The 576,716-nt window shown below is 35.4% G+C and overlaps 2 protein-coding genes, 1 long non-coding RNA gene and 1 other non-coding gene across 10 annotated transcripts; 3 read left to right on the forward strand and 1 right to left on the reverse strand.

The window, feature by feature from the left end:
• Nucleotides 1–48,631: 48,631 nt before the first annotated feature.
• LOC149558714 (U1 spliceosomal RNA) lies at nucleotides 48,632–48,793 on the reverse strand. The gene has a single exon (XR_016352528.1). It is a non-coding gene; the product is annotated as a U1 spliceosomal RNA (small nuclear RNA).
• A 75,842-nt stretch (nucleotides 48,794–124,635) lies between these two features.
• Nucleotides 124,636–368,369, forward strand: LOC149558715 (putative CoA ligase CCL8). Of its 7 annotated transcripts, XR_016365057.1 has the most exons (19): nucleotides 124,638–124,925; nucleotides 131,818–132,014; nucleotides 161,730–161,948; nucleotides 164,715–164,925; nucleotides 165,021–165,109; nucleotides 199,232–199,300; nucleotides 199,474–199,527; nucleotides 199,663–199,770; nucleotides 200,550–200,648; nucleotides 218,146–218,238; nucleotides 218,403–218,480; nucleotides 268,094–268,198; nucleotides 303,828–303,918; nucleotides 358,307–358,380; nucleotides 367,104–367,280; nucleotides 367,567–367,620; nucleotides 367,751–367,800; nucleotides 367,971–368,029; nucleotides 368,218–368,369. XR_016365057.1 is itself a non-coding variant. In XM_089832815.1 (18 exons), the coding sequence occupies exons 2-17, from the start codon at nucleotides 131,847–131,849 to the stop codon at nucleotides 367,790–367,792; spliced, it is 1,731 nt and encodes a 576-aa protein (XP_089688941.1). In that variant the 5' UTR covers nucleotides 124,636–124,925; nucleotides 131,818–131,846; the 3' UTR covers nucleotides 367,793–367,800; nucleotides 367,905–368,369. The 7 variants fall into 7 exon arrangements, 4 of the variants coding, with proteins under 4 accessions (XP_089688941.1, XP_089688942.1, XP_089688943.1 ...); XM_089832815.1 differs by having other exon boundaries at nucleotides 124,636–124,925; nucleotides 199,232–199,301; nucleotides 199,475–199,527; nucleotides 367,905–368,369; XM_089832816.1 differs by having other exon boundaries at nucleotides 124,636–124,925; nucleotides 199,232–199,301; nucleotides 199,475–199,527; nucleotides 367,943–368,369.
• Nucleotides 348,073–351,940, forward strand: LOC149558716 (uncharacterized). Its single transcript, XR_016352474.1, has 3 exons — nucleotides 348,073–351,290; nucleotides 351,429–351,660; nucleotides 351,788–351,940. It is a non-coding gene; the product is annotated as an uncharacterized LOC149558716 (long non-coding RNA).
• LOC149558717 (uncharacterized) lies at nucleotides 352,085–353,787 on the forward strand. The gene is made up of 3 exons (XM_089786162.1): nucleotides 352,085–352,479; nucleotides 352,618–353,017; nucleotides 353,136–353,787. The coding sequence occupies exons 1-3, from the start codon at nucleotides 352,090–352,092 to the stop codon at nucleotides 353,447–353,449; spliced, it is 1,104 nt and encodes a 367-aa protein (XP_089642288.1). The 5' UTR covers nucleotides 352,085–352,089; the 3' UTR covers nucleotides 353,450–353,787.
• Nucleotides 368,370–576,716: the final 208,347 nt, after the last annotated feature.

Consider the following 576,716-nt stretch of genomic DNA (forward strand, 5'->3'; position numbering starts at 1 on the left):
AGACTACCTTTACAACCAAATGAGGAACCTTCGCCTACAGGAGAATGTGATTTGGATTGATTAATGCAGGGGCTACATTTCAATGGGCCATGGATGAAGCTTTTAAGGGATTGATTAATAGGTGTATAGTTATCTATATGGATGACTTGACTATCTTTTCAAAGGGTCAAACTACTCACATTGTCGATCTAAGAAAGGTGTTCAATAGGTGTCGTAAATATGGCATATCTCTCAATCCCAAGAAGTGTTCATTTGGGGTCACTAAAGGGAAACTCCTAGGTCATGTCATTTTTGAAGTTGGTATCTCCATTGATCCTGATAGAGTTGAAGCCATTATAAATTTATCACCCCCCAATAGTCAAAAGGAACTCAAGTCTTTCTTTGGGAAGATAAATTTTGTTTGAAAATTCATAAGTGGATTTGTAGAGATAGTGCATCCCCTCAATGATTTACACAAAAAGGGGCCTAAAATGGAATGGGTTCTTGAGGTACATAAATCTTTTGAGGATATTAAGGTAGCCATTTTCATGGCTCTAGTATTGGTAAATCCTAATTGTAACCTTCCCCTTAAGATATATTCCTTCACTCCAAAGCATTCGTGCGTAGGGATCTTAACCCAGAAGAAGGAGAAGGAAGATGAAAGACCTATTTCTTTTATGAGCTACCCACTGAGAAATGATGAGTTGAATTATTCTAACCTTGATAAATATTATTTTGCCTTGGTTAAAGTGGTAAAGAAGTTCTTCCATTACATACTAAGGAGTAAGGTATACGTTATTGTACCTGATCCGGTAGTAAAGACATTGTTGATACAAAATGAACTGGGTGAAAGACAAGGTAAATGGATGGAAATATTGCAAGAGTTTGATCTAGAGATAGAACCCATGAAATTAGTTAGGGGTCAAGGATTATCAAGAATGATAGCTGATAACTATATTGGCGATGAAAAGAAATTTAAGTTTAAGAAAGAAATAGATACAGAAGATCAGAAGAAAATGATAGTATCTCAAGTTGACATTGGTCAACATGTAATAATGGATGTATGGTACCGCGATATTGTTTACTATCTTCTACATAATAGGTGCCCTAGTTGGATGAATAGTTCACAACATAGGGGACTTAAAATGAAATGTGAGTCCTATATGTTGCAAGACAACAAGTTGTACAAAAGGAACTATGAAGGAATCTACTTAAAATGCTTTGGACATGAAGAGGTGAAGTCCTGGAACAATTTCATGACAAGTATGGTACAGGGCACAGTTCGATAGAAGCAACTACTCATATGATTATAAGATCAGGTTATTTTTGGCCCACCATATTCAAGGACACTTTTGAGCACGTGTGTTCTTGTCATGTTTGCCAAACTAGTGCTAACAGAGAAAGACACCTAGCGATGCCGCTACAACCCATATATGAGGTACGCCCTTTCATAAAGTGGGGGTTGTATTTTATTGGTCCTATCAATCCACCATAATCCACTAGACACACCTACATTCTCACAGCCATTGATTATTGTACGAGATGGACAGAAGCATAAACTTTCAAAAATTGCACTACTAAGGTGGTCACAGACTTCTTGGAGGAACACATTATTACTAGATTTGGGATGTCATTTGCTTTAGTGTGTGATAATCGATCAGCTTTTGCATCAGTATTCTTGACTCAATGGGCATTTGAGAAACAGGTCATTATCAAGTTCTCTTGGAATTATTACCTACAAGGAAATGGGGTAGTAGAATCTACAAACAAGAACTTGATCACAATAATAAGACAATTATTGAAGGATAATCTTAAAGATTGGCATACACAACTCAAATATGCCTTATGGATAGATCGATTAAGGGTCAAGAATTCTTTGGGGGCTTCTCCATATATGCTTGTCTACGGGCAAGAACCAATATTCCCACTCAACCTCAAGATTCCTATTTTGAAATTCATGAGTGGATATGTTGAAGATGCTAACAAAGTACAAATTAGATTGATGAATCTTTTAGAGATGGATGAGAAATAGACAGTTGCATTGGAGCACATGGCTAAACATCAAGCTATCGTAAAGAGTCACACAAATCAAAGCCTATGACATACTTCAATTTCTCAAAGAAAGCATTTCAACCTTCTAAGAGATCTATGTTGAAAGCAATTAAAGAGGCATGTAGATCTAAATTATGGTCTCAAACCAAAATAAATGATTTTTGGGAAATGAGGAAAAAATTGGGTGAACCAAAGACCTCAGCAATTTTTGAGGAAATTGAGGAGGATGAACATTTTAGCAATTATTGGAATAAAGAGCATCCATCTATAGTATATCAATTTGGCACTTGTAGTGATAGTGATAGTCAAAGAACAGAAGGACTCTGACTCTAATGAAGACATTTAAGGTACTCAGGATCCTAGGTGAACCAATCATATTGTTAAAATTCAAATGAGTGGTTTTATGTAACAAACCTATAATAAAGGGGAAACTATGATACAAAATAAGGGTTATGCAAGTATAGGGACCATTGGTGCAAGTGGTGAAGGGATTGGGAATCCAATTGCAGTACCAAACCCACCCAAAAGTGGAAGTCAACCAACCATTGGACTCTCTAATGAGATTGAAGATTATTCATCTAGAAAGGGCAAAAAACATTATACTTCTAGTTCTGAAGGTTATCCCAATATAATATGTGTTAAATCTTCAAATTTGGTTGAATTTGATCCCACTAGCACTAGCACAGGTGAACCTTATGGAAAAAAAAATTATGAAAATTACAATGAAATAAATGCTAGTGGTTATTTCACCAATGTATGCACCGGTAGCTTCTGGACAAAACCCTTAAAATATTCCTAAAACACCAGGATTTCAAATGGGTCATCTTCAGGTTGTTGGTAATCCTCAAAATACAATTGTATGTGGAACAAGTGTAACTGGAGTAGGAGAAGCATATAGAAATACAACTGATAATTCACCTTTCAAACACTCAATTGTGTCAACAAACCCAAATTTTAGTTTAAATGACTTTGCAACAAAATTTGATTAGATAAATAAAAGAAATAGGCAAATTATGAAGACATTGAAAAGAGATGCAGTTGATGAACATCAGTGATCTAATAGTAACAGTATATTTCCAACATATGACTCAAACACTGAATGATGAACTTCATGGTTGTTATGTCCCTAGCTAGAGATAATAATCTACAAGAAAATGTAATTAATTTTAATGATGTACAAATTACTAGTCTTCAAATGGATTTCTCAAAAGTGAAAAATATTGAAAAAATCAATATATCAAAATAGAGAATCAAAATGGTATACTCTACACTTATGAAAGCGAAGAGGAAAAATAGAAGGCTTGCAAAGAAAATATAAAAGTTATAGGTAGACTTTGACAATGTGAAGGCTAAGGAGAAAGTAGCAAACAATAGGTTCAAAGAATTAGGCATGTGTAGGATCATGGTGTGCCAAAAAGTGGAGATGTCAAAAATATATAGTTTTGAAATGTCCAAAAACATTTCAAAATACTCTTTGACTTTTTCCTAACCCATCCTGATACCAAACCAAAAATGTAATACCTTGCCTGAACAAGTACCTGATTTGAGAACGAGTATCTGATTTAAGAACAAGTACACAATTTCATAATAGGTACTCATTTTATGTGCCCAAATCATGGTGCCAAATTCAAATGTAAAGGGAGTGTGGACCAATTTTTAAGATAAATATTGACTTTTATTTACCAAACTCAAAGGGGGGCCCAATTTTGAAGTTATATCAAATCCTAGTATAATATAGTTATAACATAATTGGGGGGGGGGGGGGGGGGGGGGATTTATTCTATATAGTTACTAAAATTTATTATATAGTATTATTTTATTGTTATTTATTATATAATTATTTTAGATATAGTTAGTATTTATTATATATTATTGTATAATTATATATCGTATATATTAATAATTATATATTATATATATTAGTAACCTAAGTTAATAAACTATATGATGATGTATGTTCCTAGGGGTCCCCCTAGGGACACACATGTTCCAATGAGTCCAAATGGGTCATGGGATAACCTAATTATATATAATATATATTATTATTATAATTATATATTAGTAAACTAAGTTAATAAACTATATGATGGTGTATGTTCCTCGAGATCATAGATTATCCTATGACCCTTTAGACCCATTACATGACAACATACATTCCAAGGGTTCATAGGACCCCTACGAACATATTTTATCATGTAACGGACCCGAACACAACATATATGGCCCTAGGGTCTTAGGACCCCTAGGAACATATGTTATCATGTAATGGGTCAAAATTTGACCCATTGGAACACAACACACATGATAACAAGGCCCTAAGAACATATTTTCTTATGTAATGTTTCAAAAGGGATCATGTGATACCCTATGACCCCTTTCTACCCTTTGGAATATAAGAGGTATGTCCTTAGGGTTCCTAAGAATCCTAGGAACATATGTGTTCATGTAATGGGTCCAAAGGGGTCATAGGATACCCTATGGCCCCTTTCTACCCATTAGAACACAACATGTATGTCCCTAGGACCCCTAGGAACATAAATTGTCATGTATTTCACTAAAATGAGTCATAGGTTATCATATGACTCCTTTCAACCCATTTCAAAACAACATTTTTGTCCCTAGGGGTCTTAGGACCCACAAGAACATATTTTGTCGTGTAATGGGTCGAAAGGGGTCATAGGATATAATTTAGCCCCATTCGACCCATTGGAACACAACATGTATGTCCCTAGAGGTCCTAGAAACCCTATGAGCATATTTTGTCATGTAATGGGTTGAAATGTGTCATGGCATGCCCTATAACCCATTTTTATCAATTCAAACACAGCATGCATGTCCCTAAGAGAACATAAGTTATCATATAATGGGTCGTAAGGGGTCATAGAGTATCTTGTGACCCCTTTTGACCCGTTACAACATATCATGTATGTCCTTAGAGGTCATAGGTCCCTTAGAGACATGCATCATGTGTTTGAGTGGGTAAAAAGGGGTTTGAGTGGGTCAAAAGGGGTCATCGGATTCCCTGTGACCTCTTTTGACCCATTAAATGATAACATATGTTCATAGGGATCCTAGAACCCCTAGAAAAATATATCATATTTTCAAATGAGTCGAAAGGGGTCATAGAGTATCCCATGACCCCTTTCAATATATTATATGACAACATATGTCCCTAGGGTTCCTAGGACCCCTAGGAACATATGTTGTTATATTTGACTCATTAAATGATAACATATGTTTCTAAGGGTCTTAGAACCACTAAGAACATATATCATGTATTTGAATGAATTGAAAGGGGTCATAGAGTACCCTATGATGTCTTTCAACATATTTCATGACAACTTATGTCTTTTGGGGTCCTATGACCCCTAGGGACCTATTTTATTTGTTTGAATGGGTTGGAAGGGGACATAGGATAACCTATGACCCCTTTCAACACATTTCATGACAACATATGTTCTTAGGAGTTCTAAGACACCTAGTGACTTATTTCATTTGTTTGAATGGGTTGAAAGGGGTCGTAGGATAACCTAGGACCCCTTTTGATGCATTTTATTCTAACATATGTCCCTAGAGGTCTTAGGTACCCTAAGGACCTATTAAATTTGTTCAAATGGATCAAAAAAAGGTCATAGGACAACCTATGATCACTTTTGACACATTTCATGATAACATATGTCCCTAGGGGTCCTAGGACCTCTAGGGTCTTAATTAATTTGTTTGAATGGGTCGAAAGAGGTCAAAGATAACCTATAACCCCTTTTGACACATTTCATGACAATGTATGTCTCTAGGGGTCCTAGGACCCCTAGGGACCTACCTTATTTGTCTGAATGGATTGAAAGGTGTTATAGGATAACTTATAACCCCTTTACACATGTTTTATGAGAACATATGTCCTTAGGGATCCCTAAGGATATATTATAATTGTTTATATGGGTCAAAAGGGGTCATAGCCACAAGAAAGAGAACTGCAATTCCACAGTTGCGAATATTACAACTTTTACCACATTAATATCAAATCTTATTTTCAAACAAACTTGCATGTGTAACATACCAGTTTGAGACTCACTTGCGTGTATAACACACCAGACATTATGTTCTCTAGATTGCTATAGACTTGTAGGAAAATTGGACAATTCACAAAGGCATTGACCTCATTTAACTTAAGAAAGAGGTCATAGGATAACCTATGACCCCTTTTGACGCATTTCATGACAACATATATCTCTAGGGATCCTAGGACCCCTAGAGACCAATTTCATTTGTTTAAATGGGGCAAAAGGGGTGATAGGATAACCTATGACTCCTTTTGACACATTTCATTACAACATATGTCCTCGAGGGTCCTAGGACCACTAGGGACATATTGTAATTGTTCATATGGTTTGAAAGGGTTCATAAGATAACTTATGACCATTTTCAACATATTTCATGATAACTTATGTACCCCTAGGGACCTATTTTATTTGTTTCAATGGGTCAAAAGGGGGTCGTAAGATAACCTATGACCTCATTTGATACATTTCATGATAACCTATGACCCTAAGACCCCTAGGGACATATTATAATTTTTCATATGGGTCAAAAGGGGTGATAGGATAATCTATGACCCCTTTCAACATATTTCATGACAACATATGTCCCTAAGGGTCCTAGGACCCGTAGGGACCTATTTTATTTGTTATAATGGGTTGGAAGGGGTCATAGGATAACCTATTACCCATCTTGGCACATTTCATGATAGCATATAACCCTAGGGGTCTTAGGACCCCTAGGGACATATTATAATTGTTCATATGAGTCAAAAGGATTTATAGAATACTCTAGGACCCCTTTTGAATTATTAGATGAGAAAATATGTTCCTAGGGCTCCTAGGACCCCTAGGAACATATATCATGTGTTCAAATGAGTCAAAAGGTGTCATAGAGTACTTTAGGACCCCTTTTGGCCCATTATATGACAACATATGTTCCTAGGGGTACTAAGATCCCTAAGGACATACATGATGTGTTTGAATGGATCAAAAAGGGATCATAGGGTACTCTATGATCCCTCTCGACCTATTATATGACAACATATGTTCTTAGGAGTCCTAGGACCCCTAGGGACATACGTCATGTGTTTGAATGGGTCAAATGGGATCATAGGGTGCCCTATGACCCCTTTTAGACCATTAAATGAGAACATATATTATTAAGGGTTCTAGGACCCTTTAGAACATATATCATGTGTTCTAATGAGTCAAAAGGGGTCAAAGAGCACCTTATAACCCATTTTGATCAATTATATGACAACTAGGGCTCCTACAACCCCTTGAGACATACAACAGGTGTTTGAATTGGTTGAATCAATTTATAGGGTTCCCTATGACCCTTTTTGACCCATTAAATGAGAACATATGTTTTTACGGGTCCTAGGACCCCTAAGAACATATATCATGTGTTTAAATGAGTTGAAAAGGATCATAAATAAACTTAGGACCCCTTTCAACCCATTATATGACAATACATATTACCTCTACAGACATACATCATGTGTTTGAATGGATCCAAAGGGGTCATATGGTATGCTTTGACCCCTCTCAACCCATTATATGATAGCATATCTTCCTAGGGGTCCTAGGACCCCTAGGGAAATACATCATCTGTTTGAATGGGTTGAATGGGGTCATAGGTTTCCATATGATCCCTTTTGACCCATTAACATATGTTCCTAAGGGTCTAGGAAGATATTCCATGTGTTTAAATGAGTTAAAAGGGGTCATGGAGTGCCCTATAACCCGTTTCAACCCATTATATGATAACATATGTTCCTAGGGCTCCTAGGACCCCTAGGGACATACGTTATGTATTTAAATGGGTCAAAAGGGGTCATATGGTACCATGTGACCCCTTTTGACCCATTAAATGATAAAATATGTTCCTAGGGTTTTGAGAATGTTGAGGGACATATATCATCTGTTCAAATGAGTCGAAAGGGGAAAGAAAGTACCCTATAACCCCTTTCAACCCATCATATGAAAAATATGTTCATAGGTGTACTAGGAACCCTAGGGACATACATCATGTGTTTGAATGGATTCAAAGGGGTCATAAGGTACATTATGATCCCTTTTGATCCATTATATGACAACGTATGTTCCTATGGGTACTAAGACCCCTAAGGGCATACATCATGTGTTTGAATGGATCAAAATGGGTCATAGGGTACATTATGACCCCTCTCGACCCATTATATGACAACATATGCTCTTAGGGGTCCTTGGACCCCTAGGGAGATACATCATTTGTTTGAATGGGTTGAATGCGGTCATAGGGTGCCCTATGACCCCTTTTGACCCATTAAATGATATCATATGTTCTTAGTGGTCCTAGGACACCTAACATAGATAATGTGTTTGAATGAGTCGAAAGGGGTCATAGAATACCCTATGACCCCTTTTGATGCATTATGTGTCAACATATAGTCTTAGGGGTACTAGGACCCCTAGTGTTTGAATTGATCTAATGGGGTCATAGGGTGCCCTATGATCCTTTTTGACCCATTAAATGAGAACACATGTTCCTAGGGGTTTTAGGACCCCTTTGAACATATATCATGTGTTCAAATGAGTTGAAAGGGTTCATAGAGTACCCTATGACCCATTTTGATGTATTATATGACAATATATGTTCCTAGGACATACATTATGTGTTTGAATAGGTCAAATGGGGTCATCAATTTTCCTATGACCCCTTTTGACCCATTAAACAAGAAAATACATTTCTAAGGATCCTAGGAACATATATCATGTGTTCGAATGAGTCAAAATTTGTAATAGAGCATCTTATGAGCCCTAAGCACACTTAATATCATTGAATGGGTCAAAAAGGATCATAGTGTATTCTAAGGCCCATTTTGAGCCATTAGATCACATCATTTATGTGGTTAGGGGTCCTAGGACCCATAAGTACATACATTGATTGAATGGGTCAAAGAGTGTCAAAGGGTACCCTATGACCCCTTTTGATCCTTTGCAACCATTATCTGCATGGTTAAGGGTCCTAAAGCCTTTTAAAAAGCATAATAAGGATTCAAAAAAGGGGTCATGCTATTATTTAAAAAATTGAACAAATATATTTTTTTATTTTTAAAAAATTAATTTTAAAAATGGGTATCTGATTTGGGAACGAGTACCCAATTAGGCTTGGTTTTTCTCTGGATGCCAACCCTCCATGGTCAACAGCAAAAATGTCCCAAAAATGTGTTTTTGACTTGTTATTGTGTGTTTCTAACTTCGACGATGTAGCTGATGACTTTTTTCATCCAAATTTGATGAAACGAAAAGGGTTTCTTTAGAACGTTCTTATCTTTCCATCAATATAAAATCTATTAAATTATGAGTTTAGTAAGTAATTACTACTTATTTTCTAATGGAGTTAGCTACAAAGTGATGATTGACATATTGATTGAAAAATAGCTATAACTTTCAAACTATATAAGATTTTTGAAATCCAAAAGATGTGTCATCATTCTATGCTTCGACTACTAAATGGAAAAAATTAAAAATATAATTTTGAATTTTTTTGAACTAGTTAAGGTGGTCAAAAATTTAAAAAAATTAATTCTGAAAATGGTATAGTATAAAATTCTTAATTAATTACTTATTTGGAATAAAAACACCCCAAAATATGCACCACATATGAGCATGAGTCTATTTTTTATATCTATAATTATATTAAAAAATATTATCATTTTATTTTGATTAAGGTGGTCAAACATACACCTAATTTTTATTTTCTTCCTGAAATTTTTGTAGTACTACATTAAAATTCAAAATTTTGACCAATCAAATAAGTTTTGCTCTAGGTAAGGCCAATAATTTAAAAACTATATTTAATTTCCTATAGATTCTTTTCTTACAACATTTTGATATAAAGTCTAGAACTACTTTAAAATTACATATCAAGTTGGCATAACCCTAATTTGTTGGTTTTTCACTACCACTTAAGGCCATAGTTAATTGGTTGACCATGATCCTACACATACCCAATTGCAAAAAAAGATAAAGAATTCTTCTTCTATATAGGAAATTATTCAATAAGAAAGGATGAATGAACAACTGAAAAATATGACTAAAGAATTGGACGAGTGCAAAAAAATATTTGAGAATGAAAAAGCATCTACTACACAGTTGTTCAATTTTGTAGAGAATAGGGCATAGGTAAACAATAAGTTGAAAACTGACCTAGACTCTACTGTCAAGGAAAATAATAATTAAAAGATTGAATTGGAGAATGAAAGGAAAAAGTACTCCTCTACTAAAAATACAATCTATAATTTGAAGATGGCATTGGAGAATGAAAAGAAAAATGAGGAGTCTAATGCAAGGATAATTCATAATTTGTAGGAGTTAAGGAATGAGAAGAAAAAAGAGGATTCTAGGGCCAACACAATCCATAATTTAAAGAAGCAATTGGAGAATACGAATAAAAAAGAGGAGTCAACTACAAAGACAATCCTTGATTTGAAGAAGGAATTGGAGAATGTGAAGACAACGAAGTCTAGGGCAAACGCAATCCACCATATGAAGAAGGAATTGGAGAATGTAAAGAAAAAAGAGGAGTCAACTACAAAGAAAATCCTTGATTTGAAGAAGGAATTGGAGAAAACAAAGAAAGAGGGGTATACTCATACTGCAATCACACTCCATGATTTGAAGAAAGAATCGAACAATGTGAAGAATAAAGAGGAGTCTACTGCGAAGACAATTCATGATTTGAAAAGGGAACTCAAGGATGAGAACAAAAAAGAGGTAACAATTGCAAAGACAGTCCAAGATTTGAGCAAGGAATTAGAGGATGAGAGGAAAAGAGCAACTAATTGGCAAGGGAAAGTAGAGGGAATACGGAAAAAGAGTGAAATGGAGATGACTAAAATGGAAAAAAAAAACACGGAGAATGCAATTGTGCAAAATATAACTATATCTTCTAAATACCATCATGTCAAGGATAGTATAAGAGATTGTTGGAAAGGCAATAGGAAAGTTAACTCTGGAGGGGGGGGTGAAAGTGAATCATCACTTAAAACTTTCAACCTCTAAAACTATTCACCACGCATCCATCTCACAGTCTATGCATATAAACTAAAATACCAAATTAAGCATAAACATCCATAGCATGCAAGTAAATATTCAACACGTGTATGACACAAGATATTTGGTTACGCAAAAATCCTCCAAGGAGAAGGTGAAATTGGGGTGGGGATGACACCCACAAATCTTCACTACTACAATAATAAAGTGTACCCAATGAAGGTTACAATGTTTGATCATGAAACATGATCTACCTTGTGAAAGGTCTACCCTATTAAAGGCTTACAATATTGTTAGATCTTACCGTGTTAAATGATTTAAAACACCCTATTAAAAGTGTGCATGGTAAGAGGACTTTAACTTACAATGAAGTAAGCACATTGTTAAAGGATTTATAAGAGCCTATTAAGACTACTCTGTTAAGAGATTTGATTGATTCACCTATTAAAATGTCTCAGCAATGATCCTTCAGTCAGCACTCTATTGCTTGATGTTAGATCACCTCTATACTGATGTGTACTTCATCCTTTTTGATTAGATGTACCTCTATTATCATCTATTTCCTTTCCTCTATTCTCCTTCTAACTGATTATGCAATGTAACTCAATTCATAACACCTTAATCACCATGAATGCTCTATTTGCACATACAAAATCTCTTCAATTATACTTAGCATTCCTTTTCCCATCCATAAAGTTTAGGTTTCATCTTCCTTAAGAAGACCTAGGTGATTTAGGGTTAGGTATGAATCAACAATAGTGATTCACCCATATTGCCACTTAAACCTTCCCTTTTTTTGATTTGATGCATGTCATGCATAGGGATTTACAATTAAGATTCGTCCTTATTAACAAAAATCATAAAACAATACTTAAGTCGGCTCATAAATGGTTTACATACTATTTTGTGCCAATACAAACAACTATGTCAAAACTATATTACTCGGCATCTGAAGTCCCTAGTGCTTAGCACTAACTGTAACTTCAATGTTGTCACTCGGCATCTAAGTGATTCAGCATGCACTACTTTCTTGACACTTGAATCACTCGGCACATACTATTTTCTTAGCATCTGAGTGACTCAGTACTCACTGTTTACTCGGAATGTACTATCTTATATGTTCTACTTAGCATATGTTACTTATTCAGTATGAACTAAGTAGATGACTTAAGTGTATAGACACTCATTAGTCAAAACTAGTCTGAGATCAACAAACTCCCCCTTTGACATGAGTGTCAAAAACACTTGGTCATACATTAATGATCTTATTCTTACAAGCATAACATAGATAATAAAATATGAAAATTTGGCCACACATGACTTATCGGTCATACCTCAAAATTTCAACTTCATAATTCCCTTTGAGTTGATTGTTCTATGTTATACTCTGTACAAAATCTTTCTCCTGGTGAGTAGATTGTTTTTCTGTGTAGCTCTATCTCTATCTTCCCCCATACTCTTTCTCATTATTACTCCCCCTTTTTCCTTACTCCCCCTTTTTGACACTTATTTCAATGGGTTATACACTAATAGTGTGTTTGTCTAAAAATGGTTTATGGATCTCAAGGATAACCTTTAGAGTTGCATCACAATTATTACAAGCTACCTACAATGACTTAATTTGTATGGCTAGCTTAGTAGCAAGGTGTACTATGCCTTCATGTGTAGAAATATGAGAGTTTTTCTTCATTATATTTTCAGCGTAGGCTAGTTCCTTGTGCAGTATCTCCATGTGTGGAGTCAACGTGAACTGGATGCATATCATTTTAGCCCTGATGTTGGCTTCATTTGTGTGTAATGTTGCTAACTAACTTTGGGAATGTTGGAGGGTGCTAAATTATTTCTCACTTTGAGCTAGAGACTTTGGTAGAGTTATGCTAGATGTGTGCATAATTCTCTCCAAGTTTAGGATATGACTCCTAACTTCCCTTGTGAAGAGTGTAGTATTATTCAATTTGGTATACAAAGAGAAAATATTCTCTAGTGTCTTCTTCACACTTTCTATTTTTGTTGCTAATTCAACCTATGTCAGTACAATAGCACTTGATATCTTTTCATCAACCTTATGTTGGAACTTTCTCTCAAACCATTCAAGTAATTTGACATTAGAATCTAGGTCTATGTCATTCATCTTCTCCACCAAGCTAGTTAACTATTCAATTATTAGCTTGTTTTCCTCTAGAGCCAATAGACTAAATGCATCAATAAAATATCTTTGATATCAATCAATGGTTTTTTATGTGTATGCTCCAGTATGAGCAATTCTTGATGCTTCTTCTTTGCTAGAGCTTCCTAGAGTATACCCATCTGCTCAATAGTAATACTTACATAATCAAACTTGGGTAACTCAATTAATTCATTCAGGTTTACATCAACAAAGGATGTAACTTTAGCTCCCTTGGATGTACTTGAACTAGGCCTTGAGTATTGTAATGGTGTGGCTTCTATGCTTGGCCTCTAAAGAACTTGACTAGGAGGAGTGGTATATTTTGGTAATGTTACCAATTTTTGTATTGCTATTTGCTCCTCTAACTTTTTTGTCAAACTTGACTCTTCAGGTGTGTGCTTTTCCTTTGTATTATTAGTAACACCTTGATTATGTGTTGTAGGTGCAAGAGTATCTACCTAACCTGTTTCAATTTGAGTTTCTTCATTCTTTTCTATCTCATTTTTATGCTCTCCATATGTCTCACCTTTATCATGTACACTTTCCTCTATAGTGATTGAGACTAGAGTACTTTGTGCCATCATACTAATGGTAGGAGTAGTTGTCTCCTTCCTTTTGATATACCACAAGGGGTAATGTAGGTTGTATCATAGAAAATTGAGGAGGGATTGTAGGTGTAACTTGTTTCTATGCTTTCTCCCTTCTAGATATCAGATCTACGTTCTCAATCTCATCAACACTCACCAGTATAGGATTCTCACAAAGTTTGGCCTAGGTAGTGGATTCCACCAGTATCTTTTTCAAGTCATTCACTGTGAGAGGATTGATTTTTTGAGTGACAGAATCATAAAATTCCTTTATCTTTACAATGTTGTCATCTTTGTTCACCTCATGTGAAGGACTGGCACTCAACATTAATGTATTTGGTACACTTTGTTATGTTGGTTTCTCATCCTCAGATGGTGCCTGTGCGTCTATGTTCATATTAGTGCCTCCCTCAACTATATTTTGTTTAGTGCCTTCTTCTTTTTCTCCTTTTTCTTCACCTACCTCAATAGGTTCCTGCAATATTGCCTATGATGTTGTCAAACCATATAGTGATTTCCACATCAAAGTAGTCTTTTGTATAACATCCTTAATATTATTCTACAATATATTGAATGCCTTGTATTTTGGTGCAAATTTTCCAGTATGTTTCTTAATAGATTTTGAAATTGCACTCTTACTTAATTCTGGCATTACCTGGGCAAGTGTTATTTCTCTTATTTATTTTTAAGTATTCAAACAATAGTGCCACTTCTGCTCAACTCTCTCATACAAACTCTTGGGTATGGAGTTGGCAAGTTCAAGAGGAGCTTTTTTAAATATTGCCATCATGGCATATACTACCTCTTCAACTTGATTCTTTTCAATATTCCCAAGATTGTCAAACTCAATGTGAGAGAATCCAGATAAATCAACATGATTTATAATATTCTCACATAGATTATCTACATCTGAAGAACTATGGCTTACCACTTGAAACTGGTTGTTGTTGTCAAATTCAATCTTCTCTTCATTAGATTCAGCTGGAGCAACATATTTTCTTCTCGGTCTCTTCTCAGATTCTTCACCCTTGCTAGCTTGACTAGCTCTTTTCTCCTTTGGCTTGGCTACTTCCTTAGCCTTCTATGTAGTGGCCCTTGAGCTAGCCCTAGTTGTAGGTATTTTAGATTGAGTAGGTTTTGCAACCTTCTTTGGTTTGTTTACTGCAAGTGCTTTAGCTTTTCTTTTCTTTTTTGTTGTTTAGTAGTTGTAGGTGCTTCACTGGCTCCTTCTCCCTCGGCACCTTCTACAATTTCTACTTCCTCTTCTTGTTATTCCTCTCCTTGACCTTGGGTGTGTATGCACCCTAAAATGGTCGCCTAGACTATGGGCCCCAATTCTTCAATTTATCAATTTTCATTCTTCAATTTATCGATTTCCTAAACCAATGCATTACAATATTTTATTAAATCAATTCAAATCATTTCCTTGATCAAATTTTAATTAATTTAATTATTTCAATATTTCCTAAGGTTTGATCATCTTATTCTAAATCTTATTTAATTAAAGGAAAACTTCTCTTTTAACTAAATAAATAAATCCCCACTTAAATATCTATTTGTGATGAAAAAGGAAATAAATTAAATAAAAATAAATAAATCCTTTTTTATCTACAATTAAATACACGTATCTCTAAGTGGGATTCCTTAATTTCCTCTTTCCACTTTCTTTTCAAATACTCCACTTTTCTCATTGGTGGAATTTTATCTCACATGGATCAAACTCTATTATCCCATATTGGTTGTGAGAAGCCTCCCACCTCCACATTTTCCTTTATAAAGAGCCCTCTCCTTCTTATTTTAATATAGAGATATATAGAGAGAGATATACAAAAATATATGGAGATATAGAGAAATATAGAAAAAGATTTTATTGCTACAAGTTTGGAGAACAATTTTGTAGGAGTTTGAGCCTTAGGGTTTGGATATTTGAGCTTCATTGCAACTTCTCTCTTCTTGTCTTACTCTCTCTTGCATCCATGGCTTCCATCATCAGGTTTCATCCTTGCATTTCATATTATCTTAGAGTCATATTTATTTTCATAGATTAATATTGAATTGTTATTTCCTTTCATAGATTAGATATCCTTTCTTGCATTGCTTTGCATTGTTATCATTTAGATTAGCTTGCATCTTCATTTGCATTCATATTTTGATCCTTGAATCTCTCATTATATGGTGTGCTTGCATGGGCACAAACTAGGTCAAACTGATGGCCTCCATTACAAACCCTTGCACTCCATGAATAGAGAGCTAGGAGTCACCATTTGAGATCTCATTCTTGAGAAATCTTGGATATAATGACTCATAGAAGTGTGTCAACATTTTAGCATACATTTTTGGTGCCCACCATGGGGCAACCCACCTTCACATGCTGGTTTTGGTTGTTTTTGGAGCTAACCCCCTTGTGTAGATTTGTTTGGAGATGAAAAACCCTAGATCTTAAAGATCTAATCATATCTCCAAAATGACCTTTTTTTTTTCTCTGAATTTTTTTTTCAAGTTGGCAACATATTAGAGAAGCTTAAATTAAAATTTCAGATTTTTCTAAGGTAATTTGTATTTTTTATAATGTTTTATTTATTTTTAATGAAAAATCATTTTTGAGCACAAATTATCAAATGTTTTGAAAAATTATATGTTTTTGGAAATGTCTCTAAATTCTAAATAGGTTTGGTTCTTTGTGTTTTGAGTTTAGAGCTCATATGAGGGCTCAAACACTTGATTTATAAAACTTGGTCCATTTTGACAAAATGAGTGCCTAGGGTACAAGTGATAATATTTTTCTAAAATTTTGACATTTTTGGAAAGCTCTCTATTTTTTAATAGGGGTCTCTTTTTTTCATTTAGGGTTTTGGGTCTGAATTCATGGCATATAGGTCCAATCTTGTTGACTAGGTTAAAAATCATGATTAACTTGCACTTTATTTGCACAAAGTTCAATGCATGATATGAGTTGTCATTTTTCATGGAATCAAATAGTTTAATATATTTTGATGTGAATTTTCCTATTTCTTCATGATTTCATACACTTGATTGAAATTAGCGAAGGTAACTTGAAGGTCTAAAGAGAAAAAATTGGAAAAAATTGGAAAGCGTGAAATCAAGGTGCACACATTCCAAACCCTCTCATTTGAATTATAAAAAGTGATCATTGTGTTCTTTCTCATTGTAAAATAATTTTCTTTCTTTTGTCAAATTGTTTGGTGTGTCTTCCTAACATTGAAAAAAGGACTTAAAATGAATCATTCACATTTGGATTTGAGGTTAAAATAAAGAAACCTTTTTGTCTTTTAATCCCCAAGATTTTCTTACTGATGTTTTCTTCTTGCATCTTTGTTAAGGAGTTTGAGGGAAAGCTAAATAAGGGGTCTTAATTTTTTATTTTTTTAGGAGGCCTTCCTAGACAAGTGATCACTCTAGGGGATGACCTCAACTCCTGTGTTTTGACAGAATATAAATAGCGTGGCTTGAATCTAAAGATAGGCCCCTTGGAAGTAGTAATATTGTCAATATTGGATAAGCCCCAAATACCTTTATACCTTTGGGAAGTGAAGGTGGAGATTGGGTTACCATTTCCTCCCAGTTATTTGGCAATATTCTCTTTCATTTATGGATTTGGGCCTCACATACCTTACATATATCGAGGACATCCCCTAGTTGAGCTTGTGCATCCTTATAGAAACCTAAATAGGTTGTTTATGTGTTTTATATGCTCGAATGTTTAGCACCTTCACCACTTTGAACAAAAGGGGACACATCCATCAAATTAAGCCTTAAGGATTCTTTTCTTTTATATGCTTTCGAAACCACTATGGGCTTCAAACCCTATGCTACCAAACCTCAGTCAAATCTAGATGATCATGAGCTCTCCTCTGCCATTAAAAAGTATCTAGTCTTACCTGTTAGTCTCCCTAGATACATGATAGAGTTCACCTCATTCATTAAAAAGTATCAAGACTTATGTGCTAGTCTCCCTAGTCACATGATAGAAACGAAGAAAGTGCTAGAAAAAGAGATTGAATCAGTACATGAATCTTCCTTAAGACTTTTGCATAACTGTGAATCATCTTCTTTAAGGTCTACATCTTCTACTCCAAGACATTAATTGTCTTCATATTCTAGATCCAAAGACCTCTTGAGAGAGAAAGTGAGTAATAACTTCTTTGAGAATATGTGAATATTTCAAAATGAACCTATCTTTGATCGAGATGAGCATGAAAAAAAAGGTCCTAGAAATACTTTTGAGAGAACTTTCACTCCTTTTAAATTTTCATATGGCATGGTTCTTGAGACCTTAGTTGCAAAAAAAAATATTACTTTACCATACAAATACTCTACACCTTATGAACCTGAGATAAAACCTTATTGGTGGAGATATGATCACTATTGTGGCTACCATACATGCAAAGGTCATAAAACTAAAGATTGTATTGCATTTAAATGTATAATTTAAGATCTTATTGGTGACAGAATCATTGATGTTGAAATTCCTAAAGACCTATGTAATGAAGATGCTTCTCTTGAGAAATATCATGTTGATGAACCTATGTCTAGTGATGGTTTCCTTGATACCTCCATTTCTTCCAATACTTATGCATCTCCCAAAACTTCAAAGTTGTCCAAAATTATTCCATCAAACAAAGGTCCTAATTCTTTTCATGTGGTTCCCTATAGTTATCCTCAAGTGCTGCCTCTTAAAGAAACTCAAGCTAATCTACACTTGGCCGAAAACCCTTTTCATGCTTCTAAGACTAAAGATCCTCAACCTTCATGCAGCACTATGTCTACTATGAGCACTTAAACTAGTCCTTCATTACCCTTTCAAGATCCTAACATGCAAACCTCATATACTCCCTTGTCCTTAGAAGTGGCTCCATGTCAAGAGGACTCTCAAAAAGATAAAAATAAAAATGTCAAGAAACATCAAGATCAACCACCCCTTCATCTCCTTCAAGATGTCACCCCTCCATATGCTATGTCTTATCCACCTCCTAAGTATGATGAAGACACTACTTCCACTATTTCCCTTGAGCTTACTAGAAATTGTGAACAAAATTGTGTGCCTATTTTATCCAAAGAAACTTGTCAAGATCAAAGAATCCTTTCTTGTTCTACTTCTACATATTCACTTCAAAATTATGCTCAAGCTTTAAACAATCCTATCAAAGGTGTTTCTCCTACTAAATATTCTCATGAGTCTATTGATGGCCTTGGTCATATTTCTTACTCTAAAGATTCTAATATCCCTATTCACTATCCCTTTGCATCTCCTAAATCTATCCTTGGTCCTTATCCGTCAAAGATAAAGCCTTCAAACCTTCCATCTATATTGGGACCTTATGTTCCTCCATCCCCTACTTTCACTCCTATCTCATCTCCTATCTCTCCTATCATACCTCAAGATCAACAAAGATACTCATCCTTCATGGATTCTCATTTATCTATCCATATGAACCAGTCATATAATCCTTCTTCATCCACAAATCCCAAGTCTTTTGGAAGCAATTTGGATGATCAATTTAAGAAAAAATATAAGAATTCATTGAAAAATGAATATCACTATGTCTCATCTAATCAACATGTGAATGAAAAGAAAGAACAATTTTTCAAGAGACTACAAAGGTCTACTACCCAAAGAGTTAAATCAAAGAAAATATGGGTTCCTAAATCCATCATTGAAGAAATGTGTTCTAAAGCATCCAAAGGAAAAGAAAAATCTAAAGCTATATGGATTCCCAAGTCTCTTTTGAAAGACTTGAATATTGAAAATACTTCAAAGTTGACATTCAAGCTTCTAAAGGCTTCCACTCCATCTTCTTCCAAAAAAGTTCCTAAGAAGCTTCAAAGGATTCCACTCCATCTCCTTCCAAAAGTCTCTTACTTCCTCATACTTCTATTATAATTGTTCTATGTTCTTATGAAGTTATATCTTCTTCCAAAAATCTTCCTAAGAAGCTTCCAAAGGATTCCACTCCATCTCCTTTCAAAATTCTCTTACTTCCTCATACATCTAAACCTCGAGCTATTTCCTCCATGATTACTCCATCATTTCACAACCCTTCAAGTTGTGTGTTGATGTTGATCTTGCCTACTTTCTCACCTACCCTTATGCAATATTTTCTTCTAGCTTTCCAAAGCATAAAACCTTGTCCTCCATATAAATTATCTACCATCTTCTTGCCATCACCCTATTAGCATCTTTGAGCATACCTTTCTATGGTCTTGGCATATCATGACTTATCCTTTCTATAGGAGCACTATCTAAATTGAAACAACTTGAGCTCTTTCTAAAAATTCCAAAAGGAAAAAATTCAAAAAGATAACAAAAAAAATGTGCCTTTGTTAAAACCACTTCTTGTGGCATCTTGGCAGCAAGAGTAAAGAGAAATAAATTTGTCCTATGGTAAAAACACTTTTTGTGGCACCTTGGATAAGTACCGTCATGAAAACTTGGTGAACAGGCATCATGCGTAATTCTTCCATAATCCATCTATTCCATATTTCCTCTTTGATCTTGACAATGTTGAGCTATCCTTTTGTATTGGCTATCTTATTTTTCAGCTCACCTATTATAATTTTTCATTCACTCATAGCCTACATATTTATCTTTATTCTTATTACTTTATCCTACCACTATTCTATCCATTTGACCCCTTGGTCTTAATCACACAAAGAAAAGCATGGTTCTCATAGGCCTCTTGATATACCTACTTTTTTGGACTACATGTTTTCTTGCTATCTTTCTTATTAGTTTCCACTTCTTATCCCATATGCTATCTTCTTTTATGGATTTCTTTTCTTGGCCAACACATGCTTCATATGGGTATCTTTCCCTAGCTTGGATACTCTTGAGGAGTCGGTCCTTGAAGATCACTTTCACTTGCTTCATAGACTTCTTTCTTATCCATCATATACACTAGCTTGCTACTCCATCATGTCCTAAACCTTGCTAGACATTGGGACAAAATGATGTGATCTTTCTTGAGAGAGTAATCTCGAAATCATTATAAAAAATCCCAAAAAAATTAATATATGATGCTAAAAAAATCCTTAAAAGCATAAAATGCCCTGAAAAAATGATCATTGTAGCGAAACCCTAGAAATAGGAGCTTTGATGTATCACCCAAAAAAATCAAATGTCTCAAAAATACAAAAAAAAAAAAAAAAAATTCCTCAAAAATGAAAAATGATTCTTTCCAAGTGGTAAAAACCTAGAAACAAGTGTTATTTGAGACCCCTGTACTTATGTCTATCAACATATCACTTTTCACTCTAAGCTTAATCCATTTCACTTCATGTGTCCTTTTGGTATTCCTGGTTTTAGAGTTGATCCTAGTCTAGGTCTAGGGGGCATAGGTCATCTTTTGCTTTATCTAGGGTCTCTTTGTTGCATTGGCATTTCTTTGGCAACTCTTGCAAATAATATTTTTCAACAATTTCCATTGACATCAAGTGTTTCTCAACAATTATTGGATACCTTTTCTATAGTCTAGGATGTAATGATGCTTCTCACTGACATATTTGATGTCCTAACGAAAGTAGTCATGTGACTTACACACACTCACTTAAACTAAAAACTGGTTGAGACTTGTTGACTTATTTTTCTTTTGTGTGTTTTCTATGATGATTTATTTGTTGAGTGTTCCCTCCATAATAGTCTCAAGGATATCATGGACTAGAGGTTTTGGGGTAGGAGCATGTTTTAATTTTCTTTATGCTTGTGGGTGTGGTCTTGAAACTCTAGAGTGTTTCTTGTTGTCACCTTGAAACACTTAGGAGATTTGAGGCATCATCCTTGATTGTTTTTTTTGCACAACCATTCTTATGGTCATTCCAGCATCTATGCCTTGATGCAAGCGTGGTTTTTCTGCATTAAATTGGGTAAGCTAACATTGAAGTCATCTTTACTTTTATGTCTTGTATGCTTATGTTAGAATCTTTCCACATTCCAATCCGATATAAATCACATTCATATCTTCATAGTTGCACTTGTGACTAGTGATGATTGTGTGATTTTTTGATGTCTGTTAATAATGGCCCAGTGATGAAAATAAGTTCTTTAACATTCTCTAATGAATGATGAACACAAAATCCTATGTTATAGTTGCTCTATTGCAAGTACACCTTTGCATTTTCATGTAGCTTACATTGTTAGACTTCATGTTAATTTGCATTTTTAGGTTGCATTATGAGTTTGAGAGGGTTTTCCTTCATCTTTATTGTGGACTTTTAATCAACTATGGTCATTTTTTATCTTCATTTCCTTATCTTCTTTTGTGATCTCAATCAAAATTTTCCATCTTAAATAGTTGATTGATTTTGAGGCATTCTCTTTCTTGAGGCAAATTCTCTTTCTTATTTTCATTTATTTCCACCTCTTCCAAACTTATATCTCCCATTTGCTTTTACCCCACTTATTTTCTTCCAATTCAACTTTAGGGCATAATTTTTCATGCTTGATGATCTATCTTGGTTCAGTGATCCTTATATTTTTCATTTTACATCAAGAACCTTATCTTTAGTTTGATTTGATCAAATTTATCAAATTTTTGTTTCTCCTCTATTTCATTTCAATTTTGATCACGAGGGGGCAGTACCTATCAAAATTCAATCCCCTAATTAGCTTTATCAATCTTTGTTCCTTCTAGGACATCCTTGTCTTTGTCAAGACCAAATTGTTATCAAAAATTTTATTCTTTGTCTTGATGTGTTCCTAAGTTGGCAACACATCTATGTTGTTTTGTGATCCCAAATTGACCTCACACTTCAACTTCATTCTTTGACTACATGTGTTCCTAAAATGATCACTTCTTAGTTAAAGAGAGGCAAATGTAAGCACCCTAAAATGGTCTCCTAGACTATGGGCCCCCAATTCTTCAATTTATCAATTTATGTTCTTCAATTTATCAATTTCTTGAATCAATGCATTACAATATTTTATTAAATCAATTCAAATCATTTTCCTTGATCAAATTGTAATTAATTTAATTATTTCAATATTTCCTAAGGTTTGATCATCTTATTCTAAATCTTATTTAATTAAAGGAAAACTTCTCTTTTAATTAAATAAATAAATCCCCACTAAAATATCTCTTTGTGATGAAAAAAAGAAATAAATTAAATAAAAATAAATAAATTCTTTTTTCTCTACAATTAAATGCACATATCTCTAAGTGGGATTCCTTAATTTCCTCTTTGCACTTTCTTCTCAAACACTCCACTTTTTTCATTGGTGGAATTTTATCTCACATGGATCAAACTCTATTATCCCATATTGGTTGTGAGAAGCCTCTCATCTTCACATTTTCCTTTATAAGGATCCCTCTGCTTCTCATTTTCACATAGAGAGATATAGAGGAATATATAGAGAGATATAGAGAAATATAGAGAAATATTCTATTGTTATGTTACAAGCTTGGAGAGCAATTTTGGAGGAGTTTGAGCATTAGAATTTGAGCCTTAGGGTTTGGACATTGGAGCTTCATTGCAACTTCTCTCTTCTTGTCTTATTCTCTCTTGCATCCATGGCTTCCATCATCATGTTTCATCCTTGCATTTTCATATTATCTTAGAGTCATATTTGTTTTCATAGATTAATATTGCATTGTTATTTCCTTTCATAGATTGGATTCCTTTCTTGCATTGCTTTTCATTGTTATCATTTAGATTACCTTGAATCTCTCATTTTATGGTGTACTTGCATAGGCACAAACTAGGTCAAACTGAGGGCCTCCATTACAAACCCTTGCACTCCATGAATAGAGAGCTATGAGTTTCCATTTGAGATCTCATTCTTGAGAAATCTTAGATATAATGACTCATAGAAGTGTGTCAACATTTTAGCACATAGGGTGGTGGTAAGTGGTGTTTGGGCAGGTGCATTCTCTTATTCTTTATCGTCATCATCTTCTTCTTCTTCTTCTGCCGCTTCACCAAATTTCTCTTTCAGTTTCTTTACCATCTTATTCTTCTTTCTAATGATTGAAGTAGTCCTCAAGTTCATTATGATTTTTGACTTGGCCATATCATAGTTCCCAAAAGTTTTAGCCTCCTTGTCCACTTCTTCTGCAAGTAATGTTGTTATTGTTGCAAAGGCTTCATCAATGTTGATTTCAGATCCCAATGTTCTTAACCATCTAACTCTAGGAATTGTTGCCTAGACATATGTATAGTCAGTGTCAACTAGGAAGCAAACATCATCAAAATGTTTCTCCACTAGTGAAACTAGTATCCTCTATCTTTTCTTCATTGACTGCTTGATGTCTTCAAAGTAGATTGACTCGAAATTAACACCTAGTTGCTCAATGAATTCACCTATTTGATTTATTTACCTTCCATGCAACTTTACCAAAAGTAGGAAATGTAATCTATACATAAAATAATATGCATATAAGAATAGATCCAATTTTTCATTGTGCACCTTTGGTCTTCCTTATACCTCCCAAATTCTCAATCAATTTTTGTAACTTCAACTCGGCAAGATCATAAGTATGATCTTTCTTCACTATTTTATATCCCACATCCACTGCAATACATGGAACACTTTTAAGCCTATTGGATTGATAGAACTTATGTGCTATTATCGTCACTACAAATGCAATTAAGGGAACTATGATCATATCAATTATCATCCCCCATTTATTCCACACTGCTCTTGTATTCTTTTCAATTACCTCTTTTGCTTCACTTCTCAATGTCTTTGGCCGATCTAGGGTTGGATACCTTGTAACTCTATGCACAATTTTCTTGGTGATTTTTACCAATCCATTTTCTAACAATACAAAATTATCATGTATCCTGCTCAAAACTATCTTTATCCATTCTATCTTGAAGATGTTGGAGAAATCTAGGGCATAGGTTAACCCTTTCTTCTCAACAATTTTGAATTCCTCCTTCAACGCTCCATTTTCACACAATTTCCCATATGTCTCCTATGCTTCCAACCTTACATATATAGTAGCATCTGACATCTTGGATCATTAAGACTTGTGGTGGTATCATTGATAGTGCATCGGATGGATCCTGTTTATAAGCTATGTCTAGAATAGCTCTAAAATTAGGTGGTTTAATCTCAATACTTATCAATTGCACATTCAAAACTTCCTTTCCCTCTACAACCTTGGCTGCTAAAGAACTAAATGTCATTTCATAAAACTAGGTTTTGCAAAAATTCAAACTACGTAACTTCGCACTCAATAAATACCTTTACGATTCTGCAGTGATGGTGTCAAGTGACTGTTGAATCCATTTGTAAAAGCTCAAAAAAATTATCTAGTTTGTCTTTAGCTCTTCATGCTCTCCTTCAAATTTGAATAATGTCAAATGAGTATAAATCAATCACATAGACCTCAAAAACTTGCAATTAATGCTTAGTGCTTACACAGATGTAGGTTTGACTTCAACAAAGATTTCAACTCACTCGACTTCCATTAAGTTTCCTTTCCACTCAGAAATCACTACAATCTTGATCAACACTAACAACTTTGATAGCTCAGCATCAACTAATATTTCACTTGGCAACCATAGTGAAACTTTTCATGCTCAACAGCAACATGAAAACTAACGAAACTAAAAGATTTCTTCTTGATTTTTTAACAACACTTTGCATCTTTCTTCATGCATATGTAATCTTTTCAGCACTAAATCCTTGGTACTAATGTAAAGTATATCCTTTTAGATATCAGTCCCACTCACCTCTTGATTGCTTAATTGGAGGAGGTGTGATCACCTAACCCATTGGGTGAAGTGATCCCTTCTACACTTGATGTGTTGCAATCTTCATTTCTCTTATATGCCTTGTTTATTTCATCTCTAATATTCTCAACATTTGCCTTTTATTTGCCTTTGTTGAACTCACTATTTGGTGCCTTTGACCTTATTGGACAATTTTTTCTTATGTGACCAGTCTGCAAACAGCTAAAACATGTGGTTTGACTCAACCATCTACTGTAGTCACTTATGAAATATGTTCTTATGCAATTTTCTGCAACATGTCCATATTCTTGATAGTAATGACAACTATACCTTATGTTGTAATCCCAATTATAAGAGTTTCCATTGTGCTTTACCTTTGTCTGCTTGTTTGATGACCATTTAGGCTTGGATCTACAGTCATATGCTCTATGTCCATACTTCTAATAGTTATAGCAGTATCCTTCAAATATTTGTGAGCTTGTGGTCTTGGTTCTACATTCATGTGCCTGATGTCCTTGTTTTTTACATTTATGGTAGTGATCCATGAATTTTTTATTTGTAGTCTTGCTCTTGCAAACATTAGCAGTATGACCTATCTTACCATAATTATGACAAGTAGGTTTGAAGTTCTTACCTTTGTTACTTCTCTCTTCACCACTTTTGAATGTTTCTCCTTATTCAATACTAGTGTATCCCAATCTAGAAGTATCACTATTGGATCTAGGGGATCTCATCAATTGGTCAAAGTATTTGATGGCTTCACTAGGTTTGTTGAAACTATTAGCAAACTCCTTTTCTCTTTTCAAGTTATTTCTCAATTGTTCATTCTGTAACTTCAGTGTTGTGATCTCAATATCATTTGCATTTAGTTCATGATTAGCAATCATCATTTGACTCAAGGTTTCCAATTGCATGTTAGCAATCCTAGTTACCTCAGATCTTTTCTCTTCCAGTTTGTCGGTTAAAATCCTTTTGTCATCTTCAATCATAATTTTGTCCTCTTCGGGTTTCTTTTTTTGCTCCATCACTTCACATAGCAATAATGATTGAATCTCTTATTCTCTCTTTAGATTTCTAACCTCTTCAGATAAGGTTTCATTCTTTTCCATCAGATCTGCAACTACTACATCAAATTCATTGGAGTTTCCATTTTCAAATAATTTAGTAGTGTCAATTTCTTAGTATTGTTTGTCATTCTCTTGAATAGAAATTTCCTTCCTTCTCTTCAATGATCTCTTTAACTCATCTCTTGCTTCATTCAGCTGATGTAGGGAAAGTTGTATTTCAATTGTCTAGTTCTCAATAATCTATCACAATTTGTAGACTTTCATCTCCAAGATCTTTCCTCAAAGTTGCAAAGATTTTTCTTTTAGAGAACTCGGCTTTGATACCAATTGTTGAAAATACAATAGGAAAGTAAACTCTAAGAGGGGGTTGAATCATTACTTAAAATTTTCCACCTCTAAAACTATTCACCGCACATCCATCTCACATTCTATGTATATAAACTGAAATACCAAATTAAGCATATACATTCATAGCATGAAAGTAAATATTCAACACATATATGACACAAGATATTTGGTTACCTAGAAACCCTCCAAGGAGAAGGTAAAACTGGGGTGGGGATGACACCCACAAATCTTCACTATTGTAGTAATAAAGTGTATCTAATGAAGGTTACAATGTTTGATAGTGAAACATGATCTGCCCTGTGAAAGGTCTACCCTGTTAAAGGCTTACAAGATTGTTAGATCTTACCATGTTAAAGGATTTACAACATTGTGCTAAAAGTGTGTCTGGTAAGAGGACTTTAACTTACAATAAAGTAAGCACCCTATTAAAGGATTTATAAGAGCTTGTTAAGACTACTCTATTAAGAGATTTGACTAATTCACCTATTAAAATGTCTCAACAATGATCCTTCAGTTAGCACTCTGTTGTTTGATGTTAGATCACCTCTATACTAATGTGTACTTGATCCTTTCTAATTAGATGTACCTTTGCTATCCTTTGTTTCCTTTCCTATGTTCTCCTTCTAACTGATTCTGCAATGTAACTCAATTCATAACACCTTAATCACCATGAATGTTATGTTTGCGCATGCAAACTCTCTTCAATTCTAGTTAGCATTCCTTTTTTCAATCTATAAAGTTTAGGGTTCATCTTCCTTAAGAAGACCTAAGTGATTTAGGGTTAGGTATGAATCAACGGTAGTGATTCACCCATATTACTGCTTAAACCTTCCATTTTTCTAATTGGATGCATGTCATGCATAGGGATTCATAATTAAGATTTGTCCTTATCAATAAAAATTGCAAAACAATACTTAAGTCGGCTCAGAAATGGTTTACATAGTAGTTTGTGCCAATACAAATAACTATGTCAAAATTGTATTACTCAGCATCTGAAGTCCCTGGTGCTTGACACTAACTATAACTTCAACGTTGTCACTTGGCATCTGAGTGACTCAGCGTGCACTACTTTCTCGACACTTGAATCACTCAGCACACACTATCTGCTCAACATCTAAGTAACTCAGCACTTGAGTGGCTCGGCACTCACTATTTACTCAGCATGCACTATCTTATATGTTGTGCTCGGCATATAATATTTATTTAGTATGAACTAAGTAGATGACTTAAGTGTATATACACTCATTAGTCAAAACTAATCTGAGATCAACAAAAATAGGATTAAGCTTATCAAATAAGAAAATTGGGAGAAATTAATGCAGAACATTGATAGCTTGTTTGAATGGCTTGATTTAAATAGCAATAGTAGAGATGTCTTTGAAAATGTAAAAAAAAGGTGTTGAGGATTTAAAAAAGTATCTTCACTAGTTCGTTAGAAAATATTGCAAAATAAATATTTCATAAAGTATAGAGATCTAGTGTAATGCAGGGGTGCTCCCCTTAATACCATAAACTCATAACAGAAACAAAGAAACAATAGCAAATGCAAGAACAAAATATGGACTTCTTATTTGAGCCGCAAATACAGAATTACAGAATTCATAAGTACAATGTGCTAACCGACATGGGCACCTTCAATACAATAATTTGTAAGACAAGCTACGAACTATCACCCAAAGTGGTCCTAGACAATGTTCGAGCCTTTCTAAAATAGGTAGTTTTATGCCACCCGGGAAGGTTCTAGATGCTCAAGCTTAATACCTAGGGCCGACAAACCCTAACAAAACATATAGAGTCAGCCAAATACATCTTTGATAATTATTTTAGAAATTTTGGGCAACCCAACTTTGGAAGGCCATAACTCACGAACTGTTGCTTCGATTGGCTATTATAACCACTTTTCAAAAATGTCAACTCCTGATCTACAAGCTTGAACCGTTCTAGCACCCTTCCGTCAAGTTTTCGAACCTCATCTAGGCACTCTGAGGCCTCCAACGGTGAGCCTAAAGATTTTTCTACAAATTTTTCCACCAAATATCTACAATAGCTTCTCTGATACTTAAGCTAGAGAAATGAAATTTTTATGGTAGGCTTATATCTCTAAAATGAAACTTTCTATAGAAAATGAGAACATTCTGAGCTCATATGAAAAAAAACTAAAATTAGCAAGTTCTCATAAATAATAACCACCCTATCTGCTAGTCCTTATTAAAATAGAAAAGACTTAAAATAAAATATTTTTGGGTGATGCAAGATTGCCCTTACACCTAGGATGCTCCTACATCAAACACCCGGGGTAATTTGAGAAGTGACCCTGTCACGTCTCAAGTGTTCAGAGGAAAATCAAGACGGTGAACCTCCTCCTTTACTAGCCATGATGAATCCTCAACTAGTCTCCCATTCCATTTGACCAGATATTTCTCATAAGTTTTGTTTCTAGTACTTTTTCCAACACAACTGTCTAGTATCTCCTCAATCTCCTTTGTAGCCAAACTAGTTGTTGGAATGCTCCACTGTGCTTCTACAACTTCATCTCCATCACCTCCTTCATAATACTCTGTCAAATTTGAAATATTAAATAATGTTGAAATACTCAATTTAGCAGGCAACTCCAATTCATATGTATTGCCATAATCATACCTCTTCACTATCTTGCATGGTTCAAACTTCTTCATCTTCAACTTATTATATGTACCCATTGGAAAACAATCCTCTCTCAAATTAACCATGACTTCATCTCCAATCTAAAATTTCTTATATCTCATTTTCACATCTATCTTAGCCTTATACTGTGTATTCATCTTTATGATGTGCTTCCTCACCTCCTCATGGATGTTCTTTAAATGTTCAAAAAAATCTTTTGCTTCAACACTACTTATCTCTCCTTTATCCAACTTCCTCAATTGAGACACATTTCTAGGACTATTCCCATATACAATCTGGAATGTTAATTTACTAGTACTCCTATTGACTAAATTATTATATGCAAATTCTGCTTGTGGTAAAATCATATCCCATCCTTTTGGTTTATCTCCGACCAAGCATCTCAGCAAGTTTCCCAAAATGCATTCACAGCCTCTGTCTGCCCATCAGTTTGTGGATGATGTGATGAACTGAACTTCAAATCTATCTTCAACTTCTTCCACAATGTACACTAGAAATACCCAACAAATTTGGTATCTCTATCTAAAACTATACTCTTTGACAGATTATGTAATCTCATCACTTCTCTAAAAAATAACTCTGCTACATGAACAACATCACTAGTCGTCTTGCAAGGAATAAAATGTGCCATCTTTAAAAACCTGTCAACCACCACAAAAATAGAATCATTCCCACATTGTGTCCTCGGTAATCCAAGAACAAAATCCATGTTGACATCCTCCCAAAGTTTCTTTGGTATAGGTAATGGCTGATACAACCCCTTATTCTGCTTAACTCCTTTCGCCATCTAACATACTCGACAACTTTGTAAAAACTTTACTACATCTTGCTGTAACTATGGCCAATAATAATTTTCAGCAACCAAGGATATAGTTTTATCTCTGCCAAAATGTCCAGCCAATCCTCCACTATGCTTCTCCTTGATGAGGTTCTCACTCATTGAACTTTTGAGAATGTACAATTGGCTTCCTTTAAACAACATATTATCTTGGATCATAAAATCCAACCACTTTGTCCTATCAAGTGTAATAGGTTTTGTACAAGCCTTCCATGCTTCACCAAAATCAGGATCATCTGGATACAAGGTACTAAGTTCCTTGAACCCAACCACTTCTACCTGCATTTATGTCAACAAAAGTTGTCTTCTGTTAAGAGCATCTACAACTTTGTTAGACTTCCCACTTTTGTATTTCAAAAAAAATGTATAACTCTGCAAAAACTCAACCCACTTTAAATTTCTTTGGTTCAATTTTCCTTGACTATTCAAATATTGCAAAGCTTGATGATTAGTATACAAAACAAACTCCTTGGGAAGAAGATAGTGTCTCCACTTCTTCAATGCTTGAACTATAGCATAAAAAATTTTATTATAAAAAAAATATTTTCTTTTTGCATCATTCAATTTCTCACTAAATAAGCAATGGGTCTACCTTCTTGACTCAAAACAGCTCCTATTGTAGTACCACTAGCATCACAATCTACTTGAAACAACTTGTTAAAATCAGAAAGTGCTAAAACAAGCGACTCAGTAACTTTTCTTTTTGCATCATTCAATTTCTCACTAAAATAAGCAACAGGTCTACCTTCTTGACTAAAAATAGCTCCTATTGCAGTACCACTAGCATCATAGTCTACTTGAAACAACTTGTTAAAATTGAAAAGTGCTAAAACAAGCTACTCAGTAACTTTCTATTTCAATAGATTGAAACTCTTATCTACTCCTATAGTCCACTTAAACTCTTTCCTAAATCCTCTCATTGTTTCAGTCAAGGGTCCACAAATATTGCTAAAACTTCTTATGAACTTTTTGTAAAATGTAGCTAGTTTGTGAAAAGATCTTACCTCTATCACACTCCTTGGAGTAGGCCATTCAAGGATAGCCTTCACTTTCTCTAGGTCCATTTTCAGACCTTCTCCTAAGACTACAAATCCTAGGTACACCAACTCCTTCTTTACAAAACTACACTTCTTCAGGTTTATCAACAACTTTTCTTCCCTCAAATTTTCAAACACCTTGCGAATATGAATCAAATGCTCCTCTAATGTCTTACTAAAGATCAATATATCATCTCGATAAACAATGACAAACTTACCCAGAAACTCCTTTAGTACCTCATTCATGAACCTCGTGAAAGTGTTTGGTGCATTTGTTAGCCCAAAAGGCATGACTAACTACTCATATAGTCCTTTCCTTGTCTTGAAAGTAGTCTTCCACTCATCACCTTCTCTGATACAAATCTGATGGTACCCACTCTTTAGATCTATCTTTTTGAAATACTGAGCTCCACTCAAACAATCCATAATATCATCCATCCCATAATATCATCCATCCTCGACAAAGGAAATCTATACTTGATGGTGATCTTGTTAATAGCACAAAAATCTGTGCACATCCTCCATTCTCCTTTCTTCTTTGGTGCTAACACTACTGGTACAGCACATGGACTCAAATGCTCTCGAATCAATCCCTTCTACAACAACTCATGAACTCGTCTGTTCAACTCTTCACTTTCTGCTGGTGTCATTCTATGTGCTGCCTTGTTTGGCAAACTGGCTCCTAGAACCAAATCCATCTGGTGACTGATCTTCCTTATTGGAGGCAATCCATCAGGTACATTATCTGATACAATATCAAAAAATTCTCCCAACATAGTTGTAACTTCTGCAAGTACCTCCTCTACTTCTTCTTTACTATCTTTAGGAATTATAGAAAAACACATATGCTCATGTTTCATACCTTTAAGAAACTCTTTTCCATCAACAAAATATATTCTAACAACACTACATACCTTTTCTTCTTTATCTTTCAATGGCTTCAACTTATGTTTCACTCCATCCTTAGTTAGAGTGTAGGTATTTGCTCGCCCATCATATACAACATGTTTGTCAAACTGCCACGGCCTAACCAACAACATATGACATATGTCCATAGGTATGATATCAATAGTACCTCATCTTGGTAGCTAGCGATCTTGAACTTCACTAAGCACTACTCATTGACCATGACCTTGTGGTCATCTTGCACCCAAGCAATACGGTATGGATGCAGGTGTTTCTGTCTCTTTAGCTTCAACTTGGTGACCATCATTTCTGACACTAGATTGTTAGTACTTCCACCATCAATGATCACATCACAACACTTATCCTCACATCTACACCTTGTGTGAAACAAGATCCTTCTTTGTTTAGGTTCATTCTAGCCACTGAGCAAGACTCTTTGGTTAACTAGGACTTCTCCTCTTTCAACATCTTCAAAATGTAAGGATCTAGTATCTTCATCAACATGTGCAACTCTGGCCTAGCCTTCTATTCTTCGATTTTTCTTTCCTTGGCACTGGGTACATTCAAATACTCTATGCCCTTCTTCGTCACAGTGAAAACATTTCCCACGGAAGCCTCCTCTTCCAAATCCTTGTCCTCTTCCTCTTCCTCTCTGATCTCTATTATTTTGATCATGGAAATGATTGAAATTTTTTCCCCTCTTGTTTTGACTGCTACTTCCAACCTCATCCTTGTTATTTTGATCATCATTATGACCACCATAAGATCGTTCACCAGATCTTCCACCATGACCTCTTCCACTATTCTTATTATCAAACTTCTTGCTTAGTTTCTCCTTGACTCTTAGGGCAAACTAGTATGCCTCCTCAATACTATTCATTCAAACTAGACTCAGCTCATCCTGAATGCTAGGCCTTAACCCATTAAGATAATAGGCAATTTTCTCCTTATCAGCTTCTGCATGGCCAGTTCTAATGAGAACTCGGTAGAACTCTTCAGTATACTCTTGAACAGATTTTTTCGCTTACTTCAACCCTTGTATTTTCTTCAACAGATCAAGCTCATAATCCATGGGAATGAATTGTCACTTTAGTTTATCTTTCATTTGATCCCATCTAGTGATTTTTTTCTTTCCCTTTCTATTTCTCTCCAATTGAACCTCCTGCCACCAGATCTTTGCATGTCCCTTCAATTTTGCTTTTGCAAACTTGACCCTATCAGGATCTTCAATACCTTCATATTCAAAGTACTCCTCCAGTTCATTGATCCAATCGATCAGCTCCTCTAGATTAAGATTTCTCAAAAATGTGGGAACTTCAAACTTTGATATTTTTCCAATCTTGGAGATGGCCCTAAAAAGCCTCTCTTCCTCTAGATTTAGAACTACCTCTTCTTCAGCATTTTCTTCTACTTCGTCCTCATCCTCAATTTCATCTCTTACAAGAATATTTATTCCTCTTTGCATTTGTTCTTCCAATGCTTGCATTTGCCTTTGGAGGGCTCAAAAACCCTCAAGTGTAACACCTATAGCTCTTCCGCCACACTCTCTTTGTGGAGGCATTTTCACACTTTTGCTAAAACCCTAGTGCAAATTGCCTTACAATCGACGATCTATCTACACACTTAGCCCAAACCAAGGTCCTAGTGCAAACCACCTCACAATCGGCGATCTATCCACACACTCAAGAACTCTAGCTCTGATACCACTTAATGCAGGGGTGCTCCCCTTAATACCATAAACTCATAATAGAAATAAAGAAGCAACAGCAAATGCGAGAACAAAATATGGACTTCTTATTTGCGCTGCAAATGCAAAATTATAGAATTCATAAGTACAATATGCTAACCCACATGGGTGCCTTTAATAAAATAATTTGTAAGACAAGATGCATACTATCACCTAGAGTCATCCTAGACAATGTTTGAGCCTTTCTTAAATAAGTAGTTTTATGCCGCCCGAGAAGGTTCTAGATGCTCAAACTTAATACTTAGGGCCAAAAAACCCTAACAAAACATATAAAGTTGGCCAAATACATCTTTGACAATTATTTTAGAAATTTTGGGCAGCCCAACTTTAGAAGGTCATAACTCACGAATCGTTGCTCTGATTGGCTATTATAACCACTTTTAGAAAATGCCAGCTCCTAATCTACAAGCTTAAAACTATGTTAGTGCCCTTCCATTGAGTTTTCAGACCTCATTCAGGCACTCTAAGGCCTCCAATGGTGAGCCTGAAGATTTTTCTACAAATTTTTCCATCAAAAATCTGCAATAACTTCTCTGATACTTAAGTTGGAGCAATGAGATTTTTATGGTAGGCTTATATCTCTAAAATGAACCTTCCTGTCGAAAATGAAAACATTTTGAGCTCATATGACAAACTTACTAAAAATAGCAAGTTCTCATAAATAGTAACTACCTTGTCTACGAGCCCTTACTAAAATAGAAAAGACTGAAAATAAAATATTTTTGGGTGATGCAAGATTTCCCTTACACCCAGCATGCTCCTACATCATAGTGATAGGGAATTGGAAAACCAAGGAATAAACAACTGCTTTGATGCCTCTGTAATGGCCTTTGTTGTCTGTCAAAATTGTGAAAATTTAATGGAAAGAGACAAAGCTATGAATATACTTCCAGAGACTTGATGAACATGAATCACATTATACTTCACTTTCTAAATGTTGGATTACCAAATCCAGCTAAGTCGGATGACAAATTCAATGGAAAAGAAGATTACATGAAACAATTACACAACATGAACTCTAATTTAGGCAACTTGCCTGAGGAAACCACTCTAGAAAGAATTACAAGTTGCATCAAACCACTGTCAACAATTAATGCAATTATAGATAAATTCCTCGATTCATATACAAATATCTCTTTGAAGTATTCATTGTTGATGAGGTTATAGTTATTTATGTACAACCTAAATAAAATAGCGCTTCCAAATGATGTAGAATGGAGCGCACTAAAAAACATCCTTGGAGTTGGGTCATCTACTCAATCTGTTAGTGTCAGTCATAGTACTAACAAGTCACAACTTAGTAAGTGATAGTAGTATAAATATTTTGTTACTTGTTGATCTTTAATTTCAACTTTGTTTAATGTTAATTATTACAAGAATCAAGAACCAGCCTATCAGGATAGTTGGATAGCCTACTAGTACTACCTAGAGCAAATGGAAATTTTTTCCCTAATCCTACTTGAAAAAATTGTACAATTTGCAATGTGATTGTACATAGATAATGTAGTACTAATCTCATTTTATATACAATTACAAATTGACCTGTAGCTATTGTTGCTCCCTTGTATCTATAAAAGGGAATTCAGGGTCATTGACTCATTTGCAAAGATTTTTAATATTCTACTTCTCTAGGCTCTATATTTGTATTTTTTTTTGTAATTGTTAAATGTATTATGTTACGCACTGATTTATAAATTTATAAATTATAATACAATTTTTTTAAAGAAATTTTATTATGTAAAATGCATTATGTTACAATTTCTTAAAGAAATCAGAATGAATGAAAATCTATCAACATGTATAAAAAACAAAATCAATAAAAATCTCAACATGTTTAATAAATACAATCAATGAAAATCTCAACATGTATAAAAACTAGAATCAACTAAAATCTCAACATGTGTAGACTCTAAAAACTAGTTTCAATGAAAATCTCAAATATGTAACATCAACATGTTTTAAAAAAATTAAGCATCTATAGTAGGACAGTTAAGGGTATAAATCAACTTTACAAACATAATTAATTAGTAGATAGAGTCTTAGACGTTGGTAAGAACAGAGCACATAAATTGATTTGAATTGAAACTAGTAAGACCAAAGCTACTAGTCTACTACTTGAGTCATAAAGAACTTGAGAAGTTTCTATAGTTGCCACTTTGGATGGACTGGCTCAGCATCACGGTCATCAAAATCCTCCTCATTTATTTCATATAACATTTGATTGTTCATTGTGTTTTCTTCATATTTACTGTCAGTATGCATGCCAAAGTCAACTTCATCATCATTTCTTCCAATATTAGGGCATGAATGATTGCCACTTAAACTTGAAATGTTGGCCATCCCTCTTCTTTGACATTTGTTTCTCCAAATGTTGAAAGCACTATCATAAGGGAAACTATCTACCTCATACCTATAATTATAGAGCCTTAAACAATTATCCAAAAAAAATTCTAATTTGTTTCTAACCTTTGACTTCAAGAAGCCCAAAGTATTAAAAACTCTCTCATCCTCCATTGAACCCAATATCATTGTCAAATATAAATTAGTAAGCTTGAAATCTTCTAGTATTGACTCTCTCAACTGATTTCTTTGACAAAGGTTTTTCCATAACTTTTTTACCACTTCTTCATTTGGATTCTCCATAAGATCATATTATTCTGTCATTGTGTTTGCAAAACAATATGATGGATCTCTTAGTAGAGATTCATAAAATTATATTTATAATTATGCCATTGATTACTTTAGTTTTGCAAAAATTCTTAATCAAAGTCATGATCCTTCTTCAAAAATCACTCAAAGAGTTTAGAGACTAATATTGAGGAAAAACAATAGATATTGCTTCAATCAGTTCCTCTAGAGGGAACCTGTATCTAATATGTGATGAAAGATTGTAGCAAACTCACTTGACAAAGTCAACAATGTAATGTCCTACCAAGGGATCCAAAAGAATTAACCTAAAGTTTTTACTAAGTTTTCCAAACACATTTTTTTTTAAAGAAAGAATAACATACACATCAATCATAGAGTAGCGGAAGCAATAACATACAATCATACATAAGCAAGCATAACATATTACATCCTTTAAGGATCCCAAGACATTGAGTCACATTTAAATTTAATTAATACTAAGTCTAACGAACACCACATCCACATGAAAGAATAATTATAAGTCCAAGTCCATTTAAATAATATACATTTGTTATGAATGCCACTTGGCAATAAAATTCGGAATGCACAATCATCCACTATACATGTCATAGGGTATGAAAGGCTAAAAGAATATACATTTTTTAAAATAGATTACATCATCCCTTTTGGATCATGAAACAAAGTACAATACAATAAGTGAAATCATCCATCATAATACACAAAGATAGAATGAAAGGAAATGCAGACAAGGAAACTCCAGTCACGATATTAACAGACGAATCTCAATGGTAAGAGTAAAAAGCACTACCACCCGACCGCGCGGTAACCCAAAAAGTCCCACTCTCACCGTGCTAAGGAGATAGTCTCAAGTCCCAAACAGGATATCAATCCAAATATCAAAAGTGATCTCTAAGTCCAATAAATCCTAAAAGTAATCTAACTCAAAGGTTTCAAGATAAATTGACATCTAGACCCAGAGGCAAACACAGACATGTAGGAAATTTATACTGCTAGTGGGCAAGTCTCATCACACAAATCAATGCTAAGGTTACCCAGCTATTCTTTTAATCCTCTGGCCCCCTAGTGACTCTATGCGACACTAGTATCCTTTCGTACTGACAAGGTATACTAACGAGTCAACTCTTCGGTCAGTCTTTTAATCCTCTAGCCCCTTAGTGACTTTCTGTGGTACCAATATCTTATTAATTCATTTTAAACCCATTTAATGAAATGTTATCACTTATTAAACTACTTACAATGGGTTACCCTGGTAGCCACTTTGGGCCCCAGTCTCCATTGCAAGCCACTTCCCAACTTAACATATAGATTACCTACCCTAGGCTCATAAAAGTACAAATCAAAGAATCACAAAATTTCACCTCAGTCCTATACAAGTGACTGGAAAGCATCAAATGATAATTTATCATAACACATCAGTTCTCTATGAGCAACTGGAAAGCATCCCAAAAATACTAATCAAAGACTCAAAATGGTTAAGTCAAATATGTCATAACATGACATCACCAAGAATAAATCATATAAACACCTCAGTCCTATAAAAGCGACTAGAAAGCAATCCAAATACAATTGATCGAAGACTCAAAAAGGTTAAGTATGTCATAACATTCACCTTAGCTTCACATGAAAACACTGGAAAGCAATAACAAATAATAAATACAAACTGATCATAGAGCATACCAGACACATTACCATGGTTGAGTTTAAAAGATCAAGATCAATTCCTCATAAGATCACAATCACAGAACCCCCAAGCCTCTAGTAGATGTCCTAAAATTGGTCAACACTCTAGTCAACCCAAACCCAAGGCATAGACAACATATGAAACAGTGTAGTGTCATAGTTTGGTTTGATTTTACTATATATTTCAGGTTTCCATTTTTTTCTAGTTACCAGATTCACTAAAGACATAAACAAAGTTCAGTTTATGTCTTTACAAAGTATAATAATTATTAAGGTTTTTTGAATCATAAAATTCCCCTAATGTTGATAAAAATCATTTACATTTAAAACTGACTTGTCTAGAGCATAATCTGAGTTCATCAATATTAAATGTCTTTTCCAAATCACCATTCTCAATTTCATGTCTCTCCTAGGTTTATGAAACAAGATTAAATAATTATTATTTAATTATTTAAATAATTATTAAATAATGATTAACAAATTCCTAATAGCATAAAAGAAGTCTACTAATACTCATTCGCAATTGACAACACTAAATCATTTTAATAATAACTTAATTAAAAATATTATTAAATCACTTAAACATTATTATTAATAATTTTTTATTTAAAAATAATTTATATTAAATTATCACTAAACAATTATTAATTTATTAATAAAATAATAATTAATAATATAATACTATTATTAACATTTAATATACTAAATTTATTAATATTTAATATATTAAATAACATTTAACAAAGTTAATATTAATTAATTATTAATAAAACAAAATAATAATAATAATAATAATTAATTTTAAAAAAAAAACATATACTTATTGCGGGCTACAAAAGGCAGTCGTAGACTGCAAAAAAAGCAGCCATGGACTACCCTTGGTAGCCGCGAACTACTTAGCAGACGCAGTCTGCCAAGTCGTAGGCTGCCTCCCGTGAGGGCATAAACAAAAAGGGGGGTGGGGGGTGGTGGCCCCCACCTCCCACTTAATATATTTTTTTTAAATATTTTTTTATAATTTTTTTTATTTAATAATTTTTTTTTAATTTTGTTTATTTGAAACATAACCAAAACAAATCCCCCCTCCTATAACAATTTTGTATATTTTATTTTATTTTATTTTATTTATACAGAATGCTATCAATACTCTGATAGAGGAATTACGACAAACCAAACAAATTTTCCATTTAAAATTTCCATGCCCTTTCAAAACCCTTCTAGGCTTAATTTCCAATTTTTTAAAAAAAAAAAACTACTGAAAAAGGATTCTACTAATCTCTTAATCTTCTCATATACAGATGAAATCAACATGCATACCAATAATTTCAAAATGAAATATAAAAGATTCGTCACAAGAAAATAAGGACAAACAATTCACAATCATGAAGAAGATAGAAATATTTAACTAACATAAATAACCAAGTGATCAAAACACTAGGATCTACCTGGTTCCGATGCTAAATTCACAACACCCAAAGATTGTGAGAGAAATCTTTTCTCTCAAAACCTTCTCTTTGAAAAATCCTTCTCCAAATTTCTCATTTTCTTCCCAAAACTTTGGTTTTTTGAAAATGAACCCTCAAATGATGATAAGGAGTTCTCTCCTAAATTTGAGGCACTAATTGTGCAATCACCTGAGAGGACTCCTTGCTCACCACTCTTTAATTTTTTATTAACTTTTCTTTTACTTTTTCATGCACACTTTATGCAATTAAAATATCTTTATTAAAATTCTTTGGACTTATCTTTTTAATTAATTTATTAAATTTTAATCTTGTGCATACTTTATGCAATCTTAAAACTTTTTAATAAATTAATATCTTTTCCATTCTTTAATTTATTTTCAAAGCGTTAATTGATAAAATATTTATTAACTTACATAATAATGATATTTAGCATTTATTTAAAAATGGACTCCTAAATATATTATTATTAAATTAAATTAATATTATCATGTTTTAAAATTAACTTATAATTTTATCTTTAAATTTAATTTTTTATTTAATTAATTTTTCAATTAATTAAATATTAAAAATACCATAATTTTTTTTTATTAAATTAAATTATTAATTTAATCTTTTAATTTGACTTAATTAATAGAAAAATCACTAAAAGACCCATAAGACAAAATACGAAAACCCATCATAGAAAAACACATACAAGATCAGACTAAAGGGTTATAATCAGAATTTACATCATACAACGCATTCAAAAGGTAATCAACTCAAATACTTGTCCTAATTTTCTAGGACAGATGGCTTAAAGGTTTAGGATTTGGACTCAAGAGTTATCTCCCCACTTATACCATTGAAATACCGCAATAGGGTATGCTCATTCTAACAATTCAGGGAAGTCAATACCCGATAGCTACAATTTGTGTAAAATCCACGCATGTACAAACACAATATTCTAAACTAAACAAACAATGGCAGGAAGTAGTGCATTTTGTAGATCCCGACTAGTAGGTGACTACGACTCCCTTCCTTAACCACATCAGAAATGCCATACATAAAGAAAACATACACGCACACCATACACATGCAATATGGGGTAAGTATGAATAAGAAAATGCATATGATATTCCATCTAACTAATCATCATCAATAACTGAAATCATTGTAATAATCATCATGCATGCATGAAATAAATAATACCAAGTAGTCTCATCATAAAATCAACTAAATATGAAACAATATCTGATAATCTGAAAGATAGTGCTACTAATCAACAAGCATAAACTGGCCTAAAAGAGTTCGGCAATAATAACAAAATGTAAACTAGGGGCAGGTACTACAAACAATGTTCTTCAAGTCTTCACTTTTAACACGTGAGAGTACCTTCTCTAATTCATATTTTACTTCACTTCTTGATTCATTGGGGTTGAACTTAGGATCAATGTGGGCATAGTATTGAATTGTTATGTCAACTCTGTGTACCCTAGCACATACTTCATCGTTTGCACCAATATGTAAAAAGTTTCCATGATTGTACAAATCTGTGATTTCTATCCACTTTGCAAACTTTGATTCATCTAATGGTTGTAATTAATATAGAGTGTCTAGGTTATTACATTTTATTTTACACAACTTATTGTATTCTACAATGTGCATAGCTCTTTGTTGAACATTTTTCATAATATTTCTCATGTCCTGTAGCATGGGGAGAATAGTTGTTGAAGTTAAGAGTATCTTAACATTAGTTAGACTTGAACATAGCTAAGGGAATTTGTCTCACACAGAGTGGATTAGTCCAAGCAATGATAGATATTCAAATAATACTCAATGTGTTGGTCTATCTAAAGAGATTCAGCTGGTAACATTGTCTTTAAGAAGCTTCCTCCCATCAGTAAGTTCTTGAGCAAAGTGTTGAAATTCTTGGACTCATTTTGGACTTCAACAAAAGTATTGGTAAATCTCTTTGATTAAAGATTCCACTTTACAAACACAACCAAAATCGCTGACAATTCCAAAAGCTAGATTCATTTGTTGGGCCATGCAGTGAACGAGAATAATGTAGGCTACCAAATCATTCTAGATCTTTTTGCAAAGACCGTCTTTATGACCTTGCATAACCGAAGCTCCATCCGCTAAAAAACACACCAAAATTTTAAAAATTTCCATGTTATCCATACCTCCACAATCAATTAGAGTACTCTTTAATAAATCATATAAATTTTATGTTATCGTACTACAATTCAATTTAGCAACAGATAGTAGAAAGGGTTGACGACAAAGATCATTTATAGTATAAACATGCATGCACACCAGGAAGTATTACCAATTGTCGTAACTTCATCCAGAGACAATGCAATAAAATTTGAATATTTTATTTTTTTCTTCATATCTTCTTTTTCAACCTATGCAAAACAACTAGCCCATTCACATCCATTATTTATTGACCAGTGACTTTTCAGATAGTTTCAAACTTTAAAAAAGTGCAATAAACTAGTAATTGAAGGGTAGTCTACCATAGGATGCCCTCTACTCAAAATATAAAAAATAACACTTAACTGAACAACTTTTCCCATATTTTTTACTTCCATTGCTTTCCCAAGAAAATCTTCAATAGAACCTTTTACTGGAAAACACTTCTCTCATAATTGCTCATGCAACTCATATAATCTGGCATTCCTAATATGCAGATAGTTGTCCTTCATTTTCCAAGTTAGCACAAATTTTTCAACTCCATCTATAGTTTCCTTTTTGTAAATTTTACCAACATGTTTTTCTATGTTATTAAGTTTAAACTGCAACCTTTTTTCCTTCTTTTTTTATCATTGTGAAAATCTTACATTTGCATTCTATAGGAAGGTCACCATCAATTGGATTGGGCACTGATTCAATGAACCAGAACTTTTCCATCCATTCTAATTAAAAATTCATTTTGGATAGATCCTAGTGAGATTGATCTTTTTTTTATTCCAATTTGCTTTCCCCTTCTATGCATGAACATCATTATGGCATCACTTTTGGTGTTCTCACCCAAGTCTATAATATCATTTTGTGACTCCCTACTCAAGGTAACTACCTCAAACTCGTGTTCAAGTTCATCCTCGACTAAGATATTAGGTTCACCAACTTGAACTTCTTCAAAATGGTCTCCAACTTGTGATGAATCTCCTTTTTCAATATGCACTAGAGATGTAAGTTGTGAATCTTGTAGGTACCAGCATTTCTACCACCAAAGTATGTTGATAAGGTTATGCATTTTGGTGACCTCTCTTGGCTTTTAGGAACCCCTCTTGTTTGACATTGCGAACCAATAAAAGCTACAAAAAAATTATCAACTTGTTGAAAAAAGACTATGACAGTAGACTTCTTAGACTACATATAATAACAATAATATGATTCATTCACATAAAAAAGGTATACCTACTATAGTCGACAGTACTACCCAATAAAATTTGCAAACCTATCTAAGTATGTGAGATGTTCAGTGGATAGTAAAAAATAACCACATAAAAAATAAATTAAAAATCAATTACCTTCTACAAAAACCATGAGTCACAACTATTAAATGGGCAATGCACCCAACACTCTAAAACTTTGGTAGCAATAAGAAATGTCAGACTAGAAAAGAGAAAATTGTGTAGAATAATAGTATCTTATGAATGTATATATACCAAACTAGGTTGGAAAATTACACGAGATTAACATGCAAGAATGTCAAAAGTAGGCCAAATGAACCTTCCTATGTAAGCCCAAAATATAAAACAGTTGGCTAAATGGGGTTAGTAGGCGACACGCATCAGTAAAATGGTACACAATGCCAAACCTAAGTGAAAATTAATTTGTTATACTAATGGAGAAATAACGTTGTCCAATAAGAAAACAATAGGTAAAGGATGGCAAAAAAATTAAAATAATTGTATCCTAAATGTATATTACAATGGTGATTGGACCAGGATTTTTGACCAAACATGTGAAAACTGATGGGCAACTAGCATGGCCTTTGGACCCAAATTGTAAATTTTTGGCGACATGATTGACCAACTTTATATGCTCTATTTACCAAATGATGCTCAAGTGATGAGACGGGATCATCAAAATGGCAAAGATTTGCCGCTAAAATAATCACTAAGTAATAATATCCAATCTACGCAAATTTATATTTTCATTGCCCACACCTCATTGGCCCTTTGAACATCCTATTCCACTGGTTAACCTACAACAATTTAGTTAGCATCCAACAAATAGATCTTCTAGTCAATTCCTCTGACTTCTTCTAACATGTTGGCATCCCTCTAATTCCTATGATATATTAGCATCAATGACAACACATCCAAAATATCAATTGCCAACAAATTTTGGAAGAACAAAAAATGCATGTGAGATATTTGATAAAATTTGTCAAAGAATACATTCTTAGTACCCTACTCACAAAGTATGAACAAAATAGATGTTTGAAAAAGCTTTAGAAACTTGTAGCCAAAAGTAATTGGTAGGTGTGAAGCCAGAGTACACAACCTTTTCTAGCATCCTCCCAACATGAGCTAAGATGGGAGCTTTGAAAGAGTGTATTGACATCCTTCAAGGCACAAATGAATGAAGATTTTTTTAAAATATTGAAGTTTCAAATAACTTGGCAAATGTATATGTAAAAAGTGTTCATGATATATGGTTATGATTAAGTGCTCATATTCAAGTAAGAGGAAAATTAATTAATTTTTGAATGTAAGGGTGATTTGTAGGAGGTGAACTAAATGGTTTATTTGATTTGACTTAAAGTGATTTTGTCCCTTAAGTATGGTATGCTCCTCAAACTATCTATCGCAATGCAATATCTATTTAGTCACAATGTAAGGAACACAACTTTTCTTCAATAAAGAAAATCTCATATAACCACCATGAAAGAATTTTGACATTTGAGAGTAAAGTTATGTTGGCCCTTTAAAATTTAACCTATAATCAATTTTATTTTGTAGCAATAATCAATAGCACATTAGTAGATTGACCATTTTATAATGCTTCCATGGGGTTGAACAAGTTATAAAATGTTTTGCATTTTCTTCTAATTAGATTGCCAATGCCCTAAAACACTTCAAAGCTCTAACACCTATAACAAAACCTTCCAACACAAGCATTTTACTATATCATTATCATGGTGTGTGTTCTCAAGACCATTATAGCACTCAAGAAAAGTAAGAAATGTGGTTTAAGCTTTTATTTTTTATGTGTGTTCTTTTTTACACAATTAAAAATAGAAGCTTAAATCACACTATTATGGACTATGGGAATCATATATCTTTAAAAGTAACAACCGCTATTGATGCCACCAAGGTCCTATAATCCTATATGGAATGGAGCCCATTCCAAGAGGTCTTGGGTATGAACTAGGTAATGGTCCACCTATAATAGCTTGAAAGCTTTGATAACACCTTAAAGAGTACAAGATGGTGTATTATTTCTTCTCAGTATCATCATCCATAAAGAATGCCAACTCAGTAAGGCATAGGAAATAGCCAATTGTAACTACTATTTAGTATGATCAACCAATAGAACAGTGATATTTTGTCATTCTTTATTAAGCTTAATTTTAATTCACAAAATCAAATCATATTTTCAATAAATTATTAGTGCCTCTTTTTCAATAGGAAGAGCAATAACAACTTTGTTTTCTTTTGGACATACTCTTCAACTTTTGTAGTTCTTAAGAAAAAATCATTAATCAATCTCTCACTTCCCAAATGAGCTTCTATAATATTCTATCATGGTGATCTGTGATGATTTGCTACGAATATTTCAAACATTTTATCTTCCCCTATTTTCACTTGTGGCATTAGATGAAATGGAATTTCTCCCATCATCCTCATATGAACTTCCTATTTGAAACAATCCCTCTCTTCACAATTCTCTCCATTTCTTCTAAACTTGGACCAAACCAAGGCATATAGAATGAGTCCCATTTCTCTTTTTCAATAATACCATGCCAAGAAAAATCATCATATTATTCTAGATTTTTTTTAAATTGAAACTCTAACGAGATACTCTCTTGATTTTGGGATTTCACCTCCTACAAAATATATAGCCATACGTGAAATTTCCTAAACTCTAAAACTAAACTAGAACTCATCCTAGGGTATGGGAAAACATGAATTATAGAAAGAGAGAGGGGATGCATGATAAAAACCTTATTTACTAGTTCTTTAAATGCATATTCCAAGAGAAGTACAATATATCTTAATGCTCATTGATCCTCTATTAGTTGGGAACTTTCGTTATGACTCCCCAAAGATACAAATGTGCATCCCTTGTCAAGCATATTTCTTGTTCAAGCATTTTGAAAAGTTGTGAAGCTTGTCTTAGACTAGTATCAGTATGCAACCCTCACCTCCTTAAAATCACTTGAAACTTACACATGACAAGATATTCTCTCTTGAACATTCTCGAACCTACATTTACATTTTATCATATCAATCCTCACTTTGGAACTTGCATTTACATTTCATCATATCAATCCTCACTTTGGAACATGCATTTACATTTTATCATGTCAATCCCCCAAATGATACCCATCTATAGAGAAACTTTTTTTTTTATTACTTATGAAATCTAGTGGAGAGAGGTAAAAGAATGAGAAAAATGTAAACTTTAATGTGGAAAAAGAAGTCTCAATTGTGATCTACAAACTACAATCTTGCGGTCATTGGCAAATCCCTATCAGAGTGGAGGCAGCATTCGAGTTCTACATTCTTCCTCAAATTACTAAAGATTTTAGGGGGTGAGTTAGTTCTAAGCTAGTATGGCATAAATCTTTGGGCTCTACCACATTTATAGCATATTCAGTAAAGTCCATCGATGGACAAACCAATATGGCTAAACTATTACCCTTGAGTTTTTCGTCTTGTTTTTATAGTCCAGAGGCTAATTGATCGGAAAATTAATTAAGACATGAGAACCAATTTCTTTTCTTCTTCAATAGAGTTGTTTATAGAGTTCCTCGTGGTTTAACCAGATCTAATGTCATGATTCGCTAATTTATGACTTTTGCCACATTTTATTAAGGGTGAAGCCATAGAAGATTTGTGTTTTTTGGAGAGGATTTTTAGGATGGCTTGACTAGATCATAAATATGTGCCTCATTTATGACTTCATAGAATTGAGTAGTCCATAGAATTTAGTACTTATACTAAATTGTCATATTAAATATATGCAAGAGAAGAAAATATATGATTTATTCACCCTTGCAATACATCAAAATCAATTATTTTGTTGAGAGGGTCTTTGAGACTCTTTTAAACTTATTTGAACATTTTTTCACATAAATGTGAGTTTAATATAGCTAGAGATCAATAATATGCTTGCCTGATTTTAAATTCAAGTTTTGGACACCCTTAAATGAATTTAGCCACCAAAAAGTGTGCTTCATGAAATTGAGACCCTTCTCTTTTATCCCTAACATAAATCATCATGAACTTGGTCTGCTTATCTTACTGAGACAAACACCCAAATCTGAAAGATAAGTATGCTGAAAGCTAAATTATGTTAAGCATTTGGCAAGTTGTAGACTGCTCACTGGGAAAACAGATGTCTATGCAACCATATATATTCTAATGTTATCAAGAAATAACTTTTTAAAAGATGAATTGGGAGTTGTCTATGCAGCCATATTTTCTAATGTTTTCAAGAAAGAACCTTTTTAAAAGATGAATTGGAAGTTGTCTATACAGCCATCATATTTTGTAATGTTATTAAGGACCCTTATATTTTCTTATTTTCTAATGTTATTAAGAAGGAATCTTATATTTTCTAAAGTTATTAAGAAAGAACCTTTTTAGCAATTTGTAGGACTGGTCATTAGCTAAAGCACATGATTTAACACCACATGATTTAGCAGCACATGATATATGCCTTAGCACTTTTTAAAAGATGAATTGGGAGCTGTCTATGCAGTCATATTTTCTAATGTTATCAAGAAAGAACCTTTTTAAAAGATGAACTGGAAGTCGTCTATACAGCCATCATATTTTGTAATGTTATTAAGGACCCTTATATTTTCTTATTTTCTGAAGTTATTAAGAAGGAACCTTTTTAGCAATCTGTAGGATTGAACATAGCTAAAGCACATAATTTAGCAGCACATGATATATGCCTTAGCTATATCTAAATTGTGATATAGCCTATGCAGCCATTAGATTTGGATGAAACTTCTTTAACTTTTTAGCAATTTGTAGGACTCCTCGTAGCTAAAGCACATGATTTAGCAGCACGTGTTATATACTTTAGCTATATCAAAACTGTGAGATGCCTATGCAACCATCAATGAGTTTGACTCAAAATCACACAGTTAAATCCTGGTAGCAATATCAGGATCTAACTTGCTGTGAAAATTTATTCAGACGAATTAACCAAAGCCAAATTATGTCCGCAAACTCAGAAATTCATCCTCTGTCACATTAAGAAAAATCAATTGGCATAGCAACTAAGGCTCTACTTCTCAAGGGTTCAATCCTTAAATATTTCAGACTCCATCAAGAAACCTAACGTCTTAATCACCTTCTAAGAATCCATTGCGGGATAAACTTGCAACTCCCACATATGTTCAGTTTGCACATTTTAATCATCGCTGTATTAGTCAAACAACATTTGTGAGATATTTCATCTTAAGATTAGCTCTGTGTGGGGGCCGCGCGTACGCGAGCCCCCTCTGTCACAAATTATGACGTGCACTCTCCACAGTGGGAGATGCTAGGCAGAGCCCCCTTCTTTATGTGCAATGAAGGTGCTCTCCCTAGGCCATCGGCCTTCCTGATCACCGATTGACCCCGCCCAGGTAAGTATGAGTCGACAATTCCCTCCCCTCTTTCTTATGCTGCCTCTTCTCCCCTGCTTCCTTCTCCTCGCGCATGTGGGATCAATGACACTGCCGCTGAACAAAATATCACCATTCTTTTAACCTGGCCATTTACTTTATTAGGCAGCGCTATCTACATGTCATGCAGAATCCACTCCACTGCGCACATAGTTCATGAAGCTAAAGTGTAAATCTAAATCTGAGCATTGCAGGGCTCTGACAATGATGTCGCCTCCCACAAGTGTATTTCAAAGCTTGAATCGTGTTTACCAGATCTATTATGTTTTCAAAATCTAGATTTAGTATCAGAATACAGGGTTCACAGCAGTTCAGGTAGAAAAATTAATAACGGGAGAATAGGGTGGAAAATTGTCGTTCTGACAAGGAAGAGATTAAATATTAACAAGCACAGATTTACCCCAAAAAACTGCCAAGAACTAGGGTATTCTTTCAAATAAAAACAAAAGGGAGTAAAAGAAATTAATTGGGTATTCTGTACGTGACATGAAGAATTGTTTGTTGGCATAACCAGAATCTCCACCTTCGCTCTTGGTTTCTAGACGGAATTTGAGATTGAGATTGAGATTGAGATTGAGCACCTCAAATAGGATGGCTTAATTGACTTATAGGCTTTGTTGTGAAGAAGCTCGGAAGGGCTAACGTGTATGCCTCGTCTATTATAACATGTCGCTACTCATAATCTTTATTTGGAGGCAATTGCTCCCATGTGTCGACATTTGAAACACCATTGGATACAGTTGCTCTGATTACACGGTTCGTTTTGGTAGCAAGGATGCAAGTGGAATAGGCATATGCAAATTCTTAAAATTTTGAATTCTCTATTTGGATGCACCAAATCGGAATTGGAATAGGAATAAAATTGGAATACCTATTCCAATTTTGACTCAAAAATGAGCTTTTACTATTCCACCTAAATAGGTTAGGAATACGTACTCCTATTCCAATTTTATTTATTTTAGAAATCATAAATTTTCGGGTCTGTGAATTCCCCATCAAATTATGGCTGAACCAAACAAGAATAGGAGTATGTACCCCCATTTTCTATTCGAGAATAAGTATTCCTATTCTCATATTTATATTCCCGTAGCCAAACGGATCCTAAAATAATTCCAAGCACATTCAATTAGGGCCATGTCCTTATGTTATTCTATATTTGAGGCGAAACATAAATTTGGTAAAAAACATGTTTAAAGGTTTTTTTTTCAAATTCCTTTTTCAAAGAGAGGAGTCTCCCACCGTAGTGTTATTAGTTTCTACACAATACTTATGTTTTCATTGAAATGCATTTTTTTCATTTTTTGTTCAATTTGATCAGTCAACCAATTAATGAGTACAAATTATTTAATTTTGTTAAACTCTTTATTTTCAATTATATCTCGTATGATTCAAACAATGTATTAATGAGTACAAATCTTTTAATTTTATTACTCTTTATTTTCAATTCCACGTAGTGTGATTCGAACAACCAATTAATGAGTACAAATTATTTAATTTTATTAGACTCGTTATTTTCAATTCCATGTAGTATGATTCAAAATGTTGATGTTACAAATTGATATACGATCAATCTCAGAAACAAAGAATAACATATACTCTTTATAAAGAAAAGAGAGATGGGCGGAAGAGGGAGTAGCAGTGTCCATTTGAAACCTAGGGTTTCTTGCAATTGCAGGGTGTTTCAGCTTGGTGAGGAGGAGGATACGGAGGATGAGGATGCACCACTGTGTAAGGGAGGTCGCTTTTTTGGTGTATGAGTGCTCTCTTGCCTAGAGCTGGCTTTGTTTTGCTTGGACATTAATCTGGCTTATCTAGCTAAGTTGCTTGAGCTCTTTGTGGGGAGTTGGGGGGCCCTTGTCCCTTTTAGATCAAGTTGCCTTGGTGTCCCCTTGCTCTTTGTTTTCTGATCTAGATTCATGGGTTTTTTAGTTGCATTATCTTGTGCTAATGAGAAGCAACTTGGTCTGGAGTTTCCTCTACTTGTATGGGTGTCATTTTGGTTGTGGTCAACATAGTGGAGGAGGGATTTGTAGTGGATGGGGTCATGTTTCCTCCATTGGTGAGTCAGGGGATGATATTGTTCATGGGTTTCTCACAGATGTTTCTCTTTGTTGGGGGGGTGTATCTTTTATGTGTTACTGTATAGGTTTCCTGTTGATGGGCTCTTCCCTTATGTGCCTATGGTGGGAGGGGTTTTTTCCCAGATCTGTAATTGTTTGTGCTGGTAATATGGGCAGTGGAGGGATTCTTGGCTTTTGCATGTGATTGATTCAAGGCTCTCTGTCTACCTGGCTCAACTTGTCTTTGCATGGCATTATTTTGATCAGGTCTAAAGCATCCTATGTTTTCCTCTACTCTTGTTGGGGGTCTTTCTTTCTGGGTATCTCCTTGGAGCCTTGCTCTATTTATATTAAGTTGTCCAACATTTTCCAATGTTTGGGTATTGTTTTGTTTCTTGGATATTCATGTGCCTCTATACCTGTTGCTCTAGCTTGGTTTCCCCCTTTATTGGGTGGTTGGTTCCTTATTGGGAGGGCTCTCCAACATCCTCTTGCTATAAGAAAAGTGATGTTATACAAGTGGTGGGCTTGGATATATGTGTTCACTTCTTCTTGCATTGCTTATATGGAAGTGAAGCTATCTTGTATCGAGGTGGAGATCAAGTGCGCACTTTTGGAAGAGGAGGAGACTCTTTTTGAAGAGGAGATTTACTGGGCTACCACTTGTAAAGGGGTTGATGGATGGTGGCATCACCACCTTAGCTTTGGTATTTTGATCTTCCTTCCCCCTATTTCTATTGAGGTGGACCCTTTCACTATTGAGGTAGGAAAGGAGATTGTAGTGGGTTGGAAGGTCTTTAAGAGTGTTGGTCCGAACAGGGGGTCTAGATGGTTATGGATCTTTGTTTCTAACAGAGAAGAATGGGCATGCAATTTGTTGCTTGAGTTTGTTTATCAAATCTTATGGTGATGAAAGTGTCTTCTTCTTCTTGGTTCTTGTCTCCCCATGATCAGATGAATACTATAAGTTTTAAAGGGCTCACCCAAGTCCTTTGTTATTGCTTTTGGTTAAAGTTTACAGCTTTTGAGGGAACTTGTCCCAAGTTGACCTTTGTCAATATTAACTATAGTTTTAGTCACTTCTAGGCCTTTGTCTTTGACAGAGGTAGGTCTAAGATGTAGTTCCTTGATGATTGTGATTCTGAATTTTTGGTAGTAGGTGTTGTTAATATTTTGGTATAACGATGTCTAGTGTCTATTGTTTGTTTTACGGGTCAATGTTAGGAATAAGGTGTCTCAACCTTGGATAATTCTTATTCTTTTTTTTTTTTTTGTAAATGTATTTTTTGCAAAGACTATAATTAAGTGTGAGTGTACATGTCTAATTGGCATGTTGATGTGTCACTCCACTTGCATGTGTCGGCATCTTGAATTGTGTGTAAGGAAATCATGACTAAAACAGTTATGACGGATTCCTATGATGCATAAGAGCTATCTTTGGAATATTTAATTGTGTGTAAGGAAATCATGACTAAAATGGTTATGATGAATTCCTATGATGCATAAGAGAAATCTTTGGAAGATTTAATTGTGTGTAAGGAATCATGACTGAAATGGTTATGACAGATTCCTATGACACGTAAGAGCTATCTTTGGAAGATGCCCTAAAAATGGAAAGCACATTATATAAGCACATTGAGGGTTGTAGATAGTTGGGAGTGAGTAATTTGATCTTATTAGGATCTAGGACTATTACTAGGGAATGCTTACTAATTATATAAAGTCAATTTTAAAGCTTTAAATGAAGCAATTAACGTAATTGAAATAAAGGAACAACACAAATTAAAATGACAGAAGGGAAATTGAAAGATACACATTGGAAGGAAAGCTTCCTACAGAAAAGACAATGTTGTGGCATATGAGATTTGGCCACATTGGTGAGAAGGGTCTCAAAACCCTTAAGAACAAGAACCTCATTGATGGGTTAAATGAATGTAATCTCAAGTTTGACTTCTGCAAACATTGTGTCTATGGTAAACAAAATCATGTTCAATTTTACTCTAGTTCTCACAAATCTTCTGATGTTTTGGATCTTATTCATTCCAATGTATTTGGTCCTATAAAAGTTCCTTCAATCTCCAAATCTTTATTTTTTGTATCTTTCATAGATGATTACAGTAGAAGGACATGGATTTATTTCCTGAAAAGTAAGACACGAGTCTTTAGTCAATTCAAGGAATTTAAAGCCCTTGTAGAGAATCAGACTAGTAAGAAGATTAAGTGTGTGAGAACTAACAATGGTGGTGAGTTTTGCTCAACAGAGTTTGAACAATTCTGTAAAGAACGAGGTATCAAGAGGCATAAGACAACTCCTTATACCCCATAGCAAAATGGAGTTGTAGAAAGAATGAATAGAACATTGATGGAGAAGGCTAGGAGTATGCTTAGTGGAGCTAGTCTTGAACAACGATTTTGGGTTGAAGCTGTAGCCACTGCTTGCTATCTGGTTAATAGATTCCTACATTATCTCTTGTTGGTAAGACACCCATGGAGTTGTGGTTTGGTAAGAAGCCTTTAATTAGACATCTTCATTTTTTTGGTTGTGAAGCTTATGCACATGTTCCAAAGGAGAAAAGATCTAAGTTGGAAAACAAAGTTGTCAAATGTATTTTCATCAGATACAGTGTTGGTATGAAAGGATACAAGCTTTGGGACCCTATGACTAGTAAAGTGTTGTATAGAAAAAATGTTATTTTTAGAGAGCTAACATCTTCCTCTATTGTGCTACAACCAGATGAAAAAGAAAAGAAGGAAGATATTGTTCAGTTGCCTCCTACTCCTGAGAAGATTGGACAGAAAGACCATGTTGGGTCTAATGATGAGGAGAGCTCTAGTAGCTTTAACAGTTTAGAAGAAGAGGAAGAACAACCTCAACCTCAGCCCTTGATGAGATCCACGAGAGTAAGAAAGCAACCAAAAAGGTTTGGTTATTCTATGTTAGATTCCAGTTGTGCCTTTGCTATAATTGATAACACTGATGAGCCTAGATCTATGAAGGAGGCTTTGGATATGGAAGATGCAGGTTCTTGGATTGAGGCCATGGATGATGAGATGGCTTCATTGGATAAAAATAAAACTTGGGACTTTGTACCTTTTCCTAAAGGACAAAAACTTGTTGGTAGCAAATGGTTTTTTAAGAAGAAATTTTGTGTAGATGGCAATGTTGAAAGGTACAAAGCTAGATAGGTTGCGAAGGGGTACTCACAAGTAGAGGGAATAGATTATGGTGAAATATTCTCTCCTCTTGCAAAGTTGACATCCATTCGATTTCTATTATCTCTTGTTACATCATATGATTTAGAGATAGAACAGATGGATGTGAAGACAACTTTACTTCATGGTGATTTGGAGGAAGAGATTTATATATCACAACCTTAGCACTACATTGTTAAAGGTAAAGAATCTTTGGTTTGCAAATTAAAGAAGTCTCTGTATGGTTTGAAACAATCTCCTAGGATGTGGTACCTTAATTTTGATGCCTTTATGTTGTCAATTGGATTTGTAAGATCAAAATCAAATCATTGTGTTTACTTCAAAGTTGAAAATGATCACCTTCTTATTGTTGCATTATATGTTGATGATAAGTTGTTGTTTGGGAATGGTAAGGGTATGATTTCTAATTTTAAATCTTAGTTGTTAGTAAAGTTTGAGATAAAAGATTTTGGGGCAGCAAGGTACATCTTGGGTATGGAAATTAGTAGAGATAGGTCTAACAGAAAACTTTGGTTGAGTGAGAGTAAGTATGTGAAGTCTGTGTTGGAAAGGTTCAACATGGAAAATTGTAGACTATTGTGTGTTCGTGTTTCTATGAGAACAAAGTTATATGTACATGATTGTCCAAAATCTCCTAGTGAGGTGGAGGACATGAGTAGAGTACCTTATGCTAGTGCAATTTGTAGTCTTATGTATGCTATGGTCTGTACTAGACCAGACATTGCCCAAGCAGTGGGAATTTTGAGTCATTTTATGGCTAATCTTGGATGATTACATTGGGATGAAGTTAAGCGAGTATTCAAATATCTAAGGGGTACAATAGATTACTCCATTTTTTATCATGGTAACTCTTCTAGAGCTCCACATTTAGTTTATATTCATGGGTTTGTGGATTCAAATTGGGCAGGTGATATTGATAGTAGGAGATTCATTAGTGCTTATGTGTTCACTATCTTTGGTGGTGCCATCAGTTGGATGAGTAAGCGACAACCTGTGGTTGCTTTGTCCACTACAAAAGCTAAGCGCATGGCTGCTACTCATGCTTGTAAGGAAGCCATTTAGCCTAGGAGTTTGTGTTTTGTGTTTTGATGTAGGACAAATTACTATTTGCTGCGATAGTTAGAGTGTTATTTGCCTTGCAAAGAATCAAACTTTCCATGCCAGAACAAAGCACATTGATTTGCAGTTTCACTTTGTGAGAGATATGGTGGAAAATGGAAAGGTAAATTTGGAGAAGGTAGATACTATAAATAATGTTGCAGATGCATTGACGAAACAAGTAGGCATAGAGAAGTTCAGATGGTGTTCAGAGTCTATGGGCCTTTCGGCCTATAGCGGTTAGTTCTTGTTATGTTCATGTTGCTCTTGCAAGGTGTTCAACAAGTGGGAGAATGTTAAGAATAAGGTGTCTCAACCTTGGATAATTCCTATTCTTATTATTTGTTTTGTAAATGTTTTTTTGCAAATAATATAATTAAGTGTGAGTGTACATGTCTAGTTGGCATGTTGATGTGTCACTCCACTTGCATATGTCGGAACCTTGAATTGTGTGTAAGAAAATCATGACTAAAATAGTTATGAGAGATTCCTATGATGCGCAAGAGCTATGTTTGGAATATTTAATTATGTGTAAGGAAATCACGACTGAAATGGTTATAATAGATTCCTATGACGCATAAGAGCTATATTTGGAAGATATAATTGTGTGTAAGGAAATCATGACTGAAATGGTTATGATAGATTCCTATGACGTGTAAGAGCTATCTTTGGAAGATGCCCTAAATATGAAAAGCGCATTATATAAGCACTTCAAGGGCTATAGACAGTTGGGAGTGAGTAGTGTATTATTGGTTGCTACTAGATAAGTCTTTTGTGTCCTGGAAGAGTTTGCACTGCAAGTGTGTTGTAACCTTTGAGTTGAAGATAATATGTTGTGCAGGTTTTGGAGGGGTGGGATTGTTTTATTGAAAGGTTTTTCCCCACCAACATATCTTTGTGTTTATGTGTTATTATTTCTCTATCTATTTTCCGTATTCATGGTTGACTACAATATTATTTTTTACATAATATAGAATCTAAAATTTTAAGGATTTGAAAGAATTTGCAAAATACTTTCCTTAAGAGATTAGAGTAGGAAGTTGTTTCCGCACTTGAGTTTCCTTACAGTCAAGACCCTCTTGCTTCTTTTCTTAATAATAAAAAAGACTCTTTATAGTTAATGATTAATTTTGATTTTTTTGGTTTGTGATTGATTAGAGGGAGCATGAAAATTATTTTTTCAAAAAACAATACAAATATAATATAAATTATGAAGATTAGAACAATAAAAAACTAAAACACTACTTTACCCCACAATTTTTAGGTGTTTTACCCACAATTTCTAGATGTTTTGCCCATTTGATTGCAAGAAAAAACTAAAATTTGAACAATCTAAGAATAGTGTTTTTTCACTCTAGTCTCAGGTGGTTATTGTCATTACATACCATTACTACTACCAGAGGCCAAAAGATATGACAACCTATAGACAAGCACACAAGATTGATACCAATGATCGGATCTTGCAGGAGAAACAACTATTTTTTTGGTTATCACCTCTATGATTCTTAAGGACTCAAATTTTTCTTACTCTAATGAGCTTCTCAACAATACCAAACTGGTTTGTTTGAACTTAAACAAATGTAGACTCTTCGTCTTAACTTAAATTAAACCAATCTCATCTCATTATGTAATCTTATGTTTTGTTCAATTTTTTTGAGACTATCTTGTAGCTTTTTTACTTCGTTGTCAAATGCAAGGGAAGGTATGAGAGTAGCATTACTAATGTTTGAGAGTTTTATGGATCAATTAGTGACTACAATATAAGTTATCATCTATGTTACCTTCTCTATCCAAATGAACATGCTTGTGACGACTTCACTTAAAGAACTGCAAATTTTCTTTATACATTATGTTTTTGTAGGATAAATTATTGTGGGCAACTATGTGGCTTCATAGAGCAATAGGGATCATAACTACTTCAATTAACTCACTAGTAATATAGGTTCCTTGAATAGAACATGATGAGCATTATAGAGTTCTCTTTGGATGTTAAATATGTTTAATATGTCACAGTAATTAGAAGATTATACTTGGCTAGGATTTTGATGAGTAAAATTGTAGTACTAAAAGATAAAAGTGCATGAAGATAAATGGTTTAACATAATTGCTTTACCATTACTACTCAACTCTACATTTATCAACGGTGTAACAAGGTTCTTTTACCTTTTAGTACTCAATTGTACATTAATATCATTAAAAAATTAGGATTGTAGCAATTCCTCTTGCAAGGCAATGGTGGGGAAAAAGAGGTTTGCTGCAAAAATACAAAGAAAAAGATGATTTTTTCATGCGTTTTTGGCTTCACAATGCACAACAAACACCTCACATAGGATACAATTGACCAGTGCCTTTATAAAATACATTTTTCTATTCATATTAAAAAAATATGGTGGTGACACACATACAAGAATTTGAATGCCACATTTGGGCAAGACAAGATCTCCAAGAGATCATACTTTCATTGCAACACAATTTACCTCATGTCCCCGTGTGGCTTCTTAGGTGCAATTTCTACTTAAATTTAAGGAGTTGAAGCGTTCCCATGCAAATGATTAATTCTAAGAAAGTGAAAAATTGAAATCTTTTCCTACATTAGTGAAGCAACTATTGTTTTGGAATAAAAAAAAAAGCTATGGGAGAATCAGGAGGCGGGGGAGCGCTTAAGATAAGCAACAACTGTTTATTTTAAAAAGCTACACATGTCTTCATCAAAAAAAAAATCTCCTTTTTTCATTGACCTATAATTTTGCATCTCTATTTTATTTGCAACAAATAATACTAAAATTTTATTCAAAAAATGCATTTAAGAGCAATGCTTAAATAAGCAACAAAGGTTACTTTCATAGGGTCATCAACTCCACAAATTATCTTGTAAACACCTAAAACAAACAATTTGACTCTAAAGAGAAAAGGGGTACAAGTTGGGTTGACCAAAATATTTAGTGGAAAAATAGAAATGCTTTAAAATGATGTAGGCCTCCACTTTTTGGGCACTAAATCATTCAAATATGTGTGCAAGCAAAGAAATAATATCCAAATATGATTCCTTGTTAAACCCAAATTAGATTAGCAAGGCCCAAAAGGAAAGGAATAATAATACTGAATTTGAATTGTGAAAAGGAATGCAATATAAGGAAATACATTCTTTGGCCCTTGTGTGATAATGTGTATGCAAAATTTTGAAAGAAAATGAAAGATAGAAGACTTTCCTTGAAATGTGCAGAGGAAGTTGTGTTTCAACTTTGAAAAGTGTGAATATGGACTTGTAATGCAAAATTTGACTATGAATCCCTAAAAAGAATGAAAACCTAGAAAACCCCATAAACTTATTGTTAGAGTAATAAAGTTTTTTCTTATCAATTAAATCATATTCATTTGATTTTAAGTCACTTATTATCTCTAGTTTACTTAAGCTAAACTTTGGGCATATAATAATTAATTTTTTTATTAATTATAATAATTAATTCTTTTATTAATTATTATCATGCAACCTAGGTTAGTTATCAGTTAGGGTTTTGATCTACTTTATAAGAATTGATCTCTTTGTAACAATTTATTCACTTTTGATTATAGCAATTTCTCTTTTTGCTCATCCAGAATGTCTCTTCTATGGATCTAAGAATTCTAGACTCCATAGTTTTTACTTCTCTCTTTCTATGACAGGTGTTTACATGCAGGTGATTCTTGGGAGTTGCGGGGTTGATCTTTCATCAACTTCAACATGGTTTCAAGGCTCTAGATCTTCATGCCCCTCTTCTATTTCTGAGAGTTTTTTGCATCAATTTTTAGATCAGTGGCTTTTAGAGGATTTTGTATTGGATCTAGGGGACCTATTTTTTGGAGCATTTTGAGCCCGAACGGACATCACCGTTAAGCTCAAAGCACTCAAAAATCCTCATTTTCATTTAAAATATGTCTAGTTTGGATGCTGTTAAAATCTGAGACAATTTTTATTTGAATGACATGGACACACAAATTGAGGCAGCAATATTTTTAAATTTATTTTTCATCAAAAAAATTTATCTCAAAATATTTTTGCAAGGCACTTTTGAGGATTGATTTGTTTTAAATCGAAATCAAAAGGGATGCAATTTTATTGAAGTGAAGGGGCAGATGAATTTTTTTTAGGGGTGAGGGGACCACATTTTTGGGTCCCACAGACCTACTATGGGTCCTTAAGCTACCCACGTCCTCAGTTTTGGAGGTCGTGCTCATTGTCTCCCTGGGACCTATGTTTCATTACCTTCATACTCCTATGTCAGTGATCCTTTGATTTTCCCTCGGTGATGTGATTGGGCACACAAGTTGACTTCAAGTGCAATTTTTTTTTTTGGGGGGGGGGGGAATTTCTATTAATGGGAGCCACACAAGTTTCTTTTGGGGAGCTTTAACATGAATTTTTTGGACCTCTCAACATGCTCGTGATTGTCATGTTTTGGAGCATTGATTTTGGCTCCTCCTCTGCCATATCTTCGTTTATTGAACTGAGCACACTCCATGCATTTGGAAATAAACCCAATCAACATCATCCTTCTTTGATTGGAGGAAAAGGTTTTTATTGGGCTCCCTATTAATCCATGTGGTTTCAGGAATCAAAGTTGTGTGCATGTTTTTTATTTTCAATCACATGAGGGTTTACCACTATGTTTGGTGGTTATCATACAGTTATCTCTGACATTTACATGGGACCTTTGTTTCTCACCAACCTTATTTTCCCTGAATAAAGAACACCTATGTGACATTTTTGGAAGTCATAGATCTTCCATGCGCTTGGATCAACTTATTGGTAATGATCCACGAGGAGGATTATGGAAGCTATTACAAGTGATCTCTAATCCGATGTGGGTTGTGTGGGTTGCTCCATGCATCATTTTTTATCCACTTTTGTTTTTGGAAAATGTGTGGAGTGTTTTGTAACCCCATGCCACATCATTAGCGTTGGACCCCAGTCAACGCTCCATTAAGATGCCTCCTTGGAATTTGTTTTGCACATGGAATTGTGTTCCCATTTTTTTCACGATGATTTTGATGGACCAATTTGATTTTTGGACGGAAACCCATGATTTTTGGCATGATATGTGTTGTAAAATTATGCAATTTTAGTCTTAAGGCACTCACATCAATGCACATGGTATTGAGTCCACCTACATATTTTCCCATGTAACCTTTGACATGACATGCAAGTGGTTTTGCCTTTATTTTTTTTAAATTACACGATGATTGCATGATGGTCTTTGCATCCATTGGTTCTTTTTGTCAAGGACTATGTTTATTTTTTCCAAGCAAAGCATATTCACCACAAGCGATTTATTGGCCACTAGATTTTTCTGGCATTGACCCTTTGTTTTCTGGTGAATTAGTTTTTCTCTGCATACTAGATGTTCTTTTTACAATATCAGGGGCCATTTATTGTTGGAATACTTTAGAATAACTAAGAGAGGGGGTGAATCAATTGTCCAAGGTCCAAATATACAAATAAAACTTTTTAGTACTACAACTTATCCTTATGCATGTATTGACCATTCAATATCTTAAACATGTGCATATTGTTGTCCTATGTCAAAATAACTTTGCAGAAATGTAAACATGAAAAACCACAAAATCAATCACACATTTTGACACAAGAATTTTATGTGGAAATCTAATTTGGGAAAAACCACCAATAACATGCTACCAATTTTCACTCTTCTAAAGTGAGCTCTGTGAGGAGCCAAACCTGTTAAAGGTTACAATGCACACTATTAAATGTGACCTAGTTAAAGGATTTCAATCACCCTATTAGGAGTGAGCCTTGTTAGAGGACTTTAGAACATTCCATTAGAATGTCACTCTGTTAAAGGATTTACTAATGAATATTTGGTAATCCAAAGGATCGATCTAAACTGATACAATTGTTAGAGAGCAATAGTAGGACTTGATCTGAGAACAATTATAACTCACTTGTAGATTACAAATCTCACATTTTGTCCTCCATTTTTCTTGGTATTCATCCTCTTCATCTCTGAAAACTTGTTCACCCTTGAAGCATTCATCCTCTTAAGCCTTCTTGCTTTGTATGCCAATTGCAAACTCTTCTATTCAGCCACCATATAAAGAAACACCCTAGACTGCTTATCTTCCTTGGGCTCTCACACATGACAACTATTGCTTCTAGCCTGTTATCTCTATAAATAGAGAATTTATGTCTTTTATCACTTAACCACAATTGTCCATTCTAGGGTTAGGTAAGATTTAATGAATCTACCCACTTTTCCATTTTATCCCTTCTAGAAAATTCCTCTATAATCCTCTTTGAATTCACCTCAAAACAATTTATCTTGATATTTGTGCCACCAATTCATCATAGAAATCTTCCACATGCTTCACACAATTCAAGAAATCAACTTAGTCAGCTCAGATTTGTTAAATCTTTGATATAAACATTTTCCTAAGACTCAGCAACAATGCTCTATTTGCTCGGCAAACACTGTGTTCTAATGCTTGACTAATACTGGGTTGCTTGGCATCCACTAGGTCTTTACTAGTGCTCAGCACATACTAACTATCTTCACTCGGCACCAACTAGATTTCACTTGCTCAACTCATACTAACTTTCTTCACTCGACACATACTGAACTTTCCTTTTCAGCTTCAACTATTTCCTGCTCGGCCTGCACTAACTTTTCTCGGCTTGCATTGTTTTCTTGGTCAAGCTTGGCAAACACTTTTCTTTACTTAGCTTCATTGAAGTCTTTGCTCAAGTATCCTTTTGTTATAGCCTTAAGTAGATAAAAAATATAGTATATCATCAATGTCTTGCTTGGTCTTAGTGCTCCTTCTATACACCAAATAACTCAATTTTTCTATATGTTCTCTTGTTATCCTTTATTTTCAAATCCTCTTCATCAATCAAAAAAATGATAGCATTTAGACCAAAGTAAGAAATTGTCTCACCAACAAGTAGTCGGTTTGACATCAATGACAAAATAATGATTGTTCTATGATAGGTTTCATCAATCTTCTTCACTTCAACAATCTCATTTCAACAATCTCCCTCTTTGGCATTAATGGCAAACCAATACCAACAACAATACCAAAAAGAAACTTTATACCTTGTATTGAAATCTCTCCATCTATCAATATGTGTGTCTTTCTCTGATTTATTATCTCAGCCCATATCTCCCTCATTTGACATTGTCTCTCTTTCTATTGTATCTCTCTTAACCTTATATCTCCCTCTTTCTAATATCTCCCTCTTTGACAAAAATGCCAAAGAATTGTCATCTATACATGCAGATATAAGAAATTCAAGTTCTCCCTCTGTCACCTTGCATGTGACTATAAATCTTTTGTTTCATCTCATTCCTTACTTCAGGCAAGTCCTAAAGTAAGATCCAGTACATCAATTTGTAAAATATGTCATTCAACTCAGTTGATGTAGGGCACTACTCTTGCTTCTCAAGTAGTTTTGGATAGGGGTATCAACCCTAGTTTACCTCTAAGATATTCATGTGCATCCTTAGGTAAAGCCTTTGTGAATATATCAACTATATGTTATTTTTTACTCATGTATTCCATTCTCACTTCTTTGTCTTGAACCAACTCTCTCAAGTAATGATACTTGATTGCAATGTGCTTTGTCTTTGTATGCATCATAGGGTTCTTTGATATTTTTATAGTAGTTGTATTGTCATAATAAAGTACCACAGGTTCAATTAATTCCTCCTTCATTCGTTTCAGTAACTATTTGATCCGTACCACATTTGTGCAATTCACTACAGCAGCCACATATTCAGCTTCAACAATAGATTCAGATATACAATTGTGTTTCTTGCTAGTCCGGGTGACCAATTTCTTTCCTAAGAAAAAGGCTCCACCACTTGTACTCTTTCTATCATCAATGTTTCCAACCCAATCAGCATTTGTATAGGCTCTAAATTCAAACTTGTCATTTTTCTTGTAGTATAGACCATAGTCTTTTGTTCCTTTCAAGTATCTCATTATCCTTTTAACAACCATTATATGATTCTCCCCAAGATTTGTAGAAAACCTTGCACCAATCCCAATGGCTAATGCAATGCCAAGTCTGTTATGAACTACATATTGAAAATTTTCAATCATAAACCTATACAATGTTTGATTTACTTCAACAGAATCATCAGTTTTGGATAGTTTGTGTCCTATCATCATAGGAGTACTAACATGTTTTGAATCCTCCATACCAAAAAAAATCAATATTTCCTTCACATGCTTGGACTAAGTGATGTAAATACAATATTTCATTTGATATACTTGCAATCCACCAAAGAGCTTTATCTCTCCAAACATAGACATCTCAAAATCATTCTTCATTTCATTTGCAAATGTCTTACACAATACATTTGTCCTCCAAATATGGTATCATCAACAAATATTTTAGCTAGTAAAATTCCTTTACCTCCCTTTGTCTTCAAGTATGGATTGTTGTTGTCATCAATCTTCTCAAAACCAATCTTCACAAGATAGTTGTGAAGGCTTTCATACCATGCTCTTGGATCTTGCTCCAAACCATATAAATCTTTGTGTAATCTAAATACCATGTTCTTGTTGTTTGGATCAACAAATCCTTCTGATTTTTCTATATAAACCTCCTCTTCTAGTATACCATTTAGAAATGTTGACTTCACATTCATTTGATAAACTTTAAAACCTGTAGAGTAAGCAACCAGAGTTCTTACTCCTTCCAATCTTGTAATTGGGGCAAATGCCTCTCCATAGTCAATTCCTTCTTCTTGTGCATATCCTTTGCAAACTAATCTTTCCTTATTCCTTGTGACTTCAACATTCTCATCCAATTTATTTATGTGCACCCACTTGGTTCCAACCACATTCTTGTTCTCTGGTCTAGGTACTAGAGTCCATGTTTTATTCTTCTCAATCTGATCAATCTCTTCTTTCATGGCTTTACTCTTGTCTTCATTCTCTAATGCATCCTTCACTAACTTAGGTTCATGCATACTTAACAAGCATGTATCATTTCTCAACCTATTCTTTGTCATTGGTATGTCTTCTTTATCTACAATAATTTATCCAGCAGGGTGATGTCTTCTAACATACTTTGACAATCTTGGTTTAGCTTGTCTTTCTACAATGGGTCTATCAATTTCAGATTCATTGTTCACTTCTTTGTCATGTAATTCAACATTCCTTTCATGTAAACTAATCTCAATATCAAAATGTACCTCAATTTCTAATTGCAACTCGACTCTTGACTCTAACTCAACATCCATTGTATGTGAATCAATAGTCACCGATTCTTGTTGATTAACAACTTAGTTTACAACATTATCATCATCAGCAGGCATGTCTTCATAGTAGTACATAAAGGTTATGTAATTTTTAGGTTCCTTCTTTGGTTCATCTTCATGCACTTTTGTATATTCATCAAACTTTACGTTTGCACTTTCCACAACTTTGTTAGTGTTAGTATTTAAACACTCATAGGCTTTACTTCTTGTGGAATAGCCTAGGAATATGCCTTCTTCACTTTTATCATCAAATTTGCCATTTTTTTTGTCCTTAAGAATGTAACACTTGCTTCTAAATACCTTAAAATATTTGACATTGGGTGAGTATCCATACCATAGTTCAAAAGGTGTGGAATTTGTACCTTTCTTGACTTGTACTCGATTCAAGGTATAAAAAATTGTACTAACATCTTCTCTCTAGTATTTCAAAGAAACATTCTTCTCCATCATCAACGTTCTAGCATAATTCATTACATATATGTTCCTCCTTTCAACAATCCCATTTTGTGGAGGGGTCCTAGGTGTAGAAGTTTGTCTCTTGATTCCTCTATCATTACAAAAGTCTTCAAACTCATTTGACGTAAACTCTCCAACTCTGTCAGATCTCAGACATTTCAAGCTCTTGCCAGTTTCCTTTTCAACTCTTGCCAAATACTAATTAAACATTTGAAAAGCATCAAATTTATGTTAAGAACATTACTATCATCATTCTTGAGTAATCATCAACAAATAGGATAGTGTACTTGTCATCTTTGTAGCTTTTCACATCAATTGGTCCACATAAATAAGTATGAACTAATTCAAGGATTTCTTTTGAAGTATGTGTCTTAATTTTAAAACTAGACTTTGTCATCTTGCCTATTGACATTGTTTGCAAATCACATTATTAGGTTTCTTCAGTTTTGGCATACCTCTGACTCTTTTCATCTTACTGATGCTAACAAAATTATCAAAATTTACATGACATAACCTCTTGTCCATAGCCACACATCATTAAATTATACAACAAGAAAAGTAGCATCATTCATACCAAGATAAAATAGATGACCTCTAGTATGATCTCCACTTCCAATTAGTTTTCCATCAATGTCATAGATCTTAGCTTTTCTATTATCAAATTAAACTTTGCAACCTGAACTATTCAATTGTGATAAACTCAACAAATTGTAGTTAAGTCCTTCCACATAATAAGCATTGTCACACATAATCTTATCTATCAATCTTATTGATCCTTTTCCTTTAATCAAACATGGTGCATCATTACCAAATCTAACACTATTTCCATTGTAATACTCAAGGGTAATAAACTTACTTTTATCTCTAGTCATGTGATGTGAACATCCACTGTCAATGATCCATCTATCACTTTTTTTCACATAGTATATCAATGCAGTTGCCTCATCTTCATCAGAATCATCCTTCATAGCAATATAGACAACTTCATCATCATGATATTCTAATTCATCATTGGATTCTTCTTCAACAATGTAACAAGCCTTCTTTCCCTTGTCCTTCATTTTTTCTACCTTTAAATCTATCTTCATTCTTGTTGTTTGACTTATCAGGACATCTTGCTACAATATGGCCAACCTCATGACAATTAAAGCATATGATGGGTAGCTTACCTTTGTATTTTCCTTTGCCTCTGTGAAACTTGCTAGCCAATAATGCTTCTAGTTCTTCTAGCTCTTCATCATCTATATCACTATCACTAGCAAGAGGGTTGACCCTTTTCTTTTTCTTATCTTTAGGCTCTTTTAGTGTCAACTTGGCTTTGAAACAAGATTCAACATTTTTAGATTTGAATTTATCAAAATTTGAAAGTTCAAAAGCAGTGAGTCTAGCAACCAGTCCTTCAAGGGTTAGATTGCTACCAAAGGTACACCTTAGTTCTTATATAGCAGAGACTCTAATAGCATAGATAAGCAAAAAAAAATTCAATACTTTGTTGATCATAGTCTCATCTTCAATCTTTCCATCAGATCCTCAAATTGCATTAACAATATCTTTGATCCTTGCACAATACTAGACTATAGTCTCACCCTCTTGCATTCTCATTTCATCAAATTTTCCTCAAAGGCTTTCAACTTTGGCTCTCAGTACATTCTTGTCTCCCCCATAGATCACCCACAGGGCATCCCACATCTTCTTAGAATCACATTCTTTGATGTCATCAAACTCTGAGTGAGATATCCCTTGCAGGATTATACCTTCTTCCCAACACCTAAAATCTTACTATTTCATAGGTTAGGCATTTCGTCAAGCAAATAATAGACAAACTTGAAATCACTAATAAAACCCAAACGGATATCTTGGTTGTGACTGAATAAGCAAGTCAATGTTATTGATATTAAAATCTAACTCTGCTATGGAAAGAACCTTTGATTATGGCAAATGATTTACTAATAGTTTGCACAATATTTATTCATTCTTCAATAATAAATCCAGACGTTATATTGAAGAGAACATGGATTAAACCATTGTGAACCTGATCCATGACAAATTCCAATGAGTCGATAGGAGCCGATAATATTCAGACCCCACAGGAAGATAATCTGCTGTTCCAACTGAAATGCGACTCAATAATCTCAGATCCACGTATCGCGTGGTCCTTGATTTAAAATGTTTGTGAGGCGATTCCACCGTTATTGTCTCCTCCAGTTGATCTGCGGACCTCGTGCCCTATTCCGACCATGCGCGGCTCTGTTGTTATCGGTGCCTACTGATCCCGTTTGAAAAACCCGTGCTGGAATCTGCCGCTGGGGTTTGTAATGAATGGAAATGGTTTGATCTTAAACTCCCGCCCCTTTTCACCTTGAAGTACTGCTGACGGATGAAGCCCCCTATCTTTGCGATCAGGGGTTAGAGGATCTGTGGATCCGAATTTCCTTGCTCAGTTTTGCCCAAAAATGCTCGCTGTAGGACAGTCGGGTCTTGAGAAAGACAGCTGCCGATGATAACCCCCAGCTCCTCCGGCCGGCTCTTCCTGCTGCCAACAAGTTTTATTCACAAATATTGCTGTTACTTTCGGTGTCAAGTTCGCCAGTCCTCAAAACTTCAAGACATCACGTAAATGCAAATAATTCACAACATGAAACGGCTGAAGACCATCTCCAATGTGCAACCCTTCGGGGGAGTATTTCACCTCCTCAGTTATGCAGATCCAAGGGAGTTTTCATTCCCAAAGACCTAAAAGGAATTTGCAAACTTAATGGCTACAGATTGCCTTGATCGAAATAGAAAAAACGAATCCATAAAATCGCTTGTTTAAATGGGAGCCTTATGCCCTCTATTTATTCACTTCGCTGAGAAGTTTCTGGAAGTTTTTCCAGAATCATCTTCTATGATGTACTTCAATCATTAACTTTATAAAATTAAATAAATAACTTTATAAGGTTAAAGTACAACCTTAATTTAATATTAGAACAAGTAGGCCCCTACCTACTTAATTATTATCTTTCGAGAGAAAAATTATAATTATCGGAAGACAAAAATGACCCTCTTTCCATAATCATTTTCCTACGAGAGTCGATGATAGGCAAATCTCCTGTTAAAGTTATGTTGCTAAAAAGGGGACATGACACTGAGTAGCTTAGGGAAGATGCAATCTCCAACATTGCCTGATTGTGTTCTTTCTTCTATTTCAATTGATCAACAGTTGGGGCTCTAGCTAGATCAACATGCTCATTAGTGATAGTTGACTATGCATAATCTTGAAGACCTCCTAGATGTAGCTCCATCAAAATTTTCCATGCAGGAAAGTTTTCCCTGTTTAACTTGGGCACCTCCTTTCTGTACATCTTGATCTTTAGCTTTAAGTACCTCCAAACTTTTCTCTTCACAAGCACTTGGTGCTCTGATACCAATTGTTAGAATACTTTAGAATAACTAAGAGGGGGGGTGGATCAATTATCCAAGGTCCAAATGTACAAATAAAACTTTTTAGTACTGAAACTTATCCTTATGCATGCATTGACCATTCAATTTCTTAAACATGTGTATATTGTTGTCCTATGTCAAAATAACTTTACAGAAATGTAAAAATGCAAAACCACAAAATCAATCACACATTTTGAAATAAATAATTTTACATGGAAACCCAATTTGAGAAAAACCACTAGTAATATGCTACCAATTTTCACTCTTCTAAAGTGAGCTTTGCGAGGAGCCAACCATGTTAAAGGTTACAATGCATACTGTTAAATGTGACTTGGTTAAAGAATTTCAATCACCCTATTAGGAGTGAGCCTTGTTAGAGGACTTTAGAACATTCCATTAGAATGTCACCCTATTAAATGATTTATTAACGACTGTTAGGTCAACCTTAATCTAAAGGATTAATCCAAACTAATACAATTGTTAGAGAGTAATAGTAGGACTTGATCTGATAACAAATACAAATCACTTGTAGATTATAGATCTCATATTCAATCTTCTATTCTACTTGACATTTATCCCCTTTGTCTCTGACAACTTGCTCACCCTTAAAGCATTCATCCTCTTAAACCTTCTTGCTTTGTATGCCAATTGCAGACTCTTCTATTCAACCACCATATGAAGCAACACCCTAGACTTCTTGTCTTCCTTGGGTTCTCACACATGACAATTTTTGCTTCTAGCCCGCTATCTCTATAAATAGAGAATTTAGATATTTTTTTGCTTAACCAAAATTGTCCATTCTAGGGTTAGGTAAGATTCAATGAATCTATCCACTTTTTCATTTTATCCCTTCTAGAAACTTCCTCTACAATCCTCTTTGAATTCACCTCAAAATAGTTTATCTTGAATTTTGTGCCACCAGATCATCATAGAAATCTTCTACACACTTCACACAATTCAATAAATCAACTTAGTCAGCTTAATTTTGTTTAATCTTCAATCTAACACATCTTCCTAACACCCTGTTTGCTTAGAATACATTGTGTTACGATGCTTGGCCAACACTAGGTTGCTTGGCATCCACTAGGTCTTTACTAGTGCTCGACACATACTAATTGTCTTCACTTGGCACCAACTAGATTTCACTTTCTCGGATCATACTAACTTTTTTCACTTGGCACATACTAAACTTTGTTGCTCGACTTCAACTATTTTCTACCCAACCTGCACTAACTTTGCTTGGCTTGCATTGTTTGCTCGATCAAGCTTGGTAGACACTTTTCTTTACTTAGCCTCTTTGAATTCTTTGCTCAGGTATCCTTTTATTATAGCCTTAAGTAGATATAGAATACATTATATCATCAATGTCTTGCTTGGTCTTAGTGCTCCTTCTATACACCAAATAACTCAACCTTTCGCTACATTCTCTTGTTATCCTTTCTTTTTAAATCATTTTCATCAATCAAACAAATGATAGCATTTCGACCAAAGTAAGCGATTGTCTCACCAACAAGTAGTAGGTTTGACATCAGTGACAAAATAATGATTTTTTCATGATAGGTTTCATAAATCTTCTTCACTTCAAAAATCTCATTTCAATAATCTAGCATTTTTTTTGTCTCGACGACTATTTGACCGTCAAATTTATGCTCGTCACTTGCTAACATCAGCATTGCATCAACACTCCTATCACCCCTTCAGACCTTATTTGGAACTACCTTCTTATTTTTTCTCATATCTTGGGCATGCGGACTTCATTTTATACAAATGAGATATCGCTAGGAAGTTGGTTCCGAGCCCGTCAATGGAATAGGTAATTTTTAGTTTTGATGTTTTTTAATAATTTTTTTTGCTATCAAATCTCGAGTTCCATTTTGAACTCTATGAGACCTATCTTGAGAATTCAATCTTCAATTTGGGAATTCTTTATATAATTTAAAAAGCCTTTCTATAATCTTTCCATTAATGCTAGTTGTTTTTCTAGATTCTACTCTAGGCACATTCTATTCAATTTCTTTTGTTTTTTTGCATTATGGTGGATATCTTAGTTGTTTTGGGTTTGGGGATCAATTTTGTAGCTTTAGATAATTTTTCATGGGTTGTACTATCTATTGTATTAGCCTTATGTCTCTTCTAGTCTTTGTTACACCATGAAAAATTGGAACACATTTTGTTACTGACCTCTATATGCCCATGAGAATGACTATCAATCTCTAGCGCATGATTGAATCAATTTCAATAAGTAACATGAAAAATTGAACTCTACATACACAAGGTGTCTTGTATTATGTCTACTATAAGTAAATTGAGAAGAAAACCAAACATACAAGAAGAAAATTACAAAGCAATCAACTTATTTCACTAAGAGTTTTGAATTTTGCTTACTTGGGTGAATGTCAAGTTGATCTGGCTCATTCTCCATGAGTAAGGACTAATGGTGCACACAAATTGTATGTGTATATAAGTTTCTTATTTTACCATTTACCATCTCTTCACCTATTTGATAGTAAATGTTATTCAAACTTACTGCCAATTTTGATTTGGATTGTTCACTATAATGCCTCAAACAAATGTTATTTTATGTTATGCTATGATGTAGATCAACATCATGTGGAGGAAGGCTCTCTATCTTGTTTCAAATCCATATTCTCAAGACCACTCTTTTAGGAGGAAATAGGCCACTCTTTCATTGTTTGGGTGGTTTCTGCTTTCAACACACAACAACGATTTTCAACACAATTATTTTCTTGTAGGAGGTTTGCATTTGCATGCTTCTAACATGTGGAAAATGGAAGCACAAATAGGGCATGTGGAATCTCTAAAAAAAATCCTCCAAGAAATGCCTACAAGTTTTCTTTATACACTATATTTGTTGTAAGATGAATTACTATGTGCAACCAAATTGCTTCATAGAGCAACAGGGGATCATATCTACTTCAATTACTTGACTGATAATGTAGGTTTGTTGTGTGGAACATGATGAAGAATTATAGAGTTCTCTTGGAATGTTAAATATGTTCAATATGTCATAGTAATTATAAATTTATACTTGGATAGGATTCTAATGAGCTAAAATTTCAGTATTAAATGACAAAAGCATATTAATATAAATGGTTTAACATGATTGCTTTACCTTTTACTACTCGATTGTACATTTATCAATGACATAACATGGTTCTTTTACTTTTTAGCACTCAATTATAAATTTATCCAACAACTAATATCATAAAAAAATCATGATCTTAGTAGTTCCTCTTGCAACGTAATGGTGGGGAAAAAGACGTTTGCTACAAAATACAAAGAAAATAATGATTTTTTCATGCTTTCTTGGCTTCAGAATGTACAACAAACACCCCGTATGGGATATATTGACTAGTGCCTTTATAAAATACATTTTTTCTTTTCATATTCAAAAAAGATAGTGGTGACATACATACAACAGTTTGAATGCCACATTTTGGCAAGATAAGATCTCTGAGAGATCATATGTTCATTGCAACACAATTTACCTCAATTAGCTCATGTTCCCATGTGGTTGCTTAAGTGCAATTTCTACTTAAATTTAAGGAGTTGAAATGTTCCCATGCAAATTATTAATTCTAAGAAAGTGAAAAACTGAAATCTTTTCCTACATTAGTGGAGCAACAATTTTTTAGGAATTAAAAATAAGCTATGGAAGTATGGGTGGGGGTAGGTGGGGAGGGGGGCGCTTAAGATAAGCAAGTACTGCTTATTTAAAAAGCTACACATGTCTTCATAAAAACAAATTATCTCCTTTTTCATTGACCTACAATTTTGCATCTCCATTTTATTTGTAACAAATAATAGTAAAATTTTATTCCAAAAAATGCATTTAAGAGCATTGCTTGAAAATAAGTAGCAAAGGTTACTTTCATAGGGCCATCAACTCCACAAATTACTCCTAAATTTTTTGAGCAGTAGTTGCTAGTCTAGATCAACCTAGCAATTGCATGAGAACATGCTCTTGATCTTCATTCTTATGACAATGTTGTAAAATATTCTATGCACCAGCACCATGTTCTTAAAATATTGGGGAGGTAGTGACTATCTCTGTAGGCTGGAGGAATTTAGCATTCTCTAGCATGTGATGGTACTAGATATAATTGCTAAAATAAAAAATTGAAACTCATAGCCCTAGATGCCCTTTATGGTCAATAAAATTAGTATTGAATCTCTACCATGTAATGGGATTAATTAAAATTAACACCATGAAACATTGGAACACATTTTGTTAATAACCTCTATATGCCCATGACAATGACTATCAATCTCTAGCATGTGATTAAATTTAATACAATTAGTAACATGAAAAATTAAACTCTGCAAACATAAGGTGTCTTGTATTATGTCTACTGCAAGTAAATTGAGAAGAAAACCAACTATACAAGAAGAAAGTTACAAAGAAATCAACTTATTTCACTAAGAGTGTCAAATTTTGCCTACTTGGGTGAATGTCAGGTTGATGTAGCTCATCCTCCATGAGTAAGGGCTAACTGTGGACCCAAATTGTATGTGTATATAAGTTTCTTATTTTAATTTTTACCATCTCTTCACCTATTTGACAATTACATGTTATTCAAACTTATTGCTAGTTTTGATTTGGATTATTCAACATAGTGCCTCAAATAGATGTTATTCTATGCTATGAAATGATGTAGATCAACATTTTGTAGAAGAAGGATCTCCAACTTGTTTCGAATCCATATTCTCAAGACCACTCTTTTAGGAGGAAATAGGCCACTCTTTCAACGTTTAGGTGGTTTCTATTTTCAACACACAACATTGATTTTCTACACACTTGTTTGAAGGTTTGTATTTGCATGTTTGTAATGTGTGAAAAATGGAAGCTCACAAATAGGGCATGTGGAATCTTTAAAAAAAGCCTCTGAGAAATGGAGACTTTCAACAAGTAAACATGATCATTTCAAGGAGCTTGTACAAAAACATACTAGTACTTCAGAGAGAGAAAAGCTTCCTATCACCATGCTTGCAAGAAAATGAAACATAGGAAGTTCAATTATAGGGCTCAAATCAGGTTTTACATTTATCAAGGGTGAGATTGAAATGGATCCTTAGAAATTTGATAATAGATTAAGAGTGAGATTGAAGTGTGTACTCATAAATCAGATTATAATGGTTTTTTATTGATTAGCTGAAAATATCAAAGGAAATTTTTGGTTACTAGGATGTCTATTGTTTCAATGGTGGGTGTGGTGTAGCTCTAGCATTTTTGACCACTTCTATAGTTTTTCTTGGAGGACATGTTTGCAGTTGGGGTCTAGATTTGATTGCCTAAGAAAGCAATTTCCTTCTTGTTCTCATTTTCTTTTTACAATTCATCCCAACAAAGATTGGCGTGATTTACTTGGCCAAATTTTGATTGCCAGGAACTAAGACAAAAATATTCAAAAAAGGCTTCCTTACCGGCCCTTCAGTATTTAGGATTTTTTCTTATAGGTTGTGAACTATTTTGGTGTTTTGCCTTAGCCTGTTTGTTTTTAATGTTTCTTGCAACACCTATAACAGTTTGAGAATTAATATAAAATTTCCTTGTTGAGGTATACACTTAAAGTTGTTGAATGTTACATTTTTTTTCATGAATGGTAGAAGTGGCTTTGAACATTTTTGTTTTCTCTTATGTTGCTATATGTATCTTGTTATCACCTGTTTGGGCCTATAGGTTTATAGACAAAGGAGGACATGATTAGGTAGATAAAAATAAAAATAGTTCTCACTAATTTTTTATATATAAACATAGAAATTAAAGTAATTTAAATTGGGAAAGTTGGAAAATAAAATTAATATAATTTAGCTAGCTTATTAAATTTGAAAACTACTCTTTTTCATCTATTGGTTGGCTCATATGTCTGGGTCTTTGCTACTTCAACCCCTGCCTCTTCTGCTAAAAGACATTTTGATTGAAGGTAGATTGTAAATTTGTGACTATATTTTTTATAAATCCCCACAAAAAATGCTCTCTAATATTGAATAATATAGTCTCCTATTTTCGTTTCAGCTTAAGAATAGTTTCACTTGAAATATCGAGGGCTCTTTGTAGTATAGCTACAAATTCCTAAAAATATTTACTTTTGTAGTAGAAGATCATGGCCATTTTTTTTATGATGAGAAGGGTAATGCACTTCCTCATGTAGTTGAGAGACTATAGATATTTGTTAATTAAAGATTGTTGGTGCACTGAATCAAGAAAAGGTCACTAGCAATTGCCAGATATGAATTCTTCATCAGCAGAGCTTCCCTAGGTAGGGCCACAATAATGGTTCCCACTTTCCATCATGAAGAAATCAAATAGAAAGTGGGGATGTTCCTTTTTAGAGGATTCGAATGAAGCTTGACCTTCGAATGAAGGTCCCTAGGGCTTGACGTGGCATGTTGGAAAGGGAATGAATGAAGCATAGGGCTTCATTCAAAGCCCTAAAAAGCCGTCAAAAAAGTTTTAATTTTTTTTTCCTTTTTGAATCATTCTTTCTTGTATGATTTGGTGGACCAAGGGGCTTAAAGCGAAGTCCATAACATCATAGCTTGCATTAGCATCTTCGTCTACCATTTTCTACCTCTCTTGAGCATTTGTGTATGTATTTTCTTCATTTTTGTGTTGTTTATGAATATTTCATTGTTTTTAATGAATATTTAGTTAATTTTAATAAATTTTTAGTTATTTTTAATGTATCTTAATTAGTTTAATGTTTGCATGTTGTTGTAGTTAGTTTTATGTACATAGATTTGTATTTTTTTATTATGTTAGATAGTTTTTAACACAACAATAGTTAAAATATTGAAAAAACATAGTGAAAACTATAGTTGGAAAAAACAATAGGATTAGAAAATGAAAAGCTCCAGGTCTACATAGAAAACAAAAAACACAAATCTAGTACTAGGTGGATAGAAAACAAAAAATAAATTCACTCACTCTCTCTTTCTCTCTCCTTACTTTCTGTGAGCTCCCCTCACTCTCTCTCTTCTCACTCTCCTCACTTGAATCTCTCTCCTCACTCTCTCCCCCTCTCTTTAGTTTCTCTCTCCTCAATTACTCTCTCTTCTAAGTTTCTCTCCTCTCACCTTCTCTCTCCTTACTTCTCATTCCTAATGCTCTCTCATATCCCTCTCTCTCTCCTCTCACTTTCTCTCTCCTCACACTAGATCTCTCCTCTTATCTTCTCTCTCCTCACTTTATCTCTTCTCACCATCTCTCTTTGGTTTCTCTCTCCTAACTTTCTCTCTCTCTTGTCCTCACTCTCTCCTCTCACTCACTCTCCTCTTACTCTCTACGTTTTCTCTCTCCTCTCTCTCTTCTCACTTTCTCTCTCCTCACTCTCTCTACTCACTTTCTCTCTCCTCTCACTTTCTCTCTACTTACACGCTCTCTCCTCACTATCTCTCTCCTCTCACTTTCTCTCTCTTTACACTCTCTTTCCTTCTCACTCTCTCCTTACTTTCTCTCTCCTCTTTCTCTCCTCACTCTATCTCCTTTCTATCTTCTCTCACTCTCTCTATAGTTTCTCTCATGTCCTCTCTCTCTCCTCTCCTCACTCTCTCTCCGTATTTTCTCTCTCCTCTCATTCTCTCTCTCCCCTCACTTTCTCTCTCCTCTCCTCACTTTATCTCTCCCCTCTCTCCTTACTCGCTATCCTCACTCTCTCCTCACTTTATCTCTTCTCACTCTCTCTCTTCGCTCTTTTGGCCCTCACTTTCTCTCTCCTCACTGACCTAATATGACCTATTAACACCTAATCTAGTCACATTAACACCTATTTTGACCTATTAACCCCTAATAAGACATATATTAAGATGTAATATGACCTATGTGCCCTTAATAGGATAGATCTTAGGGCCTAATAGGACCTCTTAATTTAAATAACATATATTAACATGTCTAATATGACCTATTAACATCTAATAGTCCACTTCTTAAGTTATAATCAGATAGGTTTTAGCATTTAATAGGGCCTAGTTAACATTTAATTTGTACATGTTGCCCATGTAGATGACATCATATGATAGAGATCGGGGTTGGGGACAGGATCATGGTCATCCTCAGGGATAGGGATATGATAGGATCATGAGCAACCTCAGGGTTAGAGATAGGATCATGGGCATGGACATAATCAGAGGTAGGGAGAGGGAGAAGGAGAGGGAGAGGGAGAGAGATAGAGACAGGGAGTGCGTGTTCACTCTCATACTCCCAATATGGACAACATATTCTATTTTGTGTCTATGGATATGGCACAACTTAGAGAGTCAATTGATAGATTTGTTGATAATTTATATAGAGGTATTTATGAGCAGATTTATACGAGTCTTCAAGATCTTATCGATAGACTTAGATCACAGACTAAATTCTTACCACAGTCTATTGATAGGATTTTTGCAAAGCTTAGAGCAGGGGTCTTAAGTGGTATGTCCTAAGCCTAGGTTCAAACCTTGATCCCTCAAGAGATTATCAAATGAGAGGTATTCCCATATTATGAGAGTCACATCTAAGTGAAGGGATATCAACTTACAAGATGTTATGCCACAGATCGCATGCATAATATACCCTCGATTTCTCATAGCACATGTTTGTTATCCCAATAACGACCAAATGTCAATATATTTTGCCCAACAATTATACATGGAGGTCTATTTGGGGCACAATGTTGACTATTTAAAACTTAGAGCATATTATGATCAGGGATGTGGCAGAGTTGCAGATCGTGATGAGTATCGATTGACTGGTTGACCTCGACAAGATCCTTGATAGTTGGTGGGTCAGAGGACTCCAATTGTGACCCCAATGATGGTCACTACTACATATAGAGTTGTTATTACTTCTTAGAGGGAAGAAATTGATAGGATATAGTACATTACAGTTGCAACTAGTAGCATTACATCTAACACTCTGGGTAGATATATTATGAGTAGACCCAGTCAACTGAGATCATCTTCAAAGACATCATCTAGTACTGCATCTACCATGTCAAGTGATGAGGTTTATAGAGTTGCTCGTCTTTCTACTCTGGGAGATATACATGGCATTAGTGGGGAGCACAAACATATGGTTATGCCATTTTAGTTTTTAGATGATCTGTTACAAGCATATTCATACATTGTCGATATTCAGAGGACACCTTTACAGGATGTCGCAGATAGGATTAGAGATACACAACAGGATGCACAGGACTTTGGTGATTAGCACTCAACACTCAACTTGACACTCAACTAAGCACTCAACATAGCACTCAGATGCACAATAGCCTACTACAGCTCCAGTTGAGGGGATGCAAGTTGTAGATGTTACTATTACTACTAATGGGCTAGACATTCTTGAGGAGCAACTGTGAGAGTTGAGTTAGATTGAGGTTGGCACTGGGATGGGATCATACATGGAGATGATATTTGGTCATAATGCATCTAACTCTACACCACTTCCATCGAAGTTGGTTACCCCTTTTCACTCCTCATTATTACAAAGGATTGACATGATTGGAGATTTAGTTTCTATTAATGACACTAAAACGTGTGTCATGGATGACCCTCTTGCTTTGCAAACCTAGGTGCCTCTTTTAATTTATTTTTTTGTATAATAGTTCAATTCTATACACAAGTATATAAACATATACCAATATTTGTGAATGAATATCATTTTTCTAGGAACAAGTAGCAGAGTCTACTTCTTCCAGTGTGGGATCTGAACGTGGAGGGAGGAGAGACATTATCCATATGACACCTGCTACTGGTGGGAGTATAGATATGATGGATGTGACACCCACTAGTGCTCAGGTGAAATTCAAATTTAAACTTTTTAATTTATTTAATTTTTACACACACACACACATATATATACATGTATGTCTAATGAATTGTTATCCACTAAATTTATAGGGGTCAGTTGATATTTCACAAGCACGTGATGCTCATCAGTTTCACTCAGAGGGTCAGTTTGTTTGTATGTGCTTGAATAATTCTCTAGTTTAGGATGTATGCACGAATGTTTAGTTTATCGTTTATCTTTTGAGTGAGACATATACACATATTTATGATTTAACATGTTTATATATGTATTGACATGTATGTACATGTTTATGATCCATTTACAATACACGAAATATTAAAATTATTCATAAAATTAGACATTTTATATATGTTTCTAGTTTATGCTCCATGTGATATATCTTTGTAGTTTATGATTAGACATGTGATCTAGATCTATATGTTTCTAGTTTATGATTACATGTGATTGGTTCAATTTAATTTCTAGGTTTTGATTATATATGATTGATTGAATTATATAGTTTAGATATTAATTACATGTGATTGATTACATTTGTGATCTTGATTGAATTACATAGTTTAGATATTAATTACATGTGCGGTCTTGATTCAATATGTTATAACTTGCCCATAATTAATGAAATTAGATACTTCCACATGATTAATTAAATTAGGTATTTGTCTATGATAATTAGATACATGAAGTCCTAAATATAAAATGAACATGTACACATGTGATTGGTTTAATTTAAGAAATTCAAAATTATAGCACTTGCAAATTAATTAAAATGATTGGACAAATGATTGATTAAATTGAACATACACATGTATACAAGTGGACTAAACATAAAATAAACATAAATACACACATGTATAAGTCCTAATTTGTACGTGTGAAATGAAAAGAATGCACATTAATGTCCTAAACATGAAATGAACATGCACACACACATATAAGTCCTAAATGCTAAATAAATACATATTTAATACACATTCAAGTGAACTAAACATGAAATGAACATAAATACACACATGTATAAGTCCTAAGTTGTACATGAAATGAAAATAATGCACATTAATTTCCTAAATGTTAAATAAATACATATAATACACATGAATTTAAATAGGACTAAACATGACATGAACATAGATACACACGTGTATAAGTCCTAAGTTGCACATAACATGAACATGCACATGTAAACATGAAATGAACATATCATATACACATATTAGTCCTAAGTTACATATGAACATGCAAATGTAGACATATAAGTCCTAAATGATAAATGAATTTACATATATACATGTGTATATAAGTGGACAAAACATGACTTGCACATAAATGCATGTGTATATAAGTCCTAAGTTCTAAATGAAATAAACACAATGCACATTTGCATGCCCTAAACATGAAATGAACATATCATATATACACACATGTGGTTGGTTCAAAATTTAGGAAATTCAAAATTGTAGCACTTGCAAATTCATTAAAATGATTGGACAAATAATTGTTTAAATTGAGCATACACATGTCTATAAGTCCTAACATGAAATGAACACATCGTATACACACACACACGTGATTGGTTCAATTTAGGAAATTAAAAATTAAATGCTCACTTGCAAATTCATTAAAATGATTGCACAAATGATTGATTAAATTGAACATACGCATGTCTGTAAGTCCTAAACATGAAATGAGCATATCATATATACGTATAAGTCCTAAGTTACATAGAAAATGTGCATACATACACATGTAAGTCCTACATGTTAAATGAATTTATACAAACACACAACACACACACACACACACACACACACACACACACACACACACACACACACACACACACACACACACACACACACACACACATGTATATAAGTAGACTAAACATGATGCAAACATAAATACACACGTGTATAAGTCCTAAGTTATGCATGAAATGAAAAGAATGCACATTTATGCCCTAAACATGAAATGAACATATCATATATATGCACATGTAATATAAGTGGACTAAATAGGAAATGAAATGAAATGAACAAGCATCTATAACTCTTAAACATGAAATGATTGTATCTACATGTGTACATATACGTTCTAAACATGAAATGAATATATGTGTGTTTACATACACATATAAGTCCTAAATGTGTTAAGTGAACATACATTTTAAATATCTCTTGAGTGAAGATAAATATGAAATATCTGTAACAAACTTCCTAAATATAAAATATCTCAAGTGGTTCCAAGTTGCTCCACACACTCATGGAGAACATTTAATGTTCTCTCATGGTCCTCACTATCTAGTCTCCACTTTTGACATCTCGTTTTATGTTTAAAAGGGTGTAGATAAAGTGAGGTAGCAATAACATGGTGACTATATTGAAGCACCTTATTGTTAGGTTTGTAATCAACAAAGTGAATTCCACATTTCACTAATATGGTTTACCTAAGATATGTTCTCTTTAAAACAACTAAACCAACACACACCATGCATTTAAATGTTATTTAAATGTGAAAACATACATAATAAATAAATTCATTATTTAACAATAAGCTATCTGTAATATATATAATTTGAAAAATAAACCTATAGGGAATAACATTCCATCACTTTCTTCGGGTTCAATTAACTTTGTCCTTTCTGCAATGCAATGCAAGAAATAGTAACTCGCTCTTTCTATATTTCCAGGCTCAACAATAACTTCAAAGACTTCCCCTACACATAAGAATTACATACATGTGCACATATGTGAGCTAAATTATCCTTGCAATATTAATATATATAAATATTTAATATTTTTTTTAATTAAAAATACTTACCAATTCAAACTAGTCTAGAGATATGGTTATAATCAAAAGAAATCAAAGGGACGTCATCAAAGTTTTTATCTTCATCTCTATTAATTGTATCAGTAAAAACAAGTGGCACCAAAGTCCATGGACCTACATATCCACCATCTTAGTTGATGCATTCAAAATAATTCTCATCAATGCAATAACAACAAAAGCATGAATAGTCTCTCATGTACAATGTCCAATTTTGATGATTGGTACTCATAAAATAATGTAAGGATCGTGTTTTTTCTATCCTCTTGCAACCATGCATGGTTTTTCTATCAACACATGAACGCACATATTTAATCTATACATAAATATTAGAGACAAAAATATATATATACATGCATGTATATAATTTTAAAATAATTTGTAAATATATACTTGTGCACACGTGTACTTGATATCTCCCAAAAGACTACATGGTACCGATTGACTCATTCTTGATGATGCACAAGCCTCATTTGATGCAAAATGTATATTGCACCACTCAACAACATCATGTGTATTATTTATATGAACTCCCTTGTAATTTATTTCATGATTTCATAGAGAATGTTTGATGCAAGCTCCAACACCATCATGTTCACCTTTGCCATGCCCACTTTCAAAGAAACTCCATACATGCGGTATGTTTTCATTGCAATGGTATTGACAAAGTGCATAAAATGGTCAATACATAAAATGGTCTAGATGATATGAACTACACACCATAAAATGGTCTAGATGATATGAACTACACAACACACCCATCTGACCATACATAATGTTTATCAATACTTATGCCCCTTTCTTTCATATATGAAAAAAAATTCCTAAAACAATGTTATTCATAATGAATATTGTGTTCTTTATCATCATTTATGTAGAAGTGATATTATTTCTTGATGACGTATGCTTCTTTCATGCTTTGAATACTATCCAAAACTAATTGTGTGTGTTGATAATACACTTGTATGATAGTAGTAACTCGGTCTAAAAAATAGTAGTCTAATCAAATAGTCTTTTGATGAATGAAATAATAATTTTCTGCAAAGTCAAAAACTAATAAAATGGTTTCAAGTGGAAAATTATCTCTAAGTGTTTGAAATTTTTGTGCTTGCCACTTTGCAAAAAAGGAATGATGAATATACAATTGAATCTTACTTTTAAATTTTTTCATAAAAGCTCCAATAGTTATCTCCTCTTCAACATATTCTAATCTTTTTGTTTCTTTCCCAATTTTAGTTTCATTCCTTACATGCTTGTAACACTTGTAATTTATCATTTTTGTGACATCAATATCTTCATTTTTCAAAGGAAAAAGAACCAAATTAGCACATGTGTCACATGTTCCTATAATGCAATTAATTTGACCAACGAGATCATCTATTTTGTCACATAAAATAGATGAAATAAACTAACTTCGTCTACTAGGAGGAGAATTTTTATAATCAAAATATCTTCTTCAATTTTTTGATAAACTTGATAGTGGAAATCTATTGGAAATATTCAAGATATGACAGGTTACTGAGAGGGAAGGGGTGAATTAGTAACCATAAAAACTTTAATACAATTCAATACTTTAATCATATATACTATTCACCATTCATTCATCTAATCTATTGCATGTATGAGAGATCAAACATTCATAACACATGTACACAATGATTTGGTGACCCAAAAACCTTCCAAATAGAAAGTAAAACTGGGGTGGAGATGATACCCACAAAACTTCAATACTGTCGTATAAAGTTGGCATGTTAAGGCTTACATTGACCACTTCTGGTGATCTGCCCTATTAGGAGCACAAAGGACTGCTAGGTCCACCTTGTTAGAGGATTTACAAACATACAATGAAGTATGCACTCGGTTAAGAGATTTATAAAATACTGTTAAGTCTACCTTGTCAAAGAATTTAGAGACTAGTTCACCTGTTAGGATGAAACAATAGATTTGACTTACAACTAGATTGTTGATTAGATCCTTGAAGTACTGATCACCTCTTGTGATTGACGAATCTCTACTGTTCCTTGTTGACCTTGCTGAGTATTCTAATTTGTTACTGATTCGCATTCACTCTTCTCAAAACATTACATGTCTATTCCTTAATGCTCTCATCATGCATTGTAGATGATATAATACATTACATATATAAAATACTGTTAAGTCTACCTTGTCAAAGGATTTAGAGACTGGTTCACCTGTTAGGATGAAACAATAGATTTGACTTACAACTAGATTTTTGATTAGATCCTTGAAGTACTGATCACCTCTTGTGATTGACGAATCTCTACTGTTCCTTGTTGACCTTGCTGAGTATTCTAATTTGTTGTTGATTCGCATTCACTCTTCTCAAAACATTACATGTCTATTCCTTCATGCTCTCATCATGCATTGTAGATGATATAATACATTACATATATATCATTCCAATAATTATAATTGCAAGGTCGGCTAAAACAGTGAACAAAACATTACTGAGTTGGCCCAATAGTAAATAACTCGAGTTCACTAAACTGACTCGGTGACCTTCTAATACTCGACATTCACTACATTACTTGGCATCATCATGCACTCAGTAGAAGTGAAGGCTTAGTCCATACTAATCACTTGACGTAGTTCTAAACTCGGTGACCACTGGTGACTCAGTAGATGTAGTGTTACTTGGTAGATACTCCACGCTGAGTTTACCTTGCTTTACTTGGTAAACATTATAACTTCCATGCTTAGTTTACACTGAACTCCCATGACACAGTCTGACTACTTGGTAGACACTGAGATTCTTGGTGGATACTGAGATACTCGGTGTAAACTGTGAAGCTCGGTGCAAATTGTGAAGCTTGGTGTAAACTGTTGAACACTTTTAAGCTCGGTGAGTGTAGGAAACTGAGTGCTAAACTCGGTAGCTATACTGATATAGATAAGTGTTGTCACTAATGGAAATAGTAACTTAATGCCAACAATCTCCCCCTTTGGCATTAGTGACAAAACACTTATAAGCCAAAACATATGTACATAACTTGACTCACTGAATTTTGGTTTTCCAAAATTGATCTTTGTAGAACTCTTTGTAGGACTACTGCATATACATTTCTACATATATCTTCTTGATGACTTATAATGTATATACAAAGATACTCATGTACACATGCTAACTCTATTGAGTGCTAAATCCCCCTTTCACTTATACTGATAACTCTCCCCATTTATTATGTTGAATCTCTCCCCCTTTTTGACAATAATGCCAAAGGACTACATATATAGTTTATATGGTTACACCAAAGTGAGATAGAAAATCTTGATGTACCTTAAGGATGGTGGCAAAAGTATTATCCGAGTTCGCTGCAAAATTTGATAGGTGGAGAGAGCAATTTGAACTTCTACTGATAACTTGATCATGTGATCAACCACTAAGAAGTTCTGATCTTGGACCAATGTTTTGCAATGAGCAATATGTTTCTACATTGTATCCATGATAGGAAGGATCATGTTTTGGATGTCTATTAGTGTAGACCGAATCCTTGCTTCCTCTCTCAATAGTTCTACCTACACATCTGCCAGATATCTAATTTTGGTGTGATGGGAGGTTGTGGAGGAGGAGTCCACCTTTAGCTTGGATGCACTTGATTGCATATCAATGTCAATCTTATTTAGCTTATCCTTTATTTCTTTAGTAAAACCAGAAACATCACAAAGTTTGGCAAAAAGTGATGCCGCATTATTAAAAGAATTTTCAAAATTACCCAAAAGTGTGGACAATTCAACTCGCTTGATTGCTATCTGTTGAGCAATATGCTCTAGCACCTTGTCATCAAATTTCCTTTTAGCCTTTTCAATTAGTTTCTCTTGTCCGGAAGGATCTTCATTAAATTTTTGTACTGCCTCTTCTAACTAAATCAAAATGTGTTGAGTGGAATCTACTTCAACACATATAGCTTCTGCAATTATATCCTTGGCATTCTCAATTATTCTGTACTCCTTATCCCTTTCAGACCTTAATTGCTTCTTCTTAGCTTTCATCTCTATGAGTTGACTGGCTAACCTCATCTCTTCAATGGTAGTAGTGTCAAAGTCAATCTTTGGTATCACTATCTCTGTGTCTAAGTCAATGTCTTCTTCAATTTCCTTTCCAGTGATCAAAAGTTTTAATGGATGCTTTTGTTTAACTTCTGTGATTACTGGTTTGACCTTTGGAATAGACACAATAGTGGAGATAGAAGGGTTGGCACTAAAAAATGGGATAGGACTCGAGGATTGAATGCCAATAGAAGTACTAACCAGATAAAAAACTAAAACACTTTCCAAAAATGGTTTCACACTCGGTAGAGTACCCATAGTAGTATCTGAATTGATTGGAGTTGAAGTGGATACAGATAATGCTGATGAAAAAAAAATTGTAGAACTTATTGGAATAGACAGAGACAAAATTGTAGAACTTACTGTTGTACTAGCTGATGGTGAAGAAGCTAACTAGGTAGCTGAAGAAGTGATAGGCAACTCGGTAGATAAAGTGCTTGGCACTTCTGTTTCAGATACTTGGAGCTGGGAGGTGGCTAGTGAAGATTGAGCAATTGAAGTGACTATTGTTGTGCTCACAATTTTACTTGCAGAAGTTGTCTCCATAGTAGATTTAATAGTCTTTGGTGGAGAGTGAGGAAGGGATGCAATAACTGCTGCTGCAATTCTTTCTGGGTCATCTTCATCTTTTTCTTCCTCAAGTGCTTCTTCCTCCTTGTCTTCTTCCTCTTTTTCTTTCATAAGTGCATGCAACTCTCCTGGTGTAACTGTGATAGATGGAGTGTTATCAAAATCATCATTGTCACTACTATCATCATCCTTAATTTCAACAGGATCATCTGATGGCTTCTTGAGATGATATGCATCATTCCAAATATCTGTAGCATTTTTGACAACTAATTCAATGTCTTTTAATAATATAAGACAAGTATTGAATCTCTTATTTATTCTTCCTTCATGATCTTTCAATGCCTTTTTGACTTCTACATCTGTCAAACTGGGTACTAATTCCTTTAGTTTTTGTTCAAATATATCTTTGACAGTTTGTACCATGTTCTCCCATCTAACTTTTATTTTGTGAAGAAGTACTGCTAGAATTTGAGATGCAAATTGATTAGGAGAGAATTTCCAAGTTCCTAACTTTTCCATTACCAAGTCTTCAATCTCCTTTTGTTCTGCAGGAGTCCAAGTTTCATATTTGAGAGCTTTGAAATCACTGATACCTGCTCCAATCCTTAACTATTTTAGCCTTTCCTCAAATGTGAGTGGAGGCCTGACAAGTATAGTTTCCTGCTTGCCTTTCTTGGTTCTCCTAGAGAATACTACAGTTGGCTACTTCTGAGGTTTGGTGATAGACACCTTTCCTTTCTTCTTTGGCAGTTCCTCTTCTTTTTCAGATTCATGTTTTTTGCCTTCTTCTTCTTCTTCTTCTTCTTCTTCATCCTCTCCTTTACCTTCAGTAAGCATTAGAGGGCCAGTTACAGTTTTCAATTTTGCTATCTTCCTCTTGCCTTTGCTCATAGCCTAGGGTAGCATGATTTCAAGCTCAATTCTAGCATTTGCTTCATTATAAGTGCCAAAGTCAGGAAGCTTAGGATCTATAGGCTCATTCACCAGTGCTTCAATAATATCTCTAGTTTCATCAATATTGACCTCATAAGGAAGAGGTTTTACCCATGCAACTTGGGGTCTGACTGCCTGAATGTATGCTCTATCACAGTCAACCATGAAGCATACATCATCTTTGTAGTCTACAACCAATTTCGGTGGAATTTAGAACCTGTTATTCATTCTTTCCTTGAAATATTCAAAATAATTATCCATAACCTTCTCAAAGTTTTCACCCATCTCAGCAATGAACTCATTAATCTGATATAGAATTGGGGTGCCTTTTCTCCATACAACTAAGCCCTTAGATGGAAAGAATATTTTAACATAGAAAAATAAACAAGTTAACAAGGAGTCAAATTTATAGGGATTATTCTTTGAGGTCCTTATGCTATCCATGTTCTTGTTCAATTGTTTCAACAATAATTCTGATAGATCAAATTCTAGATTTTTCTTCACAATCTTGAATGTCAAATCCATGGCCTCACAAGGCACACTGTTCAAATGATTAGAGCTATAAATCTTATGAGCAATGATGTGAATGCCAAACCTTAATTCAATATTAGAGATAGTGCTAACCTTCAAACCTCTACCATCCCATTCAACTAGGGTTTTCTTTTGAAGTTCGTCTCGACCTAGGGTTTTGGTAGTTTTGGCTTTGCTGAGTATGGGGAGACCAATAATTTTATGAATCATCTTCTTGGTGATTAATACTGGTTTTTCTAACCATAGTTGACCATTGTGAACACAACTGAGTATGTACCTAATCCACTTAATTTGGAAACTTCTTGGCATATGCAAGATATGGGTTAATCCTTTGGTCTCTAGATGCTTATGCTCGGGTTTCAAAGAGCCATCAACACTCATTTCTCCTAGGGCATTGTCCATTTTGAGGTTTCCAATCTCTTGAACAGAACATTTAAAATGTGTACGAATATCATTTATGAGGAGTACCTTTGGTGGAATTTGGGATTGAGCTCCATTAGGGTGACTCTGCAATGGCCAGAACAATTTTGAAGTTATGCGCTTTCCATTCTACATCCTTTACCAGCATCTCCGAACCCTTCTTTGCCTTGCTACTACTGCTACTCCCAAATGTGATCACTGCTCGATAGGTGTAAGAATTTTTTTTGAACAAATTCTTCGCTAGAAAATCACTTGGAATCGCTTGGAATTTGCTTGAGTGCACCTAGAGATATTTTAGCTCTGAAATTGCGGTGAAGAATGAGATCAAATTCCACCCTTTTGATGAATTTTTTTCCATAAATGCTTAGTACAAAGGTAGCTAAGATGACATAGTACTTGATAGGCTCTCATTCATTGCTTGGTAGAAGCTTACAACTCGGTGATCAAGAAAAACTTTTGTTACTATCGACTTAGCTCGACAAGCTCTTCAATTGACTTTCCACGGTAGATGCAACTCGGCGAAGGATACACTTTCTTTGATCTTTGTGTATATGGAATACTGATTTGATCATTTTGCTTTCTTTCATTTGGAACTGCCTGAGATATCACTTGAAGATGTAGTTCCATATCCTTGTTTATGGATCTAATTGGAAATGGTGGAGTCACCCACTTCTTGAGTGACATTGCCATCATTTGAACTATTTTGCTTGATAGATTTAGGAATCCATTTTTGCCTCATCTGCTTTTGAATGTTATTAGCTTTAGCTTTCTTTTCATCTTCAATTCTTCCTATATTCATGGAATTTTTAGCTATATGACCGAGTTCTATGCATGTATAGAACCTTACAGTAATGTCCTTCTTCCTTAGGTGATGTCTTGCACAGTTTATACCAATATGTCCATATTCTCCACAATAATGACATCTGCACCAGGTATTGTAGTCCCATCCAAATATTGCTTTAACAAGTTGTTTAGCTAGATTGAATGATTTGGATTTGCATTGGAATGCCTTGTGACCATGCTTCTTGCATTTGTGACAATTACCTTCAAATTTTGGTTTCTCCTTGCATTCATTAGCTTTATGACCATGCTGACTACAATTGTAGCATTTACCATTGAATTTACCTTTTTCATTGCTCCAACATTTCTTTGATGTGTGACCTGACTTACCACAGTGATTGCAAGTAGGTCTTTGATTCCTTTGGGCACCTTTTTTGGAGGTTTCACCTTCTTCCTTATATCCAAGACCAGCTTTACCTTTTTGTCTATGAAGATTCTGCTCACTTTGTTCATTTAATTGAGTCATGTCTACTTGAGATTTCATTATCCTTTCATTGACTTTCTTTTCAGTGATTAAGTCATTTTCCAAACTTTCATTGATTTGTCTTTTAGATCTTAAGTCACTTTGTAAGCTTTCATTGATTTGTCTTTCAATGATTAAATCATTCTTCAAGCTTTCATTTTCAGATCTCAGATTCATAATTTCTTCATTTGCATTAGATAGTTGATCTATAAGATCTTCATGCTGATTCAATTGATTATTTCTTGCCTCCAAGTCTTCATTTGCCTTGTTTCTCTATTCCAAAACTTCACATAGCCTGATTGATTGGATTTCTTGTTCTCTTTTAAGCTTCCTTACTTCTTCCTACAGAGAGCCATTCTTTGCTAGGATTTCCTTGATTACCTCATTAGCTTCATCTGAACTGCTTGATGGTAAAAGGTCTTCAATCTTTTTTTCAACATACTGATGGTCATTCATTTGTCTTGCAAGTTCCTTCCTTCTTTTCAGGGATTGGGAAAGATGCTCCTTTACTTCTTTGGGTTGAGCCATGGCCATTTCCAGATCTAGCTTTTCATTTTCAATAGCTTTGTCAAGTCTGAATATCTCCATTGTCCTTGATCTTTGCTCAAGCTGTCAAAATTTATCCTAAGAACCACAATAGCTCTGATACTAATTGTTGGAAATATTCAAGATATGATAGGTTACTGAGAGGGGAGGGGTGAATCAATAACCATAAAAACTTTAATACAATTCAGTACTTTAATCATATATACTATTCACCATTCATTCATCTAATCTACTGCATGTATGAGAGATCAAACATTCATAACACATGTACACAGTGATTTGGTGACCCTGAAACCTTCCAAATAGAAAGTAAAATTGGGGTGGGGATGATACCCACAAAACTTCAATACTATAGTATAAAGTTGGCCTGTTAAGGCTTACATTGACCACTTCTGGTGATTTTCCCTATTAGGAGCAAAGAGAACTGCTAGGTCCACCTTGTTAGAGGACTTACAAACATACAATGAAGTATGAACTTGGTTAAGAGATTTACAAAAGACTGTTAAGTCTACCTTGTCAAAGGATTTAGAGACTGGTTCACCTGTTAGGATGAAACAATAGATTTGACTTTTAACTAGATTACTAATTAGATCCTTGAAGTACTGATCACCTCTTGTGATTGATGAATCTTTACTATTCCTTCTTGACCTTTCTAAGTATTTTGATCTGATACTGATTCACATTCACTCTTCTTAAAACATTACATGTCTATTCCTTAATACTCTCATCATGCATTGTAGATGATATAATACATTACATATATATCATTCCAATAATTATAATTGCAAGGTCGGCTAAAACACAAGTGAACAAAACATTACTAAGTCAGCCTAATAGTAAATAACTAAGGTTCACTCAACTGACTCGATGACCTTCTGATACTTGACATTCACTACATTACTCGGCATCATCATGCACTCGGTAGAAGTGAAGGCTCGATCCATACTAATCACTCGACATAGTTCTGAACTCAGTGACCACTGGTGACTTGGTAGATGTAGTGTTACTCAGTAGATACTCCATGCTGAGTTTACCTTGCTTTACTCGGTAAACATTATAACTTCCATGTTTAGTTTACACTGAATTTCGATGACACAGTCTGACTACTTGGTAGACACTGAGATGCTCGGTAGATATTAAGATGCTTGGTGTAAACTGTGAAGCTCAGTGTAAACTACTGAACACTTCTAAGCTCAGTGAGTGTAGGAAACTGAGTGCTGAGCTTGGTAGCTATACTAATATAGATAAGTGTTGTCACTAATGGCAATAGTAACTTAATGCCAAAATAAATCAAATTGAATATGATAATGAGAACAAGAAGTTTCAAACACTTTGTTTCTCCTTAGATAATATGGCTTCAATCTCTCAAATAATGTCTGCCCAATCTTTATATTAGGATTTGAACTACAAAATGAGACATACATTTGTCTTATGTCCAACCAATGTTTTATATGATTTTCTTAATGACAATCTCTAGCCCTGTGCCTAAGAACATCTCTAGTGTTTGATGAACGATGAGTATTATCATTTTGTTGCCAAATTTTAGTCCTTCCCTTTTAATCTTCTAGCTTGGTCAGTTTTCATTGCATATATGTTTCAGTCCTTGTCTAGGTATCCCCTAGGTGGTTCCCTTCTCATCAAGCATCCCCGAGGCTTACCTTTTGGGTCTTTCCAGGTTTTCCATGCTTCGCTCCCCCCAACACCTCTATCCAAGATTCTTACTTATTCTTTCCATTAAGGTTTTAGGTGATCTAGTTTTGGGTGGGTTTCTATCTCAGCATCTTCTCGATGAGAAGGAAGTCCCATTCTTATTTAAGCAATTAGCCCCTAGTGCTAGCATGGTGTTGTTGGAAATATTATGATAGGCTAAGTTACTAAGAGGGGAGGGGTGAATCAGTAATTAATAAAACTTAATCCTTAATTAGCAATTAATCCTTCATGTTTATTCTGATCTAATTGCATGCATGAGAAACTAAAAACATTAAAGCATTCATAACACTTTGGCACACAATTTGGTGACCCAGAAACCTTCCAAATAGAAAGTAAAACTAGGGTGGGGATGATACCCACAAGCTTTAGTACTACAGTATAAAGTTGGCCTATTAAGGCTTACAATGATCACTTCTAATGATCTACCCTATTAGGAGCAATAAGGACTACTAGGTCCATCTTGCAAAAGGATTTACAAACATACAATGAAGTATGCACTTGGTAAATAGATTTACATAAGACTATTAAGTCTACCTTGTGAAATAATTTGACTAAACCACCTATTAAAATGAAATAGTAGCTGATCTCTGATTTGCAACTTGGTTTACTGAATGAGATTCCTTTAAGTATAGTAATCACCTTGATGTGACAGATAAATCTTTGTTGCTCCTTATACTATTGTAGCCTTTGTAGTTTTCTCTTCTACTCTTTCCTACTTGTTATATTAATTCCATCATACATTGGATGTGATACAATATGTTACATATATACCAATCCAATTTACAAATTATAAAATTGGCCACAATACAAGTTTACACAAAAAGCACAAAGTCAGCCCAATTGTAGGAACTCGAGTTTTGAAGACTAGCTCAATGAGGTTCTGATACTTGACATCCACTATCAATGCTTGGAATCATCACGCACTTAGTAGATGTAGAAGCTCGATCCATACTGATCACTTCCAAGTAGTCTTGAACTCGGTCTGCACTAGTGACTCGATGAATACTATGAAACTTAGCATATAAACTAAATCACTTGATTCACACTACATAGCTTGGTCAATGCTATCATTATGAGCTTGATATAAACTGAGTCACTTGGTTAACTAGACTCACATCACATCAACTGCAAACTTGATAAGCACTGCACAACTTAGTTTGCATTGATAAACTCAGCATACACTGAGATGCTCGATTTATACTACTAATCAACACCTTCGTAGTAACTACTTGGCACAAATTGAATACTATCCCTTGGACTCGGTAGACACTAAAATGCTCGGTTAACATTGTTAATTGTACAATGTGCTCGGTAGATACAATCTAAAGAAGTGTATATCACTAATAACAAACATGACTATAATGTCAACAATCTCCCCATTTGGCATTAGTGACAAAAACACTTATCAGTCAAAACTGAATTCAAAATGTTCAAGAGCATCTTTTGTCCATCACCTTATTTTTCTGAATTGGTAGAGTATACTATTTTTGAGATTTTTCAAAATTGGTTTTGTAAGAGATTTACCTTTGAGTATCTATACATGAATAATATTATAATGCTCCCCCATACATAATATACATTATACTATACATCTTTTCACATCTAATATATACATTTTCTCCTCTTTTCTGTACATCTTCTCTAATTTACACAATATACATTTTCTCAACAATATACATCTTCTCCTCCTTTTTGACATTAATGTGACAATAAATTTGAATGTACCTTCAAAATTAATGCCAATGTCTTCTCCCACTTCTCTTGCAACACCTTGCATGTGTGCAATGCAATTTGCACTTCTGCTAACAATTCTATCATGTAGTTTGCAATGGAGAAGTTGTTATCATCGATGAGTGTTTTACCATGTGCAATGTATTTCTACAATACATCCATGTTTGGGAGAATCATGCCCTATATATCTATCAATGTAGCTCTTATTCTTACCTCTTCTCTTAGCAATTCTGCCTACATATAAGTTAGGAATCTGATCTTGTTGTAATGGGCAGAGCTATAGCTCGGGTCAAGTTACAATTGTTGGGCACTTGCCTTCAGATCTTCATCAATCTTTGATAGTTTATCTTTTATTTCTTTAGTGAAATTTGAAATATCACAAAGTTTACTAAATAGTGAAGACACATTGTTGCAAGAGGTCTCCAGTGAGCCTAGAATAGTAGATAATTCTACTTGATGGATAGCAATTTGTTGAGTAATAAGTTCCAAAACTTTATTCTCAAACTTCTTCTCATCTCTCTGCAACAATTTCTCTTGTCCATTCAAATCATCACTGAATTTTTGGACTACCTCTGCTAACTAGTTCAAAATTGGTTGAGAACTATCAACCTCTATATTTAATACCTCTGATAGGATATTCTTTACATCTTCTATTATTTGGAATTCCTTGTTCCTTTCTTCTCTAAGCCTCTGTTGCTTAGCTTTCTTCTGAAGAATTTCTCCAAAAATGTGCATCTTATCATGATTGAGATTTGAGATGTCCCAATTAGGAATAACAATCTCCTCATCAATATTTATGTCTTTTTCCTTCTCTTTTCCTTCACTCAAAAATGTTGTGCTTGGTTGAGACTTGGTCTCAACTGTCTTTACACTTATTAATTGCATGCCAAGAATGGAAACAATTGTAGAAATGGTAGGACTAGCTATAGATACTAAACTTATTGCTAAAATACCTATATTAGAGATACTTGGATTTACCAAAACTGATGTAGAGGGAAGTGTTGGCTATCAGTAGATGAAGTGGTTGTCACTTCAGTCAATGAAGTACTAAGTTGGATGGGTACAAAGATTGATTGAGCGCTTGTGCTTTCAGTGTTTGTTGCAATCAATCTTGTTGAAGCTTTCTCTGGGCTTGATGTTTTTAGTGTTTTTCTTAGAGAATGAGGAAGTGAGGCTATGATTATTGCAAAAATATTCACTGGGTTAGTCTCCTTAGTATCTTGTACATCTGGTAAATCTTCCTTAGTAGCTTCCTACCCCTGTTCTTCTTCCTTATCATCTACATTGTCATAATGAGTAACTTCTTCATTATCAATTTCCTCATTTTTTCTTGTTCATCATCACCTTCATCCTTGTCACTAACATTGACAACAAAATAAATTTTCTTGTGAAGAAGATAAATGTTCTTCCATGTGTTTGTAGTATTCTTCACTACATGTTCTATGTCATTCAAAAATATAAGACAAATGTTGAATCTCAAAGTAAGCTTTTCTTCATTTTTCTTCAGAGATTCCTTTACCTCCTTATCATCCAAACTCGGCATGAGTTGCCTCAGGGTCTGCTCATATATGTCTTTTGCAGTTTTCAAGGCATTCTCCCATCTTGGCTTGATTTTCTCCATTAGATCACTCAAAAGCTACTAAGCAAGCTGGTCTGGAGAATACTTCCACTTACCCATTTTAGACATTAATACATCTTCTATTTGTCTTTTCTCTTTTGCACTCCTAGTTTCATATTTTAGTGCTTTGATTTTTGGTATGCCTAATCTTGATTCAATATCTTTTAGCCTTTCCTCAAAAGTACGTGGAGGCCTCTTAAATATTATATCTCCTTCTTCTTTATCTATTTTCTTCCTAGATGATCTTCTAGTAAACACAACAGTAGATGTCTTGGTAGGCTTGGTAATAATCACCTTACCTTTCTTCTTCAATGGCTCTTCATCCTCTAATTTCTCTTCATCTTCTACTTCTTCATCCTCAATATCATCTCCTTTCCCTTCAGTCAACAGAAGAGTGGAATTGGTCTTTAGTTTGGCAATTCTCTTCTTTCCTTTGTTGATTGCATGAGGGAGTTTGATTTCAAGTTCAATTCTAGCCTTTGCCTCATCATAAGTGCCAAAGTATACAGCTTTAGGGTCAACAGGTTCATTAATTAGTGCCTCAATAATGTCCTTGGTTTCATCTATGTTTACCTCATAGCCAAGAGGTTTTACCCATACTATCCTTGGTTTAACTTCCTAAATATATACATTGTCACTATCAACCATAAAACAAACATCATCTTTGTAATCATCAACTAGTTTCTTGGGAATCCTGAATCTATTATTCATCTTCTCTTTGAATGCATCAAAATAGTTATCCATAATACTTACATAGTTCTCTCCCATTTCAGCTATGTACTCATTGATTTGATAAATAACAGGTACATCCTTCCTCCAAACTACTATACCTTGAGATGGGAAAAACTTTTGTACATAGTAAAATAGAGAAGTCAAAAGTGAACTAAATTCATAAGGATTATTCTTGGAAGTTCTTATACTCTCCATGTTCTTGTTGAACTAGTTCAACATCAACTTGGCAAGGTCAAGTGGCAAATTATTCTTGACCACTTTGTATGCTGAATCCATTGCTTCACATGACACATTGTTTAGTTTGCTCGAGCCGTAAATCTTGTGAGCAATGCCATGTACCCCAAACTTGAGTTCCATGACTATGGCACAACTAATCTTCATTCCCCTTCCATCCCACTCGGCAGGGGTTTTCTTCTCCAGTTCAACCTGACTTAGGGTTTTGGTCATTTTCACTTTTGTCAACATAGGAAGACTAGTGATCATGTGGATCATCTTCTTGGTTATCAAAATAGGTTGTTCCAACCATAGTTGATCATTATGCACACAACTAAGAATATATATTATCCATTTTATTTGAAAATCTTGTGGCATATGTGGAATGTGAGTTAAACCTTTTCTTTCAAGATGATGTTCCAGTTTCAACACACCATTAACTCATAATTCTTTCAACAATTCATCCATCTCCAATGAATAACATATTTAAAATTAGAATGAATATCATTGATTAACAATACCTTTTGTGGAATTTGTGACTAAGCTCCACTCAGATCTATGGTTTCAGCAACAACAAGACTCAGCTTAAAATCTAGTGCCTTCCACTCCACACCTTGATCTAACATGTCTAAACCTTTCTTTGATTTGCTGCTAGTGAATGTCATCTTCTCTTAGTAGGGTTTGAGAGAATATGAAAGTCTTCAATAACAATTTTCTCAAATCACTTGAATTCTCTAAAGATTGTTGTGCACAGATAGCTCTTGAAAATTTGCGGTGAGAAATAGCTTTGATTTTTTCCTTTTTTGTCAAATTTCACCATAAATTCCTAGTATGATTATTCGCTCAAACAAGAGATTGTCATCCACTTCACTTGCATTGAATGCTCATCAAAGTCTTTCTTGACTCGGTGACCACATAGAACTTAGTTACTCTCAACCTTGCTCAGCGGGGTCTGCAACTTGACCTCTCTCAGTAAGGTCTTCAACCCAACCATGCTTGGTAAAGACTGGCATCTTTTACTCGATGATCCCTTTGCATCTTGAATGTTGATTTGGATCTTTCATTTTGCTAACTAGAACTTATGTGAGATAGCTTCAACATCCTAGTTCCAGTTCTCTTATGAGAGATCAAGTGGAAATGGTGGAGTCACCAAATTCTTGAGTGACTTGTTCATCATTGCTCGAACTTGCATTCTTAGAAGATTTTGGAACCCATTGTTGTCTCATTAGTTTTTTGATGTTATCAACTTTTGTCTTCTTTTCATCTTCAATTCTTCCAATATTCATACAATTCTTGGCAAGATGACTAAGTTTTGTATAAATGAAATATCTTCTAGTAGTGTCTCTTATCCTCATGTGATGTTTCACACAATTCATTCCAACGTGTCCAAATTCTCCACAGTAATGACATCTGCACCAAGTGTTATAGTCCCAACCAAATATAGCTTTCACAATATGTTGTATTGGGTTCAATATCTTAGTTTTACATTCTGAGGATTTGTGCCCATGCTTCTTACATTTGTGACATTTGCCATCAAACTTAGGTTTCACTTTGCATTTGTTAGCCCTATGACCATGTTGATTGCAATTGTAGCACTTTCCATTGAATTTACTTTTCCCATTGCTCCAACATTTGTTTGATGCATGGCCTATCTTACCATAGTGACTGCAAGTAGGTCTTTAATTCTTTTGAGCTCCTTGCCTGGATGATTCACCTTCGTTTTGTATATCCAATTCTTGTTTTTCCCTTTTGTCTGTAATGGCTTTGCTCATTCAATTGATTCATGTCTGCTTGAGATTTCATCATCCTCTCAGTGGTTTTCCTTTCAGTGTTTAGATCATTTTGTAATCTTTCATTCTCTAGTCTTAGATTCATGATTTCTTCATTTGCATTGGTGATTTGATCGATGAAGTTTGTCTGCTTAAGGGATAGGTCTTGAATTTCATTGTTCTTTCCTTCTATCTCTTAGTTTATCTTGTTTTTCTCTTTCATGACTTCACACAATCTTACTAACTGAATTTCTTGCTCTCTTCTTAATTTTCTTACTTCTTCTTGAAGAGTACTATTCTTTTCAAATAGCTCTTTGATTGCTTCATCGGCTTCATTTGAATTACTTGAATGGATGTCTTCAATTCTTTCTTCAATGTAGAGTTGATCATTCATTTGGATTGCAAGATTTTGTCTTCTTTTTAGGGATTGAGAGAGAGTTACTCTTTTGCTTTCTTGAGTTGTCCAATAGCCAATTCCAAATCTAGCTTCTCATTGTCAATAGCCTTGTCAAGTCTAAATACATCCATAGCCTCTGATCTTTGCTCGAGTTGTTAAACTTCTTTCCTGAGAACCATAAAGCTTTGATACCAATTGTTGGAAATATTATGATAGGCTAAGTTACTAAGAGGCGAGGGGTGAATCAATAACTAATAGAATTTAATCTTTAATTAGTAATTAATTCTTCATGTGTATTATGATCTAATTGCATGCATGAGAAACTGAAAACATTAAAGCATTCATAACACTTTGACACAAAATTTGGTAACCCAAAGACCTTCCAAATAGAAAGTAAAATTGGGGGGGGATGATATCCACAAGCTTTAGTACTGCAATATAAAGTTGGCCTGTTAAGGCTTACAATGATCACTTCTGATGATCAGCCCTATTAGGAGCAATAAGGACTGCTAGGTCCATCTTGCAAAATGATTTACAAACATACAATGAAGTATGCACTCGGTAAAGAGATTTACATAAGACTATTAAGTCTACCTTGTGAAAGGATTTGACTGAATCACTTGTTAGGATGAAACAGTAGCTGATCTCTAATCTGCAACTTGGTTTGTTGAATGAGATTCCTTTGAGTATAGTAATCACCTTGATGTGATAGATAAATCTTTGCTGCTCCTTATACTATTGTGACCTTTGTAGTTTTCTCTTCTACTCTTTTTTGCTTGTTACATTACTTCCATCATACATAGGATGTGATACAAAACATTACATATATATACCAATCCAATTTACAAATTGCAAAGTCAGGCACAATATAAGTTTACACAAAAACCACAAAGTTGGCTCAATCGTAGGAACTCGTGTTTTGAAGACTGGCTCGGTGAGGTTCTAATACTTGAAATCCACTATCAATGCTTGGCATCATTATGCACTTGGTAGATGTAGAATCTTGGTCCATACTAATCACTTCCAAGTAGTCTTGAACTCGATCTACATTGGTGACTTGGTGAATACTGTGAAACTTGGCATATAAATTGAATCACTCGATTCAAACTACATAGCTCGATCAATGCGATCACTATGAGCTCGGTATAAACTGAATCACTTGGTTAACTAGACTCACATCGCATCAACTATGAACTCGGTAAGCACTGGACAACTTAGTTTGAAAGAAAAACTCAACATACACTAAGATGCTCGATTTATACTATTGATCAACACCTTGGTAGTAACTGCTTGGCGCAAACTGAATACTATCCCTTGGAATTGGTAGAAAATGTAGAAATCGGTAGATACTAAAATTCTTGGTTAACACTCTTAATTGTACAATGTGCTTGGTAGATACTTACAATCTAAATAAGTGTATGTCACTAATAACAAACATGACTGTAATACAAATTTTCCTTTCATATTCTAAATTGTGCTATCAAATTCCTGTTGTTGATGCATTTCGTTGGTTGGCATCCTAAAGAGCAAAGCATATTGATATCTCTAGGTGCATTTAAATGTTGATTCATGATGTCAGGATCAAAAGAACAAGGATCTACATCCATGGAACTCTCTGAGTACCAGTTTGATGTGAAAATATGTTTTTGTGTAGGGGAATGATGTTCCATGATCAATCTAAGTGCTTTCCCTTTGGAAGCAAATATCTTTAAATTCATTTTCAAAGAAATGTTGGGAAAAGAAGAGAAATACTTCTAATTGTTCAAATCTTCGAAAAGCATATGCCTCTATGATACTTTCTATCTAAAAGAAAATATGGATTTTTTATTCTAGAAAATATAAAAATGTGGAAATACTAAATTTGGATGTGAAGACATTCTTTGGAAATATCACAAAGTTATTTTTGGAGTAGTTCGTGAAGTGCAAACCTGATTAAAGAAGATAATAGTCTAAGTCCTCAAGGCAAAAAGTTCATTTCATGGCTTCTCCAAGGAATGAGATAAATACAAAGAAAAGCTTTGTGTGCAAAAGAAAGCAATAGGGCATCTAGGGTACTGAAGGAGTATTGCTCATGATGCGATCCTGAATCAAAGGAAAAGGCAAGTTTATAGAAAGATAGGTTTATGTTTCCTTCCCCTCATATAAATAATTGTGGTGCAAACCCTTGTTCTAGATTATGATGTTATAAGGGAAACTTCTGTTAGAGCTCAAGCCCATCGATTCTGTAAGTAATCTCGCTACTAAATGAGATTTAAATGAATCTTATATTCATCGAGTTGATGAATCATCATATGGGTAGAGGTAAAATTATTTAAAGAGTTGTTCATCTACCCAATTTATTGTAAATCTAACCATTACAACCATTGTTGTGAGTTATTTCATTCATGTGGCACCAATATTTGAATTTTTGAGTCTATATGATCAGATTTCTCCCAAATAGAGTTCTTCATGTTATAACAACTATTTTGTCAAAGTAATTTGTCTTCTTGTGTAAAATTATAAGCTAATGGAAATCAAAGTAGCTAGGTATGATCATTTGATTAGATTGGAGAGTGCATTAAAGTGCCTTTCTGATACTTCTTTCAAGTTTTATGACATGGGTGATCTGCCTAGAAGACTCAATACCCATCCCATCCATCCAGTTACTCAGAAATTGAAAGAGAGCAGACTAGTTGAGGCTATCAGGTTCCCCATGGTTGTGCAAGCTCCAAAATTGGTAAAGGAATGTATCAAAAGATACAATCTAGAGACAAAGCATGTATTGTTTCCTAATCAATCTATTATTCTTTCTGTGAATAAAGAATTGATGTAATTTGCATTTGGAATCCCAGTATAGGAAGAGTATTGCAACATTAATTTTTCTTCCTCTGCATCAATTTTCAATGAGAAAAGGACTCTGAGGAGAGAGGACATGTAGAGAACATGGTTTCAGACTCCTTGTAACAAAAAGATTAAGATGCCAAGGACTCTTTTTGGAACCAATTTAAAGAGAGAAATTGTGGATATCTTGGCACTGTTGCTAAGATTAAAAGGAAAGGAAGATATCTTAGATTTTATTGAGCATCACTTCTACTTGGTCTAGGCCATTTTTGTTGAGGGACTACAAATTGACTGGGCTCAGATTATATGTGAAGAGCTTGTCTCCAGCCTTAACTTTGTAAAGGCATTCAGGCAATTCTTTATGTCTTCATATTTGATATATGCCTTAGCCATGCATTATCTCTAGCCTAGTCTTCCCAATATTGAAGATTTTGATGAGAACACCAAGTTGTATGAATGCTATCCCCACCTACAATTGCAAAGGATTTTTGAGGAGTATGTAAAGGTTAATGATGCTAAGTAGATATTTTCACTAGAAGTCATATCAATGGTTAGCCAGTTTAGGTGTTGTTTCATCCAATTTCAATCTTTCTCCTATCTGAGGATTGGTGCATTTAATGGCTTCTTGAAGAGGCTCCCTAGATATCCTGAAGGTAAGGTAGTTCTTGTTGATTTGTGTAGACAAATACTAGAGATGAACACCTTATGTTCCCATGTGAAGAAGATAGTCAAAATTCCTTTTCCAATAGTAGTAGGACCTTACTCTTGTGCTTCTAGATCTTATGCCCATAATTTAATTAAAGCCTTTGAGAGAAGAATTAAATTGATTGACTATGAGGTGATAAGACCTCAGTATGACCTTATTAACTTTGTAAAAGATAATTTGAAGCTAGGGTATGCTCATAGGCATGTTCCAGACATTGAAGACTATTGGGTTAGGTGTTATGATGAATTCCAAACCAGAGAAAGGTACTGGTCCAGATTTACAATAGATGAAATCTAATTGTATAATGACACTATTGATGTTAGTAATCTTGTAGATGATGGATCTTACATTCATACCTCAACTTACCAGTGAGTTAAGAACACTCCTATAATGTTAACTTTATAAGAATTTGGTATAGCTTTGATACCATGTAAGAATTTGCCTAAGGCAATAATTCAACACCAAGTTCAAGAAGCTCAATAGATAGCACAAGAGAGACTAATGATGATAAAATGAGAATGGATATCAGATGATTGGATATTGGATGAATACACACTAGAAGTGCCTTGTGTATAAAGGTAACTAGAATGACTAGGAGTCAACAAAGAGATAAACATCACAACTAAGCACATCTCCACCAAGAGTGGATTATCCTCCATTGAGCATAGGAGTTTGTGCGATGATGAGAGCATAAGTTTACATAGGTGTATCTCATAAAGAGATATTGTAGACACCATGTGCTCAATTAAGTTGCTAAATCCTATGTTGTCAACATGAAAACTCATATGTCTATGCATATTCCTAAGTAAACTTAAGTAAAGTGTAATAATAATTAATTATTTACGCTAACATCCCCCTTAAGTACAACTTAGGGGAATCCACTTAAGCTCACAAAGCTAAATGCAAGATGCAATGTGGGTCCTGACTACTAGGCCATGTTAGGTACCCATGTACAAATGGAATTCTATACATACAATGCTATGCAATGCAATCTCTCAAAAAATGGAGAAAGAGGGAAAACCTCATGGTGAAAAAATACAAGATGCATGCAAGGATGGAGTAATCAAAACCCCCCTAGTATGACATACAACATGCATGTACAAGCATATATCCCCCATAAGAAAAAAATACACGATGGTATCCCCCATATTGAATAATCTTCTGCAAGGATGTCATGAAGACAAAAAAGTATCCAATGCCTACAAATGACATTTCTCCTTTTAGGAAGAAGATACACCAAGTATAGGTGCAAGTATACTTCCCATTGTGGATAGGAAGATGGATGAGGAATCCATATGTAGTATGCTAAGGATGTTGCCTATGAAGTTTTCTCATATGTTGACAAGTCCTTGATGAATGTAGATGCCACAAGCAAATATGGTGGATGCCCAAAAGAAGGTGGCAAACAACGTAGCATGTCCATGTATGAAAGTGAACTCCAAAGACAAGTAATCATCCTTATAAGAAGATATGGGAAGAGAAGCAATGTAGCCTCCCCTCAATGATGAATGCACACCCATGAAAGAAGCTCCTTGATAACTAAAGAAGTTGCACCATGAAAACTAAATGATGTTCCTCCTTGTAGGAAGAAGTGATGCCATAGGTGTAGTAGAGAATGTTCCCCAACTAGTAGGAAGAATCCTCAAAAGATATGATGTCAAAGGAAACTGGAATACAATCTCCAAAGATTGATATGTCTCCTTTGAAGTAAAAGAGTCCTCCTCCAACTACTGAAAAGAAGTGTCCACAATCATGTTAGTCTCAAAAGAAAGATCAAGTGCTTGAGGGTTAGAGTGTTCCCACGCAACAAGTGAAGAAGAATTCTCCTCAACAAAGAGAAGATGGATGTCATCAATAATATCTCCCACATGTTCAATGTAAGACTCCACAAACAACATTGCAATGCCTGGAAGGAAGTCATCCCATGAAGCTAAAATAGGAAGACATGGTGTTTCTTGCTACACTAAATTAGTAGCATCTATGACTAGAACTAGATCAGTAGAAGCAACAGGAGCATTAGGAGATATGATCTCAATTGGAGTTGTAGGTACCACAACTAGAGTGACTAGAGGTAGAATGTCCTTTGGTAATGGAGGGACTCGTAGATCTCCATATGGTTCCTAAAGACACATCCAAACGTCATGAGGACCACTTGCCTTACTAAGAGGAGAAAAAGATTCCTTACTCATATTGTTATACATAAAGCCAAAGAAGAAGAGAAAGATGTCCCCAATTAGTATTAGGTGGAAATATCTTTGAATATAGACAAGGAAACACTTCCTTATGTTCTTTTAGATGATCAATCATCAAAGCACTCCATTTTTTATAGTTCTTTTTTGTAAATCTAAATCTTAAACCAAAGTGACACTTTTGACATGACACCATGAGATCAAACAATGTATGCACCTCCAAAATGCAAAAAAGATCAAAAAATCAAAGAGACCCCCTTCCCTTCCCCCCCTCTGAATGCATGATTTGGCACTTTATATTTAGTGCAATTACTATGGCCACTTGCCAATTTAGGGTGTAAGTGGACTTCTAATTTTGACGGTTACAACAACAAATATGAAGCTATATCAGACTTAACAAGATAAGACACAAGACCTCTAAGGGATCTAATTAATTACAAGTGCCAATAGGCCAAAATGAGACCAAAATTTGAAAGTACTATGTCTATTCAAAATTACTCCAAATCGATACCAGATTTGGAAAGTACACAAAAAATCATGCACTCTAAAAAAAAATAGCACTTGAATATATGTCAAAATGAGCCCAAACTAAGCCTTTGAAGTTGGAAAAATTGCAATTTGCATTTTGTAGAAAAATTCAGGAACAAAGATCTCAAACATCTTGCACCAATGTGTAGATCACAAAATTCTACCCCAAAAAAAAAAAATTGCTTTAAAAAAGGAGTATGTATGAGGGAGATATTGTTGTTTGAAAATCACCTCTGTAATTATTTTTCTTGAATCACCGCCGTCACACCTCCAAAAATCAAATGACTCTAGATTTCACCTCAGATATCAATTTTGATGAAACAAAAGTCAATTTGGGGTTTTTTTGACCTTCTTAATGTGATACCAATATCTAATTTGCACCAACAAGCTCCAATCTTGACTTGCAAAAAAAAGATCTCTCCAATGGCTATGCAATGAAACTCCTATGGCTCTGATACCATGTAAGAATTTTCCTAAGGCAAGAATGAAATGCCAAGATCTAGAAGCTCAAGAGATAGCACAAGAGAGACAAGCTATGATCAAAGGAGAATGGATTAATTAGATAATTGGATATGAGATGAATACACACTAGAATTGCCTTGTATATAATGGCAACTAGAATGACTAGGATTTAGCAAAGAGATAAACATTACAACTAAGCACATGTCCACCAAGAGTAGATTATCCTCCATTGAGCATAGGAGTTTGTGCAATGATGAGAGGATAAGTTTACATAGGTGTATCTCACAAAGAGATGTTGTAGACACCATGTGCTCAAATAAGTTGCTAACTCCTATGTTGTCAACATGACAACTCATATGTCTATGCATATTCCTAAGTAAACTTAAGTAAAGCATAATAATAATTAATTATTAACACTAAAAAACTCCACCTGAAGGCCCTATTATTGACACGATGGAAGTCCTGATGCATGGTATCATCAAGAGGACAAACAAATGGGTGGAATGGACCAGAGCAAGGAAGAAAAGAACAATAATTGCAAGTTCTACTTGTGGAGTAGCTTCCAGAATAACCCAATCATCTATTGCTACATCCACTACTGTTGCTACAACAACATCAGCCAGACCAACGTAGTCTATTGGTGGAGGAGGCAACCAACCTCCTAAGAAGAATGGTAAAATTACTCTAACTTGTGGAGGAGGATCTCTGCCAAATACGAGAAAGGTTGGAGATGAAGAGAAAGAAAAAGGCAAAAAGAAGAAGAAGGAGAAACTGGTAGCAAAGGCCTCCTCCCCTGTGCCAGTCATCAACCTTAATGGTGACAATAACCCTCTAGATGGCCAAGAGCAAGAGGCATCTCAGCAAGGTGATACTCTAGCCCTCTTTATTACTAAATCAACTTCTTTTCCTTTTGCCAACCAAAGCAAGATAACACCTCTAGTAGCAAGGAAGTTGTTTGATCCTATAGCTCTGTAGTCAACACTCAATGTCCTTTCAACCAAATCTTGGTTGGAAGAGACTATTGATCAGAAAAAGCAATGTGAGGAAGATGCTCCATCTAAGAACCTTATTGTACAAGCAACTTCAGCTCAACCAACATCAAAGAAGGAAAATAAGCAGGAGACTATAACAACATTGGCCATGGATTCTTCTACTAGCCACATGTTGGTGGAGATTGAAAAACCTCATAAGGAGGGAAAATGTCATGAGCTAACTCCTAATGATTTTTAGATTAGAACTGTTGACATAGGCATCCCAATGCACGATTCTATGGTCAACATTTGGAAATCCATAAATGTGAAGATCAAGGATAGACTGGAGCAGTTAAGGTCAAACGAAGAGGTACTCAAAGCCTCAAATAAGGAGTTCATGGATTACATCAGAGCTACACTTGGAAGCACCTCTACAAGAACATTTGACCCAAGTGCAAAGCAGAACAATAATTTGCTACTTAAGCTACAATAGGAGAGGTAATTTAGTCAAATTGTTCATGCTTGGATTGATGAAATAAAGGCCCAAGGTTACCCTCTCATTGAGAACCTTGGGAATATGTTGTTAGACACTAAAAAATTGAGAGAAGCAATGTCAAGCCACCAGACTTTGATACAGAAAGCATTAGAGAGCCTAATAGAGCAATTGGCCTTGTTGCAAGAGGTGATTGACATGAGGACTAATGTTGTTGTGACCCACAAGATACTTAAGATAGGCCAAGAAAAATTGCTTCATTGGAAGCAATCAATGGAATTCAAAATTGATAGCTCAATGAAGTTAGGGCATGAGCTGAAAGATGTATATGATTTAGTAAAGAAAGTAATGGACAAAATATTTAAACATTTAAAGGTTCTGCACACTAAATCATATGTCACCAATAACGATCAGTTGGTAAACATCAAATGAATGAAGACATAATTTTTGGCATTTTTTGAAGAAGCTACTAATCCATCAAATTTCTAGGTGGAAAATTCTTTGGAACTCTTAGCAATGGATTGTATTCTAAAGCATGCAATGGAGAAACTCCAAACAAAAATTTCTAGAGTTGAAGAATTGAAGTAAATGCATGATTATTGGATGATTACAGTTGACAACATTCTCATTCCAAGTGTCCATGAGCTGAAGAGTGTAACTGATGCAATAAAGGCATACATAGCAAAGCCATAACTCCAAAGAAAAATTGATGCTCCAACAAAGGATTACACTCTCCCTGCAAACATATGACAAGTGTCACCTCTCTCTCTCTCTCTCTTTATGACATTGTAGCCATATTTGGTATTCTCCTCATAGGCTAAAGTTTTGTAATGGATGACATATCCAATCAATCTTAATTTTTAGAATGTTTAAAGATGCTCTATTGAGTAATCATGAAATGTAACTAGCCAATTCCCAAAGGACCTATAAATGTAACTTTTTGAGAAGTAAATAAGATTAGAAATATTTTGATGTGGGCAAAACCCTATAGCTAGGACTACTTTGTGAGACTCTGAGTCCATGTTTTGATTCTATCATTCACGTTAGTCTAGTTTTAGTTCTTGTATGGTGGTTGGAATGAAATGTCCTATTAATAAAAACTACGAGATTACAAATGATCTGGTTTTTGTTTCTTTCTTTTTAGTGGTTATAAGATTTATTTCTCTTATTTGCAATATTATCTCATTTCCTCTGTTCTATACAAGTTAGCTCATGTGTATCTTAATGGTTGTGTGGGAAGTTTGGGATTTGGTTAATGTAAGCTACTGAGTAAGAAGCAAACCATTATTGTGTAATCTCATTAACTTGTGCAATCTAGGTATTGCTTAGTTAATCATTCTCTTGTCCTATGCAACATGCATTTTTAGTTAGTGTTCCATTGTTGCATCTTGCATTTAGTAAGTAGGATAGATTGCATATAGGAGTTGGAAGACTAAAAATGACTCACATGCATTCATAGTTGTGGAACTTTGTGAGTCAGCATCTGAAAACCACTTAGGTTGTTTAAAGTCTTTAGGCAATCTGCATACCTCTTCTGCTCTCTGGTCAAGGGCATACCCCTAAATCTTGTTGATCTATTGTTGGTAAACAGATTGTTCTTTCCAATGTAACTCTTAAATACCCGAACCTGTGAGAAACAATTTGATAGCAACAGTTGGATAATCTATCATGAGGTTGATAGATTTCCTCTGAATTGAAAGGTACAACTCCCTTATCAATGATATTCAATGAATTTGTTTATTCCTAAACTAATTGGGTATGTTCTTAACCCGAGAATGGAAGAGAAAAACCAAGCCAACCCTAGACAGAACTAACTCAAGCAGAGAATTCAATTCTACACCTAGCCAACCCCAGGAATTCACACTTCTTATGACTCCCCGACATTGGTAATGCAATGTGAATGCTATGTATGTAAATGTAGTGGAAAATGAAATGAAAGAGAGTGTTAAATAATCCCAATTCTTGTAATAGGAACGTTTGCAAATACTCTGATCTACAAGCCATTCATTATTCAACACAAGATCGAAGATGATGCCCAAAACTGAAAATAACAATACTCTGATTGATAATAAAAATGACTAAATGCTCTGATTTGGAATAAAACCCCTATTGCTTTGAACATCACAAATAAGAATACTCAAATTTTATTTGGTCACAACTTATGTTCAATCTATTACAAAAGCTCAAACTCTTAACACGCATAATAAAAATGCAAAAAATTAAACTAAGTTCCTTCCCCCTACTCCAGCTCTCTATCTCTTGCAGAAAAGAAGAACCCCTTCAATGGAAAAGGTTTTATAATAAATACATTCTCCAGCGACCATTGGTTTCTTCCAGTGACTTTTCAGTTCTGTAACCGATCTTGTCTCTTTGACTTCTCATATGTTTCCTTTTGAAAATTGATAAGCTTATTAACTTTTAAAGTTAATAATGATATATATTAACATATTTAAATTATATTTTAATAGTTTACATTTAAATATGTTAAATCAATATCCAAAATCTTTCCTTTATTGAGTGGATAACAAAATAAATAGTTCTGCCAAGTAAAAATGGGCCATTTTTCATGGGGCATATCTTTTTATTCCACCATTGGATCGAGCTCATTTTTGGATATGTTCTTCCAAACTTAGTTATCTTCATCTTGACAGGAGCGATCAAAAAAATAATCACTGAGTCAAAAGATATGAGCTTCTGAATTCTGCTCTATATGATTGCTGCAAAATCAGAATTAGTAAAATAAAATTTCCACCCATTCTTCTTTCAATGCTCTATAATCCATGTCTTCAATCTGCAACAATGTTATCTTCCATGTTTACAATGTTAATTCTCTGCTAAAATTTGGGAGAAATTCTCTGGAATGCTTATAGCAGAAGTTTGACTTTTGTCTTCTCCCTTTGGTGGAAAATTGAACTTTGACTGTGAAAGTTGTAGTGGAAAATGAATTTTCCATTTTAGATTTAATACCACATTGATGTTCAAATGCTCAAACAATAAATCATTATGAGATTATCATTCCTTGTTTAATCAATTAAAGCTCTTTTCCATCTCTCTATCATGCATTTGATGCTTGGTGGAAATTCCATTTTTCAGTGCAAAAAGTGCACCCAATCTTCAATTTTCCATTTCCATGTAGTGGGCACAATTTTGATGTAGATTGATTCACAAATTATTTTTCTAGAGTGATCTTGATGCTAGACCCCATATACCTTCATTTTGGATTGAGATTTTCCTTTTCTCTCCTCATGTGGAAAATTGGACGTTGCTTGCGAAAGGCGCAATGGAAAATGAGTTTTCCACTACACTTCATTTTTCCTTTGGTGGAAAATCCCAAGTTGACTTCTCCATTGTGAAAAATTAGAAAAGTGCTTCTCCAATGGAAAATTAGAAAATGACTGCGAAAGGCGCAATGGAAAATGAGTTTTTCACTACACTTCATTTTTCCTTGGTGGAAAATCCTAAGTTGACTTCTCCATTGCGAAAAATTAGAAAAGTGCTTCTCCATGGTGGAAAAATGAACTTTGACTTCTATTTGCTTCCACATTTGTATATTTGGACCCAAAAATAATTCAATCCTTCATAGAAACTTTGTTAAGCATACTGGGAACAATTTTTGAAAAATTCTTTTTGGGAGGCAACTTTAAAAGTTTTTAAAATGGTGTACTGAAAGTGCACCTACATGTATTAAAACAACATTCATTGTAAATCTTTGCACACAAGGGAGCTTTACCTTTTCAATTTGAGGATCCTTGATAAAATACCTACATTGACCCACTTTGTTGTTAACTACTTTGTCTTTCACCAAATTGGGCACATTAAGAGTCAGGGCATAAACCAAACTAAGAAAGACAAATTGTTCACCAACACATTCCAAAATGATATTACCACATTTTTTATTTTATCGTCAATACTATCACAATGAGGAACTATACACAAAATTACCCAATTTCCTTCCAAAGTGCTATCATCCAAAACCATTCTCCTCTTAACATACTTTGATATTATTTTTCTACTAAAACCAATCTGTGATGACACTGAATATATTTGTCTATTTTGAGTTACATTACTACTAATAATAGATGTCAGCATTACTCTTCTTGTCGTGATCTTATCTTTACTTCAAGTTGTCTTCCCTACAGAGCTCAAACCTTTCTTAAGATTTTCAATAATAACACTTAGCATGTTAGAAAATTTTCTTTTTTTATGTTGTTGTGCCTACACCCAACAATTTTAATGGCTCTTGCAAGTTTTTTTCTAGAAGAACACAAGAAAGCACTTGGGATTTTTTGAGTGTTTCCAAATCATCAAATTTACTTGTTATTTCTTTTACTATCTTATTCAAAGCTCTCTTTTTGGAAAGACTTAATGATTTAATATTAGTAAGTGATTTCAATTTATCCAAATCCATTGCAAGTAAATGATCTAAATTTCTATGCGTGATATTTTTATTTACACTTATAGCTAGTCTTAATTTTTCATCCATACCAATTAGAGAAATTGATCTCAAACCTTCTCCAATTTCCATTGTTTCTTGTACTAAATTTTCCTGTACTAAATTTTCATGTCTTGAACCTTCTCCAACATATATTTTCTCATCTTCTAATTGTTTATTGTGGGCTACATGCACATAAATGAATGAAATTACAATATTATTTAGAGAAAATTAAAAATATAGACAAATATGAATGTATAGGTACATACCTTCTCTCTTTTGATGATAATTTGCTAATCTTAAATTTCATGATTTCTCTATTCTACATCAATTGATCTATTTCTTGCCAATTTATGTTGTTTTCCTTTCTTTCTTCCCATCTTCGTTCTTCATAAAACTATCAAATTACCTTTAAAATGAAAAACTCCTATATTTAATTCTTGTCTTCTTTCTATTTCTTCCAAAAATAGTGAATTTGAAGATGATTTGATATGATTTAGAAGCTTAACAAAATTGTGTACTTATATACATAAAAAAATTGTTTAAAAAATAACCTAGGTCGATAGGGCTTCGAATGAAGCCCCCTAGGCCACTCTCTAATGTGTAAGAAAACTATTAGGAAGTGCCAAGGGGTCTTCATCTAAAGCCCCCTTGCCGCCACTTGTTGTGGCTATGATGGATTCATTTGAAACCTTTCCCAAGGATTCATTTGAAGCTCCCTTCATAATTATTGTTGAAAAAACATTAAAATTGAGTAGAAGAATGTGATATGTGAGAAGAATGGAAGATGTGGTGAAGGATTTAGGGGTAAAAATTGATGAAAATGTCCAAATTATGTATGCGAGAAAATTGTTTCAGTAGAAGCATAATGAATTCTAGAACGTTCGAGAATTATCTCATGTAATTGTAACTTTTAAATTTATTTAATTTTTGTTTCACAAAATTATTTTTCTCCTTCCTATTTTCTCATGAAACTAATGAGGCTCTAAATAAATAGTATTTAATCAATAACAAAAAATTAAAACTTTTCAAGAAAGCTTAAACCTCAAAAGTTCTTTAATATTATTAGTTAGGAGGAAGTTTTTAATAGCACTACACAGTTGCATAAGTATTATTTCTAGCTAGAAACTAATAATTTATTGATTTCCTTTATTTTTTTGTGGGTTGTACCTTCTTTATGTTATATGGCTCAAATTAAAAGAGAGGACATCAATATTCCATAGGAGTAAGGTATATACAAAAAAACCCTTGGAAAAATGAGAAAGATAAGATTCCCACACAATTGAATTGGGTTAAGCTTTGTACCTATCTGCTACAAACATTATTACTAGCACTCGCATGCTTTTGTATGGGCAACAAGGAGCTGATAGGAAGTTCCATTTTGGAAGAAAGATATCTGAAATTTAGAAAAGTTTCCATATTAAAACTCTTTAGAAACTATTTTTATGAAACAACAATGCATTGTAAAATAAGTTACTAATACAAGTGTATTGTAAAATTAATTAGTAACAAGAATGTATTATAAAATGAAGTAGTTCTCAAGTTTTTTTAAAAATTTCCTTTGAAGTGGAAGTTCCTACAACTACTAGTGATTTGTCATTGATATTTTTATACAAAAAATGTTGCTAAATTTTGTTACATCTTAATAAAATAATAAAAACCAGATGGAAATAAGGGGCAAATGTTGAAATAAAAACATTGAAACAAATCTAATTTTTTAAATTTTCATATACAAGAAAAAATGGAAGTAAATTAGGATTTTTAGATATTATCACATGTCAAATATTTTATTTTTATTAAAGAATGAAATTGATTGAATAGGTTAAAAAGAACATGCTTCTTTAATTTAAGAAATCCTCTTACTTTCTTCAACTTACTTATATTCACCAAATTTTCAAAATTCACATGACATAATCTTTTGTGCCATAACCAAACATCTTCTTGTTGTGCAAACATACATGTCTCTTTTGATAGGTCTAGATAGAATAAGTTACCTCTTGTCTGCTCACTAGTTCCAATTAGCTTACCATAATCATCATGTATATTGGCCTTTATATTGTGAAATTCAACTCTGCAACCTGATTTGTTTAGTTGTGAAACACTCAACAAATTGTAGTTAAGTCCTTCAACCCAGTAAACATTGTCACATTTTATCTTGTCGAAAAATTGAATAGTTCCTTTATTGTTTATAACACATGGGATATCCTTACCAAATTTAACAAATTTTCCATTGTATGGACCAATATCTTCAAATTTGTCTTTATCACCAATCATATGATTGGAACATCCACTATCAATTATCCATCTATCACTTTTGTTCACATAAGAAATTAATGCATTTTTCTCACCTTCATCAAAATCTTCTTTCATACCAACATAGATTACTTCATCAACATTAATCTTAGATTCATTATCAGCCTTTTCTTCAGCAATATAACAAGATTTCTTACTTTTATCATCCTTTCTTCTCTTGTAGTCTTTGTCATCTCTTCTTCCTTTGCACTTGCTTTCTTTCTTTTCATCCTTATCTTCTCTATTAGGACACCTAACAACAATAGGACCAACTTTTTTGCATGAAAAATAAATGATAGGTAATTTACCTTTGTATTTACCTCTTCCTCTTCCAAACCATTTTGTAATGAGGGCTTCAAGTCCATAAATCTTCTCATCTAAACTATCACTTTCACTCTTCACATGTTTTCCTTTCTTCTTACCAAGAATCAATTGTGACTTGAAAGTAGATTCAATGGTAGCAAGTGTGTAGTTATCAAAATTAGACATCTCAAAAGTAGTAATTCTACCAACTACACCTTCTAAGATCAAGTTGTTATCTGGTGTACATCCCAGTTCTTGAATTACAAAGACTTTAATGGCATAGGTAGGGAGTAGAGTCCTTAATACCTTGCTTATCACTATTTCATCTTTGATTTCTCCATTTGCACCTTGAATAGCATTAACAACCACTTTAAAACTTGTGCAGTATTGTACTATGTTCTCACCTTCCATCATTCCCATGTCATCAAACTTACCTCTCAGGCTTTCTGCTTTACCTCTTAGAATATTGTCATCACCTCCATATATGGTCTTCAATCTGTCCCACATCTTCTTTACAGTATTGCAATCTTTTAGGTCATTAAACTTGACATAGCTTAGGATTGAGGCTATCTCCAACATTGTTTGGTTGTGTTCTAACTTTTATTTTAGTTGTTCAATGGTCAAGGGAGAAGTTGTCACTTCTACATATGAATTATCTAGAAATTTGATAGCAACATCACTAATACTGGATATGTGTAGCTTCATTAGGGTTTTCCATGTAGGAAAATTATCTTTATTTAGCTTGGGTACATCTCTCTTGTTCATCATCATCTTTAGTTTTAAGTACCTTCAAAATTTTCTCTATAAGCACCTAGCTCTGATACCAATTGTTAGAAATGTTTAGAGTAATTGAGAGGGGGGGGGGGGATGAATCAGTTACTCAAGGTCTATATGTACCACTTAAAAAATAAAACACTTAACTATTTTGCTCATCCTGTTGTTGCTTGGTCTCTACTGTAAAACTATCATAAACTTTAACTTGCATTGCATAATGAAAACATTATCAAGTATAAACATTCATAAGACATTTATCACAATTTTGACACTAGGATATAACATAGAAACTCAATTTGGGGAAAACCACCAGCAACATGTCACTCTTTTTCACTCTTTTGAAGTGAGCTCTGTTAGGAGCCAACCCTGTTAAAGGTTACAATACACACTGTTAAATGTGACCTAGTTAGAGGATTTAATCACCCTGTTAGGAGTGGCCTTGTAAGAGGACTTTGATCATTCCATTTAGAATGCCACATAGTAAAAGGATTTACACAAACTGTTAAGTTTTCAAATGATTGTTAGGTCAATCTCTATTAAAAGGATTTCAATACAAACTATTTACAATGATAAGAAAGAAAATGATAAATCTGTGTGATTACAACTCACTCTTGCTGGTTTAGATATCTATTCAGTCCTTATACTGGCTCACTAAGAAGTCTTCTATCGTTACCTCTAATCTTGATCTGCTTGGACACCCTTCAAGCAATTAGTTCACTCTTCTCATCAACATTTAAGCCTTCTACTCTACTTTACTTATCAACAACAGTATCATATTGCCAAGCTTTTCTCCTTTAGCTTCCCATTCACACTCACTTGTGTGCTTCTGATCAACCTTCCTATGTATACACTTGCACTCCTCCTTGATTGATAATTTGTTAAGCTCTGTACCTCTTTAAATAGATATTTTGTGCTCTACCCTTTTCTACATCCATCGAAGATCTTAGGGTTTACAATTAGGTTCAACTCGATTCAATGTATCTGTCCATCTTCTTGATCATCCTCTAGAAACTTCTTTGAAATCCATCTATTATGATCTCCTTCTTGATTTAATGATCCAACTTAACATATTTTATATCTCCCAAGAAATCAACTGAGTTGACTTGATCTTATGATTTCTTTGAACTTGTTCTTTTACTTTCACTTGACAATCACTAAAACTCTGATACTCGATCAATACTAAAATACTTGGTCGCTATAACTCTTTCTGGAATGGCATCAACTAACTTGCTCGGTCGATGCTAATGCTTAGTTAACACTAAATTTTCTCGGCACTCACAATGGCTCGGTTGACACTAGCATTACTTGACATTCCTTATTATTTACACTTTTATTCGGCTTGGCTTAGCTTTCTTGACATAAACAATTACTTTGGTTTATCAAATTCTATCTAATCAAATGACCAATGTAACTTCCTTTTCATAACTTCAACCTTTCCTCTAGATTTTATAGTTATGAACAATTTCTCAAATCCTCTTCATCAATCAAATAGATATGACATTTAGATTAAGTAGCAATATGTCTCATCCATAGATTTGACATCAATGAAAAAAAAATTGTTTCAATTGTAAGTTTCCAACACAACCTTGTACCTATTACCATCTACTAACTTATCCAAAATTTTGGTAGCAAATGGACCTTTAGCATATTTTGAAATTATGGAGACTTACCAATAAATGAAAATAGATGTTAAGGAACACAAAATGGGCTTCCTTGAGAGAGAATCAATAACTACATTATTCTTTCCTTTTACATATTCAATATCAAAATCATAAGCTTGAAATTTTCTCACCCATTTTTGTTGACGATCATTTAAATCCCTTTGGTTCAAGAAGAATTTGAGGTTATTACAACCCGTCTTTACAATGAATCTCCCACATACCAAATATTATCTAAACTTATAGAGTGCATGCATTATTGCTAACATTTCCTTGTCATAGATGGAATAATATTTTTCTAATTGATTTAATTTTCTACTCTCAAATGCTATCAAATTTCCCCTTTGATTTAGAAGAACTCCTTACCTTCTCCAAAAGCATCACATTAAACAACAAAAGACAAAAAGAAATATAGAATTGCACACATAGGGCATGAACTCATTACCTCCTTAAGCTTATCAAATGTTTTTTGTGCCACTTGTATCCGAATAAAGGCTCCTTTCTTTGTCAAATTAGTCAAGGGGGCAACAAAATAAGAAAATCCTTTCTAAAACATCCTATAGTAGCTACACAACTCGTAGAAACCTCTCGACTGTGTAAGATTGGTAGGTGGGCCTATCCAATATTGCTTGGATTTTTTGTTGATCAACCTATACTGCTTTAGAGCTTATAATATCTCCCAAATATAAGATCTCTGTCAAACCAAAATTACATTTATATAACTTAGCATAGAAGGATTGTTGCTCCAAGATTCCCAAAATAATGTCTATATGCTCTGGATGTTCTTTCCATGTTTTACTATAAATCAAGATATCATCAAATAACACTCATTTTTTCTTTTTGAAGATGCTTGTTGAATACCTTATTCATACAAGATTGGAATATTTTTGGTGCATTAGTGAGGCAAAATGACATAACAATAAATTCAAAGTGCCCATAGTGACATGTGAAAGTAGTCTTTTTCCCATCTTCCTTCTTCATGCGGATTTGATGGTAACCTGATCTTAACTCAATTTTTGAAAAGTATACAACACCATGTAACTCATCGATGAGGTCATCCATGTGTGGTATGTGATACCTATTTTATGGTCTTCTTGTTTAGAGTCCTGTAGTCTATACACATTCTCATTGTACCATAATTTTTCTTGACAAGCACCACAACTAATGCTAATGGACCAGAACTAGGCCTTATGAATCTCATGTCCAAGAGTTCCTTAATAGTTTTTTCTATTTCCTCCTTATAAACCCTTTAATGGCTGTATGGAGTAGCTATAATTGGTTTGGCACCCTATTCTAACTCTATAACATGATCAAAATCTCTATCTGGTGGTAATCCTAGAGGCAAATTATTTGAAACTATACTATGTTTATCAAGAATATTTTGAATTTCAAAATGGAAATTACCTTGATTCTTTAAAGAGCTTGTTGGGTGGATTATGACTCTCACTACCCATGCTAGTTGTCCTCTTTGAAAAGTCCTCTCCATCCTCTTTGTAGTGACCACCCTAGGCGTTCCATTTGAAAAGCCTCTCAAAAAGACTTATTTCCCATTAGAATGAAATTTGAACTCCATAGGTTGATGGTTTATGTAATAGCCTCTAATACAATATAACCATTGAACACCCAATAAAAGATATGTTTCCCCAATGCCAAAAATATAGAAGTCATCACATAGCTCAAAATATTCTAAAGTCATCATGAGTTTTTTCACCACCCTGGTGCAAGGCATAGTGAATCCATAAACTATAGTAACATTGAATCCCTCAAAATCTTCTACTTTAAGCCCTCTCTTCATGAATAATCCCTCATCTATAAAGTTGTTAGTCACCCCACTATCAAGAAGAACTATCAATCTTTTCCCTACTAGTACCCCTTGAATTCAAAAGGGATGGGATCTTGGGACTCCTGATAATGTTGCCAAAGTGCCATCCTTGCTGATTTCTTTTTCTTTCACTTCTTCTTCCTCCTCTTTAGTGTCAAGGAATTCCTAATGCTCATCTGAATCAGATTTTAGAGGAACCTCAATATAGTGCACTTGACCTTCCCCAAATACCCGTGTCCTAGAACCCATGGCTCTCTACAAGTGAAACAAATCTTTTTTCTTTGTAGTTCACTTTTAGTCTCTTCATCTACCTTCTTTTTTACTGCATTTGTCACATTCATTGGTGGTGGTGCCAAAAGAGTCTTTTTCTAAAAATTTCCCTTATGTTGCCAAAGATTTGGAGTTTTTTGATTAGCGACTGGTTTCATAGGCAGACAAGTTTCAAGTTGTAAGCTTATTTTGATAGCTTCCTATAAGGTTGAGGGTGATAAAGCCTTAACCAAACCCTGAACTAAATCTTCCAAACCATCAACAAAAAGATAAATAATCCCTTTTTCACTCATATCTGGTACCATACCAACTTGTTTTTGAAATTCTTCTACATACTCATTGATAGATTTGGTTTGTCTCAACTTTGAAAATTCTTTAAAAAATCTTCATCATCATTGAGATCAAATCTATCTATTACTCTTTAACTAAACTCATCAAATATACTTACCTGATCATGACATTGAGTAGTCATTCCATGATACCACCAATCATAAGCTGTATCTTCCAAGTGTAGAGTTGAAAATTGAACAACATCATTCTCCTTCATGGGGGGTTAAGACTGAAGAAGGTTTGTAATTTTTGCAGCCATGTTCTAGCATAAATTTTGTTTGTTCCATCAAATGTAAGTGCTGCAAATTTGCTTATTTTATTTTTGAGTTCTCTTCCACTTATGTCCTGATCCCTGCTATAGTATTTCTTAGGCATCAAAGTGTTCATCATGCCCACATATTCTCTAAAGGGAACCAAATTGAGAAATTTATCATCTAAGCTATTGTAAGCAACCCTTAATGCAATCAAGTTTCCTATAACCTCTTCCATAGGATTAAGGGATGGATTTGGTATTGATAGCTCATATGCAGGTAAGCAAATAATTTTTTATTTTTGATTTTGAGGGTGTGGGTTTAAAATTTATTGGATCCTCTAAATTTCTCTCTCTCTCATTAGTAGATACAACTCCTTGGAGTTTTTCTGTCAATAACCGTAGAGCTTCTCTAGTTTCTACCAAACTATCCACTATTTTCTTTTGAGTGTTCTGGATGTCTTGGAATAATTTTTTTGCCATCTCATATGGTTCAACCATTCTTATTCCTTCCTTGTATTTTTTACTTTTATCTCCAACTCAAGGTTTGATCAAAATTTATTTATTCTTTTATCACTACAAATATTTGTTTTCTCTTTCACTCAACTGCATGCAAACTTATACAAACCCTTAGGATGGAAAGATCTTAGCTTTGATACCACTAAAGTGTCGCATTTCTAATTTTTCATCATATTTAAATCTTCTTAATAAATCTTTAAATCAATAGTTCCATAATTTCAAATAATTGTGCAAATTTCTCCGAAATTCCCAAATCGGGTATACTCGAAACAATGTCAAAAACTCCACAACTCCACATAATATTAATAAATTTGAATGTAAGAATTTGTAAAAGAAGAAGAAGTTAGAAGCACAAAAACCTTTAAAATAACACTTTTATATCTACCATAGAGTTTACACAATGATTAAAAAATGGAGTTAAAACACAAAGCTCATCGAGCTCCAAAATAACACTATAATAGCCTGAAAACACCAAAAATCACTACCAAAAATCACACAAAAGGAGGATCGCATCCCAAATAAATTATTCAACTGTATTTTAATAGAAAAATGTCTTCAATAGATAAGCATCGCAAACTGATATGAAAAGGTCAAACGGAAACACAAAATTCTTACAAAAACATACATGCAACACACCCGAAAAACTCACAAATCTGCATAGTTTGGCACAAAGGAAAACTCCTCATGATATTTCACATGGAAGAGCCTCAAACTCCCATCCTTAGCCTTCCTAGAAACCTGAATAATCCCATCTTTTGGTCTCCTTCTCTACATGTTTAGTAGCCTCTGAAGAACAACAAAGCAATGAGCAAAAATTAAGTCCAAGAATGAGCCTAAAATGCCTCCAAACCCCTTTAAAAGAGTGCATAACCCTAACTCACATCCAAGAGGGACATTAAAGACATTTTAAAATAGTATTTGACATTTATTAATCCATTGACTTCCAAAAATTAGCCCTTTTCCCAAAACTTTACTTTTTGACCCTGCCGGCCTTAGCAAAATTTATTAATTTTTATTATTTTGAAAGGAGACATGACAAAGAATCTTACAAATAATTTTTTTAATAGAAAGAGGGAAAAAAAAAAATCTACAAATAATAGAACCAAACGACAATTACAATCCCTATTCTCTCCATGATAGCACATAATTTATTTTTTACAAAAAATTTGTAACTACTAGATGAAGCACATTCATGATACTTCATTAGTTCTAATATGTTCAAAAGTTTTCTACAAATTCCTTTTATGCATTCTTGAATGAATGACATAGAGATTAATTTCTCTTAAAAAGAAAGATTTGGGTAAGTCTTAGAGAAAGTAAGGATCAGAGTTAGGAAAAAATAAGGTAAGTTGTTATTTTTCTTTTGAAATCATTTGTTAATTTTAAAAAAATCAAGGAAATAAATTTGAAATATTTTTTCGTTTCCTAAAACAAATATTCGAGAAAAATCTTACAACTTTTCCAATAAGAAATGTCATTCCGAGGAGCAAAGCTCCCACAATAAGCCTATCAACTAAAGTATATAAATAAATATTTATAAGCTAAGCTTAACGAACAAAAGTCTTACAAGGGTAAGTGTTACAACACCCCAATTGAATGCATGAGCCAAATCAATAAATACCTTGATGTAGTGGACATAATGATCATTTCCCTCTTACATCTGAGGATAGGAAATAATTGAGTGCAATCGCTTCCATAGGATTTTGGTAAGCTTCTAGTGAAAAAAAATTCAAGAGCAAGAAAGTATTATACGTTGTCCCCTTTGTGGGTGTCCTTTAGTGGTGCAGGGGCACCTATTCAATGGATGTATCATGGATAAAATCATATTTTACATTGTCTTTAATATTGTTTCAATGTTATGTAAGGACCTAAATACCATTTAGAGTTCATTCAAATTATTTTGTAAGGCTATAAAAGCCATTAAAAACATAGTGACTTACAAGGTCCTAAAAACATGTCAAGTATGAAAAAAACAATAAAATGTATCAGAATGGAGTGGAAATAGTTTAATTGGAGTCTTAAAGTCATCTCTATCATATTTTAAGGGATTATGGACATTTTGAAGTCATTTGGATAATAATTGTAAAAGTTGTTCAAAAGTTGCCAAAATTGTAATGACAACTTTTACAACTTATGTTAGTGGGTAGTTTTAGATTGATTGGAGAGTTTAATGTGATTCCAAACTATATATATTTGGTCTCAAAAATATGAAATTGTAAGTTGGAGAAGCCGGAGGAAGGATTTGGAGTGAAATAAAACTTATTTTGATGTTGTATATTTCAGTTTTATGGTTATTTTTCGTGTAATTTTATTGATGTTTTGGTTGATTCAAACTCATTTTGAATGATACATACCTGAAACTTATATTTTCAGAAATGTATATGAGTTATCTTTTATTTGGTTTTGGTTTTTATGATTTTAATTATGTTTGGAAGAAGTTATGGATGTTTTGGTGAAGATTGGTAAGATTCTGTCATAATATGAACAATTTTGAGGAAATTGTAATAACTTTTATTTTCTTGCTTGGATTTGGCTATAACTTGGAGAAAATGTTTTTAACTCACTATTATTGAATATCAAAAAAAAGGATTGGTTTAATTCTTTCATTTATGGAAGTTATTAATGACTGATTAAGGGTTTTAAATTCTACCCTCGTTGAGAAATTGTTCTTAAAAGTTACGACATTCTTGCATTCATCTGAATGGTTGGAAAAGATTATAAATGTGAATCCCTACATAATAATTGAGTGAAATAATATATTTGAAGTTTTGGACCGATTCTATGCACCCATTCCTTGGTACTTGCTTTGTAATCCAAGCCTAATTAGGCCTATTAGGTCTATGAACATAGTAGGGGTTGAGGAGTGCTGGAGAGGAGTTGGTTCTATAACTTTAAAATTTTGTGGAAGACCCATAAAGAAAACTTTTGTTGTGCTCTCTTAATCAAGTGGTATCATAGCCTAGAAGGTCTGTAAAAAAGGTATTTTGTGGTTGTGTGTGTTTGTCTTTTACAAGTTGAAGAGGGAACCTAGATACCGAGAGACTAGGCAAAGAGAGCAAAGAGGAAAAAGGCCTAAGGAGAGGTATCAAAGACAAGAAGAAGAATGGTAAAAAAAGACTTGATTGAAAATGGATTTATTTATGAAATTGATGCACGGTAATTTTTAGGGTATGGATTCAAAAAAGAAGAAGAAGGAAGAAAAAGAGAAAATATAGGAGAAGATAGAAAGATTGGAAAAAGAAGTGAAGGAGAATACAAAGAAGTTGGAGGCACTTCTTAAAATCCTAGAGCAGAGAATTGTAAATGGTGAAGGAGATGAATAATTTAATTTTTTAGAGGTTCAAGAAGTTGAAAAAGATATGGAAAAAGAGAATGAACTTAAGGAAGAACAAAGAGAAGCAAGGATAGAAGAAACAAAAGAGGAAGAGTTGATTGAATCCAATAAGAAAGTAGAACCAATTGAAGACTCCATGAAGATGGAGATTGTTGAAAATAATGATGTTGAAGTATTTTCAAAGATAAAGGATAATAATGAGAAAATAGTAGAGTGATCATATTCATGATGAGAATGATGGTAAAAGGGAAGAGTTGCCAAGAAGATTTGAGAGGAAAGATGCAAATTTTGTGATTGATACTAATCAATTGATTTTTTCCCATGAATTTTTTCTTATGCTCATTTCAATGCAGGTGATGAAGAAATCAGATTGGAGAGGACATAAATTTGTTCTTAATAGGTTCATATTCTTAAGCAAAAGGATTGAAAGACCAAAAGTGAAGATGAAGAGATCTTTGAAACTCCATTTCCAAGAGGACTTCGAAAATTTTCAAAGTTGAGGAGTATGGTGTAGGGGCACCTATTCAATGGATGTCTCATGGATAAACTGATATTTTATATTGTTTTTAATATGGTCTCAATATTATGTAAGGACCTAAATTCCATTTAGAGTTCATTCAAATTATTTTGTAAGGCTATAAAAGGCATTAAAAACTTAGTGACTTATAAGGTCCTGAAACATGTCAAGTACGAGAAAACCAATCAGATGTATCAAAATAGAGTGGAAATAGTTTAATTGGAGTCTTCAAGTCATCTCTATCATATTTTAAGGGTTTATGGAAAGTTTGAAGTCATTTGGATAATAATTGTAAAAGTTGTTCGAAAGTTGCCAAAATTGCAATGACAACTTTTACAACTCAGTGACAACTTTTTAAAAGTTGGGTTAAAGATGTTAATGGGTAGTTGTATGTTGGTTGGAGAGTTTAATGTGATTTAAAATTATATATATTTGATCTCAAAAATATGAAATTGTAATTTGGAGAAGTTGGAGGAGGGATTTGAAATGAAAGAAAACTTATTTTGATGTTGTATATTTTAGTTTTCTGGTTATTTTTTCCTGTAATTTTTTTGATGTTTTGGTTGATGTGAACTCATTTTGAATGATAGAAACCTGGAACTTATATTTTTAGAAAGGTATATAAGTTACCTTTTATTTAGTTTTCATTTTGATGATTGTAATTACATTTGGAAGAAGTTATAAACGTTTTGGTGAAGATTGGTCAGATTCTGTCATAATATGAACAATTTTGAGGAAATTACAATAACTTTTATTTCCTTTCTTGGATTTGGATATGACTTGGAGAAAATGTTGTTAACTCATTGTTATTGGATATTCCAAAAAAAATTGGTTTAATTATTTCATTTATGGAAGTTATTAATGATTGATTAAGGGTTTTAAATTCTGCCCTCGTTGAGAAATTGTTCTTAAAATTTGCAACATTCTTGCATTCATTTGAATGGTTGGAAAAGATTATACATGTGAATCCCTACCTAATCATTGAGTGGAATAATATATTTGAAGTTTTTGACTGACTCTATGCACCCATTCCTTGGTACTTGCTTTGTGATCCAAGCCTAATTAGGCCTATTAGGTTTGTGAACATAATAAGGGTTCAGGAGTATAGAAGTAGAGCTGGTTCTATAAATTTGAATTTTTGTGGAAGGTCCATAAAGCACACTTTTGTTGTGCTCTCTGCATCATATGGCAGCATGTCATTGAGGAAATTTTGAAAGATGTCCATTGTGTTGAATTTTAATAAATTATCGATCTTTGGTGGTAATGGGCCTGTCAAACCATTTTGATAAAGAGACAAGCTTTGCAAGTTTGGTAATTTGCCCATGCTTTTAGGAATTTGATTTGAAAAATTATTTTTGTCTAGCAAAAATGACACCATTTCCTTCAATTTTTTGAACTCTTTAGAATGCTATCGATGAGATTGTTCTGCGATGAATCTTGTAGTGATGTAAGGTTGCCTATTTCTCCTCCGCCTCCCTAAAAAATAAATAGAAATAAAATTAAAAATTGATTTGATCAAATCAATTCCTCCTCTTGCAAATTTTCCCGTTACAAAAGAATTGTGTGAAACCAAAAATAATGAAGGGTTGGAATTAGATTTGGTTGGGAGAAGTTTGAACCCCAACCAAATACCAAGACACAGACACAGGGAGAATTTTGAACCCCCAACCAAATACCCAGATGTTGTAGTGATGTTATTACACTTTTTTCTTCTTATCAAATATTTTTTAAAATATAAACAATTAGAGATTATGATAGAGTGACCTCAAGAATTTATTTTTGCAATGTTCTATTATTTATCTTAATAACAAGTTTTATTTCTTACTTAACTACATTGTAAAAATTTATCAGGCATTACTATAAATTATGCATTATCAAAAATAAAAAAATCTCACAATGATCAACCATCATCAACCCTAATTATAAATGAAGCAAGAAAATTGTTAAGAGGAGGTTATTATTAAACCTAACTCTTGGTTGTCCTTTAATTTTTAAAATTAAGATTTGATATTAATGTTAAAATATAAATTAACTCTCGAGCATAAATTTTTCATGTAAGATTATTCTATGAAATCCTTTAGTACTTCAAGAGTGAGCTAAATGAATGTTCAAATATACAAAACTTGTATCATTAGTGATCTCGATATCATACATTATTACAATATTTATTTAATTTATATTTTACTACAAGTCTAACCATTACACCTCCTTTTAATACAAATGCTGGTTTTAGAAAAAATGAATAAATTTTTTTGACATAGAAACATTACATATGCACTAAGTTTTAAAAAATTGAGAAAAATAATTGACTCAAACAAAATTAGAAATAGCACCCAACGAATGCCACATTACCACCTCCCACATTTATACATTTAATGCTTTATTCTTTCGCCGCCTCCAACATTAAAAAAAGGAGTGCTTTAAATACCGAGATATGAAAATGATGGATTTCGTCCGAGAAGGCCTGGAATGAATCCGCCGTGTCACTCCTTCCCCGAGTAATCACAGATGAGCGATGGGTTAAATTTGGAGACGCTTAAAGCAAATTTATTACCGTAAAGCTTTGATTACCGTATTTTTTTACCGCATCTTTTCAAAAATTGTCAGAAGACGGGTTATTTGAAATATAACTCAGTTACTCGAAAGAACTACTCAACTGTATTCCCCACAACTTCTCGGATTCGAGCCGTTTAAAACAGCAACGAAGTACAGACGAGGAATGACTTAAATTTGGAAACACGTAAGAATACATCTCTCTCTCTCTCTCTCTCTCTCTCTCTCATCTTTCATGTAGCCGCGAGGAGAAGCGCTCAAGCCTTCTGTATGTTCAGCCTTCTGGTTAAGGTAGCTTGTAAGAATTTATCTGTTACAGTACGCATTTTACAAATTTTCTTGTATCTTCGGGTTCCATGCAGCTGATCATTACTGTCAAAAAAGAGAGAGTGAAATGCATAAAAGTCAGTTAAAGGATTTGTCTGTTTCTTAGGAAAATATTTTTGTTTCTCTGTAGGGTTTTCAATATAGAGAAATAATCGAAAGTAAGGTCAATTCCCTGTTACTTAAATCCATAGATAAAGCCGTGCTTTGCATGGTGGCCTGCAGTAACATATGCAGACAATCTTTTAAAATTATTAAGATTATAAAAGACGTGCAGTAAACTCCATAGTCATTACAATATAGCCTTAACGTATGTTGAAATCAGCTGAAGTAGAAGCAGCAAAGCAATCGTTTCCAGTCCACCAATGACAGGATAAGTATGGAATTATGCCTTACACTAGGAAAAATTTAACGCGAGTGACATTATTCCACTCAAACTTACATAGGTTACCATGGCAAGTGACAGCGAAAATGCATTTATCTAGCAACTCTTATATAACACTTTTCAAAATATGTTACAATCCTTTCTATTGCTAAAGTTGTTTTTTCTGTCATAACTTTTTCGTTTCGCATATTACCCTATTCTATTCAGTTTAAATGTCTCATGGTGAACACTCGTCAAATTTAGCATAATTTGTTTCTACCATTTTTATAATCTTATCTAATCCTCTCAATATAAACTTTGTATCACAAAAGAGTAAAACCTTAAACCTCTAATCCTCAGAAAAGTTCACGCAGCATTTAAAACACGGGTCTTAATCAGAGCTAAGAGTAACTGGAGCAGAAAGGCAAAAATATTTCACTTAGCGATATGCTGTTGTCGACAAAGCAGTTGAATTATTGAGAGTGGGATGACTGCAACCGATGCTGCTTTTTATATTCACTCTCAAAAGTAATATTCCACACCAATTAAGTAGTCGAATTCTTCTGAAATTTTCCTTGAGGCATGTCAGCTGTTGCTTAGTCACTTAGCTTTTCTTTCCTCAAGCTGGCAAAACAAGCTTTTCAGTTATCAGAGCATTTTATGCATCATCTGCGCAAGGGGAAGGAATTTGAAAATCTTTTTACTTATCTTTTTCTGTAAGTATGAGACTTTGAAAGCTATTATGGTTTCTTTACTTTGCAGCTGACTCAAGATTTTCTGCAACAGGCTCCATGATTGCTAGGACTTTGTAAGGCCCTTAGCTTCCAGGCCTTAGTTAATCCATTGCTTTAACTTTGGGAATCTGTTTCTTACAAGGTTATAATCTCAAGAAGACTATATCTCACACTTCTGATTGTTGCTCCTGGTTCTAATTTAGGTGCTTCAAAATGTGCTAGCTTTCTCCAAAAACATCCGCCGACTGGATTTTATGGGTTTATGGCTAAATGAATAAGGAGTGTCATAACTATAAAGTGTTTTAAATAGCAACATTCCAGTGGATACATGTTAAAATGTGTTGCAGATGTTGTGTGTCAAATGCATCTATTTTTGCCACAGATATTGATAATTTGTAATACCTTGTCAGAAAAAGTTTTCTGTTACAAGATCATTTATGTTTTTCTTATACCATTTTTTTATTTCAAAGCCTTGTAACTTGCTTACACACTTTGCTTCTTGTTCAGTCATGTAATATATGATGATTTTTTTTTTCCAATTTTGGTGGTCTGTTTTGATAATGGAGTGTTTCCGTAGGAAACACTGCTAGACTTTGCTACGATGTGCATGGGAGCCGATATGTATTTATCATAAATGCATAACGTTTTCTTCTTTCATTTTGTTCTTACTTGTTAAATGGTTGACTTGATTTTGCTCGCAGTTCTGCCTTTCATTCCTTTTATGGCCTTGTTTGTCTGTACGAGAAATCTGCTTATGGACATAGTTGTAAAGTTTCTGCAAATTCTGATAATTAGAGTGCTGATGAAGTACTTATAATTTGCTGAGACTAACCTTCAGATATTATGGACTGAATATGATCGATCCTGAATGTAAGTTCTGAATTCGTTATTAATTCTGCAAGTAGATCACCTAGGGCTGAATGCTAGAAGGAGCAGACTTGTGTAATAATTGTGTGCCTTCTATCTACAAACACACCCCTATCTTATACATAACCCAAGGGACTTGACCTTTCAACAAGCACACCCCTTCCTAGGTCGGCCTTTTCTAAATCATGTCCCTTCCTCAAAATTGGCACCCATTCTATTTTGACTAATGGTTAGTGGATAACTAACCATATTAGTCAATAAGGGTCTAATAAGACCCATAGAAAATTGCCGATTATTCCAAGAGGAATTATAATGATTCTAGGTCCATATCATAAGGTTATTCATGCATCTGGTTCAGACTGATCTGATAAATCAGAATATTTATATTGTCAAGTTATCAGGAATAACACTCCCTCTTAACATGATAATATAAATGAGAGATAATACATCTATCTGAATCTTCCAAGCATGTGTTATCATTGTTCACATGATACTTTGTCATATTACTATACCTGTAATATGACTTATCACTTATACTTGTGATAACAATATTACATGGAATGCAATATATAGGATAAAATCCAGAGTGTGATTAAATTCTTGTGACTCATAGGCATTGACAGGCCTATATCACAATATGATCCTGAGTTAAAATCTGCTAGTACGCAAGATAAAATTCGGAGAATGATTAAATTCTTCCTTTATCCAAGTTGTGACTCATAGGCATAGAAATGTCTACATCACAATGTGATCTTGAACTCATCCAGATTTGTCAGTAGTTCTCTACTATTTAGTACATTATCGTAGAGATCATCATCTCTCATAATGTCTTTTACACAAGTGTTCATTATCTCAGAGATCATCACCTCTTAGATAATGAATACAAATGGTGAAGTCCATGACAGTCAATAGCCTGACAATAATAATTTTAACACAAAATTATTTCAATAATAATTTAAAGAATACGAATGTATTATAATTCAACCATACCAAGTCCTTTTTTGAAGTGATCTATCTTCACTCGAGAGAGAGGTTTGGTAAGAATATCTATTGTCTGATCTGTAGTGCAAATGTATTATAACTTGACAGTCTTCCTGTCTACCATATCTCTTACATAGTGGTAAGGAATTTCAATATGCTTGGATTTGTCATGAAAAGCTGGATTCACAGAAAGCTTGATAGAACTTTGATTATCACAGTGAATGATAGTGGGATTCATGGGTTGATCAAATAGTCCCATAAGTAACTTTCTAAGCCAAATTGCTTCCGGAGAAGCCATTGCAGCTACAATGTATTAAGCTTCTGTGGAACTCTGTGCTACTGATGACTGCTTTCTGCATATCCATGATATCATTGTCGAGCCTAAAATGAAACAACATCCTGAAGTGCTTTTCTTATCAGTAACACTTCCAGCCCAATCTGAGTTTGTGAATCAATGTAAGTTCAAGTCAACTTTCTTATACTTAAGCCCAAGGTTAAGAGTGCTTTGTAAGTATCTCATAATGTGTTTGACTGCAACCAGGTTAATCTCCTTTTGCTCACACATAAATTGACTTAAGGCATTAACAACATAGCAAATATCAAGTCTTGTATTTATGAAGTACATAAGAGATCCAATCATTTGTCTGTAAAGAGTAGAATTTATGGAGGGTGATTTTGTTCCTGCTTCCTTAAGTTTGTGTAGATTAGTCTCCATTGGAGAAGACATAGGTCTGTAGTTCCACATTCCAAATCTCTTCAAGATGTCTAATGTATACTTTTCTTGATTAAGTATGATGCTGTCAGAGTTTTGCCATACTTTGAGTCCTAGGAAGTATTGAAGGAGTCCTAAATCTTTCATATCAAATTCTCTGATTAGATCTTTCTTGCATTGATCTATAAAATGATCATCACCTATTATTGGTAAATCATCAACATATAGTATCAAAATTACCATATCATTTTTATCCTTTTTATAATAGAGATTTGGATCAACTTCATGCTTAGAGAATCCTAAACTGGTGAGATATGTATGGATTCTTTCATACCATGCCCTTGGAGCCTGTTTACGCCCATAGAGAGCTTTGTTGAGTCTGCAAACAAAGACTTTAAGATTATGAGATTCAAATCTTTCAAGTTGTTCCAAATATATCTCTTCTGTAATCTTTCCATTTAAAAATGTTGCTTTCACATCCATCTGATGTACTTTCCATTCCTTCGATGTTGCAATAGCTAGGACTGCTCTTACAGAGGTGTATTTGGCAACTGGAGCAAAGGTTTCTTCATAATCAATTCTCTCCTTCTGAGAGAATCCTCTGGTTATGAATCTGGCCTTATATTTTTCAATGCTACTGTTAGTAGCATGCTTGATCTAAAATATCCACTTAGAAGAAACAACAGATTTTCCCTTAGGCCTTGGAACAATTTTCCAAATATCATTCTTAATAATGGATTGGTATTTTTCTGTCATGGCATCCTTCCAAGCTGTATGTTTGATAGCATTTGAAACATTTGTTGGTTCTCATTTAGATAAGTCACTCATGTTTGTTGTATAGCTAGAGAACCTTTTCGGCCTTTTTCTCTCTCTGAAGGTTTTAGATGGTGCAGCGAAGTCTTATGCTTTCTATATAGTCTTTATAGCCCAAAGTGGTCTTTTCTTAGATTTTGAATTTCCTCAAGATTAAGGTTTTGAATCTCACCTTCGATTTCTTCAATGTTCTTGCTTTGAATCTCAAGGATCATGATTTTCTTTAGAACTAAGTGTATGAGAGGGGTCTCCAAAACTTAAGGCTCTATTGAATGCAAGCTCTTCTTCAAAGATAACATCTCTACTAAGTTCAATTTTCTTTTGACCAAGTATGTAAATTCTATATGCTTTAGAGGTTTCACTATACCCGACAAAAATACCTTTCCTTCTGGAGGGTTCTAACTTAGTTCTCTTTTCTTTTGGAACATGTATGTATACAGGGCACCCAAATATCCTAGGATGACTTATATTTGGTTTAACCTTAGAAAAGACTTCTTTAGGAGTTTTATCTCTAAGTTGGGAGTGAGAACTTCTGTTTTGAATATAGATAGTAGTACATGAGGCTTTTGCCCAAAGATAAAATTGTAAGTTTTGATCAAGTATCATAGCTCTTTTCCGCTTCTATAATTGTCCCGTTCATCCTTTCTGCTACCACATTTTTCTGTGAATTATAAGGAACAATATACTCCCGCTTAATTCTTGCTTCTTTACAAAAATCTTTAAACAAATCTGAAGTATATTCCCTTCCATTATCAGACATAAGAGTTTTAATTTTATGTTCTAATAGGTTTTTAGTTAAGGTTTTGAATTCTTTAAATCTCTTAAGGATTTTTTCTGATTTTTTACATTTTAAGAAGTAAATCCATGTTTTCCTAGAGAAATCATCTATAAAAAATATAGTACAAAAATCCTCCAAGAGTGGACTAATTTTAAAACATTGTTAGATTTTCTAGTGCTAATTTGAAATGGACTTTTGGTGTTCTTACCTAGTGCACATCCTTTGCATATGCTAGAATGATCTTTATTTGATTTAGGTAAATTAGTAACCATCTTCTCCATAGTCGATAAGGCTTTGAAGTTTAGATGCCCTAACCTTCTATGCCACACTTCGTTTATATCAGTAGCTTCATGGATTAAGGCTTGAATATGTTCTATATTTAATTCATACAAGTATCCCTTTCTTTGACCAATCAACTTTGATTTCTTAAATGAAGAGTTCTTAGACCAGGTCATTACTTTACCATCCATGAATGCAACCTTATGTCCATCATCTTCAAGTGCTGTAATAAAGATTAGATTCCTCTTGATTCCTGATACATAGAGTACTTTTTTGAGATGAAGAGAAATGCCCGACTTCAGTTTCAAGGTGCAGTTCCCAATTCCTTTGACAGGATGAGTGGAATTATCACCTATGGTAAGTTCGTCATTAACTTCTTCTGATATTGAGTCTAGGACTTCTTTGTATCCTGTAATGTGTCGAGATGATCCACTATGAATTACCCATGCTTTGCTTGATACTTCATTTGATGGTGCTGAATACAATACACGTTTCTCAAGATCATAATTTTCCTCTTTCTTAGTAATGTTTGTACAATTTACTTGCTGCTTTGTATTCTATGGGCAATTTTCTTTATAGTGTCCAAATTTCTCTTAACTTTGTCATTTCTTTGACGAGCCTTCTTCTTCTTACCTTTGCAGGAATTTGTGATGAGAACATGAAGTTCTTCATCTCCAGTTTTCAATTTCATTCCTTTCTTGAATTGCCTATATTCTTTTTGAAGACAATCTCCTTTAAGTCTATTGAAGTTTGGAAGTTTGTCTCTAGCACTTACTCCTTGAGAGAATATATCCCATGAATCTGGTAATCCATTTGTTGCTAATGAAACATCAGACAGCATTCAATATGATGAGTGCATTAATAAATGCATATGAAGTTAATAATGCAACTAGAACCCTTTCACTAAAACGGCAACTAAATCATAGGTCTAATAAGACCCATAGAAAATTGCCAATTATTCCTAGAGGAAGTATAATGATTGTTATTCATGCATTTGGTTCAGATTGATCTGATAAATCAGAATATTTATGTTGTCAGGTTATCAGGAATTAACAATAGTTTAATACAGGGTCTGAAGAATCTTTGTTATATTTGTTTCCAGTTGTATCAGTACTTTGCAGCAACAAGATATTTTCTTATGATCATAATTTTGTTCAAATTTTGAGCTTTTTTCAAAAGTCTGTTAATAGTAGTTAACAGGAATGTTTATGATTGTTTTGAACTCAGGTTTTGCTAGAGAGGAACTTGATAATATCATGGAGGTAATTAGAGCTGCATTGAGGATGGGTTGTGGAGCACATAAAAGATTGGCAGTAACAGCTGCTCAGGAAAATCACAGTTATGGACAACTTCTTGCTTCTGCATGGCAACTGTCAAAATTACTAGAAGACAGTTCAGCTAATACTAGCAGAGATAAATATACTGTATGAACTAATTCTCAAGCTCCCCCCCCCCTTGGTATTTTTCTGTTGGCCACATTTTCTTTCTGTTATCTTGTTGATGATAAACTTGTTTAGTTCGTAGAAAGCTTCATTTCTCTCAGTTCTTCAAGTACAGATGTGTCCAACTAAAACTTCTGGCTATCCTTAAAATATCTGTGTCCTGAGCTTCTCAGTTATTATTAGTTGTCTTACCACCACAATACATATTGATCTCCAATGACAGGAGAAATACTTAGGGGTACTTTCTCAGTAATTTCCCATACTTTTAATAAATAGCAAGAAAGATCTCATAATAGCAGAAGATGCTTTATATTAGTGGTAGGAAGCTACTTTTGGTGGACATCTTATTGGTTTAAAGCTATACCAATTCATGTTTTTGTTTTAGTTCTTCATGTTACATTCTGTTTTAGACATTTAAACTGCATTTGAAAGGAATTCGAGAGTAACACACACTACAAAATACAAGACACGAGGATTTACATTTGAGAACTTAAATTCCAGGGAAAGCTCCCATAACATGAGATGAAACACTTACTCTTCTATTATCTTTGAAGGGGAATATTATCTTAGACCTTTTGAGCAACACACAATCAACTTCTTTAGTCCCCATTGTCACAAATGTTTGCACCCTTGCTTGGCGTTTGACCCCAAGAAACCTTGTGAAACATGGAAACAACCTCCAAGTGTGGGACCTTGACGAGTGAGGTTGAGTTTTTGGAGACGGTCGACTTCCTTTCCAATCATGGTGCAGTGTTGAATCAACCCAACACTATAAAGGCCTACTTCTAGACCTATTCTAACAACTATCAGAGGGAAATGGAAGAAGGATTGCATAAAAGGGAAAAAGGTGATGCACCAATATAAGAATGTGCTTCTCCTTGCCTGTCGTTGCACAAGTCATTAACACAAAACCCCAAAAATATACACTGATCTCTATTGTAATTGAATAGAAGAAAAGTGAATAGTATAAAAATGAATGGGGTATGATATATGATGTAAGAGGGGGAATATAAGATCTATCCTTAACCCAAATTCTCAAAAGGAATGATCCAAATTGATAAGCCACAAGGAAGTGATCAATGCACAAATGAATCAAATAATGGAGAATATGAAGAAAGGAGGAAATCCTATAATCTACTATAGAAAATAAGTACTTGAAACCTTGAATGAATAAAAGACAAATACTAACCTCAAAATATGGTGAATCTGTAAAATGCTGATTTCTGATGTCTGTGTATAGTTTCGAGGAATTCTACAACTTACTTTGGATTGGAAATGTCGAGATGGAGAAAATTTAGAAAATTTATGTCTTTTTGAGGATAGGTCGACCTTGACCCAGATAGCAAGGCACACAATCTTACTCCGGGGCATAATTTTACCCCAAAAAGTCAACCTTGACCTGCACAGCGTTGACGAAAATTCTGTTCACGGATCTTGCAAATTCGGTGAAAAGGGTATTCAAATCTGCACTTTAATTCGCTGTCTTGTACTTGTACCTGCAAGAAAAATGGTTTTCTTGTTTGGATGAGTGGTTTGCCTTGGTCAAACCTCGTTTGGAATCAACCTTAATAATGGAATTGAAATAGAAAATGATAGCAAATACAATTAAATCTAACAATGAAGCTATGATATTCAATAGATATGCAGTTGTATTTGAAATGTAAACAACTATGTTGATATGAAAGCTTGAACATAACATTAGCAAATGGAAATCAAAACCTCCATAATTGTATGCTTGGAATCCACCTTGAGAGAAGAATGAATAGATCTAGAAGATGAACAAAGGATCTTGAAGGAAGATCACACCACCATGATGGTTAGATCTAGGGTTTTGAATGATGAATCTTGAATGCTTGAACCAAATCCTTTCAAAGACTTGAATGCTTGAATGGTAGAATGCGGATGCTTGATTGTAAAAAGTTATCTCCGAATCGTCTCCTCATGAAAAGTAGATAGTACATGGAAACTTCATAGTAAGTGGATATCAAAATGAGGGAAGAAAGCTTCCTTATATAGAGATCTAGGGCACAAACTTCTAGAGAAGGCCGACATTGGAGAATTAAATCCCAATTAACCTTAACCCCTAGAAATGGACCTAGATTAAATGTAATTTAAGAGTACCATTCCGAAACCGGAAACAACCGACTCGAAAGTGGAAAAATGAAACTCTCCGAAGTCCGATATCCCAAAACTCTCGGAACTTGAAAATTGGACCTGGGTTCAGGGACGAGGTCAACCCTGCCCTAGGTTAGGGTCGAGGTTGTCCTTGACCCAAAAAGTCAAAGTCTTCAATTTCACAGAGAACGTTGTCAGAAAGAGGCTGGAAACAGGAAGAGAGAAGTAGAACAGGGGGGAACAATCGGATCCATGCAAAGACCCATTCAAGGCGCTTGACATGACCCTAGACCACTTACTCAGAGGGCTGAACGCTCTTAACATGGAAGTGCTTCCATTTTAAGACGATGCAGTAATCTATCCTCAAAGACTCATATATAGGTTAGGGATTACAAGATATTGAAAAGGAAAAAAATTATTCACAATGCAACATCCATAAGCAAAAGTAACACAAGCATATACTATGAAATAGAGAAGGGGCATTCAGAAGTAGAGGCAAGATGATTTGCAAAGATATCCAAATGTGTGAAGAGGTAAAATAGAGCAGTCTATCAATGAATGGCAGGACAGATTTACAATTATAGGAAATAGGAGTTTTCTATAAGAGAACAAGGGAGACAAACTTGGAAAATATTTTACAAATTTTGCTTTGATAGTTTAGGCATAACTCAAATATTCAATCTGAATTGAAACCCTCACTTAAGGATTTGGTTGCAGGATGGATTGATTATGATAAACCAGACTGAATCTGATTTTGGCATGCACACCTAGTCTCTTGAAGTTATAGGATGTGACATCCCCAAATTTTTAATTTAGTAACTTAATTAAATTAATTAAGTGATCCCAAAATTTAAATAATATAATAAAGGACCTTTAATTAATAAATAACGGGTGGCCCAATCAATAAATTAATAAAATATTGTCAGTCTATGCCATATTACTTTTGAGACACTTGGTGGCCTATATATGGGATGGTGGGGCATTGTAAATCATCATGGATTTATTTGACCTTTCTTTGTATTTTGGAAGGTTGAAGGCTAAGGAAATTCGTGCACAGTTTTGGAGGTGGAAGATCCTCCTTGTTTTGCTTTTCGTAGTTTCAGAGGATCAGCGCCACCCTATTTTGGTGTTGGAAATGTCACACCGATATTTCATTGTGTGCCAAATCTTTTGATCATCTTTGTTTGGAGATTGATTGGTATTTGATCTATTTTGTATTTTGCTTGGATCTTGACCAAAGTGCTATTAATTATTGGAATGCAAAACTCTTTCAGTCATTGGCTTTGGCAACAATCAATCTTGTATTCATTGCATGGTCATGCATAACATATTTGGTACTTACTTCCAAAAACCATTACGGCTCAAAACAAGAGATATGCTCCTTTCAATGAATAACATGGCTGTCACCTTGCTTCGTACCATTCTGATCAAGATCCGAATACCTCTATCTTTAACTGTTAGAATTAGTTTGAATATGAATGCGCTTGAACATAAAGGAACCATATCAACATTCTTTTTCTTTCTCACAATAGAAGTGATCTTGGTGGTTCCACTTAATGTTTTTGTTACTTGAAGATTTAGGAACTTAGAATGGTCTTTCTTGCTGTTGTATGAATTTACCATGAAGCTGTTAGAAAGTAAAGTCCACTGAGATAATTGGGGGGGGAGGGGTGAATCAGTTATCAGATCAATATAACTTTTATCAACCTTATTAAACCTTAAACATGTGATCAATATAATCAGCAACCATAAGAAGATACACATACACAATAACACCAGATATGTTAACTAGGAAAACCCTTGATCAGAGGGAAAACCCTGGTGGGGATGGTACCCACAAAATGATGTAATAATAGATAAGTTCCTTATAAGAGGATGGATCCTGTTAGGAGTCAATGAAATACATTCACCACATATCAGGCCTTGTTAGGAGACTTTGAATCCCTGTTAGGAGATTCCAACCTTGTTAGGAGTTGTGCCAACCCTGTTAGGAGTTGTAGAAGATAGAAGGACCCACTGTCCAAACAGCTTGAAAGGCAAGACCACCAAACTCACTCTCCAACTGGCCTCTGTATTATTCTTTTCAGAATAATAGAAATGTAACTGATCTCAGGAACTTGAACTCTTGCTCTGTTCTCTTAGTATGCCAATATTGCACCAAAATACCTTTCAGATCTCAATACCAAATCTCCAACTTCGCATTCACATGATCCCTTTGATCGCTTACTCGCATTTACCAACTACGCATATTACTTCCACAATTCACACTTACATCCCATATACACATATAGCACCACAAGAAAAATAACTTTCCTTTGCACCATATCCTCAAAATAATTCATTGAGTTGGCCTTGAGACTTTCCCAATTAATTACAATAGGACTTCAATAAGATAATACAATTCATTAAATCTTTTCACAATCACAAAACACTGTCGGCTCATAGTCTTTACAACTTTTCACACGTGCGACCTCGGACCTCGCGCACTTGCTGACGTCATCATCAAGCTGTCTACTGTCACCGACTAACTTCGTTCATCACAATTCTATCCTTGTTAGGAGATACAATCCGAACACCGGAAACCACTTCTCAGGTACTCTGTCTGCACATTGTCTTCTACAAATCACAAATAACTTTACATGTCTTCGACTTCCTGTACTCGCACTTTTCCATGTCATTAGGACACACTGTAGAACATATCCTCAACTTCGCTCGACCTCATCATCAATTCTTGATCCGTACGACCTCGTTCTTTGTCTACTATTCTCGCAGTTTGTACAGAAACAATACTATGTTGACATCAATGACAAACACAATCATTAATGCAACATGTTAATCTCCCAAATGTTCCAGCAATGCTTAGGATACTCCCCCAAAGGAATACCATCAACAATCATGCTAACAAAAGCATTGTCTACCTTTGCATAAGTGTTACTTTTTGGTCCTTAGGTAGTTCACAAATTTCTTGTGATACCTGTAGGGGCTGCTAAACACAACTTCACATTCAAACATAGGCACAACATTCAAAATTAGTATATCAGTAAATTTATGTTTAAAAACAAAATTCGCTCTATGTTGAATCATTATTTTTGATCTAATCCAATTCATATGCCTTAGAATGAATTAATGAATGATTTTGATGATGTCCACGAGACCACAGCAGTCTAAGGGACCAAATGAATGCAGCACTAAGCAATTTCCACATTCCTTTCCATTTCCAATCTTCTGATATGGATCTTAACCAAGAAATCTGCAGTTTGCTTGCTCTTGTCAACTTCAAATAGGCCATGCATGTAGTTTCAATTCTTAGTTTTCCTATCAATTGTTATAAAATAAGATAATTACAAAAATAAAAAATGGTTCATTCTTGACTTGTATCGTTTTTAAAAAAAATAGATTTATTTACTTTTGAATTGGTAAGAAGCCGAAGCCAAGATTAATTATTATTATGTACTATTATTTATTAAGCTCGAGTAGATTTGAACCCAAGATCTCCCAGATAAGAGGCTCACAATATTACCATTGTGTTGTAGGCTCTTGCCCCAGTCTTGACTTGTATCTTAATGCTATAGTACTTGTGCCAAAAATTAAAACTAACCTTCTTTGTAGCTCATTACAGTTAGAATTAACCTCTAGATTATGTCTTATGAACCATACACAATGATTTTCTTAACACTTTTTAGCATTTTGAAATGATTTTTATTTGGATGTAGCTTCTGCTTGGTTCAGAATGGTCACAATGCTTTGTAGACTTTGCTTTTGTGCTTAAAGCACTTGCCTTAATGTCTTGGCCATGGCTCTATTTTATCTTTGGAGAGAATGAAGGAGTCAAGACTCTCTACTTTAAGGTAGGGAGCATGTATACGTGTTTCATTAATGTCCACTGGCTTAGAGAGAAACGCTGGCCTTCAAAGATGGCTATGATTCTGTTATGTTTGCAGGTAGTATGATTAGAATCTGTTAGACTTTGTTAGTACTTGTGAAGCCTACTTTTGTTAGTTCATGCAGTTCTTTAATAAATGGTTATAAGCTGTTACCAATAGAACTTTGAAGGATTAAATAAATTGTTCTTCTGAGCAAGTAAATATCAGTTGACTTGAAAGAAAATTGGAAGCAGCAAACATTCTAAATAGAAGACACATTTATTTACCTTGGGCAACCTATATTCTATGAAAAATTCCATAAATAGTGAGGTGAAATACCAACTTTTCCACTAATGCAAAGGGGAATACAATCTGTGGTCTCTTGGGCATACAACTTGAAGAGCACAGAGGCAATACTGAGAGGGGGTGGGGGGTGAATTAGTATTTCAGAACTTTTAAATTTTTAACTACACGAAACTACATAAACATAAAGAGAGAAACCATAAAGACACATATACCAAATTTCTTGTGGATGTTGTCGGGAAACTTGGGTAGTTAAACAATTAGACATAACCGAAGGAGTTACACGGGTGCAACGGTTCGCCTTGCACCCCCTCAGACATTATATGTATGAACTTGCTTTATAGAATAGGGTATGGAATTGTGGAAAATAATATTGTATATGATGATCATTGAATGAATGAAATGCTATTGAGTTCTCTCCTAATTCAATGTTAAATACATTAATTTTGTCTGCATGCAACAAGTATTACGAAGTAATTGGTAAATACTTGCTTGTTATTAACAGAGATCGAGAGGTCTATTTATAGAAAAGAATAAAGCGATGTTTTCTTAGGAAATGATTGTAAAGAATAGAAACATTCTATTCTAGCTAAAATAAAGCTAAAAAAGCTAATAGATAACTGCAACTCACTAAATATTAGAAACATTCTATATTTACAATGGATTACAAATAGATTACAATTAACTACTAATAGATGATTATCTATTATTGTAATACCCTCCCTTAATTGTTAATCTATCCATAACACCAAGCTGTCCTCTGAATTTAACAAACTTATCAGGACCAAGAGGTTTGGTGAGAATGTCTGCAATTTGATTTGTGGTAGGAACATACTGCAAATCTATTGTTCTGTCTTCAACCAATTGTCGTATGTAGTGATAGTGAACATCCACATGCTTGGTTCGTTCATGGAAGATTGGATTTCGAGCTAACTTGATAACACCTTCGTTATCAACAAACAGAGTAGTCGGTCCTACTGGTGACATTTGCATATCCCCAAGCATTCAACGAAGCCAAACAACTTCACATCCTACCTTAATAGTCCCTCTGTATTCGGCCTTTGTAGAGGACAGAGAAATTGCTTGCTACTTCTTACTGGTCCATGTGACCAAACTTGTGGCAGTAGTTGCATTGCATGTTCTTCTTTCGAGAGCCTTCTGAAGTTGGAGCAAAGGACTTCTACATAGACTGCTTAGACTTGCCTTTATCCTTCCGAAAGGATTTAGCAACAAAGGCTTGCTCTATGGAGGTGGAGTTGGAACTGCTACCGAATTGTTGTTTCCGCTGATCTTGCTCAAGCAGAAGTGTGCTGAGATCGGTGAACTTTAGATCAACACTAGAAGATGTGATGTTGAGAGTCTCGATAAAATGTTCATAGGACTTTGGTAAACTTCAGAGAGTGATAACCACAGTGTCCTCTTCCTCCATCTTGCGACCGATGGCAAGCAACTGATCACGAATTTCTTGAATCCTATTCAGGTGTGCTTAGAGCGAGGTTCGCTCATCCATGATAATAGAAAATAGAGTGTTTTTTAAAAAAAAGCTATGCTTTTGTCAAGTGTCTCATGAAGTCCATATCTTGACAACTGTCTTGCCGGATGGAATTTAAAAGAGCTGATCATCAACTACAGATAATTTGAGAAGCATCACCACCTCTCAATTATTCAGATCCCATGTATTCTGATCAGTACTAGGGGTAGTCAGATGCTTCATAACATCCAGAACAAGATCGATATTCCGATATTTGAAAATTGCTATGATCCATCACTTCAAAGTGCCATAATTTTGACCATTGAATTTTGAGCTATTCTCAAGTAGAATGTTTGTCAGGGATGCCATGACATGTTTTCCAATGAAAAATGTGAAATCTGTGAAGGCACGTTCTTCGAGGCAAAAAATGAAGGCCCTAAATTTTGAAGAGTGACCTAGAAGAGAGCTCAAAAAACCCATAAAGAATATGTTGTCAATTTCTAGATCCACTGGCTCAAAAATTGAGGCACCAAGAAAAAATAGATGACAACCTAGTTGAGCTCTTGAAAAATTCACCAAGAATTTGAAATCAAAAATTTTTTCGAGGTAAAAAATTACCGTTTCAAAAAAAACCTAGACAGCTATGAAAGCTTGGATTTGTAGAAAAATGGAGTTTTGGAGGCCAAAAAATTGCGATTTGAGGTTGTAAACAGCCAAGTTAAGGTCATTTTTGGGTAGAGACGTTGATGGAGGCAAGTCACGACACAGTTTGTACCAAAAAAACATAAAAAAAGGACCCTTTTTAAAAAGAGTTTGCTGGTCATGCGTGGCAAATTGAGTTGTAGGAAAAAAAGCCTAAAGAAACCATGTGTTGTAGGCAAAACATCACCCTCTAGCGATTGCAGATGTGTGAGCAGACAAAACGACCCTAGGAGCTTGTGTTTTGCAAAAGAAAACAACCATAGAAGTTGTGATTTGCAGATTTTCCTCCAAAAAAAAAAACAAAAAAAACCTAGACGCAATTTGAAAAAGCAAGATCATATTGTGAGCTTGAAACACAAACACATGAAACCCTAGACAATTTTCTCAAGAACAAAAACCCTATGGGTTGTAGAGAAAATCTCAAAAATAATTTTGAAAAATTTGAACAAATAATTTCGAAAGAAATTATAAATTTGTCAATTTTTTTAAAGTGTTGGCGTTGATACCGTATTATGAAGTAATTGGCAAATACTTGCTTGTTATTAACAGAAACCGAGAGGTCTATATATACAAAAGAATAAAGCGACGTTTCCTTAGGAAAGGATTGTAAAGAATAGAAACATTCTATTCTAGCTAAAAGAAAGCTAAAAAAGCCAACAGATAATTACAACTAACTAAATATTATAAACATTCTAATATTTACAATAGATTACAAAAACATCACTATTAACTAATAATAGACGATTATCTATTATCGTAATAATAAGTTCCTATTACCCCACGAGGGTAAACCTTTGGTGCTGTTGCCGATTGAACTGCATAAGCAATGAAGGGAATGAAACACGACGACTAGATGGGAATACCTGTTCACGATAATATCACAACCAACGAAGCGGGAATTACAAAGCTTTTTGAAGGAGAACATGCTTTGACCACAAAATTCTGTATTCTATTTCGCGCTGCAGAATTAGGTGTTCACAATGATATCACAACCAATGAAATAGGAATTATAGAGCTTTTTCAAGGAGAACATGGTTTGACCACAAAAGTCCATATTCTGTTTTGGGCTGCTATTGAAACATTTGCATGGAGGGAGGCAAGACAAGAAGAAGTGACTGAGGATACTATGTGGGACACACTAAATGTGAGCCCAGTTGCAGATAGAGTGTTGGAACAATTACCCCGTCTACTAGTACATACATACCTCGCTTAGAGGCATCGAATGGAGGAGATTGAGTGGGAACAATACCGCCAAGAGATCCTACAGAATTTTGCTGAAACCATCGTGGGGAGGAAGAAGAATGTGATGAGACCCGACAATGGACCAATCCATGAGCTTTAGGTCTTGGGAAAGCAGTATAAAAAGGCACTTGTAAAATTGTAATGACAAGGTCGCAAAGTCGACCCATGTTGTATGGAGAAATATATTAATAAAAAGTGTTTTGTTGCATTATGATGTTTTGTTGAATTGATGCCCAACCTATTAAATAAAGATAGAACTAGGAAGGAGTATAGAGATCCTTGTAAGCCATACACCAAGCTTTAATTTTTGCACAACAAGCTGAACGAAGATGGAGGTTAAGGCAACTCATTGGGGAACAACTAGTTGAAGGGTTTTTCGACAGGGACCTCGAAGGTGTCAGGGAGGGTGACCACTGGGGGTGCTGTAATTGAAGGGGAATGCTATGGTTCGCCACAACACGACAAGTAAGAAGTGGCAAGGAGTTGTTTGAGGAGACAAGACGGAGTTTGAATTTGATTGAGGAAACATGGGAAGAATTCATAAACCTATCTTGCACACAACATGCTGAGGAAACAACAAGTAGGAGTAAAGAGGGAACTAGTGCAGTTGGAGGTGCTGAAGAGTTATGAGCGTAGGGTAGCCAAGACAACCTGTTTGATACTTGCATGTCAAGCGAGGGAATACAATTTGGTATGCCAAGCCTTGTGTTCAACCCCACCACACCTCAGTGCAACACAAGCAATGCAAGTGCGCAATCACAAAACTTGCCACCACCACGAGGGGAACAACCTGTACAATAGCCGGTAGTCATGGCCTCAAACAAGCAGAATTTGCCCAAGTTCACGGGTCAAGCGAAGGAGGATCCAGTTTGCCATTGCCAAACTTGCGAGACTATCTGGATCGCTAATGGAGTTATTGATTGGGATTAGTGGGTCAACCAATTTTCTGCCACACAAAGGGAGGAAGCCATTTACTAGTACTCCGGTGTGGATAAAACTAAATTGACCATATGGCCTGAACTGAAGAAGGAATTGTTTACCACATGGGGTAAATAGATTAATTCATACAGACAATGAAACAAGAATATGTAACAGCAATACTCCTTTTATTATTTGCATATGCCAAAGAGATTACATAATGCTTCTGATGATTTACAATGATCCAAAAGGGTGTATAAATACTTTCTAAAGAACCTTCCCGAAGGGTTCCATCGGCTACATGACAATTACTGAAGGGCCCGTTGGCTACAAAAAAAGAACCTTCCCGAAGGGACTCGTTGGCTGATACACAACTTTACCGACGACATCATCCCCCCCCAAAAGAAAAGTTGTCTCCGGATGACAATACAACAAAACTTAAAATAATAAATAACCTAAGTACATCAATCCATAAATACTAAACAACAGGATGGGTCCCTGGCGTAGTGGTCCGCGCTCTCAACTTGTTCAGCTCCGCCCGTAGCTTGTAGACTTGTTCTTTCCTAACCTTCAGTTCTGTTTCTGCCTCCATCTGAAGTTCTAGAGCTGACTGCATCATGTCTGCAATTTTCCCTAATTCTTTTTCCTTTGCTACTGCCACTTGCTCCTTTTCAGCTGCCAACTGCGCCCTTTTTGCTGCTAACTTCTTTAGCTGACTTTGTTTGTCCAATAGGGCTGCCCTCTTGGAGTTCCAGGCCGCCCTCTCAGATTCCCAGGCTGCCCTTTCTAAAGCTAACCTGGCAGCTGACTCCTCTGAGCTCTCTCAGCTGCTACCTGATTTGTCTGACTCCTCCGAAGAGTGTAATACGCCTCCCTGTATATCTTCACTACCTCATGAATCAAAGCCTCTACTTGGCTTTCCATATTGGGATCCCTCGCCGTAGCCCAACCTCGGCGCATCTCTACAGTCTCCACATTCGGCTACCCCCACTCCTCAAAGCAAACAGTAAAGGTAGCTGGACATCCCAATCTCATAAAAGATATAACCCTCTTGAGCTCCTTCACGACTGAGTCCAATGCCTGAGTCTTCGTTGAAGCTAACACCTAGTGAGCCCAAGATGCTAGAGCTGCTACATCAGCAAGAAATGCTTCTCTCATCCCTGTCTCCTGCGCTACTGAATGTTCCTGCTGCGCTCCCATAGCCGCCTCTGGTGGAAGCTGAATGTTCCTGCTGCGCACCCATAGCCGCCTCTACCGCATCCGCCATACGCTCAACAACACTATGCGACGGTCCCTCATTTTGAATTGGCTCTGCTACTTGTTCGTGCTGAGTGCCTCCCTCCAGAATTTCATCTTGCGTAGGTGTTTCTATGCTGGCCATCTGAGGGATTGGAGTACGGTGGAATTGTGTACTCAAGTACTCAACCTCTGCGCTCTAGTCTCCCTGTCACGCTTGGGTGATGCCAAAAGTGCGGCATCCATCGTAACCATGGCATCCGACCCAACTACATCCAAGTGTACACCCGACATACTCTAGCTCTTTGCTATCTCTGGTACTGGTAATTCAGGTATCTCCATGGTAGTCTCTTCTCTCGCCTCCGGTATGTTCTTTACTGCAGGTGCGCCAGGTGCTGCTGCTGGTTGTGTTTCTGCAGGTGCCACGGTTTCTGCTACCGGAAGTGCTACAGTAGGAGTTGGTATACTCCCTCGGTTGACAGGTGCTGCAACTCGTGCAAACCCTACGACAAACCCAACTGCTAGTCAGACTTGGGAAGGCCTTGTTTACCGCATAGGGTAAGAAGTTCAACACATGTATAACATGATTCAATTCAGAACAGGTACTTTATTCATGTATGCACTTGCAGATTACAATCTGATTACAATGACTACAATGATCAATCATTTACCACAATGATTCCAAAGTCCATCTCGGACGTGTACATATACCTTTCCGAAGGGGTGACTCAAGCGTCACGCGTCCGTTCGGATACTACTCTACCCGTCGGCTACACTATACATTTACCGACAACATCATCCTCCCCAAAAGAAAAAGTCTTCTCTGGACGATAATTACAAAATATCTGAAACAAATTAACAACAAAATACATTAACTGACTAACTACAACAAGATAGATTTGTTTCTGTCCCATCACTTTCACGTTCATCTTGTGCCTGCACCAAACTGGTCTCCAAACCACGTTGCATCTGTAGCCTCTGCTAACACAATACTGTTTCCTTAGCTGACCTTGATAGCCACTCGTGCTGCTTTCTCTACTTCCCACTCATGAGTACCCTGAGCCAAGTGTCGCTATACTGCCTCCAACTGGATGATCAGCTCCTCCCGAGCTCTCTACGCATCCACCAAGACAGCTTCACGTTCAACACCTGCTCCAAGTGCCTCTAGTACACAGACACTCTATGCCTGTAATAGCTCCAAGTCTTCACCAACTGGTTAGACTTTTCACGACTGATATCCGCAACGACTGGGGGTCTAGGGAGCAACGCCTCTAGCGCCTCCAGCGGGGTCGAGGGGCAGCACCCCTACGGCGCTCCCTGTCGCAATACAGGGCGGGCGCCAAGACCAAATTAGCACTCCGAAACCCACACAAGACTGCATGGAACACATTATTTCTGTCATTTTCTTCCAATTCCACACTCTTTCTGGCAATTGCTTATGTCTACCCTTCCCTTTGGCATCATGTATTATTCATTCCGAACTGTTTCAATCTGTCGTTGTTTTTTCTTTTTTTTGCTCTTCCACTTCCTCTTTCCTGCAGACTGCATAACTGTTACCCTTTTGTCGTTTTGTTAATAAATGTCACACCGTTGTGGCAATTACTGTTCACAAATTTTGCTGGCTTCCGTATTGTACGACTTCTACAAATCCTGTGAGAAATTTCTATGATACGGCTTTATTGGATTCAGCCTCCCAAGTGATGGTACGGCTTTAGCTGTAACTTTCCCTACTTAATACGGCTTCCTATTTAGCTCTTATGTATGGCTTGCTTCTGCTTCCTGGCCACAATCCATATGGTGAAATCTACTTCTACTTGTTTGAGACCGTACGGTGTAAACTTCTTCTCAACTCTTCTTAAGGTCGTATGGCTTGTTTCCACTGCTCTCCAAGTCCATACGGGATAGGGCCATACGGTCCTTTCTTCTACTTCATTATATATTTTCCCATAACATAAGTCTTGGGTCCGTACGGGCATCTAGGGCCGTACGGTCATGTCAAATTTTAAGCTTGCTTTATTATTATTTCCAACATAACTCCGTTTGAGGCCGTACAGTCGTTCAATGAGGCCGTACAATCGTTCAATGAGGCCGTACAGTCATCTAGGGGGGCTGTACGATCATCAAAACTCTTACTTTGTTCTTATTTCCTCACTTTGCTTGCTTGGCTTTTTATCATGTTTATTATTTTTTTATTTTTTATTTTTAAAATCTTTTCCAATAAGGTTCTTTTGAGGCCGTACGATTCTAGCTCATAATTTATTTTCATCCTTCTCACTTGTTCTTTGACTATCACATTTGACTTCTTATTTATTGCCACATACTTTTTGTTTTTTATAAATTAAACTATCCTAACTTTGCTTCAAAATATACACTTCCTACATATATACATTATTTACAGACATCTTTTCTTCGTTCAGCTGTTTGTCCGCAAGGGATCCTTCCTTTCCTTGTATATTTTCAACTTCGATCCATTTACGGCATTTGGTACTTCTTTTCCATCCAGTGTCCACAATTTAATTGCTCCGTTATATCCAACTTCCCGTATCTTATACGGTCCAACCCATTTTAACTTTAAATTTTCCAGGCCTTATTTCATTTCGTCCATTATACTTTAGTACTAGCTGATCGGGTTGAAAGTTGTTCAATTTTAAACGCTTCTGACGCCATACCTTCCACCTGTTTTGTGCAACTTCCGTGGCCCATGTTGCATAGTTCTTATTCCTTCAGTACGGTCGCTTCTGTACAGGTACCGCACCTTCGATTAATGGTATCCAGTGGACACATAGCTCTGGTGGTACTCCTTTTAAGTCTTTATACGTCCAAGTTGTTGCCTTCAATACTGGGTTCTAATCATCTCCTACAAGAATGTTCTTCGGATTTTCGTCATCACCCAAGTTCATTGTTTTCACCGTCGGCTCTTCATACTTCATTGGTTTATCTTTACTGAACGTATGGGCCGGTGTTTCATCCACCTGCACTTCTCCTTCCTTCAGTTCACTATACTCCTTCGGAAACTCATTGCCTGCTTTTTCTTTCTCAATGCTCAAGACGTTGCAACTCGGAAAAACCTCATAATCTTCCATTTGCCAGTGTAGTAGTCCATTTACAGAATCTAGGTCGTCATCAGTTGACCCTCCTAATTTCAGAACCCCTTCTTCATCTGGTTCCATCCTTTTTTTCCCTTTGTCATCATTCTCACCTTCGCCTTTTGAGTCCGACGCTGCTGCTTCTTCTCCTACCATTTGCGTATGCAAATCAATTATAAATCTCCTACCTCCTTTCCCCATTGACAGGGTATTCTTTTTCCAATGATGTTTTACCTTAGCTTGCACCAGCCACCCCCGTCCTAGGATGGCGTCGTACCCTCTTCTCTTTAATGGAATAACTACAAAATCCAGTAAAAATGGTTGTGTCCCAATTGTTACCGGCTGCGCCATTAGAGTGCCCAAGGGTTTTATCCCATGTTGATTTGCTGTAAGTAACTGAAAGGTGGGTGGCCACAGTGTTGGTTATCCAAGTTTTTTCCAGATATCTTCCGGCATCACATTCATTCTCTATCCTCCATCTACTATTGTATCCGTTAGCACCGTGCCCAGAATGCTCATCTCCACCAGTACTGGGTGTCTACCTGTCGTAAGTGCTAATAACATCGGTTCTGTTGCTGCTGCTGTGGTTGTTTCCGTACTATCCTTTGCTTCCTCCGTTACTCTTGGGGACAATGTCATATTTATAATAGCTGTACGCAGCTGTGGCATGGTGAGAAGAAGATCATCTAATTTAATTGGCTCTTCTGTTTGCATTATCTATTTCACCATGTTTTGTTCCGCCAAGTTTCTTTTCGGAGTTTCAACAGTGTCTTTTACTTGTGACTTCTCCGCTCTCATCTGCTTCTCTATCTCTGTTCAGGCTTTTTGTAACTTCTCGTTCTCTTCTTTTGCATTCGGATATTTTGCCTTCTGCGCCTCCTCCCGTGTGATTGCCAACACATTCTCATTGCTTGTTTCAATACTTAATAAATTTACGCTTTGCTTTGGACATTTTGAATCTTCATGGTCCCCTGGACCACACCATCTGCATAGTAGTTGCAGCGCCTCCTTCGTAGTACAGTCCCTCGCGAAGTGACCCCAATGATTACATGCTCGGCACTGTATCATCGGCCGTCCACTTGCATCATTGTATTCTACTCCAGCCTCCATTGTTATTGTTATTGTTTCCACCCCATCCGCGTGTATTATTATTTCGATAGCCACCTGAAGTTGCATCATTGCCCGCGTTGTTGCTATTGCTCAACGCTTCTTGCGTGAGTAACATTTGCTGGTGTCCTTTTGCTTTCAAGTTAAATGGGCACTCTTTCAGGGAATGCCCCACCACGTGGCAGATGTCACAAAACTGTTTCTTCGGGCATGAACCCTTCGTATGACCATCCTCCTTGCAATCTGTGCACCACAGTTCTCCTTTTACTGTATCCGGATTCTTATTCAAATTTTTGAATTCTTTCATCATCCACAGCATGTTTTTCTGTAGCGCTTTCACCTTCTTGTTCGATTCCTCATCACTACTACTACTCTCTGAGGATGAATCATCTGAATCAGAGGACTTATGTTTCTTCTTCTTACTCGTCTTCTGTTCGCTTTCCAAATCCATGGCAAGAGTATATGCATTGGCGTACGACGCCGGTGGTACTATCTTCATTTTCTTTTTAAGAGCCGGCCGTAGCCCCTCCACGAACCACCGTTTTTTCAACCCATCCACTAGTTGAATCTCCATCTTTCCGATCAATTCTTTCAGTCGCTTGGCATAGGTTCGAACTGTCTCATTCTTTCCTTGTTTGGTGCTGTAGATTTCTGCCATTATTTCATTATCATCTCGGAGTAATTTGAATTCTGCTATAAATTCTTTTTTAACATTCTCCCATATATTAAGTTTCTGAGGGCTAGTGTCAGAAAACCAATCTATCGCCACACCTCGTAGGGTCGTTGGAAATTGTCTTACCCAATCATCCTCATTCGTCACACCATTTGACATCCATATGGTTTCACACGTTTTACAATGTCTGATAGGGTCTGCTGAACCATCACCGTGAAACTTGGGTAACTTTTCTTTAGGGCCAGCCATCGTTACTTGCCTTTGATTCTGAGGTACTTGTGTACCCACGCTGTTCTGAGCTCCCGCGCTGTTCTGGTCTTCCGCGCTGTTCTGTGCTCCTATGCTGTTCTGGTCTTCCCCACTGTTCTATATAACAGTCTTGTTTCCAACAACCGCGTTGTTTGGTGAAAAGTCTTAAAGTGATGTTCTATTCTCTGCCTGTATCCGTTCGTCTGGTGTATCAGGAACGAAGAGATCCCTCCACGCTCGTGCTCCCTCGGCACTCCGAGCCATGCGAGTTGCTTCCCTTCTGTTAGAACACTCTCCCCTCAACGTATATAGGTTAAGGAATTCTTCCCTTGTTTCCTCCACCAAATTCAAGCGTTGTCGAGTTTCTTCCAGCAATTCCTCGGCACTCCTCAGCCTACTAGGTGAGTGCAGTCCCTCCGTCTGTGTCTCTTCACCCCTTCGGTGCCCCTCGGCAATCTGCTGAAGTCTCTGTCTGTGCTCTGCTTGCTGTGTTAAAATTAAAATTTCTTTTGTTGTACTTAGTTCATTTTTATCTTTTACGTTGTTCCAATCTTTGTTTGGCAAATTCGGCATCAATCTTCATATCATTCCTTCGTTCTACGTTCGTCTGGCAATGACGCCAAATGTTTACCACATAGGGTAAGAAGTTCAACACATGTATAACACGATTCAATTCAGAACAGGTACTTTATTCATGTATGCACTTGCAGATTACAATTCGATTACAATGACTACAATGATCAATCATTTACCACAATGATTCCAAAGTCCATCTCAGACGTGTACATATACCTTTTCGAAGGGGTGATTCAAGTGTCACGCGCCCGTTCGGATACTACTCTACTTGTCAGCTACACTATACATTTACCGACAATAGGCCTTACCTCATGCTGCCAAGGTGCTACTACTGTAACTGCTTGTTGAGGTACTGTAGTCATCACTATCGGCCGTCGTGTTGTCTGTCCAAACCCTGGTATATGAGCCATGTGTAAACCTGCTGGGACCATACAGGAAGTGGTGGATAAAGCAGGGCACGGAAATAATAAGGGGGTGGCTATGACAATCTCAACCTCTTCATTGTCGTCCTCCCTTTCTTCCTCCCTCACATTGTTCTCCTGCCGTTTGCTATTCGTATCACCTCTTGTATCAAGCTAGAGTCTCTTTTGTCCTGTAGGACCCTTCTGCATAGTGGCTGAGTCTAAGTGTCTCCACTGCATGATAGGGGGTTCTCCAGGAGCTAATGGCCCAGGTTTCGCCTCCAACCTGTCCTTTGGAATCATCCATGCTGTAGCATTGAGGAACAATCCTATGGCATAATGTGGCATATAAAATGTCTAATGTTGGAGAGTCATAAATTCATGCATACGTTCGGCCAACACAGATGCCCAATCATACACTTTCCTATTCATTATACCATTCATCATAGATACTTGTGGAAAAGAGATATTGGATGCCCTACTTGATCTCGTAAGCCTGCTCTTGACTAAATCCATCAGGAACGCCATGGTCCCTCCTGGATGTCTGTTTTCTTTAAACCCCTTCCTTTTGATGTCTCAGCCAACACTTCGTGCTCTGCTTCAGTCATGTCTCCACATACCAGCCTAATCAAAAATAGTTTTACCTCTTTAGAAATTTTCTTAGGCTGAACCTTCTTGCCCTGCGGCCCTGGTATGCCAAACACTTGCGTGAAATCTGTTGCCTTGAATGAAACGACCACGTCTTTGTCCAAGTATTGAAATGTGCTCTTCCAAGAGCCCCTGTCATAAGTCTCGATCATGGCGCGCAGGAAACCCTCGTAATCCCGAATGCAAAAAACAGGCATCCGAATCGCCCATTCCACCTGTGCCCTTCTAATGCTGGCTTTTACTACATGCTCGTCAGAAGTTTCTTGCCACTACTTTTTGTAGTCCATTCCGCTCAAACCTTCAAATGCTATAGTCTATGGTGTGATCTTAGTGGTTGCAGGTGCCTGAGCCCTACGTTTCTGCTTGCTGGTGCCTTCACTCTGGTTACCTGCGATTGCCATTTGCCTACCCTCCTCAGCTATAGACTCTTCCAATTGCTTTTTCCATTTTCTCTTGCCTGCAGACTCCATTTATTGTTAGCTCAGTAATTTCCTCACACAATTTCTTGTCCTTTCCCAGTGACCGTTCGGATCCGTACGACCCCTTCCTGAATGGTTTGTGAATGGCTCCTATTCCCGTACAGATTTCCTATTTTGCCTCCTTCCTTTGTTTGCCTTTGAAGATAAATTGTTATGCAGTACTGTGTTGATGTATATTTTCTTTGTTGTTTCTTGATAGCAGGGCTCGTACGGGTCTCAGGCTACCAGGAGAAGTCATTCATTCCTTCCATAAGTGGCCGTACAGATGCAAGAATGATGACTTATCCTTCAAATCTGTATGCCAAACTTTATTATGCAAATCCATATGTCAAACTGAAGCTTCTAAATCCGTACGAAGGTAATCAGGCATTGAATCCATACAGCTATAAACATGAAGTTAAACCCCCAAATCTGTACAACAGCAATAGGCAATTTATCCTTGAAATTCTGTGTGCCAAGTCTTTAATTCTTCAAAATCTGTACGCAATATCCTTCAAAATTCGTATAGAATATCTTTCAAAATTTGTATAGAATATCCTGCAAAATTTGTACGTCACATTCATACACCTAACATAAAGCTGAATCCAGCAAACTGGAAGCTTAAACTTGCAAATCTATACTGAAACACATAGACAACTTATCATTCAAAATCCACACTGCAGCAATTTTGACCTTTCAGAATCTGTACGATGCAACTTAGGACTTAATCTATGATATCCGTATGGTGACAGATTGCAAGCTCAATCTCCAAATCCGTATGCCACAATGCACTCTGGAAATTTGTACACCATCTTGTATTGTTGAAATCCGTACGACAAACTGTGTTCTTGAATTTCGTATGCCAAATTGCAACTTATCTTGCAAAATCCGTACACCAACAACATGAAGGTGATCCTCGAAATGCCGTACAGTATTAGAGAAAAGTCTCTAAAAGCTGTGCGACTAGAGCAATTATAGAATCCGTACGCTATGAGAGAGCTTAATATGAAATCCGTATGCTATACTATAGCCCTCCTCAAAATTTGCCGTATGGTGCTTACAAAAATCCACCGTACGATGAATGATGCTTTAAAAGTTGTACGGTGTATGGAACTTTTAAAAACCGTACGGTGCATTGCAGTTGCCGTACGGTGACTTTTCCAATTTTTAAAAATTTATTTATTTATTATTATTATTTTTTGAAATACAACAAACTCAATTTTTCCTTGGGACTTTGCCATTTTGTGACGACGAGGGAGTCGTTTGGACTTTATTTTGTGACGACGAGGGAGTCGTTCAGATTTCATTCTGTGACGATGAGGAAGTCTTCCTCTCATGGTACATCTTCAGCTTTGACTCGTTTACTGCCTGAGGCACTTCTTGTCCATCCAAAGTCCATAATTTTATTGCTCCATTGTCACCTACCTCCTGGATTTGGTATGGTCCGACCCATTTGACTTTGAATTTGCCTGGTTTGACTTCGTTCTTTCCGTCATACTTCAACACCCACTGACCTGGTTGGAATTTGTTCAGTTTCAGGTGTTTATCATGCCACACCTTACGCTTGTTCTGTCACCTTTGTGGCCCACTGTGCCAATAACCGCTTCTCCTCGAGCTTGTTCAGATTATGCAATCTCTCCCTTAAGCTTTCCACGTCGCCTAACTTATTTTCCAACGCGATCCTCAGGCTCATGAATTCCGCTGGTACCACTGCTTCTTGTTCGAACATCAATTGGAATGGTGTGTGCTCCATTGTCACCTTGTACGTTGTGCGGTAAGCCCAAAGGGCAGAGGATAATTTTTCCTCCCAGTCTTCACCTTCAACCGCACAAGACTTGTAAACAATCGATACTAGGATCTTGTTTGTAGCATCGGCTTGTCCTTTTGCCCTCAGGTAGTATGGGCTCGATAATGAGTGATAAATCTTGAATTCAGCGGTGAGCAGTCAGATAACATGCTTAACGAAGTGGCCACCCCTATCACTTATTAATTGCAATGGAATCCCGTACCTGGTAATGATTTGCTCATAAATAAATCTTGCTGTGCTGACGACCGAGTTATCCGGTAGTGCACGTGCCTCCACCCACTTGTTTAGGTACTCCGTCGCTACGATAATGTATCGACACCTAGTTCTGCTCACCTTCAAAGGTCTGATGAAATCCAGTCCCCATCTTTCAAAAAGTCCCTGGGCGTGGGAGGGGTTAAGTGGCATGAAGTCCCTCTTCAACGGCTTCTTGGCCCGTTGGCAAGTGTCACGCTTGACGACCCATTCCCGCGCTTCGATGTACACTGTTGGCCACCACAGTCCTGCCAACAATATCTTCTGTGCCGTGGTATCAGGTCCCATGTGTCCTCTCGTTGGACCCTCATGTGCTTCCTTCAACACCCGTGGTATTTCTTCCTCTAACACACATCGTCACAGGATGTGATCAGGCCCCATCTTGTAGAGCAATCTGTTGATCAACTGAAAGGTACGACCCCTGATTATCAATTTGCGCCTTTCATTTGGTGGCATCTCACTTGGGAACTATCCTTTCGAAAGGTATTCTCCACTGTTTGTGTACCATTTCGGTAGTACTACAATCTGAAACAACTGCGCATCAAGAAAATCATTGTTTACTCCGTCTACGAGTTCCCTTGTTTTGAGACGCGACAGATGGTCTGCACTGACATGTTTCTTCCCAGGCCATACAATGATTTTGAAGGTGAACTCTTGCAATAGAAGTAACCACCGGCTGATTCTTCCTTGAATGACAGGTTTATTGATCATATATAACAGAGCCTGATGGTCGACATAGAACATGAACGGTGTCGCCAGTAAGTAATGATGGAACTTCTGCATGGCGTAGACCATTCCCAATGCTTCTCGTTTTGTTGTACTGTAGTTCTGCTCTGCTTTTGATAGCAGTTGGCTGGCAAAGTATATCGGCCGATCCAACCCGTGGCTACTTGTCTACGCCAAGGTTGCTCCGATTGCATAGTTGGATGCGTCGACATGAACATGAAAATCTTTGTTCCAATCCGGGTACGCCAAGATGGGTGCCGTAGCCAGTCGTACCCTGAGCCTTTCAAATGCCTCATCCTTTTCTTTCTCCCATTTGAACGATTCTCCTTTGCACGTTAACCTGTCCAGCGGATATGATACTTTGGCAAAATTTTTAATGAACCTTCTGTAATAGCCTATGAGTCCCAGAAAAGACTTTACCTTCGGTACATTGGTGGATGGCTGCATTTCCAATACAACTCTGACTTTTTTTGGATCTGTCTTCAATCCCTCCTTACAGACTGTGTGTGTTCGAGTAGTCTTCCTTGCGAAACCATGAATTTGCATTTCTTCGGATGTAGGGCTAGTCGCGCTCATCGACATCTCTCCATACATTCGCCCAACGCTGCCAGATGCCTATCCTTGGCGCTGAATACAAACTAATCATCCAGGAATGCCTTGAAGTTTCCGATAGACATTTTGTCAAAGATGTGCAGTATGATCCGTTGGAATGTAGCAGGCGCATTGCACAAGCCGAATGACATCTGGTTATATGCGTACACCCCATCTTCCATGACAAATGACATCTTTAGTTTGTCCTCCTCTGCTATGGAAATCAGATTGTATTTGGAGAACTCGTCCATAAAGGAATAAATTTCATGTCTTGCTGCCTCCTCCAATATACTATTTGTAAATGGAATCGGGAAGGGATCCCTGATTGTGACTACATTAAGGCATATGAAATCAACGCATATTCGGATCTGGGTGGTGTCCTTCAGTGAAATTACTATGGGTGACACCCCTTCACTTGTCTGCACCTTGAAAATAATACCGGCTTCCAACATCCGGTTGATCTCTTCTGTAAACTGTGCTGCATAGTTCTTATTCATCCTGTAGGGTTGCTTCCGTATAGGTACTGCTCCTTCGACTAGCGGGATGCGGTGCACACACAACTCTAGTGGTACTCCTTTCAGATCCTTATAGTTCCATGCGAATACATCTTTGTATTCCAAAAATATCTTGAATGCCGCTGCTTTTAGTACTGGATCCCAGTTATCTCCTACCAGTATGTTTCTAGGTTCGGCCTCATCTCCCAAATTCATGGTTTGTAGTGTGGCTTTGTTGTATTTGATCAGCTCCCCCTTAGTGAATGCATGGGCGGGTCTTTCATCCAGTGGCGCATCCCCCTCTTTCATTTCTCTGAATTCTCTTGGAAATTTTTCTCTGTTGTGCCCTTCCTCTATTCTCAGTACGTTGCAGCTCTGGAACAGCTCGTAGTCCTCCATTTGGCAATGGTACAGACTGTTCATCGAGTCCAAATCATCGTCCGTTGATCCTCCGTCTAACCATAGGACTCCCTCCTGATCTGGTTCCATACACTACCTCCCTTCATTCTCTTCGGAATTTGATGACAGAGCTTCTTCCCCTACCATTTGGGTGTGTAAATCAATGACGAATTTCCACCCTTTGCTTTCAAGTGATAGAGTGTTTTTCTTCTAGTTATGTTTAACTTTGGCTTGAATAAGCCATCCGCGGCCCAGAATGGCATTGTATCCTTTCCTCTTCAGCGGAATGATGACGAAATCCAACAAGAAAAGTTGTGTTCCAATAGTCATGGGCTGGGCCATCAGGACTCCCAACGGTTTGATTTCGTGCTGGTCTGCTGTTAGCAATTGGAATGTAGGTGGCCACAATGTCAGCTGCCCTAACCTCTTCCAGGTATCCTCTGGTAACACATTCACGCTGGACCCTCCGTCCACAATCGTGTTTGTCAGGACAGTTTCCAAAATTCTCATTTCGATGACTGTTGGATGTTGTCCGGATGAGAGGGCTAGCAGCATTGGATCCTCGACACTTGCGCCACTGTCTTTCTCCCTTCCTTGTTTTGCTGATAATTTAGCCGTTGGAGCATTTTTTGTGAGTGCCGAACGGAGTTGAGGCATTGAGAGCAGCAGGTCACTTACTTTGACGGGTACTTTAGTTTGTAATATCTGCCGTACTATGTTCTGTTCTGCGCAATTCCTTATTGAGGTACCGATAGTGTCCTTTAGATGTGTCTTCTCCGCTTGTGTTGCTTTTTGGATTTTTGCCCGTGCTTTCTCCAGTCTCTTCTTTTCTTCCATCGGGTTAGGGTACAGTTTTGCTTGCTTTCGAGTGATTGCTAGAACCTCTTCATCCGTCCCGATGGTGATCAAATTTACTCTAGATTTTGGGCACTTAGCATCTTCATGATCGCCGGGTCCGCACCATCTGCATAATAATTTCGGTGTGTTGGCTGTTGTACAGTCTCGGGCAAAGTGGCCCCACAAATTGCATGCGCGGCATTGAACGATCGGCTGTCCGTTTGCATCGTACTGAATTCGACTGCAGCTCCCATTATTATTATTATTGGCATTGTTGTTGTTTTGCCTTCGTCGATTATTTCTGTACCCTCCTGACGTGGCACCCGCATTACTGGTGTTACCGCTTCCTCCCGATGTGGAAGCCTCCTGTGTGAGGAGCACTTGAGGTCCTCTTGCATTCATGTTGAAGGGGCATTCTTTTGTGGAATGTCTCATGATCTGGCAGATGTCGCAGAATTGGTTCTTTGGACAGGACCCTTTGGTGTGACCTTCTGTCTTACATTTCGTGCACCATAGGTCACTTGCCTTCGTTTCTTTCTACATGTTCTTAAATTCCTTCATCATATGGATCATGTCCTTCTGGAGAGCTCAAACCTTCTTACTGCTGTTTTCATCATCGCTGCTATCTTCTTCCGAAGACGCATCATCATTTGACTTGGATGAGCTACTCTTCTTCTTCTTCTTCATTTTTTGCTCACTTTTTAAGTTCATCGCCCGATTGTATGCTTCAGTGTACAACGATGGCAGCACAATCTTCATCTTCTTCCGCAATTTCGAGCGTAGGCCTTCAATGAACCATCTTTTTTACAACCCATCTGCCGGCTTATTTTCCATTTTATTTATTAAGTCCTTTAATTTTCTGGCGTATACTCAGACTGTTTCATTCTTCCCTTGTTTTGTGTTGTATATCTTGGCTACGAGCTCATTGTCATCACGTAGCAATTGAAATTCAGTGGTAAATTCTTTTTTAACATCGTCCCAACTGGTTGATTTTTGCGGATCCGTATTGGGATACCAATCAATTGCTGCCCCCCTTAGGGTTGCTGAAAATTGTCGAACCGATTCATTTGTATTTGTTATGCCATTTGCCCTCCAAATTGTTTCGCATATTTTACAATGTTGAATTGGATCGGCTGCTCCATTAGCATCAAATTTTGGCAACTTTTCCTTTGGTCTTGCCATTACTATTCGAGGTTGAGGGTTTTGTAGTGTACCTGTGTTGTTTTGCACTCCTGCGCTGTTCTGCACTCCTGCGTTGTTCTTGTTCTGTACACCCGCACTGTTTTGCACACCCGTGTTGTTTTGAACACCCACATTGCTCTGTACACCCGCGTTGTTTCCGATAGTCATGCTATTTGGTGAAGAAGGGTTTTCGTGAATTGAAGCTGTCTGTTCTAGAAGTATATCTCGGATGAAGAGTTCACTCCATGCTCGTGCTCCCTCGGCACTCCGAGTCGTGCGAGTCAATCACCTTCCGTCTGGATTCTCTTCCCTTGGCGTATGCAGGTTTAGAAACTCCTCCCTTGCTTCTTCCGCCAAATCCAGCCTCTGTCAAGTTTCATCGAACAATTCTTCAGTGCTATGGTGTCCGTCGGCAATTTGCTAAAACCTTCGTATATGTTCGGCTTGTTGTGCCAAAATTAAATTTTCTTGTGCTATGTGTATTTCATCCTTGTCTTTGAGTTTATTCTTATTTTTGTTCAGCTGATTCGGCATTAGTCTTCATTCCTCCGCCTTTGTTCTAGGTCCATCGGGCAACGATGCCAAATGTTTACCACATGGGGTAAATAGATTAATGCATACAAACAATGAAACAAGAATATGTAATAACAATACTCCTTTTATTATTCACATATGCCAAAGAGATTACATAATGCTTCTAATGATTTACAATGACCTAAAAGGGTGTATAAATACTTTCTGAAGAACCTTCCCGAAGGGGTGCGTCGGCTACATGACAATTATCGAAGGGCCCGTCGGCTACATAAAAAGAACCTTCTTGAGGGGACCCGTCGGCTGATACACAATTTTATTGACGACAGGAATTCCAGATGGAGTTCAAGTTGCTGCGATATGACAATGAAATCCTGGCAAAAATCTACGATACAAAGTAGTTAGAGCCTATGGATGATGGTGAAAAGAATTACTAGGGAAAGATGGAAAGTGTGCCAATAGGCGAATTGAAGAAGTGATGGTTCATTGAGGGATTGAAAATTTCCCTCTAGAAGAACTTCCTACGTTGTACAAAAACACAAACAATTGTACAATGGACTTGGAGAGCGAAAATAAGACCTCCAAGAAAAACATTAAGTCATCGGACGATGAGTCCTTGGAGGAAAGCAACAATGAGGAATTGAGCAAAAAAGTATGTGCCTTATAGAAAGAGCTTCAAAGGATGATGAAGGAACTAAAAGCAACAAGAGGAGGTTCTGGCAAAACAAAGGAGGGCGAAGTGTGGTGTACGAATTGCAAAGAAGCCAGACACACTAAAGGTTCTTGTCGTAAGAAATCCTTTTGCGATATTTGCTAGATTATAGGAAATTCCACTAAAGAATGTCCCTACAATATAAGGGTCAGGAACCAATAAGTATTGTTCACACAAGAGCAACCCTCCACATTGGAATGTGCACTCAACAAAATAACAATACTCTAACATCCAATGGTTATAGAAATAACTGTTGGGGAGGCCCAGGGAATAACAATAACCGCACCTTGATCCAGTACGATGCGAAGGAAGACCAATGATTCAATGTAGAAAATGCAATCAGTGGGGACACTTTTCCTGGGATTGCCAAAAGGAGGAAGCTCCATAGAATTTGTGCAGATGGTGTGGGTCTGGAGACCATGAGGACACCAATTGTCTGAAGCTTGGTGTCAACCTCCTTGACGTCAAAGGGAGAAGTATGGAGGAAGAAATCCTGGCAATCACACGAGCACAAGCCAAGAAGACCACATATACTAACCCTCATACAGAAAAACAAAGGGTGCTCGAGGTGAAGGCCAAGTTTAACAAAGAATTGCAAGTTCGAAGGGAGCCAAAGGATACTGCCGGCCCCTCTATCCAAACAAAATATTTTGAGGTAGATGGTGATATTAAAAATACTGGTAAAGGTCCAGGACGTACTTGACACAATGCCCCACCTAAGAACAACCTTGCTGAGCAACTCAATGACTCCAACCAGTAGAGGCCATTCTTGCACAATACAAACTATGAATCTAATAAGAAAATAAAAGAAATTAAATTAGAAATAATAAAAAACTATGAACATCAAACATACAAGTGCAAATTTACGACACAAAAATATTTAGAAAGATAGTTAAACTTGGTTCCTTCATTTCTTAAAAAAGATAGAAATAAACTTGTAAAAATTCTTCCAAATCTTGAAAAATTCATCATCTTCCCAAAATAAATCAGTAAAACATCTCATGATAGGGATCAAATGCTTACCGTAGATGCTTAGACATCCTTTGTAGAAGCTATTAGATACCCTACAAATGATTTTTTTGAAAAATCATGGCCTTGCTTTTAAAATGCCCAGCTGCATTCAAAATGAGACGAGAGCCCAACTGCAAATAAAATGAGAAGAATGAGCAATGATTGGCCTCTTTTAGGGCCGATTTAGGGTTTAGGAGAAAAAGGAGTAAAAATAGAATTAAAAAATCAATTGGACACATGTTTTTTAAATTCACTTAAGCGATTGCGCTTTCAAATAGTTGCGGGTTCTTTCTAGAAGTGCCCGGGTGCTGTTTGGGTGTTGTTTGGATGCTCTTGCTGACCCAGGTTCGTTCCCCGGTAGTGGTGCCAAATGTTTACCGTACAGGGTAAACGGATACTTATTGCATTAAGGTATTAGAATGTAACGAAGAACATGATACTTTATTCATATAAGCAGTATGCAATTCCAATTACAACGATTACAATGATAATGATGATCCAATAGTCCATTCGGACAATGTACATATACTTTCCCGAAGGGGTGACTCAACCGTCACATGCCCTTTTGGATACAATTCTACCTGTCAGCTAGAATATGGATTTTACCGACAACACCGAGTGCACCCATAGTGGTTTGAAAGGCTTCCTGGGTGCACCAATGCAGCTCCTGAAAGCACCAGCACCAGCACCGGCTGATTTCCAGGACGCACCGGTATCTTAGTTACTAGGAGTTATTCAAGTGGTAACCTATCAATTAGACAAGCTATAATCACATGTCCACTAATAGTGGATCATCCTCCATTGTACAATAATTTATGTGAAACATGTGCAACAATGAGAGGATGATAATGTGATAAGAACATAAAAGATGGATCTCACAAATAAAGAGGTGAAATAAGAACTAACTTACCTCGAGCGGATCTCTCCAACACTATGTGCTAAAATGAAGCGCAAACTTTTATGCATCTACATGACAACTAATATGCAAATACATTAGCCTAAGTAAACTTAACTAAAACAAAATGTTCTCACCTGCCAACAGATTCAATTAAAACACAACATTGTCCTTTTTATTCAAATTGCAGTGGAAACTACATGTATTCAACTCAGGAACGACACTTGCATATGTCCAAAAAAGGTATGAATGATGTTTTTTCTCCTTGAAATGTTCTCACAATAACTCCCAGCTTTCAATGAATACACACAAAACACTCTTCATTATGGTCACTTATATTATTTTATTCTTTTTGGTCCAACCTTTCAAAAAGATGAAATCAGATTTTGAAAAAGGTCTTTATATGCATTCAATAGAATTGTACAGTCCTGTCAGGTATCCTAAAGGTCATCAGAAACAATACTGAGAAGAATTTTGTGTTCTTGGCTGTTACTGCTGTTTCAGTATGCTTGGTGAACTGTGAGACCACCGCTTTCTGCAGTTCTGAACTCTCACTTCTGTATCAAATTATCCTGGCAATTATGATACCAGCACTGGTGATTATGAAACCACTACCAGAAATGACAAGGGTGTTGCCTCTTCAAGTCAGCAATTCCATACAATGTTGCCAAATCCTTCATTTGTCTCCAAATTTCCAACTTCTGGTTCCTGCAATTCAATTCTTGCATCTTTAAACTTGGCAAACTGATCTCTACTGATCAGTTGTTGATGCCTTGTCCATTGCCTTGTGTATAGTTTGTGCGCCTTCGAGTTCAAGTAACTGCTTTCTTTGGTCATTTTTTCTACGCTATATTTATCCTTTTGTAAAATTATAGTTGTTTAAAGATCTGTAGTAACTGTTAATTTATCTTTGAAGAAGTGAAATTATTCCAAACAAGCCTTAGTTTTGATGCTTACTGTCTGTATATACTATATATCAATCAAGTTATTTTGTAAGATCAGGTCTTCAAGTTTTCTATCATGGTAGAGTAATAGAAAAAATCAATAGAATTTTAGATGATGGAAAAGGTAGTGGCCAGATTGCTGATTGATGAATTTGTGTGATTCAGGGATTTGTCTAAATGGGGTGCATAATTATTAGTTTATCACATGCATTTCAAGCTGAGTGTTACTGAGTTTGTGACTATAAATGGGAACATGTTTGTGCTGCAGGAGCGTAATCAAGGTACAAATGAAACTGCGTCACATCAGATAAGTAAATTAAAAAGTACTTCAATTTCCAGTATTAGTGGAACTCGGATAGGGATTATGGCGAAGCCCTCAGCAGAGTTTGTGGCTGGGATGTGGGCAACGTGGATCGGTGGTGGTGTTGTGGTTCCCCTGGCTCTTAGTTACCCAGAAACAGAAATTCTCTACGTTATGGATGATGCGGTTTGTGCCTCCTTTTCATTTCTTTCATTATCATACACAGCAGAAAAGTGTGATTAAGACTGAAAAGTAAAAACTATTTGCAAAAGTGAATGAACTCTACAACACTGGCATTGGATGGAATAATGCTTGGCATGCAGGAAGATGATTTTGTTAATAGGAGCACTTGAATCTGAGGATATATTGCAGTGATACTACAACTAGATATTAAAAATGATTAGGCAAAATTTTTGTTTTTCTATTATTATATTTGTACATAAAATAATAGAAATTGGGTTTGGGATTTGATTAGTATTATATGTAATTAGCCAATGAACACTACCTCTTTCGAAAGTTTAAAGGAGTCCATTAATTATTGGGAACTATTGGGAAGAAGACCTTCCTCACAACTGACAATTTTTTCTCTCTCATGAAACCAACCCTAACATCTCATTGAATGTTGAATTGTCGAAAATCAATTTCTTTTCTATTTATTGCAAGCTGCATAAGCATGGTAATTGCTGTAATATTCTCTCTAGGTTTTGAATGTGGATCATTATTGTAAGAAAAGTCCTAACCTTATTGTTAGCAGCTAAACCATAGCCGAACGGACATTGTTTTTGATATTTTAATATTTGTAAAATTGAACTTTCTAACACTTACATGTCTTTATTCAAATTTAAGTGACTCAGTGGGACACAACTGCTGCAGTTCTTATGAGAACTGCTTTGCATTTATCACCTTCTATAGGTACAAAATAATTTCTCATATATACTTGCATTGTCGAGAACCCCTTTTAGGGTGATCTGATTGTTGGCATATGTCAAATCTATTGGACATAGCTACTTGTCATGTTTCTTGCTATTGTATTGCCATATTGCTATAACTGAAATATTTGACCGTTGGAAAGTCTTCTAACTTGTTATGCAAATGTCTTCCTACAATGGAAAGTTTAACTTTAGCCATTCACAATGAACATTTGTCTATTTACCTGGGTCTTTTAAAATTTTTTCATGATCTGCATAATCATGGGTAAAATGGTAAATACCAATTTGAATATATTTCTCAGTATGTTGTTATTTCATTTATTGCTTTCCATTATTTTTCCGAGGCCCAATCTTTCATATTTAGGATCTTGTCCAAGAACGAGAATGAAATGTCCCTTTTCTGATTTTGTATGATATTTCCAACCTTAATCAGATCTTTAAGATCAAACAACTAATATCACAAAGATCCTCCAAATTTCTCAAGAAACCCCAAATCGGGTATGCCAGAAATGGTGCCAAAAGCTTCACAGCTTCACCTATTATTAATAAATCTGAAAATGACCATTTTTACAGAAATTTCAGCAGCATAACAGCCTACAAAATGACATTTCCAGATCTATATAGCCTTTACACAACAGCTCACAAATGTAGGACAAAAACTATGCTCATCGGGCTCCCGAAATTAACACAAAAATGCTCGGAAACACCACAAAAACACTAATAAACTATCTCAGAAGTTTAATCACGTCCCAATACATATATTCAGCTCTATCTGAACAGCTTAAAGTCTGAAATACAACAGCAACCAAAATTGATATGAAATGCTCAACTGAAAACACCAAACTCATGCAAAAAACACACCCAAAAACCCACAAATCTACACTGTTCAGCACAAAGGCAAACTCTGTATAAGCATACACATGGAATGGCTTCAAACTCCCGTCCTTAGCCTTCCTGGAAACCTGCAAACTCCCGTTCTTGGGTCTCCCTGGAAACCTGCAAACTCCCGTTCTTGGGTCTCCCTGGAAACCTGCAAACTCCCGTTCTTGGGTCTCCCTGGAAACCTGCAAACTCCCGTTCTTGGGTCTCCTTCTCCACAGGTTTGGCAGCCTCTGAAGAATAACAAAGAATGAGCAAAAATCAAGTTCTCGAATCAGCCCAAAATGCCTCCAAACCCCTTAAAAGAGGGCATAACTGTAACTCACGTCCAAGAGAGGTTAATGAAACATATTTTAATAATAATTTTCATTTATTAGTCCAACGGTTTCCAAAGATTAACCCCCTTTTCCTGAAACTTCACTTTCTTGGGCCTGCCTGCCTTAGCAAAGATTATTATTTTTTAAGTATTTGAAAAGGGGACATGATAGAGAACAGTACTAAGAGGACTTTGACAAGATTTAATTGGTTAGATCAGGAAGGAAACACCTTTGTTGTTTAAAAGCATGATAAAGCAGTCCTTTGAAATGAATCCTTTTCTCACTCTTATTGTGTAATGGAAGTTGAATTTGTATCTGCCCCTCTAATGACAAGTAGCTAGTCTATTATGGGTTTTCATCAGATGCTTCTTTTGAATGATTTTTTATCGGCTTGGGCAATACTTAACCACACAGATGTAGCTTGTTAAAATATATATGATAAGAATTAGAGTACAGATGCAATTTTGAGTATCAATATTATGGCCTGCTGTGTATGCTTATAACACACATTTAAAACTTATATTGACTAGCATTTGAAGCTCAAACCATCTACAGAAATCTCGACAGCGATTATTAGAGCTACAATACAATTAAAAATAATATTGATTAGCATTTGCAACTCAATGCAACTTCAAGAATGTTTACAAGTAGTATTGGAGCTACAACTCAGACATTATAAAAAAGGCTTATATTAGCGGAAACTATTTCTAACTGTATTGGTCCCAGGATGAGCAGCACATATTGTTGTCCTTGTTCTCTTCTTTTACCTCTTTAACCATCTATATTTTATGAGAAATAAAAGCAATTAGTGTTCTTATTCTTTGCAGAAAATTTCTGTCATAATGGGTACCAAGGAATGTCAGGAACTTCTGGAAGGCATTGCACAGAAATGTTCTGTACCCTTTTGTCTAATTCCTGTCTTTCCCAAGCTCCCAGCATATTGTGAACCATCTATGTCCAGTGCATTTAAGGTTGAAGCTTCAAGCATTCTATTTGAAGATATATTGGCGAATGTTGAAAAATATACAACAGCGGATGGTATGTTGTATGTGAATCCCCTTCTAAGTATTATATGTTTGTAGTGGATCATTTGTAAAATTCTCAAGCATCTCTATTTTTCATGTGTACTGTAGGTGATGGAGCTGCATTGATTGTGTATACGAGTGGCACCACAGGTAAACCTAAAGGTGTTGTGCATACACACACTAGTATAGCTGCACAGGTATTATCCGCCTTGATATCATTTGCTGGAATTCTTCTTGTAGTTTTAGACATTTCTTTTGGATAAATAGCTTGTAATGATGTTTAATATTGAGAAGACTATCCTTTGTTTTAAGGAAGATTTCTTACACATAAAACTAGGCGCTCATGAAGTTAAATTCTAACCCCACCTCTAAATCAACTGAAGTATAACCAACAATATATGATAATAGTGAAGGAATTACGTGATTACTGTCTGTAGAAAGAACTGTCATTAACATGTATGTTGTTAGAGAATATAGTTTATAAAGGTACTGTTATTAGTTAAACAGAACCATATTTCTAGAATAGAGGGGTTATATTAGCAAGAACCAGAGAAAATAAATTTGTACTGGATGCAGTCTCATTACTACAGGAAGGTTAGCAACTATGGATAAAAAGATCTACACCATTAAGAAAGCCTATCCGCATCCATTTGGGAAGCGACCCTCTTTTCTTTCCCCCATCACACCACCTCTTTGACCCCTCTCCCCAAGCCTAAAAACACCTGCCCTATGAGCCAAGGGTATGATGATGACTGTAAGTCCTTCCGCCGCACAATGTGCACTGCCTCCACCCTCCCCCTAGCCTCCATGCAGCTGAAATACTCTTACTCCCAGCTCCTCTTCTTCAAAAAGGGCACCTTCATATCGCATTGCAACCGATCTCTTCAGTTCTCGCTCCTTTCGTTCCCCAAGGCCCTTTGGTGCACCCTTTTTCCATGCTGGTCCCCCCTACCCCCTACCTTTGATCACAACTCGTTGGTCTCCCACACCTTCACAATCTATGATATCCTCGATCATCCGTCCATCTCTATCACCCCTCTCCCCCACTGCTATCTTTTCACCTTCACCAACATCAGAGAGGGGTTTAGGTCCATGAACAACAGTAGAGTTGCGGATCAGGAAGGGTTCTAAGTAGTACTCATCAAGGACGACAACATGATTTTGGGCCCAATCTTTTCGGCAAAGTGGTTGTCACAGGGTTCCCCTCCTCTTGGTTGCAACATATCATCCTTACGATACACAAGATTGGGTGTGCTTTAGATCCCAATAACTACATGACTATCATGGTTGGGTACATTTTCCCCAAACCCTACGCTACAATTTTGCATAGTATTCTCGTCTCTTAGGTTTTTGATCAATCATTAACAAAATATTCGGGCTGGTTTTTGACTAGATTATTAGAGAAAGGACCACATTCTGACTCTCAGGGCCATTAGCAAGGAGGCTTATCGTCGCCCCTCGAAGGTTCACTGATACTTTGCCAATTTCTGCTAGTATTTTGATTCTGTTCCTAGGATGACCCTCTTTCAAAGACTTCATAACACTGGTATTACTAAGACTCGTTTAACTACCATCATTAGATATGAGATAATGGCTGGTCGCATGAAGACGTCGCACGGGGTGTTCGACTTTATTTGGAGCAACGTTGAGGTTAAGCAGGATTGCCATTTGTCTCCTACATTGTTTGGGCTCTACATTGATGAGTTGGAGACATTTGTTCAAGTGCACTCCCTTCTGAGGGATGGTTGTTCGTTACACCAAGTCTTGATTTCTATCTTACTCTTTGCGGATGATGTGGTCCTTCTGGCCTCATCTTTGGTGGGTCTACAAAGGCTTCTAGGTTGTGGGTCTACAAAGGCCCACGACAGTTGACAATTAACTTGGGTAAGACTAAGATGATGGTCTTCAATTGCCTCAAGACCTCTCACCTCCACTTTTTTTAGGGTGCGAAGGTTGAGATTTCTTCTTCCTACACGTATTTGGACATCAAGTTTTCTAGCCCTCATTTCAGAATGAGACAAACACTTTAGCATTGATTTAAAAAAGGGTATGGCTCTTTGGCCCGTATGGAGAGACAATGTTTCCGACATCACTTACAAGACATCACGTCCAAGTTGGCTCTTATGGACACTTTGATTAGACTGACAATTCTTCATGGTTTTGTAGTGTGGTTGTCATCTCTACTAGAGTCTAATTGGGCCTTTGTGGAGTGGGTCTATACCCTCCTTCTTCGGCACATCATTTGATGCAATTAGTTTGTACCACACAGTATTGTCCTAGCTAAGTTCAGTGCCTACCCTTTTAGACCTGGTACCATGGTACCATTTTCAACTTGGTTTGGTTCTGACATTGCCTATGATGCTTTTTGATCTCGTTTGAGGGGTGTCTCAAATATTCCTACCAAGCCTACTACTCCTCAGAGGAAATTGCAGGCTTCGATCCTTGGTTCAGGCTTGATGTTGGTTTGCTGAAGCTTCAATTCTTTTGGGTTTGGTGGGGATTGCCATTGTTCACCTTCCTCCTTTCCATTACTCTTAGGATGCCCCTCCCATCTTCTGCCGTCCTAGTAAGAGTTGAATACACACATTAGGATGGACATTTATAGGTAGTATATCCTCACTACTTGGTTAAGCTCCCTAGGGGGGCTTTGCCCAAGGATGACTCTCTATATAGAGCACTTTCTTGATTTACAAGGTTGGATTATTGTTTTATTTTCGTACTTGTCTCACTGTTGGTCACATGTGCCCCAAATATCTCTTTTATTCTTCAGAGTGTGATCACATCGGCTCTACATTAGACCGATCGTTAGTTGGCCAAGGAAGACAAGATTTGCTAGCTTTGTGACTTTGGGGAGGTAGAGATGGAGACACATTTCATTTTCTGCTTTCCTATCTATCATGAGAGTAGAGGGAGATTCTATTGCTTGTTCAGAGAGACTTAGTCTCTCCCCTTTTTCAATTTTATCGACTATAGGTGCCTCGTGCTCTACCTTCAGGAGGCCTTGAGGCTTTAGGACCACTCTTTGCAGCATCAATTGCCCAAGAGACAACACTCCAATCATCTCATCAACTCTTTTTTTCCCCAGGAGGCAACACTCCTAAGCATGGTACTAAGTGGCTTCTTGACCCCCCTTCTGGACCTCCCAAGCCCTACCTCACACATTTGGTAAAAACCAAGAATGGGGAGAAATAAATGAATACTACGTCGAATTGGTTGAAACCTTTAGCAAAGTGGAGTAATCCTGATATGAATCCAACGAGACCAATCTTGCGAAGTTCCATTGAGCCAAACTTTTGCAACAAACAAAACATTGTTTTAGCCCAAAGAGGGTTTGAACATTTTGCTTTCGAAACATGAAATTAAAAGGCATGAGTGAGAAATAAAGTTCTCATTTGCCAATAGAAGCATTTTTTCCAAGTGGCTTATAAATTAGGTTATTGAAATAACTTAATAACCGATTGGCCCCTTTCCCAAATTAAATTAGTCAATTCCAATTAAATTGGAATTCAACTACGACAAATTAGCCAGTACATGAAATAAATTAAACAATTAAATAAAATCCCTCTAACCTATTATGTCAACATTTAATTAACATTTTTTGCAATCAGCAGACACGCTCATGGGTCTAGAAACATATGCATAATAAATCCAAATTTAGTTTATCAATTACTAGAGGGTTAAAGTAATCAATATAAAGATACATTGTCCATACAGGGGCGATATTGGCCCAGCATGGAAGGTTTGATCACTAACTCCATGTGCCACTGCTAGGTATATAAGTCCTATACAATACATGAACACAATTAAGTGTATATGCACAATATATACTAGCCGAAGCAACAATTACATGCAATCACGTAATAAAGCATCTAATTAATCTCATTTAAATAACCTATTTAAATAAGTATATTGAAAGGAACAAGATAGGTATTCGTAGTACATGATTCCATGAATCTAGTATGGATAGCTCATTTCCAATTATTCTAAGTATTTAATAATGGAATAAATAACATAATACTCAGGAGTAGAAAAGGGATGATATACATGAATCTAAAATAGTCATCCTGAAGCAGCATCATAAACCTTGAATGTAAAAAGTACCAATTAACATCGTAAAATACCGTGATATTGATATGACGAAAATACCATAAGTCAACATGGTAAAACACATGAGTCAACACTGCTGCAAGAACCCAATCAGCCGCAACAGAGAAATAATACAATGCAACCATTGTTCTCATCTAAGGGGTACTCACAATACACCATCGTGATACCATACGAATCCAGGTAACTACTGGCACAAACCCAAATAAAACCATCAAATACATCATAATCACAAAATCAGGCATAAGCATGATTATCATGCTGATACAATAACATAAATCAAATCACCCAAAGGGTGTAGACCACTCATAGGTGCTAACAAGATCACTTAGAAAGAAAGAGCGTCAACGTTGCATCCTTCCAGATGACTTACAAGGATCAAATGGGGGAGGTACTATAGGTACAGTGGCAGTGTATTGTTGGAAGGCCTGTACTCTTGAGTTGTATTATTTGGAATATCACAGAGGAGGGGGTTGGGGAGGCATTAGGATTATTCTCAGTCATGAGAGGGATTGAACCCTCGCCCAATCAACTTCTCAGTATCCTTCTTCATATAACAATTTAGCATCTTCAATAGAAGGTGGAATCACACCCGTGGTGGGTGTTTTAAGGTGCATGCTATCCTTCCCTTCGGAGTGCATCCCACCAACAAGAGTTTGATAGGGGATTTTACCTTCTTCCAAAGCCACCGAAGCAGTAGTGGGAGGAACAACCACCTTAGTAGTGTGCAAGTGATGCAGGAGCATCTTGGGTCTTTGAGCAATCTTGCATCAACCAAAAATATTTCTTGTTTTTTGTATCAGTTTGTTGTTCGTGAAGTAGTTGTTGCTGCTTTTGTTTTCATGTTATGCGCAATTGTCATCATGTCGAGGACCTATCCTAGATGCTTTCCCTAAGCATGCAAATTCTAAAGTTCTATATTTCTTAAGTGCCATGCCGTTCTTTGCGGTCTTGTTTTCCTGCTCTTTTCATCTTGTGAAGTGTATTGTTCCGATTGACAGGGTTTCTGTTGATTACGTGGCATCTTGTGTAGTTAGGAGCCGACTTCTAACACACATGTGGACCTACCTTTAAGTGTGCATTGTTTCATATTGTCGTTTGGGCGGATCTTGGTTTACTATTCCAAGTATGAACCTATATTGTAATTAAATGCTTGAATAGCCAACTTGTGGCTTAGCTAGCTATAAAAAAAGCTTGGTTAGATGTAGGAAAGTAGCATTCTTAGAGGAGAGATGATAGAAGATGCGAGCTAAGGCTTTGAGATTGTATAATCCTTGGTTTGTATAAAGTCGCAACCCAGAAGGCCTCACAGCCGGGCGTGTTGTGGTTTCTTTATATGTGAAGTAAAATAATTACACTTAGAAATCTGCTACATCTAGCCTTGTGTTCTTTGTGGTTTCATTAATTTATATGTAGCTTCTCTATGCATCTTTGAGTGAGGAGTGTCGAATGCTTTAAGTTGAGTTTATTCCACATGTGTTCTTTAATTCCTTATAACTCCTTGCATCAACAAGAGATCGTTGATACCTTTAAGGAAGGGGTAATACTCCATCTCAGAAGTCAAAACCTTCTCCAAGACCTTCAGGGGAGAACCAACCTTGTCAACACTTTCAAGAGGGGGAGCTACAAACATTGATTCCATTGCAAAGACAACATTCACGACAATACCTGGAGATAAAACTTCCTTCTCTTTTGGGGTGGGGGGGGGGCTTGCAATCTGAGACAACATGCCCATACTTTGAGCAGCGTTAGCAGTAGAGTGTGGCATTTTCATCAACTATAGCTTGAGCCTTCTTACCCCAAGGTTAGGTAGGGGGTGATTAACAAGTACATTAACATAGAATGTGGCATAAACAAGTTTGGATTTGGGCTGCATAACCTCGTTAACTGAGATAAAGTGCCCAATCGAGTTCCCAATCTAGTTAAACACTCTTTCATCCCATAATTCTAGAGGGAGACCATGTACTCTTTCCATATAGGGGCAAGACAATGTAAATCAGCAGTGGGACCACAACTAGGCTTCCATTTAGCAATGACAAAACTATGTTTCTTGTAAATCGATGAACTTGACAACACTGATTCGTTGTCAACCTCCGTCATAAACTTAAAGAGAAAAAGACCACTAGGGAAAGCAAGAATTGTGAACAGTGACACTACCTCTTAAGTCTCCAATCCTAACCATGTCGATTGTTGGTCTGAAGGCAATAAATCTACCTATAAGGCATAGCTGAAGTGAGGAAGAAATATTCTCCATTACAAAGTCCAGAGAAAAAATTCAGGCCCTTTCAACCCTTGGGTAACTTTAGGTTGTTCCAACGGGGGGGAGCAAAAGATAGGCTGACCAAAACCTCTTTTTAAGCCCTACCCATCGCTTGAGACCAAGCCGACACTAGGTTCCATTAACCATCAACCACATTTGGGGATGGGATTCCTAGAAAAGCTAGATCATCACCAAGTCCACCCTTTGTAGAACGAGAAGTTTGGGCAGGCTGAATGTCAACGCCCCCAAAAGATTCCTTTGGAATCACCAAGTTTACACCGACCACATCCACTGAAGACTCTCGTGAGTTGAGCACCAAAAATGAATCTGAACAAACATCAGCCAAAGGTGGGGGGCTTGGATCGAGGAGGAGGGAGCCCTCGACGTACACCATGGAAGAGAGAGAATTCAAAAAGTGTCAGAGCAGGAAAGTTGCAATAGCATTTTATTGTTGCATTCTATATATTAGATTGGATTGGTGAGTACCTTATAAGTTAATTACTTGTTGAATGTATTGGTTAATATTAGATTGGGTGATATAAATAAATTTTGTTATCATATTGTTTGTATTAATTAGAAATGAATCAAGTGGATTTCCAGTATGGGAGTTACTTGGATAGTTAATGGGACATGGCTTTATAAACCAATATAATTCATTGTATTCATGGTCACAATGCATTTTTTAGGTATCTGCAATAGTGGTCTAATATGATTACTGTGTGTTTTAACAAGGTATCAAAGCCATATTTTCCTTTCGCCTAAGTGAATGACAGATATGGTAATCGTAGTTAATCATAAAGTGAAAGGGCTTCTTTAAAGGATAATGTTGAGATAAAGAATTATCTAGGATGCGAAATGCTTTGTCTGATTATCAAGGAGCCAAATGTTTTTTTTGTGGAGTAATTTACCTTTGGCACACTATTGTTTTGTTTGGGAACTTTTTATTTTATTTTACTGATTCTGGGCACTAATTTCTATGCCTTTGCCAAATATTGTTGTTTGTTGTAGAGGATAGAAGATAATATTGTTAGAGATCTTGCGTATTAAAGCAACAAAGAGCATGCTGATTCTTATTTCTTGAAACTCATGCTTGCTGTGTGACATTGTTGAAGAGATGCACATAACTATGTGGATACAAATTATAGAAAATTGAACAATGATGCAGGGGCATCGCCTTTATAATTTTGGTTTATTTGTATTGTTTGCTAAATTGAGTGTTTGTGGTAAGTTTCTTTCAGTTGGGGGAAGGGTAGTGCAGACTTGAATAAGTCTTGCGGAAGTGATTGGGTAACTGTGGTGTGGAAAGAATGTCACCGTGAAATATGATTAGAGGAGGTGGTTGGAGAGGACAAAAGGATAACATGTTTGAAATGTTGCAAAATATTAGAACAAGGTTGGATGCCATGGAGCTGGCACAAATAAGAGGTGCAGTGACTAATGAGGGAAGCGGTATGAAAGAGGAAGAGAAATCCCAAGTCAATGATAATGTTCTTGTAGAACTCACTAGAGAGGATGAAAGATTAATAAGAGCAATTATGAGTGTAGGAGCTAAGCTAAAGGTAGAGCTTTCCACTTATTTTGGAAGAATGGAGAGGAACTTGTTACTTGAATTAGTGAACTTGACAAATGTTTTGAGTTTGACGAAGTTGGGGAAGAAAAGAGAGTTAAGTTTTTTTGTATGAGACTCAAAACCCACTCTTCTATGTGGTGGGACTATGTTCAACCAGAGAGATAAAAGAAGAATCAGGACAAGATTAAAACTTGTTATAGATTTGTAGCTAAAATGAAGGTTATGTTTTTCTCGGGTGATTATCAAATACGTCTTTCCAAAAGATTGGAGGACCTCAAGCAAAATTAATATGTTGGTAAAAAAATTTAACGAAGAGTTTTACAAGCTGGTAGCTTGGTCAGTGAAGAAGACATGGAGAAAGTAGCAAGATATTTGAATATTTTGAAGTATAGTTTGCAAGACGAGTTGAGCCTTGCAACCTCTAGAACCTTTCAGTAGGCTGATCAATTTAGCCTCAAGGCAGAGAAGCTTATGATGAATCAAAGCTGACAAGAAAAAGGTAGAGGCTATGGAGGAAGAGGACAATATTTTAATAAAGAACAACAACAACATCAAGATGAGACAGATTTTATGCTAATAAAGAGCAACAACAATGTAGAAATGTAGATATTTCAAGTGCAATTAGTATGCTGGTCATAAAAATCAGGAGCCTTCCGAGCTCCTATAAGAAAGATGAGTAAGGCTTGAAAGGAAAAACAAGATTGTGCAAGAAGATCAAGAAAGTGTGGGATCACCTTCTCATCACAATGAGGAACATGAGTGTGGAGAGTCTTTGTTGTTAAAAAAGAGTATTATGGAAGCCACCAAAAGAAAGTAAAGAACCGGTACAAAAGAGAGCCTAAGCCAGAACAAGATGTAAAGCCAAAGGTAAGTGCTGCAAAATTATCATAGATAGAAGAAGCACCGATAATTTATTGGTTGTTAAAATGGTAGATAAACTAGGTCTTGAGAAGGTTAAATATCCTACAACTTACAAAGTTTCATGGTTATGAAAGGGGCATCAATTATTGCTAGATAAACAAGCTTTAGTTGAATTTCAAATAGAAAGTTATAAGGATAATGTTGTGGGTGACATCATGCCTATAGATGTGTGCCACATGTTGCTTTGTAGACCTTGGTTGTTTGATTGGAATGTAGGGTATGATGCTAGAAATAACGAGAGATGAAGATGTCCTCAATTTTGTGATGACATCACAAAATGGAGGGAACAGTACAAAAATTTTCCAATTGAGTTTCACTTTTCTCTAAGATAACTCATTATTTGATTGGCAGAAATTGATGATCAAATGATTGTCACCAATCCATATTGCGAAACGTTTTATTGAAGGTTCTCATCAAGTTTTTTTTGTTTTTTCAATTTGTTAGCCTATTTTTGATTTTTGAGACCTTCATAGTCCCTTTTGCGTGTTTAAGTGTTTGTCTTGTTTGTTTTTCCTTGTTTGTTTCCTTCAGTCTCTTGCTTTCGGTCATACCTTCGATTCAAGATATCTTGGGGCTTAAATGGTGTGTTTAGTCAAAAGATATCAATGATTAAGTGCCAAAAAATGGCGGTTTGCAACTTTAATTACATATTTAAAATATTGGCCTTGTATTCTAATGTTGAGTTGCACTTTTTGAAAAATATAACTTAAAATCACTCTATGTTATGTTTTTAAGTTACTTTATCACGTAAGTGATTAAAGTCATTATAGTGCATTGTATATTATAATTTGATGTTGAGTTGCTCCGTAATTTATCACTTAAGTGACTTTATCACTTTATTGTCTAATTTGATGTTGAGATTTACTTTAATGTTTTAATTTAAAACATTTAAGAGAAATATCACTTTTGAACAAATTTACACATAATATGTAAAATACTTAGTGTAAATATGTATTTAACCCTTTAAGTGAGATTTGCTTAAGAAAATCAAACATACATGTGCTAAATAGAAAATTTAAGTGGACGCAAGTTCATTACATGCTATTTTTGAAATGAAATACATGTAATGCATCCTCCGAAACTCGAATTTGGTCTTTGCATGCATTTGTATTGCATGTTATGGCACTTAAACTACGATTTGCCAAAGGATTGCATTTGCATGGTCATTAAAACATGCAATGACTCCCAAGAAACCCTATTTTAGTCTAGGCGCCTAAATGAATGCAAATGCATTACATGTAAAAGGTTTTCTGAACCACGTTTTTTCACTCCAATGCAAAAATGTTACATTTAATGCATCTTAAGAAACCTGATTTTGGTCTCCAAGTGAGTTTCATGCAAACAACATTGCATATTTAAAATATGCGTTTGACTTCTCAAAGCCCAATTTTGTTCTATCAAGCAAAAAACATTACATGTAATGCACATTGAGAAACCCAATTTGGGTCGAACAAAAAAATTGTCCATAAAGAAGGCATTTTTAACCACGTTTTTGGGCAAAAAGGCATAGGCGTCCAAGTGCATGTCTTTCCATTACATACAAAGCCACCCAAAAAGCTTGATTTTAGCTTATAGGCAAACAACGTCCCATGCATTGCATCTTGCAAAGCCCGATTTTGGCTTGCATGCATATGTGTTGCACATTTGAAACATGCACTTGGCCTTTCGAAGCCCGATTTAGGTCTTCTAAGGCAAAATGCTACATGTAGAGGGGCTCTTGTATCATTTCAAGGTAAAACGTTGCAAAAAATGTCCCATGCATTGTATCTTGCAAAGCACAATTTTGGCTTGCATGCATATGTGTGGCACATTTGAAACATGCACTTGGCCTTTTGAAGCCCGATTTAGTTCTTCTAAGGAAAAATGCTACATGTAGAGGGGCTCTTCTATCATTTCAAGGCAAAACGTTGCATGCAATAGGGCTTCCAAACCACACTTTGCCAAGGAACTTGAAAAGAAAGTCATCTGCATCATTATATGCATATGTATTGCAAGTTCTACACCATGATTTGCTCTAGGGAAGGCATTTTCAAACACAAAAATCACCTGGAGAAATGCAAGCTGCACTTTGAAGGGCATTTGCAATACCATTTGCATTGTTTTGTACATGCATTTGCATCTCCAAACCACGATTTGAAGCTAAGGGTTGAATCTTTCAAAGACATTTGATTTGCATTTGCAAGCACACTCCTAAAACCTAATTTTGGAGAGAACGAGTTCATTCAAACGTCTTCTACCTCCAAACTTTGCTCTTTGCTCCAAGTAAGTCAGAGAATCTGGTTTTGCTTGCATATCTTAATTACTTTGCTAACTTATTGCATTTCTTGGCTCTTTATCATCCATTTGTTTGAATGTAGCCCTAGTTCTTTGCACCAAGATATTAAGTTTGAAACTTTCATTTTCTTGCAAATGCAAAAGCAATTTCATCTTAAAAAAAAATTGCATGCAAAGTGAAGTTTGAGAACTTATCAAGTTTGTGTCAAAGCAAGAGGTATGTTCTTTTTGTTTTTCATGTTTTGTATAGTTTTGCTTGTTTTTGGTTTATTTTTGAAGAAAAGTTGGAGATTTTTCCTCAAGAATGCAAGTACCTTTCCACGCTTTCATCTTCCATGTTCAATTCATCATCCAAATTCATCCAAATTCCATATTCTTTCATATGTAATTGCATTCCTAAAACCTGATTATATATTTACCTCAAGTAAAATTGATTAGTTTTTACCACATGTAATTGCATCTCCAAAACTCGATTCCGTAAAAGCTCACATTAAATATAGAAACTCTCATCCTACACATACCCATATGTTTCAGACTTGCATTCTTAGACATCCAAAACAAAAGCTCCATTTCGCCTACATGTAATCCACCTTCCAAAACTCGATTTTGGTCATCTTTGCCCAAAATACAAGCTGTCTAGTTTATTTCCAGCCTTCTAATGTATTGAATAAGTATCTAATCCATACTACAAAAACCCATCCTTCATAGCTCCAACATTGCAGCTCAAATCCCAAAAGCCTTCATGGATCCAATCCCATTACATGATGTATTCACCCTTTGGAATTTCCATGTTGCAGCACAAGATATGTCCACACCTCCAAAAGCCAAAGGAAAAATGAAGTATCAGTACGATAAGGAGCTAGCTCACACAACTCCATCGCAATTTTTATTTTCTTTTGATGAGATCTCTAATACAGAGATTGGTCATGTTGATAGGCTAATTTCTTATAGAGTGTTGAAACATCTTCCAATCATGATATGCAACAGATCAAAAGAAGTTACATCCATTTGGTATCCATCTTTCCTATGGCAGCCCTCGATCTTGATTTCGTGTGGTTATGTGCAAATCACTTTGATGTTAAGACAAAATTGGTTAAATATGCAGATGCGAAAGTGGTTTTCAGCTTGCATCTGGATGTGATTGAGAAAACCTTTAAGGTCCCTAAAACTCCAAAACGCATGGATCTAACTAAAGAAACATCCTTGCAGTTGTGGAATCAGAACAAAACAGATTATCAAAGGCATATTAATGACAAGTGGTTGATCAATAAAAGATTAAATTTCTCTAGATGGCCAAAGACAATACACAAATTCAACTTCTCCCAAGAAGTCAACAATATGATCACTCTTCTAAGAAGGATTTGTGGTCTCAAAGAGGCCTATCATTTTGAGATATGGATGCATAAATTCATTTGTCCGATTCTCGAAAGGAGAGAACCCATCTATTGGGAGAAATCATAAGTACAACGTAATTTGAGCAGTTGATTAATGTGAAGATGTCATTCTCATTCCACATGAATTCATACTTAGTCTACATCGCTGCAACTATGGGGACGTTCTTAGGACTCTCTACCAAGGGAGACAGGACCTTAGTTCCCATTGGAACTACAATGATGAATTCACTCTCACACAGAGAAAATTCCGCTATAGAAGGGGTACAAGATGCATTGTACAGGAATTTCAAGTGCCTTTTCAACAAGGAGTTGGTAACAAGGAGAGTATCAGATGATGTATGGGAGAAAGTAAATCAGTATGGATGCATATTCCTTCAATTTTCAACTTTCACTTACATGAGAGTTGGTTACTTCAAAGGAGAATCATACACTTTGCCAAGGTATCATACTGATAGGATAATCCTCATGGAGTTAGCAAGGCAGCTCATGACATTGCAAACATATCAACTTAGTCAACACAAACCTGGATTGGGGATTTCCTCCCTGAATCCTTTGCAGATCGGTAAGTATTAACCACCGTGCACAAAGCCAAAGCACGAAGTCCAAACATCAACTCATCACACTTATGAAGTTAAAGGCCAAATCTGACTTCGATTACAAAGGTATGCATTCCAAAATGAAGAGGGCATTCACCCATGTTCACCGCATGGAGGATGTATGGATAGATCTGCGCAGCGAGGTAGATATCATCAAGATGGATTATTGCAGACTCACTCTGCGAGAAATCATTGATCTATACTTGGTCCCTATTACAGAAGGGTTTGAGGATGATTGGATGATTCTAGACAAAGATTTCCACAATAGCCAACTAGAGAAACTTCTTCCCTTTCACATCCAATGTCAGCCAAAGTAAGCAATTTCTATCTTTAATAGATTTCTGTCCACCTGGTTGAATACTAACACATGGCTGAAAAGCAAGGATTGAAAGAGAGTCAAGCTGAGAGCTGGAATTGACTGCAGCCATTTTGGACCAAATGGAAGGAAATCTTTAGTTGAGGTAAAAAGGAAGGACGAATCATCCTCCTCAGAGCCAACCAAGAGTTTCAAATCGAAGCTCAAAGGAGGAAAAGTTGTCATTCCACCCTCACATTTGTCTCAAGCACCTCTCCAAGTGCAAGGATCAGATGAAGAGGAAGAAGAGGGAGAATTAATGATCATATCTCCTCCACAGCCACCAAGCAACCAAGAGCTGTCTGCCTAAGAGGAACCATTCTTGGCTGCCATACGGAATGATGTTGTCATGTCCCGGATTTTCCTACAATAAAAGTTAATAAATGAGTTGATGAAATAATATTAATGACATCAGTTATATAGTTAAGAATAATAAGAGACTGATAAGATATAAAATAATATTGAATAATGAGCATACTAATATTATTACTTATGTCATTATTATTATAATATAATATTTTACAATAATGCCATCAAATATATTTATAATATAATCATATGTTAATGATTAAATGATACTTAATGTGACTAAGAATAGCCACGTCTGCTCAAGGAAATATGTATATAATAAGGAAGGCATAGAGCTTTGGGGGATATCTTAGAGGGAAGTGAAGGGATTACACATTATGTATGAAGGAGCACGATTCAGCATCGGGTATGATAGAAGACCATCCTATTTGGCAGTCCAATAATACCAATGGGATCTTAAGCATCCCAGCCAACAAAGTAACAGTGTCAGCGAACAAGAAACACAATGTCTGACAGTACGGAACAGACTGTCTAGTCAACAATACATATACACAGAAAAATTATAAACTTGGGTGGGAGAAGACTGTCACAAGCGATGATAGTGTGGTAACTGTATTCTGAAAAATATATAGTCTATCACACTCAACATTCACTAGCAGGGAAAAGAAATGGAACTTGTAAAAATGGACATATTTAGAGATAATCAATCCGAACATGGTAAAAGAGTATCTATTAAGGGAATCGATAACCACTATCCATTCAGCCCTTTTATATACAGTTAACCATATAACAAGTGAATAATCGGCATGGACTTGATAGCATTAAGAGAACATAAATTCTAGACGGAGAAAATATGTGAAGCGGGTCACTACATCAAACAACTATAATAGTCAAGTGAATATACTAGGCAGCGACAGTTCAAAGCCAAGTTTGATCTTGAATAATCAGGAGTAACCTCCAATGATGACTAGAGAATACAAATTATCTATACTACTGATGGAGGCTATTAACCAGGATACTATCAGCTCATTACATAGAAACAAGGGATAAAGAAGAAAATATAAACAAATCGTATAAGCACATATTCTCAATGTTGGCATCAGCTACGTATATCAAGTATATGATTAAGAGTGATGTGAGATGATTAAAGGGGAGGGAGAAGAAATTTAATAATAAATTCATAAGGGGATGAAAAGTACACATATCAGAGAATTATACTCAACAGTTCATTTTTGTGATCTAATAAAAAGACATGTAAGCATACACCAACATCCACATAAGGAGTGGATTTTACTCCACATATACTTAAAAAAATATACGTCATTGCGATTGACAAAGATGGGGGGAGTATTTTGTGTGATGCAAAGGATTAGGATTAGAGATGTTTTAAGAAGAAAAGAAAGGGGAGATGCATGAGAAGTATAACAGATCCATATTGAGGGATATATACAACACGTGTATGTAGAAGATATATAAATATTTATTTGAGAAACATATATGAAATGTGTGATAGCAGATTTTTATGAGGGAACATAAGGGATTTATGATTTTTCTGATGAAGAAAATTATGCATGAAGATATACAGACTTACAAGAAGAGTAAATTCAATTAATTGTTCCAACATTCTAAAGCAATCAATGAGGGAACATTACAGATTTGGACTCCTATTCCACAAGATTTACACCTGCCATTCCTACTTTAGAGGTGAATAGTCAGCTTCACCCATCTCTTCTGCATCTCCTGATCTCACCTCAGAGTAATGTGAAAGATTGGATAATGTCTTTGAAGCTTTCTCTTCCTTTCCAGCCATACGAGAGGGACAAACTTCAGCTGCAGGGTTCGAGATGTATATGACGGAGTCATCTAAGAGAACACCAATGGTTCTAGCTATGCAAACAGAGGCCTGTACTATGACAACAAAAATACAAACAAGATCAATGTCTGTCATAACTGCCATAACAGTTTCAGCGGATGAAAGTTAGGAAACAATACCATGAAGAGGAGAAAGATTGAGCTGTCCCCAGATGATTTTCCTTCAAAGAAGAATAAGTCTAAGCTTCCCATGCAAAAGGCAAAAGTTGTCTCAAGAATCGATGTTGATTCTGAGAAAACTAAATACACTGAGATTTTGGAACCTCTAGTGGATAAGCCAGCCGAAGAGCTCAATCACTCTGATTACAAGTTGACCAAAATTGAACTTGGAAAAGAATTATGGTTGGGGTGTCAACAAGACACCTAGGATGCAGTCTCTACCTTGTCAAAGAGGAATGACGAACTCTAGGAGAAGAAGACTCAGCTAAAGTTGGAGGATGCTCGCTTTCACGAGATCATTCATCAACAATCTTCGCAACTTGTAGTCACCATATCACAAGTAGTTGAGGTGAATCGGAGGGTTGAAGCGGTTAAGGCTTGGTTCAAGGAAATCATTATAGAAGGTTTCCAGTCAATAAAAGACACTCAAGGTCCTTGAACGTATCAGAGATATTGAAGAAAAACTTCATTACATAATTGCTTCCTTCAATCAAGAGACACACACCCTGAAAGAATATTTGAGCACATGGGACCAAATGGAAGAAGCTAATTTGGATGTTTTAATCACATATAGCACCATTCCATCCATCTATGGACATGTTCTGTGAATATCAGGGACTGATGGCTCACAAACCGCAGGTAATGGAAAAGATGAAGACACAAGAAGCCCTCAAAAATTGCTAAGATGTGGAAATGGAGATCATAGGTGATCTAAAGCTAATGGGATGCAAGGTGCTCATGGAAGATGAGGATTTGTTTACAGAAGAAGACATGACGTCTGAATTCATTGATAGGGTCAACACTAAATTCGAATCAAAGGATTTTGGAGTACATACATTAACCATGTTCACGACATACAAGTTTATAGAGAAACACCTGTGGGATTCCATTACAGTCAAGGTTGATGCCATTTTGCAGAAGATGAAATTACGGATCATTCAATGCTCCATGATTGTATTGGCAAATATAAGGCCTTTGTTGACAATCTTTGAGATTGATTCAACTTCCTCCAACATTTTCTTTAGTTTTTTAGCATTTTCAGCTTTCTAGATGCATAAGATAGATTATGTGTAATCCAATTACATGTAATCAGATTACATGAACCTTTAGTCTTGTAATCCAATAAATCTTCTTTTCTAGTTTGACGTAGTCAAGATGGTTGAGTTTCTCTCACCTTTTTTTTGCTTCTTTCTCTCACTCCTTTTCCTATATAGGAGAGTGCCCCCTCATTGCAAAAATCATCTTTTATTTATGTAAGAGAGCTCTACAAAACTTGTGCAAGCATAATTGTGATGGTGTGGTACAAAGTTGAAAGAAAAGTGAATAGAAAGAAACAATCAGAGCCGAAGCTTTCACTGGGAGCAATTATGGTAGAACAAATTAGAAGCTTTGATTGTGATTTGTGTCTACTATCTTAATTCATGCTATTCTTGTATGTTATTAGAGCAAAGTGAGTACCAGAAACAATTGGAGCTGAAGCATTGACTGGGAGCAATTGTGGTGTTATAAACTAGAAGCTTTGACTGTAGTTTATATTACTATCTTCTATTCAGGCACTTTGTTAGAATTAATTTATATCTTTGAACTAAAATAACTTATAGGATTATAGCGTAGAAATCTTCTACTTCTGGAAGTCTGTGTCCCAATGGTAGATATTTACTCTTAGAAGAATTGCATAGAGGTCTATGAACTTCATTGCCATTCTTATAGATTAGGAAAACTAGACATAGATCTAAGCTAGTACACTTTCAATCAGCCTTTGAGTTGGTGTTTGGTATCGGTATCATTGTTTCCAACTTTTAGATAGAAGTGTAGTTTAAGACATCCAACTTGCCCATTATTCGCTTTGTGAGAAGTGGATTCTTTCCTGAAAAAAAGGAAAGAATCTTAGTAATACGGTATAACACATCTCTTCACTTCTTACTTACCTTGACTTGTCCAAAGAATGGTGAGAAGGGGGAGCCTTCCCTTTAAGGTAGGACAGACTCTCTCACATGCTGTGGCTAGTCAACCTATTTTGCAACTAAATTTGCATAAACTCTTGGTTCAAAATATCCACCCAACTGAAGAAAGGTGGAAATTGAGCATAGATCCGAAGATTCTTGAATATGTTAACCTTTTAACTATATGTTGAATCCATAGGTAGACAAGACACAACTTGGCAAACAAAAACATCTTAATAGCAGTAGCAAGATCTGGTGTTTCACGTCTTGCCATAGTGCCCTAAGGATGAATAAACAATTATTGTATATTCCCTCTATGTTTGTTGATAACATTATTGTTACATATTCAATTCAAATTTTGTACTTCACTGCTATTTCGCCATATGTTTGATTGAATGTAGCCCTTTCTAGAATATGTAGGAGGAACTATTGATTTAGACACTCGTCCAAGAGAAGGATGGAACCAAATATATATTGTTGCCTTCAAAAGAGCCAAAAGAGAACAGCCATAATGGTAATAGTAAGGTAATGTTTGTAAGTGGGAAAGACTTTGTTGATGGTGGAGAGAAAGATGATGTTGCTAGAAAATAAGAAAGTGTTTGACATTGATTTACTCATAGGACAGCCAACACGAGAAGAGTGTAACATCCAGAATTTTTAGGTTTTAACTAACAACTAACATATCAAAGAAATAGTATTACTTCATTTTCATAGGAAGACAGTTATATTAGTTATGGTCATGTGAATGAGGTTAACAGTTACAATGAGTTAAACTGAAATTTCATAACTAACAATTAAAAATACCATCAATGAATTTACTAAGGAATTAAAAATCTACATACCGTAGAATTCAAAACCGAAAACCGTCTTGGGATGCTTCTGCAAAAACCCAGATTAGTCCATAACATGTTACTTTATCGTAATGAGAAATACCAATATATCATCTAGGGCATCAAAGACCACTGTATCGATTAGGGCAACAATAACATTCAGTTAGGAAAATACACCTATATTCATTATTCAAATAAATGAAGACAAAGATAACAATCCATCAGACAAACTTATCTCTTGTAAATAGTTATATCTCATGTTCAGTTGGAAGATCAATCGATCTAACTGGTTGCCAATTGCATTGATGAGAAGAGTTTCATTCATTAAGGGAATAACAGAATCAATGATATAAATCAATCCATCATACCTTCTACTCGTATAAACATCATAAAGGTAAAATACGTGTTTCTATCAAATGTTTGAATGTTTATCTTTTCTTTGTTTGATGCATGTGCTGACATCTTGAGAAGAGGGGAAAACATTGTCAAGGGCTTAACCTCCCAAACATGGACCTTAAACTTATCCCCACACTTTCTCTAACTAGAAAGGCCCTCCCTACTTGGAATTAGACATGGAACACCTTGATCAATCACTAAGCATACTGGTAATAGGGTATCATTCCCATCGCTCAACTAAGCATAAATGTCTGAATATTGGACCACCATGAGCCGACTCTTGTTAATTAATATCTCTTTTCTTTTGAGCTTACAATTATTATTAATAATGGTTCATTTCTTTTCATGCAGGAAATAATTCTATGGTACAATGATTTTCAACTCACCCTTCATCTTGGCCAAGATGGTCCTCCTGGATGAAATTCTGGGTGTATGCTTAAGTGTTCTTTCTGTATTATAGTCATAGTCAGTTTCTTTTGTCCTTTCCGAACTTATAATAGAATTATGAAGTATACTATAGTTTCATCTTCTTTTGCTTGTCCTTAACTCACGGACTAAAGAGTAGATGTCCTTGTTTTGAGTGTATTTCATAGATTTGACTAAGCTAAATCATATATCATGATGCGATTAATTTTCTAAATGGGAATCATTAGCAAACAGTTGTAATCCATTCTTCAAACTGTTGAATGTACCCTCCTGTGGATATCAGTTGGATATGAATCGAGATTTGGCATTGAATTGGCAATCTGATTCGCTATTAGAGCTTTAAGAAAAGAAGCCTTATTCACTTACATACTCACCACCGGGTGGCTGCTTGTACCGCCCGAGCCATGAAATGGCTTTAAATTAGATGCACATATTTCAAAGTCCACATAAAGATTCAAACATGAAAAGAAAAACATGACCTGGACTGTGCTTTGCCGGGAGTCAATTCATACAATTTGTTGTCGTGTTTTGTCAATCCAAGGTGCACGACAGGCATCACTTTCCAATGACTCTACTCGGGGTCTATATGAACTCAAAATGTAGGAAGAATTTTGTATCTGGCAGATGTAAGAACTTCGGCTATAGTTTTGAGTATTTACAATGCAAAAAGAGAAGGTAATCCATGCTGCTAGAGGGTTTGTGCCTTGCAAAACAAATATGTACTTAGACAATTGCGAGAGGAAGAGACCCGCTTCCTAAGCAATGGGGAGAATAATAATGAAAAGCCATATGCACATTAATTATAAGAAGAGGGTGGCGGTGAGAGTTACAAGTGTAAACAAGAAGTTATCGGCACCAATATTTAAAATGGCCATCTCAAATTATAAGGCCCGATGGAAAAATAAAATAGAATATGAAAGGTTGACACGCATGAAATAATATTAGACCACCGCCAAGGTGAAAGAAATAATAATGTCTTAGTATATAGCATCATGCTATCTGTAGATACCTATATATGTATTTATGCATATACGCGTACATGTGTAAACCCCAACCGTATATTTCTTACGTATACACCATATATAAAGTTAGTTTACATATGTACACATACATGTATGTACATGTATAGATATGTAGGTATCATGATGTTGACATGATAAGACATGATTATACATTAGAAGGCTCCAACCAACAACGCAATTACAAAGTTACAAACTCGTTCAATTTCCAATTCATGCTTAGTAATCTCGTTTACTATTAAATGATATGTGATTTAACAAGTTAGCTCATGGTCGTCCAACGTACACTCTTGCCTGCCTAGTCGTTATTCTTAGCCCTGGTGGTTCAGTGCTTGTACCTATTTGCTCAGTGATGGTGGTGCCCCTCCATGCCCAATTCTTTTTTGGCAGTGCTTCCCCCCTTCGATGTGCTCCTGCAAGGGAATTCTCCACGATTATATTATATTCCTTAATATAGTAACAATTTACCATAACAAATAATTATTCATAAACCACCATAATGACATACCACCATCCCACTTCCCATGATGAATAACCAATTTTATAAGATTTCAAGATAACAATATAATAGCATCGTAATGATTAACTAGCATGTCATCTTCATATGAAATAATAACGATTAACTATCTTACCATTTCACATGATTATAACAAATTTCAACTGTCAATTGACTTCACATGACACCTCAACGGCTATATGAACATTTTAAATTAGGTCAAAAATTGGGATGTAACAAAGAGGATAAACCAATTACAAGAGAAAGTAAAAGAAAGAGATGTTGGAGCAGCAATGATTAAAGCTGATAAAGGCAAACAAATGGAAGTGGGATGGAGTGCAACACACATAAAGAATGATGTAGATTTGTGGACACAATTTGTAGCAATAGAGTGAGAGTAGACGATGAAGCTTGGGGATATGAAGACGAATAGGACAATGCCAGATTGTAAGAGCCCCACTGTGGCTCAAACTCTAATTCAATGCTTTGCTGGATATGTCTTTCTCAAATGATGTGTTTGGTTGTTTTTCCTAAATATTATTTTTTTGAACTTTTCTCTTGTATCGTAAAAGACAAATACAATGCATGAAATGAAAAACAATTCCATCAACTAAGCACAATAATTCTTCTCATCCACCTTTCTCAAAAGATGTGTTTGGGTGTTTTTCCTAATTTTTTTTCTTGAAATTTTCTCTTGTATTGAAAAAGACAGATACAATGCATGAAATGAAATACAATTCCATCAACTAAGCATGATAAGTCTTCTTACTTCTAGTTCAAGGAAAGATCTATTTATAATGTAACCATGCCTTGAAGAATAGAATAATACAAACTGAAATATCCATTGTTAACACGGCTGGTAATACAATCTCCGCATTCAGATGTGGCTTTTAATATGTGTGGGAAAAATTGACTCTAAAGTTTGAATGATAGATTGAGGGCACCCAAACCATAAGACATGCACCTACTAAACTCTATGCCACTACTCCATACCCCATGATGCTACTAGAAATTCTTGGAGTATATTATTGGAGTTGCTAGCACCTAAAACGTGAGGATGACAATAAGGATTTGCTGGGAATTTTGGTTGCGGTTGAAATGTGCAACCAATGTAACCTTAAAACCTATAATTGATGCCTATAACCCTTGCAGTTACCTTTTGTATTGAGCCTTATGGCTCCCATTTTCTCTACGATTGCCACAATATAATCTCATGCATAAACCAATGGCTGCGATCTAGCAATGTAGATTGGTTACTATAGTTTTGAGAAAATTTTTAAACCCAAACAATTAACATTAACACCAATTGATCTCCTTTAATCACATAGATGGCCTTTGAATTGAGCCATTTTTGAAACACAATTAACTGGGCGTTAAGCTAGTTCACTACCTGGACAGTAATTGCAAGAATTCACAATTCTTTGAAGCCGAATGCTAGAAACACTTGTCACGAAAAAGCTTCTCACCAAAATGATAATTAAAGGTAATGAAGAATATTCCTCCAATTCCTCTTCTATACTTTTCTATTCCTCCCAAAACGATTTGAACTATTAGATTCAGCTATACACCTTGCACAACTAATGGCATTTTTTGCGTAACCAAGTTTTAAAACATTTGAATTATAATTAACAATTACATCTCCCTATATGCGTTGGTAGCATGACATGGTTTCATTCTAAAAAAACATTTAATGAACTTGGTCACATAGTATAACCTTTAAATCATATTATTAATTATGGATTGATTAATAAACATTAAACCATTAAATGGCTTATCTAATCTCCAAGTGACCAATCTAGATACCAAATACTCACTGAGTGTGTCGAAGGTTGAACACCTTACCAATAATAGCAACTGACCAATAATTGACTTACTATAATTAGTAAGTATGAAGAACAGAGCCATGAAGCACATATAAATGCCAATTCTACAACCACTTAGCAATGGAGAAGGTAAATACCTCACCTATTGACTAGGTCTTTGGAACAAAGTGCACCATCTAAACAACTCCATAGCCCATGAGGTTCAAGAAATAGGCTAATCCCTCAAACTCTAATGCTCACAAAAAAAAGGACATTACAATCTTGATGCAAAGCATCCTACAAACCAACAAATAAGTGGGATACATGCTTATCCCTTCAACATCCATTAAATAATTCCATTAATTAGAGGCATCTCATGAGGTAAAACAAATATATTTCGATACAAAAATATCAACCTTTCTCAATTTGCATATCCCTTTTTCTATATCTGATTCCATTATTCATAACTTTTGTTCTTGAAAGTTTCTGGCCAAACCCATTGGAGGAATTGTTCAAAACTAGTCTTACTAAATCATATCCAAATCTGAGCCCAATCCAATAAACATATTACAAGTTATGGTCTCTGTACCGAGACACATTTTCACTGTCATAAACCAGAAACAAAACTTGAAACCCTGCCTAGGGCATCCAATATCTTTCTCAAGTCAAATACAAATGATTCCAAACCAATTTCATAGTAACCCTCTATGAATCTAGTTTCTGCATATGTAAGTCATTAATTGTTTTAATGCATAAGTCATTATGTGAGCACAAATCATTGCCTGGAACTCCGTTGAAGGTATTTAAAAACCAGTTTTCACTAAGAGATGTATAACTTTCTCAAATCTAAATGAAAACGACTCAAACCAAAAGGAAATGAAAGTGGATTCACATATATTTCCAATGAATCTATTTAGAGGTCATAACTCTTCCATATGTGTTAGTACCAAGTGTTGCAACATGACTGCTGTCAGAGAATCCGAAATCTGTAAATAGCCACTTTCACTAAAATATGCATAACTTCTTCAAAACCAAATGAAATTAATCCAAACCAAAAAGAGAAGGAAGCTTATTCATCTTCCTATCCAAATATACAGATAATACATGGTTTCCAGGTCGTACATGGCCTTGCAAGACCTCGAAACAACACAAAAACTAAAAAAACCAATCAAACCAGCAATATAGAAAATCTCCAAAAATAGATCCAAAATCTTTCCTTCTTCTCATTCATGATTTGGAACGACCATTACAATGCTTTTATAGACTTTTGGGTAGTTTACAACTTCCCAACATGCTTTTAACCCTTTTCACATTTTTTGCAAAGTTTTTAACTTGCAAGTTTTAAGCAACTTTTACATTTTGATCTCACAATTTTGTGCCGACATTACAAACATGTCAAAATGGAATATTGACCACCATTTACAATATTTTTACCCTTCCTTGAGTTTACAAATACATTTTGATCTTATTGACCACATTAAGACCTCCTTACACAATTTTGACAACTTATAACAAATGGCTTCTCTAACCTTTACATCTTGACAAAATGGACTCAAATACATTACAAATGACTCAAATGAATTTAAATATCTCATATATGATATCTTATCCTCCTTGTGTTCTTGTTCTTAAGGTGCCCTTGCACCAAACCTGCCTTCCCTAAGATCACTTGCCCCCAAGCAATCACTACTGCAGAGAAACTCTATTGCAATGGAAATCCAAAGGAAGACTATCAACTATCCTGCATAACAAGAACACTATTGAAGCATCAAAATAAAGACATCTGCACCAAAATGAACAATAAACCATTGCCCTATCACTATGCCATGTATTTTTGCATCTTAAAGCAATAATGTTAATGAGAATCATAAATGAAATTGCAAGTAATCCACACTACATACACATTGCTATAGTCCCCAGAAAACCCACACTAGAATGCTGATGCACTCAAGGATCTCAACTGATGAGTGACCGATCAAATATACTTGTATCCCATATTAAGAAGCAAAGCCTTCTAAGAAGAACTTAAAGACTTCTTTTGCGCTAATTTGATCATAATGGCACCATGCGGACAATGGTGAAGCCCTCCAATGGGATCTATCCATCTTGTAATGCTAAACCTGTCATAATCTAGATCCCAATAAAATGTAACTGACATCTATCCATTGTAAGGAGGTAAGAATATTTGGAATCATTTGCACACAAAATCTCCCTCTACGCTCTACCAATCCCTTGTAGGTGTGAAATCCAACATTTCTACGAGGATAAGAACTCCCAATGGTGTTTCTATCACAATACGATATCCATCCTCCACTAGAACTTTTGTGGATATACTGACTTTGTATGTAGTCTTTCAACAACTTGCAGCTACTATTTCCATCTACCGAAGGTGGTAAATATCCATCCCATAAAGGATGGTATAATCCTAGAGTCGATCTGCACTGATGCATCACCAAGTCCCTCACATGTAGATCAAAAGAAAAATGATGAGCACTCCTCACTGTGTAGTTATGTTAAAAGGCTCCAATCTTGGTCAACGTCCCATCATTGACAACTCGAGAATCGAAATATGGCTCCAATTTTTGATCTTGAATAGCTGATTGGGCAATGCCTCTAGAAATCCTCTCTACGAATCCATGTACACAATCTTTATGAGGGAGCATTGTAGTTAGTGTATCTATGATCATTCCCACCGAATGCCAAATTCCAAGAGAAACCTCAAATGAGAGTATGCTCAGCAAATCCAAATGGTCCCTCTTGAAACTTTGGACTCTTAATTAGATACTCAACAAACAAATCTTTGTAGTAGAAAGAGTATGAGGCAAAATCAACTTGTTCTCCTACAACCATCAACTAATCACCCTAACTTGGTGACACATCCAGTTGTCTACCGCCATCAATTGTATGAGATGAAGTAATTTTGATTTGCTTCTAGGGGAGGGAAAAAATAAACATGATAGCCATACTCCCAACCAAATTACACCTTGTGAATCTCCTATGAAGATGATGGAGTAGTGTTGTGTACCAACTCACAACTCTCGCAAGAATCCACCATTGCCACACAAGAGCCACCAACGATATGACCTGAATCGTCTGTCATTGTGTTCACCTTAGGAAAACTTGATGCAATTAATGGATCTCTACAACTCTCAACCAAATTACTAATCCAAGCTGATACTACTGCACCTGAATCTGTGATGGATGTGCTACTGCACTTGAATCTGTGATGGATGTAGTCACATCCTCTCTACAACCCGTGGATATCAAATCATCACCAACTACCATTGTATGTATGGTCCCCTTTCTAGGCGACATGAGCAGAGTGGCAAGTTGGCCTATTACTGGGTTTTCATAGGCCAACAAGTTGGACAAGGAACTCACCAAGCCATTCAGACTAATGCATGGGGATTTTGGGAACCAATTTGGAGCTTTGGATTATATTTAGTAATTAATAAGGAAATAATTAAAATTTCCTAAGTTGAGTTTTAAATAAATTATAATATTTGAATAATTAATATTCACTTTAATAAATAAAATAAAGTATTCATGACAAGTGAATAATAATATTTCATTTTATTAATAAAGGTGCCAAAATAAATTAGGTCAATAGTACAATTCACTCTATGAAATAGTGTGGCCTTCAAATAAGTCAAAAATATAATAAAAGCCTTGGCTTGTTTATTAAAAATAAAAGGCTATCTTATCTTCAAAAATAGAAATAAAGTCAATTTTTTATTAAAAAGCCAAGAATGCCTCACATGGAGATGAGAGTTGATTTTAGGAACTATAGAGAAGTATTAATTCCCTGCCATCATTGGAGGATGCAAGCTTGGTGTTTTGGACAGCTAGAACTGAGTTCCTTGAGTAAATTTTGGATCAAATCCAGCAGGTGAAGGAATAAAATTGCTTGGCCATCATTCTCTGGGATGATCATGAATGGAATTTTAGCACGAATATTTGAGGAGCTGCAGGTGTCATTTGGAGGAATCCAATGGCCCAAGATCGGTCATTATTGGGATTGTGATTGGGATGCAAATCTCAATTCACTTTGAAGAGTTTAAGCGCAGGTAAAGGGAGATGCTTCAGACTTGTTTTAAGTTGCAAAGGAATGTTTTCAATGCTAAAGTCTGAAGGGAGTTAGCAGATTTGTAATGATCTCTTTTTTAAATCTTTAACCTGTCATTCAAAATTTAATAATTTTAGGAAGTCATTCCAGTTAACAACCTTAGATCCTTATTATTATTCAAATTAGAGGGATTGAGCAATAATTAATTAATTTAATTGATTTATAAAGTTTCATTAAATAGCACTAGGCAAGCTATTCTCTCAGGGTTATGACTATCTGGAGACGGTAGATTGACGGTGCAAAGGGCGCGTGAAACAAGCTACAAGCGGCTCCCTAGAGGATACCATCAGGTGCTCGAATTTACTTGGCCTCTCCCTCCACCCACTCCCTATCTGAAGATGCCATAACTCAAAAGAGAGCAAGCTTCTTGGACTATAGTTGGGAAAGTACATTTAATGGTAATTCTTAAAAATGTTGTACACATTATTATAATTTGAAATATTTAACATTGCATATATATATTGCAAATGCTTAAAAACATATAATATTCCTATTTAATTTAATGTACACATAATATTTATGCGAATTATTTTAATGGAGCTTAATAGTCAATCCTGCTCTATGAAAGGAATGATATAAGCCGTGGAACCCGTAAATGATTAATGCTTGTACTTATCTATTATTAATTGTTTGAAATAACTATCATGGATATTGCTTTATAACATAAGTTGATTTGTTTACATTCAATCAAAGTAACGAGAATCGGAATCGTATCGGAATCGGCATGGCCGAATCGAATCGTGAATCGGGGGTGAATCGCCGGTGAATCGGCGATGAATCGGCAAATTTGAAAAAACCCTTTAAATGTAGAGATTTTAACAATTTAAGACTTATTTCATGCACCCTTTATTGAATATAACTTAAACACACTATAACATCATCAAATAGAAGTTGAAACTTAACATATATAAACATGGAAGTTTGTGTTTACCACATGGGGTAAAGAGTTTTTATCACCCAAATTCACATCCAACACCTACTCCAAGTGCTTCAAAGCATATCACCCCTCTCGAAAGGCTTGCTCTATTGTTCTCTCCACCACAGACACTCCATGCCTGTAACAGCTTCAGGTCTCATCAACTGGTGAGACTTCCCACGACTGATAACCGCAGCGACTGGGGGTCTAGGGGGCAACGCCCCCAGCGGGGTCGAGGGGCAGCGCCCCCGTCGCCAAAACCAAATTTGCACTCTGAAACCCACACAAAACTATATGGAACACAGTGTTTTTGTGATTTTCTTTTGATCCCACACTCTTTCGGGAAACCGCTGATGTTTTACTACCTGATTATGTCTTTCTCTTCCCTTGGGCATCATCCGTTATGCATTCTAAACATTTTTTATTTGTCGTCGTTTTTTTTTTTTTTTTTTTTTTTTTTATAACCTATGGTTCTTCTTTTCTCTTCTCCTCTCTTCTAGTCATGCTTAACAATTAGAAGGCCCTTTAGGGTTATAACAAAGAGGAAAGGTAAAAAAGAAAGCAAAAAACATAAGTGATTTTTTTATTATTTCCAACTAAACATGCATGCTGTTGCCAGCCGATTTTTGGCGATTTTTAATGGCGATTCAGGCGATTTTTTGAGTGAATCGCCGATACATGCGATTCAGGCGATTCACCCGATGAAATCGCCGATCACGATTTCCGACTCCAAAAAAATCGGGGTGCATGAATCTGATCGCTGAATCGGCGATTCACGCGATTTCAGCGCGATTCTCGTTACTCTGCATTCAATATATATATTCACATATCGGTGCATGAAAAAAAAAAGTTATATTCAATTAAGAGATTATGTAATACATATTACATAGAGCTCACGAAATGCACCGTGCATGTATCTTAAATGTTGTTATCTATATTACCATATATCAACGATTATTTATGATTTGGCCAATGTGATGCATAATTATGTAATTGAGTACTGATGGACGTACCTGTATTGATGTACTAATTGCATAGATGGCAGCGCAGTACCCACGGACGGAGGTTCTGTTGTGTTTTGTGACAATGATGTTCAGGCGCCGAGCAATGGATTTGCACGCGGAGAGTGATATTATTATCTCTCCTTATTCTACCTCTTATTCGTTTATGCCTTATTCTCACCTCTTTTCTCCTTTATTAAATCTTCTATCTGCTTGCGCCTTGCTCGTTTGTCTTAACGTATTAATATATTGTATCTTCTGTGCCTCCTTTACCTAACCCTAATCATGATATATATATATCGTGCACAGTTGCGAATGAAAGGTCGTGACTATCAAGATTTATTTAGTTTTTCATAATTCAATTCTTATTTAACATTATATCGATGTAGCAACTTTTATGCTATCATCATATTCTAGTAATTTTACGGTTTCCATTTTAAAAGAATGTTTGTAGTAATCAGATTTGATTTTAGGTAAAACTTTTTGGAATAGTAAAATGAATATTTTGGAAAGTTGACAATATTAATACATCTAATAATAACAATAATATGTTTAATGTTTTTACGGGACTTCTCTGTAATATTAATAATACTTATGGCAACTTATGAGTCATTTGATTAAAACAAATTCTTTTTAAAAAAATAAATAAAATTTATTATATCAATAATTATTTGAATTTAATACATAACATTCTTGATAGAGTAAAGCACATTAATCCAGGTTCATTACAAGATTTCAGTCTGAGCTTTCCATATTGGGATTGATCTAAGGTGGATTGGTAATGTTTTAAAGCATACTTCAGCTTCCAAGACTGCACAACAGAAACTAGTATTTGATGCCAAATTAGAGGGTTGTTTCCATTGTTTCAAGGTTTGAACAATGAGATTCACAACAACATTTTGTTCCAGCTCTATAGTTCATTCTCAATAAGAGCTGAGACATTTATTTTGAGGTTGAGTTGGAAGTTTGTATAAAGATAAATTTTGAAACTTCTGTTTGGTGCGATTTCAGTATAAAAAATATCCAAGTGGTTCAATTTGAGTTGTGATAGCTTGAGCCAAGAGTATACTGCTGCTAGTCGTCATTTTCATTGCTGGCTGAGCTCATCTGCTGGTTGGGCAATATACACTAGTTGTACCACTTGGGGTATGCCATACAAGTCTGAGAAGGGTACACAACAAAATGTTTTCACCAGTATCACCTATTTGCTGTCAATTTTGGAGCTGAAAGTGTGACGTCGTGATTATTGGTATGTGAAAATGTAATATACCACTGGGATATTCTCCCAAATAATTTGCTCAATAAACTTCAGAAATAACAATAATTAATTTCATGCATAGTTTTTTAGCAAATACCGCGTATGCCCAAAAAATGTACTCATAAATGCTATTGTATTATAGCTTCCAACAATACCGTAACTTTATAAATTTACCAATCTTAGATGCAAAAAGCTACAACCAAATTGGATAATAAGAAAGAACCTAAAATACAAGGTAAACTCCATTGCAAATCCACTCTGAAGATGAATTGGGTTTCCATCAAATACACCGAGAAGCCTGAAGGTTTTCCGTCCTTAGGTTTCAAGAAGAGAAAGTCAGAATCTTCCCGAATTTCTCCTAGAAAAATCGTAAGTCACAAATCCATCCATGAAGAGAATGAGCCTGTAAAGGTTCCTGTGTAGCCATCTCTGTGACTTTTCATTTTCCTCTTCTTGACCCTTCATATTTCTTCTGTGTCTTATGCTACTTTTAATTAATGTCTCCATTGTATAATAAAGGGCATAATAGTTACTTTCAAACTCAAGAAGCTACGTGTAATAGCTTGTTAGAATGCTCTTGGCAAGTCACTTCAAGTCCATTACTGCAATGGCCAAAAAATTGAACTTTGCAGACTTACTAAAAATAGCAAGCATCTGGATACCCCGTCAGAACTACTCTGATTGGCAGGCAACTGAAATTGCCTCAGCCAAAACTTGCACAGGTCATCTGTAAAGACTAGGTTAGCTCGACGATCCATGGTGGAACGGGCTAACAATGCAGCACAGAATAAAGGCCCAGAAAAGGGGACCTTTCAGTGCTCCCTTGTAATAGCTTGTCGGAATGCTCTTGGCAAGTCACTTCAAGTCCATTACTGCAATGGCCAAAAAACTGAACCTTGCAGACTTACTAAAAATAGCAAGCATCCGAATACCCCGTCAGAACTACTCTGATTGGCAGGCAACTGAAATTGCCTCAGCCAAAACTCGCACAGGTCATCTGTAAAGACCAGGTTAGCTCGACGATCCATGGTGGAACGGGCTAACAAGGCATCACAGAATAAAGGCCCAGAAAAGGGGACCTTTCAGTCCTCCCTTCCTAGAGATTGCTTGCCCTCAAGCAATCAACATACGCATGCTATGACCAGAACACTCGGATCCCATATCAATCTCAGGAAAACTGCTCCATCAATCTGTTTTGCTACTCTAATATAAACAATGTATCCTGAATTTGAAGCCCCTTATTGATATACCATTGAAGTAAAGCATCAATCATACCAATACCATGATCCCACACTATTATGTTGTCACGACCATAAGATATAAATGTCTCAAGGAGCTATTAATACTGGTTAACAAGTCATTTGTGAATGATCTCCAATGGAATTGCACGTTATCTGTGATGACTGTCCATCCTAAACTTTTGATGAAAGAACCAAACTGCTCAATAACTGAGTTCAATTCCAAAGGCACAGGGAGGTTAATAATTCCATCATCAATCTGAAATGCCCGAGTTTTTAGGTGTAATGGGCAAGGAAAGGGCTGAGAACTCACTCTGTGTGATGAAGGTATAACTCTCATCAACCCCCAAAAAAGGTCTATCCAGCTGCTGAAGCATAAATCCATAAATTCATGTACAAGCTAGAATCTGACATAGTGTATAAGCTGGGAGCAATAGTACTAACTCTGGAAATCACTCCATCGTTGTAGTCTTGTGACTAAGTCTCATCATCAATAATTGTTTCCGAGTCCCAAGTCCTGCAATCAATCTCATCCTCATCATCAGGAGAGTCTTTCTCATCCGTTTCAAATTGCAGATTATCAGAAGTCAAATCAACATCTACCTCAAATAAACAATTGTCAACCAAGTGAATATTGAATATTTTTCATCTCATCTTGATGCTCTAGTGGCTCCAACAATTTCTTGGGGCAGCTATCTAAGTGATAAGTCTGCTGAATGCTATCAAGTTCCTTCATTACTTCCTGGTAGAACTCAAGCCTTCCTATGCTCTCCAGTTCCCTGTATTGATTGGTGAGCACAACCTGATTTTCCACTTCGTGAAGAGCATCTCATGTATTATGCAATGCCTCCTGAGCAACATTAAGCTCCCACTTGAGCTTATTAACTTCATCCACTTTTCCTCTCGATTGTTTTGCATATATTTTAACAACTTTTAAGATGTAGTCCTTGTCTGAAAGTAGACATATAATCTGATTTCAATTACTCAAAGGCACTTTAACCCTCTGTAAATCAACAACCTAAGAATCACTTTCCTTTCCTTTGTGCCTTTATGTAAAGATCTTCAATGGTCCTGCGAATGTCATCATAGAATTGTGAGGCTGCAACAATCATATCTTTAGTAACTTTCAGCCACTTTTTCAAGGCACGCTTCTCATCATTGTCATTGTGAGTGTTATTCTGAAGGGCATTTTCTGATTGGTCATCCAAACCATCGTTATCCTTGAATACCATCTTTGTATATTCGTTGATTTTTTTAGTTGGGGGAATGGTAGCCAAGCTTGATCAGTTTTGTGGGAAATGAGAAACGGAAGAAGAATAAAAGCCTTCACATTTGTGGGGAATACGAGGACAGGTGGAAAAAAGGAGAGTTGGACCTTTGGGGTAAAAAGGATTTGAAGAATCGAAAAGGTAGGGATGAAAGCTAGGAAAAGAGAATGATAGAGGAAGAAATGGGTCTGCTCTTGGAGAGGAACAGAATAAATCGTAAACCAAACATTGTTAGAGTCAATTAACATTAAAACTTTGTTTCTTTGATAAGAGAATCAGTTTCCTGTAATACTTGGTTTGAAATGGAATGCTGTTGACTGACAAATTGTTCTGTTTCTACTATTTAAGTTCCTGTCATTTGCAAACTTCCCATCGTTGTTTTGTCTTAGATTTGTTAATTAAGTTTCTGTTGATTAATTCTCAGTTAGTCTGCAATCAAACAAGCAAGATGAATTATTTGTGATTTGTGCATGCTTCATAAGCAATCAGCTGTTCATAAGTTTGTATAGGGGAAGACTTAGCTTTCCAGGCCGATGATTTGATGCTAATTTGGAACTTTATTCATTTTTTGTTCTGGATAAGAGTGTCATTACTGGTATTTAAGAGGATGGCAGGATGGGAACCAAGCCCAATCAATCTGCTTCCTGCAGGTCTTGCCCAACAAACAAATTACTACATTGAAGAAGTTAACAAGCACTCCTAGTTGACAAAGACTGGCAAATGGCGTAGGTTTTTTCCTTGAAGAGACTTGTTTCTGTTTTTATTGTCAGAATAATTGTTTGGAGTGACATTCAAGGTGATGATCATAGCATAGAATGGCTGGCTGTGAGAAAACTATAAAATCATTTGGTGGAGCTTAGGTTTGAATACAACTCTGTCTTATATTGCTTAATATTGTTAGTAACTTTCTAGATAGTAATCATTGCTTTATATTTCTATATGTAGTATTCATTGGAGATGGAATTTAAAGACAATGTAAGTCATTGTATTCGCCATCTCAAAGAAATCAGAATATCCTATAGTTGTTTATATTATCTGCAATAATGGTGTAATCTGATTTTTGTATGTTTGCCCAATCAATTTTAATAGAATGAAAGAAAACACCTCTATTTATCCATTCCAACTATATGAGGCTTCTTCTTGGTGTTGAGTCCAAGATATACCAAGTTGATTTTGACTCTTTGCCCTTCGAAGCATATGTTGAGTCCAAAGTCTGGCTATTACATCATTCTCTTGAGAGCTGAAGTGTTTCAGTCACTTCAACTAATCAAACAAGATGGATGGCCTGCATGATCAAGCCTCAAGTGCATGACCTTTTTTTCATAACTTTGGAAAAGTATGTTTTGTCACCTTTTTTTGATTTATAAGTTTTTACTTGGAGTCATCTTCAATTTTAAAAGATAAAATTAACAAATTTATCAGTTCTGTACACAATCAGCAAGGTATTTTGTGATATTTATGTTGTGTAGTTCTTGTTTCTTGATTTGATTGTGTATATATTTTTTAGCATCAATGTTTCGCAACATACTCCCTGATCCATCATCAGGATGAGAGAATGCAAGAATAGGACAGTAATCTCTCATCTTGATGATGGATCACGGAGTGTGATCCGGAACGTTGATGCTTAAAAATATATACACAATCAAATCCAGAAACAGAAACTACATTTCAAATAGATTGTGGAAATCTGCTAATGTTGATGTTAATGTTGTAGTTTACCCTACAGTTTAAGCTGATTAATGTCAGATTTATTTTTCAAAATCTGAAAACTTAAACTACTGTGCAGGTTCAGATCTTAACAGACGCATGGGAATATACACCAGCTGATAGATTTCTGAATTGCTTACCATTACATCATATCCACCAATATTGATTTATAGGAAATTATAGTACATTTTATCATCTTATCAATTTTGTGTGATGATCTAGCATTAATGAGAAATGAAGTATTTGTTGGTGCACTTATGATTTTGTATTGAAGCTAGTCAGAAATTTCTTGGTGTCAATGTTGACTCTTGACGGTGTATACATGTCCATGGCCTTTACAATGCCCTTCTTGCACCTCTATATGCTGGTGCTGTGGTAAATTCATATTTTACTTTCAGTTGTAGAATGCTATCTATATATATGGTGCATTGTTTAATGTTCTTGTAAACATTTATGTGATTATGGTAAAATCTTATTGTGACTATTTTTTCTTGAAATATGGTTTTGAAGGTAGATTTCATCCCAAAATTCAGTGCAAGTGAGGTATGGCAGAGATGGATTGGGTCATATCCTAGTGATGGAAGCAAGGCTAAAAATGCTATTACTGTTTTTACTGGGGTGTGTAAGTTTTTTATGTGATTTTTCTGTTTCTAGTAATTCTGTTGTGTCAAAGAAAGTTTAGTGATCTAATTAATATTATCTAGATGTAATCTAGTAATTCAGTCCCATATATGTATACTGTTATGTTCTATTTTACTTCTTGCTTTGAAGTATAAATCATCTGGTTTGTGAGACTGTCATAAAGGCACATGTTATAGCAGAATGGTAAGAAAAGATTATGTGCAGAGGACGTTTTCCCATAGAGAAGGCAATGTATAATTTTTACTATTCCATAAAACAAATTTTATGATGCTAAATGAGACATTTACAGGCAAAAATTTCCATTCTGAATTTTTGTGATGAAGTTTAAGCAAACAACCACATCTGGATGCAAATTTCATTGAGGACAGAAAAGATTATAGAAAGCCAGCAGCCAGAATGAGACAAAGCATAGAGAGACAAACCAGATGCCACAATTGTCCATTGCTAGCTAACATAAGCAGAATGCTGCATTATAGATATAATAATGAAGGAAGCAGTGAACTATCTTGGCTATTGACAGCAACTTTTTCTACTTCAGTTTCATTTGCTTTGTTGTTGGGTCTGTTGCTTCTGATAGTGGTGCCATTTATCTTTTATCTAGTTATATTCTCTTCTTAATCTTATGCTACCATGGTGTAATATTTTTTACATTGATATTCTAAATATACCTTTAACAGTACATATGCAGATTATCATTTTTATCCAAACACAACACTTTTTGGAAGTTGAGTCTAATATTTCATTCTTTTGATTAGGTCCCAACAATGTATACTCGATTGATTCAAGCCTATGAATTGATGGGAATGGAAGCTCAAAAGGTTGCTGCATCAGCATCGCATAAATTGCGTCTCATGGTATAATTATTAACTTCCCCATCTAAAATTAGAACAATTACATTTCAGATGTTCTAATTATTGTTTGGCATAAGTGACTAGTTCTGGTTGTATGCCATGTTAAGGAAATGTTTGATTAAAATTCCTTCTGGAAATTTGGATTGTCTTCTTAAATATTCATGGAAATATCTTATTGAGCACTAATCTATGATATGTTAAAATGAGAATCTGTAGCTATTTCTTATCCACGACTTACATAATTTACTTAAACATCACAATCAGTGGACTAGTATTTTGTTTTATGTAAAAACCCCAACTGGCTATAACTCATTAATTTTTAACTAATCAGAAGTTTGACATTTTGTCAAACACTTGGCAAGCTAACCTAAACACATTTGACAACCCTCGCAGTGCTGCAACTAAATCTGTTCCTTATTTCCAAGAAATAACAATATTGTTTTTGATATAAGAATCCAGAAATGTTATTTAATATTGAGAACCTTGCATCTACCCCTTACTGGATGATTTTCAACAGTTAATTGCACAAGCAGTATTCAAAACCCTCTTCACAAACCCTCTCTTACTGGATATTCATCTTGAAATATCTATATTTAACAATTCGTACTTATATGCTAACATTGGAATAAGGAGCAATCACAGTATTAATTTGTAGTAATTATGAGACAATAATTTGGCAATAACAATTGTAATTAGAACCTGTAATCTGCTAGGGAACAATCAGTTTGCAAAATAAACATTATCTGTACAAGACCACCAAAATGCAGGACTGATTTGATAGCCTCAACAACCCGTAAATGATGCCAAAGGTGGAATTTAACAGCAGCTACACAAGGTGATGCCCAGGCGGTATCTTAACAGCCACAAGCAGGGCTCTGCACAGCCCGATCTCCCTCCAAAAACAGTAATAAAATAATGCCCAGCTGTAGATTATACTGGCAGAAATTAAGCCAGCAGCTCGTCCAAATATGGATGCCCAATTGCAAACGAACTCCTTAGTAACAGCTAGGAGGAAGACTCCAAACTCCAAATACTAGTCTCAGATTTTTCGAACACAACATTATCTCCCATCCACAGATTAAACAGTAAGGAGATTCAACCAATTTCAGAATTAAATCACTAGACAACAACAGTGATTCAAAATACCTCTTAGAGACTAATTCACAATACCTCAGCTGTGAATTACAAAGCACTTCTCAGCTCCAAACCCTTATACTTCAGCAAGGGCACATAAATCATTAAACTTAGAAAAAGCCACAAAGGCATCAAAATAAAATAAAATATCCAAGCATCTTTTCTCAACAAGTGGGCTTGTATTTATAACCTCTAGATTCCCTTTTGTTGCCAAAATGTAACTTCACTTGCGAAGCTTCACCACACAACATTAATCAAAAGCTTCCATTAGATTCTCTTACTTGACTTGGCTTAGTATTTAATAAATGACGCTTTCCATTGATAAGTCAACCTTCAACTTAAGAAATTATAAAGTGAAATTACAACTTTATTATAGGCCATTTAATTATTTAATAATAATTTGACCACTAAAAATATAATAATTCCCAAAATACTCATCATTTAAATATGCCATCTGAAATAGGAATTATACCTATTATTTCTCCATGTGACCAAATGCACTTTCCAAAAATAGAAAGGGTTCATCTTGATCAACACCAACTTACCACAAATAGTAAGTACACAACTAAGCCCAAATGAAGTCCAATTTGAGCCAAACAAAGACCAACCTGTAGCTTACTGAATTGTGGAGAAGATAAGACCCTCCCAAGTCAAGCCACTACCTCAGAAGATCTTTTACCTACAATAATAAGCCTACGAGGATCACATTAATAGGCTAATCCATGAAACTTTGATATTGACAAAAATGGGGACATTGCATTTTAGTTGAATTCTTTCAATCTTTTCACAATAATGTACAATTTATTATCGGTGCACATTATGGCAAATAAAGGGATTAAAGACCATATCACCATTTCAAACTTGTTTAAGCTCATCTGTGCAATGCACATATTTTCATGCAGATGCCCTTACCCATGGCCAATGCATTGGCTCTTTAAGGTTGGTAGTGTAGAAATTAAAAAACTTTGCAAGATTATTAAGGTAAAATTGCAGAAAGGTATACAGTTAAAATATCTTCATCTCAATAAGACTTGGATTGAATCCTATTATTGCTTTGACAAGTGGATAATTATGCTTAAGTTTTGTTTGATATAAATTTTTTCCTGCATGTGTTTCCCTTCTCAAAATATGGACAAGCAACATGTATTATATGAAGAATTTTGTGTACTCTTTATAAATCTTCATATATTTGCACTATAACAAAAAGCATAGTTCGTAGACTCAGAGAGTAATTGGCAAGCATCAAAATTTCAACTCAGCAAAAACTCGACAAGAACTTGACAAATATTCAATAAAAACTCGGGAAAGACTTTTACCTGGGCAACTTTAAAGAGATGATGCATGGTTTATGGCAAAAACATGTGAAAAATGCATTTTACCAGTGTTTTACCTATGTTGATATTTTTACTCATGTCTTTTTGTGTCTATAAAAACATGAGAGTTGAATTTGTAATAACTAGATTTGTGAAAATTTGTCCAACAAAGAAAATAGAGAGTACTCGGCAATTCAAAGAGTACTTGCAGATTTGCAAACTATGACTATCTTGTCCTTCCTCTTTAATGGTCCACTTGAGACCTCGTTTTATTTGTAAAACTACTCATTTGTTTATTTGTGACATTGTTTTTGTTTTGATCAGTAACAAAGGTATTATATTAATCATCAAAAAGATACAAATAGATGAGAGTCAAATAGTGACCAAAAGAGACCCCAAAGACTGCTATCCCCACACTATCTAGACATTATAAACATTTGACATACATTGGATTTATCAAAAACATGGGATCAAACCCCAAACAAAAAATAGGCCCATGAGCAAAAACAAAAACCCCAACCATTAGCAGAACCCACTTGCAACTTATTCCTGGGTAAAATTAGGGATCCCCTCGCTATGCATATCAGCCATCGAAGCCCTGCTTCTCAATTGAATACCATCTCTACAACCATCAATTAGAGAAACAATGATCCCTTTAACCACGCCACCCTTGCCACTAGACTAGAATCCATGCCACTCTACTCATGACCCCTTTCCTGAGGAAGCTGTTGACGAACCATCGGAAACCCACCCTCATCAATTGGAGCATGTGAATGAATTGGAGTTCACCACCACCACCACCACCACCACCACCTATGAGCTGCCACGGGCCTTGACCCATGTGCATCTTGACACCACTCTCAACTCTGTACACCACATCCTCCAAACCTACAACCCATTTGGGTTCGAAATAGGCCCGTGTGACTCGAACGACCTCTTCTTTCCCGCCTTTAATCATCAGAGCTAATGCGAGAAATAGGGACTAAATGTCCATATTGGATCAAGGGTGCCAATAATGGATCAAATATTTATCACAAAAAATCAGAAAAATGACATCCCAAAATGTGTCTTCATCATTTCTGAACACATTGTCGAGCCTTTTTACTGTGATCGACCATGCGAATGCTAGGATTTGGCCTATAGTTTGCAAGGAGAAATTGGCTTACATCGAAAACTCCTAACTTTCACCAGTCCTCATAACTTCTCACAAGGTTCAGTAGTATTGGCAGAAACATAAATAATAATGCCATTATAAATTGCTGTTAAAATCTCCAAAACAAAGTGTGCCATCATTCCAATTACACCCTCCTCACCTATGCGTGCCAAAATTATACGGGCTGATCGTTACACATGCTACACAATGATAATGCCGCCACCACTTCATGTAGTACCCAACATCTTACCAATCCAAATACCTTTATTCTTTTACCCAAAATCTGAGTCCTCTAGACTGAATTTGTCATGTAGTGACCCCGATGCTCTGACCTTTCAGAGTTTGTTAGCCAAGGAATTGGCTTCTCTCAAAATATGATTAATCCCAAATTTCTCCACTTCATCTAAAAGTGCACGAATTTGCTTATTGTACCTGTTTAAATACCATGTGTCCAGTTCGCCTTTGAGAATCCCATTCACCACAATCTGTGAATCACCTTCAAGATGGAGATGCTAGGCACACAACTTAATGCCCATCAACGTTGCTTCAATTGCCGCTAGGCATTTGGCCTGATTATTGGTTCTATTTGAAACATGCTTCACACCAATGGCTAGAAGACCACTCTTTGCATTCCTTGCTGCAATAGCAATTCCTGATGGTCTTGGGTTCCCCTTTGATGCTCCATCAAAGTTAATTTTGATCCATTTGGGATATGGGGGAACCTAGGAATCCTTTGGAGCCACATCCACTGACTGAAGAGGATTATCCCTCTTAGGCCCATTTATGGGCCTTGTGTAATGCCCCTATTTTTAGCAGGTTCCTGTAGTTGGCTTGGTCAGTTCATCATCACAACCCTCGTGAGCTGACAGTGGGATTTTAGGGGTTCTCAGTTGTGGAGTTATAGGCTTTTTAGTAGCCTATGGTTTGTTTTGGCTTTTTTTGAGGGACTTACTATTTATAGTAAGTCAACTGTTGGTTTCGATGAGCTCAGTTGAGTTAGAGGAGTTGAGTGGTGTCCTCAATTTTTATTTAGGGCTTCTGGTTTGGGTTCCAAGAATCTTGGAGGGAGCGTCTCTTTTTAGTAAGTCACCTTGTTAGATTCATTCATTGTCTTTTTTTATCAAGATCACTTTGGTGTTGTCAGATTTCGATTTTGATGCTTCTACAGTCATTTTCACAAGATGGTTGGATTATTATTAGTTTTCATTTAAATATGTTGAGGTTGTTATTTTTGTTGGTGTTGTATGTTGGCCACCTTATTATCATATAGCTCATTGGAACCGGGATGAAAATTTCTAAATTTTGGGCACAAGAAACAATAACCTTGTGTGTCAATTTATTATGTTATGATGGAAAAGGTCATTTTTGGAAGCCAAAAGTAATTAATAATTATATTATGACACTATATTATATTTTAATTTTGTGTTGAGGAAGCTTCATAAGTGGAGTTCATTTGGTAAACTTGTGACATTTGGAGATTATAAATATGAGCCCATTTGGTGAGGAAAGGATCCGCTCATTTGATGATCTTATTTTTCTTTGTCGTCTTTGTGAGATTTTTATAAAGTTCTGCTTTTTTGTGCCCTTGCTAAAGTATAAGAGTTTGGGATCTACAACTGAAGTTTTGTAGATTCAATTCTGAGATTTCTTGGCAAATTACGCTGAGGTATACAATTTGTCATTGCTCCTACTGTATTAACTATAGTTAAGGAGATTTGCATTGTTGGAGATTTTGGTTTGGGGAATTCTGATTTTTGGCATTATTTGTATCTGCATTTTGGCTTGCATATTCTCAACATTTGGGCAACAATTATTCTTGCAATTGGATGCCTACAATTCTGATAATTAATCCATAACTAGGTGGTTTCATTACTAGTGTTTGGCATTGCATTCTCGGGATTTGAATTACCCTACATGCAATTTGTTGGAAGGCTGCGATCACATAGCAAGAGGCAATGTTTACTTCTCCACACCCTGCATTTATTGGTGGGTGTGAGAATTTCAGTTGTGGAGTTGGTACATACACAGGTTCTTTAAATTGTTGCTTCTCTATAAGTTTATGTTGTAATAATTGCATACAACATAATTGAAAATTGAAAATTTATGTTGGCATTCATGGTAGTTTGAAATTTATATCATTTGTAATTTCTTTATATTCTAAGAATTTCAAAAAGCATATATCTACTCAAAACCAAAAGAAATTTCAAAAACATTCAAAAAAATAAAATGTCTATTCAACATAGTCTTGGGTGAGCCAGCAGGGTTATTATAGTGGTATTAGAGTAGTTTCTTGCCATCCTATGGGGTAGGAAAATATTTATTAATTCAGATTTGTGGTTGTATTGGGAGGGATCAACACTCTCGCATTTTCTAGCCATGGACAGATACAGGTGGACTAATAGTTCTATGAGCCGATGGAGCAGTGTGGAGAATAGTGGGAAAATAAATGGCTTGAGGGAGGGTATGGAAAAACTTAAGTTTCATTAGCAGAGGTTAGTGACGAGCTTGTCGGATCCAGCGGTGGTTGAAAGGGTAGTGAGGTATATGGTTTCCGCTTTTAGGAGATCGACATCGAGGATGTACGGAAGAAGGCGGAAGAAGGCTTGAGCTCTTTTTAGTTGGTGTTCAGGAGATGTACCTATGTTCAGTATGGTTCCCATTGGCCCTATCTGTAGTTCTGATGACGAACTTTCCACATAGAGACATGTAGATGTGTCAGTGCCGCTGATGGAGAGCAACACTAAGCATTAGCGGCTTGAGGATTCTAGAGTTTTTGTGGATAGTACAAGTGCTATTAGGGCAGTAGTTGTTGTTGATTGTTCAAAGTCTCTCGAGGAGGGGATTGTTATTGGAGATTTATATGTCAGCTATCCTAGTGTTGCTCCAGTGCAGGAAGCAACTGCTTCCTCAGGTGAGACCGATACATGTATGGAGTCACCCATTTGTACCGATGTTGGTTTATGCTCCAGCGTTATTGATTCACAGCCTGACATAGAGTTGTGTGCAGAGTCAGGTGACAACAACTGAGGCTCTGTCAGGCAATGGGGATATAGATAGTATGGACACCTTTGATGATCCGCTTGAGGATGCTATGAGCTACACCGAGTATGATATTCCTTGTCATATATTGAGTGATGACTCTGAGGAGGTTTTGGATGGGTCCCAAGATCATGATTTACAAGGACTTTTTGTTGAGGAAGTAGAGTCATGCGATACAACAAGTGCTTTTGCTTCTTCAGAGGTGTCGGTTGAGGTATTGAGTAGTTGTACCTCGATTGTAGATGCGTGCGAGGATGGTAGTACACATCTAGTGAACAATCTTGTGGTGAGTAGTTCTGATTTAGTTTCCTATCATAGTGTAGATAGTGATAGTGACATCTCTTCAGCTCTTGAGCATTGTTATGCTATTCGTTAGATGTTGGTTGCATCTGGTTGGGGTGCTCCTATGTTAGATGAGCACAGTGATAGTAGTCTTTCCCTATTAGAGATTCATGTGCTTCAAGAGGTTGTTAGGATCTTGAAGCATAATCACTCATAGTTAGTTGTTGACAGGGATTACCTTATGGAGTGGGGTAGCACCTATTATGAGGCATTGTTAGGGAAAGAGGAGGTGGCTGAGCTCACTTAGGAGCTTGAGATGACTATGGACTCTCTTCAGTGTACTCAGTTGGCTCTTTAGGAGTCACAGTCACGGTTGGATGAGGTTATCGTGGAGTTGGAGTAGGTACAGTCGACTAGCCCTAGACCTTGTTCAATTCCATATTGTGGTTGGTGGTGAGTTTGCTTCCATGGTTGGGGATGAGGGGTGCGATGGTGTGGCAATCACATCCGTTCAGGATATGGGTGTAGTAGATACAGAAGAAGTGAGAGCATCAGTTGAGGATTGTAGTGTGATTCCTGTTGCGCCACATTTTTAGAGGGATCAATTGTGGGTTGCGTGGGAGCAGGTTGACGCTTCGACATATAATTTCTACTATACTGAGTCATTCATTGAGTATTTGCTTCAGAGTTCGGATTTGCGAGAGGATTCATATAGAGTATCTGAGTGTATTGCCATTCAGGGCTCTCGTGCTATACAACGATTGGTAGGGAAGATTGTAGATACCTTGGCTACAATGCTTCCCAACAAGGATTTTGTGGTTGGGTTTTCTTATATGGTTGGCTTGGATCTTGCCCAATCGGTAGTCTAGAGTCAGAGATTGGATTCGTCTCTTGATTCCCAATTTGGTGTGATGAGTCATTGACAAAGATTAGAGCTTTTTACTGGCATTACACAGTGAGGAGTGCTCATCATTTCACTTTTGATCCACAGGTGGAGGATTTGGTTTCACGTTGGTGTGGGTTGGCTCTAGTTTCATACCATCCATTATGGGATGGGTTAGCACCATGTTCAACATATTGGATTGGCAGCTACAAGTTAGACCACTTGCAGTATCAACACACCCACGACAAATTATCGGAAGTTGGAGTTGATGATAGTTTTTCAGGTACTTATGGTTGTTGTCATCTCCATAGTGCAGTTGGGTGTGAGTGCCAGTTTGATAGGGAATCAGATGTTGACAGAGTTGGTATTTCAGTTGGATTGGGTTCCGATGAGTTATTACCACCATCAATGTCTACAATTAGTTTCCAGATGATTCTTTCACTGATATCAATTAGTTGGGTGTTGATGCTATAGGAGTTGCTTGTACACAATAGGGATAGTATGCAGTTCTACCTTTGGGATCCAAGTGGATTGTGATGTTCATTTTGCTCTAGGATTTCTTGGGGACAAGCAGTCTTAGGGAGTGAGGACTGTAATGGCTCCATTTTTAGCAGGTTCCTGCAGTTGGCTTGGCCAATTCATCATGGCGACCCTCGTGAGGTGAAAGTGGGATTTAAGGGTCTCAATTGTGGGGTTACTGGCATTCCAACAACCTATGGTGTGTTTTGGCTCAGTTTGAAGGACTTACTATTTATAGTAAGTCAACTGTTGGTTCTGATGAGCTCAGTTGAGTTAGAGGAGTTGAATGATGCTCTCAATTTTTATTTTGGGCTCCAAGAATCTTGGAGGGAGTGTCTATTTATAGTAAGTCACCAAGTCAAGTTCATTCATCAACTTTCTTTATCAAGATCACTCTAGTGTTGTCAAATTTCTATTCTGATGCTTCTACAATCATTTTTGCAAGATGGGTGAATTATTGTAATTCATCTAAATGTGTTGAGTTTGCTATTTTTGTTGGTGTTGTATGTTGACCACCTTAGTATCATAGCTCGTCGGAACCGAGATGAAAAGTTTTAAATCATGGGCACAAGAAACAATAGCCTAGTGTGTCATAATATTATGTTATGGTGGAAAAGGTCTTTTTTGGGAGCCAAAGGTAATTAATAATTATATTATGACACTTTATTATATTTTAATGTTGTGTTGAGGAAGCTTTGTAAGTGGAGTTCATTTGGGAAACTTTTGCCATTTAGGGATTATAAATATGAGCGCATTTAATGAAGAAAGGATCCTGATCATTTGATTATCTTATTTTGCTTTTTCGTCTTTGTGACATTTTCTTGAAGTTCTGATTTTTTGTGCCCTTGCTGAAGTATAAGGGTTTGGGGTCTACAACTGAAGTATTGTAATTCAATTTTGAGAATTATTTCGAGAATGCTTCGCAAATTGTGTTGAGACATACAATTTTTCATTCATCCTGCTGTATTAACTGTAGCTAAGGAGATCTGCATTGCTGGAGTTTTTGGTTTGGGGAATTTTGACTTTTAGCTTTATTTGTATTTGCATTTTGGTGTGCATATTCTCAGCGTTTGGGCAACAATTATTCCTGCAATTGGAGACCTACAAGTCTGATAATTAATCCATAGCCGGGCGGCATCATTACTAGTGTTTGGCATTGCATTCTGGGGATTTGAATTGCCCTACATGCGATTTGTTTGAAGGCTGCGATGTCATATTAAGAGGTGGCATTTACTTCGGCATACCCTTCATTTATTATTGGGTGTGAGAATTTCAGCTGTGGAGTTGGTGTTACATGTTTTATTGCTGCAATCTACCGACACCAAATACATACACAAGTTCTTTAAATTGTTGCTTCTCTATAAGTGTATGATTGTAATAATTGCATACAACATAATTGAAATTTGAAAATTTATGCTGGCATTCATGGTAGTTTGAAATTTATATCATTTTTAATTTCTTTACATCCTAAAATCTCAAAAAGTTAATCTGCTCAAAACCAAAAGAAATTGCAAAAACCTTCAAAAAAATAAAATATTTGTTCAACATAGTCTTGGGTCAGCCAGTAGGGTTATTACACCTTGTTTTTGACTTTGTTGCCAAAATTTATAATTTTCATGTCAACTCTAGAGGCAGATTTTTAACAGCCTTTGTGATGCATGTACATGTTCATTGCCCAAAGTCCTCAATTTGCAAACTCTATCATAAATAAATATCAATGGGTCATGATCACACTCTCCACTTTGTTGTATGGTCAATTTCAAGCTCAAATTGAATGTTGATGACCACATCGTTGGCTTCCCAAGTTTCTTCCATGTCTCCTTTGGTAATATGTTCACCCCTAATCCTCCATCCACAATGGTGCTGGTAAGGACTCTGCCCAATATACTCATTTCCAATACCGTAGGGTGCCTTCTATTGTTCATCACTAGTAACACGGGGTTTGTCAAAGAACTTATTGAAATCTTCATGTGGGCTGCCGCTGTACGGATAGGCACGTTTATGGTGCTCATGATAGGTGCTCAGAGTCGTGGCATAGCATCTAGGTCTTTGATCTCTATTGGCACTTTTGTCTACAATACTTGTCTTAGGGTATTCTGCATTGACACCGAATGTAGAAAAATACAGGCAGTGTCATTTGTTTACCTTCACTCCATCATTTCCCTCTCAATGTCGACGTTAACTTCACATAACCTCTCATTTTTCGTATGGGGGTCTTGGTGGGTGGGTTTTCTCTGCTTGTACCTTTGTGAGTGCCAACACTTCTTGCTCGCTCGACTTGTCAATATTCGATAGGTTTACTCTCGACATTGGGCAGTTTGTGTCCTCATGGTCATTGGGACCACACAATTTGCATAGATGCTATGGACTTTCGTCCTTAGGGTAATCTCAACTGAAGTGTCCTCATTGGGTACAAGCCCAGAATTGAATTATTGGCTGACCTTTAGCCTTGCACTATATTTGGCTTTGGTTATTATTATTATTGCTTTTATCACTGAATTACGAAGTTGTATTGGATGTCTTTTGTTGTTATGGCATCAATGGTTGTTGTTGTGCAAAGAGCACTCTTGCATTTATGGCTTCCATATTGTATGGGCACTCTTTGGTAGAGTGTCCCAATATTTAACAAATGTCATAGAATGCCTTTTTAGGACACATGCCTTTGGTGTAACATTCTTCCCTATATTTTGCACACCACTATTTCCCTTCACTCTTACTATACTCCCTTTCGTGGCCTTGATTTTTTTCATCATCTGGTATGTATCCTATAATTCTCTCACCTTCTTGCTTCCTCATCGCTAATGCTTTGATGAGGAGGCAAGTGTTTTGGTGGTCTTTCACCTTACAATAGGTCGTTAGACCTATGCACTATTCAAGGGCTATCACCAAGAACTTGGGGATACTCTATTCTTCATGCAAATTTGTTCAACATGATAGGAAGGTCTTCTACAACCTGTCTAGACCATGGATCTAACATATCCAATTCTCAACCCAAATTTACCTTAGGTTCCATAGAAAAAATACTAGCCAATACCTTACATCAACACTCCAACACTTAGGGTTGTTTTCCTTAGATCAGATGAACCCAAACTATGGTTGTTTCAAAGATCAGATGTACCCTGAACACCCGATTTCCACCAAATAGTGTATTAGGTTTGTGAGCCCCCATTAGGCCTCCCTATTTGGTATTCTAATTGCCACTTTTGTCTAACTAATGATCTTTCCAAACAAAACATAGATTTAAGCACCCATTTGGGCTTTCTAACATTGTTTCATCTCCCTTCAAACATAAGTCCTGATGGATGCCTTAAGTATATGTGCACAATTCTCTTTCAATGCTTTTTCCCCTTCAAATTCATCATCTTTGGCGACTTGGTTTGTTTGCTGATTGGCCCGTAAAAGGGTTCTTTCCATGTCATACGTCTGCCGTGCCCTTAGGTTGCTCATTCCAAGATTCATTTAGGTAACAATGCTAAACGTTTGCTTCGTTGTGTAATGTTCAAAACATAATAGAATGCAAATAAAAAGTAATCGGACAAATATGCACAATTAATAGAGAACTTAGAGATATGTATTCATTGATAATAGATTTACAATGTATCTCTAGAATAGTCACAACAATAGTACTATGAGAGCATGGCCACATAACAGCATCACCCCATGGTAATTGTAATTCTATTTATAAAGGTGTCGAAATGCCAATTGTCAGTAACTATCAGCCAAATGTCGACTCCTTGGAAATAACTAACAATTGCTAATTATTCCAACAATATCCTTCAGAAGAAGTTAAGGAATATATTCTTATTACACAACTTCATGCTATTGCTTCTAATTCGGACCAGATTCAACTTTTACCCACACCGTGCTATGCTTTAAGATGCGTTATGAAATCATCTTGGACCTAATGATGAGCTGATCTTGTTGGAGTGTATGAATACATCTTAAACTAACATTGACACTGTGTTCTTCCAAGATGAGTTGCCTTCTTAGAAGTTCAAAAATAGTGCCATCCTCTTATGATTGTAGTGCTTATTAATGACAATGCTTTTAGAAGAACCTTGGTTGGTAATGGATCCGGTCTTAATATTTCTAGCATTGACTTAATGCATAAAATCAATATCTATATTTGTGGCTTTGACAATGTTGTTGGAGAATCCTTCCTTAGGTACAATCACCTTACCTATTACAATAGGTCAGTAATTTTGGCTACACCTATACATGTCATGTCCGATTCCTTTACTGTAATGTGCACTTGTTTGATGTTGAGTATTGCTTTGATCCTTGATGATTAAACTTGCACATCTGTTAGTAGATTCCATACAAATGTACATAAATGATAGAAACATATATCTAAGTGCCATTCTAATTCCCACTTAATCCTTAGGGAGAGTTTGCAATCATGTTTCTAGCTCTTTGGGAGGACCTGGAGGGGCTCTAGTTACCTTGTGGCTAATCTAGAATAGTCCTCAAATTATTCTGCCATCTTATTACAATCCGTTAATCCTAAGTCCTTATGGAGAACCTTCATTCGGTATATCCATCCTTATAAGTCTTGAGAAGAGATTCAATCTCTTCGCAAACCTTATGGATGCCCACTAACGTGTATCCCTCTTTACATATGCATATATTATTGTGCAAGGTTAAAAAGAAAGCAATTTAAAGGGGATAATTGCTCTTCTAAATTGCACACTTGGAAGGAATATGTTCCAGTAGGTTCATGTAAGGACCTAAGCACTAAATGGGGCAGTGATCCTTTGCTAAATATAAAATTTGAAAATAGAAAAGAGGGAAGATGCAATGCAGATTACAAAATAGACAAAATTTTTAATGACAAATCGATAACTAACAGCCAGAAACTAGAAATGAGCTGAGTCAAGGTGCAGACTGCTATACTGACCTGTGATTTCAATCTGACCTGAAGTTATCGGTCAAACGTTCTATATCTGGGAACAGGGCGTTTCAAAAATTCTGTTCCAGGTACTTCTAATTGGAACTTTTCGAGATACTTAGTTAAACATGTGATCTGAAAATGGAAAAAAGGAAAGATGTAATGAAAATCATGAAACAGACAAATAGAGACAGAATTGGTCTTAAAACAGACTCATAACTAACAACCAGAAAGTGTAAACAAGCTGAATCAAGGTCCAGACTGCTGTACTAACATGTGATTCCAATTTTGAAATTTTCCATACCTGGGAATAAGGTATTTCAAACATTCTGTTCCAGGTACTTCTGACTGAAATTTTCCTTGATCTTCCGACTATTTCCAATCTGCCCGAAAATGATCTGACAACTCTGAAACTTGTTCCTGCACAGAAAAAAATGGGAAAAGGCTGCATAACAGGAGTTTGTCTTGGTCAAGTCCCTGTTTATGATTCGACCTTGAAAGTGAATCAAAATTGCGTAAAGAAAAGTATGTAAAAACGTTAAATGTAAATGAATTAGAAGGCTGCATGTTTGATCCACATCGTGTACACCAAAGATGTACAGAGTGAAAGGGGAGCAATGCAAAGAGGATAATTACTCCATTTCCAAATTCCATACTTGGAAGGAGGATGTCCCAATAAACTCAATTAAGGACCTAAGCACTGAATGGAGCAGTGGTCTTTCGCAATGGAAAAGTGAAAAGATGCAATGTAGATGACAAAATCGACAAATCGTACTTTTCAAATAACAACCAAGACAATGAATAACAACCAAAAATAAAAAATGGGCTAATTTGAGGTCTAGACTATTGTACTGACTTATGATTTCATTCTAAGTTATTGTTGCAGGGTATAGAATGTATCAAATGTTTTGTACATAGGAACACAAAAACATTCTTTTCCAAGTAGTTTTCATTAATGTTTTTGGGATCCTCCAACTGTTTCCGATCTGTCCGGAAAAGATCCGACAACTTCGTAAGTGTCCTTGCACACAGCAAAATAGGAAAAAGGTTGGGTAAAAGGGGTTTGTCTTGGTTAAACCCTTGTTTTGGATCAACCTTGAAAATGAATTGAAATTGCATAAAGGAAGTTATGTAAAAGGGTACATGTGTGATTCACCTTGCATAAACCCTCAAGGATAGATATAGGAATCACTCATACCCATGATGATGTTTGCATGTGCTTGAAATCAAGAAGTTGATCTTGAAATATAGAATAGGAATTAAGGATGCCCTCACAAATGCATGGATTTATGAATGCTACTCCTAGATCTTCAATGTGGATATGCTTGATAATCACTTGCAATGAAGGAGAAATGAATATAGATGGAAAGTTCTTGCTTGAATGGAGAAGACTGCCTTGGAACTGACTTGAATGAATTGGAGAAACTAGATCTTGAATTCTTGATAATCACTTGCAATGAAGGAGAAATGAATATAGATGGAAAGTTTGAAGATTGCCTTGGAACTGACTTGAATGAATTGGAGAGACTAGATCTTGAATTCTTGCAGTCAAATCCTGAATCCAATTGCCTAATTGCTCATTTGTTTAGTTGCTCTTGATTGCTTAATTGCACTTGATCACAAATGCTGGAGAATGGCTATGGATGTTGAAATGAGGAGAGATAAGGTGTTTGTATAATTCAGCCATCATTTCAGGATTCAAAAATAAGCCAGGCCAACCACGGTATCTAATTTCCCACTAAACCCTTTACACAGGGGTCCGAGCCAAATTTGGGCCAAAAAGTGTGGGAAGAAAATGCTTTTAAATTTTTATACTTAGGAGAATTAATTCAAATTTAAACTGACTGTTGGGATGATGGAAAAGATGTAGAAAAAGTGGAATCAGGTTGCCGGGATCAAGCATAACGTACACTGGATCTCAAATTCAGCAAAATGGGGCCCAATAGGGCATCTAATTATGGGTACTAAATTTTAAGTGGTGGAGTTATTGACAAGCATTAGTATATGCTGTCTCTAAGAGATATTGAAATCTCTTCCATAATTCTTCTTTAGGAATCTCGACATTCACCAAGAATGCCCTTTGATCAGCCTTCACCAAGACTGGCTTTGGTCTTGTTCTAAATTTCTAGCAAACATACATAATTATTGTCCAATGTAAATTCTCTACATAGTTACCAAGATCTAAGCTTTGTTTCAATCTGTTATATAAATTTTTCTGTAATGGCTTTACTCTGACAAGTTCTCATGAATGTATGCATTCACATTTGTCAGAATGTTGTGCGATAGTGTCTTCTGCAATTTACTGTATCTCTTTAACAATTATATTCAATTTGAGATTGTACCTCAAGGAGCAATAGTGAGAGGTAGAATATAAATGTGTCCACAAGAAGTGTGAAGAATGAAGATTTCTTTCCCAATTACCTCAAGGAGCAATAGTGACAGGTAGAATATAAATATCTCCACAAGAAGTATCAAGAGTGAAGATTGTGTGAAGATAGAGGAAGAGAAAGAAAAGAAAAATGATGTAGGGATAGACAAGCTAGTAATGAAGGGATAAACGTAGGAGGTGTAATATGTAAGTCAAATTATTTCAATGCTAATATAAGATTTTAATGTTCATGAAATTAGTTAAATGCTAAAGCAGCTTAGTTTATATAATATTTTAATGTTGTCAAATTATTTAAATGCTAAAGAAGCGTAGTTTATATAATAATCAAATGTTCTAACTAGACTGACAGTCTAGCCTAATTAGGATAGATGGAGTTAAAGTTATTATTCTTTTGTCTTTACTGGAAACTGAAATATTGTTTACTAAGGAAAATAGGAGTAAAGGATATCTAGAGACTAGAGATACAGAAAATAAATTTGGAAAGTAAATACAGAAACGAAAAAACCTTAGGAATGGGATGGGATCTAGAAGTGATCTCAATGAGCAGATTTAATACAGACAATAGTACCATTGATAGACAATAATGCAACTGCACTCACATCCAAACATGTGGTAGTCCTCCATACATAGGATCAAAAGATCTGCACAGAAATGAAGGACATAGGTAACAAAGAAACTGTGAAAGTAATGTGTAATATAAAGTAATGAGTAGAATATAGGAAAATAATTTTTTTGATAATCCTGTGGGATGAAGAAATGCTATGTAAATTATATTAAATCAAATAGCACAAACATGAAAATGACAACAATAGAAAACCTGGGAGTGTGAAGACCACTAACTGTAGCCTTTGACAAAGGGGAAAGAGTTGACTGCTTGTGCGCTTACAAAAATTGTCAAACCCAAAGTATAGCCTTTCCAACTCCACTAGTAGACAGATATGAGGTAGATTGGAATCTTGATCCTTGGTTTATCTAGAACTAAGAATAGTAAGGTAAATGATGAAGGATCAATATTATGTGTTTTTAACTTTTTATTATTATCTCTACTTGTACCATATATAGTTAGGAGCTGTAGAATCTATAGATGCCAAATGAACAGTTCAATGCAGAACAATAAAAGAAAAGGGAAATCACTCTAAATCATCCTAAGGGGGTGAAGTCAATGTCCCGTGGAAAGTTTCATATTAACAGTGTGAAGTAACCAAGAATTAATGGAAAATATTTACAAATTATTGGGGACCTGCTATTTTTAATTGGAATGCTGTAGAATTCTAAGAGAACTTTTGAAAATTTAGTATAACTAGCAAGAAAACTAGCCCTAAAACCGTGAGAATGAAGAAGCAATCCAAATTTAAGATATCTATGGTAATTACACAGCATTTTGGGGGATTAGAAAATACGAAATGTGAAAAGTGATTGCCTTGGTTTATCCCAAAGTCATAGGAGTAATATTGGAATAGGAAATAGTATGGGAATGGTGATGAAAGAATGAGTGGTGGGCACACATCCCTTGTGGAATATAGTTCCTAGCTCTACTTGATTAATTTTAAAGAAAAAGACTAAACTTTAGTGGACCTTTTTATTTGTGGAAAGTTGTTTTGTAGTGGAGTTCATCCCAAATAAAGTTTACTTTATGGTTATTTAGAAATTGATAGCTTTATATGGTTCATTGTCTTACATTTCTTTGCTACCTTGTATAATATAGCCATTGAATGATTCCAAATGTGTATTTATGGAATAATAGAGAAGAAATCAACAAATTGGGTTGGAGCTTTTTGGCTTCATGTTTCTGTTCTATGTTCTATAAGTTGTAAAAAGTGAACCTAAACAACATTGTTTCAGCTATGGTATTTTTGATCAAAATTTAGCTTATGAGACAGGTTGCTTTGCTTTGGAACAGATGTGTGGGTCATCAGCACTTCCTTATCCTGTTATGAAAAAGTGGGAAAGAATCACAGGGCATTGTCTTTTAGAGCGTTATGGGATGACTGAGGTGGAAATTTAATCAATCTCCAATTGGTTCTATATTATTTTTATGGCATTCTTTTTAAATTATTCCAGTCATTATCTAATGAAGGTTTCTATTTTATTTAGTTTTTTCTAGTTTTATTGAGTTGTCTAGTTCATCAATAATAATTAATATGATCAGTTATGCAGTTTGTGATGGCCCTTTCGAATCCTCTCCATGGTCCACGAAAGGTGGGCACAGTTGGAAAACCTCTTCCTGGGGTGCAGGTTTGGTCTATTACCTTGTAGGTTTAAATCTCAAATTTTGGTTTCAATTTGATTTGTTTGTTCTTCATAATTAAGTATGAAAGATTGTTAACATTGTGTCTTTCTTGATATTTTCAATTGGAATAGATCTTTTTATTAGTTAGTAGTTGAGCTGAGAAAAATATTATTCCACTGGTTGTCATTTAATGGTTAATCAGTTCAGATGTTGCTGTTCATAGTAGATGTGAAATACATAGGACATATTGTGGATGCTACTTCCCTTTATACATGTTCCGCATATGGTGCTTTATGCATAAGGAACTTTGTGTTATTTTTTTATATTGATGTTGGCTGTATTTTGTATTAAACATGCTACAAATATATTTTTGACAGAGATTCTACCCTACTGTAATGTGATTTTGTACCAATGTTATGTTGAGGCCTTCATTTGTAATATCTCTGGTCATTTTATTAAATCTAGTGGTCATTAGTAAAGATTTTATGGTCAAGTACTCTTTTGAGCTCATTCAAGAGATTTGACAATGGAGAAGCAATATAAGCACACAACTTGTCAAGAACTAGGGAGTTTAAATTGCTAAAGGTGTATTATAGGTCTGAGTGGAGAAGACTTGTTAGGCATGGCATTCAACTTGTTCCCTAGATACTTTGTCACCCACCATAGAGCAAAGAAATGGGCAAGTGAAGCTAAGTTCTGGCAAGTGGAAATTCAAGTGGTACAAGAGGAGATCATTGCAATATGGGATTGCTAGTGTAAGTCAAGATCATTGTAGAGGATGAAAGTGGGGATGACAAAGTTGAAGAAAAGGATGCTATAAATGAGAATCATTGTTGTAGGAATTTTGGTACTCCATTATAGGAGAAAAATGTTTGTGTTCACCATTCTAGGGAGAGTTGAGACATAACATAATTATCCTGAAGAGACAAAGTTAACAATAAAAGGGACGAATTGAAATGATTAATGATTTGAACTTTCCATGGGTTGTCAATGAGTTAGTCTGGTTGCAACTATATTTAGTTATTTCTTCTATCAATGTTTGGGATCTACTTCTCAACCCTTCTTGAGAGATACTTGATTTTTCATAACATGTCTTTGTAAGAAAGTTACCATTATTGGCAAGGGCATAAAATTGGATAAGATTAAGACCTAATTTACCGATTTAGATGCGGATTCCGAAGCGGATTTCGGAAGCATATACGGGATATGGGGATTTTTTTTTTGGATGCGGATGTGGGAAACACACACACACACACACACACACACACACACACACATATATATATTGAAAAATAAAATAAAATATATAGGCGATTGGAGCAATTGGATCAGGGTAAACAACCAACCATTTTAGCTGGTGGCTCAATAACATTTCTTGGGTGACCCGGATAGTAACCTGTGCCCATCATGAGAATGTATGACATCCTATAGAAGTAGGGTATCAAAATGTGCCAGGATGGACTCCTGCCTTGGAATCGATCGTGCGGTTGATGGACTCTTGCAGTTGTAGATCGGGTATTATATATTATTGGAGAAAAGTCTTCCTCAACGATGTTGGGTAATTTGATTTCCATCGGGCCCCTAGAAAGTTCCATTTGATAATCGAAGTATTGAGCTGGAAGTTTTTTCAAAGGGCAACCATTTATGTTTTCCCATGGGACATAATGTAATGTCATCCATTTTGGTAGCATTTTTATTGCGGACTTGTCTTATGTTCGGGTTTCCTCCATAAGCTATGACGAGTCATTGTTCCAACTTGAACGGTGAATGCTTGAACAGTAATAATAGTGGTAAACGTTATTCAAGATGCCACCTCAGATCTGTTGTCTTCCTTGGATCACCAACCCGATCTGGAACTGTAGAATGATATTTTATACTTTGTTTTCATCTTTGTTGATGTATCGTTAATGGTTGCAGTTAGGCCACCTCTGCATGCATGCAGTGGGAAAAAGAGTAATCTGATGAAGACCCTGGCACCAACCCGTCTATAAGATAGTTTGCTGGTTACCTGGCTGCCAGATGCATCTGGGAGCCTGCGGTTGGCTTCCGGCCAGCTTCTGGAATCCGTCCACATCGGATGCAGAAGCCTAGCCCATTCCAGACAAATCGGTATTCTAGATTAAGACACCTATCCTAAAACAGAAATTAATGTAGTCAAACACGATCATGGACTAAAAATGGAAAAAGACAAAGAATCGGAAATAGAAACCATGGTGATGGAGCAAGAGTCAAAACTAAAGCAATTAAAGAATCTCCCTTAAGATGGACTAGGTAAGAGTTTGTATCCCTCCCAAACAAGATATAATTTATTTAAAAAAATTTCTGAATATTTTAAGAACTAAAAAGATATGAAAGACTATTGAACATTTTGTGTCCACTTTGTCATGAAAAATTACTTTTTAGCATACTAGACATAACAAGTTGATTGCATTAAAGTTTCACAAAATAAAAATTGTTGAATCTTGACATGAGATAGTATAGGTAGAGTGCAAAAATATTTATAGGCTCAAAAAAAGATCACAAAGTGTGATTCAACAAATCTCAAGGATCGAAGCTATATTATTGTGCTCAGATTTGGAAAAACAAACAGACGAATCTAAAAATGAACATGAGAAAATGTCAAAGAAAGAAAGGAGAAGTTTTAATGTCCATGAGGCTAGAAATAACCTATAGGACTGTCAACCTTTTCATATTGACTTCTGCATTTCATTACTATTCCTATTTGAGGTGACAAGGAGCTCCCCCAGCTTCTTGACAATCCCCTCAGTGAATAGACTATAGCCTATACCAAGAACAAGTTGTCAATATTTTAAAGATACACTGTTTTCCCTGATGTCTGAAAACATCACACTCCAAAACTTTATTTATTTATTTCACTCCTTTGAATGTGCAAAAAACACACACATTTTCTTCCAAGCCTCTTCTGTCTTTTTCCAATGCCTGGTTTTACATTGAAGTTGGTAAGAATAAGTTCCTAACTGAGCAATGAGAATTTTGGCTTTTCATAGATACTAGCCCATGTACGCTTCTTCATGATGATCACATGTAGGACTGAACTCCTCAATATAATGTGTTTTCTTTCTCCCTTTCTCTTTAATGCATGTGCACTTCTATAACTTATCTATAATAAAAGCCTTAGTCACTTCACTATTTGCGTGGCATGCAGTCAAGTATATATTGTATTTACTCATTTGTTACTGTTTAGTGTCATACTGATCTTTCTTTTGCTCAGGGTGTCACTAAAAAAGGTCATCTATCTACTTTCATATGTTCAATTCTTTTAAATATCTTATGGCACACACCATTATAATTGTTTCAGTAGGAGCTTTCCCAGTTTTACTCAGCATAATATCACAAGGAAAGCAAACTATTTTTCAATGCGGTTGTGATCGAGCACTTTTCGAATTTTCTCAATTTGTTTGCTCTGTCTGATTGATTCCTAGCCCACAAGTCACACCCATAAACACTATCAAAAGCACTAAAAGTCAAAAAAGAATCTGGATAGTTTTACAATACCATAGTTTTGCCTCTTTACATCTATTTTGATGAGTACAACTACTTACCTTTAACCCAAAGTTATGTGCTTTTTTCAGCACTCCCAACTTAGCTTGTTGTTGAAGTAAATTCTAAGATATTTGTACTTTGTATCTTCTTCAAGGGTATTGCGTTCAATGTATAACTTATGTTGGTTCTACTTTCTTCTATTGGAGTAAAATGTAATGTGACCACCTGTTTTTAAAGAAAATAATTCAAAAGATCAATTTATTAAATGCTTTTTTCCTCTTTCTCGCATTTAATATATAAGAAACAATATATAAATATATTTACGAACTCATTGTATCTTCTTCAAGAGTATTGCAGTACAACTTATGTTGGTTCTACTTTCTTCTATTGGAGTAGACTGTAATGTGACCACCTGTTTTGTAAGAAAATAATTCAAAAGATCAACTTATTAAATGCTTTTTTCCTCTTTTTTGCATTTAATAAATAAAAAACAATATATAAATATATTTACGAACTCACTGGAGCTATTTCACTTAATGAAAACATAAATTTATTTATATTATTAAAAAGAGAAACTAAAGACGAAAAAGACCAGAGATCTAGGTGGAAAGGAATCCAAGGAGGCTCAGTCACTTGCTGAAAGGGTTAATTGTAGAGACTGTTCAGATTGAAGAGGGGTGAATATTTGTAATGTCCCCTCTCCCATAGGATTCAATAATAAATAATAAATTAGTAATTGAAGCATTAATAATAAATTATAATATAATTCATCATTAATATAATAATGAATGAAAATTAATAATGCATAACAATATATATATATATATATATATATAAAATCTGTTATTATGGTCTATATAATAATAATAAATTGAAAGATAATTATATAATTAATTAATAAGATATTCAACATATAAAGAAAATAAATTATATTAATCAATACTAATATCAAATCATTCTAATAATCCATTAATCAATATTACTTCATATTTATATTAATCCTAATAGCACCAATGAACATAATGATATCAACAAAATGCCGGCTGCATTGGAAAATATAAATGTGAGCTCTGATGACATATAAACTAGGGTTGGTCAAACAAAGACAGGGCATCAGGGCAAAGAGACGGATATGAGAAATCCCCTTTATTCTCATTTTTAAATTCAACGGGTGAAGGCTGGGAAAAAAATATAATGACATAATATCAGATTAGTGGAAGCAATCAACAGAACATACAGCAGCAATTAGTGCATCTAAGATCTTACAGTACCCTTTGTGATGATTGCAAGGCATATGTGTAAAGAAACTGCGATAAAAATTGAAGGAACAAATGAAACTAAGGGACAATCAATGATGGTGATTGATTCTCCAGTCAGCAGTGATATAAACAAGAGTGAAACACATCATGACAAGCAGCTGGACATGAATCCCACCTTGTTCGACATGTATACAAATGTGGAAGAATAGTCAGACTGGTGCTTTTCCATATGACCTATGAGCCACTTCTGGTGCTCAAAGCTAATTATTGATGTGCCTTGACGTCTTCCGACATTGATGCTGTACTTTATATCAATACACATCTTTTCAGGTTTCAGTGATGCACTGATTTATGCTGCCTTCATTATCATTGATACATAAGTTTGTGAACCCAAACATAGTCATACGTAGCACTCAAGACTTCACGACAATTGGAAAAATATATTTGATATTCATAAAACATAAAGACAGCAGAATGAAACAATTATCGATATCTGGTGTATACAAAAGAGTACATATTGCCGTACATCATGGGAGAGAATATCCGTTATATTTTATGACCCATAATCATCATAAGACAACATACTGATATGCTATTTCTTATCTATAATTTAATTTATACTGAATGAAAAAAACATTATATTTGGATTTTATTAAGGATAATGTATCCTCAAATTATCTAATATGTGTCTGCAAGAGAAGAATATTAAGAACCAAAACACACTAGATCTACTAAAGAGTTCTGGAGAGAAAATTCGAGGTTTGGAAAGACATAAATGGAGATTTTGATTGCTGATTTAAAAGAAGTGATTGGATCTTAGGGAAGACATTTATCCTTGTTATCCTTTGCATGATTGTACCAAAAATGTCAAATACAGTAGAAATTATCTCGACAGAGAATTTGCACTGAGTGCAGATATAAAAATGATTATCTCACCCAGTGATGTTATAGCTCAAATCCATCATAATAGTGGAACACAAAGGGAAGAAGAATCTTGTAATTGACCTTGCAAAGTAACTACCATAGGCTTCAAAGATAGACAAGAAAGGGCCATTACAATTTTGGAGTGAATTTGCAGACTAAATAAATTTTGCATGAAAGCTAATGGTCCAACTTCTATAATTATAGAATCCTGCCAGAGAATAATCTACGTACAGTATTGGAAGCATATACTTAGGATAGATATGTTTCAAGCATTTTAAAGGAAGATTATCCTTGCCAAGAAATTAACAGGAGTGCAGTGGAAGGGAAGGAATACACAAACGTCAAGGTACTTCTGCAAGTGCAGTGAATCAACTGACCTCTAAAGATATAGAGCTCATAAAAAATTCTGTCTTTGGTTCTGAAATAGGCGCCCAGGATAGACTAGGCAAAAGGATGTAGAGAGTCTTCCAACTACTATGAAGATTAAGGCGTTTTATCAAGTCTGAGGATATTCACATAATTTTTTCTGAGGTTGGAATTTTTGAAGCCGGTTACAGTTAGAGATTAGTATATGTTTTGACAGGTGAATGTGGAAGGGAACGGGTGTGGATAATGGCATGAATGGGCTTTACAGTGGATAACAATTGCAATTGATTAAATTTTTGTTTTATAGTAATGAAGCGAAGTTGTGGATGAAGAATAGGCAACCCGTTCTTTCCTTTGCAACCCAAACCAAGACATGCAACTAAGGAACATAGGTAGCCAACAACAAAGATATCAAACAGTCAATCGCTAAGGAAGACATGCGGAATGAACTAATGGGAGTGGATACGAAAGTTAGTTTGGTTAGAGGCCCCTCTACACTTTCAGGCTGCTAAGGATGTCAAGAACTAGGCCTAAGAAATTGGGAATAATTAATGTATAACTGGAAAACTGTCTGCCGTGTGTTTAGTGCAACCAAACTGCCATGGGTGAAAGGAGTGACTCTAGATTAATCGAGCTGCAGCTGTGGGGGTCTCTATCAGTGTTTAAGGTCAAATTGAATATATTAAGCAGATATCTCTGAACACCATTTCTATTGTACACTAATATTTTGTTTTCCTATGTATGAATCCTGAAGAATATAAAGAATAATTGATAGTTCGTTGGTAAATTGAGATGTTTGATTTTTTGCATTTATTCCAATAGCAAAAAACATGTAATTTATGGCACTATAGTAGAACTTCCAGTTAAACTGTTATTGAAATATTGGAACAAGTAAAATTTGAAAACACTAAATCCGTAGAAGAAGTAGGGTTAGCCTATTATAGTGGCATTAGAGCTTTGTTAAGCTCTTGTGTGACTGGGTGTTACACATCCATCAACACATCATTATTATCTTGAAAGGAACAGGTCAAATTAAAATTTGGACCAGGAACTAGAGATTGAACAATACGTTTGTCAAACAGGTGCAATGGACAAAGATGCTCATAATACAGATGGAATCGAAAAATGTTCTAGGAGAGTTGGCAAGGACCAAAGGGAAATGATGAATATTTTAATGTAATCTCAAGAACAAGTGACTCAAATGCTAACTCAACTAGTGCAACACAATGGTTTAGAACACAATGATAATCCTAAGAGGGGGGTGAATTAGGATTATACTGAAATCTTTTGCCAATTTAATTTATTGCTAAACTTGTGTTAAATATTTCATCAGTGTACCATAATATCAACAACAATAATCAAATAAACACAATCCACAAGAAGAGTACAGAAGATATAACTTGGAAACCCAACTCGGGAAAAACCACCAACACCCAGACTGCTAGGAGCTACTGTCCTAATCCAGTCTCACCAATCTTTCTTCAAATACAACTTTAAGGGCTTCAACGCTTAGGTGCAACAACCCCTTTTTCAGAGCTACAACTCTTTTAAACTGAACACCCACCTAATCTGTATGAGTATTCAACTCGCTGACAAATTAGAATCCAAAACACAATCCAATTTGCTTTAAAACATTATGTTATCTCTATACAAAGATTGAATTGAATTTCTGAAAGTTTGGCTTTGATCTGATATCATGTTACTGAACATCAAAACATCTCCTTTTTAAAATTCAGACTGTAATTGAACTTCTGATAACTGTCAAACCAAGAACAATTGTTTCACAGACATTTTTTTTCAAAATTTCAACATAAAATTTTCAAATCCTGTGACATGTCAAATTTCAACATACAACTAAATCAAATATACCTGCCCTTGTGCATTGTCACAAATCTTCTTTTGAACTTCTGTGTTGATCTCTGTTCCTGATGTATTTGCTTCTCTGATTTTATACAATCTCAAAAACTTGTTTTCATTTGTATGCTCTTCTAATAATATATACTCTCAATACCTTTTCTGTTCATGTAATTGGCTTCTTCTCCAAAACATATTCTATTTTCCACCATCCTCAATGGACACAATAATACGAAATATATATAGAGGATGATTTAGTTGAAATTCGTTCCAACTTCCTTTGTTTTGTAATAAAACTGTCCTCTAACCAAATATTAAATATATTAATATGGAACACGTCACCAATAATAAACCGATGCACCGTTTCAATAATTTTTTTGTCACCAAAACTTTAATAGGACTATTTTATTATCATCGGGCTGCCACAACTCATACTAGGAAATATTAAGACAAACTTCTTTTGTCCTTTCCCAATTTTGTCTTTTCCGAGTTTTGTCTTTTGTCCTTTCTGAACCTTGTCTTTTATTACTTTCTTTTACGTGACCAAATAAAATTACATCTGCAGTGCCTTGTGAATATATTTATTGGCAATTCTAAACAAAATTCGTTTCCTGTAGTTCTTTGTTAAACGTTTTGAAGAATGATTATCACACAAGGTTTATTTTTAAATATTCACGAGGCTGCCAGTGTATCTTTTACTATCCAACTACGATGCAACAGTTGCTGTAAGTTCTTCATTCATAACCAGTCTGTATAACATTGTTCTATCACCTGATATGCAACCCTATGTATCATATCAACAAGATATCTTCCAGCCACCACATATTTGTTTAGATACAAAGCTTGCTGTGAGTCTATACAGAACAGTAATGTGAAGAACAGAGTATTCAGATTCACACAGGTATGTACAAGATAATCATTTCATGGTTTGATATTCATCTAGAGAAGAGTCTATTTGACATCAATGATACTTAACAAATGGCAGCAAGGGAAACAATGAAAATAATGGCAATATTGGGAACCAAGGAAACAATGGGAATCCGTGACATAGCTCGACTCCAAATGGACAAGAATAACAAGGTTCTTCTGGTTCGCAGTCCATTCAAGACCATTAATGCCTACATCTACAATGTCAACAACCTTCCAACTGAGAATGAGCAAACCGATCAAGAATTCCATAGACAGGTTTGGACTGATTGGCAAGCATTAGGAGCACATTTCCAAGATGAGATGCTTTTCTTGGATTGCATAGCTTTTAGGGAAAGGAATAGATCACATAGGGGAAATGGTGGAAGATTTCAGAATCAACAATTGTAGCATAGAGTCGGTAACCATTCCTTTCTTTGCCTGGTTCAAGAAAAATTGCAGCGAGATCATGGGTACAAAATTTACACTTTCTTCCAGCTCAAACTGCTGGCAGAAGATGAGGCTATAAAATATGCAACTTTGCATTTGGAAGGTAGTGCTCATGAATGGTGGTATCATGGATTGATTACTTTAGGCCACGATTAGATCACATTATATGTAGAATTTTTTGAGAATCTCATAAGCTGTTTTGATAAGGAAGACCCCGAGTTACACTTCAAGGAGTTGGCTCAGCTGAGACAATGGGGAACTGTACAAGTTTTTTATGTTAGATTTCCAAAGGCTTTCAGTTTCAGTAATAGATATCTCTGAAAGGAGAGTGGTACTTCTCATAGATAGGTTAACGAAACTTTTGAGAGGTTGTGTTAAGGCTTAAAACCCAACAAATTTGCAAGATGCTATAAAAAAAGCTGTTGAAAGTGGGGTACATTTTACCAAGTAAGGTTCTTTGCCTCTCAGTAGTATTGGTGAAGAAAAAATATGGAACCATGCGGATGTTCCTTGACTATAGAGGTTTGAAGAAGGGAACAATTAAGAATAGGTATCCCATACCTCACATTGATGAGTTAATAGATGAATTGTGTGGAGCCTGCATCTTTTTGTAGATAGACTTGAGATCAAAATACCACCAAATCAAGGTTTGAGAGAAGGATGCAGAGAAGACAACCTTTAGATTTCATTTTGGGCACTACAAGTTCTTAGTCATGCCCTTTGGGCCAACACGTCAATTACTTTCCAATCTTGTGTGAATTGGATTTTCAACAAGCAGTTCCCTAAGTTTGTTTTAATATTTTTTGATGACATTTTGATTTATAGTAAAACATGGGAATAACACTTTAAACATTTAGAAGTGCTGAGCACTCTTTAGAGTGAATCTGTATATGCAAAAGAGTCTAAATTCAAGTTTGGTTTAATAGAACTGTTTTACCTTGGTCATATTATTAGCTCTTCAGGAGTTAATGTTGATCCTAAAAAATTTAAGGTAATCATGGATTGACCTCCTCCAACAAACTTGTCATGGTTGAAAGGTTTCTTTGGGTTATGTGTATATTATAGAAGATTTGTTAAAGGTTTCTAATAGGTTTCCTGTCCCATTGACCAATTTAACTAGAAAGGGAGGTTTTTTATGGTTTGATAAGCCACAAAGAATGTTTTGATCAGCTCAAAAACTTAGAAAGTTCATGTCCTATGTCTGCTATACTTGATTTTACCATAACTTTTGAGCTGGAATGTGATGCATCAAGTCAAGGGATAGGAGCTGTCCTAACACAAAATAAACATCCTATTGCTTTTAAAAGTAGGAAAGTGAGAGGAGCTGAAAAGAGCTATTCATTTGATGATAAGGGAATGCTAGCAATAATGCATGCTCTTGCCAAGTTTAGACAATATCTTGTTGGAAGTAAGTTTATTGTCAAAACTGATTGTAATAGCCTCAAATACTTTTTGAACCAGCAAGATTTGAGTGAAAGTTAACAAAAGTGGGTGAATAAATTGCAGGCCTATGATTTTGATATAGTTTATGTCAAGGGGAAAGGAATGTAGTGGCTGATGCCTTTATCCAAGAGGCCACGTTTATGTTCAATTCTGTAGATAACAGCTGATTGGAAGGACATCATAGCTGAATGTGCCAAAGATATTTGGGCATCAAACCTCTTGTAAGAAATGTTACATGATTACACGTATAAGATGCAAAATGAACTCATACTCAACAAGGATAGAATTTTCTTAGGGCCTAATTCTAAGTTCAAAATGGAGGTTTTAAAAGATTTTCATAATTCTCCTATGATTGGTCATTTTGGTCTTTTCAAAACATATAAGGAAATTAGAGACATGTTCAGTTCGAAAGGTCTAAAACTTTAAGGTCAGAAATTTGTAGAAGAATGTCCAATATGCCAACAAAATAAACATGGGAATACATACCTTGTTGGTTGTTTACAGCCCTCACCTATTCCCAATAAAAAGGGAGAATATTTCTATGGACTTCATAATAAGTTTACCCGCTGTCCAAGGATGGAATTGCATCTATGTTGTGGTTGATAGAATAACCAAATTTGCACATTTTATTGACATTCAACTACATACACAACAATACAAATAGCCCATTTATTTTTCAAAGAAATTATGAGACTTGCAGCCCAAACATACTAAGTGATAGGGACAAGAGATTCATGACTTAGTTTTGGCAAGAATTGTTCAAGTTATGTGGAATTGAACTCACACCCAACACTAGTTACCATCAAAAAACTGATGGTCAAACTAAAATAGATAATAAATGGTTAGAGGTTTATTTGAAAAACTATGTTTTAGGACAGCAAAAAGTGTGAGTGAAGTGGTTGCGTCTAAGTGAGTAATTTACAACTCAACTAATCATATGCCCATTAAAATGTGCCCATTCATAATTTAGTATTTACAATGCCAAAGTAATGTTGCATAATTAATTTTCAAAATGCTAGCACCTGATTTGTGACGCCAATTAACTATGCTCATTCCTAGCCGTTTATGATAGAGCAACAAATGTGATGCTGCTTAGCACAATGGAATTCAAACCCCCTAAAGAATAACGCTGATCCAAAGATGATTAATGGTGTCTGATAGGAATCACAACCTTACCCAATTCACAAGTTTATATTCTTAAAGGCCCCGATTTGCATCAAATGAGATAAATTTATTAATGTTTGGCAAGAGATCATGGGGGTCTAAGGGACTGAAGACCATTCAAGAAGAAACCGCCAGCGACAGGAGCACCTGTTAAACTTCTAACAACGATATTCATACTGGTCTGAGCGTGCAGACTGCACATTATTCTTCTCTCCTTGAATACCATCCTAGGGCATTTAAATACATTACACTAGGCTAAGGCGGCGATCCTTGGAAATTATTTTTGTTATGCACTAAACTACAACTAAATTGTTATGTTAATCATTAATCACCCTCCTTGAGTGCTGATTTCTAGAAGGTAGTGTGGGCCGACCTAGAGAGGGTCATGTCCCTCTAGGGGACATGCCCTTTGGTCATGGTATAAGAGGTGGGTGTGATTTAGGTTTAAGGACACACAACACATTGAAGTCTGCTCCTTAAATCAATATTGCCCTAAGCCAAATTGTAGGAATTATAAGCATTTCCAGAATTATAATATCTCATTCAAACAAGCCTGTTTATTGAAGATCATCTACAACAGATTAAGAAAGGTACAATATAAATTTGATTCACTTCAGATTTGTAGAAACTTTACATGGTATTAGAGCTCTGGTAGTCGAACCTAGGCTCTGCAAATTAAATAATCAGACTTGATATATATCTAGCATCACTCTCCTATCTCCAATGACATACACAATTAGACTCGAGGATAGGTTTGATGGGAAAGAACACTTCGATGCTTGGAAATTCAGAATCATGATGATTCTTGAAGAAAATGATGTAAAACAATTTGTTGATTCAACATCTAGAAAACCTACTGTTGAACCTCATAAAACTATCTGGAGTAAATGAAATAGGAAAGCCATTCAAATCATATTAGATGGAGTGAAAAATCATATAGTACCCATGCTAACGAAACATCAAACAACATTTGATATGATGAATGCATTACTAAATGCATATGAGGTTAACAATGCAATTAGAGTTCTCGCACTAAAAATGGCAACTAAATCACATACAAATAAAGAAGGTAGAATTGATGAATTCTTACTTCCTAAGGGTTGCTAGCCTAAGAGATGAACTTGCACGTATAGGAACCATCACTAATGACACAAAACTGAAACTAATGGCTATAGATGGATTACTAGATGCATGGGAAACATTCGCACAAGGAGTAAGTGCCAGAGATGATTTTTCTGACTTCAATAGACTTAAGGGAGATTGTCTTCAGGAAGAATCCAAAAAACTTAAGAAAGGAGGAAATTGAAAACGGAAGATGAAAAACTTCATTATCTTAATACAAATTCCTATAAAGGCAAGAAGAAGCATTTCAAGAAGAAAAGGGGTAATCAAAAGAATGACAAACTTAAGAAAGATCTATGCAAAATAAAATGCTTCATATGTGAAAATTTTGGACACTATAGATCTAATTGTCTTGAGAATTCTAAACAACAAGTGAATTGTACACATATTACTAGGGAAGAAGATAACTATGATCTTGAGAATTGTGTATTGTATTCGGCACTATCAAATGAAGTCTCAAGTAAAGCATGGGTGATTGATAGTGGATCATCTCGACATATTACAAGATACAAAGAAGCACTAGACTCTATATTAGAAAAGGTTAACGGCAAAGTCACCATCGGTGATAATTCAACACATTCCGTCAAAGGAATTGGATTTTGCACCTTGAAACTAAAATCGGGTAGTTCTCTTCTTTTCAAAGGAGTACTCTATGTACCAAGAATAAAAAGGAATCTAATTTCGGTTACAACACTTGAAGGTGATGGACATAATGTTAAATTCATGGACGGTAAAGTCATAACTTGGGCTAAGAACTCCTCAATTAAGAAAGAAAAATTGATTGGTCAAAGAAAAAGGTATTTGTATGAATCAAATTCAAAACGTAGTTGACCTATCCAAGCCTTAATTCATGAAGCTGCATAGATAAATGAAATATGGCACCAAAGGATAGGACATGCAAATTTCAAAACTTTATCAACTTGGACAAGATGGTTATTGGTTTATGTAAACTGAATAAAGATCACTCAAGCATATGTAAAGGATGCGCTTTAGGTAAGAACACCAAAAGTCCATTTCATGATAACACTAGAAAAACTAACAATGTTTTGGAATTAATCCACTTAGATTTATGTGGACCTATGTCTTTTCCTTCTCTAAGAGGATTCTGGTACTATATACTTTTTATAAATGACTTCTCTAGGAAAACTTGGATTTACTTATTAAAATGCAAAGAATCAGAAGAGATTTAAAGAATTTAAAATCTTAATTGAAAACTTATCAGGACATAAAATTAAAACTCTTAAGAATGATAATGGCAGGGAATACACCTCAAATTTGTTTAAAAGGTTGTGGAAAGAAACAAGAATTAAAAGGGAGTATACCGTTCCTTATAACCCACAACAAAATGGGGTAGCAGAAAGGAAGAATAGAACAATCATAGAAGCTGCAAGAGCTATGATATTTGATCAAAACCTAGAATAGTCTTTGGGTAGAAGCCTCTTGTACTGCTATTTATATTCAAAACAAGAGTCCTCACTCCTACCTTAAAGATAAAACTCCTGAAGAAGTCTTTACTAAGGTTAAACCCAATATAAGTCATCTTAGGACTTTTAGGTGCCTAGTATATATACATGTTCCAAAAGATAAGAGAACTAAGTTAGAACCCTTTGAGAGGAAAGGTATTTTTATAGGGTATAGTGAAACATCTAAAGCATATAGGATTTTGATACTTGGTCAGAAAAATATTGAACTTAGTAGTGATGTATTTTTTGAAGAAGTCTTTACTAAGATTAAACCCAATATAAGTCATCTTAGGACTTTTGGGTGCCTAGTATATATACATGTTCCAAAAGAAAAGAGAACTAAGTTAGAACCCTTTGAGAGGAAAGGTATTTTTGTAGGGTATAGTGAAACATCTAAAGCATATAGGATTTTGATACTTGGTCAGAAAAATATTGAACTTAGTAGGGATGTATTTTTTGAAGAAAATTTAGCATTCAAAAGAGCCCTATTTTTTGAAGAACCCTTTCCTTTACCTAGTTCTGAAAGAAATACTGAATCTGAGTCTCAGAGGGAGAACATTCAAGAAATTGAAGATGAAATTCAAAATCTTAATCTTGAAGAAACTCAAAATTATAAGATAAGACCACTTTGGGCCATTAAGATAGTAGAGGAAGCACAAGACTTCGTTGCACCATTCGGAACAATTAGAGAAAGCAAAAGACCCAAAAGATTTTCTAGTTATACAACAAACATGAATGATTTGTCTAAATCAAAACCAACCAATGTTTCAGATGCTATTAAACATACAGCTTGGAAGGGTGCTATGACGGAAGAATACCAATCCCTTATGAAGAATGATGTTTGGGATATTTTTCCTAGACCTGAAGAAAAATCTGCTGTCTCTTCCAAGTGGATATTTAAAATAAAGCATGCTGTTGACGCTAGCATTGAAAAAAAAAAGCCAGATTTGTAGCCAGGGGATTCTCTCAGAAAGAAGGGATTGATTATGAAAATCTTTGCTCCTGTCTGCAGATACACTTCTGTAAGAGCAGTCCTAGCTATTGCAGCATCGAAGGAATGGAAAGTACATAAGATGGATGTAAAAAGAACATTCCTGAATGGAAAGATTACAAAAGAGGTATATTTAGAGCAACCTGAAGGATTTGAAACCCAAGATCCTAAAGTTTTTGTTTGCAGGCTCAAGAAAGCTCTCTATGGGCTTAAACAGGCTCCAAGGGCTTGGTATGAAAGAATTGATAAGTATCTCACCAACTTAGGATTCTCCAAGAACGAAGCTGATCCAAATCTATATTATAAAAAAGGGATAAAGATGATATGGTAATTTTGATACTGTATGTTGATGATTTACTAATAATAGATGATGATCATCTCATAGATCAATGCGAGAAAGATCTAATTAGAGAATTCGAGATGAAAGATTTGGGACTCTAGAAGTAATGAAGTAAGGCAGAATTCTGACAGCATTATACTTAATCAGGGGAAGTATACATTAGATATCTTGAAGAGATTTGGAATTTGGAAGTACAAGTCTATGTCTTCTCTAATGGAGACTAATTTACATAAACTTAAAGAAGCGGTAGTAGAATCATCCTCTATAAATTCTACTCTCTACAGATAGATGATTGGGTCCCTTATGTACTTGGTAGATAGGAATACTGTAAAATTAGAATACATTTGGACTATAGATTAGACAACAGATATTCTCACCAAACCTCTCTCTAGAGTGAAGATGGATCACTTCAGGAAAAGACTTGCTATGATTAAATTATAAAATTTGGTATTCTTTAAATTATTAATAAAATAATTTTATTGTTAGGCTATTGACTGTTATGGGCTTCACCATCTGTATTCATTAACTAAGAGGTGATAATCTCTGAGATAATGAATACTTGTATAAAAGACATTATGAGAGACGACAATCTCTTAGATAATGTGTTGAACAATAAAAAACTTTTGTTAGATCTAGATGAGTTCAAGATCATTTGTGACATAGACATTTCTATACCTATGAATCACAACTTGGATAAAGGAAGAATTTATTCTTCAAACTCTATCTTGTGTTCTTGTAGAGCTTAAACTTGGGATCTAGTTGTGATATAGGATTGGTAGTACCTATGAGTAACAACTTGGATAAATGAAGAATTTAATCATTCTTCAGATTTTATCCTCTGTGTGTTGCATTACATGCAATACTACCATCACTAGTATAAGTGATGTGTCATATCACAAGATGGTTATATGAACGTAGTATCATGTGTTCCATGATACCACTTGCTCAGAAGATTCAAATAGATAGAGTATCAGTCTATGCTTATTCATCGTAATTGATGATGCTAGATATTGTTGTGAGGTTTTCACACATCGCCCCAAAATCTTGGGGACCCCCTTTTTAATCGCCTTTAGGGCCAGTGGAGAAGGTTAGATGTATTTTTCACCCGGTTTCAACTTGATTTTCCAGAGCTATCAGTTCTATCCTTAGGCCGAATAAGTTCAAAATTGATTTCAACTTGGCAGGATAAGATTGTGAATTTTGTACTTAGACGATTTCTTTTGAAAATTTGGATTTAATTGTAAATTTGAATGATTTTCAAATAAGGAAATTTTTCGTTAGACTTAGGTTCTTGGAAAATCTTATTTTTTTTGGTGAAATAGAATTTAATTTTGTAAGATGAAGTTAAATTGCAAAATCGATTTTTACTCTAGAGGCAATTTTATTTTTTGTCATAAAATTTTAATTATTTAGCAAAATCGATTTAGAGGAAAATTGCAAAAATTGGCTTTAATAGATTAAATTTGCCTTGAAAGCTTTTGGTATTTAATGAAATTGGTAAATTAATATTAAGAAATGGCTTTTGGTTAGCCAAAATTCAACTTCAAGGATGTATTAATTAGCAAACCCTCATTAAATAGAAATTTTTAGCATCCCCAAGGCACCATTCAATTTCGTTTTGTAATTTGTGGTTAATTAGTAAATTAAAAGTGCAGTTTTCATTTTAGAAAATTAAAATTTTGGCAAAGTATTTAAAGTGGGCCACTAACTTAGCTTTAATTTTGGTTTTTTTTTCCTCTATAGGACCAAGTCGGCCAGCCTGGGAGGAAGGTGAAAGCTGCTATAAAGGGAGTCCCCTCCCATTTCATTTTCATCAATTCATTTGCTCCTCATGCTTGGGCGAATTTGAAGCAAGGGCAGATTTCCAGACTTGGGCGAAATTGGTGAAAGGCAGTTTTTTGGCGATTTTTGGGCAATTTCTCCATTGCCATTGTTGGGCGATTTGTCTAAGGGCCAGATTTTTTGCGTTTTTGGGGATTTTTGCTCCACTTTGTGGGCTGTGATTTGTGCCCTAGGTGGCAGATTTTACAGATTTTGCTCCTTCTTTGCTTAGCCGAATTTTGTGGGAGCCAAATTTTGTGAGGGCCGAAATTTGGGGAAGACAAAATTCTGATTTTCTAGAGGGGCTGCAATTTTTATATTAGATTTGGGCAATTTTGTTGGAAGAAGAGATACATATGAAAGTTTGATTTTTGCATAGAAGGCAAGTGTTGGATAAGCTTAGAGGCTTTGTTTTCTAATTTGCAAAGGGATTTGTAATTCTTTGATGTCATATCCCGGGTTCCGAAAAGTTGCTGTAAGATTATTAGTTAAGGTGAAAGTCATCATCTAGAGTTGCAAGGAGTGCTTAAGCTGACATCCATTCTTTCGCTCTTTTCTAAGAATTGCACTACTTGGTTCTTCTTGCCTTTTGGTCCACCACTCTACCATCCCGTAATAGGGCGACGAGCATGGAGGATGATAGTGCAAGTAAGAATCCCAAGCGGGCAAACGCTAAGAAAGACAAAGAGGATATGACGCCCAAAACTTCCTTCTTCTCGAAAATGAAGAAAATAACCGATACTAATATCGCTACAGTGGACATGATACGGATGAGGGACAGACTAAAGGAAGGACAATCCCCCTTGGCAAAGAGGATATACAAGAGCGGAATTGTACATGCAGCAGCTTTTCCTCCTACTTTGCCTTGTCCGGAATTGATTATGGAGTGTGCATCCAGATTTGATCTAGACAGTAAATCCATCATTTTTGGCGAAGGGAAGAGAGTGTTGGCCAACATTGGCGAACAAGCAATTGAAGAGACATTTAATATTCCCCAGAGCAAGGGCATGACAGTTGTAATGGTGGATCAGGCGGCCAAATCATTTCAAGGTAACCAAGAGGCCTACTTCTCACATCTAAAGCGGAATTGGATACACGAAGGAAGGAAAGGAGTTAACAAATCAACAAGGCTTACAGTGGCAGATTTCAAGCCGGAATATGGCGATCTCATTGTTCTTCTTAGCCGGATCATGGGCCTAGCTCAAGCTATGCAATTCGAAAACTGGATGTACTTCTTCATGGATGAAATTGAAAAGGGAAAAGGAAAATTTGATTGGGCTAGGATCATAAGTGAAAATTTAGAGTTGCAACTTAGAACAGTTCAAAACCAAAGGCAATTCTACATGGGATCCTATCTGTTTTACTTAATTGCTAGATTGTATGAGAGTCCGGGACTTAGGGCCTTAGGAGAGATTGGTAATGGGCCGGGGCAATATTTGGTGCATGAATGCTATCCGCAGCTTCATTTGCACAATAACAAGGATTACAAGATGTTTTGCGATGCATTCGCCATGAAGATAGTAAGGGTATTACAAGGGGCGCCTGCTAAGAGACTTTCATCAGAAGCAGAAGCAAGGATTAAGAAGTTTGGGAGTTGGTTCATCCAATTCCCGCAATTCACATACATTAGAGTGGCAGGAAGTACAGTTTGTCCCAAGAGGCTTCCAAGATACCCGCCCGACAAGGTAGTTTTGATGGAATTGGCTAGGCAGCTTGAGCACTATGATAGAGTAATGAGGAATGAGGGGAAAACAGGCGTTTCCTTCTCAGTTATAATTGGCAATGATAGTTGCCCAAATCGGGCCACCTTTGAGGCTGCGGAAAAGGAATTGGAGTGGTATCATCTAGGATGGTACAGAGCAAGGCAAGGATTCGACCCTGTTGGTCTTATCAAGGCATCTCATGGAAGCGAATTTAAGCATGTTCCCACTATAGAGGACTTTTGGGCCAATGCAAAGGATGATTTTCACGTGAGAAAGCTAGCTTTCTCGAGATTGTCGGTGAACATGATGAGAGATATCAGATGGAGAGGCCTTTTTCAATTGGAGGATGATCGTAGTGTGTTGAGAGAAGACTATGAGACAGTAGTTGGAACAGAGTTGAATCCAGTGGATTGGGACGATCATCAGGATCCTTCCTTGGAGGCAGTCACAAGGACAGTAGATTTGCATACCGAGTCGTGGTATAATGCCAAGATGAGAAAGCTACAAAGACAAAAGGTTCTCCTTACTTATGAGATGATGAAACCGAAGGAAGGTCTAGTAGAATCAATCGGACAGAAGGGTGAAGGAAGTGGCCGGCAATCGGAGACAGTTAGAAATAGCAAGAAAAGGGCTTTGGAGGTAGAGAAAAGCCAAGAACGTTCGGAACCTCCAGCCAAGAGACAGCGGGCAGCGCCGTCAAGGGAGAGTATAACTAAGGCTAGAAGCCAAGAGGTCAATTCGAGTGAAAAAGGGGCCGCAATGGAGGTGAGCTCTGATTCGGAATCAAGTGGCTACAGTGAAAGTACGGAGTACTCCCCTCTCTCGGAGAACCAGCAAGGAAATATGGCAGAAACTAGTAGAGAAGAAGATGGGCCGATTGATATTGAAGAGATAAGTCAGGCGTCTAAGGCCGTTGGTGATGCTTTGTTGGTCGAACTGAATCCGGATTTGGGGAGATGCACTGCACCACTATGGTTAAGGCAAATGCTTATGCCGAGAGGCGAGGTGGTAATGGCTCACGCAGTTGATATCCAAGGACTAATAGAAAAGGATGATAGCGAGAACCAAAAACAGATGGCAAATACGGTGGCAAGGGTAATCAGAAGCGACAGTGATGGTCACCGAAGGGTTCAGATTGCTATACCAACAGTCAATAAGGCAGCGGATGAGATTGCAGCCCGGGAGTACGAAATAGTAGAACATAATTTGGGAAGAAATACAGATGATATGGAATGTGAGGAGGTTCAGGAAGGCATAGCATCAATCAGAGAAAGATTGAGGAAGGCAAACGAAAGGATAGTAAAGTTGGAGGCCGAAAACAAATATTGGAGAGATTGCCAGCCAATCCAACAGCTGCATCAGGCAGCCCTTCCTCAAGACAGCGGGAGCAATTCAGAAGAGGTATCAGCTCAGTTACATGAAGTAAGGGGTTGGATCTATGATACAATCCAAGATGGGCGAAATTTCTTGCCCTCCTTCATCTCAACATTCCAGTCATTGGTGACTGTTAGAAACAAATTCAGATTATTTGAAGAGGAATGGAAGAATTTTCTTCCCATCAAGGATTTGGTTATTCCTAGGCTGCAGGCGTTCATTAGGCTACTGGAGGCATATTTGGAAAGAGCCCGGTTGGTTGATGAGAGAGGATTGAGCATAGTTGAATCTTGGTATGTCGCATTGACTTCCAGATTCAGAACACTTGAAGAAATTCATGATGAGATTGCACAACACGGCCCAAGCGTCGACACTTCCATTTCGACCATGATGAGCGACGTTGGGGTGGCGCTTGATTTTGAGGGTATTAGAGAGGAGGATGTCAGTGAGACAGGATTTAGATCGAGATTGGACGAGTTAGGAAAGGCTGCTGTCAAAAGGAAACATCTGAACACCCTTTCCTCACTCGATGCTTTTATTGGGTTTGCAAAGGAATATGAGAAGGATCACGAAAGGATACTACAAACAGCAAACAGCGTGGCAAAGTCAGCAGAACTCCGAGCGAAGCACACACCTTGTCCTCCTATGGAAGAAGTTAACAAAAGGCTAGCTAAGTTCATTGCCTTAGCTAAAAGAACAAAAGAAAAAGGAAGAATTATATTAGAAGATCATCTTATGTAAGCCCAAGTGGCAACTTTCTCTTTCTTCTAGAATAGGACAAGTGTTTGTTTCTGATTGGCCACCATTTTGGTGCCTTCTCATTGGTTGCCACTTTTGCACTTTTTTCATTGGTCCATTGATGAGGTGGCATCTTCTCATTGGCCGATGGGGTGGCAACCCTAATTAGGGTTTTTGGATCCAATCTGGATCGTCGATCTTGTTTTGATCTCTACCGTCCATTGTATTTTGGACCTCTATATAAGGCCATTGGCTCTCATTTGTAAAGGGGGGGGGGTTTGGAGAAATTGTTGCGAAAATAATACCAAAGTGCTCTCTTTTTCATTGCATGTTGACTAAGAACATTGGGTGTTATTGCATGTTTTCTACTTCCACATAGTTAAATTTTCTTTTCAAGTTGGAGCAATTTCATTTCAAGTTGTTAGAGTAAGAGTAAAATAAAATGGATAGTTGCATGGTAGCTTTGGTAGATGTTTGATAGGGGTCAACACTAGGCCACTAGCATCCTAGCGGCTGGTTGGGAGGCTTTGTGTGGTGATCTAGTTTACTTTCCTTTGAAGCGTTGCATCTATGGAGGTAGGGCCGCTGGTTAGCCTTCATTAGATTCGATCCCCGTCCATCTGCTAACCTTCCATTCTTAGGAGTAGGAGTAGTTGAGTAGCCAAATTTCATGCTTAGAAGAGGTTAGTTAGAGAAGTAAACCAAAACATCGGCATTCTCACCTTCCATCGCCATTCACCCTACATTGCCATCATCGTGCCATCAACATCATCTAGCATTCACACCGAACCACCATCTCCATTTTCTCACCAAGATCCAAATTTTTCTCAAACAAGAAAACGTAAGGCCGCCTACGTGATTACCAGCAAATCACATTGATAAAACTGAGCGAGTATCCAACGGTGTAAGGAACATTGGAGTTATACTCATGTCCCATGAGAGATAACTTTTCAAGAGAGGAATTGTGTATTTGATATTTTGTATCAAGCATCCAATTACTAATATGTTATGTAGTGACACAAAACTCGCATCAACAGATATGTTATCTCTTAGTATGATTATCAAGTTAAGAGGGAGTGTTAAACTTCTAACAGCAATATTCATATTGGTTTGAGTGTGCAAACCGCACATTATTCTTCTCTCCTTGAATACCATCCTCGGGCATTTAAATACATTACACTTGGCTTAGGTGGCGATCCTTGGAAATGATTTTTGTTATGCACTAAACTATAACTAAATTGTTATGTTAGTTAATCATTAATCATCCTCCTTGAGCACCGATTTCTTGAAGGTAGTGTGGGCCGACCTAGAGAGGGTCATGTCCCTTTGGGGGACATGCCCTTTGGTATTGGTATAAGTGGTGGATGTGCTTGAGGTTTAAGGAGACACAACGCATTGAAGTCTGCTCCTTAAGTCAATACTGCCCTAAGACGAATTGCAGGAATTATAAGCATTTTCAGAATTATAATATCTCATTCAAACAAAACTGTTTATTGAAGATCATCTACAGTAGATTAAGAAAGGTACAATATAAGTTTGATTCACTTCAGAATTTGCAGAAACTTTACATCACCAAATAGTGTCCACAAAAAGAACAAGACAAGAAAGCAAAAGAGCAAGAACGAAAGGAGGACAAACCACTCAACGACTCCTCACATGTGAAAAATATTGAAGAACTAAGAGGTAGCACGCTATGCCAGGGTGAGTCCCGGGCCGCCTCAAAGACCTACTGGGAGTCAAGGGATGCTATGAGGTCTTACAGACCTAATGTGAGTTAGAGAGTAGCGAAGAGGCCACTTCTTTTCCTTGGCCTAGGGTCCTAGGGAGAAGAAAGAGGGGATGAGCTTGTTGGTAAGCTGTGCCAAAGATGGTTGAGGCTGCAGGATGTGATCACGAAGTCATAAGGCCTCCTGAAGATAAAGAGCAAGGCACTGTTGATTCGTGTATCTGAAGAAGGCCAATAGGGATGTGTACTCTCTGAATAGGAAGTAAACCTCCCTCTAATCTTGTAGAAGATAGGTCAGTGGAAAATAAAGTGGACCTTAGTCTTCGCCCCCCTAAGTTAGCAGAGATGGCATGACCTCTCCTCTTTGTCAATTTGATCCTCAGTTTGGACCCGTAGCAAATGAGAGCCCACCCACAAAGAACCTAAAGAGATGCGGAGGGCATGAGTCCAACGACAGAATATTTATCAAGGACGTACACTAATACCATCCAAATATACATGAAGTGCTTTGCATAGAAAGCCATCCTCAGGCGAAGGCCCCTTGAATGGTTGCACCAAGTTGTGATAATATATTGTTTGTAAATGTTAGTCTTTACACACTTTGTCAACTCTTGGCGAGAGGGCAAGATGTGAGTAGGGGCATCTAGAGAAAAATGAAAGGGGGGAAGACAGTCCAACGAGACCCCATTCAAGCCAAGAAGAGAAGAAACTTGGGCAAACTAGCCACAACCCATGCCAGTAGGATTAGAGCTCACGATTGTCTTAGAAGAGCATTAAGATAAATAGGAATACTTGTAGTGACTCTTAGAGGAGTCAACGAAACCCCATAACTGGTGGAGGAAGTAAAATAGTTTGTAATTGGTCCCAAGCCTAAAGCGTTGAGCACCAAGCTCTAGTAAGATAACACTGAGAGGGGTGGACCAGTGACACTTGATAATATGACAAAGGAGGGTTTGAACCCTCTGCACAAAAGTCCAATTTGACACAAGGACAGGAGGACCCCACACAATGGAACCATAGAGGATAGTTGGTCTAACCAAAGAGTCCAGGAGGGACATCTTGGTTGTGGTATCCTAAAAGTGATGTCTAAAGCACTATCTCTCAAGCATCGCTAGGGGGCCAAGCCCCTTGTTTATTGAGGGCTGTATAGCAGGTCTCAGATTGAAACGTGGCTAGGAAAACTTAGCTCCCAAATAAGTTAGAGATTTTGTGTTCATTCCCAAGTAGAGCCGCCGATTTGTTGGTTTCCAAAACTACAGATTGTAGAATTGGCAAGCTCTTGGATTTTCAATGTGTGGTTTTGGGAACTAATACATGGGACTAGAGAGCCTACGTTGAAGCGCTACGAGAGGTGGAGAAGTTGTGGTGGGGAATGGAGAGGCGGGTCGAATCCCATATGGCGGCAACAATTGAATCAAACATGTGGGCGGCCTCCCTAGTGTCTGTAAAGGGATCTTGGGGGAGGAGACACCTGAGGTGAAAGAGGAAGATGTCATGGTTGCCCTTAGAGAAGGAAAAGGTGGTACGGGTAGGGAGGAGGTTGGGGAGGGTGCCTTGAAAGGACGGGATGCGGAGGTGGGTGGAGGGTTGGGGAGGCGTGGATGGTGAGGCTAAGGAGAGCAAAGGGTGAAGTGGCTAACCAGGGGGATGTGGGAGGCACAGGAAATGGCGTAATCCACAACACTCGTGCCATCATAAGGGGCTAGTAGCTAAAAAGGGCTACTTCCGAGAAGCAAGAAAGCTTTTTCAAGATCACTAAGTTTGAAGACTCAAATAACTGAAATAGATGACAACCAAATCTAGTAAGATGTCATGTCCCCATTTTGGAGGCAATTTGATTTAATTAATTTAATTAATTAGGTTGTCCAAAATAATGAATATTTTATCAGGATGACTAATTAATTATTTTAATTAAATAAATAAGTGGTATTAAGTTAATTATTTATAAAGTTATCAAATAAATAAATATTAAAAGGTAACTTTATATTTAATTAATTTAATAAAGTGACTTGAATTATAAAATATTTTATAAAGTCACTTAATAGATAAAATAAAATAATGTTCTAGAAGTTTTTGGAGAAAGTGGAGAAAAAAGAATAAATAGGCACCCCGGTCTTCATTTTGATCATCCAGTTGTTTATTTCTCTCTTGACATCAAATTGTGATTCAGTCACATAGTTTATTGTGGAGCCAAGTGGTTTCAGATAGTCAGTTGATCTTTGGGAACGAAACTCCCTGGGATTTGCATAACTGAGGAAGTGAAGTATCTTCTGAAGGGTTGCACATTTGGAGGTGATACTTTAGTCACTTTAGCTAGGGCATCATTGGGCCTAAGGCTATTTTTCAACATTTCAACATTTCAGGAGGCATTTTTAGTAGGGCCGAAATTATTGGAGGTCATTTCTAGCAGGTATGAAATTATAGGAAGCCATTTTAAAGCAGGCCGAAAAAGCAGTTCGAAACAGCAGGCCGAAAAAGCAGTTCGAAAAAGCAAAACGAAAAAAGCAAATCCGGAAAAAGCAAGTGAGAAAAGCAGATCAGAAAAAAAAGAAAAAAAGCAGAAGGGGCAGCATTGAAGGAAATTATTGCAGCCATCTACAATCAGGTTCGTCACTTCTCATTTGGTATATTTTCTGAGCAATGTAGGTTTACAGCTGAGTACAAAATATAGCTTCAGCACTTCACTATTTCACATTGTACTTGTCTTTGTTTGCCATTTGGCATTATTGGTATCAAAGGAAGGCTAGGATTTTGCAATTGAAAGAGCGTTGTAATTTTTAGACTATCTATATTGCAAACCTAGAGTTGATGATCAACTTATTAGTTTGCATTCCAATTGTTTGACAAAATATCAATTGGCTGTAAGTTCTCTTTTTGGCGTAAATAATGTTATAATTTTGCATACTAAGTGTTTATATTAATGACACTTGGTTGTAAGTGCATTAATGCCATCTTAGGTTGCATCCAAAGTATTTGTCATAATTACTAGTTGCTGTAGCTGCATATTGAAAGTAGTTAAGTCACATATTTGTATTGAATATTGTCAAAATTAGTTGCACATTCATGTTAGGTCATTGTTTAGACAATCTGGAGTCTTTTTTGTAAGCATTCTCTTTGATGCAAATCGAAACAAGAGTCATTGCAGCAATCTGAAAAGTTATATCAGTCATGTGACCCCTTGTATGCAAAGTGTTTGACAAAATTCTTTGAGCCTTCAATCAGCATTTTAAGGTCGGAATTGAGCAGGATTATTATAGTGGTATCAGAGCTTGCTTGCAAAGTGTTTGACGAAATGTCAAACCACTGAAGTATAAAGATTTTTGGTGTTTGAAGAAGTTATAACCTGTTGGGGTTATTACATAAGAGGTTGTTGGTTGTTCTTTGAAAAATGTTGCAAACTCGATTTGTCAGGATTAGAGTCAATAGTGCAAGCCGAGTTTGACTTGGCTAATCAGAGGGATGAGGGAGGCACATGAAATGGTGTAATCCACGACACTTGTGCCACCACAAGGGGGCTAGCTAAAAAGGTCAAAGCTCGGGAAGCAAGAAAGCTTGTTCAAGATCACTAAGTCTGAAGACTCACATAACTGAAATAGATGATGCCCAAATCTCGTAAGAGGTCCTTGGTTGTCCTTATAAAAATGTTGCAATCCTGATGTGTCAGGATTAGATTCAATAGGGCAAGTTGAATCTGACTTGTGATCGCAGAGAGGTGCCTAAAGATCTCTAGTTTGTGCATTGATGTCTCCAAGAATAATGATATCTCCTAAGGAAGATAGCCTCGTGATGTACTCTTGTAGATCTTTGAAAGGGCTTTTGTTGTCCGTACTATGCACTTCATAGTATGAGGAGGCCGGTGGAAAGTAGCAAACAACCAAGAAGATATTCCTAGTGCGTGACACCTTTCTGACAAATATGTATCCATGTGAACCTTGCAGTACTATGGGAATAGGCACCCAAAGTTGAGCTGAAAATGCAATCACTAACTAGGCATGCAACACCCTTATAACCCTTGACCCCATCAGAGCACCTGACCTCGTCTCTAAAAGGTGATAGACATTGGTATTGGGAAATGCCTTAGAGAGGATGAGCAGGGCTCTCAAAAGAAAAATGTTGTTCTCTCCTCACTGATAAAATGCACTCATCTCTATGAGAGGCTCGTCATTATCAACCAAGAGCCAAGTGATGACTCGAATCCTTGTCTCTGAAGAACTGGTTGGACAAGATCCCAGGTAACCGCTTCAACAAACCCAACCACAAAATCCCTGTGTGAAGCATTGTAGCCAAAGTCTATACAATCTTTCCCACCAAACGCCGAATACCGTGAGAACCCTGGATGATAGTACCCTCAAAAGCTCTGGATGTTCCCTCCTGCAATTTTAGACTCTCAAGCATATACTCCATAAATGATTTTGTGCAGTAGAAACTATATGAAGAAGCATCAACGTGCTCTTCTGCAACCTGTTGTGAGGTTTTCACACCATTGCCCCAAAACTTTGGGGACCCCCCCTTTTTCAGGTAGGCCTTGGCAATTTTCACAGGTGTTGTAAGTCTTTGTTTGCCTTAGTGAAATTTTGGAGTTGTCTAGAGATTTCAAATTGGTAATTTTACACCTTAGACGTCTTGGTCTCTAGGAGGGATTCGGGTTATTTTCACTTAGTGCTAAACTTGATTTTCCGGAACATGAAATTTTGTCCTTAGGCCAAATAGAATTCAACAACAACATTTTTTCGATGGTTAAAATAATATTTGGTAGGACAAATTTGTAAATTTTGGACTTGGATCTTTGAAAATTTGATGTAATTGTATAATCTTGCGCAATTTCAAAATGAATTTGTGGACTTTGTTGTTTTGGAAATCTAAAAAGAAAACTTTGATGGTGAAAAGATTTTTTTTATAGTGGAATTGAATTTTGAATGAAATTGAATTGCCAAATAAGGATTTAATTTAATTGCAAGTTGAAATTGTATAGCAAAACATTGAAATTGGATTGATGTGCAAAATTTGATTAAGTTGATATTAAATTGCCTAGAAGGGGGATTTTGAAATTTTAAAAGGAAGTGAAATTGAAATTAAAATCTTATTTTTGGGTTGAGTGTTTGCAATTTGGAAATTTAATTTGGCCACCTTTGTGTGTTAACTTCAATGTATTTTAAGGCCTAAGAGGTGTGAAATTCAAGGTAAGTTATTGGGTCCACAATGGGGAAGGTTTAAAGCTATATTAGAGGTCTACATGACATTTTTTTAAATATATCAATTTTAGAGCTTATGGTAATTTTTGATTTGGCTAATTTAAACCCCTTTATTTAATTTTATTTCCCTCCAATGCAGGTAGGCCCTATTCAAGGAGGAAAAAGTTTGGTATAAGAAGAGTCTCCTCTTCATTTCTCATTCCAACTTCTTTCATTCTGTGGAGCAGTGAATTTTTTTGGAGGGGGACCATGGTTGATTGCGAGGTCTGATTTTCCGATATGTGGCAGCAGTTTTCCTCCTTGTGGGTAGTGACTTTCATCATTTGAGGGGCATTTTTTTTTGTGAAGAGTAGATTTCTTTTGTGCCCTAGGCAAATTTATATGGAGGCCCAAATTTGCAGCAGGTGGTCTGATTTAAAGGAGCAATTTTTTGCCCTAGCTGGGCGAATTTTGGAGGCAGCAATTCTGATTTTTAGGGGCAACCTCCTGCCCTAGTTAGCCAAAATTTGCAGTATGGTAGAGTTTTAAAGTGCAGACCCAAATTTGCAGCAGAGGTGCAATTTTGACGGTTGGTGATTTTTTCTTGGGGGGATTGCGATTTCTTCCTAGGGCAATGATTTTTTTGCCCTAGCTGGGTGATTTTGAAGGTCTAAAATTGGTTAAAGTGCAGCAAGGTTGTCTTGGAAAGTTTGATTTTTATAGAGCTGGGCAAATTTCACAAGGGGGCAGAATTTGCATGAGATCTGATTTTGCATATTGGAGAATTTTCAAGAAAGACAAGGTTGGTGAATTCTGATTTTCGCTAGAAATTCATTATTTGCAAGGAGGACTGAATTTCTGAAATTAGATCTGAACTTGAAGAGGCCTGATTGCTAATAGAAGATAGATTTAAGGTAAGATTCTCATTCATTTTTAGAGGTGAATATTGGTTTTAAAGGCAGATTTTATTCCTTGTTCCTGCTTGGTTTGTTTCCCTTATCTTCTTCTTGCACTATTCATCCACCACTTCATCATCTTCATTGATAGGCTGAAGTTGGGAGATAATAAGTGTAGATTTCATGATAGGACACTTGGAGAGGCAGAAATAAGCTAGACCACCCTAGGATTGCAGTTGGGAGATATAAGTGTAGTCCCTCCTAAGGTAATGAAGATGTAGAAATAAGTGGTAGTCCTACTCCTCGGATTGAAGTTTGGAGATTGATAAGTGTAGAGATAGGATTTGGAGAGGCAAAAATAAGGTAGTTTCCATTGATAGAAAGAAGTTTGGAGATTGATAAGTGTAGTCCATGTCATTTAGAATGAAGGGCAATAAATAAGTGTTTAGGATGGTGGATGTTAGTGCAAGCAAGAACCTAAAGGGAAGGAACACCAAAAAAAGACAAGGAAGACATGATGCCTAAGACTACCTTCTTCTCGAAAGTGAGGCGAGTAAGTGACACCAACAATTGACACAATGAACATGGTATAGTTGAAAGGCATGATAGTGGTAATGATAGATCAGGCGACCAAGTTCTTTCAGGATAATCAGGATGCTTACTTCATTCATCTAAGGCAGAATTGGTTACACGAAGGCAAGAAGGGAGTTACCAGGCCGTCAAAGCTCACCCGATCAGATTTTAAGCCGAAGTATGGCAACCTTATTGTGCTTCTCAGCCGGATCATGGGCATGGCTCAAGGTATGCAATTTGAGAATTGAATGTACTATTTTATTGATGAAATTGAAAATGGAAAGAGAAATTTGATTGGGCTAGAATTATAAGTGAAAATTTAGAGTTGAGACTTAGGATAGTGGAAAATCAAAAGCAATTCTATATGGAGTCCTACCTCATTTATTTGATTTAGAGATAGTGAAAATTGAAAAGTGAATCTCAAGGGAGTGAATTTCAAGGAGAGCAAATTTGGAGGAAGTGATTTGAAAATATTTGAGGCCAGGCAAGACTTGGCTATTCATGCAAACCAAATTCGAATAGGAAGGTTAGAAAAGACCAGGAAAGTTAAGGAAGGCAAGTATAATGGAGGAAAGCGAGACGAAAGGTTGAAAGAGGTTAGGTTCGATTTCATGGTGGTGGCCAAGAGCAAGACTCTCAAATTGCAAGGAGGTTCACGTCTGGGCAAGCCACCAAGGCCAAGGCAAGATTACCCCAAGTGTATGGAGACCTCACCCTTTCAAGGTCAGGACATCAGGTACAAGCAAGTTCAAGTGGTGATGAGAAAGTTTCTAAGGACGAGCTCAAGTATCCAAGGCTTCACCTCATCTCAAAGATTAAATAAATTTATAAGATAAGGTTGATGAGGTGGCAATTTCTCGTGCATGCACTCGAATCATGCCAAGTGTCCTATGTTCTCATTGGCTAACAAATTATTGTAATTTTCTTGTTGGCCCACAAAGTTGGTGCCCTCATTTAATTGGTTGAATGATGGTAACCCTAATTAGAGTTTGTAAGGTTAAATCTTGGCCCTTGATTTTTCCTCTTAATCTTGGCCACTTGTAATTTTGAGCCTCTATATAAGGCCATTTTGTTCTCATTTTTAAAAGAGAGTTGTGTTGGAGAATTGTTGCCAAAATACTATCAAAATTGTTCTTTATTCATTGTTGTGGCTTGCATGGTGGATATACTTGATCATTTTGGTGTATTTGCATGTTTCTTCTCATCTCTCAAATTAAAGTAGGATTTCATTTCATGTTATTAGAGTCGAAGTAGATGGGTAGTTGTATGATGATGTTAGTGAATATTTGATAGGGATCTATATACTAGGCCACTAGCATCCTAGCGGCTTGTTAGGAAGCCTTGTGTGGTAATCTAGTCCGATCACTACCAATTTCTACTTGCATTTCATCTTTCCACTTGTACATCAAGTTGGGTTAGAAAATAGGTGTTAGTGTGAAAATCCTAAGAGCATCCCTTAGAATCATTGCACCAATGGAGGTAGCGCCGCTGGCAAGCTTTCATTTGGTTGGATCCCTAACCATTTCCTAATTTCTTCATTCATAGGAGTAGTAGTAGAGCAATAAGCAATTAGTGGTAGGAGTAGTTGAAAGTGAAAGTAATCAAGGAGAAAAGAACAAGTCAAGCAAGCGAAGTACCACCAAGTTATCTTCGAATGAGTAATGTAAGCCTGCCTACGTGATTAACCATCAAATCACATTAATATAACTGAGTTAGTATCCACAAGTTCAAGGAACCTTGGAGTTTTCTCATGTTCTTCATGAGTATTTACTTTTCAAGAGAGGGTTGAGTGTTTGATATTCCATATCAAGTATTCAATTGCTATATGTTATGTAGTGGTACAAAATTGACATCAACACAACCTAGAGTTGATCCCTCTAAGACTATGGCACTACCAACTGTCTATCGCTATCAACTGTATGAGATGAAGTAATAGATTTTCTTCCGATTGAAGGAAACAAATCCCCATGAGAGCTTGTCTCCAAATCAAATGATAATCTACCAAAGTCCTAAGAAGAAGAGGGAGTAGTGTCAGGAATTGGTACACAACTGTTTGAAGAATCCACTATTGTCACATCAAGACTCAATAACCTGTTCCGCATCATCTATCAATGTGCTAATTACTGGGGGAGTTGGTAGAAGACGAAGCTCTCTGCCGTCCTCCATTGATGCACTCATCACATCTGTAGCCACTGCGCTCATACCAAGGATGGATGTAACTACATTTTCATCACATCCATCATCCCTATCCATGGAAGTCAATTCACCACTAACCACCACTATATGTAGCTGTAGACTATATACACTTCAACTCCACGACTGCCTCTCTCAATTGCAGGTGCAACTTCTGAAGAGCCAATTGGGTGCACTCCAACACTCCATAAGTCACTTGAAGCTCATGGGTAAGCTCAACCATCTCTTCTTGTTTCGCTAACAATGCCTCATAACAAGTGCTATCTCATTCAAGAAGGTAATCCCTTTTAGCTACTAACTGCAAATAGTTATGCTTCAAGATCCTGACAGTTTCTCAAAGTGAATGAATCATTGCTAGGGAAAGGTAACGACCACTGCTCTCATCTGACATAGGAGCACCCCAACCAAATAAAACTAAGATCTTCCAGATAGCATCATAATGCTCAAGAGCTGAAAAATATCACCATCGCTCACCTTTTGTTGTTTGGTCACATAATCTCCCACTATACTCTAGCTCCTACGTAAGCTCTTTGACTCGCTAATTGCAATATGATAGGAAAGTATATCCTTATTGGTCACGACATAATCACTAACATCATGTGCGCTAACAACCTCGCACATGTCCATCAATGAGGTATTGGTATTGGATACCACTGCAAACAACTCCTCTAAAGTTGATGCTGCTGTAATGTCCAACCCCTCACAAATATTCAATTCCTTCTCAATTGTAAGTCCTTTGAAAACATGATCTCGGAACTATCATCATGATTTGACAACTCTGAGTGATGACTCAATGTTTGATATGATAATCCAGACTCGTGGCATGAGACATTCTCATACAAATCAATAGAGGTGCGGATGACACTAGTATCCACATTGTCTAATTGAGACTTCTCTGCTATGTGCTTTGTTGCATACATGACTCAATGTCAACATGTAGATCAATATCACCATGGCACAAATCTACATCATGTACTCCTCACCACTCAAATCGTGATTCTTATCACCAAGTGACACCCTGCCCTCGTCTTCTACACATGAGAAGATTGTCTCCTGCACTGACCCAACACTATGACTGCTGCCATGAAAATCTGAATTGTTAGTGCTCATATCCTCTGCCCAGTCTTCAAAAACAACACTCTCACCCAAGGAAGTCTAGACTCCCTGTGGTATCAATTGCATCTTTTGCACTTGCACGATCCGCATACTCGTCAACATACTGCTGTCATAAAAATCAGACCTTGTGTGACTAATATTTTCATTATTACCAATTAATGTAAGGCTGACCTCAATGGTGGCTATCATGTCATCAATATTCTCTTGGTCACTAGCTCTTGTCTCATGTAATATAGGGACTTGATGCAACTGTCCTCAGGCAAGTCTGTCATAACCACGTGCTCCCAAAAAGAGCCTCCAACATTGTTTGTATGAGAAGGACTAGTAGCTGTCCCACCGAGCAAAGGATCCACCACCTAATGGTTATTGGTTGCTAAAGCTACACCTGTACAATCCTCCCAATTCTCTTCTTGTTTTCTCCACAGGGAAGACTTTTTAAAATGGAAGCCATATACCTTGCACATCTCTCTATGGTTACCGGGTTTGAAAAATTCATCCATACTCTTTTGACTTTTTTAAAGCTTCTCCATTCTTTCCATCTGGGCATTTGTTTACTGCCTGAGATTAGCCATGCTATTCAACTAGTATCCCTAACTACTAAATGTCTTGTATTTATCCATAATTGAAACAACTGTAAGAGTGCTAGTCACTCAAATACCAATAATAGGACCAAAATAACATATTTTCCTACCCCATAGGATGGCGAGAAACTACTGTAATGTCCCCAATTTGAATAAAATACTTTAAATAATAAATGGTACCAAAACTTAAAAAATATTATTTGGACCTTTAATAATTTAATAAAGGGGCCTAAATTTTATTAATTATCCGTAGATGTTTTCCATGTCGACATTCTTTTGTAAACCCTCAAGGGTTTTCTCCGAAGGGGTATATGTGCAGCATGTAGGGAGTTGATGGTATGTGAATTTGGATTATTTAATTTGTACTGTGAATTCTGATTGGTGTTTTTCTCTTCTTGCCATTTTGGAAGTGAAATATCTTCCCTATTTCGCTCACATTGTTTCAGTGGGATTCAACCCTCAGCCTATTCCATTCTGTATTCTTGGCTCAGATCTAGCAAATCAGAGTGTTACTTTTGTTATCATTATTTCTTGGTTAAAATATATATAATGATTCAGATAATGGGTATACACTCTGTGTTTGTAATATGTATTGATATCTATGTATTTGGTCAACTGCATTGTTATTGAAGGAGGCACAATTCCTCACCCTATTTCCATTAATTTCTCCGTGCTCGCAGTATCACCCTTTGGCAATCATCATTCTGCATAGTTTGCACTTCTGTATGCCATTAGCCCTCTTATCGTCCCCTTTGGATTGGGATCCCCTTCAGGCTGGGATTCCCTTTGGATCTTCTTCCCCTTCAGATTAAGTTGCCCCTCGTACTGAGTTCCCCTTCGGATCGAGTTATGCTTCGGATTGAGTTCTAGTTTGGGTCGAGATCTCCGTGGGATCTAGATCTCCTTCGGATAGAGATTGCCTACAACTGTGATCATCTTGGGAACATTATAGTGTTGTTAGAGCTAGTGATCTTGCCAGCTTGTCGGGTATTGAGTTCAAACCATGGCGTTGAGTGATGGGTTGGTAGATGCACTGAGAGAGCTAAGAAGCCAACAGAGGCTCCACGAACAGGCAAAAGAAACAGTCATCCTATTGACGTGCACAAGGCCATCAGTGACAACATTAATTCCTAGGGCGAAGCAATAGGAAATGCGAACTCCCACGTTGGTTGAGACATTGAAGAAAATCAAGCAAGATTGGATGATTCATGGATGGGAGAGAGACATATCCCTGAGGGATTATATAGAATTGCAAATGAAATATTCGTCATCTTAGCACAATAATCTCTTCAACAATAGTCTAAAGTAGGAGATTGATAAGTGGCTTGTAATGTCCCCTTTCTAGCATTCATAGCATGATGTTGTCGTTAGCCTATTTCCCCACAGTCCCGTAGGCTAACTAGGACATTAAAGGGGCTTAGAGGCCATTTGGCCTAGACAGTTTCAGTTGTAGGTCTTTCTGAGGGGTTCTGAGGCAACTTTGGGCATACTTACTATTTATAGTAAGTCATCTTGGACATGGCCGGACATTCAGTCACAATGGTATGTCGATGGTAATTGTTTAAAATCGACAGGAAAACTTATTTATCATTGATAAGATTTGTTATGCATTGATAAAGCCATTTTATAAAGTTAAATTTAAATATTTAACTTTATTAATGCATAGACTATAGTTTGTGGGAAATATTTAAATTAAAAGAGTTCCCTTTATTTTTATAACACATTGGAGACATAAGGTACATAAAGGGAGTTATGTTTTATCCCACATTGAGAAAACGAAGGATTGAGCTCTTGTGAGAACACTATAAAAGAAATGGAAGAGCTTTTTTTATGTATGCTTGGATGAAGATTAATGTTATGTTGCTGGATATCTGATTTCGGGCTTGGAGGACGGAATCCGTCTTTGCTAGCATTCTCTTCGCTGTTGGAAGACACAGTCAGGAGGATCAATGGTGTTTTCACTTCAGGAAATACACTGGGTTTCATTTGGGGCGTTCGCATAAAGAAATTTACAAGGGTTTGAGGTGCAGATCTGAAGTTAGTTATTGCTATAGTGCCGCATGAACAGTATTTTGCTATAGTCGGCATGAACAGTATTTTGCTACAGTACGGCGTGAACAGTGTTGGTATCAAGTTTACTTGTTTTTCCGGCTGATTAGAAGTTTGGAAGGCTGCCGACTACATTTGCAAAATACTACGGCAACTAATTCCAGAGTTTGGAAGGCTGCCGACTACATCTGCAAAATACTACGGCAACTAATTCCAGGTTTCTTTTGTCAAATTTGGATACTTTGCATAATAATTGTTGAATACAAGTCTGAATAGTTGTTGGAGCCTTTAAGGCAGCTGTAAGTGCACCTCTACATTTAAAAATCACCCTTTATCAGCAGATTGAAAGAGTTTCCAGATTTTTCATATATTGTTGAATGTGTGCCAAGTGTTTGTGAAAATGTTATGATGTGTATTATGCATTTTAATGTCATTTCATAGTTGTTCGTAAATCTACTCATTGGAAAGCAATTTATTGAGGAAATCAGCTTTATGAGTTTGCATACAAAGTGTTTGACAATATTTCTTAAAGAGATTAAATTTCCACAATCCATAGCAATTAAACTGATATATTTCTGGATTTGATTGTGTAAAGATTTTTTACCATCAACGTTTTGAATCACACCAAGTGATCCATCATCAGGATGAAGAGAGCAAGAGATGTCAAACAAAAATGGATCACTTGCTGACATCTCTTGCTCTCTTCATCCTGATGATGGATCACTTGGTGTGATTCGAAACGTTGATGGTAAAAAATCTTTACACAATCAAATCCAGAAATATATCAGTTTAATATTTCTTAAGTTAAATTTCTACAAGTCAAAGTTCAAATCAGGGGAGGATATTACATGGCTATAGGATGAAGTCATACAAACATGAGGAAAATGAAGAGTCACATGAGTATTCACAAGAATTTGTTGCTATGCTTGCAAGTGGAGAGCACTTGAAACTTCAAGATGATGAAAACGGTGAAGAAGATGGATGCTCTAATTTCATCAAACCAACACTTGTCGATCAACTTGATGGAAATTCTCTACTAGCAGTTGTTCAACTTCATGGAGGTGCTACGAATTATTCCCAAGAAAAGCAACTGCAATTTGTTGAATATGGAGTTTTTATCCTTTAGTTGTGCCTAAGTCGTACATGAGTGCGATTTCTCCATGTAAAGGGCCTCGTAAAAATAATAGAATCTACATGAGTTGCAAGATTTCTAAGAAGGTAGATGATTACATGAAGATTGTGTATCTGGGCATTGATGTACTTTATGATTGGCTTCTTAGTGATCCTGGTGACTCCGGACATGAATGTAGCACAACAAAAAATTGATAGGGATGTTTATATTAGAATGGAGAAGTAGAAGCTAGCGCCACTCTTCACTAGTATGATGGTAGTGTTGACAAATATGGGTACAATGATGGTGGTGGAGAGCGATGTGCTCGGATCCGTGCTGATGCTAGTCCATCCTCATGGAAGTGGCAAGATTCACCTGATTGATGAGACTCCAGAGGAGGTTGGTGTGCGTGATCCCATGAAGGTTTTGGATTGGAGCCCCGATGTGTTTTATGATTGGCTTCTAAGGGATCTTGGTAGTTTTGGACATACCATTTATTATATTAGAGTGGGGCAATAGAGGCTTGGTTGTTGTCTACTCATTTCAATTGAACTCAATTATGCTCATATGATCCGGAAGAAGCATGGAGTTTCCAGCAGATATAGTTATCTGTGTTCATGCATGGTTTGGGATCGTGGAGTTTGCGGATTGCATGAGGACAAGAAATCTTTGAGTGGCGTGGATTTGTAATATCCCCAATTTTAATAAAATACTTAAAAAAATTAACGATCCCAAAATTTAAATAATATTATTTGGACCTTTAATTATTTAATAAAGGAGCCTAATTTTTATCAATTATCTGCAGGTGTTTGTCATGTCTGCATTCTTTTGTAAACCCTCTAGAGTTGTTAGTATGTGAAATTGGATTATTTAATTTGTACTGCGAATTTCGATTGGAGTTCTACTCTTCTCTCCTCTCCATTTCGGAAGTGAAAGGTCTTCACTATTTTTCTCACATGGTAATGATGGGATTCAACTCTCATCCTATTTCATTTTGTATTCTTGGCTCGGATTTGGCAAATTGGAGCATTATTTTTGTTATCATTATTTCCTGGAAAATATATATAGTGATTTAGATAATGCTCATACTTATTGTGTTTGTATTGATATCTCTATATTCGGTCAACGGCATTGTCATTGAAGGAAGCACAATTCCTCAGTCTTATTTCTATTCATTTCATCGTGCTCACAGTATCACCCTTTGGCAATCATCATTCCGCATAGTTTGCACTTCTTTATGCCATCAACTCTTCAGTTGTCCCCTTCAGATCGAGATCCCCTTCGGATCAAGATTCCCTTCGGATCGAGTTACTCTTTAGATCAAGTTCCCCTTCGGATTGAGTTCCCCTTTGGGTTGAGATCTTTGGAACGAGTTCCCCTTTGGATCGAGATGCCTTGTGGCCCAAGACTCCCTTTGGATCGAGTTCTCCTTTAGATCAAGTTCCCCCTCGGAATGAGATCCCATTTGGATCGAGTTGGCCTTCGGATCGAGTTACCCTACAGGTCAAGATCCCCTTCGGACTGAGTTCCCCTTTAGCATGAGTTCCCCTTTGGATCAAGTTACTCCTCGAACCGAGTTCTCTGGATTGAGTTCCCTTTCGGATTGAGATCTTCAGACGGAGTTCCCCTTCGGATCAAGTTCCCCCTTGGAACAATTACCCCTTTTGATTGAGTTCCCCTTCAGATTGAGTTCCCCTATGGGTTTAGATCCCCTTCAGACCAAGTTTCCCTTCAGATCGAGTTCCTCTTCGGCTCGAGATTTCCTTCAGACGGAGTTCCTGTTCGAATCGAGTTCCCCTTTGGACCGAGTTCCCCTTCGGATCTTGTTCTCCTTCATAGTGAGTTCCCCTTGAGATTGAGATCCCCTTCAGACTGGGATTGCCTTCGGACAGAGATCGCCTACGGCCAAGATCATCTTGGGAACATTACAACCACTTTGATACCACTGTAATGAGCCTTTCTAGCTTATTCCAATGTATGTTGAAGCATTTATTTTTTGAAATGTTGAATTAAAAGTAATGCATAGAAATTCAAAATAATTACAAAGCAATTACAATGCTCACACCCTTATTATTTTCTATATTAAGTTGCGAAAATTTACAATGCCAAACTAATGTTACATAATTTATTTCCAAAATGCAAGCATTTGATTTGTGATGCCAATTAACTTTGCTCATTCCCAACCATTTATGATAGACCATCAAATGTGATGTTGCCCAACATACTGGAATTCAAACCACCTGAAGAATAATGCTGACCCAAAGATAATTAATGTTGTTTGATAGGAATTGCATGCTTCTCCAATTCATATGCTAATATTCTTAACGGGCCCAACCTATATGAATAAACTCCAATGCTGTGTCAACTAATTAGAGCAATTTTGCTTCAAACCCCAACATCCAATCACAAATAATTTCCACAACTCCTTAATTAATGCTGTAAGTGTTTTCTGGATTGCTGCAAATGTAATGACATTGCCAGTTTTGGTATATATTTTCTGAAGGCAACAACCCAGTATATTTATATATGGAGAATAATTCAAGAAGAGACAGTTTCCTTCATGGAACATTCTATTGGTTAAATATACAATAAGTTTTAATTATAGTTTTGTATATATATAATACAATTATTATATCAAATTCTCTCACATAGTGCGATATCTCATATATAATAAATATGCATGTGTGTGTGTGTATCTACAATAGTATTGTCTCATCGGTTAATCCAACTGAAGCTATCAAACATCAACACTCCCTCTTAGCTAGGGAGGATAAACACATGAATAAATATTACCTCAATGTAATAGAAGAATATCTTTGATTAGAAGATATTCAACATTTTGATATCGTTTATGATATCTATTGTAATGGCCTCTTGAATGTCAAGTAACATGACATTCACCAAGTACTGGAGTGATGGCCTCTTGAACGTCAAGTTGCAAGATTTCCACAAAGTATTATGAGTAATGGCCTCATGAACATCAAGTCGCATGATATTCATCAAGTACTTTGAGTAATGGCCTCCTAAACATCAATTTGCATAACATTCACCAAGTACTGAAAACGTTCATAAGATATGTGCACACACATTCTAAATAATGCTTACCATATGAACAACCACGGTCTATTTAAGGAACTTATTCCACCATGTGAGTTGTTTGGTGGTAAAATGGATGCACTTTAATAGGATGTAGGCCTTTGCTTTACACGACACCGGGCCATTCAAATATATGTGTGAGGAAAAGAGGGGGATTTCCAAGTATGATTCCAGTTATGATCCAAATTAGATTAGCTAGGACCCAAAGGAAGAAGGGTGCTAATACTAAATCCGGGCTGTAAAGAGGAATTCAATACCAAGAAATATACTCTTGTAGGCCCTTAATAGGATAATATGAATGTGAAATTGAATTTGATTGCTTAGGAAATGTAATTCTAGATGCTATGTAAATACAATCAGCCCAATTAAGATGTAAATCTAGGGTAGAGATATGAAATGTAAAAGACTCACCTTGAAATGCGTAGAGGAAGATGTGTTTTCGCTTAATAACTTTCGGATCTGAATCTTTTTTGAACTTCCGTTTGCTAATCTTGGAATGAAACAATGAAAGAAACAAAACCCAAAAATTGCCCTAGAATCGAAGATTGAAGGACTAGGTCAATATGGAAAGACATCCTATAACCAGGTTGATGTAGTCTGCAACTCCGAAATTGGCGACTCTAGAAAGCTTGTGAAGTGTAGGTTCTAGATCTGCAATCCTTTCCGCTCCCAACTTGCAAATCAGCATAGAAAGGAAGGTTTTTGGGTTGGGGTTTGATGAGGGCTTGGCTTTGTCAAGTCCTAGGTTAAGGAATTAATCGTAAATGAGAAATGTAAATGTAAAGGACTGTAAAGAACAAGATAAATGTTAGGATTCAGCTTGCTCTCATGTATGTAAGATAAGATAAGATAATGATATTAATGTTCAACAAAAGACCAAAAAGAGGTCTATGGGATTGAAAGATTACAACAGTGAGGCTGACACCAACAGGAACACACAAAGGTGTCCAAAAATAAACGAATACAACCAGAGCAAAAACAACAAACAAAGAACAAAGACAGAGAAAGCACTAGGAGTCTTTCTTGGGCAAGAAGAAATTAGTCACTGAATGATACATATGCCAATGCATAGAGGCACTAGACTGTCTCTAGCTACTCACAGAGGAGTGTCGCTGGTGCAGATAGCCAGAACGAGATCTGACACATCTGGAAAGCCTATAAAAACAACTAGAGCTGGAAGGCTTTTTTACACCCTGCAAAAGAGATAATGGTGTAAAAAAGGCAGTAATGAGCTGAGTAGAGGAATGCTGGTGAGGAAGCAGTGACTGGATCATGCTATCACGAAGCATGGTGGCCTCCCGAAGGTAAAGTGCAAGGCATCTCTGATCATAATAGCTGAAAAAGTCGTAGAGAGAAAAGCACTCTCGGAACAGATAGAAAAATCTCCCTTTGATCTCATAGTAAATAGTGCATCAAAAAAGGAAACGAGCCTTCTTCTCAACCTCCCCTAAAGTACAGAGCATACAGATCCGCTCCCCACTATCAATATGATGATCAGTCTAAGCTTGAAGACGGTAGGAACCAACTCTGAAAGAACCTAAGGAGATCCGTAGGGCATGAGACCATCTTTGTGAAAGGTAGCTAGGATGGACAATAATCTCATAAGAAACCTCCAAAAACTGCTCTGCATAAAAGGACATCCGTGGGCATAACCTGCCAGGAGGGTTAACCCAAGGAGTGGTAACGTAACGTCTATAGATATCAAGACAAACATGCTCATTCAACTCTTGCCGAGAGGGAAGAAGATGAGTAGGAGCATCCAAAGAGAACTGAAAAGGAGGGAGACGCTCAATGTCAATCCCAATCAAACACAACAAAGAAGAGACCTGTGTATACCAACATCGTGCATGAGAACCAGACTCAGCATCCATAGTAGAAACAAAAGAACAGTAAGCTAAATAGGATTAGTGGTTCCGCTCCCCAACAATATCTGGAAACGCACGAAGACGATGAAGGAACCAAACCAAATAAAAGATGGCCGCGAGTCTGAAAGGATGAGCACCAAACTCAGCAAAAATGACACTGTGAGGAGTGAACCTATGACATCTGGTGATGCGCCTCAAGAAAAAAGTCTGAACCCTCTCAACTGACACCCAATCAGAGCTACGAAGAGAAGGGCCCCAGACCACAGACCCATAAAGAACAGTTGGCCGCACAAGAGCATCTAATAGAGATAGCTTAGACGAGGTATCCTGGAAGTGATGCCTAAAACACTGTTTCTTGAGCAAAGCAAGAGAACCCATACCCTTATTAACTCTGGGTTGAATAGCTGGTCTCATATTGGACCGCGAACTTGAGAACATAACCCCCAGATATGTGTAGGATGAAGTGATCTCAATCTCCTGGACCTAAAAAATGAAGTGAAGATGAGAAGTCTTTAAACAATTGAAGACCATGACCCGAGTCACCCAAGTTAACTACAAGATGTCGCTGATCACAAAATAAAGCTAAACCATCAAGAAGTCTCTGTAACTTGTTTGGAGAGGAAGCAAGAAGAACCACATCATCCACAAAAAGAAGGATGGAGACCAAAACCTAATGAAGATAACAACCATCCCCCAGGAGCGAAGACTTCAAGAGGAAGTCCTCAAGCTCATCGATATATAAACCAAATAAAGTAGGAGAGAGAGTACAACCCTGCTTAACTCCAATGGTACTATGGATCGGATCCGAGAAGTCCTTAGGAGTTAGGAATCTGCTAACCACAGTCTCATACAATCTCATAATAGCGATACGTAGCATCTCAGAAATGCCAATCTCCCTAAGTCTCTCAAACAGAGCTACCCTAGAAACATAATCAAAAGCTTTGCGGAAATCAACAAAGCAACAATAAACCTTCTCTGATTTGTGTTTGGCCTCGTCAATAATAACCCGTAGTGTGAAGATGTGATCCATAGTCTGGTAATCCGCCCGAAAAATGGCCTGCCTTCTAGCCCTACAACCATTTCTATCAAGCTCCGCAGATAGCATAGCATTAAGAGCTGTCGCATACAGTTTGGCAAAAGTGTGCCCAATTATGATGGTTCTGTAGTTCCTTGGATTCTAGATAGGGTCAGTCTTGTGAATGGGATAAATCAGATGCCTAGACCAGGAAGTCGAAAACCCAGTGTGAATCACTCTATTAAAAAGAATAGAGAGATAGGGGCCTAGAACTAAGGTACCGAACTTGAAAGCTCAGCTTAGAAACCCTCTTCATCAGCAGCTCTACTACACTTCATGGATCTGATTACCTCATGGATATGGTGAAAAGGTGAACGAAAGGAGGCGAAGAGGGATGAATGGAAGGCTGCCTAGGAACGTCATAAAGAGCCATGGTGTGCACGGTAAAGGAGCGGAAGTTGAGGGTAGAAGGTGGAGGAGAATGATGACGGAAAAGAGTGTGCCAAAAGAGTTGGGGATTGCGGATCATCGTGGAGCAAAGAGATTTGCACTTAGAAGCGGCAAAGTCGCTTCTTACTCTGAAGAAAGTCAAGATAAGACAAGCGAATACTGGCAAAGTTAGTAGAGTGAGCCTAAAAAGCAGAACGCATAAAACGATGAAAAGATTTGCACGAATCGAACCGCTGGTTCATGGGGCAAGTATTACGACGAGAGATGCAAAGGAGCAATAGAGGACGACGAGGAATGGAAAGGGTGGCGGACTTAAGGATAGCTGACGCAAGTAAGTCAAACATGTAGGCAGCCTCGCACGAGTCCGAGAAGCATGACGGGTTGAATAGTCTCGAGAGATGAGTTGAAAAGAGCTTACAATCACCATCGAGAAAATGGAAGTGAATGGGCGAGCAAGTTGTGACAGATGAGGGATGAGGCGACATGAGAGGGGAGGTGAAAGTGAATACTGAGGAGAGTATGATCAGCCAGAGGAAGGCACAAAATGGTAAAGCTGTGAATGCAAGGGATGAGGGAGGGACAGGCAAGAGCATAATCAATGGCACTAGCACCAAGACAATGAGGCCAACAAGTGAAGAACTCAGAACCAGGGAAACAAGAAAGGCTCTTCAAGATTACCAAGCCAGAAGACTCACAAAGCCGCAACAAATGTCTACCATAAACGGATAACGGCCTAGAAACATCCTCGAACACCTTTGAAGCCCTAAAAAAGCTGGATCAATGTTGGTGGGACATATGGAATCTAAATTGCGATCATACAGTGGAGTCTGGAGTATTCTGGTTCTCACATTGAAGTCCCCGAGAATAATAATGTCCCAGGAACAACAAACTGAGAAATGGTCTCACAAAGATCGATAAAAGGGTCTCCGTCATCGGTAGCATGAATAGCATAGTGAGAGGAAGTTGATAGAAAGGAGCAAGCAGCCAAATAAAGATCTCCCTGATGGTGACACTTACGGTCAATGTAGATCCACATAAATCTGGCAAATGTGTCCGAGTGTATAATAAAAATGTAATGTATTTGTAATGTAGATCTTGAATAAGGAATGTAGGATATCTCCACACTATGCAATGGATCTATCATAGTGCTGTCATGGTGCCATGGATATGGATATGCAATAATGGCCAATAATACGCTAGATCTTGAAGAGAAAATGCTCACAAAAGGCTTCTTCACTGCTAGATACAATCTCCTTGCTTGAATGCTTGTACACCTTGAATGCAAAAGGCCGAAAATCTTCACTAGAGAGCAGAGCTTGAGTGCATAAACAATGATTGAGATGCGATATGAAAATGAAGCCTAGTCTCCTTCTATATGAATTTTCGAGTGGGAAAACATAACAGTCCTACTAGATAATGGTTATTAACTAATTAAACCCTTGAGAACTTTCGGGCTCCGAAATTAAAAATTGACAGGGACTAGGTCGACTTGGGTCAACCTAGTCTAGAACTAGGTCAACTTGGGTCAACCTAGTCCAGAACTATGTTGACCTGGGAGGATGAGGTCGACCTAGGTCGACCTGGTCCAGGAGGACAAGTCCTGGGTGACACAAAGAGCCAGGGAAAATACCAGAGAGATAAGGTGGAAAGATGGAAGAAAGAAGAGGAAAAGGACGAAAAAAAGGGCGAGCACGAGCATATCCATGGTCCAAAGAGGGAATCATGAAGAGGAGGGAGCTCAACGGTCTTAAAAGTCAAGTGCATCCATTTTAAAATGGTACATTAAGCCCCCAACTTAGTAGGAGTATGAATTTTGTCAAACTCATGGTAAAGTAGATCAAGAGTAGATCTTATTATGACTAAAGAGGAAAGAAATCATCAAGCTCCCAACAGACTTGAGTCTAATCACATCTAGAGTCAAAATAAGAGAGATAAGCGCTACAAAACAAAGGGGTGTAGTTGATTGCTCAACATGGATTGTGTGTCTTATCATGAACCACACAAGGAAAAGGAACAAGGGAAGAATTAGGGGGAAATGTCTTTAAAAAAGGGGATGGCATTGAATAGTCTAGCAAGTGTGTGTGGCATGCTAGTCAACCTATCGGAGATGAACCAAATGGTCTAGCAAGTGTGTGTGGCATGCTAGTCAGTCGACCGAGGGATTCAACTTCAAAGGAACTCCATGTCCCGAAAAGAAGAATCGAAAAGCGACGTAGGGGCTTCCTAGATTGTTAGTAGTCAAAAGAAGGGTCGAAAACAAGAATCGGGCCTCCCAAACTGTTAGAGTTTAGAGAGAGATCCGAAAAGAGACCAAGCCCCTAGGACCTGTCCAGAGTTCTTGGAAACTAAAAAGGAAAAAGAAAAAAGAGAGAGGATAGTAGTTATGAAATAACAATGCATAGATTTTGTTATACCTTAGAAATCATACCAAGCACTAAGGCTGAATTACTCCAAGCTATACATAGAATCCGTATTTTTATTCCATGGAAAAGGAATGAGCGGAGTGTATGCCGCACGTTAAGCAATTGCGAACGCCTTAATGTGAGCAATAAATTTAACCGAAGTGTACATGCATCACTGAAAGAACGTCTCCATAATGAGATGCGCCCAAGAGGAGAAACATATCAAGGGAAATGAGCACAACAAAAGGATAGAGCACAAAAAGGGATCTACTAACTGAGGGGTTGGTAAGATCATATGATAACAAGTAATGTTATGTCAAGTATGATAATAGCATCATTTCCCAAAGGAAGTAGAACTATGACACAATGGAGGAAATGACACAAAAGAGCGATACAGAGAAGAGTCTTTTTGGGCCAATAATAACATGGAGACCAAAACGTATTAGTGCTACCATATCAAGCGACGAAGAAGAGTAAACAAGACCATTGGTATGAACAATAGCACATGTACAACATAACATAAAATGATATATAGAAGAAGAGAGATACAAATAGAAGAATGTTGACAAAAGAGTGATTACTTTATCCCCTTGCACTTAACAGAGCAATAAGAATTGTCGAAAGAAATCACAAGAAAATAGAAAATAGAAGCACAATACGAGATAAACATGACACAAGAACACCAAAAACTACCATTATGAATGGAGTTAACGTCAAGCATTCTACATGCCCCGCCTCCCCCCATCTTGTTCCGAAATGCTACGGGAAGGATGATGACTCATGAGAGGAACCATATCCATAATAGTATGAATCACAATGAATTTTAAGTAAGGACTTTGAGAATCACTATGCTCTTTACTGGGATTGATTGTAAGCTATGTAGAAAACATGTAGGTAAACATTATCTACAATAATTAAATCACCATCACTACTATCATCTAAAGTATCTTCCACATCTATATTAACATGATCTAAAATACGAACAAAATCATCATGTTTATCCAAATGCATAGTGTTACCTTGTCGAACCTTCTCCAAAGTCGTACGTAGGGTGTGATCAAAGGTAGGTAAATGTTTAGATGAAGATGTAAGCTAATAAGAAAGAGAACGAGCTTGAGCCTTAGCTATAGCTTGACGGTTCTTGTGACATTGATGAGCATGTTGATTATGAACAATTTTATGAGGGATAGCAGAAGGATTAGGAGCAACAACCATATGTTCCACAAAAGGAACATCAACGGGTTGAGATGAAATAGTAGAAGGAATAGATGTAGAAGATAAAACAGGTATAGATGTAGAAGGTGAAGATGAAGTAGGCCAGACAGGTGGAGGTAAACAACCCTTAGGGAGACTAAGCTTTATAATCTTAGCTACTTTATGTCATTGATAGTTTCTATAAAGATGATTAGGAAGAGTAGGTGGTCTTTTAGGACGAGATGGCCAATAAAGATCAATCTTAGCACAATCTCTAAGACGTGATGGTTTATAAAGAGAATGATTAGCAGTGATGGTTTATAAAGAGAATGATTAATAGTAATAATGACTCTATCATGAGGAAATTTAAGACATTTATGAATAGGAGAAGCAATAGCTTGCATGGCAGAAAGCCATGGAATACCAAGCTTAAGTTGAAATTGACCAAAAGTAGGAATAATCACAAAGGTAGTAAAAACAGTTTAATCTAAAATAGTAACAAATAAAGTGATAGAACCTTGAGGTCGGTAAAGAAAACCATTACAAGTTTGAATCCATACTGGAGTTGAATCATAAGTATCTCTATGTAACCCTTTATTAAAAAGGTGTTCTTTGGTGATAACACTCACAGTAGAGGAAGGATCAACCAAAACCATGAGAAGAAATATGAGCCACTCTAGGAATGATATGAAGAGGACCATTAGGTGCCTTAAATGTATCAGACAGACTAAAGCTAATAATAAGTGGTGTTTGTTGAGGATCACGTGGAGAAGAAATGAGAGGTTGAGATTGCAACTCAACATGATTAACCATATGATTTGCTTCTTGTATCTTCTCATCATAAGAAATGTGGCAATTAGAAGAAGGTTGATTAATGACATTCACTAAGTGTGAAGGCAAAGGATCAATGTAAGTCTGCAGATTCTAATTGGGCAATGCAACAGACTTATTCTTATGATTAACTAGAGCATCGACATAAAAAGTCTTAAGAGTCTTATCATTAACTAGAGCATCGACAAAAATAGTCTTAGAATCAATAAGGTCTTGAATAGTGTTCCTCAAACCATAACACTTTTGAGTATGATGACCTAATAGATAGTGATATTGACAGAAAGCTTTAGAATCAAAAGACTTAGGTAGAGGTTGACTAGGATCAATAGGACGAATAGGAAGAATATTAAGAATATGAGCGTGAATCAACTTAGTCATCACCTTAGACAAAGGCTCAGCTAAGTATATTGATGATTAGGACGAAATACAGAGGAAAAAGTAGCCATACCTCGAGATGTATTAGCCACTTGATCATCATCTGTATGTGGAGATTTGATTTGATAAAGTGTTTAGATTTAGAGGACTTGTTTGAATGTCCGATGACATCACTCTTATCATTAGAAATAGGAGCCATCGGAGTAGAGCTCTGGAGTTGACTCACTTGTAACTAGTAGTGGTGAAGGATCAAAGAATCTTATCCCTAATGTCTTTTTGTAAATTAGAAATAAAAATGCGTTGAATATCATGATCAGGCACAGGATAAGAAATCTGAGCATACAAATGTTTAAATCTATCAATAACTTCAATAACTTTCTCTTTAACATTTTGCTTACAATTCATTAAATCAGTTAAAGAAACTTGTGGACCAATATTATTCTGAAATTGTTGAATGAAAGCATTAGCAAGAGTTTGAAAAGAATCAATAGAATAAGGAGGTAGAGAGCAATACCATTGCAGGCTCAATCGCTAAAGGTGCGTGGAAACAACTTAGCCATAAGTCTATAGTCATAAACAAAATCACTACATATAGTTTGGAGAGTTTTAACATGAATGACGGGATCTCCCTTACCATTATAAGTCTCAGGACAAGGTACCTCAACATGTTGTGGGATAACAACACAAAGGATATCTAAGGAACGGGGATTCACCACATCACATGTAGGAATATTGTACTTAGATTGGGTTAAATGAATAAGTTGTTGTTGTAAAGCAGAGACGGTTTGAACCCAGGTACTAACAGTAGGGTCAGGAGACATGCTAGTAGCCATAGGTATACTAGATGGATTAGGAAAGGTATTAGAAGTGGAAGGAATATGTAAGGATATCGGCAGAGAATTCGAATGAACGGTTAAAGGGCTCGAATAAGTAAAAGTAACCGCATTATATGAAGGCAACGAAGAAGGAATGAAAGTAAGAGGAGCACTCACGGGAAGTGAAAGACTAGGAAGACTTACACTTAAAGGAGTGGAAACCTGTGTAGAAGTAGTTATAAGAGGCGGAGTCTTTGAGTTTGTGTAGCTACCTCAAGGCAACAACATTCTTCTGATCTTTTTATTTATTATGTTTATTTGACTGTATGTGCCTGAATTCAGCACAGTCCTGAAATTTTGGTTCAATGATTTCATTTTTTTATATAACATTTTCCTCTTAAATTTGATTGATCAAAGTCAAACACTTTATAGTTTATTGTGTTTAATTCAAAAAATGTTAGGACTAATTATGATATAATGGGACATTGATAATACTATTTGTGAGGGCTTCTTACTACAATCTCCTTGTTGTCATTTGGAATTTAATTTGCTTCCTGCACATTAGTATCTTACTATTTTATTCTTATCCTTACAATGGACCTCTGTTTGATATTACATGTCAAGCTATTTCCCGCATGCCAATCTCTTCATTTTTGTTATCAAAGGACATTTTACTGATACATTCTGAATGATCTGTTTCAGACAATTTTATTTTACTCTTATTTCAACCATTGCAGGTCAAAATAATAACAGAAAGTTCAGATGATCATAATGAACTGTGCACAGGTGAACTCTGTGTTAAAAGCCCATCCATGTTCAAAGAGTATTGGAGACAGCCACAGGTACGTTTTTCTGACCAGTTTGATGTAGATTTGGTTTTCAATTACAGCAAGCACAAAATAAATTTTTGGGTCAGATTCATGTTTTATTTCATACTAATTTGTAGAAGCACCTCTCCAGAATGTGAATCTCATTCGTTTCTGCCATATGGACACTTGTTGGTTTTCATGGGCTGCAAAATAAAATGAAGAGAAAATAAATGAAACACAGAAATTCCATTTCATTAATCCAATGAAAATCCCAATATTAGAACATAGGAATTCGATAAAAAGTTTCAATACTAATTAAAGATATAACATCTGTAAAATCCTAATGGGATTGACAATCTCTAGGCTTCTATTGAGATCATCTCACTTGAGGTAGTAGACACAAGTTTAAGTTAGAATTGCACTTTTCTTAACAATTTTGAGTTGCAATTTGTGAATACATTACCCGGAGCACAAACTTGATTTAAGTAGCAGATTGATCATTCCTCATCTTTATCATTGGATAGTCACTGTGGAATACAGTGCGATGAATATATTGCTAAAACTGGGTGAATCCATTATGGGTTTCATCTGAAGTTGGACGTATCTTCAAGATCTGATAAAACCTTAAAAACAATAAGCAAAAGCGGCTTATGAAAGAGTTACAGTGTTGCACTCCCTTCAGTATATGTTCTTTCTCAGTGTGGTAAAAAATGTTTAAAGACATGACACTTCTCCATTCATATTGATAGATGAGCTTAATTTCTGGATTCCACGTTGTAAATTTTTTTGCATCATTGTTTTAGATCACATTCCATGATCTATCATCAGGATGAAAGATCTGTAGAAGGAAAAATGATGATTGCAGACTAAGGGAAGTAGGAAAAAGAGAGGATAGAGAGGGTCAACATGGAGTTCTAAGCAGGAGAAAGAAGGCCAGGAAAAGAAAGAAATACATAAAACAGAAAAAGAGAGAAATATCAAAAAGGAAAGTAGACACGAGAGTCAGTAAAATTTTGATATACAAATTCACTAATATAATTGTTGGTAAACAAATTGTCAGTCAGTGCTTTGTAAAGTTTGACCATGTTCACCCTGTGAGCAGTGACAACCATGCCAATAGTTGGAGAGATTGCAATTAGGTCACAATCAGATTGTAATCTTCCTCTGCATTTGAGATGGGTAGGTCCTTCGTATGATGGCAATGTTTGTGAATTTTGTGTTCTTTTCACCTAAGAATACAAAAAGGATACAACTCGAATCTAAAGGAAAAGGATAACAAGAACCTTAGTAGCATACATACGAATACCAAGTAAGACATCATGATCGATAACAACTGTGGAATGAGTTTAAGCATGAGAATAAGTTGGATATGCAAAATAATGAAAGGAAACAAACATATTTCCACATGCAAGGAAACAGGTAGCCTTCAAACTTTCTAACTAATATACCAGTGTGTGAACGTGCTTCATCTTTTACAGATATCATTAATAGTGAGGACTAATTGATCACATATGTATGCAAAGAGATTATGAAATTAACATACAAGAAATCAATAATAATAAGTGAGGAACATGTTTAAGACACATGAATCAAATGCATTCATTTATTGTTTTGAATAGATACATGTAAAAACATTCTTAAGTATGAACATAAAAGTTCTTCAAGTCCTACACAATTCTGTACAGTTTCCCCTCCGTGGAAGAATCCCCTTTTACATTACAAATGACCCCGTATTTATAACCAACGATAACTTTTACTAAGTAAAAGTAAGAATCCTAACTGTTACAAGATAGATTCTAAAAGCTAACTTTCATTTACAATAAGTGCTATAAATCACTTCTTAAAAAAGGTCATATGAAGCACTTCCATTGTAAGAACCCCAGCTGGTTTTAGCTCTGACAAACGCAAAATGGCCTTTCAGATGTTTATTTCAGTGTCTTTTATTTTCAGATTGTTTATACTTGCTGGGAACGGTTTTAAATGGAGTTTAAATGTTTGAAAAGGATTACCAAGATATCCAGACAAAGAACTGGAATGCAAATGCAATCATTCTTTATTTTTACATGTAAAATATGCATCTACAGCCAATAGACATTTTTCATAAACACTTGACATGCAATCTAATTTACTGATTATGAACAGTTAAAACTTAAGACATAACATTACATCAAACTTATGGCAGGCAATTAAAAACTCCTTATTTCTTGCATATTCTAGGACACTACTAATATGAATTTGGCCAAGACATTTCACTTTCGATATTTTTCCAAACAATGCCACAGCCGCATAGAAATGAACACCTACAGCAGTACCTGGAATGATAACTAAAGTATTGTGCAGCCCAAAAATGGATAACAGCTCTCAACAATTGAATATATCCTGCTGTCAATGCAAGTAATCATGAAACATAGACATTTATGGACCACTTTGCTCCCTAGCATTGCTCTCTAAATGAATGTCATTGCCTTTAAATGACCTGCAACAAACTCAAAATACCAAATACAGTCCATGGAATGGCTGTGATCTACAATAAAGAAATTCTTGCAAACTTTGCAAACTGTTCAGGAAAAGAAGAAAGCATTCAAACCCTTGATACAGCAATAATAACTTCATTCTTGGCCGCTGGATAAAGCCAACGCCTGGCATAATTCATTGGGTGTTTCACCAAATCACTATACTGAATAACTTAGAAGAATTCACATATCTTCAAGCTTGAAATCTAAAACCCTTGTCTCCAACCTTCTCTTCATCAAGCTTTAAATTTGAAACCCTTGTCTCCAACTTTCTCTTCACATTCAAAAAAATTAAATGCATAATAGAATCCCCCTTTTTTTCCTCTCCAAGGCTCTTTTATAATGATTCTCCATTAATCTTCATTAGCAAGGCTCTTTAATGATTGTTGGCGGGCATAATTGTATTGTCGTCATAAATATGTTGTTAATTGTTAAGGATGTCATTAGTTGTTTGTATACTTGAGGGACAGGCAATTATGGGTTGCGACGGTTCACTTCGCGCCTCCTTGTGGTTTATATGTACCCCCTTAGAGGAAATGTATAACATTATCATTATGCTTATCACTGTGTATAGAGTCATAATTGGAAGTAAACTTGATTGGTATTAATAAAAGAAGTTGCAGTTCTCTAATATTATAATGCTCTTATCTATATCTATTACATTTCTTCTATTTGCAGTATGCATTAATTCACTTTACCTATAGCGATAAACATTTGGTACTATTGCCTCTATGACGTTGGGAAGTAATGAAGTGTGGATGAGGAAGGGAAAGCAATGGGCCAGCCAATAGACTATGGTGAAAGTAGCCGCCAATAGGAGGAAAACTTAGAACTCTTTGATGGTGACTGGGTGTTGGCATCATACTTTGCCATGTTACTACAAATGTACATTGAAATTCACGTTAGAAGGCAAGCCACACGAGAAGGGGTGCCAGAGAGTCGTGTGGGGTGCCCTTGAAGGGAGTCTTGTAGTGGACTGATTGATGTGCCACCTTTCTTTATTGTTGGTGCAAACCTTCCTTGTCCTCTACAACCAACGTGGGGAAGTCAGTTGTGCGAATCGAAGGTCAATAGAGTCTCTGAGACTACCATCACTGTAGGGAAGAAGAGGCACACAATTAAAACTTTTAGAAGCAAAACAAAAACAAAACCTTGCTGAGGGAAATAGAAATAAAATAGAACACGAGAGTGTTACGATTATGTCGTACCGGTGACATGTATTGTACATGAATAATGAATTAATAAAGTGTTCTTATTTATACCACGTGTTGTTTCATTTTCATGTACAAGAAGAATTCATGCCAAATTTGTTAAATAAAGATAAAAGATGACAAGAACATATAAATGAGAGTGACGCTGTTTGGAGGGCATTGTGATTGCAATAATAGGGTGAAAGAAGGCGATGGTGGAAGAGGCTCATTGAGGGACTTCTAGAAGGGATAGCAGAGGAAAATGAAATTGAGATCATAGAAGGTGAGGAGTTTGACAAAGAACATTGCGAGGAGTTAGGTGAAGAGGAGCATCGTAAGTGTATGGAGGGGAGTATTTGTTTGAAGAGAGTAGAAGCAGGTTCAGAAACTTAACCTTCACCCCACGCATAGAGGTGAGGAAAGTCCGAAGGAACGAAGGAGAGGAGGCCGAGGGTTGAGGTGTCCGGAATACAAGTGTAGCCATGAGTATGAAAGGGACATAGGGGAACGAGAATTAAAGTAATTTATGCAATTCAAATACTTCCAATTCTAGGATACCTAGCTTGGGAACACAAACACTGGTGGTAACCAGAATGATTACAATGCTACAAAAGAAAAAAAACCTAAGCTTACAAGCGACGAGAAAGAGGATCTCGTACGACACTGCAAAACATGTGAAGCTATTTGTATTGGCAACAAAGTAACGCACCAATTGTTGTGATGTAGGGCCTGATCAGACTCAAAGGTTCATTTGGCGCGGTTTCTCCCCAAATTATTTCTACAGGGATTTGGGGTTAGTGTCCCCAAGACGGGGTCAAGGGGCAGCGGCCCCTGAAGCCAAAATTGACCTTATATTGTAAAAAGCGTTAGCTGCTATTTTTCTATTGGATGACTTATTCTTGTGCTAATTTTGTAAGGGGCAAAAAAAACTTGTATAAAATAACTTAGGGTTAGGGATTTCATGATGTATGGTGATATTGTAGCTTATTGCGGTGGTATAGAGCTGTAAGGGATTGTGGATTGTAATCACTGGATAATAATAATATTAGACTTGCTGTTGGTGGACGTAGCCCAGGCTTTGGATGAACCACGTTAAATCTTTGCGTCTTGTGTTCTCTTCTTTGCAATCTATTATTTTTTGATATTGGTTATATTTGCATGTAATTGATATTTCTCTCTGTGGTTAATCCTAACAAGTGGTATTAGAGCCAGGTTGTATTTTTTTTATAGCCAGACCGACGTCTTTTTTTTTCATAGCCATCCTCTGCAGGAAGGTCTCACGGTTGAGTAGGAGTGATGGCAAACAAGGGTAAGCTGAAAGTTGACAAGTTTAATGTGCAGAACTTTCAGTTACGGAAAATGAAAATGGTGGACTATCTTTATTAGAAGGATTAATGGAAGCCTTTGGAAGGAAAAGCCAAGAAATAGGGAACTATGGTAGAAGGGTAATGACAACTTTTAGACAGAAAGACACTTGGAAGCATTTGATTATGCCTGGCACCATCAGTGACATTTAACATTACAAAAGCGAAGACGACGAAAGAGTTGATGGAAACCCTAGCAATGCTGTGTGAAAAGCCCTCTGTTTCAAATAAGGTATTTTTCATTAAGCGTTTATTTAATATGAAGATGGCAAAAGGTGGATTTGTTGTAGATCATTTAAATCAGTTTAATACTATTACTAGTCAGTTATCTTCTGTGAATATTAATTTTGATAAAGAAATTAGAGCTCTCTTGATTTTGTGTTCTTTGCCTGAAAGTTGGAATGACTTGGTAATGGTTGTGAGTAATTCTGTTTCTACATCTAATACCCTAAAATATGATAATGTGATTGGTGTTATTTTGAGTGAGAAAACTCGTAGGAAAACTTTAGGTGGATCTACATTCCAAAGTGCTTTGATTGCACAAAGAAAAGGTAGAACGACTAAGAGGAAACAATTTTTGAAACCATGGGAAATGAAGAGGAAAGTCAAAGGGAAAGAGGACTCGATCTAGAGGAACAAGAGATTGCTAGTACTATGGTAAACCAGGGCATAAGAAGAAAGATTGTTGGATTTGAAATAACAATGAGAGAGATCAACCAGAAGGGAACGAGGAGGCAAACATGGTAACTAACAAATCCAAAGAGGATGCTTTGCTTCTTTCTTTAGAAAGTGTTGATGATTCTTAGGTTTTAAATTCTGGGGCTTCATTTCATGCTACACCTCAGAGATTATTTTATTGATTATGTCCAAGGGGATGTTAGGCTTGTTTATTTGGGGGATAATGAACTCTATTAGATGGTTGGAAAGGGAAAAGTTTAAGATTAAGTTGCAGAATGAGAATCATTGGCTACTACATGGGGTAATACATGCTCCAAGGCTAATTAGGAATTTAATTTCAGCAGGGCAATTAAGTGATGAAGGTTACGTAGTCACTTTTAATGATAAAAATTGTAACGGTTCAAAAGGTTCCCTTGTAGTAGCAAAATGTGTGAAAGTAGGCACCTTATATCTTTGTACAGGTCACACTGTTTCTTTTACTTTGATTGTTTTAGAGAAAAATGAATGTTTAGGAATAGTTGCTGCAATTGAGCAGGGAGAACAAATGATTGCTGTAGATTTTGATACAACACTATAGCACAACAGACTCGGGCATGAGTGAGGAAAGTATGAAATTACTTGATGCAAAGAAAATTTTACCAAGTTTGAAATGTGTTAATATGGATTTCTGTGAAAGTTGTGTATGGAAAACAAAAGAGAGTGAGTTTTGTGAACATTGGGAAGGAAAATAAAAGTGAGAAATTAGAGCTTGTGCATACAGATTTATGGTGAACAGCTCAGGTATCTTCCCTTGGTCGGTCTCATTATTATATTACATTTATTGATGATGCAACTAGAAAAGTAGGCACCTTATATCTTTGTGAAAGTAGGCACCTTATATCTTTGTACAGGTCACACTGTTTCTTTTACTTTGATTGTTTTAGAGAAAAATGAATGTTTAGGAATAGTTGCTGCAATTGAGTAGGGAGAACAAATGATTGCTGTAGAGTTTGATACAACACTATAGCACAACAGACTTGGGCATGAGTGAGGAAGGTATGAAATTATTTGATTCAAAGAAAATTTTACCAAGCTTGAAACGTGTTAATATGGATTTCTGTGAAAGTTGTGTATGGAAAACAAAAGAGAGTGAGTTTTGTGAAGACTGGGAAGGAAAATAAAAGTGAGAAATTAGAGCTTGTGCATACAAATTTATGGTGAACAGCTCAGGTATCTTCCCTTGGTGGGTCTCATTATTATATTACATTTATTGATGCTGCAACTAGAAAAGTATGGGTTTATTTCCTTAGACAAAAATTTGATGTATTTCAAACTTTTAAGAAATGGAAATAGTTGATTGAAAAGAAGACTGATAAAAGATTAAAATGTCTCAGATTTGATAATGGTGGTGAGTATTGCAGCAAAAAATTTGAAGATTATTGCTCCACTAATAGTTTTTGCAAACAAAAAACTGTTCCAAAGATTCAACAGGAAAATGGAGTGGTTGAATGCATGAACAAGACAATAATGGAGCATGCAAGGAGCATGAGATTGCATGTTGGGCTGCCCTTAAACATGTGGTATTTCAGAGGAAGGATGGACAAGTAAGAAGGTGAGTTATTCTTTTCTCAAAACCTTCGGTTGTGAAACATTTGCACATATAGATTTTGAAAATAGAACCAAGTTGGAAGATAAGTCAAAGAAATGTGTATTTGGTTGATATGGCATTGATGAATTTGGTTATAGGATTTGGGATTTTCAAAATCATAAAATTGTAAGAAGTAGGGATGTCATATTCAATGTGAAAGTGTTGTACAAAGATCTGTTGCAGCAGCATGAGAAGAAAGAAAATGATTATGTAGTGCTGGATGATACTCCAACAGATGGTGTTCCAGTAGTTCCTCATGATCTGCAACAACCACAACAATAAATACCACACAACCCAGTGAATGTTAGGTGATCAACAAGGCTAAGCAAACCTTCAGAAAGATTTTGTTCTTCTTTGTATTCTATTTTGCTTACTGATGTTGGTGAACCTAAATGTTATGATGAAGCTGTGCAAGTGGATACAAATATTCAGTCAAAATCTGCAATGAAAGAAGAAATGGACTCTTTGCTGAAAAATGAGACATGGGATTTATGTAAGTTTCTTGCAGGTAAAAGGGCTTTATAGAATAAATTGGTTTACAGGTTGAAAGAAGAAGATGGAGGTAAGAGAAGATGTAAAGCCAGGTTAGTTGTAAAAGGATTTGCACAGAAAGAGGGCATTGGTTTTGATAAGATAGTCTCTCCTGTTGTAAAAATGACTTCTATTCGTACTGTTTTAAGTATTATGGCTACTGAAGATTTGCATTTGGAGCATCTTGATGTTAAAACAATGTTTCTTCATGGTGATTTGGATGAAGAGATATATATGGCACAACCATAGGGATTTGAGGTTAAAGGTAAAGAGAACCTAGTGTGCAGATTGCATAAAAGTTCATATGGCTTGAAGCAAACACCTTGGCAATGGTATTTGAAATTGGATATTTTTATGCATGAGCATAGATATAGTAGGTGTCATTCAAATTATGTGTTTATTTTAAGAGGTTGGATGATGACAACTACATTATTTTATATTTATATGTTGATGATATGCTTGTAGCTGGGTCTAACATGGATCACATTAAGGGGTTAAAAGAGAAGTTAGCACATTCATTTGTTATGAAGAATTTGGGGGCAGCAAAACTAATCCTTGGTGTGAAGATTTGTAGAGACAAAAAGAACAAAAAATTTACATTGTCTTAGGTTGATTATATTGAGAAAGTGTTGCAACGTTTCTCGATAGAGAATGCCAAAGCTGCCAGTACACGGTTACCTGGTGATTTGAAGTTGACTAAGGAGATGTGTCCACATACACAAGAAGAGGATAAGATGTCCAAGGTACCCTATGCTTCAACTGTAGGAAGCTTTTTGTATGCTATGGTATGTACAAGGCCAGATATTGCACATGCAGTGGAAGTTGTTAGGAGGTATATGAGTCATCTAGGGTTTGAGCAATGGAATGCATTTTAATGGATTTTCAGATATTTAAGAGGAACATCCAGTAAGTGTTTACATTTTAGGGGCTCTACTACTGATTTACAGGGCTACATGTACTCAGATTTGTAAGGGGATATTGATACTAGGCGAGGTACTACAAGTTATGTATTCACTTTTGGTGAGACAATAGTGAGTTAGATTTATCACTTGCGGAAGGTTAATGCTTTATCCGCTACAGAGGTAGAGTATGTTGCTGCTAAAGAGACAACCGAGGAGATGATATGGCTTCAATTCTTCATGGAAGAATTGGGACACCCATAGAGGGATAATTATTTTCTTACAAATACCCAGAGTGCCATTCATCTTGCAAAGAATTCTGCTCTACATTCAAAGACAAAACACATACAGTTGTGGTACCATTTTATAATTTTTCTTTCTCGATGGTGTGGTCCTAGAGATCATGAGGATGTAAATTGTCTAAATTTTGGCTTAAAGTTGTTAAACATTGACTAGGATGGTGCAATGGCAGGGGTGTTGGTAGTTACTTGAGGGCAAGCAAGGAAGCTCAAAGATTTGCATCCCCATATGGAAACACAAAGGGTGCATAAAACAAAGGTGGGTATTGAGATGGAAATGATGGCCGAGATGAGGGACACATGGTATGACAAGTACCTCATTGAGAAATCAAGCAGAGCAAAATAGACTAACGCGAATGATGCAAAAAAAAGTTTATAGTGAAAATTAAAAATCTCCTTGGAACAATGTTACAGTTATGAACACTATTAAATATGGTTGCACTCTTAGAAGTGCTAAACCGTGTGGACCATATGTACAACTCCTTCGGGCCTTAAACAAATCCAATGTTGTTGGTGGTCAACACAGTTAGACATCTAATAGTGGTTGAGATGGGCATTCTTGGCACCATCTTGGTAGACACCATCGTAAATTGGGGATCAAGTGTGAATGTCTTGCCAAAGGAGACATGGAAGAAGTTGGGACACCTGACATTGCGGCTGCTAATTTTCCATCTCGTAGGTAGAGACCAACATGGCATCAAGTCTACTGTGGCATTGATCACATAGAGGGTGATGATTGACACCCAACTGTTTGTTTTAGAGTTTGTCATAATCTCACTTAGGAGGAAGGGTATGATGCCATTCTCGAAAGGGGTTGGCTAGGGAAAGTGAAGGTGAACCATGATTGGATGAGGAACACCCTATCGATGGAGAAGGGTTGTTGGAAATTCACAATTGTGTTAAAGGCACAAATGGCATGACAAGACTTGACATCTTTGTCCGGGTCAAAATGCGAAGAAGGAATCGATGGGGGGAAGCAATGCATGAAAGCCAACGAGGAAGGCATCTTGGAACTGGAGTGATGCTTTGAGATGACTTAGACTCAATGAATAGATTCTTCCATTGGTAGATAGAAGATTATGAACTATTGCAATGTAACATGCTTTTGGCAAATGAAGTGGCAACAAATGATTTTTTTCCACTTCAGTATAGAGAGTATACGGGAGGGTAGGCTTAGGTAAGCTAAGCTCTCGAGCAGTAGTTCGATGAAGAGAAATCAATAATATATTAGGAGTCTTCACTAAAATTTACGAACCTAGGAGATGAGACTAATCCCAAAAACATCTTTGTAGGGGATTTTAAAGGCAAGGATGTTAACATTTTTTGTCAAGGACATTTTTTCTTGGACATATAAGGGTTTGAAAGTTGTGCCACCAGAATTGTGCATCCATCATATTCTTTAGGTGTCAGGACGGGTGCCTATACTGAAGTTGACGTATAGGATGAACAAGAATTATGCCTCACAAGCTAATGAAGAAATAAGATGCATGTTGTGATGGAACTCTAAATTTTTGCAAAATTAAGGGTAACCTTTTAAGCAGGGATGTTGGAAATTTGATGAAGTCTGCTCATTAATTCATGTTAAGATGCTAAAGCACATTGATAAATTTATCATTGAGATTCAAAGAGGGTTATAGGCTGCATGTTAATAAGGTGCCAGGAATTCATATCTTATTTCCTAATCATTAAGAAGACTATGTATCTCAAACGCAACATTGGATATCTCCTGCAATGATATGAATGAAATTCTGAAAGTGCACCATTCACAGTCATAATTCAAAAGACTGTATTGTGAATGACAAATTGATGATTGAGAATCCAGGCAAATGGATATGCAATTAGATGCAGCCATGAGAACATATTGAGAAGATTGTTTTCAGAGGAGTTGAGTACAGATATCAGCTGGAAGAATGTACAGATCTGATAAGCAAAGCATGAGCAGCAAGTATGAGATATTTTCATCTGGACTGGTGGTATGTGAGGCAGATGGATACCGACAAGAATGTTCAAAGCTTTCACATAGATATCTAATAGATAGCTGAGAATGGAGAAGCCCGTGAAGAATGGATGGTATTCTCATTTTCGAGTCACCTCTGCATACATTACTCCTGTTGTCTGAAAAGAGATGTTAGAAGAAGCAATAAGATTTTGATTTTTTAAAACAAAATCTATATGCATATATACCAATGAAGATGGAAACTATTATGATGCATACTTGCCATCTTTAAAACTGAAAGTATTGAGGGAGGAGGACATGTTGCATTTCTAGCGGGTATACACCCATTTGCACTTGCGCAGAATAATTAGATTTTGTGAGCATACAGGAGGTAGCCGGAAAAATAAAGAAAGGACATGGAGAAACATTTGTTGACTTAGTGATAAAGAGATATAAACTCTTGTTCGTTCATGTTAACAAGGGCATAATCCAAACAAGCATCTACAATGATAATATATTGGTCCAATTTGACAAAATAAGTATCCGAGTGAAGTGCGAGTGAAATCTTGGAGATCTCGATACATTATTCTTGATCATGGAGACTTAAGCGCTCATCTTTCACAAAGCCGCTAGTTATGATTTGATGATATACATCTAACAATGCTACATGTGTTCTACAAGTCTAGACTATGTACGTGGAAGATGAAGACTTTCACCTATCCTGAATACTTCACTATGTGCAGCAAGGACATTCTCCCGGACGATGTTCAACTTGTGAATTACAAAAGCCAGCGGGTGTGCTGGGAAAAGTCGTAGAAAACACAAATCTCGGATGCCGGTCTAGAGGGATATGCATGAGTGGAGTTTTTGTTTGTCTAAAGGATCACATTCAAGCACCATGGAAAAATAGAACACACATATCATGAATTGATGAGTACGTGTTCAAACGATGGACGCAAGGAGTATAAATACATGCTGATGAAGAAATATAAAGGAGTAATTAAAATGCCGGTTACATATGGGTATAATTAAAACATATTTAATGTTTAATGTTGGTTAGCTTTTTATTATTATGAAAAGATGTGGTGCTTGAGAAGCAACCGACACCCATCAGCCCTCTATAAATATGTAATGAAAAATCAGACAAAGCCACCGTTCAGATATACACAAAACTCTCTGCATTCCTGAAACATATATGATATTTAAATTCCTTCCTTGGAAAAGATTGAAGTTTGAACCAAGCTCTTGGATAGTGAACGATTGGGCATTAATTTCAATATTGTGTGAAAATTGTGTTGAATGGAGCATCAACAATTGAATGTCTTTGATACAATTTTTTCTACAATATAATCAGCAAGATTTTTATTTGCTTTAGAGTTAAATTACTATATAGTTTGTCCTTTGTGATCATCTTTATTTTCTATAAATAATTTGTTATTAGGCTAAATGGATCAAATTGTTCGTTGCTTTTTAAACCTGACAAATACAAATATTGTGATTGTTTCTTTATTTGTATCTATTTTGTCGTTATAAAGATTAAAACATTATAGATTGGTTTAAATACACATAAATACGAAGTAATTTGACGCATCTTGATAATTGAATTGTTTATAGATAATATCATAGAGTTGTATGTGAAAACCTATAGTTTTGACTCTATCGCCTTTTTAAATTTCAGCACTGATCATTAACTCACTCATAATTGTCAATCTATATGCTGACAATATTCTAATCTTTTTCTTTTAAGGGTTTGATATCTATTTGTTTTAGTAATTCACTTTTAATCTTATTTCAGCATTTACATGGTTATTAAAGTAATTGTAATTTTGATGATTAATACTCACTATTAGCAATCTAGAAGTTTCCTTAAACCTCTTGCCATTTCGGGAAACTGTCTTTGCATTAAATTTATCTGCTCTAAATATCTTGGATCCAAGTTTCTTATCCAGGATCAGGTGCACCAGCTTGGTTTTGTAGAGCCAGAAGCGCAGAGGATCTAGATCGAATAGATTGATCCTGTCAAGTTGGACACAACTGATTAGATATTCTAGCATTGAGTAGGCAAGGCTCGTAGGATTCTAATCTATGGTTTTGGGCACCAACATGTTGAATGTGGGCTTTATATTTCGAGTGCAAACAAGCAAATGGGTATGCCCCATTTTTATTTCTCTTAAGAAAGAGGCAAACCAAATCCAAAAATGTGTGGACTTCAAATGCCTGAATGTGGTTACCATAAAAAGATCTATTCCTGATACCTTTCAGACAACATCTTGGACGAGATAGCTGGACATGAAATCTAGTCCTTGATGGATGGATTTTCTGGGTACAATTAGATATCCATCACCAAGGTTGAAAAATTGAAGACGAACTTTATGGTGGAGAATGGGGTGTACACCAATAATCGGATGCTATTCAGATTTTGTAATGCCCCAACAACATTTTAGAGTGTAATTTTGCACATCTTTGACAAAATGTCCATCAAATATTTTAAGACTTTTTTGGATGATTGAGCCATTTTCAGTTCAAATGGCACACATCCGGAAGTATGCATTCAACATCTCCAGGACATATGCATTCAATGTCACTGTGTTTGGAAGCATGGACGACATGATCAAGAGGTTTCTCTTGCCACAATAATATGCTTCAAAATATATTAAATAACTGAGAGCATGGACGACATTTTCTATCAAATTCTCTTGGCACAATGCTAAGCTTCAAATATATTATACAACAAAGGCTGTTATCAGCCCTTGAGTGCTCTTGGCATAATTGGTAAAACAATCTCATTCTAGTTTGTGTGGACTTTTCATATTACAATCAAACTCGACTAAAGCGTCTTATGAAAGATATGAGTATTAAACAGCTTATCCAGTTATCATGAGAATAAAAATGAGCACCTTCAAGGAAAACGACTTGATAAAAGAAAGGCTTTGAATTGCAGATCACTTGCTATAAATGCTGGAAAACAGATTTCAAAGGGATCAAAGTTGGTGTCACACTTCGACGTCTGTAGCAAGGAATGATAATATATTTTGCATGAATCCCATAATCACAGGTTCGGCAATAATAATAGTGAATGAGCTAAGTGTCCCAAAACACGATCATCTACGACTGCTAAATATAAAGGAGAGTGATTGGCCTCCACAGAAAAAAACGAGCAAAGATGGAGATACATTGCATGAGAACAGGGTGGCAGAGTCATTTGTTTGTATGTTACATTCTTGATTGATAGACATTTAATTTGGAAGAAATATGAAAGGCTGAAACAATAAAAAGATTTATAAAATATCAATAGACTTTTCTTGAATTTAAAAATTAAATTGATACGGGAATTGAATTTCTTCAATACTATTATAAATAGTACTCATTATCTATGTGTACTTAATGTATTATACATACACGTATATACATATATGTTATATTAAAATATACATGTATATATATATAATATGATATGTACAAATATATCAAAGTACTTTATATATATATATATATATATATATATATATATATATATAACGTGATATGTACAAATATATCAAAGTACTTTGGGTATTATTTATATAATATGTCATACCGACATTAGATGATGCAAAACATCTCTATTCCAATTTAAAGGTAATAATTTTATTTCATTAATTGCTCATATATATATATATATATATTGTAAAATTAGATGACCTAGTTAGCTCATAGCGGACACTTGGTATTATTTAGTCTGCCCTACTCTGCTTTTCCTTGGCCAAAGTGGTTGAGACGAATACCTTAGAAGCTTGGTGGTAGGTTGGTGCTTGTGCTCTATTCTATCTCTGCCAATGCTTTCCCCCCTTCGTTGCACACTTGTAGTGAAAAATAACATAGTGAAGGTACACTTCCAATACATTCTAATGCAGTTAATATAATCATAAGAAATAACCATCTTAACCAAACATTTCCAATTTACATGAATTCATAATGAATAACCAATTATTTCCAATTTACATGAAATCACATCTAATATCCAGTTTAACCAACCATTTCCAATTCACATGAAATCTCAATGACTATATAGAACATATTAAATTAAATTAAAATATGGGAACTACTCTTAAGTACATAGAAATAACAATCAGAGCTGCCTTAGAGTTTGCCATTAAAAGGAACATTTTAAATTGAAATAAAATATGGGAATTACGACTGTAAGAGCTGCCACAGAGTCTCACAATTCTTAATTTAGAATACAATATAATAGTATCAATCTCAAATTCATTTTCTTGGAAAAGATGGGGAAATTTTTGGAAGGTTTTATCATAATCTTCCCAAATAACATTCTCCTCATCATATTGGTCCCATTGGACCTTGCACTGGGTTACATTCCGATATCATAATCGTAACTGATGCACCTACAATATTATGAGTGGTTCTATTACCAGCACCCTTGGATCTTGTACTTGCAAGAAATTCCAGTCAATGATATGTTGTGCATTGGCTATATATTTCTTAAGAAAAGACACATGAAGCATGTTATGCATCTCGGCAAGGGCTGGAGGTAGAGCAATTTTGTAGGCTATAGGGTTTACAACTTCCAACACTTCAAAGGCTCCCACATATTTTGGGACCAATCTAGCATTTTTATCGATTTTGAAAGAACTTTTCTGTGGTTTTACTTTTACGAGAACCTTCTCCCCCACCTCAAGTACTCTAGGAGTTGTTTTGGCATCTATATAGTTCTTTTGGTGATCATTTGGCTCCTTGAATCTTTGACGGACTTGAACTACCTTCTCTTCCATTTCTAAGAGTATTTTCGTGCCAACAATTATTCAATCCTCAATCCTATTCCAACTTATATGAGTCCTACATTTTCATTCGTACATGGCGCAAATGCTGTTATCTTAATAGCAAACTGATATAAGTTATTATAAGAAAACTCTACTAAGGGAAGATACATTTCCTAGCGATATTGCTGATCCATATAGTATACCTTTAAAAGATTTTCTAACACCTTATTTACCCTTTATGTGTGTCCGTCAGTTTATGGATAATAAGTTGAACTGATATTCAATTTTGTTCACAAAGCAAAAAAGGAAGTTTGTGAAAATCTAGATGTCATTCTAGCATCCCTATTTGAGATAATCTTCTCTGGAACCCCATGAACTCTAAAAATTTCTGTTACAAATTGATGAGCAACTTCTAGTGCTCTATCTATTAAATTTCCTAGAATAAAATGAGCTACCTTTGTATGTTGGTCCAGTACCACAAGAATACTGCTATGCCTATTTCTAGTGATGGGTAACCTCTGTATGAAATCCATGCTAATAATTTTCCATTTCCGTTCAAGAATTTCATTTGGATGTAGCAACCCTGCTAGACACCTATGTTCGGCTTTGACCCTGTGACATTCAAGACAACTTGCAGCTAATTTGGTTGCTTCCTGTTTCATACCCTTCCAAATGTATAGTGGTTTTATCTCGGGTAGCATTTTAGTTATTGTAGGATGTCTTGAGTAAGGAGCGGCATGGATTTCCCTTAGAACCATTTTGCAGATTTTAGAATCCTTAGGTGTATACATTCTCCCCTTATACCTTAAGAGTCCATCAGTGTTTAGTTGGTAGCCTTTGTATCTGCCGTCACATGGATCATTCTGAGGAGGGAGACATTGTTGATATTTGATAACTTCTGTTGGATAAACACACACACACACACACACACACACACACACACACACACACACACACACATGATTAAATATATTATCATATTAATTATCTAATCAACGAATAGAAATGTCTCGTGAAGGGACATGTCTATTCATGGATTATACTCAGTGTTCGTTGCATTTGCAAAACACATACCAGAAATTGTGGCAGTGCAATCACATTTGTAGTGATCCTCCAAAAGTAACATGGTATCAGAGCTAGACTGCGAATATAGAAATGCAGATCATAAAAGAAATAAATCAGACATGGGAGTAATCATCAGTCAAATCAAAAGATGTCTGATATAATGAGCAATGAAATGAATATCAATCAATATTGATATTAAATGAAAAGTCGGTGATTGATGTATATAATGCGATGAGAAACATTAATCCTTACAGTAATGAATAGAAGGAACATGGTTGCAACCATATCTAGTGTGTGAAGCATCGCATCACCCTTGAAATATGAGAAACAATTGAAGGCCTTAAAGTCAAATCCAAATATGCACTATATTTGAAGCACGAGGACGAAGTGTGATTTGTCCAATTAAATTAATAAAGAAGATAATGTAAGTTTTAGTAATTTTAGAATACATAGAGGACAGACTCATTAGTGATGTTTCAAGGGTCCCAAAGTGAATGCGGTTGCATTGAAAAAATAAATAAAAATAATCAAGATACTTCACCATTTATCAATAATGCAAGACTATACATAATTTGAAGTTATACTACAGGAGGATTGAACAACAAGAGACAAATACAGTGGCAATCAGTGTTGATTATCAACGTCATAAAGATTCGAATTAGATTGACCAAATGCAGATAAAAAAAGGAGACAAGTAGTCATCAAGTCCAGTTTAATCAATAACATGCATTTGAGTGATAACCAATGATCAAATAACGTGCATTTTTTAGCAAGCCTAGTTTAATCAATAACGTGTATTTGCTGGAAAATTCAGAAAGAGAAATGATGATGTAATTAAATTTAATGTTAGTGAAGTGATAACTATGTCACATGAAGATTAATTGGTAACCAAAAATAATAGTAAAAGATGTACAGTAGAAGAGGTGTAATGCTTCAAATAAAGAGGGGCACATCTTACCATAGGGGGAGGTATAAAATGGAATGAAAAGGATTATAGAGATCTTGTAGCATGGGATGAGGAGCTCTTGAAAACAAACTTGACGTGCTTTCACTTGCTAATGCTATTGTAGCATTGAATACTATTGTGAAAGAGACTCTGTCGACATATATATCTATGAATTATGTATCTTTCGATGTTGTGTATTAGTATTGAGACTTAATTTTGTCCTATTTTAAACTCACCTATGTCAATGCGATTTGCTTGTCTCTAAAGGATTCAGATTCGTAAATATTCGCATGTGGTGATACAGAGAGAATGGCGGGAAGGTCTACATTAAGGAGTATGTACAAGTCCACAGTAAACTAGTATAGTTGCAAGTTCTACGTCATCGGTGGATTACATACGCAATATCCCACGTCATCGACGGAGTATAGATGCAAGGTCCAATGAACACTTCATTGGTGGAGGTACGTATGATGTCATTTGTGCCAACATATGGGTGACATATATTTAGAGTGGCAAGCTTATTATCGAGTTATTTAAAGTTATTACTAAGACTTTTTTCATTTTTGTTATTGTTGATATTCATACATTCATATATAAGATGAATAATATATAAGAATCAAGGATGATCCATAGAAAGATGATATTATTATCTATTTAGAATCATGTAAAAATAAAGAGAGATGCTATAGTCAATTATGTTGTTAGTAATGGGAATGAGTTAAATTACTGACATTCTAATTAATGTTGACATTCTTATTTATACACTATAAGAATTACTTGCCTTGATCTTTTCTGAGAATGTTCTTGTAGGAAAAGGAAGGATTAATTCCGGATTTAGAGGGAGTCTAACACTTCTTCAAAGGTAAAGGAGCTTAGAAGATTGATGTTCAGTGGGAGTTTGACACATCCATTTGAAGGAGCAGATACAGGATATGTTTCAGTTGATCTTTGAAAAACTTGATCATATCATAATTAGAGGGAGTTTTGAGTTCATATTATAAACTTTTCATATCATGCATGTGACTGCATGATTTAATGGGTCTACTGCCTATGTACATCATGAGGTAGTGACGACTTCCAAATGGTGTCACTTGTATTTGCAAAAGTTACTGTAAGGTGACGATCTTACAATAACTTGTATTATGCGATCAAAGAAATTGAGTATATGGTGAATGTCTTGCATCTCAACATTTTGGAAGGCCATTACTCAAAGTATTTGGTAAATATCATTGATATTCTTGGAGGCCTATACTCTTGATATCAGATGTGATATCAAACCTTATTTTGAGTACTTGGTGAATACCATTGATACTCTAGGAGACCAATATTTTTGTTATCAGATGTGATATCAAAACCTTTTGAATATTTGGTGAATATCATATGTTGATATTCTGGGGGACGAATGCTCTTGATGTCAAAATGATGGATATCTTTTGATCAAGGATATCCTTAATCTTGCTAACTTGATAATACTTTGAGGTATTACACATGTTTGTCCTCCCTAGCTTAGAGGGAGTGTTGATGTTTGATAGCTTTTGTGAGATAAACATATATATATGTATGTATGTATGTATGTGAGATAATTGAGATATAAATATATGAGAGAAATTAGAATAATATATATCTATACATATAAATGATTAATTATATTATTATATTAATTATTTGATTAACAAATAGACATGTCCCATGAATGGACATGTCTATTCATGGCTTATACTCAATATAAATGTAAGTGTTTGTTGCATTTGGAAACGACATCCCAGAAATTATGGAAGTGCAATTACATTTGCAGGGATCCTCCAAAACTAACAAACATAACTATTTATATAAGTCATCCTTGGTAAAATCTGATGCACTTGTTCCTTAAGTGCAATGTTTATTGTTAAATGGCAGTAATGTGTCTTCGCCCACTCAAGGCATCAACTACTCGGTTCTCCTTTCCCTTGATATAGCTGATTTCAGAATCATAGTTTGCTAGAACTTCCAACCATCCCTTTTCATGAGCATTAAGATTAGGTTGAGTGGATATATACTTCAATCCATGATGATCTACACTTAGTGTTTCCCCATTCAAATAGTGTCTCCACATTTGTAGAGCATAAATAATGGTTGCTAATTCTAAATCGTGTAGTGCATAATTCTATTCATAGTTCTTTAACTTTGTAGAATCATAGGCAATTACCTAATCTTGTTGCATCAATACACCTCCCAATCCTTCTCCTGATGCATTAGTGAATAAGTGATAACCACAAAGTGACCCTCGGGATCTGGCACTCTGAGCACAAGTGCGGTAGTTAACTTTTCCTTTAAGTACTCAAATGCTTATTGACACTTTTCTTACCAAAGAAAGCTTTTCCCTTTGCGATGCAAGGTAGTTATGGGATGGGCTATTCGAGAGAAGTCCTTAACAAATTTCCTATAGAACCCATCTAGTCCCATGAAACTTCTAGCTTCTGACACATTTTTAGCTGTAGGCCATTCCTTGATTGCTTTAATCTTAGCAACGTCTTCTGCAATTCCTTTACGGAGATAATATGCCCTAAATACTGAATTTCCTTTTGATAGAAGGAGCATTTAGATAATTTCCCAAACAACTCATGCTCATGCAACCTTTGAAGAACTATTTCCAGATGCTTTTGGTGCCCTTCCTCATTCCAAAAATAAATAAGGATATCATTGATGAAAACCAATACATATTTGTTTAAACAATTTTGGAATACACTATTCATAAAATTCATAAATGCTGTAGGGGCATTGGTTAGTCCGAAGGGTAAGACTGTGAATTCATAATGCTCATAATAGGTTCTAAAAGCTTTTGTATGGATATCTTCATCTTTAGTCTTGAGTTGGCGATAACTGATCTAGGGTCAATCTTAGAAAATATCGACGCTCCTCCCATTTGATTAGATAAATCATCAATTCGGGGAAGTCAATATCTATACTTGATTGCAACCTTATTAAGCATTCTGTAATCTATACACAACCTCTTGGTTCCATCCTTTTTTTTTAACAAATTACATTGGTGCTCCCTAAGGAGAGACACTAGGGCGGATGAGTTTCTTATCCAATAATTCTTGCAATTGAACTTGTAGTTGCATCCATTTTGTGATAGTCATCCTATATGGCGCTCTAGGTATGGGTTTTCCTCTAGGCACCAAATCTATGGTAAAATTAAATATCCTAGAAGGAGGTAATCCAGGTAACTCCTTTGGAAACACATCTTGATAACTCTTAAGATAAAGATACCTTTGAGCAAAGGATTCTTTCCTTCCCTCTCTGATTTTGCCATTCTCTAAAATGTAACCATGTTGGTAAACCTTTTCTTGGATCTCTTTTGTATCTTCTATTTTACAGCATAAATCTTTCACCCTTTTCTTCTATTTGACTAGTTTTCACTTCATATGGTATTCCTTGAATATCAGCAGGGCTTCCACTCTCACCCAAGCATTCTATTGTTTTTGCAAGACAATCCACTTTTTTCCTAGGCTCACTACGCCAATTGATTTCCATAATGATATTTTAAGATCCCAGAAGTGCTACATACAGGTTAACCTCCGTTGAAAAGGTTGGGAAGTCTACCTGAGCCTCAAACAAACATTGAAATACCTGAGCCTTCAATTGGTTTGCATACTCAACAATCCAAGGGTTTGCCATATATTGAGTTCTGTTTGGAAACTTACTTAACAACTTTGGAGGTATAAAACGCTCAATGGCTCTAGTATCAATTAATATGGATATAGGGTTCTTATATATCTTACTCAGAGGTTCTATTGGACTCATCAGATGCTCTGCTTGACGGTTATCCACTGCCCCATAGATCCTTTGTTGAAAGATAATTTGCAGAGGTGTTAATGGAGGACGTTATGGTTATAGGGTTCCTATATATCTTACCCAGAGATTCTATAGGACTCATCCAATGCTCCGCTTGCCGGTTATCTGCTGCTCCATGGATCCTTTGCTGAAAGACACTTTGCTGATGTTTTAATGGAGGACATGCTTGCCAATTAGATGTGCCCTTACTAAGACATTGATTGGTATAATGGTCTGCACAAACAAAGAAACCTCTTGCTGGTGCCTTCATTTTATTTCCAAGTATGTTATTATTACTGTTGAAATGCCCTAAAAATTCTCGATATTGTTTCCCTTGAACTAGGGTTTGCTGGCCTTAAAATTCTTAAAAGTCCTTTTGTAAGTTACTTGGTCAGAACTAGAGGAGCTCCAATTTTCCCTGCTTTTATTGTCTTAGATGGAATCATCCTTTTTCCATTTTTGGTCTTGCCTAATTGCTTTTTCATGAGCCTCCTCCATGGTTTGGGGTCCCAGTACATCTATGGCTCCGCCAATCCTGTTATTCAGCCCCATGATGAACTTCTTGACCTTGAAGTATCTATCTTGTAGACACGTAGGGATGTACTTCAAAAGTTGAGTGAACTTTTTTCCATATCCATTCACCAACAAGTCCCCTTTTTTGAGGTTTTGAAAATCTAATACTTCTGTTCGTAGAAGGATTGGGGTAACCACTTGTTTTCAAAGATTGTGACAAATTTATCCAAAGTAATATTAGTGGTCCTAAGATTCAACTCCATTTTACTATTTTACGACTAGGTAGCAATTTCTCCAATAAGCTTATAGATTCCCCAAACAACTTTTGAGGCTTCAAAAAAACTCATAATTTCAAAATATTTTTCCATCTCGTTTAACCATGCCTTAGCGATATCCCAAACTTTGATCTTGAAAACTTTGGAGGTTTATTTTTCTTTATGTTAGTGGATAATTCACTGGCTATCTTATTCCTCTTTTGAATTTTCAGTTGAGTTGGAATTGGCTTATTCTCTTCCTTGCTATGAGCAGATGTTTTTGGTGCAGTTTTGGGAAGGGGTGAGGATCAAGTGTCTTCATTTCCTTGCCCAAGTTGTTTTACTAGATCATTCATTCTTTGTTCCATTTGCTCGATTTGAGATTGGGTATCAAATAGTACTTGAACAAGTTGGTCCATAGAACCTCATGAGTTATCCTCCCTGGATATCTCATTCTGTGCTTGGTTGTTTTCATTGCTTGTCTTTTTTTTGAACATGTTTTCCTGAAAAACATTCATCAGATATCTTTTTTTTGTTGGTTGCTAATGAAGTACAAAGAATAGGGAAATAATAATATCTTTCACTCTTAGCAGGTACAATTTACCCCACCCCTCTTGTCTGAGACCACACTTTACCACATTAGCATCAGTGGAGTTGGCAACCATGGCACCTATCTCTACCTTCAGTCAAATTCACATGCCTATGAGTATGTCACCTATGGTAGCCACGGTGGTTATATTGACGGTTGTTGTCTCAATCGCAGTTGCACTAGTACATTTCGTTGAGTGACTCTCTACAACAGTGGAGGTAGTACAACCTTAGGCCGAGCTCGCATTGTCTAGCTAGGAGTTGCATAAGACTTACCGATTGTTGAGCTAGAGGGGAGAGAGGTAGCTTAGACAATGACAGATGGGAGAGAGCTACATGGAGAGTTAGTGATCTTGGAGAGTGGTGGAGTTGGGGAAGAGGAGTCCTAGGGAGACAAGGTAGTGGAGATGATAGTTAGCCCAACACAATGTTAGAGGCCACAATGGATACTTGGCTTGATAGGTTCTAGCGTGCACCACGAGACCTCGTGAGGCCTATAGTGCTTTCATTGCAAAGATAGTTTTCGTCGCTTGTGGCCAACCTAGACTTGGAGGATAAGCATACACTAGAGGGGGAGATAATACAACAGTTAGAGCCATAGGTGCCTTAAGAGGATTTCATCATGTATGAGGGCAAAGAGGAACCACCCTTAGAGCTACCTTTGTAACATCTCGTAGAGCCTTGGGAGGAGGCGATACATGGAGAAATTCTTGATCCTGAGTTGGAGGAGTGCTTGGTGGATGTAGTTGTTGGCACTAGGAACTAGTGGCATTGGTCCTGTCTCAGGTTGGTGAGGGAATAGACGAGTAGACTGAGAAGCTCTTGGAATTTGTCACGAGAGGGTGTAATACCGAGTTTTCTCGATTTGTTTGAGCTAGGGGATGGCCCACTATGGCGACACTAGAGATGTTATGCTTCTCACTGTATATGGGGTCATAATTGGATGTAAACTTGATTTGTATTAATAAAAGTAGCAGTTCTCTAATATTACATTGCTCTTAGTTGTATATGTTACATTTATTCTATTTGTAGTGTGGGTTAATTTACTTTACATAGCGGTAAACAATGATTTTAATATCTTATATATTAATGAAATGACTTTAATATATCATTAACAACCCCCATTCTATTATAAATTTAATTTATAATGGCAGAATATAAATCAAATAATGAAATATCAATGAAGGCCATTAAAATGTTAATATTACATTAAATACTGATTAACTTGACAAACCATTTGGACAAGATAGTCAACCACTATATCCTCTAATCCATAAGACTGCCATACTAAAAATAAAAAAGGGTTCTTCATAGTCAACCCCAAACTTACTATAAATAGTAAGTATATGAATATGAGCCCAAATGAAGTCCAATCCAAGGCAAACAAAGACCAGACTAGAACAACATACAATATTATGGAGAAGATAAGATCCTCCATTAATCAAACCTCTTCCTAGAAGACCCTCTATCCATAGTAATTAGCCTACGAGGGACACAATTGTAGGTTAACCCCTTAAACTCTATAGCTCGTAGAAAATAGGACATTATAGTCTACCCTCCCTAAGATTGCTTGTCCTCAAGGAATCACAACTAGAACAACACACAGTTGTGCTGATGGTCCTAATGAAATAGTGAAATCTGCATTGCAATAGCACTACTGAAGCTTCAAAATACCACAACTGCAGAGAAATGAACAATAACCCATTTGTCAAATTCTCGCACTAAGACTGTGTAGTTGAAACAAACCATGCACATGAGGATCAAAGGTAACACTACCTGTAACCCACACTATGTACACACTTTATCTCTCCCCGGTGAATCCAAATCAGAATCTTGATGCATGTAGAGGACCCCATAGCACATTGAAGAGTGTCCAACCAACTATGCCTAGCTCGCAAATTCTAAAGCGAAGCTGAGCGAAAAGAACAAATCCTTTTTTTGGTCTCACTAATTTGATCCCAATGCCACCATGCTTAGATGATGTAGCAACTCGATGGGACCCATTAAATGTACAATGCTAAACCTATCACCACATGGATCCCAAATTAAATGAAACTCACATCTATCCAACACAGGAAGTAAGGATATATAGACACATCGGGTAGACTAAATTTCCCTCTACATTCTATTGATCTCCCATGGGTGTGGGATGCAATTGTACTAGGAAGATGATAACTACCAAGGGTGTCTATATCAAAACCATAATATCCATCTTTCGCTAAAATGGTATGGATAAACTGACTTTGCAAGTAGTCTCCTACTAACTTGTAGTTGCCAACCCTGTTAATTGAAGATGGTGTATAACCTCCCAATAAAAAGGATGGCATAATCCTGGAGACCATCCACATTGACACATAACGAAGTCCTCTACCTTTGGATCAAAAGTGAAATGATGCACACTCCTCACTATGTAGTTATGGTAAAAAGGCTCTGATCTTTGTTAGTGGCCCATCACTGACAATTCAAGAATCACAATATGGCTCCAATCTCTAACGTAGAACAACTGATTGGGTAGGTGTTGTGCCAAACCTCTTTGGATACCCAATTATATACTATCTATCGTAAAATAAGTGGAGATACTCTAATTTAAGCGCCTACAACACCCTGTGAATGAACTTGTTGTGAGGCTCTCACACCATCGCCCCAAAACTTTGGGGACCCTCTTTTTTCAAATTGCCTTGGCAATTTTTTTTGATTGTCCAACAATTTTGATTTGATTTTTTTTTGAGATTTTTAAGCCTTGGACACCTTCAGGCCAGTGGGAGAGGCTTAGCTTATTTTCATCCGGTTCCAACTTGATTTTCCATAATGACCGATTTCATCCTTAAGACGGACAAAATTTTCAAAAACAACATTTGGCAAGATAAAATTGTAAAATTTGTACTTAGACGATTTCTTTTGAAAATTTGGATGTAATTGTGTAAATTTGGATAATTTTCAAAAAAATGAAATTTTGTTAGATTTGAACTTTTTTGGAAAATCTTGAAATTTTTTCGGTGAGAAAATTAATTTTTGTTATGATGAAAGCAAATTGCAAAATCGATTTTAGACTTTAGAGAAATAATTTTATTTGTGTTAAAAAACTAAAATTGCTTAGCAAAATCAATTTGAATGGAATTGCAAAAAAATTGGCTTTAATGGACTAAATTTGCCTGGGAATCTTTTAGAACTTAATGACATATTAATTGCTAAATCATCATTAAATGGAAATATTTGACATATCTGAGGCATTATTTAATTTCTTTTTGCAATTTTGGTCTAATTGGCAAATTTAAAAAGTAAATTTCATCTGGGCAAAATTAATATTTAGCTAAGTATTTAATTGGGGGCCATAATTGTGCATTAATTATTGTTTTTCTTGCTCCCAGGGTCCCAATCGGCCAGCTGGGAAGGGTAAACAAATTGGGTATAAGAGGAAACTCTTTCCCCTTTCTCCTTCATTCTTCATTCCTTCTCTTCCATGCTTGAGCGATTTTTTTTTTTGGAGAGCTGATTTGGTGTGTTTGGTGAATTGGTTTGAGGGCAGCTTTCTCGATTGTTGGGTGATTTTAAGAGCAGAGTTAGTCTGCTTGGTGATTCTTTTTGGGGCGAAGGGCAGATTTCCATGTTTGGCGATTTCTTCTAGAAGGGGCAGTTTTCTTCCTTGGCGATTTTATTTGCAGATCTGAACTTTCTCATGCTTGGTGAACTATTGCAAGGGCAGAATTTTGTTCATTCTTGGCTATTTTTTGGGGGCAGATCTGCTCTTTATGCTAGTTTCAATTTTCTTGCCCTAAATAATTCTTGATTAGGGTCTGATTTTCTCCATTAGAGCTGCACCCTTTTTTACATCAAACCTGGGCGACTTTAATTTGGAGAAGAAATACATGATTAAGTCTGATTTTGAGGCCAAAGGTGGACAATTCCAAAGAAGTAAAATTCTGATTTTCAAGGGATTTGAAGTTCTCAAGGTCTGATCCTAGTTTCCAAAAGAAAGATCCGGCTATTGATAGAGATGACTTCTAATCATTTAGATTTGAAAGGGGTCCTTAAGCTGACTTCCTTCTTTCGTTTCTGTCTAGATATTGTCTTCCTTGTTTCTTCTTGCATTCATTGTCCACCACTTTACCATCCCGTAATAGGGCGACGAGATGGAGGATGGTAGTGCAAGCAAGAATCCTAAGGGAACAAATACTAAGAAAGACAAAGAGGATATGATGCCCAAAACAACTTTCTTCTTGAAAAGGAAACGAATAACCGATACTAATGTCGGTATAGTAAACATGGTACAAGTAAAGGATAGACTAAGGGAAGGTCAATCCCCCTTGGCAAAGAAGATATGCAGAAGTGGAATTGTACACGCAGCGGCTTTTTCTCCTACATTGACCTGTCCGGAATTGGTTATGGAATGTGCATCCCGATTTGATTTGATCAGTAAATCCATCATCTTTGGTGAAGGGAAGAGGGTGTTGGCCAATATTGGCGGACAAGCAATCGAAGAAACATTTAACATTCCCCAGTACAAGAACATGGTAGTACTAATGATGGATCAGTTGGCTAAATCATTTCAGGATAATTAGGAGGCTTATTTCACACCTTTAAAGCAGAATTGGCTACACGAGGGAAAGAAAGGCATAACTAAGTCATCAAAGCTTACAGTGGCAAACTTCAAATCAGAATACGAAGACCTCATTGTGCTTCTCAGTCAGATCATGGGCCTAGCTCAAGGTATGCAATTTGAAAACTAGATGTACTTCTTTATTGATGAAATTGAAAAAGGAAAAAGAAGATTTGATTGGGCTAGGATCATAAGTGAGAACCTAGAATTGCAACTTAGAACCATACGAAACCAAAAGCAATTCTACATGGGATCCTATCTGTTCTACCTAATTGCTAGATTGTATAAGAGTTCGAGACTTAAGGCCTTAGGAGAAGTTGGTAATGGGCCGGGGCAATATTTGGTGCATGAATGCTATCCACAGCTTCATTTGCACAACAACAAGGATTACAAGATATTTTGTGACGCCTTTGCCATGAAGACAGTAAGGGTATTGCATGGGACACCTGCTAAGAGACTTTCATCAGAAGTAGAGGCAAAGATAAAGAAGTTTGGGAATTGGTTCATCCAATTTTCGCAATTCACCTACATTAGAGTAGCAGGAAGCATAGTTTGTCCCAAGAGGCTTCCAAGATACCCACCTGACAAAGTAGTTTTGATGGAATTGGCTAGGCAACTTGAGCACTATGATAGAATAATGAGAAATGAAGGTAAAGCAAGGATTACCTTCTCAATCGGAATTGGCAATGATAGTTGCCCCAACTGGGCCGCCTTTGCAGCTGCAGAGAAGGAATTGGAATGGTATCATCTAGGATGGTACAAAGTGAGGCAAGGATTTGATCCTATTGGTCTTATCAAGGTATCTCATGGAAATGCATTTAAGCATGTTCCCACTATAGAGGACTTTTGGGCTAATGCCAAGGATGACTTTCATGTGAGAAAGCTAGCTTTCTCAAGATTGTTGGTGAACATGATGAGAGATATCAAATGGAGAGGCCTTGATATTCCCGATCAACTGGAAGATGATGGTAATGTGTTGAGAGGAGATTATGATATAGTAGAAGGAACAGAGTTGAATCCAGTAGATTGGGATGACCATCAGGATCCTTCCTTGGAGGCACTTACAAGAGCAGTTGATTTGCATATCGAGTTGTGGTATAATGAAAGATTAAGGAAGCTACAAAGACAAAGGATTCCCCTTACTTTATGAGAAGATGAAGCCAAAATAAGGTACAACAGAATCAGTCAGGTAGAAGAGTGAAGGAAGTAGCCGGCAACGGGAAACGGTTATAAGTGAGAAAAGAGCTTTGGAGGTTGAGAAGAACAAGGGACATCCGGAACCTCTAGCCAAAAGACAGCAAACAGTTCCATCAAGGGAAAGCATTGTTGAGACTAGACGCCAAGAGGTCAATTCAAGTGATAAAGAGGCCCAATAGAGGTGAGCTTTGATTCAGAATCAAGCGGTTACAGTGAGAGCACCGAGTATTCCCCTCTCTCAGAAAACCAACAAGGAGATGATATGGCAGTAACTAGTGGAGAAGAGGATGGGCCGATTGACATTGAGGCAATAAGTCAGGCACCTGAGGCCATTAGTGATGCTTTGTTAGTTGAACAAAATCCAGATTTGGGGAGATGCACCGCACCACTATGGTTAAGGCAAATGCTTATGCCAAGAGACGAGGTAGTAACTGCTCGAACGGTGGAAGACATTCGAGGATTAATAGAAAAGGGTGATAGTGAGAACCATAAACAAATGGCAAAGATGGTGGCAAAGGTAATTAGGAGCAACAATGATGGTCACCGAAAGGTTCAGATTGCTATACCAACAGTTAATAAGGCATTGGATGAGGTTGCGGCCTAGGAATATGAGATAGTGGAACACGACTTGGGAAGAGACACAGATGATATGGAATGTGAAGAGATCCAAGAAGGCATAGCTTTGATTAGGGAAAGATTGAGGAAGGCCAATAAAAGGATTATGAAGTTGGAGGCTGAGAACAAATATTGGAGAGATTACCAGCCTATCTAACAGTTGCATTAGGCAGCCCTTCCTCAAGATAGCGGCAGCAATACGGAAGAGATATCAGCTCAACTACATGAAGTCAAGGGTTGGATCCATGATACAATCCAAGATGGGCGAAATTTTTTGCCTTCATCTCTAAATTTCGGTCATTGGTGGCTGTTAGAAACAAGTTCAGATTATTTGAAGAGTGGAAGGATTTCCTTCTCGTCAAAGATTTGGCTTTTCCCAGGCTACAGGCATTCATTGGGCTACCAGAAGCATATTTGGAGAGGGCCAAGTTGGTTGATGAGAAAGGATTGAGTACGGTCGAATCTTGGTTTGTCGCCTTGACTACTAGATTGAGAATACTTGAGGAGATATAGAAAGTAGTTGCACAGCACAACCCAAGCGTTGACACTTCCATATCAACCATGATGAGTGACGTTGGGATAGCGCTTGATTTTGAAGACATCAGAGAAGAGAATATCAATGAGACAAGACTTGGATCAAGATTGGATGAGCTAGGAAAGGTTGCTATCAAAAAGAAACATTCGAACACCCTTTCCTCCCTAAGCGCTTTCATTGGATTTGCAAAAGAGTATGAGAAGGATCACGAGAAGACACTACAAACAGCAAGCAGCATGGTGAAATCAGTTGAATTCAAGATGAAGTATACACCTTGTAATCCCATGGAAGAAGTCAATGAAAGGCTAGCTAGGTTCATTGCCTTAGCTAAAAGAATGAAAGAAAAAGGGAGAGTCATATTAGAACATTTAATGTAAGCCCAAGTGGCAATTTCTCTTTCTTCTAGAATAGGACAAGTGTCTAATTTTGATTGGCCACCATTTTGGTGCCTTCTCATTGGTTGCTACTTTTCCACTTTTTTCATTGGTCCATTGACGAGGTGGCATTTTCTCATTGGCCGAAGGGGTGGCAACCCTAATTAGGGTTTTTAGGATCCAATCTGGATCGTTGATTTTGCTTTTGATCTCTAGTGTCAATTGTAATTTTGGCCTCTATATAAGGCCATTTCCTCTCATTTGTAAAAGGGGGTTATGTTGGAGGATTGTTGCCAAAATACTATCAAAATTGTTCTCTATTCATTGTTGTGACTTGCATGGTGGATATACATGAATATTTTGGTGTATTGCATGGTTCTTCTCATCTCTCAAATTAAAGTAGGGTTTCATTTCATGTTGTTAGAGTAAAAGTAGATGGCTAATTGTATGGTGATGTTAGTGAATATTTGATAGGGATCAATACTAGACCACTAGCATCCTAGCGGCTTGTTGGGAAGCCTTGTGTGGAAAACTAGTTTATTTTTCCTTTGAATCATCGCATTTGTGAAGGTGGGGCCACTGGTTAACTTTCATTAGGTTCGATCCCCGTCCATTTGCTAACCTTTCCATTCATAGGAGTAGGAGTAGAATAGTGAGTAGTTGAAGGAGTAGGAGTAGAATAGCAAGTAGTTGGGTAGTGAAATTTCACTCTAAGAAAGTTAGGAAGGTAGAAGTCATTAAAACCATTATTGCCTCCTCGCACGATCAACATTATCTCGTGCTACATCCTGCACCATCACCATCACTATCAACATCACCTGGCACTCATACAAAATCATCACCATCTCACCAAAAACCCAAGTCATCCTTGAATGAATAGTGTAAGGCCGCCTACGTGATTACTAGCAAATCACATTGATAAAACTGAGCGAGTATCCACAAGTGTAAGGAACATTGGAGTTATTCTCATATCCCATGAGCAATAACTTTTCAAGAGAGGAATTGTATGTTTGATCACTACATAACATATTAGTATCAACCTCCCAACTAGATCAAGTATCAACCTTCCAACTAGATGATACTTTGCAGATATTTTGTCAAGAAGATGGAATAGTGCCATGAACTGTCACACAACTCATTGAAAAATCCACATTTGCCTCACAAGGACTGTCAATAACCTGTCCTGCTGCCTGCATCATCTATCAATGTGCTGACTATTTGACAACCTGACACAACAAGAGGCCCTTTTCAATTTTCAATCAAGGTACTTATCCCAGCTTAATCTATTGCACCTAAATCAGTGACAAATGTAGCCACAACCTCATTGCAGCTCGTGGGTATCAACTCATCACCAACTCTGATTGTGGGAAGGTAAATTGAAACTGTAGCTGGTGAAGACTATTCTCGACTTATTTCCATTACAACCTCATCCAACTAAAGGTGGTACTCTTGAAGAGCCAATTGGGTGATCTCCAATATCTTTGAAGTTGCCTCAAGCTCATGAGTGAGCTCAACTACCTCCTCCTTTCCCATCAAAGAATCATAACAAGTGCAACCCCACTCAAGCAGGTAATCTTTGTCAACCAACAATTGTAGTTAACTATGTTTCATTTTACCAATAGCTTCTTGAAGTGGATGGAACTCTATTAGAGAAAGGTCTTTACCACCGTGCTCATCTAACATAGGAGCAACCCAACCAAATATGGCTAACATCTGACGTGCAACGACATCATGCTCAATGGTTGTAGCAATCTGATTATCACACACCTTCAGCCGTCTGACCACACAATGTTTGTTAACTCCCAAACTCCAATGTTACGTCTTTGATCTACAATCCCCACTATGATAGGAAGTTGTGTCCATTATGCTCACTTCATGATCAATATTATCCTGTGCACTATGATCTCCGCAGTCATCAACAAATGAGGTATTGCTGCTGGGTACCTCGATGAATGAGCCATCTGAAAGAGTAGAAGCTGCTGCTATATCAATCTCCTCGCACACTCCCACCCCCTATGTAACTATTAGTCCATCTAAGTCTTGATTTTGGGACCTATCATCAACCAAGGAATTTTCCAATTCACTTCCTAAAGTCTGATATTAAACATCAGACTCAGTACAACTGGAGTCTTCCTCATAAATAATATTACTAGTACCTAAATTCAGAGTACCACCATCCTCTATCTGCAAATCCTTTGATATCTCATGCCTGCTGCAAACACCTTTCATTGCTGTCATGAAAATCAGAATCATTATTGAGTGAATCTACATCATACAATTCATTTCTAACACCCGAATCACGAGTGTTGACTCTGAAAAATTCCATTTGTGATGTCCCCTTTTCAAAATAATTAAAATTAATAAGTTTTGGTAAGGCCGGCAGGTTTGAAAAGTAAAGTTTTGGGAAAATGAACATGGTAAAATTTTCCACTTCTAAATAATCAATAAATTATAAACAAAATATACAATATCTTTCTTATTCTCACGAAAGAGTTATAATAACTACTCAATGAATTCCAAATAAAAAGGATCAACAGCTATAACAGAATAGCTGAATCCTAGTACATGGAAAGAGAGCAACTGATCTAACAATATTAACCAACTAAAGATTTTAAATTGAGTACTATTTCTTTCAGATTTGATTAGTTTATATTAATATTTTTCTCAACCAAGATAAAAATATTGTTTCAGGGTTATGAAATTTGTGTTGTAAAGCAAGGTGATATCAGAAAGAAAGTGCGGGAAAAGTTATTCATATTAAATTGGCATTGCTTGAGTGCAAGCTATTTGGGGATGGGAGGGCTATCATTTTCCCTTTTTCTAGAATAAGAATAAATAATAATTAAATGAATAAGTGAACAAATAAATAAGTAAAAGAATATACTGCAATATTATAAATGAATAGATATAATAATATTATCTATTAATAATATGATGTATATAACAATAATAAAATAAAATATAATCATTAAATATGATAAATAATATGAACATAGGAAATATTCTGAAATATGTTTAAATTAAAGATTTAAACCTTTTAATAAACATCGATTGCAATAAATGAAATGGAAAATTGATTAAATAAAAGGAAACAATGATAAATTATATTCATAGATGATGGACCTAATAGAGACAATGATTTATGAAAAAACATCAATTAATTGGGAGGATCGATAATAAGATGCATATTGATTAAAAAAAACATAACCCAAGCAAAGATAGATAATTGTGAAAAGGCACCAGGTATGAAATGTGGTCAGGATATAAGTTAGCAAATCCCTATTACATAGGTCGATCTGTTAAAGACTTAATTAAAGTATGTAAAAACTGATGAATTTTAAAGGAAATGGACTTCCTCTCCTGTAATGGAAAGGGGTAGAAAAATAAGATATAGCTAGCGGTATACACATCAGCATGGAGACTACAATCAGGGACAAGAATGTCCAATCAGAATAATATGATCTATTCCAGTCAGCAACTTAAGACTGGGTTCAACACTTACTTTAGCACTGTTTCAGAAATCCTTTTAAGAGGAATTTAGACATGGGAGAGTATAAGATGTATTGGTGCTGAACGCTTTACTTATCACCCTTTGCATACAATTAGTTTTAGGAATTTATGGCTACCAAATCACTGCATTATTGAGGTCCAAAGGAACCATACACAAAGTAAAGTTTGCAGAGCTATGTAACATTAGTATGAGTCCAATATTGATGTCTTTGTGACTATAAATGCTAGGCACAACTCCCTTACAGAGCATGATTGGACAGAAACAACAAAACACAAAGGCGTCAACAGAACCATGCATATCAAATATTGCAACTTTCATTAATATCACGGCTCATAGAAGGGTTGTTAAAGAAGGAAAACTAATATTTAAATGAATATTAAGGATACACTGCTACTCAATAGCGGTGGTGTCATGGGTTATAAGAAAATGATTAGAGTACACGATTAATTATGAGAGGCGTGATTCTCATAATAAGCCAATCTGTACAATTCCTCCATTTGAGTCAATTCTGAATGGTTACTAGAAAAAGTCAAACTGTGATACTGTAAGGCCTAAGAGTATGTACAAGGGAGAATCATTTCAGAGTATGTTGATCATATAAAAGACACTAATAGTAGGTTTTAGCTGGTGACATCAACAAGAGGATTTATATTCAAACCAATACAACAAAATGGATCCCTCTACAATTCCATATTAATATCAATGATTATCTTATATCCACTGCCCTCTATATTAAAGATATAAGCTTATATTGCCAATGTTGATTAGCCAACAGCAATCTCTTTCAAAGCAATTATACTATCATCAACTAGACCTATATTACATAATCTTCACTACTGAGTATATGTTGAAGTTTATAATAGTGTAGTGTGGGAAGTTGGTACAATTATCCCAATTCTACTAAGGAATCGGATGAGGGTGAGTAGATAGAAAATAAAATGTGATATTCTGAACAGATTGAGACTTTGTCCTTGCTATTGTTCCAAGTCTTTGGTTATTTCTATGTATTATATCTATGAATGTATGAAATAGAGATTTGAACACTGATTGGATTCACTTAATGCTATTTTTTATGATAATTCGATGAATGGTCATTGATTCAATGATTTTGGATTAATAAATGTTATTATGTTTGTATGATGAATGTTGCAATGTTATATAATTCATGAATATATTTGAAATTTCAGATTTCCCTATCTATCTATGTATATATATGGCTGTGTCCTAATCCTCCTGCCCCCCTCCCCCTGCCCCACATGTCCCAAAAGCCTGTTTCCTTGCCCCCTCATCTCACAAACTCAGGGTAACGTAGTATCTGTCTGCTGCAGGAAATTGACAGTTTCCCCAGAGAAATAGGGATCATACCTAAAATCTAGAAATTGTTCCAAACTGCTCAAACTGGCTCACAGAGCTTCTGTATAACTCCACCAGCTGCGGAATGAGTCCCTTATCCATACTTCTTACCTAGAGGAACTTGGATAATAGGTCAACCATCTTCCATCTGCCATCTGAAGAATAGTCCAGGGAAGGGACATTACAATTTTCATGTCTGTTTTAGCAAGCAATAATTCGGTTTGTAGGCATTTGACTGCTGCCGTTTTTTATTGCTTTTGGAACAGCAAGAATCTCTTCCAGTTTTGAATCTTTTGTGATTACCATTTCCCACCCCATAAATTCAGGGAGTATAGTTATTTGAAATCTTTAAATCTCATTTACTTTGCAAATGCATGCAATTTTGTCCAATACATGTAACTTGACAAGTCTGTAGCTTATCTCTATTTTAACTTAGCTTTTGTTTCTTATTGAAAGCTGTAAAATTTACCCTTTTTTATCAATTAATAAAGCATGCAATCCTTTCAGGTTACAAAAGATTCGTTTGGTTTTGATGGTTATTTTAAAACTGGAGATACAGCAACAATAGACGCAGATGGCTATTATGTCATCCTGGGGCGTATGTATCTTTGTTATTCTTTATGAAACTAAGTGTTCTTTTTCCTTGCTTTGTTTACCAATTCCATGTTCTGCATTTTCTTATCATCGATATGATAGATTGTGCTTTATCCCTGAATATTTGGTACACATCTAAATTAGATAATTTATCTGTGTTTCATATTAAACTTGATCCCAATTTTTTATTGCTCATCAATTCATTATTAAAGAAAGACTGCACCGAGTCTTCTAGATTTTTAACTAAATGATCCTTTCCACTACATTATTATTGGAAACTCAACCAAATCTTAATTAAAATGGAGAACTTAAATAAGATATTGCATTGAGCTACAAATAATTAAACTGCTAATATAACTGTAAATATTATGAATTATAATAAAATGACAGATCTGTGTGGGATTTATAATAATGATATTTTTTGCATGGAACAAAAATATTATATTGACTTGAATGAAAATTCCTAACAGACGTGGTAACATTCATAGGAACAGCAAGCTCCAGAATGTAGCTATAAGCTTGAAAACTATGTTACCTAGATATGCGTTTCCAGCCCTAAGCCTTGAGTTTAGGAAACCGTCCACGTTTCGGGGACTTGGGGATGGCTGGAGACATTTCGAAGCCGTCCCCACCCAAGCAAGAAAATCGGAAATCTATCCCCGAAACTTCGGAAAAGGTCAGCGCATTTCTAGATGGTGTTGACCGTCCCAGGGACTCTGTAGCTGTTTCCCATCCGTCCTAGGGATTGCCTGAAGTTTCCGATTTTAAAATAAAATTCAGCTTAAAAACAACATTAATAAATGGTGATTTTCTGCCCATTCGCTGGCCCTACATTAAAATAATAAAATATGTTAATATAACCCAAGTTGAAAGATTTTTTTTTTTTTGGAAGCCATTACAAACTTAGCATCCAAATATGATTGAAAATTAAAACTTCAACTTTTGTTCAACAAAGCAGATCTGAAAGTGATTGTAAATCAGACTTCTATTTGATATTCATATTGCAGACTTGGAAATGATTGATGTTGGGTTGACAAATACTCAGATTGTTCCAGCTTTGATAATGCTCTGATAGCAGCAATAATTCCCCAAAAATAAATTGTTGTAGCTTATTACTGCCTAAACAAGATGGCTGCTACCTGTCTAGGAAGATTTGGCACAACAAACTCGGTTTTCCTCCAAAACCCACAAGAAAGGGCTTTAAAGTCTAATCTATGGCAGATTGATTCTCTCATTTGATGTCATCCTATGTTCCAATTCTTAGACGATGATTCGATTTGATGCTATGTCCTATGCTCATTTGATGAATTAAATTGATAATTTTAAACTATGTTGCTATGATGAATGTGACAATGTTATGTAATTCTAAAATTCATGAATATATATATATATATATATATATATATATATATATATATATATATATATATATATATATATATATATATATATATATATATATAGCCGTCCCCTGCCATCCCCTATTTCAGCCAAGAAAAACCGTCTTGGAAACCTGTTTCCTCGTCTCCCCCTTCCCCCGTCCTAGAAACTCGGGGTAACATAGCTTGAAAATAACATGAAAGCAGAATACTTGGTAAAATAGATATTAGTGATATCAGATATTCATAGCCCATTTTCTTAGTTTTTGACGCAAGTTTTTTGCGAAAACACATGTGAAGGTGAAGATGCAATAACATTTACACAGTTTTCCCAATACTCTCATTTTAAATGTCACTTTTATACTATCATGATAGAGGATTGTGCAATCCCAATAAAGTTAGGGATGAACCTAAAAGAATAATAGAATCAATTGTAAGGGGAGGTCATCTAATTTTTATTTAAGGTTCATGATGTGGGAAACTGAAATTTTTTAATATATTAAAGAAGTCTAATAAATTTTAGCCTTAGTTGTAGCAATGATATTTCAAGATTTTAAAGGTTGAAATTTTTTCCTCTTTGACATTTTGGATCACCCTCGATACATCGTTAGGATGAAAAAAAGTTAGAGAAGAAAGCAGAAAAAATAGAAGCAGGCATTGTTGGTCAACTGTCATTTATGTCGAGATTTTAAAAAAAATTGGCAAGTAGAGTGAAAAGCAGGAAAGCAAAGAATGCGAAATCTTTTCATTGAAAAGGAAAGTTTTATTATAATCGCATAAAGGCAAATTCGAATAATTTAGGGTTTTCAAAATTTTGCTTTAAGTCGCTACTAGCCAGTAGATTAAGGAAGACCATACTCGGAAGCAAGCAGGGGCCGGTTCCTTTGGCAGCCAATCCTCAAGCAACTTCAATCTTTGCAGTAAAGACGTCGAAATCTTTCAGTACTTTAGGCTGCTCATAGGATGCAGAGGCAAGCAATGTTCCGGATTGAGTCGCTAACTCGAAAATCAATGTTCGTGACAGACTCATCCATTCTCATCAGATCCCGGGCGATGAATTTCCTTTGATCCACTCCACTTTCAGCCTAGATTGGAAAATTTATGTTTTTAACCTAACTAAATATGCAAATTCCAATCTTAACCCTATCTATACACAACAGACAGATTTTGCCATCAAACCATCTACTGGTGAATCCCCCCCTATTCAGGGATCCCCTCCCAACACTGTGGCACCTTATGTCCCTCCCCACCGTAGGGAGTCACGTTTCTGCCCCTCTTTTCAGCCCCCGACTTCTCTTCTCATGCCGCATAACCCCCCTCCAACAGATCTAAGTGATGAGGTTTTAATCATAAGTGACTATGACAATGAAGATTGTTGGCAGGAATGCGAGGAGGTCAGAGTGTTTGCCTTTTGGAATGGCCCTAAGGTAGAGTTGCATAAGCTAATTGACTGGCTGGCTACTGTGGTTATCAGGTAGGTACTTCTCACTATACTACAAGAGTAGTTTATATTCATTGTAGTGAGGAAGCTATGAAAAATGACTTTCTTCACAATTCTGATTGTTTTTTCAAAGGTCATGTGGTTAAATTCTTTTAATGGGTACCTAATTGCAATGAAGATAACTTAGAATTTTTAATATCTACCTGGTTTTCAATAAACCCTATCCCCTCGGAGTTAAAACAAATAGGGATCATCAAAATGATAGGACGCTCGATGGGAGACCTGTTTGGATTATTTGCCTCCTTTGAGTGTTGCAATAACATTAAACTCTCAAACCAATCAAAATCATCACCAATAGATCAATATACAAGCTAAACTTTCAAAGTTATGAAGGCAGAGTTACAGAGATTATTAGGCTTGATGATGAGTGGAAATTTTCCTTCAAAATACAGCAAACTACATCAAATCTCAATGTCTCCTTCCCCATGATCAAAATAAGGTATCAAAGAATGAAACAGGAGGAGTGTTTAGCCGAGGAACATGTTCTAACAATCACAAAAGATCAATCAGGCAATGAACTGGCAGAAAAGTCAAACAAGGCTACAAGAGAAGATATCATTTGCCAAACATTCCCAACCAATGAAAATCAGAAGGAAAGAATTTTGATACCACAAGAGAATAGCAAAGCAAGTCTCGAATTGGAAGTATCCAAAAACGTAGATAAGAGAGAAGACAAACTGCATATGGTGGAGCAGAAAGATTGCAGCCACAATTTGGAAAAGCCCCCCAAATCAGAAAAGCAGTCCAAAATACAGAGTATAGGAGTTAACAACAAACAATCTAGAAGGAAAGTAAAGAAAGTTAAAGAAAGGAAAGGTCCTATGAAATCAACCAATGAACAGAGGAATTTGGAATTAGAAAATAACTTAGTGGGTGACAAGAGCAAAGAGAATTTACCCAGTGATATTGATGAAATGGAACACTCATTCACCAAGGAGGAGACTCATTTAACAGTAAGACTAAACTTACTAAAGACAATTTTAAGGCATAAAGGCAACAGGTTGAAGAGCTATTTTGGTGATTCTAAATTTTGACAAGAAGACTCCAAAACGGTTAACCAAATTTTGGCAGACTCCTACCTCAAAGAGAGAGTCTCCTGAAGATAATCTCAAAATAAGCATTTCAGAAAGTAATAGGTCTAAAGAGATCCTGGTGCTAGACTTCCAAGATTTTTTAAATAGGGAGCTGAAGGAGAACGAAGAATTGGATACAGAAGTTTTAAAAGAGGTTGATAAAGAAAATATAGAAAGGCTTTCAGAGGAACTGATTCGGGTATTTGATTTCGAAAATGAAGACAAGTGTAGTATTTCAGAGAAAGAACTCCTACAACAAGTACTACAGTTGGGAGTAGATAATTATACTTTTGAAGATCACAGAAGGGATCTTTTATCTTTTGATGTAGAGAACAAGCCAAACAAAGTCATTGATGACTCGGTAGCCAATAAGTCATGTGAGGATGAGGATAGAGCCACCATGGACCGCCAAAGTTTAACAGAATAGATCATAGTTGGAAAACTCACCAAAGGCAAAAACTCGCCAAGCCCCCCAAAAGTTTAATCGGGAAAAACTCGGCGATTTAAAAAAAAAACTCGGGAACCTAAAAAACCGCTGAAATTTAATTAAAAATACATTTATTTTGCAAAATTTAATGAGAAGATGCATCTAATAATTTAATTAAAGACAATACAAAAGAAACAAATAGAGTTTAGATATATATAAATGCATAGTGCGTACAAAATTGCATTCTCATGTGGAATGCTCATGGTAGGAAGCAAAATAGTAAATAGTTTCAATCTATCAAACTAGAAGTAAATACTAAAAGTCTAAATACATCAATACAATGTCAATGACTCAATCAGATCTTCCTCTTTCCACTTGCACTAGCAGGAAAGCGAGGGGGTCTAGTCCTAGAAGAAGTGCCCCGCACTGGGATAGGGCGTGAGCTGCGTGTCTGTGAACTCTGTGGCTGTGGCCTCTCGCTTGACGTGCTTATTGATTGGCTCGACGTCCTAGAAGAGGATGCATCTCCTCCTACGTCCTAGAAGAGGATGCATCTCCTCCTAATGGTAATGCCTGATCCTCGCCTGAATCATCCTCGTCCTCGTCCTCGTCCTCATCTTCAATGTCATCCATAGTGAATTGAAAATCAGCGTCAGCCTCCCCCTCCATGGCCTGCCTCTCCAAATCAGCGATCTCATCTGATGCAAACAATGAACCTGGCTCCTGTGCTGTCCAATCAGAGTAAGGATCTATCTCATCTAGATCAAGTGGACCAGGTAGTTCTAAGAGTTGTGCCTTTTTATGTGCAACTTAAGATTATAGTGCACATAAACAAGGTCATTAAGCCATTTTTGAGTCATTATGTTTCTTTTCTTTGTGTGGATGGACTCAAATAAGCTCTGGTTGGGATAGGACTTTGAGAGCAAATTTCCTTAAATTGGGGGTATTGCCACCCCAACTTGCCCACCAAGCATCTGCAAAACAAAATAAAAAAAGTTATAAAGCAATTAAAAAAAAATCAAAAGCACAACTTATCAATTAGCAAAAGTTTTAAAGTTTAACGCTTTACCTGGTGCTTGAGTAAATCTTGCTCTCTTTGCTAGCATAGAAGAGAACAAAGGACCGCTCGATTCCACATAGATTTGTTGTTCGGTCACAATAAGGTCTCTCTCCTCTTCACTTGATATCATTCTCTCAATGCATTTAATGAGACCTTCCATGACCTCTCCATTAGGATCTAAGTAGGAATCATCAGCCCTAAAACAAATAGAAAATGATATCAAGTCTTACTAAACAACCTTAAAAAGTAAAGTAAAATAAAGTCTTAGTAAAATTCCAACTTCAAGGACGATCAATTATCATGATTCATAGTACCTAAATTTGGGATTGAGGAAATAGCCTGCTACATGAATAGGTTGGTGGAGCATATTGTTCCACCTTCTATCAATTATTTTCCAAATGGGGTCAAATCTGAGACTGTCCCCATGATAGTAACTTCTAACAGCCTCTTTCGCCCTATCCATGGCCTCATAAAGACCTCCCATTGGAGATTGCTGCCCATCACATATGCGCAAGACTAGAACCAGGGGCAGAGACATCTACATTTGAAATTTGAAAAATACAAATTAGTTAATAACATAGTAAGTTATGAATTGATAATGAAACTTGAATAAACTAAAAATATAATGTTTTGATTTTTGAAGTTACCTCCACAATCTCCTTAGCCTTTGCAAAAAAGCTATCATCAAAGACTATCCGTGCCACAACCTCTCCTTTGGGCTTCTTTGAGTAAGGTGAATCAACCCAATCAGCACACACAAACATTTGCTTCAAAGCCAATATGTGGTCAAGAATACTTTGCAATGTCAAGAAGACCGTTGCAAACCTTGTCATAGCAGATCTCATCAAATCTTTGCCTTTAGTGGCTAATCTCATCAAACTGAGAACCCATGGTTGATTATAGATATATTTCGTGATTCGCCAAGCATCTTCCACAACTGGACTCACCCAATCAAGTTTTCCTATGTCCTCCAAAAGAAGGTCAAGGACATGTGCTGCACAAGGTGACCAAAAAAGTGTGGGATGCCTCTCTTGGAGGATTCTACTTAAAAGATTAGCAACAAATCAATAATCAGTAACAAACTTTCCATATTTAGTATTTACAAATTACATCAAATATAAATTGAATAATACCATAGCATTACATTTATGATTCATATTGATTCGAATATAAAAAATTAAATTTACCTGCTGTCACATATGCTGCTGCATTATCCGTGATTATTTGCACTACATTCTCTATTCCCACCTCCATGACAACATTCTCCAACATTAAAGCCAATGTGGCTGCAATTTTCACTTTGTTGGAGGCATCGACAGATTTCCAAAACACCACATCATCTTTGCAAGCAACCAAGAAATTAATAATGGTTCTACTTCTTCCATCTGTCCACCCATCAAATAAAATGGTGCAGCCATACTTCTTCCTCTCTTTCTTTTGGTCTTCTATCAATAATGTTGCCCTACCAACCGCTTTGTCAAGCAACCTACATAATTTAGGTGTAATATTAAATAAAGTGTAAGTGTTAGTAAAAAATAGGAAATAAGTTATAACAATTAAGATTTAAAATATAAGAATAAACTAAAGTGAATCACAATTATTTACAATTACTAAAATTTAAATAGTAAAATACTAACTTTCCACTCATATCCTTGCGATTAGGCGGCTTGTAACCTTTGCCTGATATTGTTATTGCATTGACCATATTGACCCAATAGGGACTATTAGCGGCATTCATTGAGATATTGTCGAAAAACCAAAAATCAGATGCTGCAATATTAGTTTGCTCATGCACCTCCTTAAACCATGCAGTGCCCTCTAATGATGGCTGTGCTCCAGGTGTGTTCCTGGGCACAAAATAACCCCCATCCCTGATGGGGATCTGGATGGTGATGAAGAAGTAGGAGATGTAGAAGAAGTGGAATCGGTAAAAGAGAAATTTTGTTTGTGGATCCGTGGGCCATGAAGAGATCCTGGTATGTTCTCAGGTGCTTCTTTTTCCTCTTGCATGTCAAAAGGAGCTCCTTCAAATTCAGCTATGGCTGCCCTCATAGCTAATTTTGCCCTCCCCCTATTCATTTTTTTCTCTTCAGCAACTGCAAGTAGGGCATTGATGAATCTTTTTTCTTCATCAGTTACTTTGAGACAAGGATTCGAATCATGTTTCTTTATGCCTGCAAGGTGGTATTTGAGGCGGTTTATGCCTCCAGAAATAATTCTCTCACATGGAATGCATATCACTTTCCCAACATCATTTGGAGCTTCATAGGCAAACCGCCATTTCTTATCTCTTGCATTTTTAGGCCGAGTGCCTATATATCTAGAAGGCCATGGTGTTTGTGGTCACTCTTTTTGCGGATTTGTCATTTTTTTAAATACTTGACCGCTGCCCTACACATAAATTTATTGAAAAATGAATAAACAAAGTTAGAACTTAGAAGCTAGGGTTTCAAATGATTCAAAATGATTTTAAATGATTTGAAAACATTTACAAACAACAACAAAAACAAAAAAACATTTGTTATAAAACTATAAAAAGTTTTCAAACTATGATAAGATGAACATACTTGGAAAGAAATTTGTGTTCTAAAATCGGTTAGAATCCTCTACAATCCACTCAAATCCGCCTTGAATCACTTGCAGTCAGCCAAGAATGCCTCCAAACCTTCTTCTCTTCACTCCTCAAGGCTCTAAACAATGCAAATACAAGAAAGAATGAGAAAAACCACACTCACTGCCGCTTTAACCTGTCATAGGCCGCGAGCAAAACTTTCACCAGTAAATTGGGAGTTTTTGCCATTACTCGCTGAATACTCGGCGAGTTTTTACCAGACTGCCGAGTTTTTAAATCAGCGAGTTAACTGGTGAAAAACTCGAATAGATACTACAAAAGTTGGTTAATGAAGAAAAGGAGAATATGGAAAGTAACCAATTCGTAATAGTTAAAGGTGCACAAGAGAATCTGGAACAGTTGAGGATAATAATGAACTAGGAAGGGGTCAATTCCCCTAATTATGGTAGAACAAAACCCAAAAGAGGAAGAAAATCAATCAAGGAACTCAGAGAAGTAGATGGTCAGGCACGCGAACAACAAAAAATCAGTCAGGTTTTTAACGCAGGGAAGGGGAAGATCCTTCCCAAAGAGCCATGAAGATCACTACGTGGAACGCTAGGGGCTTAAATGCTTCTAGTAAATAAAGATAACTAAAACAAAATATATAATTATTTGAATAAGAAATTATTTTATTAGAGGAAACAAAACTAAATAAGATAGAAGGTATTAAATTAGGCAAGATGTTAGGCAATTGGAATATCTCTTTGCAAGAATCTGTAGGTGCCTCTGGGGGTTTAGGGTTTATATGGAATCATAGAAAAGTAACCTTAGATATTTTAAGTGTGAATAATAATTGGATTAGTGGTACAGTCAAGAGTCCGATATCCAACCTCAAGTTTATTTTAATTATGATTTATGGTCCTACTAGCAATATAGAGAAAAAAGTTGCATGGGAAGAGATAAGCCAATTCATGAAAAATCATCAGAATAATCTAATATTGCTAGGGGGAGATTTTAATACAATTTTAAATTTAAATGAAAAATAGGGGTCTCTCATCAAACTCCTCAATCTTTTAAAATTTTTTAAAAATGTTGTGACCATAATAATATGATAGATATTCCATTTATGAATTGGAACTTCACATGGAACAAGAAGACGAAGGATTTCACATATATACCAGAAAAATTAGATAGGTTTTTTTATTAAAGGAGATCTAGATGTGAATAATTTAAATATTCAATCTATGATTCTACCAATTGCTGGGTCTAACCATGTCCCAGTTAGCACTGAATTTTCTGAGCCTCGCAAACCTGTGAGGAGCCCTTTTAAATGTGAAAAAATGTGGTTTTTAGATTCTGTTTTTTTAGAAAATATTAAGGTATGGTGGTCACAAGGTAATTTTGAAGGGTCTAGGATGTTTATTTTTGTGTCTAAAATGAAGATGCTCAAAGAAAAGATTCTTAGATGGAATAAAGATCATTTGAACAACATCTTTAAAGAAAAACTGAACATCGAAGAGAGATTAAAGGATTTGAACCTAGAAGTCATGAAGAAAGGAATGAATAATGATAGCTACCTTTTAGAAAAAGAATTGTTCGCGAAACGAGAGGATATATTAATCAAAGAGGAAATTTTTTGGAGACAAAAATCTCGAGAATGGTGGCTAGAAGAGGGAGACCTGAACACTAAATTTTTCCATAACTCCACCCTCTACAATAGAGCCAAAAGTAGAATATCGAGTATCAAAAATCAACTTGGTATCTTAACTAATAAACCAAATGAGATCTCAGAAATCTTTGTGGATCATTTTCAGCAAATATTAAATAATTTTGAAGGATCAAACAGAGAGGCTCAAACCAACTTGCTTGAAGTGATCCCTAAATTGATCACAGTGGAGGACATTAAAGTATTAAATAAATCTATAATGTTAGAAGAAGTAAGATTGGTAGTTTTTAATATGAATCCTGACAAATCCCCTGGTCCAGATGGATTCCAGACATTTTTTTATCAAAACTGCTGGGACATTATTGGAATAGATCTCTGGAATGCAATTGAAGCCTCTAGGAAGGGTGGATCTCTCTTATCCGAAATTAACTATACCTTTCTTACTCTAATCCCCAAAAAGTCAGAGCCTTAGAGTCCGGGAGAATTCAGGCCGATTGCACTTTGTAATACCATTTATAATTTTTTTCAAAAATTTTAGCGAACCGACTAAAACTAATCCTTCCTAAGATTATCTCTGAGGAACAAACATGGTTTGTTCCGGGTAGATCTATTCTGGATGGCATTCTTATCATTCAAGAAACCATCCACTCAGCCCAAAAACATAAATAGGCATGCATGTATATGAAGCTCGACATTCAAAAGGCCTATGTTATGGTGGATTGGTGATTCCTTTGTAAAACACTAGAGCTTTCGGTTTCTCCCACCAATGGATAAACCTTTTCTTCAAATGCATCTCCTCTACCAAAATTTCTGTTCTTCTTAATGGATCCCCGAAGGATTTTTCGATATTTCGAGGGGTATAAGACAAGGAGATCCTTTATCTCTGTTTCTATATATTATCATGGCTGAAGCCTTTGGGAGATCTATTTCTAGGGCTCATAACAAACATGAGATTAAAGCTATTACCATCACTAGGAATATTCCCAATATAACTCATCAACAATATGCAGATGACACAATTCAGCCAGGCGAAAGTACAGTGAAAGAGGTGATTGCTTTAAAATCTATCATAGAGAGTTACATGAAAGCCTCCGGTTAGAAAGTGAATGTTTCAAAATCAGAGATATATTTTATTAATACAGATCCCAAGGTGGAAAAACAAATCTGTCACATTATGGGATATAAAATAGGTTCTTTTCCATGCAAGTAGCTTGGCATTGAGTTAGAAAAGGGTCTGAAGTCTAGTAAGGTCTGGTATAACATATTGGAGAAATTGGAAGCTAGGATTGGTTGTTGGAAAGACAAGTGGCTCACGAAAGCTGGCAAAAGTACCAAGATTAGCTCGGTGTTGTCGGCCATTCCTACGTACCTGCTTTCTTGCTTCCCTCTCCCCAAGCATCTTCATCATAAGTTAGAGGCTAAACTTAGGAATTTCTTATGGAATGATTGTGAGGAATCTAAAAAATTGGCCCTCATTAAATTGGACAATATCTGCAAACGTAAGGAGTATGGAGGATTAGGAATTAAGAATTTACAATGGCAAAATGAAGCCCTAGGGGCCAAATCAATATGGTGTCTCTTTACGGAAAGAGAGCATAAATGGGCGAAAATTATGTATAATAAGTACTTGAAGGTAGAAGACCCTATCTCGATTTTCAGGATGAAGACCCTTCCTAAAGGATTGAAAAGTTGGAACTTCATGGCTAAATGTCGGCACCTTGTAGGGAAATACCTTGGGATGTTGGAAAAGGGAATGAAGCCCTTTTTTGGGAAGATTCCTGGGATGGGCACCCCCTAATAGACAACAGTCTAATCCTGGGAGATCTTAAAGAGAAATTAATTAACCTATGGGGTAGTAGAGTAAGTGACTACAAAACAAAGATCACTTCGGAAGGATATCCGAGATGGATTTGGAAATCTTTGAAAGAAGTAGAATCTGATCCAGCTGTCATAAAGGGATATGAAAGATCATTCAAGACATGAAAGTTAAGCAGCTTGAGAGGAATGACAAACTCATTTGGGCCGCATCAAACAATGGTAAGTATAGTGTGAAAAATGGATACAAAGCGTTGATAAATTCAAAGAGATGGGATGAATTGGAAATCCCACTCAAACTTTGCTGGGACCTTGCTTGTTTGCCAAAAGCAAGATTCCTCTTATGGTTGGCATTTCAAAATATGATTTTGACGGCAAACAAATTTCATAAATTAGGTTTCGAAGGTCCTTCGAGGTGTGTTCTTTGTAAGCAAGACAGTGAAGATGCAGATCATCTACTATATAGCTGTCCGTACTGTCAAGTTTGTTGGGAATGGCTTAGACAGAGGTTAGGCTGGTATTCTCCATTTCCTAAATTATTATTTGACTTGCTCAAAGGTTGGCCCACAAATCTATGTAAGGGCATCTATAGTAAACTTTGAAATATCTATCCCTCTATCCTAGCGTGGGAAGTTTGGAAGGAAAGGAATAGAAGAATCTTTTGCAACATAGAGTTGAAAGCGGAAGAGTTAGTCCAAAAGTTCGAAGCTAGCAAAGTTGAAATAGCTAACTCAAATCTCAGGAAAAGGAGAATACAAGAAGGTTCCTTCTCTATCTGGGACGGCTAAATTAAAAAAGTTTGGCTTAAATTGATTAATCCTCCTCTCATCTACTTGAAGAAAGGTAAGGAGGCAATAGAAAAATGTAAATGGACCCCTCCTCCAAAGGATTGGGTAAAGCTTAATTTTGACGGGGCAGCGAGAGGAAATCTAGGGATAGCAGGAGTTGGATGTATCATCAATGATAATTCAGGTTAGTGGATCGTTAAAAAAGCCAAGTCTATCAGTCCTACGTCTAATAATTTGACAGAGCTTGAAGCACTGGAAGAAGGTTTGAGGCTTTGTCAATTCTTAGGATTATCCAAAATCTTCATCTAGGGCGATTCTCAGATTGTATTAAATGAAATAAGGAACATGGCTACTCCAAATTGGGTACTCAATTCCAAGCTAGAAGAAGTTATTAATCTTCTAGATAAGTTTGAAGACATCAGGATGGGCCATATCTTTCAAGAAGGTAACCAAAAGGCAGATATTCTGGCTAATAAAGGAGCTGATGGAATAAGTATCTTGGTATTTAGAGATGAACTTTAAACTCTAACTTTTAATCTCTATTCGTAGTTTTATGTTTAAGGTCAGGGTACCTGGTATTTCCATTAAATGAATAAGGATAGTTAGATAAGGTTTACCACATATAAGGATAAGTGGAATGGGGGCAGTAATAAACTTTAACACATTTTTCTTTTTATAGGCCATGAGTAATAAGGTAGATAGGAGGCTAAAGTTTAGATCTCCTTAGTCTTCGTGGCACTTAAATAAAATTGCGGGGTTCTTTTCATATATTATCATATTTGGATCAATAGATCATGATTAGGATTGAATGAGATTTCGAGGCTTTGCTGTTCCTTATTTGATGCATGCATTGCCATTTAGTAGAAGACTGTCTGAATCTTAATTCTTGGGTGACGTCAAGTTTCCTAGTTATGACTGGACAGTCGAGGGCTTTCTAGAAACTTTGCGGTGTCTGTTTCTCCTTAACTTAAAGCGCCCTGTCTTTGTCATTCGGCTTGTACTTAGAAATGGATACAAACACCTATGTTTTTCATATTGCCGAGGTTTGCACCATGGCTTTCCGAGGTAACATAAAACCTGAAAGATGGAATCGTATTCTCAGGCGAGTTGACGAGATGACTTGGATTGCGGTAAGTAGGGCAATTGTTGAAGGTCTCTTTGATTACGAATAAACCTGGAGGATGAACAACGACATTATTGGCACATTCATCGGATGTATGGCTAAAAACGAGATCTCCAAATGGGCTATGGTAAGACTGTGCTTGAATATTTTTGATTCCACCTGGTGTTAAGGAATAATAGAAGTCATCATGAGTTTGGACGAAAATTTATGTGTGCCCTTTCCTAAGATGTATATGAATCATCCACGAGGAAGTCTGGTCGTAGCTAATATTCCTAGGAGGCTGGCTTTGATTATTACGGATATGACAGCCTTCAATTTGGCTTAGCCGAAGATGGAATCGTGTTTCCACTTCCTCTTACATTGGAGAAGGATCATGATGGATAATGGTCATGAATGTTTAAGCAATTATCTCGGCCTTTTTAAGGCATATGTTCACTCGGGAGTGGGTTTTGGCAATTTGGATTTGCTGGACTTCTGCACTCCTAATATTGAGAAGTCTAGCAGAGAAAGGTCTTTGTTTGAATTTCCCCCCCATTTTCAGTCAGAAAATCCGAACAACATTGCGGAAATGATCATGGTGTTCTGGAAGAAGTAAATTGTGGCATGGTTTTTTGGCATCTCGGTCTGCTTTGTTCCATTTTGATGGTTGGGTTTTTTTCTATAGTATCTCCTAGAGATTGGGAGTGTTTTATGAATGGGTCTTTTTTGTTCCAATATGCTTTTAGCTTAGAGGCTTAAGTTTTTAATATACTGTACTAGACAGGTCTTTGTTAGCTTTTCATTAGGGTTTTTGGTTTGATGTAAAGATCTGGAAGGTTGACTATGTGACATGTTCAGGGAATAGATAGCTTAACTATACTTGGTTTATAAGATACTTGCGATTATATGTAATTCTCTGCACTCAAATGAATATAGTTTATGTTTATTGATGGAAGCCTCCTGCCTTTTGATGGCCTCAATCTCTGTAATTTGTTTATTAGGGATCTTAATATGTTATGAGTTTATTGAGTTATATATTATGCAGTAGTCATTTAGACCAGTTCCATTACTATAGAAATGGCATTCGGTTCTTCTGATAAATAGATTAATGAATCCACTTAAAATTTTCTTGCATCTCAGCAAGATAATTATGTGCATTCAAAATCACATTCGGTTTTAAATCCCATCTTCGAAGGGTTTGGTTTGGATCTTAGTATCGTTTTTTTCTCAATTCTCTGATGACTAAGAATGGTATGATGGGCAGAGGAGATGGGTACCTGAGGTTTCAGCTGACATTATAGGTAAACAAGGTTACCTCTGTTTTGATTTTTGTACTCCTCCAGTTTTGTTCTGAGGTGTTAGTTGTGTTATTATGGCTGTTTGAGACTATGTAATATGGTTCATTAGAGGTAGATTAGGTCTAATGTGATTATTGGTTACTATAAGAATTGTAATGGAATCTCAAAATTTAAATTTTGTCTAGTAAATTAGGGCAGATTCTGTTTAATATCTTTTCAATCACAATTAAAAATATAATTGTTTGGTAAGGTTTGAATACCAACAAATTGGTTGATAACTTTATAGATTTAGTTTATAAAGAAGGGTGATTTATCATTTTAATGAGTTGTTAAGTGTTTTTATAACTATTGCAGTATGGAGTAATGAAACAAAAAGGTATTGATAATTAATTATTCTTTCCATGGTACCCTTGACGTTTAGAAAGATAGTGCAGTATTATTTCTAACCATTTTGACTGTCAAGTTAGTTAGTCAAAGATGGTTGTATCTCCCAATGGGAGGACGTAAAGTGCAGTGGCTAGAAAAGTTTTCTCCACAATTGGTCTCTGCTGTTTGTAAAGAATTATTTGAACATATGAAGTCATTTGTATTACGATCTTCTCTATTGTAATTTTATCCATGGTGGTATTTGACTGGAGTATGCCCCTTTTATGATGTAATAATAATAATAAAGGACCACGGTCCCGGGCTAGACTGGAGGTTTTCTTCTCCGTTCTTTCCTACTAGTGCTTGTTTGAATGAAGTTTCTTCTCTATTGTAAACATTAATTTTATTAATCAATATTATCAAGGCCTTGGCCGTTTATCGATAAAAAAAAAGAACTGTCATTTATGTCAAAATTACACAATTTTCTGATGACAAAATGATTCTTTGAAACAGTTATGCTCTGATATTATGGTGTGTATAGATACATCAATATTGGTATACCTGAAGAAACGTACACACAGGAACATACAGAGAGTTTATACAATATACCTATCTTTGTGGTTGAGCAATACTGAATATAATGGTTATGGTCACAATAAAGAAATGTATTTTATTCAGCAAATGCCATCATTGAAGAAGTCACCGTTGATATTCTTTGAAAAAGATGATGGCGGAGGTCACAAGTTTTAATGTCATCATATTCATGGACGAGCAGAGTTGTATTTTATTGTTTGCTATCCGTACTTGAAGCTCTTTGTATGCTAGAGGCTTTTTTAATACGATAGTAATATGTCTTTGTCCTCCTTGCTAATTTTCAGGCACAAAAGCAGATAAAAGACAAAATTGTTGTCGATAAAAGATATAATGTAGCCGACGGGTAGAGTAGTATCCGAACAGGTGCATGACGCTTGAGTCACCCCTTCGGAAAGGTATATGTACACATCCGAGATGGACTTTGGAATCATCATTGTCTTCGGAAATCATTGTAGTTATTGTAATCAGCAAGTGCATACATGAATAAAGTACCTGTTCGGAATTGAATCATGTTATACTTGTGTTGAACTTCTTACCCTATGCGGTAAACATTTGGCGCCGTTGCCAGACGAACCTGGAACGAAGGAATGATATGAAGATTGATGCCGAATTTGCCAAACAAAGATCGCAATAAGGTGAAAGATAAGAATGAACTAAGTACAGCAAAAGAAATTTTAATTTTAACACAGCAAGCAGAACGCAGACAGAGACTTCAACAGATTGCCGAGGGGCACCAAAGGGGTGAAGAGGCACAGACGGAGGGAGTGCACTCACCTAGTAGGCTGAGGAGTGCCGAGGAATTGTTGGAAGAAACTCGACAACGCTTGAATTTGGTGGAGGAAACAAAGGAAGAATTTCTTAACCTGTATATGCCGAGGGGAGAGTGTCCGAACGGAAGGGAAGCAACTCGCACGGCTTGGAGTACCGAGGGAGCACGAGCGTGGAGGGATCTCTTCGTTCCTGATACACTGGACGAATGGATACAGGCGGAGAATAGAACATCACTTGAAGACTTGTCACCAAACAACGCGGTTGTTGGGAACAAGACTGTTGTCCAGAACAACGCGGAAGCACAGAACAGCGCGGGAGTCCAGAACAGTGTGGGAGAACAGAACAGTGCGGGAGTACAGAAGAGCACGGGAACACAGAACAGCGTGGGAGCTCAGAACAGCGCGGGTACACAAGTACCTCAGAATCCAAGACAAATAACGATGGCTGGCCCTAAAGAAAAGTTACCCAAGTTTCACGGTGATGGTTCAGTAGACCCTATCAGACATTGTAAAACGTGTGAAACCATATGGACGGCAAATGGTGTGACGGATGAGGATGATTGGGTAAGACAATTTCCAGCGACCCTACGGGGTGTGGCGATAGATTGGTTTTCTGACACTAGTCCTCATAAAGTTAATACATGGGATAATGTTAAAAAAGAATTTATAGCAGAATTCAGATTACTTCGAGATGATAATGAAATAGTGGCAGAAATCTACAGTACCAAACAAGGAAAGAATGAGACAGTCCGAACCTATGCCAGGGGACTGAAGGAATTGATTGGAAAGATGGAGAGTCAACCAGAGGATGGGTTGAAAAAACGGTGGTTCGTGGAGGGACTACGGTCGGCTCTTAAAAAGAAAATGAAGATTGTACCACCGGCATCGTACACTGATGCGTATACTCGCGCTATGGATTTGGAAAGTGAACAAAAGACGAGTAAGAAGAAAAAGCATAAGTCCTCTGATTTAGATGATTCATCCTCGGAGAGTAGTAGTAGTGATGAGGAATCAAACAAGAAGGTGAAAGAGCTACAGAAAGACATGCTACGGATGATGAAAGAATTCAAAAATTTGAAAAAGAATCCAGATACAGTAAAAGGAGAATTGTGGTGTACAGATTGCAAGGAGGACGAACATACGAAGGGTTCATGCCCGAAGAAGCAGTTTTGTAACATCTGCCAGGTGGCGGGGCATTCCCTAAAAGAGTGCCCGTTTAACTTGAAAGCAAAAGGACACCAACAGGTGTTACTCACGCAAGAAGCGTTGAACAATAGCAATAACACGGGCAATGATGCAACTTCAGGTGGATATAGAAATAACAATAGACGCGGAAGGGGCGGAAGAAATAACAATAATGGAGGCTGAAGTAGAATACAATATGATGCAAGTGGAAGACCGATGATACAGTGTCGGGCATGTAATCTTTGGGGTCACTTTGTGAGGGACTGTACTACGAAAGAGGCGCCCCAGCTACTGTGCAGATGGTGTGGTTCAGGGGACCATGAAGATTTGAAATGTCCTAAACAAAGTGTAAATTTATTAAGTATTGAAACAAGGAATGAGAACATGTTGGCGATCACACGGGAGCAGGTGAGGAAGGCAAAATATCCGAATGCGGAAGAAGAAAAAGAGAGGTTACAGAAAGCCCGAGCAGAGATAGAAAAGCAGATGATAGCAGAGAAGTCACAAATAAAAGACAGTACTATAACTCCGAAAAGAAACTTGGCAGAACAAAGTATGGTGAAACAGATAATGCAAATGGAGGTGCCAGTTAAATTAAATGATCCTATTACCATGCCACAGTTGCGTACGGCCATTATAAATATGACACCATTTTCGAGAGCAATGGAAGAAGCACAGGATGGCCAGGAGGGAACAAAGAATAGCAAGGAAACAACCCCGGCGGCAGCAACAGATCCGATGTTACTTGCACTGACAACAGGCAGACACCTAGCAGTAGTGGAGATGGGCATTTTGGGTATGGTGTTAACAGATACAATAGTAGATGGAGGATCGGGAGTGAATGTGATGCCAGAAGATATATGGAAAAAACTAGGACAACCAACACTATGGCCATCCACCTTTCAGTTACTTACAGCAGATCAACATGGAATAAAACCCTTGGGCACTCTGATGGCGCAGTCGGTAACAATTGGGACACAACCATTTTTGTTGGATTTTGTAGTCATTCCATTAAAGAGAAGAGGGTATGACGCCATCCTAGGACGAGGGTGGTTGGTGTAGGCTAAGGTAAAGCATGATTAAAAAAGGAACACCCTGCCAATGGAGAAGGGAGGTAGGAGATTTATAATCGATTTGCATACACAAATGGTAGGAGAAGAAGCTGCGTCGTCGGACTCAGAAGGCGATGGCGAGAATGACGACGAAGGGAAAAGAAGGATGGAACCAAATGATGAAGGGGTGTTGAGACTAGGAGGCTCAACGGATGACGACTTAGACTCTGTGAATGGACTGCTGCATTGGCAAATGGAAGACTATGAGGTCTTTCCAAGCTGCAATATTTTGAGTGTCGAGGAGGGAAAAGAAGGCTAGGAGTTCCTGAAGGAGTACAGTGAACTGAAGGAGGGGGAAGCGCAGGTGGATGAAACACCTGCCCATACGTTCAGTAAAGATAAACTAATAAAATATGAAGAGCCGACAGTGAAAGCAATGAACTTGGGTGATGAGGAAAATTCGAAGAACATTCCTGTAGGAGACGATTGGAACCCAATATTAAAGGCAGCATCATTCAGAATATTTATGGAATACAAGGATGTTTTTGCTTGGACGTATAAGGACTTGAAAGGAGTACCGCCAGAACTATGTGTCCATCGGATACCATTAATCGAAGGCGCAGTACCAGTACGGAAGAGACCGTACCGAATGAACAAAAACTATGCAGCACGGGTCACGGGAGAGATTGACAAGATGTTAGAGGCGGGTATCATCTTTAAAGTGCGAACAAGTGAGTGGGTATCACTGATCATGATATGCTTGAGAAAGGATATGACATAGATAAGAATGTGTGGATTTTGGATGTCTGAATGCCGTGACAATTAAAGACCCGTTTCCGATACCATTTACAGATAGCATTTTGGAGGAAGTAGCGGGGCATGAAATTTATTCATTCATGGACGGATTCTCAAGGTATAATCAAATATCCATCACTGAGGAGGATAAATTAAAAACGACATTCATTGTCGAGGATGGAGTATATGCATATAACAGGATGCCGTTCAGATTATGTAATGCTCCGGCGAGTTTCCAAAGGATTATCCTGTATATATTTGATAAGATGTCTGTTGGAAATTTTAAGGCATTTTTAGATGATTGGTCAATTTTTAGCACAGAAGACAAACACATAACGACGTTAGGAGAATGTATGGAAAGGTGCAGGCGAGCAAGATTAGCATTGAACCTGAAAAAGTGCAGGTTCATGGTGCCACAGGGGAAGCTGCTTGGGCATATAGTTTGTAAAGAAGGACTGAAGACGGATCCAGACAAGGTCCGTGTGATCTTAGAGATGCCACCCTCGACGGATGTGTCGGAAGTGAAGTCGTTTTTGGGGCACATCGGTTATTATCGAAGATTTATCAAAAATTATGCAAAATTTTCTTATCCACTGGACAAACTCACCTGCAAGGGTGAACCTTACAGATGGGAGGCTGAGCAGAACGAAGCCTTTGACGGATTGAAGACAAGGTTGGCTACGGCTCCGATTTTGGCCTATTCGAATTGGGATAAAGAATTTCATGTCCATGTAGATGTCTCAAATTATGCCATCGGAGCAACACTAGCGACCACGGGTTGGACCATCCAGTGTACTTTGCAAGCAGATTGCTGTCAAAAGTGGAGAGAAATTACAGTACCACAGAGCGAGAAGCGTTGGGGATGGTATATGCAGTAAAAAAGTTTAGACACTACTTGTTGGCCACTCCATTTGTGTTCTATGTAGATCATCAGGCGTTACTCTATTTGGTTAATAAGCCGATTATTCAAGGAAGAATAAGCCGATGGTTATTATTATGGGAGTTCACATTTAAGATCATGGTATGGCCAGGGAAGAGTCATGTGAGTGCAGATCACCTATGAAGAATAAAATCAGGGGAGCCACCTGAAGGAATTAATGATGATTTTCCAGAGGCGCAACTTTTTCACGTTATAGTACTACCAACCTGGTACACACGCATTGGAGAATATCTATCGACGGGGCAGTTTCCAAGCGACATGTCACCGAACAAAAGACAAAAGTTGGTACTGAGAAGCCGAACATTTCAGTTAATTAATGACCTACTATATAAAATGGGACCAGATCAGATTCTAAGACGGTGTGTCCTCGAGGAGGAAATTTCGAAAGTACTAACGGAAGCACACGAAGGCCCAGCGGGAGGACACATGGGGCCAGATACTACTGCGCGAAAAATACTTTTGGTAGGACTATGGTGGCCGACTGTATACAATGACGCCAGGTAGTGGGTCGTTGCATGTGATACATGCCAACGGGCTGGAAAACCATTGAAGAGAGATTTTATGCCTTTGAATCCCTCGCATGCACAGGAACTGTTTGAGAGGTGGGGACTGGATTTTATTGGACCACTGAAGGTGAGCAAAACAAGGTGCCGATACATTGTGGTAGCAATAGAGTACTTAGCTAAATGGGTGGAGGCACGCGCATTGCCAGACAATTCTGCAGTCAGCATAGTAAAATTTTTATATGAACAAATTATTAAGGTACGGGATCCCACTCCACTTGACGAGTGATCGTGGGGGACATTTTGTTAACAATGTAATTAGAGTACTCACTACTGATTTCAAAATTTACCATTCATTGTCAAGCCTGTACTACCCAAGAGCTAATGGACAGGCAGAAGCAACGAACAAGATTCTGGTAGGAGTGATTTATAAATCCTGTGCAGTTGAGGGAGAAGATTGGGAAGAGAAGTTACCATCTGCTTTATGGGTGTACCACACTTCGTATAAAGTAATTACAAGACATACCCCGTTTCAGCTAATGTACGGACAGGAGGCAGTGGTGCCGACAAAATTCATGGTGCCAAGTTTAAGGATAGCGATTGAGAAAAAACTAGGCGATATGGAGAGCTTACGAGAGAGGTTGTATAACCTGAACAAACTCGATGAGCGGTGGTTGCAGGCGCAGTGGGCCATCGAAGTCACACAAACAAGGAGGAAGGCGTGGCATGACAAGCACCTAAAATTGAACAACTTTCAACTAGGTCAGTTAGTACTGAAGTATAATGGACGAAATGAAATAAGGCCTGGGAAATTCAAAGTTAAATGGGTTGGACCGACAAAATACGAGAAGTTGGATATAACGGAGCAATTAAATTATGGACACTAGACGGAAAAGAAATTCCAAATGCCGTAAATGGATCAAAGTTAAAAATATACAGGGAAAAGAAGGATCCCCCTCAGAGAAATAAGTGAATGAAGAAAATGTCTGTAAATAGTGTATATATGTATAATATTAAAATCGAATATAGTTTTAAATATGAAATAATAAACTGAAGTTGGAAAAGCACGAGTTGCTAAAATGAAGTATAAAATAAATGTATAAAGAGGTAAAATTGGCAACAGGAGTCTTTGAGGAGCAGGATTTAAGACTGTACGGCCCACCTTCATGACCGTACGGGCTCAAGGAGGGTGAAAGGAAAGAAAGAAAAAATAAAAAAAATAAAAAATAAAAAAGTAAATAAAATAAACAAAATAAAGATTGAAAATGTGATACAGGAATATCCAAGTCAGGAAGACTGTACGGACAGACCAAGAAGACCGTACGGACATACCGGCATAGAAGAAGACGATCGTACGGCCTTTGGGAGATAATAAAGAAGCCCGTACGGAGATAGGGAAATTAAATGAAAGCTCGTACGACCCCTAGGAGACAGGAAAGCTAAATAAGAGATCGTACGGCCTGAGGAACATTACCGTACGGTGATAAGGAGAGCAATTGGTTATTGAAGACCGTACGGATTAGGGAGCAATTGGCAATTGGAGACCGTACGGCTGCTAACCTAGTCAGATAAGAAGGAGAAGAGGCCGTACGACTGAGATAAATTCCTTGAGGAGATCAAACGTACGGACGACTGGAAAATGATTTTAAAAAATATATATATATATATATTACAAGGACCGTACCAAGAAGGGATTTGACGCAGATGAAAATACAGGAGGGAGGATATCTTAAGGATTGAAAAAACATTAGAGCATTTCCAAGCAAGATAAAAAGAAATTCTTTTAGAGCCGTACTAGAACATTTCAAGGAAGACGTACCATCACTACGGAGGCTGGAATTAAGAAGCCGTATAGTACGAAAGCTAGAAAACGGTGGAAAGTAACTACCAGAGCGGTGTGACATTTATTCACAAAAGACGGAAGGGTAACGATATGGTGTCAGCTGGAAAGAGGGCTTGGAAGAGAAAACAGAATGAGGACATGAATAAGAACGCGAAGACACTACTGTCGAGAATTCGTGTAGCTGGAGGGATGTATACAGGAACCACTAGTGCAGGCGCAAGTAAGAAAGCAAAGCAAACCAGGCAGCCAGGAGAAATTCCTATAGTACAGAGTATCACATTCGAAGGGTTAAATGGTGCAGAGTGCCGAAAATGGTGGCAGGAGACCCCAGACAACCACCAGGTGAAGGCTAGTATCCGAAGAGCACAGGTTGAATGGGTAGTGCAAATGCCTGTATTTTGCATCAGAGACTACGAGGGGTTTTTGCGCATTATGATTTAAACATATGACAGGTTCTCTAGAAGCAGAACATTTGAATATCTTGGTTGCAAGTTAACGGTAGCATTTAGACCGATAGATTTTACACGAGTATTTGGCATACCTGGTCATGCTCAGGGTGGGAGAAAAATAGAAAGCAAGCCGAAGAAGTTAAGCCAGGAAGTGAAGATGAAATTGATACAGCTTGTGTGCGGAGACCTGTCGCAGGTAGAACAGGAGGCTCTTTCAGTCACGTCCAAAGGCAGAGGACTAAAGAAATCTAATATCCAGGAGGGGCATTGGCATTGTTTGATGGACATAGTTAAAAGTCGTCTCACAGGTTCGAGCCGCACTTTAGATATCTCGTTTCCACACGTAGCCATGATGAACGGAATCTTGCACGACAGAGTATATGATTGGGCAGCACTATTGGCTGAGCGGATGTCAGAGTTTATGACACTGCAGCACAAAACGTTCTATATGCCACATTATGCTATTGGTCTATTTTTGGATGCGATGACGCGGCTGATCCTGAATGATGCCCTGGAGGCAAAATCGGGACCACTCGCGCCTGGCGAACCACCTATAATGCAGTGGAAGCACTTGGATACTCTCGGCACCAAAACAATAGGGCAGAAGTGACCAAGGCCGGATGATGGCGACACCGATAGTGGCCGGGAGGAAACATCTTCAAAGGAGAATGGGTCTGAGGGGGAAGAAGAAGATGACGAAGAGGTAGGAGTAATCACGGCTACACCCTTGAGATTTCCACGGCCTGTGCTTTCGACTACGACACACTTGGTTCCGGTGGGTATACACGGTATCCCAAGGTTTGGACAAATCAGACAGCCGATAGTGATGACACCAGTCTCAGTTATGACGCAACCCACTGTAGAGACACGAGCTGTAGCAGAGGCACCGACGGAGATAGTCGCCTCGGTGGCACCAATGGAACCGACTCATGAGACTCTACCAGATACAGGAGAGACTTTTGTACCTGTTAGGGAGATGGAGATAGACATGGAGACAGGGGTGTTGGAGGTACCCGTAGGTGAGAAGTTGGGGACATCAAGTGTCCTATTGGATGTAGCAAGATCTGATGCGGTGGTTGCAGAAGACATGACACTGTTGGCATCACCTGATCAGGACAGCGATAGAGAGGACCGGACACAAAGGGTGAGTGCTTTTCTGAGTACAAAGTTCCACCGAACTCCAGCACCTCGAGTGACATACTTGCCGACACCCACGCGGGAAGCAGTTTCGGAGAACCCACTATAGGAGGTTGCGCAGGCACAGAATGAGGGAGTAACGTGTAGCGCTGTTGAGCATATGGGGGATGAAGTAGAGAAGGCTATAGGTACACAACAGAAGCACCCACTAGTGCAGGAGGCAACGAGGATAGTGGCAATTTTTCTTGATGATGTCGTAGCTCTAGCATCTTGGGCTCGCCAGGTTATAGATTCGGCAAAGATGCAGGCATTGGAGTCAGTAGGGAAGGAGCGGAGGGAGTCATATCCTTCATGAGGATGGGGTGTCCAGCTGCCTTTACCGTTTGTTTTCAGGAGAGGGGATGGCCCAATCTGGAAACCATAGAGATGCGACAGGATTGGTCCATGACAAGGGAACTTGTGAAGGAGAGCCGGATTGAGCTACTGATTCAGGAGATCGCAAGGTTACACAGGGAGATATATTACACCCTTCGGAGGATTCAGGCGGACCAGCTAGCAGCTGAAAGAGCTCAGGAGGAGTCAGCTGCTAGGTTTGCTTCGGAGAAGGCAGCCTGGGAATCAGAGAGGGCGGCCTGGCAATCCGAGAGGACAGCCCTGTTAGCAGCAAAAGAACAATTAGCAGTAGCAAATGATCAATTGACGACAGAAAAAGAAAAGATGGCAGCAAAAAAGGAGAGGGAATTGGGAGAAGTTGGAGAGATGATGCAGTCAGCCCTAGAGCTCCACTTGGAAGCAGAAGCTGAGCTGAAGATCAGGAAGGAATAGGTCTACAAGCTAAGAGCAGAGGTGAATGAGTTGCGGACACGGACGGCCACTACGCCAGGGACACATCCCGCTGTCTAGTACTTATGCATTGATGTATTGCGTTAGAAAATTTTGATTTTTGTTGTATTGTCGTCCGGAGACGACCTTTCTTTTTGGGGGGGATGATGTTGTCGGTAAAAGATATAATGTAGCTGGTGGGTAGAGTAGTATTCGAACGGGCGCATGACGCTTGAGTCACCCCTTCGGAAAGGTATATGTACACGTCCGAGATGGACTTTGGAATCATCATTGTAATCGGAAATCATTGTAGTTATTGTAATCTGCAAGTACATACATGAATAAAGTACCTGTTCGGAATTGAATCATGTTATACTTTTGTTGAACTTCTTACCCTAGGCGGTAAACAAAAATTATGCTGAAGTCAAATTGATAAGTATCTGTTGGATTGTTTATACAAAAGATGACACGCATAGATATAGAGAATGAAATATTTGATTAATGAATATTACTGATTGTCGGGTGTATTGTGTGTTTTTTTCTTTTCTTTTTTTTCTATTGCATTCAGTAAAACATAAGGAGAGTACAAATTAATATTGTGAGATAAGTTTTGGCCAGCTATCAACCCGAGAGATGTGAAAATACCAGACCCATTCTCCAACCCCCAAAAAGAGAACCAAAACATAACATGTCACACTGCAATAACGGAGACTATCAGTTACTACATTTATAGATTATTAACAAAGCTGAAAAAAGTGGTAGAAATCAATCCTCTTCGTCACTGCTATAGTCTGTAGTGGCATATCTGACTGGAGAAGGGACGAGGAGCGAGCCAAGAGATGAGTAAACCAGATTGTTTGGTTTCCAATTACCTTCATCTTTCAGCTTGTTCACTAGTTGAGGCAGGGGTATGCTAATTTCTTCAATCTTTTTCAGCAAGGTGTACCCATGAGCCAAGTCATTTAATTCCACAATCCCTTTTCCTTCTTTTAGGATCTTTAGGAAATAAGCTTCTTTTAATTTGAAAATAGCTGTTACCTGTAGAAGAACATCAAGAATTATGAGTCTCTTTTGAGACTCAGTAAGAAATATAGCTTTTCCTTGAAAGACATCATTAATCCTAAGTTTCCCAATTAGCCAGAGAATATGAGAAGATAAAATAGAACATAATAAATTGAACAGTTTATTGCTGCAAATCTTCCCAGAAAGTATATTATGAATTCTGAAGTTACCATCAAAGGAGAAACCAAATAGATCTCAAACACCTTTAACAAATGAGCATAGGAAAAAAACATGAAGGACAGATTCATCATGCTAGCAAACAAGACAGATGTTAGGCACCCCTCCCGGCTTTTTGAATGAGAGTTTGTGCAACCGCAATTTCCAAAGGAAACAAGAAATCGTAGGTTCAACCGGATTGGAACTAGAGCTTCTGCAAATATTGTTTCCAAGTCAAGCGGTTAAGGGTAATGTTCTAGCAAGAGTTGAGATGATCAAGGATGGCGTGGCTCGCAATAAGAGTAGAATAAATACGTTTGGATTTAACAAGGTGGAGTGAGGTTGAGTCAAGCCATCTCAGCTGAAAGGAATAGGAGGAAGGAGAGTAGGAGTAGAAGGAGGCTAAAGACTTCTCAATTGCAGGTTTAATAGAGCAATGAGTTCTCTAATGAGAGTTAGGAAGGTTGAACATATTTTAAAGAGCATCCCATTGAATAAGCTTGCCATCCATAAAGATATCCTGTAACTTACAAATGCCAGCTTGTGCCCATTTCTTAGTAGAACATCCCTGTACAAGAGCCAAAGGTTTGCCATCTTTTTTTAGATTCCACCATATGGAGCCTCTCCTACAGCATCTTTTGCCTAATTCCATTCTCTGTACAGGACCTAACAAGGGTCTGACGGTAAGCCAACCTTTTCATAACAATTTAAAAACATTAGAACCTTTAACAAAAAACTTAACATCAAGAGCTAGGATATCCAGTATATCTAAACCACTCCAATATTTTGCACCAGTAGGAAAGCCATTACAAATATTATTTCTGATAAGGATCTTCCATGATTCATCACTCTCAATAGCTTTCACAATCCATTTGATTGCTAACGCAATACCCTGAAGCCTAAGATCTTTCAGACCCAATCCACCGTTATCCTTACTCATAGTGCACCAGTCCCATCTTACTGCATGCCCAGTTTTTCCCCCTCTCCCATCTAACCACAGGAAGTTTCTAATAATCTTTTAAAGAGACTAGAATTGACCCATATTGAATAACCAGGCAGATGAAAAATACATTGTTTATGAAGAGAGAATCTTCTGGCAGACTTGAATCCTCCCAGCCATGGTAAGATATGTGGTATTCTAATTATTAAGTTTTTCAGTCACGTTTTCCTTTATCCAGCACCACATGAGATTAATATTAGGATTAACTGCAAATGGGATACCAAGATATCTTACTATGTTGTTTGGACCTCCCTAACCAATATTAAATTTTTTACACCAGGTTGGTGCATTAGCCTCCTAGCCTAATACGATAGACTTATTGATGGAGACCTTGTTGCCTGATGCTTTGCAAAAAATATCTAATTTAGTCATTGGATGAATAATATTTTCCTCTTCAAGAGCAAAAATGATTGCAGTATCATCAATAAATTGGATATTTGAGATTTCCCTTTGATTGGGTAGAACAGGACCTCTAGTTTTTGGGAAGAGAACATGATCTCTTATCAAATAATGCAAGGAATCTACAACAATAACAAAGAGGGAGGGAGCCAATGGACACCCTTGTCTGATTGACTTGGATAGAGTAAATGCTGTTGATCTTACCTGATTAACTTCAATAGTTGCTGTAGCATCTTTCATTAAGGTTGAAACCATCTGGCAAAAATGTTGTGGGAAACCTAAGGCATCAAGCATCATCAGGATGAATTCCCATTCTACTCTGTCATATGCTTTTTTGTATTCAATGAGGAGCATACCGACCTACTGGCTAGAAGATTTAGCCCAATCCATGGTTTCTGAACAAGTAATTAGATTTTCTAATATATAGCAGCCTTTAACGAAGTCAGTTTGAGTAGGATTAATAATCTTGGGAAGGATACTCTCCACCCTTGCTGCTAGAATTTTGGCCAAGATCTTATATGACACATTAAGTACTGTGATTGGCCTCTAGTTTTTTATAAGAGTCTTATCCCCACTTTTGGGAATAAGTTTAATAAGATCAGCATTGATCTCTATTTGTAAAGTTCCTCTGATTATGGCAAACTCATATAACTACTTGAGCTCAGTGCCAATCCACTCCATGTTGGTTTTGAAGAATTCCACTTGTAGGCCATTTGGTCCCGGGGCTTTCTCTATAGCCATACATTGTACAGATCCCCTAATTTTCTTCAGATTGATAGGAGCTTCAAGAGGTATAGAGTCTGATTCAGAAAGTTTTTTGGAATAATAGACGAATATTCTCTCTGGCTCCTTTCATACACTTATAAACATCTTTCGATTGGAAAAGAGTTTTCTAATATTTAGAGAAAGCATCAAGGATAGCTCTTGTTTTTGTAATAATATTCCCATCTTCACACAAACAATCAATCTTATCTTTAGCTTCTTTAATTTTCAAGATCTAGAAGAATAATTTAGAACCCTTATCTCCAATCTTTAACCAATTAAACCTTGATCTAATTCTAGCTCCTTGAGCTTTTCTTGTTTGAAGCCTCCTAAGATTATGTCTAGTTTTGGCTACTGAATCCACCTCCTTTCCATTGAAGGGCTGTGATTGAGAAGATACATCAGTCTCATGGAGGAAGGAAATCAACTTAAATTCCTGGGCCCTAGCATCCTGCTCGATGATTGTAGCGCCAAATTTAAGGCTTTTGTTGACAATCGTAGAGAATGATCCAATGTTCTCCCACATTTTCTTTAAGTTTTTATCATTTTTAGCTTTGCAGTTTTAGAAGATAGATTGCATGTAATCTGATTACATGGACCTTCAGTCATGTAATCCAATAAATCTTCTTTCTTAGTTTGACTTAGTCAAGGTGGTTGGGTTTCTCCTAGCTTTTTGCCCTTCTTTCTCCTCTCCTTTGCCTATATAAAGGAGTGCCCCTAATTGTAAATATCATCTTTATTATGTGCAAGAGAGCTCTGCCAAACCTGTGCAAGCATAACTCTGATTGTGTAGTGCAATTCTGAAAACAAAATTGAATAGAAACAGAGCATTTAGTTTCATAGGTGTGTCTAGAAACAAATGTGATAGGATCATATTGGAAGCTGTGACTACAATTTGAGTTTGTTGTCATTTATTCATGACAATCTTGTATGTGTTTCAAGACATAGTGAGTACGAGAAGCAATTGAATTCGAAGCTATGACTGGAAGCATTTGCAGTAATTTAGACTAGAAGCTGTGGCTGTGGTTTATATTACTGTCTTGTATTTGTGCAATTTTTTAGAATTATAACCTAGAAATCATCTATTTCTGGAAGTCTGTGCACCCCAATGGTAGAGATTTTTCTTATAGATTATAAAAACTAGACATAGACTTAAGCCGATAGAACTTTCAATCAGCCTGTTAGTTGGTGTTTGGTATCAATATCACTGTTCCAACTGTTAGATAGAAGTGCAGTTATAGAGATAAATCTTGCCCATTACTCAGTCCACAAGTAAGTGGATTCTTTATTGAAATAAGAGGAAAGAACATTGGTAGCACTGCTTTTACAATATCTCTTAACTTCTTGTGTACCCTAAGTTGATTGAAGGAACGATTAGAAAGGGGAGCCTTTCCATTAAGGTAGGCGAGATTCTATCTTACACGTTGTGGCTAGTAACCCTATTTTACAACTAAATGATCCTCATGCTTAAATTCTCTTTGAGTCAATTGAAATGGGTAATTACTACCTACATGCTAACGGAGTGTCAAAAATTTGCTAAAAACTAGACTATCGGCATTGAAAGTTCCTCTTTAATTCCAGATGCTGATAGATTTGCTAATGCTATTATTACAGATCAATCGCTAATCACGATTAAAGAAAAAATTGTTTTTGAAGAAGATTCAATGGATTCTCTTGAAGAAGAAATTGTTCCTTTGGATTCCCCTGAAGCAAGCCCTAGCAGTTCCAATGAAGTTTGGATTATGAAATTCAATGGTAGTTGTGCTTCTATGGGATCCGGTGCGGTTAATAGTGCTGAATTCACTAGAAGGGGAGATTGTTCCCTATTCATACAAGTTGCAGTTCTCCAATACTAATAACACAATTGAATATGAGGCCTTGATATTAGGATTGAACATGGTTCAAATCAAAGGAATTCAAAACCGACATGTTAAATGAAATGCTGAATTAGTGGTATTTGAAGTCAAGGGTCAAAATCAATTAAGAAATGATCAACTTAGATATTCCCTAGATTTATTGTGGGATTTCGTCAAGATTTTTGATGCTTTTAACATTTTAGTGATTTTTAGAGAGATAAATGATAGAGATGATTCACTCGTCTCAGCCACTTTGCTTATTCCTCACAAGGACTTCAAAGATAGTAGATATGAGGTTCAGTTGGTTTTCCAACCAAGTATCCCACATAACTATGAGCATTGGAAAGTGCTTAGTGATGATGTTTAGAGAAACATTTTCCTTGAATCCAAGGAAAATTTTGATGATCAATATTTTGGAGGTAGTGCAAATCTGCCTAAAGATATCATCTTTGATGAAGATCATGATGCTAGCGATGAAGTTATTTAGTTGAAAGGAAATAAGATTCCCAAAGGTCTCATTTCTTTGGAAAAACTATTTGACAAGCATGACAAATATATCAAAGAACAACAAAAGATAAGGGCCAGCTCCTCAAGAGAATTTGAAAAATACAATCTTGGAACTGAAGATGATCCTAAGCTGGTTAACATTGGTAACTAGTGCATTGATGAAGAGGGCATTGCTTCGTGAATATAAGGATGTTTTGGCATATGCTTACGAAGATCTGAAGTCTTTTCGTTCTAAAGAATAATGATATTCCTCGAAAGTTTGGTGTAGTCCCTTTTCGTCAAAAGTAGAGGCAATATGATCCAATGATTTCAGGAACAAAAATTCAAAAGATGCTAGAGGCAAGTATTATTTTTCCTGTCCATCATTCATCATGGGTAGCTAATATAGTTCCTGTATGTAAGAATGGAGAAATCCGCATATGTGTGGATTTATGTAATTTGACTTAGTTATCTCTCAAAAATAACTATCCATTGGTTCAGAGATGCTATCTATGCTTGATGGCTTTTCAGGCTACAATCAAATTGAGGTTCGGGTAGATAGTCAGTATGAGAAGACATTTACTACTCCATGGGGCACCTTTTCATACCGTCTAATGGCTTTTGGTCTCATTAATGCTGGAGCAACATTTCAACTAGCAATGGGTCTTTCTTTTTAAGCACTCATCAATGAAAGCATTGTTGTGTATTTGGATGATTTGACTCTATTTTCCAAAACATGTCAAGATCATTTCTATCATCTTCGACAAATCTTGGAAAGATGTAGGCAACATGGTGTTTCTTGGAATTCCAAGAAATCATTTTTTGTTGTGATGAAGGCAAGTTGTTGGGACACAGTCCAAAAAAGGTATCAAGATTGATCCTGGCAGGGTGCAAGCAATTCAAGGCTTATCTTTACCATCAAATAAGACAACATTTCACTCCTTTGGAAAGGTGGAATTCTTACGAAGATTTGATCCTGATTTTGCTGAAAAGACTCGTCATATTGTCGATACAATGAAAGTAAAGAATGCCTTGCGTTGGAGTTTAGAAGGGAGGACAACATTTGCAGAGATAAAAGATACAATAGCACATGCCTCAGAGCATACTATGTCAGCTATCCTAATGTAGATGAATGATGAAGGTATTGAATCAGCCATTTCATTCATGAGTTGTCCTTTGAAGGTTGATGAATTAAAATTAAATCAGATGGAGAAGCATGCTTATGCTGTGGTAAAAGTAGTGAAACATTTCAGGTTCTGCATCTTGAATTCTCATGTTATAGCTGTAGTTCTAGATACTACTAGCAAGACCATCTTGACACAACAAGAATTTGGTACGAAAAGAGGAAACTCGATTGCTAATATTAAAAACTATGATATGGAGATATGACCTACCAGCTTGGTTCGTGGTAAGGGATATTATCAACTTATCTCTGGAAATGTAGCTTTACAAGTAGAGAACGAGTATTCCCCTTCTCTTCCTATTGTTCTATTTGCTAGTACTACAGATATGTGGTATTCTAGTATGGCTCATTATCTGACTTACTACATACAAAGAAAAGGGCTCTCAAGTTAAAGGTTGTTGATTTCATTCTTTTGGAAAATTGTCTTTACAAACATGTAATTGATGGAATTTTTCTACGTTGTGTAGATAAAGTTCAACAATTCCAGATTCTGGAATCTTTCCATGATCAAGCTTGTGGAGGACACTTCTTAGTGCCTGTCATTGCTCAAAAAAATCTTGAGAGCTCAATACTATTGGCCAACATTATTTAATGATGCTTATTAGTGGGTGAAGAAATGGAATCATGCCAAAAATTCTTTGGAAAACAAAATATTTCTGCCCTACCACTGAATATAGTAGAGATTGAGGAACCATTTCAGCGGTGGGGAATTGATTTCAATGGTACCATCAATTTTCCCTCAAGCAAATGCCACACTTACATCTTAGTATTAACGTATTACTTCACCAAGTGGGTGGAGGCAATTCCTTGCAATAACTCTACGTCAGAAGTAATTTGCGACTTCCTGAAGTAGAACATCATTTCACATTTTGGTATTTCAAATAAAATTTTCGTGGACAATGCAGTTGCTTTCTCCTCCAAGGAAGTGACTGGATTTTGTTTTAATCACGGAATTACTCTGGCAAATGCTTCAGACTATTAGCCACAAGGTAATAGTCAAGCGGAATCTAGCCATAAAAATAGTGACTATCATCTAGAAGCTCATGGAAGAACATCAAAGGACATGGCACAAGGCATTGTTCGATGCTTTGTGGGATGACAAGATTACACCTAAGCAAGCCATCGGGATGTCACCCTTTCAGTTGATGTACAAAATAAATGCTAAGATTCCTATAACTTTTTAGCTTCAACTACAATCGAAGATGAAACTTATTCAAACTTATTGAATAAGAGGATCCTATTTCTTCAACAGTTGGAGGAACATAGAAAAGAAGTGGTGGACCAACTCATTGCTCATCAATAGGTAGTCAAGGTTCTCTTTGATAAGAACGAAAAACATAGAGAATTCCAAATTGGGGATTGTGTCCTACTTAGGGACAAAGGGCGAGAATCAAAAGTTACGCACAACAAGTTTGACTCTCTTTGGCGAGGCCCTTTCACAATTTATCAGGTTGCAGGAGAAAATAATTTATTGCTTGTATACCGAGATGGAAGTCCAATGTCACTGCCATACAGTGGATAACCAATAAAACATTACTTCGAGTAATTATTAGATAAGTACCCCTTGTACATAGTCTTTAAATTTTTGGTAGTAGATTTTATGTTTCTAGTTTTGGTTTTGTTGGTTGCCTAACCCTATAACCCAATGGAATGGATACAGCCACTCAGAGAATTGGATTCTATGTCGTTCTCTGTTTCCAAGAACAAACAAATGAAATTCCCCAGATAGAGCCAGTTGTCATGCATTTTGTCATCACAAAATGGAGGTAACAGTACAAAACTTTTTAAATTGTGTTTCTCTTTTCTCTGAGATAACTCTGTAATGAGCCCTGTTGGCTCTCAAACAATCTATGCTGAAGAATTAATTCCTTTTTTTGTTTTGTGCGGTTTTGAAATTTTGAATGTTTTCGCAATTTTTTTTAGTTTTGAGTAGATATGGTTTTTGAAATTTTCAGAATGTAAATAAATTATAAATTATATAAAATTCAAACTACCATGAATGCTAGCATAAATTTTCAATTCTCAATTATGTTGTATGCAATTATTACAATCATACACTATAGAGTAGCAACAATTTAAAGAACTTGTGTATCTATTTGGTGTCGATAGTTTGCAGCAGTAAAACATGAAATGCCAACTCCATAGCTGAAATTCTCACACCCAACAATAAATGCAGGGTCTGCATAAGTAAATTTTTCCTTTTGATATGTGATCACAGCTTTCAAGAAAAGCCCCTATAGGGCAATTCAAATCCCTAGAATGCAATGCAAAACACTAGTAACGATGCCGCCAACTATGGATTAATTATCACAGTTGTAGGCGTCCAATTGCAGGAATAATTGTTGCCCAAATACTAAGAATATGCATGCCAAAATGCAAATAAAAATGGGGCTAAAGATCAGAATCCCGCAAACCAAAATCTCCAGCAATGCAAATCTTTTTAGTTATAGTTAGTTAATACAGTAGGAGGAATGAAAAATCGTATACCTCAGCACAATTTGCCAAGCAATCTCGGAATTGAATCTACAATACATCAGCTGTAGATCCTAGGACCCGAACCCTTATACTTTAGCAAGGGCAGAAAAATTCCGAATTTCAAAAGTGCCATAGAGACAACAAAAGAAAAATAATATTCAATCAGATGCTTTTCTTATCAAATGGGCTCATATTTATAATCTCCAAACGACACATGTTTCCCAAGTGAACTTCACTTAAGAAGCTTCATTACCACATTTAAATATAATAAAGTGTCATAACATAATTTATTAATTACTTTTGCCTCCCAAAAATTATGTTTTTCACCATAAAGTAATATTTTGACAGACAAGGCTGCTATTTCTCATGCCCACGATTAAAAACTTTTCGACTTGGTTTGAACGAGCTATGATATTGAGTTGACCAACATACAACACCAACAATATAGCAACCTCAACATATGTAGATGAATAATAATAATAATTCACCCATATTGTGAAAATAATTGAAGAAGCATCAAAATTGAAATATAACAATACCAAAGTTATCCTGATGAAGGAAGACGATGAATGAGATTGATAGGGTGACTTAGCATAAATAGACGCTACCTCCAAGATTCTTGGAGCCCAAAGCAGAAGCTTGAAATAAAAACTGATAGCATCGCTCGACTCCTCTGACTCAATTGAGCTCATCGGAACTAACAATTTGACTTACTATACATAGTAAGTCCCTCAAATGGAGCCAAAACATACCATAGGCTACTGGAAAGCCTATAACCCCACAACTGAGATCCTCAAATCCCACTATCAGCTCATGAGGTTCGTGATGGTGAACTAACAAGCAAACTGCATGAACATGCTAAAAATTGGGACATTACAGTCCTCCCTCCCCACGATTGCTTGTCCCCATGCAATCCTGGAGCAAAATGAAAATCACAGTCCATCTGGATCCCAATGGTAAAACTACATAGTATCCCTGTTGTGTACAAGAAACTCCCGTAGCATCAACACCCAAGTAACTGATATCAATGACAATCATTTGGAAATTTACAGTAGGTGCTAATGATGGTAACAAATCATTAGAACTTAGTCCAAGTGAAATATGAACTCAATCAACATTTGAGTACCTATCAAACTGACACTCACACCCAACTGCACTTTAGAGATGATAACGAGCATAAGTACTTGACTCACTATCACCAACTCCAACCTCTGATAAACTATCTTGGGTGTGTAGATATTGCAAGTGGTCTAACTTGTAGCTGTGGATCCCAATTACAAAAGATGGTGCTAACCCATCCCATAATGGATGGTATGAAACTAGTGCCAACCATATCAACGTGAAACCAAATCCTCTACCTATGGGTCAAAAGAAAAGTGATGAGCTCACCCTATTGTATAATGCCGGTAGAAAGCCCCAATCTCTGTCAATGGCTCATCAGTATGAAACTTGGAATCAAGAGACGACTCCAATCTCTGACTTCGCACAACTATTGGCTGGGTAGGATCTTGGGCAATCGTCTCAGCTAACCCACCACAAAATTCCTCTTGGGAAGCATTATAGCCAAGGTCTCTACAATTTTCCCACCAATCCTCTACGTGTGGGTCAAAAGCAAAGTGATAAGTACACCCCACTGTATGGTGCTGGAAAAAGGCCCTAATCTCTATCAATGGCTCATCAGTACCATACCGGGAATCAGGAGACGACTCCAATCTCTGACTTCGCACAACTACTGATAGGGTAGGATCCTGGGTAATCCTCTTAGCAAACCCAACCACAAAATCCCTCTTGGGAAGCATTGTAGCCAAGGTCTACAATCTTTCCTACCAGTCGCTGTATAGCATGAGAGCCCGAAGTGAGAGTACCCTCAGGTACTCTGTATCAATCCTCGTACCATTATGAAATCATTGATCAAATCATGCTGGAATTATTTTGAGAAACACACAAACCTTCGCATACTGAAATCTATCAATTATATTAAATTATTTGATCATCAAGCACTAACCAATAATACAATTCAAATTTCTCATCAAAATATCTTGTAAACTCTTGGTTATGTTTTCATCTAGAAATTGAACAAGTTATTCATCAAATTAAAGGTTCATGGAGATCTAATGATTCAAATGGAAATTGTAATTGCTTGAAGACAAGCAATTTCAAGAGGGCAGGACTGTAATATCCCCTCCAATAGTGAAATAAACATCAGATCAGAACAATTAAATATAAATGAACAAATATCTTGTCAACTTAGTTATAATAGAAATTGTAATAGATAATATTCATAACTAATTAGTAAACTATGATAAACTGATTAAAAAAATTATATTTACTGAAATCTAAAATATAATTAATAAGATTCATTATAAAGAAATGCTAAAAATAATTAAATCCATATTAAATATTAACAAACATATAAATATAAGTCAACAAACACAGTGACATGGCTAAAGATGTGACTCCTAAACAAGGGATAGAAACATGTACGAATGAGGTTTTGACCATGGAAGGAAGGGCATCGGGAAGATAGGAAAAAAGTAGGGAGTATAACTCTCATTCAAAAATCCATGTACCATGTAATCATAAAGGACCAACAATACGCATAAGGGAGGATCAGTCCACGTCGGCAGGGGAATACCTTACAAGATGGTATGTAAAGGAGGCATTATGTTAGGACCCATCAACAAGAAAGTACCCAAAAGACAAATCTGCAATATAAATATCAAAGGATTGAAGACAACGGGAAGAAGAAAGATATAATATAATTATGAAAGAAGGAGAATATATAAAAGGGACCCATACAATTGGTGTACATTAAAACCACGATCAAGAGCACTTACACTGCGTGGAATGGTCAGGAACGTGGACGACTGGCAAGCATATATTGGACTTGATACTAATGAGCCCACGCAAGCATAATTCATCGCGTCAACCAATAACACCGAATGACAAGTAAGGATAGAACACCCAACATGCGAAGAATGAACACAAACTTATAAGATGAACGAAGACTTCTATAAAGGAGGTAAAGGAAGACACCAACTTATGCGTAAAATATATAATTTATAATAATTTCATGATAATATAAGATGTTATATATATATGAAATTATTTCAAATTATGTTTTCTTTTATTTATTAAAAATTACAAGTATAAATAAGTTAATAATTAAAAGGATTAAATATGTTTCTAAATGAAGCGAAGGTTACAACTTCTCATATCAGTATCAGAGATGGGAGTGCTTCTATTTGGCTGACATGATGAAGTAGATCAAAAACTCTTAGTGTCAGAATCAGAGATGGGTGTAACTACCCATTTGGCTGACATAATAAGAAAGGATATATAATTGTTGGTATCAAATATCGGTATAATACCTATTTGGCCAAACGCTAATTAGAGGAATACAAACTCTATAATGTTGGTATGCGAGAGTTATCTCTATCTGACCATCATACTTGAGGAAGTATAATGGTAAGAATATTCTTAAAGGTGTAAACAATGCATATGTGATAAGGTCTTGGATGGGAAATATTCTATCCAAGAACCTTAAAGAAGAAGACGGTATAATAAGTAAGGGTTAGGAAACCCAATCTAGAGACATCTTTAAGGTTGGGTTTGAGTTAGAAGGGTAGAATAGTATGAATATATTATTATTATTATGGTTCTAAAATATATTTTGTAGATATTACTTGTCCCAAGATGACCCTTATAGTGGGGACATTACAGAGTACTTATCAAACTGACACTCACTCCCAACTGCACCGTGGAGATGATAACAACCATAAGTACCTGAATCATTATCACCAATTCCAACCTTTGATAAATTATCCTGAGTGTGTAGATACTGCAAGTGGTCTAACTTGTAGTTGTCAATCCCATCTACAAAAAGATGGTGCTAAACCATTCCATAATGGATGGTATGAAACTAGAGACAACCACATCGACGTGAAACCAAATCCTGTACCTGTGGGTCAAAAGGAAAGTGATGAGCCCACCCTACTTTATGATGCTGGTAGAAAGCCTCAGTCTTTGTCAATAGCTCATTAGTACCAAACTGGGAATCAAGAGATGACTCCAATCTCTGACTTCACACAACCACTGGCTGGGTAGGATCTTGGGCAATCCTCTCAACAAACCAAACCACAAAATCCCTCTTGGGAAGCATTATAGCGAAGATCTCTACAATCTTCCCTACCAATCTTCTACTTGTGGGTCAAAAGCAAAGTGATGAGCACACCCCACTGTATGATCCCGGTAGAAAGCCCTAATCTTTGTCAATGGCTCATAAGTACCAAACTGGGAATCAAGAGATGACTCCAACCTCTGACTTTGCACAACTACTGATTGGGTACGATCCTGGGCAATCCCCTTAGCAAACCCAACCACAAAATCCCTATTCTGAAGCATTCTAGCCAAGGTCTCTACAATCTTCCCCACTAATCGCTGTATAGCATGAGAGTCTAGAATGAGATTACACTCAGTTACTCTGTAATAATCCTCCTACAAACCTGAGCTCTCAAGAAAATATTCCATGAATGACTCAGTACAATAGAAATTATATGTGGAAGCATCAACCTACCCCCCCACAAACCACAATTGATCCCTTTGAAATCATGGCACTACCAACTGTTGAATGCTACAGTTGTATGAAATGAAGAAATAGATAAGTTTCCAGCAGAAGGAAGCAAATCACTATGAGGGCTTGTCTCCAGTGATGTTCTCACCTCCTCTGTATCCACTGCAATCATATCTTGGACGAATGTGTAGGCTACATCATCACATCCATCATGCCCGACCGTAGAAGAAAACTCACCACCAACCACCACAATATGCAGCTGAACTGGATTTGGGGTTGGTGTGAATCGAACATGCTCCAATTGGCACGGTCACCTCATCCAACTATGACTGTGACTCTTGAAGAGCTTAGTGAGTACACTGAAGAGGAACCATAGTCACCTCAAGCTCCTTGGTGGGCTCTGCCACCTCCTCTTTTCCTAATAATGCCTCATAACAAGTGCTCCCCCATTCCATATGTTAATCCCTGTCAGCAACTAACTGTGAGTAATTATGCTTTAAGATCCTGACAACCTCTTGAAGCACATGAATCTTTGGTAGGAGAAGACTACTATCAACATGCTCATCAGACATAGGAGCACCCCAACCATATGCAACAAACACCTGACGAACAACATCACAATGCTAAAGAGCTGAAGCGATGTCACTATTATTCACCTTTAACTAACTACTTACATGATGCCTATGTAACCCCTACCTCCTATGCAGGTTCACTACCTCACTATCTGCACTCTGATAGGAAACTGAATAAGAACTGTTCACCACAAGATCGCTCACTACATGTGTGCTAACATGCTCGCACACATTTGCAGACGAGGTACAACTACTTAGTACCTCAACTGACACCTCCTTGTCTGAAGAAGAAGCCCTCGCTATATCGCACTCCTCGCATGACTCTACTTCCTCAATATAAAGTCCTTGTAAATTTTGATTTGGGGACTCATCTAGAACCTCCTCGGAGTCATCATCCAATATCTGACAAGGAATATCATACTCAGTGGAGCTCATAGCATCCTTAAATGGATCATTAGAGGTGTCCATACTATTTGTATCCCCATCACCTAACAGAGCCTCAACTGCTGTTACGCAACTCTGGACACATGCTCTATTCCAGGCTGCAAATCAATAATGTTGGAGCATAAACCAACATCTCCTGACTCCGTTGTAACACCCAAATCACCCATAGCACAACTGGGTGACTCCATACATGTAGCAGTCCCATCTGAGGGAGCAACTATCTCCCACAAAGTAGAAACACTGCGACAATTGACATATAAATATCCAATAGCAATCCCCTCCTCGAGAGAGTTAGAACAATCAATAGTAACTACCGCCCCAATAGCACCTGCACTATCTGCAACAACTCTGGAATCCTCAACTCGAACTCATTGAAGAGTAGTGTTGCTTTCCACCAATGGCACTAACACATCCACATGTCTTTGTGTGAATCATTAGAACTATGGATAGGACTAGTGGGTGTCGTACTGAACATAGGTACATTTGCCTCCTAAAAACCAACCGAAGAGAACTTAAGCCTTCTTCCCTGCATCCTTTGTGCTTGTCTTCTAAAAGCAGGAACCATATGCCTCGCTACCCTATCAACCGTCTCTGGATCTGATAGACACAACCAATCTCTATTGATGAAGCTTAAGTTTCTCTATGCTCTCTCAAGCCTTTTATTTTCTTGCTATCTTCCAAACTACTCTGCTAGCTTCCAGAACTACTAGGCCTCCTGCGTCTATCTGTAACTCTAAACAAGAAGAGTGTTGATTACTTCAATCACTACTGCAGATCCGAAATAAAAAAGAATTCCCTACTGCATAGGATAGTAGGAGATTGCTCTAATACCACTGTAATAAGCCCTACTAGCTCTCAAGCAATCTATGCTGAAGAATTAATTTTTCTTTTGTTTTTTGAGGTTTAACAATTTTGAATGTTTTTGAAATTTCTTCTGGTTTTGGGTAGATATGCTTTTTGAAATTTTCAGAATGTAAAGAAATTACAAATGATATAAAATTCAAACTACCATGAATGCCAGCATAAATTTTCAATTCTCAACTATGTTGTATGCAATTATTACAATCATACACTTATAGAGTAGCAACAATTTAAAGAACCTATGTATGTGTTTGGCGTCAGTAGTTTGCAGCAGTAAAACATCAAATGCAAACTCCACAACTGAAATTCTCGTACCCAACAATACATGCAGGGTCTGCAGAAGTAAATGCTGCCTCTTGATATGGGATTGTAGCCTTCAAACAGATTATCTATAGGGCAATTCAAACCCCCAGAATGCAATGAGAAACACTAGTAATGATGCTTCCAGCCATGGATTAATTATCAGACTTGTAGGCATCCAATTGTAGGAATAATTGTGGCCCAAACGCTGAGAATATGCACGCTAAAATGCAGATACAAATGGCGCTAAAAATCAGAATTCCTCAAACCAAAATCTCCAGCAATGTAAATCTCCTTAGCTACAATTAATACAGTAGGAGGAATGACAAATTGTATACCTCAAGACAATTTGCCAAGTAATCTCGGAATTGAATCTACAATACATCAGCTGTAGATCCTGAACGCTTATACTTCAGCAAGGGCGCCAAAATTCAGAACTTCAGAAGTGTCACAAAGACAATAAAAGAAAAATAATATTCAATCAGATGCTTTTCTCATCGAATGGGCTCATATTTATAATCTCCAAAAGGTAGAAGTTTCCCAAATGAACTCCACTTAAGAAGCATCCTTATCACAACATTAAAATATATTAAAGTATAATAATATAATTAATTAATTACTTTTGGCTCCCAAATGTGACATTTTCCAGCATAACATAATATTTTCACAGACAAGGGCACTGTTTCTTGTGGCCATAAATTAGAACTTTTTGACTTTGTTCCAATGAGTTGTGATACTAAGGTGACTAACAAAAACACCAACCTCAACATATTTAGATGAATAATAATAATAATTCACCCGTCTTGCGGAAACAACTAAAGAAGCATCAAAGTCAAAATCTAACAACACTAGAGTTATCCTGATGAAGAAAGACGATGAATGAGCCTAACGAGGGTGACTTACTATAAATGGATACTCCCTCTAAGATTGTTGGATCCTAAACCAAAAGTCGAAAATTAAAACTGAGAGCATAACTCAACTCCTCTAACGTAACTGAGCTCATTGGAACCAACAGTTTGATATACTATAAATAGTAAGTCCCTCAAATGGAGCCAACACACACCATAAGCTGCTGGAAAACCTATAACCCCACAACTGCCTCAAATCCCACTATTAGCTCATGAGGGTCGCGATGGTGAATTGACCAAGCCAACCACAGGAACCTGCTAAAAATGGGGACAATACAAACACATTGTTTGATAATCAAAAATTTGATCAAACGATTGTCACTAATCCATATAATGAAACGCTTTTTCTTAAGGTTCTCATCGAGTCTTTTCATTTTTAGTGTGTTAGCCTATACTTGATTTTTGAGACCTTTAAAGTCACTTTTATGTTTTCAAGTGTTTCTTGGATTGATTTTGCCTCTTTGTTTCCCTCAAACTCTTTCTTTCAAACATGCCTTCGATTTGAGATATCTTGCAGCTTAGTCGAAGTTGTTAGTCAAAAGATATTAAGGCTTAAGTTCCTAAAAAGTGGGTTTTGCAACTTCAACTGGATATTTGAAATATTGACCTTAGTTGCACTTTTAAAAAAATATAACTTAAAATCACTTTATGTTATGTTTTAAAGTTACATTTTGATTTTTAATTTATTACTTAAGTGATTTAAGTCATTATAATGCGCTCTATGTTATATCTTGATGTTGGGTTGCTTGTTAATTTATTACTAAGTGTTTTATCACTTTATAGTCTATTTTGATGCTGAGATTTACTTTAATGATATAATTTAAAATATCTAAGTGAGATTCACTTAAATGCATCAAATAGACATGTGCTTAATAGAAAGTTTTAAGTGATGCAAGTCAAGTACATGTTATTTCTTGAATGAAATACATGTAATTGCTCTTCCAAACCACGTTCTTGGTTTGCAAATGGGTAGTTAGTCATCAAAACAACTACTTGGGTGGTTTTCCTTGCATTTTAGAACATGCGTTTTAATCTCCAAACCATGATTTTGGTCTTTGCATGCAAATTACAAACATGTAATGGTATCTACACACCATGATTTGCCAAAGGATTGTGTATTTACATGTAAATGCAAGTCGTTGAAAACACACATTGCTTCCTCCAAACCTCGATTTTGGCATAGGTGTCCAAATGCATGCCATTGCATTACATGCAATGTCTCCTCCAAACCATGATTTGCTAAATGGATGAAGTTTCGAGCAAAATGCATACATATGCATTACATGTAATTCTGTTTCTAAACCACGATTTAGGCTTGAACTTGGTTTTCATGCATTTGGAATGCATATTTTAAATATGCTTTTGGACTTGTGAAACCTGATTTGGGTCTCTAAGGAAAAATGTGACATGTTAAAGGGCTCACAAACCATGATTTTGGTCTTTTAAGAGAAAAAACGTGACATGTAAAGGCTCTTCCAAAGGCCAATTTTGCCTTAGACGTCGGGACTTATGCATTAACAATGCAGATTTGAAATATACAATCCAACTTTCAAACCCCGATCTGGGAATTTTTGGGGCAAAACTTTACATGTGAAGAGATTTGCAAACCACGATCTCACCATTTCATGCTAAAATGTTGCATGTAATAGGGCTTCCAAATGCCGATTTCGCTAAAATGTTGCAAGGAAAAGGTCTGTCAAAGCATTTGCATCACTATTTCATGCCCTTGTAATGCAAGTCTCAAACTGCGATTTACCTTGAGGAGACATTTTCAAACATGCAAATCACTCCAAGAAGTGCAATCTGCATGTAGGAGGACATTTTCAGCAATATTTGCATCATCTTGCACATGCATTTGCATCTACAAACCACTATTTGAGCTAAGGTTTGAATCTTTCAAAGGCATTTGGTGAAATAAATGCAAACACACTTGTGAAATCCAATTTTAGAGAGAACAAGTTCATTCCATTTTCTTCTTTCAAATTTTGCTGTGAGCTCTTCAAGTAAGTGTAAGAATCCGCTTTTTTTTGCATTTCTTGATCATTTTGCTAATTTGTTGTATTCTTTGGCTCTTTATCATCCATTCGTTTAAAATGCAACACTAGTTTTTTGCTTCAAGTTATTAAATAAGTTTGAAACTCTCATTTTTTTGCAAATGCAAAAGTTCTCATTTCAAAAAAAAAATTGCACACAAGGGTGAAGTTTTCGAATTTATCGAGTTTGAGTCAAGGCAAGAGGTATGTTGTTCTTGTTTTTAGTTTTTGTATATACTTTGTTGCTTGTTTTTGGCTTGTTTATGGAGAAAAGTTGGAGATCTCCCCTCAAGAATGCAAGTACATTTCCATACTTTCATCTTCTATGTTCAATCCATCATCCAAATTCATCCAAACTGCATACTGCTATATATGTAATTGCATTCCTAAAACCCGTTTAGATATTTACACCGAGTAAAAATGATTAGTTTTTAGCAGATGTAATTGTATCTCCAAAACACGTTTTTGGTAGAAACTCACATTTTTAAACATAACAACTCTAATCCTACACACATCCATATGCTTCAGACTTGCATTCTTAACCATTCAAAACAAAAGCCCTATTTTGCCTACATGTAATCCATCATGTAAACCCTGAGTTTGGTCACTTTTTCCCAAAATAAAAGCTGGTGCATTCATTTGCAGCCTTCAAAAGCATTCAGTAAGTATCTAAATCATACTTTGAACACTCATGTTTCATAAATCTGTAATTGAGACTCGAAACCCCAAAGCTTTCATGGATCCAATGCTGTCCAATGATGTATTCACTCTATTGAACTCTGATGTTGCAGCTTGAGATATGTCTGTGGAATCCACACCTTCCAGCATATATGGTCAAATATATTAGATCCCGGATATAGAAATTGGTCACGTGGACATGGCAAATTTCTTGCAAAGGATTGAGACATCTTCCAATCAAGACATGCTGCAGATCAAAGGAGTCACATCCACTTGGTCTCCACGTTCCCTATGGCAGCCCTTGAACCCGAGTTCGTGTTTGAATGTGCAAACCATTTTGATGTCAAAACTAGAACAATTAAGGATGTAGATGGGAAGGTTATTTTGAGCTTGCATCCAAATGTAATTGAGAAGGTATTTGAGGTTCGTGAAACTTCAGAATATGTGGATCTGACTAAAGAGAACTCCTTGCCACGGTGGAATGGGAATAAAACTGATTATCTCAAGTATGCTAATGCCAAGTGGTTGATCAATAAGAGGTTAAAATTCTCTAGATAGCCTAAGAAGATACACATATGTGATTTCTCCCATGAGTTCAATTATCTGATCAACCTTCTAAGCAGAATCTGTGTTCTCAAAGAATCCAATCACTTTGAGACTTGTATGTATAAATTCATATATCAAATTCTCAAAAGAATCTACTGGTGTGAAATCATTAGTACAACACTATGTGAACAATTGGTTCATGTAAATAGCTCCCTCTCATTCCACAAGAATTCATATTTCGACATTGCTACAACTATGGGAACATTTTTAGGACTCTCTACTAAGGGAGACCTAGACCTAGTTTCCATTTGGAGCTATTATGAGCAACTTACTCTCACACAATGTAAAACCCACTACTATGTGCATTTCAATTGCCTATTCATCAAGGAGTTGGCAGCAAGGTGAGTGTCTGATGTAGCTTAGGTGATGGCAAATCAGTACAGATGTATATTCCTGCAATTTCTAACCTTCACTTGCATGAGAGTTGGTTACTTCAAAGGTGAACCATACACATTGGCGAGGTATCCTATTGATAGGATAATCCTCATTGAAATTGTAAGACATATCAAACTAGCCAATATAGGCCAAGGCTTGGCATTTCTCCTTTCCAAATTGACAAATATTCACCTACCACAGTGTAGGAGGCCAAGGCTACGAAATTTAAGCTTCAACTTATAACATTGAAGAAGTTCAAATCAGGGTAACGTGACTCGTGGCGAGTCACGCGAGTCAGTGAGCCGCGCTGACCTCGCCGAGTCACAATGACTCGTGACCCGCGAGCCGAGAGTCACGATGAGTGACTCGCGTGACCCGGCCCATCTTGACCCGGCCGTGACAGGCTCTAAATCCGGCTATTAAGATATAAATTTTTACAAGTTTTTTTAATTGTTTTTTTTACATTTCTCACTCATATAACCCTAAAAGGGCTCCCATAACAGTCTATAGTGAGAAGAAGAAAGAGAGAGAGGTAGACGAGAAATAGAGTTTTCTTGTTTTGCAACCAGCTGAAAGGAGGAGGAGAAAAGCTTGCATTTGTGACATTGGAGCTTGCATTTAGATCATCAAGGAGTTTATAGGAGCTCTTCTCAACACTTCCCAAAGCATTTGAAAGAGGTAAGACTTGATTGTTTAGATTTTGATGATTTTTTTGTCTATGCTTATGAGTTTTTTGCATGAATTTTTTTTGTTTGTTTATGAGTTTTTTTATAATTTTAGATCTTCATAAAATGCAATGCTGAAATGGTAATATTTGGTCTAAAATGTCTTATTGCAGCAACCTTCACATTTTTCCTTAAGTTATAATGGTTTCTGGAAGTAAAAAAACCCAAGCTCTCTAAAGGCAACAAAAAAGATGAGTGTTGGAAGTTCACCATAGAATTTCCGGGTAGAAAGAGAACTCAAACAAAATGCCTATTTTGCAAAACCATTAATAGTGGGGGCATAAATAGATTAAAATACCATATTGCTGGCTTACGTGGTCATGATATTGAGCCTTGTGGAGCTGCAACTGTTGAGGCTCAACGTTTTTGTTATGTAGCCTTGGAAAAATATGAACAAGAAAAAGAATTAAAAAAAAAAACAATTAGAAGAGTTAGCTCAGATTAGTTCTAGTTCCCTTCCACGCTCATCTACAAATGTTTCTGAGTCAGTAGGCTGTGTTGGAGAAGGTTCTTCCCGTCCTCTCCTATCGTCCTAGTGATTCTGTTGCTCGTGCTTCTTCTACATCTATTCCTTGCACTTCTAGTGATGCTACTGCTGCTGCCCCTTCTACTAGTGTTGGCTTTACCTTTCGTCCTAGAGTCAGAAAATCTAGTAAGTTGGACAACTTTTTTGTACTGCGTACCACTCCTGGTGCACAATCCTCACTTGAGAGCATGGGATGGAATAGGGAGATACATGAAGCTGGAGTGAGAGCAATTTGCAAGTTTTGGTTTTTTTGCGACATTCCATTTATAGCAGCCAGGTACTTCAAGTTTTCAACTTCATTTATATTTGATTGTTTTACGTTTTAAGTTCTAAAATTTATATTCAATTTTATACTTTTAACTTGATGTTGAAATTTTGAAATATGCTAATTAAGATGTTTTTATAAATGTAATAGGACTCTTGATTGGCAGGGGATGATTGATGCAGTTTCCATCTCTGGTGCGGGGTTCAAAGCCCCACTGAAGATGAGTTGAGTGGCCCCCTCTTGCTAGATATGGTTGAGGAGATGAAACTTGAGTTGGAGGACCACAAAAAGATATGGAGCCAAAAGGGGTGTACCATCATGACAGATGGATGGACAGATAGGAGGTCCAGAACCCTCCTAAATTTTCTTGTTTCTAGCGGAGGTAATTCATCATGCTCTACTTCTTGAAGTCTAAAATTTAATGTATACTATTATTGAATAACGGAAATTTTGTTTTATTGAGAATTGATTCTTGAATGATAATTATTTTGTTTAATTTTCACTTTCAGGATCCACCATGTTTTTGAGGTTTATAGATGCTTCCTCATGTGTGAAAATTGCAAAATTCTTATGTGAGACAATTGAGGAGGTCATAAGGGAGGTGGGGGAAGACAATGTTGTCCAAGTGGTGACAGATAATGCAGCTAATTATGTTGCTACAGTTAAAATTTTAACTTCTAACTTTCTAAGTTCTACTTCCAAAAAATTTGTTTTAGTTTTTCATTAAATTTTGAAAATTAAAAGTTTTTTAATACATCAAAAAATTTCATTGTTTACTAACTTATTTAAAATTGTTGTAGGAAAACTATTGATGGAGAGACACCCAAAAATCTTTTGGACTCCATGTGCGGTCCATTGCATCAATCTCATGTTAGAGGATATTGGCAAGCTTGTATGGGTGAAATCATGTATTACCAAGGCCAAAAATCTTTATAAGTTCATTTATAATCATGCCTTGGTCCTCAGCACTATGAGGAAATACACGAAGGGAAAGGAGTTGGCTCGTCCTGGTATCACAAGATTTGCTTCTAACTTTATCACACTAAAATCCTTTTTGAGTTCAAGGTTAGAGTTGAGGTGCATGTTTGTTGGTCCAGAATGGAGTTCCTCCTCCTTTGCCAGCAGCCCTGCAGGGATAGATGCAACAAAATGCATTTATGATGATGATGATTTTTGGGAGCCATGTTCGAAGATTGTGGAGGTAATTTAAAATTTAAATTTTAAATTTTAAAAGCTTAAGTCTTAAAATTTTATAAATTAATTTGTCTCATACATATTTTTGTTTTATTTTCATTGTGCAACTTTGCAAAGTTTCATCATTCACTAAATTGTTTTGTAGATCACCGAGCCCCTTGTAGCCCTCCTACGAGTTGCCAATGGCGAGAAGCCCTCTATAGGCTACATTTATGAGGGCATGGATAGGGTCAAGGAGACTATTAAGGCCAAATATGTAAGGGTTGAGGAAAACTATGGCCCTATTTGGGATATAATTGATAGGAGATGGAAAAATCAGCTTCATAAGCCCATCCATGCAGCAGTCTATTACCTCAATCCGGCATACCGTTTCTGTGATGATTTCAAGGCAGATGAGGAGGTTCTTAGTGGCCTATACACAGTGATATCGAAGATGTCCCCTAATCCCACAGATATATTGCTTCAGATGGATGTCTATAATAATGCATCAGGGCCCATTTTTTCAAGTCAAATTTGCAAAGAAGGTCGTACAAAATTACAGCCAAGTAAAGATTGCACCTTAAGCCTTATACAATCTAGTTTCTAAATTTCTAGCTTTAAACTTAAAGTTCAAATTTTGAAATGAGACTAATATTTTTTTGTTTTCCTTTTTTCAAAATTCAGATAGATGGTGGCAAATGTTTGGGCCTTCAACCAAAAACCTTCAGCAAATTGCCATCCGCATTTTGAGCCAGCCAAGTAGCGCTTTTGGATGTGAGTGCAACTGGAGCATGTTCGAGCACATCCACTCGAAGAGGCGTAACAGGTTGTCTATGCAGAAAATGAATAGTCTAGTCTTTGTGCACTACAACCTGCGCATTAGGATCAGGGAGATTTTGGATAGTGACACCTCTCCGATTACTCTAGAGGAGGTTGATTCAGAGTCTGATTGGATCATTAAGGCTACTGATCCTGTCTTTGATGTTGAGGACCTATAGTGGCTTGACCAGGCAGATAGAGAGGGCCAGGCTGAGGCTGTGGCTATGGCAGCAGAGGACCCGAGAGCTCCAGTTGTTCCTAGTGGCACCTCACAGACATTGGCAGAGCCAGAGGCAGAGAGTACAGTTGATCCTAGAGGCACCTCACAGGCTGATGCTATGGCTACTAAGACATCCAGGACCTACCTTAGACGCCTTACTAAGAGGCATTTTATAGATTATATTGAGCCTAAGGTTGAGGCTAAGGTTGGGGATAAGGATGAGGATGATGATGAGGATGAGCCTGAGGATGAGGATAATGATGAGGACTCCGACTAGGAGCCATAGCTGTAGACTTATAGTCTTGTTTTAACTTTTTGTTTAACAGTTTAACTTAATAAATGATCAGCATTTGGAACATTTGAATTTGATGATGACTATTGAATCTTGATGTGTTGGATTTCATAATGCATAAATGATAATACATATACATTTTGATGGTTTGCATGGATTTATCTTAGTTTGACTTTAATTACTAGTAATATAGTATTTACTTTTAGCAATTTACCTTTGTAAGTTTGTAGTATTGTACTTATGTAATCGATGTTTGACTTTTAAGTTTTAACTTTAAGTATGTGCATTATGATCAAATAATCTTCTATTTAATCATGTTATTGTGTCTTTACGCTTTATTCAATAATGGGTGCAAGGAATGTTCTTTAAATCCTAAAAAATCTCAAAATTTCGAGGTTTTTTCACTTTGCCGAGTCACCGTCGAGCCAGGTCACGAGTCAAGTTACCCTTGCCGAGTTCGAGCCGAGTCTGAGTCTCGTTACACTGGGTCAAATTCATGTAACACTTTGATTTTAGAGGTATGCATTCCAAAATGAAGAGGATGTTCACCCATGTTCACTAGTGAGGTAGATATCTTCAGGATGGACTATTGCATGCTCACTTTGCAACAAATCATTGATCTCAACATAGTCCCTATTCTAGAAGGGGATGAGGACGACGACATAATTCTAGACAAAGAACTTCACAATAGTCAACTAGAAAAGCTTCTTCCTATTCCCATCCAATGGCAACAAAAAGAAACAATTTCTATTTTTGAAAAATTTCAGTCCATCTTGATGAATACTAATTCATGTTTGAAAAGCAAGAGTCTAGAGAGAATCAAGCTGAGAGGGGCAGGTTGCAGCCATTTTGGACTGATTGGAAGGAAATCTCAAGTTTGTAAATTTTCTGCAAATTCTGAACTTCCAAAACTGATATAATGCCTTTAGTCTTGCTGAAGATGACCTTAAAATATACCAGACCTGTTTATTGAGTGTTGCTTGGATTATGATGATTATTCTGAAAATGTTTTTATCCCTACTATAAATCGCATAAAGCAGCAATGCTAGAGGAGCAGACTTATTGTATTTGTGTGTATACTCTATCCACATTCTTACCGTTCTTTATAGCAAACCCAAGGGACATGTCCTTGCAAAGGACATGACCCTTTCTAGGTCGGCCCTCCATAAGATATATTAAATTACCAAGATCGGTGTCTCCATTTGTTTGACTAATTACGTTTAGGCAGTTAACACACTAAGAAAATGTTTCCAAATGGATTGCAATCTGTATCATCATTTAGTATATCCTAAAGGCCAATTCACTAAAAGAGATTCCATGCATTACCAGATCTGTTTGATTTGAGGAAAAGATCATTATCTTATCAGAGTTACTCATAGAATTAACAAGTTTGAGGTAAAGAAGAAAGACAGTTCATCCACCTCAGAGCCAAATAAGAGTTTCAAATTGAAGGTCAAAGGATGAAAAGTTTTCATTCCACCCTCACATTCTTCTGTAACATCTCTCCAAGCACAAGAACCAAAAGAAGAGGAAGAAGTAATGAGCCTATCTCCTCTGCAACCGCCAGGAAACCAAGAGACATCTATCCAATATGAACTATTCTTGGCTGCCAAAGATACTGATGTTGATTCTTTCTCCACATTATTTACACCTACCATTCTTATCTCTGAGGTGAATACTTCAGCTTTGCCTATCTCTTCTACAACTCCTCCTAATCTCACCTCAAAGCGATGCAAAAGCTTTGATAATGTCTTTGGAGGTTTCTCTTCTTTTCTTGCCATACTAGAGGTATTTCTCAACTTGATTCCTCAGTGGCTGGATTCTAGATGTTCATGTCAGTCATCCCAAAGAATGCCCATGATTCCAGCTATGTAAATAGAGGTGTGCCCTATGACGATAGAGATACAATTAGGATAAATGTCTATCATAGCAACCTTTCCATTTTCAACAGAAGAAAGTTTCTGCTTGCCTGCATGGTTAGGCAACATTAGTATGAAGAGGAGAAAGATCGATCTACCCCCAGATGATCTTACTTTAAGAAGAACAACTCTAAGCTTCCAATACAAAAGGCAAAAGTTGTCTCAAGAATCCTTGTTGATTTTGAGAAAATTATACATGCTGAGATTGTAGAGCCTCTAGTGGAGAAGCCACTTGAGGAGCATCACTTTGATTATAAGTTAACCAAATTTGAGCTTGGAAATTTATCATGGTTGGGTTGTTAACATGATGCGCTGAATGCAGTCTCTACCTTGTCTAAGAGAAACAATGAACTTGGGAGAAGAAGACTCAAGTTGGAGAATGCTTGCCTTCATGAGATCATTCACCAACAATCTTCACAACCCATTGTGACCTCACCACATTCTGTTTAGGTGAGTTAGAGGGCTAAAGCAACTAAGGTCTGGTTTGAAGAAATCATCACAAAGTGTGTTCAATTAATAAAAGACGTTCCCAAAGTCCTTGAATTTATCAAAGGTATTGAAGAAAGGCTTCATGACATGCTTCCTTCCTTCAATCAAGAAATAAACACCTTGAACAACAATCTAAGCACATGAGACAAAATGCCAGAAGTTGATTTGGATGTTTTGATTACATATAACATCATTCCATTTATGGGCATGTTCTATGAATATCAAGGACTCATGTCTTACAAGGCGCAAGCAATGGAAAGACTATTGTCGGAGGTATGAGAAGCCCGCAAGAACTGCCAAAGTATGAAAATTGAGATCATGGGTGATCTAAAGTTGGTGGGATTCAAGGTGGTCACAGAGGATGACAATTTATTAGCGGAAGAGGACATGGCTTCAATATTCATTGATAGGGTCAACGATTAATTCGAATCAAATTATTTTGTAGCACATACAATGAACAATCAACACACAAGTTTGCAGTGAAACACCTGTGGGATTCCATTGCAAAGAACTACTGGATTGTCAAATCATGTCATGCCAATACAATCAAGGTTGATGCCATTTCACAAAAGATGAAAATTTTGGATCTTCTAATGCTCCATTATTGTATTATCAAATATAAGGCTTTTCTTGACAACCTTTGAGATTAATTCAATGTTCTCCAACATTTTCTTTATGTTTTTAGCATTTTCATCTTTGTAGTATCAGAAGATAGATTGCATATAATCCATGTGTATGTAATCCAATTTCACGGACCTTCAGTCAGGTCATTCAATAAATGTTCTTTCTTAGTTTGACTTAGTAGTCGAGGTGGTTGAGTCTCTCCCACCTTTTTCTCCATTTTTCTCACTCCTTGCCTATAAAAAGGAGTGGCCTCATTGTAAATATCATTGTAACACAGGGAAGCACCCCTCCCCCCCCCCCCTTTTTGCCCCATGTCCCAGAGACTTCAACATATTGGGGACTTGGGGACTCCGTCCCTCGTCCCCAGTGGCACCACCAGATTCCACCACCTCCACTGAGGATAGGGGACATCCCGATGTTGACTATTTGCAGATTCGACTATTTACGTTTGATGTTTGTGTTCTAATTCAATGCAATGTTCAAGTATTTACTCTTTTACATCTTTATATCTTATATTGCAATACATATTTTCATACCTAACATTTTAAGTACCATATGTGTATATATATACCTCCTCTCTTGTCCCCCTGTTGCCCCCGATTGTCCCCAAATTAAGGCCCCTTTGTCCCCCCATACTAGAAACTTGTCCCCCCATTTTGTCACCCGCCCGTCCCCTAGGGTGGTGTAACTATGGTAAATATTATTTTTATTATTTGTAAGGGATCTCTGCCAAACTTATGCAAGCATAAATGTGATTGTGTAATGCGATTTTGAAAATAAAATTGCCTATAAAGAGAGCATTTTGTTTTGAAGTTATGTCTGGAAACAAATTTTATAAAATCAGATTGGAAGTTGTGACTGCAATTTAAGTTTATTGTCTATTACTTATGGTAATTTTGTATGTGTTTTAGAACTTGGTGAGTATGGGAAACAATTGAATTTGAAGTTGTGTCTGGGAGCAATTGTGGTAAAATAGACTAGAAGCTGTGACTGTCGTCTATATTAGTATCTTGTATTCATGCAATTTATTAGAATAATAGGTTAGAAATCATCTTTTTATGGAAGTTTGTGCATCCCAATGGTAGAGATTTTTCTTACAGATTATAAAAATTAGACAAAGATCTAAGTCAGTACAGTTTCAATCAGCCTGTTAGTTGGTGTTTGGTATATCACTGTTTCCAACTATTAGATAGTAGTGTAGTTATAGAGATTAATCTTGCACATTATGCGCTCTATGAGTAAGTGGATTCTTTCTTGAAATAAGATTAAGGAATATCGGTACCACCCTTTTTTACAAGCTACCAAATATCAAATATCAAATATCACTGGAATTGTGATATAGTGATATACTGTCTATTTTGTTTATGTAATGAAAGTTTGTAATAGATCTTTTCAGTTCTTATTTTTTTAATTTACTTTACAGGTTATGATGGAATATTGTGAATTTCACTTCTAGTTTTACATATTAATAGTTCAATTTTATTTGTTACAGGTACAAATGTTGATATCCTTAAGGTGGGTGGTTATAAATTGTCAGCTCTTGAAATTGAAGCAACACTCCTAGAGGTATTGATAATAAAGCAATGCATCTGTTTCTTTAGCAATATTGTCTTGATGAATTATGTGTTATTTAATTTTTCTTTTTGCTTTTATGCATTTCTTATTGATACAGTGGGTCAATTAATTTATTTGAGCTTTTGGTTCTATGCATTGTTATCTAACAAGAAAATTGGTTTTGAGGCTATCCAACATTTGTATAAAAATTATAAGCTCCCTAAAATTCACATCTCAAATCCCAAAATCCCGAAGGCAATAAGAAATCCTATATCATGCTCTTTAACAATGATGTTGGTTTTCCTTCTCTGTAAAAATACTCCTTTTGTTTGTCTTAAAATACTTCTTTTGTTTGTCTTAAAAATGATTAGATTTTAGAATTATTATTGTAGAGATTTATTTCTATGCATATCACAGATAATGGGTGCTGGACATAGATAAGATGCTAGGAAAGAGTGCTTCAATTGTATTGACTTTTTTGTTAAGATGGGATCCGAATGCTAGAAACTTGTGAACTGATAAATGGAAAGACTTGGGAAGTGACCACTGAAAGTTTATTGAAGATATCAGATTTCCACCATCCATGATTTTGTTTTTTGTGATGTTCTTGGTTAGATTGTGTAGAAGTTTTTTTTCCGATGTTTCATATCACACTCCATGATCCATCATCAAGATTGTAGAGAGCCAAAGAAAGCATCAGATGATAAGTTGTAGAACAGGACCAAACTACAACTAAATGGGGAGGTGGCATGAGGATCAAGCTCAGGTAGAAATAGAAAGGACATGATAAGATAGGATAAGATAAGATAATAATAGTAATGTCCACGAGAAACCGACAAGGTTTATGGGACTAAGCATACAAATAGAAGAGCCAGCCAAGCAAAAGCATCAAACGGTGACTGAGAAGAAACAAAAGCAAGAAACAAAACAAGAAAGAAGACAAGGTAAGGAACTAAGGGTCCTTCCTTGTCACAAAGAAATCAGTAATAGAGGGGTAAACCCGTGGACGGTCCATAGTCTTAGAATGTCGTGTAGAGCCACTAAAGGATTGTCGCTATCTGGAGAGATTGGTGCAGTGTCTAACCGATCTAGAATGAGAATTACTGGAAGGCATTTTCAAACCCCATGGAGGAGACAAGGGAGAGTAAAAGGCAGTAATGAGCTGATCTGAAGTACGCCTCTGAGGTAGAAAAGATTGCAGGGCAACCTCACAAAGGTGGGTGGCCCCCTGAAGATAAAGTGCAAGACACCGCTGATCAATATAGCTGAAGAACATCGAAAGAGAAGATCAATTTTGGAAAAGGCAGTAAAATCTCCCTCTGATCTCATAGTAAAGAGGACATCGAAAAATGAAGTGGATCTCAGTCTCAACCTCTGCCAAAGTACATAGCTGGCAAACTCGATCAACCCGATCCATATGGTGATCGATCTGGGCCTTGAGGCAGTGAGAACTGACTCTGAATGAGCCTAAAGGAAATCGTAAGGCATGATTCTGGCACCAATAGATATAAGTAGGGTGAACAATAAGAGCATCCTAAATCTCAAGAAAATGCTCAGCATAGAAGGCCATCCTCGATCGTAGACCTCTTGAGGGACTCATCCAGGTAGTGTTAATGTACTGTCTATAAATATCCTGTCTGACATGCTCGTTCAAATCCCTGATGTGAGGGGAGAAGATGAGCAAGAGCATCAAGTGAAAACTAGTAAGGAGGAAGATGAACAATATCAATACCAATCGAACCCAACAAAGAGGTGGCCTGGGCATACCAACAACGAGATCTAGTAGAGGTGTCAGATCGCATAATCTCAACAGAGGAACAATATGCCAGATGAGAGTATCTGTGCCGGTCAACACTCGACTCAATAAAACCATGAAGCTGATGAAGAAACCGGATCAAGTCAAAAATAGTGTCAAGTTTGAGAGGATGAGCTCCAAACTTAGCTAAGACAATGCAAAGGGGTGAGTTTGTGACATCTTATATATGTTGTAACATCAACGTTTGAATCCGCTCAATAGAAGCCTAGTCAGAAGCAATAAGAGAAGGCACCCAAACAACCGAACCATAGAGAATTGTTGGATGAACCAAGGAGTCCAAAAGGGACAACTTGGACAAAATATCCTGGAAATAATGCTCGAAGCATTGTCTTTCTAGCAAAGCCAGGAAACCCATACCCTTATTGACTCTGGACTGAATAGCTAGTCTCAAGCTGAAGTGCGGCCCCAAGAACTTCACGCCAAGATACATATAAGAGGGAGTAATTTCAACCTCTTGGCCCTGAAAGAAGCAATGAAGATGAGAGGTCTTTAAACAGGTGAAGACCATAATTCGACTCTTAGACAATTGACCACTAGCTGCCGCCGATCACAAAAGGAAGCCAGACCATCGAGGAGTCTTTGTAAGTTATCAGGAGAAGAGGTCAAGAGAACCACATCATTAGCGAAAAGGAGAATGGAGATCAAGACTTGATGCAAATAACACCCATCTCCATCACAAGGAAATCCTCCAACTCATCCATATACAAACCAAACAGTGTAGGAGAAAGAAGGCAGCCCTGCTTCACCCCAATGGTACTCTAAATCAGAACGGAAAAGTGCTCTGGAGTCCTGAGCCTACTAGTTACCCTTTCATAAAGTCTCATAATAGCAATCTACAACATATCTGAGATCCCAATCTCCTATAGTCTTTGAAATAAGGCCAATCTAGGAACAAAATCAAAAGCCTTACAGAAGTCTACAAAACAACAATAGACCTTCTGTGAGCGGTGCCTAACCTCCTCAATGATAGCTTATAGCGTGAATACATGATCCATAGTCTGATAGTTTACACGAAAACCAACTTGCCCTTTAGCTCTATAGCCTCTTCTATCAAGCTTACTAGATAACATGGTGTTCAGAGCAGTGCCATAAAGTTTGGCAAAAGTATGTCCGATCATAATAGTCCTATAGTTACCCGGATCAAAAGCAGGCCCCAACTTGTGAATAGGGCAAACCACATGTCTAGACCAGGACTTAGGAAACCCAGTGCAAACCACTCTATTAAAGAGTGTAGGAAGGTAAGATCCAAGAATTGAAGCACCAAGCTTGAAAAGTTCTGCATGGAAACCCTCTTCATCTGCTGCTCTGTTGCATCTCAGAGATCTGATGGCCTCAATAATACTAGAGTAGGTGAACAAATGATAGTAAGGAGGTGGAGTGGAGTGAAGTGGTGGCTGCCCAGGAATATTGCTCTGTTGCATCTCAGAGATCTGATGGCCTCAATAATACTAGAGTAGGTGAACAAATGATAGTAAAGCGTAATGATATGGGAGGTCAAAGAATGGTAGTCAAGAGTGGAGGACGGGGGGGAGCATTGAGGGAAAAGGGTATGCCAAAAGATCTAGGGATTCTGAATAAGCATGGAGCAAAGGGTTCTGCATTGGAAAGAGGCAAAATAACGTTTCTTATGGTGAGGAAAAAGGAGGTACGAAAGGCGCAGATGGGTGAAGACAAGAGACTGAGTCTCAAAGGCGACACGAACAAAGTGATGGAAAGCTTTGCAATCAGTATCAAAGCATTTATTCATTTGACAAGTATTCTGACGCTTAGCTCTGAGAGAGGGAGGGGAACAATGAGGAATAGAAAGGAGAGCAGAATCCCAAATGGCAGAGGCAAGTGAATCAAACATGTCAGAGGCAACAAGTGACTCACTTAATCTAGCAGGTGTCAGAAGTCTCCTAAGGTGGTAAATAAAGAGCTCACCATTACTTTGGGGTAATTAAAGTGAGTAGGAAGGGAGACGGTATCAGCTGAGCTGTGAGAAAGCTGGGAGGAGTGCGATGAGTAGGGTGAAACATAAATAGAAATGCTAAGAAGAGGATGATCAACACCACCACAGTGCGGCTAGCAGGTAGAGAGGTTCAATCCAGGAAGCAAGGATAAACCATTCAGAAATAACAACCTAGAAAACTCACAAAGCTGTAGGAGGTGACAACCATAACCTGAAAGCGGTCCAAGAACATCCTTCGAGGTGCGCTGAAGTCCCATACTAGTTGGGTCTAACTCAGAAGTGTATTTCAAATCAGAACCACGATCATGCAAAGGAGTCTGAAGATTCTTGGTTCGAGCATTGAAGTCTCCAAGAATAATAATATCACCTAAAGCCTCAAATTGTGAAATTCTCTCTTGAAATTCACAGAAAGGATCTCCATTCTCTGGGTCATGAATGGCATAAGGAGAGGAGGTCGGTGGAAAATAACAAACAACAATAAAAATCTCTCTGTTGGTGTTTCCACCAACCAATCCTAACCCACATAAATCTAGCAAATGCGTTAGAGTGAACAGTTGAAGTTAAACTGAAAATATCATCACGTACCAAGCAAGCCACACCCCCAAACCCACGGACCCCACCGGAAGTATGGACCTCATCTCTGCAAACTGACAGCCACTAATAACCAAGATATCCTGGAAGAGGGTGTATGGGGCTCTCATGAGTCTTAGTAATGGCCAAAATATTTGAGGACCCCATCGCATCCTGAAAAAGACCGGGTAATGACCATAAAGAGCCATTACCATTCCAGTGGTTGACAAGAAGAGAAGGGGGCTTCCTCTTGTCAGATTGCTGTTGGAACTATCAAGCCGGTTTGGAGGTTGTCCTCTCTACCCAACCAGTAGGAGGAGAATCACGAACCATAGCTCTAAGATTCCTAATAACAACCCATTTTCCAGCCTGCCTAGCATCTACCACAATTCATCGAGCATGTTTGAGTTCTGTAAACTGTGCCTTAGTAAGATCTTCATCTAGATAAATTTTAGAGGGGAGAGAAAACAACTTTCTCTTCGCTCTAAGGGCACGAAGCCTATCAAAAAAAGAGAAGAATTTGATGAAAGGTATATCATTCGTGCCAAACCAACACCTGTCCAAGGTAATATCAGAAATATCAAGTTGATCTGAGAGAAAAGACTGCCCCGTAGCCATAGGATCAAGAGTGGGTAAGAGACCTTGAACCCGCAGATTCAGCTCATGTGCATGCCACACACGTTAATCATCAATCTCACCCTGGACAATTTTGTCTATACTTAGCCTAGGTATAGTAGTATCCGTGTTAGTGCAAATCCGAGCCCATGATTTCACTTTCTGTTTGGTCTCCGCAGTCAGAGAAGAGTGCATTGTAGCCATTTTGGTTTGTTGTTCCTTGATTTTGTCCAGCCCATCCAATTGTTCAATAACAACCTCGATATTAGATTTCAGCCTTGCTGTTTCAAAGATGAAGGTATCTGAGGAACGTTTGATATTCAATTCAGTTGACTGTTTGAGGTCTGAAAGTTCTGTTGTGAAAGTCACAACCTGTTCTCTTAGCTTGGTGTTATCAGTTTCCAGCTTAAGCACTCTGTCGCACAACTTCTGGTATGTCAGAGTTTGAATTTGGGTAGGGCAGTTATCTCCTGTGGTCATAGTAAGAGCCAGTAAATATACCAAGGAGAATCTTAGCATAGAAAATAGTAGGTACTATTGCTGTGTATATATATAAGTTGCAGAAGTTGCTGGAAAACACAAGTAGAGAGCTCCACACCATAGTGAGATATCTGTAGAGCCGTCAGAAGTCAATCACAAATGCAGATGGGACGGAAGGAGGAAGGAGCAGGAGGAGGCAGTAGGAGCATCAACGATCTGCAACAACTTGTCAAGAAACCCTATATCATTTGCCACAAAAGAGAAGAGATAGTTGGCAGGCAATGATAATAATCAACAAGATGAATCATGAGTAGGGTAGAATAGAGCACGAATAGCAGCAGAAGAGCCACATAAAGGATGTAGTCACTGCGTATAAAGAAACCCGCAAAGAATGAAGAAATCAAAACGCACGTATACAAAAACCCGATGCCAGAAAACCCTAGAAAACTGTTGATCGCAACATAAATCCTTTCGACCCTTTGAAACCCGACAAAGGACGGAGATGGAGGTCACACAGGTCCCAAAAGGTATCAGAGAAGGAGCCATGGAGCCATGCAAGAGCAAAGATGGTGGTCGTGGCAGACGGAAAGCTTATCGCAGGAGGTCACGCAGAAGCTCATCTCAACATGATGTGATGTTAAAATTTCTTGGTTGTGCTACCTGGCTGAGTAGTTAGTGTTTGAGATGATTGAGCAAAAAATGAAAAATTGTATGGAATCCAAGAATAAATATTAAAAACAAGACCAAAGAATTTTAAAAAACTAACAAGATAGAGAACAAGATGTATCTATGCAGGAACAACAAGTATAATAGTTTGAGGGTTCAACGTGTAATTATATGTTTGAGAGCTACACCGATGCTAGAGAAATAATTTTGTTTTTATTTGAGAGACATGATTTTTCTTAGACCATGCAGTGTAGTTACAGATACGGGTCAATCTAGATTAGGAATAGAATTTGTCTTCAACAGATTGTTGCTAGGCAAAGTTGGGCTGTTATGTGTATAGAGATTGTGGAAGGTAGCACCACATTATATTCTCCAAGGGCTTGTAGGTATAAGTTATGATCACGGAGAATCATGCTGATGGATGGACATTAGCCTTTGGTTTAATTTTTTGACTTTTGTATAGATTGTTGACCAATTAGTAAGCACTAACCAACCTAGTCACTTTCTTCATTTGTAATGCAAGTACGTCTATTTTTTGTCATTCAAAGCTTAAGAGTATGAATAGGTTCAAGTCCATAAGGTTTCTGAACAGATGGAAGTGGAATGAGCTGGGCACATGTGAAAGTATAATAGACACCATCAATACACCAGTGATACTGATCAGAAAATAATTTTCCTTGCTCTGAAATGAATGTCTAGTTAGTCTAGGGGTTTCCTATCTCTTCAGTGTGTTCTTCAGTGAATTTAGAAAGATCTAGAGTCTCTTGAGACCTTTATAATAGTCTGCAACTTCTCTTTTGTTTCAGTTTATTTCTGATGGTAGCCAAGGTTAGTCGCTATAGCAGCTTGAGATAAATCATGCTGGGGTTTGGTACACACAGATGAGGATTCAATTTCAAAGTACTTGCTCGCTCATCAGCATAGTGTATCATTTTTCTGTGTCATGCCTTGCAAAACTTGAACCATACAATTTTGTTGCTTTACATTTCCATTGAATAACTCAGACGTTTCTTGTCCATTGAGTTAGCCTTGATTGCTGTCATGACACAAAACTTGAACCATACAGTTTTGTTGCTTTACATTTCCATTGGATAACAACTCAGACTTTTCTTGTCCATTGAGTTAGCCTTGGTTGTTGTCATGACCCCTTATATAATGATTATGAAATCAAATATTTAATAAATAAGAATAATATATCAAAACAACATACATGCTAGCAAATCTACTATAAGAAAATATAATTATTGTTGAGATAATTGCATGATATACTATGAAAGATTTAATATATAATATTACGAGTTATAAAATGGACATATAAATTAATATATTTATAATTGATTTCTAATGATATCTAATAATATAATAGATTAATTTAGAATAATATCATTAGTAATGTTAATAACCAAATATACCTTTCCCAAGTGCATAAATCCTAAGCACCTGAAAATACTAATTAACTGACATGACCACCTAAGCACATTCATTCCTACATGGTCACCACATACATGTGACAAGGGATGTGACTTGTTAAGAAGGGTACTGTAAGTACCACATCACCTATGAACAGGGAAGGTACCCGCCAATGGGCAGATAAGGAAAAAATATATGTCATCCTTGAAAAGATAAAAAGAAATTCATAAATTTCTCATCAGACTGAATAAAGATTCTGAATATATATTTGATTACTTCATCATGCCGAATTACATGGAAGAGGAGACACAATACCACGTGATAAAGTGACAAAACATAACTTTCACTTTATTACTTTATTGGTGTTGATTCATTGACGAGTCAAGTATTCAACACCAATAAAGTGATAAAACATAACTGTCACTACCAATGAATCAATATGTGGAATCCACGTAGTGGTTTTGTATGTTTTCTATGACCCTCTACTTCAATGCATTGATATTGCAAGTTAGGGACCGTGACACTTATGTCCCTTGATAGTCAAATATATTTTAATTGAACAAATACTACAAATATAAATAAATAATTATAGGGTCTATACTTAATATTAAATCTCTATAATTACCAAAGAGTATTTCTACTGTAATTGAACAAATATTAGAAATAGAGGTATTCTTTACGTAATATAAAGAATAAGACTTGATTATTACAAATAATTGAAATATGATTTTTCCAATGTTACCATTATTCAATTTAAGATCGAAAGGATCTAATGTAACCATGGAGGGGCTTGTATAAATCCAATCTAGTGGACTTGATCCCAATAGAGGGTAGGGGTTTGCGTCCTGTTCGTGAAATGGGCTTGGTCCTGTAAACTTTGAGGGAGTCCATGGATGGTATCTAGGCAACTTGGATAAAACTTGTATTTTTCGGTCGTAAATTTAATTAAATACATGATTTGGTAACTAGAAAATGACTATTTTGAACATTGCAACTGATTTAAAGACATCTATCATGATGGACTCAGTAAGGGAACATTACAATTGGTTTCCTAAGAATGGAAAACATATGGCTAGATAGTGAAAGTATCACACTTTTTAAACATTTGTGAAATATGGAGGTCAAATTTTTCTTTTGGACTAAATGCTTCACATTACTTCATGTGGTATGTATTCTATACTCTTTGCTAAAGAAAAGGTGACATCTTGCATCTCCCGTTTGTTTCAGCATCCAGATGTAGTGGAGTGCTCCGTTTTGGGGATACCAGACACAGTCTATGGAGAAGTCGTATGTGCAGTAGTAGTTCCAAAAACTGAGGCACAAAGAATAGAAGCCAATTCAAAACCTGTTATTACCATTCAGGATCTCCACAAATGGGCCAAAGAAAGAATTGCTCCTTACAAGGTTATTGATTTGTTCTTTTCATTTTTCTATATGTTGTTTCTTCTGTATTTGTTTTTGTGTTTGAAACATTTTCTCCTGACAATTACCACCAGGTAATGAAATAATCTTCATTGTTTTGTTTGATTGGATATGCACGTGTCAATTGAAGTGCATATGCAATGTGCATAATGATATATGAACCAGGATAACATAAGAAAAACATAACTATGCAATGCGACAACAATTGCCTAACTAAAATTTATAATGTATGCTTTCCTCAAGTCCCAAATATTATTTTATATTGCAGATTCCTCAGGCACTGCATGTATGGGAGTCATTACCTCGTAATGCCATGGGAAAAGTATGCCTTGATTTTTGTTCATCTAATGTTTGCTCTAGTTCTTAATTCTACGACTGATTTCAGAAGCAGTACTTGTTTTAAAACTGGCTTATGAATTTGTCATTCCTAAATTGTATGGCTGATACCTCAGGTGAATAAAAAGGAGCTAAAGGAATTGTTACTAAGTTCATGACTTCATTGGTAATGGTAAATTGGTCCTTTTTTAGATAGTTTAATTTGGAAAATTTGGAAGCTCTGAAGAATTTGATGTTCAGGTCTAATTTGTTTTCTGTTCAATTGCATAGTAATGGAAGTTGATGGACGCATTTTCTTGATCTGGCAGAGCCTTACAAATTGCCATTTGTTGGCAGGACACTTGGATGTAAACACAGATTGTGGAAGTCAATTGTATAAAGAAATTATTGAGATGGTCTACCTCTTTCCATTTATGTTTTTAATCAACACTGTCCTCAAATTGGCTGATGACAATATGCATTACTTCTGTATGTGTTTTGTTTTGTTGATGGATGTTCAATCAAAGGCTGTTTAAAGAATGTTAACAGCCAACAATTTTGTTTAGATTTTTAATATTTTTTTGTTCTTCCTTAATGTAACCAGATCATTTGACGTAAAAGGCCCATATCAATGATAAATGTCATTTGATTATCTTAAATAATCAAACTGGAGCAATGCGGATATTGTTCTTTCTGGGAGGATGATTGTAAACAAAGATTGCAGAAGTCAATTATATAAAGAAATTATTGAGATGATCTACCTCTTTCCATTTTTGTTTTTAATCAACACTGTCCTTAAAATGGCTGATGACAATATGCATTACTTCTGTATGTGTTTTGTTTTGTTGGTGAATGTTCAATTGAAGGCTGTTTAAAGAATGTTAACAGCCAACAATTTATGTTTAGATTTTTAGTATTTTTTTGTTCTTCCTTAATGTGACCAGATCATTTGATGTAAAAGGACCATATCAATGATAAATGTCATTTAATTATCTTAAATAATCAAACTGGAGCAATGCGGATATTGATCTTCCTGGGAAGATGATTGAAAGAAAAATTATGGAGTGAGACTGCATTTCTTAAAGCTATCCTCAAAAGTGTTGTCACACTCTAATTCATTATTTTGATAAAGAGCCATCATAACAAATGTATAAGTAACATATGAAGTGTTAACTACTACCTTTACTGTTGATGTAGATTGGGCAAGCTTGCTGGGCACCAATTGTCAACAACTTTAAGAAAAGCAGTTGAAAGTTATTTCACCATCTCATGGTGGATCAATCCTTTTAGACAAGTCAGATGTTTTATTTGCTGTGTCCCTTTGATGTTTTAAGTTGTTTTGTATAGATAGTAATTTCAATGTTAGCACATATATACTATTCACACTATAAGAACTAAACAATTGACACAGTCAATAAACACAAATTTTCAAAGAAAATCATGGTACTCCATTTAAGAGACATGAATGTTTTCATTTAGTCTCATATAATCCAATGTCGTGTGTGGAGAACCTTTATGCCTTGGAAGATAATTCAAGCTAATGGATGGAGTACCTCTCTCTTATGGCCATTTTCCCATATAAATGCACACATGTTGCTCAAGATGTACTAGCACTAAAGTTCAAAATCACATATAAAAATTCACCTTCATTTATTTAATGAATGTGTTTCAAATGTAGAAAAGTAGCTCACCACACATGATCAAACCAATTGCCTATACTTCGTCTGTCCCTTCAATCATTCCTACCATCCTTGATAGGCTTTTCTCTTGTCAACTTGGTTACTATATTGGATTTGGGCAAAATGGTCATGTGCAAAGTGCATATCACTATAGCAATTTTACTAGAGAAACTTCTCAGCCTCCATAGGAAAGCCTTTAATCGAATAAAGAGAATGCCATTAAAAAGCCTAATCTCATCCGACTTTATGCATGACACTCCTGCAGAAGAATAAATCCCTAGTTTATATTTGTAAAAAGTAGATTTGTTCATGAAGGAATTTATTGATCTATCCCCATTCACAGAGTTGGAGATGGCCATGGTTTCCAATGACCAATCCTTCATCTACTAAAAATACTTAAGAAATGTGATGATCTCCCAAAACGACCAAAATCAAGCAATGCAAATTTGTGGAATCATAGATAATGATTTGAAAAGGACATTAAGTCCCTCACACTAGTTAGAAAGGATGATGTATACATTCTTAAAACATAGAATTGTCAAAAAAGGGATCAAAGTTATGTATGCTAAATGAAAAGACCTTGACAATATTCGGGTCAAATTGGAAAGGGTTAGGGAATCGGATCTAACATGAATGATACAAAGATACATTAACAGATTAACATCGTATAAGGGAGAAAGAAACCTCTAGGTGTCTAGTAAAGAAAGTTGGCTCTCCATGAAGCATTAGGCTCCTAGTTTTCATAACGTAACTAAATATTGAAATTTTTTAGTATGGAATACAAGGGATGGTCAAATTGACTCTCTTAATTTCTTATTACAACTTGAAATGGGGTTTGTTAGTGTAAATAATTGATTGAGTGAAAAGGGGAGGGGGGGTGTCTCTTGGTGTTGTGATGGTTCTTTTCTAAAACCAAAAGGCGATCAAATTTTTGAAAGTGAAATTTGTGCTTGGGAAACAATAGATAGGAAAGCCCTAGGATTTCTTAGGTTAGGGGTTGATGACAAGATCCTCTATTAGATCATAAAATATAATACATCCAAGGAAACTTGGGATGCTCTTAAAAACCTATATGGGAAAGTCACTGAGGAGGATGTCTACAAGATTGAGGATGAGCTTATCTCCCTAGATCCTAAGAGCTTTGATTCTATATAGGATTTTATCATTAAGGTGAATGAGTTGAGAACAAAACTTAATAATTGTGGTAGTCCTATAAAGATGACAGGATGATTTTCTCTCATTCACAATACGCTGCCATTTCAATACTCCACATTTGTCTCTTCTTTCAACACCACAAAGACTACCTTAGGGGCTTCCTATAAGAAAATCACTTTTGATGACTATGCTTGGTTGTTAGAGGATGAACAAGCTAAGTTGATAACAATGGGGATTCTTAAGTCTTCAAAGTCTAAGGCATTAGTGGCAAACAATGACAGTTCGAAAAATTCAACTAGTGAAAGTTCAAGCAAAGGCAAGGGCAAAAAGGAGAAGTGGGAAGATAACAAACAAGGGGATATAGAAAAGCCAACATCAAATCAACAACAACAAGGCAAGTCTTCTCCTAATACCAACAAAAAGGGGGACAATAATCAGGAAAAGAAGAAATGTGCCTATTGTAAAAAGAGTGGTCATGACAAACATCAGTGTTATCACAAGTAGATTGATGAATTGAAGAACATCATGAAGAAACACAATGTTCCATTGCCTAATGCTTATAAGGAAAAAGGGTCTTCATCTTCAGATTCTAAGAGCAAAGGGCAAGCTTTACTCACAAACACTATTAGTCAGGGAGAATGGATTATTGACTCAGGTGCCACACATCACATGGGTGCTTCAAAGAGAGAATTTTCTTCCATGACACCTTCAGAGGTACCTCACGTCTTTGTAGGAGATGATACGAAAGTGGAAGTTGAAGGAAAAGGTGAAGTTGAGATGGATAATGGAGCGTTCAAGGATGATCTCTATGTTCTTAATCTTACCTCCAACCTTTTTTCAGTCTACCAAATCACTCACTATGGAGGTGGAAATAAGGTTGAATTTCTTCCAGATTCAGTGGTAGTGAAAAACATCAAAAATGACTTTATGGTTGCAATAGGTGAAGCTAATCATGATTCAAGGCTTTACACTTTCTCTTCTTTTATGCCTAAATCAAATGCACAAGCCTTGTTAATGCATTCAAATACAAAAAGCAAACTATGGCATGAGAGATTTGGATATCTCAACTATAGGTATCTTCAACATCTTAGCAGCAAGAACATGGTTCATGGTTTACCTCAAGTCTAGTTTTTAGATGGTGTTTGTTCAGGTTGCACACTTTGGAAGCATCCAGAAAAAATGTTTTACAAGGGGAAGTCTTGGAGAGCACAATGTGTTCTTGTACTAGTTCATAGTGATGTGGTGGGCCCATTTCCACTGCCATCATTTGGAAAGTCTCGCTATGCACTCACCTTCATTGATGACTACTCTCACTATACTTGGGTAGTCTTCATGGCTCATAAGAGTGAAGTGTTTGAAATATTTCTCAGTTTCAAGGCTCAAGTGAAAAAATAGTTAGAGAAATCCATCAAAGTTCTTCGAATAGATAATGGAGGGAAGTATGTGAACTCGAGACTTATAGACTTTTGTATTGAAGAGGGAATTGACCTTCACATTCAGTACCATACATGCCACAATTGAATGGTGTTGCCGTAAGGAAGAACAAAACCCTCAAAGAGATGACCACTTGCATGCTACTACATAAGTCTCTTGATCAAGTTTTTTGGGCTGAAGCAATGAATTGTGCTAACTACATCCATAGAAGTCCTCATAAAGCTTTGGATGGTATAACTCCTTTTGAAGCTTGGACTAGAAGGAAACCTTTTGTAAAGCACTTTAGAGGCTTTGGTTGTCTAGCATGGGTACAAATACCTCCACAAAAAAAGCAAGGCATTGGAACCTCAAAGTAAACCTTGCATCTTTGTTGGTTATGCGGACTCTCATAAAGCCTACAAGTTGATGGATCCAGAGACACATATTTTCTATGAGAGGAGTGTACACTTTGAAGAAAGTTGTCCTAGCTTTACTCCTTCAATTGCTTCCTCCTTCATTGAAGAGAGTGACAGTGATGACAGTGACTTGGAAGATGTTTGTCCACGACCCAAACAAAGGCATCAACTAGCCGAGGTTGAGGATATCCCTTCTACATCTTCTTCCACTAGGCCTAAATGGGCTTAGCTGACATTGGATGCAGCAGGACCATTGGTAGGGAATCCTTATGATATTAGGAGGACAAGATCACAACACAACTCACTCCCTCATGCTTATATTACAGTTGCTTCCAATCCTCAATCATTCAAAGAAGCTTAAGTTATTCCAAAATGGGATAAAGCAATGGAGGATGAATATAATTCTCTTATGAGATTGATACATGGGACTTAGTCTCTCTTCCTAAGGGAAGGCAATTGGTTCGATGTAAGTGGATTTATCAGACAATGTTTGCAATGGATGGAAGTGTTGATAAACATGAGGCTAGACTTGTTGCAAAAGGTTTCTCTTAGGTACCTGGCATTGACTACACTAAGACCTTTGCCCCAGTTGCCAAAATGAACTCCATTCATTTGATACTAGCTATAGCAGCAACCCAAAGATTGGTTGTTCATTAGATGGATGTGAAGAGTTCATTCTTGAATGGTGATCTTCATAAGGAGATTTATATGGAGCAACCACAGGGGTTCATACATGATTCTACCTTGGTTTGCAAATTGAAAAAGTCTATTTATGGACTCAAACAAGCTACAAGAGCTTGGTATGCCAAGATGGATTCTTTCCTTCTCTCAGCAGGGTTCGCCAAATGTCATTCCGATTCGAATGTCTACATTTTTCAGCATGATGATTCTCACTTGCTACTTGTGCTTTATGTTGATAACTTGATCATTACAGGGAGTACAATGTCCATCATTGATAGTGTCAAGGGTACATTGTAGCATAGATTTTCGATGACAGACTTGTGTCTACTTCATTATTTCCTTGGTATTGAGATACATCATTCTTCATCAGGGATCACATTATCACAACCCAAGTATGCTCTTGATCTACTTTCTTGTTTTCGCATGAGTGATTGAAAGGTTGTATCTACCCCATTTCTTTCAGGTGTTAAGTTAGAAGAAAAGTGTTCCACTCCACTTGTTGATGCTACTTTGTATAGACGGTTGGAAGTCTCATCTACTCGACATATACATGCCCTGACATATCCTTTGTAGTTAGTATGGTTTCTCGCTTCATGCAAGAGCCACATGAACTTCACTAGAAGGCAGCCAAATACATCCTACACTATATTCAGGTTACACATACATATGGGATATACTATGCAACTTGTACTGGACTACAATTAGTAAGTTATACAGACTTAGACTATCCAGGAGATCTTGATTCTCGCAAGTCTACTCCAAGATACATGTTTTATCTTGGCTCTGGCCCCATTTGTTGGCAGAGTAAGAAGTAGAACACTATTTCTCTTTCATCGACTGAGGCTGAGTATCAAGGAGCTGTCACTACGGCTACAAAGGCTATTTGGTTACAACAGATTTCGAAGGATTTTGGTTTTGACATACCTAGACCCATAGTCATACATTGTGATAATCAGAGTGCCATTGAAATCTCAAAACATCCAGTGCAACATCAATGCACAAAACATATTGAGGTTCATATGCACTACAGCAGAGAGTTGTTTCATGAGCATGTCATTTCAATGCAGTATTGTCCTATAGAGTAGCAGATTGTAGACATCTTCACCAAGCCCTTCACTGAGGTCAAGTATCTTCATTTGCGAGATCTCTTGGGGGTGTGGGATTTTTCACCCTAGGGGGTCACATGACTCTTCTATTTTTTATTGTTCTTATCTCTCTTTTTGGGGGAGGGTTTTTCCCATGAGGTTTTCCCTCTTTCTTCATTTTTGAGAGAGATTTCATTGCATTGCATAGCATTGTATGTAGAGATCTGCATTTGTACATGGTTATCTAACATGGCCTAGTAGTTGGGACCCATCATGCATTTTCATCATAGCTTTTGTGAGCTTAAGTGCATTCCCCTAAGTTGCACTTAAGGGGGGTGTAGGTGGGGGGGTTAGTGTAAATAATTAATTATTGTTACACTTTATTTAAGTTTACTTAGGTTAAATGCATTAGTTTATTATTTATAATGTAGACACCTAGGAGTATGCGTGCTCATTTTAGCATATGGTGTTTACAACATAGGAGTTTGCATAATCAACCGTGTTGTCATGTAGACAACACAATTGTTCGCACTCTAATTAAGCACATAGTGTCTACAATATCTTTTTACTTGAAACACCTATGCAAACTTATCCTCTCATCATCGCACTAACTTCTGTGCTCAATGGAGGAAAATCCACTCTTGGTGGACATGTGCTTAGTTGTGAGGCTTATCACTTTGCTAACTCCTAGTCATTCTAGAGGCCTTTATATACATGCACTTTTAGTGTACATGGACATCAAATTAATTCTCATATTGTTATTATGATCATACATCATTTGGTCGATATTGTGCTTTGTTTTTGAGCTTCTTGATTTTGGTTTCATTTTTCCCTAAGGTAAATTCTTACAGGGTTAATTGATATATACCAATAAAATCGAAAACTAATAGATAAAAATTAGTTTAAAAAAATGTTGACTAAAAAAAACAAGTAGATCCACTAGAAGAAAATTCCTAAAATAGCAAATGGTGACATTTGTAAATGGGTGAATAATCAATGGATTAATTTCATGATCTATCTCTTGAAAAGTAATTACATAAAAAAGTCAACTAACTACAAATGCATAATGTAGAAGATGAGAAAACCAACTTCACAGATCCTCAAGAACACATGCATGCAAATATCCTGCAGTGAAGAGAAACCAGAAAATGAAAAAAGCAGAGCTTGGAGATTCTCAAAAATCTGAGAGCAAAAATGTATTCCAAGTTGTCAAACAAAAAATACAACGGTTCAACATTTAAAGGTGAATGAAATTCTAGAGGGAAAAAGAAATTAGGTTTGCACAATATAATTAATATAAAATATTAATTATATGCACCTAAGAGAGCTAAAGTAACTAGAGTAATAAATAACTTACTCTAACACCCCCCCTTAAGCGAAGCTTAGGAGGAAGCTAGCCTAGCAAAGCTAAAAAAGCAAGAAAATGGGTCTCGACAACAAGGCCTGATCAGGTACCCAAAATAAAGAAATCTTTGTAAACCAAAGACAAAGGAGAGAACCTAGTGGGAAAAACCCCTTTCCAAAAAGAGATATAACAAACATGCTGGAAAAACATGAAGGAAGGCCTCAAGAAGACCCCCCAAGGACAACTTCTGAAACCCCAAGCATAGACCACAATTGAAGATAGCGTGGCGATGCAAATGACTTGGTGAAGTTGTCGGCAACCTGTTCATCAGTGGAAATGTACTCCAAAGAGAGAACACTGTCCTAGATCAAATGACGAATGAAATGCATATGAAGCTTAATGTGTTTAGTGTGTTGATGCTCCACCAGGATGTGGGAAATATGAATAGCACTTTGATTATCGTACTACAGAACAGTGGGATGATCAGGAGGAAAACCAAAATCAGTCATCAATTTTTGAAGCTATAAAATCTCGAGTAGAAAGTACTATGGCTCAATACTCAGCCTCTGTAGATGAAAGTGCATGAGTCTGCTACATCTTACACGACCATGTGATAGGACTAGAGCCAAGATAGAAAACAAAGCTAGAGGTAGACTTCCAATCATCAACATCACCAACCCAATCTGAGTCAGTGTAGCCAACAATGTGAGGTGTCCCTGATGTGTAATGAATGCCATACATCAATGTGCCTTGAATGTATCTCAAAATATGTTTGGCAGCTTGCCAATGACTCTCATGAGGCTCATGTGAAAACTGAGAGACAAGACCCACTATGAAGGAGAGATCAGGACGAGCGTGTGTCAGGTACAACAAGCTGCCAACCAATTGTTCGTACAATGTGGGATCTACTAAAAGAAAAGTACAAGAGGTAGACAAAGTAACACCCGACTGAAAAGGTGTAGGAGTAGGTTTGCAATCAAACATGTCAAAGCCTCGAAGCATGTCAAGAGCATACTTCTGCTGGTAAACAAAGATTCTAGCAAGGGACTAAACAATCTAGAGACTAAGAAAATAGTGTAGCAGTCCAAGATCAGTCATCTCAAACTGTTCCATCGATGCTCTTTGAACATCCTTAATCATAGAGGATGAGCTACTTGTGAGAAGAAGATCATCAACATAAAGCACAAGGATCAAAACCTCAGCCTCAAGACCCTGAATGTAGATTGTAGGATCAGAATGGCAGCGGGTGAAGTTTGTAGAAAGTAGAAAAGAGTACATCTTCTCATACCAAGCTCAAGGGGCTTGTTTGAGACTATATAATGAGCGTCAAAGTTTGCAAACCAAGGAGGAATCCTACACAAATCCCTGAGGCTGCTCCATGTAAATCTCCTCAGTAAGATCACTATGCAAGAATGCACTCTTCACATCCATCTGAAAAATGGGCCATCCCTATGAAGCTGCGAGGGATAAGACAAGGCGAATAGAGTTCATCTTGGCGACAGAGGCAAATGTCTCAGTGTAATCAATACCCTCAACCTATGAAAAACCCTTCACAACAAGATGGGCCTTGCGCTTATCAATGGAACCATTAACAAAAAACTTAGTACGATACAACCATTTGCATTGCACTACCTTTCTTCCCTTAGGAAGAGAACAAAGATCCCGATTATGATTCTTCATCGAAGAAGAATACTCCTCATCTATTGCATTGTCCCACTTAGGATGTTCTATCGTTGCTGCAAAAGTCTGAGGATCATCAAAAATAGCATGACTGAGAAGATTAGAACCCATAGTATGTGAACGGGTGTGACGAGAAGTGGTAGGGTCACCAGCTAGCGATCCTGCAACCTCAGCTATAGATCGAGCCCATTTAGGCATTTGGGGAGGATCTTGTGGCAAAGGTAAATGGGGATCAACATGATCATCATCCTCATCATCTGGAAAAGAGACTGGAAAGGATGAGGGAGTGGTGGTAAGTGAAGTAGACTTTGGAGGGAGGGTATCTACTACAGGAAGACGCTCATCAAACTAGACATCCCATTGAAATAGGACCTCTCTAGAATCAGTATCAAACAAACTATAGGCCTTAACATCCTCACAGTAGCCAACAAAAAGGAGGTGTTGGCTCTTCCGCTCCATGGCTCTCCTCTGATCATCTGGTATAAATGCCCATGCTTCACTACCAAAAGCTCAGAATGAGGATCCATCAGGCTTGACATGAGACCAAGCCTCCTTAGGAGCCATATTTCAAACTACCTTGCGAGGCATCCAATTCTGAATATAGTTGGCACAATTGACTGCCTCTACCCAAAAATACGAATCCATGGACCTAGACTGAATCATACAATTAGCCATCTCCCAAAGGGTTCTATTCTTTTGTTCAGCCACACCATTCTGCTGAGGGGTGTAGGGCATTGAAAACTACTATTGAAGACCCTGTTCAGAGAAAAAATCCTTGAAAGCTTGGTTCACATACTCCCCTCCATTATCTATGCGTATCTTCCATATAGAAAGACTAGACTTCTTCTCAACAAATGTCTTAAAGACTCAAAATGAATCGAAAGCATTAGACTTGTACTTCAAAAAGTACACCCATGTACATCTGGAGAAGTCATCAATGAATGTAATCACATATCTGGCACCTGAAAAAGGAGGAGTGGGAAATGACATGAGGTCACTATGTATCAACTCCAATGGTGCCAAAGCACGAGTGGCTCATCCATGTGGAAAAGGATCCCTATGTTGTTTGCGAAGTGCATAACCTTAACAAACACCATCTGTACAAGAAATTTGGGGAAGGCCAAGAACAAGTTCCTATGTGCTCATCTACTGAAGATATCTATAATTGACATGACCAAAATGCTCATGCCAAAGTCTGCTTACTGAATCTACATATGCAACAAGACATGAACCTGTGTCATCAGAAGACTCAAGTCAATCAAATTTGTAAAGGTGAGATGTAGAGTCAACACTCCCAGTAGCCACAATCATCTTAGAATCATGTAAGTCCCGAATAACCACATCATGTGGTGAGAACTCATTTGTCTTACCAAAGCCAGAGTGGCAAATCCGATAGATAGATAATAGGTTCATCGATATATTAGGGACAAGAAGAACATCTTGAAGAGAGACCCCAGCTAATGCAACAAAATTAGAACCCATGATGGAAAGATGTGATGAGTTCCCAACAACAATCTGTAAAGTAGGACAAGAGGCAAGTGAGGTAACAACCGTTGAGTGTTTTTCATATGGTGAGAGGCACCAAAATCAAGAATCCAAGTAGGCCCAGAAGTCATAGCTTGTGTAGTAAGAGCGTGACCTTTCCCTTTAGGTGGTGATGAAGGCTTAAGAGCTAAAATGTGATGCTCCTACATGGCTTCCTCTAAAGTCTCTATCCATTTCCAACACCTAGAAATGGGATGTCCATCCTTTCCACAAAAATTGCAAGTCTCAGTTGATTTCTTCTTAGTCTTGGAGGTAGACTTAGTAGAATTCAAAGTAGATTTACCCTTGGAAGGGTTAGCTGGAGGTTTGGCATCAGTTTTTGGTGCATCTTTCTTTAGTTTGGCTTTTTGTTTTGGTTTCCCCTAACAAGTCTAAGCAACCAATGCTTGGATGGAAGAGCCAGAGGCATCCACCTGTTGGATCTTAACCTGTTCTCATGTCAACCGATCACAAAATGTCTCAAAAGAAGGCATTTGATGTCTGTTACCCAAGGAATCCATAGTGGACTAGAAAGTGGAAGAAAGGATCTGATGCTATCCTCGTAACTTTGAGAGTATCAAAAAAAATACTCATCATAAGTTTATTTTTTACCACATCTCTGCAAGATTGTACACAAAGATTTGAACTTCATCAAGAAGTCTTCAATAGTGGGAAAGTTGGCTAGTGTCAAAGAAGTCAACTCTGCATCAAGCTGTAGTGCTCAAAATTCATTCACTATGCCGAACAACATGTGGCATTTGGTTCAAATAGCTAGTGGAGTGGTGAAACCATCGAAGTGAAACAATAGACTATCTGAGATGTTCAGTGTAATAAGTCCCATGGCTTCATCCATTTTTTTTCTGTGCTTAAGAACCTCAAAAGGGCGCTACGAAACAAGTTGGTTTGCATCTAGACATGACCATAAGCCTCTTGACATGAGAATCCTGGTCATCTATGTCTTCTAGGTATGATAGTTGTGTGGCGTGAGCCGGATCATAGAATGCTCCGATATTGAGAGAAAGAAGAAGATGGAAGTAGAAGGGTCTAATTCTGAAGCAAATTACAAAATAGAAAATGCTCCCCCCCACAATCAATAAATATATCCCCCAAAACCAAAGCAATAACTATGGAAAAACACAAAAACTAAGAAAAGAACCTAGAATTCGGATGTAGAGAAGAGGAAAACAAAAGCCTCTACTTCAATGCCAAATTTGGAAGCTCAAACAAACTCAAAATCAAATGAAACCAAACCATTGTCTCTGTCTCTGAGTCATCTTCCCGATGCTTCTTTCAGATTTCAAAACTACATCCGTATGGTCAAGGTATGGCCGAAAAATTGACTACTGCTCCAAAAATGAGGCTCTCTGGAAAATTATAGACATAGGCTTAAAATTGATGCACATATGCCGTCACAAGCTGTCGTTGGAAAAAAAATCTGGTCGTCAAAATTTTGACATGAGTGGCCAAGATGATGATGTTAGCTGACCGAAAAATTACATCAGCACTGGCCAAAAAAAGGTGACATCACGCCAACAAAAGATGATGTCACGCTAGAGAATGACATCAATTGGTTAGAGTTGCAGGTGGCAACACTAGAGTGGAGGAGGCAGGCACACCACCAGCAGTGGTGGCGGGTTTCAGTTGTGCTGCTGGTGGGGGCGGCAGTCGAGTGGCCTGCTAGTGACGGTCGGGCCTAGGCTGAGCTGCGGCGGTGGTCGTGTGGTGGCACTATGGTGATCAGTCAATCTCGAAAAATGTGTCTGTACGACCTCTCGAGGGGGCTAAAAAATTTTCCCAGATGCTCGAAAGCCAAAAATGAAAAGTCTTTTTAATGTATTTTGATTGCAAATGGCCTTTTAGATCCAATGGCGGCATCCGTTTGGGCCCAAAGTGCCCCAAAAAATTTCCCTTCACATTTTTGAAGAAAAAAACTCTAAAAAAGCTTGGGTTTCTGACTCCGAATCATGGCTTCAAGAATCTTTAGACGAGGAAGGAACAGGTCTACTCTGATACCATGTAGAAGTTGAGAAAACCAACTTCCTAGATCCTCAAGAACACCTGCATGCAAATATCCTGCAATGAAGAGAAACCAAAAAATGGAAAAAGTAGAGCTTGGAGATTCTCAACAATCTGAGAGAAAAATTGTTTTCCAAGTTATCAAACAAAAAATACAATGGTTCAACCTATAAAGGTGAACAAAACCTTAGAGGGAAAAAGAAACTAGGTTTGCACAATATATAAAATATTAATTATATGCACCTAAGAGAGCTAAAGTAACTAGAATAATAAATAACTTACTCTAACACATAAAGGTGTAATGGATTTTTTTTGGATAAAATTTTGTGTATCTTTTTTATTTGACGTTTCAAATCACCTAGTGATAGTACCTTTTTTAATGATGAATCATTATGAGTGATTTGACATGATGAATTAGAAAAATAGCCACAATTGTATCCAAAAAAAGGTTTACATTATAGGCAATAGACTATGGAAAGTTGATATCAATGATACATAAAGACGAGAGGAGTGGGAGCGGTTTTCAATCCCTTGTAACCTACAAAGTTGAATTCCATTTTCCTCTTAGGAACTCACTTTTATTGTGTTGGTTTTGTATGAACTATTAGATTTTTAGTTAATTGTGTGTTTTCAACACTATCACAAAATATCACCATAGGATTTTATTATTTTGCTAGATGTTGCAAAACAAAAAATTAAATGGAATGGGAGTTGTACAAGTTGGTAATACAACAACTATTCTTCTTTATTAGGTGGAAGAATTGTATGAAGATTTTTTAAATGTCATGTTATCAATCCACATCCTAATCTAAACCAATGTCTTGATGTCCTTTCTCCATCATCTAATACTTTCACCAAATTGTATTTAAATAAGAAAATAAATTGAATAATAGTAATTTTCTAATCTTTTATTCCTTTCAAATTCCTTAGTGTCATTTTTAGTTTCCATAAGCTTATTCAAACTATTTTAAAGTCAATGGTTCTACAAGCATAATGTCTAGCCTTCTAACTATCAAGTATAGTAGATTTGTAGTAGTGCTTTATTTTCTCACGTCTATTATATGGGATCCATCTTTCAATCACTTGATATTGACAAAGTGAAAGGTTTGGTCTTTAGACACAATATCAAACAAATTGCAACATGGAACAATGAAAATAGGAAATAGGTAATGGAATCAATATTTAACCTCACAAACATAAAATTACCCTTAATATAGATTCTCAAGCTAACTAGACAACATTCCAAATAACCTACAAATTATTTTTCATCGTGATTACTTCTTTCTCTTCCATGTATAAGCTACAAAATGATTCAACTTATTCATTGTAATTTTTTATAAGATAAGTTTAGAAAATGCCCTACTCCATTAGAAATTAGACATTGAGGCATAGAGAATCTCACAAGATGTGAGATTAGAAACATAACTAGTAACTAGAAGGATTTTGATTAGAGTAAAGAAGCAAAATAAAACAAAAATTTGAACCATATTCTAAAGACTTCTCTTTAAGAACACCTCGAAGAGAGGAGGAAAAAGAACATGTCCTCCTCCTATAGATAATAGTCCAAGTAATACCATTGTTTAGGTTATCATTACAATAGGAAAGAAAAAGTAACATAAAAATAAAAATGAGGAATTACAACTAGATGACCAAGCTTAAGAAATGTATTATAACCACAAGAGAAGACCTAATCTAAGAGGAAGCAATTAGAACAATAGGAGTTAAACTTGCACTAGGAAAATCTATAACAAGGGTATTTAAAATTGTTAATATTATAATTCTGTCGGATAAATTATATTATATGTATGAGATATATAATATATGACAAATATTATATATGAAATAATTAACTTATATTAAGAGTGATATATATATATATATAATATATATATATATCATTATAATATATTGAGGGTATATTAATTGTGTTATAACTATAACTAATATAAGTTAATATATTAAAGAGACATGTCTCTTCAAGAGGCATGCTTCCTTATAATATATATATATATATATTCATTTGAATAGTAACTTGAAAAACACATAAAATATCCAAAAGTGCTATTACAAGTTACATAATATATTAATTGATCCTATTTCACTAACATGGTATCATAGCAAGTTCCCTACCTGCCTGTGAAGTTTAGGACAATATTGTAAAATTCAAGAATTTAACATTTTAGAGTGTGTTCGATTCACATATTTGAAACGTTAAAATGTTAAGTTTAGATTGCCATGAATATGAGTAAAATATTGTTTTCAATGTTCCTGAATGCATTTAAAATGAGGCAATATTATCCTTAATATTATTCTTTGTTGAAGATACATACGAGACCCTATCAACGTTCATTTGGTTTACGTAGGCTACTGTGTGTGCTAACAAACAATAAATACCACTCATAATAAATGATGGATTTTGATAATGTTGAGACAAGCATACATTAGCTTCATATTGGGCAATGCATAGGGCACCAAAATAATTAGAGATCAATAACTCTAACCTACCTTATTATCATGAGAAATTTCATTTGTTGGAGATGTTATAAGTATTGCATATCACATCAAAGACTTGAAGTTATAGTTTTACATTCTATCACTGAGAAGTTTATATCATATTGCAAATGATACATATCTACCACGAACGCAGATTGCATAGACACTACATATCAATGTTAAAACACTTGCAAAAATTGGTTACAACATTCCATTGTATGGTCTCAACTACTTTCATGATTTATTTCAACATTTACATCATTGAACACACAAATGTATCACCTCACAGTTATATTTATTGAAAGAACTCATAGTTCTAGTTCTAAGTTGGTAGACCTGATGAGCCTCCCTCATTTCCATCTATGGCGAGCAGTACAGTATAGTGGTTCTCACAAAGTATATGAATTTTGTTTCTAATCCAATGATATACTTTAGATGGAATTAGTATTTGAATATATTTCCAAATGTCCATAATTGCTAAGTGCTTAAGTCTAAATGAGGATAATGTTGTCAAACAAATTATTAAATACCTATTGTTCTCATGTTTGACACTGTTCTTGAATGGCAATCGAATCTCACTCGAACTATATAAATATATGACTATGCAACATTGGTATGATATGTTGCAAAGATAAATATCTCTTTCATCCTTTATATATGCACATTGCATAATCAAAATGACGTGGAGATGTAATTATTAATCGTTGGTTATAAAGATTGATGAAGTCACAATCACTAATAATATTATTGAAGTCTCAAAGATATCCAATAGATGTGAGCATCATGAATACATGAGATATAATCAAATAGGTGCCAACGATCTCCATAGATCTTGTGGAAATCTAGAATAATTAGTCAATGCTCAATGAAGAGTTCATTGCACTTGGGTTGGGCCTCATCTCACTTACTTCCAAGTGTGCAATCAAGATGCGCTTCCTATGTGATTGCAAAATTCGAAGTGGAGATCCCATTGATGAAGCACATTGCTTTGCCACTGACTATGATCTGACCAAATAGAGGACCATAATCATTGTTAAACATCAACATGATTAAGAATTAAAACCTTGAGTCATTGCCAGATAGGGTGATGGAGAAAAAATATTAACATATTCACATCCAAAGACTATGTGAATAAAATTTCTTAGGCACTAAGGAAGTGATTTGTTTATTATAAGAATATCATAGGCAGTTGCATTTTCATATTATATTGAAGGCTTTAAATTTGTGACAAATACAACTTTCATTGGAGAGAATGATAATCAATGAAGTAAGCATGGTGAGGAAGAATTGCGACAACATATACATAATCAACAAGACATAAAACTTGAGCAATAAGTTATTAAAGCTCCATAGGAAGTTGATTTGTATCACATGAGTTTCTTCCTAAGCACAGGAGAGGCTTGGATCCATGTCCTTCATGAGCTCTAGTGTAGCGACATATACTATGTCTTCAAGAGTACACTTGTGATCAAGAAAAGTTGGTCCAAATTGATCTTCTTTATATTTTGTTCAGTTCTATGGTTGGTACAATTCTGTCTCCCATGTACAGAAATAAGAAGTTATTGAATCTGTAGGCCTATGCCAATGAGAGGGTCCACCTAACCTTGGCAAATAGTAGGGATACCCTATACCTAGGTCCTACTGGTGCTTGTATGATCACTGTTGATTGAGAAGTTCTTGATAAGGATTATGAAGTCTGAGAAAAAAATAAGCAAAGACGAGTGATCATAGAGGATTATAAACTCATGGTATGTTCTGGTCATCTATTACCAACAATGTCAGAGATGATTTCTATCATATATGATGAGATGCAAAATATGTTCAATAATATAAGAGTGGGAATCTAACATTATAAGGGGGAATGAAAACCAATGTTATATTCCCATTTGAACCATCCTTATATGGGAGCAGAAAAGACGTAGTCAGATTGTTTGACAACTTCTCACATGGAGGCATTTGCTAATTTGATGCATATGGACCTTCATTGGAACAAATTATATTATAATTGTAGATAAGTATTTATTATCCTCAGGCATTGCATGTATCTACTCATTGTAGTCTCTCTCTTATTTTCTATTTCTACAAGTACTAAAAAGAGCTATTTGCCTTGAGATTTTCCTTTTTGTTTAAGGATGTTCTTGCAGGAAAAGAAGATTGGTACATTAGGCATACTATGAAATATTGTGCAGACTCAATCTTGTGATAGTAGCTCCAAAGAAGCTGTGACTTAGGATTCACGAATCATCTGATGATTAGGTTGGATAATGTGAGTTTCTTGAAGAAAATATCCTTGATGATTTAAATTATGATAGGGAGTCTAACAGTTCATTAGAGGTAACCTTGGAGAAAGAGAGGGAGCAAAAAATAAAAATGCTTAAATCAAACTTTTGATGATATTGGTTAAGAAGGAGTAGACATTGTTGATGGATTCAACACTAGTCATAAACTATAATAGCTAAAGGACTATGATTCATGGGATAAAGTCTCATGTATATAGGCTAGAAGGCTTTATGTTATTAGGATACCCACTGAACTAGGGAAGCATGACATGACTTGCTTCCAAGAGGTTAGAAGGATGATAACAAACTCAGAGGAAATCTGACACTTCATTGGAGAGAGCCTTGTGCTAAGAGGTTAGAAAAATTGATATCAAACTAAGAGGGAGAAACTTTATTCTCTGATATGTTTTATGGTGAATGTTGTGACAACATCACATGATAGTATTCGTGGAGACTTCATGCAAACTTTTGATGTCATACATGTACGAGCCTATCCCTTGTGTGCATCATGAAGAAGTGACAACTTATAAATGATTATCACTTGTATTAGGAGAAGTTATTGAAAGGTGATGACATTACAATAACTTGTATCATGATATACATTTTGTTTAAATCATGAAAGGCTTTATCTTATAAATCAACAACTAGGTGTTAGATGTTATTAATTTAACTATCTACAAGTTGTTTGTATAGATATATTTTAGGTACTTGGTGAATATCTTGCCTTGATATTCTGATAGGCCATTACCACATTGAGTACTTGGTGGATATCATTTAGTTGATGTTTTGATAGGCCATTACTCAGAGTATTTGGTGAATATCATTTGATTGATATTCTGATAGGCCAATGCTGATGTTACCAAATATGATATCAAATAGTAATTTGTGAATATCATATGTTGATATTCTAATAGACCAATACTTACATGATATCATATTCTAGGAACCTTCTGATCAAAGATTTCCTATATGCATTATTTTTTGAAATATTACCTATGGTGTAATATGTATGTGTTTTATCCTTCTTCATTAAGAGGGAGTGTTAATGTTATAATTATGTCGAATAAATTATATTATAGATATGAGATATATAATATATGAAAAATATTATATATGGAATAATTAACTTATATTGAGTGATATATATATATATACACATATATATATATATATATACATACATATATATATATATATATATATATATACATACATATATATATACATATATATATACATACATATATATATATATACATACATACATACATATACATATATACATATATATATTTATATACATATATATATATATATACATATACATATACATATATATATATATATATATATATATATATATATATATATATATATATATATATATATATATATATATATATATATATATATATATATATATATATATATATATATATATATATATATAGAATATTGAGGGTATATTAATTGTGTTATAACTATATCTAATATAAGTTAATATATTAAAGAGACATGTCTCTTCAAGAGGCATGCCTCTTTATATCACATATATATTCATTCGAATAATAACTTGAAAAATACATAAAATATCCATAAGCACTATTACAAGTTATAGAAAATATTAATCGATCCTATTTCACTAATGAAAATGAAGCAAGAAGACCCATGATAAGGGCAAGAATGCATGACGATGCTATACCACGAGAAAGAGACTAGTCAAAATCTTGGGAAGAGCTACCATCTAAAGATGTAGAAGCCTCAATTGTCAAATGATCCCATAACCTACTTTAAATACACTAATACCACAGTATTGTTGAAACCTATTTTGGAACATGATAGTTACTCTTGATATTGCATTCAATGGTGTAGATTTTTGGTGTGGTGAAGAAAACTAAGTTTTAGTCTATTGATGATAGATCATAACACCATTGTTTCCCTCATAAATCACACTAAGAGTACCATTTGTTACATAGATAATTAGTTATCATTTTTGTGACACTTTTTCAACCTTAATAAGGTACTATTGATATACTATTAAATTGGATATGTGTAGGATTTATGATGTGATAGATATTCTTATTTGTGGAATTTTAGTTATATTTTTCTTTTCTTGAGTAGCTACACATGTTCTTTGTGGTACCAATGGTTTTTGACATTTGAAACTTGTGAGAGCTTGCCCATCTTAGTTTTTGTCTCAGAGATGCAAAAATATGTCATAATCTTATACTCTTCGATCTCTATTTATTGTTGACATCACTATTGATTATTTTTATTTTATAGTGGTAGCCAATCCACCAAAATTCCCCTCATCTCATTAGTTGACCTTTTTGAGGTTGCAAGATGATTGCTCAAAGTATAAATTTAATAAGAATATTAAGTATATCTTAAATTTTTATACTTTTTTTGTAGTAAAAAAACCCTTCTCACATGAGAATTAATTGAACACTTATCACTCATTAAATCTAGGTGATACTCATAATAGTGAAGCACCAAGTCTTCTTAAAAGGCCACCCATCCTAGGATTACTCCAACTCAGGCACACATTTGTTGATCTCAGATTGGTTTTGACAAGTGAGTGTCTATACACTTAAGTCATTTACTTAGTTCATGTCGAACAAGTAGTATATGCCAAGCACAACATGTATAAGTTAGAGCATGTCAAGTGAATAGTGAGTGTCGAGTCACTCATGTGCCAAGTTATTCAAGTGCCAAGCAGACAGTATATGTTGAGTGATTTGGGAGTTGAGTCAGTAGTGTATGCTGAGTCACAAAATTGAAATCAGTATATGTCAAGTCACAGCATTGAAATTAGTATATGCCAAGCATCAGAGACTTCAGATGCCTAGTAGTTTTTTTGTATTGGCACAAACTACTATGTAAACCATTTTTGAGCCAACTTATAGATTGAATTACAACATTTGATGATAAGGATAAATCTTAAGTTGGAATTGTTAGAGTAAATAATTATTTATTCTTTTACTTAAGTTTTCTTAGATAAATGCATTTAGATATTAGTTGTCATCTAGGAGTTGTTGACAAGTTGTTGACAACACGGGAGTTTGTTCCTACCTAGCCATACTTATCTTCTCACCTTTTTGGAGAGAAATTTACCTTTTGTGGATGTATGCTTAGTTATTACACTTATCTCCTAGCACTTTTTAGCTTGTTCTAGAAGCTTTCTTGAGGCCTTTATATTTGGGCTCTCTCATTTTAATTTTACAACACATTCACATAGTAATTTCATTTTCTTATTGTGAAATATATTTTCTCACTTTGTTGAATTGCTCCAAGCCCTTGTTCTTTTCCTTCTTCGGTTTCTGTTTAGCAGGTTATTTGCATGCAAGTGACCTTGGCATATTGTGAAGTTGGCTTTCATCTACTTCTACATGGTATTAGAGCCTCCCCATTGCTTCTCGGTTGAAGGAGTTTTTAAGCCATGGTTCAGAGACACAAACCCCAAATTTTTTGTGAATTTTTTCTTCAATCGTGGGGGAAGAAGGATTTTTTGAGGCACTTTGGGCCTAAATAGATGCAGGCATTAAGTTCAAAAGGCTTGTTACAGTCAAGATTCATATAGAACTTTTTCATTTTTGGTCACTGAAGCTCTAAGAAATTTTTTTCTCCTCTTAGGTGGGCCATATAGATTGTACAGACATTTTCAACGAAAATAATAATAAAAAGGGAAGCACTGCTAGCACACCACTATGCAACTATCACACCACCTCAGTGCCATCACTGCCATCTGTAGCACCGCGGTGACATTGCAACTGGTGGGCCTCCAACCCTCCACCCCTACTAGCAAAGCAACCAACATGCTGCCAAGTTTCTCCTCCTAGGCGCCACCACTGTCAGTAGTGCTGCCACCTATGACCACCTTGGTGTGATGTCACTCTATAGCATAACATGTCAGCAATTTTTGGTGACATGTTAGTGATTTTTGGTGACACGTTAGCATTATTTGATGTGATGTCACTTCACAACAAGCTGACATCATCACCCCTACACAGCCTGTTGACATCACTTTCCAATGTGTTGACATCATTTTCCAGTTGTTGACATCAATAAACTGATAGTTAAATTTTTTTTCAGCAATGTCCATTTGACAAATGTACAATCATCAATTTTTTTTTAGTGACGATATTTTTCCAGTGAGCTAGTCTTTTGGAGCAACAATTGGTTTTTTGGCCATAACTTGAGCATACAGAAGTCTTTTTCAGATCCAAAAGAAGCACTAGAAAGATGACTCAGAGACAAAGGAAATGATGCTAGTTTCATCACATTGTGATTTCATTTGAGCTCTCATTTTTGGCTTTGAAGTAGATGCTTTTGTTTCCTCCTTTGCATTCAGAATCCAGGTTGTTTTCTCAAATTTTGTGCTTTCTATAGTTGTTTTTTTGGTACTTGAGGGACATCATTGTACATTGTGGAGGATGCATTTTCTTTTTTGTAATTTTCTTTAGAATAAGACCCTTCTACTTTTGTCTTTTTCTCTCAATGTCGGATCCATCTGTGACCTAGCTCATGCCACACAACTATCACACCTAGAGGGCACACATGACTAGGCTTCTCATGTCTAGGTGTGAACCAACCTATTCTCATGTGCCCTTTTGAGGTTCTTTAGCACAAGAATAAAATGGATGAGGCCATGGGATTGATTGTACTGAATATCTTAGATAGTCTTCTTTTTCACTTGGATGGTTTGACCAGTCCACAGGCTATTTGGACCAAATTCAAGACTTTGTTTGGCATAGTGAATGAGTTTTGGGCACTTCAGCTTGATGCAAAGTTGACCTCTTTGACACTAGCCAACTTTCCCACTATTGAAGACTTCATGATGAAGTTCAAATCACTGTATACCATTTTACAGGGATGTGAGAAAATCAAGATAGATGATGAGTGTATCTTTTTGATACTCTCAAAGTTGAGGTGATAGTATCAGATCTTATCTTCCACTTTCTACTCCACTATGGATGCCTTGGGTGATAGACATAGGATGCCTTCATTTGAGATATTTTGTGATTAGTTGACATGGCAACAGGTAATGATCCAATAGGTGGATGCCTCTAGCTCTTCCAGACAAGCATTGGTTGCTCAAAATTCTAAGGGAAAATCAAAGCAGAAAGAAAATTAAAGAAAGATACACCAAAAATAGATACTACACCCCTAGCTAACCCTCCTAAGCATAAAGATTCTTTGAAGTTTGTTGAGTCTACCTCCAAGACCAAGAAGAAATTTAGTGAGACCTATATTTTTTGTGGCAAGGATGGACATCCCATTTCTAGGTGTTGGAAGCATTTGGAGGCTTTAGAGGAAGCCATGTAGGAGCATCATAGTTTAGTTCATAAGTCTTCATCCCCCCTACAGGGAAAGGTCATGCTCTTTCTACTCAAGCTATGACTTTAGGGCTCACCTAGATTATTGATTTCGGTGCCTCTCACCATATGACAAACACTTTGCAGTTGGTCACCTCACTTGCTCCTTGTGCTACCTTACAACTTGCTATTAGGAGCTCATCACAACTTTTAGTTGTTGGTTCTGATTCTATTGCACTAGCTAGGGGCTCTCTTTAGGATGTTCTTTGTGTCCTTGAAATTTCAATGAACCTATTGTCCATCTATCAGATTTTCTACTCTAGCTCTGGTAAGATAGTTGAGTTCTCACCACAAGATGTGGTTATTTGGAACTTGCACGATTTTGAGATGGTTGTGGCTACTAGAAGTGTTGACTCTGCATCTCACCTCTATATATTTGATGGATTTGAATCTTTTGATGACATAGGTTCATGTCTTTTTGCATGTGTAGATTCAGTGAGTAGAATTTGGCATGAGCGTTTGGGCCATGTCAATTATAGATATCTTCAACATATGAGTACATAGGAACTTGTTCTTGGGCTTCCCTAGATTTCCTTTATAGATGGTGTTTGTTAGGGTTGTGCACTTGGAAAGCAACGTAGGGATTCTTTTCCACATGGATGAACCACTCGTGCTTTGGTGCCTTCGGAGTTGATTCATAGTGACCTCATGTCATTTTCTACTCTTTTTTTGGGTGCCAGATATGTACTTACATTTATTGATGACTTCTCCAGATGCACATGGGTGTACTTTCTCAAGTATAAGTCTGATGTCCTTAATTCATTTCGAGTCTTTAAGACATTTGTAGAGAAGTAGTCTAGTCTTTCTATTCGACGGATATGCACTCATAATGGGGGGGAGTATGTGAACCAAGCTTTTAGGGATTTTTTCTTTGAACATAGTCTTCACCATCAATATTTAGTTCCCTACTCTCCTTAGCAAAATAGTGTGGCCGAGAGAAAGAACAAAACGCTTCAAGAGATGGCTAATTGTATGATTCAATTCAGGTCCATGCATCCATGATTTTCGGTAGAGGTAGTTAATTGTGCCAATTATATTCAGAATTAGATGCCTCACAAGATAGTTCAACATATGACTCCTAAGGAGGATTGGTCTCATCTCAAGTCTGATGTATCATCATTCCAGGTTTTGGCAATGCAGCTTGCGCATTTATACTTGATGCTTAGAGGAAAGAAATGGAACATAAGAGCTGACCACTCATTTTTGTTGGCTATTGCAAGGATGTTAAGGCTTATAGGTTATTTGATCTAGATTCTAGAGAGGTCCTACTTCGACGGGATGTCCAGTTTGATGAGAGCCTTCCTGTAGTTCATACCCTACCTCCAACAACTCCTTTACTTCCCAGTATTCTCATCTCTCTTTTGGTCTATTTTCTAGATGATGAGGATGATGATCTTGGTGATCCCTATTTACCTCCACTATAAGATCCTCCACAGATGCCTAAATGGGCTCAGGCTATAGTTGAGTCTATGGGATCTTTAGCTGGTGACTTTGCCACTTCTCGTTGCACCCGTTCTCATATAGTGGGTTCTAGTCTTATCAGTCATGCTATTTGTGATGATCATCAAACATTTGCAACAGAAACAGGTCATTCAAAGTGGGTCAGTTCCATGGAGGAGGAGTATTCTTCTTTGATGAAGAATCATACTTGCGATCTTTGTATTCTTCCTAATGGAAGAAAGCTAGTGTTATGCAAATGGATCTATCGTACTAAGTTTGTTGCTGATGGTTCAATTGATAAGCACAAGGCTTTTCTTATTGCGAAGGGTTTTTCACAGGTTGAGGGTATTGACTACACCAAGACATTTTTCCTTGTCATCAAGATGAATTCTATTCGCCTTGTCTTATCCCTCATAGCTTTACAGGGATGGCATATTTTTTAGATGGATGTGAAGAGTGGCTTCCTACGTGGTGATCTCATTGAGGAAATTTACATGGAGTAGCCTTAGGGATTTGTGCAGGATTCTTCCTTGGTTTATAGACTTTAACACTCACTGTATGGTCTCAAACAAGCCCCTCGAGCTTGGTATGAGAAGATGGACTCTTTTCTGCTTTCTACATGCTTTAACCACTGCCATTTCGATCCTATAGTGTACATTGAACATCTTGGAGATGAGATTTTGATTCTTGTCCTCTATGTTGATGATCTTAGCCTCATAGGTAGCTCATCATCTATGCTTCATAACTTTCAGTGCACATTGATGGACTAGTTTGAGATGACTGACCTTGGCTTCCTACACTATTTTCTTGGGCTATAAATTGTTTAGTCCTCTACTAGGATTTTTGTTTCTCAATAGAAGTATGCTCTTGACATGCTTTGTCACTTTGACATGCTTGATTGCAAGCCTACTTTGACACTTTTTCAGTTAGGAGTCACTCTGTCTATCTCTTCCTCTTCACCTTTAGTGGATGCTACTTTGTATCGGAAGTTGATTGGTAGCTTGTTGTACCTAACACATACTTGTCTTGATCTCTCCTTTGCAGTAGGTCTTATCTCTCGATTCTCTTCGAAACCTCATGAGAGTTATTGGCATGCTGCTAGGTGCATTTTGAGATACATTCTAGGCACACTTTTGTATGGAATTCATTACAACTCAAGGACTCCTCACATTGTTGGCTACACTGACTCTGATTTGGCCGATGATGTTGATGATCAGAGGTCTACTTCTAGCTTTATGTTTTGTCTTTGCTTTGGTCCCATCACATGGTCCTGCAAGAAGCAGCATGCTCATGCACTTTCATCTACAGAGGTTGAGTATAGGGTAGTAGTTCTTACTAGTTAGGAGATTTTATGGCTTTGATAGTTGATAACTGAGTTTGGTTTTCCTCCTAATCGTCCCACTATTTTGTGGTGTGATAATTAGAGTGCCATTCACATTTCTCACAACCTGGTGGAGCATTAACACACAAAACACATTGAGCTACATATATTTTTCATTTGTCAGCTGGTTCAAGATGGTGTTATCTCTTTGGAGTACATTTCTATTGATGCACAAGCTATGGACATCTTCACTAAACCTTTTGCATTGCCACACTATCTTCAGTTGTGGTCCATGCTTGGGGTTACATAAGTTGTCCTTGGGGGGTGTTGTTGAGGCCTTCCTTCCTTTATTTTTTCTAGCATGCTTGTACTTACCTCTCTTTGGGGAGGGTTTTTCCATGTGGTTTTCTCTCTTTCCTCATTTTTTGAGGTTGCATTTTTATGCATTTGTACATGGGTACCTTTCTTGGCCATGTTGTTGGGACTCATTCTGCATTTCATCTTAGCTATTGTGAGCTTAAGGCATTCCCCTATGTTGCACTTAAGGGGGGGAGTTAGAGTAAAAATTATTTATTAATTATTTATTCTTTTACTTAAATTTACTTAGATAAATGCATTTAGATATTAGTTGTCATCTAGGAGTTGTTGACAACATGGGAGTTTGTTCCTACCTAATCATACTTATCTTCTCACTATTTTGGAGGGTAATCCACCTTTTGTGGACATATGCTTAGTTGTCACACTTATCTCCTAGTGCTTTCTAGCTTGTTCTAGAAGCTTTCTTTAGGCCTTTATATTTGGGCTCTTTCATTGTAATTTTACAACACATTCACATACCAATTTCATTTTCTTATTGTGAAATATATTTTCTCACTTTGTTGAATTTCTCTAAGCCCTTGTTCTCTTCCTTCTTCGATTTCTCTTTAGCAGGTTATTTGCATGCAGGTGATCTTGGTGTACTATGAAGTTGGCTTTCATAAACTTCTATAGGAATCCCTATGCATTACATGCATCCAATCAGGTAAAGGGAAGGTTTAAGTGACAAAATGGGTGAATCATAGTTGTTGGTTCATGCCTAACCCTAAGTCACCTAGGTCTTCTTAGGAAAGAAAACCCTAAACTTATTATGAGCATGAAAGGGAATGTATGAATGATAAAGGAGAGTTTTGCATGTGCAAACTAGGAGATTCATGTTGACAAAGGTATTATCTAAAATTTTATTATAGAATCAGTTAAAGGAGAAAAGAAGAAGGAAATAGTGAATAGTAGAGAGACATCTGATCAAGAAAGATCAAGAATACATTAGTTTAGAGGTGATCTATCATCAAGCAACCAAGTGCTAATCGTAGGATCAATGCCGAGACATTCTAATAGGTGAATCAGTTAAATCTCTTAATAGAGTAGTCTTAATAGGCTATACTGAAATCCTCTAACAAGGTGCTTAATTTATTGTGAGTAGAAGTCCTTCAACAAGGTACACTTTTAACAGGGTATTGAAATGCTTTAATAGGGTAAAACCTAATAGTCTTTTCAAACCTTTAACAAGGAAATCCTTTCACAAGATAGATCATGTTTCAAGGTCAAACATTGTAACCTTCATTGCATACACATTATTACTACAATAGTGAATATTTTTTGGGTCTTATCCCCACCCCAATTTTTGCTTCTCATTGGAGGGTTTTTGAGTAATCATATCTGGTGTCATATATGTGTGAATGCTTACTTATTTACATGCTTTACATGGTATTTCAGTTTACTTATTAAATTTGTGAGATGGATGTGTGGTGAATATTCTATGGGTAAAAGTTTAATGCACTAATTCACCCCCCATCCCCCTCTTCTCAGAAGTTTACCTTTCCTATTATAATTACAGCAATTGGTATCATAGCTTAGTTCTTTAAATGTGAAGCTTTGCAACTTTGAGGAAAGATCTTGAAAATGGAAGTCTACAAGTTGGAAAATATTATTGAGAACTAGGAGATTGAAATACATCTCATTCTACATCAATTGAATGAAGCAAGAGAAGATTTAAAGAAATCTTTAAAAAGAAGTAATGAAATTTCTATTGAGGATAATGACACACAATACAAAGAGATAGATACTACTAAAGTATTTGCAAATAGAGACTCAAATGAATTTGATGCATCAATTGTAGATCTAATGGAAAGGAACAGAGCCCAAGTTGAAGAAATCAGAAATATCAAGTTAGAGCATAAATCAAAAGCCATACTACTATGAGAGGTGACTGAAAAACAAAAGAAAGATATGGAAGATAAATCCATTATTGAAGATGATAAAAGAGTTTTGACCAAAAAAATAGAAGAGAAATCATTAGATGTAACTAGGATTTCCATCGTGCAATTGAAAACTTTAGGTGAAATGATGAATGCCATCCATGAATTGAATGCCAAGGACATTGAGATAACAAAATTGAAATTGTAGAATGAGCAATTGAAAAATGACATAAAAATGGAAAAGGAATTTTCTAAAAGTTTTGATAAACCTAGTCAAGAAATCAAATACTTTGAGCAATTAATGAGATCTCCTAGATCCAACAATGATACATCTAGACTAGGATACACAAGTATCGAAGAAGGAGAGTCATCCAAAAGTACTGAAAAAAGGAGTAAAAAAGGTAAGAATTCCAAACCTCTTTTCATAATTATGGTAAGAAAGGACATACTACCAATGTGTGTAGGAGAAAGAGTGTAAATCAAAATGTTAAGAAAAAGAGCATGGCTCACTGTCATAAGTGCAACAAATAAGGTCATCAAGAACATGAATGCAAAACTAAGACCATGCACACTCAAACAATTGAAGGATATTGTTATAACTATTAGAAGTATGTACATAGAGCTTTTGAGTGCATATCCAAACCCATGTAGTCATCAAACAAGCAAACAAAAGTAAGAACAATGACAACTTTTATAATTGGGATTATAAATACAAGGTATAGTTATCATTACTATCATGAATATGAACATGTTCCTAAGAATTGTATTAGAACACACTTCAAAAGTGACTACAAAAGGTGGTTGAGTGAAACCACATGTTTTAGTTGTTTGAAGATTGGTCACATCAACTGATATTATCCAACAAGGTCAAAGACACCAAGTTGTTAGTTCAATAAAGGCAAAGGCAAGGCAGATATTGATAATATTAGAAATGAAATAAATAAGACACGGAAGAAAAATGAGGATTGCAGCACATCAAGTGGAGAAGGGATCACTTCACCTAATGGGTTAGGTGATCACAGCTCATCAAACTAAGAAATCAAGAGGCATGTGAGACTGATATTTAAAAGTTATATCATACATTAGTTCCAAAGGATTTAGTTATGGAAATATTACAAAAGCTACATGAATTAAGATGCAAGATGTTATTGGGAATCAAAGAAAAATCTTTAAGCTTTTCATGTTACTACCAAGCATGAAAAGTTTACTATGATTGTTGAGTGAAATGCTAGAAGATATCGAGCTAATAGGTTGGCTAGTTGTTGCCAAGCTCGTAATGGTTGCCAAAAAAATATAAATGCTAGTTGATGCCGAGTGAGCCAAAAATTAATTGATGCTAAACTTACAGTTGTGTAAGCTTTTAGAATTAATTGCAATATTTCAAAGGGGTATTTGATCGATTCTTCTCATTTAACATCATTCAAAGTTGAGAGAGAAAGAAGAGATTAATACAATCTAGAAATTTTATTTGAAGCATTTACAAGAGATTTGGACAACTATTTGACATCATTTCATCAGATTTTGCAAGGTGTTTATCATGTGCCAAGCTACATTATTTCTAATTTTGTAAACCCTAGTTTTGTAAGATGGCATCTAGTTCTTTGAAAGAAAAAGGTGTAGAGGGAAAAGAGGTTTTAAATGTTCAGTTGGTTAGAAACAAGGTAAAACAACCTATTTTCAAGGCCATTCCAAACATAGCATACAAACAAGATCCCTCTGGTGTGTTATCTATGATACCACTATAAGTTTTAATGATACAAGATGCCAAAAAATGTTATAATTTAAGATTGGTAGTATTGGCGACATGGAAACTATAGAAACATATGAAAAACTATGTAAAAATATTGTGTAGAAAAGTAAGGGTTAACTCATGCCTTAGATTTCCCTAACATTTTCAAAACTGAATGGATTAGAATTGCTTTAAGTAGAATTCATGATAGTTTAGTGTGTTTAGATAATGGGCCAATCAAAATCACAAAGAGAATAATCCATAGTGTAATAGGGTATCCAACCCTAGATCAGCCAAAGACTATGAGAAGTGAGTCTGAAGAAATTATTGAAAATGTAAGGAAACTTGGCAATAAAGAATATAACCGTTTCCACATAACCCATAATAAATCTAAAATAATCACGGAATTAAAATCCACATGCAAGAGAATAGATGACATACCTACAAAATTGTGACACAAGATATACCCTAGGAAACCCTCATTGAGGGAAAAACCCAGCCTCCAAAAGCATCCATCACCATGTATTATTTAGAAAAAAATATCATTGCCATACAACCATGGAAGCCTTTACGACCATAGCCACAACTGAGAAAACTATGTGAACAAGCATGAATCCACACATCCCATGCCATGCTTTCAACCTTCACAAATGCTCCCTTGGCTAACCTGTCAAGCCTTGTCCCGCTTGACTCTTGCCTTTTGTCTTCTCCTTGTCACTCTTCTCTCTCTCTACAACAACTACCCTTGTGGCTGCTTATATAGTAGCAAGTCCCAAAAAACCACTAAGTGGTATTACATAAACCATGTGCTAAAACCATGTGCTACCTAACCCACTGACCCCCCATTTAATATTGGGCATTTAATTCTTTTCCCCAATATTAAATAATTACATAAAATATTATCACAATGTTACAATACAACTCATCAAGAATATTCCATGGGAATCTTTACATATTGCACGTCCATCTAGATGCAACATTACATAATAAAATAAAATAATAAAATAACAATATTATGCAATGTGTGCAACACCCATTATCTCAACAATCTCCCACTTGTTGTATACATTGCATAGGGTCAATCTGTAGCCACATAAATGAACAAGGGAACAATCCCTCCCAGCACATCCACCATCATGGATCAAAATACACCAAGTGCTCCATCCTGGTACCTGCAAAAAAAATCAAAGTATCCAGCATCTCAAACATGAATGATCTCACCTCCTATTATGCCACTCCCACTGGACATACATAGAAGCCATCCAAAGAGAAAGCCACCCAACCTGTCACATTAGAAGATCATAAAATCCTGTACCAACTAAAATTCCAAGCACAAAAAACCTAATCCAAAGGTAATCACATGTATCCGTAGTTGTAAAAATATCCATAGCTGAAATAGCACCCACAGCAAAGTGCCAAACCCATCCAACTATCCATACCTCAAAGGTATAACAAGTGAATCTTATATCACTGACATATCCAATCTACAACCTGCAATCACAAGCCTCAAGAGAAATACCTGCCACATATATACCAAGAAGCTCCCACTGCAAAAGATAATGTCAAATCTATAACCAATCCACTCACAATATCTCAAAGAAGTGAATCCATGTAGTATCAAGGACATCCACAATACATAAACTGATATCTTGCAAGAACAACTCTCATAACAAGTCTCCAATGCTCTCCCAAGTTCACCACAACCAACAGAGGAAAGAGAAAGAAACAACCATGTCATCTATCACATGACATACATGAGCACAAACTAGTGATCACAATCTCTAACCAATCTCAACTCTAATGTAGGAAAAATTGAACATCCAAGAAGATAACCAAGACCAAGAGAAACCATGCAAATCATAACCTGTATCATGTCCTTCCACACACACCTCTAGATGTAAACTATGCAAGAATGATCTCCTCCATAAAACCCCAACAAGAAGCCTCAACAACACCCAAACCAAACCATATAACTACTCATGGATGTAAGCCTCTCACAAGAAGATCAAACTCATTAAATCCATTCCTAAACCAATGAATAACCATTCCTAATCCAAGGAATATGCCCAAATATAAAACCATCTCCCAAACTCAACTAGCATAACAACATATGCACATGGAGATAACCAATGCTAAACCATCTCTCAAATGAACCCTCCAGCACTAACTCATGTACCATAGCTCAAGATCCATATCCATGAAAGACAAGCATAAATATAATGCAACTGAGAGAAAAAAATAATGGGCTATACCTCTCAAGTAGCAAACTGCCAAGTAGACCAAGAGTGGGGAATGAGAATGCTCATCAAGACACCCAAGTCTCCAACCAAGACTCATCTAAGAACAATCTCCTCTCAAGTCCATATCCCTCGAACTTCCTGCTGAAACCATCAACCGTCCCAACAAATACTTCTCTAATCCAAGAGAAATCAGCGTCACCACCGTCTCTAAGTATCCATGAGCACCTGTAACCAATCAATCCATGCCAACTCCAAATGCAACATAGCAATATCATGAAGTATCCAGCTTATGATCAGTGTACTCAATACTAAGAAACTAAACCAAGATCAATGTCCAAGTTCCAACCATGGCCTCAGGAACATAAACATGACAACATGATCTTACCATCTAAACTAAAGAGATAACATGCTCCATATGAACACACCATAACATGTCACAACTCTAAATGCGTATCAAGAGTATACCATGACATAATAATGAAACCATCCTCATACCAAGGATAACATGCCAAATAAAAGCATAAACCACACCTTTGCCAAGAACCCTGTGAGTCCTCAAGATGCAACCATCTCCATACACCATGAAGAAAACCATCTCCACATAGCAGGAAGAACCATCTCCACATACCATTAAGATAACCAAGAACTCCATGAGTTTTCAAGATCTAACCATCTTCACACACCATGAAGATAACAAGTGCACCATGCAAATGTCAAAGATGCTTCTGCAACAACAGGATCTAAGACAAACCTCCAACATCTGCAAACACTCAATAAATATATCAATGCCAACAAAACTCCCACTCAACCATGGTACCAAGTCACCTATGGCATCATAAAATCCATCATCTCCAAACCAAAAAGATATAAACCAAATCAAAAACTAATCCTGCACTGTCACCCCATCACTGTCACAAGCTCCCACTAAACTGTGTATCCAAGCTATCCATGACATCATGATGAAAAACCCATCCTCTAACCATGAGAATCAACCAAGGCATCAAACTATCAAAGAACTCAAAGTGCACATCATGAGCTCCTCAAAAGAAACCAAATAACCATGATCCTCAACCAAGAAGATATACCACCATAACTGAATCATAAATCCAAGCTAATGAACATCAAGGATGTACCTGTATATCCAATCATGTCATGCCAAAATCCATGACACCATGATCACATCCATGAACCAAGCATCTATCTCTCAAAGTGTCCAACCTGTCAGCATAGTCAACCACAATCCTCTGCCATGATTATCCCTGGTAACAACATCTCATCCCTTCTACATGAAGAAATACTCAGCAAATCATGTGACTTAGGGCATAGACAACCCAAATCCAAGCCACCAATATGAATATGCATCAATAATGAAAGATCAATGGGCAAAGACAACCCATAACCAAGCCATAAATGCAACTTGTAAGTATAGACCGCTTACAACACTGCACAACTTGTAAACCCAATAAGTCATCATGCATATCCAAATCAAATACTGATAACCATATCATCATGAGACCAAACTGAAATATGAACTGAGTATACAATGACATCAAATCTTAAATCTCCAATGCCATAAACTCACAATGTTACCATAGTCAAAATATACCTATAAACTATTTAGATCAATATATCAATAAATAAATCATGCCAAACTTGCACCAAATCTGAACCAATGTGTAGAACTCTCCAAGAGCTTTCCATTGACTACTCGAAGTCCAAAATCTGACTCTGTATGCCCAAGTTATGCCCTAATCCATGCTCAAAATAAATAACATCTGACTTTAGGGTTCTTGAAACCTGAAAAAATTTTAAAATCATAGAACCAAACCTATACCATGTTGTAGTGCTCTGAATTATCTTTCCAACGCCTATAAGAACTCTAAAATCTGATATTCTGAGAGAAAGTTATGGCCGTTTTACTAAGATAGTCTTTTTACCATTTTCAGTACAATTTTTCATTTTTAATTTTTTTTTAGTGACAAAAATTCCGACGGGATTAAATTTGACGGCCATCATGGGCTAAAATCAAAAAACTCTTTCATTTTCTCTGAACATGGCCAAACTAGGGCATATTATATATCAAAATTTATGGAAATGTTGACCCGGATCCAATGGCGAGGTCTATTTTTACCCAAGAGGTCATTTATGCAAGCTACCCCCCAAAACCCTCATTTAAATGAAACATCCGAAAAACTCTTTTGTCCAACAATTTCACATGCCCAAATCTTTTAACAGCCCATCATAACAACAAACCCAAAAAAACCTTAGATCTGCAATAAATCATTCATATATCTTGCCCTTTTAAAAAAAAAATTCTCTCATGCATTCCCATGGATTCAATCTAGGGTTACAATAATAAAACAATAGCTCTGATACCACTTTTAAGGAAACTTGGCAATAAATAATATAACCGTTTCCACATAACCCATAATAAATCTAAAATAATCACGGAATTAAAATCCACATGCAAGAGAATAGATGACATACCCACAAAATTGTGACACAAGATATACCCTGGGAAACCCTCATTAAGGGAAAAACCCAACCTCCAAAAGCATCCATCACCATGTATTATTTGGCAAAAAATACCATTGCCATACAACCATGGAAGCCTTTATGGCCATAGCCACAACTGAGCAAACTATGTGAACAAGCATGAATCCACACATCCCATGCCATGCTTTCAACCTTCACAAATGCTCCCTTGGCTAACCTGTCAAGCCTTGTCCCGCTCGACTCTTGCCTTTTGTCTTCTCCTTGTCACTCTTCTCTCTCTCTACAACAACTACCCTTGTGGCTGCTTATATAGTAGCAAGTCCCACAAAACCACTAAGTGGTATTACATAAACCATGTGCTACCTAACCCATTGACCCCCCATTTAATATTGGGCATTTAATTCTTTTCCCCAATATTAAATAATTACATAAAATATTATCACAATGTTACAATACAACTCATCAAGAATATTTCATGGAAATCTTTATATGTTGCACGTCCATCTAGATGCAACATTACATAATAAAATAAAATAATAAAATAACAATATTATGCAATGTGTGCAACACCCATTATCTCAACAGAAAAGAACACAGGGGCTGTATGGAATAAGAGGGGAATGACCATTGACACCATCATAGATTCTCTGATAGATTTTGCAGAAAGGGTAATTGCACATAAGTTTTGTTGAGATAATAGGTGTTGCACACATTGCATAATATTGTCACATTGTATTATTTCATTTTATTATGTAATATTACACCTAGATGAATGTGCAACATGAAAAGATTCTCATGAGATATACTTGATGAGTTGTATTGTAACATTTTGATAATATTTCATATAATTATTTAATATTGAATAAAATAATTAAATTTTTAATATTAAATGTGGGGTTAATGGGTTAGGTAGCACATGGTTTATGTAATACCTCCTGGTGGTTTTGTGGGACTTGCTACTGTATAATAAGCCACAAGGGTAGTTGTTGTGTGAGAAGAAGAAGACAAAAAGGGAAAGAGTTGAGTGGGACAAGGCTTGACAGATTAGCCAAGGGAACATGTGTGAAGGTTGGAAGCATGGCATGTGATGTTTTGATTCATGCTTGTTCACATGGATTGCCAGGTAGTGGCTACAACTTTTAAAGCTTCCATGGTTGTATTGCGATGGTATTTTTTTTGAATAATACATGGTGATGGATGCTTTTGAAAGTTGAGTTTTTTCCTCAATGAGGGTTTCCTAGGGTATATCTTGTATCACAATTTTTTGTGGGTATGTTGTCTATTCTCTTGTATGTGGATTTTAATCACATATTTATTTTAGATCTATTATAGGTTATGTAGAAATAGTTATATTCTTTATTGCAAGTTTTCATACAAGTGGTATCAAAGCTATGGTTTTATTATTGTAACCCTAGATTGAATCCATGGGAATGCATGAGAGGATAAAAGAAAGGGCAAAATATATGAGTTGTTTATTATAGATCTGAGAGCTTTGGGTTCACTGTTATAATGAGATATTGATAAATTTGGGACATGTGAAATTATTGGACAAAAGGATTTTTTGGATGTTTCATTTTAATAAGGGTTTTAGGGGAGCTTGTAGAAATGACCTCCTGGGTAAGAACAAATGTCACCATTGGATCCAAGACAATGTTTCCATAAATTTTGATATATAGTATGTCCCAGTTTAAGAGTTTTTAAGTTTTAACCTATGATGGCCGTCAAATTCAATCCCATCAAAATTTTTGTTAGAAAACAAAATAAAAAGTAAAAAAAATTAAGTGTAAAATCATAGTGAAAATGGTAAAAGAAACATTTTAATAAAACAACCATAACTTTCTCTTAGGATATTGGATTTCAGGCTTTCTATAGGTGTTGGAAAGCTAATTCAGAGCACTACAACTTGGTGTAAGTTTGGTTCTATGATTTTGATATTTTTTCAAGTTTTAAGAGCCCATTTTTCATATGTTTCTTATTTTGAGAACAAATTAGGGCATAACTTGGGCATACAAAGTTAGATTTTGGACTTCGAGTAGTCAACGAAAAGCTCTTGGAGAGGTCTACACATTAGTTTATATTTTGTACAGGTTTGGCATGGTTTATTTGGTGATATATTAATCTAAATAGTTTATGATATATATTGACCATGGTAGCATTGTGAGTTTATGACATTGTATATTTTTGAAATTTTAAATTTGATGCCATTGCATACTCAGTTCATATTTCAGATTGGTCTCATGATGATATGGTTAGTGTTTGGTTTGGATATGTATGATGATTTATTGGGTCTATAAGTTGTGTAGTGTTGTAAGAAGTCTATACTTACAAGTTGCATTTATGGCATGGATATGGGTTGTCTATGCCCTAAGTCACATGATTTGCTAATTTTTCATCATGTAGAAGGGATGAGATGTTGTTACCAGGTACAATCATGGTGGAAGATTGTGGTTGACTATTTTACACTGACGGGTTAGGAACATTGAAAATTAGATTTTTAGTTAATGGATGTGATCATGATGTCATGAATTTTGGCATGCCATGATTGGATATATAAGTGCATTCTTGATTTTGATTGGTTTGGATTTTTGATTTGGTTATGGTGGTATATCTTCTTGGTTGAGGATCATGGTTATTTGATTTCTTTTGAGGAGATCATGATATTCACTTTGAGTTCTTTAATGGTTCAATACCTTGGTTGATTCTCATGGTTAAATGATGGTTTTTTTATCATGATGTCATGGATAGCTTGGATACATGATTTAGTGGGAGCTTGTGATAGTGATAAGGTGATAGTGTGAGATTATTTTTTGGTTTGGTTTGTATCTTCTTGGTTTGGAGATCTAGGTTTCACTTGGTACTAAAGCTTTAGTTTTGTAAGTGTAGACCTAAAGGATCTTCATTTCAGAGATGGATTTTATGATGTTATAGGTGACATGGTACCATTTTTGAGTGGGAGTTTTTTGGCATTAATATATTTATTGCATGGTGAATTTGGTTATCTTCATGGTGTGTGAACATGGTTAGATCTTGAGGACTCATGGGGTTCTTAGTTATTTTCATGGCATGTGGAGATGGTTGTACCTTGAAAACTTATGGGGTTCTTGGTAAAGGTGTGGTTTATGCTTTCATTTGACATGTTATCTTTGGTGTTAGGATGGTTTTATTTTAATTTTATGGTATACTATTGATATGTGTTTAGAGTTTTGACCTATTATAGTATGTTCATATGGAGCATGTTATCTCTTTAGTTGAGATGGTTAGGTCATGTTGTCATGTTTATGTTCCCAGGCCATGGTTGAAACTTTGGCAATGATCTTGGTTTAGTTTTTTGGTATTGAGTACATTAATCATAAGCTAAATACTTCATGATGTTACTATGTTGCATTTGGAGTTGACATGGATTGATTGATTATAGGTGCTCATGGATACTTAGAGATGGTGGTGATGCTAATTTCTCTTTAATTAGAGAAGTATTTGTTAGGATGGCTGATGGTTTTAGTAGGAAGTCTAAGGGGCATCCACCTGATATGGACTTGAGAGGAGATTGTTCTTAGATGAGTCTTGGTTGGAGACTTGGATATCTTGATGAGCATTCTCATTTCCCACTTTTGGTCTACTCGATGATTTTCTACTTGAGAGGTATAGCCCATTGTTTCTCTCAGGTGCATTATGTTTATGCTTATCTTTCATGGATATGGATTTTGACCTATAGTACATGAGTCAGTTCTAGAGGGTTCATTTGAGAGATGGTTTAATATTAGTTTTTGATAAGGTAAACAGGTTTTAAGGGGTCCTGAAACCCATAAGTTTAACAACAAGAAAGGCTGAAAATAAGCAAAAAAATGCCCAGCCTAAACATAAGCCTTACGGCTGAAAATAAGTCCAAAGGCCCAGCCCGAAACAACTGCCCACTAAAAAGGCCAGAGAACCAACCAGAAAAACAGAGACCAGACAAAAAGCCAAAGCCAGAAGAAACAAAAACCAAAGGACAGAGACCCAACCTAGCAGACTACTTCTCCATCTCGATCATGGTCTGGGCAGCTTCAGTGCACTCTTGTTGCTCTTCTGCCTTATGATCCTGGGCGTTCATCAAATCCTACTCCATAGTGCTGTCCTTGGCTTTATCCACATCCAGCTTATCTTTGTCTCTGTTCTGTTTATCATCTTCCTCCATCTGGTTCCTGTCTTTGAGATTTTCCAAGAGAGAGAGGATGTTGTCGTTGATCGAAGCGAGGAGGGAGATCATTTGACTTGCCAGGTTGTGATTGTAGTTCTCAATATTTTTTACTCTCCTCTCCATCAGAGTCTCCCAGCTGTTCCGGTCGCCTTGGCTTTCTGCACCTGTCTTGCTCTTGATTTTTTCCATTTGGGAAACCCTATCTCTGACATCCTCAAGCTCATGGAAAAGCCATTTAATTGATCTGAAGTTGTCGATCATGCTATTGCGGGCATTGTTCAACAGATTCATGCCCGTTTCTCTTGCATTATCAGAAATAGCCACCATAGCCAGGTCAATTAGCTCATTGAGTCTAGGCTTCTCGAGGTCGTCCACCAGGAGTTGGGGGTTCATCGCCTCTCTGTAGATTCCCATAGTGGCTGTTCTCACATTGAAGTTCTTCCAAGCCTTCATTCTGTTATTAACTTGCACTTCCACCTCAATCTATCCAGAGTTGTCATTTTCCTCCAAAGGAGGTTGAGGATGTATAGGGGAGAGGGGAATGGGAAAAGAATCCTTTCCCTGACTACTGGAGCGCTCCATGCTCTCTCCCTCCCTCTTCTGTCTTTTTCTCAGTTTCTCCTCATCCAGCTCCTCCTTCGAAACCTTGTCAGAATCATCAGTATCCATTTCCTCCTCCACCTCAGCAGAGCCAATTTTAGCTGGGGTATGACCTCTAGGGCTCTTTCTGCTGGGTAATTTGATAGAGGGGTAATCCTTCTTATGGCTTTTAGTCTTCTTACCTGAATGCTCAAAAACCTCATCAGAGCTGATGCTCTCGACATCGTCAGAATCTGAGGAAAAACTGGAGCCGCTCTTGTCAACATCCGCTCCCTGGATAGGGTTTTTGCTAATGGTTTGAGCATGGAAATGCTCATGAATTAGAAGCAGAAGACCCTCATGCAGTGTCGGGTTGACGGTAGCTTTCTTTTTAAAACTAGAAATGGCCTTGTTCATCGAGTTAAAAAGATAATACGGGAAGGAGATCTTACTACCATAGCGAAAATGATTTAGAATCACAAAATGGTGAGTCCTAACCCTATCAAACCTGGGGTCTAGGGTTATATATTCAATGATAGCATAGAGAACATACCTCCAGAGCTTCTTTATAGTATCCGTAACAAAAAATGACTCTTTCTTGCCTAGCTTGTTCAGCTCTTCAGTGTTTTTCACAAAATCCTTGATTGCATTAGAAGACATCTTCTTGTCTCTGAAGAATTTATGCCCCTCCATCGGAATCCCCGTGACTTCAGCAACCACATCCTCTATAATTTGAAAGTAGACCTCGTTCACCTTAACCTTACCATTATTCCACGAATTCACCATGCTGTTAGTGATCTCAGGATCCGAGCCATGAAGTTTCTCGAAGAAATTAGTAACCCCACCCTTTTCCAGCTCTCTCCAAACTTTGGCCTTGTTCTTCCACTTCTGAACTTCCCCCACTGGCTCCTTTCTGCTCCTCTCACCCGTCATGTTTACTTGATCAACTTCCACAATTCTCATGAACTCTGAACTGTGCAAGTTATTTGCATTCGAAAAAATGGTGATGTTTCTTTTATGATACCCGTGAAAATACCCCTTTCTAAAAATAATGGTATCGTCCTTTCGAACGTGTCAAAATGTCAGAGGAAACCCCTTTTGCTGGTGAAAATCACGATGCCAATAATGGCACTTACCATTCATTAAGCAATCTTTATCCATAATTGCATTGGATTTGAGCCGTCCTTCCCAAGATTTTATCTTGGTCGATGAGCAACTTTGCCTCCGCCGAAAAATCTTTTCCGGCATGCCAGGTCAGATTATTGGTGGTGTTAATCCCTTTATTAGCAAACCAATCAGCGACTGGGTTTGCCTCTCTGTAAACATGAGTGACGTGGACCTTATAGAACTTTGTGAGAGTGGCGCAAGTCTCAGCAATTATGTTTGCAATCGTCCATGAGGGAGGGGAAATACCATTAATGGTATTAATAATGTTTTTGGAGTCCCCCTCAAGCCAGAGTTTAGTAATCCCAGCTTCAAAAGCCAACTTGACCACCTTACTCGCAGCTCTTGCTTCAGCCAGATGAATAGTCTGGATTCCCAGCGGGGAAGCAAAGGCAGCTATTCCCTCCCCATAGCTATTTCTTATGATTCCACTGCAACCTGAAGGGCTTGGGTTACCCTTAGAAGCCCCATCAAAGTTGGCTTTTGACCAACCATCTGGGGGGAGAAGCCAGCTAGCATCCTACCTTTTGAGGTTCCTGTCTTTTTCTTTAGCTATCTTTCTGTCCCCTTCTTCTTCTTCTTCCTCCTTCAACACTTGGAGATTTTCCTTTATATTCTTTGAGACCTTCCTGCCAAGGATTATAGCCGGCTCCTCTCTGTCTCTAAATATCCTATTATTCCTTTCCTTCCAAATTCCCCAGCAAAAATGGGGTAAAATCCAGTCCGAGTGATCCTGCCAACCAGCAATCTTACATAGACCTTTCCACTGATGGAAAAAATCCATGAGATTATCCGTTTTGCACCAGAGGGTTTCATTATCATGTGTGATGAAATTCCACACCTCCCTGGCATAGTCACATGAGATGAAAATGTGATTTCCGGTCTCAGCCTGATTCTTACACAAGGGACATCTACTGGGCATAACATGTCCTCGCTTCATGAGATTGTCATGAGTAAGGATTTTGTTCTGAAGAGCCAGCCAGTAAAAAATGTTGATCTTTGGAGTGAGACCCGAAATCCAAGCCTCCGCCCAAGGGGCCTTCTCTTTTAATCTCCAAAGGGAATTATAGCCTGAGGCAACAGAGTATCTTCCATTGGGATTATCCCTCCAGACCAGCTCATCCCCCAAATTGATAGGAATCATGGAATTGAGCATAAGCATTATAGGAGTCAAGTCCTCAGAGATGAGGGATAGGTCACTCCATTCCTGGCCATTCCAATAATCACAAACTTTGGACCCAATTTGATCAGTACAAGCTTGCATCCATATCTCAAAAACAGGGTTATTGATAAGTGGATCTTGGGAAAGCCATCTATCCGACCAGAACTGGATGTCCTTCCCATTTCCCAATTTCCATGATATCCTGGCCTTAGCCAGGTCCCTGGCTTTCATGATCCCATTTCAAATGTTCGATCCTTTTGGGATATCTTAATTAAAAAGGGTGAAAAGAAGAGTGGGTCTTCTAAGGTACTTGTTTACCAGGGTGTCCCTCCATTCACCGGTGCTACTGAAGATCCGCCATATTTGTTTAGCTAGGAGAGCCTTATTGAGATGAGTGATCTTTCTAATGCCTAGACCTCCGTACCTCTTAGGGAGGCAAAACTTCTCCCAAGAAACAAGAGGGTATCTTTTCTTCCCTTCATTACCATTCCAAAGGAAGTCTCTCTGAATTTTCTCCATTCTTTCAACTATTTTCCTCAGAATTCCAAAGAGGCTCAGGGCGTAGATTGGCAGATTTTGAAGAGAAGATTTGACTAAGAGGCATTTCCCCGCTTGACTAAGAGAGACCCCTTTCCAACCAGCCATCTTCCTGTTGAATCTATCCAAAATAACATTCCAAAAAGACTCCGAGGGTGAGGATCCCAAAGGAAGACCAAGATAGGTAGAGGGGAAAGAGCCTACCCCACAACCCAGAATCCTGGCGATTTTTCTTTGTCTAAAATCAGAGGTGTTGATGAAAAAGAGCGAGCTTTTGTTCCAATTAATCAGCTGACCTGTCCCACTGGAGTAAGTATCAAGAATCTTCTTCAGGGCTCTGGCCTCTATGACTGAAGCTTCCCCCCCCAAGATAGTATCGTCAACAAATTGCTGATGAGTGAAGGGAACGCAATTAGAGGATGGAAGGATCCCTTTGATACAAGCCTCACACTTTCTATAGTCTATAATCCTTCCTAAGCATTCAGCTAAAATGATGAACAAAATGGGCGAAAGGGGGTCTCCTTGTCTAAGGCCTCTGGAAGGTTTGAAAAAATTAGAAGTGACTCCATTAACCAGAACAGCCAAGGAGGAGGTGGACACCAATTGAGAGATAATTTTGCAAACTTTACTGTCAAAGCCAAAAGTCGAGAGGACCTTCCCAAGGAGAGACCATTCCACCCTGTCATAAGCTTTAGAAAGATCCAGTTTGAGAAACATACCTTCCCGTTTGGATGCCTCAAGAGAGTGGATGACTTCGTGCACCATCTGGACAGAATCCAAAATTTGTCTCCTTGGAACAAAACCCGATTGATGCTGCAAGATTATCATGGGCAAGATCTTGAGCATTCTTAAAGTGAGAACTTTAGAGATGATCTTGTAGAGTGAGTTGCACAGACTAATAGGTCTAAAGTTGTCCAACGAGTCTGCCCCAGGGGATTTAGGAATGAGAACCACAAAAGTCAAGTTTAGCTCCTTGAGAATAGATTTGGCTCCAAAGAATTCTTGGACAGCCTGAACAACCTCTCCCATGATCACCGGCCAGAACCTTTGGAAGAAAAAAGTGGGAAAACCGTCTGGGCCTGGAGCCTTGTCAGCAGGCAGAGAAAAGAGAGCCTCTCTAACTTCCGAAGCATTAGGAATAGCACTGAGCTGTTTATTATGGATAGGTTGAATGAGCTGAGGGATACAGTGTAAAAAATCCTCCTGGTCTAAAATGGAAAGCATTGGGTCCTCAGAGAGAAGGCTAGAGAAAAAGGAAACAACTTCTTCCGAGATGGCAGATTCTTCAGTTAACAGCTCCTTCCCCTTTCTGATACCATAGATCCTGTTACTAGCACGGTGCTTGAGGGTGGTTAGGTGAAAAAAATTAGTGTTCCAATCTCCTTCCTTTAGCCAGGTGATCCTCGATCTTTGCCTTCAAAATTTTTCTTCCTTATTAATAATGTTATGAATTTCAGACAGGGTCTTGAGCTCCGAAACCCTGTTGGTCTCAGTGTAACCTTCCTTCTAAATGCAATCTTAGATAATAGTTAGATTATCAAATAACTCTTTCTTTTCATGGAAGATGTGACCAAAATCAGACTTGTTCCAAATTTTAATCATCCTCTTCACATTGCTAAGTTTTCTGGTGACTCTGAACATGGCTGAGCCCTCCACCTCTATCCCCCACCATTTCTTGATATTATCTAGGAGGTCAGGGTGAGAGGTCCACATTTTCTCAAACCTGAAAGGATGGTATCTCCTGTGTACCAGAGGGGAAACTAAAAGAGAAATGGAAGAGTGATCCGAACCAATTCTGGGAAGCAGAGATAGTCTACAGCTGAAGGATTGAAGCCAGTCCAAAGATATAAGAGCTCTATCCAGCCTAACCTGAATGCAATCATGGCCTTTTCTCTTGTTTGACCAGGTAAAGGATCCGCCCTTAAGCTCTACGTCCATAAGGGCCAGATTATTTATGAAGTTAGAAAGATCCTGTTTACTTTCCCAATCCGGGGGCATACCTCCCTTTTTCTCTTTATCTTCTAGCGGTGTGTTAAAGTCTCCCATGATTATACCTTTTTTAATGTCACAATCTTGCACCATATTACCAACTTTGGTCCAGAAGTTTTTTCTATCTCTCTTATTATTGGGGGCGTAAATATTCACTAAAAACTAGGAATCATTGGTGTGCAAATGTTGAACTCTGCAGAAAAGAATGTTAACTTCATCATACTCAGCTACTATATTGAAATACTTATCATTGAAAAGTAACAGCAGTCCTCCAGACGCTCCTTCAGAGTTAGAGGCTATGCCCTTCATGCTATTGTTGAACTTAATATTTTCCATCCTTTCCTTCTTCATTTTAGTTTCCTGGATAAGAAACACATCAGGCCTTTGGTCCCTTATCATATTTCTAATAACTTCTTGCTTGTGGATTCCATTGAGTCCACGAATATTCCAAGATAAGATCTTCATGATTTAACTACTGAACATGCTTCCTGGATGGTGCGCTGCGTACCATCCTTAATGTTTCTTCTGGCTTCCTCTTTCCTAATTTCATTCTTGTTTTTCCTTCCCACTAGGTTAGATTTGTGGCTGAGATCAGCCTTGGCCATGCTTCTAGTAGAAGGGGGAGATACCGGAGAAGGGTCCCTGCTATTCTTCTTCTTTCTACTCCTGACTTCTGTCCAGGGATTCTCTTCTCCCTCTAGTCCTTTGTCCAGCCAAGCATCAATTCTCGCCAAATCTTCCATTGTCGATGCAGACAGCCTCTCTATGATTCTATTTACTGTTGAAGGGGGGGGACAACACACCGGGTTAGGGTCTTGGGACATGGGTTCCCCCTCCTTTAGTTCTTCCATGGAGTTCGGGACAAAGGATAGTTTCAAGTCATCCTCCTGAGAATCCAGAGGGGGAAGAGTCATATTTTCACCTGTCTCCTCAGGTTTCTTCTCAGATTCCTTCGCATTGGGGAGAGGTGTTGAATCGTCTTTCACTCCTTTCTCTTCTCCCCCTCCTACGTTTCCAGTCACCCGAGGAGGCCCTGGTTCCTCTTGGGGCGCATTAGGAGTAGTATTTGTTTTTCCTTCTGCCTCTCCATTTGCCTTGACTTGCGATGCTTTTTTCCTCCATTCTTTTTTGGGATCTAGAGAATCTTTTATCCCCCCTTGTGGACGAGCCTTTCCCACCATACTCTTCCCTTTGAAAAGTGGGCATGATCCAACCTTGTGGCCAGCCTTCTTACAATGGAAACAAGCAAAAGGCACACTTTCATAGTCAATCTTTTGAGATCTGTTTCCCAGACGAGATTGTAGTTCTAAAACTTGAGGCATGTCCTAGCCTTCGATGACTCCTACATAGATTCTTGCATAGTTCAATCTTTTCTTAGCTGCTGTGACAGGGTCAATGGAGAGGAGCTCTCCAAAGGTCCTGGCTATGCCATCAAAGACATCCTCATGCCAATATTCCAAAGGAAGTTTCGGAAGTCTTAACCAAACTGGAACCTGAGATTGGAAATCATTGTTCAAATCCAAGTTGGATGTCCATTTTTGCAATATTAGGTTGGATCTTCCCAAAGACCAGTTCCCAGCACATAGTATACGAGAAAAATCTTCTGAGCAAGAGAACTCGAAAGACATGAAGCCTTTGGCCATAGCAGTCACTTCTACATGCCCTTTAAGGTCCCATTTTCTCTTGGTAAATGTCCTCACTACATCAATATTAGGTCTTGGCCCTACAAATTTTCCTACCAGAGTGTTCACCATGCTTAGGATATTGTGGTCAAAAATTTCCCTAGGGATTTCCAGAGCAAAAATACCTTTCTCCTTATCAGATTTGTCAATGAATTTTGGGAAAGACGATTTACCTGATGGTTTTATCCCGAATAGATTCGACCAACGTCCCCATGCCCCAGACGGCCCACTGCCGACATGGGGGGGAGGGGGAATCTTCTCACCTAGATGGGGCAACATAACCCGTGGGTCCCCATCCTTTGAGGCATCCTCATCTTTCTCCTCTGTTTCCTGCCCTGCGCTTGCTGCATGCCCTCCTGCAGACGTCCTCTCCTGTCTCCCACCTTTCTCCAGATTCGAAACAACATGATTCAAATTGCAGTTCCCGCTCGCTCCATCCCTCTCTCTCACCGTGCCCATTGTTAGTTTATTATGAAGCTTTTTAGTCCATTGACAATTTGCAAATGTTATTAATATATGGTTTAATATTAGTTATCTCCATGTGCATATGTTGTTATGCTGGTTGAGTTTGGGAGATGGTTTTATATTGGGCATATTCCTTGATTAGGAATGGTTTATGAGTTTGATCTTCTTGTGAGAGTCCTAGATCCATTATTACTTATATAGTATGGTTTGGGTGTTGTTGAGGCTTCTTGTTGGGGTTTTATGGAAGAGATCATACTTGCATAGTTTACATGTAGAAGTGTGTGTAGAAGATACATGGTTTCTCTTGCTCTTGGTTGTCTTATTGGATGTTTGATTTTTGTTACATTGGATTTGAGATTGGTTAGAGATTGTGATCATTGGTTTGTGCTTATGTGTGTCATGTGAGAGATGACATGGTTATTCCTTTATCTCTTTCCTTTGTTAGTTTTCAAGAACTTAGGAGAGTTTTGGAGACTTTCTATGAGAGTTTTTCTTGAAGATTATTGGTTTATGTGTTGTGGATATCCTTGAGACTACATGGATTCACTTATTTAAGATGTTGTCAGTGGAATTGTTATAAATTTGACATTATATTTTGTAGTGGGAGCTTCTTGGTATATATGTGGAAAGTATTGCTCTTGAGGCTTGTTATTGCAGGTTATATATTGGATATGTTGATGATTGTGAGATTCATTTGGTATACCTTTGGAAGTATGGGCAGTTGGATGGGTTTGACAATTGTTGTGGATGCTATTTCAGCTATCGATATTTTGACAATTATGGATACATGCGATTACCTTTGGATCAAGTTTTTTTTCTTGGTCTTTTAGTTCGTATGAGATTTTATGATATTCTAATGCAATGGGTTGGGTGACCTCCTCTTTGGATTGTTTCTATGTATGTTTAGTGGTAGTGGCACAATAGGAGGTGAGATCATTCATATTTGAGACGTTGGATACTTTAATTTTGCTACAGGTACTAGGATAGAGCACTTGGTGTACTTTGATCCATATGGTGGATGTGCTAGGAGGGATTGTTCCCTTGTTCATTTATGTGGCTATGGATCGACCCTATGCAATGTGTACAAAAAGTGGAAGATTGTTGAGATAATGGGTGTTGCACACATTGCATAATATTATTACATTTCATTATTTTATTTTACTATGTAATATTTCACCTAGATGAAAGTGCAACATGTAAAGATTCCCATGGGATATACTTGATGAGTTGTATTGAAACATTGTGATAATATTTCATTTAATTATTTAATATTGGGGAAAAGAATTAAATTTTTAATATTAAATGTTTGGTCAATGGATTAGGTAGCACATGGTTTTAGCACATGGTTTACGTAATACCACTTGATGGTTTTTTGGGACTTGCTACTATATAAACAATCACAAGGGTAGTTGTTGTGTGAGAAGAAGGCAAAAAGGGAAAGAGTTGAGTGAGACAAGGCTTGACAGTTTAGCCAATAGAGCATTTGTGAAGGTTGGAATTATAACATGTGATGTGTGGGTTCATGCTTGTTCACATGTATTGCTTAGTAGTGGCTATGGCTTTGAAGGCTTCCATGGTACAAGTTTTACCAAGTTTCCTTACAAGTTTTACAAATCAAGAAGATTGAACAATGTACCTTGCATTGTAGTAGATATGGGTTACAAGATTGTGAAGAAGGATCACACATATGATCTTTTCAAGCTGCAACTACAACAATTTATTTAAAACCTAGGAGAAATAATGAAAAAAAAAGAGTTCTCAGTATATATTCAAATCTATTTTGATATGTATCTTCTTTTATGTTTAGAACACATTTCCTACATATGGTACTATTGCATGAAAGACAAATAGGTCTATTACTATTCAAATAGGAGAGTTCATTGAACAATAAGTAAAAATTTTGAGTCGGTAATGACTAGCTATTTTGAGGATTTCAAACAATCCATGTAGAAGAGATTAAGAATTCTAGTGTCATTAGTGGAAAAAAATTATGATGATGTTTGTTTCCTTGTTGATGTTGATTACACATTTGTTCAAGTATAAATTCCAAGGGCAAGATGGCTAAGGGCATTAGGTTATGAAATTAATGTTGATGAGGCCTCTGTGGTAATAAAATCATTACTTGTAAAAGAAATAGACAAAGATGCAAAAACATTTGGTAACTATGAGATGGCCAATTCTGAGATTACTATGGAGTTGAAGACTTCCTCTATCATGAAAATGAAGGATAAACTAGTAAAGAAACTAAAAGAAAAATTTGGTGAAGGTGCCAAGTAGGAAGATGGAGAGGAAGATGATGAAGACGAAGAAGACACTCAGATTCAAGCACCACTTGTATTGACATAAAGAAAAGGGTGAAGATCAACAAGAGGAAGAAAAAAAATTGTAGAAGGTTCCGAGGAAGAAGAAGCTGAAGAAGCACCTATTTCTACTGATCAAAAGAAGAGAAAGGCTCAGGCACAAATAGTGATAAGACCTAAGAAGGTTGCTCAACCAAGCAAGCCCAAACCTGAAACACTTACCACAAGGGCCTGTACACATGTCATTGTATAAAAGACTAAAAAGGAAACCAAACCTATAGAGAGGGAAGGTGAAGCACAGAAAAGACCAAGGAGAAAATACATTGTTCAGGCTGAAATTGATGAGGAAAGTATTGAATCTGATGACAACAACCAATTCCAAGTGGTGAGTGATTATCCATCTTTAGATCTATACAATTGATGTGAGAATGTTAGAAATAATGCAGATTTATCAAGATTTTCTCACATTGATTATGAAAATCTTGGTAAAATTGAAAAGAATCAGGTGGAGGAGGAAATATATGCCATGATGGCTACTTTCAAGAAAGCTCCTTTAGAGATTACAACTCCATACCTAAAAGCCTATATGAAAGAGTTGAGAAAAAATGACACTATTGTTTAGATACTAAAAGACAAATTAGAGAAATTTCCATCACTTAAGTTATGCCTAAAATTAGAAAGGCATATATAGCTAATAGCATAAAGAAATATGTTGTTAGATTTGTTCCTAAATAAAGAGCATTCAACATATTACAAAATAAATTAAAGATGTTGTAAGGAAGATTAGATAGATGTGGAAAATTACATATGGGCTCGCTATAGTCAAAGTAGGAGAACAAGAGCCTATTGAGGTTAAAGATGATGAAGATGATTTCAATAATGAAGGCATAGTGGAGGGAGGTATTGAATTGAATGTAAATGATCAAGCAACAACAGAGAAAGAGAAACAACAAGAACAAAGTATAGAAGATACACAAATGCCGAATGTTAGCCCTCCACAAATAATAAGTGTAAGTATTGAAACTATGATAGTAAAGGATGTTTCTAACCTCACTGTTCAGAACATTAATCCCCTAATAGAGGAAGACTTGAGAAAGATACTTGATCAATCTACACTATAGGATAAATTGTGTGTCAACCCTATATTGGTGAGTGTAGATGAACTTAAGAAATCAGTGACTAAAACTACAAGGGAGGAAGTGAAAAAATAAGAACCACCTAAAATCACCCAAGTCAAAGGAGCTAGCAAAACTTCAAGCATTGGTAACTTTACTAGAATCTGAAACTCCTTCTAGTCATACTCTTCAAAGGTTGAGCATAGATGCAATAGCTTTGCAATCCTTAGTGTCAATTCCTAGTTCATCTAAGGCATAAGAGGTAATAAGTTATGGAGATGTTAGCCTAGATGAAGAAATTATATTGTCTAAATTTGATCTTGCAACAATAACAATTAAGCAAATGGGTATACTTCAACAAGCCCTGGCTAGAAAGAAACATCAAGAACTACTTAGAAGGGAGCATAGGTAGAAGCGAGATTTTCTTAATATTAAAGACATCTTCTTGGTTGTATTCAGTCTGCCTAATTGATATGAAATAAATCTTCTTATTGAATAATTAACTAATATAGTGGAAAAGGTAAGTGATGCAGACCTTAATACTAATGCAAAATTATTAGAATGGTCTAGAAAGAAGTTTCAACATAAATTGAATGAGAAGATATCTAGTGATATAGCACTTACACAAGTTGCATTGGCAACTAAGATAGAAAGTGTGAAGAAGGTATTTGAGAAATTTTTCCCTCTATATACCAAACTATGTAATCTTACACTCTTCACAAAAGAGACAAGGAATCACATTTTGAGCTTGGAAAGTGAAATGAATTCATTAGGTGCAAAATTGCCCATGACTCCAGCTCAAAGTAAGAAGCATTTTAGGACCCTATTGAAAACCTAGAGTCAGTTAACAACACTATATGCATATGAAGCCAACATAAGAACTAAACTAATAAGCATCCACACTACATTGATTCCTCACATGGAGATTTTTGCACAAGGAGTTAGGCTATGCAAAAACTCCTATGAAGAAAGACCCACATCTTTCTACATTAGATGGCCTAGTACACTTGCTACCGAGATGGCCATCCAAATTAAGTCTTTGGAGGTAGCTTGTAACAATTGGGATACCATTGTTAAGATTAATCTTGAGGTCCATAAATCTTTTTTGGATAGACACACTATTAGTGTATAACCCATTGACATTAGTATCGAAAAAGAGGAGATATAGAAAGAGCTAAGGGGGAGTAAGAGCATGGGGGAAAAAGAAAAGAACAATAAGAAAGTTAAAAAGTATTAGTTGAGGCACATCTACTCAATAGGAGTAACATTTTGAGTACAAAACTAGATCAAACAACCCAGGGGCAATTTTAAGATTTTGAGGTATAAATTGTTGCAAAATTTGGATATTTTGAAAATTTGTATAGAAATTGAATAAGAGTTATGTTATTCTCATAAGACAAAGCATTAATGGATGACCAAGCATTTTTGACACTCATGTCAAAGGGGGAGATAGTTGATCTTAGATTGGTTTTGAAAAGTGAGTGTTTATACACTTAAGTCATTTACTTAATTCATGCCAAACAAGTAGTATATGCTAAGCACAACATGTATAAGTTAGAGAATGTTGAGTCAATAGTGAGTGCTGAGTCACTCATGTGCCGAGTTATTCAAGTGTTGAGTAGATAGTATATTCTGAGTGATTTAGGAAATGAGTTAGTAGTGCATGTCGAGTCACAATATTGAAATTATTATATGTTGAGCATCAGAGAATTCAAATGCTGAGTAACATGGTTTTTCATAGTGATTTTATTGGCACAAACTACTATGTAAACCATTTTTGAGGTGACTTACACATTGAATTATGATATTTTGGTGATAATGATGAATCTTAAGTTGGAATCCCTATGCATTAAATGCATCCAATTAGGTAAAGGAAAGGTTTAAGTGGAAAAAATGTGTGAATCACAACTGTCGATTCATATCTAACCCTAAGTCAACTAAATCTTCTTAAGGAGGAAAAAACCTAAAATTCTTATGTGCATGAAAGGGAATGTATGAATGATAATGTCATGTTTTGCATGCACAAACCAGAAAATTCATGGTGACCAAGGTATTATCTAAAATTGCATTGTAGAATTAGTTAAAGGAGAACAAAACAAGGAAATAGTGAATAGAAGAGAGACATCTGATCAAGAAGGATCAAGAATACATTAGTTTAGATATAATCTGTCATCAAGCAACAAAAAATATAGGATCAATGCTAAGACATTCTAATAGGTGAATCCATTAAATCTCTTAATAGAGTAGTCCTAATAGGCTGTATTAAGATCCTCTAACAAGGTGCTTACTTTATTGTGAGTTGAAGTCCTTTAACAAGGCACACTTTTAACTGGGTAAGACCTAATAATCTTTGTAATACTTTAACAAGGCAGACCTTTCACGAGGTAGATCACGTTTCATGATCAAACATTGTAACCTTCATTGGATACATTTTATTACTATAGTAGTGAAGATTTGAGGGTGTCATCCCCACCCCAGTTTTACCTTCTCATTGGAGGGTTTTTAGGAAATCATATCTGGTTTCATATATGTGTGAATACTTACTTGTTTACATGCTTTAGATGTATATGGTATTTTAGTTTACTTATTGGATGTATGATATGGATGTGTGGTGAATGTTTTATGGGTCAAAGTTTAATGCATTGATTCACCCCACCCCCCACCCCCCATCCCCCCTTCAAAACTTTACCTTTCCTATTTTAATTCCAAAAACATTACCACAAAGGTACCTCTTAGATTATACCCACTTTTCTTGCAATCCTATTTGCAAAAAATCAACAAATATTGTGCTTTATGAACCATTTATTACTATTGGCATAAATAAGTATTTACTATTTACACTTACTTAGTTTACTTAGGTTAATGCATATTATTATTATTATTATTTATTAATCACCTAGGAGTATGCATTCTCTTGTGAGTTGTCATGTTGATAACACAGGAGTTCTCACCTCTTTTATACACATGTTGTCTACAACATAGGAGTTAGCACACTAATTAAGCACATGGTGTCTACAACCTTGTCATTCTTATCCACTCATCTAGAATGTTGGATAAGGCATGTGCTTAGTTATCATGATGCTTATCTTATCTCTTGGTTCCTTCTGCAGACATTCTAGGTGCTTCCTGAGAGGCCTTTATATACAGACACTCCTAGTGTGTTTGTACATATTGAATAGAGCAATTTATGAGGACATACTCTAATTAATTGATCATATCCATTTTTAGTCTATAGTTGTGCTTATGTTGAGTTCTATGATCTTAGGTGAATCTTTCTCCAAGGTAAATTCTTACATGGTATCAGAGCTCTTTGAGAATCTCTATTGGCAAAGCCATTTGAGACCATCTTGTTGCTTCAGTACTGTGGCCCGAATCTAGATTATGAATATTATTGAGGGTGTCTAGAGCTAGATTTGACCTCACCATTTAATTCATAATGCTGATTTAGTGAAAATTGACTATCAAATTGACTACCCTAGCCCAAAGTCGATTGCGAGGAAATTTTTTTTCGCAAATCGGCACTTGGAGGCCCCAATTTACATGTTCAGGTATGGTCACTTGCAGATCTATAATTTTATTATTTGGATCTGATTTTTAAATTCTCTGCAATTTTATTTTCAAATTCTATATATTTCAATTTTTTTTTTCCCGCTAGGTAGGTAGCAGAGAATTTTTTTTTTAGAACCAAGCTGTTAGATCCCAACACTGCGCAGGAGAATATTCCTTTTAATCTACAAACATGGCACCAATTTCCAGTGGATATATATCACACGACAGACTTGATAATTTTTATTAGCTAACACATAAATCCCACTAACAACAACCTTTCCACCCATTGGCGAGTCTTGTCTTTGATTCACAGGCTGTGAGTTTCTTATTTTAAAAAGGGGTTTGATAACCCACACATCCCTTGTGGGATTTTGTTTAAGGATTTCCCAGCCACCACCTGTAGTTTTGGCACTAGAAAACAAGATTTTGGTGAACGCTATTTTTAATAACCCTCGTGCATCCTTCCACCCACATGCATTGCCACTCAAGACGAGACACGCAACGTCAATTTTGATGGTACACACGAACATCAAGGAAGACATGTGGATAGTTCCTACAAATGTCCTTAGCCACATATATGCTAGTTGTCACACTATGTTAGTAACACATAGGTGTATAATCAATAGACCGCCAAGTGGGGCTGTACACCCAGTCTCTTGCCACATTAGCACCATGTTAGCCTATCCATCTTGGCTATTTCGTATAGTTTGTATGAGTTATGTCAGCAGTTCGTATTGTTACCTCAGTAGGGGGCCCAAATTTTTTGTTGACATCATCTTTTTGCTAGGTTAAAATTGACGGCCATTTGACCATCATTCCTAGCCATTTATAACTACTATGATGACTATTTGACCGTCAAAGTTAAGTATACAATTTTCTTGTCAAAGCCCTCTTCACATGCATTTTTAATTTGGTAGCCTAACTTTGTGAGCCCATAACTTGGACATTTGGATTCCAATTCAGGTGCAATTTTTTTGATTTTGGTAGAATTTTTTGAACTTTCCAGTGGTGGTATTCTTTTTTAGTTTTGGTGCAAGGATTTGTCAGAAATTGTGACTATACCTATCTAATCCTACATTTTGCAAATTGAAATGCTCCATATAGGTTCATCTAGACTTGAAAATAGGTTCCATTTTTTTTGAAAGTGCATAATTTTTCTTCTACTTTCCAAATCTACAATTAGATTCTAGGGTTGTGTGGATAGAAATCTCACTTTTAGAACTAGGCCCTTTTTTGCACTATATTGCTTTCATTTCTTTTCAGAATTGTTGTATCTTTGAGCTACAATGCTAAGTTCTAGATTTAGGCCTCAAACGACAGTTGCAAAGGAAAAAATCAAAAGTCCACTTTGTTTATTTTGACAAGTGGCCAATTGTACATGCACTACATATAAAGTGCCAAAACATCTTTTTCTAGGTGGGTTCTTTGATTCTTTGGAGGTTACATTGATTGCTCCATCATAGAAGAGGTAGATTTGATTTATTTGCACCCAAAAAACTATTAAGAATGGAGTTAAATTACTATCAAATTTCTCAGTCAACATAATGCACTACCATATGTGAGAGGACTTGACTATGAGCTTGAGACTTCTTCCTTCATTGGTACTATTCTCTTTCTATATATGGATTATGAGGTTTTGGATTCACTGACTGAACTTAAGAAATCTGATCATTATGATTATTAGATGTATCTTTGGGAGGCGTATGGAGATCCAAACATTCCTCCATTCCCAAAAGATCTCATACCTCAAGTTTTAGTTGACTCCTCTTTAGATGATATCACACCTCCAGCTCCTGTTGCTCCTACTGATCCTATTCTAGCCACAGATGCTTCAGATTTAGTGCAACAAGACCCTCAATGTCTTCCTATTCTACCTTCATGTGATGACTTCCTTTCCACCCTTGTAGGCCTATTCATGGAGTCTCACATTGAAGATGTGGGAGACACTATTGATGATATCCATCTTCTCTTTGAGGTGAATAATTTATTTATTGTCATAGTGAAAAATTCATGTACTTCAACATAGTAGGGTACACATGGTCTTCTAGCCTCAGGTGATGACTTCTTGATTGATATTTTAGGTTTGTTCATAGAGTCACACATAGCAGATTTGGATGATTTCTTTGATCATCTGCCACTTCTCTTTACTGAGGATGATCCTTCTATAATTATTGAGAGGGCTTACTCTGACCCTCATGTCCATTCTCTACATAATCAGTCTTTATAGGCTAGCATGATTATGGATACTTATGTACAACAATTGTCGGAGGTCTCTTTGTTAGTTGAGAAGATTGCTAGTTCCTTGAAATAGGTTCAACATCACTCCTTGGTTGATTTGCACTTCTTCTTAGCATTTTTGGAAGGAGCCACCATTAGCATCGATACAGGGACACTTGAACAGGTTTTAGAGACACTGTTCACATAGAGATTCCTTCTCCATATAGGGGAAGCATCTCCTTTGTACCCTTGCCTTTGTGGCACACTACTTTTAGGGGGGGGGGGGGGACTGCCTTGTCTCTCTTCTCCTTTTTTGGGGGGGGAATTTTTCCTCTTAGGTTTTTTTTTCCTTCTCCTTTTTTCGCTTGTATATACTCGATGTATGTCATAATGGGGTGGTCTTGATTACTCCATCCATCCATACATCCCTTTTTCATCTCTCTTTTTGGGGGAGGGTTTTTCCCATGAGGTTTTCAACCTTTCTCCACTTTATGAGAGATTTCCCCTTCATTATGTACATGGGTACCTAACATGGCCTAGTAGCTGGGACCTATTATGCATTCATCCTAGTTTTCATAAGCTTAAGGGCATTCCCCTAAGTTTCACTTAAGGGGGGGTGTTGGTGTAAATAAGTATTTACTATTTATACTTACTTAATTTTACTTAGGTTAATGCATAGTTTTATTATTATTTATTAGTCACCTAGGAGTATGCGTACTCTTGTGAGTTGTCATGTTGACAATACAAGAGTTCACACCTCTTTTATGCACATGTTGTCTACAACATAGGAGTTAGCACACTAATTAAGCACATGGTGTCTACAACCTTGTCATTCTTATCCACTCATCTAGAATATTGGATAAGGCATGTGCTTAGTTGTCATGATGCTTATCTTATCTCCTGGTTCCCTCTAGAGACATTCTATTTGCTTCTTGAGAGGCCTTTATATACATACAATCCTAGTGTATTTGGAAATACTAAACGGAGCAATGTATGAGGACATACTTTGATTAATTGATCATATCCATTTTTGGTCTACAGTTGTGCTTGTGTTGAGTTCTATGATCTTGGGTGAATCTTTCTTTAAGGAAAATTCTTACAATTACAAAGCTACTTAAGGGCATCAATTGATAAGTAAGAGATATTTTCCACAAGTCAAATTGTGATATTACTTCAAGATTCAATTATGTGGTTTTTGAGTGAAACATATTGACCTATGTTTCATGAGAAGTGGTTCACAAGAACCCTTCTCTCATGAGAATGAATGTAACATTTATCACCCATTACATATAAGCAATGCTCACAAAGGTGAAGCATTTTAGTACTACTCCAACTCATACATGTTTAACCACAAAGTTTCCTCCAAGGTCAAGCCCACTTTTCTTGCATCTTAATTTGTAAAAACCTTATGTAAGTTTTGTACCTTAGGAACCATTCATTATAGATGATGCATGAGAATCCTTGTACAACTAGAAATCTTATATAAATAAAAAATATTTACTTTTTGTTCATGTTCTTGTTTAGCAATTTTTAGTTTTTGTGTTATAATCATTCTAATTGGCTTATTATTCCACACAATCCTTATGATATGATCTAGCCATGCTGAAATACCTATGTATGGGTTCACATTCTAATTGGTTCTTTTCTAATGAATTTACCCTAATATTGGGTAGTCCTAGTTTTCTTCCCATTCTAATGATCAATTTGGAATGAATCAATCTTGCAATGATGTTTCACAATTTGTGATAGTCGGTGATACATTATTCTATAATAATAAATTTGTGATGGATCTCCATGTGTAATCGCATAAAATATAAAAATTATCTAGATGAGTTCTTTTATATTTGGGTCTTGACTTATAAACTATAATACATTTTCTATATATTTAGAATTTATGATTAGTCTGTCTAACTCATCATTTTGAATCTTGTATATAAGAGTTGTAGATGTTCACCATGTTGTGTTTTTTTATCAAATATTATTGATTGTAGAACCATGGTTGAACCATATCCATTTGGGAAACTCTAACCTAGACTATGCCAACTGTACATTCTTGGGTACTATGTCTATGCATATATCGATTTATTATATATTTTTTCAATCTAAGATTGTTAATTCTTCATGTCGACTCTAGTTGCATTACTGCACCATTTCCATTAGTAGACTCTACTATTTAATCCATCTACTAAGCCCTTTAATCTTACCAATCAATGAGTAGGAGACATTTTCAAGAGCAAGTCAAATTATGGTATTGCTATTGGGATTCAACTATGTAGTTTTTGATTTGAACTCATTAACCCATGTTCCATGAGTGTTAGTTAACAAAAACAACTCTCTCATGAAAATCAATCGAATCATTAACATTCATGATCTTAGGTGCCTTTATAACATGTAATGTCCTACTTGAAGATGCTTGGAAATAAGGACAAACACAACCTAACACATTTTTTTATAAAAAAAGCATAAAACATACTTATATCGTACACAAACCTATTACAAGTAGAAGACTAAATATCAACCAAAGATCCACAAGTGTTCAATACTTATCAATGTGTACATCCCATCTATATGATTAACCAAGAAATGTGAATTCCATAATTAATATTACCATTAGCTATGATGTTTGTTTTAAAGCCCAAATACATTCCTACATGGTTGAACCATCCAAGTTCATTTACTAGGATAATACATAAAATGATGAATAACATAACAATCAAACCAAAAAATGTTTTTGATAAACAATCTGTCTTGGATTGGGTAGATACAACTCCTAAAAGGGTATTCAAAATACCAAGTTGCCTCATTTGAACAAGTTACAAAATGCTTATTGTTTGAGGTATGACTTTTCCACTCCTTGTAAGGATCCTTGAAACTCTCAACTTCTATGCTCTATAGTTGTACCTCTTGAATGATAACCTCCTACTTAGTGCATCAAATTTTTTTTTTCTTTGACCCTTCTTGTGCTCAATTGTGAAGGTGTAGGCTTGAATAAACTCCATCCACTTTATATGCCTATGGCTCAAATTCTCTTGTGTATTTATGTAACTCAAAGCTTGGTTGCAAGTAAAGACAAAATTTACTTAGGTAAGAAATAATTTTTTCGTTTCATTAGGGCTTGGACTAAGACATATATCTCTAGGTCATATCATGAATACTTCTTCTTGGCTTCATTGATCTTTTCACTGTAGAAAGCTATTGGCATTTCCTATTGGCTAAGGACTTCCTAACTTCTATACTACTTGCATCACACTCTAAGGTGAACAAATTCTCAAAACTAGGAAAATTAAGGATTGGTTGTGTGGCTACCTTCTTTCTCAATAACTCAAATCCTCTATCATCCTTTCTTGTCCACTTGATCTTAAATTTGGCTCCACCCTTTATGGTATCTTGTATGGAAACACAAATCTTGCTTAAACCTCTTATAAAATTTCTATAGAATTAGGAGAAGCCATGAAAACTCCTTACATCTGTTCCTATTTTTGGATATGGCTAATTAAGTATAGCTTCAACCCTTCTTGGGACCATTTTTTGGTTACCTTGTGAAACTAAAAAATCAAGGTAGAACAAGTCTTTCTTTAGGAACTCATACTTCATGATGACTATCAACTTCTCCTTATGCAATCTCTACAACACAACCTACAAATTCTCTAGATGCTTCTCTTTAGTTCTACTAAAAATAAATGTATTATCAAGATAAGCACCAAACAACCTTCCAATATAGTCCCTAAGCACCTCATTCACTAGCCTCATGAATGGAATATGTTAATTTCTAAGCCCAAATGAAAAAAAAATACATTCATACAAACCTTCTACAGTTTTGAAGGCAGTCCTCCATTCATAACTCTTCTTCACTTTTATTTGATTATAGTCACTTTTTAGGTCTATTTTGGTGAAAAAATATCCCCACTAAGACAAACCTTAAAGTATTCTATCTGTTGAAATCTAATTTAAAAGATCATTGTTGAGGAAGAAAGATTGTTGAAGAAGAATGTTTTCAATCATTGTTTTGTCACTGATGTCAAACATACTATTTGCTAGAGAGACAATTGCTTATAAGATCCAATTACTATCACTTAGTTGATTAATGAAGAGGATTTAATCAATAAGATGTAACAACAACACCTAAGGGAAAGGTTGAGTTATGATTATGTAATGAAGTACAAGGATTAATTAAGACAATGGTGAAATAATGTATTGATAGTATACTTGAAGATACAAATATTAGCCACACTTAGAAGCTTTAGAAGAATAGGTAAAACTAAGACTGTCTATAAAGCTTGACCAAAATTGATAGTGGGTGTTGAGAAAAGTTAGTTCATGTTGAGCAGAATATCAGTTACTACCGAGTAAAAATAAATTTTAGTGTGTGTTGAGTAACATATTGAGTTTTGAACAAAATGTAATAGGTGTCGAGCATTAGTAAAATGTAGTTGATGCCGAGTGAAAATGCAATAGGTGCTAAGAAACACCGTATGTGTCAGGCATTAGAAGGATAATAGTGCTGAGCTATTGCATTATTTGAAAATTCAAAGATTTGCCAAATCTGAGCTGACAAGTTTGTTATCTTGAATTTTGTGAAGCAGGAGGAAGATAAGGATGATGAGTTGGTGGTAGAAAATTTGAGGTTAACCATTTTTAGGAAATTTCAAGTGAATTCTACATGAAGTTTCTAGAAGAAACAAGATAAGGGGTAGATACACTGTATCCTACCTAATCCATTCAAACCCTAATTTGGACTAGGGAAAATAGAGAGGAAAAAGTATTCTAAATTCATACTTAAGGAATGTATGGTCATGAAGCAAACTAATTGGAGTGTGTGGTTTCAAGGAGAAGATTTTGAGAAGGAAGAACAAAATACAGAGACTTTGCTTTGTCAAGTGATTGCATTGGCACAAAAAGTAGGAAGGATTAAGGAGATAGAAACCTGAAGGGAGAACAAGTTGTCAAAGCTACAGAGACTGAAAGCCAAGCAGAATAGAAAACTAAATTAAGATCTTAATTCTACAAGATATGTTATAAGTTGTATCAAATCAACAACCCTTATTGTTACTCTCTAGCAATTGTATCAGTTAGGGTAAAATTCTTTGGACTAAGGTTGAATTAAGAGTCATTAGAAAATTATTTAACAAGGTGGCATTCCAAGTGAATGACCTAAAGTCCTTTAACTAGGCTCAGTTCTAATAGGGTGATTGAAATCCCTTAACTAGATCATGCTTAACAGTGTGTGTTGTAACCTTTAATAGGATTGGCCTTTCATAGGGAATCACTTCAGAAGAGTGAGAAAGTAGTAGCATGTTACTGGTTGTTTTTTCCAAATTAGTTTTCCACATAAATCATTGTGTTATGTGTTTTGATCTTTCATATCTTATTACTATATGTTGATTTATTAGTAACTTGCAAGTTTGAATAGTTAGCTTGAATTCATGAATTATCTAATGGGTTCACTAAGTTGAGTGAAAAAGGTTTTATTGGGACATCTAGACCTTGAATAACTGATTCACCCCCCTCTTAGTTATTCTAAAGAGTTTCTAATGATTGGTATCAGAGTCATTTGTTGATTGAACTAGTTTGAATGTACTAGAAGCATAAAAATCAAGATGTCTAAGAGAGAAGTTCCCAAGCTCAACAGAGACAACTTCCTTGCCTGGAAAAGTCTAATGAGATTACATCTTGGAGGAATATGTGACCATGAATAATATTTAATTAAAGTTGAGCATGTTGATCCAGTTGGTGTGCCTACAGCTAAAGATATGAAGAAAAAGGAGCACAATTAGGCAATGTTGGAGATTGCCTCTACCCTCAGCTATGCTAAATTTGATGACATCAAGGGATGCAAAACTGATTACAAGATGTGGGAAAGCTTGCAGACCATCTATGGAGGAGATAAGAATGTACAAAGAGAAAAGTTAGAGAGTCTTAGAGGAAATTTTGATTACATGAGAATGGATAAAGGTGAGAACATTACTCAGTATGTTTCTAGAATAAAAGAAGTTGTAAGTGCTATGAAAGGTGAAACTTGTCATATTGATGATGACACTATTCTAAGTAAAGTCTTAAGAACATTATTACCTATCTATGCTATTAGAGTATCTGCTATACAGGAATTGGCATGCATTATAGGGAACAATCTAACTCTTGAAGGACTAGTAGGAAGACTCACTGCGTTTGAGTTATCCAACTTTGACAACTATAAGCCTAATCGTCTTGAATCTACTTTCAAGGTCAAGTTTTTGTTGAAATATTTTGATGAGAAGAAGCAAATAAAGAAGAGGAGGATAAAACATGTGTCCAGTGACTATAACACTGATGGAGATGACATCAATCAACTAGAAGCACTACTGGCAAGAAGATTCCATAGAGGAAAGGGAAATTTTTAAGGTAAGTTGTCTATCATTTGTTTTAATTGTAGTGAAGTTGGACATATTGTTGCTAGGTGTCTAGAAAAGAGAATTTACAAAAGAAATGACAAATACAAAGGAAGAGGAAATGAAAACAACAAAGAGTACAAAAGCACAGGAAAAAAGTATTACATTGTAGAAGAAGATGATTTAGATGAAAATGATGATGAGCTAATCTATGTTGCAATGAAGGATGAGTCAGATGAAGATGATGAAACTGTACTTGTAACCCATGTGGACAAGAATGGAAAATGGATCATTGATAGTGGATTCTCACATCACATGATAAGAGACAAAAGTAAGTTTGTCATCTTAACCCAGTATGATGGAAATAGTGTTAGATTTGGGAATGATGCCCCATGTCTAATAAAAGAAAAAGGTTTCATTAAGCTTATAGAGAATATTTCATGTGATAATGCATACTATGTTGAAGGATTGAATTATAATTTGTTGAGTGTGTCACAATTAAGGAATGTAGGTTGCAAAGTAGAGTTTGGAAATAGAACTGGAAAGATATATGACACAGATGAAAATCTAATAGGAAAAGGAGACCAAACTAGGAGCAATCTATTTTACCTAGATATTGAGGATGCCACTTGTCTTATTATTAAATTTGATGATGTCTGGATATGGAATAAAAGACTATGTCATGTGAAATTTGATATATTGATTGGTATCAACAATATGAAGAAAGTGAGAGGTTTTCCTAAACTAAAAAAGCATGACATGTAATGTGCAAACAATGTCAGCTAGGCAAGATGACCAAGTCAAGTGTAAGAATTTTCCTTAGGGAAAGTTCACCCAAGATTGTAGAACTCAACACAAGCACAACTGTAGACCAAAAATGGATATGATCAATTAATCAAAGTATTCCCTAATACATTGCTCTATTCAGTATATTCAAACACACTAGGAGTGCTTGTATATAAAGGCCTCTCAGGAAGCACCTAGAATGTCTCTATAAAGAACCAAGAGATAAGATAAGCATCATGACAACTAAGCACATGCCTTATCCATCATTCTAGATGAGTGGATAAGAATGACAAGGTTGTAGACACCATGTGCTTAATTAGGTTCTAACTCCTATGTTGTCAACATGGCAACTCACAAGAGTGCACATAATCCTAGGTGACTAATAAATAAATAATAAAAATATGCATTAACCTAAGTAAACTTAAGTAAGTGTAAATAGTAAATAATTATTTACACTAACACCCCCCCATAAGTACAACTTAGGGGAATGCTCTTAAGCTTACAAAAACTAGGATGAAATGCATGATGGGTCTTGGCTACTAGGCCATGTTAGGTACCCATGTAAATAATGATATGAAAGTCTCTCATAAAGTGGAGAATGAGGGAAAACCTCATGGGAAAAACCCTCCCCCAAAAAGAGAGATGAAAAGAGATGCATGGATGGATGGAGTAATCAAGACCCCCCTATTATGACATACATCTAGTACATACAACAAAGAAATGGAGAAGGACAAAAACCACTAAGAGGAAAAAGTCCCCCCACAAAAAGGAGAAGAAGGAGAGGAGGAGGTAGTACCCCCCCCCCCCCAAAAGTAGTGTGCCAGTGAGAAATGCTCTAATGTAGAAGCTGATACATGACCGCTGGATGATGTTCCTTCCCTTTGCAAGAAACAAATGCAAGGTTACAAACGAGATGCATCCCCTATATGGAGAAGGAATCTTGATGATGTAAGGTATCTTTGAAACCTGTTCAAGTGTTCCTGTGTCAATGCTGATGATGGCTTCCTCCAAAACTATTGAGTAGAAGTGCAGATTGAACAAGGAGAGATGTAGAAACTATTTGAAGGAACCAAAAGTCTTCTTAACTAATAAAGAGACCTCCTAAAAATGTTGTACATAAGTATCCACAATCATGCCAACCTGTAAAGATTGATCATGTAGAGAATGGATATGAGGGTTAGAGTAGGCCCTCACAACAACTGTAGAAGGATCATCCTCAGCAAAGAGAAGTGGTAGATCATCAAAGAAGTCCTCCAAATCTACTATGTGTGACTCTATGAACAAACCTAAAATGTTAGTCAAGAATTCATCACCTAAGGCTAGAACTAAAAGACATAGTGTACCCTGCTGTGCTGAAGTACATGAATATATCATTGTGGCAATGAATGAAGAATTTACCTCAAAGAGAAGATGAATATCATCAATAGTGTCTCCCACATATTCAATGTGAGACTTCATGAATAGGCCTATGAGGCTAGAAAGGAAGTCATCTCATGAAGGTAGAGTAGGAAGACATAAAGGGTCCTGCTATACTAAATCCAAATCATCTATGACTAGAACAGGATCAGTAGGAGCAATAGGAGTTGGAGGTGTGATCTCATCTGAAGAGGAGTCAACTGCAACTGGAGGTATGAGATCTTTTGGGAATGGAGGAATGTTTTGGATCTCCACAGGTCTCCCAAAGTTACATCCAAAAAACATATGGATTAGATTACTTAGTGGCCAAAATTGTATCCAGAATGTCATAATCCAAATGTAGAAAGAGAGTATTGCAAATGATGGGAATCTACTCAATATCATATTCAAGATCTCTCACATATGGTAGTGCATTATGTTGACTAAAAAATTTGATAACAAGTTGACTCCATTCCTGATAGTTGTCTAGGGTCAAATAAATCAAATCTACCTCTTCTATGATGGGCTAATCAATGTAACCTCCAAAGAATCAAAGAACCCCCCCAAAAAAAGATGCTTTGGCACTTTATAAGTAGTGCATGTACAATAGGCCACTCATCAAAATAAACAAAGTGGACTTCTGATTTTACCTATTATAGCTGCCTTTTGAGGCCTAACACTAGAGCTAAGCACTATAGCAAGAATTTTGAAAAGAAATAAAAGCAATACAATGCAAAAAAGGCCCTAGTTCTGAAAGTGATATTTTTATCCACACAACCCTAGAATCTGACTGTAGATATAGAAAGTAGACAAAAAAATGCACTTTCAAAAAAATGGAACCTATTTTCGAGTTTAGATGAGCCCATATAGAGTGTTTCAAGTTGAAAAATATAGGATTGAATAGTTATAGTCACCAAAAGATGTAATTTCTAAAAAATCCCTACACTAAAACTAGAAAAAAATAGCACCACTAGAAAGTTTAGGAAATTCTACCCAATTTCAAAAAAAATCACACCTAAATTGGAGTTTGGATGTCCAAGTTATGGGCCTACAAAGTCAGGCTACCAAATTGAAAAGAAATTTGAAGAGGGGTTTGGAAGGAAAATTGCATGCTTGAATTTGATGGTCCAATGACTGTTGTAGTAGTTAAAAATTGCTTGGTTTTGATGGTCAGTTGACTATCAAATTTAACATTATGCCTAGATGACATCAGTGAAAAAGAGCCCCTTGCTAACATATCAGATGACTAGATCGTACAGTCGATGATGTGGAAAAAGTATGGATTTGACATGGACTTATGTGGCTACTGACATGGCTAGCGAGTTAGTAGTTGACTTTTCCTTTCTGTGTGGCAGATTATGCTAGTTTTGTCTACTACAAGAGTTGGGACATGTGGCACTACGTGCAATGCATGTCACATTGAATGTGAAAGGAGAAACCATCAAGAAGTCAAGTGTTAAATGGCCAAAAAAACCTTCATGCATGGCTAGGAATAAAATGCTACTAGAGAGGAAAATTGTCGTGCTAAAAAATCAAACAGTGACACTGTATAAGAATTTAGTAGGCTGACACTAGGTGTATTAAATGCAGTCACTGCGATCAAAACACAATGCCAAGAATCAAAAAACACAATGGTTGAAGACTTTAAAATGTGGTGATCAAAGTTTCAATGTAGGTCACCAATGTTTCAATCAATGTAGGTCATCATAGTCTCAATGCTATTCACTAAAAATATGATGTGCTAAAAATAGTAAATGTCAAGTGCTGGCAGTATAATTTATGAATGCCGAATTTTTCAAAAATCCCACATGGGCACTGTAGATGGGTTTTAAGGTGTTTATAACCCAAACTCCAAATTGCATGTTTAAATTTGATGGTCAAATGGTTATCGTAGTAGTTAAAAATGGCCTAGTTTTGATGGTCAGACGACTATCAAATTTAACATAGTGCCTAGATGACAGCAGTGAAAAAAGAGCCCCCAGTTGACGTGTCAGATCACTAGACTATATGGCCAGTGACATAGAAAAAGTATGGATTTGACATTGAATTATGTGGCTATTGACATGGTTGGTGAGTTAACAGTTGACTTGTCCCTTCTGTGTGGTAGATTATGTGGGTTCTATCTGTTGCAGGGGTTGGGACATGTGACACTATGAGCAATGCGTGTCACATTGCGTGTGAAAGGAGAAATCACCAAGAAGTCAGGTGTTGAATAGCTAGAAAAACCTTCAAGCATGGCTGGAAATAGAATGCTACTAGAGAGGAAAACCATCACACTGAAAAATCAAACAATGGTGCTAGATAAAGATTTAGCAGGCTGACACTGAGTGTATTAAATGCAGTCACTGCGATCAAAACACAATGCCAGGAATTTAAAAAAAATAGTGGCCAAAGACTTTAAAATGTGGTGATAAAAGTTTCAATTTAGGTCATCGATGTGTCAATCACTTTAGGTCACTAGAGTCTCAATTCCATTCACTCGAAATATGGTGGCTAGAAATAGTAAATGCCAGGTGCCAGCGGTATAAATTACGAATGCCAAATTTTTCAAAAATCCCACATGGGCACTGCGGTTGGGTTTTAATGTGTTTATAACCCAAACTCCAAAATTGCATGCTTAAATTTGATATTCAAATGGTTGTCATAGTAGTTAAAAATGCCTTGGTTTTGATGGTCAGATGACTGTCAAATTTAACGTAGTGCCTAGATGACATCAGTGAAAAAAGAGCCCCTTGTTGACATGTTAGATGACTAGACCATACGGTCGATGACATGGAAAAGGTATGGATTTGACATGGACTTATGTGGCTACTAACATGGTTGGTGAATTAATAGTTGACTTGTCACTTCTGTGTGGCAGACTATGTAGGTTCTATCCATTGTAGGGGTTGGGACACATGGCACTATGGGAAATGCATGTCACATAGCATGTGAAAGGAGAAACTGCTAGGAAGTCAGGAGTTAAATAGCTAGAAAAACCTTCACATGTGGCTAGGAATAGAATGCTACTAGAGAGGAAAACTATCACACTAAAAAATCAAACAACGACACTAGATAAGGATTTAGTAGGCAGACACTAGGCATATTAAATGCAATCATTGTGATCAAAACATGATGTCAGGAATAAAAAAATATAGCAACTGGAGACTTTAAAATGTAATGATTAGAGTTTCAATGTAGGTCACCAATGTGTCAATCACCATAGGTCACCAGAGTCTCAATGCTGTTCACCAAAAATATGGTGTGCCAAAAATAGTAAATGCCAGGTGCCAATGGTATAAATTATGAATGCCAAAATTTTCAAAAATTCCACATGGGCACTGTAGTTGGGTTTTAAGGTGTTTATAACCCAAACTCCATGAGTTTGAAATAAACAAGGTTGCCAAGAGGATAAGGAAGCCACCAGTTGCATATAATATGAGGTCAGATTTAAGAAATTCAATGCCAAATAATGTGCATAGTAAATAGAGATGGAATATTCTCTGTGCAATGTCAGGATCTGATAGTGTAGTACTTGCAAAAAAATTTCTTTGCTACTTTCCCAGAGGGAAATTTTTTTTTAAAATAATATGGATGAAGATGTAGAGAATTAAATAAAAATACCAGATCTAAATTAAAAAATTGTAGATCTAAAGATCATACGCGTGTTGCGAATTGGGGCCTTTAGGTGCTGATTTGCAAAAAAATTCTACCTCACAATTGACTTGGGCCTAGGGTAGTCAACTTTATAGCCAATTTTTATCGAATTAGGATTCCAGACACAATAGCGAGGTTAGATCTAGTTCTAGACACTCCCAATTTTCGCAGTGCTCCAAAGTCAAGTTGGGGTGTTGAAGCAAGAGGATAGTCTCGAACGGCTTTGTGAAGAGGGATTCTCCAAGAGCTCTGATACCATGTAAGAATTTTCCTTAGGGAAAGATTCACCCAAGATCATAGAACTCAACACAAGCACAATTGTAGACCAAAAATGGTTATGATCAATTAATCAGTGTATGTCCTAATACATTGCTTTGTTTAGTATATTCAAACATAGTAGGAGTGCTTGTATATAAAGGCCTCTCTAGAAGCACCTAGAATGTCTCTAGAAAGAACTAGGAGATAAGATAAACATCATGACAACTAAGAAAATGCCTTATCTATCATTCTAGATGAGTGGATAAGAATGACAAGGTTGTAGACACTATGTGCTTAATTAGGTGCTAACTCTTTATTGTAGACAACATGTGTGTAAAAGAGGTGCAAACTCCTATGTTGTCAACATGACAACTCACAAGAATGCACATACTCCTAGGTGACTAGTAAATAAATAATAAAAATATGCATTAACCTAAGTAAACTTAAGTAAGTGTAAATAGTAAATACTTATTTACACCAACATCAAGTTTCAAAAGTAAAACCTTTATCTCTAATAAGTGTTGGAGATTGTTCATCTTAACTTGTGTGGACCTATAAAAGTACAAAGTTACAAAGGGGACAAATATATAATGTTATTTGTAGATGACAACTCTAGGATGATGACTATCATATTTTTAAAGTAAAATTTTGATGCCTTTCAAATTTTTAAGTTTTATTTGGTAAGGGTTGAAAAAGAAACAAGAAAGATTTTGAGATGCTTAAGATCAGACAGAGGAGGAGAGTTCACATCAAGAGAATTTGAGATGTTATGTAATGATAAAGGAATGAAGAGACAAAATTCTACACCAAGAACCCCTCCACATAATGGGATTGCTAAGAGAATAAATAGATCAGTAATGGACTATGCCAGAACACTCATGATGGAGAAGAATGTTGCTCTAAAGTATTGGAGAGAAGTTGTAAGTACAACTATCGACACCCTAGACCAAGTACGAATCAAGAAAGGTACAAATGCAACACCTTTTAAATTATGGTATGGTCACTCACCTAATGTAAATTTTTTTAGAGTATTTGGTAGAAAATGCTATATTCTTAAGGATACTAGAAATGGAAAATTTGATGCAAAAAGTGATGAAGGTACCTTGGGTACTCCATAAGAACTAAATCATATAAGTGTTTAAATACTAATACTAACAAAATTGTGGAAAGTGAAAATGTAAATTTTGATGAATACATAGAAGTTCATGGTGATGAACCCATCAAAAGACCAGAAGAATACAAATCATTTGTATACTTCTACCAAGGAATGCCTACTGAGGAAGATGCCACTAATCAAATGGAGATTCAACAAAAAGTTTCAATAACTGCCAAGTCACAACTAGTGAATGCTGAGTTGCACTTAGATGTTGAGTTGCACTCAGATGCTGAGTTGTAGAATGAAGAAAATGCACATTCTGATTTTGAGGTTAGTACACATGGAAGAGATGTTGAGTTACCTGAAAGAGATGTGCATAGTGACTCTAAAGCTGAAAGACCAAATGAAGAAGCAAAGACTGAACCAAGACTATGCGAGTATGTCAGAAGACACCATCCTACTGAAAAAATCATTGGAAATAAGGATGCTAGACCAATGAATAGGAACAAACTAAGGAATGAATCATGTTTGCTAAGCCAGACAAAATTCAAAATAGTGAGAGATGCACTAGAAGATGATGATTGGTGCAAGGCTATTGAAGAGGAAATTGAGCAGATAGAAAAGAACAAAAATTGGAGCTTAGTTCCAAGACCAACTAAAAAAAATGTGATTGCTACCAAGTGGGTGTTTAGGAACAAGCTAGATGAAAATGGCGAGATCACAAGAAACAAAGCCAAAATAGTTTGTAAAGGATATGCCCAGGAAGAAGGGATAGATTATGGGTAAAATTTTTCCCCTATTGTAAGGATGGAAGGAGTAAGAACACTACTTGCATATACTACCTACAAAGGATTTAAAGTCTACCAGATGAATATTAAGTCTGCATCTCTAAATGGTATATTAGAATAAGAAGTCTACATAGAATGACCAGAAGGATTTGTGGATGACAACAACAAGGATATGGTATGTAAATTGCATAAAGCACTTTATGGGCTGAAACAAGCACCAAGAGCATGGTATGAGAGATTTCACAAGTATCTTCTAAAGATTGGATTTGAGAGAATTGATGATAATAACAATCTGTACATCAAAGTAGAAAAAGTTAAGGACATACTATTATCTAAAATCTTTGTTCATAACATAATATTTCGAGGAAAAGATGCACTATGCAAGGATTTTGCTAATTAGATGAAGCATGAGTTTGAGATGTCAATGTTTGGTGAAATCAAGTTCTTTGTTGGCCTACAAGTTTATCAACTAAAGTATGACATATTTTTTACCCAGTCAAAGTACATCAAGAAGATAATAAAAAAATTTGGATTGGAAGTCTCAAAACCTATGAGTACACCCATGATAACAGGACATAAGTTATCAAAGAATGATGAATCAGCTCAAGTGAATCAAACACAATATAGGTCAATGATTGGTAAGTTACAATATGTTGTACACAATAGACTTGATATTGCATTGTCTATTGGAATAGTTACAATATTTTCTGCAAACCCAAGAGAAAATCATCTTATGGCAGAAAAAAGAATAATGAGGTACTTAAAAGCAATAGAGGACTTTGGCTTATACTATAAGAAGAATGAAAAGTTTGAATTAAGAGCTTACAATGATGCTGATTGAGAAGGAAACATAGATGAAAGAAAAAGAACTAGTGGAGGAGCACTCTTTTTAGGTAGGAGACTAGCTACTTGGACTAGTAAAAAGAAAAGTTGTACCTCACAATTCACAGTTGAAGCTAAATATGTTTCTACTGCCATAAACTATACCAATATTGTATGGATCAAGCATCTACTAAAAGGTATGAAGGAAGAGATAACAAAACCTATGATAATTTATTGTGATAATACCAGTGCCATCAACATGTCAAAGAATCTAATGATACATGCCAAAACAAAGCACATTGCAATTATGTATCATTTTGTAAGGGAGCTAGTGGAAGACAAAGAGGTAAAGATGGATTATGTCAATTCAAAGGAAAAAAAATGCTAACTTCTTCACAAAAACATTATCCAAAGATGCATTTGAATACCTAAGAAGCAAGTTAGGGGTGATACCCCTATCTAAGGCTATTTGAGTAACAACAAAACTTCACTGCATCAAATAAGCTAATTGCTGAATCATATAAATTGATGCAGAGGATATTACTTTAGGTTTTTCCTAAAGTAATTAAAGTGCTGAAATTTCAAAATAGTTACAAGCAAGCTGATAGAGGGAGAGATTGGAGATACTGCATATTCTACATTTGCATGATAAGATGCTAAGATGATATGTCTTTGGCATTGTCATCAAAGAGGGAGAAATAGAAAACAATGATTAAGTCTACAGGATCAATAGAAGAGAGGGAGAAATAGTCGCTAAGAGGAAGAAATAGCACAAGAAAATTTAAATTAATTAGTATGATAGATCAAAGAGGGAGAAAACCAAAGATGGAGAAAAGAGATAGTGTATCAACAAAGGAGATGATTACCTTAATACTTTAAAAAGAGGGAGCTACAAGAGAAGAACTTTAGAGGGAGTCATACAAAGTTGGAAGATGCTAATAAAAGGAATGATTTTGAATACAAGATTTCTTTTTGGCATTTGCCTTACTATTTTAACATAGTCAACTTTAATTACACAAAATGCTTTAGGTGACTTGGTTGATTGGTTTGGTTTGCCATCAATGTCAAAGAGGGAAATTCTTGAAATCTAATTGAAAAGGTCATTGTTGAGAAAGAAAGATTGTTAAAGAAGAATGTTTTCAATCATTATTTTGTCATTGATTTCAAATCTAATATTTGTTGGAGAGACAATTGCTTATATGATCTAATTACTATCACTTAGTTGATTAATGAAGAGGATTTAATCAATAATATGTAACAACAACACCTAAGGGAAAGGTTGAGTTATGATTATGTAATGTAGTACAAGTATTAGTTAAGAAAATGGTGAAATAATATATTGATAGTATACTTGAAGATACAAAGCTTGGCCACACTAAGAAAATTTAGAAGAGCAGGTAAAACTAAGACTATCTACATAGCTTCACTAAAGTTGATAGTGGGTGCCAAGCAAAGTTAGTTCATGCCGAGCATAATATCTGTTAGTGTCGAGTAAAAAAAATTCTAGTGTGTGTCAAGTAACATAGTTAGTGTCAAAAAAAATGTAATAGGTGCCAAGCATTAGTAAAATGTAGTTGATGTCGAGAGAAAATGCAATAGGTGCTGAGCAACACTGTATGTCCCAAGCATCATAAGGTAATAGTGTTGAGATGATACATTATTTGAAAAGTCAAAGATTCACCAAATCTAAGCTGACAAGTTTTTTATCTTGAATTTTGTGAACCAGGTGAAAGATAAGGATGATGGGCTGGTGGTACATAATTTAAGGTTAACTATTTTTTTGGTGATTTCAAGTGGATTCTACTTGAAGTTTCTAGAAGAAACAAGATAAGGGGTAGATACACTGTATCCTACATAATCCATTCAAAATGTAATTTGGATGAGGGAAAATAGAGCAAGAAAAGTATTCTAAATTCCTACTTAAGGAATGTAAGGTCATGAAGAAAAGTGGTTGGAGTGTGTGGTGTCAATGAGAAGACATTAAGAAGGATGAACAGAGTACAAAGACTCTGCTTTGTCAAGTGACCATAGGAGTGATTGCATTGGCACAAAAAGCAAGAAGGCTTAAGGAGACAAATACTTAAAGGGAGAACAAGCTGCAAAGATTGAAACCTAAGAAGAATAGAGAACTAAATTGAGATTTGAAATCTACAAGATATGTTATAAGTTGTATCAGATCAACAACCATTATTGTTACTCTCTAGCAATTGTATTAGTTAGGGTAAAATCCTTTGGACTAAGGTTGATTTAACAATCATTAGAAAATCCTTTAATAGAGTGGTATTCCAAGTGAATGACCTAAAGTCCTTTAACCAAGCTCACTTCTAATAAGGTGATTGAAATCCCTTAACTAGGTCACACTTAACAGTGTGTGTTGTAACCTTTAATAGGGTTGGCCTTTCACAAGGCATCACTTCAAAAGAGTGAAAAAGAAGTAGCATGTTACTGGTAGTTTTTCCCAAAATGGGTTTCCACATAAATCACCGTGTTATGTGTGTTGATCTTTCATGTCATATTGTTGCATGTTAATTTATTAGTAACCTGCAAGTTTGAATAGTTAGTTTGAATGCATGAATATTCCAATGGGTTCATGAAGCTGAGTGAAAAAGGTTTTATTGGGACATCTAGACCTTGAATAATTGATTCACCCACCCTCTTAGTTATTCTAAAGAATTTCTAACACTATCTTAGGAATAATAAATCTATATCTTATAGTGATCCTACTAATGACCCTAGAATCAATACACATTCTCTAGTTACCTCCCTTTTTGGGTGCCAAGACAACTATGACTACACATCGGCTTATGCTCTTCCTAATTAACCCTTGATCAAGAAATTCTAAGAATTGCCTTTGCCTTGATATTTACTTGATCTAATCAAGTGCTATCCTTTAAGGTGCCTTATTAGTGAAAGTAGCTTCTAGTACAAAGTCAATTTTATGGTTAATTTCCCTTTTAGGTGGTAGTGTTGCATGTTTACAATCACTCGTTATATCACTATACTAATCTAGCAATTCCTTCACTTCTATAGGTATAGGTTCTCTTTTAGGTGCATCTTCATCCTTAGGCTTCATCACTATTGAAAATCTCATCTCATCTCCCTTCTTGAGGCCCTTGAATAGTTATTATCATCCATTTACCAATAGGGAATTTTGAATTATTTATTTAGTATTCTCTTGTTCCACAAGAGGCTATATGTTATTAGTTACCCCATTCTTTTGAAAAGAATAAGAGCTTTTTCTCTGTTATGCAAGGACTTTCTATCATGCTGCCTTGATCTACCCAATAACAAATGACAACCATCCATTGACAATATTTTATACAAGACCTTGTCTTTATATCCTCCAATAGAAAACTCTTCCCATGCTTGTTCATGTACTGCCTCTTATTGAACCAAGGAACCCTATATGGGTGTGTATGAGGGATCTTTATCAAATCAAGTTTGTTAACTCCATCCTTTGATATTATATTGTTAATAGATCTCGAGTCTATGATCACCTTAAAAACATTGAAATGAATCTTGCACTTCACCCTAAATAATCCCCTTCTCTGTTTCGGTTCTTCTTTTAGAGGTTACTTAATCATGATTCTCCTAAATGCCAAGTTTGATCCTCTCTCCAAGTCAAGGTTTATCTTAGGATATTTCACACTACTTATCTCCTCTTGGACATAGTTAACTATTTTCTTTGATTGTGTTGATTTTTCTTTATCAAAACATCTACAAGTTGAATGACCAAGTTTTTGATAGTTGTTGCACTTCATGCTTGTAAAGTGGGACCCTTTAATAGAGCCATCAAATTTTCCTGTACTACTACCAAAATCTTTGCCTCTACTTTGAATTCCTCTTCCACTAGATTCATTGGTCTACTCTATTAACTAAACTCACTTTTGGATCTTGAATCATTTCCTCTTTCACAATAGCCTCCTCTATGACTTCTTTAGTCTCATACCTTTCCTTTGCCTCTAGATAAGGGGGGAGGTTGGGGGGGGGGGGGGGGGGTGGGTTAATCAGTTATGCATTTAAAAAATCTCTCAATATCTTTATTAATTCTAAAACATGTAAATAATAGATGCAAAAATGATATAAAGATAAGCATGCATAATAACACTAGATATGTTAACTAGGGAAAACCTTGAATGGAGGGAAAAAAACTAGTGGGAATGATGCCCACACTATGATGTACTAATATAAAATTTTCTTGTGAAATGAAATATCCTATTAGGAATCAATGAAATATAATTAGTATATGTGAGTACCTATTAGGAGACTTTGAATCCTTGTTAAGAGATTCTAACCCTTTTACGAGTTAACAAAAGGACCACTGAACCCATTGTCCAAATGGCCTTAATACTATTCTTTTGAAATAATAAAAGTATAAAAAAACTATTCAACCAATAATTTTTCTTGTCAAATATAATTCCTTGTAAGTTCATTATTCTTCAACTGCACCAATCTTTGCTATGATCTTCACAAATTTACATATCAAGCTCGCACAATGTAAATTATAAATATATGACCATATACCATGCTTTTCATCGAAGAAAAACATATATAGTTTATACCAATTCCTAAATAATAAGTATTGAGTTGGCCTAAGGGCTTTCCCAATTAAAAATAATAATATAGGTTAAGATATTACATTACAAGTTACAACTCAATTTTACATCTTCTTAAGATTATACACTAACTATCAGTTCATAGTCTTCATAAATTTTCACATGTTGATCATTTGATTGTGCCATCTAAAAAAAGGAATCTCTAACATGTCTTCAATCTCCATCTAAGCTTACTCAAATATATTCCATATCTTTTAAGAGATAAAATAAAATAACTAGTAAATTCTCCATTGTAAATGCTTCCTAGAAATAGTCTTTTGAAAATCCTTTAGAACTCCATATAGAATTCACATTTCCATATAAAATTTTAAGCATAACATCTAGAAATAATTTAGAACATATCCTTAAGTGAACATAAGCTAATCTTCAATGTTCAAGGCACAAAAAATAAATTTTTCATTGCTACGCTACCTGTCTCCACAAAAAGATAACTATGTTTTCATCAATGACAAATATAGTCATGACCGCAACATACTAGTCATGAACACATCAAAAAAAAATTTTAATCATGCTAAAGATCTCCCATATAGGTCTTCATCAACATTCATGCTAACAATCTCCTCCTTTAGCATTGATGGAAACATAGATGGAAAACATCTAAGTTCTAGGAATACCAAATATACTACTTCCTCATCTACCTTTACTCTCCCACTCATGTTTCCCATGAATGTCATTTTCATGTTTAAATTCATCTTAGTTTTAGAAAATACATTATAAAATAGCTCACTCTCCACAACTTCATCTCAATGTTAGCTTCAGATAGGTTGCAAATAGTTTTTCATGTGTAAGTTACAACTATATGGTAATCATGCATAAGAAAGGTGTTAATCTCCCCCGTACATAAAATCCTCTCTATCAATCAATAAAAATCTCTCCCTAAACACATATATTAAGAGAATGTCTCAAATATAATGTTTTTCATGTACTCATATCTTCCCCATTGACATCATTGAAAAAGGTACCATTATGTCAACTCTTGAAGTTTAATCATTTCCAAAAAAATCTATTCAAGCTCTAGTGAGAAAAGAAACTATTAAATACCAATACAAAGAGTCCTCAATGACTCAACTCAAACATAGATACTCTCCAATAGGAGAACCATATAGAATCCAGTCTAGATAAAGAAATAGATAGAATTTTGCATCAACTACTATGAAGTAGGTTGGGGCATGACCCCAAGCATGCCTCTAAAATAATCAAATGTATCCTTAGCAAAAAGTTTTATGAAAATTTCTACTATCTACTCCTTTGTGCTGACATATTCAAATCTTATTTCATTTTTTACAACTTTCTCTCTCAAAAGTTGATACTTAATAGATATTTGATTTTTCTTTGTGACATTCTTACAGTACTTGTGTTATCATAATGTACGATAATAAGATTAGTGAATTCTATCCCAATATCTATCACTATCTATTTCATTCAGAAAATCTAATTACAATTATTTACTACAGCCATATACTCCCTTATGTTGTACTCTAAGAAATGCAATTCATTTTCTTTCTCAACCAAGAAACCAACCTTCCTCCCAAGAAGAATTGTTCACCACTACTACTCTTTCTATCATCTACACTTCTTTCTCAAACAATATCAACATATTCACATAATTTGAAATAATGTGATTTGTCAAACCATTAAACATGCTTAGATGTCCCTTTGAAATATATGAAAATTATTTTACTACTACATAATGTGTCCCTTTAGGATCTTCCTAAAATCTTGCCACAATTCTAACTGCATTAGCTATATCAGGTCTTGTATGAATCAAATATTGCAATACATCAATCAAAATTTGTATTTCTTCTATTCAACACTAGGGTATTCATCTTTTCTAGATAAATTATATTTAATTACCATTGGTGTTCCAATAGTTTTACAAATTTGCAATCCAAATATTTTCAATAAATCTCTAAGATAGTTTATTTGTGATATAAAAATACAATATTTTCTCTATATTTGTAATCCCAATAAATATTTCATTTCTCCTATCATACTCATCTAAAATTCCTTTTTTATTTCTTCTAAAAATGTCTTACTAGCTTCATCATTACCTCCAAAAATAATATCATTAACAATGTTGAAAACTTACAATTAGAACAATTTTTGTTTTGTCATTGATGTCAAATCTATTTGATAATACATTTTGCTACCTAATCTAAATGTCCTATCCATTTAATTGATGAAGAGGATTTGAGATACTACTCATAAGAATAACACCTATAGGAAAGGTTGAGTTATGAAAAGGAAGTTCCAATGGACATTTGATTAGATAGACTTCGATAAAGAAAAGTGAACGCTTACATCAAGAAAGTCAAGCCAAGCCAAGCAATAGAGTAAAAGGCTAAGGAATGTTGAGTGATGCTAGTGCCAATAGAGCCACAATTAGTGCCAAGAAAACCTAATGTTGACCAAGCATTAGTATCTACTGAGAAAGATAGTTGATGTCAAGCTAGATGTTTTACAACAACCAAGTTTTTTCGGTGATGAACGAGTATTAGAATTTAGATTTTTTCAAGTGATAGTGTTGAGAATGAATTTGAGGAAATCGTGATTCCCAACCAACTTAGTTGATTTCTTAGGAGATTTAAACCACATTGAAGATAAGATTAATGAGTTAGATCATTAAATTCAAGGAAAGGATTAGGTCAATACATAATAGATGAATTTAAAAGAGTTTTCTAGAGGAAGATCGAGAAGATAGATAGATATAATGAATCACATTGAACTTGATTGTAAACCCTAGGATTTATGGTGATCATGGAAAATGGTAAAGAAAGAATTACATATTTAAAAAGGTACATAGCTAAACAAATTGTGTGTGTGTGTGTGTGTGTGCATGCACACGTGCATGCACACAAGGTGCAAAGTGATGCATATGAGAAAGGTATACAAATAAAGGTGGATTAGAGACACATAAGGGTAAAAAAAAGAAGTGTGTTAGTGAATGAAAAGATAAAGGAGATAGCTTACATAGATTCTACTGATATTGATAAGTGAATCTAAGAAGAAGGCTTTAGTTTTGATGAAAAGAGAAGGTTGATTGCTTGAAGAGTTACCGAGTGAATCAAGAACAAAGATGACATGGGAAGCTTATCAATAGGTTAGCACAATGACCAAATAGAGATATAAACTTATAAAGTGAGTTGTATTCATACACATTACAACCTACTATTTTATTTCTAATCATTGTATAAATTTTTTATTGAAATTCTTTTAACAATTGTTGACCAAACAATCGTTTAGATGACTTAACAATTTCTATAAATCCTTTAACTAGGTGACTTTCTATTGGAATGATCAAAGTCCCCTGAAAAGGCCACTCCTAACAAGGTGCTTAAATCCTCTAACCATGTCATATTTAATAGTGTGTATTGTAAAACTTTAACAGGGTTGGCTTCTAAGAGGGATCACTTTGAAAGAGTAAAAAGTGGTGACATGTTGCTGGTGATTTTTTCCAAACTAGGTTTTCACATAAAAATCCTAGTGTCAAAACTATGCTGAATGCTTTATGTGTTTTACATTTGATAATAATTTGATCAAGCAAAGAATGTTATGTTTAAGGTAGTAAATTGGTAATTAAAATAGAGATTTAGCAACAACAAGATAATTAGAACAATGCATGTTTTATGTTTTATTGTTCAAATGGTACATATGGACCTTGAGTAACTAATTCACCCCCCTCTTAGTTATTCTAAACATTTCTAACAATTGGTATTAGAGCTTAGTGCTTATAGAGAAAATTCTAAAGGTACTTAAAGCCAAATATCATGACTCACAAGATAGATGTACCAAAGATAAAAAAGGAGAACTATCCTACCTTGATGAGGTTGCACATATCTAGTATTAGCAATGTTTCTATCAACATTGTGGACAATGAGTATGTGAAGGTAGAAACTACTCCTCTAACTGCTAGGAAACCTAAACATAAACAATAACACAACTAAGCAATGTTGGAGATTGCCTCAACCCTAAGCTATGCCAAGTTTTATGATAAAAAATATTGTGATACAACAAAGAAGATGTGGGACAAATTGAAAACCATATATGGAGGTGATGACAATGTCATAAGAGCCAAATTAGAAAGCATGAGAGGTAAATTCTAGGACATGAGAATGATGGAAGAAGAGAATATAGTGTAATAATACACAAGAGTCAAAGATGTTTTAAATGACATTCAAGGTGAAAATGGAGAAATCAAAGATGAAATAGTAATAACCAAGGTATTATGGACTCTACTCCCTATATATTCCATTAGAGTTTCTACAATCAAAGAATTGAGATGTAAACCAGGTAACACTTTGACCTTAAAAGGTGTAATTGGTAGATTTATTAATTTTGAGATGTCTAACTTTGATAACTATGCACCTACTATAATTGAATCTTCTTTCAAATCACAACTAGCTCTTAGCAAAAGAAAGGGAAAATATGTGAAGACTAAAAATGATAGTTTTGACAATGAGATTGATAAACTTGAAGCCATCATAGCAAATATATTTGGAAGAGGAAGAAATAAATACAAAGGTAAAATGTCTATTATTTGTTTTTTGTCCAACAAGATTGGTCATATTTCTACTAGGTGTTTTGAGAGAGAGGATAAGGATGAAAGGAAGGAAAGAAAGTAAAAAGGAAGAAGAAATGATAGAGACTAGAAGAGAAACAAGGGTGATAAAGGTAAGAAATCCTATTATATTGATAAGGAAGAAATTAATAATGAATCTAAGAGTAATGATGATGAAGTTTTCTATGTTGCTATGAAAGAAGATTCTAATGAGGATGATAAAACTGCACTGATCTCATATGTGAAAAAAAGTGATAGATGGATAATTGACAGCGAGTGAGCCAATCAATATGACTGGTGATAAAGATAAATTTGTTAATATTGGTCCATACAAAGGTGGATGTGTTAAATTTGGTAATGATATCCAATGCATTGTAAAAGGTAAAAGTACTATTCAATTGACTAACAAGATAACATGTAAGAATGTTTGTTGGGTTGAAAAACATAACTATAACTTGTTAAGTGTTACATGGTTGAACAAATCAAGTTATAGAGTTGAATTTCACAATAGGAAGGCCAAGATACATGATGCTAATGGTAAGTTGATTAGAACTGATGAGAAAACAAGGGATAACTTTTTCTATCTAGATTTATCAAATGAGGCATGTTTGTTTGTATAACAACAAGTTGTTCGTTTATGGCACAAAATATTATGTCACATGAATTTTGAAAATTTGGTGAATATTAGTAAGATGAAGAAACTAATAGGGTTTCATAAATAAAGAAGCCTAAAAATGTTATGTGTAAACAATGCCAATTGGGAAAAATGACCAAGTCTAGTTTTAAGAGAAAAGCAGACTTTGCTAGTGATATTTTAGAATTGGTTCATACTAGCCTATGTGGACATGTTGCTGTTCAAAGCTATTGTGGAGATAAGAATTTCATTCTATTTATTGATGACTATTCTAGGATGATGACTATGATGTTTCTTAAATCTAAATCCAACACGTTTTAGTTATTTAAGTGGTATTTAGCCAAAGTCAAAGAGATAGGGAAGAGTTTGAAATGATTGAGATAAAGGAATTAAAAGATAGATGTTAGCATCTAGAAACCCTCCTCAAAATGGAATATCTAAAAAGAGAAATAGATCAATAATGGAATGTGCAAGAACATTGATGATGGAGAAGATTACATCAAAGAAATATTGGAGAGAAGTTGTTAGTAGTACTATTTATACCCTAAATAGAGTACAAGTCAAGAAGGGCACAAATACTATACCTTTTGATTTATGGTATGGTTATGCTCCTAATATCAAATATTTCAAAAATATTTGGAAGAAGATGCTAAATATTTAAATATACTATAATAGAAAACTTGATGCAAAATGTGACGAAGGTATAATCCTAGCATATTCCACAAAGAGTAAATATTACAAGTGTTTGAATTCTAACACTAACAAATTTATGGAAAGTGAAAATGTGAAAGTTGATGAGTTTGGAGAGAAAAGTTACATTTCATGTAATGAAGATCTAGAAGATTATAGTACATTCATCTATATGGATGATGGTGCTCCCAACACTCAAAATGAGTAAGAAAATCAAACTTTGGTTTCCCAATAGACGTGAAATGATGGAGTGGAAATATAAATTGCTATGTAGTAGAGAGTGGGTGATGAACAATAGACTAAAGATGCCAAGTCATAGATAGTAATGCCAACGATCAGATAGAAAATTCCAAGCATACAAAACATGAACTAAAACTTCAACAAGAAAGAGAAAATGAGCTTGAGATCATTTTCCAAGATGAACTTGTAGAAGAACCAAGAAGGAAACTACCTGTACTAGAAAAATGTGAGAAGACATCATAAACTTGAACAAATAATTTGTGAATTTAAATCAAGTGTTATGAAAAGGAAAAGACTCAAAGATGACACATGCTTACTTTGTAAATTTGAGCCCAAATAAGTAAAAAATGTTGTACAAAATGAAGATTGGATTCAAGCAATGAATGAGAAAATTGACTATATTGAGAAGAAAAATACTTGGACTTTAGTGTCAAGACCTAAAGAAAAAAATGTTATTGGAACAAAATGGGTTTTTAGAAACAAGCTCAATGAAAATGGTGACATAACAAGAAATAAGGCAAGACTAATGTGTAAGGGTTATGCCCAAGAAGAAGGAGTTGACTATGGAGAAACTTCTTCTCCTATGGAAAGACTTGAAGGAGTCATAAATTTTCTTGCATACTAATCCTATAATAATTTAAAGGTATATTAAATGGATGTCAAATCTGCATTTTAAATGGGATACTTGAGAAAAAACTGTATGTTGAACAACCTGAAGGATTTGTGGATCCAAACAAGAAGATTTTGGTATGTGAAGTAAACAAAAGAATTTATAGATTGAAACAAGCCCCAAGAGCATGGTATGAAAGATTGCATAACTATTTGGTGATAATTGGTTTTGAAAGAAACAATGATAATAGTACTCAAAACTTAAAGAATGGTAAGAACAATGAAGTATTTTTATTTGAAATATTTCTTGATATCATTATATTTGGAGGAAGAGAAGCATTATGAAAATCATCTGCAAATGAAATGAAGAAGGAATTTGAAATGTCTATGTTTTGTGAAATCAAGTTCTTTGTTGGATTACAAATATGTCAAATGGAGTTTGGTATTTTTATCACTTAATTTAAATACATCAAGGAGATACTAAAGAATTTTGGTATGGAGGATTCAAAGCCAGTGAGAACACCTATATCAATAGGACATAAGCCATCTAAGAATGACGATTCTATTGATATGAACTAGACCTTACACAGATCCATGATTGGAAAATTATAATATGTTGTTCACAATATATTGGATATTGCTTTAGTAGTTGGGATAGTTGCTAGATGTTTAGCAAATCCTAAAGAGAATCATATCATGGATATAAATAGGATAATAAGACATCTAAAATGTACATAAGACTATGGATTGTATTACAATAAAAGTGATAGATTTGAACTAAAGGTATTCACTGAGTTAGATTGGGAAGGAAGCATTGATGACAAAAAAAAGCACTAGTAGAGGTGCATTCTTTCTAAGAAAGAGATTGGTGTCAGTGACAAGCAAGAAAAAAATTGTATTTCCCAATCAATAGTTGAAGCAAAGTATGTGGCAGCATTAGTGAATTGTTCAAGTATCATGTGGATTAAGAAATTGATAATAGGTATGAAATAACATATTATTGATCTAGTGGTTATCTATTTTGATAACACAAGTGCTATCAACATTTCAAAGAATCCAATGATGCACACTAAGACAAAGTAGATAGCTATCAAGTATCACTACTTGAGGGAATTATTTGAAGATAAAGAAGTGAAGTTAGAATATGTACATGCTAAAGAAAAAATTGCTAACATATTCACTAAAGCCTTACCTAAAGATGCTCATGAATATCTTAGAGGTAAATTAGGGGTGATTCCACTAAAAAAAGCTACTTAAGAAGACAAGGTGCATTACATTAAATTAGAATATCCTACACAATTATGCAATACAACTCTACTTTAGGAAATGCCTAAGGTAGAATAGTCAAGTACAACATAACATACTAGTCATAGACAAATATAGGAATCAACCAGTCATGCAAATATCTACATAATTCAGATATATGAAGAATTTGAAGACTTAGAAAGCTAAGTGTCTTTGGTATCATTATTAAAGAGGAATATTTATCATAAAGAGGGAGAGATAATGAGTATAAGAAAGACGTAGAGTATACAAAGATTATTGTCAAAGATGGAGAAAATATAGAGAGAGAGATATATCCAAGGGGGAGATTTATCATTCCAAAAAAAAATAGAATGACAATAACAAATCTTTTTTATTGTATGGTAACTAAGCTATTGATAGTATTGAGATGTTTGAGATGTTGCCATCAATTCCAAAGAAAGAGATGTTGGAAAATTATAATTCGAACAATTTTTGCTTTGTCATTGATGTCAAATCTATTTGATAAGACATATTTCTACCTAATCTAAATGTCATATCTCTTTGGTTGATGAAGAGGATTTAAGATATTGCTTATATCAATACCACCTAGAGGAAAGGTTGAGTTATGAAAAGGAAGTTACAATGGACATTTGATTAGATAGACTTTGATAAAGAAAAGTGATTGTTTACATCAAGAAAGTCAAGACAAGCCAAACAATAGAGTGAAAGGATAAGGAATGCTAATTGATGCTAGTGTCAATAGAGCCATAATTAGTGCAAGGAAAATCTAGTATTGGCTGAGAAAGATAGTTGATACTGAGCTAAATGTTTTACAAAAATCAGTATCATAATTTAGATTTTGTTGAGTGACAGTGTTGCGAATGAATTTAAGGGAATTGTGATTCCTAGCCGATTCTGCTAATTTCTTGGGATATGTAAGCTATGTTAAAGATAAGATTGATGAGTTGGATCTTTGAATTCAATGCAAGAATTAGGTAAATACGTAATAGATAAATTATAGAAAAGTTTCTAGAGGAAGATTGAGAAGATGGATAGATACAATGAATCATAATCATAAACCTTAAGATCTATGGTGATTACAAAAAATGGTAAAGCAAGAATTTCCTATTTAAAGAAGTAAAATGACGAAAAAATTGAGTGTGTGTACGTAAAAGGTGAAAGGTGATGCATACAAGAAATGTATATAGAAAAAGATGGATTAGAGATGCACAATGGTGAACAGAAGAAGTGTGTTAATGAATGCAAAACTAAAGGAGATAGCTTGCATAGATGTGTAGTGCCTCTCGTGTTTGTAGTCTAGCTTGCATAGATGTGTAGTGCCTCTCATGTTTGTAGTCTATACCTTGTTTATTTTTATCCAAGAGCTACTTGTTACTCATGTTATGTTTTTCATTTGAGATAGCCTGAGGGTCAAATGTTATACTTTGATTTTAGTATCATAGATATAAAACTACTATCTTGTTCAATTGATCATATTTGCATGATGTTGCCATTTTGAGATGAAAATATGTTTTATGATGATATCTAGTTATTTGATATTTGGACATATCTCTGATCATGTTTATGTGTGGGATTTAATCCTATGGTTATTTACTTCATTCTTGCTATGTTATGCTTTATGCGAATGTGAGTATTGTAAATGGATTATTTTAGTATATTTGAATAAATGGTTAAATTAGATATTTAATGCATTTATTGCTTTGATTATGTTATTCTATGCAATTGCACTTGATCATGTGTTTTACTGTGCAAGATTTATATCCCTGGCAGTGGCAAATGGAGTTAGTGATTCAACTATTCATATTTTAACAATGTCATTCCTATGTGGTTGACGTATCTTATTTAAATGTTTAAATTAAACTTTATGGTGATTTGATTAAATCTAGACTCATTTTCATTATGTGATTAGATTTGAGAATGTGTTGGTGCATTTATAGGTTTGCATTGTTGTGAAAGTTGTTAAAGATTTTTTTTGTGATTTTGGGTTTTTAGGCTTTATTTTAATTGATTTTAATTTCTAGCAGCTTTTTCATAGATGAATTCCAATTACTTGGAATATCCTATTTTCATTTGGATTGATTCAATATTTAACTAATCTTCTTGATTATTTTTCCTAATCATTTATTCACTCGAAAAGTGAATAAGTATCAAAAGAGGAAATTAATTCCTCACTACTCACTTTTGGAAATTAAAAATTTGAGAGCTTTTTAAAAAATCCTCTTATGGAGGATTGCATTTTTATTTTTTGTGAGAGCTATGAGCATGGGATCTTTGTGGGATTGGTCTCATTGGATCAAACTCAAGAAGACCTTGATTTTCCATGACTTTCGATAGCTTCTACGAGTTATTTATTTTATTGTGCTAATTCCTACTTTTTCCTTTTTGGCTATCAAGTAGGGCTCTCCCATTTTTGTATTTTAGCTTTGTTTCTATTTCCATTTTTGGTAACTATATGTTAGGAGGCTGAGAACTAGTGTTCCCCTCCATTTCTAATTGCTATTTCAGCCCAGTTGGTCAAGTATGAAAATTTTGTTGAAAAGAGATTGATACAAGTATGATAAATGTGTTTCAAGAACTGCTTTGTCACTGATGTCAAACCTGCTATTTGTTGGTAAGACAATTACTTATATGATTTAATTACTATCATTTATTTTATTGATGAAGAGGATTTTATCAAATGAGGTAACAATAGCACCTAGAGGAAAGGTTGAGTAATGATATGAAAAGGAGTACAACAATTAGTTAAGATAGTGATATTATAGTGCATTGATAATCTACTTAAGGTTTCAAAGGTTGGTTACAATTAGTAAGTTTGGAAGAAAAAGTTAAATGAAGTTTGTCTACCAAGCTTGACTAAGTGGATAGTAGATGTTGAGAAAAGTTAGTGCAAGCTGAGCATAAAATTAGTTGGAGCCAAGAAAAGTCAACTTTAGTGTAAGCCAAGTAAAGTTTAGTTGATGCTGACCACCAAAAAACTTTAGTTCATGCCAAGCAACATAGTATGTGCCAAGCATTAGAAGCTAGTTAATGCTAAGTGTCATCATTATGAGAAAGATCGAGAATTTGATGAATTTGAGCTAACAAGATTGATTTCTTGGATTTTGTGAACTATGTGGAAGATAGGGTTGATGAGCTAGTGGTAGAAAATTCATGGTGAATCATTTTGAGGTGAATTCAAAGATAATTGAAGGAGAAATTTCTAGAAAGGAATGAAATGAAATGAGGGTTAGATTCATTGAATCCTACCTAATCTAATGTAACCCTAAAATGGACGATGGAGACTAAACAAAAAAAGATCTTAATTCTCTATTTATAGAGATGGCTGGTCAAAAGCAAGGGTTATAAATTGTGAGAACCTAAGGAAGAGAAGGAGTATAGGGTATTACTTCACTCAGTGACCTAAGAGAAGAGACTGCATTGGAAAAAAAAGAAAGAAGGCTTAAGAGTATGGATGCTTGAAGGGTGAATAATCTATCAGAGATGAAGTGTATGAAAGCCAAATAGAATGGAGGACTAAAACATATATCTATAATTTGTAAGTGAGTTGTAAGTTGTTATTAGATCAATTCTTACTATTACTCTCTAATCATTATTTTAGTCTAGGGTAAATCCTTTGGATTAAGGTTGACCTAGCAATTATTTGTAAATCCTTTATTTGGGTGACATTCCTAGTGAATGATCTAAATTCCTCTAACAAGGTTGACTCCTATTAGGGTGATTGAAACCCTTTAACTAGGTCACATTTAATAGTATGCATTGTAAACTTTAACAAGGTTTTCCTTTCATAGGGCATCACTTCAAAAGAGTGAGAATGTGTAGTATGTTACTAGTGGTTTTTTTCTCAAATTGGGTTTCCACGTTAAATCATTCTGAAAAATGTGTTATTAAATCTATTATGTTTCATGTTTACATTTTTAAAAATTGATTTTGGAGTAACCTATAAGTTTAAGTGATTGCATCATCTAATGGATGCATGCATGATGAATTTTTTTTATGGATATGGGTTTTCTAAGATGTGAAAAGTTTAATTTGTACATTTGGACCTTGGATAACTGATTCACCTACCCTCTCAATTATTATAAATAATTTCAACAATTGGTATCAGAACTAATCTACTTAAGGGGACTAATTTAAAGGTACTAGAAGCACAAAGATCAAGATGTCAAAAAGAGAAGTATCCAAGATTAATAGAGATAACTTTCTTGCATGGAAATGTCTGATGAAGCTACATGTACAATTTGTTAGAGATCATGCATAATCTACCATTACTATTGAGCATACTGATCTTGTTGGAGCCCTAACTATTGATGATCTAAAAAAGAAGAAAGAACAAAATGAGGCAATATTGGAAATTTCCTCTACCCTAAGCTATGTCGAGTTTGATGATATCAAAGATCATGACAATGAAAATAAAATAAGGTATGCTCTACAAATTATTTATGGAGGTGATAAGAATGTTCTAAGAGCCAAAGCTTAAAGCCTCAGAGGTAAGTTCAATGACATGAGCATACAGGAAGGTGAGAATATTGCTCAATATTGCTCTAGGATAAAAGATTTTGTTAATTAATAAGAGGAGATACTGGTAAAATAGATGATGATACTATATAGAGTAAAGTTTTGAGAATAGTACTACCTATATATGCTATTAGAGTTTCTACAATACAAGAACTAAGATGTATGCTAGAGAACAATCTAAATCTTGAAGGTTTGGTAGGTTGGCTCACTACTTTTGAACTATCTAACTTTGATAATTATAGACCTAAAAATATTGAATATGATTTCAAAGCTAAGTTTTCATTAAAGGAACCTAATGAGAAGAAGAAGAAGAAAAAAAATTTGTCTAGTGATAGTGATATAGATGACAAAGATGTAGATCAAATTGAAGCAAAATTAGAAAGGACATTTCATAGAGGTAAAAGAAATTTTAAAGGTAATTACCTATCACATGTTTCAATTGCAATGAGGTTGGTCATATTATTGCTAGATGTCCAGGGAAGAAGAATTATAGAGATAGTGATAAGTACAAAAGTAGAAGAGATGAAGACAACAAAGACTACAAAGAAAAAGGCAAGAAGTCTTGCTACATTGCTAAAAAGGAAAGAAAAGATGGATCTAAAGATCATGATGATGAAGTGGTGTATGTTGCAATAAAGGAGGAATTTGATGAGAATGAGGCAACTACACTAGTGTCTTGCGTGAACAATAATGATAGATGGATCATTGATAATGGGTGTGCACATCACATGACTAGATATAAAATAAGTTCATTACCTTGAAATATTATGATGGAAATAGTGTAAGGTTTGGTAGTGATGGACCATGTTTTATAAAAGGAAAAGGTTCTATTAAGCTCAATTTTTTTTTAATGTGACAATGCTTATTATGTTGAAGGACTTAACTATAATTTGTTGAGTGTGTCACAATTACATAATTTGGGGTGTAAGGTTGAGTTTGAGAACAAAGTTGCTAAGATATATGATACTGATGGAAAACTAATTGGAAAGGTGATCAAACTAGAGGTAATCTATTCTATCTTGATATAGAGGATGCTACTTGTTAGTTGTAGAATTTGATGATGTGTTTCTATGAAAAAAGATGTCATGTCATGTTAATTTTGATAACTTGGTTAGTATCAGTAACATTAAAAGAGTCAGAGCTTTTCCCAAGTTGAAAAAGATTGACAATATAATTTGCAAATAATGTTAGGTAGGTAAAATGATAAAGTCAAGTTTTAAGAGTAAGATTCATACTGCTAAAGGACTATTGTAGATTTTTCATATTGATTTGTGTGGACTAATTGAAGTGCAAAGATATAAAGGACTTAAGTATGTTATGATAATTTTTGATGATTATTCTAGAATGATGGCTGTTATGTTTCTAAAATAGAAATCTAATGCTTTCCAAATGTTTAAGTGATACTTAGCAAGAGTTGAGAAGGAAATAGGTAAAATTTAAATGTTTGAGATTTAATAGAGGAGGAGAATTTGCATCAAATGAGTTTGAGATGTTTTGTAATGATAAAGGAATCAAAAGACATGCATCTTCTTCTAGAACCCCTCCACAAAATGGAATTGCTGAAAGGAGGAACATGTCTATAATGGATTGTGTTAGGACACTCATGATGGAGAAAATGTTGCTTTGAAATAGTAGATAAAAGTTGTAAGTATAGCTGTCTATACCTTGAATCATGTGCGAGTCAATAAAGGTACTCATTCAACACCTTTTGAACTATGGTATGGTACTTACCAAATGTAAAATATTTTAAGGTATTTGGAAGAAAATGATATATTCTCAAAGATTTCAAGAATGGTAAACTAGACACACAAATTTAAGAAGGTATATTTCTTGGTTATTCCGCAAGAAGTAAAGCTTATAAGTGTTTAAATACTAACACTAACAAAGTTGTGGAAAGTGCAAATGTGAAATTTGATGAATATACAGAATTATATGAGGCTGAAACTATAAAGGAACCAAAAGAATATAGACCATTTGTTTAATTTTATGAAGGTATGCCTACTAATGAAGATGCTATAAATCAAGCTACAAACCAACAACAAGTTTTAGTGACTACCAAGTCACATACTAGGAATTTCGAGTTGCATTCAAGAACCAAGCTACATTTAGGTGCCAAATTACAAAATGAAGTTGAGGCACATTCTAATTCTAAAATTAGTTTACATGAAAGAGACAATGAAATACTTGAGAGAGAGGTACATAGTGATTCAAAAGTTGAAAGACCAAATGTAGAAGCTAGAGATGAACCAAGATTGTCTAAGTATGTTAAGTGACATCAACCTACCGCATAAATCTTTAGAGATAATGATGATAGACCTATGACAAGGAACAAGTTGAGAAATGATACATGTTTGTTGATCATGAAAGAACCTAAAATAGTAAAAGATGCCTTAGAAGATGTGGACTAGAGTAAAGCCATGGAAGAAGAGATTGGACAAATTGAGAAAAATGAGACATGGACTCTAGTTCCTAGACCAAAAGACAAAAATGTGATTGGTACCAAGTGAGTATATAGAAACAAGTTAGATGAAAATGGTGAACTCATATGGAACAAGAAAAAATTAGGTTTTAAAGGATACACACAAGAAGAAGGGATATACTATGGAGAGACATTCACTCCTATTGCAAGATAGGAAGGAGTAAGAACTTTGCTTGCTTACTCTACATACAAAGCTTTCGAAGTTTATCAAATATATGTTAAGTCTACATTTCTAAATGGTATATTGGAGGAAGAGGTTTATATGCTAACAACAAAAACATGATATGTAGACTACACAAAGATTTATATGGTTTGAACAAGCACAAAGAGCATGGTATGAGATGATACATAATTATCTAGTGAAGATTGGATTTGAGAGGACTAATGATAACAACAATATCTACTTGAAGATGGAGAAAATAAAAGGTATTTTGTTATCTGAATTTTTTTTTGATGATATCATATTTGGAGGTCAAGATACTTTATGTAAGGCTTTTGCAAATGAAATGAAGCAAGAATTTGAGATGTCTATGTTGGGAGAGACAAAGTTCTTTGTGGGTTTATAAGTACCTCAAATGAAATATGGTATATTAATCACTCATTCAAAGTATATCAAGGAGATACTAAAAACTTTTGGATTGGAAGATTCTAAGCTAGTAAGTACACTTATGGTGATAGGACATAAACTGTCAAAGAATGATGATTCTGCTAAGGTGAATCAAATATTATACATGTCTATGATTAAAAAATTATAGTATGTAGTACATAGAAGACCTGATATTGCATTTTCTATAGAGATAGTTGCAAGATTCTCTGCTAATCCTAGGGTAAGTCATTTGATGGTAGTAAAGAGAATAATGAGATATTTGAAAGGAGCAAAGGACTATGTTCTATAATACAAGAAAAATGAGAAATTTGAATTAAGAGCCTATATTGATGCTAATTGGGCTATAAATATTTATGATAGAAAGAACACCAATGGAGGAGCATTTTTCTTAGGAAAATGACTGGTTACATTGACTAGAAAGAAACAAAAATACATTTCTTACTCTACTATTGAAGCTAAATATGTTGTTATTACAATAAATTATACAAAGATTGTATGGATCAAACAACTACAAAAAGGTATGAAGGAGGAAATCACTAAAATTGTGATACTATATTGTGATAACAAAAGTGCTATAAATATATCAAAGAATCATGTGATTCATACAAAGACTAAGCACATTGCAATCAATTAGCATTACTTGAGAGAATTAGTCCAAGAGAAAGAGGTGAAGATGGAATATGTAACACAAAAGATAAAATAGCTAATATCTTCACAAAAGAATTAGCTAAGGATGCTCATGAGTATTTATGAGGTAAACTAGGGGTGATACCCCTATCAAAGGCTATCTATAGAAGCATGAGGCATGCCCTACATCAAACAAGTTGATTGACATATATGTTACACATTGATGTAGAGGATCTTTCTTTAAGAGTTGCCTAAAGTAATCAAAGAACTAGAGCTATAAATTACTCATGAGCTAGCTGACAGAGGGAGAGAATATAAAATATTCATTTCTACATATGAAGATGACACATCTTTGGAATTATTATCAAAGAGGGAGAAATTGTTGTCAAGAAAAGTGTACTGAGTTAAGGAAATCACAAAGGGAGAAATCTAGATATAGAAGATGTGGAATTATGGAATATCTACTTAGAAGGAGAAAGTGTACAAGTGTAATTTCTTATTACATCTACCTAGTAAGAGGGAGATAATGTTGAGGGAGATATAAGAAGTGATCAAAAGGGAGTCATAAGGATGAGTTGATTGATTGTCTATTGATCATAACAAAATTTTGTAACCTATTCAGAAGATAGAATTTGCTGATAGAGGGTGATATTTTAATACAAGGAGTTATTTTATTTTTGCTATTTTGTTGGTCTTATTGATTAGGTCTAGTGAGTTTGGTATTTCATGAATGCCAAAGAGGGAGATTGTTGAAAAAAAATTGAGACAAGTATGATAAAGGTGTTTCAATCATTGTTTTGTCAATAATTTCAAACCTGGCACTTGCTAGTAAGACCTTATGATATGAAAAGGAGTACAAGAATCAGTTAAGACAATGATATTATAGTGCATTGATAATCTACTTAAGGTTGCAAAGGCTGGTTACACTGAGTAATTTTGGAAGAACAAGTTAAACCAAGTTTGTCTAGAAAGCTTGACCAAGTGGATAGTAGGTGCTAAGAAAAGTTAGTGCAAGGTAGGTAGAAAATTAGTTGGAGCTAAATAAAGTCAATTTTAGTGTAAGCCAAGTGAAGCAGTGTAAGTTGAGTAAAGTTTAGTTGATGCTAATCACTATTAAACTTTAGTTCATACTAAGTGTTTTGATAGTAGGTGCTGAGCAATGCAGTATGTATCAAGCATCAGAAGCTAGTTAATGCCGAGTGTTAGCATCATGAGAAAGATCGAGAATCCAATGAATCTAAGCCAACAAGTTTGATTTCTTGGATTGTGTGAACCATGTGGAAGATAAGGTTGATGAGCTAGTGGCACAAAACTCACGATGAACCATTTTGAGGTGAATTTAAAGAGACTTGAAGGAAAAATTTCTAGAAGGGAATGAAATGAAATGAGGGGTAGATTCATTGAATCCTACCTAATCGAAACTAACCCTAAAATGGATGATGGAGGATGAACAAAAAAAGATCCTAATTCTCTATTTATAGAGATGGCTAGTCAGAAGCAAGGGTTGTCATGTGTGAGAACCTAAACAAGACAAGGAGTCTAGGGCAATGCTTCATTTAGTGACCTAAGAGAAGAGATTGCATTGGCAAGAAAAGAAAGAAGGCTTAAGGGTATGGATGCTTGAAGGGTGAATAGTCTATTAGAGATGAGGTGTATGAAAGCTAAGTAGAATAGAGGACTGAAATAGAGATATGTAATCTGCAAGTATGTTGTAAGTTTTTATCAGATCAAGCCTTACTATTACTCTCTAATCCTTTAGATTAAGGTTGAACTAATAGTCATTTATAAATCCTTTAACCAAGTGACATGACTAGTGAATGATCTAAAGTCCTCTAACAAGGCTCACTTCTAACAGGGTGAATGAAATCCTTTAAGCAATTCACATTTAACAGTGTGAATTGTAACCTTTAACTGGGTTGGCCTTTCATAGGGCATCACTTTAGAAGAGTGAGAATGAGTAGCATGTTACTAGTGGTTATTCCCAAATTGGGTTTCCATGTTAAATCATTGTGTCAAATATTTTATTGAATATGTTATGTTTCAACGTTACATTTTTGCAAGTTGATTTGATAGTAACCTACAAGGTTAAGTGATTGCATAATCTAATGGATGCATGCATGATGAAAATGTTTTATGGATATGGGTTCACTAAGTAGTGAAATTTTTTATTTGTACACCTAGACCTTGGATAATTGATTCACCCCCCTCTTTATTCTAAAGAATTCCAACATGTTTTCCTAGTTTCCAAGAAGATGGTTTGGCATTTCGCACTATTATACTAGCTATTTTTGTATATGGTGTATGAATATGTATTTTATTAGATTTTCATGGATTTTTTTCCATAGAGACTAAATGGGTTTTTAGTTTGAAGTTTTTGAGTTTTGGGGTTTTTACCTCAATTTGTGTACCACATAATTTTCTTAGGTTTTCTTGATATGATGTTGGTCGTGGACCTAGATCATCTTGAGGATGTTAACTAGACCATTGTTGTACTTTTATATTTCATGGGGATATGTGTTACATCCATCCTCCAAAGCTTGTATTCGATTGAGTCTTATTTTTTCTTATATTCTCATCTAATCCTTGTGTTATGATTTTTGTGATGGAAGTGCACCACACACGAGCATGTGTGTTTCATTTTTTGGGTGACTTGCAAGGCCCAATCTTTTATGGTATTTTTGGGAGTTATGATCATTTGGGGTTGGATTGGGATTGTGCATATCTATAGGCAATCATCATTGGATAAGCATAAATAGGGTAGGGTAGCACCAAGGAGGGGACTTCTATCTTGTAGCCTAGTGATCATTATGCCCAGAAGGTTGGTAGAGGAAGTTTTAATCAACTGATAACTAAATAAAATATTGTGTGGTAATAAAAATTAAGATAATAAAATGTGTAAGCACCTAATTAAGTTTGAGGACATAGTGTGGACCTTTTTGTTGGGAATTTGACTCATATGATATCTATCTTGGGATTTTTGATGCCAAGAAACTCTCCATATAGTGAGCTCCTACATAGAAATCCATTGGGTGTTTGACCAAGACCTTTAGTACTTGCATTGTCTCATGATTTTGGTTTCACTCATCTTTACTATCTAGCATGAGTGTTAGCCATGGATGTTTCCTTTTTGTGTATTTTTTGTTGGATCATTATCTACATCAGCATGGTGGGAGTGGAGCTACGATATTTACATGGTTGGGAGGCATAGCTACCTATATCACTACTAAGGAATAGTGTACATAGATAGTGTATTATTCTAGTGTGACTGGTGCTTGATGTTCACTTGATATTTTAGTTTATCTAGAGTATGTTTCCTTGTGATTTATGCTTTCATTGGAATGATTGGATATCATGTTCAAATGATGTTAGTTTATTTGACACATTCTTGTATTATGATGTTTAGCATATGTTTAGATGATGTGTTTTGATTAGTTGGAATATCTATTTTTTTACTTGTTAGCACAATATATTTCCTTGTTCTTATGATGTTATTATGCTTTAGTAGTGACACCTCATAAGACAAGTCCAACTATCTAGTTGGAAGTTTGTGATGTTATGCATGGGGGATGGCTAGGACATTCAAGGTTTCATGATGCTATTATGGCTGGGAGTAACTGCACATGAGTTTTGTCACATGTGTTCATTCATTGCAATGTTTCTTTAAATACATTTATCTTACTACTATGTTGTAGATGGTTAGATGTAGTTTCTATCTATTGTTATTCTATTCAAGTGTCCAAGCCTCATTGTGGATTTGATACTTCTTGGTGTGGAGGAATTTTTTTTGGTATCTTCTCATCTTGTGTTTTCCTTGCTTACTATTTTCAACCCTTGCGTGAGATTTTACTATCTCCTATGCAAGATTGTACACTCTCCTACATGAGAGTTGGCATTTCCTCACATGGCTTGTTTTATTTGTTTGCATGGCTCCTAGTACTTCCTCACAAAGATCCTAGCATGAGTACATTGGTTTTGGCTGATGGACTATGCATTTCTTCATGTGAGAGGGTAGATTCTCATATGACATGTTGTACTTCCTCCTATGAAACTATTAGTTGTGTTTTCTCATGCAAAAAATAAGGGGTATCTCTACTTTTTTTGAAGAATTCTTTTTGGTGTTTTGAGTACCCTTTGGGATTGCTTAATTTTCCTTACTTTGATAGATTTGAGATTTTGTTTTCTATTGCCATCTTTGACTTTCATCTTTCAGTTGAGCATATTTGTTTGGTAGTGGCATTTAGAGATCTATTGGTGTTTGGATGTTTGTCTAATTTTTCCATTGTGATCATTGTGATCCTTGTATGTTGATTGTTGTGTACATCCATACTTATCTAAAAAAAAAAATCCTGGCTTGTATTGAATCCTTGTTCCAAGGATCTTTAGGTGGGGCATACAAGATGCTGCTAATATTGATAAGTGAATCTAAGTAGAAGACTTAAGTGTTAATGAGAAGACAAGGTTGATTGATTGAAGGGCTTCCAAGTGAATCAAGAGCATAGATGAGATGGGAATCTTATTAGTAGGATAGTACAAGGATTTAACAAAGATCAAAACCTAATGTTTCTTTCTAATCATTATAAATAGTTTGTATTGAAATCCTCTTAATAGAGGTTGACCTAACAGTCATTTGGAAGACTTAAAAATCTATGTAAAACCTTTAACTAGATGACATTCTATTGGAACAATCAAAGTCCTTTGACAAGGCCACTCCTAACAGGGTGATTAAATACTCTAACCAGGTCACATTTAATAGTTTGTATTGTAAATCTTTAATAGGGTTAGCTCCTAATATGACTCACTTTGAAAGACTAAAAGGTGGTGACCTATTTTTTGTGGTTTTTCACAAATATGATTTTCATGTAAAAATCCTAGTGTCAAAACTATGTTGAATTCTTTATGTGGTTTACATTTGATAATATTTTCATTAAGAAAATCATGTTATGTTTAAGACAGTAATTTGGTAAATCTAGTAGAGTCCGAGCAACATCAGGACAAGCAAAAAATTGAGTGTTTATGTTTTATTGTTCAAATGGTACATATGGACCTTGAGTAATTGATTCACCACCCTATCAGTTATTACAAACATTTCAAAGACAACAAATACTTCAACAATCAATAAGACATCATCATTATTTCTTAGATACAAGTTTTTCATGCCCAAAAATTAGGATGAAAGAACACCATTATTTAAAAAAAAAGAATATTATAACTAAGTTACACATATACTAACTTGTAAGTGATACATATAGGTTAGTTGTATGAGAATTTTTATATGTTTTCAAGTGCAAAATCAATCTAGTTAGGAGGAAACATATTGACTTGTCGGGTTATTTCATATGAACAATCCTATGTTCATTCTTGGATGATTCTTCATATGATGATCATGTTGAAGTGTGGTTAATTACATTAGGCCATAATTAACATACATAGTGCCAACCCTGTTAGGAGTTGTAGAAGGTGGATGAACCCATTATCCAAACAACTTTAGGGGCAAGACCATTGAACCCACTGTCTAAATAATCTTTGTATTATTCCTTGTAGAATAATAGAATTGAACTATGCTACTCCATCCTCTTTCTCTATCCTCTCAACTAAAATTATGATCCTTTTGATCTTGTAACCAAATCGAAAAGTTTGCACTTGTATTCACCAAACACTCTTCTTCTTTTCAAACTTCCTTACACACTTCAAAATTTGTACATTACCACACACTTTTCAAAGAAGGAAAACATCTCTCCTTTATACCATATCTTAAAAAAAATTCCTTGATTCATCCTTAAGGATTTCCCAATTAATTATAACATGAAAATTAATTAATTTTTAATTACAATAGCACTGTCAGCTCTTAGTCTATGCAACTTACCAAATGTGTTTAATACTAGGGTTTGCACACTTATTGACATCATCGTCAGACTATGTTCTATTACTGACTGATTGAACATTTCTAGATTATATCTCTATTAGAAGATATAATGCAATCATCAAAAAATTCTTCTTAGGTGCTCTATCTGTGTACTACTCTCTATAAATCATTTACAACTTTTACATGTATTTGAATCATGTTATGCACACTTAACCATATCATCAAGACATGGTGAAGAACATGTTCTTAAGCACATGTCACTTGACAATCAAAACCTTGTCCATATGACTATGATCTCTATCTGATATTGTGCTAGTCTTTATAGACTTACTACTATGTTGACATCAGTGACAAATATAGGTCATGAATTCAACATGTCAACACTTACACATGATATTCAATGCTTAGGATACTCCTCTAAAGGAATTCCATAAGCATTCATGCTAATCGTAATAATACCATAAGGTGTTCTAAATTTCTGTATGATCACTCATTAGAGAAATAATTATATGAGACTCCCTCAAATAGGTATTCCTTATAATGCAACTTGGATCTTTATCAAAGGTTAAATCACTTTTACTTTAGAGTTTCCATTATGTATTGATTCCTTGATAGGATAAAAAACTAGTCCATCATTGCATATGCTTGCATCTAAAAGTTGATTAGGTTAGCTTGTAACATTAACTAGTTTTATGTTTGGGTGTAATCCATTACTCATAATAGTCAATAGATATTCATTATCCCTATTAGTGAAGTCTTTAGAGAGGGTGGGGCATGAATGAATTCACTAAGATCCCTATACCCTAATTCTATACCTCCACTTTATTATTTGAAATCCCTTTGGTAGGCCTATCATACGCCACTTTTCCAACACAATTCACAAGAAGGTGCGCAAAAATTTAAACTCAGAATCAAGGATAAATATTCAATTTAAAAGTGTGAAACAAAAGAAATTAAGAATGGACACAATAGTAAAATTTTAAATAAGAAATAAAAGCATGTCCTAGGGGCAAAATAGAACCATCAATAATAAATTTGGCTAAGAAATCCAACATCATATTATTGGAAAGAAGGAAAGAATATTAAATATTAAAATCTAAAATTAGACAAATAAGGAAATAAATCCAATTGCTTATAAAATTGACGTTACTGACATAATGTAGTTGTACAAGGTTCATTGGGGGAGAGGAGGAAACTTAGGTCTCCCAAATGCATTGTAAGAATCTCACATTAAAATTAGATGGTTTTCTATAGACCATATTCTCAATTTTGATTGATCTCGCATACCAACAACATAACTATCTTCATAGACTAGAACTCACATGATATTGAAAATGCAAGGATAACCAAAATGAGTTTCCTTCAATCCTCTTTTTGCTATATGGATTTTATTTTGAAGACCCTAAACATGTGGGGATATTACTAACAATAGAGTTGTACTCTGAGTTATGGTTTTAACACCAAATCCCGTATCCTCAAATCACTAAGATTACATATTGGGGAATCTACCCACGGTAAAAATCACCACAATATACAAGTTGAAGTTGTGCTATCAAATCTACCAAATTTGGTATAATTATGTATACATATATATCCTTGTCCTACATTACTTCATTAGTTACACAAAATTCTAATTATCATTAGAGAATGTACTAAATGTTGAGCTCTTAGCTATAATCTATATTCCATGCCCCTTAGTCATATATGACTTGTAAAGTCATCTCTAGATTGTAGGTCTATATCTAGGTAGGTATAAAATCATAGGTAAGATATTTATCAATGATTACTATTTACTCTTACTACTAGGTCCTTGCCTAGGTAAAAGGTCATCATCACTTATCCTACCATGCCTTGCAGCTTGCAATCCTTCTATCACTTAACTTTGAAATTTAAACCTTCATTTCATATTAGGTCGGTGATCTCATCATGACCTTACTTGTTCTATATTATGGGGTTAAGATTGATTCCTTAATTTTTTCAATATTAAGGTCTAAGAGTATACACTAGATAATTATAATTTCTATATCACTCACACTCACACAATAATCCTATTAGCATAAACACATGCACATATCCCTAACATAGAAGTTTGAGTTTTCTAATCTGTCAGTTCAATGTTAAACTCTACAATACTACTCACCATTTAGTTACATACTTACCATCATAGTTTATCAGATTAGGGTTCTATTTCTTATAGTACAACTAAGATAACTAACTCATTTTTCAATATAGCTTCTTGGATTTATGATACTTTCATTTTAGGTTCCCAAAGGTTACTTGTAGATTTAATTTGATCTCTTATTTTCTTTCCAAAGATTACCAAAACAATACATTTTAATACTATAATAGGTCAGATGTATCCTCATAACTTGATAACTATTAACCAAAATTCCCTCTTGTCAAAAAATAAAATTCAAATAATAATCTACTCAACGACCACCTAGGGTTTTTTATGAAATAATTTGACATTGACTATATCCTTTATTTAATATTATGCCTTATAATGTTTTAAGTCATGGCTGTGTGATTTGCACAGTCATGGTTGGTTAAGTGCTAACCAAGGTCAAAATGGAGGAGGCACAATTGCCTTATGTTCACATCATTACAGAGTTAGTGGGCTTAGCCAAAGTTAGGATTTCAAAGGTGCATTTTGGTTTGTTTTTACTTGATCGCAAGATAATATCAATATTCTATGGTTTAAGTTGCTTCAATGTGAAAAGAGAAAGCCTTCAATATTTAAAGATAAATTTCACATTGTTAGATCTTTCATATCTATGACAAGAATATGGTCACATCAAGTCAAGAGGAGGCTAAGGTTTGAGTTATGATCAAGTGATTGCCTTCTATTCACTTGGTTGCAAGGATAGAAGGTGAACCTTGGGTTAAGGTGGTGACGGTGTGGATATGGTTAGGATCCCATTATTTATAGAGTCATGATAGTTAATGAGGAATGTTAAGAGAGGGTTTCAAAGCAATGATAACTAATGGTTACATTTCCACAAGAAAAAAATATTATTGAAGGAAGGTGGTGGAAAAGTTGCAATCATGAGTGGTCAAACACAAGGCATAAATTTGAATTGTTGAAAGAATGGTGTAATGGTAAGAGGTGTTTGGTCCACATGGCAAGGCTTGATGGTTAATTCTAGTTCGCCAAATAATGTGGCTGATTTGGTAGGATTGACAATAGTGGAATTAGTTCCTTGATGATGAATTTGATCTTTCTAATCTCTTGTAACCACTTTCATTATTCTCTAGGTTTGATAAATACAAAGAGATGCTCCACCACCACATGTTGATCCATCCATTTAGTCAGAAGTTAATGATCACCATTTGTGACCTCTAAAATTTTTGTTTAGTGAGGAAATGATCTTCTTATGTATGGATTTGTGCTATGATCTGACCTTGCCAGTTTTGTAGTAATTATTCTCTATAGATTTGATTGCAATAGTTGAATTTTATCTGATGATGTAAGTTATCTAGGTTTTTCTTAAATTATAAAAGAAAATGTTGTACTCTTTCTTAGGATCTTATCTTCTCTATTTCTCTAGCATTTCCTTGGAATGCTACTATAAATTCCCTCTTTTCCTTTGAATTATATGACATCTTGTCTTATCTCATTCAACCATCATTATACTATGCAAGCTTTGTCTTCCTCTCTTCAATGTACTATGGATATCTATAATCTACATTTCTATATCTCTATTGGCCTGTGAATGATAAGAAGTGAAGTATTTTTTCCTCATGTCACTAATGTGGTTATCTAATCTCTATGTGGTTTATATATCAAAGAAAGTCTAAATCCATATATTATTTGGAATGTCATGATAATGGTACTATGAATGTATGGGCAGAGATTGGTCTAAACACCCTATTTTGGTGCATCACCTCTTTAGAATAGATTATGTAGTTACTTTAATGCATTCCTTCTACCTTTTCTCTCCAAGAATAGTTTAAGTGCATCCTAATAGTAGAGAAATCCAACCTTCTCTAGAGGCTTAGCCTCATAATTCAAGTCCCATAGCTTGGAAGTTGTTTCCATGTTTCACAATGTTGTCCTTAGGAAAAGAAATTTGGACAAAGGTGCAAGCTTTTGTGACAACAATAACATTGTATACTATTAAAGTGTTACATTCCTATTACTCACCACTTAATTTTATATATACAATATTTTAATCATAAGGAACAAAATTGAGTTGCAAAGATCCTAAGTTTCCTTTATTTATGTTGTAATGTCTAAATCCATACTAGTATACTTGATCACTTCTATATGATAATAACTACAATACTTTCAGGAGTGACATGGTCAAACATAATTTGACTTCTACTAAAGATGATGCTAAACACTTTCTCTCTAATTACTAGGCTATTCACACATTTACAATCACATGATTGAATGATGCTTTAAGGTTGATAAATTAGTTTTCCCCAAGGTGATTTAATGCTTAATATAATTTTAGATACTTTATGAGATCATAATCTACATTAATATAAATAAAACATTCCTACATTTAAACATTTTTTTTCATGTCATTAAGCCTAGGTTATTTATTATCAATGACCATTCATAATCATTAATACAAATTTCAAGTTTTACTTAGGTTTACTTATCAACATCATATTTAAGAAAGAGCAATTTAGTTCATTGAAATTATCAAATGAGAAAACTCTACTACATATAGTAATCTATAAACTCTTACACTTAACATGGACCCATTGTTTCCCAAGTGTTACAAACCTAGCTCTAATACTAGAGTTTTGTGCCCAAAAAATAGGGCAGAAAATACACAATTTTTTTTTTAAATTTATAAAAATGATAATAACTAAGTTGTCTATGTTGACATTATGGTCAAATTTTTTTATTAGTGACTCACACTTAACCAAATGGTTAGCATCTAACAAGCTTATCTTGCAGTTTATAGTGTTAACCAAGTAATTCAGTGTTAACTGAGTTCTATAGTTACTGCTAAGTTCTAGAACTAGTATTTAGTTTCAACCTAGAAATATCTATCGACTTGATGAATATCAGTGCAAATAGAGATTCATATTGTTTACCAAGTTGCATAGTATTAACCATGGTCTCTAGTGTTTACTAAGTTCACAACATCAATTATGTAAATCTATTGTTGATTGAGCCAGGATGTGTCAACCAAGTCATTCAATTTATACCAAGCCATTTAGTGTCAACCAAGTGATTCAGTTTATATGCCAAGTTTTGTAGTGTTCACTAAGTCACCAATGTTGACCAAGTTTAGAATACTTGGAAGTGATCAATATAAACTGAGATTCTACATCTACCAAGAGCATGACAATGTCAATGTGTTAATAATGGTTTTTGAGTATCAAAACCTCACTGAGTTTGTGTTTAGAACTTGAATACCAGTAGTTGGACTAGCTTTATGTATTTTGGTGAAACTTGTATTATAGCCAGCTTTGATGAATTGTAATTTAGATTGGTATATATGTAATATATTATGTCACATCCAAATAAAATCAAAATAGAAAAGATATCTGTGAGAAATAATAAAGAGCATAAGTGTGAAGTAAGAAGCCTACATGCAGTATAAGGAATAACAAAGATTTATCTATCACATCAAAGTGATCATTACACTCTAGAGAAATCTCAACTAGAAAATTAGAGTTGCAGATAAGAGATTAGCCATTGTTTCATCCTAATAGGTAGAATAGTTAAATCCATTCACAAGGTAGACTTAATAGTCTTTTGTAAATCTCTTTACTGAGTGCATACTTCATTGTATATTTTGTAAATCCTTTCACATGGTGGACCTAGTAGTCCTTATTGCTCCTAATAGGGAAGATCATTAGAAGTGATCAATTGTAAGCTTTAACTAGCCAAATTTATATGGCAATACTAAAGCTTGTGGGTATCATCCCCACCCCAATTTTAGTTTCTATTTGGAAGGTTTCTAGGTCACCATATCTTGTGTTAAAGAGTTATGAATGTTTTAATGATTTTAGTTTTTCATGGATGCAATCAGATCAAGATACATATGAAGGATCAATTGGTGAATTAAGATTAAGTTTTATTGGTTCTTGATTCACCCCTTCCTTCTCAGTAACCTAGACTATCCTATATTTCCAACAAGTGGTATCAGGGCATTATGGTTCTCAAAAAATAAGTTTAATAGCTTGAGAAAAGATCAAAGGCAATGGAGGTATTCAGACTAGATAAGGCTATTGACAATGAAAAGATGGATTTGGAATTGGCTATTGGGGAACTAAAGAAAGAAAAGGAGAAACTCTCTCAATCCTTGAAAAGAAGAAAAGATATTGCAATACAAATGAATGAAAAAATCTACACTAAAGAAATAATTGAAGATATATATTCAAAAATAAATTTAGATGAAGCTAATTCTGAAATAAGAGAAATATTAGAAAATAATTATAATCTTCAATAAAAAGTTAGAAAGATAAAAAGAGAACAAGAGATTCAATCAGTAAGATTGTGTGAAGTCACGAAAGAAAAAAAAAAAAAAACAAGGCCAAAGAGGAGATTGAAGGAAAGAACAATGAAATTTAGCATCTATCCATTCAATAGGAAGATTTCATTGATCATCTCCTTAATGCAATAAAGAAATCATGAATCTAAGATCATAGAATGAAAGATTGCAAAATGATCTAAACATTGAAAAGAAAACCAATGAGAGGATGATGAAATCTCAAGACAACATGAATCAATTAAATGAGTAAAGTCAATACAGATAGAAAGGTGAATAAGGAATAGGATATATAGAAGAAGGAAAATCATCCAAGCAAGGATCTCAAAAGAATCAAAGGACTACTTGCAATCACTATGGTAAGTTAGGTTATACATCAAACAAATGTTGGAGTAATGGTAAAGCTACATTCAATTGAAAATGTTACAATTGCAATAAGCATGGCCATAGAGCTAATGAATGCAAAGAGAAACCTAAATTTGAAGGAAAATGTAACAAATGCAAGAAGCATGGGCACAAATCTTCTAAATGCAAAACCAAGATATTGAACCCAACATAATAGATTGTGAAAGCTATATTTGGTTGGGACTACAACACATGGTGTAGATGCCACTACTATGGAGGAAACTATGTGAAACATCACATGAGGATAAGAGACACCACTAGAAGATATTTTATTTGTACAAAACTTGGACACCTTGCCAAGAATTATATAAAAACTAGAAGGATTGAAGATGAAAATAAAGCCAAGGTTGACAACATTAGAAAATAGATGAGGTGGTAATGTATTCTAAAATATTCTAAGAATACAAGTCTGAACCATGAAACACATGTAACTAAAAAATTGGGCGACTCAAGCATTTCTTCTTCATCACCCATAGGGATAACTAGAACTAAGACTCTAAAGTAGACATCTTAAATTACTTCTAGTTAGCTAGAAGGAAAGGTCCATATCAACATTCAAGATGCAAAGGGATCATAGAGTGTCTAAGAAAAATCTAGAGCTTACTGAGCTAGCGTAGGTTGTAAGACCCTATCGAGCAAGATTAGGATACACTAAATTATTGTGTGGACACCAAGTTATGAATGAATCTACCAAGCACTTAGATTGAACTTAGTGGAAGACAGTCTATCATTGAACAAGCAATCATACCAAGCATTTATGGGGATTGGAAAGTGAAAATTGTTAAGAGGAAAGGAATCAAACTCATTTATCACTGTGAATTTTTGAAGAGCTATTTGTTGAGAACAATTTCTATGCTTCCAAGCAATCTATGCATTTTTTGTTGAAGATTTTCATGTTTTCATAAACCCTACCAAGCATGATATCCTCTAGTGACAAAAACAAGAAAGGATCCAAGATGTTGGTTCAAGGAGTTGATTGGAAGGCACGAGACTTCAAGTTGAGTCTAGCAAATGTAAAAGTGCTTGATCCAATTGGAGCTCAATAATAGATTCCAAAAAATGTACTACTTGTTAATGATACTCATTCTATAGTGCCTCTTGTGTTTGTAGTCTATACCTTGTTGTCTATTTTGATTCGAGAGATACTTGATACTCTTATTGTTATTGTATTTTGAGATGACGTGAGGGTCAAATGTTATACTTTGATTTAGTTCCATAGATGCTTTACTACTATATTGTTTAGTTTATCATATTTGCATGTTGATGCTATTTGACATGATAGAAGATCTATGATGATATCCAGTTATATAGTTTATTGGACATATTGTTGATTATGTTATGAGATGGATTTTATGCTATGGTTATTTACTTCATTCTTGTATCTTTATGATTTTTGTGAACGTGAGTGATGTAAATGGATTAATTAGGTATTTAATGCATTTTGCTATGATATTATATGAAATTGCACTTGATTGTGTATTTTAGTTTGCAAGAACTATATCCCTGGCAATGGCACATGGAGTTAGTGATTCAACTATTCATATTTTACCAATGTTGTCCCTGTATGGTTGATGTATCCTTATTTTAATTGTTTAAATTAAAACCTTTCAATGATTAGTAAATCCAAACTCATTTGCATTATGTGATTAGACTAGTGGGTGTGTCTATGCATTTAGAGGTTTGCATTATCATGAAAGTGTTAAGTGATTTTATGTTTGGGCTTTACATCTTTCTAGATTTAAATTTTGGCAGCTTTGGCTTAGGTGAATTCCCATTATGGAGAATAACATATTTTTGTTTGCATTGATTTGAAGTCTAGCTACTCTAGTTGTCTATTTTCCCATATTACCTATTCACTTAAAAAGTGAATAAGTATTAGAAAAGAGATTTTATTATTCACTTCTCACTTTTTGAAATAGAATTTTGAGAGCTCTTTTGTGAATCTTCTTTTAAAGGATTTGATTTTTGTTCATTCTGGGAGCTGTGAGCATGGATTTTTTGTGAGGACAATCTTGTTGGATTTGGCTTGGGGAGGTTTTTCTTTGTCATCACTGTCAACAATTTCAGTAAATTATTTATTTTATTCTACGAGTTTTAGTTTCTACCCCTTCTGCTATCAGGTAGGGTCTTCCTATTTTGTTGTTTTTTCTCCATTTCAACTTCTGTTTCTTGTAGCAGTATGTTAGGAGGATGAGAACTAGTGTTCCCGCTAGTTTTTGTTTGTTGGTTCTATCCAATTGGTTGGGTATGAATGTTTTCCCTATTTTTGGGATGAGGGTTTGGGGTTTTGAGCCATTATGTTGGCCATTTTTGCATACAGTATCCAAACTCATTTATTTTTGAATTTTTGGGATTTTTACACACAAAGGTAAAATGGGCTTTAATTTTGAAGTTTTCCAATTTTTAGCATTTTTACCCCATTTTACATTTCACCCTATTTTCTTGGGTTTTCTTGGCACAATGTAGGTTGTGGACCTAGATAATCTGTATGGATGTCAGTTTGGCACCATGATACTTTTATGTTGCTTTGGGATGTATATGGGATCTATTCTATCAAGTCTATTTTCGATTGAGTAACTTCCTGCTTGGTTTTCTCATCTAGTCATTGTGCTTTGATCTTTGTGATGGTGGTGCACCACACACAAGTATGTGCACATACTTTTACTAAGTGACTTGTGAGTCCTGGTATTCTGTTGTATTCCTAGAAATAAGATTATTGGGGTTGGGTTGGGAAGTTGCATGCCTATGAGCACTCATTATTAGATGAGCATGGGTAGGGTAGGGTAGCATATGGAGGGGGCTTCTACCTCACATCCTAGTGATCATTGTGCCTAGAGGGTTGGTGAAGGAAGTTTTAATTAAGTGATAACTTAATGAAAATATTGGGTGGTAATAAGTAGCTTAATATAATAAAATGGTTTAGGATGTGCTCCTTCTGTTGGGAAGTCTGAGCTACCAATACAAGCTTGGGCTTGTTGATGCCAAGAAACTCTCCATGATGTTAGCCCCTACATATTAACCCATTGATTTTCTAACTAGGACCTATAATTTATGCATTGTCTATGTCTTGGATTCAATCATCATACTTCTTGGTGTGTGTGTGTTAGCCTTGAATGTTGTTCGGTGTGTGTTTGTGGTTAGATCATTATCTCCATTAACATGGCAGGTGTGGACCTATGGGTAGCTATCCATACCACTACTAGGAACTAGTGTATAGAGATGGTCTATTCTTCTACCATGTTTGTTGGTGGATGTTTTTACTTGGTACTGCAAGTTCCAAAGTATGCTTTCTTAGAATTTATGCTTTCATTGGAATGCCTGTATATCATGTTTAGATGATGTTATATTTGATGCATTTCCTTATTATGATGATTAGCATGTGCTAGGTGATGTTATCTACTTGTAGGATTATATTATGCTTTACTTATAGCATGTTAGATTTTCTTATGCTTATGTTGTAGCATGTTTAGTAGTGACGTCCCTATTATGATAGCACCAATGATCTGATCGGTGGCTTTAGATGTTATGCATAGGGGATGGCTAGGGCTCAAGATGATCTTATGATGTTATTGATAGGTGGGAGGAATTGTGTACTTAGTTAGTTTTTTTGTACATTGTGATGTTATTTTTGATATTGTGATGTTACTTTAAGTACACTTTGATGTTTCCTTCTGTACTTTGACTTCTTATTGTTTGTTAGCTAGTTAGTTGTTATTTTTCATCTTTCAGATATGGTTCGAGTGTTCTTGACTCAAAATGTGGATCCGATACTCTCTAGTATGGAGGTTTTATACTCTAACTTACCCTTGTTTCTATCCTTAAGTGTTTCTTGTTTTACTTGGGCAACCATGTGTCAACATGGTGTGATACAATAAAGTATTGCACACCCATTAAGGTTATGTCATTTATTCCTTGATTGTATCACATGCCCCTTGGAGTTTTTTCATGTGATAGTTTTTAGTATTGCACCCCCTTAGAAGAACTATTGTATGATACTTATAAATTATCACACACCCTTATGAGTTGTATCACCTAATCCCTGAAAATGTCGCCCTTCTTCTTTAGAAATATTGCATGATACTAGAAAGTATTGCCTTGTGCTAATTTAAAGTATTGCCTCAAAATTGTGAAAACCTATGTAGGCAAGTAGTGGGCACTTTTCAGTAAGACCCAAAATTTTTGGGAAGTTTTTTGGGTACCCTCTTTGGTGTTTTTCAATTCTATGGCATCACATTTTGGATTTAGAATTTTGTATTCGAATTTACTTCTGCATCCTTTTTTGTTAGTCATTGTGGTTAGTAGTGGTGTTTGGAGATCCTTTGGTGTCAGGAAGTTTGAATAGTCTTCTGTTGTGATATTTGTGATCCTCATTTGTTGTTGTCATGTGCATTTATACTTGTTTAAGTTTTTATTATCTTGGCTTATTTTTATCCTTGTTCCCAAGGATCTCTAGGTGGGGCATTACACATTTACATTTTTTTTTCAATACAAGACATTGGAACCCTAGACATGTAAGAGATTCTATAAAAGTTATATTTGAATGGTGCATTGAAACTCAAGCATCAAAACTTGGATACCAAGGGTTTAACACACATTTTGCATATGCCCTAAGATTTCTAGATAAAATGGGTAAGGTTTCTCCTTAGTCATGTACACTGTTGGTCTTTGAAAATGTTGGAGGGTTTTCAATTATCCCAATGAGAATATGACATATCTAGGGGCAACTAACTCCCATTTTTAACATGCCATTTCAAACATCGGGCCAACTATAAGGCTCTGACCCTTCTTCTACTTTAGGCTCTGCTAAACCTAGGTAGGTAGACTTGAGATTCAATTGATACTGTTCTAGTGCAAAAAACATATCCCTGAATCTATTAAGTAGATAAAAACCCTTATATCTCCTAATACTTATGCAATAACATAGATCTATAGTAGAAAATTGCAATTCTATGATATTCATAAGCTGAGTGAGGGCATTCTATTTAGGTCCTTCAACATAAAATAGAAAGAATGTTTGATTAATAATGTTGAATTCAACAAACCTTAAGATATGCACCAGTAAGATTTTAATGATCCTATAACTAACCAATGCCTAATCCATTGGGAAAATCCATGAATCAAATGCATACATATGGATATTTGATACTTATTTATATATTCATATATACGATCTATCTAATCAACTTGTAAATAGACATCAATGCTCAATTTGAACCTCATTCTTACATGGTATCCCCATCAGTAAACTTACAACCCTATTGATTTCCTTGAAGCATTTACATAACTTCTTGAGTCATAAGCAACAACGAAATAACATACAACCTTAAGGGACTACAACTACAACCTAAGCTCTTTGTTCAAAGATCATAAAACAATGAAGATCACTGATAAAGGGAGATAAGAATTAGAATGAAACTAATGAATCTTTAGTTCTTTGTATTAACTTCCTTGAAACAATACAACCATATGCATGAAATGAAAGACATGAAACAACCTAACAGATTTAAACTATCTATATATTCCTTCCTACTACTATTCATACAAGAGAGAATATGCTGAAGAATGAAGGTGGAATCACAATTTTGGATCCAAAGAAATGGTGTCATAGAATGACTAAAAATTTCCTACCAACAATGGTCTCACAGTGAAAAAATTGGAACCTATACAATGAGAAAGAAAGGGATTGATATAGAGGAAAGAATTCCCGGATTGAATCTCCAACTGATAGGTGTCCCTTCAGAAATCCTTCCCAAGAAGATGAAAAACATCTTTCTATCCTCTCTCCTTAACTAAATATCTGATTTGGTTTCATCATTTCTATAACTGATTTGCAAATATCCTTTTCTGAATGATGAAAACTTGTTGATTCATCAAAAAATCAGAAAACCAACTGATATGCTTGGCAAAATTCGAGTTTTATTGAGTGAATGTAAGAAAAGTGAACTCCTACTACATTCTTACAAAGTTTTACTAATCCTCTAATTGAATTTTTAGTTTTTACCCATTTCATTGAGAAAGCCCCAAATTTCATGTTTCTAGCTATAACTCAAATGAGGAAGCACCTGTTCAAAAACTAACTTCAAAAATGGAAAATTTGGATTCTCCTAATTTCGATGGTATATTGGAACGTCTATTTTGGATTAAAAATGCTCTAGGTATGGCCTTTTGAATTTTCGAGTCTAATTCCATGGCTCTCACACATTTTACAAAAATTTAAACTTATATAAAGTTTGATCTATATTAAAGATGAAATTCTACTTAAAATTTCTACTCCTACAAGTGAAAGTCCAAGAAGAATAAAATAAGTTTTTATTTGAGACCTCTAAATTTATCCTGCCTTTTCCATCTGGGTCAAACCTAGTTTGATTGACCTTGCCATGTGTCATCTTCTGATTGGATTCCTTGTTGCTCTATCATCACCTTGTCACTACCTACCTCGTCATCGCCATTGGGACCCACTGCCATGTGTCATCACCTTAGTGATCCTCACTATGTCACCATGTTATTGCGTGAGCAACTTCTCCTTGGCGAGATAGTGACAACTGTTAGATGTACCATGTGGCATGATCTCCATTGATCTGGATCTCACCACATCGCCTCCTACTCACTGCGACTTAGCATGATCTGATTCGTTGCTCACACTACAAGTGAGACCCATGTAATATTTTGAATCTCACTAGATTTTGGAGTTTTTCAGCGACCTCACCATGTTGCTAGCTGAACTTTTTGAGATTTCTTAGATAGCGAAGTAGCGAGGTGCCAAATTTTTGAATTTTGTGGTCGCCTTCATTCTACTGATGTCATTTTCTTGGTTTGCATGTTCGGACAAAATTTTGTACTTGGCTGCCTTAAGTTGTCTAGGTTAGATCCACAACATGACCATTGGGTTTGCCTTTTAAAAGGCATTTCTCTTTAGACACTTAAGATATGAGTAAATTTGTATTTAAACTTAAAAAGAAATCCCATAATAGAAAATGTGGGATAACTCCACTTTTCTTTCTTTTCACCTCTGCCTTGTTTCCTCACTCATGAGGTGTGCTATGTGCTTTGCACTTTGTTGTGTATGTGGGATGCTTAACATCTTTGGACATGGATGGGAGTGGGAGCCTTGTCATTTAAAACATGGAGCAGTTATAAAGAAGCAGATCACCTCATGAAAATTGAAGGAAATGTGTTGAGAAAGGAGGGACCGCTACTCTATGTTGACAAAAACATCCTTCCCCTTCAACATGGAGCTCCTATAATGCTATAGTGGTGGTTTTTGTTACTCTTTCCAAAACATGAATCATCCCCCTCTGTGTGAAAGTTCCTAGCCTCACACATATTGTGAACCATGTTGGATGCTAAAGCTCTATCCCATTTACTTGTTGTCGGCTCTGCTTTACTGTAGGCCCTGTAGATGGAAGTTGAACTGCAACATAGTGTGAACTGTAGGCATTCCCTCCCTATAGATCTGCATATTGTTTTTGGCTATGGATGATTCCATTGGAAAGAGGTCCCTTTGCTGCATATTTTACTCTACCCTTGTGTGGACTGCCTAGAAGATTTGCTATGGCTTAATATAAAAATGTGGAGCCTCCCCTGCAGATGCCATCCCCCTGCACACTTGGGCATTTTCATATCAAATTTGCTAATACTGATACTAGAAATTTTCTCCCTCCCATGTGTATGTTCACCATACAAATGTGGACTATAGATCAAACCATGGGTGTTACAATGGAGCCTGTTTCATGTGGTCTTTGCTCTCAAATGAAGACTTGTATTGATAGAAAACATGGTCAATATAGAAGAAAACCATGAAGCATGGGCAAACCATGAAGAAGCCCTACCTATGATTGATCATGAAGAAGAATATTGATCATGGTCAACAAACATATGTTTCTTTGATCATTATAAACATTGGCCCTCCATTGGTGCCCCTGCCCCTTACGACTTCATCTACCTGAGTGAGCAGCCTACTTTACATCTTCCCACAAAAATATGGATGCATCCCTTTTCATGTCATGAAAGCTCTCACTAAAAGTCATAGTCCTCTTTTTCAATGCATTTTGTAGTGAGTTCACCCTTATCCAAATGATCACAAGCCTCAATGCAATACCATACTAGTCATTCAAGATGTTATAATCCAAAGGATCAATAAAAGGTCATGGAGTAGCAATTAGCCACAATAGGGAAATTTTCTATTATAGCACTCAAAATTCCTCAAGTGTGAAGTTTTATATTAAAAATCAATCACGGACTCCATGACATGCTTACTACAATAAACAAACTTCATCCTTAATCACTTCTTAAAATCAAATCAATCATGCTTGCAAAAATATAAATCTCGTGTGGTCAAAATGATGAACCTTGTATAATGATTGAACACAACCTACCACAAAAATCAGAATGATTGGGAATGTCAAAATGTTCTTTGAATCTTTGGATATTACTTATACATATTCCCTAGATTCTGATTAAATGAAAATAACATGCTGCTGATCTAATGGAATCAGTCGAGCCCCAAAGCGGGTCTAGCTAATTTTTTGTTTGTTTTTGAACAGCTGAATATGCAAAGTGATCCATCAACCATCTAAAACTGACTGGAATTAATTTTGATCATAAATTGACCATTAAAAACATTATTTTATCAGTGTTCTCTAAACTGTGATACTTGTGTCAGGAGGCCTGTTGCCTAGCATTAAAAACTTATCTAAACACCTGACCAGGCTTTGAAACTCTGGACATATCATCTCTCTGACACACTCAATAGTCTTTCCAAATATCATTTCATGGAGACTTTGGGGTCAAAAGATATTGACTCTCGAACATGCCTACTTAAAATCCCCTGCAAATAAACATATCAGAAAACTACAAAGTGCATTTGGTTTGAGCTTCGTAAACTAGGTAAATGGGCACTTGAGGTTCTGAAAATTGGGGCATTGATAATTTTCCATGAGAAGAATGTAAATTTGGGATTTGGGCTCATTAAAAATAATAGAACGTAAATGGTGAGTGGTCAAAGTAGGCTACTTGGATTTGCAGATTGGAAACACTTGACATAAATCATTTTTTTGTGAATGGAATTGACCTGGAAAAGTGTGCAAATGTATTCGTCAAGATTTGAAAATTGACATACTTAAAATATTTTTAGAGGACAACATGATGGTACAATCCATTTGATCTCACCAATCATGGATTTTGAATTATGACATCACGACCAGGGGTAGTGAACAATTTGCAAATACTGACACCAGTAAAACTTTTAAAAATTGTGTTTGGAATCACATTTAAAAACTGATCAAATGGATTTTTCATGAGTCAAAACTTGAAACATAACAAGTCTCTAACATCTACAATGCAACGCAAAAGGAATTTCAACATTTTGGGTCAACTGGTCAAAATTTATAGCATGCCAAACTTGGCCTCCCAAAATTATGTGCAAATTGCATAAGCATGAAAATAGTAAACTACCAATTTTGAGGGATTCAAAACTTAGTCAAATGGATTCAAAATGACTCAAAATGAGACATAGGTTCTCGGGTATGGACAATAGATATTCCCAAAGTGGCGGGTCATGACACATTTTTGGGTGCAAGATATTCAATGACAAACACAGCTTCCTATCGTTGTTTGACACTTAGGTGAAAATGCGGATATGAGAATTGCTCAAAATGGGACTTCATAGAATGGTTCAGAATGGTGATTTAACTTCATGGAATAGGTAGACGCATTGAATGCAAGGTGTTAGAAACATTAAACACCTTAGGGGCCTCATACTAAAAGCTGGGTACAATCTCATCAAATAACCATTTATGGGGCTTGATTTATCAAAGTGGTGCTCAAAATTTGGGCTACAATTTTGAGCACCAACAGTGGCTCTATCTGGGGATGCATGCCCCTTGTGGACATGGCAAGGATTTAGATCTTTCAAAGAAGCAGACCACACACCTAAACTTCAAAAACTCTCTCAAAAAACTTTATTGAAAATAGGGAAACTACTCTATGTACAAGTGATGGCCCTGGGCCATCGAAAAGTTTCAAAACTCCTTACCTCTGTCATACACTTGATTTTCATTTACATTCTCTTGAGGCTAACTGAAATTCTCACTTACATCAGTTTCACCACATACATCATATTTTCTCATTAACAAGTCAGGTGAAACAAAACAATTATCATTACTTCCATAGTGCATATAAAAATCAAACATACTTTCTTCATCTTTCTCAATATGAAAAAATAACAAATGCCATCAAACTAAAAATGATCACTACTATCTAACCCATGGATTCCTTCAACTAAAAACACAAAATTTTGGTATTCTACTACATTCAACGAGTTACATGGATCAGATTGTAACTCACCTTGTGCCTCCAGGTGTGAAGAGTATATAAAATATGATTTCTCCTTGTCTACAAAATTAGTACTCCATAAACCAGACTAAACATATGCAACCTCTTCACACTCAAAAAATTGATTAGATACCAAATCATAAGAATCATTATGAAACTGCATGTTCACAATTTGTTGATCTGTATCAATTTCTTCTTCAAATAACTCACTAGGATAAACCATTTCATTACTAATTCTTTCCTCATCACATGAGCTATCTGAATTTGTCTCATCTTCATGAAAACAAAAAGACAATGAACCAGCAATAGACCTTATCCCTACATCTTCATTCTCAACATAGAAATCGTCATGTGTATTGATATACAAACTACCATCACATACACCTCCCAAACTTGGTAGAGCATATTTTGAAACTATATCTTATTCGACATCAAATTTAGGGGAAATGAATTCACCATATGGAAATGCAAAACATTAAAAAACACAAGCATCCTTGGATAGGTTAGCATACCTTTCAAAATCATGAGCCAACAAGTCAGAAATCTCATCAACACTTAACAAGATTTTACTACTAGTTTCTTCTCCTTGGCTGTGATCATTATTTGGATAGCTTGACACATTTGTAACAACAGACTTATTAGTAATATATTTTGAAAAATTAAAACTTTGATCATCACATACATCTTCTTCCTTAAATGACACCTCAACAACCGGTATCTTGAAACATTTACTTTCATTACTAGAAGAAGAACTATTACTACTGTTATACTTTCCATCTTTCTTATACTCATCATTATAAAAAGATGAATCCACATTATGCATATTATTAGACTGCTGATTACTATCCTCTAATTCATAAAGTTGAGACTCTTCATATTTAGTATCACCTTCAACAGATTCATTACATTCGTTAACATTAGACTCATTAGCCTTCAAAACAATTTCAACCTCCATGATAAAATCTTGGATTTCATAAATCTTATCTAATCTTATATTGGCTAGCTAATCAACCGAATTTGGCATAAAAACTTCTAAGAGTACCATTGGCCATGAAGATTCCTCAGGTTTGGAAAACTTGTCAAGACTCATAACTACTGATTTGAATTTCATATAAATTTGAAATCCACTAAAACCCTCAATATCACCAATTGTACTTCTTAACATTAAGACAGTCTTATCATGTATCTTTATTTTTCAATCTAGCAATATTTGCATGAACACTTTCAGGATTCGGCACATCACTTTCAGACCTAGACTTAGAATCCATCTTACAAACTTTTAAAACTCCTACCTCTTTTTCTTAGTGCTGAAACCACTAGTTGGAGGCAACCATTTTTAACAACTTTTGACTTCCATGAAAAGAAAACATGAAAACCAAAATACCTCAAGTGTTGATGCTAAACTTCGATTTGCTGATTTGGCACAAGTGCAAGACTAAACATCTTTTACACCACTGATCAAAATTTGTAGAGCCACCACCTCCTTTCAAGAGGATAAACAGATCACTGCTATGATTCACTTTTTACACTTTGATTCTTTATAACATCAAATTGTAAACAACACTTAAAAATCATCAATAATTTAAAATTCCTTTTCAAGAAACTAACAAAAGCTTTAGATCTGCCCATAGAACTGAAAGTCCTTCAAAATTTTGCAATGAAATCAACTAGGAACAAACTGGTAGAGAGATGTGAGAGTCGCCACTCACACTTTGTGAGAAATAAAACATATTTTGTCACTTGAGAAATCTGAATCAAACCTTCAATGTAAGAGAAACTTGGAAATCATTATCATCTTGAAAAGAATTTACACTTTATAAATCCATTCTTGACTCTAAAACTTTCTCAACAGTACTTGCAAAGACTAAACTGATTGAAGATAGATTTATAAGAGTCATAGAGCAAAATTTACATTCAATTCTCACAACATACTACTGTAAATGGATAAAAATTTACTGGGAGACATGAATCTTCAGCAAAGAAATGGAAAACACTTCATGACCTTGCTATTAATACTAGAGATTCTAGTAATTCTAACAATTAATTTTTTCATAGACTCCCCAATAGAGTTGCCATTTTTTTGGTGTTTGAAAATGCTGGAGGGTTTTCAATTATCCCAATGAGAATATGACATATCTAGGGGCATCTAACTTCCATTTTCAATATGCCATTTCAAACATTGGGCCAAATATAAGGCTTTGACCCTTCTTCTACTTCAGGCTTTGCTATACCAAGGTAGGTAGACCTGAGATTCAATTGATACCGTACTAGTGCAAAAAACATATCCATGAATCTATTAAGCAGATAAAAACCATTATATCTCCTAATACTTATGTAATAACATAGATCTACAATAGCAAATTGCAATTCTATAATATTCATAAGCTGAGTGATGGCATTCTATTTAGGTCCTTCAACATAAAATGAAAAGAACATTTGATTAATAATGTTGAATTCAACAAACCCTCAGATATGCAGTAGTAAGACTTTAATGATCCTGTAACTAACTAGTGCCTAATCCATTAGGCAAATCCATGAATCAAATGCATACGTATGGATATCTGATACTTATTTATATATTCAGATATGCGATCTATCTATTCAACTTGTAAATAGACATCAATGCTCAATCTGAACCTCATTCTTATATGATATCACCATCAGTAAACTTACAACCCTGTTGATTTCCCTAAAGCATTTACATAACTTCTTGAGTCATAAGAAGTAACAAAATAACATACAGCCTTAAGGGATTGCAACTACAACCTAAGCTCTTTGTTCAAAGATCATAAAACATTGAAGATCACTAATAAAGGGAGACGAGAATCATAATGATACTAATGAATCTGTTGTTCTTTGTATTAAATTCCTTGAAACAATACAACCATATGCATGAAATGAAAGACATGAAATAACCCAATAGATTTGAATTATCTATATATTCCTTCCTACTACTGTTCATACAAGAGAGAATATGGTAAAGAATGAAGGTGGAATCATAGTTTTGGATCCAAAGAAATGGTGTCATAGAATGACTAAAAATTTCCTACCAACAATGGTCTTACAGTGAAAAAATTGGAACCTGTACAATGAGAAAGAAAGGGATTGATATAAAGGAAAGAATTCTCAGATTGAATCTCCTATTGACAGGTGTCGCTTCAGATATCCTTCCCAAGAAGATGAAAAACATCTTTCTATCCTCTATCCTTAACTGAATATCTGATTTGGTTTCATCATTTCTATAACTGATTTGCAAATATCCTTTTCTGAATAATGAAAACTTGTTGAGTCTTCAAAAAATCTGAAAACCCACTGAAATGCTTAGCAAAATTTGAGTTTTATTGAGTGAATGTGAGCAAAGTGAACTCCAATTGCATTCTTACCAAGTTTTATTGATCCTCTAACTAGACTTTTAGTTTTTACCCATTTCATTGAGAAAGCCCCAAATTTCATGTTTCTGGCTATAACTCAAACCAAGAAGCACCTATTCAAAAACTGACTTCAGAAATGGAAAATTTAGATTCTCCCAGTTTCGATGGTATATTGGAATGTCTATTTTGGATTAAAAATGCTCTAGATATGACCTCTTAAAGTTCTGAGTTTGATTCCATGGTTCTCACACATTTTACAAAAATTTAAACTTTTATAAAGTTTGATCTATATTAAAGATCAAATTCTATTTAAAATTTTTGCTCCTGCACGTGAAAGTCCAAGAAGAATAAAATAAGTTCAACCGTGATGAGTTCAACCGTTTATGCCTTGTTTCCCCAAGCTCTGTGGGTGGCCTCCTTGAGGCCTAGGTTGGGAGGTGAGCCTCCATGGTTCCATTTTGTTGTTTTGTTTGTAGGTAGACACCTTGAAGAGTTTGGAAGTTGATGTTCAAGTGGAAAAGAGAACTCCATTTTATGATGAGTATTCTTGTGAATGTTGTGTGTTTTGTGAGTAAAGTCTCCACCACCTTGAGATTAGTTGAAGCTGTATTGAAGTTGTTCTATTATTGTGGAAATTGGTATGTGAGAGTAAATAATTTGTATTGTGAATATCATGGAGAATGGATTGAGTCTTCCTTTTGATAACTTAATCTTCTCAGAATTGTATGGGGATAAAATTAGTGGTAGATGTTCACTTTTGAAAATAAAATTTAAATGTGAGTTATTCTTTGATAGAGTAGAATCATAGATAATATAATGTGGATATTGGATGATTCTAAAGTTTTCATAATGAATATTAGAAGCTCTGAAAATTAGTTCCAAGAAATGGTGTGTTTCTTGTGTAAATTTGATTATGATGGTAGTATAATAGTTGTTTTATGTTCAATTGTTATTTAGAGTAGAATAAGTTAATGTAGAAAGCAACAATGGCTTACCATCAAACCAATCTTGATAGTTTAAAAAAAAATTTGCATGCAAAAAAACTAGACATATTGGCTAAGTAAATAAGACCCGTAGATGTCTATATACATTCTGGAAAATATATGGGCATGCAAAAAAAAACAAAATCCTTTGTATTACAGACAATAAAAAAATAGACCTTGAATAAATAAATAAATAAATGGAATGAGATGACAAGTTAAATAAATAGCTAAATAAAGAAGGGAATATGTTAACCTTCCTTATTAAATACATGATAGACCCAATTCAAACCTCATGTGAAGACTTTTGAAAAAAAAGTATAATAATATAAATAAGGAAGGAAAGAAAACAAGTTGTGAAAAGACTTCTACCTACTTAGTAGGCATTGCATGCTTTAGAAATTCTAAGCAATCTTTAAGTCAACAGCCTGACATGTGTCAGAGACCCCATTCCCCATCCTTGGCGCCTAGATGTCTTAGCTTTTAATGTTTCTCTACCAGGTAATTTTGCCCCAATCAAGGAAGTAATTCCCAACATCATCCTTGTTGAAATTAACTTAGTTGAGTTTGCCAAAAAAAACCACATGCTTTGACCTGTGTGGACACATGATTGGATACTTTATCCTTGTCTTCTCAAACCATGAGTGCACCAAGACCAAGCAAAAGGGAGTACAAGTGGTAGGTGGAAAATTTTGTTGATAAGATGCAAGGAGAAAGACTTCATTAAGTTATGTCTTGTCACCATTTATCTTGGACAGCACACAAGCATGAGCTAGGGGCTAGAAATAACCACAAATACAAAACAAAAAAAACATTTTCTTCTAATCCCTTCCACCCATACCTAACCTATGAGAATAGGGGCTATGTGGGGTACTTAGTAGTTAGGTTTAAGATAGAGTTTATTAAACATAAGTGGGACATTGTAGCAGAGCTATTGATAGGACTTAAAAAAAAAGTAATATAGGAAGTATACTGGTTATTATATTGGTAATAAAATAGCCATTGCTATTTAGGTTATTAATGTATGGTAATTTATTAAGAAAATGAGAATTCATTTAAAGTAGGTTATAAAATAAATCTTGAGAATAACTTCAAAAAGTATATCGTATTGGGTTAGAAAGACTATTTATGTTATATGTTAATCTTAGAAAAAATATGTCCAACATTAATAAGTTAATCTTAGAAAAGTATGTTAATCTTAGAAATTAATTTTAGGTATTGAATAATCCTGGGGTAATTTATATATAATTTGACTTAAATTGATAAAGATACTTAAGGGAGTATTATATATATATATATATATATATATATATATATATATATATATATATATATATATATATATATATATATATATATATATATATATATATATATATATATATATATATATATATATATATATATATATATATATAATAACTTCAGAGAGTGTTGTAGAGGGAAACAATTTACCCTCCATTGATATGGTAGATAAGTTCTTGGTCGGTAATACTATAAATTCTAGTTGTAGACACCTAAATTTGATTACACCGCTTTAGTAATCCTATTTAGTTATCTCTAAAGGCATCATTAATTAAATTTTTATTTAATTAATCCTTTGCCATCCCTAGCTGATTAATTTAATTAATCATCTATAGTCCTAATTGATAAATCAAATAACCTATTATTTATCAATTAAATCCTATTCTTCTATCTAATTCCAAAAATCCCCATTTATTAAATAAATCTATTTGATAAATAAAATCCTCAAATATAAAAACCCCTAACTTATCCCTAATCCTCCATTTAGCCTAATCCACCCCATCCACCCATACTAACCAAACTTAGCCACTAACTCACCCACCCTCATTAATGCCATCCACTTGCACATCTTTGACATCCCTAATCTAATCCTAAACCCAAGACTAATCCACCCCCTGATGTTGTCACATTCCCTAAACAAGTTTAAGACTTTCCTAAACCAAACCAAAGTCTCCCCTCAAAAATCCCAACCACCAAGTCATGAGTGCTCTTACAAACCATAAAAGACTCTTACAAGCCCACTCATGACTCTTACATCCATCTTCCACACTCTTCCCTCTTCCACACTCATTCCTCTTACATCTCTCTTACATACTCAACCCCACTCATCATGCCTTTAACCAACCCTTTACCCTACCCTCTCACACTCATCCTCCTTGTGACAAGTGTCACCTTCCCATTGGTGCTAAACAAGCACAATCCATGTTCTCCCCTTTGAGTGCATCTTGGCCGTCCTTAACCATCTCCCCATCCTTGCATCTAAGCCCTCCATCCCTCTACCCCTTGGCCTATAAATTGAATCCCATCCCAAGCCATTTCAATCACAATCTTTGAGCTAAAGTTACCATGCCCTTTTGAAAGCCAAAATCCATATCCATACCCTTATAATGCCAAATTGAGAGCTCAAAAGGCTACCAATTTTCCATTACCCATCTCCACCATTGAAGCAATTGGGCATACATCCACATCAAAGGACACATCTACAAAATCAAGAAAGCATGGAGTGTTTTCTCTTTTGAGGTTTGCACTTCTTGTTTGCTTTTCTTTGTCTAAACATATATGTGAATTTAGTTTTAGTTTGTGAATGCTTTCTATAATGTTAATGTTCTTTGCACTCTAAAATCTAGTTCTACACTAGTTAATGAAAATGTGAGTTGGCACTTGGTTATATGATAATTGGTTTGAAAGATCATACACAATCCACCAAATTAAGGTAATATTAATTGTAATATTCAATGTCAATAATGTTAGCAATTGAATTAGAAGAAGCATATTAGTACAACAGATATAGGTGTTCTAGTTCATATCAAATAAGATGATTAACTACTAACAATACTACTTAGTAGTAGTAGAAATGTTATGTCTTGATAAGTTCCCTCTCGACTCACTCCTTAGCACTTCAATGAAGTTTTTCACATAGTCACAAGGAATTGTGTACGCTCTCTAGGAAACTTACAATTAGATTCCAAGTATGAAAGCTCTGTCCCTTTATCTTACTTCACTAATTTGAGGTTACAAGTAGACTAAGTCTTTTCTTGTGTTGTTATCTAGAAAAGTTTATGGCATGTCATTAATGGATACTTTGTCTCATAAGCTATGTTTAGGGTAGTTAACTCCTATAGCCATAGGTTTGCAAGAGTGATAATTAAGACTAACATCTTTTCCTAATATTGATGATGTGGATATATATATGTATATGGTTGGATGTGTGTACATTAATTATCTTGCAAGATTTGAACATTGATATTCAAAGAACAACATACTAGCGTAAGTGTCATCAAAGCCAACTATGATTGCAGAATCTTTGCAAGCAAGTCAATGCCTTCTATTAAATGCAATGTATAGATTTAGTGTATGCTATATTTTGGGATTGTCCATGATTGATAATTTTTCTGTTATGAAACTGTATGAGTTGTAACTGAGCCTCATTATCAAGTGATTGTAGGTTTAGGGAGTTAGTGGTAGTTTCCTTTTAAGTAGTTGACTATTCTAACTCTTTAAAAGTTAGTCAAATAAACTAGTTTTAATACAAAACTCTTGCATACCATTCCAATCAAGTGTAACCATTTTTATAGATGAATAGAATGTTTAGCTCAAGTTTTCAACTTTCATCTTGATTGTATTTTCCATTCACTCATTCAAGGGGGCCCACTTGATGAGCAAATTTCTTTGTTAGTATAGAGTTCATTTCCTATTCATTTATATGTTTTAGAACTCTACTATTCCTGTAGCAAAAAATAACATAATTAGTAGCCTATTCTTGTAGCATACTTAGTTGGAGTAGTTCCTAATAGCACTTTGATTAGAATACAATTTCTTATCAGTTTTAGTTTAATTTCCCTAAAGCATAAGCATTTAAATTCTTTAATAGGATTAGAAGATGAAGTTTGAAGCATATGCTTTGCAGATTCCATTCCAAGTTTACGTCCCTAGCCGATAATTAAATGAGACTAAATAGTGCATTAGGAATCATTTGGGGTATCCAATCCTAAATTAAGCTATCAATTGCTTAATTTTTTTGATACCATTGTTTGGGCAAGCATTTTTGGTGCCATTGCTAGGGATGGTGTTAATTCAAACTAATCCTTGTAGTTGCAATCTTAATTTTAATTTAGTACTTTAGTAAGCACTTTTATGCATAGAAGAAGAGATCACCTTAGGAGATTTCTTCCCCATAAATATCAAGAAGAACCATTTGATTTATTCAATCCTCAAATTGAAGAACCAAAAAGTGATAAAAAAGAAGAAGAACCCCTTGAAAATCCATTTGTGGATGCTTAGGAAGACATATCCTCTTCATCATCTAAAGAATCACTACATTTGAATGACCTATTTGTTGAACCTAAATATCAAGATAATCTGCTTGCTGTTGTTGTATATCAAGCTCCCAAAATGGCTACTCAAGTTCCCTTCCCTTTTCTTATACCTCAACAGCAAGGCAACCAAAATCTTAAAAATATACCTTCTACTACACTTCCCAAATTTTATGGCCTCCTAACAGAAGACCCTAAGATGTTTCTCTTTGAATTTGATATTCTTTGCTAGAGTTATGACTATACTACTAATGCCCACAAGCTGAAGTCATTCCCATCAACTCTAAAATGAGATGCTTTGAGTTGGTTCATGGGGTTAGGTGCTAATGCTATAGCAAATTGGGATACCATGCGTACAATGTTTCTTTCAAAGTACAAAGAGCACTGTAGAGGTCAAGATTTGCAAGAAGATGACATTTTTAAAATGTCTCAAAAGGAGGACAAAATACTAGAGGATTATATATCTAGATTTGTGTTTAACTTGGAGTGTGATCCTTAACACCAGCTAAATGAGGCATCTCAGAAGCATCTTTTCTTAAAAGGTGTGAATGATGGAAGCATTGAGGCTTTAGACTTGATGGTAGGAGGTGATATCACATAAAATCATGGATTGACATAAATAATATATGTGAAAATTACTCAAGGGCCACTTTGAGGAAGGGTAGGGAACTTAGAAATCTACCACATAAGTCCAATGATGGTTTTGAAGTATCTAAAATGGAGCTATCTAATCTACTATCTAATTTCAAGTAGGACATCATTAATGATGTCACCACTCAACTAGATAGTATGAAAGCAAGGGGGAAGAAGGAAGTGTCAGATGCTATGCTTGCCAAGTATTGTTCTCATTGTAGAGAGAGGAAAATAAATTATAGATGTAAGATTGTTGCATCTATGGACATTAACTCAATACCCACTAATTTCAAATCTATAGATGAGGAGAATGGAGACATTTTCTACATTGTTCAAAGGTGTCCATGGGCTCAGAGACAAGGTATGCCTTCAGACCCAATGAATAATTTTGGTAATAATAATAGTAGCTATTGGCCAAACAAAAAACCCCAAAATTTTGCTCCTTAAGCTAAAAATTAGAATCACAATTAGTCCAATCAATAACCATACTGTAACTAAGCCTATCAGTAGAAACCACCATTTAACCCATACCCACAGTAATATAACTCCTATCAAAAATCGCAGTAGAATAACCAATGACCATCTCAGGGTAACTAGAAACCACACCCTCAATAGGGACCTAATCAACCTAATTAGTAACCAACACTAATGCCTCCACCTTAACAAAAAGCTATTATGCCACCACAAATTGTAGCAAATAACACTCCTCAAAATCCAACTCAACTTCTAGCTCAGCAAACTCCAAATCATAATAGTAACTAGAAAGCCTATTCCTTGCATATAAATGATATCCATCTTAGATTAGGAACTACAATGCCTATATCCAATGAGCCAATAATAACTAAAGTTGCTAATATTGAGGATATAATAATGATCCAGCCTATTAATTTTCTACCTATTGCTCAAACTACATCACTGCCTAAGACTCCTCCTTATCCACAGAGATTGTCTCAGGATGTGCCTCCAAAAGAAAATCTTGTCGCCACTAATTTGATTGATCAACTCAAAAAAATGACAATGCAGATTCCCTTGTTGGATGTACTTAAATAAATTCCAATCTATACCAAAGCAATTAAAGAAGCATGTATCAAGCAACCTAGAAGAAAAAAGAAAGACCTTAGTACTATCCATGTCTTAGGCCAGCTCTCTAATCTCATGTTAAGTAAAGTTGTCATGCCTAATTATTCAAACCCAAGAAGTCTAGTTGTAACCATCTTCATTAATGGTACCCAAATTTAGAATGTTTTAATTAATTTAGGAGCATTATTTAATGTTATGACTAGAGAAGTTCTATTGAAACTTAGTATCATTGGTTTATGGGATGTGCAAAAAATATTAGAGTTAGTTGATAATTCCACAGTCAAGCCTAATGGCATGGTTGAGGATATTGTTGTTACTCTAGATTATTTAGAGTACCCTTTATATTTTATGGTCTTGGCACCCAAAGCTACTCTTGGAGGTTACCTATTAATCCTAGGAAGGCCTTGGTTAGCCACGAATGATGCTTATATTACATGCCATTCAAGAAAGATGACCATATCATATGGAATAAATACCAAAAGGTTAACTCTATGTTCTCCATAAAAACCCCGAAGTGAACTTGATGGAGTTATTTGGCCTAACTTGGGAGATACTACTCTTGAAGTAAGCTCTGTGCAAAAACTCATGGTCATTGAAAGAAATCCATTCATGGTATCCCAAGAAGAAGATGACATTCTTGCAGCAATCCTTACCAACCAATATGATTATGAGGAGTCATCTTGTGATGATCCAAATTATTCTCTTCTAACAATTCTACCCAAGCAAATCACATCTTAGTTTCCTGCAACACCTAATTACCTTCACACTTTTCTACCTCATGTGATAAAGTATCTATCCATAGTAGAAGTATTGATGTTAGAAAAAGTAAGGAGAGTTGAAATTACTTTAGGAAGAGAATTGAGTGTTAATAAAAACCTTAATGAGTCTTAGATGTCTAGTATTCTCAAGCTTTTACAAGATAGCCAACAAGCCTTTGCATAGGATTACATTGACATGATAGGCCTAGATCCTAAACTCTATACTCACACAATATATATAAGCCCAAAATACAAGCCAATAAGGAAAGCCCAAAGAAGAATAAGCCTTACTTTGAGAGACATAGTCAAGACTAAGTTGCAAAAGCTTCTTAGTGCAAGCTTTATTTATCCTATCTCTAACAGTTAGTGGGTTTCTCCTCTTATCATCATTCCAAAGAAAGAAGGAAAGTGGAGAGTCTATGTTGACTATAAAGAACTTAACAAGGCCGCTAAGAAGGATCACTTTCCACTACCTTTCATTGACCAAGTGCTTGATAATCCGATGGGTAAAAAGCACTTCTCATTTCTAGATGGGTTCAGTGGGTATAATGAGATACATATATCACCAGAAGATCAGGAAAAAAGAACATTTACTTGTCCTTGGGGAACCTTTTCTTATTCAGTCTTGCCATTTGGATTATTTAATGCCCCTACTACTTTTTAGAGAGTAGTGCTAGGTATTTTCTCTAACATTACTACTAATTGTGTTGAAATTGATATGGATGACTTTACAACTCATGCATTAATGTTTGAGTAAGCACAAGCTAACTTGGAAAAGGTTCTTAAGAGATGCCAAGGTTATAATCTCTCTCTTAATACTGAAAAGTGCTACATGATGATGGAGGAAGGAGTAGTCTTGGGACATTATCTTTCATCTTTTGGAATTCATGTTAATTCTGCAAAAAATGCAATTATAAACACACTTCCCACATTGACTAAGAAGAAGGATGTTAGAAGTTTCCTTGACCATGCTAGTTATTATAGAAGGTTCATAAAATATTTTAGCCAACTAGTAGCACCATTGTATAATTTGTTGAAGAAAGAGGCAAAATTTGCATGGAGAACATAATGTGAAGCATCATTCTAGAAGTTGAAAGACGCTTTGACAATAACACCTATTCTCAAAGGACCTGATTGGAAGCTTCCATTCCATATCCATGCAGATGCATTTGATTATGCTATTGGAGCAATTTTGGGACAAAAGTAAGGTATTAATGAACATGCAATTTACTATATTAGTAAAAATTTGCAAGGAGTAGAATTGAATTATATTGTTACTAAAGAGCTATTAGTAGTTGTTTATGCACTAAAAAAATTTAGGCACTACATTACAAGATATGAAGTATCTATATACACTAATCATTCAACTATTAAAAAATAATGAATAAACCTATCATTAGTGGTAGACTAGCATGTTGGTTACTACTCATGTAGGAGTTTGATGTAAAGATCATAGAAAAACTAGGCAAGGCTAATGTTGTAGCCTATTTCTTGTCACAATTGCAAGTGCCAAACGATCCTGTAGCAATTGATGATAGTTTTATTGATGAACACTTGTTTTCTATTGATTCTTTTACCCCATGCTATGTAGACTTGGAAAAATACCTTGCTAAAGGGAGAAAACGACCTCACTTTTCTCCTAAAAAGTGTCATCTGTTAATTGAGAAGAGTTTTAACTTCTCTTGGATCTCAAGCTTTATGTTTTATATAGGACTAGACCAAGTCACAAAGATATGTATTCAAGAAGATGAAACTTATGACATCCTTTGGGCATGCCATGATGATCCATATGGAGGAAACTTTTCTACAAAGAGGACAACCTATAAAATCTTGACAACTAGGCACTACTAGCCTACTTTACATAAGGATGCAACAAAGTATAGTTGACACTGTGATAGGTGTCAATGTATGGGATGTCCCACAAGTTTGATGAAATGCCTCTGCAGCCATAGATAGTTATCATGCCCTTTGACAAGTGGTGTATTGACTTTGTTAGACCTATTGAGCCCTCTTCTCATGGAAAGTCTTACATCTTAGTATGTGCAAATTATGCAACAAAATGGGTTGAAGCCAAAGCTATGAGACATGCTAGAGATCACAATGTTGCTGAATTTCTTTATGGATGCATATTCACTATATTTGGAGTACCAAGGGAGATTGCCATAGATCAAGGGGTAAAATTCACATCTAAACTCATCACTAAGTTGATGCAGGAGTACACAGTGCATCATAGAAAGTCTTCTCCCTATCACCCTTAGGCCAACAACCAAACTGAAATTAAAAATGAGGAGATTGAATCCATTCTCACTAAAACTATAGTTGTGCATAAAAAGGATTAGGCTACTCACATTCCTGAAGTCATATGGGCTTACTATACCACATGGAAAATGACCATAGGGTTTACTCCTTTTGAGTTGGTATATGGAAAATCTACCTCTATGTCAATTAAGTTCTAGCATAAAATATTATGCACTACTTTAGATCTAGATATAGATATCACCAAAGCACAAAAAGAATGGTTATTGTAATTAAATGGATTGGATGAATATAGGAAGTCTAATTTACAAAATATAGAGTTGATACAATAGTAATGGAAAATGTGGCATGATAAGTTCATCCATGATAAGATATTTTTAATTAGATATTGGACACTATTATATGATTCACAATACCAACACACACCAGGTAAATTTCATACCAAATGGCTTGGTCGTTATGAGATTATATTAATATTTGACAATGGATCTATACAATTTTCAATAATAGATCCTATTCAATTCAAGTTACTCATCAATGACCATTATCTAAAACTTTACCAAAAACCTATAAGTTGTGATGAGTTCCTCAAGCATTTCTAGAGGATAGTTGCAACCTGTAGTTGAAGAATCTCAATCTTGTACCCAAAATTCTATTGATTATTGATTCCATTCAAGAGCACCATAATAAACATTTCAGATTTCATGAAATACTTTGTTCATAATAATATTTTCATCTCACCTTCTCTCTTTTCCACCCATCTACCTAATCCCACCACTTCACATATGTAGGTGGAGTTTATGGATAGCTCTTCCTACAATGCCTCCAAGTTAGTGCCACATATACTCATATGTATATTATTTCTATTCATTAATTTTTTAGGATTTTGTGTAATTTTAATTTTTTACTCTTGTTTAACCTAGCTTGGTGGGAGCCATGCCATTACTTAGTTGGTAGAAAACTATTCTATTTTTCAAAATTTGTTTGCAACATGACATGATGATCTATCCTTTTGTGATTGCATCATCACAATTAAAATGAATTAAAGATATTAAAATATGATCTTGATTTTTAATGATGTGTTCTGACATGTTCAAGGTGGCAACCTTGGAACACATCAATTTTTACAATGTAAAACTCATATCATTAGATTTTGTGAAAACAAATCTTTAATTTTATGAATCAAGTTGTAGTTTGTATGTCATCTTCTTCTACAACATTTTTTTCTATAATGCATTGAGGTCTATGACTCACCATCACTAAATTCTATGATAATTGTGTTCTACAAGTTAGAAATTTGTCTGAGAAAAGCAATGAGAGGTGACCTCCAAAGGCATGAACTAGTGAACCACACATTTTTATTAAATGATACACCCACCTGTGAAATTTTAGAAGGAGAGGATGGTTGGATTGTTGTTCAAGCCTTAAGGGGTTTAACGAGGAAGTTTTTCTATAATTTATGACCACCATGAAAGATGGGGTTGTAGAACTTAAAGCTTTGAAATTTGAGTTCATAGAAGATGCAGTTACTAAGGTGATAGGGTTGCCTTAGGAAGGTGAACCATGAGTGAAAGATTTCAACTTGTGATCAGCAAGAGCATAGTTTAGTTTGCATGGTGATCCTCAGTTGGATGCTAACAAGAAGTAAGGAACTAGGCAATTATCTTTGTAGTTGGAGTTCATTCAGTCAAAGGAATTTACTATTTAGTACTTCACCTGCAAGGGACACTAAAAATACCTATATGCTTTGCACTTCAAAATTCTCAGTCATCTCCACCATGATGACTGCCTAGTAAATCTTCACAAGTTCTTATTTAATATTATGAAAAAATAGTATTTGTTAGTTCAGTTAGGAAGCAACTAATCCACTTCACACCATTGCCTAATAAAATTAATGGTGGAAAGGGAATTGAGTAGACAAAAGGTTGCGACATGGGAAGAATTTTTGTAGATGAATGAGGTTAAACCAAGAATAGTCGACCCTAGAGGTCATGATGTTGGAAGGAGAGAACAAATGTCTAGGTCACCTAGAAAAATAATTTCCAATCCTAGAGCCTCTCCTTCTTAGAGGAAGAAAAAAAAGGGAAAAAGTTCTTAATATCCCAGAATCTTCACCATCTGAAAGGACAAGGTCTACATCTAGGAGGGGTAAGGGTAACATAACATAACCAGAAGTGGAAACAGTAGAACCTCACCCCAGAGACAATGCTAATAATATGGAAGAAACCCTACCTTCCCCTAGGGAAGACCATTGTGGAAATTGTCTTGAAGAGAATTTTGAGAACCCTAGGGAAGAACATGCTGAAAATCTTCCTAAAGTAGTGGTAGAGGAGGGGGTCATTAAGAAGAAAAAGAAATGGAAGAGTCCTTTGAGATCATCCACACCCCCTCTGAGGTGAAGTAAAATAATTTTTTAGAAAGATATTCAAGAATTAAAATTGGTTCTTTTGAATATGTAGGAAATGACCCTTTGAACAATTCCTCTTTTGAGGAATTGAATAATCAACCTACAACTAGTGAGACAATAATGCGAGAGTAGAATCTAGAAATAGAGATTATCCCTAGGGTTAACTGCATATTGATAGATAGTGATCAAGACTTTGAGGACTCTGAAGACACAAAGGAATATGTAGATAATTTTTCCTTGCTAGATGTTAGTATGAACTCAGTGGAAGTGCCTAACTTTGGGACTGAAATTATTGAAGAAGTACCTTGACAAGGTAGTTAGGAAACATTAGAAATGATGGATAAGATGGCATTTGATGTTAGTAAAGAAACCAAGTCAATTAGTACACTTGAAGAAATAGTTAAAATTCCTCACTTTTCTTCTAGATGGGTGGATATACTCAATCAAGGACCTTTACCCCCACTATATTTGTCTACACCTCTTATAGTAGGAATAAGTCTGTAACAAGAGTTTTTATGCAAAAGGACACAATGAAATTTAGAAAAATAAAAAATGAAATGAGTCATTAATGAGAAAAATTCTCAATTGGAGCATAAATTAGATGAGATTGAGGTATTGAAATGAAGAATTGATTAGATTACTAGGTTAATTCCACAACTGATGGAATGCAAATCACCCTCCCCAGTGTATGCAATATTCCTTTAAGAGCAACTTGTTAATTTCAAATTAACAAGGGTTGTGCAAGGCCTCAATCCATCCATATCAACTCCCCATGAAACTATGCCTTTCAATCTTCCCTAATGACTTTGAAGAATTTGTTGTGTAAATTGTACTTGCATAACCTAAAAGTTTCAGATAACACAGAGTGGAATTCACTCCTCTATGTAGGAGATGTATAGCTTAGATTAGTTATGTCATGGATGAAAAATGAGATAAGTTGTGAGCACTAAAGTGTGCCATGTAGGGAGAAATAAATTTTAGTTCCTTTAATGATGAGGCCTAAGGTACAACACTCTAGAAGAACATATTTTGACTAGATCTTTGTAACAGGAAACCCTAATGGAGCCAATAAGATCAATCCAGTGAGAGAACAAGCCTTTGTAGATTGGGATCAACATTCCTCTTAGGATGTTGTTGCAAAAATTAATGCCTCCAAGTAGAGGTGGATAAGGATGTCATAGGATTTAAAGAAAATGGAACCCCACTCAACTTATAATTTAACCCTTTCCATTAGGAGAGTTCCATCATATATTATGTTGGGTAGGACATTCCTTAACCATTAGGTTCCATTAAAAATTCAACCTCCACTCTTCCTTCATCCGTTGCTGGTAATGAATGAAAGTGCAGTAGATTATGACATGGCCTCTAAACTCCAACATTAGGAAAGACTCAAAGAGACTCATGGATACTTTGATTATATTCATGATGAGCCAGGCAAAAAATAGCTAATGATCTAAGGGTTTGTGCCAAGGTTCAAAACTTTATAATTTTTGGGGACCAGCAATAGTTCAGTTGGGGGGAATGATGGGCTCCTAAATTAGCCATATTTCTCACCACTTTTTATCCTCTTTCTAAGATATTTGATTGCATATACACATACATTTATGGTTTTAAGTATATGAATTTATGGTTTCTATGTATATGATTATATATGTGTGTGAACATGCGATGGAATCTGGATATCTCTAAAGATATAATACCTACCTAATTTCATGGACAAGAAAGGTAAATATAATAGTTATACATGTTAATGGATGCTTTCTCTCCTAACCTATTTTTCAGTGGTTACCTCTTGTATCTGTAGGTTTGTAAGAGTGATAATTAAGACTAAAATCCTTTCCTAATATTGATGTTGTGGATATATGTGTGTGTGTGTGTGTGTGTGTGTGTGTGTGTGTGTGTGTGTGTGTATAAGCATATATGTATATATTTCTATATGTATGTGTGTATATATATATATATATATATATGTATATATGTATGTATGTATGTATACATATATATACATATACATATATATACATACATATATATGTATGTATATATGTATATATATGTATATGTATATATATGTATAGATATAAATATATATACATATATAGATATATACACACATATATATACGCACATATATATGTATATGGTTGGATGTGTGTGCATTAATTATCTTGCAAGAGTTGAACATGGATATTCAAGGATTGACATACTAGCGAAAGAGTCATCAAAGCCAACCGTGATTGCAAAATCTTCACAAGCAAGTCAATGCCTTCTATTGAATGCAATGTGTAGATTTAGTGTGTGCTATATTTTGGGATTGTCCATGATGAGTAATGTTTCTATTATGAAACTTTATGAGTTGTAAGCGATCTTCATTATGAAGTGATCATAGATTTAGGGAGTTACTGGTAGTTTCCTTTTAAATAATCAACTATTGTGACTCTTTAAAAGTCATTCAAACAAAGTAGTTTTAATATAGAACTCTTGCATACTGTTCTAGTCAGGTGTAATTATTTTTATAAATGAATAGAATGTTTAGCTAAAGTTTTCAACTTTCATCTTAATTATATTTTCCTTTCACTCATTCAAGGGGAGCACACTTAATGATTGAATTTCTTTGTTAGTATAGAGTTAAGTTCCTATTAATTTATATATTTTAGAACTCTACTATTCTCGCAACCACTAATACAAGAATTAGTAGCCTATTCTTGCAACATAGTTAGTTGGAGTGTTCCTAACTATAATTTCCTACTTTGACTAGAATACAATTTTTTATCATTTTTAGTTTAATTTCCCTAAAGCATAAGCATTTAAACTCTTTAAATAGGCTTAGAAGAGGAAGTTTGAAGCATATACTTTTCAAATGCCATTCCAAGTTTACGTCTCTAGTCAATAATTAGATGAGACTAGTGCATTAGGAATCATTTGGGGTGTCCAATCCTGAATTAAGTAGTCCATTTCTTTGGGTTTTTGATACTTTTTTTGGCCAAAGAATATATTTGAATAGACTCTAAAGTAGCTCATGTTGAGCCTTAGTTACAAAGAAGGAAAAGAATCCATAAAGAGAAATGAAGAAAAAATCGCTCTGAAATTCAACACTTGCATGATATTTGTTAATGACATTGAACATGTGGTGAAGAAAACTACTACTACTTGGAAGAATATCTACAATATTCATCAAAAGAGTGATTTTGTTGTTCATGTTAGTGATATTGATGATAAAGATGACAAAGATGAAAAGAAAAATAATGATAAAGAAGATATAGAAATAGATGATGAGGAGAAAGAATAGGAAGCTACCAAGGACAATCTCCCTAAGATTCAGAGTATTGAAGAAACCAACCTAGAAAATATTGTAGTAATAGTTATGGCATCATTGCCTCACTCTCTGAGCAAAGATTTAATCCTATCAAGCTCAAAGTGTAAGGTCCCTTCACTAGTACCATATCATAAACCCTAAATAACATGAGTATGGTATAAACTAGGTAGTGTAAGGAGATGAGATGGTATGTCCTTGTATCTCATGCAAGGCATGTGAATTATAGAATGTTACTATACACTTTATGATGAAATGATGATAAATAGGTTCTGGGATATAAGTATGTCATGATTGGCATCCTTCTTATTAATATTGGACTGGAGATCTTATTAAGACTAATTTACATTGTAGTTATCATTGTCATATGTATCATATTCAAAATTTTATCAGGTTGGTGAGCTAAGACCCTATGGAATAAAGAATCAAGATGTTATAACTTAGAAAGATACGCTGATGGGTTCATAGTATGATATGATCAGTTGGGATAATTTTTTTAGGAGGCCATTTTGAAAAGATGAATTAACACCCACCCTTGTGAGTACTAATAATAATTATAGATAGAAATTGTGAACAATTTAGATAAAGGCCTACTTGGTAGAGATCGACATGATCTAAATGTAATGAGTCAATTGTTGTACAAATAGTATGAAGTGGATAGACTATAGTGAATGGTGATTAAGATGAAAATATAAAATATTGACTAATAGATATAATGGATTTACCTAATGACTAAATTCGAAGCTATGCATGCATGATTATGAAAACATCTTGATTTCTTAACATTAGTGTTTTTAGAGACATATGCCTTATCATGTAATATCTCATAATGACAATGAGATAGTGATCAAACTATATTTAATTGGATCAAGTATACTAGTTGTGATGATTACATTTTGGGGGTTTTGATCTAAGGTATGTAATCGGAAGTAATTTTCATGTTGGCTGATTTAGCAATATAGATTCAACATTTTTTCATTTTGGTGGCAAATCGATTATGATGTGATGCAAAATGTTAAATTGATTATGATGCTTTATGATAAAATATGATGTGCAAATTTTAATATTTTAATGTTTTGAATGTCTTATTTGAAATGATTAAGTAAAGGAATTTGATTGAATTATGTTAATATGAATTAATTAACATTTAAATTCATATATATTTTTATGCTATGTATTTTATATGACCTCCTTGGACTATTGATGCTCAAGTTTAGTGTGCAGGAAGTGGAACCATGGAAATCTTGGGGGAAACAAGTTCCAAAGCTATTTGAACATGGTTTAGCCAAGGCGAATCTTTGAAAGATTCAAAAAGCCTCATTGTGATGTATTTTATTCCATAAATGTAGGTTTGGTGGTGTGTGAAATTTTTAATCTCAAATATGCATTAGGGACATGTCATGATGATGTGGAATGTGCTTTTATGTGTCACTTGACACTTGTGGATTTTGAGTGTTAATGACATGTCATCTAGGGTTTTGGTCATTTTGGAAATTTACTCTAAAACTAATTACCTTGTTAATGATTAAGTAAATTCACTTGAAAAGGGGTAGGATGGGTCATTATTAAAGGAAATTCGAATTTAGAGTTGACTAGAGTTTTGAGGGGTCATAAGGTGGTCCCAAAGTTTCTTTTATGTGAAAATAAGCTACCAATATGATAGTACAACATGTTAGGGACCTAATTTTAACCATGATAGTGATTGAACAGCCTAAGGGGTCTCTTCACCAATGCCTTCTCGCATTGATTTGAAAGTGAAGTTGTCACATGTGTTCTCTCCCATGTTTCCATTAAGTCAAATATAGCAAGCTTAGGGGGAGATAAGTTTTTAAGAGGAAATGGTTGGGTGTTTTTGCCAAAATAGTTAGTGGGAAGGTCTTTTTAGAGAGTCTTGGAAAAACTAGTAGGTGTTCACCCACTCTGTAAGTTTAGAGATAGTTAGGGTTTTGGAGGGACTCTAAGGGAGCTCTACATCAACTATCATTGTCTTTAGCTTGGACTAAGGGTGGTGCTCAATCATGATCATTTTATTTTAGTATTGCATAATGAATCTACAAGTATGGAATTTTGTTATGAAGTCAAGGATTGTTATTATAATCATTTTTTTGTGTTGAATGTTGAATGTGTTCATGGGTGTGAAGGATTCACTCACCCTTGGGAGGGAAGAGAAGCCTTGGGTGAAGGGGTTAGTTGGGTTCAACATTGTAGTTGAGAAAATATACCTCATGATGAGGACTTGTTCTTTATTTCATGGAGTATGTGCTCCATTGAAGTCATATGCCTTTTGTTATCTTGCAGGTATAAGTGTATGTGTAAGAAGGAGAAGGTTTTATGATAGCCTTAAGAGGCAAAAATGTAACTAAAATTTTAATTTGTGTTATAGATATGGAATTCTCCTCTTTGAAGAGTCCACCTTCACCCAATGTGTTAATGATTCCAATGGTGAATCAATGTACAAACCTTGGAAGGGATTGTTATGTGTTATTTTTTATATGTTTTCAAGCTTTATCAAATGTTGCATGTGTATACCATTTAGACTTGTTTGCCCTACTCGGTGGGTGGCTTCATAGAAGCCTAGGATGAGAGGTGAGCCTCTATGGTTCCTAGTTTTTATGTTGTTTATAGGTTTTGTGAAGATGGATTTCTTGAAGAGATTAAAGTTCCACCTTTTGGCTATGTTGAAGAACCAAGTGCTATGAAGAGATAAATCTTCCTTCATGTCATTGAACATTTTATTGTAAGGGCAAAAATTTCCATTTTCTGTTGGTGTATTGTGCTACAAAATGAACTCTCAATTTTGTGTATATCACTATGAAGAATGGGTTCATGGAAGAAAGAAATCAATTTAGATGTTCTCTTAACTAATTGCATTTAAAGAATCTCTCTTTATGTGTTTAGTTTATGTTGGAAATAAAAGAGATTTTTTACCATCTTAGTCATACATGAAAGGAAAAAAGAGAGCTTCATGTAAAAGATAGTCATAATAATATTTGAATCATGAATGGAAAATGCATTCAATTGTGGTTTCCCATGTAAAGGAGTCTCATATTTTAGTAAGTTGATAAGAAAATTCATTTAGAGTTCTAGTATAAGGAATGCATTGGTAGATGTTATAATGAATCTTGCCCAAATGTAAGCAATAAAATTTATGTAACATATCATGCACTTAGTATGAAGAATTCCTTTGGAATTGAGTTTATTTATTATGAGTTTAAATGGGTTAAATAGAACTAATAATTGAATATAATATACTATCAAAATTAAGCCACTATTCATCCCACATTCATATGCTATCAAATGGAGTATAAGAGAGAATGCAATAAAACTCTTAGGAAAACCTTGTTGTAGATGCATTTGATCTCTCTAGATTTTGTATGGAAAGTGTAACTCTTTCCCCAATTACAAAGAAATGTAATATTTAGGAATATTCCAATGAATCAAAGACATAGGAAAAATAATAAAATAAAATAAAATAAAATAAAATAAAATAAAACAAATACAACATGCTAACCATAATAGCCTATAAATTTAACAAGGAGACTAGTCAAAATCTTATGATTACCTTTGTCCTCTTGTCACATCAGACAAGGAATTTGTATGGAAAGTGTAACTCAATTACAAAGAAATATAATATTTAGGAATATTCCAATGAATTAGAGACATAGGAAAATAAAAATAAAAATAAAACAAATACAACATGCTAACCTATAAATTTAACAAGGAGACTAGTCAAAATCTTATGATTACCTTGGTCCTCTTGTTACATCAGACAAGGAATTATACATATTAAATGTATTTAAAAAAAATTAATAATAGCGGTGTCTTATCCCTATCAAGTTTTCCTAGGAAACCCACCTTCCTTGTTAAAAAGTAACAAATTAAACAAAAAATAATATAAATATGGTACACTAAGGGGTGGCTTTCTTGGGCCTACTTTCAAATCAGACATGTGGTGGCCCCCTCCCCATATTCCCACACCACCACACTCCACTCATGTGAGCATGAAGCTAAGGGAAGGAGGAAGGGTGGTTAGATGGAGAGAGAGTGTTAGGGTATTAAGGAGGATAAAAAAAAAGGGAGTTTCTTTTACTTTTTCCACACTCCACATCGACACCAAGACTTAGGTGTATTCTCTCTTGGGTTATCACTTCAGTACTCCCTAGATAAGTGTGCCCACATCTAGAAATGATATCATGCCCAAAACTAGGGCAAAACACACAATTTTAAAAAAAATAAAAAATAATAAGGTTCACAAAGGTTTAAGAGTTGATTCGTAAGCGAAAGAATAGGTTTACTACATTTCTTCTTGAGTCTATAATCATGAGAAGGAATACACTGATACAGTTAAACTCTCATTATTCAATTGGTATCAACATTTGGTTTGTTATTACATTAATATTACAACATTGTATTAAAATTATTCTAATATTGATCGGTGGGGTATAAGTCCACCTATTGCATAACACAACCATCAAGGAACTAATTACTAAGATAACATGAAAAAATTTCCTAACTACAATCAAACTCAATTCTAAAACTAAATAGAATTGAATTTATGATCTATTAAAAAATAATAATAATATAGCTAAAAATTGAATTAACTAGAATCTAAACTGAAATTTACTAAGATAATTTATATTCGCAACATAATCATTAACTTTGTTTATCAATGAAAACTAGAGTTGCACTAAATACACTTTTACTAACCATTTAATTTTAAATCTAATTTTATTAGAACTAACATCTAATAATATTTAAATGAAGGAGACATTAGGGCTATACTTACCACAATTTACAATATTAACATGCACTATTAAAATTCGCATACTAAATTTCATTTATACTAACTCAAGATTTAAATGAACTTATTACAAACTAACATAATTTAAAACAAAACATTAACCCAATGAAAACTAACTTAGATAAAAGAAAAACTAACTAAAAACTAACTAATTAGCTTAAGAACTTAATTTAAAACATAGACAATTTTAAACCCCTACTAACATCTACCCTTCTAACCTAAAACTAAAAACATGCTAACACAACTATTCTAATACATTTATTAAAAGACCAATAAACTATAACACTAATATCTAACATTAACTAAACCTAATACTAACATAATGATCTACCTTAACACTAATCCAAACTAAGTTTAAAATAAACTATCATTAACTTAACTAACCTAGTTCAAGCCCACCCCAACCTAACTCCCTTAGCCACTTGGCAACTAGGCTTCCCACCCCAACCATTCATTAGGTCTCCCTAACATGCATGAAAAGCCTTCGAAAGTGAGTGCTTGGGAAGGAGGAATGTGAGTTAAAAATTTTATTTTGAAATTTTATTTTTTCATGAAGACGAATGGCCATCTCACCCACTTCCTTGCCACCCACATGGTCCATGTGAAACTGAGATGGGGTACAAGGCCATGCCACCATTAATTTCATGGGCCGTGGAATGATGAGTGGGGGTGGTGGGTTAGAGACTTAGGATAGGGAGTGGGGATTAAATGTAAAAAGTTATTTATGTGAGTTTTAGGATAGAGGTATATATATATATATATATATATTGCATTGTTTGTTTGTTTCTAACACCAAAATTATTTATTTTTATATCTAAAGGATTTGATAAATAGATTTAAAAAAAGAATCAATATGGAATATGCTCTGTTGCTTAATGAATTAAATTTTTGTCTCTCATACAAATTCCAGAGAGCAAAATGCTCCTAGGTGTGTACATTTCTTTACAGTCTAGAATATTTTCTAACATGCATAATTTCTTGAAGGAAATTTTTTTTTTTTGTGTCTTAAGGATTTTTATACAAGGAGGTTTATGTCTTCTTCCTCTTCAAATTGAATTCACCAATTATTTTGTTAACAAGAGGGTTGAATAAATTTTGTTTATCAACTATGTGAGGTTTGTTTTATCTCCCAATAAGCATTAGTCAAATTGAAATATTTCAACATAACAAAATTTCTTCCTTAACATAATGGAAACTTGAAAATTGCATAGTTTGAAAACATCAAAAATTGGACTATTCCTCCACACACATTTACATGAATTGAAATAACACATGACACAATACAAGGAGGTTTTATCACTCATTTCTCTCTATTAATTAACCTGGTTGAAGGCTCCATCGGGAAAGAACTAGTAAGAAAACTCGACATCCTTGCCAAATATATCAAAATTTAAATACATTTTTACATAATGTTACAATTCAATTGAATTTTCTTCTAGGTCTTTCACAAGAGGTCTTTTCCAATATCTTCAATGCACCAAAGAAACCATGGGAGAGACAAGAACCAACACGGAGGTAAAACAACATAATATGATGAACAATTCAAGCATGCATTCCCAACTCGGTTTTACACAATAGGTTCAACATTGAACCAAAATAAGGGGGAGGTGGATTTTCTCAATAGGAGACATCAATCATCATACCATAACATAGCCCTTTCGGGGCTAAAATTCAAGAACTTCCATTCTTCTACAAATGCCCTTTTGAGGCCAATACAACAAGGAATTGCATTCCTTCCCTTCTACAAGAATTCAAATTTTCATAAAAGGTATGCGATGACAAGTAGGGGCCCATACACCCTACCCTCTTTCCCTCTTCTCACCATGAGAGGAGACTCTACACTATTGAGATCCAACTAAGGCCCTTCCCCCATACTTGGCCACTTCTTCCCTATCCAAGGGTGAGTAATGTCAAAACAATCCCCATGAAATCCTCTCAAAATTTCAAAGAAAAGCATAAGAATGACATCCAAGAACAAGTTAAGATTCCTTCCAAAACACCCTCAACAGACATACAAGTAATACAAAGATCATCACAATGCCTTATGCATGAATCAAGCATGAACAATAAGAAGAAACATGATAAAAAGAGTAAAGAACCCTACCTTCACAAAAAGTTATGGTAAAATGACAAGTTGAGAAGAGCTTTTTTCCTTTCTCTCCTTCAATCTTCAAACTTCTCTCTAAAAACTAGAGTGGGTAACAGAACCAAAACTTCTCCAAAATGCCTCTAAATATGCTCCCAACTCAACTAGATTTTGGGTAACCCCAAGGTGGAGTTTGAGTCACCCACTCATGAAGAAGACAAATCAATTTTCCCAATCAACAAAAATTAGGGTTTTTGAGTGACCCTAAAAGTCAACCTAAGAGGCTAAGGGGGTGGAAAGTACTCCCAACCCATACCGTTACCCCAAGGACACCTAAATTTAATATTTTTAGGCCTTAAAAACTTAATAGAACCCAAACAAAAGGCTAGGAGAATTTTAAGACTATACAACAACTTTCAAATAAAGAAAATGCAAAACTAGGACAAATTAACAAGGGTTTCAGTTCTGTCTTTTTCATTAGGTTTCCCAGACTAACTATCCTGCACACTCATTGCACAAATAAGTAGTTCAAGAAATCACATGCATATATGTAAATTATGTATCAGAAAAATCATATAAATTAAAAACATCCATTTTTCTAAAAATTAATTGTTTATCTCATTCTGCTCATATTTTTTACCACTAAAATTGCATAATAAAAGTGTTAGTTCTACATTCATCTACTTCATTGTTATAGATGTTTATAAATCATTAAATGACGAGATCCAATATTTGAAAGTAAAGTATCACACATCATAAAATAGCATAATAATGTTTAGTGCATCAAATAATGTCCCGACATATTGAGTCATGAGTATCAAAATAATAATGTATCAACTAACCTATGATGGGTTAGGGCGAGGCCTGAAAAATGAGTTCTTAAGGAGGGAGAGATAGGTACCAAATATCTTGTATTAGTTTTAGGAAGCCATGTTTGGGTTTAGTTAAAGGAAGTTGCAGATAGTGGTTAGGATGGATGAAATAGAAACTTAGTTAGCATTTAGGTTAGGCTTTAAAATGATGACACATTTGGTAGCATGTAAAATAAATAATAATGGGATGGTATATTAGCTTATGAGTTAGTAAAATTAGCTAAGGTATTAATTAGAGTAAATTAAATAATATAGTTGAGAAGAGGTATAGTGCACATATATATATATGCATGTATTTATGTAGGTATATATATGTATATATGTATATCTACCTATATGTATAAATATACATGTATATACATGTATATACATGTGTATATATATATATGTGTGTGTGTGTATATACATGTATATATCTATGTATATATATGTGTGTGTGTGTGTGTGTGTGTGTGTGTGTGTGTGTGTGTGTGTGTGTGTGTGTGTGTGTGTGTGTGTGTGTGTGGAGGGGAAAATATTAGCATGATAATTAGAAATTAAAATTTTATGTTGTATTAATGGTGTATGGAATTTTAAATTTTATAGTGGAATGTTATGGGTTCTTGGTTATTAGTCAAAGTTGTGTGTGTTAGGATGAAGATAGTGGTTAGTAATAGGTAATGGACAATTAGTATGTAGAAAGTAACATAGTGTTAGGTAATGGAATATAGTTAGTAGAAAAAATTGTGGAGTAATGGATTACTATTGTATGGGATACAATCATGATAGAATATTGTTTTGTTTAAAATAAAATAAAATAAAATTTAAGGAAATATGACACTAAAGACCTTTGAGGTTTGAGTCGCATGTTGATAGTTAGTAGTGATTAAATTTTAATTTGGGGAGACTATATTGTATTAATATATATCATGAATGATAGATATATATTGTTTAATATGACATGTAACATCCCTATAGTGGACATGACTATGCAAATTTGAATGCAAAGATGAATAGTGGAAGTCATTAGTAATACAAGTAAACCTAATAAATTATGTTGGGAAGATAGAAGAAGAGTAATAGATCAACTATATAGGAATTAGGAGAAGGGTAAATTAATTGAGTAGACAACAAATTAATTATGGAACTCTAGTCAAGAAAATGTAAACCTACATATCAGCATTCCAGATTTTGAATTCTACATGTGGAGTGGTAATGGTATCTGATTTTACCCCTAAGCCCACTACACACATGTTTGATTTTTCTTTGTGGGATATGTAAATCAATATTAATGCATTGCCAACTATAGAGAGCTACTGTAGTGCCCAAAGCTTAATGTTCTTAAGCTTACCTAGCTAAGAAAATCAAACATCCCACTTGTGCTCAAATTTAGTTACTTTAGTGAGATATTCATCCTCATACCATGTTCCAATTGACAACTAACATGTTTGACAATTCAGACATGACACTCATGTATAAAGAGAAATGTAAATATGCACATAAGGACTTCATTTTTTTTACCCTACCTTAGATGCAAAATTCAAATCATACATTCCTATAATTTTGTACACTCAAAAAAATGCTACGTTGAACCTATCTCCATAAGGCTCATTACCTAGAGTTTATGACATAAGTGATCAAATTATGAATCACAAATTATACTAGTAGGAAGGATTTATAAATTAATCTTTCTTCCCCAATATTATATCAACAAACTTGGCGTCATCTCATAATGTGATTTCAATTGAACACACAACCACCATGCATAGGGATCACTTTGGAGAATGGATTGAAGTATGTCAAAACCCTATGAACATAAATTTTACTCAGAGACCTTGAAGAATGGGCTTTGAATCCTAACCATTTGATAGCCTAGATAATAGTGTATAAGTGCTTTGGTGGAATTTAAGTTTGTATTAAATAAATACAAAAAAAAATTAAAAAAAAAAATTGTGTTCTTTTTAACCTTGTGGATATTTGAGCATGAAAAAGAGAAAGCTTCTGCCAAGTTGGCTGTGGGAACCAATGCAACTCCATGCACCCAACCAATCTCTACACCTATTCAACTAAATATTATATTGACTAAAGTGATCAACACTTCATCTACTAAGTAGCTAGTGCTTCCTCCTTCATAAGATTTAGCTACACAACAACAAGGTATTTATACTATTAGTGTTATATCTAATTTTTTTGCTAACCCTTCTATTTATAATATTTTTACAATTCACAATATACTAAGTACAAAGATATTTGAGAGCAAGCCTCAATCAAGTACTATTAGAAATAGAGATTATTGAGAGGGGGGGGGGGGGGGAGATGAATTAGTAATCTATAAACTTTAGCCACCAACTCAATATTATTACTTACTTTAAACCATGCATAAAAAATCAATAAAGTAATGTTGAACAATAACAATAGAAATGTAGAAAGATAACTCATAACACAACATTTTGTTAACTAAAGAAATCCTAGCCAAGGGAAAATCCTAGTGGGGATGATACCCACTAGATAATATACTAATATATGTTCCTTGTTAGAGGATGGACCTTGTCAGGAGTCAATGAGAAAATTTATTATATGTATTCCATGTTAGGATACTTTGAATCCTTGTTAGGAGATTCCAACCCTATTAGGAGTTGTAATACAATGTATGCAAGAAGAGCCCATTGCCCAAACATGCAGTTTCAACTACAAGAAGAGCTCACTACTCAAAAAAATAGTTTACTATTATTTTCATCCTTCCTTGATTGATCATTGATCTTTAACTCAATCTTAGATCACCAAATAACTTCTCATATATTGCTTTCAAAAATCATCACAATTCACAATTCATACTTGCACTTTGCTTCCACATAATATCAAGATAGCATGCTTCTTATTGCAATAACTCCTTTGCATAAATACCATGACTTTAGATAAATTACTATTGGGTCAGCTAAGACCTCAATTGACTTTTCCAAGTTAGAGTAAACATCTAGGATGCTAGCCCTAAGTAATTATTTTGTAAACAAAACAACTCTTTCCTTGGATTCTATTGTCTTGCATCATCAAAACATGATTGTCTCTATTTCAAATAGTTTGCACAAAATTTCAAGGTTATACACATCATTAACAACATATATACTATCTCCATGTAACTTTTCTTGTCATAATATAACATCTACAATATATTATAAACAAAAAAATACATTATTGTAAACAAATTCTATACTCAAACAATTTTCTTATTACCAAACACTAAGTATCTTTATTTCTAAGGTTTTTTTGTCAACATGTACATCATTTGTTTCCATTAATAACAACAATTACATATCACAATTAGCCAATTGTCAACAATAACCCCTTCGAAATTGATGGCAACAAAATAGGGGGATTGCCTCAGTTTGGCTAAAAATAGAATTCAAAATTTGGAAAATTACAATCATAATCTGGCCAACTAGGTGATTTCTATTTTGACTTCTATAAATGATAACATCTCTTCCCTTACCAGAATGCTAAAAGCTAGAGGTTTACTGGATGAAAATGAGGAAAAGGATAGAGCTAGAGATGGAATGGAAGATGACATAATGATAGACATTACCATTAGTATCTTGGATTAGACTGGTCAAAAGAAGTAGGAGCACATGGCTGAGGAGATACACAAAGCTTATGAAGTGGTGAAAATGATGTAGGAGCTTGAGAGAAAGATAGAGGAATAACTTAGGTTTTTCTTTTCCTATCTTTTGGACTATTAGTCTACTATGTTTTTTGTTAGTTGGTTTTTTGTCTATCTATTGTACTGGCCTTTTGGTTGGTTGTTGTTCTATGGTTGGGCTTTAACTGCTTATTATCAGCGTTTTAAAATGTTTTGAATTTTGGGTTTCAGGATCCCTATAAAACCTATTTATCTTATTTTAAAAAAAAGGGAAAATTGGCTAAGTGACAAAAACTTAACATAAACAACATATAAATATTTATTACAACTTGTTCAACTTTACATATATGCTCCTCCTTACAATATACTTTATACTTTTACAATCTTCACATGTATTTCTCCCTATTGTATCTCTCCCAAAAATCTCTTCTTTTGTCATGTATGCAATTTTCACATCTTAATAATATCTCCTTTTGTCATGTGTACAATTTTCACATCTCTCCCCCTTTGACATCAATGGAAAAGGTAAAAATGTCAAGATTTTGTCCAAAAACTATCATTATTACTGTCTTTTTATATATTAAAATAGTCTTCATACAATCACCAAAAATAGTCTTTAGATTGTCCATACCTTTGTTCCATGTCTCTTTGGTAGATTAAAATGATGTGAGTATTGCACATAAATCATTAGATACAATCTCAATGGCATTGGTATTTGAATACAAAAAGTTTGAATATTTTTCCTTGGCCTTGACACATTCCTCTAGCTATTTCTCAATAAAGGATAACTTCAAAGCAATGGATTCTCTAAAATCATATGTTCTCTTCAAGATCTCTTTCTCAAGTTCTAGTTTCCTGATGTCACTGTGAACACTGGAAACTTGACTCTCAAAATCATCTACTTTACTAGATGAATGTTGGATTTGGCTTTATAGAGCCTCTAGCTCACTTATATTTGACTCTATCTAACTGCCCACATCTTTAGTCAGCTTGTATGATAAGGTACACTTAACATAATTTTTTTTCCCTTCCTACTGACATTTCTAAAGTTTTTTTTATGCATGTATCAAGTTTGACTAAGTCATTCTTGATATTTTGGCACATGGTGCTAAATAGGTTAGCATCATGGGAAATTTGAGCCTTCACCTCTGCAACATTTAGAAAATTAGTAAATTCTTCTTCAAAGGATTTTAGGAATGCTTTTTCTCTTTGTTTAGGATCTGACCCAGTATGCTAAACTATCAAAGTGTTGTGCAATCTGTCTGTTACTTCCACTAAAGTTTTCTACAAACTTTTTAGAATTTTGTTCTTCTGTATGAGATTAGATAAAGATGAGATCAGATTAGTTTGATCATCATTGTTAGTGGCCAAAATTTCAAGAGAGAACAGAGTAGATGAACTGGATGGTTTAGTCTCATCCTCCCTCTATTTCTTTGTTGCTTCTTGTTCTCTTTTCTCTTCCACTTCTTTCCTTTCCTTTTCTTCTCTTTTGATCTTTTCTTCTCTTCTTCCTCTATTTTCCTTTTCTTTTCTTCATCTTCCTTTCTTTTCATTTCTTCCTCAAGTAATTACTACTTAGCTTCATCTATTTTATTCTTTTCTACTTCTATTAGTCTCTTTTATTCCTCAATTTGTTTGATCTTTTATTCAATATCTTTAGTATCTGGTTCATTTGGCTCAGAACCACCAAATGAATTGGTGCCATTAATGTTAATAGTAAAATTGGTTTGATCAATTTGCATAGTGTCATGACTTACTGACACTTCTAAGGTTCTCAAAGCTAGAGGAGATGCTGCCTTTGACTCTATCAACATATTATTAATAGTTGCTACAATCTCCTTTCTCAACTTATCCTTTTCTCTAACCATGAATAAAAATGACCTCAATTTATTCCTTAGATATGTTTCAAGGTTATTTAAAAGTTCTTTTATTTCATCTTCATCATCAGTCTTGCAAATAGTTCTTAGCATAGACTTCTAAAGTTCAAGGTCTTCTTCTCTTGTAGGAGTCTTCTTATGTATAAGTCTCTCATAGATTTTCTTTTTCACTAATCCTTCTGTTGGTCTGATTTTTGTAAAATAAAATTTTCATAAATTTAGGTATAAAAATCAGAATAAGTTCTATGTCCTACTTACTATGGTTTGGCTTTTTGATTTTGAAAATCAAATCCCTATGAGAAACCCTATTAAAAATAAGCTTTGTATCCAAATTAAGCATGTTAGGTCATGTTCTTTTTTATATTTTATTGGGTACGTAGTTGTTTGAAATTGAAATATTCCTTATGGATCTATTTCAAAATCCCATTTTCGAGTTTCTTGTTCCTGAAGTTATTAGCATCGTTATATCTTTGGAACATCTACAGTGGTCATTATGTCATTTAAAGGAAGTGTGAGGATTTTAGCCAATGTGACATAGTGGCTACTACAAATTAGAAAGATGTTGTCCTAAAGTGGAGAGTGGGCATCAGATTTTAATTACTCTAAAACTTGTGGTGAGGTGGCTAGTGTTAGAGGTTTCAGTACCAAAGGAGGGAGTGGCTAGAACAAGTTAAAATTGACATCATTGGGGTTTGGTATTTTTTGGTGGGTCACTATGTCGTGATCAAAAAATGAAAGTGCCCTTTTGGTAGCGACATATCACCTTACCGAAAAATATGAAGGGCAAAATTTTTTGAAACAGATTGGCACTGTAAAGGTCTTAGTTGATAATGTGGTTGTGAATCTTCATTATTTTGTTAGAAGCATTGATTGTGGTAATCATGGTGAAAATGTGGAGATTTTTCTTGGCACTAGATTTTCAACAGCCTTAAGAAGGTCGATATGTTGTGATTGGGAAATAAAGGAATCCTTCTGGTAGCGACATAGTGCCTTGACAAAAAATAGGAATGTGGAAGCAATTAAAAAGGTGGGTCCCAAACACTCCCTCCATTAGCACTGAGCTATGTAATCACCTTGACACATTGGCATCCTTCAAGAATGTGTATGCATTAGAGCTTTAAAGAATATGGGAGGTCACTATGTTGCAACCGGAAAGTCCTTGTTTTCTGCCAGTAGTGACATAGTGCCTTACTAAAAAATATGAAATATGGTGGATCCCAGTCTTATGATGTCACAAAAAGCATTAAAATATTTAAATGATTTTCTAGCCTATTAGAATATGGCCAAGTCATACATGACATGGATCCACACTTAAAAGGAAAGGGAAGATGAAGAATCATGATCATTGGATTAAAGTTAAATCAATGATCATCACCAAGTCAATATTAAGAGCTACACACTATTTATTTAACATGACATGAAAAGTAAGGGAAAGAAAACATGGACCCACCATAGTTAAAGTAAAATCAATGCAGATTCTTCACCATTTTTAGTGTTCAAATCAATGGTAGTCGCTTCATCGCTATGGGGAGTTGCTCATTTTTAAAGTGTAGCAACATAACGACCAAAGGAAGAAAAGAAGGGACCCATCATAGTTATATTAAAACATGGATGAAATGCATGTCATTAGATTGAAATGAAATTAATGACTATCACTATGTTGCACATACAACATGCTCACTTTTTATGCATAGTGATGTAGCAACTTAATGACAAGTTTCCACAAGAACTAGTGGGTCTAGTCTATGTTGCTAGCAATGAAGGAAAAGCACATGTGGAGAAAGTTCATTGGGTTGACTTTCAGCATGGCAAGTGGAAAATGAGTCATTCCTATTTTTACTCTTGGATCATTAGATTTTTTGAGATCAACGATGTAGTTGTGAAGATAGAAGGTGGTGCCACTCTATTTCACATATAGTTCATTTATGAAGAATGAAAGCTCCTCGTGCAAACCAAAAAAAAAAGTATATTGCAAAATTTTTACCATTTCAATCCCATGTAAACAAATTTTTAGGCCTCCAAAGTAGATTTATTGAGAATTTATGCTAGGCATGATCAAAATGTGAAAGAATTTGCCTTTGCTCACAAAATATCACAAAATTGTAGCCAAGGATAAGTAGAGAATCAAGTAAGTTCCTGTGCACCATACTTATTGAAGTAATCTAGTTTTCTACAAATTGTATTCACCATGCTTCCAAGAAGATTATCTGGCAAGAAATATTCATGATGATCTCCTCAAATTACTACTTGAGTCCACAAATGAAACTGTAAAGTAAAACAGTTAACCTCTTTAAACCCTAGACTCAAAATTGTAGATGGGTTATATGATAAGGGAAATTGGGTAAGGGATGCTAAAAATTCTCAAACTTGACTTTCTCTATTTAAAAAATGGTTCTTAGAAAGGAATTTATTTTCTGCTCATGCAAATATTTGGAACTTTGACTTGGGAAAGCTAGTGGTCCCTAGTATCTTCATGGATGTTGACTTGTTAATGACTATTGCTAAAAACTATGACCTAGCCAACAGAGTAGTAAGGAGAATAGATGGTGGATGTTTGATCACAATAAACCCTAAGGAAATTTGGGAAGTATTTGGTATAGAACCATTATTAGATTATCATACACCTATTGACCTACAATTTTTAGAAAAGGAATATCTGTCTAAAAGGGATATGATCTGACAGGGTGCACTAAGGGCACATATAGGTATAATTTGAAATTTTTTAGTGATCACAACATCCTCTAGGGAACCTATTAAAAAGGAATATTTCACTTTGCAAGCCATAGAGGCATATATGAGTCTGTGTAGGGCTTTTAGTGAAGATGAGTATAATTTTATGCCTATCAGTTTTATCTATATGATTTCTCAGATGTGTTCTTTTGGTGTTGATGTTATTTTTTTATTTTGCCTCCTACTTAGTAGAAGAAATCCATGTAGGCCATGTAGGCCTCATTGGAATTTCCAAAGGAAAGATTGAAAAAAAACTTTTGGTCATTATTCTCTATTGATGCACTTTTTTTTGTTTAAAGGGGCAACTTATTTTAGTAAAGAAATGGATTTGAATAGAGTACATGAGAAAGAGGCTCTTCTAGTGTAGCTGTGGAGTGTAGATATGACTTGGGATTTAGAGAAAGCTAGTCTTGTTAGGTTTGATAGATATTTTGCCTCAAAACTAAGATTCCTTTTACTCACAGATAATCCTAGGATTCCTAAGGCACTAGAAGATCTTATTAGGCCCATGGAAAATCCCATTGGTCTAAAAGTGTCTCATAATTTGGTAGACATTATCCCATACTTTTTTTTAGTAGTTTTTAGGATTTATGGTTTCAAAGGAACTCCTCATGTATTGCCCTACTAGGTGCCATTAAAGGTAGGGGTAGCTGAGTTTTTGTGGCAACTAGGAGGATTAGAGGAAAATTATTTGGTGAAAAGGAGGAGAGGTTCAATTTTCTCAACTTGTACTACAACCCACCATTTTGTGAATACAAAAGGTGGTTTGTTATTCCTTTATAAAATACTAGACCAATATAAGATGGCTATATCCCATCTCCATTTTTTTGACACTAAGGGATTCTATGACTTGGCTTTTAGGCATAGAGCTAAGATTTGTAAAATCAAACATAAGCCACATTATCCGTAGGATATCATAAGAAATGAGTTTTCTTTGTGGGAACAAGAAACTAGAAAAGAGAAATGGAGAATTTTCTTAAGGGTTTTGGAATTTATTCATTGTTTTGATAAGAGATATAAGCCTTTGGATAATGCCAAAATAGAGGCAGATAGAATTAGTAAACTCATGGTTACTTTTCTTGTAATAATTGAAATCATGAATGAGAAAACACAATTTTTTATTAATGCATATCAGGTAAGGCCAAAGAGGTTATGAGGAGACTGGCATTCACTCCTAATGTAGGGGTAGGAAAATTGACTATCTCAAACAGGTCAAGCTATAATGTGATCCATAATAAGAAGACCACTATGGACAAAGGAAAATAAATTGTGGGATCCACTAGTGTTGTCTTGGAAGAGAGACCAGATGAGCCTTCCCATAAAAAGAAAAAAATGATGAGAGAACAAGGTCCTCACATTGAGGAATATTCACCTACCCAATCTCCTTTGTAGATTGGAGAGGAACAGATCACTGGGGAGTAGGTTGAACAATTGGAGTCCCAAGGGAAAGTATTTATTACCCAAATTGAGTTGAATGAGGTAAACCTTAAAAATCCTCCCATGCCAAGCCTCAATTTGACAGTGGTAGATTATAAAGGAAGGGAGCTAGACCTAGTCATAAAACAAGCTAGCCATGAATTTTTGTTAGATGAAAATTTTGTTAAGTGAAGAAATTTTTATCAATTTGCATGGAGATCAAATACAGATAGATTTGAGGAAAGGTGCAATAAATTGAAGAATGAACATCCAAAAATTGAAGATGCAACTATTCAAAGCCAAATAAAAGATGAAATGATGCAAAAAATTCAAAATCTGACCCATGAAGAAGGGAGAAAAATGGTGAGAACATTAGGTGTTTTTCTGCTACCTAATTGGGATATAGAAGATGCTTTAGTATTCAATTCTATTTCTAATAAATTAGATATACTAGACCAAAATAAACAAGAAATAAAAGGTTCTTCATTTAGTGCAAACCAAGCTGCCTTGATTATTTGGTCAATTAGAAAAGGATCCAAAACAATTTCTTCACAGTCAAATAATACTAGATTGATGGGTAACATAATTGTAAAGAGGGTAGAGGATACAACCACTATGGAGGCTACACAGTTGAATGTTGGGACATCCAACCTAACCTTGGCCACTATAGAGAGGGATGAAAAAAGAGGTTGGAGACACAAGCAAAGTATGAGAGAGTTTTGGAGGCTTATAATAAAGAAGTTCAAAAAAGGATTGAACTTGAGAGTAAGGTAATGGGATGGTCCTCCAAGCCAAAGATTACATATTCTTTCACTTCAAGAGAGCCTTTCAAATCACAGTTGAATGTTGGGACATCCAACCTAACCTTGGCCACTATAGAGAGGGATGAAAAAAGAGGTTGGAGACACAAGCAATGTATGAGAGAGTTTTGGAGGCTTATAATAAAGAAGTTCAAAAAAGAATTTAACTTAAGAGTAAGGTAATGGGATGGTCCTCCAGGCCAAAGATTACATATCCTTGCCCTTCAATAGAGCCTTTCAAATTCACTCCTTTGATAGAAGTGCCAGAGACTCCACAAAGGCCACAATATTACATAGTTAAAGATTTTGAATAAGAAAAGAGAAAACTGTGGGCACTACACATAGAGCTGAATGTGCAATATGAAGACAAATTAAGGAAGGCTCTTATGTATCTAGTGGACAAAATTGAATGGCCATTGTTCTATGATCAGTTATCTAGGATAATAAACATTTGGGAAGAAATGAAAGAAAATGAAGAAACTTTGAAACCCATTGTCAATAAGTGGAAGAAAAGTGGAAAATAAATTACATTTTTATGTTACTCTATCATAAGGTCTTTACATGACCATATTGAAAAAAATTTTGATGTTTCTAATGATTTATTAGAATTTGATGACAGAAGAGTTCGATTATAGATGAAGATTATTAATTACTTGAATAAGTACAAAAGTGAGAAGTTTGATTTATTCCCATGTGCTTTGGACAAGAAAAAAAATTTGAAGAATAAAGATGAATGGGCCAAGGAATTAGATTACTTGTTTTATTTAAGAATGAATAAAGTCATTTATGAAAAAGGACATGCATGGTGGGCCACCACAATAGAGGAATTGGTGAAGGTTCAATTGTTCTTTGATTCTTTAAAACAATATTTTGTTAACGTTGACAAGGAGGCTGAATATTTTATTAAGAAGAAACATGATATTCTGCATTTCAATTGGCTAGATGACACACTTTTTGACAAGTGGATGGTAGATATTGCTTCTAATGAATAGTTTGAAGAAGCTAAAATTGATGATGATGAGGTGCATGAAGATGAAGTATAGGTCATTGATAAACCCCACAAGATTAGAATTTCAGTTGTAGGTTCAGAGGCCCAAGATGATGACATGATAGAGGAAGAAACAAGAATAAAGGTAGTTTTATCAGTTCATGATGAAAATAGTGAAAACCCTCGAGTTGAGATTGGTTTGCAAGTACCATAACAAGACTCATCATTGGTCAATCTAGTAGCTGCATATCCTGAAGATTCAAAATAGTAGTAGAAAATTAAGAAATTAGTAGCATGTGAAGATGTAACAAAAATGGGACCTACCAAAGGAATACTATGATGTATTAGTTTTTTGTTATGCAAAATTTTGTCTTTTGTGATAAGAAAAATTTAAATATCTTGTTTCTAAAGGAATAGTGGTCTTTTTCTCTTAGCCAGAAGCTTGTTGCATCTCACCCTATGTAAGAGAGATTCTAGGGCTAAAGAAAGGTTTCAAATAATTGAACTTTCTAGTTAAGTTTGCTTGGTCCAGTACTCTTGATGTATATTTTATGATATGTTTTTTTCTGCAAATTTTAAGAGAATACACCAATTTGGTAGTATCTAGATGTCTTTTTTATGAGTAATTCTAAGTCTTATGCAATTATATAAAATTTTTGAAGAAAATTACTAAAGAACATGAACTATCCCCATTTATGTTCTCTCTTAATCTTGTCTCCATTTCTACTACATGGCTATTTTGAAGTTGTAGAAGCAAAAGCTTGTCCAATTGAATATAATTGAATCTAAAATGTATGTCAATTCATTATTGCTTTTAATTCAATGAATTAATTAAATGCCTTAGTGATATTGATGGGATTAACATAGTAATAGGATGGATGTTGGTAAAGTATGAGATCTAGTGAGAGCTATTGATATTATTGGTTGTAATGCAATCAATTAGATCTAGGAATTGAATAGACTCTAAATCCCAATGGATAGGGCACTGATCTAATTATTTTAATTTTCATATGGAAGGTCATAGATGAGCATCAGGTTCAATTTCAAAGTCAATTTTATTTTACTATTTGAAGATCATCAATGCTGATCAGCACTCGTTTGCACTGAATTTTTGAGTATTAGTTAGCTACTATTGTTAAGAAATGTTCAGAAACTTGATGAGAATAGAGACCAAATCTATTGTTAAAGGATGTGTTCTATTGTGAATTTTTACCAGATAAGAAAATTTGTGTATGTGAAAATATGTTGAAAATTCTTCCATCCCTTAGGTATATCCACCTTTGTTCTATAGAGCCTAAAGAGTAGAAAACTAGTCTTGGTTTTGTCGAAGTTGGATCTAGATAAGAAACATGCATAATTGTCAATGGGAAGTAGCTGATTTCTAGATTTTGTGAGTTTAATTATCTTGGTATTAATCTTTGTTGCTTGGTAGTTGAAAAAACACCAACAAAATGGTGACTCTGCTGGGGAGTTTTCTTAATACATGTTTCTATATGGAATGAACTGTAGTTTCTTTGGTTGTGGTGTAAACATGTGTGTTAGTTATTATAGTGTTTCCCATGGTTATAGTGGACTTTTTTAGTGAAAAACCTTGCAAATTTAAAGAAAGGAGAATAGACTAAAAGTATCACAGACTCGCAATGACATGCACAACCCTCATGAAGTGTCTTATCTATCAAGCAAGAGTTGCAATCATGTGTTTTCTATGATTGGTTCCTTTTGTGTTACAAAGCTATTTTGAGTCTCCTAGTATCTTTCCCTTGAAGTCAAAAGCCCTATTGTGAATGCTTTTAGGAAAAAATTAGTTATTAAAGAGGTTGAGAAATTGCCTATAGTAATTTAACATGAAGTGGAGTGTTGCATGGATTCACCAATCTTGTGGACCATGTACTTTGATAGAGCTAGTTCCAAAGAGGGTGCAGGAGTAGGGGTTGTTTTTGTATCCCCTGAGAAAAATACTTTTAGGTACTCATTTACTCTAAAATTTTCTTGTACCAACAATGTAGCAGAGTATGAAGCCCTGCTATTAGGATTGAAAGTTGCAACTCACCATGGAATCAAAAAATTGCATGTTATAGGTGATTTTGAATTGGTAATCTCCCAAATAAAAGGAGGTTATGTCTCAAAAAACAAAAGGCTAAAACAATATAGGTATGCATTCTGGGATTAGATAGAATTTTTTGATGCATTTGGTATTTCATGGAGGGGTATAAACCAAAACAAAATGGCAGATTTACTAGAAAATGTAGCAACCAACCCTAAGGAAATGTCATTTGCTAGAATCTCACAAATCAAAGTTCAAAATAGGTCTTCAATACCTAACAATATTGAGAGTTGGCAAATGTTTGAAGACGATAAAGATATTTTTAACTTTATGTTAAGTGAAGATAAATATCATGGTCAAGAAATGGATTACAGTGATCTGATTGAAACCATCAATGGCAAGGAAACAATTTTTGGCCAAGCAATTATGTAGTTGAAATCCAACAAGGTTCTCAAGGGGTTAGTCATTTTGGAGAATATTTTTGATAATCAAGATAGAATAAAACTTGGGACTAGGGATCCAAAGCCTAGAGAATTAGAAGAAATAAATCTTGGTACTAATGAGGCTCCCAAAAAGGTATATATATGTCAAAACTTGCCTACTGGAATTAGAATACAACTGATTAGTTTACTGAGAAAGTATAGACATGTTTTTGCATGGTCATATGATGACCTTAAGGCTTATAGAGAAGATATGTTTCAACATGTCATACCACTAAAGGAGAATGTAAAACATTTTAGATAGAAGCAAAGACTAGCCAATCCCACTCTAGCCCCCAAAATGCAAGAGGAATTGATGAAGCTAAGGGATGGAGGAATAATTAAGCCAATTAGACATTCCACCTAGGTCTCAAATTTTGTACCTATCCAAAATAAGAATGGAGATATAAGGCTATGTGTAGATTTTAAAAATTTGAATGAAAAACTATGGGTTACCAAACATGGAAGCTATTCTTCAATAGGTAACTGAATCTGAGCTAATGTCCATGATGGATGGGTTTTGAGGATACAATCAGGTCCTTGTGAAAGAAAGTGAACAATTCAAGATAACCTTTACAACCACATCGGGAACTTATGTGTTTGTGAGGATGCCATTTGGTTTAATCAATGTAGCTGCCACTCTTCAAAGAGCTATGGATGTAGCATTCCATGAGTATATTGACAAGTTTATGGTGGTATACTAGGATGACCTTACAACATATTCCAAGAATGTTGGTGATTATTTTAGTCATCTTGAAAAGATCTTCATCAAAGCTTTGGAATATGGGGTATCTTTAAATCCTAAGTAATGTACATTTGGGGTAATTGAAGGAAAACTAATGGGACACACAGTATCAAAGGATGGAGTGAAAATAGATCTTGAAAGAGTGGTAGCCATTGTTAAGGTGCCTAGGCCAAAAAATGTAAAAGGGATACAATCTTTCTTTGGGCAAGTAAACTTCCTAAGGAGATTTGTTACAAATTTTGCTGAGATTAGTAGGCCCATTTCAAAAATGCTTAAGAAATGAGTTATTATTAATTGGGATGGTGAACCTTCACAAGCATTTCAAGACAATGAAATTGCCATAAAAAATGCTCCAGTCCTTAGGACTATTGACTATACAAAACTCATGCACATATTTTCCTTTGCATCTTTCCACACTGTAGCTACAGTCTTGTTACAGAAAAATGAGGTAGGGTTTGAACAACCTATTTCTTCCTTTAGTAAATCATTTCAACCTACTAAATTAAAATATAAAATAAATGAGAAGAAAGCTTATGCTTTGGTGAAGGTTGTTAAGGCTTTTAGGTGTTATTTGGTAGGAGCCATTGCCATTGCATTTGTACCTAGTGTAGCTATCAAGGACATATTTTCTTAGTAGGAGGTATCAGGTAGGAGATGCAAGTGGATCAATAGTATCTAAGAGTTCAACATTGAAATTTAGATTACAAAATTGGTAAGAGGTCAAGGATTAGCTAAGCTTATGGTTCAAACTAACTTAGATGCTAATCAGATGAATATAGTTATAGATGATTTGAAATTAGGCTTATGTGATATGGACCATTATGAAGTGTACACCAATGTCATTCGTTATTTACAACATATGGAAGTCCCTTCCCATTTGACTGAGAAAGAAAAGAGAAGTAGCAAGTTACAAGCTATCAAATATATTATTGTCCAGAATGAATTATAGTGGAGGAACATTGAGGGAGTGTTGTTAAATTATTTGATCAGAAAAAATCAAAAGAAATATTAAAGGAAATACATTCTAGAGTCTATGGAGGACATTACATGGCCAAGACCACTGCACACAAGGTGATGAGAGTTGGATTTTGGTGGCCTTATCTTTTTAAGGATGCTTAGGTAATGATTAGAAAATGTGATGCTTGCCAGAGATTTTGCAGGTAAATTAAATTTTTTAGGAAATGATCCTTTAAAACTAGTGGAAATTCAAGCACCATTCCAACAATGGGGAATGGATTTTATAGATGATATTTCTCCCAAGTCTAGTATTGGTTATTCTTGGATATTAGTTGCTACTAATTACTTTACAAAATGGGTAGAGACAATTCCTACAAGAAATGCAACTAGCAAAGTTGTCAATAATTTCTTGCTAAATAATATTATTTCCAAATTTGGTTGTCCTCAAAAAATTGTAATAGATATTACAATGTGCTTTAGGTCTAAGGAGTTCATGAAATTTTGTGAGAAATATGGAATTGAAAGATCAACCTCTTCCCCTTATCATCCACAAGGGAATTGACAAGCTGAATCCACAAATAAGATTTTGTTGAAAATAATAAAAAGGACACTGTATGATAATAAGAAAGCATGGGATTCTAAGTTGCAATTATTAATATGGGCTGATAGGGTGACTATAAAGAAGGCAATAGGAGTAGCACCCTTTGACATTATGTATGAAATTTAGGCAAGGATGCTTCAGAATAACCTGGTAGGGCTCTATAATTACATCTAGTTGTATGATGAATATATTATTGATGATAGTAAGAAAGGTTGGGTGAGCTTGTAGGATTAGTAGAAACTAGGAGAGAAGTGTTGAAATCTGATTGAAAAGATCATTATTGAAGAAGGGAGATTGTTGATAAAGAATGTTCTCAATCATTGTTTTGTCATTGATGTCAAACCTACTATTTACTAGAATGACAATTACTTATAAGATCCAAGTACTATCACTTAGTTGATTGATTAAGAGGATTTAATCAATAAGATGTAACAAAAGTACTTAAGGGAAAGGTTGAGTTATGATTTTGTAATGAAGTACAAGGATTAGTTAAGACAATGGTAGAATGATGTATTGATAATACACTTGAAGATACAGAGGTTGGCTACACTTGAAACTTCAAAATAATAAGTTATAACAAGACTGTCTACAAAGCTTGACTAAATTCATTAGCAGGTGGTGATCAAGATTAGTTCATGCTGAGAAGATTATCAGTAAGTACCGAGAAGATGAAAAATCTAGTGTGTGCCAATTGAAATAGTTGGTGCCAAGAAAAATAAAATGTAATAAGTGTTGAGCATCAATAAAACTTAGTTGATGCCGAGTGAATCCATAGTAGGTGCTGAGTGACATAGTATGTGTCGAGCATTAGGAAGTCAATAGTGCTAAGCTACTACATTATTTGAAAAGTCAAAGATTTTCCAAATCTGGGCCAATAATTTTGTTACCTTGTATTTTGTGAACTAGATGGAAGATAAGGATGTTGAGCTAGTGGTATAGAATTCTAGGTTAACCATTTTTAGTTGAATATAGGTGGATTTCACATGATGTTTCTAAAGAAACAAGATAAAGGGAAGATACATCATATCTTACCTAATCCATTCAAATCCAAAATAAGAATGAGAAGATTAGAGCAAGAAAAGTATTACAAAATCCTACTTAAGGAGCCACAAGTCAAGAAGAAAATAGATTTTTGGGAGAGTGTGTGGTGTCAAGGTGAAGGCATTGGGAGGGAAGAATAGAGTATAGAGAATTTTCTTCGATAAGTGACCACAAAGGTGATTGCATTAGCACAACAAGTAAGGAGACTCAAATAGACAAAGCTTGAAAGGAGGACAGGCTGTTATAGTTACAGAGACTTAAGTCAAGGCAAATTTGTGAACTAAATTGAGATTTAAAATCTACAAGTTATGTTGTGAGTTATATCAAATCAAAAGCCCTTATTGTTACTCTTTATCAATTGTATCAATTAGGGAAAAATCTTATGGACTTAGGTTGGTGTAATAGCCATTGAGAAATCCTTTAATAGGGTGACATTCTAAGTGAATGTTCTAAAGTCCTTTAACACGGCACACTCCTAATAGGATGGTTGAAATCACTTAGATGTGTCACATTTAATAGTTTTTTTTGTAGCCTTTAATAGGGCATCACTTCACAAGAGTGAGAAATAAGGTAGCATGTTACTGGTGGTTTTTCCCAAATTGGGTTTCCACATAAATCACTATGTTATGTGTTGATCTTTCATGTCTTATTCTTGCATGTTGATTTATCAGTAACTTGCTAAGAAGAATGTTTAGCTTGGATGAATGGTTAGTTTAAATGGGCTCACTATACTTAGCAAAAAAGTTTTATTAGGACATTTGGAGCTTGAATAACTAATTCACTCCCCCCTCTTAGTTATTCTAAAGTATTTCTAATAATTGGTATCAAAGCCATTTTCTGATTTGGTTTAAAAGTACTAGAAGCAAGAAGATCAAGATGTTTAAGAGAGAAGTTCCCAAACTCAATAGAGATAACTTCATTGCATGGAAAATTTTAATGAAGCTATGCCTTGGATCTATAGGTGATCATGCACAAACCTCAATCATAGTGGAACATGTTGATCTAACTGATGTCCCTACTATTGAAGATATGAAGAAAAGGGAGCACAATCGGACAATGTTGGAGATTGCCTTTTCTCTCAACTATGCTAAATTTGATGACATTAAAGGATGTACCTATACATTCAAGAAGTGGGAAGCCTTGGAAAATATTTATGGAGGAGATAAGAACATCCAAAGAGCAAGAGCAAAAAGCCTCAGAGGAAAGTTTGATGATATGAGAATGGAGGAAGGTGAGAACATTGCTCAATATGTGTTTAGAATAAATGAAGTAGTAAGTGCAATAAGAAGTGTGACTGGTCATTTAGATGATGAAACTATTATTAGAAAAGTCTTAATAACCTTGCTCCCCATCTATACTATTAGAGTATCAACCATCCAATAGTTGAGATGCATACTAGGAAACAAACTAACTCTTGAAGGTATAGTGGTAAGACTTACTACATTTGAGTTATCCAACTTTGATAACTATAGACCTAATAACCTTGAATCTACTTTCAAGGCCAAGCTATTGTTAAAAGACACTCAAGAGGTGAAACCAAAGATAAAATATGCATCTAGTGATAGTAACGCATATGAAGAAGATGTGGAACAATTGGAAGCATTGCTGGCTAGAAGATTTCGCAAAGGCAAAGGTAAGCTTCGTATAATTTTTTTTAATTGCAATGAAGTAGGACATATTGCTGCAAGGTGCACATAGAAGAAGAACTATAGAGAAGGCAGCAAGTACAAGAACATAAGAGAAGATGATAGTAGAGATTACAAAGACAAAGGCAAAAAGTGCTACATTGTTGAAGAAGAGAACTCTGATGAGAATGATGATGAGGTAGTCTATGTAGCTATGAAGGATGAGTTAGATGAAGATGAGGCAACAACACTAGTAACCTATGTAAAAAAGAATGACACATGGATCATGGATAGTTGATGCTTACATCACATCACAAGAGACAAAAATAAGTTTATTACCTTAACTCAGTATGATAGAAATAATGTTAGATTTGGAAATGATGATCCATGTCTAATCAAAGGAAAAGGTTCCATTAAGCTTACAATTTTTTTTTCATGTGATAGTGCATATTGTGTTGAAGGATTGAACTACAATCTGCTGAGTGTGTCATAGTTAGGCAATGTAGGATGCAAAGTAGAATTTGGAAACAAAACTACCAAAATCTATGACACTAATGGAAATCTAATAGGAAAAGGAGATCAAACTAGGAGTAATCTATTTTACCTAGATATGGAAGATGCTACTTATCTTATTGTAAGATTTGATGATGTGTGGTTATGGCATAAAAGGCTATGTCATGCCAAATTTGATAATTTGATTAGCATCAACAATATGAAGAAAGTCAGAGGTTTGTGTCATGCCCAAAATATGGGGCAAAAACACACATAATAATAATTTTTAAAAAAAAGTTAATTCCACTAAGTTTTAATAAGTTTGTTTCACAAGAGAAAGTATAGGAACACTGTAAGATGGAATGCGTTCTCCTATCAATGACTTGACTTTCCATTTAGTTTAAAAGAATCAATGTGTATGAATTGATCGTTAAATTAAAATTTTGTTAACACATCAATTTTGACATTTGTTTCATTATTACATTAATTTTAAAACAATTTCTAAAAAATTAATCAGATAATAATTTACAAATAAAGATAAATCAAACTCCTTCAAATCATTTGAATTCAAAAGAACTTTTTAATTAATGTAACATTACATCCACAATTAAACTTTATTTAAAATTTATTCTAATCACAATTTTATTTAAATCTATAATTCTATTAGAAGTAAAACATTTCTAAGGATAATAACAATGTAAATTAAATTAAATATGACTAGATAATAAAATAAAACAAATTAACATTATCTACTAATCTAACATTAAAAAATAATAATCACTACACTTAACACTAAATTAATCTACATTAACACTAACTACAATTTAAAAATAATTATAATTGTTTAACATTTAAAAAAATTACTAATTAACTTGCTAATCATAAAATTAACTATCTTTTTAAAAGAAAACTTTATTTAAAAATACTAACTTAAAACAAAATCCAAATAATAATACTAACTAAGACACCCTAAACTAAAACTACATTTAATTAAAACTAATTTCTAAACTAATCTACAATCTAAAAACTTTTAATTTAAACTACTTACTAATCTAAACTAAATTATAACTAATAACTTTGACTAAAACTAATTAAAATACTAATCCTAAATTAATACTAACCTAACATCCTAACTAACTTACCATTTAGTAATCTAAGATAACTTAAAACCCCCAAACTTTATTAACAACAATACATACTTCCAAATCGCCTAACCTCCCTCATGCCTAAACTACTCCACGTTGACCTATGCTTAGAAAGAAATACAACCCAAGGTTTCTTTTTCATATGCTAACCAAGCAAGGATAAGAACCTCCCCTTAGCTTAGCACGTGGTCCCAAAAAGGGATGAAATTCACAGGCTAAGGAATGATTTCAAATTTTTGTCAGACTTTAATAAACCTACCCTTCCCTTAATTCCATTGGCTAGATAATGGTTATGTCAGGTATGATAGAGGGCATGTGATCGCAAGGCAGGCAGAAAATTCGAATGGGATGGGGAACAAGGGATATTTTCAACCCTTTTAAAAATAGTTTTAAAAGAAACCAGCCTTGCCACCTTACTTGCATGACACATGGTCTCTTTGGCTGTGAAATTTATGGGGATACAGGGGTGATGTCATCCCCTCAAATGTTTTATTTTTTTTGGTCAATCTTTCCTGTGCCAAGTAAGGTGAGGAATAAATGCATAAAGTCTAGTTGTTGTTTCTTTTTCAGATAGGATAGGATATTTTTTGAGTTATGTTTTGTGCAATTTTTTGTTTTGTTTATTTATTCAAATTTTAGTTTATTTAAAGAATTCAAAAAGGATAATTAGGAGAATCTTAATGATTCTCTATTGTAAAAAGGGCTAAATTAATTTTTTCCATACAAACTCTAGAGGGCATTTTTTCTCTAGGAGTTATATTTTTTTTCTAAGTGTTATTTTTTTGTCCAAGTATGGAAATTTCAAATTTATAAATTAGTCAAGGGCGGTATTTTATTTTTCTAAATGGGTTTATAACTTGGAGATAGTTTGTCTTCACAATAATGTAAGATAAATTTTATCTCCTATTAAGCATGAAATTGAATTGAAGTTCCAACCATATAAATTTTCCTTAACATATTTGAACTTAAAATTGCATAATTGAATATCACCACTTTATCTATTTTTCAATACACACATGCATAAACTAAAATACCATAAGACTCAAACGCAAGAATATTACTCAATTCCTTTTCTATTAAAGCACCTGATTCAAAGGCTCTGTCGAGAAAGAACCACTAATAAAACCTAACATCATTGCTACTTCAATAATAAGTTTAAATGTACCGTTTTACATAGGATAATAGCTTGAGGGAAAATCTCCCAACATATTTGGAATCCAATACAATTATGAATTTCCTTCCTAGCCCTTAACAAGGGACCCATTACAAATTCTACATTACATCATGGTGATCATGGAGAGAACGAAAGCTAACCAGGAGACAACCAATCATAACATGAAGATGAAATCAAACATTCACTCCCATCCCAGTTTGCACAATAGGTTCAACATTGAACTAGAATAGAGAGAAGGTGAATTTTTCCAATAGGAGATGTCAAACTCAATACCAAAATAGGTGCCCTTTTGGGGCTAAAAACTCAAGAACTTTCATTCTTCCATTCCTTAATTTCCAAAACTCATACACATAGTTTGAGTTGATGAGTAGGAGCCCATAACACCCTACCCTCTCTCTCTCTTCTCATCTTGAGAAGAGACTCTACATTATCAGAGTCCAACTAAAGACCTTCCCCCATACATGGCCACTTCTACCCTATCCAAGGGTGAGTAATGCCAATACACCCATACAATCCCTTCAAAATTCAAAGAAAAAATAAAAAAGAAAAATATATAAGAAAATCAGTTTCAATCCCTCCCAACATACTCAACGCACACACAAACATACATAAAAAATAAAATTGAAACATGAAGCACACCATAAACAAAATGAGGTGAAGTATTCCTACCTTCAAAATTGGGTTATGGAAAATGAACAAATTTGAGATGAGCATTCTTTTCCTTCTCCTTCTCCTTCAATCCTGAATTCCACTCTAAAATTAGAGGTTGGGTGAACACTCAAAATCCTCTCAAAATTGCCTCTAAATAAGATCCTAAACTCAACCACTCCAAAAGAAATAACTACCTGACTTACCTAAAGTTCTAGAAGCTTCTAACACAACTAGAACTAAGGTTTACCTCAAGGTGGAGTTAAAGCTATCCAACCCATGATGAAATCAATCAATTTTCGCAATAGAGAAAAAATTGGGTTTTTGAGTGACCATAAAAGTAAACAAAAGGGGCTAGGGGGGTGAAAAATGGCCCCAACCCATACCCATAGCCCTTGGGTACTTAGATTTCATAATTTTAGGCCTTTAGGATTAATTAGGGACCTATCAAAAGCTAGGAAATTTTAGGACTTACCAACAACCTTCAAAAAGTAAAATAAACACTAATCTCGATTAGGGGTAATTAATCTTGATTATAAAATGATTAGCAAAAGGGTCACTAACCTAGTTTGACTTAGATATTTAGGTTACTTGGTTAGCCCTAACTATCATGCTAGAATGCATACATAATTTACAAGTGTCAAGCAACACTATAAAATCACTGTTACGAAACATTAACATTTAAAGGTTACAAAATGATACATTCATTCAAACCATGATACAAATAAAATACGAACAACGGAGTTTGCATCTTTCATCAGATTTAACCTTGGTTTCAACAAACAATACATAGGGTTCATTTTCATTTCTCTGTTAGATTTCTCAGCTAAAATATCCTTCACACTCATTGCACACATCAGTAGCTCAAGAAAATCACATGCATATATGTATATAACATATCAGGGAAATCACATAAATTAAAACATCTATCTTTCAAATAATCAATTGTTTATCTTGTTCTACTCATATTCTCAATCATTAAAATTGCATAATTAAAGTGTTAATTTTGGATTCACTTACTTCATCAGTATATATCTTCATAAACTTTAAATAACAAAATCATGTAATGCCCCGCCAAGGGATCCAAAGAATTTCACTAAGTTTGCCAAACAATTTTTTTTTTAAACATGAAATTAAAACCATACACAACACTTGTGGAAGCAATAGTAACATCCAACTGAAAATAACATAACATAATAGATTACATTCTTTAAAGATCTCCTTAACATTGAATTACATCTAACCATAACTATTCATCTAACATGTTCTTAACAATATACAAGTGTCCTTTTGTAATTACTTTAAATTGCTCAATCATCCACTGTACATGTTACAAGGTATGAAAAGCTTAAAAAAATAAACATCTATGTAAATAAAGTACATCATCATCCAATATTAATCCATGATGCAATAACATAATGAGACCATAAACCATACATGATACATCATCACAAAAGACATAAACATCCATCATAAAAGATAACCATATATCACAAACATAAATAAGTGCACGGTTCCACCCAACTGTTAATAGCATCATTAGACCATCATGGATCCTATCCATACCTCCATGCATAACATTCCAAAGCACCAAAGAGATCATCGATATTATCATAGTAGGAATGTCACTCCTAAAACATCCTACTAACATGCAAAGTAAATCATAGGATACCATCATCTAACATATGCAAATCATCAATATAAGAAACATACTAGTAAATACATCCATCATAAGGTATATCATCAATCATAATGATCCAAGAACATAATGAAGATAAATACCAACCAAGAATGCTCCAGCCACGGTGTCTCCGATGGATCTCAAATGATAAGAGTGGTAAAACACTACCACCCGACCGCGTGGTACCTAAGTAGTCCACTCCCATCGTGCTGAGGAGATAATCTCAAGTCCTAAACAGGATATCAAAACCACAAAGCATACATCTCTTTAAGTCCAAGAATCCTAAAAGTATACTAACTCAAAGGTTCCAACACACAAAATTGACATCTAATTCCCAGAGGCACACAATGACATGTCGAAAACCTACTATGTAAGCGGGAAAGTGTCATTGCATTTATCTCGTACAAGTTACCCTGGCAGTTAGCTAAACTCCACGGGTCCATACATATCTCATGCGGCTACTAGTATCCTCTCATACTGATGAGGCATACTACAAAATGCAAGGTCGCAACCATGCATCTCACTACTCCCATCCTAGCCTGTACAAGCGCTCAAGGCATGGGCGAGAACCAAAACAATTATCTTTTTAGGTTCATTTAATCTCCATTTAGTGTGTAAATGTTATCACTTATTAACCAAACTTACAATGAGTTACCCTGGTAGCCACTTAGGGCCCCAGCCCCCATTGCAAGCCACTTCCCAACACTACAAGTAGATTACCTACCCTAATGCTCATGAAATCATAAAATAACCACAATCCTGTACAAGCGATTGTAAAGAAAATCCAAAAGATAATCCATAAAAAAAATCATCAAATATCCACAATATAAGCATCAAAAATCCATAATAAGAATCATCAAATCTCCAAGATAAGAATCATCAAAATCTCCATGAGCATCTGGAAAAACATCCATAGAAAATCATGACCACAATAGTTCTCTATTGGCAACTGAAGGCATCACTGATAATCACAAGTATCAATTGGTTCTTAATAACCAAAATATATCTCAAAATAATCACCATATCCGTTGGTTCTTCAACAAGCAACCAAGAATATCTCAAAATCATACTGATCGAAGACTCCAAAATGGTTGAGTCAAAGCATGTCACATCATGACATCATCAAGAAATAAATCCACATTTCAGTCCCATCATGGCGACTAGAAAAAAAACCAAGGATAAATGATCGATGACTCAAAAAATGATTAGCTCAAGTATCTCATACACATACATCTCAGCTTCACACATGAAGATTGATGAACAATAACAATCAGTAAATACAAACATTTCATAGAGCATACGATCACATACCATGGTTGGGTTTATAAAGATCGAGACCAAATAAGATCAACATGCCATCACATCTCATAACCCCCAAGCATCTGGTAACAACCTAGGACTGGTCATCACTAGTTAACTCAAAACCCAAAACAAGAAGCATATAGAATAGACGATGCAAACACATGTTTTGGTTTACTAAATTCACATAGTTGAATAATGTATAGAGTTTTCTTTTCCATTTTCAAGTGTAGGGGTTTCAGTTTCCATTTTCAAGAATACTTCAAGTGTATAGGATTTACCATTTGACCTACACATCAACCCATTTCTTCCTCGATAGCATTATCCTATCATTATTAATAATTATATTCTAAAAATAACTTAAGGATAACTATTCACTGATTGACCTTTAATTAAATTGTTCTCTTTATTTGACCAAGATCCATATTACTAATTGACTACATTTCAACATTATCAAAGGATCATTATTCGTTATCATATAAGAAATCCAATTATCAATCTTTGAATAAGAATATTATAACTTAATTAAAATGATCAATAAAATCAATCAATTAACATAGGTACACAATCCATGACCTATTAACATCTAATAGTTTTCAATTAAATATTACTAAAGTTTGAGTCTTTTAATTTAATTGTTATCACCGTTGACAACCATATAGTATCTAAAGTCTTAATTCAAGTCATAAAACTTATCAATTTTGGTATCAATATTTCTAAAATCTCATTAAAAGAATTATATCAATTAAATCTCTACTACATAACTTAATTATTAATTAAATCAAATTAACTCTCATTAATTGATTTAATTAATAATTACATAACCATAGCAACGTTTCAATTAATATCAGTTGACTAATAACTAACTAAAATTCTGTAAGATAAAAGTAAACTATAATTCAATACTCAAATGATCATATTAATAATTCAATAATAATAATTGAAAATCTTAATAATAATTCTATATGACCCCATTCGTCATCTTTCAAAGAATACCAACATTCCCTTGACAAATTCGTATTATCATTAATCTTTTCAAATAAGACTCTATCACACAACTTAATTATTAATATCATAGTTATAATATCAACTCAATGAATATCAATTGATTAAAAATCAATTATACTTCAAATCCAAAAACTAATATCCTTACAAAACTTTAATCAATAAATAATCTACACTAGATTAAATCTAATCGAACTATTTACACCATTATTTATTAATAGTTTGTTAGACCCAACAAACATTAATAAATAATAAACTCATCCAAACTATTATTAATTGATCTTAAAGAAACCTTACAAACTTCATTGGTTGATATTTAACTGATTCTTAGCACGATTAAGGTATAATAATAAGTTATCTAATAATTCAAACGTATTAACAATAACATAACAATTCAAAACATAGCAATATTATAATGGTGTTATATTGTAATAATGACTCCTTGTCAAGTACACCCTAATCCAATATCATTAAAGCCTCTTAATTTTAAATCAACATAATATAGATTATCCTTTCTTAATTATTTAATAATACAATGAATTAAAAGTCAACCATTTCTAATCCCTAAATATTCAAATAGTTCCATATCTCTTGCTGGTTAACAATATTTGACAAGTTATTTAAAACGACATCCCATATATAACAATTATTAACATAAGCACTTATAAAATCACAATGTTAAAGTCTAACACTGGAGATATTCAACATATTTAATACTTATATATATTCATACATATATATACATATATACACACACATATATATATATATATATATACATATATATATATATATATACATATATATATATATATATATATATACATATATATATATATATATATATATACATATATATATATATATATATATATACATATATATATACATATATATATATATACATATATATATATATATATATATATAAACTCTCAATAACACCATTTCAATATAATTATTTCAAATTCGAAATATTATTTATAACCAAATTTCTCATGATTCATATAACAAAAATGGTGTGTTTATAAACTAATGTTTTGCGATTTAAAGGATGGCGTGACTTTAAAGCCACTGCCACATCGCACTAGCCCTGCGGCCTCTTTAACTCCCGGTCACAATGCAGACCTGCCGGGTAAGATACTGCCGTCGGGTGAGACAGAAGGAAAGGACGGCAGTGAAGGTGGTCGGGGGGGGGGGGTCGTAAGTTTCGTGTGACGGTTGATAATTCTGTCGCTGTCATACCTACTAAGCCGTGCGGTCCGCAGGTCGCAGGTACCCTACGCACTCGTGGGTACTCTGCGACCTGCGCAAGTACTCCGCCATTGAGAGAAAGGGTATGGTGGGGGGGGGGGGGGGGGGGTAATCCGCCCTCTGCAAGAATATATACATATTTTCATCCATAAAATGGTTCAAATAACTTTTTTTTTTTAATAATGTTTCGTGATTAGCATTTTAAATGCGATTTCAGATTTACTAAGTTTCTCACTTTAATATACACAAATATATACATATATGTATATATGTATATATGTATATGTATGTATATACACACACACACACACACACACACACACACACACATATATATATATATATACAAAATTTGTTATCATTTATCATTGTATTAAAATATATATTTATATATATAAATGCAGATTTACAAAAGAGAATATATACTTAGATTTAAAGACCTTTTCTAAACAAGAATTTTTTTTTTTTTTTCCTTTTAAGTCATTGCTTTTCTAAACATATCCATTAATCTATCCAATAGGTTTAACTATAAATTTGAAATCATCATTCTCAATTTGATTCTAATTCGAACCCAAATCCGTTTAGATCTAATTTCTCCTTAATTGAATCTAGGGTTTTCTAATGCTTTCTTCTCAACCAAATAAAATATCTAGATTCCAATTTCAGTTATAGATTCAATCACAAGAGTATTCAGACACATCTAACAGACATGATGAGGACAAGAAGAGAAATAGTGCAAGGAGAATATGTGAATATCACGAGTGCACTTGGACACTGATGCTAATTTGCCTTGCCTCAGAAGTCCATAGAAAATCCCTTCCTTCTCCAATATTCACAATTCCTCCATGATCCAAGCCAACTGAATCCTCCAAATGACTAGAAGTGCTAGAAGAAGCATAGAAGCAAATAGAAAATATACGAGCATATGAATCTTCTCCAATGCATGTAAGCTTTGAAGCTTCCATTTTAGCTTGAAGCTTGTAGTTTCCATTAAGCTTGTAGCTTATAGCTTTCATTCAGCTTCTACTTCAGCTTGTCCAAACACACTAGGAGAGCCTCAATTTAAAGGCCTCTAAGATGCATCTAGAGTGTCTCTAGAAACAACTAGAAGATAAGCATGACAACCAAGCATGGGTCTTCTCCAACCTTCTAGATAAGTCTTAAGGTTGTAGACACCATGTGCTCAAATAAAATGCTAACTTCTAAGTGTAGACAACTAGTGCATTCTTAGAGTTCAAACCCCTGTGTTGTCTACATGAGAACTCCCAAGAATTTGCCAACCCCTATGTGAGAAAACATAAAAATAATGAACATTAATTAATATAATATTTAATTTACTCTTCCCAATTTAATTAATTTATTTATTAAATCTTATGCACTAACTTTAATAATTCCACTTTGCAATCTTAATATATTTATATTTTAATCACATGAGATTTAGAATCTTTTATTAATTTAAATATATCTTCCACTTTTAAATTTCATTTTCCAAAACTTAATTGCTAAAATATTTATTAACTTTAATAATAATATTATTTAGTCATTTATTTAAAAATGAACTCCAAATATATTATTATTAAAATAAATATTGTCAAATTCCAAATTTAAACTTTTAACTTTTATCTTCAAATTTAATTATTTAATTTAATTAATTTTCCAATTAATTAAATAAAATAAATATTAAAATACCATATTAATTTTCCATTTAATTAAACCATTAATTATTTATTTTTAATTAGGCTTAATTAATAGAAAATACATCAAAGACTCACAAGGTAAAAATACGAAAACCCATCATAGCAAAAATACATGTAAAATCAAACCAAGGATTTATATCATGAATTACGTCATGCGATGTATTCAGAGGGTACTCAACTTAGATACTTGTCCTAATTTTCCAATTAGAACAAATAGCTTAAAAGAGTTGGGATTTGGACTTGAGAATTTATCTCCCCTCTCTTATCATTGAGATAATGTGATAGGGTATGCTCATCCTGGCAATTCAGGAAAGTCGATACTCGATACCTGCAACCTACATAAAAACCACGCATATACAAGCACAATATATACTAAGCTAAATAGGAAATGGCAGGAAGTGATGCATTGTGTAGATCCCAACTAGCAGGTGACTACGACTCCCTTCCTTAACCACATCAGACATGCCATTTAAAAGCAAACATGCAAACCAAACACGCACACCATACACATGCAAGTATGGGGTAAGTATCCATAAGAAAATACATATGATAATAAATCAGCTAACTAATCATCATTAATAACTGAAAGCAATGTAATGATCATCATGCATACATGAAATATAAAGTCTAAGTGATCTCATCACATAATAAATTGAATCCATAGTAGAATATCTGATAATCTCAAAACAATGCTGCTAACCATCAACATAAAACTAGCCCTAAAAGAGTTCAGCAACGATAACAAAATGCGAACTAGGGGCATGCACTACAAATCAAATATCTAAAAGTAAAACATCACACAACATGAAATAATATAATATGTTCAGTGTATTCGATAGTCTCTTGACATATCGAGTCATGGGTATCAAAATAATAAAGTATCAACTATGCTACGATGGGTCAGGGTGAGGCCTCACAATTTGCCTAAATTGAAGAAGCTAGAAAATACTATGTGCAAAAAATGTCAGTTAGGAAAGATGACCAAGTCAAGTTTCAAAAGTAAAACCTATACTTCCAAAGAAGTACTAGAGTTAAGTCCATATTGACTTATGTGGTCCAATAAAAGTAAAAATTTACAAAGGAGACATATATATAATGTTGTTTGTTGATGAATACTCTAGAATGATGACTATCATGTTCTTAAAGAAAAAATTTGATGCATTTAAAATGTTTAAGTGGTATTTGGTGAGGATTGAGAAAGAAATAGGAAAGAGTCTGAAGTGCCTAAGATCAGATAGAGGAGGAGAGTTCACATCAAGAGAATTTTAGATGTTCTGTAATGACAAAGGAATCAAGAGATAAACATTAGCACCTAGAACTCCCCCACAGAATGGAATTGTAGAGAGGAGGAATAGATCAATGATGGACTATGCTAGAACCTTAATGATGAAGAAGAATGTTGCTCTAAAGTACTACAAAGAAGCTGTAAGTACAACTTTCTACACCCTAAATCAAGAAAAAATTAAAAAAGGTACAAATGCAACACCTTTTGAATTATGGTATGGTCACTCACCTAATGTAAAACATTTCAAAGTGTTTGGTTGTAAGTTCTATATTCTTAAAGATTCTAAAAATTGCAAGTTTGATGCAAAGAGTGATGAAGGTATATTCCTTGGATACTCCACTAGAAGTAAAGCATATAAGTGTTTAAATACTAACACTAACAAAATTGTGGAGAGTGAAAATGTAAAATTTTATGAGCATAAAAAAGTTCAAGATGATGAATCCATCAAGAAACTAGAAAAGTATAAATCCTTTGTATTCTTCTATGAAGGAATGCTTGTTGAAGAAGAAGTTGCCAATCAAGTTGGAAATTAACAACAAGTTTCAGTATCTACCAAGTCACAACTAGTGAATGCCAAGTTGAAAAATTAAGAAAATGCATATTCTAATTCTAAAATTAGTACACATAAAAGATATGTTGAGCTAATTGAAAGAGATGTGCATAGTGACTCCAAATCTGAAAGACTAGACATAGAAACAAGGACAGAACCAAGGTTATCCAAGTATCTAAGAAGACATCACTTTGCTAAACAAATAATTGGTGAAAAGAAAGCCAAACCAATGAAAAGGAACAAACTAAGAAATGAATCATGTCTACTAAGCAAAATTGAACCCAAAATAGTGAGAGATGCACTACGAGATGATTGGTGCAAAGCTATGGAAGAGGAGATTGAGCAGATAGAAAAGAACAAAACTTGGACTTTAGTTCCAAGACCAGTTGATAAGAATGTGATTGGTAATGAGTGGATATTTAGGAATAATCTAGATGATAATGGTGAGATCACAAGAAATAAGGTCAGACTAGTCTATAAAGGTTATGCTCAAGAAGAAGGACTGGACTTTCCCTTGTTGCAAGGATGAAAGGAGTAAGAACTCTACTCATATATGCTACTTACAAAATTTTTAAAGTCTACCAAATAGATGTAAAGTTCTCTTTTTTGTATAGTATACTAGAAGAGGAAGTCTTCATAGAAAAACCAAAGGGATTTGTTTATGACAACAACAAGGATATGGTTTGAAAATTGCACAAAGCACTCTATGGTTTGAAACAAGTGCCTAGAGCTTGGTATGAGAGGCTTCACAAATATCTTGTGAAGATAGGATTTGAGAGAACAGATGAGAACAACAACTTGTATATCAAGATAGAAAAAGGTAAGGATATTTTGATATATGAAATCTTTGTTGATTATATAATATTTGGACTAAAAGATGCACTATGCAAATATTTTGCTGATCATATGAAACATGAGTTTGAGATGTCAATGTTTGCAGAAATCAAATTCTTTGTTGGATTGCAAGTATATCAACTAAAACATAGCATATTTGTGATCCAATCAAAATATATCAAGGAGATACTCAAAATATTTGGCTTAGAGGATTCAAAACTAGTCAGCACACCAATGATAATCGGACATAAGTTATTCAAAAATGATGAATCAGTAGAAGTAAATTAGACAATGTATAGATCAATGATTGGAAAGTTACATTATATTTTACACAACAGACTAGACATTGCAATATCTATTGGAATAGTGGCAAGATTTTTTTTAAACCCAAGATAAAATCATCTTATGGTAGTGAAAAAAATAATGAGGTACCTAAAAGGAACAAATGAATTTGGCTTATACTACAAGAGGACTGAAAATTTTGAGTTGAATGCCTACACTGATGTAGATTGGGGAGGTAATATTAATGACAAAAAAACCACTATTGGAGGAGCACTCTTCTTAGGTAGAAGATTAGTCATTTGGACTAGTAAAAACAAAAGTTGTACCTCATAGTCCAAAACTGAAGCTAAATAGGTTGTTGTTTCCATCAATGACACCAATATTGTATGGATTAAGCACCTATTGAAAGGTATGAAGGAAGAGATAACTAAACCTGTGATACTCTATTGTGATAACACAAGTGCCATCAACATATCAAAAATTCCTATGATGCATGCCAAAACAAAACACATTGCAGTTAAGTATCACTATGTAAGAGAACTAGTAGAGGAAAAACAAGTTAAGATAGAATATGTCAACTCAAATTGCTGACATCTTCACAAAACCATTACCTAAAGATGCATTTGAGTATCTTAGAGGTAAGTTAGGGGTGATACTCCTATCCAAGGCTATTTGAGTAACAACAAGGCTGCCTTGCATCAAATGAGTTAATTACTAAAATGATATAAGTTGATGCAGAGAATACCTACTTTAGGTTTTGCCTGAACTACCTCAAGTGCTGAAATTCTAAATTAGACACAAGCATGGTGATAGAGGGAGAAATTGGAAACTGCAAAGTCTATATCTACACAATTAAAGATGTTAAATTATTTAGTCTTTGGCATTTTTGTCAAAGAGGGAGAAATAGAAAAACCAATCAAAGAAGATAAAAGAAAGCTACAGGAAGAAATTGATCAAGTTTGAAGATGCAAAAGAAAAGAGGAAGAGAAAGCAGAGAAAACTACAAAGAAAGGGAGACAGCACCTAAGAGGGATAAGTAGAAGCAAAGAAATTAGTTAGGATAATAGATCTAAGAGGTAGCAAATCAGAGGAAATAGTATGTATTAGCATAAAGGGAGATATGAAAGTTGATGAAAATAGTAACAACAAAAAATTTCTTTTTGGCATTTGACTTATTATTTTAACCTAGTTAGCAATTTGATAACTTGGTTGATCAGTTTGGTTTTCCATCAATGCCAAAGAGGGAGATTATTGAAATCTAATTGAAAAGATTATTATTGGAGAAGGGAGATTATTGATAAAGAATGTTTTCAGTCATTGTTTTATCACTGATGTCAAACCTGCTATTTGCTAGAATGACAATTTCTTATAAGATCCAAGTACTATCACTTAGTTGATTGATGAAGAGGATTTAATTAATAATATGTAAGAAAAGCACCTAAGGGAAAGGTTGATTTATGATTTTGTAACAAATTACAAGGATCAATTAAGACAATAGTAAAATGATGTATTGATAATACACTTGAAGATACAAGGGTTGGCTACACTTAGAAACTTTAGAATAATAAGTTATAACAAGATTGTCTACAAAGCTTGACTAAATTCATTAGTGGGTGCCAAGCAAGATTAGTTCACCTCGAGCAGATTATTAGTAAGTGCCAAGAAAATGAAAAATTTATTATGTGCCAAGTGAAAGGGTTGGTGTTGAGCAAGTTTAGATGTTGAGAAAAATAAAATGTAATAAGTGCCAAGCATCAATAAAACTTAGTTGATGCCAAGTGAATCCACAGTAGGGGCAAAGTAACAAGGTATGTGCCAAGCATCAGGAAATCAATAGTGCCAAGCTGCTACATTATTTGAAAAGTCAATCATTCACTAGATCTAAGAAAATAAGTTTGTTACCTTGAATTTTGTGAACCAGATGGAAGATAAGGATGTTGAGCAGAAGGTACAAAATTTTAGGTTAACCATTTTTAAGCAAATACAGGTGGATTCCACATGATGTTTTGAGAAGAAATAAGATAATTGGAAGATACATTGTATCTTACCTAATCCATTCAAACCAAAAATAAGAGCTAGAATATTAGAGCAAGGAAAGTATTCCAAACTCCTACTTAAGGAGTTACAGGTCAAGAAGAAAAAAGATTTTTGAGAGAGTGTGGGGTGTCAAGGAGAAGGCACTAAGAGGGAAGAACTTAGTACAAAGACTCTACTTTGATAAGTGACCACAGAGGTGATTGCATTGGCACAATGAGCAAGGAGACTCAAAGAGACTAAGCTTGAAAGAAGGACAAGTTGTTAGAGTTACAGAGATTAAAAGCTAGGAAAATTTGTGAACTGAATTGAGATATACAATTTGCAAGTTATGTTTTGAGTTATATTAGAACAAAAGCCCTTATTGTTACTCTTTAGCAATTTTATTAGTTAGGGAAAATTCCTATGGACTTAGGTTGGTCTAAGAACCATTGAGAAATCCTTTAACAGGGTAACATTCCAAGTGAATGTTCTAAAGTCCTTTAACCAAGCACACTCCTAATAGGGTAGTTGAAATCCCTTAACCATGTCACTTTTAATAGTGTGTTTTGTAGCCTTTAATAGGGGAGGCCTTTCACAAGGTATCACTTCAAAAGAGTGAGAAACAAGGTAGCATGTTACTGGTGGTTTTCCCAAATTGGGTTTCCACATAAATCACTTTGTTATGTGTTGATCTTTCATGTCTTATTCCTACATGTTGATTTATCAGTAACTTGCTAAGAGGAATGTTTAGCTTGGATGCATGGTTAGTTTAAATGGGCTCACTATACTTAGTGAAAAAGTTTTATTAGGACATTTGGACCTTGAATAACTAATTCACCCCCCTCTCAGTTATTCTAAAACTTATCTAACAAGAAGCATCTCCTAGGAACTAAAAATTGAAACTATAGGTTAAGACACTACATTATAGAAGAACAATTAGTAAAAAGTTTGAACTTGAAGATTTGGTTGTCATGTGGAATGCAAGAATTGAAGATAAGAGAAAACATGGAAAATTTGACCCTATATGGTTGGGTCCCTATCTAATTAAAGTTTCATGGGGAGAGGATTATTGTTTATTGAACTATCTATTAGGTAACACTCTTGAGCTGCTAGTTCGTGGATAGTTCTTGAAGAGGTATTTCTATTGAAATACTTATTTTATCCATGAATAGTAGTTTTCAGTTTCTCTATACAGGTGTATATCCTTTGATCTTTGTATAGTTTCCTATGCATAGTTTTTTCCCTATTGCTATTGCTCTCTCAGAGTTGTCAGGTTCAAAGGAATTTAGGTTTGTGGTTTTCTTCTCCTAGGGATTCTAATATCTCATTTCAATCTAGTGTATTCAATGTCCCCAGATAGAGCCACTATTGGTCTAATATTTACAAAATAATTTTTTCATAAATTTAGGTATAAAATTCAGAATAAGTTCTATGTCCAGCTTACTAGGGTTTAGTTTTCTGGTTTTGCAAATTAAAACCCTATGAGAAACCCTATTAAAAATAAGCTTTGTGTCAAAATTAAGCATGTTAGGTCGTGTGCTTTTTAAAATTTTATTGGGTGGGCAATTCTTTGACATTGGAATATTCCTTCTGGATTTGTTTAAAATCCCACTTTCTCATTTCTAGTTCCCAAAATTATTTGCACTATCAAATCTTTGGAACATCTATGGTGGTTGTTATGTCACTTAAAGGAAGTGCAAGGATTTTAGCCAACATGACATATAGACTATCACAAATTAGAAAGATGGTGTTGTAAAGTGGAGAGTGGGCATTGAATTTTAATTACTTTGAACTTTGCAGTGATGTGGCTAGTGTCAGAGTTGTTAACATTGAAGGAGGGATCAGCTAGAATAAGTTAAAATCACCATCATCGAGATTTTGTATTTTTGAGCAAGTTGCTATGTAACGACCAAGAAATGAAAGCACCCTACTAGTAGCAACATAACACCTTACCAAAAAATACAAAGGGTGGCAAATTTTGAAACAGATAGGCACTGTAAAGTTCTTAGTTGATAATGTGGTTATGCACCTTCATGACTTTGTTAGAAGCATTAATTGTGGTAATCATGGTGAAAACATGGTTATTTTTCCAGGCACTAGATTTTCAACAACCTTAAGGAGATTGCTATGTCACAATCAAAAAATAAAGGAATCTTGTTGGTAGCAACATAGTGCCTTGACAAAAAATTGGAATGTGACAGCAAGTAAAAAGGTGGGTCCCAAACACTCCCTTCATCAACAATGAGCCACATAATCATCTTGACACGTTGGCATCCTTCAAGAATGTATATGTGCTAGAGCTTTTAAGAATATAGGAGGTCACTATGTCCCAACTAGAAAGTCCTTGTTTTCTACTAGTAGTGACATAGTGCCTTATGAAAAAAATATGAAACATAACAAAGCCCAGTCTTATGATGTCACAAAAAGCATTAAAATATTGAAATGATTTTCCAACCTATCAGAATATGTCCAAGTCATATGTGACATGGATCCACACTAAAAAGGAAAGGGAAGATGAAGAATTGTGATCATTGGATTAAAGTTAAATCAATGATTGTCACCAAGTCGCTATTAAGAGCTACACACTATTTATTTAATGCAACATGGTGACTAAGGGAAAGAAAACATGGACCCAACATAATTAAAGTAAAATCAATGTAGATTCCTCACCATTAGATCAGGTTCAAATCAATGGTAGTCGCTTCATCGCTATGGGGAGTTGCTCATTTTTTAAGGGTAGCAACATAGCGACCAAAGGAAGAAAAGGAGGGACCCACCATACTCGTATTAAAACATGGATCAAATGCATATCATTAGATTGAAATGAAATTGATGACTCCCACTATGTTACATAGACAACATGCTCACTTTTAATGCATAGCAATGTAGTGACTTAACAACACGTGTCTGCAAGAACTAGTGGGTCCAGTCTATGTCACTAGCAATGAAGAAAAAGCACATGTGGAGAAATTTCATTGGCTTGAATTCTAGCATGGTAAGTGGAAAATGAGTCATTCCTATGTTTACTTCTAGATTGTTAGATTTTCTGAGATCAGCGGTGTAGTTTTGAAGATAGAAGGTGGTGCCACTCTATTTCCCTTATAGTTCATTTATGAAGAATGAAAACTCCTTGTGCAAACCAAAAAATAGAGTATATTGTAGAAAATTTTGCCATTTCCATCCCACACAAACAAAAATTCAGCCCTCCAAAGAAGAGTTATTAAGAATTTATGTTGGGTGTGATCAAAACATGAAAGAATTTCCCCTTCTTCTCAAAATATCATATAATTGTAGAGAAGGATAAGCAGAGAATCAAGTAAGTTCGCACCATACTTATCAAAGTAATCTAGTTTTCTACAAATTGTATTCACAATGTCTACGAAGAAGGTTTTCTCTAGTCAAGAAGATTATCTGGCTAGAAATATTCATGATGATCTCCTCAAATTACTACATGAGTCTACAAATGAAACTATTAAATTAAAATAGTTAACCTCTTTAAACCTGAGATTCAAAATTGCAGACGGGTTATATGATAAGGGAAATTAGGTAAGGGATGCTAAAAATTCTCAAACTGGGCTTTATTTGTTTAAAAAATGGTTCTGGGAAAGGAATTTATTCGCCTCTGATGCAAATATCTAGAACTTTGACTTGGGAAAGCTATTGGTCCCTAGTGTCTTCATGGATGCTGACTTGTTAATGACTATTGCTAAAATATATGACCCAACCATCAGAGTAGTAAGAAGAATAGATGGTGAATGTTTAATACCAATAAGCCTTGAGGAAATTTGGGAAGTATTTGGTCTAGAACCATTATTAGATTATCATACACCTATTGACCTACAAGGTTTATAAAAGGAATATCTATCTAAAAGGGATACAATCAAACAGGGTGCATTGAGGGCACATATAGGCATAATTGGATTTTTCTAGTGATCACAACATCCTCTAGGGAACCTTTTAAAAAGGAATATTTCACTTGCTAGGCCATATATGCATATATGACTCTATGTAGGGTTTTTCAGTGAAGATGAGTAGAATTTTATGTCTATCAGTTTTATGTATATGATTGCTTAGATTTTTTCTTTTGGTGTCGATGTTATTTTTTATTTTCTCTCCTACTTAGTAGAAGAAATTTACATAAGCCTGGTTGGAATTGCCAAAGGCAAGAATGAATTTTTTTTGTTAATTATTCTCTATTGATGCACATATTTTTGTTTAAAGGGAAACTTATTTTGGTAAAGAAATGGATTTGAATAGAGTACATAAGAAAGAGGCTTCGCTAGTTAAACTATGGAGTGCAGATATGACTTGGGATGTAGAGAATTCTAGTTTTGTTAGGTTTGATAGATATTTTTCCTCAAAGCTAAGATGCCTTTCGCTCAAAAATAATCCCAAGATTCCTAAGGCACCAATAGATCTTATTAGGCCCATGAACAATTCTACTGGTCTAAAAGTGTCTCATAATTGGGGAGACATTATCCCATACTCTATTTGAACTATTTTTAGGATTTATGGTTTCATAGGAACTCCTCTTGTATTGCCCTACCAGGTGGCATTAAAGGTAGGGGTAGCTATTTTTTTGTGGTAGCTAGGAGGATTAGAGGAAAATTATTTGGTGAAAAGGGGAAGAGGTTCAATTTTCCCAACTTGTACTATAGCCAAAAATTTTGTGATTACAAAAGGTGGTTGGTTATTGCTTTATAAAATACTAGACTAGTATAAGATGGCTATGTCCCATCTCCATTTTTGTGACACTAAGGGATTCTATGACTTGGCTTTTAGGCATAGAGCTAAGCTTGGTAAAATAAAACATGAGCCATATTATCCTGAGGCCATAATAAGAAATGAGTTTTCTTTATGGGAACAAGAAACCAAAAAGGAGAAATGGAGAGTTTTCTCAAGGGTTTTGGAATTTATTCATTGTTTTGATAAGAGTTATAATCCATTGGATAATGGAAACACAGAGGCAGATAGAATCAATAAAATCATGGTTACCTTTTCTAAAATAATGGAAACCATGAATGAGGAAAATGATTTTTTTATTAATACATATCTAGATAAGGTGAAAGAGGTTATGAGGAGATTGACATTCAATCCCAATGTAAGGGCAGGATAATTGACTATGCAAAAGAGGTCATGTTATAATGTGATCCATAATAAGAAGACCACTATGGACAAAAGAAAGCAAATAGTGGGATCCACTAGTGTTGTCTTGGAAGAGAGACTAGATGAGCCCTCCCCTAAAAAGAAAAAAATGATGAAAGAACAAGGTTCACACATTAAGGAATAATCACCCACCCAATCTCCTTTGTAGATTGGAGAGGAGTAGATCACTACGGAGAAGGTTGAACAACTGGGGTCCCAGGGGGAGTATTTATTACCCAAGCTAAGCTAAATGAGGGAAACCTTCAAGAGCCTCCAATGCCAAGGCTCGATTTGATAGTAGCATATTATAAAGGAAGGGAGCTAGACCTAGTCATGGTATAAGCCAGCCATGAATTGTTGTTAGATGAAAATTTTGTTAAGTGAAGGAAATTTTATCAATTTCCATGGAGATCAAATATAGGTAGATTTGAGGAAAGGTGCAATAAATTGAAGATTCAACATCCAAAAGTTGAAGATGCAGCTATTCAAAGCCAAATAAAAGATGAAATGATGCAAGAATTTCAAAACTTGACCGCTAAAGAAGGGAGAGAAATGGTGAGAACATTAGGTGTTTTGCTGCTACATAATTGGGATATAGTAGATGCTTTAGTATTCAATTATATTTCTAATAAACTAGATATACTAAACTAGAATAAACAAGAAATAAAAGGTGCTTCATTTAGTGTAGACCAAGCTACCTTGGTTATTTGGTCAATCAAAAAAGGATCCAAAACAATTTTTCACAATCAGATAATATTGGATTGATGGGTAGCATAATTTTAAAGAGGGTAGAGGATACAACCATTGTGGAGGCTGTACAGTTGAATGTTGGGACATCCAACCTAATGTTGGCCACTACTAAGAGGGATGAAAATAAGAGGTTGGAGCTACAAGAAAAGGATGAGAGAGTTTTGGAGGCTTATAATAAAGAAGTTCAAAAAAGAATTATACTTTAAAATAAGGTAGTGGGATGGTCTTCCAAGCCAAAGATTACATATCCTCACCCTCTAGTGGAGCCTTTTAAATCCACTCCTCATAGAAATGCCAGAGATTCCATAAAGGCCACAATACTACACAACTAAAGATTTTGAAGAAGAAAAGAGCAAACTATGGGCACTACATGTAGACCTGAATGTGCAATATGAAGACAAATTAGGAAAGGCTCTTATGTATCTAGTGGAAAAAATTGAATGGCCATTGTTCTATGATTAGTTAGCTAGGGTAATAAACATATGGGAAGAAATGAAAGCAAATGAAGAAACTTTGAAACCCATTGTTAATAAGTGGAAAAAAAAGGAGAAAAGAAATTAGATTTTTATATTACTCTGTCATAAGGTCTTCACATGACCATATTGAAAAAACTTTTGATGTTGCTAATGATTTATCAAAATTTGATGACAAAAGAGTTGAATTATAGAGGAAGATTGTTAATTACTTGAATAAGTTCAAAAGTGAGAAGTTTGATTTATTCCCATGTGCTCTGGACAAGGAAAAAAAACTAAAGAATAAAGACAAATGGGCCAAGGAATTAGATGACTTGTTCTGTTTAAGAGTTAATAAAGTCATTAGTGAAAAAGGACATGCATGGTGGGCCACCACAACAGAGGAATTGGTAAAGGTTCAGTTGTTCTTTGATTCTTTAAAATAAGATTTTATTAACATTAACAAGGAGGTTGAATATGTTATTAAGAAGCAACATGATATTCTACATTTCAATTGGCCAGATGACACACTTTTTGACAAGTGGATGGCAGATATCTCTTCTGATGAATAGTTGGAAGAAGTTGAAACTAATGATGATGAGGTGCATAAAGATGAAGTATAGGTCATTGATACACTTGGACAAGATCAAAGGAAAGAAGATAAAATCAAGAAACAAATTTGAGTTGTAGGTTCAAAGGCCCAAGATGATGACATGACAAAGGAAGAAACAAGAATAAAGGTAGTTTTATTAGTTTATGATGAAAATAGTGAAAACCCTTGAGTTGAGATTGTTTTTCAAGTACCAGAACAAGACTCATCATTGGCTAGTCTAGCAGTTGCATATCCCAAATATTTAGAATAGTAGTAGCTAATCAAGAAATTAGTAGCATGTGAAGGTGTAACAGAAATGGTACGTACCAAAGGAATACTATGATGTATTATTTTTCTAATACAAATTTTTTTGTCTTTTGTGATAAGAAAAATGTAAATATCTTATGTCTGAATGGATAGCTGCCTTTTTCTCTTAGCTTGAAGCTTGTTGCATCTCACCCTATATAAGTGAGATTCTAGGGCTGGAGAAAGGTTTTGAATAATTAAACTTTATAGCTTTATTAAGTTTGTTCAGTCTAGTACTCTTGATGTATATTTTATGATATGTCTTTTCTACAAATTTTTAGAGAATACACCAATTTAGTAGGATCTAGATGTCTTTTATCTGAGTAATTCTAAGTCTTATGCAATTGTATACAATTTTTAAAGAAAGTTGATGAAGAACATGCATTGTCCCCATTTATGTTCTCTCTGAATCTTGTCTCCAATTCTACTGTATGGCTATTTTGAAGTTGTAGAAGAAAAAGCTTTTCCAATTGAATGTAATTGAGTTTGAATTGTATGTCGATTCATTATTGCTTTTAATTCAATGAACTAAGTAAATGCTTTAGTGATATTGATGGGATTGCCATAGTAATAGGATAGATATTGGTAAAGTATGAGATCCAGTGAGAGCTATTGATAGTATTGGTTGTAATGCAATCAATTAGATCTAGGAATTGAATAGACTTTGAATCCTAATGGATAGAGAACTGATCTAATTATTTTAATTTTCATATGGAAGGTCATAGATGAGCATTAGGTTCAATTTCAAAATCAATTTTATTTTATTGTTTGAAGATCATCAATGCTGGTCAGCACTCAATTGCACTGAATTTTTGAGTATTACTTAGCTACTATTGTTAAGAAATGTTTGAAAACTTGAGGGGAATAGAGACCAAATATGTTGTTAAGGGATGTGTGCTATTGTGAATTGTTATGGGATAATTAAATTTGTGTATGTGACATTATCTTGAAAACTCTTCCATCCCTTAGGTATACCCACCTTGGTTCTATAGAGCCTAAAGAGTAAAAAACTAGTCTTGGTTTTGTTGAAGTTGGATCTAGATAAGAAACATGCATAGTTGTCAATGGGAAGTAGCTAGTTTCTAGATTTTGTGAGTTTTATTATCTTAGTATTAATATTTGTTTCTTAGTAGTTGAAAAAACACCAACAGCTTCAATATCTTTTAGACTTAGATCATTTTCTATGATATATCACATAGTAGATATATCAATTTTCTCCTTCTCTAAATTATTATATAAGTTATAAAACTTGTTCATTTGAACAATGTTCCCCTCATTGGAAATCACCATATTGATCTTCTCAATCTTTGGCTTCCATGGTTACTGAGATTTTCCTACTACTTGCTTAGGTGGAGCCACCTTTTTAGCTTGTTTGGTTTCCTATTCTTTCTCTTCTTCATCACTAGACTCAATTGTCAACAATGTTTTCTACCTCTTACCTAGTCCAGTGGCTAGCTCTTTGACTCTCTTAGTCTTTGAAGATACTACTTCTAGTAATCTCTCTAATTTCCTTTTCTACTCACTAGGCTGAACATTAGATACTACTACATATGGTATACTCTAATCTGAAGTTGTCTTAGAAACTAATATTGATAAGGGTTGTATGTTTAGTATACCTTGTTTCAATGTTTGACTCATGGCCTTAGATTCAATCTTTTTCATTCTAGCCTCTGATAATGCCTTCCTTATAATAGATTCAACCTTCTTATGAGATGCCTTCTCCAAGGTTTCTTGATGAGAATATTGAAAAGTCTCATCATAGGTGCCAAATATATATTCTACTTTGTCTTTCTCTGAATTCAACAACAAATCAATGTAAGCAATTGCAACATCATCATTCAATTCATAGCTCAAAGGATCTAAAAAATGTCTCCTGAGGTTCCACTGCTTGAATATAAGTATGACCTATATCAACTAGAATACATGTATCCTCCTTAAATCTATCCACAATTGCTGGTGAAATCCTACATCTCTGTTTCATCTCATTATGAAAATTCCTCATAATTAGGTTTCCACTATCCAATATCTTGTCTGTAGAATGTCTTTTGCATACCTCTTTGATCTTCTCCATAGTGTATTTTCCACTACTCATTATATCTATTATTGACAAATAGTGAAATCTCTTCAGTACATGAAAGAATATGTGATTTATCAATGATTGGAATCTAAACACACCATTCTTTTTCCTTTTAATCTTTTCCAAGTTTCGAATAGTTGCAATCTCAGTATTTCATTGAGATTTACTTGCTTTTTCTCAACAATTATCTTATAGAAAGTTCATCTATCTTAGAACTTGCACAAACTAAATAAGCAATAATTCTACTAAGAAATCTCACATCATCTTACTTGATGGAGTTGATTACCATTGCCTACCCATTGTATACTATCTTAGTGTATCTTTCCACTTTCTTTTTAACCATCTTCTCACCTATGGGTACACTTCCCTATTTTCTAAGAATAGTTACCTTATGAATAAGGTTGGTAGAAATGTCTACTAAATTATCTTGCATCCACAAATTGCCATCATGTATCCTACTTAATATGATTTGAATCCATCCATTTGTATCTAATTCATAGTAGAAATGATACTTAAACAAGTCAAGTTCCTTTAAGTGTTCAAATTTGAGCTTCATAGTCATGTCAAGGTTAAAGACTAGTTCCATATCCTTATTCATATATTCACTACCAATTGAATCAAACTTGAAATTCAAATAACTTTCTACATCTTCAAGGTAAACTACATTGTTTAGAGTAATAGACAACACAGAGTTAGGGTTTCCTTTGTTAGGTTTTATGAAAACTATCTTAAACTTATGTCTATCTTCGTTCGCAATACTATGTACTACTGAGATATCCATGATCTTTATCGAACAATATCTTTAACCAAACAAATTTTGTAGAAAAATGAAAAAAATACCTCTTTCCAAAAAGAGGTTTTTTTTTGAGATCACTTTGATAAGTCACTTTGGAATTCTCTTCACTATGAATGTGTTTGGAATGAAGTAAAATCAATATTGTACTCCATTTATCTATCAACTTGAACTTGCATTAATTGCATACTTTCATAAATATGAAAAGGTTGTTACTTGTGTTCTACAATTAGTTAACTACTCAAGATCATCTATTTGTTCTTTGGACATCACCCAAGGTTTACTATAGCCTCCTTCCATCATGAAAAATATCCTCAAGACTTAACATCATGAATTTGTCTTCAAAAACTTACTTTTCATCTTTTGTTGTAGAATTAATCTTTACTATAATACCTGTAACTTTTAATTCCATCATAAATTTTTTATACGAGCTCCAAATCATAAGCAATCTTAGGTACCATGTAAACATAACAAGATACACGTTTTCCCAACTTTTATACCTTTAATTCAATCTCTGACTAAAGTTTCAAATTCTAATGTTGTGAACAAGCTTAATCCAACTTAATTGAATCAAACTCAACAACTAACTTTGATCTTCCTATCTCATCACCATCTAACTTTTCTTTTGAAATATCTATTTCTTTCATGAATGCTTCATTAAGTTCTTCTCAAAGTTCACTCATAATGTTTCTTGGTTCTTCATTATCTTTTCTAGTTCTAGAGTTCATTCTATCATTCCTTCTACTCTTGAAGTTTCTTCCACTATTTCTTCTATCTTTGAAGTTTCTATCCATTTAGTAGTACTTTGTTATGTCTCCTAAGTTGTTGCATAATTGACATACAGGTGCTCTACTTCTAGGATTTTTCTAAACATTAGGTGCACGATAATTCTAAGCAATGTGTCCTAAGTTGTTACACTTATAAGACATGATCTGTCTTCTATCTTCATAATATCTTCCTTATTTTGATGTCCTTTCATTAGATATTCTTCTGTTTGTAGGGTTAGTATATCTATACATTCTACTATTTCTCCTATCATTATCATACTTAGGTTTCCCACAATCAATTGCATTATGACCCATACCATGATAATTATGACAATAAAAGTCCTTAACATGATTAAATGACCTATTAGTACAATGTCTTTTCATATGACCTATTTTATTACATAAGAAGCACTTACCTCTAAATTCATACTTGGTTACCTTAAGAGTTTCCACATGCTTTGGTTTATCCAAGATTTTAACTTCCTTGTTTTGCTCAACTTCTTTAGGTTTCTCAAAAGATTGACTAGTTTCAATCTTGTCATCAATTTTTTTTTTTCTAGATCTAATATTAGGTTTCTTTGCAGACATGTTAATTAGATAGCCAAGACTAATCTTTTCATAAGAAGGTCTCTTTATAGACAGTGAATCATCAAGCTTCTCTCTGCTAGAATAAAGTTTCTCAAGCTGTCGTTTACACTATGTCAATTCACCTTTAACAATAGTATTCTACTTAAGGAGTTATTCATGATCTTCTTTTAATGTTTCAAATTGAGATGTTTTCTTTTCTAGAATTTCTCTTAGACCTATGTATTTTCAATCTTCAAATTAGATTCAATTTTTCTAGGACCATTTCTCAAAGTCAACTTCAAATTTGTAATCTTCAATTTATGCTTCAAGATCTTGTATTCTGTCTTTAACTTTGAATAGTCATCATCATTATTTCTAGATTTAGTAGATTTAGGCTTGGATTTTAGATGTTCAATCTTTTCCTTCAATTGACTGATGTATACTTTAGAGTCTTCATACATGTCTTTCATCTTATCTCTTTGTTTAGTAAGGAGATCAATTTGTTCAAGAGCTTCTTTGAGGTTCTTCATCAACTATTCCATATCCATAGGGATCTTACTTAAGCTATTAAGCCTCTTCAAAGTAACTATCCTCTAATACCAATTGTTAAAAATAGGGATTACTAAGAGGGGGTGGTGAATTAGTAATCTAAAAACTTTAGTCACCAACTGGAAATTATTACTTACTTTAAACCATGCATAACAAAGAAATAAAGTAATGCTGAATAGTAACAATAGAAATGCACAAGGATAACTCATAATACCATATTTTTTCAACTAGGTAAACCCCAACTAAGGCAAAACCCTAGTGGGGATGATACCCACTAGATAATATACTGATATATGTTCCTTGTTAGGGATGGTCCTTGTTAGGAGTCAATGAGAAAATTCAGTATAAGCAGTCCCTGTTAGGAGACTTTGAATCCTTGTTAGGAGATTCTAACTCTATTAGGAGTTGTGCCAACCCTATTAGGAGTTTTAGTACAATGCATGAAAGACGAGTCCACCACCCAAACATGCAATTTCAACTACAAGAAGAGCTCACTACTCAAACAAATAATTTATTATTATTTTCTTCTTCCTTGACTTCTCTCTAATCTTCAGCTTGATCTTAGATCACCAAATAACTTTGCATATACTACTTTCACATATAATCACAATTCACAATTCATACTTTCACTTCACTTCCACATAATATCAAGATAGCCCGATTCTTATCGCAAGAAGTCCTTTGCATAAATACTATGCCTTTGCATAAATTACTACTAGGTTGGCTAAGCCCTTAATTCAATTTTCAAAGTTAGAGTAAAAATCTAGGATTTTGGCCCTAAGTAATTGTTTTGTAAACAAAACAATTCTTTCCTTCAATTCTACTATTCTGCATCATCAAAAACATGATTACTTCTATTCGATAAAGTTTGCACAAACTTCCAAGGTTATACATGTAATCACCAACATGTATACTATCTCCATGTAACTTTGCTAGTCATAATATGAAATCTACAACATGTCATAAAAAAAACAATACATTTCTATAAATAAATTCTATACTTAGATAGTTTTCTTATTACCAAACATTAAGTTGCTACAAGGAGCAGGGAAGAAATTTGAGAACAAAGTATTGGAGCAAGTTGCACAAAAAGTTGCAATATATCAAGTAGAATTGTCTACTATTCTTAGCTCATTAGAAACCTCTAAAAATAATGTTACTTTATTATTCAACAAGTTATATGATACATCTATCTTCACTCAGAAAATCAAAGATAGTCTATCTAAGATAGATGAAGACTTGAAGGCAAGTGCACACCAGTTGTCACTTGACCCAAGCTATAGTTATACTCACTACTCAAAGATTATATTTCTGAGTAATATCCAACAAAAATTATTAAGGGAAGAAGACATGATCAAGGACACACTTGTAGACATTCAACGCATGATTCTTCTAAACATGGACGCATTACAAAAACACATTACGCATACCAAAACTCTCATTATGATAATAACTTCTCCATAGCTGATCACATGATGGATTTATTAGAAGAAGTACAAATTACATTACATGCAAGCAAGGTGTTACAGGAAAGTTGGGATAAGATAATGTCATTGATTTTGAAGGTACATTCTGACTTCTTGTCACATTTTGTCATTACAATGTAGCATACACCTTTGACATTTATGTCAAAAAGGGGGAGAAGATGACATAAAATAAGAGGGAGAGAAGGTTTGATATAAAGACATGAGATATATAATAAGTAAAATGTATATATGTATGGGGGAGCAACATAAAATTTAACATATACATGTATAGATAATCATAAAACATTCTTTACAAAAGAAATTTTAAATAATCTCAAAAATAGAGTATGTTATTGAGTTGAAGACGCAAGATGAACACTAAAGATTGTTTTGAACTTGAAATTTTGGGAATTCAATTTTTGATTGAGAAGTGTTTTTGTTAGTAATGCCCAAGGGGGAGATTTTTGACATTATGGTTAAGTTTGTTTATCAGTGACTCACACTTAATCAAATTCTTAGTAGCTACAAGGATTATCTTGTAGTTTATAGTGTTAATTGAGTAATTCAGTGTTAACTAAGTTCTATAGTTGCTACTTAGTTTCAAAATTAGTATTTAGTTTCCACCGAGCAATATCTAACAAGTTGATGAATATCAGTACAAACCAAGCTTCATAATGTTTACCAAGTTACATAGTACTAACTGTGATCTCCAATTTTTACCAAGTTTGCAGCATTAGTAATGTGAATCTAGTGTTGGCCAAGCTAGGATGTGTTAGCCAAGTGATTTAGTTTATACCAAACTCACATAGTTAGTATTGACCAAGTTGTGTAGTTCCAACCAAGTGATTCAATTTATAAGCCAAGTTTTACAGTCTTTACCAAGTCACCAGTGTTGACCAAGTTCAAATTGGAAGTGATTAGTATGAATCTAGCTTCTATTTATACCATGAACATGATGATGCTGAGTGTTGACAATGGATGCCAAGTATCAAAACCTCAACGAGTTTGTCTTTAGAACCTGAGTACTAGTAGTTGGGAAAACTTTTTGTATTTTGGTGAGAGTTGTATTGTAGCTGAATTTGATGAATATTAATTTAGATTGATCTATATGTAATGTATTATATCACATCCAAATAAAAAGAAAATAAAGAAGATATGTGTGACAAATAATAAAGAGAAGAAGTGTGAAGTAAGAAGGCTACATGCAGTATAAGGAGCAACAAAGATTTACCTATCACAACAAGGTGATCATTACACTACAAGGGAATCTCAACAAGCAAATCAAAGTTACAAATAAAAGATTAGCCACTAGTTCATCCTAATAACTAGAACCATTAAATCATTTCACAAGGTAGACTTAACATTCTTTTGTAAATCTCTTTACCAAGTGCAAAATTCATTGTATCTTTTGTAAATCCTTTCACAAGGTGGACCTAGCAGTCCTTATTGCTACTAAAAGAGCAGATCATCAAAAGTGATCAATTGTAAGCCTTAACTAGCCAACTTTATACTGCAGTATTAAAGCTTGTGTGTATCATCACCACCCCAATTTTAGTTTCTATTTGGAATTTTTTTGGGTCACGATATCTTGTATCAAAGTGTTATGGATGTTTTAATTCTTTTATTTTTTCACGCATGCAATTAGATTAGAATATATATGAAAGATTAATTTGTGAATTAAGATTAAGTTTTGTTAGTTCCTGATTCACCCCTCCCCTCTTAATAACCTATCATATCTTATATTTCCAATAGTCTTAGACAGCATTGAATGAGCTGAAATGAAGATAACAATATAAAAAGGTTGAGTTCAAGCCTCAAGGTTGCATGATTGGTTTAAAGAGTTATAGGGCTTAAACTTCTGATTATAATCTAGATTAGGGTAAGGGTGAGTTGAAGTACTCATAAAGGAGTCCTTTATTGTTTAGAGAGTTTGTTGGAAATTATTGAAAAGATCACGAATGAAGAATAATGGAACTAATAAAGAATATTTTTAATCATTGTTTTTTCATTGATGTCAAACTTGCTACTTGCAAGAATGATAATTGCTCAAGTGATCCAAATACTATCAATTGGTTGATTGAAAAGGAGGCAAATAAGATGTAACTAGAGCACCTAGACAAAGGTTGAAGTTATGATGTTGTAATGAAGTATAAGGATCAACTAAGCCATTGATGAAATAGTGCATTGATGACATACTCTAAGACACATGGAATAGACACACTAAGACACATCAAAGATGTAAGGTCTAATTGAGTCATTTGTAGAACCTAACTAAGTTTATTTGTGAGTGCCAAGCAAGCTAGTTAAAATAGATCAAGTTCAACTTTAGTGTGTGCCAAGCAATCCTTCAGGTGTTGAGAAAACTCTTCTAGTGCTGAGTAACATAGAAGGTGTTGAGCATCAGTAAATGTAGTAGAAGCTAAGTAACACAGAAGGTGCCCAGAATCAGTAAATGTAGTAGAAGCCAAGTAACATAGAAGCTACCAAACATTAGAAAATGTAGTAGAAGCCAAGTAACATAAAAGGTGTAGAGCATCAGTAAACCAATGATGCCAAGTTGCTGCATTATTGATAAGACAAAAAGATTCACCAAATCAGTGACGATAAGTTTGTTGCATTGAATTTTGTGAATTAGTTGGATGATAAGGATGATGAGTAGATGTCACAAAATTTCATGTAAACCATACAAACCAATTTTGAGAAAATACTAATAGACTTATCATGAATTTTTTGGAAGAAATAATTTGGAGGGAAAACAATATCGTTCTCTCAGATCAAATCAAATTGATGAGTAGGAAGATTTGAGCGGGAAATGAAGAACAAAATTTCTTTATAAGGAGTTATAGGTCAGAGATCAAAGTGTGGTTGTGTAAAGAAGCCAAGAGAAGGCTAGTGTGAAGTGTCAAAAGGAGGACACAGTGAGGAGTAAGTATAGAGGATTAAGACTTTGAGTTGATCAAGTGACCATAGAGTGCATTGGCATAATGAGTGGAAGAACTCAAGGAGACAAATCTTGAAGGGTGGACAAACTATCAGCACTACAAGGAAGAAAAGCCAAGCAAAGAAAAGAACTAAAGAGAGATCTAAAATCTACAAGGTTAGAGTTGCAATCTTTATCAGGTCAAAATCTTTCTAATACTTTCTTACCATTGTATTAGACATTGGAATCCTACATTTCTAGGTTAGCTTAACAACTAGGTGGATAAGCCTCAAGAAAAGGATAGAAGATCCCTAGGAGAAGGATAAGAGATCCTTAGGAGAGTGATAGGAGATCCTTAGAGAGGGATAAAAGATCCTTTTGAGAAGGTGACTATAAATCCCATGGACTTGAGTGGCCCTAACAGCTCTATATAAATCCTTTAACAGGGTCATAGCTGACAGTTTATAAAGCCTTTAACAGGGAAAACCATCAAAAGTGGTTGAAATCAATTTTGTGGGTATTATCCCCACCCAGTTTTACCTTCTTATTCCTAGAGGGTTTTTGGGTCACCAAAATCCTTTGTGTTATGGTGTGATGCATGTTTACTTTTCATGATTGTTTAATGTTTAATTGCATGCATGATAATTTCAATTATATGCCATTAAGGATTTTAAAAGAAAGTAAAAAAGCTAGTACTTTTGATTCACCCCTATTTTATTAAAAAAAATTGTATTGGACATTATTGGACCTTGAATAACTAATTCACCCCCCCCCCCCCCCCCCCCCCCCACCTTCATTTATTCTAAAAGAATTTTAACAATTGGTATCAGAGCCCACTGCTAATTTGTTTCAAGGTACTAGCAACAAGAAGATCAAGATGTCCAAGAGAGAAGTTCCCAAGATAAAAAAAGACAACTTTGTTTCATGGCAAAGTTTGATGAAGTTGCACCTTGGATCAATAGGTGAATATGCACAGACCTCAATCAAAATTGATCATGTAGACCTTGCAAGAGCCCTCACTGTAGAAGATATGAACAAGAAGAAGGACCACAATCAAGGGATCTTAGAGATTGCTTTAGCACTAAGCTATGTCGAGTATGATGATATCAAATAATGTGATACTGCACATTAGATGTGGAGAACATTATCAAACATCTATGGAGGAGATGATAATGTCAAGAGAGCCAAAAGAGAGAGCCTAACAGGAAAGTTTGATGACATGAAAATGGAAGAAGGAGAGAATGTTGCTCAATATGGTACAAGGATGAAAGAAGTGGTAAGTGCAATAAGAAGCCTAGGAGGACAATTATAAGAAGAAATAGTATGTAGCAAATACTTGAGAACTTTGCTTCCTATCTATGCTATAAGAGTATCAACCATCCAAGAGATAAGGTGTATACCAGGCAATGCATTTTCATTTGAAGGAATAATTGGAAGACTCACTGCCTTTGAGCTATCCAACTTTGACAAATACAAGCTAGAAAACTTTGAATCTATATTCAAAGTCAAGATGACAATAAAAGACAATGAGGAGGTGCAAAAAAAGAAAAAGAGTGGAAAAGGAAAGTATGTATCTAGTGACAATAGGATTGATGAAGATGATGTAGACCAATTGGAGGCATTACTAGCAAGAAGATTTCATAGAAGAAGAGGCAAATTCAAAGGTAAGCTACCAATCATTTGTTTCAATTGTAATAAAGTTGGTCACATTGCAACTAGATGCACACAAAAGAAAAATTACAAGGATGGAGGCAACCTCAAGAACAAGAAAGAGGACAACAAGGACTACAGAGGTAAAGGAAAAAGATGCTACATTGTTGAAGAAGACTCTGATGAGAATGATGATGAAGTAGTCTATGTGGCTATGAAAGATGAATCAGATGAAGATGAAGCAATTGCCTTGGTAACCTACATGAACAAGAATAACAAATGGATCATAGATAGTGGATGCTCTCATCACATTATTGGAGATAAAAGTAAGTTCATTACCTTTATTCAATATGAAGGAAATAGTGTTAGATTTGGTAACAATGCACCATGTCAGATCAAAGGGAAAGGTAGTATCAAGCTTACTGAAAAGATATCATGTGATAATGCATACTATGTTGAAGGCCTGAATTATAACTTGTTAAGTGTCTCATAGTTAGGCAACATAGGATGCAAGGTTGAATTTTAAAATGGAGTTTCCAAGATCTATTATTCTCAAAAAAGTCTAATAGGAAAAGGTGAATAGACTAGGAGTAATTTGTTCTGCCTAGACATTGAAGATGTTTCTTATCTCATTGTTCAAACTAATGATGTATGGTTATGGCACAAGAGGCTATGTCATGTAAATTTTGACAATCTAATAAGCATCAACAAAATGAAGAAAGTCAGAGGTCTACCAAAGTTGAAGAAGCCTGATAACACCATGTGCAAACAATGCCAACTAGGGAAGATGACCAAGTCAACTTTCAAAAGCAAGTCTTATACTTATAATGAAGTATTAGAGCTAGTTCATATTGACTTGTGTGGTCCTATTGAAGTGCAAAGCTACAAAGGTGACAGATACATAATGCTATTTGTAGATGACTATTCAAGGATGATGATAGTCATATTCCTGAAATAAAAATTAGATGCATTCCAAATGTTCAAATGGTACTTGGCCAAAGTTGAGAAAGAGACTAGGAAGAGCCTAAAATGTCTCAGATCTGATAGATGAGGTGAATTCACATCAAGAGAATTTGAAGAATTATGCAATGAAAGAGGAATCAAAAGGCAGACATCAACACCTAGGACTCCACCTCATAATGGTATAGCACAAAGAAGGAATAGATCAATTATTGACTATGCCAAGACCTTAATGATGGAGAAAAGTGTTGTACTCAAGTACTGGAGAGAAGTTGTAAGTATTGCAGTCTACACACTCAATAGAGTTCAAGTCAAGAAAGGTACAAATGTAACACCTTTTGAATTATGGTATGGGCATTCTCCTAATGTAAAGCATTTCAAAATATTTGGATGCAAATACTATATATATAAAGAGTCTAGAAATGGAAATTTTGATGCAAAGAGTGAGGAAGGTACATTTCTTGGTTATTCTACTAGAAGCAAAGCTTATAAGTGCTTGAATGTTAACACTAACAAAGTAGTAGAAAGCACAAATGTGAAATTTGATGAGCCTGCAAAATTTCAAAGTGTTGAGAACACCAAGAAAGAAAAAGAATACAAGGCCTTTGTGTACTTTTATGAAGGTGTACCTAATAATGGTGAAGTTTCCACTCAGAATGACAATCAACAAAAAAATCCAGTATCTACCAAGTCACAGACAGTGAATGCCGAGCAACAGACACATTCAAAAGGTAAGCTGCAGAATATAGATAATGTTCATTTAGATTCTAAGAACTATCAACATGAAGGAAGTGAAGAAATATCTAATGAAAATACACATGAAGATTCAGATTTCGAAAGAGACAACATGCAAACAAGGAAAGAACCAGTATTGGCAAAGTATGTAAGAAGACATCATCTTGCAGATCAAATTATTGGAAGCAAAGAGGTAGGACCAATGATAAGGAATAGACTTAGAAGTGAGACATGTTTGCTCAATAAAATGGAACCAAGAACAGTAAGTGAAGCCATAAAAGATGATGACTGGTACAATGTTATGAAATAAGAAATAGAACAAATTGAAAAGAACAAGACATGGACCTTAGTCTCAAGACCAGCTGACAGGAATGTAATTGGAACCAAGTGGGTGTTTAGAAACAAGTTAGATGAGAATGGTGAAATCAAAAGGAACAAGGAAAGACTAGTCTATAAAGGGTATGCACAAGAAGAAGGACTAGAATATGGAGAAACTTTTGCTCTAGTTGCTAGAATGGAAGGAGTAAGGACCTTACTGACATATGCAGCCTTCAAAGGATTTAAAGTCTATCAAATGGATGTTAAGTCTACATTTTTGAATGGTATACTTGAAGAGGAAGTCTACATAGAGCAACCAGAAGGATTTGTTAATGAAAATAAAAAAAACAAAGTATGCAAATTGCATAAGGCTCTATATGGATTAAAGCAAGCACCTAGAGCTTGGTATGAGAGACTTCACAAGTATCTAGTGCAAATAGGATTTGAAAGAACTGATGATAACAACAACATGTACATCAAATCAGAAGAAGGTAAGGATATCCTTGTATTTGAAATCTTTTTGGATGACATAATTTTTGGAGGAAAGGAAGCACTTTGCAAAAGTTTTGCTGACAAAATGAAACTTGAGTTTGAGATGTCTATGTTTGGAGAAATCAAGTTCTTTGTTGGATTGCAAGTACATCAACTAAAAAATGGTATATTCATGACACAATCAAAGCACATCAAAGAGATACTCAAGACGTTCAGATTGGAAGACTCTAAACTTCTCAACACACCAATGGAAACAGGACACAAGCTATCCAAAAATGATAAGTCAACTGAAGTCAATCAAACAATGTACAGATCCATGATTGGAAAACTACAATATGTTGTACATAGCAGACCAGACATAGCATTATCAGTTGGAATAGTGGCTAGATTCTCTGCTAATCCTAGAGAAAATCATCTCATGGAAGTAAAAAGGATAATGAGGTATCTCAAAGGAACTGGTAATTTTGGCCTATACTACAAAAAGAATGAGAAGTTTGAGCTCAATGCATAACAGACGCAGATTGGGGAGGCAACATTGATGACAAGAAAAGAAAAAGTGGAGGAGCAAATTATTCTTATGTAAAAGGCTAGTTACTTGGACTAACAAGAAACAAACATGCACATCTCAGTCCACTGTAGGAGCAAAATGTGTGGCAGCAACAATCAATTACACAAGCATTGTGTGGCTCAAACATCTATTGAAAGGAATGAAAGAAGAGGTAACCAAACCTGTGATACTATATTGTGATAATAAAAGTGCTATAAACATATCCAAGAATCTAGTAATGCATGCAAAAACCAAGCATATTGCAATCAAGTATCACTATGTCAGAGAATTGGTGGAAGACAAACAAGTGAAGATGGAGTATATTCACACAAAGGAACAAATTGTAGATATCTTCATCAAACCATTGCCCAAGGGTACTTATGAATATCTTAGAGGCAAGTTGGGGGTAAAGCCCCTAACTCAAGTAGTCTAAAGCAACAAAGAAGCTACCCTAAATCAAAAGGATCAAATCATAGAAATATTAGAAGAATGATGCAGAGGATATTAACAGGAGCAAAAACTCTAGATCAGTCACAAGCATGGTGATAGAGGGAGAAAACATGAGAGGCAAAGCTTATATTTAGCATGTTGAAGATGCTACATCTTGGCATTTATGTCAAAGAGGGAGATTTATGAGAAACTAATCAATGAAAGGTAAGAGGGAGATGCATGAGAATGTATGAAAGGAGAGATGAAGGAGATGTATGCGAATGTATGAAAGGAGAGATGAAAGAGGGAGATTCAGAAGAGATAAGAAACTAATTAGCACGTAGCTATGAAGGAATGATCGGGAATACAGAGTAAGGATGCACCAGTCAAGAGGGAGAAGTAGAGCAAAGGATTCACTTTGTCTCAGAAAAAGAGGGAGACATGATACAAAAAGGAAGATATGTAATGACAACAAGTTTTCTATTTGGTATATAATTTTGGTGATAACTAAGTTGATCAGCTCAATCAATTGATCATTTTGGTTTGCCATCAATGCCAAAGAGGGAGATTGTTGGAAATGATTGAAAAGATCATGAATGAAGAGTAATGGAACTGGTAAAGAATTTTATTAATCATTGTTTTCTCAATGATGTCAAACTTTCTACTTGCAAGAATGACAATTTCTTAAGTGATTCAAATACTATCAATTGGTTGATTGATAAGGAGGAGGCAATCAATAAGATGTAACTAGAGTACCTAGAGAAAGGTTGAAGTTATGATGTTATAATGAAGTATAAGAATCAACTAAGCCATTGATGAAATAGTGTATCGATGACATACTCTAAGACATAGGGAATGGACACACTAAGACACATCAAAGATGTAAGGTTTAACTGAGTCATTTGTAGAACTTGACTAAGTTCATTTGTGAGTGCCAAGCAAGCTAGTTAAAGCTAAGCAAGTTCAACTTTAATGTGTGTTGAGAAATCCTTCAAGTGCTGAGAAAAATCTTCTAGTGTTGAGTAACACAGAAGATGCCAAGCATCAGTAAATGTATTAGAAGTCGAGTAACACAAAAGGTGTCGAGCATCAGTAAATGTAGTAGAAGCCAAGTAACATAGAAGGTGCCGAGTATCAATAAATGTAGTAGAAGCCAAGTAACATAGAAGGCGCCAAGCATCAGTAAACCAATGATACCAAGTTGTTGCATTATTGATAAGACAAAAAGATTCGCTAGATTAGTAACAATAAGTTTGTTGCATTAAATTTTGTGAGTTAGTTGGATGATAAGGATGACGAAAAGATGTCACAAAATTTCATGTAAACCATGCAAACTAGTTTTGAGCAAATACTGATGGACTTATCATGAAGTTTTTGGAAGAAACAATGTGGAGGGAAAACAATATCATTCTCTCAGATCAAATCAAATTGATGAGTAGGAAGATTTGAGCGAGAAATGAAGAACATAACTTCTTTATAAGGAGTTATAGGTCAGAGATCAAAGTGTGGTCATGTAAAGAAGCCAAGAGAAGGCTAGTGTGAAGTGTCAAAAGGAGGATACAATGAGGAGTAAGTACAGAGGATTAAGACTCTAAGTTGATCAAGTGACCATAGAGTGCATTAACATAATGAGTGGAAGAACTCAAGGAGACAAATCTTGAAGGGTGGACAAGTTGTCAGCACTGCAAGGAAGAAAAGCCAAGCAAAGAAAATAATTGACGAGAGATCTAAAATCTACAAGGTTAGAGTTTCAATCTTTATTAGTTCAAAACCTTTATAATACTTTCTTACTATTGTATTAGACATTGAAATCCTACATTGCTAGGTTAGCTTAATAGCTACATGGATAAGCCTCAAGAAAAGGATAGAAGATCCCTAGGAGAAGGATAAGAGATCCTCAGGAGAAGGATAGGAGATCCTTAGAGAGGGATAAAAGATCCTTTTGAGAAGGTGACTGTAAATCCCATGAACTTGGGTAGGCCTAATAGCTCTATGTAAATCCTTTAACATGATGGAATTCTAGGTTGCATGTTCTTAAGTCCTCTAATAGGGCACACTCCTAACAGGGTGTAGAAATCCTATAATCGGGTTACATCTGACAGTGTGTAAAGCCTTTAACAAGGAAAACCATTAGAAGTGGTTGAAATCAATTTTGTGGGTATCATCCCCACCCCAGTTTTACCTTCTTATTCCTGAAGGGTTTTTGGGTCACCAAAATCCTTTGTGTTATGGTGTGATGCATGTTTACTTTTCATGATTGTTTAATGTTTAATTGCATGCATGATAATTTTAATTATATGCCATTAAGGATTTGACAAGAAAGTAAAAAGGCTAGTACTTCTTATTCACCCCTATTTTATTAATAATTTTTTTTTTAATGGACATTATTGGACCTTGAATAACTGATTCACCCCCCCTCTGAGTTATTCTAAAAGAATTCTAACAGAGTCCAAAAAATATTTGAACTTTTATTACATTTTAAAAGGATCCAAAGCTAGTATCCCAAAAAATTGCTTTGGTTCAAAACCATAAATCATAGTACTATAGGAATTCTTAGTTTGGGTTGATTTAGTTTGATTGATTAAACTTTAGGTTCATGATTACGAAGGTATGATATCATGTTTGAGAAGTATATCAGTTTTCAAAGTTTTAGGATGAACTTGATGTTGGAATTCTTTAGGATAATTAGGGCAGGGGGGGTGGTAAATTAGTTTTCCAAAGTCCAAATGTACAAATAATTTTTTTTACAACTTAGTGAACCCATATCCATAAAACATATTCATCATGCATGTGCCTATTAGATCATACAATCATTTAAACTTGTCAGTTACTGTCAAATCAACTTTGTAGAAATATAAACATGAAACATACAAGATTCAATAAAACATTTGAAACATTGATTTTATGTGGAAACCTAATTTAGGAAAAAAAACCAATAATATGCTACTTATCTCTTTTGAAGTGATTCCCTATGAAAGGCCAACCCTGTTAAAGGTTATAATACTCATTGTTAAACATGACTTGGTTATAGGATTTAAATCACCTTGTTAGGAGTAAGCATTGTTACAGGACTTTAGAACATTCACTTGGAATGTCACCTAATTAAAGGATTTACAAATTACTTATAGGTCAACCTTAATCCAAAGGATTTACCCTAGACTAGTACATTGATTATAGAGTAACAATAAGGCTTGATCTGATAACAACTTACAACCCACTTTGTAGATTATAGATCTTTGTTTTAGTCCTCCATTCTACTTGGCTTTTAGACACTTTAGCTCTAATATATTATCTACCCTTCAAGAATCTAGACCCTTAAGCCTTCTTAGTTTTCTTACCAATAATAGTCTCTTCCATTTGTTCTTTCAATGAAGCAATGCCCTAGACTCCTTGTCTTCCTTAGGTTCTCACACATGGCAACCTTTACTTCTAACTAGCCATCTTTATAAGTAGAAAATTAAGATCTTTTTCCATTCAACCTCTATCATCCATTTTAGGGTTAGGTAGGATTAGGTAAGATTCAAGAAATCTACCCATCTTTTCATTTTATTCTCTTCTAGAAACTTCTCCTTCAATCCTCTTTGAATTCTTCTCAAAATGCTTCATCTTGAATTCTATGCCACCAACTCATCAAAATCAAACTTGTTGGCCTAGATTCATCGAATTTACAATCTTTCTTATAATGTTGTCACTCAATATTAACTTGCTTCTGATGCTTGGTACATAGTGCATTGCTTGGCATCCAATATCAAATTACTCAACACGAACTAAATTTTATTAGTACTTGACATCAACTAAAATTTACTTAGCATACACTATATCACTTGGCATAGAGTGAAATTCAACTTTTCTTTGCTCCAACTAATTTTCTTCTCGACTTATAGTATCATTGCTCAACACCTACTATGAAGATTGTTAAGCTTAGCAAACTCAATTCATTTTACTTGTTCTTTTGAACTTAATCAGTGCATTCATCCTTTCCAACCTCGAGTAGATAATCAATCCACTATGTTATCATTGTCTCAATTAATTTTTGTACTCCTTTTTCATACCATAACTCAACTTTTTGTGTGCTCTTGTTACCTCATCTGATCAAAACCTCCTCATTAATAACACAAATTATAGTAGTCAAATCATCTAAGTAGTTGTCTAACCAACAAGTAGCAAGTTTGGAATTAGTGACAAAACAATGATTGAAAAATATTCTGATACTTGTATTAATTTATTTTCAACACTTGAGAAAGTTAGGTATAGTCTCAGTTTAGTTAGAATCAAAAGTTTCACCTTCTATCATGAGGTTGGGAACACACCTCTACATTGTCACATTAGGGTTTAAACCTCGATTAATGTTTGATAAAATTTTCTTAACAATAACTTGTTACAAATCATTTAATTTGATCAATAACAAGAATTACATTAGTTTTGATTCAATACCAAAATCATGTTACATTATACTAGGTCAATCCCCTAGATACCTAGATCTTCACTTTAAAAGTTAACCAATCAATTTACTTGGATCCAATTATGACATAACCTATTAGAACTTATTAAAACATTAATTACCTCTAATTATATTAATGATGATACTAAGACCATCTTCTAGCTTAAATGTTAATCAATTATCAAGTTGTCGATGTAAACCCTTCCTATAAGACCTTTTAACACTAACATTACCAATTACCAACCAATTAACTTCCACTTACAATAAATCAAAATATTAAATACCCTATAAAAAAATCTCTAATAAAATAATACATATTCCAAAATGAAACATCACTGCATTAATGCCATATAAAAAATTACTAATATAATCTAGACATATACCAATTTCTTACCTTACTAAAACAATACACTTACTACTATATATCCATAAAATAAAAGAATCAAATCCAATTCCTACTTACTATTAGTCTACCTCTATTATCATAATTTCTAAATAGCACCATCAATTCATTTTAACTCACTAAATACACATGACATATATTTAAAAAAAAAAAAAACATGAAATCTTTTAAATAGTAATCTAATAACAACTAACCCTACAATATAATCACCAATTATAATTACTAACTAAACATTAAATCACTAGTTGCTAAGCCACTAGCTAAAACAATCAACTAATATTTAACATTACTAGTTAAAAAATAATTACTAACTAACATCAAAATGCTACAAAATTACCCAAAAAACTTTATTAAATTAAAAACTCTAATTACAAAACAAAATTTAAACACCACTATACTAATTAATTTACATACTAATTGTCATGGCCCTAACAGTTCTATAATTGTTACCTCGAGCTCTGAGATTAGTTAGTTTACTGGATAATTGGTACTTGTCTTGAGCAATGACTTTGCAGAAACTATGAGAATTCAGATGGTTTTTTTTAAGATCTGATTCTCAGGAAAATAAAATATGTTTTAATTCTTTTATTCTTATTATGTTATTATTAGAATTTTATTATCTGAATCAATATATATATATATATATATATATATATATATATATATATATATATTTAAGAGTTCTGCATTAAGGAGATGCTGTTTATGATTAAGGTGGCATTAAAATATTTGCTGAATGTGAAAATTTTATTGTGCTTGTATCAAAATACAAATATATATATAAGTATATGTGCATTAGTCTATATATATATATGTGTATATACATATATATATATATATTCAATCATATATATATGTATATATATATGTATATATGTATATATAGATATATATATATATGTATATATATGTATATATGTAAGTATATATGTATGTATATATGTATGTATATATGTATATATATATATATGTATATATGTATGTATATATATGTATATATATGTATATATATGTATATATGTATGTATATATATATGTATGTATATATGTATATATATGTATATATGTATGTATATATGTACATATATATATACATATATGTATATACATATATATATATATATATATATATACACATATATGTATATACATATATATCTATACACACACACACACACACATATATATATATTAGTGTGCATGTATTTGTATGTGTATAAGTTATAATTAAATGTATTAACATATTATTAAACTCAACAATACATAAATGATGTTCTAAAATTCTTAAATGTTAATTTGGGAATATTGTTAGTATATACTAAGTCAACTTGCATTGGCATTTTTGTATGGCACTGTTTATGGTGGCAGGTTTCTTGGGAAGTTTTTAAGATGACAGGATGACTCAGTTTTCGAACAAGTACTCTCTTTGACAAGTGTCAAAGAGTGCTCAAGAAATGGGGTATTGGGATAAGCTCCTAGTTATGAGCATTTAATTGCATGGTTAATCTGTCATTTTTGATTTGTGTTGGTTGCATTTTGATTTCAGTCTATTATTGATGATCTCCAGATGGTAAATGTGAAATCTTTGTGGAACAGGTTTCTTGGTGCTAAATTGAGGGAACTGTTAATCATGGAGGAGTGTTTGATTCGCCTCTATTTAGTAAGTCCTCATAATTTCATGATTTTCATTCTTCTGTTGCTCCATGGTTGTGTTTCTCAGTCTTTTCCATTGAGAAAGTTTCTTGGTGTCTTCGGATATCGGCATAAAAAGTTGGAAGCGTGGTCTGAGAGTTGTGGCAGAAGGCTCTCTAGGCAGATTCTTGTGAGCATCGATTCACACTTACAGGTAGGGGGCTTTTCTTTAACTCTATCTTGTTTCCATTTTTATGTGTTGTTAGTGTTAAGTTTTCATTTGCATGAAATGATTGTTAAATACTGAGAGTTTTTTAAAGGGTATTAAAAAAAAAAAAAAAAAACTCTGTGAGTGTAGGCAATATTTGTTCTGTTCTTTGCTTTACTGAGTATTAACCCATGTGTGAATGAAAACACTTTGTATTTTTTTTGTGTTTTGTAAATGGGTTATAAGGAAAGTGTAGAGGATGTATGAGAAACAAAATTTTTGAGCAGGACAGTTAGGAAAAAGTTTTTATGGTTACTCTCAAAGAGATTGCATAGTTTTTGGTTTATCTTGACTCAGTTGTATCATATGCAGATTTCATTGTTTATGACTGTTAATATTTAAGAACCTTTGAGTATGAAAGATGAGTATTTCGTCTAATGGTTTCTGTTATCATTTGACATTTTTTTAAACTTTTATGGCTTAAGAAAGAGGTTGTGATGGCAAATCAAACTATCACATGTAGTATGATTCAGAAACAATGTGGGTTTTAAAATCTCTCTGATAGAAGTAGAGTCGAGCTTGGGCTTTTAATAAATTAGATCGGTTTTAATGGTTTGATCTTGTTGAATGTCCAAGTAGGGTTTACAAAATTTTGGGAGTTGTTTGTCTAGGCAAACTAGTGAGGTGTACTGGTATTTTTTTAGGTTAAGGTTGTTGTATTAAATTCCTTTGTAGCATTATTCACTGTGGTTGATAACTCATTTTCAATCATGAATTTCAAATTCAAGCATGAAAATTTTTAGGTTGTATTCATTTTTGGAGGTCTGGAAATTTTGATTAAAGCTATTATTTGGGTGTATTAAATTGGTTGAAAATCTTCATGGCTTCGGTTTTGATAACAGTCAACTACACAATGAAAACTTGATATCGATTTTGGACAATAGTTGTCATTTAAATAATAAAATTTTAGTTAAGGTAACAATAAGTTATTAGATTTAATTCTCTATTTTAATTCTGATTATAAATTATAAGGCTTTATATATATGTTGGTATTTATATGTATAAATATGAGGTTACTATGGTTACTTGTTTCTGAATTGTGAACTATTGATTCAATTTTTCAGATTTTAGTATATTTTGAATAGTGTGAATAATGATAGTATTAGCATTTATTATGTTTTAATGAAATGCATATAAATTTATCTTAAATATGGTTGCCATTTAAATGAGTATGATTGTCAATTAAATGAGTTACATCATAATACTCTATTCTTTCAGTTTGTAAGCTTTTCTTTGAATTAGAAAGAAGAAGGACTGAATTTGAATATCATTTTCTTGTTATAGGATTAAATGTTGAGTTATGATTATTATGTGATTTAAGATATTTGGTTTCTTATGGAAATAAAAGGGCATGGATTCATTAGGTATATTGAAATATGGATTGCTTTTTGGAAAAATTGCACGTATGGTTTCATTTGGAAAATTTAACAAGTGGTTACATTGGGAAGTTGGAAGTTTGGTTTCATTTGATGATTTATGTTTGCTGGAGCAATAGTTATATTGAACCAAAAGAAATAGCCCTATTACCGAATTGAATAATTAAAATTTTGTTCTCTTCTTATATGTATAAATAGAGTTATGTGTGTGTTAGATTATGCAAGTGTGATCCTTTAGATTGGGTGGCTGTCATAAAGTGAGTAACTTGTGGTGATAGAAATATTTTGCCAGATGTTCTTCGACACTAGTCTAGATCCTTATGGGAAAGTTTATGACAGTTATTTAATCAAGTGGTAGTACTTAAAATTCATGGGTGGGGTTACATGTAAAAAGATAAAAAACATTATGGTTTCACCTGACATAATGAATCCTATGAATGGAAAATCATAGATTCTTATGTAGACACTCATGAACTAATGGATCATTACCTTGTCATATTCTGTGCAAGTTTATTTTTGCATATAAATAAGTTTTGAAATTCCAGCATATCTATTATTTAGATTACAAGTTACCATGTTGTTATTAAATCTAACATGCAGGTACTGGAGGTTTCATCAGCTTAGTTTATGCGACTAAGCCTTGTTTGTGTTATTGGTTGTGTTTGTTATGTTTTCAGGTTTGAAATAGGATTGGCCTATGGATTTAGAAGATTAAACTGCAATTTTAATATTGTGGAAAGATTGTAGCTCTATTTTTTTATTAATAAAATATCTCTGGAACGGATATGGATTAGTTGTCAGTCTAATTGTATTTATAAACTTTGGAGGATTGTGTTATCAAAGTATATTAAATACTCAGATGTAATTATTCTGGATTGTAATAATGTTATCATAAGTTCACTCTTGTACCTGATTGTAAAAGTTTAATGTTATGGAAATTGTATGGTAATAAAAAAAAATTTAATGGTTTTATCATTTTGGTTCTAGTATGGTTGTTACATTTGGTATCAGAGCCAGGTTGAAATACTCGAGACTTGATGTTTTAAATTAGGATTTCTTTTTTCTTCCTAGTAAGATTTTAATTAAATCTTTCTTATAGGAATTCTAGGATGCCTCCTGTTACTCAAGGATCGCGGGGACGAGTTATCCCTAATGTTGATGTTGATGCAAGCAGAGGCAGAGGAGGACGTAGAGGCTATGGTCGTGGCCAGGGTAGAGGTCAGGCTCATCAAGAAATGTTGGATAATGAAATTCCTCATGTTGAAGAACAAGAGGGAATTCAAGCTGAAATTCTTCAGCAAATTCTTGAACATTTGGATGGGATTGAAGCTAGGAATAATGTTCCTAGTGGGGGAGCAAATGCTCAAAATCTTCAGGTTCCCTATGCTAATTAGGCTATAGTAGAGAATCCTATTATCAGGACTCACCTAAAAGACCTATCTAAGCTTAAAGGACCATATTTTTATGGAACGGAAGCTAGTAATGAAGCAGAAGCATGGCTTCTAAACATTGATAGATGTTTTATTCTGCATGATTATCACACTAATGTGAAAGTCCATTGGACTGCAATGTAGTTGAGGTCTTTTGCATCCATTTGGTGGGAAATGGAATTGGAACACCTTGGACTTCATATTTCTCAAGTCACTTGGGAATTATTCTTAGAGAGATTCTGGGAAAGATTCATGTCTGAGTTTTGGTAGCAAACCAGGTCTGAGGAATTCTTCAACATATCACAAGGAAATTCCATAGTGGAAATGTATGAAAGATAATTCTTTTAGTTAAAGAAGTATACCGGTTGGAATGAAGGAGATAAACCTTTGGTGCAACATTTTATCAGGGGTTTAAATCCTAAGATTGGTGAGGAAGTGAGAACTTTCAAACCTAAAGCTGTTAAGGAAGCGATTGATCAGGCTAAGCTTACTAAGATGAAATTTGGGTTTTTAACCAAAAATGTTGTTAATCCACCTATTTCTAGCAATGATAAGAGTTAGAAACCTTGCAAGGATGATTCTAAGGCAGTACCTAGTAGCTTTGTAAGAAAATCTTAGAAGAGGAAATTTAATAAATTTTCCAAATCAAACAAGAGTTTTAAGGGCCCTGAAGTACCTAAATCTTTTAAGCTTGTTGAAAGTGTGAAGCAGAGTTATGCACCACCACAAGAAAATTCCTCACAAGATAAGAATACCAAAAGAGGACCAGAATGTTGGCATTGTGGGCAGTTGGGTCATTTGCAATGGAATTGTCCTCTTCAAGGCAATAATCAGGGTAGGTCAAAAGCGTCAGGTTTTGAGGCTACTGTTGGTGATTTACGAAGGAACCACCGCATATTTTCTACTATGGACCATAATCAAGCAGAACATCAAAACACGGTGATTGAAACCAAAGGTAATTTTCAAGGTATGAAAATTTCCATTTTGTTTGACTTAGGTGCCACTGATTCTTTCATTTCTACCAATTTGGTTAATCATTGTGATATTCCATTGAGAAAGGCTAAGTTGGTATGGCAAGTTGAGTTAGCTTCTGGGTCTAAGGTAGAAACTGGGTTGATTGTTATAGATTGCAAATTACAACTTAAGGCATTTACTACTATAGTAAACCTTAGAGTTATTCCCTTAGGAACCTACGACATTGTTTTAGGAATGGATTGGTTGGATCAGCATCAAGCTATTATTGACTACAGAGAAAAAGTGATTAGATGCATTGATGATCATGGAGTTAATAATTTCATAGCAGGGGTTAAGAGGCTCATTTCTATTAGAACCATATCCACCAAAAAAACTCCAAAAGTGTTTGAGAAAAGGTTGCAAACTATTTTCTATTTCTATAAATGATTTTACTGAAACCTTGGTTGAACCGATCAATTTAGATCATCCTTTGTTGAAGGAATTTTTAGATGTCTTTGTAATAGAGATTCCAGGTATTCCACCCAAGAGAGAAATAGATTTTAGGATTGATCTTATTCCTGGAACTGAACCTATTTCTAAAACTCCTTATCGCATGACAACACAAGAATTGGTAGAACTTAAGGTCCAACTTGAAGAACTTCTTGATAAGGGACTGATTAGACCAAGTGTCTCTCCCTAGGGTGCACCTATAATCTTTGTTAAGAAGAAAGATGAATCATTTAGATTGTGTATTGATTACCGTTAGTTAAATAGAGTTACTATCAAGAATAGGTATCTGTTGCCTAGGATTGATGATTTATTTGATCAAGTTAAAGGTGCTAATTTTTTTTCTAAAATTGATCTTAAATTTGGGTACCATCAGCTTAGAATCCATGAAGCTGATATTCATAGAACAAATTTTTGTACTAGGTATGGGCATTATGAATTCACTGTTGTACCTTTGGTTTAACAAATGTGCCATTAGTTTTTATGAGTCTGATGCAGGGAGTTTTTAGTACTTTCCTAGATAAATTTGTAGTTGTATTTTTGGATGACATACTGGTTTATTCTAACTCCTTGGAGGAGCATGAACAACATCTGAGGCAAGTTTTTGAATGTCTTCAAAGGAATAAGCTATATGCTAAACTTGAAAAGTGTGAATTTTTCAAGATAGAAATAAGTTATCTTGGACACATTATAATAGGAGATGGAATAGTAGTAGACCTAGCTAAAATTAGAGCAATTGTAGAGTGGCCTGCACCTACAAATGTGTCTGAAGTGAGAAGTTTTATGGGCCTAGCTAGCTATTATAAAAGATTTGTGGCTAATTTCT

Source organism: Cupressus sempervirens, chromosome 5 (genome assembly GCF_028749045.1).
Source record: "Cupressus sempervirens isolate cs-2001-9-10 chromosome 5, ASM2874904v1, whole genome shotgun sequence".
In the NCBI taxonomy this organism is placed as follows: Eukaryota; Viridiplantae; Streptophyta; class Pinopsida; order Cupressales; family Cupressaceae; genus Cupressus; species Cupressus sempervirens.

Coding starts and splice junctions, on each gene's coding strand:
- LOC149558715 (XM_089832815.1), top strand. CDS start 131,847: ATGGAGGTAATTAGAGCTGCATTGAGGATGGGTTGTGGAGCACATAAA. Junction 132,015..161,729: donor CTAGCAGAGATAAATATACT/GTATGAACTAAT, acceptor TTTGTGCTGCAG/GAGCGTAATCAAGGTACAAA. Junction 303,919..358,306: donor CTATTATGTCATCCTGGGGC/GTATGTATCTTT, acceptor TATTTGTTACAG/GTACAAATGTTGATATCCTT.
- LOC149558717 (XM_089786162.1), top strand. CDS start 352,090: ATGGAGAGACACCCAAAAATCTTTTGGACTCCATGTGCGGTCCATTGC. Junction 352,480..352,617: donor CATGTTCGAAGATTGTGGAG/GTAATTTAAAAT, acceptor ATTGTTTTGTAG/ATCACCGAGCCCCTTGTAGC. Junction 353,018..353,135: donor TCGTACAAAATTACAGCCAA/GTAAAGATTGCA, acceptor TTCAAAATTCAG/ATAGATGGTGGCAAATGTTT.